The sequence below is a fragment of the Nerophis ophidion genome, linkage group LG09 (genome assembly GCF_033978795.1).
Source record: "Nerophis ophidion isolate RoL-2023_Sa linkage group LG09, RoL_Noph_v1.0, whole genome shotgun sequence".
NCBI lineage: Eukaryota > Metazoa > Chordata > Actinopteri > Syngnathiformes > Syngnathidae > Nerophis > Nerophis ophidion.
In genome coordinates, this window is record NC_084619.1 from 46,497,955 (window position 1) to 46,972,954 (window position 475,000).

Here is a 475,000-nt window from a genome sequence, read left to right on the forward strand (position 1 = left end):
TACTGAAGTACTAAAAGGGGTGTCCTGAGACGATATTGCTATCAGACCAATATCAGCAAAAAACAAGTATTGGAATATATCTGCATGCATGCAAACGTCCGATATAAGCTCCGATACAAGCAGTCTTGCAGTGTGTCAATTTGTGCAAAGCTGGACAGCCAGGTAACATCGAAATGTCCTCCAATAAACGCACACGGTTGGTCTTTTCTTGTATTTTAGTCAAATCCTTTACAAAAGGTATACATGTTAGGCTATAGGCTACCAGAAGCTAACAGCTACACAACAGGTAAGCACACAATAACACACAAACTAGACATATGTGATAAGTGTCCTTAAATGAACAATATTGCAGTCTAAACAGCACATTTGTCAATATAAACAAGTATCAAATAATTTTCCTGTTCTTGCATATTGCTTACACAATTAAAGTCTGCAAGGCAGAAGCGTATCAGAAAGCATCCAGAAACAAACATGTCTGCATCACTCAACTTACTACTGTACGTCGTAGGTTTAACTTAAACTACTGTGGCCCCTGGTTATTGTAGCAAAAAACCCAATTACCAGTCCACTTCAACTTAAAGACAGTGTACGTCCATTGCAGATGTTTAATTAGTAATACCGTAATTGACTAACCATAGAGCGCACCTAAAATCTAAGTTGCACCCACATAATTTGTTGTGCATTTAAATTTGAACATATACGGTATAAGCCGTGAATACATCTGCACACCACAGGTGTACGCATGGAAACAAAATATTTACACACACACTTTTGTTTATTCACAAACTTAACAAAAGACAGTGCCTGTAACATGGCATATGATATAGCGTACCACATAAGTCATCTCAGCTTGTGTACCCAGAAACAAATCTATAAATTAGCTGCATAATTGTATAACTTGCAGAGTTCAAAGTGTGGGAAAACATTGGAGACCTGTAGTCCGGATACTATGGCAGGTTTTCCATACCTACCATATTTCAGTTTGAGTAATTTAAATACAGGGAGAATGCTTAGAGTACTGACTAGTGAGTAACTCTGTACTGCTGGTATGTTATGTCAATCAACTCATCAAGTCTGCTTATGTAAACGGGAGTCCACCTGTCCGAGGGACGTCAACCAAAACATGTTCCACTGGAGTTGCTCAAAGCAGTAAAAGTCGCTGGAGTAAAAGCACCTAATTCACACAATGCTAAAGAAATGAGAGAATGGGCCAAAAGGTAAATCACCTGGTTTGGTGTCTTTCAAAACTTCTGACAACAGAAACAGAAAATGCATATCAAACTGGAGTGCTTGCTAAAACTGAGCCTTTACTGACCTGTCTGGAGAGGAACAGCGGCTCCTGTAGCTGATCTGGCAGACACCAGAACTCATTGTCTAAGTCCCCACTAACACATTTGGACTGAGGAAGAACACTTGTTGTACGGATGAAAGCACTGGAGGATGAGGGTTGTGAATATTGAAGCTGGCCTCCATCCTGGTGACAATTCACTACGTCTTTGCCTGTACCAAAGTCCAAACTGTCCCCACCAACACAATTGGACTGAGGAAGAACACTTGTTGTACGGATTAAAGCACTGGTGGATGAGGGTTGTGAATATTGAAGCTGACCTCCATCCTGGTGACAATTCACTAAGTTTTTGCTTGTACCAAAGTCCAAACTGTCCAAAGACACCCCAGCAGATTGCGTAAATGAGTGCAGATCTGAGGAACGGATTTTCTGATCACCACTCAGCGTTTCCAACATTTTTGTTTGTATGTTGCTGCTTGGGCTAAAGTTCAATCCAGACAGGCTGGTAAAGCTACAACAGTTGTCCAGTTCAATTCCAGAATCTTGCAAGTTCAGGTCTGTTTTTTGGAGAGAACCTCCGTGGCGGTCAAAGTTATCCCATTCACTGTCAACCTGTCCAGGCCTGAGAGGGTAGGTGTAGTCGAGTAGGGCTTGGTACTCCCTGTTTGGATTCCAGTCTGCAGTCTGCCTATTTGAGATTGGGTGCATAGACTTAGGGATAGCACAGTCCCAATAGTTTGCTTCATATAAGGACATATCTTGTCTACTTGACGACACTTCTAAAGAAGGTCTTTTGAGCTCTGTTTGGCGACTGTTGGAGTAAGAACGAATAGAGCGTGGTGTGTAGGTGGGGTTGTGACCAGTAGATGCCATTTGCGGCCTTAGAGGACGCTCCATTTTCTGGAGCTCAAGGAAGGAACTGGAGAAGCTGCACTTAATTGGTCTTCTTCTAGGGAAAATAAGTGGAGAAAAGGAAGGTTCTTCGTATTCAGTGCAGCCTCTGAGCTCTGAGATAGCCAGCGGTGAGCCGCATGTTGCTTTCAAGTTTGAGTAAACAGAGGTATTGCTGGGACAGAAGCTGTAGCTCACTGAGTCCTCTTCTGACATAATCTGGTAATTCGTGTTGGTGGAATGCTGATCTTCATCCATTCTCTTGTCACCTATATATGCATATTTCTCCTAGGGCAAAATAAAATACAGAGAAAATTACATTTCAGGTATGAAGCCCAATTTCATAACTTCCGGTCACACAGAATGTTAAGTGGTGAGCTTAGAAATAAAAAACTAGGGCTGTAATGGTACAGCATCCTTATGGTTTGGCATGTACCTTGGTATTAAGGTCACATTACGGTTAATTATCGGTACAGTAAGGGTATAAAATACAAACCATGAAACTACTTAGCCAGCAATACAACATTTTAATGAATTTAATGTTTAATGATGAGTACACTGTTATTTACTATCCCGGGCCACTAGGGCCACATCTAGGGTGGACTGCAACATACAACAGAGAAAAACAACTTTTTGACAAAATGCTCTCTCTTACAGAGGCGGAAATTTTTGGAATAGATTTTGCTACGTTTAAATTTCACCTAAAGGAGTTTCTAATGTCCGATCAAGGGGGCAAGCATAATCCCAAAGAAGTGTAACATACAACTTAAGACGATACATATAAGCCAATAAGGGTTATTTAAAATCAGACACCTTAGCACTTTACTTCATTCATTGCAATTAATGATGTAATAATGAATTGTGTGTTGTATTAAAAATGCCATGTGCTATAAAATTTGCAAATGTTTATACTTTTTCACGCAATCTTAGATCTTTACAATATTTTACAGTTATTTACCATGTTTATTGGCTATTTGTAATCATTTGTTGCACTTTATCGTGACTACGTGCATTTCGCTATTGCACTTTAATTTCCAACTAAGCTAAAGACCCTATTCTCTCATGTGCTTAATCGAAAAAAAAATCTGACTGCAAATCATTCTCCACTGGGATCATATTATATGTTTTTTTACATTTAAACACTTCCTTGTGAGCTAAATAACATGTAATGTTGTTTTTTTGGTCAACATTTTGCGTAGATTATGTTTTACAGACTATCTTTCAGCCGCTTTCTGATCGTTGCTTCAGAATGCGCCGTTTTGTGGGCGCTCCTATTTATGTGCCTCCACTTCAACTGAGTCTTCTCCCCATCAGCCATAATGTAATTTTTAGCGCTTCCATATCGAGTCTACTGACTGATTTAAGTTCGAAGTATACCCTACTTGGTATCCAGCTTTTATAGCAAGCTTCATTAATAGTATGTCCCTTGAGAGGATTTGCTTTTGTATTTAGTTGCCTGGTAATGGCTGAAATAACATTTGATTTTGTTTAAATGATTCCTGTTTGAAAATTACATTTTTAGACATATTTTATCAACCTGTTTTTCCTGTAAGCAAGTTAAGGCTGGATTTGGCAGCTTGTGTTTGTTGTTCTTATACCTTTAATTTGAGATATTGAAACTATTATATTATATGGGTTGTATTGGTAATTCTTAAGATCCCTAAAAAGAAAGAAAGTACCAGCACAAATGTACTGTACAGTGGAATACTGACATAGTATCTTTTTTCCTTTGAAAATATGTTTGAACTTTATTTCTAAGAAATTAGGAAAAAACAACAAAGACAAAATACTTGCCTTCTGTGTGTGCTTATTTTGATGAGTCTTCTTTAAAATGGATGGTTGTTCGATGGAGAACAGAGGCTTTCTGATCACATAGCACCTGTTATTCAGACACCTGGAAGTCGGCGCTATTGTAACATTTCTACATGTCAGCACTTTCTCCCATTGTTTGGCTTTCTCATCCTTCGTATCGGGTTCTGTCGTTCGGTTCAGGGTTTTCCCTGGTTTATTTTCTGCAGCATGCATCTTCCATGGGTTACATCCATCTGTGTTTATCGGACAGAATGGCATCTAGGAAGGTCCTAAAATGGCATGAATGCAAAAGAAAGATATGGTATGATTTTTAAAAACTGACACTTTTTTTCTTGTTTACTCAAAGTAACATTTTTTATTTAAAAAAAAATAGACCAAGAACACCAATGGCTAGTTTAAGTTACCATTAGGGATTAAAAAAAAAAAAAAGGTTTTACTAATGTCCATATTTTTCACAATGACAAGTAGGGATGTGTCAGTCTATAGGCCTGTATAGGCCCATTTTGTTAAAAAGTACGTGATCACCTTTGTCGATTAACGCCGAAAACTGCTGATCCTCTCTGGCTGTGTTTATTTTTGTATCTTCGGATGACAAGCGGCTAGTGACGAATTATGTGTCTACATACACAATATAGCAATGAAATGATAACTAAGTGATACATTCCAAAATAATAATACAATTTACAACAAAATGCCTGTGATGTGGTGGCGACTTGTCCAGGTGTACCTCGCCTTCCGCCTGATTGTAGCTTGACCCCAAAGGGAATAAGTGGTGGAAAAATGGTTGGATGGATGTCATAATTAGTGCAGAAATACACAGCATATAACAGTGGTTCTCAAATGGGGGTACGCGTACCCCTAGGTGTACTTGAAGGTATGCCAAGGGGTACGTGAGATTTTTTTTAAATATTCTAAAAATAGCAACAATTCAAAAATCCTGTTTGAATAAATGTATTGAATAATACCAGACGCGGGTCACTTGGGCTCCCCTCTGGAGCCAGGCCCAGAGGTGGGGGAAGGTGGCGAGCGCCTGGTGACCGGGCCTGTCTCCATGGGGCACGGCCGGGCTCATCCCAAAGAGGCAAAGTGGGTCCCCCCTCCAATTGTTGTTTCCCCCCGGCTAAAAGCCTGCACGTTGGTCTTAAACCAAGTAGACGAGGGTAGTTTCCCTCCGCCTTCGGGTTGGGGGACGGGTCCTGACTGTTGTTTGTGCTTACGCACCTAACAGCTCAGAGTACCCACTCTTTTTGGATTCCCTTGAGGGAGTACTGGAGAGTGCTCCCTCGGGTGATTCCCTTGTTCTGCTGGGGGACTTCAACGCTCATGTTGGCAACGACAGTGAAACCTGGAGAGGCGTGATTGGCAAGAATGGCCGCCCTGATCTGAACCATAACAAACACAATGTTCAAACATAAGGCTGTCCATATGTGCAATTGGCACCAGGACACCCGCTGCCTTAGTTCCATGATTGACTTTGTAGTTGTGTCATCGGATTTGCGGCCTCATGTTTTGGACACCCGAGTGAAGAGAGGGGCAGAGCTTTCTACCGATCACAACCTGGTGGTGAGCTGGCTCCGATGGTGGGGGAGCATGCCGGACAGACCTGGCAGGCCCAAACGCATTGTGAGGGTCTGCTGGGAACGCAAAGCAGAGTCTCCTGTCAGAGAGAGTTTCAATTCCCACCTCCGGAAGAATTTTGAACATGTCACCAGGGAGGTACTGGACATTGAGTCCGAGTGGACCATGATCCATGCCTCTTTTGTTGAGGCGGCTGATTGGAGCTGTGGCCGCAAGGAGGTTGGCGTCTGTCGTGGCCGTAATCCTAGAATCCGCTGGTGGAAACCAGCAGTGAGGGATGCCGTCAAGCTGAAGAAAGAGTCCTAACGGGTCCTTTTGGCTCATGTTACTCCAGAGGCAGTGCATAGGTACCGACAGGCCAAGCGAAGTGCGGCTTCAGCGGTCGCAAAGGCAAAAACTAGGACATGGGAGGATTTTGGGGAAGCCATGGAAAACGGTCAACACAGTGGATGGGGAGGATGGTGTGCTGCTGAGGATGGTGGGCCACTGACCTCTACTGTGGCTGTTGTGGATCGGTGGAGGGAATACTTCGAAGACCTCCTTAATCCCACCAACACGTCTTCCTACGAGGAAGCAGTGCTTTGGGGAATCTGTGGTGGGCTCTCATATTTCTGGAGATGAGGTTGCCAAGGTAGTTAAAAAGCTCCTCAGTGGCAAAGCCCCGGGGGTGGATGAGATCCGCCTGGAGTTCCTTAAGGCCCTGGATGATGTGGGGCTGTCTTGGTTTACAAGACTCTGCAACATTGCGTGGACATTGGGGGTGGTACCTATGGATTGGCAGACCGGGTGGTGGTACCTCTCTTTAAGTGTTCCAACTATCGTGGGATCACACTCCTCAGCCTTCCCGGTAAGGTCTATTCAGGTGTACTGAAGAGGAGGCTACGCTGGATAGTCGAACCCCGGATCCAGGAAGAACAGTGTGGTTTTCGTTCTGTTTGTGGAACGGTAGACCAGCTCTATACTCTCCACAGGGTCCTTGAGGGTGCATGGGAGTTTGCCCAACCAGTCTACATGTGCTTTGTGGACTTGGAGAAGGCAGTCCTGCGGGTAGTGCTCAGAGAGTATGGGGTATCGGACTGTCTGATTGTGGCGGTCCGCGCCCTGTATGATCAATGTCAGAGCTTGGTCCGCATTGCCGGCAGTAAGTTGGACCCGTTTCCAGTGAGGGTTGGACTCCGCCAAGGCTGCCCTTTGTCACTAATTCTGTTCATAACTTTTATGGACAGAATTTCTAGACGCAGTCAGGGCGTTGAGGGGATCTGGTTTGGTGGCTGCAGGATTAGGTCTCTGCTTTTTGCAGATGATGTGGTCCTGATGGCTTCAACTGGCCAGGATCTTCAGCTCTCACTGGATCATTTTGCAGCCAAGTCTGAAGCGACTGGGATGAGAATCAGCACCTCCAAGTCCGAGTCAATGGTTTTCGCCCGAGAAGTTCACGAGTGAGGAAAGAGTGGATCGTGAGATCGGTGTGGCATCTTCAGTAATGCGGACGCTGTATCGATCCGTTGTGGTGAAGAAGGAGCTGAGCCGGAAGGCTACGTTTTCAATTTACCGGTTGATCTTTGTTCCCATCCTCACCTATGGTCATGAGCTTTGGGTTATGACCGAAAGGACAAGATCACGGGTACAAGCGGCCAAAGTGAGTTTCCTCCCCCGGGTAGTGGGTCTCTCCCTTTGAGATAAGGTGAGAAGATCTGTCATCTGTGCAGTTCCTCCACATTGACAGGAGCCAGATGATGTGGTTCGGGCATCTGCTCAGGATGCCGCCTGAACGCTTCCCTAGGGAGGTGTTTAGGGCACACCCGACCGGCAGAAGGCCACGGGGAAGACCCAGGACACGTTGTGAAGACTATGCCTCCTGGCTGGCCTGGAAACGCTTTGGGATCCCCCTGGAGGAGCTGGACGAAGTGGCTGAGAGGGAAGTCTGGGCTTCTCTGCTTAGGCTGCTGCCCCTGCGACCCGACCTCGGATAAGCGAAAGAAAATGGATGGATGGATGTGTTTAACATCACAGTAACTAGAGTTGTAGGTATGCAAACATTCGTTGACGTTATTGACAAAAATAATTTATAAAATTTGTCGCCAAAAGATTAAGTTTGCCGATAATGGTGACATCCTCGCTCGTGTTTTTCCAGACTGAAACGAAGAGGCACATGACTGTGCGACCACTACTGAGCAACAGGAAGAGAAAAACACAGCGAGTAAAACCAAATATAAATATCTGGCTCGGTTTTCAAAGTAATTATGTTTTGTTGTTATTGGTGCAATTTTGTTTAGAGAATTAGCATTTACTTTCATCAGCACTTTGCCTGTTCTTGCTTTTGAAGGGAAACTGCACTTTTTTGGGGAATTTCGCCTATTGTTCACAAACACTATAAAAGACATGATGACGATTTTTTTTTTGTTGCATTCAAAATATTATATAAAAATCATCAAAAAAAATTGGGGACTCGTTAAATTTTCCCAGCGACCCACTCAAATCACTCCGGGGACTCTACATTGAAAATCCAGCAACATCCTTATACCTGTGCAACGATTAGTAAGAAGGGTGGCTGTGTAACTATAGCAACAAGCAGTAACAAGTGCTACCTGTGTAACCATGGCAACAAGCAGTAACGTGTGCTACTGGTGTAACCATAGCAGTATATCAACGTCAATCATTATTCATGAGAAGACATTATATGTGATGTGGCAGTGCAGACCAGTCTAACATAAAACTATAACCACAACACAAATCAACGACAAGTCTGAAAATCTCCACAAATGATGAATACAACATTTACATTAAGTAGTTTGCATAGTTGTGGTGAAATAAAACATACAATATACTCTCCACAGAAACAATGCAGTTTAGTTAGACGTCACTACTCACGAGACCTGTTCTTCTAGACGTCCACGGAAGTGCGTCGCGACGCCGGAAGTTGACTCCAAAAGGTAAGGAGTGAAAAGTACGATGAATGAAGCACTCTTGGCTGAAGGAAGTCCCTTTGGCCAGTTAATGTGTTTTGGGTTGAAACCTAATTTTTTTGCGAAGAGGCCTCGCCATTGTTGTTCAGCCCCCTTGCTTCGGGCGTGCTGCGTTTACGTGTCGGTGTCACGGTCCTAAATTTACACGAACCTCCTCTTTTCTATAGCGACAGTCATCGAATACGATTGTAAATACACACATAATCAGCCGTCCATTCATTTTATAGACAAGTTGTCGTCTTAAATGTCGTTTACAGCCGTTGGATTTAGGCAAAATATAGTTTGTAGACTTCGCCGGTCACAAATGCTGAAAAATACAAATATTTCTGTCGGCACTTGAAGCTCACGCAATATACAAGTGGCGCTTTACTTCTCTCTAGCGTTAATGACTGGCAAGTGCACATTTTTAAAAATTATAAGGCATCAATTTTGAATCACGGTCTCGAAAGTATTTGCACTATTGTAAAATATATACTGTCCGTTTGGGCCATTGATAGCAAATACTATTAAAAATGATGTAACTGGTCGGATACAGTAAATGGCTGTCCAAAGTTTAGAAATATCAAAAAAGCGTAATGAACGCGTTGAAATGTTGAACTAATGACACTAATAATAATGTTAACTATTATAGACCTACAGGCAGTTGATTTCGTTAAATATACACACACACACTACATATAATGAATTTCATTTAATTTATAAAAACATATGTAGGAATGTATAAGAATATGATTATTACACTTAAAATAGATAATACAAATGTGTTCCAACACAAATTAAAAAAACAAAAACGTGTTTGTATTTATTTACATTTTGTTTTTTTATATGATACAATTTTTGTTTCTCCCAAGTTGACCATATTAAAACATATCTGACAGTGTCAATTTGAATTGGGGATCATTAATTTAATCAAGACACATATTCTCTAAAAATAGTTATAATTTGACTACCTTTCAAGCTACCTTTATAGCTCAATTTTATGAAACAGATTTTAATGAATAAAACATGGAATAATAACTCAAACATGCCAGGATGTCATCTTTTTTTATAGTTTGTCTTAACATTCAAACATGTGGAGAGGTTTACAAAGATCAGTTTTCAGCACAACCGTCTTACTCACCTGAAGCACAATTAAACATCAGGATATAATTAAATATGTATATATTACATATATTTCAGATGCATCAGTCAACTAGAAGTCCACACAGCGGCCCTTTCTCTCCCAGTCTCCATAACGTGTGGGCTCTGGACCCCGGGGACCTCCTTTTTCCTTTGTCACAGGGTTCACATCATCTTGGAATCCTGGGGGTGACAGATGTCTAATGTGACTTTCCTTCTGAATTGTATGTAGTTTCAGAGTTTCCAAACTTACAAAAAAAAGGTGATAAAATAACACAAAAAATAAAGAAAGAAGTTAAATACAGGATGCGACTCCGAAAAGAACAAGCACTTGAAAACAAACAAAAAGATAAAGAAAAAGAAGGACTTTATTGACTGCAACTGAAAAAAAAAAGACCAACTCCCGCAAAGCTGTTTGGAGATAATCGCCAATGTAACAAAGCAAAAATATAAAAGTTAAAGTTAAAGTACCAATGATTGTCTCACACACACACACTAGGTGTGGCAAAATTAGTCTCTGCATTTGACCCATCACCCTTGATCACCCCCTGGGAAATGAGGGGAGCAGTGGGCAGCAGCGGAGGCCGCGCCCAAGAATCATTTTTGGTGATTTAACCCCCAATTCCAACCTTTGATGCTGAGTGCCAAGCAGGGAGGTAATGGGTTACATTTTTATAGTCTTTGGTATGACTCGGCTGGGGTTATGTCACTTAAGTCTCAAATTCCTGCAGCTGTGATATGTTTCAGCACTCCCGCGACCCCGCATGGGACTTGTCGCAAGCAGTAGAAAATGGATGGATGTGGTATCAAATTACAGCTCATTTTGACGTTTGGAAGGGGAACATTTTTTTATAAAATTGTGGGGATCCCAAAAGTATAAACACAGCTGCAAATGGGTAAGAAAGGTCGGTTTTAAATAACAGTACCCCGCCGTCCTGCGATTAGGTGGCGACTTGTCCAGGGTGTACACCGCCTTCCGCCCGTTTGTAGCTAAGATAGGCACCAGCGACCCCAAAGGGAATAGGCGGTAGAAAATGGATGGATGGATGGGTGTACGCCGCCTTCCCCCCGAATGCAGCTGAGATAGGGGCAAGCGGTTGAAAAATGGATGGGTGGGAGTGCATAATTGTGTTTTAGCAGATTATCTCGATTAGAGAAATAATGGACAGCTGTAGTCCTGTAAATATTTTTATTATATATTAAATATATTTTTGTGGATAATATGTTGTTATAATTGTGTCATAAAGGCATGTATGATAATATAATTTTATTATCATTTTAAATGCAATACCTTAATGAATAAAATCTAATGTTCAGCACATCAAACATAACGACTAAACAAAATACGATGTCAGGAATGTATTCACGGATCCAAAACACATATGGGAGTTTTTTTCTCGCCAACTAAGTAAAACAACTCTTACTTTCCAGAACATCCTTGGTCTTCTCTTCTTCGTTGTTATCCAATCGCCCTTGAGGAGTTTTAGCTTTCTTTAGGGGTTCTCTGTCTTTTGCTAACCCACTGCCAGCCCGGAACCGCCCTGAACGGAACCCCAAATAAGGCAATCAATCAAACAGTCAATCATCATTGCAGACTTTCATAGTGTAGTCTGTACGACTAAAGGAAAACGTACACACTATGTAAGGTTATCTTGTTAACTAAAACAGTAAAACAACCGACCTGTTAAGGCTGGTCCGAAGACTGGACTCTTCGAAAGTAAATGTTTGCAGCTTAAAACACAGAACGACAAGCGAGACATTTGATGTTGATTAAGATAACAACAATTCCCCTTCAAGCTTAGACAGTCTTGTCAATAAACAAGAACCTATACTGCGCATGCGCACATCGGCTGCCATCATGGCGGCCGATCAAACATGTAAGGTACGCGGTCAGGGACAAAATTTGTGCGGTTAACGAGATACATTTGAAACCGAGTCATATATGTCTGATTTACACGCAATGCAATTCTTTTACTTGGTAAATTTAATACAACATTGGATATGTATTATCTTTGCGTACCTTCATCGATAAAATGTGCATTGTCTTCGGAAGGCTAAGTGCTGTGGATATACTTGACCAATATAAAACACAATTATTTTCAACATATACAATTGCAAACCAACCTTAAACATCTTACTGTCTCTTTTGCCACTAAATGGCTACTTTGCATAATGTGAAAAAACAACAGATAACCAATGGTGTGAGTTGTTGGAAATGACGTCACTCGTCACTTCGGCTGTAGACAGCTTGTTCTAGAATTTCCGTAGCATTTCCGCTGCGGATTTGGTGGTTTCCGTGGCTGATATGGTACATAAATATAATTTATGATTGTTACAACAATGTGTGTGTGTGTGTGTGTGTATAAATATATAATACATTAATAAAAATAATAACTATATATATATATATATATATATATATATATATATATATATATATATATATATATATATATATATATATCATCACAATCATAAAACATATATATATATAAATGTGTGTGTTTGTGTGTGTGTATATAAGCCCTTGGTATGTTTTTATATTGTGTTAAGTCACGCACAAGAATTAAAAAAATAATTTCAACCCAATATTTTCTCAAAGGCGAGCTGTTTCGTGTGGAGCGCTGACACATATTCAACACTAGGTGGCAGTCTAGGTATCCATCCGTTTATTTCCTACAGCGTGCCAAAAGTAAATACCACCGAGTAATTTGTTGTCATCAATATTTCTATTTTTACAATGACAAATAATTGTATTTCAGTTTTCCTATCGAGGGATTTTTGAAAAAAGCAAAACAATTCATTCATTCATTCCCTGTGTCCACGAGAGCAGTGCTCACTCACTTTTTAGGTGATAATATTATAAAACTGGTGCGAGAAGATGATGATAGTGTGCATGCATTTTATCGTCCCAAGTTTGTTCGTGGCTAGCAAGGGAAATTAAGAAGTAATTACAGCGTGTTTGAACCAATGTCTTTAATGCCATTGTGGAAAGTTCGGAAAGGTTCCTTTGAACTGGAATCCAAACTGTTGGAACCACAAAATTCTTCACGCACACAACACACACAAAAGGCACGTGGTGAATTAGCATGCCTGGAACCAAAGAAATAATAATCTTAAAATTTAAGAGTTTATTAATTTTTCAAGTGTATCTGAATGTGTTTGTGGCCCTGCCGCATACTTGCCAACCCTCCTGGATTTTCCGGGAGACTCCCGAAATTCAGCGCCTCTCCCGAAAACCTCCCAGGACAAATTTTCTCCCGAAAATCTCCCGAAATTCAGGCGGAGCTGGAGGCCACGCCCCCTCCAGCCAGTGGCGGAGCTAGACTTTTATCCTTGGGGTGGCCAAGGCTATTTCAGGGGGTCCACAGACTATAACAATTAATTTTTTTCTTGACTTATCAATTGCAATTGGAGCGGCAAATGTTGAAATGTACATACTAAGCACACAGGAGATGAGATTTATGTATATATAATTTGCAGTTTATTAACAATGCAGAAAATGTAAAACACAACTTGGCAACTTAATTACTGAACTGAGCATGTGACTGTTTCTGTCCATGCTCTGACCTGGTGAAGATGGGCTGTGCTGTGTTGTGAGTTCTCTCTCCCGACTAGTCCCAGGAAGGGAGCTGCCATCTCTTTCTTCTGTGTCTAATGGAACTACATTGTATAAAAATGAAAATATTAGTGTAAGCAAAATTAACATACAACCACCATCAAAAAACAACACACATCAGTAACCAACACTTCAGAACATCTAAAAATAAACATGTCTGTCTATCTGTGTTGGCCCTGCGATGAGGTGGCGACTTGTCCAAGGTGTACCCTGCCTTCCGCCCGATTGTAGCTGAGATAGGCGCCAGCGCCCCCCGCGACCCCGAAAGGGAATAAGCGGTAGAAAATGGATGGATGGATAGGGGTTCCTACACATTTGAAATTTCCAGACCCTAATTCGCAGACTTCTCAGTAAAAAAAATAATCTAAAAAATAATCCAATAATTTGTGACATTTGAGATGAGTATATCATGTGAATAAATTATGCAATTCATCATGGAAATCATTTGTTATCATTATTGAATTTGTATGCCATTAAGTCACCAAATTATTTCCGGAAGATTGTAGATAGGTAGTGTATGCAAAATAATTAACCCACAAATCTTAAAATAACCCAGATAAGTATAAATATATTTCCATACAATTGTTTCCATCTTCCATATTACTACAGACCTGGAAATGTAGAAATTCCAAACGGTCCATACTAGCGTAGGAACCCTGTAACTTAATATTACTTAAGTGAGCATGTCCCACTTCCAAAGACATGCACCTGGGGATAGGTTGATTGGCAACACTAAATTAGCCCTAGTGTGTGAATGTGAGTGTGAATGTTGTCTGTCTATCTGTGTTGGCCCTGCGATGAGGTGGCGACTTGTCCAGGGTGTACCCTGCCTTCCGCCCGATTGTAGCTGAGATAGGCGCCAGTGCCCCCTGCGACCCCGAAAGGGAATAAGCGGTAGAAAATGGATGGATGGAAGTGAGCATGTGACTGCTTCTATGCTCTGACCTGGTGATGATGGGCTGTGTGCATCACATTCTCTCTCCTCCTGACTCGTCCCAGGATGGGAGCTGCCAGGACTGCTGGCAGACCTGAATCCTGGCTGTTTGTCTGCCTCATCTTTTCCTGACCCTGACATGCTTCTTTTTAAAAAGAGGTCATAAATCTTCTCCCCCTGCCTTTTCATTCTCAACAGACCCTATGAAAAAATAAGCCAGTCTTGTTAACGTTACTCCAGGCAAAACTTACAATCACACAGTGTTATTAAATCTCCACTTCAAGCCTAAAACATGTCTGGGCAAATAAACCACTGTAGACCTAAGTTTAATATTCAGACTTTTCAGTTAGATGACAGCAGGCTAACTTCCATGTGAACGTTACGTTACAACAGAGCATGAAACAGCTAGCTGGCTGGCTGATTCTCCGCTAGGTTCATTCCTCTAGAACAGTAGTTCTCAACCTTTTTTTAGTGATGTACCCCCTGTGAACATTTTTTTAATTCAAGTACCCCCTAATCAGAGAAAATCATTTTTGGTTAACAAAAAATTGATACAGAAGTAAAATACAGAACTATGTCATCAGTTTCTGATTTATTAAATTTTATAAGAGTGCAAAATATTGCTCATTTGTATTGGCTTTTTTTGAACTCTTTGGAGGAAAAAAAAGATATAAAAATAACTAAAAACTTGTTGAAAAATAAACAAGTGTTCAATTATAAATAAATATTTCTACACATAGAAGTAATCATCAACTTAAAGTGCCCTCTTTTGGGATTGTAATAGAGATCCATCTGGATTCATGAACTTAATTCTAAACATTTTTTCACAAAAAAAAAAGAAATCTTTAACATCAATATTTATGTAATATGTCCACAAAAAATGTAGCTGTCAACACTGAATATTGCATTGTTGCATTTCTTTTCACAGTTTATTAACTTACATTCATATTTTGTTGAAGTATTATTCAATAAATACATTTATAAAGGATTTTTGAATTGTTGCTATTTTTAGAATATTTTCAAAAAATCTCACGTACCCCTTGGCATACCTACAAGTACCACCAGGGGTACGCGTACCCCCATTTGAGAACCACCGCTCTAGAATCATTGGAGAAACACGTAAATATAAATAGCGACCCAAATGAATTAAACGAGACGTTAGCGGCTGTTGGAAGCAAGACGCCATGATATGTAACATTAACGTTTGCTTGATTCCGTGGCTCTCTGCTTGTAGAAAAAAAAAACTTCTATTCAAAAAAGTTATTTTAAACAGTGACTCATTAGGACACCACCGTAAAACTTAACCTTCTCGTCGTAAAGAATCCTTCTTTTTCTTTGTAGCTTCGTTGATCTCTGGCTCTCCGGTCTCCAGCAACGATAAGCGACTCCAATTTAAATCTTCCTCTTCTTCAGTGGCGATTCTTCTTCTCCCCTAATGAACGTGGCTCGCAAGGCTTTGTGGTACATAGCGTAAACTACTGTACGGGAGGGACTTAGCAGTCAATAGGCTTCACTGATTTAAAAATGCAACTGGCTCCTTCCGACAAGACGTGCGGTGCCGCGATATGTCAATCATCTGGGGTGGCACCTGGGGGGTCCAATCAGATTTCAGGGGGGTGCAGTGCTACCCTGGCCTCCCCTCTAGCTCCGCCCCTGCCTCAAACTCCATGAAAACCTGACTCAGCCATGTTGTGACCCTCTTAAACAGGACAATACTGCCATCTACTGTACATATAATAGAATAGAATGTAAATATATTCTATATATATTCTACATTTAAGTGCAGTCAAGGAACATGCATTAGGGAGTCTGTTCTGAAGCCCACAGTGAAAAGACGTAACTTCATCACGTCGCCTGGTTATTGACTCCAACCCAATATATTACACCGTCGACGAGCAAAATTAAGAAATACGGTTGCAAGTTCCAGAATGATTGAAAACAAGAATTTCAGTTTATCCAGGAGGGTTTGAAGGGGAAGGGGTATGTTGCCTGTACATTTTGTAGAACAGACTTCTCCATTGAACACGGCGGCCGAACAGATATACTCAGCCATGAACGGTCAGCGAAGCACAAAGCGTCTGCAGCGCAGCATCGTTCACAACCCAGTATTATGGGCCACCTCGCAAAATGGAGACCCGATGGTGTAACTTATGCTGAGACAAAGATGGCTATGCTGATAGCTGGAAGCAACATCCCGTTCTCAACATATCCGTGACATATGTTTCCGGATTTGGAGATCGCTCGCCAATACGCAAATGGCAGAACAAAGGTTACTCAAATAGTGAAAGGTAAGTGTTGTTGTTGTTTTTTTAGTAACCAGCAAGCACAGTACAGTTAGTAGAACAAGTGTGTTTGTATTACTGTGTATTTGATAGGTGCCGTCGGAAATTCAACTATTTATTTTATTTATATATATAAAATTAAATACATATATATATAGCTAGAATTCACTGAATTTCAATTATTTCATACATACAGTATATATATATATATATATATTTATGAAATATGTATGAAATACTCCAGTTGGTGAATTATACTCCTCCCCTCTTAACCACACCCCCCACCCCAACCACGCCCTGCACCACGTCTCTGCTCCACCCCGACCACGTCCCCCCACTCCAAACTCCCGAAATCGGAGGTCTCAAGGTTGGCAAGTATGCCCTGCTGTCAAACCAGCACCAGTAAGGTTGTCTCTGGCGAACGATTGTACTTACATGAAATCTTCCTTCAAATCGGATGCAAGCTCAGGGAGACAGAGTTACATTTCCAAGTTACACACATGCAGGAGTGTGAAACTTGCCAGAACACTGAGTCGAGAGCAAGTTGTTTTGATTGATTGATTGAAACTTTTTGTGGAAGTCGCTTCCTTTCGGGTTCTTTTGGCCACCAGTCACCGACATCACCACTCGTTTTCAAGGTTAACAATAATGTTTATTTTTCAATATATCGTGCAAAGTCCTTAGGTGCTTTTTAGTACATGAATGGTTTTCCTTCAGAGTGGTCTGTCTTGCTCTCGCTTCCCTCGTGCTTCGCCAACTGCCAATAACCACCGCCTCTCCTTCCCGACTGCTGCCTTTAACAGAGCGACAGGTGATTAGACAAACACCCTCAGCTGTGTCATCTACGCACCTGTCGCTAATCTCGAAGCCGGTTCTGCCACACCCCGTTTCGCTGTAGGTCCGCAGGCCACGCCTCCCACACTTTTATTCGTAGATTGTACAGTACAATACATCCATCCATCTATCCATTTTCTACCGCTCATTCCCTTTTGGGGTCACAGGGGGCGCTGATGCCTATCTCAGCTACAATCAAACGGAAGGCGCCGTACACCCTGGACATACTTGCCAACCCTCCCGGATTTTCCGGGAGACTCCCGAAATTCAGCGCCTCTCCCGAAAACCTCCCGGAAGAAATTTTCTCCCGAAAATCTCCCAAAATTCAGCTGGAGCTGGAGGCCACGCCCCCCTCCAGCTCAAACATGCTCAGTTTGAAGCTTGAAAAGGAGGATTGTAGGCGGATCTGATGGCATTTAAAGTCATTTTTAAAAACGACTGCTAATCCTCTTCCTTTTTGACTGGACGACTGCGGAGAATTAAAGTAGGAACACTCTGGAAGCAGAATTTCATTAAGAGGGGTGGACTCACCGGCTCTTAGCCATGTTTCCGTCACACAGAGGAAGTCAAGTCCCCCGCCCGCGGGAAGTGAAGAAATCCTCCAGGATAAACGTTTTGTTTGTCAAAGATCTTGCGTTCACAAGACCGAACCTGGCGGGGGCCAGCATGTCAAAGGGCGCAGCTAATCCGGGTGGGGCCCGACACACAGCCCGCAGGTGGCGGGGGAGAGGAACCACGAGGCGGGAAAGGAAGGCAGATGGGAGGAAGCCGGAGTACCCGGAGGGAACCCATGCATTCACGGGGAGAGCATGCAAACTCCACACAGAAAGATCCCGACCCCGGGATTGAACTCAGGACTACAGGACCTTCGTATTGTGAGGCAGACGCACTAACCCCTCTTCCACTGTGCTGCCCGAGTACAGTACATATTCCGTACAATTGACCACTAAATGGTAACACCGAATAAGTTTTCCAACTTGTTTAAGTCGGCGTCCACGTTATACAATTCATGGTACAAATATATACTATCAGCATAATACAGTAATCACACAAGTTAATCATCAGGGTCCACGTGAATCAATTCATGATAACGATCCCGTTGTCTCGGAGCAGCTTCTGAGACACTAACCTTTGCCACCATGGTGGAAAATAAACTAAGTTGGTTTCGCGTAGCATTATCACTGGATAAAAAGAAATGTCCAAGCATGTTACACACAAACACACACACACACGCACACAAACACACACACACGCACACGCACACACGCACACACACACACACACATGCACACAGACTGAGCAGGACGGCACAGAAAGCTTCAATGTAAAGTAGGGGTGAACAATCCACATGTCGTACAAATCAATACCTAATATGATATTAGTGTATAAACGATACAAAAGTGAGATCGATATCTGTCTTTTTTTTCTATGTATTAGAAAATCATATTTTTGGTTGTGTTTTTTATTGTTTACAAAGTCAGGGGGTAAGAGTCTTAAAAACAGGAAAGCTTTGAGAGCAAATCTCAAATTATTTTAATGTGAGCCAATCATAATCATAACTTTTCTGCACTGGTCATTTTATTTTGTTAAAAAAGTATATGTATTATTAAATATTACACATTGAATATGTAATATGATTTACAACAATACTGGCACATTGTAAATGTAATAACGCAAACTTTATAAAAATGTGTTATTTTGTTTACCTTAGTCACTGAGCTTTAAAACATTTTCACTTCCATAAACTATTGTCAAACTTCAAAGTATCGGATCGGGACTCAAAATCGGATCTGAGTTTGAAAAATCTAATCGGGACATCCCTGCTTAATACTAGAGGTGGGAACCTGACAATTTGATTACAAGTACAATTCAGAGGCTATGATTTGATTATGAATGAATGATTTATTTTAGGGCTGTCAAACAATTCAAATATTTAATACTGAATAATCACATTGTGTTCATAGTTAACTCAAAATGAATTACAAATAATCGCAGAGATATAATTTTTTGTCATTAATAAGTGTACCCTTGACAAATAATTTTCAAGTTTTTAACACCATGACTGGACAATTAGTTTTCTTCAATGAAATGTGTTCTAAACCAGCTGTGTTTTTACCACCAAGGCCAACTTTTAACTTTTAGTGCGCACAGTATATACAGTATATTATTGTCTCTCCTGACTTATTATTCTACTTGCTAATTTCCTCTTTATAGCTGGTTACTTTCTACTGTAATGTGGCCCCATTGGCTCCTTGTTGAAATGCACAAAACATTTATTATTTCCTTGTTTCACTCCTTCACTCCTACAATTCCTGTAGCTGACCACTTGATTATTGGGCTCATGAAGTAGCCATATTAACTCCCGATATACAAATATACAGGCTTCACGGTGGAAGAGGGGTTAGTGCGTCTGCCTCACAATATGAAAGTCCTGAGTAGTCTGGGCTTCAATCCCGGGCTCGGAATCTTTCTCTGCGGAGTTTGCATGTTCTCCCCGTGAATGCGTGGGTTCCCTCCGGGTACTCCGGCTTCCTCCCACTTCCAAAGACATGCACCTGGGGATAGGTTGATTGGCAACACAAAATTGGCCCTAGTGTGTGAATGTGTGTGTGAATGTTGTCTGTCTATCTGTGTTGGCCCTGCGATGAGGTGGCGACTTGTCCAGGGTTCAGGGGTGCCGAAAAGGGGGGGTAAAGAAAACAGATTCTAAGGGACCATGATGGAGGGGGGCCCAGAGAGGCCCCTAATGATGATGAAATTATATGAACTTGTGTGTCGGGGGCCCTGTGAAGATTCCGTTCATGGCCCAAAATCCCAAGCGGCGCCCCTGCCAGGGTGTACCCCGCTTTCTGCCCGATTGTAGCTGAGATAGGCACCAGCGCCCCCCCGCGACCCCAGAGGGAATAAGCGGTAGAAATGGATGGATGGATACAAATATACAGTCAATACAATAATACAAAACACAATTTTCTCGCTCCTAATTTTCATGGGAAGAACCTAAAGAAATACGTTTTCTCAAATATTGTTGACAAATATATGTCAGTGAGCATTTCTTCTTTGCCAAGACAACCCATCCATCTCACAGATGTGGTCCAGCCAAATGCTGATTAAACAGCATGATTATTGCACAGGTGTACCTTAAATTTCAATATAAAATGTGCAGTTTTTGTGACGCTTGTGTGGCATTGTAATGCCGGATTGGTTCTTCCGGGGATGCGTCGAAGCGATGAACACAACAAGGTAAGTTATAAATGGATTTATTAAATAACAAAAGGCTAGGAACAAAAACACTGCTGTAAAGAGAAGGCAAACCAAAAACAGAAAAACAATTCATCAGCATGTGAGCTGGAATAAACAAATGGCTTAGCGTAAAAGCTAGCGAGAATATACATACAAAGATGAAGGTCGAGAGTCGTCACTGTTGCGCGTGGGCAAATTAGGATCCGAGACTGAACAAAGAAAAGAGGAAAGCTTATATAGGGAGAAATCAAGGAGAACCAGGTGTGTAGAAAACGAGGAGCAGGTGAAATCAATGTGTAACCATGGTAACGGACTAAACAGGAAGTAAGTGGGTCAGAAGAGAATGAAACAAAGATGGAAAAATAAACATGTGAAGATCTGAGTCACAGATCGCAACAGTATTCCCCCCCCCAAAAAGACAGATTCCAGATGTCTCAAAGAAAACAAAAACAAATAAGAAACAACTTGAACCCCCTCCCCAAAAACAGAGTCCACAAACGAAGGGAGGGCGGAGGGAGGCCACGGTGGAGGGTCGCCAAGTCGTGTGTCCCCGAATCCACCGAGGACAAGTCAAGTGGCGGCGGCGGATGGAACGCCGCTGCCGAACAAGTTTTGGCGGGCGACCTCGAAAAGGCCACATTAGTGGCCGCCTCGCAGGATGAGGTGCCCGGCGAGGCGGACGACCCGGGCACGGCCACATCCGTGGCCGACATGGAGGAGGGAGTGTCTGGCGAGGAGGATGACCTCGCAGAGGCCACGCCCGTGGTCGACGTGGTGGACGACGCCTCAGCACCGAAATCCCAGCAGGCTTGGAAGCAGCAGACGAGGGTGCGGGGACTGCAGCCAAAGCAGGCCCGAGTGCAGCTGGCGAGGATGATGCGGGTGCTGCAGCCGCAGGAGTCGTCGGAGGCGGCCTGGGAGCCGCAGGAGTCGTCGGAGGCGGCCTGGGAGCCGCAGGAGTCGTCGGAGGCGGCCTGGGAGCCGCAGGAGTCGTCGGAGGCGGCCTGGGAGCCGCAGGAGTCGTCGGAGGCGGCCTGGGAGCCGCAGGAGTCGTGACTGGTGTGAGCTCCAGCCTCATCGTCGGCGCCGGTGTGGGCTCCAGCTTCTTCGTCGGCGGTGCTTGGCGGCGCGGAGCTGGTACCGGCGCTTGGCGGCGTGGAGCTGGTACTGGAGTAGGCTCCAGCTCTGGAGCCGGTACTGGAGTGGGCTCCAGGCTAAAGTCTGTAACTGGTATGAGAACCAGTTCTGGGTCGGAGGCTGGTGTGAGAACCAGGTGGGAGTCTAGTGCTGGCTTGAGAACCAGGCTAGCAACATTTTCTGGTGTGAAAACCAGGCGAGAGTCTAATTCTGGCTTGAAAACCAGGCGAGAGTCATGTGCTGGTGTGAGAACCAGACTGGGAGCAGTGCAGAACACCGGTGGTGGAGGACGTGCTGGAGGTAATGACCTCGCGAGTCCGAACACCGGTGGAGGAGGTCTACAAGGCCGTTGAGACTTGGCCGGGGGAAAAACAGGTGGAGGAGGTCTACAAGGCCGTTGAGATTTGGCCGGGGAAAAATCAGGTAGAGGAGATCTACAAGGCCGTTGAGACTTGGCCGGGGGAAAAACAGGTGGAGGAGGTCTACAAGGCCGTTGAGACTTGGCCAGGGGAAAAACAGGTGGAGGAGGTCTACAAGGCCGTTGAGATTTGGCCGGGGGAAAAACAGGTGGAGGAGGTCTACATGGTGGCTGTGGTTTAGAGGGTAGTATCTGTGCTACCTCCGTAGCACAGCTATAGGTCATAGCCCCTTCCTCCAGACGGGGATCCCAGACCCGTTCCCTATGGTCAGGGACTGACCTTAAGGGAGGGTGGTGGGAGGCTTGGAGGCGGGCCGACTCCTCCCCTTTAATTTGTCCAGAATTTCCTTTAGAAAAGGGAGGAAACACCTTGGACTTGGCCGGAGAATGAGGTTTTAAAGGAGGTGTAGGAGAAAAACTAGGTGACTGAGGTTGACTAGAATAATAAGAAAAAATATCCTGATAATTCTGTATCTTGTCATGAATGTTATTGATATTCAAAAAAGGTTGGGAATGAGAATTACTGTCCACAATATAAAAATCTTCTGAAAAAATGTCATCAACAGAGGCCGGTGTTGCGTCACCGGTGGGCGTTCCCCAATTGACGTCATCGCTTGTGTCAGAAAAAGTGTCATGGCAGCTTAAGGAATGATTTGAAAAAAAACAAGCAGGATTACCGGTAATGACGGGTGAATCCTGGACGGGGTGAAACTTGCTGTGTCCATGGGGAGGAATAAGTGGTGCTGGAACATTACTGCCGTGCGGGGGGCCTCTCCACTGGACCCCCCGCCTCTTCGGGGCAGCGCGAACGGCTTCGGAGGGGACTTCAGGCCCACAGTCAAGTCTTTCCTGCTCCCAAGCCACGAGCTCCAACCACAAACCCAAGTCGAAGGGTTCCTCCCGTGGTTTCGACGCGGAAAAACATTTTGATGCTCGGATCCTACTGTGACGCTTGTGTGGCATTGTAATGCCGGATTGGTTCTTCCGGGGATGCGTCGAAGCGATGAACACAACAAGGTAAGTTATAAATGGATTTATTAAATAACAAAAGGCTAGGAACAAAAACACTGCTGTAAAGAGAAGGCAAACCAAAAACAGAAAAACAATTCATCAGCATGTGAGCTGGAATAAACAAATGGCTTAGCGTAAAAGCTAGCGAGAATATACATACAAAGATGAAGGTCGAGAGTCGTCACTGTTGCGCGTGGGCAAATTAGGATCCGAGACTGAACAAAGAAAAGAGGAAAGCTTATATAGGGAGAAATCAAGGAGAACCAGGTGTGTAGAAAACGAGGAGCAGGTGAAATCAATGTGTAACCATGGTAACGGACTAAACAGGAAGTAAGTGGGTCAGAAGAGAATGAAACAAAGATGGAAAAATAAACATGTGAAGATCTGAGTCACAGATCGCAACAGTTTTATCACACGGCACAGAGCCATAGATCTTGCAAGTAGGAGCGTCTTGATCTGGCATTGTTATTTGTAATTGGATATCGGTCCGATATAGAAAAACTTGTATCGGAGTATACTGGCATGCATAAAAAATGTATGATATAAAGACCTAGTAGGCACAACACATGAAAACAACGTTGAATTAGGTCCTGACTTTGAGCAACTCAAACCTAACGTCAGAACAATATGCTTTTTGACAACGTTTAATCAATGTTGGGTTCTGACGTTGATTTGACCATTAGATTTTGGTCACTTACCAACCAACAACGTGGATCGAATGTTAGACATCAATGTTGTCTGAAATTACAACTACAACTATTTTGCATCATTGTGTAGAAGTCAGTTTTAAGAAAACATATATGTATAATCAATGTTGTATCAGTGTTTTGTGCCTGCTGGGGAGACCATTCCATGCTCCACTTCAGCAATTTTATACAGCAGCGCTGAAATCCACTGTATAAAGCCCACGGGATGACAACATCAGCCGGGTGCTCGAAGTAACTAGTACAACTCCTCTAAAAAAATATGGAATCACCAGACTTATAGGATGTTCATTCAGTTGTTTAAATTTGTAGAAAAATAAACAAAAAACTGGCCCTGCGATGAGGTGGAGACTTGTCCTGGGTGTACTCCGCCTTCCGCCTGAATGCAGGTGAGATAGGCTCCAGCGACCCCGAACGGGACAAGCAGTAGAAAACGGATGGATGGATGGATAAAAAAAAAAAACAGTTAATTTTCCTGAAGGAACTCTCCTGAAGGAATCAATAAAGTACTATCTATCTATCTATCTATCTATCTATCTATCTATCTATCTATCTATCTATCTATCTATCTATCTATCTATCTATCTATCTATCTATCTATCCATCCATCCATCCATCCATCCATCCATCCATCCATCCATCCATCCATCCATCTATCTATCTATCTATCTATCTATCTATCTATCTATCTATCTATCTATCTATCTATCTATCTATCCATCCATCCATCCATCCATCCATCCATCCATCCATCCATCCATCCATCCATCCATCCATCCATCCATCCATCCACCCACCCACCCACCCACCCACCCACCCACCCACCCACCCACCCACCCACCCACCCACCCACCCACCCACCCACCCACCCACCCACCCATCTATCTATCTATCTATCTATCTATCTATCTATCTATCTATCTATCTATCTATCTATCTATCTATCTATCTATCTATCTATCTATCCATCCATCCATCCATCCATATATACATTAAAAATACATTCGATTATTTACATTAGGTTATTTACAATCCAGGGAGATGGGATGTGAATGGAGAAGGGTATTAGTAAAGGGTTGAAGTTGCCTGGAGGTGTTTCCTGGAGGTATTGTGGTGCATGTACAGTAGATGGCAGTATTGTCCTGTATAAGAGTGTCACAACATTGCTGTTTATGGCAGACAAACTGCTTTACGGTAGACGAAAACGTGACTGCTGTTGTTGTGTGTTGTTACCGCGCTGGGAGGACTTTAATGAAACTGCCTAACAATAAACCCACATAGGAAACCAAGAACTCGCCCTCGATCATTCTACAGTTGTAACGTCATTGGGCAGACACGCTGTTTATATTGTGGGAAAGCGGACGTGAAAACAGGCTGTCCTCACTCAGGTCCGCATGGAGCTGGAGGGAGCGGGGCCTCCAGCTCCGCCTGAATTTCGGGAGATTTTCGGGAGAAAATTTGTCCCGGGGAGTTTTCGGGAGAGGCGTTGAATTTCGGGAGTCTCCCGGAAAATCCGGGAGGGTTGGCAAGTATGTGCTACTCTCACAACAATCAGTTCACAAGTTGGTTAAATTGGCCGGGATGCATTCAACCAGCATTTTGGCGCTCTGAAAAGAGCAGAGGAGGCAAGTAAAGACAGTGTTATTAGTCAGCTGCAGACTGTGTATTACTTGGCCAAAGAGAACCTCCCCCTTGTCAAAGTTCCCAAGCCTGATTGAACTGCAAAAGTCCAACAGTGCCAGCATACCGGCAGTTTATGGCCATCGCAAGGCCAGAGATGAAATGCTAGAGGCATTGTGTGCCACTGTATTAAATGACATTGAAACTAACTTGCAATATTATAAGTTTGTTGGCATTATTTGCAATGAAAGTGTAGATTTAGCGTTTTTTAAACAACTGATAAACTACATACAGGTGAGAATATCCATCTATCCATCCATCCATTCATCATCTTCCGCTTTTCCGGGGTCGGGTCGCGGGGGCAGCAGCCTAAGCAGGGAAGCCCAGACTTCCCTCTCCCCAGCCACTTCGTCCATCTCTTCCCGGGGGATCCCGAGGCGTTCCTAGGCATGCCGGGAGACATAGTGTTCCCAACGTGTACTGGGTCTTCCCCGTGGCCTCCTACCGGTTGGAAGTGGCCTAAACACCTCCCTAGGGATGCGTTCGGGTGGCATCCTGACCAGATGCCCGAGCCACCTCATCTGGCTCCTCTCGATGAGAATAATCAATGAAATATTTCATATTTCCCTGGTACTCGATTATCATAATTTCATGACCGAAGCAAAAACATTTTTACACTTTTATACTGAAATAAATACACTTCCAACTTCCATCCATCCATCCATTTACTACCGCTTATTCCCTTTCGGGGTCGCGGGGGGCGCTGGCGCCTATCTCAGCTACAATCGGGCGGAAGGCAGGGTACACCCTGGACAAGTCGCCACCTCATCGCAGGGCCAACACAGATAGATAGACAACATTCACACTCACATTCACACACTAGGGCCAATTTAGTGTTGCCAATCGACCTATCCCGATGTGCTTCCAACTTATTAAATATAAATACAGAAAAAAATCCGTGAGCAGTAAAGTTTAGATTAATGAAAGAAAAAATAATGTGATTGACTATGGATAAAAATGTGTTTTTTTTTTGTTTGTTTTTTAACAAAATAAGTAACGTTTATGACAACCTTTTTACAAAACACGCTATAGAATGTGAGATATAACAGGATAATACATATATTTATCATTTGCTTTCAAAACTATTACAAAATAGTGGGACTCTAAAAATTTAATGTGGGATCCCATTTTTTATGAAAATTCCTAGTGCCAACACTGAAGAGTACTGTTTGTCACTCGCTAGGTCCATGCTAGCTGTTATAATAGCCAGTGGTGGTGCAACAAACCACTATTGGTGTGCTGTAGTCTTTTTTGTTTGTTTTTCATGTTTCCATAATTATCACTCAGAATTGAGTAATTCCATAATGTTTTCACTCTTCTTGATCTAAAAATTAAATTGTTACTGACTACTACAAGTAATTTTGTTGATTTATTTGAAATGTTTCTTAAAGCCAGAAAGTTGCCATTTAAAATGATTATAGTTTTTGTGTCATGTCTGTTATCTGCTTTCTTTTTCAACATTAAATGACATCGTCCAAGACTGGTGATTCTACAATTTAGTGAGGGGTTGTAGGAACGAGGTGGGCCGCATGGATTCCATTTAAGTTCCAAAAAGACGTTACAGCTGAGCCTGTCACAAATGCAGATTTGGTGCTTCCGGGTCGCCCTTGCTAATAAAAAAATGTTAATGAAACTGATAACTCTGCTTCACAACACAACACGAGGGGATCTGCGTTGCAAGGGGGAGGGAGTAGAGGTAAATATTAAAAATCAAAGAGAGGTTTACCCTCCGTCACGCATTTATTCCGTAATCAAATACAAGCAGTCACAACAGTATTCGCCATGCAAGTGAGAGAGGAGATCCGCCACCACAAGCCCATGGAAGGTGCATTACTACAATGTGCCAAAAATCTCAAGCAGCGTGCAACCAAACCTTTATCACTTCCATAAGTGCGAAGAAAACACAGCTTCGAGGCACTCTTCTGTCGTTTGGCAACACTTTGAACATTGCTTGAACTCTTTCACAGGATGGAATAGCGTGCTCGAGGGCCATTTGAGTAGCCTTTGAGTGCTACGCTGCTGCTCTCTAGTGGCACATGTGAGAATGACTGTTCATACACATTTTCAGAAATAATGGTGATTCCAACTCCCGTATCCATTTCCATATGCACTTTCTTTCCATTCACGTCAAAAATGGCCTTGTATGACTGTCGGCAATCGCCACTTGCATTGAACATGGAATACATGAGAACCTCATCTTCTACTTCATCAACTTGTACATAGCCAGTTACTTTTCCTTCTTTTCGTTCACTCCTCCTCTACCCCCTTTTCTCATGCTTTCCTTTTGATGGTCTCCCAGACCTGCATGCTTTCTGAATATGCCCAACTTTAGAACATTTACGGCACTTTGCATTTTTGTAGTAACAGTCACTGGCGCTATGATTTGTTCCTTTACATCTATAAAATTCACCTTGCTTTGAAGGCAAGCAAAATCTTTGTTCCTCAGTTACCTTGTGAACAGATGCGGTGACATTTTCTCCTTTCCTCAAATGCTGTGCATCTCGGTGCACTGTCTCCATGATGACGGCAAGCTCCACAGCTCTCGCAAAAGTCAGTCTGTCGTCTGAGAGCAATTTGCGTTGGCACGCCTCAGAATTGACACCGCTGACAAAACCATCACGTAGAGCTTTAACTATCCTGTCTCCGAAATTGCACTTAGCAGCGAGATGACGCAGCTCAACGGTATATTCTGTAGCCGTCTGGTCATTTTTCTGAACACACTTACGGTACTTGAAACGCTTGGCTATAACCAATGGCTTTGGCTCATAGTAGTTTGTCAGAATGGCCACAACTTCATTAAAAGTTTTGTCCTTTGGCTTGCCTGGTTGAACCAGATTGTGTAGAAGTCCATATGTGGCCGCTCCGACTGAACTGGGGATCTTTTTGTTGTCGTCGACGTCATGTGCTTCAAACAGCAACTCCATGCGCTCAACGTAGGCTGGCCATTGTTCTTGTTTTGGCTTAAACTCGTCCGGTCTTTGGGAAAAGTACACCATTTTCACTCATCTAAACCGATTTACTCGTCGCCAAGAATGTGGTGTACTCAGACCTGAATAACGAAGCGATACACACGTTTAAACACTTTATCTCGCGTACCTTGGAAAAACAGCATTACAGCGTACACGAGGGGTAACTGGTTTCTCTAAACCGGGCAAAAGGCATGCGCAGTAGGCCGTTTCAAACTACGGCAAGACTGAAAGGTCAAACAGTACACAAATAGCATTAATTCACCATAAGAACGTTATACCAACAAAAACATGGTTGTGCCATGGAATCACTAGTATTTCCAATATTAGCAAACCTTTACATGGAGGACTTGGAAAAGACAGCTTTGAGCTATTTTAAGAGAACAGCACCAAGTCATTGGTACATATATGTGGATGGCACTTGGGCTAAAATCAGAAACCAAGAAGTGCAAGCCTTCCCTGAGCACATTAACTTAGTGGACAAAAACATCAAGTTCACACATGAGGATGTCAAAGACGGTGAGTTGCCCTATTTTGGACTCTAATGTCCACATTGGAGAAAACATGTGCTTCCATACCAATCAATATCTACTTTTTGACTCACACCACCCACTGCAACACAAACTGGGCGTTATCAGAACCCTACAACACAGAGCTAATAATGTTCATACCAGCCCTCAGGCCAAAGAGAAAAGGCATAGGCATTTGAGGAAAGCCCCTAAAACCTGTGGTTATCCCAGCTGGTCGTTTGTGAAATGTGCATTCAGTTGCAGAAATAACAAGAACAGACTGGATGAGGAGGAAAAAGGCAACAAACAACAAAAAAAATATTATCATTCCATATGTATCAGGTCTACCCAAGAAACTCAGAAAAAAGGTTAACCAACACAACATCCCAGTAGACTTCAAACTGTTGCAATCCGCTACTCGGATCGTCACAGATTGTTGTTTTGTTTCCGTTTTTGTATCACTCTCCGTCGTTTGACTCCTTAGTTCCTGTTTAGTCTGTCACCATGGTTACATATTATTTTCACCTGCCCGTTGCTTTCGACGCACACCTGTTTCTATTTTGATTACTGCCTTATATAAGCCTGCCCCTTTTCGTTGTTCTCTCTTTGATCTTAATTTGCCTTAATGCAACAGTGAGGACTGCTTTAGATGTATATGCTCGATAGCTTACACGCTTCGCCTTTGTTTATTCCTAGCTCTCATGCAAAATGTTTTGTTTTCCCTTTTCGTGCCTAGTATTTGTGTTTCTGTTTGTTTTCCTAGCATCCATGCTAGCGCTTTGAGTTTGCCTTTTCTGTTTAGCACCAGTGTTTTGTTTCTAGCATGTTTTATTACTTTAATAAATCCTTTATTTCTTACCTTTTGCTGTGTTCTAGCCCACACAGTCTTCACACAAACCAGGCAAAAACTCTTGACAAAGACTGGTGCATCCTAAAGACCGGACACTCTACACCCACAAAAACAATCTGGTGTATGCTATCCAGTGTAATGATGAATGCAATGTTTTGTATATCGGGGAAACAAAAAACCACTAAGCCAACGCTTGGCACAGCATAGATGGGAAAACTCTTCAGGCCAAGACTCAGCTGTCTACCTGCACCTCATGGAGAAACGGCACTCCTTTGAGAACCAAAATGTAGAGATTCTGGACAGAGAGGATGGATGGTATGAAAGATGAGTGAGTGAAGCCATCTATGTCACGGTTGAAAAACCATCCCTGAACAGAGGAGGTGGTCTTTGACACCAAGTGTCTCCCACACACAACACTGTCCTTTCTACCATTAATAAAAGACTCAGTAATTTAGCCCTTAACAAATAACAGGAGTTAGGAAAATTGTGGTCACAGAAGGTGATGCTAACGAGGGGAAATTACACTTCAATGACTGTTGTTGGCTTTGACAGTTAGGATTGCTCGTTTGCATCAAATATTTTATTTTTCCCACTACCATAGGACGAAAACAACTGTACCCAGGCACAAGCTCCTGGTATTTGGAGTATAAATATTTGGTGCTTTGGCACCAGCCACTGGACTTAATCTGACCAATCTAAGGCTATGTCTACACCAGGGGTGTCCAAAGTGCGGCCCTGGGGCCATTTTTGGCCCACAGGTATTTTTTTAACGGCCCCATGGCACATTTAAAAATACGATTGAACAATTTTCAAAACGTAAAAAGTGATACAAAGGAGCAAACGGGTGAAATGTAACAATAAAATGTTGCAATGTTTACTCTAATAACACAAAGCTGCCATGCTGGCTGTTTCTTTCTTCAAAAAATAATAATGAATCAAAATCAATGTCATTATGAATTATTGACCTATTGAAGGCACCAATTACATCACTTTAAATATTCCACTTTGAGATATTTTTGGGGGAAAATGTAGCATATTTTGTGTTTGCCATATAAAACACTTAGCTGTTTTTTTAAAGAAGAGCCTAAAACGAACATACAAAAAACATAAACAACAACAATAAAACTTATAATTGATGGATAGATCTGAAGTTGATCTTGAGATTATTGTGTTAAAAGTAATCAGTAAAACAATGTATAATTTATTTTCTAACACTTTAATGAGTAGGACGCTTTTGGATCCCCAATCATTTCAGTGTGATTTGTTTTTAAGTGTCATTGCTCAAAAAATAATATTTAATTAAAATCAATAGTGTTATGAGTTATTGACCTTTTTAATGCTCCAATTATTATATAATCTCAAATATTCCGCTTGAAAAAATTATTGGGTGAAAATATTGCATATTTTGTGATTTTTCCATAAAAAATAACAGTTTTTTTGTGACAAAAAGAACATACAACTTAAATCTTTAAAATCATTATATTGACAGATAGACCTAATTTTGATCTAGAGATTTAAAACTAGAATAATAATAAAAATAATAATACTGAATAATGACACATTTTTAATATTTTTTTTGACCAATACTCTTTGGGGTCCCCGGGATCAAGCCTGAGTGGAGGCCGAAATGTATATTTTTTATACATATATTGTATTGTTTTTTTAAAATAAAAAATATCAAAATGGCCCCCGCTTGCTTTGATTTTTCAGTGTGCGGCCCTCAGTAGAAAAAGTTTGGACACCCCTGGTCTACACTAACCCTTTAAACAAATAATTATTTAGCATAAGCCTCGTTTAAGCCTCACTAAATCACCGTTTAAGGTTCCCCTCACCGGACAATTTTTTACACGGGTAAGTGCTCCGTGCATTCCTTGACTCTCTGGCTCTTATCTTTGTATCGACTTATCATTACAAACTGAGTTTGGAGAGGAAGTGACGCCAGAAAGACCATGTCCCAAACCGAAAGTGACATCAGAAAGAACATGCCACAGCCAGATTCAAATACCCGTTCGATAACTGAAAGATGGAGATGAGTCATCCAGACATGCCCGTGTTTCCTCTTCTTGTACATGTACAGACGCTTTTGGAAATCACACATCAATACCTTTAGAGAAGGAAACGGGCAATAGCAGCTATTTCGGATACAACACATCTCAGACGGCAACATAGCAATGTTGAGCGACGGTTTTGGATAAGCCCTGGAGGAACGGCAGCCTGGTGGGATATGTTTGACACCAAGTGTGCTGTGCCAGAGGAATGGCAAGAGAACTTTCAAATGTCCAGGTCAGCTGTGATTCTACTTAGAGAAAAACTTTGTCCATTTGTCAAAGGAGAGACGATAATGCGGACTCCCGTGGACAAGAGAAGACTACGAAAAATAGCCAATGCATTTGGACTGGCAAAGCAGACTGTCACTTATTGTCCGCGATGTATGTCGAGCGATTACTCAACGTCTAGTTTTGTACTCCATAACTATTGTGAAGCCATGTGGTTGCGGCCGTCAAGTATGACCGCAAATTTCATTAAGGAATTAAATGTTTTTTATCACATTGTTTACTTTCATACGTCCATTAAAGATATGATTCATGTGTGATGGCTCAGGTGTGATTCACTACAATAGTCTAACATGTGGTCCCCAACCACCGGGCCGAGGCTCGATTGGTACCGGGCCGCAGAATAATTTTTTATTAATTTTTAAATGTTTCCATTTTTTTTTTACATTTTTTATTAAATCAACATAAAAAACACAAGATACACTTTCAATTAGTGCACTAACCCAAAAAACCTCCCTTTTTCATGACAAATAAAAAAAGAATCTGGATGTTGTTGATAAATGGCTTTCGCTTTGCATAGTAAAGCTTTAACTTGCACTTCCAGATGTAGCGACGAATTGTATGTAGTGACAGTGGTTTTCTGAAGTGTTTCTGAGCCCATGTGGTGATATCCTTTAGAGATTAATGTCGGTTTTTGATACAGTGCCATCTGAGGGATTGAAGGTCACGTCACGGTCATTCAATGTTGGTTTCCGGCCAAGCCGCTTACGTGGAGTGATTTCTCCAGATTCTCTGAACCTTATGATGATATTATCGACCGTAGATGTTGAAATCCCTAAATTTTTTGCAAATGCACTTTGAGAAACGTTCTTATACTGTTTGACTATTTGCTCAGGCAGTTGTGGACAAAGGGGTGTACCTCGCCCAATCCTTGCTTGTGAAAGAGTGAGCATTTTTTGGGAAGCTGTTTTTATACCCAATCATGGCACCCATGTGTTCCCAATTAGCCTGCACACCTCTGGGATGTTCCAAATAAGTGTTTGATGAGCATTCCTCAACTTTATCAGTATTTATTGCCACCTTTCCCAACTTCTTTGTCACGTGTTGCTGGCATCAAATTCTAAAGTTAATGATTATTTGCAAAAAAAAAAAAAGTTTATCAGTTTGAACATCTAATATGTTGTCTTTGTAGCATGTTCAACTGATTATGGGTTGAAAATGATTTGCAAATCATTGTATTCTGTTTGTATTTACATCCAACACAATTTCCCAACTCATATGGAAACGGGGTTTGTGGAAGGGGCCTAAGTCTGTGAGCACAAACTGATGAAGCCTACTCGGATGAGCGGCAAAACTTCTTCTAAGACAAACCAAACAGTCCAGTGGGGATCGATTGAATGCCCTAAGATAATGTGTTCAAATGATTTTCCACATAATTGTAATAACTGTGAATCATAATTTTTGCTTGTATACTTATTTTGCACTGTTAATTTTATTTTGCTCAAACAATTGTATGTAATAAAATTGAATGATTGTATAGATATTCACATTGTCTGATATTGCTTGATTGTTGATGAATATATTGGTTGATTGAATTTTTTTTCATGCAATGTTTTATTGTGATTCTTATCCTGATCAACAAATTAAAAGACAGAATCAGAAACTAATGTAATAATCTCAAAATAGATAAAAACCTGCATTTACTTTGTATTAGGTTGATACCAAAATCCTTGTTGTGGTCCTGTATGTCAGGGTGGCCAGTCAAAGACAAGTGAAGGGAGTCTTTGCCTTTTATTTACCAAATAAAAACCCAAAATAAACAAGACGGTCATGTGATAACCAATGAGTTTTGCGAAATGGGAATAATTATTGTACTAGCAAAATAATGGCACTTTTATGAAACTGTCGTACATTATATACTCCACATACTACAGTTTAGTTGCGCGATATACACAATACATGATATGAATTCAGCCGAAGATAGAGCTTCAATTACTATCGTCATTCGTCGTATCGTGATAATGCATGTTAATGGCACAAATTAGCAGTGTGCAGCAAATTAGAGTGCGACAAGCAAACAAAGACGCCCTCAATGTAATCTTGCCTCTTCACTCATGGCTAACACACCTGCTTAGTGCAAAGCCACCTCTTAATCACTAATCTTCGCTTCTTTGTGACAAATTAACTATGTTTGTTGTTTTTTCTTTTTATTTATTTACAGTGGGGCAAAAAAGTATTTAGTCAGCCACCGATTGTGCAAGTTCTCCCACTTAAAATGATGACAGAGGTCTGTAATTTTCATCTTAGGGACACTTCAACTGTGAGAGACAGAATGTGAAAAAAAAATCCAGGAATTCACATTGTAGGAATTTTAAGGAATTTATTTGTAAATTATGGTGGAAAATAAGTATTTGGTCAACCATTCAAAGCTCTCACTGATGGAAGGAGGTTTTGGCTCAAAATCTCACGATACATGGCCCCATTCATTCTTTCCTTAACACGGATCAATCGTCCTGTCCCCTTAGCAGAAAAACAGCCCCAAAGCATGATGTTTCCACCCCCATGCTTCACAGTAGGTATGGTGTTCTTGGGATGCAACTAAGTATTCTTCTTCTTCCAAACACGACGAGTTGAGTTTATACCAAAAAGTTATATTTATATTTCATCTGACCACATGACATTCACCCAATCCTCTGCTGTATCATCCCTGTATCCATTTTGGTATAAACTCAACTCGTCGTGTTTGGAGGAAGAAGAATACTGAGTTGCATCCCAAGAACACCAAACCTACTGTGGCGTGTGTCTGTGTTTACTAAGAAGACATCAAACGCGGAGCCAAAGCCGAGTTTCTTAACTACTTTTCTTTTGTTGAGCACGAAGAAAAGAACATTTTAGTTAAATGTGAGTTGTGTCTTGGATCAAAGATCCTATCTACTGCCCAAAACAGCAATTCAAACCTGCTGAAACACCCACAAAAGCAACATGCTTCGACAAAGCTAGTAAAGAGAGAGACAGACTCTGAAGCCATTTCACCTTCACCTCTACCACCACCTAAGGATTTTAACGGAGGCACTGCTAGCCAGGAGGACATTGATTGAGCCATGTGCTAGAAGACTTGCAGGCTATTTCTGCAGTGGGGGGATCAAACGACTAATGGCACGAAAACATTTTCCAAGTTCCTGGACACAGTGGGGCAGTGAGCACATAACAATGGAAAGCAAGCTAAAGAAGACACTCTAAACTCTGCCTCTGCTCATCATTCAGCACTGAAGGTACACACACACTGTCAATTAAGTTATATACTCTTTCATTCTAGACTTCTAGAGTGTTTGATTATCACATCACTCTACATGTATAGTCTATAAAGTTCACAAACATAAAAAGGGATCCCAATGGGCCAAGCCAATTTTTCCTTTTCTCTAACTATAACTGGGGAAATGCGTAGAGCAGGGGTCACCAACGCGGTGCCTGCGGGCACCAGGTAGCCCGTAAGGACCAGATGAGTTGCCCGCTGGCCTGTTTTAAAAATAGCTCAAATAGCAGCACTTACCAGTGAGCTGCCTCTATTTTTTAAATTGTATTTATTTACTAGCAAGCTGGTCTTGCTTTGCTCGACATTTTTAATTCTAAGAGAGACAAAATTCAAATAGAATTTGAAAATCCCAAAAAATATTTTAAAGACTTGGTCTTCACTTGTTTAAATAAATGTATTCATTTTTTTACTTTGCTCCTTATAACTTTCGGAAAGACAATTTTAGAGAAAAAATACAACCTTAAAAATTATTTTTGGATTTTTAAACACATATACCTTTTTACCTTTTAAATTCCTTCCTCTTCTTTCTTGATAATTGAAATCAATGTTCAAGTATATATATATATTTTTATTGTAAAGAATAATAAATACATTTTAATTCAATTCTTCATTTTAGCTTCTGTTTTTTCGACAAAGAATATTTGTGAAATATTTCTTCAAACATATTATGATTAAAATAAAATTAAAATATTCTGGCAAATATAGAAAATCTGTAGAATCAAATTTAAATCTTATTCAAAGTCTTGAATTTCTTTTAACAGTTTTGTTCTGGAAAATCTGGAAGAAATAATGATTTGTCTTTGTTGGAAATATAGCTTGGTCCAATTTGTTATATATTCTAACAAAGTGCAGATTGGATTTTAACCTATTTAAAACATGTCATCAAAATTTTAAAATGAATCTTAATCAGGAAAAATTACTAATGATATTCCATAAATTATTTTTTGAATTTTTTCAAAAAGATTCAAATTAGCTAGTTTTTCTCTTCATTTTTTTCGGTTGAATTTAAAATTTTAAAGAGTCGAAATTGAAGATAAACTATGTTTCAAAATTTTATTTTCATTTTTTTCGTGTTTTCTCCTCTTTTAAATCGTTCAATTAAGTGTTTTTTTCATCATTTATTCTCTACAAAAAACCTTCCGTAAAAGGAAAGAAAATGTACGACAGAATGACAGACAGAAATACCCATTTTTTAAATATATATAGATTTATTTATTAACCCTTGTGTGGTGTTCATATTGTTGTTACTCAGCCAGTGTTTGTGGGTCTGATGGACCCGTTGCATTTTGTGGCTTTTAATGCCTCACAATCAAATACTTTTATGTTAAAATACTGAACAGATGATTACCTTATCCCAAAAAACATCTGTAATGAAGTGCTTCGAGAGGCTGGTAAAGGAAAACATTGTCTCCAGACTTCGCCCCACATTCGACCCATACCAGTTTGCTTATCGCCCTAACCGCTCCACAGAGGACGCCATCTCCTCTGCACTCAACCTGAGCTTAGAACATCTGAAAGGAAAGGACACACACGTGCGGATGTTGTTTCTGGACTTCAGCTCAACTTCAACACCATCATCCCGCAGCACTTGGTGAGCAAACTGGCCCCCCTTGGATTCAGTACCCCCCTATGCAACTGGCTGCTTGACTTCCTCACAGACAGACCCCAATCTGTGAAAGTGGGCAACAACACCTCCAGTGCCATCTCCCTGAGCACAGGCTCCCCCCAGGGCTGCGTCCTAGGTCCGCTGCTGTTCACGTTGCTGACCCATGACTGCTGCGCCAGGTCCACTACTAACCACATTGTGAAGTATGCGGATGACACAACAGTAGTGGGCCTCATCCGTGACAACAATGACATGGACTACAGGGAGGAGGTGAAACATCTGGTTGACTGGTGCAGAACCAAAAACCTGGTCCTGAATGTCAACAAGACCAAGGAGATTATCGTTGACTTCAGGAAGCACCAGTCCAGCCACGCTCCACTCTACATCAACGGCACAGCGGTGGAAATGGTTAGCAACACCAAGTTCCTGGGGGTGCAGATAACCGACAATATGACCTGGTCCCTACACACCGGAGGTCTTGTAAAAAGAGCTCAGCAGCACATGCAATTTTTGCGTCAGATGAAAAGAGCACAGCTCCCTCCCCCCATTCTCACCACATTCTACAGAGGCACTATAGAGAGCCTGCTGACCAACTGCATATCTGTCTGGACTGGAGCCTGCAGTGCCTCAGACTGGAAGTCTCTGCAGTGTGTGGTGAGGATGGCGGAAAAGATCATCAGGACTCCTCTTCCTCCTATCCAGGAGGTACCAAAAAGCCGCTGCCTGACCAGGGTTCAGAAAATCTGCAAAGAGTCCTCCCACCCCAACCAAGAACTGGAGGTGCACCAGTTCTTCTGGACTCTAGAAAGAGGTTCCGCAGCCTCTGTAGTAGAAACTCCAGGTTCTGTAACAATTTCTTCCCTCAGGCCGTAAGACTTTTGAAAGCATCATAATAATAACCTCAATTCCCACCCCAAAATGGATTAACTCGCTGGAATATAAAGACAATATAACATACATCCATAAACGTGGATGCATACGCAAAAGTGCTATATATTTATCTGTACAGTAATCCATTTATTTATATCTGCACCTTATTTATTTTTCATCCTGCACTACCATGAGATAATGCAACAAAATTTTGTTATCTGTACTGTAAGTTCAAATTTGAATGACAATAAAAAGTAAGTCCAAGTCTAGGTCTAAGACCCACAAACTGGCTGAGTAACAACAATATGAACGTTACATGGAAATTTCTCTGCCAGTTTCTGCATCCCACAGGGTTTCTTCTTTTGTGTTTCTGCACCTCCGGTTCCCACACAAAGTTTCAACATTGTTTGTAAACACAGTCTGCTCTCATTTCCTCGCACATTTGACCCTCTGATGTTCTGTGTACCTACACTCTGTCCTCCTCCTGTCTAGGCCTGGTGTGTGTGTGTGTGTGTGTGTGTGTGTGTGTGTGTGTGTGTGTGTGTGTGTGTGTGTGTGTGTGTGTGTGTGTGTGTGTGTGCGTGCGTGCATGTTACACAGAACATCATTTTCCACACTTCCATTAGCCCTGTGTCCACTGGACCTGGACATCTTATATGTGATAGAAATGTGTAGGGGGTGTGTATGGTGTGTTTTCATTAAATGTGTATTCTGATATATGTTCTTCACAGAAAATGAGCCAAAGCCAGTGAGTCTCGGTTTGAAAAATTAATTAATTGTATCATTTTTCATTTAATAAAAATCGAAAACGGGTCCCACAGACCCGAACACCACACAAGGGTTAAAGGTAAATTGAGCAAATTGGCTATTTCTGGCAATTTATTTAAGTGTGTATAAAACTGGTAGCCCTTCACATTAATCAGTACCCAAGAAGTAGCTCTTGGTTTCAGAAAGGTTGGTGACCCCTGGCGTAGAGAGTTCTGGGCTTCAGTACAGTGTTGATCTCCTGAAGACATGATTTTATTTCACAATTCCTTGAGAGAAAAAAAGGTGTGCTGCATATAGTGGCATGATATATAATCATGTCATGTGTGCCTTCCTTGGGTGAAACCAGGTTTACAGCTTTGTTGTGACATGTTGTTATTATGAGGTTTTGTTACTCATGTATGTTATGTTGCAGCTTTTCAAAATAGTTTTGTCAATTTCTTCTGGCCCCCAAAAAATTGGCCCTTTGAAACACATCCTTGACTTTGTGTGTTGTATGTAGACCACATTGCTTAGCAGAGTTCAGTGATGTCAAGTTGATAACAGTAATAAAATGAAGGCTAAAAGGGTATTAATGCGAGCCTTAAAATAAAAATAAAAAATTAAATAAAAAGTAACTAAATAGTTACTTTTCACTGTAACACATTACTTTTTGGTATAGGTAACTGAGTTAGTAACTGAGTTACTTTTGAAATACTTTAACTATTAACTGTAACTAGTTACTGTGTTTCAGTAACTAACCCAACACTGGTGAGGACCCTTGCGCACTCAAAGATTTTGCTCACTGCTTGCCGCACAACAGCCATTTTGCCCTGGTTGACCTCTACAGTTTTTCACTTCCGGGAATAAGTCACATGACGGAATACAAGCAATAGTTTATGCATTGTCACCTTTAAATAAACTGAGTGCCACTGGCAGAACAGCGCTTCTACCTGGCTGATCAGAGTCACATGAGACATTCGGCAGAGTGCAAGATGTGTGTTTGCTAATATCCATGTATCGAAGGGGTCTAATTTTGATAGTGTCTACGAGATAAGTAATCGTTGCCGTTTTTTGTCTTTTTCTGGTTTTTGAGTTGTTCGCTAATGCACGTCTTAATCCTCTTTGAACCTTGTTGCACCTTGTTGAACCTCTTGCACAACAGAGGCTGATACGACATGTCAGTGTCAACCCTGAGGGAAGACGCTTGCTAATAGAGTTTGCTCTGTGGAGGAGACTGCTCCAAGAAAGGAATGTTGACGTAGTCACCGTGTATGCACGTGTATGCGCGTGTGTACGCGTGTGTGCGCGTGTGTTCGTGTGTATGTGTGGGCATCTTCCGGCACACGATTACTGTCTACATTACTTCATTGAATTGTGTATTATTTTATGATACGGCCCATTTTCGTCAAGACCAGCTTTGTTGACATAAAATGTGACATTTCTAATGAAATGCTTCCTTTTGGCCCAGCTCCCGAAAAAGAGCAAGATCTATCTGCTTCCAAATTGCTTCAGATTTTCGGTTGCTTAAATCAGTTTATCAGTCCCTCCAGGAATTTGCAATGTCGCGATTGCACCAATTCACGCAAATGCAACCAATCCTTGCAACTTATCAAATTATGTGCAGCCTTGTAGCGTCCAATGTCTGCAACTTCCCCGCACATTTTGGCAAATCAGTGTCATTTTCGCCAATCAAATTTGTCTCTAAGTACCGCTAAAACGCACACTTCAACTGTATTATCAAAACAGTTGTGTAGACAAAGCAGGAACATCAATGTGTAACAATATATTAACTCTTTATTGCTGAAAAGGCACAACTATCCATGGTCCCCTTCCTTTATGCCATTCTGCAATGGGACGCAAAACCTTGTCCTCCGCATGAGAGGCGAGTGCGCTGACCATCGAGCTAAAAGCCCAGGCTGGCCAATTTAGATATGGCCCAGCCACACTGGCCGACTTCCATCACATTAGGTTACTTGTATTTATTTACAATTTATTTATCCAGGGTAATACAATAAAGAACATATTTTAATTTTCAATGCTGACCTACCAAAGGCACTATGTACATGTTAGAGATGTTGATGTGTGATAATAACTTCTCATTGTCTCTCGTTAACCAACGAAGATGAGGTCACTTTCAACAGTTCAGAAATGCTTTGAATATGCCTAAATCTGTTGGACATAAATTCAATCAATCGATCAATCAACATTTATTTTTTATAGCCCCTAATCACAAATGTCTCAAAGGGTTGCACAAACCACAACAACTTCCTTGTCTCTGATCCCACATCAGAGTAAAAAAAAACTCAACCTAATGGGAACAAGTAGAAAAAGGGATCGCAGATGTGGGGACATGTTGATGTTGATCCAATACGATACGAACATAGGGCAAGTATCGCTGATAGCAATAGAGAAATTATATAAAATGCTAGCTTTCAGTTTGTCACTTTTATGTTTTGTTTAATTAAATTATTCATGCTGCTCTCTGGCTGCTTGCTTGTTTGAAACCTTCCCAATTTATCAGTCGATCACAATTTCTTGGTATAAAGTAGCCCTTGATCACAAGTTTCTCCAAAAGCGCGAGATGGGAAAAAGAAGAAATCCTGGGAAGGAGCCGCAGATGTGGGGACACTCCTCCTGAGTGACAGGCTTTAATGGATGACGGGTGGGTACAATTATTGAATTGTTACACTCATAATCATGTGAGAGTCCAGTCCATCGGGAAGATGGCAGGCAGTTGAATGGTAATCTTCTTCCATGTAGACGAGTCGACAACGCAGACACTTCACCAACACAGAAAAGTGGTCCACCCAGGGTGACAATTTGGGACATCTAGCGCATCTTCCAGACTGCTACCTCTCCATCCGTAACCACCTGACATCCTCTACATGCAGTAGAGGTTGGACATAGCAGAAAGGAAAAGCGGTAGGTCAACTAGTCCAAACAGATGTCTATTTAGAACAGGGGTCGGGAACCTTTTTGGCCGAGAGAGCCATACAAGCCAAATATTTTAAAAAGTATTTCCGCGAGAGCCATATAATATTTTATTCAAGACCGAATACAACTAAATCCGTGCATTTTTAAGTAAGACCAACATTTTTAGTGTATAATAAGTCTCTTATTCTTTTTAATAACATTGTTATTCTGAAGCTAACCAACAATAAATAAAATACTTCTTACCATTAATGCGACTTCTTGAACAGGTGTGGTAGACACCGGATGGATGGATTAAAATGCATGAGAATGTTTTATATTTTGAACGTTATTTTTGACACTGTGATTACCAGCGGAATTATTAATTACTTACAGTGTTAAGCAATGTCAACTAAGATTTATCCGAGAGCCAGGTGCAGTCATCAAAAGAGCCACACCTGGCTCTAGAGCCATAGGTTCCCTACCCTTGGTCTAGAAGCTAGAGTATATAGAGGTAGAATCTCTAACTGTTACTGGGAGGGTATTCCAGAATACTGGGGTCCCAATTAAAAACGCACGAGAGCCTGCAGACTTTTTTTTGGCTCTGGAAATTACTGCTAAGCTGGTGTTTTTGTAACGCAAATTTCGAGACGGGACATGCGATAGACCAGGGGAAGGGAACCTATGGCTCTCGAGCCAGATGTGGCTCTTTTGATGACCGCATTCGGCTCTCAGATCAATCTTTGCTTAATACGATAAGTAATGAGTAGTTCCGCTGGTAATCACGGTGTTAAAAATTACGTTCAAAATATAAAACATTCTCATGCGTTTTAATCCATCCATCCGTTTCTACCGCACCTGTTCAAGAAGTCGCATTAATGGTAAGAAGAATTTTATTTATTATTGGTCAGCTTCAGAATACCAATGTTATTAAAAATAATAACAGACTTATTATATCATAAAAATGTCTTACTTAAAAATGCACAAATTTAGTTGTATTCAGTGTTTAAAAAAATATTATTTGGCTCTCATGGAAATACATTTTAAAATATTTGGCTTTCATGGCTCTCTCAGCCAAAAAGGTTCCCGACCCCTGCGATAGACCATCCAGTATATCATGCATAAGTAACAAAAACTTTGAAATTGCACCAGGAGCCAGTGCAGGTGGACCAGTATAGGCGCCATATGATGAAACGTTCTTGTCATTGTCGCAGCCGCATTTTGTGCCAACTGCAATCTTTTAATGCTGGACATGGGGAGAGACAGAAATAATAAGTTACAAAAATTAAGACAAGACGTAACGAACGCATTTATAATAATCTCCGCGTCATGGGTGGACATAACGAGATGGATTTTAGTGACATTACGGAAATGAAAGAAGGCTGTTTAGGTAACATTTTTAAAGGCCTACTGAAATGCGATTTTTTTATTTAAACGGGGATAGCAGGTCCATTCTATGTGTCATAATTGATCATTTCGCGATATTGCCATATTTTTGCTGAGAGGATTTAGTAGAGAACATCGACGATAAAGTTCGCAACTTTTGGTTGCTAATAGAAAAGCCCTGCCTTTACCGGAAGTCGCAGACGATGACGTCACCCGTTGATGGCTCCTCACATCCTCACATTGTTTCTAATGGGAGCCTCCAACAAAAAGAGCTATTCGGACAGAGAAAACAAGAATTTCCCTATTAATTTGAGCGCGGATGAAAGATTCGTGTTTGAGGATATTGATAGCGACGGACTAGAAAAAAAAAAAAAAATCAAGTTAAAAAAAAACGCGATTGCTTTGGGACGGTTTCAGATATTTTTAGACACATTTACTAGGATAATTTTGGAAAATCCCTTATCTTTCTATTGTGTTGCTAGTGTTTTAGTGAGATTATATAGTACCTGATAGTCGGAAGGGTGTGTCCACGGGTGTCTTGAGGCCAGTGTCTGATGGAAGTCGACGGCAGCTGGATGGACGGCACAAGCTCAGCTGATCTACAGTAAGTGGCAACTTTTTACCACAATTTTCTCACCGAAAACTGCTGGTTGACATTTGGTCGGTATCCATGTTCGCTTGACCGCTCTGATCCATAGGAAAGCTTCACCTCCGGGAGTTTTAAACGCCGTGTGTTTGTGTGGCTAAAGGCTAAAGCTTTCCAACTCCATCTTTCTACTTTGACTTCTCCATTATTAATTGAACAAATTGCAAAAGACTCAGCAACACAGATGTCCAAAATACTGTGTAATTATGCGGTTAAAGCAGACGACTTTTAGCTGTGTGTGTGCGCAGCACTAATATTTCCCTACAGTCCGTGACGTCACACGTACACGTCATCATTCCGCGGTGTTTTCAACAAGAAATTCCCGGGAAATTTAAAATTGCTATTTAGTAAACTAAAAAGGCCGTATTGGCATGTGTTGCAATGTTAATATTTCATCATTGATATATAAACTATCAGACTGCGTGGTCGGTAGTGGTGGGTTTCAGTAGGCCTTTAATGTGTAGCTGAAAGAAAAGAGTTGGGTCGAAAATAATGCAGAGATTTTCTTCGCCGAGTCGTATTGTACAATTGTTTTCTTGTCGAAATTTAAGGTGGTATCTGTAAACAAGCGACCATCCATTTTAATTTTTGTTGTTTTAAATGCCTTCTCTTTTTGTACAATCGAACAGAATTGAGCTTTTACTGTTTCACTGTCGTTCTTCTGGTTACGTTACATGCATGCTATATACCCCTGTCGCATGGCAGTTACCATAGCAACAGAAATGCACTGGCGCTTTTAAGAACTTGAAATTGTCATCACTCAATGTGGTGGCAAAATATAATATTACACATTATGCTCTTGTGGTGATGTAATATTGTCATGTCAAACAACACATGGTTCACGAGGTTGTGTTGCTGGATGAAGTACAGTGATCTGAAGCCGTTTATGTCTTTCCATTGCAAGTGTAGTGTCAGCGTGGACTTGCATGGATTATGAGGCATTAGTTTGCCCACATCAGGCTTGCTGGAGGATTAGTCAGCTCACTTTAGCTGAAATGCAGATTTCTCGCTCATTCTCTAGCTCTGCTAGTTGTGCTCGTTCTGTGCGTGCACAGGTACCAACAGACTCGGTTGGGGAATAATATTCTGCAGGACCCACTCCCCTTCATCTATCTATTCATTTGTGCAAACATTGTCGTGCGATATGTATATCTGATATGTTCAAAATCATAAATACAATGTTTAATATTTTTGTAGACAATCCGTATGGTCTTTTCTGACTGTTGGTGTGTTCTGAAATCAACAACCTGCAAGATTTTGTATAGCGTTTGACACGTGTTGGACACAGAGACATCAATTGCCATTCTCCCGTCCAAAGGCAAAACCCAGTAACTTAATTTTGGTCAAAACTGAGCTGATAATAATTTTGGAGTTAATAGGTGATATGCTTTACATTAGTGTATGCGATATTGTAATTTGTTCCGTAAGTAAGCTGTTACGCGCATGGCAGGACCTAGCAACTACCACATAACCGCGTAGATACAACAGAAAAACCTAGTATCTCAAGGGTATCTCTAGAAATGAGTTACTAGGTACTGCTTTTGGACAGGAGACATAGTCCAGAGGCAGAAATACAAAAATCACTAACTTCCAGTCAGGGATGGGTATAGTTCACATTTGAACCGATACGATACCAATTTTTGGTACTTTTTTGTGTATTAATAAATATAAATTGTTTTTGTTGATAAAATCTATTTTTTATTGCAACATTTAAAGATGAGCTTATTATGACAACTGCTGTCCACACAAACGCATTCTAAGACATGTAGCCACAGAAATTTATTTGGAACGATCTGTAGCAGCATTGGGAATGTCTACCTTGAGATACATAGTTTAAAATTTGACAATCCATCCATTTTCTACCATTTGTCCCTCACGGAGGTGGGGTACGGTGGGGTATATCCTGGACAAGTTGCCACTTCATCACAGGGCCAACACAGACAGACAAACAACATTCACGCTCACATCCAGCAGTTAATTATATACTGAAAATGATGCCTGTCCTAATTAATAAAAGTTGGTTTAACAAAATACATTCAATGATATCACATTTTATATGGTGTGGAAAGAAGGCCAGATGTTCATAATTAAGATTGTCTTGTACACAAGATAAAGGAGGATTACAATTACAAAACTTCTTACATTATTATATCTCCTTCGGTTGTGAACAAGCAAGCCACTTATTCCAATCTTCTGCAGATGAGGACTGGATCAACATAGACAAAAATATGTTAATGAATTTGGACATTGATGTGGGGAGTTTATACTACATTAAAAAAATTACCTAATGAATTGAGGCAGAACCCAATAGAAGCCACCTTTAGCATTCTAAATCTGTGTCTGAAAATACTTGGAATCAACCCAATTACATCTGTAAATCAACAGCTTTGGTACAATCCTAATATCATAATTAATAAAAATGTGGTTAAATGGACAACATGGAAAGACAGAGGTATTATAAACCCCATCATATTATTAATAAAAAACTGTTTTAAACCGTTCAATGATTTAGTTGATCAATATAATAAACCCAGAAATAATTTTTTAAAATGTTATCTCTTTAAAACACGCTGTAAATAAATGCATATCCTTTGAAAGTATGTCTTTAAATAGCCATGAACTGGAAGATGCACTTTTGAATCAAGATACTATAAAGACATTAATTAAACTATTTTATTGAATAATAAATGAACACCGTACTAGAAATGCAAATGATGCACGTGTTAGGAAATGGATGATCGACTTAAACATTTTAGATGAAAGAGACATATCATGGAGTGATATTTAGAAAAATGCCAATAAGCCCTTTTGAAGCTTTAACGATAAGCTGACTCAATTTAAGATATTGAATAGATTGTATTTTAAATATTCTCAGCTGTTCGAAATCGGTGTAGTAGATAGCAAGTCATGTACGAAGTGTCGAGCATCCGAGGCAACTCTTGTTTATTTATTGTGGGAATGTCAGAGAACAAAAGAGTTATGGTTGAAAACAACAAAAGAAGCAAATGCATTCCTTAACATCCCAATGACATTGAAAAGTTGTATTCTTGGGGATCTCCATCAATTTAGTAACGTGTCATCAAAGAGTAAAAATGCATTTCTTCCAATATGCATAATAACAAAAGGGTAATAGATAGATGTTGATGGTCCAACACATTCTGACTGGTATTCACAAGCTATGGAGATGATATTAGTAGAAAAAACTGCATTTAGTTTTGATAATACTGAATCATATATTGGAATATGGGATCCTTTATTTAAATTTGTTTTAACTATTAAATGAACCAAACATATGACTGAGTGTGTTGGACACAGTGTATTGTCAAGCTTATGAGATGTGATGCAAGTGTAAGCCACTGTGTTTGTTTATTTTTATTTAATTTTTTATTTTTTAATTTTTTACAAATATCTAATGGTAATGTCAATGAGGGATTTTTAATCACCGCTATGTTGAAATTGTTACTGATATTGATTGATACTGTTGCTGATAATAGTCTATTTTCTTTCACTACGTTTGGATTGTTCTGTGTCGTGTTTGTGTGCCCTCTCAATTGCTCTGTTTATTGTTGTTGTTCTGAGTGTTGCTGGATCGGGTTTGGTTTTGGAATTGGATTGCATTATTATGGTATTGCTGTGTATTGTTTTTTTGGATTGAATAAAAAAAACAAAAAAAACCCTCACATTCACAAACTAGGGCCAATTTAGTGTTGCCAATCAACCTATCCCCAGGTGCATGTCTTTGGAGGTGGGAGCACGTCAGAGTACCCGGAGGTAACCCACGCAGTCACGAGCAGAACATGCAAACTTCACACAGAAAGATCCCGAGCCCAGGACCGAACCCAGGACCTTCGTATTGTAAGGCACACATACTTGCCCTTTTTCACCGTGCTGCCCCATTTTGACAATATCGCCCTTAAAATAGATGAGAAATGTAAAAACTTAAATACCAACTATGGTAATGGTTATTGTGAAAACGTGTACAACTTGATGATCAGCAGTTCAGCATTCTGACAGCTTGTGGAATTAAGCCATTGAAACGTTTTGTGGTCCTACTGTACCGTTTGAACGATGGCAGTAGTATAAAAAAATGTTAGAAAGGATGTGAGTAGTCCCTGACAATACTCAGCTCCCTACTCCTCTTACAGTTCTGGAAGAGATTTTGGACAAAGGGGTTCCGACGGCTTTCTCACAGCGCCTCTGGTTTTCCTCTGCAGAGCTTTTTTTGCAGTAATAGTACCAAGTAGAGATGCAGTATGTCAGAATGCTCTCTACCACACCTCAGTAAAAGGTCTTGAGGATGCTGGTAGAGAGAGACTTGATTCGGCTTCCTCCAAAAGTAAAGTCTCTGCTGGGCCCATTTTATGATCCCGAAGGTGTTATTATTCCATTTGAGTTCTTGTGTTATCTTCACTCCAAAAATCTTGATGCTCTCCACGGTGCGGTTGCTGATGCTGACAGGGAGGGCTTGGGCCGCAACTTTTGGAAGTTAACAATCATGTCTTTGTTTTTTTCTATATAGAGCACCAGGTTGTTCTCCTTCCACTGGCCCTCAGGTTTTGACTTATTTTCAGTATATAGATTATCTCTACAAATGAGTCTAAATCAGCGTGGTGTCATCCGCAAATGTGATGATCTGGTTCCCCTCGTAGCTTAATGCACAGTCGTGTGTTAACAGCGTGAACAGCAGTGGACACAGTACATAGCTTTGAAGGGATCCAGTGCTTTGTGTAACGGAGTTGGAGCAAAATTTCCTAACAGACAGATTGTGGTCTCTCTGTCAGGAAATCCAAAATCCAAAAGTGTACCGATGTTCAGCCCAACTAGGAGAAGTTTCTCGATTTGTCTCTGGGGGAGCAAGCGTGTGTGTGTGTGTATGTGTGCACATCTGTGGGAATATAAAGCAGAAACCCGAACAAAACACTGTAATCTTCTTAGACGGGACAGGATTATTCATCCTGAAGGCGACTCTGACTTAATGCAACCTTTCCTGTCTGCACAAGTTGCAACTGTTGTCGACGCCGCATTCGCACGGACAAATAAAACAATCACAAACCTGATTAAAAATACCACAAAATATTCACAGAATTTTGAGGGAGTGAAGTTCTGGTGTCCCGCTCTTTGTCTACGCTTGACAGGCAGATGAGCAACACGGTTTAAATAAAGACCTTTATAAGGATGAGAACACGCACGCACGCACACACGCACTTAAACAAACTTTTATTTCAATATCAAATATGTGAGATGGATTTCTCTGAATATGATCTGTGTTGGATTTTTAGGTTGTGTCACGTTCAGTGACGTGCTGTCAGGGGAGGCGAGTGAGGCAGTGCCTCACCTGCCAGCAGGTGGCTTATCCATGAGATGTTCCAAAACAAAGTAATAAAATAAAATAAGTTTTAATATTTCTCATTTGGTTTATGCTTTTTATGTGATTTTGGTGTGGTTCCTGTACATTTTGATGATTTGCATGGTCAAAATCGCGGAAATTCCATGTCTCCTGATCAAAACAATGCAGCAGATGAGAAGTGAGGCAGACACAGGCGGTGCCTCCATGGCTACACACAGTGTGTATTGGGCGTGTGCGTGGGAGGGGGCGCATGCTTGTTGCCACGTGGAAAAGGTGTCACACCTATGGATCATGTTTTGTTTTGTCATGTTGTTTTTGATTTTGGACAATCAGTCACGTTTTGCACTTCCTGGTTTTGTTTGTTTCCATGCCAACCTCATTAGTTTTCACCTGTCACGTCCCTGTTCTCAGCTTCACCTGTTTTCACTAATCATCACAGCTATTTAAGTCACTCTTTTTCTTGTCTTCGTCCTGGGATCTTCACACCAACTTTCATTCTCCATGCCCATGATCACCTGCCACGCACCTTGCTATTTTTGCCTCCTGGTTTTGTTGTCACAGTAAGTGTTTTGTTTTAGTTGTTTATAGTCATGCCATCGTGCTGTTTCTGTTCTTAGTTCATTCATGCCAATCGAGCAAGTGTTTTTGTTTCCTGTTTATATTTTGTAGCCAAGTTTTATACCTCCTTGTGAGCGCCCTTAGTTTGTTTATTTTTGTATTTAGAATCCCTAATAAAACATCATGTACCTTAATTCACGCCTGGCTCGTCCTGTAATCCCTCTGCGTCGAAGGAGCACACACAATCGTAGTCCAAGCCTGACAAAAGGCAGTTCTTGAGGCAGCAAGTACCTCTGCCTCAAGGTGGGGGGCGATATATTGTCAACTTGCAGTTCAATGCCTCAGCAGTACTCTGACTCACCACACTGGGAGAAGTGGGGGCGCTCAAGCTACCAGACACAGGTCTCTCCAGCGGAAACCAGAATTTTTTTCTTTCCTTTTTTTTAAACTGTATTTATAACAAACATGGCATGTTTATTAGCGTAAGCCAGCGTTTCTGGGTGTTTTTTGTCAGATGTAAAAATATTGTTAAATTTCTTGGAATGAAATAGAATTAAATGAATGTTTTTGCCAATATGGAGGATTATATACTGTATCCAAGATTGAATACTTCTCTAAACTGGACTTTAAGGCAAAATGAATGCGATCATACAAAGTACGTTTTCATGGAGGATAGCTATTGCTGCTTCAGATACAAATACAGAAAGGTAAAAGACACTCACAATTAGGGGTGTAGGAAAAAATCGATTCGAATACAAATCGCGATTCTCACGTTGTGCGATTCAGAATCGATTCCCTTTTTTTTTAAATCGATTTAAAAATATATATATATATATTTTTTAATCAATCCAACAAACCAATTCACAGCAATACCATAACAATGCAATCCAATTCCAAAACCAAACCTGACCCAGCAACACTCAGAACTGCAATAAACAGAGCAATTGAGAGGAGACACAAACACGACACAGAACAAACCAAAAGTAGTGAAACAAAATATTATCAACAACAGTATCAATATTAGTTTTAATTTCAGCATAGCAGTGATTAAAAAACCCTCACTGACATTATCATTAGACATTTATAAAAATTAAAAAAAAAGAACAATAGTGTCCAGTGGCTTACACTTGCATCGCATCTCATAAGCTTGACAACACACTGTGTCCAATGTTTTCACAAAGATAAAATAAGTCATATTTTTGGTTCGTTTAATAGTTAAAACAAATGTACATTATTGCAATCATTTGATAAAACATTGTCCTTTACAATTATAAAAGCTTTTTAAAAAACATCTACTACTCCGCTAGCATGTCAGCGGACTGGGATGGATCCTGCTGAAATCCTATGTATTGAATGAATACAGAATCGTTTTGAATCAGAAAAATATCGTTTTTGAATCGAGAATGGCGTTGAATCGAAAAAATCGATATATAATCGAATCGCGACCCCAAGAATCGATAATGAATCGAATCATGGGACACCCAAAGTTTCGCAGCCCTACTCACAATACATGATTTGTTTTGTTCAAAGGAAATTGGACCAAAAAATATTTAATACAAATTTAATCAAATGGTTTTTGGAGCCATTTATCATATCATAATATCATTATGATAACGTTTTTATGAAAGCGAATATCTCCCCTTTTCCCCCCTGTAACTCTAATGTGGAACCTAAATCAACAATGACTAGAGCTGCACTAATGAATTTAAGTTATAAAAAAAAAAGAAGAAAAAAAAGTACGTTGTTTAGTTCACTGCACGTCACTGGTCACGTTCCATTTACCTTCGTATCCTTTTTTTGTGTCGTTGTTACCCCTACTGTTTTTAATTTGGAGTTACCTTGCATATTCCTTCACTTCCGATGCAGAACACAGCAGCGTGGTACACCTCTATGTATAATATGCCTGAATTCATGGCAGTTTTTTCAGAACGTTGCGCCAAAATTTGCAACGTTTTACAGCTAATTTTTTTTGTCAATATCATTGAATCAACTTGTGATTTCATGAATTTTTTACCAGTTTTTTTAAGTGTTCAAAAAGCACCGCATTGCAAGCACAGGATTGCAACAAATATTGGAAAACAAATACTCTTTGATGTTTTGTTTGTTTTATATCACAAAGACTTAAAAGTAGACACTTGATGGCAATACAAGTACATACTCAGAGTTCATTTTATATATATATATGTGCATGTGTGTCTATGCGTATGTATTTAATATTACAATTTATTTATTTTTTTAGTTTGGGGTTAGTGTTTCCCTGGAGCCTGCTTGCTGCACATGGATTAGTTTTTCCTCTTACTGTTCCTGGGGGTCGGGCTCCTGGGGGCCCGGTTGCTGGTGAGGCGGGGCAGTCTTACTGGGCCCCTTGGGCTGAGACGTTCCGCTTTTCGGCCGGCGTTGGGTTTCAATGTATGTGTCTATGTATGTTTCGTGCTGGAATGGGGGCTGGTTGTCTCCTGCTTCTCCCGTGCCTTGTCCTCGGCCAGAGACGTCTATCTACGGCGTGCCGCTGGCCTTGTCGGCGGTCCTAGTGGTCCTGTCGCCGGTGATCTGTTGTTCCCGAGGTGCTGCATCTTCTATATTGGGTATTTTTGGGTGGCTAGGGCCGTACAAGTTTTTTTTTGAAACTTCAGGAATGGCATTAGGGCAAGGAGGGTTTTCTCCCAACACACTGCCACGCTCCATCTCTGAGTGGCCAGTCACTAATGTTGCAACCTAACCTTAGTAATTGTGACTCATCATACGAAAATCAACCAATCATCACGGATTTTCTCATCGATTCAACACATCTAAACTTTTTCGGCAACCTGGAATGCCAGCATCGCTATTACAGTGTTTTAATAGTCTGCATATCTAATAATTTTTGTACATTATGCAAAAATGTTAGGTTTAATAAAGAAGTAAACTAAACTGACTAAACTGGTACTGTCAGCAGAATTTGAATCTGATTTTTTTCCCACACTTATGTATTTATGCTAAACTATTTTTATAGTTTTTCAAATCAACTTTGATTTTAATTTGATGCGTGAGTTGTACAAAAACGAATTCATGGGAAATAAATTGTTTATTAATCAAACAAAACCCAAAACCAGTGAATTTGGCACATTGTGTAAATCGTAAATGAAAACAGGATAAAATCATTTGCGAATCCTTTTCAACCTATATTCAATTGAATATATTGCATTCGGAATTTGATGCCTGCAACATGTTTCAAAAAAGCTGGCACAAGTGGCAAAAAGTCTGAGAAAGTTGAGGAATGCTAATCAAACACTTATTTGTAACATCCCACTAGTGAACAGGGTAATTGGGAACAAGTTGGTGCCATAATTGGGCATAAAATAGAAGCTTCCATGAAATGCTCAGTCATTCACAAACAAGGATCTGGCGAGGGTCACCACTTTGTGAACAAATGCGTGAGCAAATTGTCAAACAGTTTAAGAACAACATTTCTCAACAAGCCATTGCAAGGAAATAGGAAATTTCACCATCTATGGTCTGTAATATTATCAAATGGTTCAGAGAATCTGTAGAAATCATTGCATGTAAGCGGTAATGCCTGTGACCTTCAATCCCTCAGGCGGTAGGTTGTGCATCAAAAAGTGACATCAGTTTGTAAAGGATATCACCACATGGGCTAAGGCACACTTCAGAAAAAAATTGTCAGTAACTACAGTTCGTCGTTACAGCATTAGATGCAAGTTAAAACTCTATTATGCAAAGCGAAAGCCATTTATCAACAACACCCAGAAACGCTTCCGGCTTCCCTGGGCCCGAGCCCATCTAGGATGGACTGATGTAAAGTGGAAAAGTGTTCTGTGGTCTGACGATTTCACATTTCATTGTTTTTGGAAACTGTGGACGTCATGTTCTCTGGACCAAAGAGGAAAGAAACCATCCGGACTGGTACAGGCGCAAAGTTCAAAATTCATAAGCCAGCATCTATGATGGTATGGGGTTGTATTAGATCCCAATGTATAGGTAACTTACACATCTGTGAAGTAACCATTAATGCTGAAATGTACATACATGTTTTGTAGCAACATATGTTGCCTTCCAAGCAATGTATTTTTCATGGACACCCCTTCTTATTTCAGCAAGACAATGCCGAGCCACATTCTGCACGTATTACAACAGCGTGGCTTCGTAGTACAAACCCCGTTTCCATCTGAGTTGGGAAATTGTGTTGGATGTAAATATAAACAGAATACAATGATTTGCAAATCCTTTTCAACCCATATTCAATTAAATGCACTACAAAGACAACATATTTGTTGAAAATGATTTGCAAATCATTGTATTCCGTTTATATTTACATCTAACAAAATTTCCCAACTCATATGGAAACAGGTTTGTAAATTAATTATTTGTTGTTTGATGAATACTTGGGCCTATTGCGTTTAAGCACTTTGGTGTTGGTCATTGTGGTGGTGTTTCAGGAATAATTGGGCCTACCGCGCTACTACACTTTGGTGGTGGTCGTTGTGGTGGTGTTTGATGAATACCTTGGCCTACTGTGCTACTGCACTTTGTTGTTGGTCATTATGATTTTGGTAGCCCTTTTTGTGTTATTTGTATTTCTCTAGTACTGCGTATACTAAGTTAATTTGTTTATTTTTTTAATTAGAAAGTCATTTTCATTCTGTGTCATTTACAGCACCTGTGAGGAGAGCATACAGGATGCACAGGCGAAACTGATTGGACAAATGTTGGGTTGAGAGACAGGAGGTGAAATACATTTTTGGACAACTTGTTACACAACACTTGAGCCTTAGTTTTGTTTATAGCTTTGTATGTAGTTAAAGTTGTTTTTGTTAACCTTGGATAGAATGTTGGGAAAAAAAGTTTTTTTTTTTTTGCAAATAAAGCTATTATTGGAGAGACTTAAGTTGTAGTCAGAAGTGCGTATGGAAGTGTCCTGGCTCAGCCCACGGCCTTTGGTTTAGAACCTGGAAAGCTCGGCAAGGACGATACAGTTACTGTTATATATTATTATAGATAAACACAATAAAAAAAAAAAAGAAAAAAAAACATATCGTACTTTTACATATTTACTTGTACATATTTAGATTAAAAAAAAAATCGAAATATGTACAGTGGGGCAAAACAGTATTTAGTCAGCCACCGATTGTGCAAGTTCTCCCACTTAAAATGATGACAGAGGTCTGTAATTTTAATCATAGGTACACTTCAACTGTGAAAGACAGAATGTGAAAAAAAAAATCCAGGAATTCACATTGTAGGAATTTTAAATAATTTATTTGTAAATTATGTTGTGAAATAAGTATTTGGTCAACCATTCAAAGCTCTCAATGATGGAAGGAGGTTTTGGCTCAAAATCTCACGATACATGGCCCCATTCTTTCTTTCCTTAACACGGATCAATCGTCCTGTCCCCTTAGCAGAAAAACAGACCCAAAGCATGATGTTTCCACCCATGTATCCGTTTTGGTATAAACTCAACTCGTCGTGTTTGGAGGAAGAAGAATTCTGAGTTGCATCCCAAGAACACCAAACCTACTGTGAAGCATGGGGGTGGAAACATCATGCTTTGGGGCTGTTTTTCTGCTAAGGGGACAGGACGATTGATCCGTGTTAAGAAAAGAATGAATGGGGCCATGCATCTTGAGATTTTGAGCCAAAACCTCCTTCTATCGGTGAGTGCTTTGAATGGTTGACCAAATACTTATTTTCCACCATAATTACAAATAAATTCTTTAAAATTCCTACAATGTGAATTCCTGGATTTTTTTTTCCACATTCTGTCTCTCACAGTTGAAGTGTACCTAGGATGAAAATTCCAGACCTCTGTCATCATTTTAAGTGGGAGAACTTGCACAATCGGTGGCTGACTAAATACTTTTTTGCCCCACTGTATATAATATAATTTACTCTAAAAAGAAAAGTTTATTTTAAATTAAATTTTTATGATTAGGATTACACAATGTCAGTTCCAATACGTTACCATTTTGATCGAGTATAGCTTGGTTTGTTATGTCAGCTTTGTGGTGTCTTTTATTTTGAAAGTCTTAACCGGATTTATCTTGATGTAACATGATCTAGCTTGTACTTTGAGACGCTATCGCCAAGAAGACAGTCACATCTGTACCTGCAGCTCTCATCACACCTTCTTTCTGCACCACCACCAGCACCAGCAGCACCATCCGGGCATCCACCGGAACCCTCGCCGGAAACAAGCGTGTCATGGCCCGCGTGGAGGGAGAAGGGATGCCAGAGACAACCGTCGGAGTCGGAGTGATGCTGAGCCGGCGGAGGAGCAAAGGCAGGCGGAGAAAGCGAAAGGAGTTGTTCGCTGTCCAGATGTGCTTTACGGGCTTTCTACTGGGACTCGTCGCCGGGCTCCAGAAGGTTACACAACACGGAGGTAATAGACACCAAAAACATAAATATGCATGTGGGAATCATGTTTTGCATGCAGTGCAAAGAACAACTAAGTGCCTTTGCACATTTGCTCATAACAATAGTTCACCTCCTTTTTGCTAAACATTGCTGACATTTGTGGGTGATACATAGTTGATTGGCAACATTGCTCAACAAAGTTATATTCAAGAAGATGTGTGAAAAGGAGTAGAAAGAATTGGCTCTTATTTAATCGTGGTCTGTGTCTCAGTTTTATTATTGATTACTTCCTGTTTTTATTTTTTAGAGAAAAAAGGAAAGGATAAAATATGTTTTTCCACTGAGGTCTCAGTGCATGCAAGTAAGACTGACTACTTTAGTAGTTGAGTACCCCTTCAAGTTTAATGTCAAAATGATGTCAGTGTGAGAGTTTATGAAGTGTTTTAGGAGCATAGGAAGTGTTTAAATGCCTACTTAAACCCACTACTACCCACCAGTCTGATAGTTTATATATCAACGATGAAATATTAACATTGCAACACATGCCAATATGGCCTTTTTAGTTTACTAAATTGCAATTTTAAATTTCCCGGGAGTTTCGTCTTGAAAACGTTGTGTACGCAAGACGTCACAGGTTTTAAGGAAATATGAGTGCTGCGCACACACACAGCTAAAAGTCGTCTGCTTTAACCGCATAATTACACAGTATTTTGGACATCTGTGTTGCTGAATCTTTTTTAATTTGTTCCATTAATACTGGAGAAGTCAAAGTAGAAAGATGGAGTTGGGAAGCTTTAGCCTTTAGCCACACAAACACACGATGATTCCTTGTTTAAAATTCCTGGAGGTGAAACTTTACTATGGATCAGAGCGCGGTCAAGCGAATATGAATTGCGACGGAATGTCAACCAGCAGGTTTCAGTAAGAAAATTGTGGTAAAAAGTCGCTTCTTACCGGATATCAGCTGAGCTTGTGTGGTCCATAGCTGCCGTCGACTACCCTGAGACACTGCGCATCAACACACCCGTGGACACACCTCCGACTATCAGGTACTATTAAACTCTAAAACACTAGCAACACAATAGAAAGATAAGGGATTTCCCAGAATTATCCTACTAAATGTGTCTAAAAACATCGGATTCCGTCCCAATGCAATCAGGTTTTTTTTTTTTTCTCTAGTACGTTGCTATCAATATCCTCAAACACAAATCTTTCATCCTCGCTCAAATTAATGGGGAAATTGTCGTTTTCTCGGTCCGAATAGCACTTTTTATTGGAGGCTCCCATTAAAATCAATGTGAATATGTGAGGAGCCCACACACTTGTGACATCATCATCTGTGACTTCCGGTAGAGGCAGGGCTTTTCTCCTAGCACCGAAAGTTGCGAACTTTATCGTGGATGTTCTCTACTAAATCCTTTCAGCAAAAATATGGCAATATCGCGAAATGATCAAGTATGACACATAGAATAGACCTGCTATCCCCGTTTAAATAAAAACATCTCATTTCAGTAGGCCTTTAAGTGTGTGTGAAAGCAGTGTGCAATAATGTTAAATGCAGTGTTTACTGTAGTTTTTACAGGGAATTATTGTACATGGAAAAACAATACCACTTATGCAGTAAAATTCTGGAAAAGGAGCTACTTCGTTTTTTTTCAGCCTAAAATCTAAAATCATTGTTTTTACAGTTCTAGACTGTAAATGGAAAATCGTATAACTTTTATTGTAAAAAAAAAAAAAAAAGGCATTTAGGTCGCCAAAATGTTATCATAAAATTTACAATGTTTTCTACACGGAATCAATGTAAACTGGGGAACGGTATCACTTTTATATTTTATATTTTTATATTTATTTTATATTTATATTTTATATATAATTCTGGCGACAGAAGTTCTATTTTGTAATGGCAAAATCTATGGTTGCTGTTTTTACACTGCTTTACTATAAATTAAAAAAATGACTTTTATCTTTACGGTAAAATACTGGGAGCTCATGCCCAATATGTGCTAATTTATGGTGGTGTTTATACCAAATTACTATAAATCGGAAAAATCAATCAATCAATGATTATTTATATAGCCCTAAACCACTAGTGTCTCAAAGGGCTGCACAAACCACAACGACATCCTCGGTAGAGCCCACATAAGGGCAAGGAAAACTCACACCTAGTGGGACGTCGGTGACAATGATGACTATGAGAAACCTTGGAAAGGACCCCACCTTTTGGGTAACCGAAAGCAATGGAAGTCGAGCGGGTCTAACATGATACTGTGAAAGTTCAATCCATAGTGGATCCAACACAAATGCATCTGTTATTTTTACAGTATCATCCTAGTGATCCTTTTTTTTTACCGCAACATCTATGGTCATTGTTTTTACAGAGCATTAATCTAAATACAGAAAGTATAACTTTTATTTTTTTACTGTAAAATACTGGCATCAGTCACCAGAATTTTAACATTAATGGTGGCGTTTACACTGAATTACTATAAATCAGAAAAACGCGACTCTTGTTTTTACCATAACGTTCAGGCGACTGAGCAGACATTTGTTTTTATCTGCAAAATATACGGTTATTTTTACAACTTTTTAGTTTTACAGTAAAATATTAGCAGCTCAGTCACCAGAATTTTACTGTAAAAAAACAGTTTTTATTTTTTTTAAACCAAATTACTCTAAATCAAAAATCGAAGCTGTTACTCTTATGATGAAATTGTGGCGACTGAGCTGCCAGTATTTCCCCATAAAATCCACAGGCTTTTTCCTGTGAGCATAGGATTTGGCGATAAGGTCAAAAATTATGTCATGATATTATTTTTTTATATTGTCCAATATTGATAATTATTGATGCCTTTTTTGGCTTATTTAAGCCTGCCAATAAATACATTAAAACAATTGCCAACTCACCAAGGGTGCTATTTATCAGTGGAGAAGGTGTCTGTTAGTCAGTTAGAATGTAAGGTAATAAAATAATTTACGAAGATTTGAAGGTAGTTGCAGATTTGTGACACTAGATAGCAGTAGTGTATATGCTATTGATGATTATTACACAGACGGTTTGAGAAGCTACCCATTAAAAGGACACATTGGAAGTGTCAGGATGTTACCGCACGTCTGCATTGAAACCAACAAAACTAAAGACAACTTTCTGTTATTGGGTTGATATATCAAGGTATAACAGTTTATCGATCTAGCTTCTAAATGAATATTTAAAGCAGTCAAAGTTGATTTAAACATTGTTCTGTGATAAATAGGTACAGAATGTATAATAAACTACAGGTATACTAAATGTAAATTATGTGTATATGAAATTGCTTAATATCAGTACTCGTTGTGTCCTGATCCAACATCAGCACAAAACAGGATTATATGTGTATATATACTCTACATGTGCACTAGATTATATTTATTGCATATAAAATGTGTGATAAAATATCCGATACAAGCAGTCCTGCAGCGTGTTTACTTGTGCAAAGCTGGACAGCCAGTTACCACCTAAATGTCCTCCAATAAGCACACAAAGTTGGTGTTTTCCTGTATTTTAGTCAAGTCATTTACTAAAAGTAAACATGGTAAGTTATAGGCTACGGACCGAGCAGTTACGCAACAGCTACGCACACAATAGCGCACAAGCTAGAAATGTGTAATAAATGTCTTCAATTGAACAATATTGCAGTCTAAAACAGCAGATTTGTCAATATAAACAAGTACTAAATAATTATAGCTGCATATTGCTTGCACATACAAAGTCTCCAAGGCATAAGCTTATTTGAAAATAGCCAGTACTAAATGTGTCTGCATCATTCAACTTCAGCAGCTTGACTTAATGAATCATTGTGACCACTAGGTGTCTCCAAAAAACAATCATACGTTTTATTTATAAGACATCATAAGTTCTTCCAAAACGGTTAATAACAAATAGGTTAGTGTTTTTCACACCTAACATTTTTCTCTGTTTGACTAACTGAAGTTGTATAGATTTGTTTTGTGTATGATTTTGTGGGATTGAAAATACACCAGATCAGTTAATTCTATAATTGTTTACTTTAGGAATACATTTTTTCATATTTTCCATAACTAGCATGATGCATTTACATAATCCTCTTTTTTTTGTAGTAAAGTTAGTAAATAAAAAGTTTTAATAATTCACAAATGGTAATATTAAAGAACAGTACAGTATAGAGCAGGGGTAGGGAACCTATGGCTCTAGAGCCAGATGTGGCTCTTTTGATGACTGCATCTGAGCTGACATTGCTTAATACGGTAAGTAACAAATAATTCCGCTGGTAATCACAGTGTCAAAAATAACGTTCAAAATATAAAACATTCTTATGCATTTTAATCCATCCGTCCGGTTTCTACCGCATCTGTTCAGGAAGTCGCATTAATGGTTAGAAGTATTTTATTTATTGTTGGTAATCTTCAGAATAGCAGTGTTATTAAAAAGAATAAGAGTGTTATTATACTCTAAAAATCTTGGTCTTACTTAAAAATGCACGCATTTAATTGTATTCAATGTTAAAAAAATATATATGGCTCTCACGGAAATACTTTTTAAAATAATTGGCTTTTATGGCTCTCTCAGCCATAAAAGTTCCCGACCCCTGGTATAGAGGGTGTGTTCGGTCCAGAATGTAGTTTCATTGATTTAGGACTGAAAGTGTTTTGCTTTATGTTTAACGTGAGATATCCAACTGATATATTGTGAAAGTGGTCAATATTAAGTGTACAAAGACACATTGCATGTATTCTGGCTTTGATGCTTTTCATTTAGAAACAGTGAAAATATGAGTGTGAATAGCTCGGTTGGTAGAGCGGCCGTGCCAGCAACTTGAGGGTTGCTGGTTCGATACCCGCTTCCGCCATCCTAGTCACTGGGTTTGTGTCCTTGGGCAAGACACTTTGCCCACCTGCTCCTAGTGCCACCCACACTGGTTTAAATGTAACTTAGATATTGGGTTTCACTATGTAAAGCGCTTTGAGTCACTAGAGAAAAAGCGCTGTATAAATATCATTCACTTCACTTCACTTTACTTCAATGGTTGTTATACAAAAGCGACTTCATTTCAGGAGCCCATATATAACACATGCAGTATATCATATACAGTAGATTTAAAGTAAAACATTTCAAGAATGTATTTCGCATCATTTTTCATGATTATAGTGGATCCCGTTTAAGTCGACACTGTACGTCGACAACCCATTTTAAGGGGTCATGTTACGGTTTTTCCTACATTTAAAACACTTTGTTGTGGTTTACATAACATGTAATGGTGGTTCTATGGTCAAAATGTTATATACATTATGTTTTACAGACCACCTTAAAGCCATTTTCTGACTGTCTCTTCAGGATTTGCGAGCGGTCTCATTTACATGCCTCCACTTTGACAGCATGTTTTCCTCGTCATCCATGTTGTAGTTTTTAGCGCTTACATATTGAGTGTACTAACAGATATAAGTTAGAACTATACACTATTTTGTATTAGAAATGATAACAACAAAGGATGGATGTGCCCCACAACAAGATAATAGAGTAACATTTCAGAATGGCCTTTTATTGTGGGCAGTCTAAGGCCTGTGCAATAATCATGCTGTTTAATCAGCATATTGATATTCCATACCTGTAAAGTGGGATGGATTATCTTGGCAAAGAATAAATGCACACTAACACAGTATAGAAAGATTTGTGAACAATATTTGAGTGTAATAGGTCTTTTGTGCATATAGCAAAAGTTGTAGATCTTTGAGTTCAACTCATGAAAAATGGGAGCAAAAACAAAACTGTTACGTTTATATTTTTGTTCAGTACATAAATGTTTTACCCCGAAAGAGACAAGCGGTAGAAAATAGATGGATGGATGTACATAAATGTTTTTTTTTAAATGGCTTCATGTTTAAGGACGTTGTCCTGCTGGAAGGTGAATCATCGCCTTAGTTTCAAGTCTTCTGCAGACTCCAACAGGTTTTCGTATTCTTTCAGAATTTACAGTTGCATTGCACACGTAGGCCTGGATCTACTGAGGGGCAAGAAGAAGCAAAGCCTCTTCAAATTAACGTTTTCCCCCCTCAAATCAAGTTGTTTTAAGTTGAGAAAGTAAATTTCAATAACTGACAAAAATATTATATTAAAAAATGAGAAAATGATGCAATAGCAAAGAAATCCGCTGAAAAAGGGACACGATGCACTATAGTATCATCTTCACTCATCCCCTTAGCCCTCAGTAAACCAGACGAATGAAAACCAGACAAAATTGTTGTAAGAAACAAAATCCAACCATTTAATTTCCTCTTGTAGATGGGTGGGACAAGTTAGGTATGTATCCTATCACGCGCGTAAAAAGCGACCAAGCAAAAAACAAACAAAAACAATGTAGCGTCCTCCTGGTAATGTGTACTGATGTTAAAGACGATATACTCTTAATTGCACAAGTACCATATCACTACATCAATGATTACATGCTTTGTAATTCCATGAGAGTTTTGCAGTGGCACATGCACGTCCGTGTGCTTTATATAGACACCTAAACATGCAAAATCGTTTCCTTGGCTCGTTAGTGTGTGCTGATTTTAGAAATAATGTAGACTTCACTGCACATGTAATACATCACTATGTTTCTGGACATGTTATAATTCTATCGGTGTTGGGTTTCAGCAGCACAGGCGGGCATTCAGTCTTTAATAATGTTCCCAGGATTCTGTGTACGTGCAGGCTGGTTCTAAAGATACTGTAATTGTACGTCTAGTACAGGGGTCGGGAACCTTTTTGGCTAAGAGAGCCATGAAAGACAAATATTTTAAATGTATTTCCGTGAGAGCCATATCAATCAATCAATCAATCAATCATCAATCAATGTTTATTTATATAGCCCCAAATCACAAATGTCTCAAAGGACTGCACAAATCATTACGACTACAACATCCTCGGAAGAACCCACAAAAGGGCAAGGAAAACTCACACCCAGTGGGCAGGGAGAATTCACATCCAGTGGGACGCCAGTGACAATGCTGACTATGAGAAACCTTGGAGAGGACCTCAGATGTGGGCAACCCCCCCCCTCTAGGGGACCGAAAGCAATGGATGTCGAGCGGGTCTAACATGATACTGTGAAAGTTCAATCCATAGTGGCTCCAAGACAGCAGCGAGAGTCCCGTCCACAGGAAACCATCTCAAGCGGATCAGCAGCGTAGAGATGTCCCCAACCGATACAGGCAAGCGGTCCATCCTGGGTCCCGACGAGCGGTCCATCCTGGGTCTCGACTCTGGACAGCCAGTACTTCATCCATGGTCATCGGACCGGACCCCCTCCACAAGGGAGGGGGGGACATAGGAAAAAGAAAAGAAGCGGCAGATCAACTGGTCTAAAAAGGAGGTTTTATTAAAGGCTAGAGTATACAGATGAGTTTTAAGGTGAGACTTAAATGCTTCTACTGAGGTAGCATCTCGAACTGTTACCGGGAGGGCATTCCAGAGTACTGGAGCCCGAACGGAAAACGCTCTATAGCCCGCAGACTTTTTTTGGGCTCTAGAAATCACCAATAAGCCGGAGTCTTTTGAACGCAGATTTCTTGCCGGGACATATGGTTCAATACAATCGGCAAGATAGGCTGGAGCTAGACCGTGTAATATTTTATACGTAAGTAGTAAAACCTTAAAGTCACATCTTAAGTGCACAGGAAGCCAGTGCAGGTGAGCCAGTACAGGCGTAATATGATCAAACTTTCTTGTTCTTGTCAAAAGTCTAGCAGCCGCATTTTGTACCAACTGTAATCTTTTAATGCTAGACATGGGGAGACCCGAAAATAATACATTACAGTAATCGAGACGAGACGTAACAAACGCATGGATAATGATCTCGGCGTCTTTAGTGGACAAAATGGAGCGAATTTTAGCGATATTACGGAGATGAAAGAAGGCCGTTTTAGTAACGCTTTTAATGTGTGACTCAAAGGAGAGAGTTGGGTCGAAGATAATACCCAGATTTTTTACAGAGTCACCTTGTTTTATTATTTGGTTGTCAAATGTTAAAGTTGTATTATTAAATAGAGGTCGGTGTCTAGCAGGACCGATAATCAGCATTTCCGTTTTTTTGGCATTAAGTTGCAAAAAGTTAGCGGACATCCATTGTTTAATTTCATTAAGACACGCTTCCAACTGACTACAGTCCGGCGTGTTGGTCACCTTTAGGGGCATGTAGAGTTGGGTGTCATCAGCATAACAGTGAAAGCTAATACCGTATTTGCGTATGACGTCACCCAGCGGCAGCATGTAGATGCTGAAGAGTACAGGGCCAAGGACCGAACCCTGGGGAACTCCACACATTACCGAGGTCACACTGTTATAGGAGACGCACTGCATCCTATCAGTAAGATAAGAGTTAAACCATGACAGGGCTGAGTCTGACATACCAATTCGTATTTTGATACGCTCTAATAAAATATTATGATCGACGGTATCGAAAGCAGCGCTAAGATCGAGGAGCAGCAACATAGATGATGCATCAGAGTCCATTGTTAGCAATAGATCATTAGTCAATTTTGCGAGGGCTGTCTCAGTCGAGTGATTTGCCCTGAAACCGGATTGAAAGATTTCACATAGATTGTTAAACGCTAAGTGCTCATTTAGCTGCTCTGCAACAATTTTTTCGAGGATTTTCGAAATAAAGGGAAGGTGAGACACCGGTCGGTAGTTTACCATGAGGTCAGGATCGAGGTTAGGTCTTTTAAGGAGAGGATGAATAACCGCTTTTTTGAATGCAACGGGAACAGTGCCCGAGGAAAGTGATAAGTTTATAATATTTAGCACTGATGGACCTAGTAATACAAAAAGCTCCTTGATAAGTTTCCCAGGAAGTGGGTCAAGTAAACATGTTGTTTGTTTTATTCCATTTACACGTTGTAACAATCCTTCTAATGTTATTTCATCAAAACGACAGAAACTATTTTGGATATTTGCAGTATCCGCCGCATATACAATCGTATCTGTGTTACTATAACCCAGTTGTAGCTGGGACGCATTGTCTTTAATCTCCTTTCTAATAAGTTCAATTTTCTTATTAAAGAACTTCATAAAGTCATCTGCCGAATGGGTGGAGCTACTGGAAGGAGTCCCTTGTTGGGTTAGCGATGCTACTGTACTAAACAATAATTTTGGATCGTTTTTATTAATGCGGATGAGATTTGAGTAATAATTAGTTTTAGCTAAGGTAAGCATGCGTTTATAAGTTATTAAACTATCACTCCATGCTTGATGGTGCACCTCAAGTTTAGTCGTGCGCCATTTGCGTTCCAGCTTTCTACATAATAATTTCTGAGCTCTAGTTTCTTCAGTAAACCATGGCGTACGCCTTTTTGGAGCCTTTTTTAACTTCAGCGGTGCTATACTATCAATGGTTTCGCGCAGGGCGTTGTTAAAGTTGTTAGTGAGGTTATCAATAGAGCCCACATACTTTGGGAACGGTGCCATTACCGAGGGCAGTAGGTCCGCAAGAGTCGTCGTTGTGGCAGCATTAATGTTGCGGCTGCTATAGCAGTTATTATTATTATTAGCTTGCCGAACATGAGTCTGAACTTCGAATTTTATAAGGTAATGATCGGACATTACTTTAGTATACGGGAGTATCATAACTTTGGAAACGGTGATACCTCTGACAAGCACTAGGTCTATCGTATTACCGCTGCGATGCGTCGGTTCATTTATTATTTGTGTAAGACCACAGCTATCAATTATAGTCTGGAGCGCCACGCACGGTGGGTCCAATGGGGTATTCATATGGATATTAAAGTCCCTCATTATAATTATATTATCGGCGTGCGTCACTAGATCAGCAACAAACTCTGAGAATTCACTAATAAAGTCCGAATATGGCCCTGGGGGGCGGTAGATAACGGCCAGGCACAGAGGCAGAGGTGTGGCAGACTTCATAGAAAGCACCTCAAACGATTTATATTTATTATTTAAGTTAGGACTAAAGTTAAAGTTTTTGTTGTATATTAGTGCGACACCCCCTCCCCTAATATTTTTTAACAGTGAATACAACTAAATGCATGCATTTTTAATGAATAACAACAGTTTTAGAGTACAATAAGTCTATTATTATTTTTAATAGCATTTTTATTCTGAAGCTAACCAATAATAAATAAAATACTTCTTATCAATAATGAGACTGCTTGAACAGGTGCGGTAGAAAATGGATGGATGGATTAAAATGCATGAAAATGTTTTGTATTTTGAACGTTATTTTTAACACTGTGATTACCAGCAAAATTATTAATTACTTATTGTGTTAAGCAGTGTCAGCTATGATTTATCTGAGAGCCAGATGTAGTCATCAAAAGAGCCACATCTGGCTCTAGAGCCATAGGTTCCCTACCCTTGGTCTAGTATATCAAAATAAACATAAGAGGAGGTGTAATGGTGCACCAAGTCAGCTATTGCTACTTTTTTCAGGCTTCTGATTGGACAACTTGTGCATGACAGCAGGTGTATGTGTTTTTGTGTATACATAGATAGTTTTGAAACTATACTTGTGTGGATGGAGATTGTTAACCCCAAATATGTGTTTTTGAGACTCTACGTGTTCGTGTGGAGATAGCCTTAGATTGGGTACTCTAGTCTGGACTAGGATTTTACGGTATACCGGTACTAGTAAATACTGCGTTACTAAAGAATCGGTTGGTAGAGCGGCCTTGCCAGCAGCTTGAGGGTTCCTGGTTTACCCCATTTTCCGCAATCCTAGTCACGTACGTTGTGTCCTTGAGAAAAACACATCACCCTTGCTCCTAATGGGTCATGGTTAGCGCCTTGCATGGCAGCTCCTTTCATCATGGGTGAATGTGTAAATAGTGTCAAAGCTCTTTGAGGACCTTGAAGTTAGAAAAGCGCTATACAAGTATAACTAACCCCTATCAGGGGTCACCAACCTTTTTGAAACCAAGAGCTACTTCTTGGGTACTGATTAACGCGAAGGGTTACCAGTTTGATACACACTTAAATAAATTGCCAGAAATAGCCAATTTGCTCAATATATATATATATATATATATATATATATATATATATATATATATATATATATAAAAAATGGGTATTTCTATCCGTCATTCCATCGTATATTTTTTCCCTTTACGGAAGGTTTTTTGTAGGGAATATATGATGAAAAAAACACTTAATTGAACTTTTTAAAAGAGGATAAAACACGAAAAAAATGAAAAAAATGTTTTGAAACATAGTTTATCTTCAAATTCAACTCTTTAAAATTCAAAATTCAACCGAAAAAAATGAATAGAAAAACTAGCTAATTCGAATCTTTTTGAAAAAATTAAAAAAAGAATTGGTGGAACATCATTAGTAATTTTTCCTGATTAAGATTCATTTTAGAATTTTGATGACATGTTTTAAATAGCTTATAATCCAATCTGCACTTTGTTAGAATATATAACACATTGGACCAAGCTATATTTCTAACCAAAGACAAATCATTATTTCTTCTAAATTTTCCAGAACAAAAATTTTAAATGAAATTCAAAAGACTTTGAAATATGATTTAAATTACATTCTAAAGATTTTCTAGATTTGCCAGAATATTGTTTTTGAATTTTAATCATAATAAGTTTGAAGAAATATTTCACAAATATTCTTCGTCGAAAAAACATGAGCTAAAATGAAGAATTAAATTAAAATGTATTTATTATTTTTTTAAATAAAAAAAATTATTACTTGAACATTGGTTTAAATTGTCAGTAAAGACAAGGAAGGAATTTAAAAGGTAAAAAGGTATATGTTTTTTAAAAATCCTAAAATATTTTTAAGGTTGTATTTTTTCTCTAAAATTGGCTTTCTGAAAGTTATAAGAAGCAAAGTAAAACAAATAAATGAATGTATTTAAACAAGTGAAGACCAAGTCTTTAAAATATTTTCTTGGATTTTCTATTTCTATTTGAGTTTTGTCTCTCTTAGAATTAAAAATGTCAAGCAAAGTGAGACCAGCTTGCTAGTAAATAAATACAATTTAAAAAAATAGAGGCAGCTCACTGGTAAGTGCTGCTATTTGAGCTATTTTTAGAACAGGCCAGCGGGCTACTCATCTGGTCCTTACGGGCACCGTGTTGGTGACCCCTGACCCATATGATGCCATCTGCAGAAGAGTCATCGTGACTTCTACACAACTGTAAGTTAGCCAGGTGAATTTGCTGCGTCTACCGGACTCATTAACAAATTATGATGAAACCATACATCGTAACTGCGTTTCACAACACACATACACATGGTCGTAACTACCATTGAGGACAAAGAGGTCATGTCCTCTGTATTTTTTCTCAATGAAAAAAAGAAGATGATATATATGACTACAAATGTACTTTGTGTAGCACATTGTGTGCGCTGTACAACATCATGCGTGTTATGTTGGGTGTGTAGTGGTAACCAACACGCGTTACTTTCCAGTCAGCATCTTTATTCCGTCCTTGTATTTTTCTACATCACATCACATCACATTCTTCTTCTCTCCTCACCATCCCGCATCCCTCCGTCTGACTCACTCCGCCATCTAGAGGCTGTACAATGTAACTGAAACAACTGTACGATTAACTCAATGCAGTAGTGAAGACAACATCTCCCCCTTTCAATAAAAGCGAATACCTTCATAACAACTTACAGTTGCTTTTGTAATTGGATTCAAGTAACACCATGCCTATAATATTTTGAAAATAATAAAATGACAACCAATAAACCATTACAGCAGCATTTAACCGAATGTAAACTGCATACCAAACATTTTCATGCATGCATTATTTATTTTCTTTAACAACTAGCAACATGCATGTTTATGCAACTTCTTTAGTACATGACATAGTTCTTAGTCCAGTTAGGCGGTTGCCTACACCTCTCGGGTCTACTGTTCACATTTGTCTCTTGTTCAGGTTTAGTCTGTACAGTGTCATTGTCCATAGTGGTCACTTGTGGTGGTACAGAAAGGTGTGATGCATTCCAAACTCTACCATCATCCAACAGGTAGGTGTATGGGCTTTTCTTCCGCACCACAGTTCTTGGCTTTGTGAACTTTTGTTCTCCTTTCTTTACCTTCCATGGCTTACGAATCCTGACCTGATCACCACAGTTGAAGGCAGTCTTCTTTGCACTCCTCTTGCTGTCGGTGTACTGTTTTGCGTATTCCTGTATCTTTTTATCTCGTTCACGCACCTCATTCTCATTTGCGTGGACAGGAGTCATATTCATGATTTGGAGTTTGGTTCTCATTTGTCTTCCATGAAGCAGTTGTGAGGGGCTCACTCCAGTGGTTGAATGTGGAGTAGCTCTGTAATCCATAAGAAAGGACCTTGTGAATGGCTTCCAGGGTGTCCCTTGTATAGAAGCAGTCTGGAGGCAGTCTTTGAGCACTCCATTTGCACGGGGATAATATAGAGATGATTTCAGGTGCACAATTCCTCTTTGTTTTAGGAAATTTTCGAATTCAGCTGATGTGAACTGAGTACCATTGTCACTCACTAACTCTTTTGGATTACCTTCCCGTGAAAAAATTGCTATGAGGAACTGGATGACTGTTGCAGTATCAATCTGTGCCACAAAAGCTACTTCTGGCCATTTACTGAAGTAGTCCACAATCGTTACAGCAGATCTGCAGTCTCTTGGTGCAGATTCAAAAGGACCAACGATGTCGATTGACACTTTTTTCCAAGCGGCATCAGGCAAAGGCACAGGTTGGAGTGGAGCATTGTAGGTAGTTACTGACTTGTCATTTTGTCGACATGTAGTACAGTCTTTGATGAGTGATTCAACTTGTGCGTCCATTTTAAGCCACCAGTATAGTTCTCTGAGGCGTTGTTTTGTTCTGACAATGCCCTGATGAGTCTCGTGTGCAATGTCTATAAGCCTTTTCTGTAGTGATCCTGGAACCACGAGACGGTGAGTGCCTCTGACCACGCAGTCCTTCAAAATTGCCAGTTCTTCACGTATCAGTTAGTATGGCTGTTGGTCATGGTCAAGCACTTTTTTTTTGTCTTGGCCAAGGCTTTTGTAGCTGTGCTCGAAGTTTGGTCAACACAGGGCACAAGTTACTCTCCGCTTTGAAGTCCGCTTGAGTGACTGCTTGAATGTCGTCCAGTATTGTTGCGACTGACTCCACAGTCTCAGTATAATCCTCATTTGTCGCAGGAAGTGGTAGTCTGGATAAGCTGTCGGCGATGCTGTTCAGTGTTCCAGCTCTGAACTGGACCTCATAGTCAAACTCCATTAAGCGAGCAGACCACCCGGCAACCCGAAGTCCAGCCCGATTATTTCCCTTGGTAGTCAGGAGTGTAGTTAGAGCATGATGGTCTGTGCGTAACAGGAACTTCCTTCCCCAGAGCCACACACGCCACTTTTCAGCAGCCCAGACGCATGCAAGAGCCTCTTTTTCAACTATGGAGTACTTTCTTTCAGCATCTGATAAACTGCCGGAGGCAAAAGCGATTGTATCTTCCTCTCCTGCCTCATTCACCTGTGTCAAAACAGCTCCAAGTCCATAATCAGAAGCGTCAGTCGAGACCACTGTTTGTTTGTTTGGGTCAAACAGTGTCAGTGCTGGGCTGTTGACAACCATGTTTTTGACTTGATCATAGCTCTTTTGTGCTGCATCATTCCACTAAAATATCGTATTCTTCCTCAACAGAGCTCTCATTGGCTCGACCAAGCTGGCGTAGTTAGGTATAAATTTGCTATACCATGCACTTAAACCCAGGAATGAGCGCAGGGTGGCTGCATCGGTAGGACCAGGTGCATTCAGGATTGCAGTCACATGGCCATCGCTTGGCTGTAAGCCTTCAGGTGAGAGTCTGTGGCCCAGGAATGTCAGTGTAGTCCGATTGAAGAGACATTTTTCCTTGTTGAGCTGCAGACCCGCTTCCTGAATACGGTTCATTACAGCTTCCAAGTTAGCATCATGTTCTTCCTGTGAGGGCCCATATATTATTACATCATCTAGGTAACACTTAACCCCTTTTAATCCACTGAGTATTTTTGTCATCATTTTCTGGAATGCTTCAGCAGCTGAACTTAGTCCATAAGGAACCATGCGGTATCTGTACAATCCTTCATGTGTAATGAAAGCAGTGAGATCTCTGCTCTCCTCATGCAGTTCCAGTTGATGGTAGGCACTTTTCAGATGCAAGGTAGAGTACATCTTTGACCCACGCAGCTCAACTAGTACGTCCTCGATCAGTGGTAATGGATGGCTGTCAGGGACCACTGCCTTGTTAGGTTCTCTCATATCCACACACATGCAGATTTTCCCGTTCCTCCTCCGAGTGACTACAATAGGGGAAACCCATTTGGATGAATCTACTCCCTCTATGATTCCCTGCTTTTCCAGTTCATTCAGCTCTGCCATGACGGTATCACGTACTGAAAGCGGCAGGCGCCTGAGTTTTTGTTGCACTGGTTTAACATCTGTGCATATCTGCACCTTATGTACAAAACCTTTGGCATGTCCAATGTCCAAAGTGGTTGGAGTTTCGGGAAGCTTAGGTAACCGTGAAAGCATGGCACAGTCCACTGTTGGTTCCACCAACTTTCCTCCTTTAATCTCTATGTTGAGGTCTTCACATAGATCTAGCCCAATGAGGGGTGTACCGGTCTTTACAATGTTGAAAAATCCAGTTGCAGTTCTCTGTTGGTATGTTACTGTCGCTTTAAGACGTCCAAACACTTTTAGGTTCTGTCTTGAGTATGTCAACAGTTTTACTGTAGGTGGGCTTAGTTTACTTGTGCTGAAGTTTTCTCTGTACAGTTTTTCGGGTATGGGGTGTCCTGCCTTCTTATTTCCCTGTCTGTAGACTGCAGAGACCAGCTTCGTTCCACTCTCAGCAAACGTTTTTGCATCAGCAATGGCAATTTCGATTCGTCTGGCTAGTGTAAGTGCCTTGTCAAGATTTAGCTCGGGTTCCAACAACAGTTTTTCATGTATTCGAGGCACACACATTTTCTCCACTATCTGATCACGTATCATTTCATCTTCCATTGCACTGAAATTGCACGTTTTTACTAGCTCAAGCAGCGCTGCCACATAATGATCCGTTGACTCACCCATAGCTTGAGCGCGCTGCCGAAAACGGTACCTCTCCGCGACCACGTTGACTTTCGGGGTGAAGAATGTTTGCAAAGCCAGTAAGCTACCACTGTAGGTATCCTCAGTAAGCGGCAAGGTATTGTACAACCTTTGTCCTTCTGTTCGCAGACAGTGAATCAGCAGGGCTCTTTTCCTCCCCGCGGAAAATTCTTGACCTCTAATTACTAGCAGGTAGTTGTAGAATAGCTTCCTCCAATCCTCGAACGTAATCTTCGGCTCTCCCGGACACTCCAGGAACGCATAGGGCGGTTGTAAGCCATTCTTCTATTTCTTTATCCTCGTTGCCACTTGTTATGTTGGGTGTGTAGTAGTAACCAACACGCGTTACTTTCCAGTCAGCATCTTTATTCCGTCCTTGTATTTTTCTACATCACATCACATTCTTCTTCTCTCCTCACCTTCCCGCATCCCTCCGTCTGACTCACTCCGCCATCTAGAGGCTGTACAATGTAACTGAAACAACTGTACGATTAACTCAATGCAGTAGTGAACACAACAATGCGGTAGATCATCCTCTCTCACTATACAATCTTGGTCATGCACAGCCCGCTACAACTTCAACAACGTAACGTATTGAAGTCCAGTTTTTCTTTAAAGATCATCTAAAACAGAAATGTGCTGTCAACATAACATTAACATTCAATAATTTTGCGTGAAGATGCACTTTCAAATGTAAATTATTGAATGACAAGGTGGTTTGTACAAAATTTAACCTGAAACTTATTCCTGGCCACATCATGCTCTGTCACTGATTAGAATATGAAGACACATTTTCTGTATTCACCGCTGGTGGCTCTGTGGTACTAGCTTCACAAAGCAGAAGGTCTTGGCTTTGAAACCTGGCCGTGGTAAAAAAAATGTTGGTACGGTTTTTAAATGTATGTTTTAATGATGTTAAAATTGTGTAAAAAATAATATATATAAATAATACAAACATTCATTGTGGTAGAACTATCACGTTGTATTGTCTAACATCTTTGACAATTCTCTTAGGCCACCGTTGTTTGACCTCGGTATTTGTCAAAACCTAGTTTCAGCCCTGCACATATACACCTGCTTAGCCAGAGGCGTAGCATTAAAACTAGAGTTGAACTTTCTCTTTGTAAATGAGTGGACAATGCAGAATACTGCTCACCGGATGATAAACAAGTTTGGGCAAAAACATTCTGTGTTGTTCAAGAGACTATTGTACTTCTCTAAGTTTTTTAAATATTGACTACTGTGTGTGTGAAGTCCTACTTCTGTATATTATTTCCATCCATCCATCCATTTTCTACCGCTTATTCCCTTTGGGGTCGCGGGGGGCGTTGGTGCCTATCTCAGCTACAATGGGGCGGAAGGCGGGGTACACCCTGGACAAGTGGCCACCTCATGGCAGGGACAACACATATAGACAGACAACATTGACACTCACATTCACACACTAAGGCCAATTTAGTGTTGCCAATCAACCTATCCCCAGGTGCATGTCTTTGGAGGTGGGAGGAAGCCGGAGTACCTGGAGGGAACCCACGCATTCACGGGGAGAACATGCAAACTCCACACAGAAAGATCCCGAGCCCGGGATTGAACCCTGACTACTCAGGACCTTCGTATTGTGAGGCAGACGCACTAACCCCTCTTCCACCGTGAAGCTCTGTATATTATTTCTCTAAATTTAAATGTTTGCTGCCTATTTTATTGCTATGGTGTATCACAGGGTAAACTTTGTGCTCTCCTGATTTATTTACATAAATTATTCTGCCCTCCATGAATGTTGAAATTAAGTTTGGCAGACATATAAACAATCATTTAAATCCAACTTGATGTTGTTTATTTATATTCTCCACAATGAAGTTCGTAAAAAATATATCACGATAAAGAAATTACATGAATATGCACATGAATTACACATGTAAGATTTATGTGAAATCGACAGCACAGTTTGATATAAACTAAAAAAAAGCAATACAACCATACAGGATAAAGTTTGGCCGCTAACTTAATGTTAACATTTAATAGGAAACATCCCATTAAGAGACTCAGGAATGTTTACATCACAATTTAAAAATAACAAAATCAACATAAAACGGAAAATAAATGTATACTTAAAGTAATCCATCCATCCATCTTCTACCGCTTATTCCCTTTTGGGGTCACAGGGGGCGCTGGCGCCTATCTCAGCTACAATTGGGCGGATGGCGGGCTTCACGGTGGCAGAGGGGTTAGTGCGTCTGCCTCACAATAAGAAGTTCCTGCAGTCCTGGGTTCAAATCCAGGCTCAGGATCTTTCTGTGTGGAGTTTGCATGTTCTCCCCGTGAATGGGTGGGTTCCCTCCGGGTACTCCGGCTTCCTCCTACTTCCAAAGACATGCACCTGGGGATAGGTTGATTGGCAACACTAAATTGGCCCTAGTGTGTGAATGTGAGAGTGAATGTTGTCTGTCTATCTGTGTTGGCCCTGCCATGAGGTGGCGACTTGTCCAGGGTGTACCCCGCCTTCCGCCCGATTGTAGCTGTAGCTTAAAGTAATATATTCACCAAACCATGTGAAAACAAAAATTGACCGCTAACTAAGCCAGACTGCTGCTTGCCACTGAGTATTGACTAACCAGGAAGCTCTTAACTCTCTAAAAAAATATTAATGAATAATTAAATTAAGAAAATCAGACTTGTATTGTATTCATTTAGTAGAGTGCACATTAATGAACAATGTGCTGTACAGAATGTAAATGATCCAGATTATAACACTGGGAGCAAGGTGAGTTAAGTGTCTTGCCCAAGGACACGACGGCTGTGTGCAGGATGGCGTAAAAGGAATTTGTACCAAAAACCCTTAGGTTTCTTGGTGACCTGTCCATGCCACCCATTGAATTTTAAAACAAATAACGTAGTCCGTAATTTTGTGGAACAAGTTTGGCAAGAGATTGCCACTAATATATTATATATGATTCAAAACATTTTTTTTTACAAATAAAAAACTGAAAAGTGCGGCGTGCAATAGTATTCAGTCCCTTTTCCTCTGAGTGGAACCAATTGCCCTCAGAAGTTGCCTGATAACTAAATCATGTCCACTTGTGTGTAATCTCATATCAGTACAAATACAGCTGCTCTGTGACGGCCTCAGAGTTTGATTGAAAGAATATTGGGAGCAAACGGCATTATGAAGTCCAAGGAACACAATAGACAAGTCAGATATAAAGTTGTGGAAAAGTTTCAAGCAGGCTTCAGCTATAGAACTATTTCCAAAGCTTTGAACATCTCACAGAGCACAGTTCATGTCAGGATCTGTCAAATCAGATCATACCTTGTATTGAGTTTGTTGGTCTTTTCCTGTGTTTAGTTTCTTAGTTCCGCTTTAGTGCTCTTATTTTGGTCGTTATTTCTGTTTGGTTTGTGGGCTACTGCAAGAAGCTTCACCCTGCGTCCGAGCGTATTCTCCTTGCAGCTATTTTCATTTCGCAATTATGGCTGATTAAGTTGAGCCTTGGCTGCTAGCCTTTGTCATGTATATTGATACATTGTGGACACTTCTCCTGCTGCACGTTTTGCTGTTCCCCAGCATCCCGTTTTGTTTACTCCCTCTTCCGTTAGTTTCGTTTTGCATTGCCGTCCCTATGCCTTGGTGCCTTTCTTAGCGGCTAGGGATGGGAACTGATAGGATTTTTCTGGTTCCGATTCCACCTTCGAGTTTACTTAACGATTTTTTTCTTTTACGGTTCTCTTATTGATACTTATTTGGGGAAAAAAAGGAGAAAAAAGTGTTAATAAGCATTAATTTTATTTCGTTTAGAGGTAACATGACCTTACAAAGCTTACAATGAGGTCTCAAGAGGGACATACAAAGCATAGAAGAAAACAAAAATTACTTTTTTGTAAATAAATATAATTCATATTTTTCTGTAAAATTTAAATTATGTGCAAATTACACCAGAATGTAAGATTTAGTAACCTATGATATTAACTTATTACATGCAAAGTGAGATTTTTTAAACCTGTATTGGTTATAATATTGACGATTATGGCTTACAGTTCATCAAAACTTTGAATTGAAAATCTCGGAAAATTTAAAGTTTCAAAAACTGTAAGCCTTGATGTTAAAAATGCTAACTTTGCATGTCATGAGTTGATATCACATATTACTTTTACATTTGAAGTTAAACTGCTGACATGAGTGGACTTTTACACAATATTCTAATTTAATGAGTTTCACCTGTATAATTTTATGACTGAGACTAAATCTAGTTGAAACTAAACATGCAACTTTTCTCTGACTACAATTAAAGTTAAGTTAAGTTAAAGTACCAATGATTGTCACACACATACTAGATGTGGCGAAATTATTCTCTGCATTTGACCCATCACCCTTGATAACCCCCTGGGGGGTGAGGGGAGCAGTGGGCAGCAGTGCCCGGGAATCATTTATGGTTATTTAACCCCCAATTCCAACCCTTAATGCTGAGTGCCAAGGAGGGAGGTAATGGGTCGCATTTTTATGGTCTTTGGTACTGTATGACTCGGCCGGGATTTGAACTCACGAGGGCGGACACTCTAACCCAGGGGTCGGTAACCTTTTTGGCTGAGAGAGCCGTAGAAGCCAAATATTTTTAAATGTATTTCCGTGAGAGCCATATAATATTTTTTTAACACTGAATTAAACTAAATGTGTGCATTTTTATGTAAAACCAACAATTGGGTATAACATGTCTGTTATTCTTTTCAATAACATTTGTATTCTGAAGCTAACTAATAATGAATAAAATACTTCTTACCATTATTGACTTCTTAAACAGGTGAGGTAGAAACGGATGGATGGATAAAAATGCATGAGAATTTTTTATATTTTGAATGTCATTTTTAACACTGATTACCAGTGGAATTATTTCTTACTTATTGTGTTAAGCAATGTTAGCTAAGATTAATCTGAGAGCCAGATGCAGTCATCAAAAGAGCCACATCTGGCTCTAGAGCCATAGGTTCCCTACCCCTGCTCTAACCACTAGGCCACTGAGTAGGTAAACTGTAAATTGAACGTTCACCTACTGAAAACGCAAACTTCTGACCACAAACTTCATAGCGGAAGACGTGAACTGAGGCTGCCCGCCAGTCAGAATCTTTTTCTCATCATGCTCATCTAAATGAGAAGGCCTTCATTCTAATTTAACAAATAGTAGCGATAACACGATAGGAGGCGTTAATACCTGTTGCATTTAAATGAAATGCTCACGACTGCTGCTGGGATGAGATTAACTTATAATTATTGCATGCTGTGTGTTCAAATGTTTCAGCATATCGCTCGCATGTCCTCCTCTTGATCAACTAGCAGCCTTATAATTAGCAGCATTGTTGAAATCTTTCCTTGTAAAATGTCAACTTTAAAGCGTTTGTTGCACCCAGGATCCACCATTTTGCTGTATGACGTCACTGCGCACATTGCATAATGACGTCATCCCTACATGGAAGAATCAATAAAAGTACCTTTAAATAAATAAAAAAAAGAAGGTAAACAATTCCAAGGAATTGCTTGGAACCCGTTCTGAACAACCATTTTTTGATTCCCATCCCTACTAGTGGCACTCGTCATTTGTTTATTTGAGCCATTAAACATATTTTTACCTGTACATTGCCTCCTCGGCTTCCTACATCTCGGGAGCACGTCAAAATATAGCCGTCATGCGATCCAAGCATCACAGTTTAATTCATCATCCAGAATCGGAAAGAGTATGGCACAACTGTAAACAAGGCTGGCCACCTGAAGACCGTTGCAGACCCCCTGCCCTGGACGAACTGCAGAGATCCATAGCTCTGATGGGGGGAATCTGTGAAAAGCGGGAAAAAGAAAGCCATTGTTAAAAGACAACAATAATAAGTTATATTGGGGACACAGCAAATGTGGAATAATGTGCCTTGGTCAGAAGAGACTAAATTGCACATTTTGGCCAAAATGCCAAACACAATGTGTGGCAGAGAACTAACACTGCACATCATTCTGCACTGGGTGTAACAATATGTTGGAACAACGATTCGACTTGATATTTGTGATTGATGACACGATTTAGGGAAAAAATCTTTTTTTTTAGAACGATACAATACAGTAAGTTGAAATCGATTCAGTAACTTTTTAGCAAAACACATCAAGCAGTGTGACTGTGAAATAAATATTGGATACTGGACACCGTAGGTGAGGTTTCCTATATTCCTGTCATTTATTGTAAGGGGATAATGTATAAATGATTTATGGGAACAAATAAACAAGTAAACATCAATTAATGGATAATGCATTCATATCTTATTTTAATAAAGTACAACCAACACTTTTAAGTTGAATTAACATGAGAAAATTTGTTCACATTTTAAACACTCAAACAATTTCAATAAAAATACAGCAACCAACATTTTAAGAGTAGAAATACTTGCTAGTTCCTCAACCCGGCCATACAGTTTCTGTTCTCCGCCTTGGCGTTGCCGATTAGGGACAGTGTCCCAGGCGTGCGGAAGCATGTGTGCACCCTCACCCCCTGCGTCACACATACTGTATGCAACAGTTACTGTTGGCCTAACCTCACGTTTAGACACTTTACACACACACACAAACTCTTGTGTGAATCTGTTCACGTTGCTGCTTTCTCAGACATCAAACAAAACAGCACCGTCTCTTAAAGGGGAACATTATCAGCAAACCTATGCAAGTGTTAATATATACCTTGATGTTGCAGAAAAAAGACCATGTAATTTTTTAACCGATTTCCGAACTCTAAATGGGTGAATTTTGGCAAAATAAACGCCTTTCTGTTTATCGGTCTTTTAGCGATGACGTCAGAACGTGACGTCACCGAGGTAATACGCCCGCCATTTTCATTTTCACATTACAAACACCGGGTCTCAGCTCTGTTATTTTCCGTTTTTTCGATTATTTTTTGGAACGTTGGAGACATCATGTCTCGTCGGTGTGTTGTCGGAGGGTGTAACAACACTAACAGGGAGGGATTCAAGTTGCGCCACTGGCAAGAAATCTTCCGCCAGACCCCCATTGAATGTGCCAGAGTGTCTGCCGGCGATGCTAAGACAGACATGGCACAGAGATGTTGTTGGGAACTCGCATGTCTGCTGTTTTGTGTCCCCGAGTATGCAAGAATCCAGGAGAGTAGAGTGAAGGTAAGAATATTTAATACAAATAAGAAAATAACAAAAACAAACATAAAGCAGTCGTGCAGATAAACGTTCTCAACATAGATTTTATCATCGAGCACTGAGGAGTGCTCGAGTGAAACATAAATAGGCAGTAGTTTGATTGACAGCAGGTGTGAACCGCTGCCAATCAACGAAAAGAGAAAAACAACAGTGCTCGTGAATAAAACAGGAAATACAACAAAGTAAGAGCACTGAACAGGAAGTAAATACAAAAACACGAAAATTAACAGAAATAAAGTGACAGATTGTCACAGGGCCTCCCCCTCAAGGAACAGATTCCAGATGTTCCTATGAAAAAGAAACAAATGGAAAAAACGTCCAAAAATGTAAGGGAGGGTGGTGGGAGGTCTTGGTGGAGGGTCGCCAGCTCCAATATCCCCGCAGCCAGCGAGGGAGAGACAAATGGCGGCGGCGCGTAGAGCGCCGCTGGAACTGGCGAGGCGGGCGGCCACGGAACGGCCACATCACTGGCAGACAAAAAGGTGAGTGCGTCCCGCGAGAAGGACGCCCAGGGCACGGCCACATTCGCGGCTGACGTGGAGGCGGGCGCGCTGAAGCAGGACCGGAAACAGCAGACAAAACGGCGAGGACTGCAGCCGAAACAGATACCTGTGCAGGAGGCGGCTGAGGAGCCGATGTTGGTGCCGGCGTTAAAGCGGCAGACGTCATCAACGGCGTGGAAGTGGCAGATGTCATCGGCGGCATGGAAGCGGCAGATGTCATCGGCGGCGTGAAAGCGGCGGATGTCATCGTCAGCGTGAAAGCGGCGGATGTCATCGTCGGCGTGAAAACGGCAGATGAAGACGAAGGGGGAGGAGCCGCAAATGCCGGCCGAGGAGTAGCGGATGCCGGCGGTGACGAAGCCCGGCGTGGTGCTGCTCTTGGCGGCGTTGGAGCCGTGCGTAGTGCCGGCGTTGGAGGCCGGCGTGGTGCTGCTGATGTCAGCGTTGCAGCTGTGCGTAGTGCCGGCGTTGGAGCTCGGCGTGGAGCCGGCGTTGGAACTTGGCGTGGAGCCGGCGTTGGAGCTGTGCGAAAGCCCGCCAGGGACGTAGATGTCTCCGTGGAAGGAGACGCTGGCGAGGATGACAGCGGCGTGTGCCTGGCTGCACCACTGTGTATTGTAGGCCCCCCTCCACTAGGCGGCTGCCAGACGCCGTCCACACTAGCAGGAAGACGTGCCTCGTCGTCAGGGTCCCCCGGTGCGAAAACCGGGGACGGGCGGGAGGGGGCCAGGAGGAGGGACGAAGACACGTCCCGCGCCGAGTCCCAGCAGGAGGACAAAAGAGACCTCACAGTGGTCTCCACTGGAGCCCTCGGCGAACCAGAAAAGAGAGCGGGAGCCGGCAGGAAAAGTAGCCTGGGAGCAACCGCTGAAAGCTGCGTAGGAGCAGGGAGAAGCAGCACAGTAGACGACGGGAAGGATGGCGGCGGCGGGCATGCCGGTCGGAGAGCCGTAGTCGGCGACGGAGCCGCGAGACGTGAAGAAGGAGGCGGGCGCGCCGGTCGGTGAGCCGTAGCCGGCAGCGTTGCCGAGAGGAAGGATGGCGGTGGAGGACGCGCTGGTCGGAGAGCCGTAGCCGGTAGCGTTGCCGCGGGAAGAGGGTCCGCGTCTGTTGGCTGGGATCGCGCAAACCTGGCCTTCAAGTCCTCCAGGAATTGTGCGGCCCAGAACGTCGGCTGAGGATTGCCGACAGGGATTCTCGCGAGGACACTTTCTGGCTCGATGATACTGTTAGGAACTCGCATGTCTGCTGTTGTGTGTCCCCGAGTATGCAAGAATCCAGCAGAGTAGAGTGAAGGTAAGAATATTTAATACAAATAAGAAAATAACAAAAACAAACATAAAGCAGTCGTGCAGATAAACGTTCTCAACATAGATTTTATCATCGAGCCCTGAGGAGGGCTCGAGTGAAACATAAATAGGCAGTAGTTTGATTGACAGCAGGTGTGAACCGCTGCCAATCAACGAAAAGAGAAAAACAACAGGAAGTAAATACAAAAACACGAAAATTAACAGAAATAAAGTGACAGATTGTCACAGATGTATGGATAACCTGCAGATGCATTTGCAACGATTAAGTCAACGAAATCACAAAGGTGAGTTTTGTTGATGTTGTTGACTTATGTGCTAATCAGACATATTTGGTCATGGCATGACTGCCAGCTAATCGATGCTAACATGCTACGCTAATCGATGCTAACATGCTATTTACGCTAGCTGTATGTACATTTGAAAATAGATACCCACATTTAATGTGAAACAAACACTTACCAATCAACGGATTTAAGTTGCTCCAGTGTCTCAAGATGTAAAAGTCCTGATCGTTTGGTCTGCACATTTTACCGGTGATGCTAATAAGGCAGCCATGCTATGGGCCACTTCATAAGGTACACCGAATAGCGTCAATAGCTATTCGCTCAATTGCTTCAAATTTTTCTTCAATTTCGTTTTCGCTATCTGCCTCCATACTCCGACCATCTGTTTCAATACATGCGTAATCTGTTGAATCGCTTAAACCGCTGAAATCCGAGTCTGAATCCGAGACTGAATCTGAGCTAATGTCGCTATATCTTGCTGTGGTAACCACCATGTTGTTTGTATTGGCAGCCCTGTATGACGTCACAGGGAAATGGCCATTCGCACCGCAAATAGGGAACATCAAGAACTTTAAAGCTTTTTTTAGGGATATTCCGGAAGGTGTAAAATTTTGAAAAAAACTTCGAAAAATAAAACAAACCACTGGGAACTGATTTTTATTTTTTTTAACCCTTTTGAAATTGTGATAATGTTCCCCTTTAAAGGTGCACACACAGCACAAATATTACTATTCTCTTGTGGCGTTTGAGTTTGTTATGACCTTTCTCGACCACAATAGATATCCGCCATTTTTTTTGATGACATGCATTATTAAAAGTGGTAAACTTCATATCCAGTCTACCGTTCTTAAATCTTACATTTTTATTTTTCTAGTATCGATACAATTGATGGATTTCCTTTTAAAACGATATTGGATCGATACCTATCTCTTGGAAGGCAAATATGCCAATCACAGATCGATTATCTTGAAATTTAGGAATACAAATCGTTTTATCGATGTATTGATCAATGGTTACACCCCTACTCTGCAAATACCATCCCTACTGTCAAATATGGGGGTGGCATAATCATGCGCTGGGGGTGCTTGTCTTCAACAGGGGCAGGGAAGATGAATGGAGCCAAATACAGGGCAATCTTGGAAGACAAACCCATTGGAGTCTGCAAAAGACTTGAGACTGGGACAGAGATTCACCTTCCAGCAGGACAACCCTAAACAAAGCCTATTAATGTGTTAGAATGGCCCTAACCTAAATCAGATCAAACATCTGTGGCAAGATCTGATGCTTTTCACAGACACTCTCCCTCTAATCTGACTGAGCTGCTTTGCAAAGAAGAATTGGAAAACGTTTCAGTCACTAGATCTGCAAAGCTAATAGAGACGTTCCCTAAAAGATTTGAACCTGTAATTGCAGCAAAATGTGAATCCACAAAGTAGGGCTGGGTGATATATCGATATACACGATATATCAAGGTTTTTTGTCTGTGCAATATAGAAAATGACTATATCGTTATACTCGAGTATACGTTCTCACGCAGTTGCTTTTAGCTGCGGGCATTACATTACAGGCTCTTCTCGCTCGTTCCTGTGTCTCCTTCTCACAGACAATCAGGTGCACCTTCTTACACACGTCACATACTGTCACGTCATACGTCACATACGTATACGCCCTCTTGTTAACAGACCCGTGCGAGTGGTGATACGAGAGAAAGAAGGTGCGAATGAAGGAATAATTAATTCCCAAGAAAAACAGCAGGGTGTCCATCGTCTGGCGGTGGTTTGGCTTCAAGTGGGAATATGTCGAACAGACAACCGTAATTTGTCAAGTGTCGGCCAAAAGCGTTGCTATAAAATGTAGCATTACTGCTAATATGTAGCATCATTTGAAAAGTCACCTGCTAGAGAATGAAGAGAATTTCATAACGTCCGTAGTAACCTACCACATAGCGAAGGACGAAGACTATTTGATTTCCTGTTATGCAGCTCATTTATATTTGACACTTAAAATGTCTCTGACAATGTTGCACTTTCTGTTTTGGAAATGACATGAACGTTTGTGCCACTGCTTGATAACTGTTTAATAAAAACAGTTTTGGTCAATTGACTTCATTGTGATTTTCTTCTCTGCATGAAAGTTTAAAAATAGCATATATTAATGCAGTATGAACAAGAATGTTTTAATGTAGACACATAGAATCATCATACTGCTGTGATTATATGCATCAAATGTTCATTCAAGGTTAAGACAAAATATCGAGATATATATCGTATATCGCGATATGGCTTAAAAATATTGAGATATTAAAAAAAGGCCATATCGCCCAGCCTTACCACAAAGTATTGATTTAGGGGAGCTGAATACTTTTGCATAATGCTCTTTTCAAATTTTTATTTGTAAAAAAAGGGAAAAAAAAATCAGATATACTTTATTTTTGACTTAACAATTGTTTACCATTTTGTGTTGGTCTTTCACATACAATTACAATGATATATATTGATGTCTGTGGTTGTAATGTGACAAAAGATGGAAACGTTCCAAGGGTATGTATTATTTTGCAAGCCACTTATGTATTATTTTGCAAGCAGCTTTAATGTCCCCCAAGATGGGCTTTTCTTGTATTTTAGTGAAGTTTTTTAAACACGGTAGGCTGTAGGCTACTAGGAGCTAGCAGCTACACAACAGCTTAGCACAAAAAAGCATTTGTGTGCACATACAAGATTTAAAATCTTTAGTATACTGTCAATGTGCTCATATGATCCAGTTTAAGAAACTGTTCAAACTCAAAGTGTTTAAAAAGTACAAGGAAGAAGAATTATGATTAACACCTTGAATTTTTTTTAAATAATATAAAAAAATCATCTAACTTATGAAGATAAGGGTTGTATCTATAATGATTTGATGTAAAATGTGTACACATTGAGAACAACAAGTGAACATACTTGTTAGTAGTTTCTAGGAAGTAGAAAAGAGGTAGGAATAATACACTTTACTTTTTCCTACTCCTTTTTGGACATGTGGTAAAGAAAAAAATGAAAATAGATACAATTATTTGAAGAATATTGTAACTGTATACACGTTCAAAATAAACCTAAACTTCAAACAATAGCACACAAGCTAGACATACGTTATAAGCGTAAAACAGCACATTTGTGAATTTGAACAGTATCAAATAATTATAGTTGTAGATTACTTACATACAGTACAGGCCAAAAGTTTGGACACACTTCCTCCTCATTCACTGCGTTTTTTTATTTTATTTGTATGACTATTTACATTGTAGATTGTCACTGAAGGCATCAAAACTATGAATGAACACATGAAAACATGTTTTATATTCTAGTTTCTTCAAAATAACCACCTGTTTTGCACACCCTTGGTATTCTCTCGACGAGCTTCAAGCACACCTGTGAAGTGAAAACCACTGCTCATTGAGAGAATCCCAAGAGTGTGCGAAAAAGTAATCAGAGCAAAGGGTGGCTATCTTGAAAAAAATATAATATACAACTCGGAATGTCCGATAATTTCGGACTGCCGATATTATCGGCCGATAAATGCTTTAAAATGTATTATCAGAAATGATCGGTATTGGTTTCAAAAAGTAAAATTCATGACTTTTTTTTAAAACGCCGCTGTGTACACGGACGTAGGGAGAGGTACAGAGCGCCAATAAACCTTGAAGGCTCTTCCTTTGAATGGCGGCCTAGTCAAATAATATCTACGGCTTTTCACACATACAAGTGAATCCAAGCATACTTGGTCAACAACCATACAGGTCACACTGAGGGTGGCCGTATAAACAACTTTAACACTGTTACAAATATGCACCACACTGTGAACCCACACCAAACAAAAATGACAAATTAACACATTTTGGATAAACATCCGCACCGTAACACAACATATACACAACAGAACAAATACCCAGAACTTTTTGCAGCACTTATTCATCCGGGATGCTACAATATACAACCCCCTCTCCCCCCAACCCCGCCCACCTCAATCTCTCCATGCTTTCAGAAAGAGCATGTCCCAAATTCCAAGCTGCTGTTTTGAGGCATGTTAAAAAAAAATAATGCACAATGTGACTTCAATAATATATATGGCAGTGCCATGTTGGTATTTTTTTCCATAACTTGAGTTGATTTATTTTGGAAAACCTTGATACTGTCAGGGGTATTTGTTGTTGAACCCCAAGATGCAGAGATGGAGGCAGGCATTGGATATGAAGACATGATTTAATATAAATAATAGGACAAGAACAAACAAAAAGCACGCACGTGGGCGGAATAACAAACTAAGGGAGCTAGCACTGGGAGCTACAAGAACAAAAAGGAACTTTAGCATGGAAGCTAGTGGAAAACAAACAGAAAAACTGTAAATAGCTATTGCTAACAGAAACAGCTTACCGCCACGACGACCAGGACAAAATGTAGCACGACAGGTAATAGCTGAAAAAAATCACAGACACGACAAGAACAACATATGGCAACGACAAGTCCGAATGACAATACAATGATCCAGCAACTGACACGAGACAAAGCAGGTACAAATAGGAGCAGGCTGATTGGCAACAGGTTTGGCCAAGTGCCAATCAGCCGCAGCTGAGGAGGAACACAGCACTCAGGGAACAAGACAGGAAGCTGACAAAATAAGAGCACTAGACAGGAACTAAAGACAGGAGATACTAAACACAGAGGAAACAGACAAATGCAGAGGAAAAAACTAAAACATAGACAAACTGTCAGGGGGAAAGCCTGACAGATACATTGTTTAATGCATCCAGCGGGGCATCACAACTAGGCATAATAATGTGGGGAAATTATTTTTTTTTGTTATGAAAAAGGGAGGTTTTTGTCATGAAAAAGGGAAGTTTTTTTGGGTTGGTGCACAAATTGTAAGTGTATCTTGTGATTTTTATGTTGATTTAATAAAAAAAAAAAAAAATTGAAATAATTAAAAAATAGATATATAATTAATAAAAAATTCTTATGCGGCCCGGTACCAATCGAGCTGCAGAAGCTGATACCAATCGTATCAGAAGTGAAAAACTTGTATATTAAGACACCCCTACTGAATGCTTTTGCAGACCACACTTTTTCCTGTTTAAAAAGTTCTGCAGCAGCCACATGTCTTTACATTATGTGTTTACATCCAGTTGTATTTTACTCCCTGAGATCAGAAGGTAAAAGTCGGCAGATGCAAGACAAAAGCTCCATATGACGGGAGGATTAGTAAATGAGCTGCTAATATCTTTAGGTTTTAATACTTTGCTATCCTTTGTCATCCATCTGTGACAAACAAATGGTCATGGTATAGACATGCCATTAACGTTCGCTCTCTGTTCTTTATGTGGTTACATAACTCAAAGCTTGTTGGCTCTCCTTTGTGAGCGCCAGCAGAAGTGGAGGAGCCACAGATGGAGCACTTTGTGCCGACAAAGCCTCAGGACTCAGAGCAGAGGAACAGAATTAGACAAAAAGGAAAAGCGACAAGAGTGCAGAGGTAACGCAAAGAGGAAAAGCAGGAGCGTGTAAGGACAGCTCAGCCGGAAAAGAAAGAAGAGAGGGATGAGAGAGATGGGAAGTAGACGACAGGAAAAAAGTGCAGCGAGTTGTTGGGGATATCAAGAGGGATGCTGAATATGTTGACGGATGAGAAACATCATCAACATGCTCTGTCATAGTCGTCTTCAAAAGTCAGAAAGACGCCATAAGGAGATAAGGTTACTGCAAAAGCCACCTATTTCAGTTTATGTTGACCAACCACCGTTTTCACCTCTGACCCTTCTTCAAGCTGGGTTTATGTGGTTACAACTGTGGTTCCAAACAAAATTCGGCAACTGAGCATCTCAATCTTCACATTTTTAAAATGTATTGGGGACAAGCGGTACACAATGGATGGATGGATGGATCATAACTTGTTGTTGATGTTAGGTAAAGGTGGTAAATATTATTATTTCTTTGTATTGTTAATATTACAATAAATATTAATATTATTACTAAAAGGTGGGCAGGGATGAGTATCTTTCACATTCTAACCGATACGGTACCAATCGCTGGTACCTGATACTCAACCGGGTTTTTCCCGGAATTTCGCAGGCTTTTTTTATGATTGTTGCGGCCAAAATGCCTACATTTGTAGAAGCTTTTTTTAGGAAGTTGCAATGTTTTGAGACTTATTGTTTTGTTTTGTATTTCAATAACCTTAAATCAAACATTGATTTTATGAAGTTGTTGTTAATATCCTAAGTGCTCCTCAAAAAGTACAGGACTTCAATGAAAATGGGAAAAACAAATACTGTATGTTTTACTTGTTTTATAGAACACATACTACGGTAGACACTAAATGTCAGCCAAAGTACATACTGAGAGCTAATTTTCAAATTGCTTTACTGTTTTAACTAATTGTGACCATTAATAATAGTTAATTATAATTACAGAAAGAAACACCACCCACGGCTTCCTTATTGTCCGCTGTCTGCTCTATCGTCCACAAGTTGCAGACGTTCTCCGTCTTTGTTATACGCATGAAAAGTGAGTCTCCATCTTAAACATTCCAACACATTTACCCTCACACGCTTCTTTGTAAGATCAGCCTTGCAAATTAAAATATGTTCTCAATCGTCTTACCCTGGATACATAAAGCTAAATGAATATATAAATAAATGTAAACTACAAAGTAAGGACGCAGGTGTGTTGCTAAATAATTATCTAATACATTACCCAGAAGGCTTAGCGCTGTGGACAGGAACTGGAAATAGGTCTGAGCAAGAGCCGCTATACTGTAGTTGTGAAACTAGCAAGTTTTTATTAGACAATTGACAAGTGCATTTAATTGTGGCTCAAAAACAAATTTGATTGGTGAAAACAACATCATTTGTATTGAAAGTATGAAATTCGGTATTGTATGAGTTTACATGAATTACTACCCGGTAGTACTGGTGGTTACCTATTAAAGTACCGAATTTGGTACCCATCCTTAAGGGTAGTAATGATCACTGTCAGAACTGTATTATTATTGCTTCTGTCACTAAATAATGGTATTATGAATATTGGTACTATATTTGTAGCTATCTGCTGATGTATTTTGGTTGTCTGTCAAATGAAGTGCGATTGACATGTGCAGTAACGTCTTGGAGATTATAAATGGTTTAAATCATTAAACAAATATTTTCCTTAAGAGTGTAAAAAATCCACTCCATCCCATTTTAATAGTTTTTTTCATGATCGCTCTTATATTTTCTCTAAACCTTTCAAAATATGCCTAAATCCGCACTGATTCAGGTAAATAAACAGTAGTCTAATCACCTGAGACCCGGAAGTGCCTGAATCAGATTCAGAATCAGCTTTATTGTCATTACGCAGGGTAAAGAGATTGAGGCCATTCCATACAGTGCGATGTGTGCATGCAAGAAAACAATGAGTAAATATATAAAAATATAAAAAATAAAGAAGTGCAAAGAAAGGTGTGGAGGAGAACAGTGTACACTCTATACTCTCTGTACAATGTACACTCTGTACACTCTGTGCAAATGTACACCATATACACTCTGCATAAATGAACACTCTATACAGTGGGTGAAATGAATATATACGTGAATATCTACATGAAAAAAACAGGGTGGTTGGTGGAATGGGTTATTGCACCGAAGAGAAGGCAGTTATGAGGGTAAATGGGGCAGTCCGTTCATTGTTTCTCTTCTTCCTCCTGGGGAAAAAGCTGTTCTTTAGCCTGTTTGTCTTGGTTTTAATGCACCTGTAGCGCTTCACAGAGGGCAGCAGGTGGAACAGGTTAGAGCCAGGTGGGCTGCTGTCCTTGATGATGGCACTGGCTCTGTTGAGGTAGATGTCCATCAGAGAGGGGAAAGGGCGGCCGATGATCTTCTGAGCCATCTTGACCACTCTTTGCAGCCTCTCCCTGTCTGCTAAAGTGCAGCTGCCGTACCATACTGTAATGCAGTAGGTCAGCAGGCTCTCGATGGACGAGCGGAAGAAGGTCAGCAGCAGGTCAGGCTTCAGGTTGTACTTCCCGAGGACTCTCAGGAAGTGTAGCTGCTGCTGAGCCCTCTTGATGATTGATGTGGTGTTGACTGTCCAGGAAAAGTCGTTAGAGATGTGGATTTTAAGGTACCCGCAGGTGTGGACCCTTTCCACACGCTCGCCGTTGATGTAAAGGGGGGCAGGGTCGGTGCTGCTCCTCCTGAAGTCGACGATGATCTCTCTGGTCTTGCTGGTGTTGAGAGCAAGGTTGTTCTCCGAAGACCAGGCCGTCAGCTTCAGGACCTCCTCCCTGTAGGCAGCCTCGTCACCCCTGGAGATGAGCCCGACCACTGTGGTAACGTCAGCGAACTTGACGATAAGTTTGTCATTGTGGGTTGGACTACAGTCATGGGTGTGGAGGCAGTAGAGGAGGGGGCTCAGCACACAGCCCTGTGGGGAACCGATGTTCAGCATGCGGGTGGATGAGAGGTGGGGGCAAAGTCTCACATTCTGGGGTCGGTCCGTCCGAGAGGGGGGAGGGCAAGAGATTCCAGTTTATTGCAGACTCTGTCCGGGATTATTGTATTGAAGGCAAAACTATAATCCACAGAGAGCATCCGGACGTAGCTCTGCTGCTGCTCCAGGTGGTTCAGAGCAGAGTGGAGAGCAACAGCGATGGCGTTCTCTGTGGATCTGTTCGCCCGGTATGCGAACTGGTGGGGGTCAAAGTCTGGAGGGATATGGTCCGTGATGTGCTGGAGAACCAGTCTCTCGAAGCACTTCATTATTACCGGACTGAGGGCCACTGTTCGGTAATCATTCAGGCTGGTGATGGGAGACTTCTTCGGCACCGGGATTATTGTAGATGACTTCAGGCAGGATGGGATGACTGCCTGAGCCAGGGAGAGGTTGAAGATCCTGGTGAGGGGGGAGCGAGCTGGTGGGTGCACGCCCTGAGCACCTTTCCAGGTACTCCGTCTGGTCTGGCAGCCTTCCTGGGGTTCACATCCAGGAGCACTCATCTGACACTGTGCTCCTGTGGTGGAGCCCGGCACCACTCCACCACTCATTAGTGTCGCTGGGTTTTTTTTTTTGAAACGGGCAAAGAAACAGTTAAGCTCCTCTGCCACTGTCACACTCTGATTCGCAGTTGTCACATCGCAGCCTCTGAAGTTTGTGATGTCATGAATGCCCCGCCACACCTCCCGTGAGTTATTGATGGACAGATGGGAGTCTATTCACCTCCTGTGGTCTATTTAAGCAAAACCACCTTTTTTTTAATTTACCAACTTGTACCTGTTTTTTGAGATCTGCAAAAGTCCTAAAAAATTGAAATCCAACAAAAAATGCATGGCGAAGATATTTATAAAAAACAATCTTGCGTTTCTTCATACTTCTTCCAATCGAGCCATTTGGAATTTTACCAATTTGTTACGTTTTGCCCAGTTGTGACATCAGCAGATATCTCTATATATGGTAGAAATGTACCCAAAGATCTTTGCGCGAGTCCACCACTGATATTGGAGAGGGTCATAAAAACTGCCATGAAGATCACTTGCTGCTCTCTTCCCTCCCTAGATGAACTGTACAGTGCCAGGTGCCCCAAAAAGGCCCAAAACATCATAAGGGACCCATCTCACCCAGGACATAAACTTTTTGAACTGCCACCCTCAAGCAGGAGATACATGACAATAAAATGCCGGACAAAAATATTTAAGAACACTTTTTACCCGAGAGCAATAGTGTCGCTGAATACAAGACAAGAATGACTGTGCATGTGAGCTGTATGCTTGGTATTTTTATGTATTTTTCTTTTATCTATGTTCTTATGTTTTTGTGTCATTATGAATTTGCAGTAAATTAGATTTTGCTTACAATTTCGTTGTACAATGTACAATGACAATAAAGATGTATTCTATTCTATTCTATTCTATTCTAGTCAATAAGTCATTTTTGTTGTCGGGCAGACTGGCTCGTACATGCATGTGCATTCTCTCCTGTTGCCATTTCTAATAGGGCTTGAAAGCAATGTTCCCTCTATTTCTTCACATGTGTGAAAAAATACACAAACTCCCTGAGTATTCAGTGGAGCATATATATGTGAGCAACATTATACATGCACACAATGGCCATACCAGCATCACACCTGTTTCAAACCAAACATCACAACAATTTAAATGTCTCATTACTATAATCAAATTACATACAGTAAGTCATTTCCATGATATTATTTATACACTTACAACAACAAAAACACAACAACAAAATGTTGTATTTGAGGTTCTACTTGTATTGTATGTCTGGATGGGAGTCCTGCTTTGAAATGAATGTGTACCCCTTTCAGAGACCACATTTAGTTCACTTTAAAACATTCACATGTTGCACAATTAGATGGGATAAAGTTTACATTCCTGTAGGGCTGGGCGATGTATCAATATGCTCGATATTTTGCGGGTTTGTTTTTGTGCGATATAGAAAATGACTATATCGTGATATTCGAATATACATTCTCATGCAGTTGCTTTTAGCTGAGGGCATTACACTACAGGCTCTTCCCACTCCTTCTTGTGTATCCTTCTCACAGAGACTTAAAACAAGCGCACCTTCTTACATACATCACATACGTACACAACCTTAGGGAGCAGAGAGGTAGCAGCATGGTTAACGTTAGCTGTGGTGCGAGTGGTAGTACAAGAGAGAGAAGGTGCGACTATGGTAACAAACGAAGGAAGATTTGATTCCCAAGAAAAACAGCAGGGGTTCCATTGCCTGGCGGTGGTTTGGCTTCAAGTGGGAATATGTCGAACAGACAACCGTAATTTGTCAAGTGTGGGGCAAAAGCGTTTCTACAAAAAGTAGCATTACTGCTAATATGTAGCATCATTTGAAAAGTCACCTGCTAGAGAATGAAGAGTGATTACTCCGCATGTCAACATCTCCATTAGGTGCCACACCAACAAAATGCGGAGGCAAACATTTCCACATCAACACCGTATGAAAAAAATAGTCAACAGTAGAAGGAGATAACGTCAGCAGGAACCTAATACATAGTGAAGGACATACACTATTTGATTTCCTATTATGCAGCTGATTTTTATTTGACAGTTATTGAAATATCTTGTGTGACATCATGTACAAAAGTGCACTTTGTTTGTTTTAAACTATTGTAGTGGCGTTCTGTAAAAAAAGTGCACTTTAATTTAGTGTTGTTTTGATATGTCATCTTAGTGACATCATGCTCAAAAGTGCACTCATATCTTGTTTTAAAAATGTCTCTGACAATCTTGCACTTTCTGTTTTGAAAATGACATGAATGTTTGTGCCACTGCTTAATAACTGTTTGATAAATACAGTTTTGGTCAATTGACTAAGTTGTGATTTCCCTCTTTGCATGAAAGTTTAAAAGTAGCATATATTAATGCAGTATGAACAAGAATGTTTTAATGTAGACACATAGAATCATCATACTGCTGTGATTATATGCATCAAGTGTTCATTCAAGGCTAAGGCAACATATATATTATTTATTGTTACATGGCCTAAAAATATCGAAATATTAAAAAAAGGCCATATCGCCCAGCCCCACATTCCTGTAACTTTGTGCCTGTAAAATATATAATTTTTAATTAGCTCTTTTGTAATTCAGTAACAGCATTTATATATCCATTATTTGTATTCTTAATAAATGACAGTAGAGCACGCATGCATCTGTTCGGGGAGTCTTAGTGTAACGACCTGGCATTTACACTTTATGTGGTGTTGCAGTTGTCCGACTTTTTGTGTGGCCGTTAACGAAACAGTGGCTAAGTGCCATGAGTGCCTGGTTTGGCGAAAGTGAGAGGGAGAGAGTGGCTGCTCTTGATACGACAGAGTTGGTTTAAGCCTGGTTTGTAAGGCAGACAATGACAAGTTTTGCTAGATACATGTTTTTTACTAATATATTCAGTGTGGTTTTGGCCATATCTAAACCGTTTTGCTCAACAAAGTGATCCATGGAATTCGTATCCTCCTTAGAGCGTATCGACAGACGATACAATGACTACGTTTACACTGCAGGCCAAAGTGATTTTTGTCAGACTCCAGTTTTAATGCACATGTGGCCCCAATGTGTCATTGTCATGCACAGTTCGATAAAATGACAATAAAAGAAGTTGACCTGGAGAAAGTCGCTACTACTAAAAAACAAAAATAAGTTGCCACTAGGGTTGTCTCGATACCGATTTTGGTACCGGTACCGGTACCAAAATGTATTTCGATACTTTTCTAAATAAATGGGACCACAAAAAATGGCATTATTGGCTTTATTTTAACAAAAAATCTTAGGGTACATTTTTATTGCAATCGAATAAAAATGGTGTCCTTAAATAAAATAGTGAACATACAAGACAACTTGTCTTTTAGTAGTAAGTAACAACCAAGGCTCAGTAGACAGTACACTCCCACATCACATGCACAGGTAGGTTGGGTTTCGGGGCTGTGGCGCGCCCCTCTTAGCCTTCTCGGCCAGTGCAGGCTCCAGTAACTGCGGTCTTGTGGTCTGCAATTCCCATGCAGAGACCTCGCAGAGGGTGGGAGGCTTTTAATAATTTAAATGTATCCATCCATCCGCTTATTCCCTTTGGGGTCGCGGGGGGCGCTTGTGCCTATCTCAGCTACAATCGGGCGGAAGGCAGCATACACCCTGGACAAGTCGCCAACTGATCGCTGGGCCAACACAGATAGACAGACAACATTCACACTCGCATTCACACACTAGGGCCAATATTTAGTGTTGTCAATCAACCTATCCCCAGGTGCATGTCTTTGGAGGTGGGAGGAAGCCGGAGTACCCGGAGGGAACCCACGCATTCACGGGTAGGACATGCAAACTCCACACAGAAAGATCCCGAGCCTGGGATTGAACCCCAGACTACTCAGGACCTCCGTATTGTGAGGCAGACGGATTAACTCCTTTGCCCCCGTTTTTAAATATAATTGAATTTATTATATTTTTTTAATGGAGGTGGATCGTGTGATCAGTTGCTTTCACTTCCAGTTATTGTGAGGTCACACGGGTTTTGCTTCCTGTTGAGTGGGGCCCGTGCCCGTCTGTTCCGGCCTCGCGCTGTGGGGTCTGTGTCAGTGGCCTGATGCGGGGGCAGCACAGCCCTCTTGTTTGGTGTGGGTGCTGTATCTCGGTTGTTTGGGCAGTGGTGTGTTTGTTTTGGGGAATGGAGTCTTTTAGTCGGGGAGGTGTTGATGTCTCTTGTTTGCATGTTGGCGTTTGGGCTGACTGGCGAGCTGGCACTGGCTGGTCCATGGTCCTGTTGGCGTGTGGTTGTCTGTCGCGGTTTTTCGGTTGCTTTGCTTTGATTGAGTGGTGCTGGTTTTCAGGGGTATTGCAACCGTGCATGGATTATGTTTGACCGAGCATCTTCAAGCAGTTTTCTGACCGTTGGGGCGGCATGGTGTAGTGGGTAGAGCGTCCGTGCTAGAAACCTGAGGGTTGCAGGTTCGCTTCCCAACTATTAACATCCAAATCGCTGCCGTTGTGTCCTTGGGCAGGTCATTTCACCCTGGCCCCTGGTGCCGCTCACACTGGTGAATGAATGATGAATGAATGATTGGTGGTGGTCGGAGGGGCCGTAGGCGCAAACTGGCAGCCACGCTTCCGTCAGTCTACCCCAGGGCAGCTGTGGCTACAGATGTAGCTTACCACCACCAGGTGTGAATGAATGATGGGTTCTCACTTCTCTGTGAGCGCTTTGAGTATCTAACAATAGAAAAGCGCAATATAAATCTAATCCATTATTATTATTATTATTATTGTCTCTTCAGAATGTGCCGTTTTGTGGGCGGTTTTATTTACATACCTCCACTTCCATAGCGTCTTCTCCTCATCATCTTTGAATAGGTAGTTTTTAGTACTCCCTTAGCGAGTCTACTGACAAATATAACTTAGAGCTGTATCCTACTGTATATTTGAAATGGCAACAGCAGATGATGAATGCCCAACAACAAGAGGATAAGGAAGAAGGAGGATCTTATTGACGAAGTCGTCGGACTACAATGGTGGACGTGCACAAAGCACTTTGGGTAAACCTTTACAATGTATGGATAATCCGCTGACGTCAATTGAAGAGGCGTCATCCTGCAGTCCACTCATAGCTCTAGGTGTGACTGCCACCTACTGGTCAGACTTATTATTACACCTTGTACCAAATACAATTGCTACGAGGTCGGTAAGCACAACCAGAATTAATATGTACATTAGGCACACCAGGTTGTAAGGCACACTGTTGTTTTTTGAGAAAATTAAAGGATTTTAAATGCGCCTTATAGCTTCCAATATATGGCACCTCTATGTAATGATACAATTTTCCATGCCAAAAAAGCAAGCATCCCTTATAGAAAGCACTCAAAAGTAAGAATACACCTTTCAAAATATGCAAGCTCAATGCTAATTTACATTGAATTTGCCATAGACATGATATTGATTAGTAATAGCGATCTTGCATGGCGATTTCAACAAATTGAGTAATGAAAACTACAAATATGATGGCTAGTTTGTAAAAATTAGGACACATTAAACTGAATGGCAAGGACTACTTTCCGACTACAACAATCTGAAATGAATGTATACTTGCAAATGATACTCAGAAGTGTAAGAAAACAAAATATAACTGGACAGCACAATTATTATCAGATCAATTTTATACTTTATATTGTTTAATTTGTGTTTTGTTATTAAACATTTTAACATTTATCAGCACATAGCACACACACAAAAGTACCTTAAATTGGTATCATTGACTTTTAAATTTCTAAGATCAGGGTGCTGCCATCTTAGAAAAACCCACGATAATTTTTACTTTTTATTTAACATTTTTTGCATGCATTTTTATTTAACTCGAGTGTACAACCATAAAAAAAAACCCTACCATTGAGCATGCTGCTCAGGTGAACTTTTCCAAGAGTTTTACTGCGACAGACGTTTAATAAATGTAGTTACTTAGTGATTACAAGTAAGACGTCAGCCGTTTCCGTGGCCAAATGAGCTGCAGGTGTGAGTCACTCAAAGCAGCAACACTTTCATTGTACCAGTGTGTGGGTGAGATTACAGCGCTGTACGTCAATACCACGCTGCAGGAGGCACCTGGCACATTCACTTAAAGTGCTCAGATTGACGCTAATTGTCCTTGAATAGTCCAGATAAAAGACACGCTGCAGTGGGATGCAACCAATATCTGAACGCAGTATTTCTATCTTTTGTGACTCCGACTGAATAAATGTATGTTTTAGAGTGAGACAGCATTGTTTCAGCTCTGTAATGTATCAGTTACTTCCTATAAAAAAACAATGAAAAAACTATAAAATGATACGCAAAGTCAACATCAACAGGGGTTAAATTAATACAATCCTCCACATGCGATACAGAGAACAGTTGATAACCTGTAACCGTGACGGAAATGACATGCTGTCATGTAAATAAGGTAAATAATGGCCACTGCGCTCGAGCAGCTACAAAACAGCTGAGCACACACTCACAAAAGCTAGACATATGTAATAAGTGTCCTTAATTGAACAATATTGCAGTTTAAAAGAGCACATCTGTCAATATAAGTATCAAATTATCATAGTTGCATCTTACTTACAAATACAAAGTCTCCAAGGCAGAAGTTAAAAAAGAATCCAGTAACAAACGTCTGCACATAATATAACTTACTGTGTTATAACAAGCTTTACTTATCTAACTAAATTGAGACCAATCAGTGTTGCCAAAAAAACATTATCACTCCACTTCAACTTAAAGACAGCATAAGTCCATTCCAGACCATCTGGAATGGACTTATGGTGTCACGACTTGGACTATGGTGCGGTTTGTTTCCGGTGGTGCAAAGCGATTGGACCGGACACAACGTGAAAGTAATGACATATTTTAATATTAACTTGAAAAAAAGGAACAAACGAATGGCGCTCTCAGCAGAGGATCAAAAACTTGGCTAAGAAAACAAAACCATCACAAATGCAAAACTATGGACATAAAGCAAAACTTACAAACTATGGCATGAATAACAAAAACTTACTTGGACTGAGAAAGAGCATGGATCATCGGCATAGATAACATGGGTGTTTAGGAGGTGATGTCCCCAGGCTGACTGCCTGGCAACTACAGGCTTAAATAGTGCTGTGATTATTGACAGGTGCGTGAGTCCAAACACATGAGCCAGGTGAAACTAATGGTTGTCATGGAAACTAAAACAAACCAGGGTGCGAAAAAACAGGAACTAATGGAGTCAAAAACAAAACAACATAACTAAACAGAACATGATCCCAAAGACATGACATATGGAACTTATGAAATGGACTCTGTTTGACTAATTTTACTTGATCAATTTTATTTTTTTAACTTCAACACAGTACATCCTTATAACAGTAATTAGGCCTTACTAATATTTCCAACTGACTCATACTGTATTGATTTACTGTTACTATTAAAACAAAGTAGAGAAAGAGCAAGACTGCTTACTCCACCACTACTTTTGTTGTACACATAGATTATCTAGACTAAAACTAGTTTGTTCCTCTATATGACCATTTTAGTCATGTATATTTCAACATTTAAAAAAAATGCTACATTTCAGCTACAACAATAAAACACAATAAAGTTTATTGTTAAATGTACTTATCGAAATATTTACGGAGTGCAGGTGTTGTTGTGAATTACATTTTTCAGAGGCTGCGGAATAATAATAAAATACAAGTCAAAGATGCGTTCTTCGACATTTTAGTCGACTAAAACGACTAAAACTAAATTAATTCAAATGACTGAAATATGACTAAAACTACAATACGTTTTCGTTAAAAAGACTATAACTAAAACTAAATGAAAAGCAGCTGTCAAAATTAACACTGGTTGGGAGCACAATCAACAAGATGTTTGACATCCTGCATTATAAACTCTAATACAGCAATACAACTACAATATACTACTATAACTGCACTGCACTCTAATACACTACTACATATATGGTACAATTACAATTCACTACTAAAATTATTAAAACTACAACACACTACTATAACTACTATGACAACAATAAACTATCATATACTACCACTATTACAATACACTTGTCACACCTTGTGACACTAGTCTTTACACACTTCATTTTTGTTCCCTTCATTTAAATCTGTTTCTGACTCGAAGCTGCCTATCCTTGAGCTGGGCGGAGCTACTGGAGCTGCGGGCCAGTCATACAAAAGACTATAACATTGGGAGCCATTACCTCCGTGCTTGGCACTCAGTATCAGGGGTTGGAATTGGGTATTAAATCACCAAAATGATTCCCGAGCGCGGCCACCACTGCTGCTCACTGCACCTCTCACCTCCCAGGGGGTGGAACAAGGAGATGGGTCGAATGTAGAGGATAATTTCACCACACCCAGTGTGTTTGTGATTATTAGTGGTACTTTAACCTAACTTTTAACTTAAACCATACATACTACCAATACAAGAAACCACCAGTGCACTCTCAGAATTACTACAACTGCATTATTTTATCTTGTATAGTATAGGTACATGTCTATGTGATGATTACGAGGGAACACACGTTGACAATTCTGACCTTTAACATGAAGTGTGGAGGTCTGAACAAAATAAACAAAGATACAGACAAAAAATGATTTTGAGTGGGCCTGGTTGTAATGAATACAATGATGTAACTTGAGTTTAGTCTTTAGGTCTTGTTTTGTACTGCATCTCGCTGTGAGTTCCTACTCTCTCTTTCAGTCAACCCCCCTCACCCCCCTCCCTCCCTTGTATGCCGCAGCTAATTCATCATCCAATCCAAAAGCCTATTTTTGTACCCACAAAGTGTATTCTGGGATTCTTGGCTCAGTGACACAGAACAAATGAGGATGAAGTGAAGCAAGGGTTCATAGCTTTGAAGGAGATTCTGGAAAATATATTTTTTTCATACGATACATTCCTTGACATATTCCTTGCTTTATTTCTCTGGTCATCTTGGCGAAGTAGCGATCGATCAACAATTATACAGCGGGACCTGTTAATGATCCGCTGCCTGGATCATATTCTGTTTGGGTTTTTGAGTCACGTGTGTTTTCTGTTAGTCTTGGACTCCTTTTGTTCTGGTTTATGCACCTGAGTTTGTTACTATGGTTACTTATTATTTTCACCTGCCGCTTGTGTTCCCGACGTGCACCTGTTTTGTCATCACTATCATTTAAGCCTACCTTTGCCAGTCAGTTGGCCAGGCTTCTTTGTATTTTCATCCCGCGACTGCCACGTAAGTTTGTTGTTGTCTCCTAGCCCCTGCGAGCTATCACAGTCTGTGCTAAGTGTTAGCCTTAGCTTCCAGTGCGCTTGGCACCTCTTCCAGTCAATTTTGTTTTCGGTTTTGTACCAGTTTTGTGTTATTGTTCTATTAAATCATGTCGTTACCTGCTAGTCCTGTCCGGATACGTCTTTTTGCATCTTGGGAGAACAAAACCCGCATCATCATACGCCCCTCACGTGACAAGACTGACTTAATCTAAAGGGTAGCCGGCCAAGGTGAATTTTTGGTGCCCACCCCCCAAACTCACAGTTTAAAAATAAGAAAAATCAGGATTAGCTAGATTAGTAGATTAATAGAAGAGCAACAAGGCAAAAATATTGCCCACTTTAAAAATTATTTTCTTCATGAATACATTGAATACATCGCCTTCATGACGGGCACATGCACGTCTGTAGTGCAAGAAAATCAAATCAACTTCCAAGTACACTGCCGAAAGTCTGGATGACTGCCTGTGTTTTAGTTCAATGGTAGTAAGCTGGTCTCCCACATGGGCTATGTGGGTTCGAGCTCCATTTAGAGCAGAAGGAAAAAACAACACTGCTTAGAGAGAGAGAGAGAGAACCAAAGCTGAGCTGTTTGTGATTGACAGCTCTGAACACCAATGATAGCATTCCACCATCAAAATCGTGTTTCAGCCCAGGTAAGCCCTTGAGTGGGACTCGCGTATGATTTTGTTCAGAAACATAAAGAGAGTGGCTGATAATAAAGCATTTTTCAACCTAAGGCAGTTTTGTTGACATGACTTTTTACTCAATGTTTATTAAAATGTTTGTCATTTTCTTGAAAATTCCTTAGTACACTGTAAAACAGTCAGTAGATTTTATGGTTAAAAAACGACTGTTTGCTCAGCCATTTTGCAATTCACAGTATTGCACTGTGAAAAACAATGACCCTAGATTTTACCGAACAAAAATTGGCTGTTCAGTTACCTGAATGAAAAATGAGAGGCATTATTTATGATCAACAAAACCAGTGAAATTGGCTGAAACAGAATACAATGATTTGCAAATCCTTTTCAACCTATATTCAATTGAATAGACTGCGTTAAAACTAATGGCTAATTTAAAGAAGAGTTTGGCCGCTTTTCAAGTCCTTTCCCACCCACTCCTGTTGACTGTGGGCCTACCTGGGGACGTCTGGCATCCGTCCCTTGGTGGGGGGCTAGGAGTAGCTGTGCAACTAAGACACAGCTACTCCTCACACAAGTGGGTCTACAACAGACACCGCCACCATTTCCGGTGGGCTGGCAGATGCCACCATCATCTCCAGTGGGTCTGCAACAGACGGGGCCATCATCTCCGGTGGGCTGGCAGACCCCACCATCATCCCAGGTGGGTCTGCAACAGACGGCGCCATCACCTCCGGTGGGCCAGCAGACGCCACCATCACCTCCGGTGGGTCTGCAGCCTAAGGCGCCATCATCTCCGGTGGGTCTGTAACCTACGGCGCCACCACGCACTCCGGTGGGCCAGCAGATGCCACCACGCACTCCAGTGGGACAGCAGACTTCACCACGCACGCCGGTGGGCCAGCAGCTGGGGGCGCCACCATCCTCTCCGGTGGGCCAGCAGCTGGGGGCGCCACCACCATTCTGTCCGGTGGGCCAGCAGCAGGGGGCGCCAACTCCATTCTGTCCGGTGGGCCAGCAGCAGGGCGCGCCACCACCATCCTGTCCGGTGGGCCAGCAGAGGGCGCCACCATACTCTTGTCGGCCACAAAGGTTTCATGGGCGACCGCCTCGCAAATTGCAGCGGCGTTCTTTTCACCGTCGCCACCTGACTCTTTCCCACTGGGTGCGGGGACACTTGGCGTAGCGGCCCACTTCCTTGTCGTCTCTCCACTCTCCCGTGTCTTTGGACTGTTTTTTTTGGGGGGGGGGGGGGTTCACTAAAATGTCTGGTATCCATTGTGGGAAAGGGGGCTACTGTCAGGCTGGCCCCTGACAGTTTGTTTGTGTTCTAGTTTTTTCCTGTGTGTGTAGTATTTCCTGTCAGCGCTCTTATTTTGTTGGTTTCCCGTCTTTCTCCCTGAGCGCTGTTTCCCCTCAGCTGTGGTTGATTGGCAACTAACCACACCTGGTGTCAATCAGCCCTCTACTATTTCAACCGGTTTTGTCCTCCAGTCGAGTGCTGGATTATTGTCATGTATTGTCGCTCCTGTCATGTCGTACCTTGTCGTGTCTTTGCAGCGTAGCGGTAAGCTACATTTGTTAGATGCTCGTAGCTTACTGTTTTTTGTTCCCTGCTTCCAGTTTGTTTTCAGATTACAAGTAAGACTTCTGTTTTCCTGCTCGCTACCCGCTAGCTTCCACGCTAGGCCCCTTTTTGTTTTTGCTAGCTTCCATGCTAAGTTCCTTTTGTTTTCTAGCTCCCATGCTAGCTCTCTTGGTTGGTTATCCGCCTCATGCGCGCTTTTTATTGTACCCCTTTGTTTTGTTCTCAGTTTAGTATCATTATTAAATAATGTTTTCCTATCCAATGCCTGCCTCCATCTCTGCATCTTGGGGTTCGTGACAAACGTACTCTGACAACTCATACATACATCACACATTGGATGTTTTAATACGTATCAATGAAGTTGTATTGTAAAACCTACAAACGTTGCTTGGAGTGATAAATGAAGAATCCGTATGAGTAGAAACACAATGGACGTCTAGAAGGCACTCCTTCTTTCGGTTGAAATGACTAAACAAAAGAAAATACTGCAGATGTTCACCCTGGTGTAGTCCAACTCGTCCAAAAGATGGTACCATTGGACAAACAATAACACAGCATTTCAGTGTCTTTGCAAGTTTTTTATGAAAACTCTTTGCATTATAGCCGGCTGTTCATTGAGAAAAATTTACAACGAAAAAAGTAGTGGCTTTTAGTCTAGAATTGAATTTCATGTTTTTTCCCAAAATTCCCACTTTCATTTTGTCCAAAGTTCAAACTTAATTTTGAATTATTATTATTAATTGTGATTAAATTAGTCAAAAATGGTTTCAAATTCCCATTGTTTCAACCTTATTTAAAAAGAGTGTCAGACTTTGTTTGAGTTCTTCTGGAGGCTACAATACATTACAGAATTCTAAAAAAAAAAGTTTTTGAATATAAAACCAATTAAAGGTGTGGCGGCTTTTATTATGGCATGGAGGTGTCCCACGATCGAAAACATTAGGGGAAAATTATTACATACTCTGTCTTTGCATTGTTCAGTTCTTAGCAAATCACAATCAGTTAACAGTAACCAGCAACTCAGTCATTTATTCTCTGCTTAATTTTTTTTAGTAGTGTCTGTTACATTTTTCTGCTCCAATGTGGTTCTGTTGTGCTTGCATTTTCTTTTCTCTCCTCTGTCAATGGACAGTTGAGCTATTGGCCACAGCTGGCATAAGCCAATCTCCTCCAGTTCTGTATTTCTACCCCTAAACGGACTGGCGCCTACCCCTTGTTTTTGGTTTACTCAATTGTTTCTGTTTCATATTTTGGCCTTTTGGTACATTTTGCTATTTTTTGTTTTTCCGTGTTGTGTAAACTCCAACTGCCACCATCACCTTTTTCCGGTTCTTGCCTACCTCAAAAATACAGAGGTCGCAAAACCGATATCTGGCTTCTGTCTCTGCATTTTTGGATCCACACCTGAAGAATCGGTACAGAAGATACCGATCAACAAGATGGAAACCATGGAGACAGACCAGATAAAGTATGTGCTGTGTAGTCAGGCCCAATGTCTACCTCACCAAGAGGACCAGTTTAAAGGGGAACAGTATCACAATTTCTGAATGGTTTAAACCAATACAAATCAGTTCCCCATGGCTTATTTTATTTTTCGAAATTTTTCTCAAAATTTTACCCATCACGCAATATCCCGAAAAACGGCTTCAAAGTGCCTGATTTACACCATCGCTATATCCACCTGTATATTGTCCTGTGACGTCACTGCGTGAAGCAACCAGAAACAAACGTGGCGGATAGCGCAGAAAGGTATAGCATAGTAGCTCGGATTTAGACTCGGATTTCAGCGCCGTAAGCGATTCAACAGATTACGCATGTATTGAAACGGATGGTTGGAGTGTGGAGGCAGGTACCGAAAACAACATTAAAGAAGAAACAGAAGCTTTTGAGCCATATCACGACAGACAGCGGCACGGGAGGAAGTGCGGACAAAATTGGCGATCGCCTTCAAACCAACGATTGGTATGTGTTTGTTTGGCATTAAATGTGGGTGGAGGGAAAGGCTGGATGCAAATATAGCTACAATTGAGGCATAATGATGCAATATGTACATACAGCTAGCCTAAATAACTTGTTAGCATCGATTAGCTTGCAGTCATCCCGTGACCAAATATGTCTGATTAGCACACTCCACATAAGTCAATAACATCAACAAAACTCACCTTTGTGATTTCGTTGACTTTATCGTTGGAAATGCATCTGCTTTGAGTGTCGCAGGATATCCACACATTCTTGCCATCTCTGTGCCATCTCTGTCGTAGGATAGCTGTCGTCAGCAAAGTGTGCAGAACAAACGAGGGTGCAACTTGAATCCGTCTCTGTTCGTGTTGTTACACCCTCCGACGAGGCATGATGTCTCCAAGATACGGGAAAACAGTCGAAAAAACGGAAAATAACAGAGCTGATTTGACTTGGTGTGTGTAATGTGTTTGAGAAAATGGCGGGTCGCTTCATGGGGCGGTATAGCTCGGTTGGTAGAGCGGCCGTGCCAGCAACTTGAGGGTTGCAGGTTCGATTCCCGCTTCCGCCATCCTAGTCACTGCCGTTGTGTCCTTGGGCAAGACACTTTACCCACGTGCTCCCAGTGCCACCCACACTGGTTTAAATGTAACTTAGATATTGGGTTTCACTATGTAAAGCGCTTTGAGTCGCTAGAGAAAAGCGCTATATAAATATAATTCACTTCACTTCACTTCATGACGTGACGTCACGGGTGAAAGGTCATTGCTCCGACAGCGAACAATTGAAAGGCGTTTCAATAGCCAAATTCACCCTTTTAGAGTTCGGAAATCGGTTAAAAAAACATATGGTCTTTTTTCTGCAACATCAAGGTATATATTGACACTTAGGTCTGGTGATAATGTTCCCCTTTAAGGCTATGGGCGTTGGCCTCCAAGATTTGTCAGAACAACAAGATGTCATGATAGAGCACCTCAACATCTGTTTGCCGCCACCACACACCTTCCGCCCCGTTTCCAGCCAAGTGATTTTGCCAGCCCAAGTCTTTCCTGCCGTCTGCCCACAGCTATCCCAACCAGAGATATTCACGGGTGAGAGAGACAATGTACAATACTGCCTCACCCAAAGCAAAAGTCACTTCGAGCTGCAAGCAGCCGCTTTTACCACAGAGTGAGCAAAAGCTGCATTTGCTATTTCTCACCTCTCTGGTCACGCTGGAGTATTTCCTCTTTTGCCGCCTTCTCCAAAGCCCTATCCCAAATTTTCTAGCAAAATGTGTTTAGAATCACTTACTGTCCTGGTGCTCTTGTTTTGTCAGTGTTTCCTGTTTGGTCTCTGTGTTTTTGTAGCACCTTTACTTTCTGTTCCACGTCTGTCAGCTTAACTGTTTCTTGTTAATTAGTTCTATTTAGTTCCATCTGGGTCCCTCCTTCAGTGCTGGATCAGTGTTCCTTTTGAGACTGGTGCTGAGTGTGCTGTGTCTGTTTGTTACCTGCGTGTGAGTAATACATAGTTTTTTTACTTGCATTCCGCCTGTCATTCTCTGCATCCTTGGGGTCACTTAAACAATGCTCACCAGATCGTGACCGGTATGTGCACGCTGGCAGTTACACACATTGGGCTGTGCCCATTGTGGCAAGAAGAAGGCGATCAGAAATGAAAATAGTGGACATGTAATAGTGGACAGCAATTCCATTTTTGAGCTGCCGGATGACTTAAAAGGCTGATCTGGAGCTAGCAGATACCAAAACGAATCAATTTAGCTCCTATATAAAAAAAACTTGCACTTGTTCTAAAAAAAAAAAAATTGCCATGTAGTGAAGCTGTGGTATTTACAATACGATAGCATATAATCTTAATTAAAGGTGCCATATGTAATAACTTTGTGTCAAGTCATCATTAAAATGGCCTTGATACGTCAAAAAGCATTAATAAATCATGGTCCTTTTGAATACCTTTATGACTGATAACGGTAGTTCAGCCAGGATCTGCTCATTACAAAATTAGATTTACAGCCCCAAAATATTGTTTTTGTTTTCATTTCGATGCCCCGCCCTCCATCGTTTGACCAATTAAAATGTCCGCGAATGAGTCTCACATCCCGGTTGCCAGTTAAGCACCGCCCTGTTCGTCGAGCTACTGCCACTGGTAAAGTTACTCAACATGTCAGGCCTTAGTAAATCTAAAAGCCGTCGTTACGATTCTCAACTTATCCATGACAGAAGCCAGGAACAAAACGAGGATTTGTATCGGGGATGACTTTGAAAGATGGAGACGATTGAAGGCGGAGAAGATTTTTTCATCTGACGCCAAACTTGCTAATTTCCTCCAAAGTCAAGTCAGGCATTTACGTTTTCTCATTACTTATAATAAATGGAAAAGGACATGTTGTATTTAAACTATATTGTCCAATATAGTCTATGATCTTGTCTAACAAAGCTAATATGTTCGTGCAACGAATGCATAGGAGCAAAACACCATGACACTAGTGTAATGCTTTTAGCATGCTAGTCTGGTCAATGACACATCGACCAACAGGCTAATGGGGGAAATATATGCCCGTTAGCCCGTAATTAAGACTAACAACTAATTTCCTCAGCGTATCAGCATTGAGAACAAGATAGGCACTGACACTACCCATGTCCACATACCGTATTTCCTTGAATTGCCGCAAGGCATATAGTATGCGCCTGCCTTGAATTACTGCATGCCTAGTATTACCGCCTGGTCAAACTCGTGACGTGACGAGTGACACTTCCTCTCTCATCATTTTCAAAATGGAGGAGGCTGATTTCAATACCGGTATTTTGAAATCGAAGAAGATTAAGAGCTATTCAGTAGGATTTAAGGTCCAAGCTTACATCACACTCAAATTTTTACTGCATACCTTTGGTAAGTGCCGGAGTGAGAAGAGGTTTTAAAATAATTAGCGCATGCTTACTTTTACCGCATGCCTTTGGTAAGCGCAGGAGTGAAAAGAGGTTTTAAATTGATTAGCGCCCCGGCGGCAATTCAAGGAAATACGTTAGGTTTTATTTGTCGAAAATATATTTTGCCCTGTCAGTTGGATGGCACATCGACATACAGGTTAACGGGCATATATATCCCCCATTAACCTGTATGTCTATGTGCCATCCAACTGACAGAGCAAAATATATTTTCGACAAATAAAACCTATGTGGACATGGGTAGTGTCAGGGCTTATCTCGTTCTCAATATGCTGATACACTGAGAAAATGAGTTCTTAGTCTTAATTACAGTGCAGTATTTTTCTTAATTTCTGTTATTTTCATGAGGCGATCGATAATGCTATTCACCATGCAGGACTTCCATTTCCAGTTTAAAAGGGTGAACATTGCTAACAAAAACAAGCAGCCAATCTCGGTGCTACTGTATCCTCAAAATATGGGAATATAGACATACCAGGATTGGCGCACCATTTAATGCTAACACGACTGCTATCAGTTATCAGCAGCGGTCCAGGCATGCTTAGTGGAGATGAACTCTGTTGATGCACTTCATCTTCTACATCATCAGTTCCATATCAATTGGTGAGCTTTTGGCGTGAGTAATATGAAATAACAACGTGGGACACACAATTTGAACAACACAGAATGCTAACAACACAGAATGCTAACATCACAGCTAATGATTGTAGCTGTGACTGTCAAGTGCACCAACTTTTGGCAGAACAACTTACGCCCGTTTAAGCACATGGAAGACCAGCGTCTAACTTTGAGGAATTACCGAGGAAGTGATAAAGTATTTCCACGTTGTGGTGGCCGGGTGACGGCCATTGCAATAACGCTTGGAGAATCCTCCTGGTCAGCAATAAGTACTGTAAACTACAGTTGAACACACTCATGGCTACTATTGGGTGAAATGAGTGTAAAGGCTGTTATTTCATGTATCGAGTGATATTATGTTAAAAACATTTCTTTAATGTTGTAAACATTTTTATATGCTGGAACTGTTAAAATATTTTATTCAATTGATAATTATACTTGTTTACCAGGGTCAGGCCTATAACCAATTAACCGTGATAAATGAGGGACGACTGTAAACAAGCAAGTACGATGTCCTTTTTCATTGAAATGTCACCTTTAAGTCACGTTCTCCTTTCATGGAGGTATTTATCCACATGTTTGCCAGGTTGAAGGTTTGAAACCATACTTAGAGAGCAATCTGTTCAAAGTGTAATGGACGGCAAACATTTAAAAGCGCATGTTTGGCCGTGGAGTAAACCTGCATTCAAAGCCCTCCAGCTGTCAAAGTGAGCGCCAGCAAGTTTGATCATAAGCTTGAGAAAGTTGCTTGCTCACATGTTATGCAACTCCTCTTGCTCAAATCGCTTGTGTTCACAAATCTGTCTTCTCTCACGCTCTCTCACAAATTCTGCCCTTACGAATGTCTCCTTTGGAAAACCGCTGGACATTTGGTTTGTGTTCCCTCAAAAGCCGTGGCAGATGTCTTCAATGGGAGGCCAACATTCATTATAGTTAGAAAATGTGTTCGGGAATCAGATTACAGTGGAAACCGTTTATGTCGACAAGCCTCATACTTGCTGACCGACGTTGACACAAGCAGTTGTTGACATAAGCAAAGAAGAAATGATAATAATAAAAGATGCTTTTATTTTTTTGTATTTTTATTTATATTCATGTGTTTTACTTTTTTATATGATATTTTATATTATTTTCTAACACAGCTGCTGAGCAAATTTTTACAGTAAAGAAATTATCTACTAAGATCCATATACCATTCACTAAACAGCATTAACAGTATATATTATAAAATTATGTGTACTATTGGTGGGCGTGTTGTGAGTGATCTACCAAAGACAGCATACGGTTGATAACTGGTGCAGACAGCCCTATTTGAATGAGGATTTGCGTGTACTATGATGCTTTCACTATGGAGACACTCATTTATTGCACATTCATGTTATCAGTGATGGGCAAGCTACTTGGAAACTGTAGTAAGCTAGGCTATAAGTTACTTTTGATTAAATGTAGCTATGGTACAGGGGAAGCTATCCCCGGAGAATTGTAACAAGCTACATTACAAGCTATACAGCAAAAGTAGCTTGCTACATCAAATTTACAAACCCTGTTTCCATATGAGTTGGGAAATTGTGTTAGATGTAAATATAAACGGAATACAATGATTTGCAAATCCCTTTCTACTCATATTCAATTGAATGCACTACAAAGACAAAATATTTGATGTTTAAACCCATACACTTTTTTTTTTTTTGCAGATAATAATTAACTTAGAATTTCATAGCTGCAACATGTTCCAAAGAAGTTGGGAAAGGGCACGTTCACCTCTGTGTTACATCACGTTTTCTTTTAACAACACTCAATAAACGTTTGGGAACTGAGGAAACTAATTGTTGAAGCTTGGAAAGTGGAATTATTTCCCATTTTTGTTTTATGTAGAGCTTGAGTCGTTCAACAGTCCAGGGTCTCCGCTGTCGTATTTTACGCTTCATAATGCGCCACACATTTTCAATGGGAGACAGGTCTGGACTGCAGGCGGGCCAGGAACGTACCCACACTCTTTTTTACAAAGCCACGCTGTTGTACCACGTGCTGAATGTGGCTTGGCCATGTCTTGCTGAAATAAGCAGGGGTGTCCATTAAAAAGACAGCTCTTAGATGGCAGCATATGTTGCTGTATGTACCTTTCAGCATTAATGGTGCCTTTACAGATGTGTAAGTTACCCATGCCTTGGGCACTAATGCACCCCATACCATCACAGATGCTGGCTTTTGACTTTTGCGTCGATAACAGTCTGGATAGACCACAGAACACTTTTCCACTTTGCATCAATCCATCTTAGATGATTTCGGGCCCAGTGAAGGCGGCGTCGTTTCTGGATGTTGTTGATGAATGGCTTTCGCTTTGCATAGTAGAACTTTAACTTGCACTTACAGATGCACCGACCAACTGTATTTAGTGACAGTGGTTTTCTGAAGTGTTCCTGAGCCCATGTGGGGATATCCTTTAGAGATAGATGTCTGTTTTTGATACAGTGCAGTCTGAGGGATTGAAGGTCACGGTCATTCAATGTTGGTTTCCGGCCATGTTAGATGTAAATATACGTGGAGTAGATGTTGAAATCCCTAAATTTCTTGCAATTGCACTTTGAGACACGTTACATTGTTCCTAAACTGTTTGACTATTTGCCCACGCAGTTGTGGACAAAGGGATGTACCTCGCCCCATCCTTTCTTGTGATAGACTGAGCATTTTTTGGGAAGCTGTTTTTATACCCAGTCATGGCACCCACTTTTTCCCAATTAGCCTGCACACCTGTGGGATGTTCCAAATAAGTGTTTGATGAGCATTCCTATTGCCACCTTTCCCAACTTATTTGTCATGTGTTGCTGGCATCAAATTTTAAAGTTAATGATTATTTGCAAAAAAAAATGTTTATCAGTTTGAACATCAAATATGTTGTCTTTGTAGCATATTTAACTGAATATGGGTTGAAAATGATTTGCAAATCATTGTATTTCGTTTATATTTACATCTAACACAATTTCCCAACTCATATAGAAACGGGGTTTGTACAATTAACGGCATTTACTGTATATCTATTGGCACACATGTATAATATCAATGTTAATGTAATTGAGACTGTACAAATGGAACCAGGTCTATTTCTATTAACTATTCGTCATTTAACTGGGGTCACCCTACGACTACCTGTAGGGGTCCCCACACCACACCGAATGTATTTATTTAGTTTGCGTTTTCTTTGGACCCCCCTGTGTTGTTATTCATATACTCCAACTACAGTAAAAAAACAGCATCTATCTATATTTTGACAAAACAAAAAAACGATGACTTGTGTGTTTAGCAACAGTTGGTAATAGCCATGTGCAGAAAAATTTTGCATGAACTCAACTCACTTTCATGTGTGTTACCAAATTTGTGCTTGACGTCTTAAAAGAAGAGAGCAGTTATGATTTTGTTTTACAGAGTAAACAACTAAAAACTTGAATTTTGAACATTGTTTTCTCCAAAGACATACATTTGTCTAAATATGGCCAAGTACATGGATGATTTTGGGTTTCCTGGACGTCGTCTTCATCACTAAAGGAGAAATCAAATCTGCGGAAAAGTCCCGCAGTCATTTTTTTGGGGTGGTCAGCTTGAAGCATCCCTCTGTCTCCGGCTCCCTCGTTGTCATGTGACATGAGTGTGTGACTATTATGATTATGCTTACTAATTTTGACGACCCGCCTTATCTTGCCTCTATTTGGCCAGTCCGTAATGTTTTGCCCTAACCTTAGCCAATTGTGACTCATCATACAAACACCAACCAATCATCATAGATGTTCATCATATGTATGGATATTGTCATTCATCCAGCTATTTTCTCCATATATCTTTGGCTTGGTTTCACAGTCCATTTTCTCTCTTTGCAGCGTGTAGCTTTAATTTAAGTTACCTCGTTTAATCGGTCTAAAAGTAGCTACGCTACATGAAAAGCTACTCGTTAAAAAAGTAAGGAAGCTACTGACAAGCTACTGGGAACTGTAGTTAAGCTACGTAGTTTCACTACATGGAACTTTTTTTACCCTTGAATTTCTATAAATCGAAATTTTCTATGGTAAAATTCTGTCAACTGAGCTTCCAGTTTTGTACTGTAAAATCATTGGTCATTGTTTTTACAATATTCAAATGTAAAAACAGCAACACTTTTTTTTTCACATTATATAATTGCATGGCGACTGAGCTGCCAGTTTTTTACTGTGTAATCTACTGACTTTTTTATACATCCATCCATCCATCCATCATCTTCCGCTTATCCGAGGTCGGGTCGCGGGGGCAGCAGCCTAAGCAGGGAAGCCCAGACTTCCCTATCTCCAGCCACTTCGTCTAGCTCTTCCCGGGGGATCCCGAGGCGTTCCCAGGCCAGCCGGGAGACATAGTCTTCCCAACGTGTCCTGGGTCTTCCCCGTGGCCTCCTACCAGCTGGACGTGCCCTAAACACATCCCTAGGGAGGCGTTCGGGTGGCATCCTGACCAGATGCCCGAACCACTTCATCTGGCTCCTCTCGATGTGGAGGAGCAGCGGCTTTACGTTAGGCTCCTCCCGGATGGCAGAGCTTCTCACCCTATCTCTAAGGGAGAGCCCCGCCACCCGGCGGAGGAAACTCATTTCGGCCGCTTGTACCCGTGATCTTATCCTTTCGGTCATGACCCAAAGCTCATGACCATAGGTGAGGATGGGAACGTAGATCGACCGGTAAATTGAGAGCTTTGCCTTCCGGCTCAGCTCCTTCTTCACCACAACGGATCGATACAACGTCCGCATTACTGAAGACGCCGCACCGATCCGCCTGTCGATCTCACGATCCACTCTTCCCCCACTCGTGAACAAGACTCCTAGGTACTTGAACTCCTCCACTTGGGGCAGGGTCTCCTCCCCAACCCGGAGATGGCACTCCACCCTTTTCCGGGCGAGAACCATGGACTCGGACTTGGAGGTGCTGATTCTCATTCCGGTCGCTTCACACTCGGCTGCGAACCGATCCAGTGAGAGCTGAAGATCCCGGCCAGATGAAGCCATCAGGACTACATCATCTGCAAAAAGCAGAGACCTAATCCCGTGGCCACCAAACCGGAACCCCTCAACGCCTTGGCTGCGCCTAGAAATTCTGTCCATAAAAGTTATGAACAGAATCGGTGACAAAGGACAGCCTTGGCGGAGTCCAACCCTCACTGGAAACGTGTCCGACTTACTGCCAGCAATGCGGACCAAGCTCTGACACTGATCATACAGGGAGTGGACTGCCACAATAAGACAGTCCGATACCCCATACTCTCTGAGCACTCTCCACAGGAGACATGGTCGAATGCCTTCTCCAAGTCCACAAAGCACATGTAGACTGGTTGGGCAAACTCCCATGCACGCTCAAGAACCCTGCCGAGAGTATAGAGCTGGTCCACAGTTCCACGACCAGGACGAAAACCACACTGTTCCTCCTGAATCCGAGGTTCGACTATCCGGCGAAGCCTCCTCTCCAGTACACCTGAATAAACCTTACCGGGAAGGCTGAGGAGTGTGATCCCACGATAGTTGGAACACACCCTCCGGTCCCCCTTCTTAAAGAGAGGGACCACCACCCCGGTCTGCCAATCCAGAGGTACCGCCCCCGATGTCAACGCGATGCTGCAGAGTCTTGTCAACCAAGACAGCCCCACAGCATCCAGAGCCTTAAGGAACTCCGGGCGGATCTCATCCACCCCCGGGGCCTTGCCGCCGAGGAGCTTTTTAACTACCTCAGCGACCTCAGCCCCAGAAATAGGAGAGTCCACTACAGATTCCCCAGGCACCGCTTCCTCAAAGAAAGACGTGTTGGTGGGATTGAGGAGGTATTCGAAGTATTCCCTCCACCGATCCACAACATCCGCAGTCGAAGTCAGCAGAACACCATCCGCACCATACACGGTGTTGATAGTGCACTGCTTCCCCTTCCTGAGGCGCCGTATGGTGGTCCAGAATCGCTTCGAAGCCGTCCGGAAGTCGTTTTCCATGGCTTCCCCGAACTCTTCCCATGTCCGAGTTTTTGCCTCCGCGACCGCTAAAGCTGCACACCGCTTGGCCCGTCGGTACCCGTCCACTTTTTTATACAGTGCACTGTAAATGGAAAGAAAATACAGTAAAAAACTGGTCGGTCAGTCGACAGAATTTTATTGTAAAATTAAAGCATTTTTTTCTACGCTGAAAACAGTACAACTTTTTAAAATATTTATTTTTATATTTAAAAACTGCTTATTTGCCAAAAATGTACTGTAAAAATAATCAAAATCTACAGATTACATTTTTTTACGATTTGCTTTCTTGTAGTTGCTAAAATAAAAAAAAAAAGGAAATTAAATCAAATATGCATTTTGTATGTTGCTGTGGTAGAATGTAGCTTAAAACTGCCATGCTTTTATTTTCACGCTGACTTGGCACTGAATGGGAAGTCAGTGGTGTGCATATTTGATATTTCAGGTTGTGGTCACATAACATTTTCATGCTTTCAACAAATCAATCAATGTTTTATATATCCCTAAATCACAAGTGTCTCAAAGGGCTGCACAAACCACGACATCCTTGGTAGAGCACACATAAGGGCAAGGAAAAACTCATACCCAGTGGGGCGTCGGTGACAGTGACAATGATGACTATGAGAAACCTTGGAGGGGACCGCATGAGTAACCTTGCAGAGACTCTGGACAGTCAGTACTTCATCCATGGCCACCGGACCTGTATGTCCCCCCGCACCCCCTCCACAAGGGAGAGGGGGACAGAGGACAAAAAGAAAAGGAATAGCAGATCAACTGGTCTAAAAAGGGGGTCTATTTAAAGGCTAGAGTATACAAATGAATTTTAAGATGAGACTTAAATGCTTCTACTGAGGTAGCATCTCGAACTGTTACCGGGAGGGCATTCCAGAATACTGGAGCCCAAATGGAAAACGCTCTATAGCCCGCAGACTTTTTTTGGGCTCTGGGAATCACTAATAAGCCGGAGTCCTTTGAACGCAGATTTCTTGCCAGGACATATGGTACAATACAATCGGCAAGATAGGCTGGAGCTAAACCGTGTAGTTTTTTATACTTAAGTAGTAAAACCTTAAAGTTACATCTTAAGTGCATGCCAGTGCCGGTGAGCCAGTATAGGCGTAATTGTTGCGATCCGATGCTCGGATCTACACATATTATTAGTTATTTTTCCATTCTTGTATCACTGTCCGTCAAGTGACTGTTTATTTCCTGTTTAGCCTGTCACCATGGTAACTCATCAGTCCACCTGCTACTCCCGGTCCACACACACCTGTTTTGTCTAATCACCCTCCTATTTAAGCCAGGCTCTTTGTTCATTTCTTTCTGGGTCCATAATTTGCTCTCATGCAACAGGTGACGACTGCTACTTCTCTATGCTTATATTCTCGCTAGCTTCTCACGCTAAGCCACTTGTTTATTCCAGTTTACATACTGATGATTTGTTTTCTTTTTTGTGCCAACGTGCCAGTTTAGTTTTCTTTTATTTTTATCTCCTAGTTCTCATACTAGCGTTTTTGGTTTGCTTCTTATTAGCTCCAGTATTTCTGTTCAGAGCTCCCTTTTTTTAAATAAATTCATCATTTCTTACCTCTTGCCGTGTTCAGGTCTACGCATCCTCGAAGGAACATTTTCGGCAACACTGTGCCAACCAGTCCTCACAGTAATATGATCAAACTGTCTTGTTCTTGTCAAAAGTCTAGCAGCCGCATTTTGGACCAACTGTAATATTTTAATGCTAGACATGGGGAGACCCGAAAATAATACGTTACAGTAATCGAGACGAGACGTAACAAACGCATGGATAATGATCTCAGCGTCGCTAGTGGTCAAAATGGAGCGAATTTTAGCGATATTAAGGAGATGAAAGAAGGCCGTTTTAGTAACGCTCTTAATGTGTGACAAACGAGAGAGTTGGGTTGGAAATAACACCCAGATTCTTTACCAAGTGGCCTTGTTTAATTGTTTGGTTGTCAAATGTTAAATTTGTACAAACGTTTGTATTATTAAATAGAGGTCGGTGTGTAGCAGGACCGATAATCAGAATTTCCGTTTTCTTGGCGTTGAGTTGCAAAAAGTTAGCGGACATCCATTGTTTAAGTTAATTAAAACACGCCTCCAGCTGACTACAATCCAGTGTGTTGGTCAGCTTTAGGGGCATGTAGAGTTGGTTGTCATAAGCATAACAGTGAAAGCTAACACCATACTTGCGTATGATGTCACCTAGCGGCAGCATGTAGATGCTGAAGAGTGCAGGGCCAAGGACAGAACCCTGGGGAACTCCACACGTTACCTTAAAATAGTCCGAAGTCACATTGTTATGGGAGACGCACTGCATCCTGTCAGTAAGATAAGAGTTAAACCAAGACAAGGCTAAATCTGACATACCAATTCATGTTTTGATACGCTTTAATAAAATATTATGATCGACGGTATCAAAAGCAGCGCTAAGATCGAGGAGCAGCAACATAGATGACGCATCAGAATCCATCGTTAGCAATAGATCATTAGTCATTTTTGCGAGGGCTGTTTCCATAGAGTGATTTGCCCTGAAACCGGATTGAAAGGTTTCACATAGATTGTTAGACGCTAAGTGTTCTTTTAGCTGCTCTGCAACAATTTTTTCGAGGATTTTCGAAATACAGGGAAGGTGAGACACCGGTCGGTAGTTTACCATGAGGTCAGGATCGAGGTTAGGTCTTTTAAGGAGAGGATGAATAACCACTTTTTGGAATGCTAGGGGAACAGTGCCAGAGGAAAGAGATACGTTTATAATATTTAGCACTGATGGACCTAATAATACAAGGAGCTCCTTGATAAGTTTCCCAGGAAGTAGGTCAAGTAAACATGTTGTTTGTTTTATTCCATTTACACGTTGTAACAATTCTTCTAATGTTATTTCATCAAAAAGAGAGAAACAATTTTGGAGGGCAGTATCCGCCGTATATACAGTCCTATCAGTGTTAATAGAACCCAGTTGTAGCTGGGACGCATTGTCTTTAATCTCCTTTCTAATGAGTTCAATTTTCTTATTAAAGAAATTCATAAAATCCTCTGCTGAGTGGGTGGAGCTACTGGAAGGAGTCCTTTGTTGGGTTAGCGATGCTACCGTACTAAACACAAATTTAGGATCGTTTTTATTAAGGCGGATGAGATTTGAGTAAAATTTAGCTTTAGCAAAGGTAAGCATGCGTTTATAAGTTATTAAACTATCACTCCATGCTTGATGGAAAACCTCTAGTTTAGTCGCGCGCCATTTGCGTTTCAGCTTTTTACATGATAATTTATGAGCTCTAGTTTCTTCTGTAAACCATGGGGGAAGCCTTTTTGGAGCCTTTTTTAACTTCAGCGGTGCTATACTATCAATGGTTTCGCGCAGGGCGTCGTTAAAGTTGTTGCCTTGACGATTAGTATTGCACATGCCGGCGAAACAGCGACCACACATTCCCATAAAGTGAGAGTGAAGTTGAGCAGTGCTAGCCAATGAGCTAAAAGACCGTGGTCTATTAATTAATTGTCAAGCTCATTGATGTTAACACAACGCACATCACACAGGTACACTAGCTGTCACAGATGCACACTCCCTTGCCAAGAGGAGCTGTGTAGTGTGCCTTGGCAAGTTGTAGATGTAGAAGCATAGTTTTGCTTATATGCTAATGTGTACGCATTATTAGTCGTTATTTGTGTGTATTTTATGTGTGACTTGTTGCTTTTCTTTGGCATTGTGTGTTAAACAGATGTGAGTGTTGACGACATGTTTGTGCTGTCATTGAATGTTGACTCATTGCTTTCTTTAAAGCAAGCTAAGTCAACATTTGCAAATTAAAATATGGTAAATTTCCTGGAAAAATTTAATATTTTCATTGTCCGCCTCTGACTAGTTTCCTTGTGACTTACTGTCAGCTGGCTACAATATACAATCAACTATGATGGATTTATACAGCACTACAGAGCCTTGTCTCATGATCCAGCATACATACTTTGTACTTTTGTGTTGTTTTTCTTTTTAGTTTGTCTTCCTGACCAGAGCTCTTATTTTGGTTCCTTTTCCTGTTTTTGGTTTGTTTTGCTATGACTTTGCTATTGCTTCGAGGTGCTCTTCGCCAATCGAGGGGGTTTATCTGCCAACATTGCCTTCCTTGCGACACTGGTTGTGATTTGTTGTAGTGTGCTTTTTTTCTGTTTTGATTGGCCCAAGTTTTTGCCCATCTTTGATCAATGTTGCCTATACCGGATCACAAAGTGTGCGTAGGGCCGTAGATCCCCATCTCCTCCACTGGGTCCGACGCCGCTTCCAGTTTGGCCTTCAGCCTTCAGCTCTGAAAGCAGTGTTAATTTTGACAGCAGTTTTTGATTTAGTTTTAGTCAAATTCTTTTGACAAAAAATAATTTCAGTTTTAGTCATATTTTAATCATCTTTATTGATGAATTTTTAGTAACATATATTGTTGATAATATAGGTAATTATTGTAATTAGTCATTATCAATGGTGGCATTTAAAATGATGTTTTTATTGCTCCATTTTTAGTGCAATAATGTTCACTGTCATGTCTGTGTTATTAATATTTACTGCACTAACTGCTACTTTGCTATCACTTTTCGTATCATATTTGTACACATTGTATTTGTTGATGCTGTTGTGTTGTTTTTGTGGTTGTTATTATTGTTGTTGTTGTTGTTTGTCTGTCTTATCCCCCTCTGGTCCCTTCAATTTCCCCCTCTGTCTTCCTTTTTTTTTTAAATCTTTCTATCCCCTCCTGCTCCGCTGCGCCAAACATTAGTACACATCCATTTAATAAAGTCAAATACAAATAAGGCAACAAAAGCAGTATCACACACTTTTCTTTTGTACAGTAAATCTGTACAGCAAATATTGGCATCTACATCAACAATATGATTTGCCTGAGTCGCTGGACAGGACAAAAAAAAAAAAAAAGCTATTTATACCTGCCTCACTGTCGACTCACCCTGGCTTGTTTGGTTGAGAGCTACAATGGAAGTTCATACCTGTTCCTTTTGTTTCTATGTTGTGCTGCAAAGCTAACTTAACCTTGAGCTTACCCAGCACAAAATTGGTTGAATTTATTTGGTGAATAAATCATTATCTTGGCTGTACAACGCTTCCTGCTGTCCTTCCACATCTTGGATACACCACCACAAACCATCCGACCCAAATGCAACACATACTTTATTAATACAATATTACCAAATTCCGGCAAACAAACTTACTCTAATAATATATATATATATATATATATATATATATATATATATATATATATATATATATATATATATATGTATATATATATATATATATATATATATATATATATATATATATATTTATTTATATATATATATATATATATATATATATATATATATATATATATATATATATATATATATATTTCATTATCAATAGCGCTTTTTCTATTGGTATTTGTATTTCTCCATTTGTAGTATAATAATGCTCATTGTCATTTCTGTATTATCATTTATTTCGCTAACTGTTTCTTTGCTATCACTTTTACCATCATATTTGTACATATCGTATTTGCTGATATTGCTCTATTGCTGTTGTTGTTATTGTTGTGTTTGTTGTTGTTGTTTTTGTCTCTCTGTCTAATTCCTCTCTTGTCCCCACAATTTCGCCCTCTGTCTTCAATTTTTTTCTCTTTCTATCCCCTCCTGCTCCGGCCCGGCTGCACCAAATGATTATATATATATATATATATATATATATATATATATATATATATATATATATATATATATATATATATATATATATATACAATTAAAACAAAATCACAGACATGCTAACATACAAGGTCACTACCCATCTTTATATAATAATAATAATAATAATAATTATTATTTATTTGTTTAATTTCGGGTCACTTGTGTTTTTTTTGGACTCCTTTTAGTTCCTGTTTATGCACCTTTGAGTTGGTTACCATAGCAACTTATTACTTTCACCTGCCACTTGTGTTCCCGACGTGCACCCGTTTGTCATCACTGACGTTATTATTTAAGCCTGCCTTTGCCAGTCAGTCGGCCTGGCTTCTTTTTTTTTACATCACGCGACTGCCACGTAAGTTTGTTCTTGTCTCCTAGCTCCTGCTAGTTGTCACAGTCTGTGCTAAGTGTTGGCCTTAGCTTACGGTCCGCTCTGCACCTCATCCAGTCGGTTTGTTTTCTGTTTTGTACCAGTTTTGTGTTATTGTTCTATTAAATCATGTTGTTACCTGCAAGTCATGTCCGGATTCGTCCTTTTGCATCTTGGGAGAACAAAACCCCATCACCATGCGCCCCGATCGTGACATCTTTTTATTATTTATTTATTTATTTTTCTCTCCCTCAGGGAAGGAACTCGACAGAGAGGTTACTGGTTGTTCCATCTCCATCGTTGGGGTTCCTGCGGTTGGGTGGGTGGTTCCCGTGGCCCCGTGCTGGGTGGTCCTGAGGCGGCTGACTTGGGTGGGGTGGCCTGGGGCGGGCCGCGCCGTGCTCTCGGGGGTGGGCGGGTGGGGTTGTGGGGGCCTGGTTGCTGGTGAGGCGGGGGCGGTCTTGCCGTCTGGTTGCGGGGAGTCTCTGGGCCCCCGGGTGGGGTGTCCCGCCTTTCTGCTTGTGTGGGGTGTGGTCTCTCGCTGGCTTGAGGTCTATCTGTCCCCTGCTTCTCTCGTGCCTTGTCCTATGCCGGGCGCGTCTGTCTGCGGCCTGCTGCTGGCTCTTACGGGCGGAACGGTGGGCCTGGCTCCGGGGTTCCTGTTGCTGGCCGGCCTGGCTATGTGGGGAAAATGGTCCCTGGTTCCCTGGGCACCACACCTGCTGTTTGTGGGTGGGCTCTCTGGGTGGCTGGTGCCGTACTCTGGCTCCCACACAAACTGGGAGTCGAATATATTGTATATACAAATACACATATACTCACATACATACATACATACATACATACATACATACATACATACGCTCCCACATACATACACAAATACAGTACATACCTACTGCTCAAAGTTTGTGCTCAAAGTTTGTACATCCAAACGCACATCACTGTACAAACATACATATACACATACTGTACATATACATTCATGGTACAAACATACACATACTGTACATATACATTCACTGTACAAACATTCATATACACATTCTGTACATATACAAGTACATATACATACATACACTCATGCACATAATCACATTTCATCAAACATATATTAACGTTGTTGCCCTAGGGAAACTGGGTAACACATGGCACACTGACAAAGCTTAACCTATATTACTATAACAATCTTCAAGGTTAAATAGGTGGCTTCTCTTTCTTCCCCTCCATTTCTCTGCATTCTTTTGTATCTCTAGTTATCATTGTTGTTGCATTTGAACAACTGTATTGTTGATAATAGAGGTCAATTATTGGTATTGTTCATTATCAATAGCGCTTTTTCTATTGGTATTTGTATTTCTCCATTTGTAGTGTAAAAATCCTCACTGTCATTTCTGTATTATTATTTATTTCGCTAACTGCTTCTTTGCTATCACTTATACCATCATATTTGTACATGTCGTATTTGCTGATATTGCTCTATTGCTGTTGTTGTTGTTGTTATTGTTGTGTTTGCTGTTGTTGTTTTTTTCTCTCTATCTAATTCCCTATATTGTCCCCACAATTTCCCCCTCTGTCTTCCATTTTTTTTCTCTTTCTATCCCCTCCTGCTCCGGCCCGGCTGCACCAAATGATGATATAAATACATTTAATAAAGTCAAATACAAATAAGGCAACAAGAGAAGTATCCTGCACTTCTCTTTTGTAAAGTAAATCTGAACAGCCAATATGGGCATCTACATCAACTATATGATTTGCCTGAGAAGCTGGACAGGAAAAAAAACAACAACAAAAAAAACAAAAAAACCTCAATGTCTGCATTTTATTTGCATTGAAAGCCAACAATACTCCATTTACCTGACCTGTAACTATTTTTAACGGCTAACAAGCTTGTTGCTGCGTAATTGACGTCTTGAGATGGTGATCTTTCACATAGATAGTAAAAGGATGAGGACATTATCAGACAAGTTGGGTTACTTTGGCATCCTATTTAGACTGGGAAATGGCAAGAAAGACACGAAGTGACGCCTGGTTCAACCATCCCTTTTTTGTTTGTGAAGATAATGAGTCATTCTTCATATAAATGGGAACATATGAACATCCGGGCTGTCGGCATCCTAATGACAGCGGACCTTGTACAGTATTTTATGTTTCATTATGTTTGTCGGCTCTCATAAAGTCTGCAGTGAGCAGTATTCGGTGATGTAGTTGGGGGAAAAAAGCGAACACTGTAACGCATTTTTTAAATTAATGTGCCGCTGAAAGCTTAAAATGACCAAAATACGTAAATATGACATGTTTTGAAAGTGTATGTTACTACATTACATACAAAATTACAGCATGTATATAAAACCTTGATGGAGATGTTTGGATGTTTTTTGAGCACTTTAAGCGGACCATTGAGCGCATTTATTTACTAATTACAATGCATTAAAGAAAAAATGTCTGTTCTTGTCTTACATTAGGATTGTGAATGATATGCAAAATTCCAAATAAAGTGCAGTTTCCTTTTAACAGTGCGAAATTGACTGAATTTCACAACTCTATTTCCAACTTTAACTTAAAACAGAAATAAATAAATTGTTTCTTCCAAAATCTGGTAAGACCCATTAGTGCATAGGGTGAAAGCATGAATAAATGAAGGAATGCCGCTGCTGACCACATTTTGGGGTCGAGCTTCATGCCCACAACAACCAGGATGATGGGTGTTACTGTAGCATGCCGGCAAGTTCTGTGATTGCTTATGTTCGATTACCGAGTGAATGCACCATGCAAGAAACACTCCCTGGGAAAATGGTCAGTTCTCAGTTGTGTACCGTCAGGGCCAGCAAGGCCTTCTCTGTTAGCCTAACATTGTTATGATCCGCCGCCTGGATTTTTGTTTTTGAGTCCTTTTGTGTTTCCTGATTATTTTTGGACTCTTCCGACCCCTGGTTTGTGCACTTCCTTGTTTGGTCTTGTTACCATGGTTTCTCATTTGTTCCACCTGCTCTGGTTTTTTGACGCACACCTGTTTAGAATTACTGTCTCATTGTATTTAAGCCTGCCTTCTCCCTTTGTTCAGTCTGAGTTCGTTGTTTGCTCCACGCAACATTCATGTTGGTATCTTGTATGTTTCTACTATTGCTAAGTCTCGCCTTAGCTTCGCGTGCTCTCGGCGCGTCTATTTGGACTCTTTGGACTTTCTGCTAAGTGTTAGCTTAGCTTACCGTGAGTCAGCACGCCTTTTCTTTTGCCCGTTTTGCACCAGTGTTCTTTTGTTTTTCTATATTAAACCAAGCTCCTACCTGCAATTCCTGTCTGTCTGGTTCTCGTGCATCCTGGGGTGACACCACGCACACACACGATGCGCTTCCAACGTGACAGGACGAACCAAGCAATAACTCGTCACCTTGCAGGGGACCACCCGGATTCTTCGCCTCGCCAAGTCGCGCAGCTTCCGAGGACTCCTCCCCCGGACATCTGCACGCCGACACCAGCCCAGTATTTCCCTTTAAGGTTTGGCAAATCCTTTTCCTTTTTTTCCAAACCCCCTATCTACTGGGCTGTGAGGCAAAAGCTCCCCTCCGCCACTGACTGTTCTCTACCTTCCCGCGTCAACGCCACCCATCCTACTTTGGATGATGCCATACACCAGGAATTTTTTTTAGATGCAGTTTTCTCCCTTTGCAAGCCACCCACTAAGGATTTTTGTTCTAATAGTAATCATTATGATAGATTTTTTTTTACAAATTTAGTTTTCCTCAGTCCTATGATTTTCAGACTCCACCCCCTGTGACTTTGACTCGACCCCAGTGACTTTTCTTCCCGCCCAGTCTACCCCCCTCCTGACCTCCCACCTCCCACCTCCCACCCTTAAGGTCAATCTCTGACCACGGGGAGCGCGTCTGGGATTCGCGTCTTGAAGGGGGGGCTAGTGCTGGTAGCTGTGCTGCGAAGGTAGCACAGCTTCGACCCACTAAGCCGCAACAACCTGCTAGACCTCCTTCCCCGGTCTTTCGACCCATTAAGCTGCAACCTCCCGCGAGGCCACCTCCACCGTTGTTCCGTCCAACTAAACCGCAACCCCCAGCTAGACCGCCTCCACCTGCACCACGGCTAGCTGCAGCACGGGTTGCACCTGTTAGTTTTAGTCATAGTCATTGTCATAGTCCAAGTCCGAGTCTTAGTTGTAGTCCAAGTCTTAGTCTTAGTTCTTGTCCTAGTCCCTGTCCAAGTCCTTGTCCTAGTCCAAGTCTTAGTCCTTGTTCAAGTCCTGGCTCTAGTCCCGGTCAGACTCCCGGTCCGACTCCTGGTCCGACTCATAGACCCACTCGTAGACCGACTCGTAGACCGACTCGTGGTCCGAGTCCTGGTACGAGTCATGGTCTTAGTCCTAGTCTTAGTCCTTGCCCAAGTCCTAGTCTTAGTCCTTGTCCAAGTCTGATTCCTTATCTGAGTCGTAGTCGTAGTCTGAGTCGTAGTCTGACTTCTAGTCTGAGTCGTAGTCTGACTCCAAGTCCGAGTCCTAGCCTGACTCCTAGTCATAGTCCTAGTCGTAGTCCTAGTCTGGTACACCCTCCAGCACCTGACCCTCGGCTGGCACCAGCACCTGCTCTTCGGCCGGCACAAGTGCCTGCTTCGGCTGCAGCACCCGCACCCTCTTCATCTGCTGCTTCCAGGCCCGCTTCGGCGCTTCGGCCCCTCCACGTCGGCCACGGGTGTGGCCGTGCCATGATCGTTGTCCTCGCCGGACGCATCCGCTTCCACGTCAGCCACGGATGTGGCATCTACGAGGTCGCCCACCAAGACTTCTGCGGCAGCGGCGTTCCATCCGTCGCCGCCACCTGACGTGTCGCCGGTGGATTCGGGGACACAGGACCTGGCGACCCTCCACCATGTCCTCCCCCCGCCTTCCTGTCACTTTTGGACTGTCTTGTTGTAGGGGGTGGGGGGGTTTCTTGGTATTGTGTGGGACATCTGGGATCTGTCCCTTAAAGGGGGGTTAATGTTATGATCCGCCGCCCGGATCATACATTGTTTTGGTTTTTGAGTCCTTTTGTGTTTCCTGATTATTTTTGGACTCTTCCGACCCCTGGTTTGTGCACTTCCTTGTTTTGTCTTGTTACCATGGTTTCTCATTTGTTCCACCTGCTCTGGTTTTTTGATGCACACCTGTTTAGAATTACTGTCTCATTGTATTTAGGCCTGCCTTCTCCCTTTGTTCAGTCTTGGTTCGTTGTTTGCTCCACGCAACATTCATGTTGGAATCTTGTATGTTTCTACTATTGCTAAGTCTCGCCTTAGCTTCGCGTGCGCTCGGCACGTCTATTTGGACTCTCTGCTAAGTGTTAGCTTAGCTTACCGTGCGTCGGCACGCCTTTTCTTTTGCCTGTTTTGTACCAGTGTTCTTTTGTTTTTGTATATTTAACCAAGCTCTACCTGCAATTCCTGTCTGTCTGGTCCTCGTGCATCCTGGGGTGACACCATGCGCACACACGATGTGCTTCCAACGTGACAAACATAACCAGAAATCATGATCATAATTAAAAATAAAAGTATTTTTTTATTTACTTTCCCTAAATAGCTACAATTATTCATATTTATATTCATATTTATGAACTAGGTGACATAAAAACTCCAGTACCCAGCATTCCGCAGTAGTGAAGAGCATGCGCAGTAGCTACGTTTAGGTTGTTGAATGTAGACATGCCGGCAGCTGGATGTTATTGATGAGAACTCTGTGAAGTAAACTTTAAAGGGGAACATTATCACAATTTCAGAAGGGTTAAAACCAATAAAAATCAGTTTCCAGTGGCTTATTTTATCCTTCGAAGTTTTTTTCAAAATTTTACCCGTCCCGGAATATCCCGAAAAAAGGTTTTAAAGTGCCTGATTTTCGCTATCTGCGAAGCCACTGTCCATTTTCCTGTGACGTCATCCAGTGATTCCAATACAAACAACATGGCGGATACCACAGCAAGATATAGCGACATTAGCTCGGATTCAGACTCGGATTTCAGCGGTTTAAGCGATTCAACAGATTACGCATGTATTGAAACGGATGGTTGGTGTATGGATGCAGATAGCGAGAACAAAATTGAAGAAGAAACTGAAGCTATTGAGCGAATAGCTATTGGCGCTATTCGGCCATGTCTGCCTTAGCATCGCCGGTAAAATGTGCAGCCCCAACGATCGGGACTTTCGCATTGACACTGGATCAACTTAAATCCGTCGACTGGTAAGTGTTTGTTTGGTATTAAATTTGGGTGTTAGGGAAACGCTGAATGCAAATATAGCTACGAATGTACATACAGCTAGCCTAAATAGCATGTTAGCATCGATTAGCTGGCAGTCATGCCGCGACCAAATATGTCTGATTAGCACATAAGTCAAAAACATCAACAAAACTCACCTTTGTGATTTCTTTGACTTTATCGTTGGAAATGCATCTGCTTTGAGTGTTGCAGGGTATCCATTGTCATGTAGCCATGTCTGTCGTAGCATCGCCGGTAAAATGTGCGGACCAAACCAGGGACTTTCGCATCTCTTGACACTGGAGCAACTTAAATATGTCGATTGGTAAGTGTTTGTTTGGCATTAAATGTGGGTGGAGGGAAAGGCTGGATGCAAATATAGCTACAAATGAGGCGTAACAATGCAATATGTTCATACAGCTAGCCTAAATAGCATTTTAGCATTGATTAGCATGCCGTGCTGATCGATGCACATTCTACGTAAATCAACTTGAATCCGTCCCTGATCGTGTTGTTACACCCTCCGACAACACACCGACGAGGCATAATGTCACCAAAGTGCCGGAAAACAGACGAAAAAACGGAAAATAACAGAGCTGATTTGACTAGCTGCGTGTAATGTGGTGGAGAAAATGGCGTTGACTACCTAGGTTACGTCACGTTTTGACATCATCTCTCCGAGAGCAAATAATAGAAAGGCGTTTAATTCGCCAAAATTCACCCATTTAGAGTTCGCAATTCGGTTAAAAAAATATATGGTCTTTTTTTCTGCAACATCAAGGTATATATTGACGCTTACATAGGTCTGGTGATAATGTTCCCCTTTAAGAACTCTGCCAACACACCTCGTCTGCATCTTTTATGATTAGACAAGACAACATATCCATTTGCAAGGCCATTTTCAAGAAGGATATTTAACTCTGGAAGCTCATCGATGAAATGTGAGTTCAGAGATTTTATTTGTTAATTTTTTTAGAGGTTAATATGTTGTTTTTTTTTTATTTTAATTTTGACAGTACCACAAAAGATATGTTTTAAATGCTGATGCGGGTTTATTGATTTCTAAATTCGTCGGAAAATAACCAGTTTTGTACAATGCCCAGTAGTGCGTATATGTGTTTCTGTATAGTATTTCTCGAGCAATGGTCATGTGGTGACATAAATGATGGTATTATGAGAGGTAATCATTTAAGTCGGACATCACTGAAGGCCTAGGTGGGAAATGAACTGCCCCCCACTGTCAGTTGTACATTGTAAACCAATGGCACACGCTCTAAGCCAGGGGTGGGCATTACGTCGATCGCGATCGACTGGTCGATCTCGGAGGGTGTGTCAGTCGATCTCAAGCCAGGCATTAAAAAATATACATAAAAATGAGCAATCATCAATCATACCAAGACTTCACTTTCGTCAGTTGTTTGACATTCTCGGCACCCGAGGATCTTGTGAGATGACGCTGGCTGCTGCGAGCTCATATTTAAGAAAAAAATCACTAACAGGGCGGACGCAGAGAAACACATTTTATTTCTAGAGACTCTTTACCTACTGTCAAAACTCTAAAGACCGACTGCACAGTTCCTGTCTTCACCATAAAATACCTGTTTCATCCTGCCTGTGCTAACAAAATAAGAGTCTCAGAAAGCTAGCGTGCACAAGCTAGCAAGCTACGGAGTTTGATGCCAATGTATTTCTCCCCCGCCCTCAGCGACCGCTTTTTCACTTGCTTGCCCACCCGCACACTCACTGACGTCACTCACCTGCTGCCAGACATTAAAGGGCCACACACATATGCTACTCTCATAACAAAGTGTTTAAAAACGAGTATGCAAGTTGGACAAATGAGATGCCAAATCCAACCACTTTCAGGTGGTATTGGACAGAAAGGAGGACTTTTTTTTCCTCCAATTGAAAATGCGGACGTTATCAGCACCACTGTCTAATTCCAATCAATGCAAGTCATCAGAATCAAATACACCAACTTATATTCTTGTCTTCATGAAAGAAAGGAATCTATGTGTGTTAAACATGCTTGTATTATCATTAAACACCATTAACTTGTTAACAAAAATGTCTCTTTCATAAATAAATAAATATAAATTATAAATAGGAATGAGGTAGATCTCCTCGACTTGGTCAATTTGAAAAGTAGCTCACCTGCAGAAAAAGTGTGAGCGCCCCTGCTCTAAGCCATGAAGGATGAAAGTTGTCAGTGGCATCATTCAACGCAGAGAAAAATTGTCAAAAAGTTAAATGTACCTTAAATATGTGCTTAATTGTTCAGAAGTTGTGTTTAGCTGATATTTATGTAATTCAAATGCTGAAGCAGAAAAAGTTGACCGGACATGGTACCGTATTTTAACTTAATAAAGTGAGCTTTGCATGTTTATTTTGTGTGTTGTGTGACATTAACGTTTGAGTAACATTGAGTTATTGATAGGGACGGCGTGGCGCAGTGGGAGAGTGGCCCTGCGCAACCCGAGGGTCACTGGTTCAAATCCCACCTAGAACCAACCTCGTCACGTCCGTTGTGTCCTGAGCAAGACACTTCACCCTTGCTCCTGATGGGTGCTGGTTGGCGCCTTGCATGGCAGCTCCCTCCATCAGTGTGTGAATGTGTGTGTGAATGGGTAAATGTGGAAGTAGTGTCAAAGCGCTTTGAGTACCTTGAAGGTAGAAAAGCGCTATACAAGTACAACCCATTTATCATTTATTTATTTATTGATATATTGTTATTGCTTTGCACTATTTTGAGTATTAGAATATTGTGATTGCACTTAAATTTGATTTACCGTAACAGTATCAGACTGTTGTTTACGTGTTTATTGAATCGAGGAAAAGTTCCCCTCCACTATTTGATATAAATGTTGCACTACATGTTATACCTTGCTGTTGTTAAAAGATAAATGAAATACCACATCACTGAATTTACTTTGGGGAAAATAATAAAACGGCTGTTTATTCATTTTGGGAGTGAACGGAGTTGTCGGAACGCTGGTTTGTAATCTATTAATAAAGTTTGACTGACCTATCTATTTGTTGACATTCCCTTTAGCGTAGCTCCATCTAACGGATGCTTAACGTAACCCAAGCCTCTACTGTAGCGTCTATTCTATGCGCCTTATAATGCCTTATATATGAAAAAAAAAAAAACGTTTTAAAATAGGCCATTCATTGAAGGTGTTTCTTATAATCCGGTGCGCCTTATAGTGCGGAAAATACGGTACTTGTCTCGATAACGTTCAGCGGGAGCACCGGGCTTGCTGAAAAATGCCAGTTAGCAAACGACCCATCAAGACTCGCTAACATCAGTCGAAACAGCAATTAGGTAAATACTCGTTTTTTGCAAGACAACTTATTTGATGATTCACATGTATTGGCGAGTGGTAGAGGAATATGTCGTCAGGCTTCTTAATTGTCTTCCTACATCGAGACTTTCCAAATGGCCAAAAAGTATACAGTATTCTTCTCTTATTTCTTCAGTCCTTTGTTGTTGTGAGTATGTAGTTCTCCCACCTAGTAACCTCTTGGTGTTTTGCAATTGTTTTGAAACCTAGTTATAATATTACAAGATCCTTGTGAATTAGCAGTATTTAAAACAATAGTGATTTTGGTTTCCCGTACATTGTACTAGATAGATAAAAGTAAGATAAAGATTATTTGGACAATATGTTTGTTCGACGTATGAATGTGAGTTAAGATTGCTATTGGGTTTTACAGTGCAATATCGACATCTGGATCAATATCCCCTTTGGCGGTTAGTTTCTTGTGTCGTCGTGTTGGTGTGCGTGCGTGCGTACGTGTGTGTGCGTGTACGTAGCGTGCTTAGCCATTCCTTTTGAATGATATTGGAAGAATGATTATTTTCTGCCATGGTGATGAGGATTGGTATCTTAGAAGCAGCTCTGCACTGTTCTACAAAGACACAGGCCTTCCAGGAATTCATGCAACGCCTGCATGTGTGTCACAAGAAATGTGTAAATGTAATTTTTTCTCGATTCACCGTGCATCCCTTTAACTTTAACTTTTGAAGGAATCTTTAGCCAGCTTCGGCAGCTCATCACCCAATCGCCAATGAGTTAAAAAAGGCCAATATCGGCCACCAATCCCAATCATGGGTCAGGATCATCTCTAGTTTGATCAAACTTAGAGTATCAAAAAATTTATTTTTAAAGATGTTTTATGGGATGTACTGTCACTCCAAACCAGGGGAAAGTAATATTAACCTATACATTTTAGCTCAGTGTCAGTGACTGACACAAAACCCTTCTACAGCAATTAGCACCTTTTGTTGGCCTGAACAATGAAAACACAATCTCAGTGCTATTCACCTTCACTTTGCACGGCCGCAGAAACCCATTAAGCTTTTAATTACGGCAACCTGATTAATCATACTCTCAGGTGACTAAGAACTATGTATGTGTGTGTGTGTGTGTGTGTGTGTGTGTGTGTTAGACATTTATGATAGCACTTTCTAAAGCCCTCTGAAAGACAACAATTCTGCGTGTTTGGATCTCTGGTAAAGTAATGACTGAAGGGGTTTATAATACAGGGCTTGAAAGTGCTACATGCAGTGTATTGTGGAATTGGAATAGCTTATTTACACTGCTGAATGCAAGAAAAGGACTAGGTGAGATGTTTTTCTCATTTCCAGCGTGAAAGCAAAGCCAGAGGAAGTTTGGTTAATGAGCTAATAAAAAAGACAATGAATAGCCTGGAAAGCAGCCATGAGACAATCAAAGTGACTTTTAACGCCATCACCTGGTGCATGGTGGTGTGTTCATGGCATTTTCTGGTACGTTTGAATCAAAGCATGTTTTTTTTCTGTTTCACAAGTAGCATTTAGTATGATGTTAGCGTGCATTAGCTGCTAAGCTAGCTACGGGTTATGAACAACGGACAGTATTTGGAAAGAAAGCAATACCCTTTGTAATAAATCAATAACTGAGAATATTTTAAATATTTCCCACATTAATGCACAATGTATTTTAGACTTGAAATATGTTTAATTTGAAACTAATTTCTCCATGAAACATCACACAGTGATGAGTCCTGTTGACTGATCTCTGGAAGGACGACCGTCTGATGTAAAATTCCGAGGTCTTGCACACACCCAACCCAGCAGGCACAGGACATTTATAAAACTTTGATTATACAGTATATACATGTCCTGTAAAAATGACTTTGAAACGACTTTGCAAAATAGTTGTATTTGTAAATTGAGACAACGTTGATGTCTAACGTTGAATCCACCTTGTTAGTTGGGAAATGATCAAAATTCAATTCTTAAATCAATGTCAGAACCCAACATCGATTGAATGCTGTCTAAAAGCATTTTGTTTCAACATTACGTTTGCGTTGCTCAACGTCAGGACCTAATTCAACAAATTCTCAACATTGTTTTGATGTCTTGTGCCTGCTGGGAAAGTTAGATTGGCATACCGAAATTTTTGGTGTGTATTAAAAATGACTCCGTTGACGATCAAGATAAAGGACACGCTCGGCAGCTTGCTCGAAGCTCCTCAATTGGGCGTGCTTATATGGATCAATTTACACCAATTTTTTTTATTTTTTAGGTCCAGTTTGCTTTGGTAGAGTCCCTTGTTTTTTTTCTTTCGCGCCATCCATTTTAATCAGCAGATTTTATGAGCCAACAAACATAATAAAACATCACTTATTGTACAATGTCTGCTGTCATTAGGATGCCGTCTGATAGAATCTTGTTATAGTCCCGTTTGGATGAAGAATGACTCATAATCCTCACAATTAAATTGGCTTTCTAAGTGTACCAACATGTCAGATTACATTGTTGTCCTTCTACTATCCAGGTGAGAGGCATTATTTATAATCTACTATATACTTCCATGAGAAGGGAAGCGAGGAAACAGCAGACCACTCGATGATGTAAACATGGGCACACACGCGAGTGCCGCTATAAGTCATGTGTTTTCGTTAGTGCTTATAATAACAATATCACCAATACTTGGTTAATATTAAAGTCACAAAATGTAAATTGTGTATTGCTTTGGCTTTTTGGATGTTTTTTTGTGGGGTTTTATGGGCGAAATAGATGACCAACAATTGGCTCCCCTTCAAGAATCAGTCATCATGTATTTCATAACAACAGGCAAAATTCGAAAAAAATAGTGCAGTTCCTCTATAAGTTAAGCTCATGACACATTATGTTAAATGATGTGGAAACGTTCTTTGCAGGATACTTTCTAATATTCTTAATTATTACTATTATTAATTGTAATTAACTTAAGTAGTACAGTATTTGACCATGAACTCAGAGTATTTGCTTTTTACTGTCATCTAGTGTCTACTTTTTATTTTCTGTGGTATAAAACGAGTAACCATCAATACAGTATTTGTCTTTCAATTTTAGTTTGAAATCCGGGGCTTTTTGAGGTGAAAGGTAAATCAATCTTTTCTGACTTTTGCATGTTACAAAGTTGGACAGATGTGGTAAACATTGTCAATGAAGCAAATCATAAACTTCATGCATTTAGACATGAGGTTGCATAAAGTTTTAGATGCCTCTTTTCGCCTGGTTTAGTAATTGCTAAAAGATGACGTCATCTTGTAGCCCACAAGGTGAGCTGGATGTCCTTTTTTAGACATTAAGCAAAGGGGAAGACATGAACTCCTCCCCTCTGCGTCAGGCAATGAGGAAACACAAAAACAGGTAGGAATAAGTATTTTTTTTATATAATCTTAGCATACAAACAACATGTAGTGACTTAAGTTCTGCCAGAATCAGCTTTTTTTTAAGCAGTGAGTCTGATCTGTCGGCGAATGTGCAGATGTGATATGAATATCACATCTAGTAATATACCATTTTCGAAGTTTATTTTCAACTGTATCAGGAAATATATATACATACACACATATATATATATATATATATATATATATATACATATATATGTGCTTATATATATGTATATATATACATATATATGTATGTATATATATATATATATATATATATATATATATATATATATATATATATATATATATATATATATATATATATATATATATATATGTATATATATTTAAAAAGTGTAATTTTTTAAAATATACATACTTTGGTTTCAATCGCAATTTTGGAATGCCTCCACAAACGACCAGTTTAAAAACGGACTCAAAAAATATTTGGTAAAAAATTTATAAAATCATAATTTCTTTCAATATAAATACATTTTTTTTAAAGTACCTTTTCCACAATTTTCTGAAAAAACTGCCTAAAATTCAGACATTTTAGGTTGCAACAATCACAAAAAAGGTGCTGACAAACATTGACAGACAGATCTATAGCAAGACTACTTTGTTAATAGAAAATAGAACATTAAAAGGTTACTTTAGTCACTTAAAGAAAATTGTAATGTTTTGGAATTGTGCCTATCTTTCACAACCGTTTTGTAAAACAAGCACACATTTGTTTTTAATGCACTGTAAATAGTAAAAAAAATGTGATTAAAAGTCTGCTTACACTGGAGCTTATGGGAGTTGCTCTAGTCTGCCTATAAAGCGCTCTAAAAAACCTCTAAACACCTCCCCATCAAGGTTCTATGTATATATATATATATATATATATATATATATATATATATATATATATATATATATATATATATATATATATATACATATAATTATGTTGTAAGTATATTAGTCATTAAGTAACAGTAACATTTTACTTACTTTGCTCATTTTAAGCATATGGTGGCGAAATAATTAAAAAAACGCATCACAATGTTTGTTTTTTCCTTCGACAACATCACTGATTATTACTCACTGCAGACTTCATGAGAGCCAACAAACATAATAAACATCACATACCGTACAATGTCTGCTGTCATTGGGATGCAGACTGCTCGGCTGTTCATATATTCCTATTTAGATGAATAAAGATAATAATAATAATTATTTGCGAAGAAAAAAGGGGGATAGAACTTTTTTTTGTCTTTCTCGCCATTTCTGGGTCTTAATTGGTTGACAGTTGACCAACTCGTTGGATTATGTATTTATCCTTCTACTATCAAGATGATAGTCATTATTTATGATCTTAAATAAGCTTTCAGCTACGAGTTAAGAAAGCAGCTCACCATGCCGATGTTGACATAGTCACACAATCTAGTTAGCTCCCTCTGATCACGGTGCCGCTATAAATAGTTTGTTTGCGCCAGTGCTTACAAAAACAATACTACTAATACTTGGTTAATATTCAAGCCACAAAGTGTAATTGGAGTATTGTTGGTGCTTTTTAGATGTTTTTTCTGAGGGATTTATGGGTGGCATTAAGGAATTCCTATCGGCTCCATTGTAAGCTGATTTTTTGTTTTTGTACAAAACCCGAAACCGGTGAAGTTGGCACGTTGTTTAAATCGTAAAAAAAAACAGAATATAAAGATTTGCTAATCTTTTTCAACCTATATTCAATTGAATACACTGTAAAGACAATATACTTAAGGATATAACTGGAAAAATTTATTTTTTGCAAATATTAGCTCATTTGGAAATTGATGCCTACAGCATGTTTTAAAAAAAGCTGGCACAAGTGGGAAAAAAGACTGAGATAGTTGAGGAATGCTCATCAAAGACTTATTTGGAACATCCCACGGGTGAACAGGCTAATTGGGAACAGGTGGGTGCCATGATTGGGTATAAAAGCAGCATCCATGAAATGCTCAGTCATTCACAAACAAGGATGGGGCTTGAGTTACCACTTTGTGAACAAATATGTGAGCAATTGTCGAACAGTTTAAGAACAACATTTCTCAACGATCTATGCATTTTCATGAAAGGAATACAAATAAATGAAAATGATGATGATTGCAAGGAATTTAGGGATTTTGCCATCTACGGTCCGTAATATTATCAAAAAGTTCAGAGAATCTGGAGAAATCACTGCATGTAAGCGGCTAACTCCGTGACCTTTGATCCCTCAAGCGGTACTGCATCCAAAAGCGACATCAGTGTGTTATTGCTATCACCACATGGGCTCAGGAACACTTTACAAAAACACTGTCAGTATCTACAGTTCGTTGCTACATCTGTAGTGCAAGTCAAAACTCTACTATGCAAAACGAAAGCCATTTATCAACAACACCCAGAAACGCCGCTGGCTTCGCCAGGCCCAAGCTCATCTGAAGTGTACTGATACAAAGAGGAAAAGTGTTCTGTGGTCTGACGAGTCCTAATTTCAAATTGTTTTTGTAAACTGTGGACGTCGTGTCCCCCGGAACAATGAGGAAAATAACCAACTGGATTGTTTTAGGCGCAAAGTTCAAAAGCCAGCATCTGTGATGGTATGGGGGTGCGTTAGTGCCCAAGGCTTAAGGGTAACTTACACATCTGTGGAAGCACCATTAATACTGAAAGGTACATACAGGTTTTGAAGCAACATTTGTTGCCATCCAAGCAACGTTATCATGGACGCCCCTGCTTATTTCAGCAGCAAAAGAGTGCGGGTACGAGACTGACCTGAGTATAGTCCAGACCTGTGTCCCATTGAAAATGTGTGGCACAATATGAAACCTAAAATACCACAACGGAGATCCCGGACTATTGAACAAGTTAAGCTGTACACCAAGCAAGAAAGGGAGAGAATTCCACCTGAAAAGCTTAAAAAATTGGTCTCCTCAGTTACCAAAATTTAACTAAGTGATGTTAAAAGAAAAGGCCATGTAACACAGTGGTAAAAATGCCCCTGTGCCAACTTTTTTGCAACATGATGCTGCCATTAAATTTTAAGTTAATGACTATTTGCAAAAAAAAAAACATGTTTCTCAGTTCGAACATTAAATATGTTGTCTTTGCAGTGTATTCAATTGAATATAAGTTGAAAAGGATTTGCAAATCATTGTATTCTGTTTTTATTTAGGATTTACCCAACGTACCAACTTCACTGGTTTTGGGTTTTGTTGTTGCTGATCTTCTTCTCTCTCTCCTTCCCAGGAAACAGGACATCCCATCCATACCCTCCCTTCTCATTCCCAAAACGCTATAAAGTTCTGGAAGAGTTCTTTGTCACTCTCTCCCTCACATGCTCTTTCTTCTTTCTTTCTCAAAGCAACTTAAAGCTTACTTGAGATCGCAAAACAAAGTTTTATGGACCATGGGGACGGCGTGGCGCAGTGGCAGAGTGGCCGTGTGCAACTCGAAGGTTCATTGGTTCAATCCCCACCTTGTACCAACCTCGTCACGTCTGTTTTGTCCTAAGCAAGACACTTCACCCTTGCTCCTGATGGGTGCTGGTTAGCGCCTTGCATGGCAGCTCCCTCCATCAGTGTGCGCTTTGAGTACCTTGAAGGTAGAAAAGCGCTATACATGTACAACCCATTTATCATTTATCATGTATAATGGCTTTGCTGTATATGAAAATTTCCAAAATACTACTTACTGTATGTCATATTATTGTAGCTTAGCCTAGCAACATTCCTCTGGTAGTAACTTCAGTGTGGTGAAGCTACATTTAATGTAGAATATTTTGCACTTTGCTTACTACCTTATAATAAATATTTTGCCCAACACTGACACAGACAATAAGGTATTTGAAAACTGAAGCAAAGTTTTTGCTAGAATTTTAATTTGTCAAAAACTAAATCATACAATTGTATACCATTGTATATGTAATCAGGACATGATCATTCTTAAGCAGATGCTTTATCACATGTTGCACGTTTTATCACGTCCATACATACATAACACACACCAACATGGCCTCATTCTGTCCTCTCTTGGGACTAGTGTGCACACGGATACACGTTTGCCGCACGTACTCAACTTACAATGAACATGCTTTGTCTTTCCACGTGCATTGTAGGAAGTCCTTCTCTAACACACACAACAGTATGCGAGGAATCAGACGTGAACAAACTTGCATACACACATTCTTCCATGTATGAAGACACCTGCCAAAGGGCACTAATGAAGATGAAGTAGCTAATTAGTGATGACATTGAGGAGCCATTGGCGTTTGTGTTCTGTGACGTTATGGGGTCGACTTAGACCCATAGACATACTGTAGGACCCTGGCCGATATACTGTAGGACGCTGGTGCTCAACACAGTCAGGTGAAGAAATATATCAAACAAGGATTGGGAAAAAATAAGTGAAGCTCCTAATCCCCTGATATTAAAGATTCCCAAAAGCATTTTTTATTTTTCTGTAGACACTCCTCTGCCACACTTGCACTGCAGGGCTGGCCTAGATCTAGTAGTACTTGCTGCTGCAGAACATCTCGCTTCACTCGATTTTATTTTACAGCAAAAGGGAATCCATCAAATTACATACACATTTAATCCACTGTGGTTTTTAGTCAACTAAAAAATGTATTATTTCATTATTTCTACTAGGGCTGGGCGATATATCGATATATTCGATATATCGATATATCAATATATGTTCGAGTATATCGATATATCGAGTATATCGATATACTCGATATATCGCGGGTTTGTCTTTGTGCGATATAGAAAATGACTATACCGTGATATTCGAGTATATGTTCTCCCACAGTTGCTTTTAGCTTTGGGCATTACACTACATGAGTTTTTCACTCTTTCTTGTCCCTCCTTCTCACAGAGACATAAACAAGCGCACCTTCTTACATACGTCACGCGTGCAACGTCACACGCCCTCCCCGAGCAGGGAGGTAGCTACATGGGTAACATTAGCTGTGATGCTAACGGTGCGTTGCGAGGGGTAATACGAGAGAGAGAAAGTTCAGCTCTGTTAACAGATGGAGGAATAATTCATTCCCAAGAAAAACAGCACAGGGTGCATCGTCTGGCGGTGGTTTGGCTTCAAGGGGGAATATGTTAAACAATTATGCGGAAAAGTGTTGCTACAAAAAGTAGCAGAACTGCTAATTTGTAGCATCATTTCAAAAGTTACCCGCTAAAGAATGAAGAGTGCTTGAAACTGCATGTCAACATCTCCGTTCGGTGCCACACCCACAAAATGCCGAAGCAACTATTTCCAGTTCAACACCGTATGAAAAAAAAATCAACAACAGAAGGAGATAACGTCCGCAGGAACCTACCACAGAACAAATGATATACACTGTTTGATTTCCTATTATGCAGCTCATTTTTATTCGACAGTTATTGAAATATCTTGTGTGACATCATGCACAAAATTGCACTTTATTAGTTTTTAACTATTGTAGTGGGGTTCTGTACAAAAAGTGCACTTTAATTTAGTGTTGTTTTGATATGTCATCTTAGTGACATCATGCACAAAAGTGCACTAATCGCTTGTTTTAAAAAGTCTCTGAGAATCTTGCACTTTCTGTTTTGGAAATGACATGAATGTTTGTGCCACTGCTTGATGACTGTTTAATAAATACAGTTTTGCTAAATTGACTTAGTTGGGATTTCTTTCTCTGCATGAACATTTTAAATGAGCATATACTAATGCAGTATGAAAAAGAATGTTTTAATGTAGATACATAGAATCATCACACTGGTGTGATTATATGCATCAAGTGTTCAAGGCAAAGGCAAAATATCACGAAATATATTGTGTACCGTGACATGGGCCAAAAATATCGAGATACTAAAAAAAAGGCCATATCGCCCAGCCCTAATTTCTACGTACATTGTGATGTTCACAAATACTGACATAGCCATCTTCACACGATGGTTCTAAGTTCTTGATTAAGTTTGTTAAGAGTACATTGAAGAATAGACAAGTTTCTTGGATGTGTTCGGTCACTTACAAAATGAGGCCCTGACTTTCAGAGGTCCATTTTTTCCAGAAGTGTCCCCTAAGGGATTGGGATCTTTCTACTTTTACTCGCAAATGTCCATGAACTCAGGAAGTCACCTACAAATCTGAAAGTACACACCCAAAATAGGCCCAAACAGAGCTATAGCTACAAACCCCGTTCCCATATGAGTTGGGAAATTGTGTTAGATGTAAATATAAACGGAATACAATGATTTGCAAATCCTTTTCAACCCATTTTCAATTGAATGCACTACAAAGACAAGATATTTGATTTTCAAACTCATGAACTTAATTTTTTTTTTGCAAATAATAATTAACTTAGAATTTCACGGCTGCAACACGTGCCAAAGTAGTTGGGAAAGGGACTGTTCACCACTGTGTTACATCACCTTTTCTTTTAACAACACTCAATAAACATTCGGGAACTGAGGAAACTAATTGTTGAAGCTTTGAAAGTGGAATTTTTTCCCATTCTTTTTTTATGTAAAGCTTTAGTCATTCAACAGTCCGGGGTCTTCGCTGTCGTATTTTACGCTTTATAATGCGCCACACATTTTTGATGGGGGACAGGTCTGGACTGCAGGCGGGCCAGGAAAGTACCCGCACTCTTTTTTTTACGAAGCCACGCTGTTGTAACACTTGTCTTGCTGAAATAAGCAGAGGCGTCCATGATAACGTTGCTTGGATGACAACATATGTTGCTCCAAAACCTTTATGGACCTTTGAGCATTAATGGTGCCTTCACAGATGTGTAAGTTACCCATGCCTTGGGCACTAATACACCCCCATACCATCACAGAAGCTGTCTTTTGAACTTTGGGCCTATAACAATCTGAATGGTTATTTTCCTCTTTGTTCTGGGGAACACCACGTCTTCTGTTTCCAAATATAATTTGAAATGTGGACTCGTCAGACCACAGAACACCTTTCCACTTCGCATCAGTCCATCTTAGGTGAGCTCGGTCGGGCCCAGCCAAGCCGGCGGTGTTTCAGGATATTGTTGATAAATTGATTTGGCTTTGCATAGGAGAGTTTTAACTTGCACTTACAGATGTAGCGACCAACTGTAGTTACTGACAGTGGTTTTATGTAGTGTTCCTGAGACCATGTGGTGATATCCTTTACACACTGATGTCGGTTGTTGATGCTGTACCGCCTGAGGGATCAAAAGTCCGTAATATCATTGCTTACCTGTAGTGATTTCTCCAGATTCTCTGAACTTTTTGATGATTTTACGGACCGTAGATGGTAAAATCCCTAAATTCCTTGCAATAGCTCGTTGAGAAATGTTGTTCTAAAACTGTTCGACAATTTGCTTACAAAGTGGGGACCCTTACCCCATCCTTGTTGGTGAATTACTTACCATTTCATGGAAGCTGCTTTTAAACCCAATCATGGCACCCAACTGTTCCCAATGAGTCTGCACACCTGTGGGATGTTCCATATAAGTGTTTGATGAGCATTCCTCAACTTTATCAGTATTTATTGACACCTTTCCAAACTTCTTTGTCACGTGTTGCTGGCATCAAATTCTAAAGTTAATGACTATTTGCAGAAAAAAAAAAAGTTTATCAGTTTGAACATCAAATATGTTGTCTTTGTAGTATATTCAATTGAATATGGGTTGAAAATGATTTGCAAATCCTTGTCTTCTGTTTATATTTACATCTAACACAATTTCCCAACTCATATGGAAACGGGGTTTGTAGATATAGTACGTCATGCAAGAGTTATAAATATTGAAACAAATTAAGTCGAGGCTAGCCGTGTATGGAGAGTTTGGCCAACTGGGTGTTAGTTAATATAAAGTGCCGCCCGTGAGAGGCTTTTGAAGAGAATATGGCCAAACAATCTCCTAAATGATTAGTTCAAAGCCCCTCACTTGAATACAGGGCACCATTTTGATGCCATCTTTGGCCATACTCCCTCTATACACCATTTGTAATCGTAAATCTGCCTAAATTCCACACTATAAGCCGCTACTTTTTTTCCTATGTTTTGAACCGTGCGGCTTATAAAATTATGTTTTTTCTTTTGCTAACAGCTACAAGGTTTTGTGTTCAACAAATAGTTTTCAATAAAAAAAAACAAGAGACACTAAAAAGGTGTGTTATATTGTTTGTGCTATGACGCCATCTTTTGGACTAGTTTGGTCACTGCAGCTGCCGCAGTGCAAACGTTTACAGTATTTTTTTCCTTACGGAAGTACAAGTGCCGTTCCATCTTCTAGTCGTCCATAGCGTTTTTACTCATATGGATTGTTCATTAATCACTCTGACCAATGTTTCTAAGATTTACAGTATTTTTAAAACTATTCATACTTACTAAACTGTCCCATGTGTGATGTCTGTAGAAGTATTTTGTGTGATCATAATTCATGATTCAAGATTCAAGATTGTTTATTGTCATATGCACAGTTAAACAGACAGTTTGCCGTACAATGAAAATCTTACTTTGCTAGTCCACCTTTCAACAAGTCACATGGTACTTAGCTAATAAAAATGTATATACAAGGCACAGTAAGTAACATAACAGTATTGCACATTCTGATTGACAGTCAACAGTATACTGTAAATATGGAGGTGACCTTGGGTCACAGCAGCAGTTAAAGTGTCTTTAGTGATCAAAGGGGAAAAGTGTCTACAGTGATGGTTCACAGTCCAGGGATGGTCAAGGTAGCTGTCTTTTGTTCAAAAAGTCCAAAGTAAAAACGGGGGTGGGGAGAAACTAGCATTCACAAGTTAGCATTCACAAGCCTGATGGCCTGTGGGTAGAAACTGTTTTTCAGTCTCGTAGTCCTGGATTTCAGGCTCCTGTATCGTCTGCCTGATGGTAGGAGGCTGAAGAGACTGTGCTGGGGGTGTGTACTGTCCTTTAGGATGTTGTGTGCTCTCCTGGTGGCCCTGGTAGAGTACATGAGGGGAAGGCTGCTCCTGATATGTACTAAACAGTTTTAATCACTCGCTGGAGTGCCTTCCTGTCCTTGGCAGTGCAGTTTCCATACCAGACCGCGATTGAGCTGGTAAGAACACTCTCAACCGTACTTCTATTGAAGTTGCTGAGAATTTTGGGTGGCAGGCCACATTTTCTCAGCCTTCTTAGGAAGTACAGTCGCTGCTGGGCTTTCTTTATTGTTTGTTGGGTGTTGTGATCCCAGGTGAGGTACTCGATGATGTGGGTCCAGAGGAATCTAAAGGTTTTCACCCTGTCCACCTTTGTCCCCCCTATGTACAAAGGTGTGTACTATGCACTCCTTCTCCGTGGGTCAATAATCATCTCCTTGGTCTTGTCTGTGTTCAAGGAGAGATTATTGTCATGACGCCACCAGTTCTGCTACCTCCCTTCTATACGCTGCCTCGGCTCCTCGGTGATCAGTCCGACGACCGTAGTGTCATCTGCAAACTTGATGATACTCGTGTTGTTCTGGGAGGCCACACAGTCGTATGTAAAGAGGGTGTACAATAGGGGGCTCAGCACGCAGCCTTGGGGTGTCCCTATGCTTAGAACCTTTGTGCCTGATGTCTGGTTGCCGATTCTGACTGACTGGGGCCGGTTTAAGAGAAAATTCAAGACCCAGTCATAGAGAGTTGGTGTCAGACCAACAGTGAGGAGTTTAGCAGTGAGTTTTTGTGGGATGACCGTGTTAAAAGCAGAGCTGTAGTCGATGAATGATAGTCTGGCATAGGTGTCCTTGCCCTCTAAGTGGATGAGGGTAATGAAGCTAATGTAATGAATGTAATGTAATGAAGCTAGCATTGTTAGCATCAGCTAATATGCATTAACAGGTTTAGGAGCATCTTTGTGAATTTTATTAACTTACAATGGCATTCTTTTTGTATTGCTTCAGTTTCACAAATTCCTCAGTAAATTAACCAAAACATCACAGTGGAGTTATTTAGTTTTGTTAGCTGATTAGAGAGCTCGCTTCCGCAGTTAATGGGTCCATGACGATTTTGTTTAATCGGCCGTTTTACTGCCGTGTGACAGGCACAGTTTTGAAACAATTAAGGTATGTAAGTAAACATTTACAAAATATTTCTGTGTAAATAACTAATTTCACAACAAATATATCTGCGACTTATTTCTCTACGGCTAATATATGGAAAAGCAATTTTTCTTCTAAAATTTAGTGTGTGTGGCTTATATACTGGTGCGCTGTAGTATTATCAGCCAGGCCCCCGTTGGGTGATGTCATATATTTCATGTCCCCCACTTATAATAGGTGTTTATATATCCACACGACTATGCCCCCTTTATCTGCATCCCTACGGCAAGCCTAAGCTACAGGTATAGTCTTTCTGCAGTGGTTATTACACCAAATTACTATACATTTAAAAATGTCTGTACCACAAGAATTTTTACAGGGAAATGATTTTGCCTGAGATGCCTTTTTATTTTTTTTACTGTAAAATCAATATATTGTCAGCTGGGTATAAAACTCCAATACACGGCAGGGAAATTAAGACAACAAGAATGCAGGCACATTTTCTTGCATACAGTTGGGAATCATCTTTCATTGGTTAGATTATGTGAATTGTAGCACGTTTTTATTTTGTCAATGAGGGATGCAACGATTCAACATAAAAATATTCAAAATTGTTGTCATCAACAAATAAGGAAAATATTCAGTGATGTCATCGCTCGTGTTTTTTCAGACGTGCCTGATTTATTGTGACCGGTGACCTTCAGCAGTGAGAGAAAAAAATAACATCAAAAGTATGGAAACTTTTCACCCTACATGTCAAAGCGGACCTAACTTTTCATGGCAGTATATCTGTGATGTGGGAACATTTAAAGCGGATGCTTGTTGCACATCTGGAGGGTGAGCACCACACCTCAGTAAGATTGTTAGCTTGTTAGCTAACCAGCTCACAACACAATAGAGAGTAGGGTTGCCAACTGTCCCTGAAAAACGGAATTGTCCCATAACTAGAAACAAAAGTAGGCGTCATGTTTCGAACTGTCAAGGGACGCGCTTTGTCCCGTATTTTTTTTATTACCACGGGAATAGAAAATTACAGTAAAATATCAAAATACTCCATCGAATGACAACAGCCTCGCAACAGTCTTAAACAGGCTAAGCTAATCGATGCAAGAGTGCCTGATTGCTCATCCGTCAAACTCATTGCAGATCGACTTTTCTGCCATCTGGGAATTAGCTTTGCCTTCAGTGTTAGTCACGTTGCCTTAGTTCAACGGCAGCTATCTCGCTAGAGTTTAGTGCCGGGTTTCTGTCAGTCAGGACTCCAATATGACATTTTAGCTCAATAACGTTATTTCTGTTAAAAAAAATTAAAAAGAAAACATTGGGAAAGTTTGGAGATTGTTTTTGTGCGTCGGAAAAGCTACCTTGGCTATCACATCTGAAAGTTAGATGCTAGCTTAGTTACTCGTAAATAGGATTACACTTCCTAATACAATTTGTGGACAAATCGTTAAGATAGTCCTTGATCAAAATAGTCATTAGTTGGGGACGGCATGGCGCAGTTGGGAGAGCGGTTCAATCCACATCCTTCTGCCAACCTCGTCACATCCCTTGTGTCCTTGAGCAAGACACTTCACCCTTGCTCCTGATGGATCGTGGTTAGGGCTTTTCATGGCAGCTCCCGCCATCAGTTTGTGAATGTGTGTGTGAATAGGTGAATGTGGAAATAGTGTCAAAGCGCTTTGAGTACCTTGAAGGTAGAAAAGCGCTATACAAGTATAATCCATTTTGCAGCCCTACTGTCAATAAAGTAAACCACAGAAACATTTATTAAGAAATAAGCAAGTTATGATTTATTTTCAATATCTAACGCAGTGGTTCTCAAATAGTTTCACCAAGTACCACCTTAGAAAACACTTGGCTCCCCAACTAACCCCATAATGACCAACATTAAAATACAGTTGCATAGTAGGTCTAGTTATTCAGTAAAAATAAAGCAGAGGTTTTAAAGGCCTACTGAAACCCACTACTACCGACCACGCAGTCTGATAGTTTATATATCAATGATAAAATATTAGCATTGCAAGACATGCCAATATGGCCTTTTTAGTTTACTAAATTGCAATTTAAGATTTCCCGGGAGTTTCTTGTTGAAAACGTCACGGAATGATGATGTGTACGCGTGACGTTACGGACTGTTAGGAAATATTAGCGCTGCGCACACACACAGCTAAAAGTTGTCTGCTTTAACCGCATAATTACACAGTATTTTGGACTTCTGTGTCGCTGAATCTTTTGCAATTTGTTCAATTAATATTGGAGAAGTCAAAGTAGAAAGATGGAGTTGGGAAGCTTTAACCTTTAGCCACACAAACACACGGTGATTCCTTGTTTAAAATTCCCGGAGATGACGCTTTACTAGGGATCAGAGCGGTCAAGCGAACATGGATCCCGACCAAATGTCAACCAGCAGTTTTCGGTGAGAAAATTGTGGTAAAAAGTCGCTACTTACCGGAGATCAGCTGAGCTTGTGCCGTCCATAAAGCTGCCGTCGACTTCCATCAGACACTGGCCTCGAAACACCTTCCAACTATCAGGTACTATTAAACTCACTAATATATATGTAATATTACACACAGTTTGAGCAGTAAGATTGTGTTTAAATATAAGGGGAAAAAAACACAGTACTTTAACCAAGTGATTCTTTGCCGTACCACGAGATTGAGCCTGCTTACCACTTTAGGAGAATAACTGATCCCACGCATTGTAATGCATTGCCTTAGGTGGGAAAGTGTACTCCACTAAGAAGACCGTCATGTAGGCACGTCACTCACACTGGTTTCTACAGCCCGCTGAGTAGAAACGTATATCTATTGTCTCTACAGGTCCCAATGTACCCCAAAACGAGGTACATTGTCCGGTGGCGGGCCAGGGCGCTTTTTGGGTGCGTTTTGAACCTTGTGGTCAACCTCATTTATCATTGAGAACACTTGGGACTCCTTTCGGACCTTCTGGGACCGCTGAAGGGCCTAAATGGGTTCAATTCAGACCTCATTGATACTTACAAAACTGCTGTAATAAGTTCGCTGTAAGGCTGCCTTTTTTTTAGCAAACTTTGCAGTGTGCAGTCATTTGTTCCTCAGTCTTTTTTGAAAAACTAAACCACTGACAACAATATTATTTTCTTTGGAACAAACGTCTCGCTCTCTTTGTTTTTTTCGGGAGCTTTCTGGACCCCCCCAGGGCCTAAATGAGCTACATTCGGGAACAATAAACCGACTACAGTTAGGGGTCAGGGGAAAAAAACGCAGAGAACCTTCTAACCCAAGCCCTACAGGGAGATGGGGTAAGAAGCTCTGTTATTCGGGAGGAACTCGGAGAAAAAATAGATGATGTCGCTTGGGTATCTTGTCAGGGTGCCCCCTGGGCGCCTTCCCTGGGGAGATTTTAATGGAACAGCCGACCAATAAATGGCCTCAAGTAAGACAGAGGACACTTTCGCGAGACTACGACTTTTAGCTTGTCTTGGAACTCCTTGGGATCCCCAAGGAGGAGCCGGACAAAGTAATCAGGGAGGGACAAGTAAGGGTTTTGCCGCAGTCCCTACGACCTGACCTTGAATAAAAAGAAAACTGAGAGATGGAAAGATGTACGTACGGGCGGACGGTTTTCAATCTGGTTTCTTCTTGGCATTATCGCTCGGCATGACTTCTGCTAGCTAAAAACTGGACTTGATTTGTTTTTTGATGTGTGACGTTATACCCGAGGGTTGTGTACAGAAAAATCGAATTAGGAATACCATCACCCTTAACTTGAGTTGATGTACCATATTTACGCAATTGATTATGACAATTTCATGGTTTCATTGTCTCAAAATACTAATGTCTTTAAATTGAAAGGGCATTAGAATAGTTATCTTACCGTATGTACTGTAAGCACATATACTGTACATTCAAAGGGATACAACAGGCTTTATTTTTCACATGGCGCCCGGAGACTTGAGGTCAGCATCCTGGTCAGTGAAGCTGAACGTACATATGTGGGTGGCACTGGAGGCAAGATGGATGAAGTGTCTTTCCCAAGGACATAACAGCAGTGACTGGACTGGAAGAAGTGGGGTTGAAACCATCAACCCTCTAGGCAGAACAACTTAAAAATAGTGGACGTTACATTTTCTAGCTGCACTTGCAGAAAAACATTTTGTTCTCTGTACTGTTTGCAAAATGTCTCATGTTTGTCTATTCTGTAAACAAACTGTAGCGTAGAGTGGTGCTATTTATGGAAGCTGTGTGCCTACATCGGTGCCTGTTGCATGGTGGCCAAGGAGATGGATGGGAAGCGTGGGGCTGGAGAATACAGTGACCTAGATCAGTGAACTGGAATGATTGGTGTTGCAGAGCGCCTCATGCCTCCTGTAGGAACGTGGCGAAGCGACGGGCATAGAATCTTTGTTCCATGGCGAGAAGGAAAGGTTAGAAATATTGTTGGAATATTATTGTACTGCTACTACTACTTCTACATTACACCCATCTGATTTCTGCATACTGTACATGAAAGGAATGTTTTCAGAAAAGACCAGTTTTTGTCACATCATATTTACATAAATACATATACATATATGTATGTGTATATATATATATATATATATATATATATATATATATATATATATATATGTATGTGTATATATATATATATATATATATGTATATATATATATATATATATATATATATATATATATATATATATATATATATATATATATTTACACACACATATATATATTAGGGCTGGGCAACGATTAAAAATTGTAATCGAACTTAATCGCACTATTTCTCCGATTAATCGCGATTAACTGCATTGTATACGCAAAGCCCAATAATGAATTCAAAAGTAGTGTGTAGTGCACCTTTATTGGAATATTCTCCCACATGAACAAAAGCACCAAAACATTAGTTGTGCAAACACAATTTAAATCTGTCCTTGTTAAACAGTAGCAGTTAAATAACATATTTTATGAAAATCAACTCAAAAAATGTAAATACAAAAGTTTAAGCTTATTGCCACTGCAGGGTATTTAAGTTATCCTGTTTGTTATGGAAAATAAATATAGTCTACATACAAATCTCTAAGCCACAATCATAACATCTGAACAGGCAATTTCTGAGGTAACAGCAGAAACTTTTTTTTATCAGGGATCTTATGTTTAAAAAAACTATATTATAGGTACTGGGCTGTTTTAGGGAATTTTTGATCAAATTATCTGTAGTAGCAATATTAATAATGTTGTGTTTATTCCGCGTAGTGCACTTAAAATAATTATGACCATATCTAGGAATTGATATGATGGGAATTTTCCGATTGTTTGCTTGGTGCTTTGATAAATTGAACGCATTATATACATGGTACTATATTGTGATGTTATGAGCCAGGGAAATAAAGAACTACCCTGCCCAGCATGCAACAGGAGTGACGAGCATGCGCGGTAGCCCGGTATAGGTTGAGTTGCCATGACGGCATCTTGTATGTTGTGATATGCACGCTCTGAAAGCAAACGTTAAGAACTCAGCCAACACGCCTCGTCTGCATTATTCATAAATAGACAGACAACACATATACTCCGCTGCTTCACAGGCCGCTGGATGTAGCCGGCAAAGTATTCCCATGCTAGCTAGCCGGTCTAGCAAGCACGTGTCATTCAGTCCAAAACGGCCCGATCTATCCATATCCAGAATTGTCTGGCGGTCGTAAGTGATCCGGGAGTGACCACGCTGTAAGCCAGCCATGAAATTTGCAGAATTGTCCGGTATTTTTGCCAAATGTTGCATCTTTACCAAGAGCTCCTCGATGCCGAAGCCCATCCGGGCGACGCCATCTTCTTAAGAAAAGGCGTTAACAAAATAAAAGCATGTAAACAACATACGCAAATGCGCGTCAAAATAATTGTCGGCGTTAATAGATTGATGAATTAACTCGTAATTAACGCATTAATTTGCCCACCCCTAATGTATATATATATATATATATATATATATATATATATATATATATATATATATTTATATATATATATATATATATATATATATATATATATTTATACATACATATACTGTATTTTTCAGAGTATAAATCGCTCCGGAGTATAAGTCGCATCTGCCGAAAGTGCATAATAAAGAAGGAAAAAAACATTGATAAGTCGCACTGGAGTATAATTTATTTGATAAAACCCAACACCAAGCATAGATATTTGAAAGACAATTTAAAATAAATAAAGAATAGTGAATAACAGGCTGAAAAAGTATACATTATATGACGCATAAATAACCAACTGAGAACTTGCCTGGTATGTTAACGTAACATATTATTTTAAGAGTCATTCAAATAACTATAACATATATAGCATGCTATATGTTTACCAAGCAATCTGTCACTCCTAATCGCTAAATCCCATGAAATATTATACGTCTAGTCTCTTACGTGAATGAGCTAAATAATATTATTTGATATTGTACGGTAATTTGTTAATAATTTCACACATAAGTGGCTCCTGAGTATAAGTCGCACCCCCGGCCAAACTATGAAAAAAACTGCGACTTATCGTCCGAAAAATATGGTATATATGTATGTATATATATATGTATATATATACAAACTATATATATATATATATATATATATATATATATATACATATATATATATTGGGACAAAATGGACAAGTGGTAGAAAAAACATATGTGTATATATATATATATATATATATATATATATATATATACTGTATATATATATATACATACATATATATATACTGTATATATACTGTATATATATACATATATATATATATATATATATATATATATATATATATATATATATATATTTATATATACAAACCCCGTTTCCATATGAGTTGGAAAAATAGTGTTAGATGTAAGTATAAACGGAATACAACAATTTGCAAATCATTTTCAACCCATATTCAATTGAATATGCTACAAAGACAGCATATTGGAAGTTAAAACTGATAAACATTTATTTTTTTGCAAATAATCATTAACTTTAGAATTTGATGCCAGCAACACGTGACAAAGAAGTTGGGAAAGGTGGCAATAAATACTGATGAAGTTGAGGAATGCTCATCAAACACCTATTTGGAATGTCCCACAGGTGTGCACGCTAATTGAGGAACAGGTGGGTGCCATGATTGGGTATAAAAGCGGCTTCCATGAAATGCTAAGTAATTCACAAACAAGGATGGGGCGAGGGTCACCAATTTGTAAGCAAATTGTCGTACAGTTTTAGAACAACATTTCTCAACGAGCTATTGCAAGGAATTTAGGGATTTTACCATCTACGGTCCATAAAATCATCAAAAGGTTCAGAGAATCTGGAGAAATCACTGCACGTAAGCGATAATATTACAGACCTTTGATCCCTCAGGTGGTACTGCATCAAAAACCGACATCAGTGTGTAAATGATATCACCACATGGGCTCAGGAACACTTCATAAAACCACTGTCAGTAACTACAGTTGGTCGCTACATCTGCAAGTGCAAGTTAAAACTCTACTATGCAAAGCGAAAGCCTTTTATCCACAACACCAAGGAACGCCGCCGGCTTTGCTGGGCCCGAGCTCATCTAAGATGTACTGATGCAAAGTGGTAAAGTGTTCTGTGGTCTGACGAGTCCACATTTCAAATTATATTTGGAAACTGTGGACATGGTGTCCTCCGGAACAAAGAGGAAAATAACCATCCGGATTGTTATAGGCGCATGGTATGGGGGTGTATTAGTGCCCAAGACATGGGTAACTTAGACATCTGTGAAGGCACCATTAATGCTGAAAGGTACATACAGGTTTTGGAGCAACATATGTTGTCATCCAAGCAACGTTATCATGGACGTCCCTGCTTATTTCAGCAAAACAATGCCAAGCCACGTGTTACAACAGCGTGGCTTTGTAGTAAAAGAGTGCGGGTATATTCCTGGCCCGCCTGCAGTCCAGACATGTCTCCTATCGAAAATTTGTGGCACATTATGAAGCACAAAATACGACAGCGGAGGCCCCGGACTGTTGAATGACTAAAGCTCTACATAAAACAAGAATGGGAAAGAATTCCACTTTCAAAGCTTCAACAATTAGTTTCCTCAGTTCCCAAACGTTTATTGAATGTTGTTAAAAGAAAATGTGATGTAACAGTGGTGAACATGCCCTTTCCCAACTACTTTGGCACGTGTTGCAGCCATGAAATTCTCAGTTAATTAGTATTTGCAAAAAAAAAAGAAGTTTATGAGTTTGAACATCAAATATATTGTCTTTGTAGTGCATTCAATTGAAAATGGGTTGAAACGGATTCGCAAATCATTTTATTCCGTTTATATTTACATCCAACCCAATTTCCCAACTCATATGGAAACGGGGTTTGTATATACATATATATATATATATATATATATATATATATATATATATATATATATATATGAGATCAATATTGGTATTGGCCAATACTCAACGCATAAGGACACTCCTACTAAGCAGCACAACATTTTTGAAAGAGTAGCATTAAATCAGCTTCATTAACATATTTTGCCTCATTGAACCACTCTGTGTGAATGTGGAGTGAATGAATGATGGATTCTCACTTCTTTCTGCACGTTTTAAGTGTCTAGACTCTAGTGAATAGAAAAGTGCTATAAAAAACTAATCCAATATTTTTTATTATTGTTGTTATCATTATTATGATTATTATCGTTGTTATTATTAGTTGTTGTATAAAACAAACAGGAATCTACTCAACCATTCTAACAACAATTTATTCTGTCTGTCACCGTTTCAGCAAACCATGTTTCCATTTCCACAAAGCTGGAGGAGACCAGGTGGGACAGTCGTCACCTTCTCCAAGATTTTTATGACAACCAGTCCAAGCCGTTCTCAGAGATTGACAAAAACTGCACCGAACCAGGTAAGGCTGTCTTGTCTCATCAAAAAAAGCTCACTTGAGTCTCAATCAATGAATTATTCAACCAGGGGATGGCACATTGCTTCAAGACTCCATCAGAGGTGTCCAGTTGAAGGATACATAAGTCTACTTTGATATTTCTTCATGAATCATTTAATAAAGTCCTTGAAAAATGTCATTTAAATGAGAAAATATATACAGCTGTCCATCGAGTAAATCACTTTAATATTGATCATAATACACGCAGCACATCATGCGTGTTATTCCAACTAAAGTACATACGCTATCTGGCTAGCTCAGCTGTGTATGAACAAGAAATGAAATGTGGGCTAATACTTTACAGATACTGTAATATGATTGTTTACGTTTTTCAATCAGTACAGCTTATTGTCCTATCGCAGTGTTGTGCATTACAAATGTAAACGTGTTCCGTGTTGACATGGAAGCTAGCTTATCTCTTGCAGTAGTTAGCTTTTATGGCTAATACTGTTGCCTGGCGATGTGTTACTATGCTCGAAAAAGAGTTCCTCAGTGTTCGCTCTTACAATAACAATGTAGCTACAGTTTGGTTATTATTCGGGGAAAAAACGTAAATGAAGTATTGTTGATGATTTTTGAATGCATTTTAAAGTGACTTAGAGGTACAATTGATTGCTCCCATTAGCTGCATTGTTAGCCACCAAGAACCAGACCATTTTTATATAATAGAAAGCAAAAAAAACAACAAAAAAAGTCACAGCAGATTCTAATGAATGTTTAAGATGGTCAAACACTCTTAAAATGTAAAATACACACAGACAAATGTCTGCAATTTTGTGGACGACAGAGCAGACAGCGGACAATAAGGACACGTGTCCTGGTGTTTCTTTCTGTAATTACTATTGATTACTGCTATTATTAGTTATAATTAATTTAAACATTGGATGAGCTCTTAGTATGTACGTTCACTGCCATATAGTGTCTATTTTTTAAGTCTGTGTGTAAAACGTCAATAAAGTATTTGTTTTTCCATTTCTTTTTTTTAAATCATGGTCTTTTTAGTTACACTTAAAACATTGATTACTCATTCATAAAATCACAAGCTGATTCAAAGTTAAAAAAAACCCAGCTTTCTAAAAAAATCTTCTGCAGATTCAGGCATTTTAGGCCGCGACAATCTTGGAGCCGGGAATTAATAACACCGGATATTTGCTATCCCGATGTATTCTTTCTGTCTTCTATTAGGGTGATTTTGACGTTGATAACTGTTTGACTGTTTTAACCGAAGTCAAAGTGTTTGCTCAGGTGCGAACGCAGTAGTCTAATGTCCTGAATCCAAACTGCAATCCTGATCAGCCCCAACATGTAATCACTTATTCCATATTCCACGTCTGACATTTTCTGAAAGTTTAATCAAAATCCGCTTATACGATTTTGTGCTATCTGCGGCGAAATGAAAGAAACAGAGTGAACACAAAAGTGGAGGCTCTTTATTTTTTTTCTACCATATCTCTCACTCACTCTATTTGCTATCTCTTAGTATCTCTCACTCTTCTCTTTGCCCTGCTTTTCCATACTGCTCACTTCGCAGCTCTCTCCTTTCCTATATCTCTCTCTTGCCTCTCTGCTCTCTCTCTCTCTCCTTATCTCTCACTAGTCTCTCTGCTCTCTTTCTCCTTATCGCCCACTTGTCTCTGTCCTCCCTGTACGTATCTCTCAGTCTGTGTCATGCCTCTGGATCAGTTTTTGTTTTGGTCATGTTAAGTTTTGTCCTCAGTTCTCACACCTGCTAATAATTATCACTGCTAGTATTTAAGCCACAGTCACCTGATAGTCAGCCCGGCAACTTACCTACTTACACCTCCGTCTCATGCCTACCACCTGCTACGTACCTTGCAAAGATCCATGTCTCGTTCTCAGTTCCATGTCGTGTAAGTTTTTATTTATAGTTCATTGTTATTCATGCCATTGAGAAAGTGTTTTGGTTTTGTGTTTATAGTTATAGCCTCTGTTCTAGTCTTTTGTTTCATAGCCCAGTTTTTGTACGGCCATTGTGCGTGCCATTTGTTTACCTATGTTGTAGTTTTTTTGTGTAGTAATAATTAAAAATGTACTCACGTTCACGCCTGGCTCGATCCAATCATCCTTTGCATTGGAAAAACAAAATATCCCATAGTCCAAGTTCAAGTTCTGACAGTCTGTATCTCTTTTCATTCCTGTACCTCTCGCTCTTTGCCCTAACTTCAAATGTGAAACTAATATGTGATATCAACTCATGACATGCAAAGTTAGCATTTTGATCGTCATGGCTTACAGCTTTTAAAATGTTACATTTTCTGAGATTTTCAATTCAAAGTTTGGATGAACTGTAAGCCATAATTGCCAATATTATAAACAATAAAGACTTGACAAATCTCACTTTGTATGTAAAAAGTTAATATCATATGTTACTGAATCTTACATTCTGGTGTAGTTTGCATATCATTTAAATTCTACAGAAGAATATTGATTATATTTATTTACAAAAAAGTAATTTTTGCTTTCTTCTACGCTTTGTATGTCCCTCTTGAGACCTTCCTCAGGAAACTCTCCTGAAGGAGTCAATAAAGTACTATCCATCCATCCATCCATCCATCCATCCATCTATCCATCCATCCATCCATCCATCCATCCATCCATCCATCCATCCATCCATCCATCTATCTATCTATCTATCTATCCATCTATCTATCTATCTATCTATCTATCTATCTATCTATCTATCTATCTATCTATCTATCCATCTATCTATCCATCCACCCATCCATCTATCTATCTATCTATCATTGTAAGCTTTTTACCTCTACATAAGCCTAGGCAATATGGACGAAAAAGGAAATTTCAGATTTGTTCACAAAAGTTTAATTTATGATTTCTTTATTTACTTTTTAAAGAAATCAGTGAATGACATTAATAGAGGTCATCTAAAACATGTTTTTCTTTTATTTGATCAACAACTAGTAGTTTAAAATGACACTGCATGCACCACATCTTACTCTTAGCAAAATTGTAATTTGAATAGTCTTGTTCTAAATTGTACTAACTAAATTAGGAGCTTTCTTTGGGAAGCAATAATTTTGCCTGGAAAGAATCAATTCTGGGGGCATCACAGTGTAACAGGGGTTAGTGCATGTGCCTCACAATACGAAGGTCTTGAGTAGTCCTCGGGATCTTTCTGTGTGGAGTTTGCATGTTCTCCCCGTGAATATGTGGGTTCCCTTCGGGTACTCCGGCTTCCTCCCACTTCCAAAGACATGCACCTGGTGATAGGTTGATTGGCAACACTAAATTGGCCCTAGTGTGTGAATGTGAGTGTGAATGTGGTCTGTCTTTCTTTGTTGGCCCTGTGATGAGGTGGCGACTTGTCCAGGGTGTACTCCGCCTTCCATCCGAATGCAGCTGAGATAGGCTCCAGCACCCCCCGTGACCCTAAAAGGGACAAGCGGTAGGAAATGGATGGATGGATGAATCACTTCTGTTGACAAAAATGTGACACTGTACATATGATCATCTCCAATTTTGAGACGAATAAAGGGCAAACTTAAAAATGATGTCCTAAATAAAATACTTCTGTAAATATAAATTTAGATTTGCACATCGTATGCAAGTACATAATCAAGTAAAACATTGAGAGGACTATAATTTCAGAAAGTGGATAAAGTAAACGGAGGCTTGTTCATTCACACAGCTGGTGGTGTGCAGAGTGACCGCTTTAGTGGTCGTTCGCCACTGTGCTTCTTTCTCATCATATATGATGCCCTTGTGTAAAATATTCCTCCACAGTTAGCTGTTTTTTAGCATGAGTTTGTTTGTTGTTACGGTTTTGTTCGCCTCGAGATGCATTTTCAACACTCGACTGAAGGCTTCGGGTTCAGATAAATTTGTTGTGCTAAAATGTTTTTTAAAATAAACTTTGCAGCGGGCAGTCATTTGTTCCACGCCTGTTGCCGCAAAACCAAACTACTGACAAAACTTTTCTTTTCTTTGGAACAAACGTTTCGGTCCCATTAGCGTTAGTTAGTGTTGTCCCAGGTGTGTGTGAATCTCCACTAACAGCGTAAGGGGCAGGGGGTAAGGTGCGGAAAGTCCTTAGGGCATAAGGTATGCCGGAGCAGGACGAGAAAAATAAATAAATATATTTTTAAAACGTCTGCAACAAAAAAACTCAAATGAATTGATAAAATTGATGTCACCCAGGCCTACCTCTCTCCTGTCACTGCACCCCCCCCCCCCCTGTCTCTCTTACTAGTATGTCTGTCCTCTTATTGTGTAAACTTTCACACCATTGACCAATAAGAGAATACAACAATCTCGTGTGACAAATTAAAAAGAACAAAAACAGCCAAGCTTACAAAGCCATCAACAGACAAACCAAATCTTATTTTAATGTAATGCATTGAGTTCTCATCTCCAGGCTGTGTGCCTCTCATGGCCATGTTGTCTTTTGTCTGCATGCACACTATTGTCTTGTTCCCGTGGCATCCAAGTGGGCATCCTTGGGTTGAAAAAGGCTTATTTCCTGCTAAGCATTCTCTTGATCTCATTGTAAACACATCACCCACATCTACAGTACTCACACACACACTTGATTTTTCAGAATCTAGACGCAGAGACAGAGTCTGCAGTCTGACTGGATGTACACTGACAAGCTATATTTAGCGCACGGTAGATAGCACTGTGTCCCTTCCGGTTTACATCTTTGGGATTGTACCACGTCGTCAGTTAAACATAATCGTCACATTGTATCAACGAAATCAAGATAAAATCAGTCATAAAGTCAAATGATCTAATAAACTGAATAATAGTATTGCACTACTGTGCAGTTTATAAACTGTTTCTGTGTAATTACGCTTTGTCTCCATAAACACTAATTACTTTAATTGGGCTTATTTCTTGCTTTCCTGCCCTAAAAATGAGCCTTTGCAAATTGTTCCTTACGCCTCAGCCCCTCCCTCTGTGTTTGCCACTCCATTTTCATCTGCTCCTACCGTGTCTCTCAAGCGCTTCCTCTTTTTTTTTTTTTTTTGCTCTTTCTTGTTCTCTCCGGTGTCTCAGGCTGACTCATTGGTTCAATTTGATGTCATACAGAATTTTTCTCAAGCACAACACACACACATTCACGCACGCGCACACACACACACACACACACACACACACACACACACACACACACACACACTTAGCTGTGGACAAAAACTCAGGTCAAGGTGGAAAATTAGGCGGGTTTACTACTACAATTAGATCTGTTTTATTCGACACCCCTTGGACTGGCATGCTGACGTCCATCCATTTCCTACCGTTTATTCCCTTTGGGGTCGCGCGGGACGCTAGTGCCTATCTCAGCTACAATCGGGCGTAAGGCGGGGTACACCCTGGACAAGTCGCTAGGCCAACACAGATAGATAGACAACATTCACATTCACACACTAGGGTCAATTTTGTGTTGCCAATCAACTTATCCCCAGGTGCATGTATTTGGAAGTGGGAGGAAGCCGAAGTATTCGGAGGGAACCCACGCAGTCACGGGAAGGACATGCAAACTCCACACAGAAAGATCCTGAGCCCGGGATTGGACCCAGGACTACTCAGGACTGTCAGAGTTATTTGTTGTCGAACCCCAAGATGCAGAGATGGAGGCAGGCATTGGATATGAAGACATGATTTAATATATATAATAGAACAAGAACAAACAAAAAGCACGCACGTGGTCAGAATAACAAACTAAGGGAGCTAGCACTGGGAGCTAGAAAAACAAAAAGGAACTTTAGCATGGAAGCTAGTGGAAAACAAACAGAAAAACTGGAAATAGCTAATGCTAACAGAAACGGCTTACCGCTACGACGACCAGGACAAAATGTAGCACGACTGGTAGTCTCTGTGACAAAACGACATGACACGATAGCAACGACAAGAGCGACATCTGGCAACGAGAATACAATGATCTAGCCACGGACACAAGACAAAGCAGGTACAAATAGGAGCGGGTTGATTGGCAACAACTGAGGAAGAACACAGCACTCAGGGAACAAGACAGCAAGCTGACAAAATAATAGCACTAGACAGGAACTAAAGACAGGAGATACTAAACACAGAGGAAACAGACAAATGCAGAGGAAAAAACTAAAACATAGACAAACTGTCAGGGGAAAGCCTGACAAGGACCTTCGTATTGTGAGGCAGACGTACCTTGTCCCACCGTGCTGCCCAACTTAAAGAGCCGTTATGTGCAAATGTACTTGCGAATACGTTTAGAGACTTAAAGAATAAACATATTTTTTTGTTTACATGCTTTTATTTTGATCTTTTATCTGTCATACCACTGAATCAATGCCATTTGATTGTTGATTGAAATTGTCTCCAAAGAAACATACACTTTTGTCATTTTTCAGCTCTAAAACTGATAATACTTATATTGAACTACTCAAATTGTGTATGGGTTCATCTCAGAAAACTTTATTGTATTTTTGAACAAGGTTACTAAGCTGAAGATGACTTATTTGAGTAACAGGACTGAAAGTAGCAAGTGTAGGTTTTTAAGCATAGAAGTATCAAATACAGTCAAAGCTGTCTATGGCCACCACTCAAGGAAAACAACAAAAGTGGCCTCAAAAGACAGGTGGCCAGTACATTTACACATGTTTTTTTCAGATGTGTGTTTTTGGGTAATAGATGTTGTCAGATTGTCAGGTTGACTTTGCATTGACATTGTCATTCTCTGTTTTGGATTTGAGGTTTTTTTCCCCGTGTGTGTGGTGCATACTTGCCAACCCTCCCAGATTTTCCGGGAGACTCCCGAAATTCAGCACCTCTCCCGAAAATCTCCCGAAATTCAAGCGGAGCTGGAGGCCACGCCCCCTCCAGCTCCATGCGGACCTGAGTGAGGACAGCCTGTTTTCACGTCCGGTTTCCCACAATATAAACAGCGTGTCTGCCCAATGAGGTTATAACTGTAGAATGATCGAGGGCAAGTTCTTCGTTTCTTATGTGGGTTTACTGTTAGGCAGTTTCATTAACGTCCTCCCAGCACGGTAACAACACACAACAACAGCAGTCATGTTTTCGTCTACCGTAAAGCAGTTTGTCTGCTGTAAACAGCAATGTTGAGACACTCTTAAACAGGACAATACTGCCATCTACTGTACATGCAGCACAACACCTCCAGGCAACTTCCTCCTCCATTCACATCCCATCTCTCCGGATTGTAAATTACCTAATGTAAATAATTGAATGTATTTCTAATGTAAATACTTGTTCTTATGCTATCTGAACTCACTATGTTCTCTGCTCGCTGTACATATCCTATTAAGTAAGACCTACACTGTTTCAATGTCCATTTCTCTGTTGATGCAATTGGTGATGACTGAAATACTGATATCAAAAAAGCTCCTTATCCCACCCCCCGATTGTAAATAATGTAAATAATTCAATATATAAACTATGATGATTAACTTGTGTGATGACAGTATTATGCTGATAGTATATATTTGTATGATGAATTGATTAACGTGGACACCGACTTAAATAAGTTGAAAAACGGATTCGGGTGTTACCATTTAGTGGTCAATTGTACGGAATATGTACTGTACTTTGCAATCTACTAATACAAGTTTCAATCAATCAATCAATCATGCATATGTGACAATAACTTCTACAGCTTTTAGAGAGTGCAGTGCGCAACTGTGCACACAACAGCTGTAAATATACTCCTCCCCTTTAAAACCATGCCCCCAATTACGCCCCGAGCCCCACCCCTGATCACGCCCCGAGCCCCCCACCAGAGGTGGGACCAAGTCATTGTTTTGCAAGTCACAAGTAAGTCTCAAGTCTTTGCCCTCGAGTCTCGAGTCAAGTCCCAAGTCAAGAGTGGCAAGTCCCGAGTCAAGTCCAAAGTCAAGACTGGAAAGTCTCAAGTCAAGTCCCAAGTCCTGCATTTTGAGTTTCGAGTCATTTCAAGTCCTTTTAACCCCAGACTAAAATATTTACACAGATTGTGTATGCTTTTAAAACGCTGTATGTATTTATTATTTAAAAAAAAAATGTGCTGACATTGCAGTTCATAATAGCACTATTAACCAGTTATTTTAAACATTTAACTCGTTCCTTTACAGAATGAACACATTTGAAAAAAACAAGTGCAACTGTACTTATTTGCACAAAGGTGTTAACATTGTATTTCCATGGCATATTGCATTGTAACTAGTTCCATAGCAGTTTCTACCCTCTTCTTACCTTATCTCATTGATTTCATCTCATACTGTATGTGTGTTGATGTGTGCGTACACATGAAAAACACAACTACATGAAAATAACAAGGAACAAAGTTGTAGTTTTTAGATTTCACGGCCCTATGGAATATGTACACATATTCTTAATATAGTATACATTTTAACTGACCTTTATTTGACTATGTTTGTCTTTTTGTAGGTGGCTAAAATATGCAGTGCTGCTGACCACCGTATAACGTTACGTTACCGTGTGTGATACATAGACTAACGTAACATTTTGAGTGGGTACCTCATGCAACCCTGCTTAAAAAAAATCACTTGACAAAAAGTATGAATAAGGTAGCGAACTGCAGTGGACGCAACAGATTGTCGTGTTTGCAATGACGTTATAACCATAGACATATTATAAGTAGACGCAGCATTGGCTGCTGTGACGTGAGCAATTAGGCCGCCATCTTGAAGTGGTGATGAGGAGCCGGCAAGCAGCCTAAACTGACAGTTGACAGGTAGCAAACAACGATGCTGGGCTGGTGTTTTTATCGTTTTCCTGCTTTAATGAGTGGACTGTTGAAAATAGGAATCGGGGGATTACTTTTCACAAGTAAGATTTAACATTAACATGGTCGTATTTTGTGAAAAGAATATTACCACAGAGCTGAGAAGGAACAAAGATCTTCAATTTGTACGTGAAAATCACAAAGAAGTCTTCTGGGGGAGGATGATGCCCCTACAAGTATTTGGTTTACAAACTTTCAGCCCCACCTAAAACAAAATTCACCAGCCGCCACTGATTATGATGCATTGTCATTTTAGGCAAAGTATAAGACAATACTTTCTTAACAGTATAATTGTAACCAGGAATAAGTCTTCAAGTAACAATGTTCAAATACTAACATTGACAGAATTTGCTTTTATTCTGAATCCAGTGAAACAGATTTGTGGTTTTAGCTGATATAAAGACTTTCATGGTGTTTATATATGTTTATGTTTAAGTATTTTGCAGACGCTTTTATCCGAAGCAACATACATGAAAAATACATATAAAACAATCACTGTAAACATGATCATTTAAAGGGAAGAATGTAATACAAAATATTAATACAAAGTGTCAAGACAGAATAAACTCTCTGCTGTTGCAGCAACAGAGATACAGTCTATAACAGGGGTAGGGAACCTATGGCTCTAGAGCCAGATGTGGCTCTTTTGATGTCTGCACCTGGCCCTCAGATACATTTTAGCTGACATTGCTTAACACGGCAAGTAATGAATAATTCCACTGGTAATCACAGTGTCAAAAATAACGTAAAAAATATAAAACATTTGCATGCATTCTAATCCTTCCATCCGGTTCCTACCGCACCTGTTCAAGAAGTCGCATTAATGGTAAGAAGTTTTTAATTTATTGTTGGTTAGCTTCAGAATAACAATGTTATTAAAAAAGAATAAGAGACTTATTATACTCTAAAAAGGTTGTTCTTATTTAAAAATACACGCATTTGGTTGTATTCGGTCTTAAGAAAATATTATATGGCTCTCACGGAAATACTTTTGAAAATATTTGGCTTGTATGGCTCCCTCAGCCAAAAAGGTTCCCGACCCCTGGTCTATAAGATATATAGATATCGTATGTATTTATACATTGTTTATGTAGGATATATGCATGTATATATAACCTAATCATATTGTTTCTTCGCCTTAAAAATAGCTGACCGTTTTTTTCCCCCTTTTTGGGATTATTATTCCCAGTTTTGATCTTGGACAACTGCTCACTTATAGCATATAAGAATATTCCACTGCTGTTAAGCAAACAATGAACACGCCAAAAAATGTGTCTTTTATCATATCGCGTGAATATCAGTGGTATTCAGTGAGGTAAAATGAATTAAATGCGCTGACAGTTTATTGCTCCTGCCAAATGAATTGCACTGAGTGGAGGGGATCACCACTCCAAGATGGCGGCCCCGCGTCACGTCAGCGCCAGTAGGCAATAGCGCTCGATGCTGCGTACCATTATAAGATGTCTATTTTCATAACGTTAGCAGTGAGTTTACAGCCTCACTGGTTTAACTAAACAGCAAATAAAACTTACCCTTCTTTGTGCAACTTCAAATGTCGAACGAAGTTGAAAGTTGTTGCGTCTCTGTCTGTAATCTACGAACGAACCGTATGCTTTGTATACTGGAATTTGTTTTTTGTTGACCAAGTCGTAGTTTTAATACCCGAACGAAACAATTTTGGCATCATTTTTCCTCATTGGCGTGTTGTATGAGAGCTCTTCTTCGTTGGTTTTCATGCAATTTGATTGGCTGAATGCTGTGTGACGAAAATAATGTGGATTTAATTTGATTGGCTGTTGTTCTGACAGGTAGCGTGCACACTGTCATCGCACACACGCCGACAGACAAGGACAGATACGGAGCGCTCCTGAATAACTTTTTAATCATTGGGTTTTGGGGAAAGTAGCAAGTCATGTCAAGTCAAAAGGCTCAAGTCCAAATCAAGTCACAAGTCATTGATGTTAAAGTCTAAGTCGAGTTGCAAGTCTTTTTACATTTTGTCAAGTCGAGTCTAAAGTCATCAAATTCATGACTCGAGTCTGACTCGAGTCCAAGTCATGTGACTCGAGTCCACACCTCTGCCCCCCACCTCCCTAAATCGTAGGTCTCAAGGTTGGCAAGTATGCCGTAGTGGTTAAGTTTAGACTTAGACTTAGACTAGACTTAGACTTCCTCTTTATTGTCATTCAAATTTGAACCTTACAGTACAGATAAGAACAAAATGTTGTTGCATTAGCTCATTGTAGTGCCTGTGTAATGCTCTTACTTTGTATAAACCCCGTTTCCATATGAGTTGGGAAATTGTGTTAGATGTAAATATAAAAGGAATACAATGATTTTCAAATCATTTTCAACCCATATTCAGTTGAATATGCTACAAAGACAACATATTTGATGTTCAAACTGATAAACATTTTTTTTGTGAAAATATTCTATAATTTTAGAATTTGATGCCAGCAATATGTGACAAAGAAGTTGGGAAAGGTGCGGAATGCTCATCAAACACTTATTTGGAACATCCCACAGGTGTGCAGGCCAATTGGTAACAGGCGGGTGCCATGATTGGCTATAAAAACAGCTTCCCAGTAAATGCTCAGTCTTTCACAAGAAAGGATGGGGCGAGGTACACCCCTTTGTCCACAACTGCGTGAGCAAATAGCCAAACAGTTTAAGAACAACGTTTCTCAAAGTGCAATTGCAAGAAATTTAGGGAGTTCAACATATACGGTCCATAATATCATCAAAAGGTTCAGAGAATCTGGAGAAATCACTACACGTAAGCGGCATGGCCGGAAACCAACATTAAATGACAGTGACCTTCGATCCCTCGGACGGCACCGTATCAAAAAACGACATCAATCTCTAAAGGATATCACCACATGGGCTCAGGATTACTTCAGAAAACCATTGTCACTAAATACAGTTCGTCGCTACATCTGTAAGCGCAAGTTAAAACTCAACAATGCAAAGCGAAAGCCATTCATCAGGAACATCCAAAAATGCAGCCGGCTTGTCTGGGCCCGAGATCATCTAAGATGGACTGATGCAAAGCGGAAAAGTGTTCAGTGGCCAGACGAGTCCACATTTCAAATTGTTTTTGGAAATATTCAACATTGTGTCATCCGGACCAAAGGGGTAGCGAACCATCCAGACTGTTATCGACGCAAAGTTCAAAAGCCAGCATCTGTGATGGTATGGGGGTGCATTAGTGCCCAAGGCATGGGTAACTTACACATCTGTGAAGGCACCATTGATGCTGAAAGGTACATACAGGTTTTGGAACAACATATGGACGCCCCTACCTATTTCAGCAAGACAATGCCAAGCCACATTCAGCACGTGTTACAACAGCGTGGATTCGTAAAAAAAGAGTGCGGGTACTTTCCTCGCCCGCCTGCAGTCCAAACCTGTCTCCCATCAAAAATGTGTGGCTCATTATGAAGCGTAAAATACGACAGCAGAGACCCCGGACTGTTGAACGACTGAAGCTCTACATAAAACAAGAATAAGAAAAAATTGCACTTTCAAAGCTTCAACAATTAGTTTCCTCAGTTCCCAAACGTTTATTGAGTGTTGTTAAAAGAAACTGTGATGTAACACAGTGGTGAACATGCCCTTTCCCAACTACTTTGACACGTGTTGCAGCCATGAAATTCTATGTTAATTATTATTTGCAGCAAAAAAAGAAAACGGTTTGTGAGTTTGAACATCAAATACCGTATTTCCTTGAATTGCCGCAGGGCACATAGTATGTGCATGCTTAGTATTACCGCATGGTCAAACTCGTGACGTCACAAGTGACACGTCCCCTGTCATCATTTTCAAAATGGAGGAGGCTGATTTCAATACCGGTAATTTGAAATCGCATAAAGGGAAGACAATGAATAGCTATTCAGTAGGATTTAAGGTCCAAGCTTACATCACACTCACATTTTTACTGCATACCTTTGGTCAGTGCCGGAGTGAGAAGAGGTTTTAAAATATTAGCGCATGTTTACTTTTACCGCATGCCTTTGGTAAGCGCAGGAGTGAGAAGAGGTTTTAAATTAATTAGCGCCCCGGCGGCATTTCAAGGAAATACGGTATCTTGTCTTTGTAGTGCATTCAATTGAATATGGGTTTAAAAGGATTGGCAAATCATTGTATTCTGTTTTTATTTAGCTTCAACACAATTTCCCAACTCATATGGTAACAAGGTTTGTAATTTTCACTTCCCCTGTCTGCCATTGAGTGCTGACTACCACACCTGTCCCTGGTTGTTAATCAGGTTGCCTGCCCTGCCTGTCTGTCAGTGTCAGATCATTGTTCCTTGTACATGTTTGCCTTTTTTAGCCTTTGATACTTTACTGAGAGTGTATGTCCTTTTCTGAAGACGTATTGTGTCTTGTGCACTTGCGAGCTGCACATGCCTGCTTTTGTTGATTGAATATTATTTTACTAATGTTTTGCCTTCCGGCTGTCATCTCTGCATCGCATATGGACCTGCTCAGTGGCCTTGTGGTTGGAGTGTCCGCCCTAAGATCGGTAGGTCATGAGTTCAAACCCCGGCCGAGTCTCACCAAAAACTATAAAGATTACCTCCCTGTTTGGCACTCAGCATCAAGGGTTGGAATTGGGGGTTAAATCACCATATGATTCCCGGGCACGGCCACCGGTGCTGCTCACTGTTCCCCTGTGGGGATGGGTCAAATGCAGAGGATAATTTCCCCGCACCCAGTGTGTGTGTGACAATCATTGGCATTTTAACATATCATTCTTATTCATGATTGTATGCATTTATCTTTTTTCTGGTGATCGACAAAAGTGAGGGAAAAATTCTAAATAATGATCTCAAATTAGTGATTTCAATCTCTACCTCGATCAAAGAGCGAATTTGAAACACAGTAGAACAGATAACTTGGTTGAAGTTACTCTGTTTTGTTGGATCTTTACACTCCCTGTCTGTCTGTTATTTGGCGTCGGTCTGTAAATACAATATCTGTCTGGTAGGTATGTGACCAACAACTAATGATTCAATATGACTCCAATTCAGAATCGATTCCCGATTCCACACGATTCTCGGATTCACAGATTCTCGCAGTATACTATATATAAATTGTATTCAGCATGTTCAAAGCGTGTTACAAGTTCAAAAAGCTCCTCTCTTGGCTGCATATGTATGACGTATACGCACGGCTTACTGATTCATTAGAAGTTGAGGAAAAGGGCTCATTGGCAACAGGAAGCACTTGAAGAAACATGGGCTGCATGGTCGAGTCGTCAGAAGAAAGCCATTTCTGGGAAAATGTCACAAAGTATCCTGCTCACATTACGCCAAACAGCACAGTGACAGGCCTCAAAACTTCTGGAACAAAGTAATTTGGAGTGATGAGACCAAAATTTTACTTTTTGGTCACTCGACCATGCAGCCCATTTTTCTTACAGTGCCTTCTTATTGTGCATCTTGAGACAGCCACACCACAATTTTTCAGAGAGTCCTGCATTTCAGCTGAAGTTATTTGTGTATTTTTATTTGCATCTCGAACAACTTTCCTGGTAGTTGTGGCTGAAATCTTTGCTGGTCTACCTGAATTCCTTATTTTCCACTTCTTAATCAGCGTTTGAACACTGCTGATTGGTATTCTCAATTCCTTGGATATCTTTTAAAACCCTTTTCCTGTTTTATGCAGTTCTATTACCTTTTCTCGCAGATCCTTTGACAATAATTTTGCCTTCCCCAAGACTCAGAATCCAGAAACATCTGTGTAGCACTGGATGAAAGATGCAATGGTCTGTCAGAAGCCCAGGAACTCACTGACCTTTTATACACACACATTAATTACAAACAGACATGTCACAGGTGAGGATTGGAACCTTGATTAGCCATTCAAACCTAATTGTGTCAACTTTTGTGCAAGTTATCAGGTGAAAGTTACTGGGGTATGTAAACTTTTGGTCAGGGTCATTTGCGTACTTTCTTTTGTAATTTTGATTTAAAAAGAGTAAACCAAGTTGTTTGCCAATGAATAGCTTCACACGACTATTAAGCATGAGTGGAAGAAAGGTTTTTGTGTTATCATTTATATTCTCTGAAGAATGGCCAAGAAATCATACATTTTCCCGGGGTATGTAAACTTATGAGCACGACTGTATATTAGCCTACTATCAAAGGATTGACGCAAATCTTTGACAACAGAAATGTTGTATTTTTATTTTAATTCTACACATTTTTACAACATTGGAAATCATGGACAAAAGTATGTGTCCAAGTTAAAGGAAACGGCAGGCTGTCTTCCTCTAAGGGATTTATTACAAACTTTGCAATCTGGGTAACGTTTAATGTGGTATGGAACAACATTGCACACAAACAACTGTGATAAATGCAGACAATATTACATACAGATAATGTGTCATGAGACATGCAAATTTAAATTAAATACACCAAAGACATAAGTAAAGGAAATTAAATCGGCTCAAATATACCTACATACAAGGCATAATTATGCAATATGTACATACAGCTAGCCTAAATAGCTTGATAGTATCGATTAGGTGGGCAGAGTTGGGGGGGGGGCGTGGTTTGGTGGTAGCGGGGTTGTATATTGTAGCGTCCCGGAAGAGTTAGTGCTGCAAGGGATTCTGGGTATTTTTTCTGTTGTGTTTATGTTGTGATTCGGTGCGGATGTTCTCCCAAAATGTGTTTGTCATTCTTGTTTGGTGTGGGTTCACAGTATGGCGCATATTTGTAACACTGTTAAAGTCGTTTATACGGCCACCCTCAGTGTGACCTGTATGGTTGTTGATCAAGTATGCATTGCATTCACTTGTGTGTGTGTAAAAGCTGCATATATTATATCGCTGCCGTTGTGTCCTTGGGCAGGACACTTCACCCTTTGCCCCCGGTGCCGCTCACACTGGTGAATGAATGATGAATGGATGATTGGTGGTGGTCGGAGGGGCCGTAGGCGCAAACTGGCAGCCACGCTTCCGTCAGTCTACCTCAGGGCAGCTGTGGCTACAGATGTAGCTTACCACCACCTGGCGTGAATGAATGATGGGTTCCCACTTCACTGTGAGCGCTTTGAGTATCTAACAATAGAAAAGCGCGATATAAATCTAATCCATTATTATTATTATTATTATATGACTGGGCCGACGCGCTGTTTGTATGGAGGAAAAGCAGACGTGACGACAGGATGTAGAGGAAACCAAAGGTACGGCCCCGATATTGTTGTCTGGGTGGAAATCGGGACAAATTCGGGAGAATGGTTCCCCCGGGAGATTTTTGGGAGGGGCACTGAAATTCGGGAGTCTCCAGGGAAAATCTGGAGGGTTGACAAGTATGCCTCACGCCGATGAGCCTTTGCCCTCCCTCGTCAGCTTTTTGGGGGCGAGTTTTTGCCCTTCTTGCTTTTATTGTGCGCTATGACCGCCACCAGCCATTTGTTTTAAGTGACGTTTGCCTCAACAAAACATAACTGATGATATAGCAAGATCAGCGGATCACCAGGATTTGTTGTCGGCTCAAGGAGGAGAGACGATGCAGGCGGACCAGAGAGAGGAAGGAAGCCCAGCTGACGTACAAGTCTGGAACTGTACATGCTGACTGAGGCCCCGTTTACACTAAGCCGGATAAGGTTATACAGTGTAAATAACACCTAACTTTATCCGTGTCCACACACAACAATGCCACCGTTTAAGACCCCCTTCCTACTCCGTCCGTCGGCGCAACGCAACCTAGTACACATGCGCGGAAAAAACCCCCAAAAAACACCCGAGCATCCATCTGCTCCAATCTCTCCAGTAGATGACTTAACTTAAGTTATTTAAAGGAGCTATATTGGAAATTGCCTGCCGTGCATTTTACATTTGTTTGCTGTGTTTGGTGTGCAAGTTTTTTTTTTATTAAAATGTATCTCCTTTGAAAAATATCCGGTGATGTGGTATTTCAATGAACTAGAATCCACTGCGCTGTGGGGCCCTATTGTAGTGAATCACATCATACATGAATCAAATCTTTTAACAGACATGAGAAAGTAGGCAATGCGATAAAGAACATTATTCAACAATTACAACAATTAATCTAGACGGAGAATACCCAAAGAATTGTTGTTGTGGGTTGACTCGTCCGTTGTGGTATTCTTTCTTGAGATATGGCGTCAGGGGATAAGCTGGGTCACTCCAAATAAAAATAGGGACTAGATCTTCATCTTCCAGCAGTTGTTTGGGACACGAGGGGGTGAATCCATCTTGCAGCTGCGCACTGATGGCGGAGTTAGCGAAGATGCACGCTGTCTAGCCATTTCACAGTCACATCCATAAAGCAATATTTATAGTCACACACTGAATGTATCACATCCACGGGAGGTAGGGACAAAGTTTTCTGATAAATAGACTCACAGCTGACCCGGACAAGTGTTCTATCCGAAATAGCTACAATCACCCGTAGTCTTCTCTTAAGGTATTGATTTGTGATTTCCAAAGGCGCCTGTACATGTAGAAGAAGGAGAAACACAGGCATGTCTGGATGACGAGCCTCCATCTTTGTTATCAAGCTGACTATGGCGCGTTTTTTCTCTAACCTACTCAGTGGCCTCGTGGTTATAGTGTCCACCCTGAGATCGGTAGGTCGTGAGTTCAGACCCCGGCCGAGTCATACCAAAGACTATAAAAATGGGACCCAGCACTCAGCATCAAGGGTTGGAAATGGGGATTAAATCACCATATGATTACCGGGCGCGGCACCTCTGCTGCCCACTGCTCCCCTCACCTCCCAGGGGGTGATCAAGGGTGATGGGTCAAATGCAGAGGACAAATTTCACCACACCTAGTGTGTGTGTGACAATCATTGGAACTATAACTTCTTTCTGATGTCTCTTCCTGTGTGGAGCGCGGTCTTTCTGGCGTCACTTCCTGTGTGGGCGGGGTCTCTCTGGTGTCACTTCCTATCTGAACTCACTTTGTAAACGATCAATGAGTCCATACAAAGCTCAGTGCCGGAGATCCAAGACTTACACGTGTAAACATTTGTCCGAGGAGGGGGACCTTAAACAATGCTTTAGTGTGGCTGAAAAAGGGCTTAGGCTAAATAACTATTTGTTTAAGGGGTTAAACGACTCAATGTAGACATGGCCTAAGCTTAAACTTCTAATGATGATAAAAAGCTTTTCTATGTAATATTATGTAAATAAATGAAAAATAAATGTTTTGAGTTGTAAGTAGTAAATACTCAAGCCGGCAATACAGTAAGCTACGCTACGAGCTACATCGCAAACGTAAGAACAGATTGTATTACTCACTCGTTCATTGCCAAACACAGTAGGCACTGATCCCATTTAAAGTAGTTTTTATGAATAATATGTTTTATTTTGTCGCAGAAGGGCGATGCTGTTGTCTTACTTTAGGACAAGCTGCCTCACAATAAATTGAACTAACATTGGTATCGTGTCATTTACACATTTCTAACTTACTTTTATTACTTACCTTTTCATGAACTCCTACATTGCCGTAAACAGTAGACAGCGACGACAGCAATTAAAAATGATCTTCTGGGAAAAACAATCTTTATACTGCTGCGAGTTCGTGAAGCAGGAATCTTTGATGTTGTTGGGTTTGCAAACACTAAGAGGGACTTAGTGAAATAAAAAAGTTAGCCAGGCACTTCTTACTTCTTCAAATGAGCTTGTAGGTTTGAATAGTGTCCTGAGTTTGGTAATTCAACCAAAAACAGAACATTTCAGTTCTTTGCGTCTTATGTTGGGCATTTTGTTGTCTGAACTACAGATACAAATTTTAAATGGCTGACACACACGAGGCAGTTTTTGGTTACATTATTACCATATATGGATAATCCGCTTACAGTCTTCCCACTTTGTGATGTCACCCGTTGTCTGACAATCATTGGTACTTTACACTTTTAACTTTTTTGTGCACATTCTATCCTTTCCCAGGCATTTTTTTCAAATGCTGAATAATACATGACTAAAATGGTCACATGAAGAAAGAAAACTAGGTCTATTATACAAACCCTGTTTCCTTATGAGTTGGGAAATTGTGTTAGATGTAAATATAAACGGAATACAATGATTTGCAAATCATTTTCAACCCATATTCAGTTGGATATGCTACAAAGACAACATATTTGACGTTAAAACTGATAATCATTAACTTTAGAATTTGATGCCAGCAACACGTGACAAAAAAGTTGGGAAAGGTTGCAATAAATACTAATTAAATTGAAGAATGCTCATCAAACACTTATTTGGAACATGCCACAGGTGTGCAGGCTAATTGGGAACAGTTGGGTGCCATGATTGGGTATAAAACATGGCCGGCTCTACGCAGGGGCAAGAGGGGGCAGAGCCCCCTTAAATAAATGTATTGCCCCCTCAAATCAAAATTTGAGAAAGCAAATTTTAATAAACTCACAAAATTACTACATTATAAGTTGACAAAATTATCTGCACTAGCGGAAAAATCAGCCGAAGAAGGGACACGGACGATATAATAGTGTCGGCTTCCCTCTCATCCCTCCCTCCGCTGTGTGTGTATTCACCATTCCACAGGCTGCGCAGCAGACACACACCCGCACACACCCCTCAGCCCTCAGTAAACATCCAATCACTGTTGCAGTATGAAAGTAAAAGAAAAGGAAAAGTTGTCTACATTTATCATATACTTGTAGGATGCGTGTATTTGTGTAGTCTTATCTGTCATAAACACGTTTATCGTCGCGGACTTTCGGTGCTACGGAGTTCCTTTTTTTTTTTTTACAACTTGACGAGAGCAGTGACAGCGGAGGCTCTGAGCAGCAGTGGTTTGGAAGGCAGAGAGCCTCCACTGTCCCTGTAACAAGCTACAAGTCATTTATGATGCTGTTAATGACCGTAAAAATGAAACATAAGGTATATATCCTGCTTAGCTGTCCTCCTCTGCTGTCCTCCGTTCAGAGCGGAGTCCCTAGCAACGGCCCGTTTTACTTAGCAACGGTCTGGCAATCGACTGCTGGAATTCTTTTTCTGTTGTTTTTCTTGTAATTCTACATAGTCAATCTTTAATGTTTTAATCTACATTTTGTAATAAACAAATTATAAGTTTCATTTGATATGACCAAGACACCTAAAAACCAAAACACTGCCGTTTTCATCAATTTACTAGCAAGTGGGCAACACACATACATTGGCATGAATGAATTTTGTGCCCAGATGAGTGCCCACGTCCACTGCATGTGACAAACTGAAGACAAGTGACCTGTGTCTGACAGACCCCTACGTCATGGGTGTCAAACTCTGGCCTGCGGGCCAAATCTGGCCCGCCGTGTAATTTCATTTGGCCCTTGAGGCAATATCAATTTAGCATTAGAGCTGGCCCGCCGGTGTTATACAGCGTCGGTGCCGCTGTAACACCGCATTCACCGCTAATACTCTTACTTGCCAACCCTCCTAATTTTCCCGGTAGACTCCCGAAGTTCACTGCCCCTCCCGAAAATCTTACGGGGCAACCATTCTCCCGAGTTTCTACCGATTTCCACCTGGACAACCATATTGGGGGCGTGCATTTAAGGCACTGCCTTTAGCGTTCTCTACAACCTGTCATCACGTCCGCTTTTCCTCCATACTAACAGCGTGTCACATAATACTTGTGGCTTTTACACACACACACACACACACACACGCACAAGTGAATGCAATGCATACTTGGTCAACAGCCATAGAGGTCACACTGAGGGTGGCCGTATAAAAAACTTTAGCACTGCTACAAATATGCGCCACACTGTGAACCAACACCAAACAACAATGAAAAACACATTTCGGGTGAACATCAGCACCGTAACACAACAGAAAAAATACCCAGAACCCCTTGCAGCACTACTTCCAGCAAACTGACCAATAATTAACGTTTTATTCATGCATTTTCTCTTGCTACTTCAAGGCTTGAATGTGTGGTTCATTCATTATTGTTATTTTATTTTCAAATGTATTATTAGCCTGTGGAAAAAAATTGATATTTACATCAGAAGATTGCAAATAGAAAAATAGGCAGAACATTTTTATTTAAATTTTATTTGATATGCCATTGATCTTTTTTTAATTATTATTATTATTATTTGAAACTGGATTTTGCATGTCACTAAAGTTATATAAGCCTTGCTTGTTCAATATTTAATGCAAAACTTGTTTGGGTCCCTATTAAAAGGTTAATTTGTTCAACCTTGGCCCGCGGCTTTGTTCCGTTTAAAATTTTGGCCCACTCTGTATTTGAGTTTGACAACCCTGCCCTACGTAAAGCCCCGCCCCAGGCTGTAGTCCTGTACTGTTGTTGTTTTTCTTCATGTAATCACAGCGGGTTTTTTCTGTTGTTGTTCAAGCTTACTTATTTTCTGCTCCAGCTTCCAGCAGCTCACAAAGAGAAAGTTAATGCTCTGTAATGCATCCATTTTTCAGAGCATTTAAAAAGTCTAGTCCTGCTCCTGCATGTAGTAGTAGCAATGATGCTACTGCTAGTACATCAGGGACAGCAGCTAGCAATACTGCACCTTTAGCACCAGCAAGCACTGTTTCTCCTGCACCAGCTCCCTCCATCCCCCCAACAAGCGCTCCCCCAAAGCACCCTGTTCAGCTACCCAGTGGCTTAAATGGCAACTCACCATCTCAGCCAATACTGGGTGGCTACCCAAAGCGTGCATTTGGTACAACATTAAGATAATTCAATCCTGCCTGGTACCGCACACAACCATGGCTAGAGTATTCTGTGGTGCGAGACGCCTGCTTCTGTTTCTCCTGTCGGAAATATGGCAGCGCTGTTAATGTTTCCCCCCCTGAGGGATTGCCACCTTATTGTGGTCAGGGGGTTTGCGTGCCTCAGTGACCGTAAGAGCTATACCAGCAGGAGCTTATTCTTCAGGTGGGACACCCAAGTTGGACAGGTCTGAAGGTAGAGGCCTGACAAAGTGCAATCCACTACTCCAGGTTGGGGTTGGACACATAGCTAAAGACCCATTTCAATGAAGATAGCATCGTTACTATAAGCACAGAAAAAAAAGTGCTGGGGCATGGTGTGAACACATGATGCCCCCTTCACATTTCTGACTGCCCCCTCATATAAGCATGCCTAGAACCGCCCCTGGTATAAAAGCAGCTTCCATAAAATGCTAAGTAATTCACAAACAAGGATTCGGGTGAGGGTCACCAATTTGTAAGCAAATTGTCGAACAGTTTTAGAACAACATTTCTCAACGAGCTATTGCAAGGAATTTAGGGATTTTACCATCTACGGTCTGTATAATCAGCAAAAGGTTCAGAAAATCTGGAGAAATCACTGCACGTAAGCGATGATATTACGGACCTTTGATCCCTCAGGCGGTACTGCATCAAAAACCAACATCAATGTGTAAAGGATATCACCACACGGGCTCAGGAACACTTCATAAAACCACAGTCAGTGACTACAGTTGGTCGCTACATCTCTAAGTGCAAGTTAGAACTCTACTACGCAAAGCGAAAGCCATTTATCAACAACACCAAGGAACGCCGCCAGCTTTGCTGGGCCCAAGCTCATCTAAGATGGACTGATGCAAAGTTAAAAAGTGGTCTGACGACCCCACATTTTAAATTATATTTGGAAACTGTGGACGTGGTGTCCTCCGGAACAAAGAGGAAAATAACCATCCGGATTGTTATCGGCGCAAAGTTCAAAAGCCAACATCTGTGATGTTATGGGGGTGTATTAGTGCCCAAGGCATGGGTAACTTACACATCTGTGAAGGCACCATTAATGCTGAATGGTCCATACAGGTTTTGGAGCAAAATATGTTGTCATCCAAGCAACGTTATCATGGACGACCCTGTTTATTTCAGCAAAACAATGCCAAGCCACGTGTTACAACAGCGTGGCTTCGTAGTAAAATAGTGCAGGTACTTTTCTGGCCCGCCTGCAGTCAAGACATGTCTCCCATCAAAAATGTGTGGCGCATTATGAAGCGTAAAATCTGACAACAAGACCCCGGACTGTTGAACAACTTAAGCTGTACATCAACCAAGAATGGTAAAGAATTCCACTTTCAAAGCTTCAACAAGTAGTTTCCTCAGTTCCCAAACGTTTATTGAGTGTTGTTAAAAGAAACAGTGATGTAACACAGTGGTGAACATGCCCTTACCCAACTACTTTGGCACGTGTTGCAGCCATGAAATTCTAAGTTAATTATTATTTGCAAAAAAAAAAAGTTTATGAGTTTGAACATCAAATATTTTGTCTTTGTAGTGCATTCAATTGAATATGGGTTGAAAAGGATTCGCAAATCATTGTATTCTGTTTATATTTACATCTAACACAATTTCCCAACTCATATGGAAACGGGGATTTTAGATTGTTGGGCAAGCTCACCTATGCGTACCACAAATGTAGTGGTAGAGTAAGAAGTCTTTCTTTTAAAGACAGTAGAGGAGTAACAGTAATTCAGTAAAGTATGGGTCAATAGAAAATATTAGTTAAGGCCTACTCCAAAGCGAAAAAAACTATAAAATCAGTCTATCTTATTTATTATAGTTTTTTATTATTATTTATTATATCATATATTATTATTTTGGAGTAATACTTGACTAAGAGTAAGCACGTGTTCATTGACAAAACTACTCAACTACTGAGTAACTGGTGAGTAACCTCTGATATATTTAGAAGATATTTTTATATGTGGTTCTTGTACTACAGCTGTAGTTGTTGTGTTTGTGTAAAAGAAATAAACATCCGCAACTTACGGCAACATGTTTTCTCTAGTTGAAATTGGAATTCTTGTAAGCTGAAATGTGAACATTTCAACTGACACAAATGACGGTGCATGATATGAATGTTTTTTTTCATGCTTTGTAAATTAAACACTGAAGAATTGTGCTGCCTTGTGTGACATCATGTCCCTTTTTACAGTGTGTAGCTTGAGTGTGGTCATGTGATTGCCGGGCTCCGTTGGATTGGTGAAATGGATTCAAAGGTGCTTACGTTGGATTGGTGAAACAGAGTCATGTGAAACTGCCTTCTGGAAGAAGTCTCTCTAACAAACCACATTAATATGTTTTTTGAAAGCAATTCTCAAAGGATTATGAATAAATGTAATGATGATTGAATAAGTGTTGCCGTTGGAATGAAACTCAATGTAACAGCGTAAAAGTAGCCTTTATTCCGGTCTGCCAGTCCAGAGGTACTTCCCCCGATTTCTACGCGATGCTGCAGAGTCTTGTCATCTAAGAGAGCCCCACAGCATCCAGAGCCTTGAGAAAGTACGGGCGGTTCTCATCCACCCACTGGGCCTTGCCACAGAAGAGCTTTTTAAATACCTCAGCAACCACAGCCCCAGAAACAGGAGATTCCCCAGGCACTGCTTCCTCATAGGAAGACGTGTTGGTGGGATTGAGGAGGTCTTCGAAGTATTCCCTCCACCGATCCACAACATCTGCAGTCGGGGTCAGCAGATCACCATCCACACCATACACAGTGTTGACAGTGCACTGCTTCCCCCTCCTGAGGCGGCGTATGGTGGTCCAGAATCGCTTCGAAGTCATCCGGAAGTCGTTTTCCATGGCTTCCCCGAACTCCTCCCATGTCCAAGTTTTTGCCTCCGCTACCGCTGAAGCCGCACACCGCTTGGCCTGTCGGTACCTGTCTGCTGCCTCTGGAGTCCTATGAGCCTAAATAACCCAAAAGGACTCCTTCAGCTTGACGGCATCCCTCACCGCCGGTGTCCACCAACGGGTTCTAACAGGCACCAACTAACTTGCGGCCACAGCTCCAATCATCCGCCTCGACAATAGAGGTGCGGAACATGGTCCACTCGGACTCAATGTCCAGCACCTCCCTCGTGACATGTTCAAAGTTCTTCTGGAGGTGGGAATTGAAACTCTCTCTGCCAGGAGACTCTGCCAGACGTTCCCAGCAGAACCTCACAATACGTTTGGGCCTGCCAGGTCTGTCCGGCATCCCCGCCAACGCAGCCAACTCACCACCAGGTGGTGATTGGTAGAAAGCTCCTCCCCCCTCTTCACTTGGGGGTTCCATAACATGAGGCCGCAAATCCGATGACGCAACTACAAAGTCGATCATGGAACTGCGGCCTACGGTGTACTGGTGCCAAGTGCACATATGGACACCCTTATGTTTGCCACTTCATCCAATGCAGTGAAAAGTAGCGAAAACGCTCTCTTATGTACGGTCCAAACACCTATCCTATAATGTACGCTACTGGCGCGTTGCAAGTCGGGGGAGGATGTGTGCAAAGCCCATGAACACATGCATGGTTTCACTATTAATATTTCAGATGAGGTTGAAAAATGTGTTTAGTTAATAATATTAGCTACCATTGAAAATATAACAGCAAATAAAATAATAAATAAATAAATTAATTACATTTGATAAAAACATAATTGAAAGTAAAGATGATTGGAACAGCAAGAAATAAAACTCATTTCTTTTTGCAATTCACAACAGTGTTCTTTAATCCGTTACAATAAAACGTGTTTGGATTTTACCCGTGCTTCAGCAGGAATGTAGCAAAAATAGCATCCATTCTCAGATGCTTTTGTTTGTGTATGTGCTTGCACTCTGCGGGCATAGGACAGTGCATAAACAATTTGTATTCAAATCAATTAGTCATTGTGAAAAATATGAACATTTTAAAATATTGAAATGTTCTTTTAAACCTTTAATGCTAACACAAGCTAACTGGTGGTGTTCTTATATGTGTTGTTGTGTAAAATATCACTTTTATTTGACATATTTTTGGCAACAAATACTATTGTTCCAGTAATAAAGCTTATTATAAAATAATCCTTTAAAATGTATTTAATAAATATATGATCAGATCAATGTGTAGGACACACTGTTTCATAAAAAATGTGCTGCACAGTTAATTTCATGGGATATTTATGCATTTCTAAAAGGTGCACATTTGATGGAAGTGCCCTTAGTCTTTTATCTGCGGTAATTTAGTTTGCTGTCTGCTTGCAAATGTGAAACAGTGAATATAAATATAAATGGTGATGCTCAGGCACGTGACATCAGTCTCCCCAAAATAGTTCCCTTTGTCAAAATGGCTCCTCGGGTATACTTTGAGGTCAAAAAGCTTGCAGCGCTCTGATGCAGTATTCATTTTAGCTCACACTGTGACTATTCAGCAGCTCAATCATGGCAGAGGAGGAGAAGGTTGCACTTTTTTCCCTCCTATAGTCCTATTTTTATGATTTGTGTGAGTCACCGGATTGCTGCATAGTTTTAATAATGTAATATTTATTAAAATGTTCTATCTAGCTACGTATCTTAGTCCAGTCAACACAGAACATATTCCTGTGCTAAATGTTACATTGTTCAATTTTCATCCTTGGCGATTATGTAAAATTTTGTATGTCTACGTGTAAAAACTGGGCACCTACCTACTCAGCGGCCCAGTGATTAGAGTGTCCGCCCTGAGATCAGTAGGTTATGAGTTCAAACCCCGGCCGAGTAATACCAAAGACTATAAAAATGGCACCCATTACCTCCCTGCTTGGCACTCAGCATCAATGGTTGGAATTGGGGGGTTAAATCACCAAAAATGATTACCGGGCATGGCCCCCGCTGCTTAAATCCGTCATTTAATGATACATTGAATTATTCCATTAACTGGTAATTCAGTGCTTCTAAATTATTTTCTGTCACGCAACCCCTCCCCACGACAATGAAAATATTTTTCACACCCCCAACACTCTCCGTCATTGTCATTTTGTCAGTGTTATTTGTCTATAAAATTGTTCTAAGTACAACTCTCTATAACATTGTATCATTATTAACAATAAAGAAAGCAACACAGTGGTCTCTCCTGGCCTCCTACAGTAGTCACAGTGAAGCAAAGTGTTACATACGCTTTGTCACGTTCTCACTCAGGGTCTCTTTTAATTTTTCTTTTTTTAAAATGATTATTCAGAAAGGTGTTGGCACGGTTTCAATTACCACAAATTTGCTCGCCAGTAAACAAGTTTTATTTTATCAGCATCCCACCTTTAAATATTGTGCCATTCTTCTTAGCAGCCCTTCAGTTTTATTTGTCAATGTAAAGAACGCCTAAAAAAATGTTCTGCTTTTATGAATTATTTTTCAGTATTTTACCTATCGTCCACACTTGAAGTGAAGTGAAGTGAATTATATTTATATAGCGCTTTTCTCTAGTGACTCAAAGCGCTTTACATAGTGAAACCCAATATCTAAGTTACATTCAAACCAGTGTGGGTGGCACTGGGAGCACGTGGGTAAAGTGTCTTGCCCAAGGACACAACGGCAGTGACTAGGATGGCGTAAGCGGGAATCGAACCTGCAACCCTCAAGTTGCTGGCACGGCCACTCTACCAACCGAGCTATACCGCCCCACACTTCTTATAATATGATTATTTTATATCAATCATTCCCTGCCTTCCGCCCGATTGTAGCTGAGATAGGCTCCAGCGTCCACCGCGACCCCGCAAGGAATAAGTGGTAGAAAATGGATGGATGGAGAATTAAGACCCTCTTTTACAGAAATTTGCAAATATTTAAAACATTATGAATTTTAATTTTCCTGAAGGAATCTATAAATACATGATAAATGGGTTGTACTTGTATAGCGCTTTCCTACCTTCAAGGTACTCAAAGCGCTTGGACACTACTTCCACATTCACACACACATTCACACACTGATGGAGGGAGCTGCCATGGAAGGCGCTAACCAGCACCCATCAGGAGCAAGGGTAAAGTGTCTTGCTCAGGACACAACGGACATGGCGAAGTTGGTACTAGATGGGGATTGAACCAGGGACCCTCTGGTTGCGCACGGCCACTCTTCCACTGCGCCACGTCGTCCCATCTATCTATCTATCTATCCATCTATCTATCTATCTATCTATCTATCTATCTATCTATCTATCTATCTATCTATCTATCTATCTATCTATCTATCTATCTATCTATCTATCTATCTATCTATCTATCTATCTATCTAATGTTACACAACAGGGGACACACCCTGGACCTCGTCATTACCCATGGCTTGTCCTAGTGTGTCCTCTGCTGTCGACTTGGCTATCTGCAACCACTATTGTGGTTTTTAACATTACAGGTTTTATTCGGCGGGAGACCTAAGTGAAAGCGCTTTCCAACTTCTGAAATACATAATGCCTTTATTTCTTTCACAGAAAAGAGCAATTTGTATTATTCTTACAGTGGAGCGGCATGGCGTACTGGGTAGAGCGGCCGGCCAGAAACCTGAGGGTTGCAGGTTTGCTTCCCACCTATTGACATCCAAAAAAAAAATCGCTGCCGTTGTGTCCTCGGGCAGGACACTTCACCCTTTGCCCCCGGTGCCGCTCACACTGGTGAATGAATGATAGATGGTGGTCGGAGGGAGCGTAGGCGCAAACTGGCAGCCACGCTTCCGTCAGTCTACCCCAGGGCAGCTGTGGCTACTGATGTAGCTTACCACCACCAGGTGTGAATGAATGTTGAGTCCCACTTCTCTGTGAGCGCTTTGAGTGTCTAGAAAAGCGCGAAATAAATCTAAGTTTTATATATATATGTTGAGACCACACAAATCCACTCTTCATTAGGTCAGGATTATTAAAACTAATATACATTGTAGAATTGCATACTCTATTAGTGATGTTCAAAGCTAGAAATAAAGTTATTCCGAAGGACTTAGAAAAGTTATGTGTTCACGTATGAAGATGAGAACCACAGAAAGTTGTATGATTTTAAACATCCAAGAGTGCAAACAAATTTGAAACAAATGTGCTCGTCTGTTGCTTGTGTGAAAGCATGAAATTCTCCAAACAAAGACTTAAAAAGTTGCAGGAATATATTTGAATTTAAAAAGAGTTACAAAAAGAGACAACTGGAATTTTTTCATACTGATTTTTGATTTTGATTGAATGTCATACTTGTCAACCCTGAACCCTGAGACCTCCGATTTCGGGAGCTGCGGGGTGAGGGGTGTGAGCGGGGGTTGGGCGGAGGCGTGGTTGGGGGCGTGTTTGGGGCGGGGGCGTGGTTAAGAGGGGCGGAGTATAATTCACCAACTCGAGTATTTCATATATATTTCATATATATATATATATATATACATATAAGTATGAAATACTTGACTTTCAGTGAATTCTAGCTATATATATTTATTTTATTATTTATATAAATAAAATAAATAGTTGAATTTCAGATGCCACCTATCAATTACACAGTAATAAAAACACAGTTGTTCTACTAACTGTACTGTGCTTGCTGGTTACTAAAAAAACAACAACAACACTTACCTGTCACTATTTGAGTAACCTTTGTTCTGCCATTTCCGTACTGGCGAAAGTCACTTGCCGTCAGGTGCACAACACCACATAAATCGTTGGCCAATCAAAAAGCAACCCCATAACGCTATGGCAACAGACAACATAGAATCACTCTATTACAGACGGCGTTGCCATGGCTGTAACTTCCTCGTTCTTCTGCTTCGTCTCCTTGTGTGTGCAGTTTTTTATTAAAATCCGTAGATGTTGTAATGTGATTGGGCAGGCAAGTTGTTTATATAACAGGAAAGCGGACGTAAAAACAGGCTGTCCCTACTCCCCACATAGAGCTGGAGGGGGCGTGGCCTCCAGCTCCGACTGAATTTCGGGAGAAAATTTCTTCTGCGAGGCTTTCGGGAGAGGCGCTGAATTTCGGGGGTTTCCCGGAATATCCGGGAGGGTTGGCAAGTATGTTGGATGTGTCATTGTGAAAATGCTTAAACAAAAATTAAAAAGTATGTTGGAGTTCGTGTGTTGGTAGAGGGAACAGTTATAAATTCATCTAAAAATAATTTGTGATAAAAAGGGGGCAGATAATTATAAGATTAGTATTCTTCCAAGTTCCATCTGGTCCATTCTGATCACGGAAATGTATAAGAAACAAAAAAACAATGAAAGTGTCAACTGTACATGGCTTGTATATATACATTTTCATGAAAGGAATAAAAAGAAATGATGATGATGATGATGATGATGATGATGATGATGATGATGATGATGATGATGATGATGATGAAATGGCCGCAAATTTTATTACAACTTTGAATAAATGTCCTCTATTTTATCTGAACCCTGTAATTTTAATACTGAACATATTAACAGTAAACTGGAGGCAAGCCTTGATACTGTTGCGAAAATAAATTGCAGGGCAGCAGAGAGAAGATGGAGGAAAAATAAAATAATTAATCCATCCATCCATTTTCTACCGCTTATTCCCTTTGAGGTCGCGGGGGGCGCTGGTGCCAATCTCAGCTACAATCGGGCGGAAGGCGGTGTACACCCTGGAATCAATCCATCAAATATTTTGTCACCAAATGTATAATAAAGCATAACATGAGTCAAGTAACACATACTTTGCTAAAACAATATTTTGTTTACTTTATTAATTTGCCTTTAATTGTTTTATTGTATTTTATTTTACTTGCTTCATTTTAAACGCTTGTAATTTAATTACTTTGTATGGTTTATTTTATGTGCAGCACTCATTGTTAACAACAGTTCTGTTGTTAATAGTACTATATAAATAAAGGGGATTGGATTGGCTGGAATAACAACCCCAACATTTTATTTTCTACCATCAATAATTTTTTAATCCTGAATTTAAATTGCTCACAAAGAGGCCCAACAGACTCTTTTTGTGAGGAATTTGCGGACCACTCCAGAGGTAAAATTGACACTTACAGAAGTAGCATTTTATTTGTTGGGAAATACGGTTTGAAATGCATCTGAGTGTGTGTTCTTGCCTGAAGACACGCTGGACAATTTTGTCCGAGTTACTGCTGAGATGCTTGAGTGGGTTTTCTCCACGGTGAAGCCCACCACGTATTTTAGACCCAATCGCTGCTTTGTTTTTAAAAACATTTTATGCAGTTTTCGAAGAGGAGCTTTTAAACATGATGATTGCTCATTGTGTCTGCTGTCTTTAAATTATCTAAATCGGCAGTGGTGAAGCCCCTTTTGAAGTAGAGCAATTTAGATTCTTTGGATTTTAATCACTATATATCATTGTCCAATCTACTAAATGTAAATAAAATTGTTTTTAATCAGCTAAATGATTTTTTGATTATTTTTAATGTAATGGTGGAATATTATTCTGGTTTTAGATTGGACCACAGTACAGAGACAGCTCTTGTTAAGATTTTAAACAACCTAAGGGTAAATTATGATTCACAAAGTGTCTCAGTGCTGGTTCGACGAGATCTAAGCGCAGTGTTTGATACTGTAGACTGCAATTTGCTGATAAACAGACTTAAACACCTGGTCGGCCTCTCAGGTACTGTGCACAACTGGTTCACCTCCTATCTCACGACGGACAGAACATTCATTGTAGGTATAGATTCATGCTCCTCCACACCACATAAAATGACATGTGCTGTCCGCCAAGGGTTTGTTTTAGGTCCTGTTCGTTTTAATTTTGTATATGCTCCCTCTTGGCATTGTCATCAAGAGACATGGAATCAACTTCCACAGTAATGCTGATAGAATAGAATAGAATAGAAAGTACTTATTTGATCCCTGGGGGAAATTCAGCACCACAGTTTACTCACAATATATTATTATAAATAATATAATAGTGTGTGAATGTAAATGTGAATGTTGTCTGTCTATCTGTGTTGGCCCTGCCATGAGGTGGCGACTTGTCCAGGGTGTACCCCGCCTTCTGCCCGATTGTAGCAGGGATAGGAGCCAGCGCCCCCCGCGATCCCAAAAGGGAATAAGCGGTAGAAAATGGATGGATGGAATATAATATATATCGGGCTTCACGGTGGGAGAGGGGTTAGTGCGTCTGCCTCACAATACGAAGGTCCTGAGTAGTCCTGGGTTCAATCCTGGGCTCGGGATCTTTCTGTGTGGAGTTAGCATGTCCTCCCCGTGAACGCGTGGGTTCCCTCCGAGTACTCCGGCTTCCTCCCACTTCCAAAGACATGCACCTGGGGATAGGTTGATTGGCGACACTGAATTGGCCATAGTGTGTGAATGATGTCTGTCTATCTGTGTTGGCCCTGCGATGAGGTGTGGACTTGTCCAAGGGTACCCCGCCTTCCGACCAATTGTAGCTGAGATAGGCACCAGCGCCCCCTGCAATCCCAAAGGGAATAAGCGGTAGAAAATGGATGGATGGATGGATAATATATATCATATTGTGGAGAGGGGCGTGGTCCACGCGTTCCCTGCGGGCGGGGCATGTGCAGGGGCCGGCCACGAAGCAGCAGACAGGTGAGTAGATACCGCTTTGTTTTAGTCCTGGTGGATTATGCAACACGGTATCCTGAAGCAGTGCCTTTGTGCTCTATCTCCGCCAAAAGTGGTGCGCAAGCACTGTTTCAAGTCATCTCCCGAGTTGGAATCCCGAAAGAGATTCTGACTGACCAGGGCACGTCCTTTATGTTGCGCACCATAAAAGAACTGTACGGATTATTGGGAATAAAAGCGATCCGCACCAGCGTGTATCATCCGCAAACGGATGGACTGGTGGAGAGATTGAATAAAACGCTGAAAACAATGATCCGTAAGTTTATGCACAAGGACAAACAGAATTGGGATAAATGGTTGGATCCCCTAATGTTTGCGATGCGGGAGGTACCCCAGGCCTCACTTTGTTTTGCACTGTTTGAGTTGTTGTATGGCCGGAGGCCTCGCGGAGTGCTGGACGTCATTAAAGAAAGCTGGGAGCAGGGTCCAAGCTCCAGCAAAAAAGAAATACAATACGTCCTGGACATGCGAGCATAACTCCATCAGGTGGGGCACTTGTCACGTGAGAATTTGCTCCGTGCCCAAGAGCGTCAGCGGCGCACGTATAACCGGGGCACCCAACTGCTTAAATTCACACCAGGAGAAAAAGTGCTTATATTACTTCCAATTTCAAGCTCTAAATTACTTGCAAAGTGGCAAGGACCCTTTGAGGTCACACGGCAAGTGAGTGATGTGGATTATGAGGTTTGGCGCCCGAACCGACGGGGGGACACGCAGCTGTACAATATTAGCCATGGAAACGCGTTTTTTATGCATGTATAGATACAGTTTCACCCGGCTGGCAACTGGATTAGAAAATGAGTCTGAGTAAAAAAAAAAAAACATAGCAGCAATAGTATTAATTTTTTGTCATGCCCCACACCTACTTTTTTCTCCCATTGAAATATGATTGAGAACCTGATGATATTTATTGAATTTTTTATCTGTACAAACCACTCTATGAGTTGCATGTACCTAAACCTAAAACTGAAGAAACAAGCGCAAAACAAATAAGGAATGACCTGGCGTAACAGGTCCCAACACCCTGACACATTATCATGCCTGGCCCATTATATAAGAAGTACTGGTGAAATGATTATACAACTTTAAAGTAGATGGCTTTTTTGCCGATATCAGATATTCCGATATTGTCCAACTCTTAATTACCGATTCCGATATTAACCGATACGATATATACAGTCGTGGAATTAACACATTATTATGCCTAATTTTGGTGTGATGCCCTACTGGATGCATTAAACAATGTAACAAGGTTTTCAAAAATTAATCAACTGAAGTTATGGAAAAAAATGCCAACATGGCACTGCCATATTTATTATTGAAGTCACAAAGTGCATTCTTTTTTTAACATGCCTCAAAACAGCAGCTTGGAAATTGGGACATGCTCTCCCGGAGAGCGCATGAGGAGGTTGAGGTGGGAGGTTAAGGGGTAGCGGGGGAAGTATATTGTAGCGCCCAGGAAGAGTTAGTGCTGCAAAGGTTTCTGGGTATTTGTTCTGTTGTGTTTATGTTGTGTTACGGTGCGGATGTTCTCTCGAAATGTGTTTGTCATTTTTGTTTAGTGTGGGTTTACAGTGTGGCGCACAATTGTCACAGTGTTAAAGTTGTTAATACAGCCACCCTCAGTGTGACATGTATGGCTGTTGACCAAGTATGGCTTGCATTCATTTGTGTGTGTGAAAAATCGTAGATATAATGTGACTGGGCCGGCACACAAAGGCAGTGCCTTTAAGGTTTTTGGGCGCTCTGTACTCCTCCCTACGTCCATGTGCACAGCGGCGTTTTAAAAATTCATAAATTTTACTTCTTGAAACCGATACCGATAATTTCCGATATTACATTTTAAAGGATTTATTGGCCGAGAATATCGGCAGTCCGATATTATCTGACATCTCTACTTTAAAGCATATGTATATTTCACGTAATGCACTTTCTCCTAATTTGTTGCGTTTGTCTTGTTTTTCTTGCATTGAACAAAGACAGCACAGTCTTCCAAGTCAAATCACTTGTGTGGTAAAAAATACTTGGTCAGTAAAGCTGATTCTAATTCATGTGAGTATGTTCTAGGTCTAATAGGGAACGCCACACATGCCACAAAATTAAATCTCCACCTGTAGAACATACTTTTAAAACATGAAGAAGTCGATTAATGTTATACTCACACAGGAACCTCTTTGGAATAAAAAATGCTCTTTAATCTTTGTTGCTGCTGCATCCTTTATACCAATGGTTCTCAACCTTTTTTCAGTGATGTACTTCAAGTACCCCCTAATCAGAGCACATCATTTTTGGTTGAAAAAGACAGATAAAAAAGTAAAATACAGCACTGTGTCATCAGTTCCTGATCTATAAATTGCATAACAGTGCAAAATATTGCTCATTTGTAGTGGTCTTTCTTGAACAATTTGGAAAAAAAGATATCAAAATAACTAAAAGTTGGTTAAAAAATAAACAAGTGATTCAATTATAAATAAAGATTTCTACACATAGAAGTAATCATCGACTTGAAGTGCCCTCATTGGGGATTGTAATAGAGATCCATCTGGATTCATGAACTTAATTCTAAACATTTTTTCACAAAAAAAGAAATATTTAATATCAATATTTATGGAACATGTCCACAAAAAATCTAGCTGTCAACACTGATTTTTGCATTGCTGCCTTTCTTTTCACAGTTTATGAACTTACATTCATATTTTGTTGAAGTATTGTTCAATAAATATATTTATAAAGTTTTTTTGAATTGTTGCTATTTTTAGAATATTAAAAAAAAAATCTCACGTACCCCTTGGCATACTTTCAAGTACCCCCATTTGAGAACCGCTGCTTTGGACAAGCCCAAAAGGGACAAGCGGTAGAAAATGGATAGATTGATGGAACTCAAGTACAGGATCAAAGTCTGTTTACTAGCTGTCCTGTGCCTAGATTACTTCCAGTCACAAAAAAATGTCAACACACCCCATGAATTAAAATCCTAATGAGAACCTTACAATATTTATATATATTTTTAATTTCCACATTATCCCTAAACTAAAGGATTATCCATGTATATTTGAACAGTTCAGGTGCAAAAAACATAAAATGTGACATTCGGGTCACATTACAGCAATAATTTGGCGTGATCCCATAATGCAGAAAGCTGAGGAGGCAAAGTGGAGGTAAAAAGGTATTTAATTGCTAAAATAAATAAAAGACGAGTGCTGTTAGGAAGGGCACCAAAGCATAGGGAAGGCTACGCAAAACAAAACTAAACTGATCAGTGAATGCACAAAACGAAATGCTGGAGGAAAGCAAATACACACCGGTAAAAAAAAAATGTGCAGCAGGAGAGGTGTCCACAATGTATCAATATACATGACTAGGGTTGGGTATCGAGTATCGAGTATCGATTGGAACCTGGACTAACTTTCGGATTCTCCCAGTATCGTTCAAAAGTTTAAATTCCGATTACTAGTTTCGATACCCAGTCCGCCGACCGGAAAAAAGAAATGTCCGCCGACCCGGAAGAAGAAGCCGTTGAACACCAACAAAGAGACGCCCACTGCTGGAAGTGTTAGCATAGCCGAGCCCATGTAGCCGAGCCCATGTAGCCGAGCCTATGTAGCCGAGCGAGTCAGTCAAGCATGGATAGCGGTCGTCGGCGGTCGAAAGTGTGGCTTTATTTTACAAAAGAAAATGAAAAATCGGCCAAATGCAACACGTACGACAGGACTGTTTCGTGCTTAGGAGGGTGCACGTCGAACATGATGAAGCACCTCCGAGTTCATGGAGTACAAATATATGCGTGTCCCGTCTTCGACGCGCTGCGCCGACCGTCCTCCTCTGCCTCTTCCTCTGGCTCCGGCTCCGACGGCCAGCCTGGCACCTCGGTTAATGCACTGCAGTCCAAATCCGGTAGGTAAAACAATATATATGCAATAAATAATGTGTTTTGCGCCAACGTTGAGGCAGCTAACAAATTATCCCGCGTATTTTTTCATAGACAATTTACAACCTGCTAGCCAGGTTCCGCGATGTGCTAAGCGTACTCCGTTTACCGTAGCGGCAATGGGGAAGATGTCGGTGCCACAGACGGAAGAGTTTTTTTTACCCTGCCTTTTTATTTTATTTCAAATTTTTTTAATTTTATTTTTATTTTTTTAAAGAAAGAATCGGAATCGAGAATCGTTTAAGAATCGGAATCGAAACAAAGAATTGGAATCGGAATTGCTCAAATTCAAACGATACCCAACCCTATACATGACAAGTCCCGACAATGAAGGTAGCAGATCGCTCAACTTAAATATTTCTGATTGGAATATTTAATGAAGAACTGTAGAGAATATTTACTCTGCTGTTGTTGTCTTGTGATTCAGCTACCAATGTAAAGATGTCATAATGCAGCGGCAAATTAAAACCCCTGACCCTCCTGCCCAAGGAACCCGCAGAAAGGTGGTTATTTGGATGCAAATAATTAATTACAGTAATGCAGTAACCATTCCTCTGAATACACTGTTATGTTTTCATTCATCTTTAGGGCCAGACTGGCACCATGTAACATTAGTCTGTTTTCGCAAAGAACACATTTTTTTTCTGCAAAATTAGTACAAAATCATCAAAATTCCCTTTTTGAAATTAATGTGCAATTTTCAAATTCAGACTATAATTTTGGTTGTTAGAAACAATTCAATTGCAACCCACATCAGCAGAATGGCCTTTTCATGAAAAAAAAAATAAGCACTGTAACAAAAACAAAATATAATTTATAAGGTATTGAGTGATAAACCGATGCGACTGAATATCCGGTTTGAAAGCGATTTGTCAGCGTTGGTAGCAACCACTACAATAGAAAAAAATCAGCGGCATATTTTTAGGTTAATCGAGTCTAGAAACATGGATCAGGTATTGCCCGAGACCAGCAATTGGTTGATAGATGGTCTTCAAAATAACACGAGAGCCAGAATGTCTACAGCTTACCTGACTGGAGATGAGAATAAATGTAAATAGCAGCAGCGCCGTGCACTGATGTGTCTTTAACGTCCCTCCATAGTGCAAAGCTACTTCTAAGTCAACAATCTTACGTCCATGGTTGCAAATACGCTACGTTTATTGTCATATTTTCCGTACGGTAAGCCGCTGTTTTTTTCCTCAAGCTTTGTACTCTGCGGCTTATATAAACCCCAATTCCATATGAGTTTGGAAATTGTGTGAGATGTAAATATAATCAGAATACAATGATTTGCAAATCCTTTTCAACCCATATTCAATTGAATGCACTACAAAGACAAGATATTTGATGTTCAAACTCATAAACTTTATTTTTTTTTTTTGCAAATAATAATTAACTTAGAATTTCTTTTCAGCAATACGTGCCAAAGTAGTTGGGAATGGGCATGTTCACCACTGTGTTACATCACATTTTCTTTTAACAACACTAAAGGGGCACTAAAATTCGTGAGTCTCCCGGAAAAATCGTGAGGGTTGGCAAGTCGGGTGTAGTGTACTGTGTGTTCAATGGCAATATAATGCTCTATTTGCAGCCACTGGAAAAAGCCTGCATGCGACAGTAATACTCTCCTTCCGACTCCTTCTTCCCACTCCAAGCCCTCCAGCAAGCGTGACGTGCACCTCCGAAAAAAAGACCTAACCTTACCTTTTAAACGAGGCGGAAAGCTGTGTATTTGGTTTGATTTATTTTCATACTTATTTTCATACATAATGATTATCCGTATTAATAATGAGTACTGCATTGCTTATGTTTGTTTCCTTCACAAAAAACAAAGGCTCTAGTTGTTAAATTTAAGTTTAATGTTTGAGTTTTATGGCATGTCAGAAGGGTTCATTACTTGAAAAAATAAATATGCTCCGACTACTACTATACAACCTGAACTGACTAATTGCTGTTGTAATTAGTCGTTTGATTGGTGGCCGTCATCACTGAAGTATTTTAGATGTTTGCTGCACATCTGCACAATTCAACATGTCTGAAAAGGAGTAGGAGGAAGCAGGGCTTACTTAGTCCTTACCTATTCTTCATATCTTAGCACCTGCTGATAGTTCGTTCACTTCCTGTGTTGAAATATGTACATGAAATAGTACCACTGTAGAACCAGTGTGCTGATCAGGCATTTTTTGGCTTTTGGGAATAGACCCTCTTCTCCCTGCTGCCATGGAAACCAATGAACTGTGTCACCTGCCTCTTGTATGTATGTGTGTATGAGTGTGTGTGTGCACGCGCCTATGTGCGTTTGTGTGAGAGCAGAAGTGTGTTCCTGCAGCAGAGTGTGCGTCACTAAAAGAAAACAGTATTTTAACAACACATGGTTTTGTTCTTTACAGTATTAACTGTTTAGCCACCTTTGTCAGTCTCAGTATTGATCCGATTTCAATATATCAAGATATATTTTACCTAAAATGTTCCAAGATCAGCCTTAGATTTAAAGGGGTCCTGTTATGCAAAACCTAATTTTTTACCTGTTAGTACCTGTTCTTGTCTATTTGGGATCTCCATAAGCCTCGAAAATGTGAAATTAAACCATGGAGGCAGGACTGAGGTATTTATAAAACATTATTGCCCTCTTTGTCATGATCCACGTCTTGGATCATGGCATATTTTTGGTTTTGCTTCTGTTTGTTATCACATTCTGTCTAGTATGTGTCTTCTTCAGTTCTTTGTGGCACTTCCTGGTTTATTTCTGTTGTCCTAGCAACGCACTTGTGTCACCTGCCTTCCGTGTGATCACGCACACCTGCCTCCTGATTTATCTCCCTATATATGCCAGCCTTTGTTTGTTATTCAGTCTTGGACTCTTGCTTGCTACACGCAACAGCTGACGCCGCTCTTCCAACATTGTGGTGAATCTATTTTTGTATACTTGTTAGCTTCTATGCTATTTTGTTTGTTTATGTCCCTAGCTTCCACACTAGCACCCTTTGTTCTTTCTAGCTCCCAAGCTAGTTCTGTTGGTTTTTGGTTAATGCCTTTGTGCAAGTGTTTTTGTTCTTAGTTTGTTTTATTATATAAATACATTTTTATTCCTACCTTTACGCTGTGTTCCATCTTCGCTGCACCCACGAGAGAACAACTCGTCACAACAATGCAACCGAAGCGTCACACTCTTCTAAACTTGCTCCAAACAAGCCATTTGGAATTTGAGACTTTAGTGACGTATTTTGCCTTAGTTTTGTTTGCGAATATCTCCATATATGGTAGCGATTTACCCACAGAGCGTTCTGCAAGTAAGCCATTTTCATTCAGTTGTGGTCCAAAGTTGTAGTCAATAAGTTACCTTTTTTTTCTTCTATTCTTATGGCTTGTACAAAATCCTGCGCTGTTGCCAATACAACAGTGTCATGACCTTTTTCCGAAGCGTCATGTCTTGTTTCGTTTGTGTTAAAATTCTCTTTGGTTTAGTCTATTTATGTTACCAGCGCTGCTGTTGTCCCCTTGTTTACGTTCTCTTTGCTAGGCGTGCCGAGTTACACATTTTAATCGTGTTTAATGATCTAATCCAATAATATAAAAATGATGTAATAACACATAACACATATATGTGTATATACATGTAAAAAACAATATGTACAATCTAACAATCGAATCTAATCCAACCAATTTACAGTTTAACAGGATAAACAATGTCAAATGATATGAGACCAAAAATAAATCCCACATTTTTTAATCAAGATTTAAATCAGGCTGATGACAAAGGTAAATACTAATCAAGTATACTGCAAAAGGGATTTTTTTGGAGCGGTCATAAAATGAGCTGCGGCCCCATGTAAAATGGGCTGTACTTGTGTAGCGGTTTTCTAGCTTCAAGGTACTCAAAGCACTTTGACACTATTTCCACATTCATCCATTCACAAATCGTCGACCTGCACACACCGTACCTGCTTGGTAATGACCTGCTTTACAAACTGTACCCTGACATTCAATATCGCACAAAAGGGACCTTCCTGGTGTTACCTGACGGTACGGCCACCAAGGGGTGCTTCAGTGTGTGTCCAGCAATTTGAAGCGGAATCGGTTTGGTGACCTCAGCGAAGCCTTCGACCTTCAACTGGGAAGCACACAGTTTCTTTGGTACCTTTTGTATTCAGAGATGAGTGGGTGGCACCAGTGTCAATCACGAACTGATAACATTGTCCATTGACACTTATGTCCAGCATGGGGCCTGTCTGTATTTCCTGCTGGGGCTTCTGTTGTGGGCGCCCTCTGCCACGCCTTCATGTTTGTCTGGCGGTATGACGGGACCTTTCCCGTTCGGAAATGTTGGGAAAGTCTTGAACTCCGTGACAAGGTTGGTCACAGGCAAAACAGTTTCCACCCCAGACTAGACTCGAAACACCGCATTGTCCGCCACCCGAGTCCATAGATAGATAGATAGATAGATGGATAGATAGATAGATAGATAGATAGATAGATAGATAGATAGATAGATAGATAGATAGATAGTGTTGGGTTTGGACCAGTTCTTCCTCCCAGAGAATTTTAACTACTGGTCACTCCCAAATTCTTTCGATGACACATAAGCTGGTTATAAATGAATCTTAGACAGAGTATCTTATTTTGATATATTTTAATCCAAAGCCTTGGGAGACCAAATTATGCACGACACATTCAAATCGCATCGCCCTACTAGATCTGACCACATTACGGAAGCGTTGTCTACTTCACTACCCCACTCGCCCCCCTCCCCTCCCTTACAAAGCGAATACCCTTATCTATTGTTTTGCTTAGCTGGAGCCATCCTGCATTCCGATTACAGTGTCCCAGCGGTCAGGAGATAGGGAAAAGCTAAACAGGGTACTAGATAAAACACTAGCTATTTCAAATATCACTCCGGAACCAAATAATGAACTTTAAAATATGGATTTATGTAGATATCTATCTCCGTCAGTATATATACATAGATAGATAGATAGTTGGATAGACAGATAGATAGATGGATAGATAGATAGATAGATAGATAGATAGATAGATAGATAGATAGATAGATAGATAGATAGATCAATAGGTAGATCGATAAATGGATGAATTGTCTTTGTGTGTGTACATATTATATTGATATGATGGATATATAATTCATATAATTGGATATAAAAAAATATGTGAATGTTGGACTCCTACCTTGTTTACTTCCATGACAACCTCCTTAAAGTTTTGTAATCAATCAGAAATATCAAGTCGCTAAAATGCAGCTAACATGGATAACTGTGGAGAAAGTGCTTTGCATTTTTCTCATCATGCTTCGTAATGGATTTAAATGTGTGTAATGTCGATTTTTTTTTTTTTTGGTGCATGGATGTTTTTTTATAATATCCACTAATTGTGGGCAGCATGGTAGGATAGGGGTTAGTGAATCTGCCTCACAATACGAGGGTCCTGAGTTCAATCCTGGGCTCAGGATCTTTCTGTGTGGAGTTTGCATGTTCTCCCCGTGACTGCGTGGGTTCCGTCCAGGTGCTCCGGCTTCCTCCCACCTCCAAAGACATGCACCTGGGGATAAGTTGATTGGCAACCCTAATTTGGCCCTAGTGTGTGAATGTTAGTATGAATGTTGTCTGTCTATCTGTGTTGGCCCTGTGATGAGGTGGCGACTTGTCCAGGGTGTACACCGCCTACCGCCCGAATGCAGCTGAGAAAGGCTCCAGCGACCCCCCGCGACCTTAAAAGGGACAAGCGGTAGAACATAGATGGATGGATCCACTAATTGTGCTGTTGGTATTTTGTGTTGGTTCGATTCATATTTTTTTTGCATGACTCAGGAAGGTTGTTTGCCTTGGGTCATATAGGTGAATGCTGTGCTTGGTATTATTCAAAGCATGCTAAGTGGTCATAGACCTGAATTACTCATGGCATCGTATCAATTGACTTTTAAAAGGAATTGAAATCTCTCCTGATTAAACGTATGAAGTCTTACAGGCCAAATTGAAGACGCCAGTGGGCCGTAGTTTGGACACCGCTGCACTAGAGGGTGAGGCATTTACAAACGCCATCCCCAACGATCCCACTTGTTGCCATAGAAACCTCATTTAAATATTTTTTTAATAAAACTAAGTATGAACATGTTGAGGAAAACATTTCTTTATTTCAAGTGAAAGAGTTGTACATATATGAAAATGTTGTATTTCTATTTAAACATATTATTAAATAAGCATAGCCCTTCTGTTGGATGAAAATATAAAAAAGCATATGAAAACATACAAAATGGAGGAAAACTATGTCAACTAAAATAATCCTTTATTCTCATCCATTTTTGCTTCGCTTATGTTGACCACCACTTATGTTGACAACCATTAATGTCGACGTGATGTCAGTCAGTTCAAAAGGAGGTCCATCTAAACAGGCTCCACTGTATGAGAATGCTGTTGTTGTTGTGGCATAGGTGTCAATGTATGGAAAGTGTAGATTACACTGTGATATAACTGCAGTGCATTTACAGTCGCTACACTTTATAAAATCTCAGCCTTTGCTTGTTTTGCCACTGACCGATGGGCACCCAGGTCACTTTTAAAAAAAGTTTTACACCTTTATTCATGCCTGCATCTGGAGGACAATCGCTGACCCGTATCGTCTCAAAGCTGGGATGATGCAATATAAAGACGACATGCTGTTTCCAGAGAATGATGTCATGCTTTGCTGTAAAGAGCCGATAGAAAGCAAGATCATGTCGCGCATAAGAATAAAAGAAGCATTTACTGTAAGTACTCTGTGTGTGTGCATGTGTGTGGGTGCGTGTGGTGCGGGGTGTGTGTGTGTGTGTGTGTGTGTGTGTGTGTGTGTGTCTGTGTGTGTGCGTGCGCGTGTCTGATGGATTAATATCAAGGGCCATCTGTTCCACTCAGTTTCATGTAATACTGTATGTATGATGAGGACACAGGCTAATGTATGTTTGGAGCACATGTGTGACAGTACGTGTTATGTCCTACATTAGTGAATCTATAGCACAGGTTCTTAACCTGGGTTCGATCGAACCCTAGGGGTTCGGTGAGTCGGCCTCAGGGGTTCGGCAGAGCCTCCGCCGCAGCGGTCAAGACACACCACTCTCATGAATTGATTAACGTGGACCCCGATTTAATTAAACAAGTTGAAAACCTTATTCTTTTGTTACCATTTAGTTGTCAATTGTATGGAATATGTACTGTACTGTGCAATCTACGAATAAAAGTTTCAATCGATCAAACAATCGTGCAAATAAAAACTCCTTCCTATCGGTGTATCTGTACTGTAAAGTTAAAATTTGAATGACAATAAAAAGGAAGTCTAAGTCTAAGTATTATGGATACCCCCTAAAAATGTACCCTCTCCTTTTCTATCTGATTGGCAAGTGTGTAATTTGTTGTGTGTTCATGCACTGTGTTGGTTTTGTTCTTTGCACAAGGTGAAATTCAAGCACGGTTCTGTAAGAACGTAGACTTTGGTGCAACTTGCTGCGTGGCTTTCGTAACTTGCTGCGAGGGTTGTTTTCCCGGAATGCAAACAAACTGGCTCGAAGGTAAATACATGATTTAATTTTACTTAAAAAAAAGGAACCAACAAAAGGCGAGCACAAGGCGGAGAAAAAAACTTGGCTAAGAAAACAAAAACTAGCACAAAGGCAGAACTGTGAACATGAAACAAAAACACTCACGGTGACAAAAACTATGGCATGGACCAAACGAACACAAGAGTTCCAACATGGGCAGAGCAAGAGATGAATGATGTCATTAGAGTAATGTCGCCAGGTCGACTACCTGGAATGTACAGGCTTAAATAATAGTGACATGATTAACAACAGGTGTGTGAGTTCAAACAAATGAGGCAGGTAAAACTAATGGTTGTCATGGAAACTAAAACAAACCAGGGTGCGCGAAACCAGAAATAATGTGGTCAAATACAAAACGGAACATAACTAAACAGAATCCAGACCACAGAACATGACAGGTTCATTTTGTGCACTAGTAAAAAGAAAAACATATAACTTTGTCTTGAATTTGAAAACATTTTAAAAATAAAACATTTTATTTTCTACTAAAGAAGGGTTCGGGGAATGTGCATAGGAAACTGGTGGGGTTCGGGACCTCCAACAAGGTTAAGAACCACTGATCTATAGTAATGTGTTTTTGAAGGGTTAGAGTTGATGATAATGGAATTAATTAAAAAGGGTTCACGTTGGGAGGACACAGGTTTCCTATTGGTCGTTTATTGGTGGTATATTGTGCAACTGATTGTTTCATAGTACCAGGCACAAACCCATTTCCAGAAAAAAAAACAAAAAAAAAACGCCAGTTTCCAAGGTGGTTGGTTCAGTCAAAAATGTTTATGTTCATTAATCAATCAATCAATCGAAGTTGATTTATACAGCCCTTAACCACACGTGTCTCAAAGGGCTGCACGAGCCACAACGACATCCTTGGCTCAGATCCCACATCCGGGCAAAAAAAAAACCCGGGCGACCGGTGCAATGGACGTCGAGTAGATCTAGTTAATAGTGTGGGAGTCCAGTCCATAGTGGTGCCAGCGGGTGATCATCTTGAGTGGAGACAGGTAAGTAGCGCAGCGACGTCCCCAACTGATGCACAGATGAGTGGTCCACCCGGGTACCGACTTTGAACAGCGAGCAAATCATCTGTGGTCACCTAACAACCTCTCCACGCAAGAAAGTGGGGCATAGCGAAAAAAAAAGGGCAGATCAACTGGTCTAAAAGGGGGGTCTATTTAAAGCAGGGGTCTCAAACTCATTTCAGTTTAGGGGCCGCATGGAGGAAAATCTGTGCACACGCCGGCTGAACTATCAAAATCATGGCATTAAAACTAAAACTTAAAGACAACTTCAGATTGTTTTCTCTGTCTTACTTTGGCCCAAAATAGAACAAATACATTCTGAAAATATTACAATAAAAATATAGAAAAAATACAGACAGCGGTAAAGTTTAGAGCCATGAAGGAAAGAAGGTGAATGAATGTGTATAACTGAATAAGTTTACATATGCATAAAAATGTTTTTTATTTAGTAATGAATCATAACATTTATGACAACCTTTTTCAAAAACACAATATAGAATGTGAGATACAACAGGATAATGCATACATTTATTATTTTCTTTACAAAAAAGCGGGACCCCAAAAATTTACTGTGGGACCCCATTTTTATGATTTCTATCACCCATAGATCATTCATTGACTTTGACAGCCCTGATTTAAAAGCTAGCGTATAGAAATGAGTCTTAAAGGCCTACTGAAATGAGATTTTCTTATTTAAACGGGGATAGCAGGTCCATTCTATGTGTCATACTTGATCATTTCGCGATAGTGCCATATTTTTGCTGAAAGTATTTAGTAGAGAACATCAACGATAAAGTTGCAACTTTCGGTGCTAAGAGAAAAGCCCTGCCTCTACCGGAAGTCGCAGACGATGACGTCACATGTTGATGGCTCCTCACATATTCACATTGATTTTAACGGGAGCCTCCAACAAAAACAGCTATTCGTACCGAAAAAATGACAATTTCCCCCATTAATTTGAGCGAGGATGAAAGATTTGTGTTTGATGTTATTGATAGCGACAGATTGCATTGAGACGGATTCAGATGTTTTTAGACACATTTACTAGGATAATTCTGGGAAATCCCTTATCTTTCTATTGTTTTGCTAGTGTTTTAGTAAGTTTAACAGTACCTGATAGTCGGAAGTGTACGTCCACGGCCGGGTGTTGACGCCAGTGTTTCAGGGAAGTCCACGGCAGCTTTATGGACGGCCTAAGCTCAGCTGATATCCAGTAAGAAGCGACTTTTTAACCACAATTTTTCCCCCGAAACCTGCTGGTTGACATTTGGTTGGGATCCATGTCCGCTCTGATCCATAGTAAAGTTTCACCCCCGTGAATTTTAAACAAGGAATCACCGTGTGTTTGTGTGGCTAAAGGCTAAAGCTTCCCAACTCCGTCTTTGTACTTTTGACTTCTCCAATATTACTTGAACAAATTGCAAAAGATTCAGCAACACAGATCTCCAAAATACTGTGTAATTATTCCGTTAAAGCAGACAACTTTTAGCTGTGTGTGTGTACAGCGCTCACATTCCTAACAGCCCGTGACGTCAAGCGTACACGTCATCATTACGCAACGTTTTCAAGAAAAAACTCCCGGGAAATTTAAAATTGCAATTTAATAAACTAAAAAGGCTGTATTGGCATGTGTTGCAATGTTAATATTTCATCATTGATATATAAACTATCAGACTGCGTGGTGGGTAGTAGTGGGTTTCAGTAGGCCTTTAAGATGGGACTTAAATGTTGACACAAGACCAAAGATTTGTCAAAGGACCTCGGGGACAAGACCTGCCCAAGACAAGAATGGACGACAAGTTTGACCATCAGATTGGACTGGAGAATGTGACGTGGTCACGTGACACAAAAATGGAGATGTTTGTGAAGCGAAACGTGGCCCTTAAACCGAGGTGCGGCGCAAAGCGTCAGATATCTGTACTGATGCACCTCGAGTGAACACAATTGTAGATATAAGCGAAATGACAGTTGTCAGCTGTTGCTATTATTACTTTGATCAAACATGGTGGACATGTCTGTTACAAGATACCGCATCAGTACACAATAGGGATGCAACGGTCCTCGGTGTAATCTGCTTTTGATTAAAAAAATCAAGTTGTGATTATTTATCGAGATCGGATGATACATAACAACACTACTTTCTAGCCCAATTACTTAACCACATTTAGTTTTGGCATCAACTACTTATTTACTTTTATCTAATAAGAAATAATTGATCGAATTGTTCTAATTATATTTGTATTGTTTTGAAATGATTAGGCATGTCATCATCTGAGATGAGACTTTACAGAAAGATTATGTTGATTTTTGTCTCCTGTATAATAAGTCCCGGGCCAGCATAGGTCAGAATCTGATTTCTTGCTGCCTCCGTGATAAAATGCCACCATTACCATGTAACCTTTTGCTAGAAGCTAGCACACGCACGCACGTACACACACACACGCATGCATGCACACACACTCTTAGAGCCAACAAGTTGTCAGCGTGTACTTTTCTTCACAATGCATCTCCAGCTGTCACTCATGTACGTCAGGTGGACACATGCTACTTACTGTACAATATGTTGACATTGTCAATCCTCTGCTGCTTTACTTACTGTACTTCTACGATAAAACACCTTTACTCTAAGTCACTTAACAGTCCTTCTATGACAGTGGTCGGCAACCTTTACCACTCAAAGAGCCATTTTGACCCGTTTCACAAAATAAAGAAAACAATGGGAGCCACAGAACTCTTTTGAAATGTAAAATGAAATAACACTGCATACAGAGTTATTTTTACTTTGTGCTATGTATAAACCAGGGGTCTCAGACACGCGGCCCACACCTTAATATGAAAATTTAATGATAGTGGGGCCCGTGTTGCGATCCGCTACTCGGATCTTCACAGGTTGTTGTTTTGTTCTCTTGTTTTGTATATCTCTCCGTATGACTCCTTATTTCCTGTTTGCTTTGTCACCATGGTAGCGTATTAGTTCACCTGCCCCTCGTTTTCTGCACACACCTGTTTCTACTTGATTACTGCCATATATAAGCTTGCCTCTTTTCATTATTTTTTCTTGGACTCTAGTTTGCTTTCATGCAACTGTACGACTGCTTTATGTGTTTTCTCGCTAGCTTATACGTTACGCCACTTGTTATTCTTAGCTCTCGTGCTAATTGTGTTTGTTTTACCGTTATGTGCCTTCGTGCCAAGTTTAGTTTATCTGTTTGTCTTCCTAGCCTTCGTTGCTAGCGCTTTTGTTTGCCTTTTGCTTAGCTCCAGTGTTTTTGTTAATAGCTCCTTTTGTTAAATAAATCATAATATCTTACTTCTTGCTGTGTTCGAGCCGATGCATTCCTGGAGGGACAAACCCGGCAGTGCCATGCCACACAGTCGTAATAGCCCGCAAGTTGAAGGTACTGCCTTTGACGCCCTCTACAACACGTCCAATCAGCTTGCTGGCCCAGTGTTGTCGTACGAGGCTTCTGCTGACACATGCAAACGATTGCAAGGCATACTTGTTCAACACCCATACAGGTTACACTGAGGGTTGTGATATAAACAACTTTAACTCTCTTATTAATATGCGCCACACTATGAACCCACACCGAACAAAAATGACAAACACATTTTGGGAGAACATCGGCACTGTAACACAACATAAACACAAAATAACAAATACCCAGAATCCCATGCATTCCACTCTTCCGGGCTACATTATACAACCCGTTAGCACCAAATCCCCCCAACCCCCTCCGTGCGTCGGTTGAGGTGGGCGGGGTTTGGTGCTAATGTAGCCCGGAAGAGCAGGGATGCATGGAATTCTGGGTATTTGTACTTTTGTGTTTATGTTGTGTTACAGTGCCGATGTTCTCCCGAAATGTGTGTCATTCTTGTTTGGTGTGGGTTCACAGTGTGGCGCATATTAGCAAGAGTGTTAAAGTTGTTTATTTTACAACCCTCAGTGTAACCTGCATGTTTGTTGACTAAGTATGCGTTGCAGTCTCTTTTGTGTGTTAACAGAGGCTAAACATAAAATGACCAGTTGACACGCAGATCGCATGATGTAAAAGCGGGCGCGACGACATGTTGTTGGGGAAGTTAAAGATATTGCCATCACTGCACACCCTCAGTATTGTAGTACAGGTGCAAATTGGAGAATGTTATCCCCGGGTAATTTCTGAGAGAGGCACTAAAATCCGGAAACCTCACAGAATAGTCGTTGGGGTCGGCAATTTAGCAGCTGAGCCACATCAGAGTGATCAAGGGGCCGCATGCAGCTCCGGAACCGCAGGTTGCCGACCCCTGTTCTATGAGGACCAACTCATCAAATAGTCTTATTACAGTACTGTAGTACTTCAAAGGTTCCCCTTAAAAGTCGACTTTGCCATAAAATGTGAGAGCAAAAAATGTCCTTCCCATGTAAACATACTATTTTATGATATAGTTTCCCAGGATGACACTTTGACATAGCTTGTGTAACAGGGTTGTTTTTTTCTGTGTAGTTTTCCAGAGGATACACACCCAGGCGGTCCAATAAGTTATATCCAATTTAAACTGGAGTTACTGTCCCTTCAAAATAAGTCAGCAAACATATATTAATTTGTAACCGCATGAAAATGTCCAAATCCATAATAATTTATTACTGAAAAAAGGGAACAATGACATGACTCATTTTTTTTCCATTTGTTACAAAGTAAACATAGTTATGGAACTCATTTTAACAAATAAATTCATTATTGTAAAGTCATCGGTTTATTTTTTTTTGCAAGTGCAGCATTTTGGAATTCAGGGGGAAAAATACTGATTATTAGAGCTTTTTCGTTTTGATTTTGATATCAGCTCTCAGTAAAAAATATATCGAATGGTCAAACACCTACCATTGTTCTCTCTTTAACTAATTTCACTTGATCAAACCTTTTCTAACATTCCACACTACAAAAATAATAAAAGTATATATTATTCCTGCTGATATCGTGTCAGGCCCATATCAATATCAATATCAAGGCTCCAATATTGGAATCGTATTGGAAGTGAAGACATTGTATTGGGGTTTTCTTGTATTTTGTTGAAGTCATTTATAAAAGGTGAACACGGCTCTAGGTTACTAGGTTCTAGCAGCTACACTACAGCTAAGCACACAATAGCATTCAAACTAGACATAAATAATAACTGTCCTTAATTGAACAATATTGCAGTCTAAAACAGCACATTTGTCAATATAAACAAGTATCGATTATAGTTGCATAATACTTACACATACAAAGTCCTTAAGGCAGGAGAATGTTAGAAAGCATCCAATAACAAACATGTCCGCTTCATTCAGGTTACTGTGACATGTCTTCACTCAATGAATAATTGAGCCCACGAGCTATCGGCAGCAAAAAAAAGGAAAAAATACTACTCCAAATCCACACAGATGACATGAAAACAGTGCTAAGTTAAATGATTTATCCTCTAGCAATTGTGCTAGCTAACTACTGTGCTATAACTGAGTTGCAGCTGCTGTGTCACTGTTTACTGCATGTTGCGCAACATTAAATTGAGCATTTACATCAAGGGTGCCAACACTTTTTCTGCAGGCGAGCTACTTTTCAATTGATCAAGTCGAGGGGATCTACCTTATTCATATATATATAATTCATATTTATAGATTTTTGAAAGATACATTTTTTCTTAACAATTTAAAGGTGTTTAATGATAATACAAGCATGTTTAACACATGTAGATTCATTTCTTTCATTTTCTTTCATGAAGACAAGAATATAAGTTGGTGTATTACCTGAGTCTGATGACTTGCAATGATTGGAATCAGACTCCAGTGCTCATAACCTCTACATTTTTTAATGTAGAAGAAAAAATTTCCTCCAATACCACATGAAAGTGTTTGGTTTTTGGCATCTTATTTGTCCCGCTTCCATACTTGTTTTTATACATTTCAAAATAAATACATTGGCGGCAAACTCCGTAGCTTGCTAGCTTGGGCACACTAGCTTTCTGAGACTCTTATTTTAAAGGTGCAGGCAGGATGAAGCAGTGCTTTTACTGTGAAGGTAGGAACTGTGCAGTCGGTCTTTAGAATTTTCGCGGCAGGTACGGCGTGAGAGTCTGTTTGAATTCAAAGTGTTTCTCGCCTTCCTGTCTGTCATTTTTTCTTAATAATGAGCTTGGAGGAGCCAGTGTCCACTCACAAGACCCTCGGGTACCGTAAATGTTGATCAAGTGACAAAAGTGACGTCTAGGTGAAGATTGATGATGGCTAATGTTTCTATATTTTAATGTTTGGCTGGTGATCGACTGACACACCCTCCGTGATCGACCGGTAGCTCGCAATCGACGTAATGGGCATCCCTGAATTACATTATACGTTGGGTTTTTGGATCTGAGGGGTTGTATATTATGCATCAACATCCATTCCAGTATATGTGACCAGATTGGACCTTCTTTAATTGCAAACATAATGCATCATGATCTTAACTTGATGAAGTATTGCTTACATTCCTCACTCCAAAATAATACAAGTATGTACTGTGGTTTGTGCTGATAAATTATCTGATCAATGTCAGTTGAAGCCAATACTCAAAGTTCTCAATATCGTATCGGAAGTGATAATGTTGTATTGGGACATCCATGCTGATTATTACTGAGATATATTACTAGATATTACATGAATTTGCTTTATCAGCTATAACACAAAGCTAAGCTATTTTGTTCATATACTTAAAGGGGAACATTATCACAATTTCTGAAGGGTTAAAACCAATAAAAGTCAGTTCCCAGTGGCTTATTTTATTTTTTCAAAGTTTTTCTCAAAATTTTCCCATCACGCAATATCCCGAAAAACGGCTTCAAAGTGCCTGTTTTAACAGTCATTATATCCAACCGTCCATTATCCTGTGACATCACAGCGTGACCACACAGAAACCAACATGGCGGATAGCACAGAAAGGTATAGCGATATTAACTCGGATTCAGACTCGGATTTCAGCGCCGTAAGAGATTCAACAGATTACGCATGTATTGAAACGGATGGTTGGAGTGTGGAGGCAGGTACCGAAAAAAGAAATTAAAGAAGAAACAGAAGCTTTTTAGCCATATCACGACAGACAGCGGGACGGGAGGAAGCGCGGACGAATTCAGCGATCGCCTTCTAACCAACGATTGGTATATGTTTGTTTGGCATTAAATGTGGGTGGAGGGAAAGGCTGGATGCAAATATAGCTACAAATGAGGCATAATGATGCAATATGTACATACAGCTAGCCTAAATAGCATTTTAGCATCGATTAGCTTGCAGTCATGCCGTGACCAAATATGTTTGATTAGCACACTCCACATAAGTCAATAACATCAACAAAACTCACCTTTGTGATTTCGTTGACTTTATCGTTGGAAATGCATCTGCTTTGAGTGTCGCAGGATATCCACACATTCTTGCCATCTCTGTGCCATCTCAGTCGTAGCATAGCTGTCGTCGGTACAGTGTGCAGAACAAACGAGGGATTTCCTCTGTTTGTGTTGTTACTCCCTCCGACAACACACCGACGAGGCCTGATGTCTCCAAGGTACCGGAAAACAGTCGAAAAAACGGAAAATAACAGAGCTGATTTGACTTGGTGTGTGTAATGTGTTTGAGAAAAATTGCGGGTCGCTTCACGATGTGACGTCACGGGTGAAAGGTCATTGCTCCGACAGGCGAACAATTGAATGGCGTTTAAATCACCAAATTCACCCTTTTAGAGTTCGGATATCGGTTAAAAAACATATGGTCTTTTTTCTGCAACATCATGGTATATATTGACGCTTACATTGGTCTGGTGATAATGTTCCCCTTTAAGCACATGTTGACCCACGTTATATAGCTTTTAGCACAAAACGTATCAAAGGAATTGCATCTGGCCTCAATCTCTAAAGTAATAACTACTAGATGGATAGAACATACCAAATAAAATTAAAAAAAAAAATCAGAAAATTGAATATGTATGTGTTGATACATATGCATTGATCCCCGCAGGTTAAATGTTGCTTTTTCTAATGATACGTTTTCTAAAATAATAAATTGAAACGTTAATGAGATCACTGGACTCCTGATCGCTGCCTCAGGCGAGACATTTCCTACAATGCAGTTGTCAAAAGTAGAAAATGTCGAGAACATTCCATCATACTGCGATTAAGCTCCGAGTACAGTGTTTCATTGTTGGTGGTGTCAGGCCTCCAGTTTGGACACATATTGCATAAAATAATATGAATAATAACTAAGAGCCCTGTATCAATATTATTGTATTTTCATGTTAGTGTGAGATGCAGTAGTTGTGTAACTTTACTCTCTTCCGAAGATATAAACAGTCCATTATTTCTACGGTAACTCAGGGATATCCACAGTGCAGCCTGAGGGCCAATTGTGGCCTGCAGAGTTTAGTTGGCCCGCAGCATATGGTCAGAAAAAAAATAACATTGTAAATGTCGGAAAAAGCAGCCAAAAATTGGAATGTAATAAAAAAAGGTGATTTTAACAAACTAATAATTCACAATATATTGCTAGTCACCTATAACCCGGAGCTGACACAAAGTTGTGTCTTTAAAAATAAATAAATTAATTTAAAAAGAATAGTAAACTAATATACACATATATATATATATATATATATATATATATATATATAGAATAAAAATGTAAACAGAGTTTGGTTAGTTATTGGTTAATTATAAAAAATAATACTAACTTAAGAATTAATTAATTTAAATAGTTACAACAACAATAATAAACAAACATGTTAAATATGTAACATTATTATTACTATATTTTTTTCTTACAGGGAAAAAACAGCAACAAAATGTAAGAGAAATCAAAACGTAATGAGAAAAAGCTGAAATGTTAGAACTAATAATTAATAATAATATACTTAGTCCCCTGTAGCAGAGAGCTGAAACAAATATGTATCTTTAAATTGTATTAAGAAAGAGAGATATTCACCAAGAGGGGAGTATTTCTGATTCCGGGTTAAAGGGAACTAGGAAGTCACCAGTTAATAATAATAATAATAACTTAGATTTATATCGCCCTTTTCTAAATACTCAAAGCGCTCACAGAGAAGTGGGACCCATCATTCATTCACACCAGGTGGTGGTAAGCTACATCTGTAGCCACAGCTGCCCTGGGGTAGACTGATGGAAGTGTGGCTGCCAGTTTGCGCCTACGGCCCCTCCGACCACCACCTATCATTCATTCATCATTCATTCACCAGTGTGAGTGGCGCCGGGGGCAAAGGGTGAAGTGTCCTGCTCAAGGACACAACGGCAGGTGGGAAGCGAACCTGCAACCCTCAGGTTTCTGGCCGGCCGCTCTACCCACTACGCCATGCCGCCCCAGTTGAGCTGTTCTTGTTGTAATTGTTTCAGTGGAGAGTAAAGGATTGATGCACTTTATCTTCAACCCTGCCTCATCAATCGTACACCTTCACATTGGTAACCCACATAACAAGGACGACAATGCAGCTGGACCCGCGCTGCTCACTGCTAGCGATGCGGAAAATTTCAGCGCTACATATGCTGCGACAATCAAATTCCCCGACTTTTGCAGAACAATCCACCCCTGTGGTTTTAGCATATCGAAGCCCAGTTCCAGCTGACAGGAATTATGCAAGATGTGACAAAATACACGTTTATTTATACAAATTCTTGATTTATTTGTATGTCACATTTTTATATTTATAAATTGTATTTGTATATATTTTAAAATCTCAAAAATATATTTACAAATATTTTTAGACAAATTATTTATTTATTTGTATATCAGATGTGTATTTGTATTTTTATATTTATTGATTTAAGCATATATATTAATATTGTGTGTGTATATATATATATGTATATATATATATATTTATATATATATATATATATATATATATATATATATATATATATATATATATATATAGGTGTGTGTTTTAGAAATAAAAATGTTCAAAATGTATATAAAAGTTGATGTGAGACAATTCTACTTCCATAGAAATATGTCCTTGAATAAATAAGGACTTTGAATATGACCAATGTATGACCCTGTAACTACAAAACCCGTTTCCATATGAGTTGGAAAATTGTGTTAGGTGTAAATATAAAGAGAAAAAAATTATTTGCAAATCAGTTTCAACTCATATTCAGTTGAATATGCTACAAAGACAACATGTTTGATGTTCAAACTGATAAACTTTTTTTTTTTTGCAAACAATCATCAACTTTGGAATTTGATGGCAGCAACACGTGACAAAGAAGTTGGGAAAGGTTGCAATCAATACTGATAAAGTTGAGGAATGCTCATCTATTTGGAACATCCCACAGGTGTGCAGGCAAGATGGGGACCATGATTGGGTATAAAAACAGCTTCCCAAAATACGGTCAGTCTTTCACAAGCAAGGATTGGGCGAGGTACACCCCTTTGTCCACAACCGCCTGAGCAAATAGTCAAACAGTATAAGAACGTTTCTCAAAGTGCATTTGCAAAAAATTTAGGGATTTCAACATCTACGGTCGATAATATCATCATAAGGTTCAGAGAATCTGGAGAAATCACTCCACGTAAGCGGCTTGGCCGGAAACCAACATTGAATGACCGTGACCTTCAATCCCTTAGACGGCACTGTATCAAAAACCGACATCAATCTCTAAAGGATATCACCACATGGGCTCAGGAACACTTCAGAAAACCACTGTCATTAAATACAGTTCTTCGCTACATCTGTAAGTGAAAGTTTAAGCTCTACTATGCAAACCGAAAGCCATTTATCAACAACATCCAGAAACGCCGCCGGCTTTTCTGGGCCTGAGATCATCTGAAATGGACTGATGCAAAGTGGAAAACTGTTCTGTGGTCTGACAAGTCCATATTTTAAATTTATTTTGGAAATATTCAAAATTGTGTCATCCGGACCAAAGGGGAAGCAAACCATCTGTTATCGACGCAAAGTTCAAAAGCCAGCATTTGTGATGGTATGGGGGTGCTTTAGTGCCCAAGGCATGGGTAACTTACACATCTGTGAAGGCACCATTAATGCCGAAAGGTACATACAGGTTTTGGAACTACATATGCTGCCATCCAAGCGCCGTCTTATTACAGCAAGTCAATACCAAGCCACATCCAGCACGTTACAACAGCGTGGCTTCGTAAAAAAATAGTGCGGGTACTTTCCTGCCCCGCCTGCAGTCCAGACCTGTCTCCCATCGAAAACATGGACTGTTGAACAACTGAAGCTCTACTTAAAACAAGAATGGGAAAGAATTCAACTTTCAAAGCTTCACCAATTAGCTACCTCAGTTCCCAAACGTTTATTGAGTGTTGTTAAAATAAAAGGTGATGTAACACAGTGGTGAACATGCCCTTTCCCAACTACTTTGGCACGTGTTGCAGCCATGAAATTCTAAGTTAATTATTATTTGCAAAAAATAAAAAATAAAGTTTATGAGTTTGAACATCAAATATCTTGACTTTGTAGTGCATTCAATTGAATATGGGTTGAAAAGGATTTGCAAATCATTGTATTCCGTTTATATTTACATCTAACACAATTTCCCAACTCATATGGAAACGGGGTTTGTACTTGGTATCAGATCGATACCCACATTTGTGGTAACATCCAAAACTAATGTAAAGTATCAAACAACAGAAGAATAAGTGTTTATTACATTTTGACAGAAGTTTAGATAGAACATGTTTAAACAGAAAATAACCAGATATTAACAGTAAATGAACAAGTAGATTAATGATCCCTTTTTTACCGCTTTCTTCCTCAAAATTTTGACAAAATAACTGAATGGCACATGAAACAATACGTTACTGCATACATCAGCAGAAAAATGAGAAGCCTTTGTTTACTTACTACAAAGTTGTCTAGTATGTTCACTATTTTATTTAAGGCTAAAATTGTTTTTCGATTGTCATAAGAAACTTATGTTTCATTGTTAGAATGAAGCCAATAATGCAATTTTTTGTGGTCCCCTTTATTTAGAAAAGTATAGAAGAGTATCAAAATACCAGTAACAAAATATTTGTATCAGGACAACTCAACTTGGGGTGAAGCTCAGCTCTTTTGGCTACCCAATCTGGCCAGTGTGGACTGAACATGTGTAGATTGTTGTGTGAATTTCTATTAGTCTTGGTGAATTCTGGGGGGGTTCTGTATGGTGATCACAATAGGTATGTATATATATAGAGAGAGACATTCACCAAGAGGGGAGGGTTAAAGGGAACAAGGAAGTCACCTGTTGAGATGTTCCTGTTCTGTCTAAGTAGAAGGTAAAGGATTGATGACTTCTGCCTCATCAATCGTACACTTCCACAAAATATATAAATATCTTTTATCAACATTTTTTAAACCAAAAACAATTTAAATAAATGAAAACGGCCCCTGCATACTTTGACTTTTCAGAACGTGGCCCTTGGTGGAAAAAGTTTGGACAGCCCTGAACTTTACTATAGAAAATCATTTTTTGCTCAATAACAATGCAGTAAAGTCTTTGTGTACCTTTAGTAGAGAAACATTCTTTAAGTATGTCATGTAGTATTGGTTGGTTGGTTGGTTTAAGTTTATTTCGAACATACAGACAGTTTCAATATGATACATCACATATGTTTACAATATGCTTGAAAAGGAGTAGGAAGTTGCTATTTTAATTTTGTTTGGGAATTTGCCAGTGTGAAATGACAGATTGTGAATATAAAAAAAAATAAGGGAACACTAGAGTAACACATCCTAGATCTGATTGAATTACATACCTTTAATAATTACTCTGCTCTTACTTAGTGGAATGTGCTGACAACAAAATTCCACAAATGTTATCAATGGAAATCAAATTTATAAACCCATGGAGGTCTGGATTTGGACTCAGACTCACAATTAAAGTGGACAAACAAACTACAGGCTGTCTATTCCAATTGCACAACAGCATGTGAAATTGCTTGTCAATCAGTGTTGCTTCTTAAGTGGACAGTTTGATTTCACAGAAGTGTGATTGACGTAGAGTGTGTGGTTTAAGTGTTCCCTTTTTTTTTTTTTTTTTTTAGCAATATACTCTTTTCAATTACTTCTTTTTTCGCTTTCATGTCACTTCCATGACAGTCAGTTGAGATCTTGGATTTAAATGTATTTACAATTTGGAATATTTCCTATTTTGTCACGTTTTTTTGAGGAACAATAAGTTGGGATATCTATCCAATATATGGTGTCATTCAAGTCCTCAACTGACCCAGTTTCTGATATCCTTGGTATCATCTGGTATTGGTTCCAATATTTCCAAAGTAGTTGTTAAAGCGGTCAACTACTTTGTTCATAATGTCAATTTTTATATTTCCATATCTTAGCACCATTTTTAATGATACTATTTAGTATACCCCACAAAGATCTCATGTTGTTTTTGTTTGTGTCTAATAAATGCTATCATTTCCTACATGTTCTTAGTATTCTGGTCAGTTTGTTCTTATACTTTTTGTACTTATTTTCTGCCTCTATATGTTATAAATGTACTATTTTTGTTACAAGCATTTTTAATCCCATTGTTGATTGTTCTTTTTTCACACCTCTTCACTGTACACATTGTCCCAACGTTGTTCTCTCAGATCATTCTCAAATTTATTCATACTTTGTTCTGTGCGTAGTCTTTGAAATATGTTTTTGTCCTTCCATGTTCCTTTTCTTGCAGTTCCCATCATATATTATAAAAATACTGGTAGATGGTCATTGATGTCAGATATTAGCAGACCACTTTTAGTCTTGTTGTCAAAACCATTTGTAAAAATGTTATCAATAGGCAAAGCACAGTGGCCCTCTAGGGCAGTGGTCCCCAACCTTTTTGTATCAGCGGACCGGTCAACGCTTAATAATTTGTCCCGCGGCCCGGGGGGGAGGGATCCTTTTTTTTTTTTTTTTTTTTTTGGCATGAAAAAGGGACGTTTTTGTCATGAAAAGGTGAGGTTTTTGTGGTTGGTGCACTAATTGTAAGTGTATATTGTGTTTTTTATGTTGATTTGATAAAAATAAAAAATAATTTTTTTAATTTATTTTTTTTTAAATAAAAATGAATAAAAAATTATTCTGTGGCCCGGTACCAATCGAGCCACGTCCCGGTACCGGGAACCGCGGCCCGGTGGTTGGGGACCACGGCTGTAGAGGACGTGCGGCCCAACAATGGCCCCGAGCTCTATGGTTAAGAAACCCTGGCGTAGAGGTTTGAATGAGGAAAGCATTTGTGTCACAGATGTATTTCATAAGAGTGTGACTTTTTTCACACACTAATCGGAGCCTTGACTGTTGGCCAACCCCTTTTTTGATGCGATAAAATATCAGCAGGAATAATAACACATAATTGTATTATTTTGTAGTGTGTCAATAACCCATTACATTTCTTTACCTGCATGCTGCTTCTGCCTCCTGCTGTTCCTCTGCATCTTGGAATCACAAACCTCAACACCATGCTGAGCCGTGACAAATATTTGACAAATATTTGGTTACTATTCAGGCTACGACATGTAAATGGAGTATTGTTAGAAGTTTTTGGATGTTTTCTGTGTTTTATTTTATGTATCTTTTATTATGTGTAGTACTGTGTTGCTGCTAGCTCCCAGTAGCCTATAGCCTACCGTTTTTACCGTTTGTAAATGACATGACTATAATACCAGAAAAGACCAACCTTTTGTGTTTATTGGAGGACATTTAGATGTTAACTGGCTGTTCAGCTATGTACAAGTAAACACGCTGCATGTTTGAGATTATATCACACATTACATGCAAGCCCATGTAATCCCATACTTGTTTTTTTTTGCTGATATCGTGCTGATATCTGATATCAATATCAGATCGGGACACCCCTTGCATTTTTTACAGATAATGAGTTGAAGTTCTGAGTATTTTCTTAAAGGGAAGGGACTCATTTGTGTATTTTATGGAAACGTAAAACTCTGTGTTTTACAATGCTTGCTGGTTGGTTGGGGGTGAAATTTTTACTCCACTCAGTCAAATACAAACTGATAAATAGACTTTGAGCTGTGAATACCACTACAAAGTTTACACCAATCTCTACCAGGATGTAAAATGTAATTTTCCACCCAAACGACTTGTCTTTTTCATATGACTGTTTAAAATGCCCTTTTACTTGAGAAAGACACAATTGGCCTTCTCTCTTTGTGACACAAACAAAAAAATCCTTAAGTCCAATCAGTGTATCGGAATTTATCCAATATGAGCGCTCATGTTCACTCACTTCCTGCCTGACTTATTGTGATTTTAAGTAAGTTAAAGCATCAATAGTGAGTAACTTTGATGAAATCAGTGATTGTGTAGCGCCCTTGCCTCGCAAAAAGAGACGCTGTCCTGATAAATTTGAGCGGTCCGTGAACAAGAAAGGTTGACACAGAGCGGTGGGTAAAATGAAGTTTATTCCTTGTGTACATGATGCACACGATGCGTGTGTAGCCACTACTCTCTCCAATGACAAACTGTGTTGTGTGTTTACTTTGCTGTTGTTGTCTTGTGTTGCAGCTGTCAATGTAAAGCCCGGACCCCCCGTCCAGGGAACTGTCTTAAAAAGGTGTTTGTTTGGATGAAATTAATTCTTCACAATGATGAATTTTTCAAAGTATTTCTGAAAAAAATTATCTGTTTCCACTCGCTTTTAGAGCAAAGACACATGTGGAGTTGTCTGTTTTAGCTGAAGAATGTTTACAAAATTATCAGAATTCTCTTTTTGAATCATATTAGAGACTAACATTTTGGATGTAAGAAACTATTAATTTGCAACCAACATCAACAAAATGGCGTTTTTATGAAAATCTCCTCAAAAAAAACCGATTTACTCAAAATATTGTTTTAAACAAAATGGAGGTATCTGGTTTTACGCATTAACCTTTTGTGATAAAGTACACTTACAAACAATGGGTTTGCTTCAAATGTCATCTTTGAAGAAGTGTGTGGATTACACACAGAGACAACAATGAAACATCCATCCATCCATTTCCTACCGCTTATTCCCTTTTGGGGTCGCGGGGGGCGCTGGCGCCTATCTCAGCTACAATGAAACAGAGGGTTGCAATTACTTCTTTAAAGGGGAACATTATCACAATTTCTGAAAGGTTAAAACCAATAAAAATCAGTTCCCACTGGCTTATTTTATATTTCAAAGTTTTTTCTCAAAATTTTACCCATCACGCAATATCCCGAAAAACGGCTTCAAAGTGCCTGATTTACACCATCGCTATATCCACCCGTCTATTGTCCTGTGAGGTCACTGCTTGAAGCCACCAGAAACAAACATGGCGGATAGTACAGAAAGGTATAGCATAGTAGCTCGGATTCAGACTCGGATTTCAGGGGCGCAAGCGATTCAACAGATTACTCATGAATTGAAACGGATGGTTGGAGTGTGGAGGCAGGTACCGAAAATGAAATTAAAGAAGAAACAGAAGCTTTTTGAGCCATATCACGACAGACAGCGGCACGGGAGGAAGCACGGACGAATTCGGCGATCGCCTTCTAACCAACGATTGGTATGTGTTTGTTTGGCATTAAATGTGGGTGGAGGGAAAGGCTGGATGCAAATATAGCTACAAATGAGGCATAATGATGCAATATATACATACAGCTAGCCTAAATAGCATGTTAGCATCGATTAGCTTGCAGTCATGCCGTGACCAAATATGTCTGATTAGCACACTCCACATAAGTCAATAACATCAACAAAACTCACCTTTGTGATTTCGTTGACTTTATCGTTGGAAATGCATCTGCTTTGAGTGTCGCAGGATATCCACACATTCTTGCCATCTCTGTGCCATCTCTGGCGTTGCATAGCTGTCGTCGGTACAGTGTGCAGAACAAACGAGGGACTTTCGCATCTTTTGACCACTGGTGCAACTTGAAACCGTCTCTGTTCGTGTTGTTACAACCGCCGACAACACACCGACGAGGCATGATGTCTCCAAGGTACGGGAAAACAGTCGAAAAAACGGAAAATAACAGAGCTGATTTGACTTGATGCGTGTAATGAGATTGAGAAAATGGCGGGTCGCTTCACGACGTGACGGCACGGGTGAAAGGTCATTGCTCCGACAGGCGAACAAGTGAAAGGCGTTTAAATTGCCAAATTCACCCTTTTAGAGTTTGGAAATTGGTTAAAAAAACATATGGTCTTTTTTCTGCAACATCAAGGTATATATTGACGCTTACATAGGTCTGGTGATAATGTTCCCCTTAAATCACTAATTTACAGTCTATTCAATACACAGACTAAAAAGCAATCACATTAGCATTTTTAAAAAAAAGCCCAAATGATATTTTCCTGTTAGATAAACATAATTCTGTTGTTGTGTGTTTTAACCATCCAGCAGGGCGGCAAGGAGACTTGCATGAACTCTGCACGTTCCCCTCTCCATCTACAACTAATTGGGGCCTCAGGCTGCAAACGCTTATGGGAAGTGTTAATAGAGCAACACAATTGACTGTTCAGCTGTCCAAAGTAATTTCTGTCCTCCTGATGCTGCCGAAATGATGTATTTTTCCCCTTAAAGTGACTGCTGATCCCTCCAGGATTTCACCAGCATTTTTTGTGATTGCGGTGGCCTAAAATGTCTGAATTCGCAGCAGCTTTTTCAGGAAGTTGCAGCAATGCTCAGTGGCCTTGTGGTTAGAGTGTCTGCTCTGAGACCAGTAGGTCGTGAGTTCATACCAAAGACTACAAAAACAGGACCCATTGGTTGGAATTGGGGGTTTAATCACCAAAAATGATTCCCGAGTGTGGCCACCGCTGCTGCTCACTGCTTCCCTCACCTCCCAGGGGGTGGAACCTGGCACGTGCACACATAGGGCCCTATCGGTGCTTGAGCCCCTGCCCTTTTTTGCCTCGTCTTAAAAAGTGCCCTCTGCCTGCCTATGTGTGTGGTTTTTTTTTGTTTGTTTTTTCTTTAGACAACATTCATAAATTTCTGTTGGGGATGTAAAAAAACAAAACAAAACAAAAAAACAGCAGTAAAAAACTCCACGTTTTCTTGTAATACCGGATTGTTTGAGCCCGCGTTTCCGCCAGAGAGAGAGAGAGGGGGCGAGTGAGTGAGTAAGTGAAAGGAGAGAGAGCCAACTGCGCCCCTGAGGATACGTGACAATGGAGCAACTTGAACCTGTGAGTTATTGTCTAGTCGCCGTCCACTTATTCAGCATCTAATATGGGTAATATTTCAGAAAAACGCTGTATTATTCTATTATTCAATGTGTCAGCTTCTGTTTTTGCCGGACGTCGGAGCACAGCGCATCAATTGAGCACGGCACATCAATTCCGCACAGAGCAGAGCGGATCGTGCGGGACAGGAAGTAGTGTACGAAATACAAAATAAAACACCGGGTTAATTTTCAAAATAAAATGCACTGTGTTTATGGCGGATCACATTTCTCTCACAGTAGAGGTTTAGATATAAAGTTGTATTGTGTTTCAGTTGTTTAGTCTGAGCATTAAGTGAGAAAGACCATAAGTTACAACTTGATGGTGTTTTCATCAAGTTAATGGAAGAAGGACAGATTTTCACATTGAAGTTTTTTCCATTTGGGTATTTTTTATTTTTTTTCGAAGTTCATGTTGCACTGTTCAATGTTCAATATTAAAGTGGTTATCTTTAACAATAAATAGCCTAATAATAAACCAGTGTTTTATTGCTTTTCATGTCTTCCAAGCCTATGATAATGTGAATTAACTCATTATGACAATAATTTGTTGACACAAAAGAAATGGCAATCACTTTTATAAATAAATGATGATAAATGGGTTGTACTTGTATAGCGCTTTTCTACCTTCAAGGTACTCAAAGCGCTTTGAAAGTACTTCCACATTTACCCATTCACACACACATTCACACACTGATGGAGGGAGCTGCCATGCAAGGCGCCAACCAGCACCCATTAGGAGCATGGGTGAAGTGTCTTGCTCAGGACACAACGGACGTGACAAGGTTGGTACTAGGTGGGATTTGAACCAGGGACCCTCGGGTTGCTCACGGCCACTCTCCCACTGCGCCACGCCGTCCCTTTACCTACAAAAGACACACAGCTAAGTAGTTAGCTTCCTATTAGCAAATTTAATTTTACATTAATTTCCATATTGTGTAAAGGACCCAAAAAAAATGTCCTGCCCTTTTTCTGACTTTGAGCCCCTGCCCCTCTATAATCATGTGCACGTCCCTGGGTGGAACAAGGGGATGGGTCAAATGCAGAGGGTAATTTATTTTGCCCACATGTGACCTGTATCTGCCACACCCTCATGACTGTTTTGGACTAATGCTTACTTTTTATCTGTGTGTGGTATTTTAGTTTCTATCCTGTGCCCATATTTTATTATTTCACTTCCTCTCTCCGTACACAGGCATCCACAACTGCTACCTGATTGGTAACTGGGGCACACCTGCATCAGATTGCCAATCAGTATCCTATATTGATACAGACAGCGTCGGTTCTATGTCACTCGTTATATCTAATGACATCCGTCCTGCACATTACTATGGCTAATATTCATCAAGGCAAGTTTCGTGACATGTACATTTTGCTGTTTTCCGACTCTCTCGTGACTCTATTTCTTTTGTTTTATAAGTTATATGATTTTACTCACCATCTGCCTGTCGTGTACTGCATCTTGATGTCACATTGCTGAAGTTGCCATCCACGCTTCAACTCTTGACTGTATCTGATTTTTTTCTTGTCAGTGTGAACAATGCAATTCCGATGTGTTCAAATCCGACCCAGGCCTCTTTGGTGTGTGGATATAAATGAGATTATGTATCCGATGGGACTGCAGTCTACTATCAAGGCATTCATCCGACCAATATGTTAACAAAAAACGAGAAGCGTCAAAATTCTTTGCCAAAATAGACGAGTGCAAAATAAACAGTTGCCAAATGGTAAAAATAATATGTTTTAGGAATGTTCCATCACCCCTGTCTCCGACTGCTCGCCCACACGCTCTTCGGAGCAGACATCGAAACAAATGTCCCATAAACTGCGAGAGCCAATAAACATGCCCTCTTTCTTCTTATTCTTCTATGCAGTTCAGAAAATGTTGATTTTGATTGGACAAAACCCTTGAAATTGCCACAAATGTGTCATGTCTGGGAACTTCTTGCCATGTTTACTACCGTAAACACTGCATGTGGGTCAGATTTAGTTCACATTAGATGTAATTTTTTTTTTTGTAATGTGAAGGACCGATTAAAAAGATCGGATATGACAAAACAATCTGAATTGGACATTGCAGAACATAGCCAAGGTTTTAAGTGTTCCTCTCAAAAAGCACAGTATTTCAATGAGAGGTGTGAAACAAATATTGTGTTGTCATATTACTGAATTGTTTAATTTCATTATAACTAATAATGGTAATGTCTTGTTATACTTATAACTACAGAAAGAAACACCGCTAAAGCTTTCTTATTGTCCTCAGTCAGCTCTATCATCCACATGTTGCAGACATTCTCCGAGTATGTTTTACTGTACACCTGAAAAGTGTTCATCCATGTTAAATAGGGGTGTAACAGTGCACGACAATTTCGGTTCGGTACATACCTCGGTTTAGAAGTCACGGTTCGGTTCATTTTCGGTTCAGTAAGAAAACAACAAAATATAAATTTTTAGGTTATTTATTTACCAAATTTATAAACAATGGCTTTATCCTTTCAACATTGGGAACATTCTAATAATTCTGCCCACGTTAATCAACATTAAACTGCCTCTAAGTGTTGCTCTGATTAAATAAAAATGACAAAAATTATAAAAAGTGCAACATTAAACAGTTTCAATTCAACTCATCATGCTTTATTTATCACAGCATTTGGGAAGCCTGTAGTTGATTTTATTATGTAAATGTTATATTTTTATCAACATGTGATAGCAGGGACCCTGCCATTCAAAGCTTCTCTGTCCATAAAACACACGCACACACACACACACCACAAAATGAGCTAACGTTGCGCTAATTAGCCTTCACCTCAAGCCAGAACTGCGAGCGAGCTGAGCTGCAGTTTAAGTTTCTAGAAGGTCAACGGGCTCATAGTGATGTTACGAGTAGTTGACTGGGAGATGTTTATCATTTGGGGAGAGTACGCTGTCTTATGTTCAACTGCTAAACACCTATCTGCTCGACGCTGAAGCATTTACTACATGCGCTCTGAATACGCACTGCTGATTGGCTGTTACCGGTCTGAATACGCACTGCTGATTGGCTGTTACCACTATATATGTAACCCATCAGATGGTTGTGTGGGTGGGACAATGCTGGGTGCTGAGACAGAGGCAGAAGAAGCAAAGCAGCTTGTTAAGACTTTAGCTTAGAAACTCGTTCGGTACACCCCCGTACCGAAACGGTTCTATACAAATACACGCACTGTTACACCCCTAATGTTAAACATTCCTTTATGGAACACATTTACACCTGCACGTTAGGAAACATTTGTGAGGTATTGAGAATGATCCAATGTGCTACTTTTTGTTGGTAAATGACAGACAAGAGCTTATCATCCCAAGTCAAAATCTCTAACATGTATTTGAACATGACAACATTAAATGAAAATGGAAATATGTTTTTAATTGGATATATAAAGGTTAAATAAATAAATGAATACATGTAAACCAGGAAATACATGTTTATGTACTACATTACCCGGAAGGCTTAGCGCTGTGGACAGAACTTGGAAGTAGGGCTGTGCGATATGGCCTTTTTTTAATATCTCGGTATTTTGCCTTAGCCTTCAATGAACACTTGATACATATAATCACAGCAGTATGATGATTCTATGTGTCTACATTAAAACATTCTTGTTCATACTGTATTAATATATGCTACTTTTAAACTTTCATGCAGAGAGGGAAATCACAACTAAGTCAATTGACCAAAACTGTTTTTATTAAAGCAGTTGTTAGAAGGTGACTTTTCAAATGATGCTACATATTAGCAGTAATGATTTTTTTTGGTAACAACGCTTGTGCCTCACACTTGACAAATTACGGTTGTCTGTTCAACATATTCCCACTTAAAGCCAAACCACCGCCAGACAACGGACCCCCTGCTGTTTTTCTTGGGAATTAATTATTCCTTCATTCTCTCGTATTACCACTCGCAACACTCCGCTAGCATCACAGCTAACGTTAGCCACGCTGCTACCTCTCTGCTGGGCGAAGGCGTGTACGTATGTGACATATGACATGACAGTATGTGACGTGTGTAATTTTGTGCGCGTGCTGTCTGTGAGAAGGAGACACAAGAAGGAGTGGGAAGAGCATGTGCTGCAATGCCCGCAGCTAAAAACAACTGTGTGAGAGCGTGTACTGGAAAATTACAACATAGTCATTTTCTATATCGCACAGAGACAAACCCGTGAATATTATCGCGTATATCGATATATTGCCCTCCCTACTTGGAAGTAGGTCTGAGCTATGCGGGACGACGATTGTGCAGTTAGAGCAATAAAGAGTTGATATATTGTTACCCATTGTTGTTCCTGCTTCGTCTACACAAGAAACAAACGTAAGTGTTAATAAGAGTTGACGTGGGCGATCAAAATGTCGCTGATTGGCCAAAATGTGCGGGAAAGTTGTGGATATTGAACAAAGTTGCGAAATTGGTCAAATGTGCGTGAATCGTCGTGATTGCAACATTGCAAATTCTTGGAGGGACAAATTGGTGTCATCAACAGTTGCTGCGTGTCCTGCAGGAAATGGTGTAAATGTTTCAAATGCAATGAAACCTTCCCTCATTTGCTTGTATTCTCAAAATACTTGGCATAACTTAACCTCGAAAAAATACCTAAAAATGTTTCTCAAATTTGTTTTCAGGTTGCCAGCTAGTGTGAATGCCTTGTTTGCTATGTGAGTGACATGTGATGTAGTAGGATTATTTATCCCCAGCTAAAATAGTCACCACAAATCACGCACATAACAAACATAGCATTAGCAATATCTAGTAACATGAACACAGATCTAAGGATACACATTCAGGTATTTCCCAAAATTGACACTGTAATCCCAGATTAACTTTTGGAACTACTGAATTTGTGTTCAGGTTGCTAGCTAGTGATAATGCTATGTTATCTTCCTGAGAGACTTGTGATCTTAGCAGGCGAACAGTTTATTGACTTTGACTAAAACTCTTATTTTTGTCTTAAATTTGTCTTTAGTTTACTACTTTGTGCAAGTGCTACATTATACAAACCCCGTTTCCATATGAGTTGGGAAATTGTGTTAAACGGAATACAATGATTTGAAAATCCCTTTCAACCCATATTCAATTGAATGATGTTCAAACTCATAAACTTTATTTTTTTTTTGCAAATAATAATTAATTTAGAATCTCATGGCTGCAACACGTGCCAAAGTAGTTGGGAAAGGGCATGTTCACTACTGTCTTACATCACCTTTTCTTTTAACAACACTCAATAAACATTTGTGAACTAGGGAAACTAATTGTTGAAGCTTTAAAAGTGGAATTCTTTCCCATTCTCGTTTTATGTAAAACTTCAGTCGTTCAACAGTCCGGGGTCTCCACTGTCGTATTTTACGCTCCAGAATGTGCCACAAATTTTTGATGGGAGACAGGTCTGGACTGCAGGCGGGCCAGGAATGTACCCGCACTCTTTTTACGAAGCCACGCTGTTGTAACATGTGCTGAATGTGGTTTGGCATTGTCTTGTTGAAATAAGCAGGGGCGTCCATGAAAAAGACGGCGCTTAGATGGCAGCATATGTTGTTCCAAAACCTGTATGTACCTTTTAGCATTAATGGTGCCTTTACAGATGTGTAAGTTACCCATGCTTTTGGCACTAATGAACCCCCATACCATCACATATGCTGGCTTTGGAACTTTGCATCGATGGTTCGCTTCCTATTTAGTCCGGATGACACAATGTCGAATATTTCCAAAAACTATTTGAAATGTGGACTCGTCATACCACGGAGGCCGGCGGCGTTTCTGGATGTTGTTGATAAATGGCTTTCGCTTTGCATGGTAGAGCTTTAAATCTATGATTCCCGCCCGGCGATCCTGATTGGTTCATTACTTTTTTGCTATCTGGAAGGAGTTTGCAATGCCTTCGAGCCCAGATCCTTGTGTGGAACTCAGCAAACTACAAGGGTCTGGCGAGAGTCAGGTTAGAAGGAGCGCATATTGGTCGAGAAGTTGTTTACATTCAGATCAGGCAAACGCAAAAATAGCTTGTGTGAATGTGGCCATCTTGATTTCCGACCCAGTACCTGGAATGCTTTTAACTCGGCTGTGACGTCATTCCCAGCTTTGACTTCCAGATTTCCGAGATGAATGGAAGGCATGAAGTTGTTTATGTTCATGCTGCACAGGTATAATAAATTTATGTAAAAAAAAAAGAAAAAGCTAGCAAGATATCACTAGTATGCGAACCATAGCATGCAAACTGCTAGCATGCATCAGGTACCAAAATATTAACATTATCCACACAATAAGATGAAGACAAGACTTGACGAGTTAGGTGACGGCCTAACAACATTTGCAGGTTGCACTTTCTTTTTATTTTACTTTTACTTAGATTCTGTCATAGTCTATTAGTTTCACTCAGTGATGGGTAGTAGCTCGCAACAAGTAGCTAATCTATGTCGCTTAACTACATTCCCCAGTGGCCTGGGGGTAGCGTCAATTGCTTCTTTTTGAACCACTCGCCATTAGCAGAATAGCAATTACCTATTTTTAGACCCGTGTAGCGCATTAGCGGCCTTCAAAAGGTACACGCTACAAAACAAGAGAGGGAGAAAATAAATAGAAAAAAAAAAGAAAGAAAACGGACAGCAATCCAAGGGGGGATAAAAAAATAAGTAAGTAGAAAATCCATGATGATTGGTTAGATCACGTTGATGAGTCACGATTGGCTAAGGTAGTGGTTCTCAAATGGGGGTACGCGTAGCCCTGGGGGTACTTGAAGGTATGCCAAGGGGTACGTGAGGTTTTTTAAAAATATTCTAAAAATAGCAACACTTCAAAAACCCTTCATAAATATATTTATTGAATAATACTTCAACAAAATATGAATGTGAAACTTTGAAAAGAAATGCAACAATGCAATATTCAGTGTTGTTTTTGGACATGTTCCATAAATATTGATGTTAAAGATTTCTTACACTAAGGGTGGTCGTATAAACCAGTGTTTCTCAAATGGGGGTACGCGTACCCCTAGGGGTACTTGAAGGTATGCCAAGGGGTACGTGAGATTTTTAGAAAATATTCTAAAAAAAAAGCAACAATTCAAAAATCCTTTATAAATATATTTATTGAATAATACTTCAACAAAATATGAATGTAAGTTCATAAACTTTGAAAAGAAATGCAACAATGCAATATTCAGTGTTGACAGCTAGATTTTTTGTGGACATGTTCCATAAATATTGATGTTAAAGATTTTTTTTGTGAAGAAATGTTTTGAATTAAGTTCATGAATCCAGATGGATCTCTATTACAATCCCCAAAGAGGGCACTTTAAGTTGATGATTACTTCTATGTTTAGAAATCTTTATTTATAATTGAATCACTTGTTTATTTTTCAACAAGTTTTTATTCATTTTTATATCTTTTTTTCCAAATAGTTCAAGAAAGACCACTAAAAATGAGCAATATTTTGCACTGTTATACAATTTAATCAATCAGAAACTGATGACATAGTGCTGTATTTTACTTCTTTATCTCTTTTTTTCAACCAAAAATGCTTTCCTCTGATTAGGGGGTACTTGAATTAAAAAACATTTCACTGAAACTGGTTGAGAACCACTGGGCTAAGGTAATGAAAACATTACGGCAAGCCAATCAGAGGCAAGATAGGGAGGGTCATCAAAACCAGGACGTAAAATCCGAACACAATCTTCAGCGGTGGCAGAAACCACATGAGGAGAAGGTATCTCCTGGGACGAGATCATGAGAGTATTTACTGTAGGAGTGTAAACTCAACCAGAATGTAAAAGGATGTCACTTTAAGACGGCTTCCAAATTAAAACGTTGCACTCTGTAAATGTAGTATTTTGAGGCTTTGTTTGCTCTCCTACGTATGTTCCTTCCAGACCATTTACCGGTACTTTTATGTAATTGACATTTTTTGAACATTTTCTAAACGTTCTGTTGGCTGACTCGACAGTGAGCAGCTGTGTGAGCGTACCACTTATGGAGGCGCTGGAAATGTTAAAAAGCCAGCCAGAGGGCATATTTCCAGTTTGTGTTTATTATAATAAACAATGAAACTGAGCATTTTTTTCTGCTACTCGTTTGGTGGAAAGTTGTACATTAAGTTGAGATATATATATTTATATATTTGTACTGTTGATGTAGCAAGCTACTTCCGCCGTGTATTTAGGAGTTTAGCTTGCTACAACTCTGTGGGGATAGCTTCATCTGAAGTTTAGCTACATTTAATTGAGAGTAACTGGTAGCTTAGCTTACTACATTTCCACGTGTATGGTGAAAAGTTGTCAAATCCTGTTTCGATATGAGGTGGGAAATTGTGTTAGATGTAAATATAAACGGACTACATGTTGTGATCCGGCTTCCGGATCACACATCTAGTATGTTTAGTCCCTTTTTTGTATTTTCCTATTATGTTTTGATCATGTTTTGGACTCTATCGATCCTGTTTCATAGCCCACTTCCTTGTTTACAATCGTCACCATGAGTACCTAATCTGTTCCTCCTGCACGGCTCATTCACACACCGGTTTGTAATTATGTTTTCTGTATTTAAGCCCTTCTGCTACCTAAGTTCAGCCTCGCCAGTTTGTTTGTGTCCTGCAACCGTTACGTGAGTAGTCTCTGTTTATTTTGCTGCCAGCTGAATGTAGCTTGCCTCCGCGCGCTTGGCTCGCGCTTTATGGACTCCGAACTCTGTCTTCTGTTTATATTAGCATTTAGTTTTCTGTGCTCAGACACGCCTTTGATTTGCTCTTTGTACCAGTGTTCTTTTGAAACTTCACATTAAAAGCTGGTCATACCTTCATTCTTGCCTGCTGTGATCCTGCGCATCGAGAGGCGACATTCCCCGCGCATCCACTATGCCGCGTACACGTAAGAGAAACTGGGGAGCAGAAACGAGTCATCTCGCGCTGGATCCTCCAGGACTCCGTCCACAACAAGCAGCATACAAGCAGGACTCCTCAATTTGGGTTGGTAGTTTGTTCACTTCCCCTACTTCCAGTCACCACACTGATAGCACTCCACTAGCTTCCGCTTCCCCTGTCACTCACAGTGACGTCACTCCGTTCACGCCCCCCTATGACGTCACCATTAACCCCTTAGTGGATTCCCCTGCACATTTTTTTGACAGTAGTGATGAGGAGTTTTTTAATAATGAACTGTCTCACATACCACCCAAGGACCTAGTTTTATTTAAGAAAATTTTCAAGGACAATTATTGCACCTCCAAGCCCAGTCACACTCCCAAAAATGACTTTAATTCCAAGATTAATTATTATCAGGACATTTTTCTCCACTATGACGCTAGTCCATCTTCACCCCCCACACCTGCTTCCCCGCCTCTCAAGTCTCGTTCCTCGCCTAAATCCGTGCCGTTTTCCTCCTCATTTAGTGAGGAATTTGAACATTTTAGAGGGGAGGAGCCTGCCCTCCTCCAATCCTCCCACCACCCACCCTTACGGTCAGCTTTTGTCCAACAGGATCCGGGTCTTGAGGGGAGGGCTAGTACTAGCTGCCGTGCTACGAAAGTAGCACGGCGGCATACTGCTAAACCACCTCGACGACCGGTCCAGCCACCTTCACCTGTTTTTCCACCTGCCGTACATTCTGTTAAGCCACTTAGACCTCCACCACCGGTGTTTTCCCCTGTTAAACCTGTTAAGCCATCTAGACCTCCTCCACCGGTGTTTCACCTGTTAAGCCTCCTAGACCTCCTCCACCTGTGTTCCGTCCAGGCTCTAGTTCTTGTGTTAGTCCAATACCTGTTGCTATTCAGAGTTCAAGTCCTAGCCTTTCTTGCCATAATTCTAGTCATACTCGTAGACCCACTTGTAGACTAATGCGTAGTCCAAGTCCCGGTCCGAGTTGTCGAGCTTCCCGTAGTCTCTATTCTAGACCCACTTGCAGACTAACTCGTAGTCCAAGTCCCAGTTCTAGTTCCTTGTCTTCTTGTAGTTCTCGTACTTACTCTAGTCACACTCGCAGACCCATTTGTAGACTGATTCAGAGTCCAAGTCCCGGTCTGAGTTCCTTAGCTTCTCATAGCCTCAATTCTAGTCCTAGACCCACTTGTAGACTGAATGGTAGTCCAAGTCCCGGTCCCAGTTACGTACCTTTGTGTAGTCTTGATTGTTTTTCTTGTCCTAATTCCCCTCGTGGTCTTAGTCCTCACAGTAACCCTAGTCCTTGCCCAAGTTCTTGTCCGAGCCCCAGTATCACTATAAGTCCTAGTCTTTGTCCAAGTCCTTGCCCGAGCACCAGTATGATTGTAAGTCCCAGTCCTTGCCCAAGCCCTAGGTTGACCTCTAGTCCTAGTTCTGTCCCAAGCCCTGGTTCGACTGTAAGTCCTGGTCCTTGCCCAAGTCCTTATAAAAGCACTAGTTTGATTGTAAGTCCTGGTCCTCACACAAGTCTTTGCCCAAGTCCTAGTGTTAGTCTAAATCCTCATAGTAGTCCTAGTCCTCCTCTCAGCCAGTCTCTTAGTTCTCCTCGGCATGCCCCTCTACCTGCTCCTCGGCTGAAGCCGGCTCCTGATCCTCTGCCGGCCTCTGCACCTGATCCTCTGCCGGCCTCTGCACCTGATCCTCTGCCGGCCTCTGCACCTGATCCTCTGCCGGCCTCTGCACCTGATCCTCTGCCGGCCTCTGCACCTGCTCCTCTGCCGGCATCCGCACCAGTAGAGGTCAAGCCTCCTCTACGTCAGCCACGGGTGTGGCCGGACCACAGGCGTCCCCCTCAACGGGTGCGTCCACCTCCACGGCTGTGGCCCTACCCCGGGCGTCCTCCTCGTAGGACGCGCCCGGGTCTTCGTCAGCCACTAAGGTGGCCTCTGCGGGTCTGCCCGCCTGGACTGTTGTGGCAGCGACGTTCCACCCGCCGCCGCCACCTAGCGTGTCCTCGGTGGATCCGGGGACACAGGACTTATCGACCCTCCACCCGGTCCTCGCTCCACCCTCCCTTCATTTTCAGACTGTCTCATTGTGGGAGGGGGTTCTCTGTATTGCTGTATTTTTGGGGCATCTGGGATCTGCCCCTTAGGGGGCGGGGGGGTAATGTTGTGATCCGGCATCCGGATCACACATCTAGTATGTTAAGTCCCCTTTTTGTATTTTCCTATTATGTTTTGTTCATGATTTGGACTCTATCGATCCCGTTTCATAGCCCACTTCCTTGTTTACAATCGTCACCATGAGTACCTAATTTGCTCCTCCTGCACGGCTTATTCACACACCGGTTTGTAATTATGTTTTCTGTATTTAAGCCCTTCTGCTACCTAAGTTCAGCCTCGCCAGTTTGTTTGCGTCCTGCAACCGTTACGTGAGTAGTCTCTATTTATTTTGCTGCCTGCTAAATGTAGCTTGCCTCCGCGCGCTTGGCTCGCGCTTTATGGACTCCGAACTCTGTCTTCTGTTTATATTAGCATTTAGTTTTCTGTGCTCAGACACGCCTTTGATTTGGTCTTTGTACCAGTGTTCTTTTGAAACTTCACATTAAATGCTGTACATACCTTCATTCCTGCCTGGTGTGATCCTGCGCATCGAGAGGCGACATTCCCCGCGCATCCACGATGCCGCGTACATGTAACACTACAATGATATGCAAATCCTTTTCAACTTATATTCATGTGAGTGCACTACAAAGACAAGATATTTGATGTTCAAACTCAAAAACTTTATTTTTTAGCAAATAATAATTAACTTAGAATTTCATGGCTGCAACACGTGCCAATGTAGTTGGGAAAGGGCATGTTCACCACTGTGTTACATCACCTTTTCTTTTAACACTCAATAAACGTTTGGGAACTGAGGAAACTTAATTGTTGAAGCTTCGAAAGTGGAATTCTTTCCCATTCTTGTTTTATGTAGAGCTTCAGTCGTTCAACAGTCCGGCGTCCCTGCTGTCGTATTTTACCCTTCATAATATGCTTCACATTTTCGAAGGACAGGTCTGGACTGCAGGCGGGCCAGGAAAGTACCCGCACTCTTTTACTACGAAACGCCGCTGTTGTAACACGTGGCTTGGCATTGTCTTGCTGAAATAAACAGGGGCGTCCATGATAACGTTGCTTGGATGACAACATATGTTGCTCCAAAACATGTATGGACCATTCAGCATTAATGGTGCCTTCACAGATTTGTAAGTTACCCATGCCTTGGGCACTAATGCACCCCCATACCATCACAGATGCTGGCTTTTGAACTTCGCGCCTATAACAATCCGGATGGTTATTTTCCTCTTTGTTCCGGAGGACACCACATCCACTGTTTCCAAATATAATTTCAAATGTGGACTCGTCAGACCACAGAACACTTTTCCACTTTGCATCAGTCAATCTTAGATGAGCTCGGACCCAGCGAAGCCAGCGGCGTTCCTTGGTCTTGTTGATAAATGGGTTTTGCTTTGCATAGCAGAGTTTTACCTTGCACTTACAGATGTAGCAACCAGCTGTAGTTACTGACAGTGGTTTTATGAAGTGTTCCTGAGCCCATGTGGTGATATGCTTTACGCACTGATGTCTGTTTTTGATGCAGTACTGCCTGAGGGATCAACGGTCCATAATATCATCGCTTACGTGCACTGATTTCTCCAAATTCTCTGAACCTTTTGATGATTTTGCGGACCGTACATCGTAAAATCCCTAAATTTCTTGCAATAGCTCGTTGAGAAATGTTCTTCTAAAACTGTCCGACAATGTGCTTACAAATTGGTGACCCTCGCCCCATCCTTGTTTGTAAATTACTTAGCATTTCATGGAAGCTCCTTTTATACCCAATCATGGCACCCCATTGTTCCCAATTAGCCTGCACACCTGTGGGATGTTCCAAAAAAGTGTTTGAGGAGAATTCCTCAACTTTATCAGTATTTATTGCCACCTTTCCCAACTTCTTTGTCATGTGTCCCTGGCATCAGATTCTAAAATGATTATTTGCAAAAAAAAAATGTTTATCAGTTTGAACATTAAATATGTTGTCTTTGTAGCATATTCAACTGAATATGGGTTGAAAATGATTTGAAAATCATTGTATTCCGTTTTTATTTACATCTAACACAATTTCCCAACTCATATGGAAACGGGGTTTGTACAATAAGTTGAGATACATATTTATATATTCGTAGTCTTGATGTAACAAGTTAAATTTGCCGTGTAGCTTGCTACAATTCTTTGGGGATAGCTTCATCTGTAGCTTAGCTTCATTTAATTAAGTATAGAAAAATGTGCTTGCTCATCTGTTGCTTGATCTAGTATCTTGAGAACATTATGAGCTTCTCATATCTGTCTAATTATGTGATCATTTGTTTCTCTTGTATTGCTCCCAAGGGACCCTTAGGAGCAATAAATAAGCTAAAAAGAGACATGACATCACTGAGACAAAGGAGGTTGAGTTGAGACAACAATTTGAGCAATATTTGAGGAGAGCTCATTTATCTATGCACTGATCTCAATTATGTCTCATTTATTTTGAGATGTATGAGCAATAAAAGACATCTTATGTATGTCTCTTTCATGTCTTTCTTATTCCTCTTAAATATCTTAACAAAGCCATCATATCTCAACTTTGAGATTAATGAGAACAAATTGAGAGTGCAATTTAAATATTCATTATCTGACTTATTTAAAAATAACACTCAAAAAATACTCAAATATTGAAATGTGTGACATTTTATTTGGCTATACAAAATATAAGATATACAAATAGATTAAATACAACAATTTAAATGTAGTTAATTAGTATATACACAGTATACATATTGTTATTCACAAGAATTAAAATATAAAAAACAATATACAAAAAAATAAAACAAATACAAAAATAAATGAATTTAACTCAATACTCACTTTGTTGTTGTGAAAAAGTCTGGTGTAGCTTTTTAACTCCTTGTTTAGCAAACTATGTAACGTAGTTTAAAAAAACACTTGACTTCATCACAGTAAGAGGGTGAGTAAATGACTAAATTTCCATTTTTTAAATATTCCAAGCAAAAACTGAAGTACATTTAAAAAATTGTAACCGTACTGTTTTTGAACTGGTTTACATACAAAAAAATTATCACACATTGAAAACCAGGGATACTTAACATTTTTTACCTCAGGGCCTGACCAACTTTACCACTACAGAGGGTCTGGGGCTTACTCAAATACAAACATTGAATTGGTCATCTTACACTAAAGTGTATTACAACTGAGTACCATTGCAGCCCGTATGGACAGACCACAGCTAAGAAACAGATTTTTATTGGCGGCTCCCAAGGGTACTTGCAGCCAAACAGTGGGCCACAGCCCTATGATTAAGAAACACTGTTGTAAACAATAAACCAGCCTCTTGCGATAACAATATAACATTTGGTACACAAATGATTATTGAAACATTTTGAAATTGGTTACAAAAGCTACTTATATATCAGATTATGTAAGCAGTGACATTTTGCGTAATTTCCAGTTGTATTATTTTTTTTATTTGGAAACAGCTTTGCACTGTGAAGGAATACTAGCTGCTAGCATGTTACTGAGGTAACATCAGTGCCAAATTTGCTTGACACAGCACCGCTCAATATGCATTGTCAAAGTATAACGTGGTACTAAAAGCTAGGGCAATTTTATACAATATATAATGCGCAACCATAGACCAAAATATTAACTTGTTTACAAAGGAAACATCCTAACCCAGGATGAACTTGGCAGGTACAAGAGCTTACTTAAAACCTGCTCTGGCCCGACATTTGTTTACCAAAGCTTTCTTGAGTTTGGCCTCCTCAATAATGTCCCAAGCAGGAAGGGTACCGCGTCTCAGGACATACGCTGTAAGGCAAGAACATAAAAATCAGGCATTTGTAATTATGTCACATTTGAGTTTCTACAGGTATCAAATTTATGCAATGCAATAATAATAATAATGCAAATCTAACTTAATGCTTTTTAATGCCATTTTTTGGTATTAAAGAAAAAGTATTGCCTATAGTTATTATATATAGTCCAAAGCTAACAATTATTTGTATACACAGTTGTAAGCATTAGAGAAGTTAATTATGCATGCGCTAAGCATGTGTTTGGAAAATGGATGATCGATTTAAATATTTTAGAAAAATACAGAACGATATTTCTAAAATGGCCAATAAGATGTTAAGATCCATACTCCGATCTTCCCATATTATGGTTTATTGTTCCATTTTTGTATCACCCCGTTTGACGTCTTTATTTCCTGTTTAGTCTGTCACCATGGTAGCTCATTAGTTCACCTGCCCCTCGTTATCTACGCACAACTGTTTTCTTCTAATCACCTCCCTTATTTATACTCGCCCCTTTTCGTTTTTCATTCTCGGATCCTAATTTGCCTACGTGCAACCGTGACGACTCTCATCCTTCTACTGTATGTATTTTCTCGCTAGCTTTCATGCTATGCCACTTGTTTATTCCAGTTTTCATACTGATGATTTGTTTTCTCGTGCCAAGTTTTGGTTTCCTAGTGTTTTATCCTAGCTTTCACGCTAGCGTCTTTTGTTTGCTTTCTCTTTACACCAGAGTTTTTGTTCCTAGCCTTTTTATTATTTAATAAATCCATTTATAACATACCCTGTTGTGTTCATCGCTTCGACGCATCCCTGGAAGAACCAAACCGGCATTACCATGCCGAAGAAGAGTAATCACATAAGATGCATTTAAAAAAAGCCAAGTCAATTAAAGATATTGTATTTTACACCCTTTGTTTAAAATATTTACAGTAAATATCAAGCTATGTATCAATTGTCCGGCAGCTAAAGGAACTTGTATTTATTTATTGTGGGAATGTCAAAGAATAAAAGAGTTGTGGTCTGCTGTAAAAATTGCCTTGTTTGTCCATCCTAGGCCAGCGTAGATCACTTAAGGCGCCTGTGTCACGACAGTTGCTGATGTTAGCCAAGTTAGCTCATATGTGTTGAAGTGGAGGTGATTGAAATAAACGAGTCGTGTATTAAAAAAGCTCAGCTTCCCCATTATCCTGACATGGTGTCACAGTTAAGGATTACACGCCTACAGTGACCAAAGAATGGAAAAGTTTAGGCCTCCAGAGCGGTTTCATTTTGCCGTGTTAAGGCAATGCTATTGTCACGTTCCCACCTTACAATACCTCTGGTGTGCTGTACTCGATAAGGGATCAAATTTTCTCGTATAGAACTTTCATTTAATTATTGTCACACAATTTTGGCCTGAAAAAACCCTCAGTTTAGGAAAACTTACTTAGGATTCCTTCAACTTTTTTCCGGTCAAGGATGCGCTTTCCTGTTCCTGCGGGTTTGTTTCCAGGGCGACCAAAAGGGACAGCATTTTGACACTCCTCAACTGTCAAAAAAGTGGTCAAAAAGTGCGTGGAATAAACGCATACAATTGGTCTTTGAAGCATGACTCATGGCAGCAAAATGGAACCATGATATGAAAAGGTAGCTCCTGCTGGCCTGATTGTTGAGGAGCGCCGTCGCTGTATTTGTTTCCAACGAGGTTGCAGAAAGTTTGAATTACTCTGACTTGGCCCGGATCTGAAAGGGAAAAAATAGCACAAACAATACCACAATGAGAAAAGAATGTGTTCAAGACCCAATCACAAATTTAAGTAAACAAAACAATTACATCATGAAACAATTAGCATGAATGACTTGCCTATTTTCAAGAGGACTTCTTCGATTCGTTGCTTTTCTCACAGGATTTTTTCCAACTCCTCCCTACATCCATCACATGGCGTCCATGATTTTTCTGCCCGCGGTTGATATGGGATAGTGTCCTCGGCACAGGGGTTGCCTGCATCTCTCCTGTCCGGTGCCAGGAAAGCTGCGTTCTTATTGTCGGGTGGATTCACCCCGCTAACTAGCATGCTAGTGTACACCAAGTGAAGGACCAGAGGTGTTGTAGACATTTGGTGATGGGTCAGCGGTGTTGAAGTCATGCAGTGATTGGCTGGGTGTACAGGCTCCATAGTGATCAACCTTTTGTGGTGAGGCCATAGGATGATGGGCAGGATGCATGGCCTTTGATGTTGAGGACATACGGTGATGGGATGGCTGTATTGCCGCTGTAGGGTGATGGACCAATGGTTCCCTCTTTGGTAAACCTATCATGAAATTTCATTGAACCATAGATTACCATTCTATAAACACAATTTGTCCATATATGTGTGTGTATATATATATATATATATATATATATATATATATATATACACACATACATACACACACACACACACACAAAAAAATTACTGAAATAACCCGCATTTTAACATCTAGCGGCCAAAGTGGACCCAAGTCTATGTACAGTGAGGAGAACAAGTATTCAATAGACTGGCGATTCTGTAAATCCATCCATTTACTACTGCTTATTCCCTTTTCGGGTCGCGGGGGGCGCTGGCGCCTATCTCAGCTACAATCGGGCGGAAGGCGGTGTACACCCTGGACAAGTCGCCACCTCATCGCAGGGCCAACACAGATAGACAGACAACATTCACACTCACATTCACACACTAGGGCCAATTTAGTGTTGCCAATCAACCTATCCCCAGGTGCATGTCTTTGGAAGTGGGAGGAAGCCGGAGTACCCGGAGGGAACCCACGAATTCACGGGGAGGACATGCAAACTCCACACAGAAAGATCCCGAGCCTGGATTTGAACCCAGGACTGCAGGACCTTCGTATTGTGAGGCAGACGCACTAACCCCTCTTCCACCGTGAAGCCCGATTCTGTAAAATATAAAACAAAACAAAAAATGACATTGCATTTGCATTTTGCATTGAATTTTTTTCCATGGAATTGATCACGTAGTAACCTCTACTTCTCTGAAGTATCAAATATGGATTTCATGCAATAAGATGCACATTAATTACTTAATAATAATATTAGAGCAAGCAAGGTTCGCTGCATGAGGTCATTCGCGCTTTGGGAACTTAGCAAACAGAAAACAGGCATTGTCACTGAGCAATGGGAGTGTCATGCTATAACAGACAATCATTTAACAGTATTTACTGAGCAATGGAAGGGACATGCCAACAGCCAATCACGTAACAGTATCAACAAGTAAGCTACCTCGATGATGCTAATTATGCTAACTAGCAAGCTTGTTTTGGTTTCCCTGTCCTGAAATTCAGCGCGGCGTTTAGGCAAGAGCAACGGCAAGTACCTGCGGCGGTGCTTAGCGTTCCACAAATTTTGTTTGGGTCCTATTTTTTGATATTGTTTACTTAATTCATCCAATTTGTTATTGTTGAAAGCTCCGGTCGGACAGGTTTTCACGGGACACATTTCCGGTGTTGTGTGTTTCTCTGAGAACCCACGGGTGTTTAGTTAATGCTCGATTGCTGATAAGAAAGCAAAGTTGGCTCCGTTTTTCTACACTCATCCTTCAACTCCCATCCTTCCACTACTTTTATTTACATTTTCATTTCTATTCAATATAAAAAAATGTGAAATTTATATTTTGACATTAAAATAAATGTTTCAAAACTTACATTTATTCTGTTAAGAAAATATATATGGTGTAACTGTTTATAAGATTTCAGTGTGTTCAAGTACTTTTTGAGCACATTCATCAATACTGTGAGAACAATTGTAACCATGACATGAAATGTTAATTTTGTTACTACCTAGTTTTGATTCATGAGACTGTAGAGTGGATATTTACACTCTATGAACATTTCGACCATGATTAAAATGTAATAAAATGATGGCAAATAATTGTTTTCAGGGTTTACATGTTCAGAACTTTTAATCCTGAAATCAAAGTGGATACATATGTTGGGTTTTGGGCAATTACATACATTAAATATTTATATTTGTCATTTACATACCACTTACGGAAACAATCATTTGATGGCAGATAAAATAACATGTCAGTTAATGCTGTTTTTTTGGTTTGGAAGTTCACCAAATTTGATTTGATAAAGATTTAAAGTTTGGAACTTGTAGCCTCATAGGCATGAGGTAATAAATGTCAAGCTTACCCATAGAGTGGTGGTGGTCCAACAGTGTTGCTGCCTGTTACAAGTCCCTTGTCACTTGATAGATTCAGCGCTGTGATATTATCATGTTCAGACAGTGGGTTCTGAGCTACTGTAATGGTGTCAGACCCTGATGTTGAGTGTGATGGCTCACTGGCTTCCGAAATATTTAAAAATGACTCCAGTGGAGTTTGCAGCCTTCTGGTGACTGAGTCTGATCTTTTACTGAAATATGTTAAACAGTTGCCCTATAAAATTCACCATCAGACCACTTATAAAACAGAATATCCTGTTCTAAGATCTAAGATCTGCACAGGAGCTTCATCTCTTGACAAAATGTCTGCTCCTGTAAAGATGTTGCCGGTACAACCGTCCTCCCATCTGACGAATGCCAAACAATCTGAAAGAGAGAGTGCAAAAGAGAAAGTGTTTAAAATTTGTTATTTATGTATAAACGTTTGGACTGGAATTTGTCACCTCATTTGGACAACAATGTTGTGATTATTCCGTCTACCCATCCCTATTTGCATTTTAAAGCAGATGCAGTAGGATGAGCTTGCCCATCGCAGTCTTAGAGGTGTGTGGCCTCATTACAATTAAGGTACTGTTACCTAACTTCCTTGGGGCGACTTTCCCAAGGTGGCATTATCAGCGGTTCTTTAAATACTAAAACTAATAAAATCATTTTTCCAGTTTGTTAGCTACATGTAACACTGCAATTTGGCTTAACCGTAGTCCGCTATGCCACACATACATAGAGACGTACCAGATTGCTCATTAGAGGGAGTAGAATTATGACCAGAATTACTCCTAACCAGAGGTGGGTAGTAACGCACTACATTTACTCTGTTACATTTACTTGAGTAACTTTTGGGATAAATTGTACTTCTACGAGTAGTTTTTATGCAACATACTTTTACTTTCACTTGAGTATATTTATAGAGAAGAAACGCTACTTTTACTCCGTTTCATTTATCTACATTCGGCTCGCTACTCGCTACTTTTTTTTTATCGATCTATTAATGTTTGTTTTGGTTAATGACAGAGCTTTAAAGTAGAATCCACGCATGCCTGTGTTTCACCAATCACATGCAGTCACTGGTGACGTTGGACCAATCAAACAGTCGGGTCTTAAACTCGTTTAAGACCCGACATAAACGAGTTGAAAAACTTATTGGGGTGTTACCATTTAGTGGGTAGCTGTACGGAATAAGTACTGTACTGTGCAATCTACTGATAAAAGTTTCAATCAATCAATCAAAAGTGTAAAGGACAAAAGACACTTTTTATTTCAAACATACTTTCCGTCAAAAGCCTAAAGACTGATCGCACAGTTCCTGTCTTCACAATAAAAGTGCCGCTCCATCACGCCTGCGCTAACAAAATAAGAGTCTCCGAAAGCCAGCGCAAACAAGCTAGCAAGCTACGGAGTTTGCCGCCAATGTATTTCTTGTAAAGTGTATAAAAACGACTATGGAAGCTGGACATTAAAGATGCCAAAAACCAACGACTTTCATGTGGTATTAGACAGAAAAGAGGAACTTTTTTCCTCCTCCATTTGAAAACGTGGACGTCTGATTCCAATCAATGCAAGTCATCAGAATATTCTTGTCTTCATGAAAGATAGGAATCTATATGTTAAACATGCATGTATATTCATTAAAACACCTTCAACATGTGAACAAAAACGGCAAAATAAATAAATATAAATTATATACTGTATATATAAATGGATGTATGTATATATATACATCCATCCATTTTCTACCGCTTTATATATATATATATATATATATATATATATATATATATATATATATATATATATATATATATATATATATATATATATATATATATATATATATATATATGATATGTGTGTATAAATGATACGTGTGTGTGTGTGTATGTATATATGAGGTGGATCACCTCGACTTGGTCATTTACTAAGTAATTGATAAACGTTGAAAAACTTATTGGGGTGTTACCATTTAGTGGTCAATTGTACGGAATATGTACTGTACTGTACAATCTACTAATACAAGTTTTAATCAATCAATCAATCAAATCAATGAATGCCTACTGAGGCTATGGTGCTGTTAAGTTATTATGGCTCAATTGTGGCCATTTTTTTAATTTTATTTTAATGTACTATTATTTAATATATATTATTGTTTTAGTTGCTTAAGAGATATTCCTGGCTCTGAATTTGCTCATCACTATGTTTATGTTTGTGTGCATTATTTGTTGCCGTAATCAGGTTACTCATCAGTTACTCAGTACTTGAGTAGTTTTTTCACAACATACTTTTTACTTTTACTCAAGTAAATGTTTCTGTGACTACTCCTTAGTTTTACTTGAGTAATAAATCTCTAAAGTAACAGTAGTCTTACTTGAGTACAATTTCTGGCTACTCTACCCACCTCTGCTCCTAACCTCATGTTGTTATTTTCTTTTTGTCCATCCTGTTACTGAAAAAAATAATTTTGGATCACAAACTGGGAATAGTTTGATTGGCAACACTAAATTGATGCGAGTGTGTGAATGTTGTCTGTCGATGTTGACTTGTCCATGGTGTACGCCGCCTTCCACCCGAGTGCAGCTGGGATAGGCTCCAGCACCCCCATGACCCGGAAGGGAAAAGCAGTAGAAAATAGATGGATGGATGGAACTATAATCTAAATGGAAACTATTCACAAATATGGGGTCACTCCATAAGGATGTTAACTTTTTGGGTGGATCATATTTAACTTCTGTCCATGTCAAGTAAACAACATGATTGTTTATGATCGTTCTGGCTATAGTAAAAAAAATCTCAACGCAGACAGTTTAATTATCTATTTTGGGGTGTGGGGGGCTTGATGCCACCTTTTTATAATAGGGTACATATTAACAAAGTTATGGCATTTTTAACAAAAAGGTAATGAATAAAATCTCGAGCCCCAATGACTTTGTATTGAATAGGTTGGCCATAAATTGGTGCATTTTGACCAGGTTAAGTTTTTAAACATGTATTACATGAAAATGTTTCTTATATTACGTGACTAGTCTTAACAAGACCTGTCAGATAATACTGGTTTCATTTAAATGAATGAATGTTTAACATTTTACACACATACCTACTTTATTTTCCAATACATATGCAGTTTATACAATCAATAGCATGATACAAAACATACTCGGCTACTGCCAGCGGGTAAGCAAATGTACTGCTTCTTTCAAAATGGCGGGGCAAATTAACTTTTGGATGTCATCTCTTCTTTATTACAACTGGCCAGCCATACCATTAAAATGCAGCCCGGACCTTCTTTGTCGATTGTTACTTTACCTACAACAAACTATAACAATTATAAAACATGTTTAAGTCAAGCCCCACAAATTAATATGTACTGCGGAATCTAATTTTGAAGTTCATTATGTATGTTTAACATTTTTTGTTTGGCAGACGCCATTAGCGTTACCGCAACCTCCGAAAGAGCGGAGGCGTGGTTTGGGGGCGTGGTTAAGAGGGGAGGTGTGTATATTTACAGCCAATTCACCAACTCGAGTATTTCATATATATTTCATACATATATATATATATATATATATATATATATATATATATATATATATATATATATATATATATATATATATATATATATATATATATATACAGTTATATATGTATGAAATACTTAACTTTCAGTGAATTCTAGCTATATATATTTATTTTATTATATGTATAAATAAATAAAAAACTGCTCCTCTCTGAGCTGCCACCTTACCGTGGTAGAGGAGTTTGCGTGTCCCAATGATCCTAGGAGCCATGTTGTCCAGGGGCTTTCATGCCCCCTGGTAGGGTCTCCCAAGACAAACAGGTCCTAGGTGAGGGATCAGACAAAGAGCAGCTCAAAGACTTCTATGGAATTACAACATAATGGACTCCGATTTCCCTCGCCCGGATGCGGGTCACCGGGGCCCCGCTCTGGAGCCAGGTCCGGAGTTGGGGCACGATGGCGAGCGCCTGGTGGCCGTGCCTGTCCCCGAAGAGGCAATGTGGGTCATCCCTCCAATGGGCTCACCACTCATAGGAGAGGCCATAGAGGTCGGGTGCACTGTGAGCTGGGCGGCAGCCGAAGGCAGGACACTTGGCGGTCTGATCCTCGGCTACAGAAGCTAGCTCTTGGGACGTGGAATGAGCCTGAGCTAGTGCACGAGGTAGAGAAGTTCCGGCTGGATATAGTCGGACTCACCTCGATGCACAGCAAGGGCTCTGGAACCAGTTCTCTCGAGAGGGACTGGACTCTCTTCCACTCTGGCGACGGACTTGGGTGGTAATTCTCGTTTTCCCCCCGGCTCAAAGCCTGCACGTTGGAGTTCAACCCGGTGGACGAGAGGGTAGCTTCCCTCCGCCTTCGGGTGGGGGGACGGGTCCTGACTGTTGTTTGTGCTTACGCACCAAACAGTAGTTCAGAGTACCCACCCTTTTTGGGTACACTCGAGGGAGTACTGGAAAGTGCTCCCTCGGGTGATTCCCTTGTCCTACTGGGGGACTTCAACGCTCATGTTGGAGACGACAGTGAAACCTGGATAGGCGTAATTGGGAAGAATGGCCGACCGGATCTGAACCCGAGTGGTGTTTTGTTATTGGACTTTTGTGCTCGTCACAGATTGTCCATAACAAACACCATATTTAAACATAAGGGTGTCCATATGTGCACTTGGCACCAGGACAACCTAGGCCGCAGTTCAATTATCAACTTTGTAGTTGTGTCATCAGATTTGCGGCCTCATGTTTTGGACACTCGGGTGAAGAGAGGGGCGGAGCTTTCTACCGATCACCACCTGGTGGTGAGTTGGCTGCGATGATGGGGAAGGATGCCGGACAGACCTGGCAGGCCCAAGCCATTGTGAGGGTCTGCTGGGAACGTCTGGCAGAGTCTCCTGTCAGAGAAAGTTTCAATTCCCACCTCCGGAAGAACTTTGAACATGTCACGAGGGAGGTGCGGGACATTGAGTGCGAGTGGACCATGGCCCGCACTTCTATTGTCGAGGCGGCTGATTGGAGCTGTGGCTGCAAGGTTGTTGGTGTCTGTTGTGGCGGTAATCCCAGAACCCATTGGTGGACACCAGCAGTGAGGGATGCCGTCAAGCTGAAGAAGGAGTCCTATCGGCTTCTTTTGGCTCATAAAACTCCGGGGGCAGTGGACGGGTACCGATGGGCCAAGCGGTGTGCAGCTTTAGCCGTCGCGGAGGCAAAAACTCGGACATGGGAGGAGTTAGGAGAAGCCAGGGAAAACGACTTCCTGACGGCTTTGAAGCGATTCTGGACCACCATACGCCGCCTCAGGAAGGGGAAGCAGTGCACTGTCAACACAGTGTATGGTGCGGATGGTGTTCTGCTGACCTCAACTGCGTATGTTGTGGATCGGTGGTGGGAATATTTCAAAGACCTCCTCAATCCCACCAAAACGTCTTGCTATGAGGAAACGGTGCCTGGGGAATCTGTGGTGGGCTCTCCCATTTCTGGGGCTGAGGTTGTGAGGTAGTTAAAAAGCTCCTCGGCGGCAAGGCCCCAGGGGTAGATGAGATCCGCCCGGAGTTCCTTAAGGCTTTGGATGCTGTGGGGCTGTCTTGGTTGACAAGACTTTGCAGCATCGCGTGGACATCGGGGTCGGTACCTCTGGATTGGCAGAGGTGGTGGTTCCTCTCTTTAAGAAGGGGGACCGGAGGGTGTTTTCCAACTATCGTGGGATCACACTCCTCAGCCTTCCCGGTAAGGTTTATTCAGGTGTACTAGAGAGGAGGCTACGCCGGATGGTCGAACCTCGGATTCAGGAGGAACAGTGTGGTTTTCGTCCTGGTCGTGGAATTGTGGACCAGCTCTATACCCTCGGCAGGGTTCTTGAGGGTGCATGGGAGTTTGCCCAACCGGTCTACATGTGCTTTGTGGACTTGGAGAAGGCATTCAACTGTGTCCCTCGGGAAGTCCTGTGGGGAGAGCTCAGAGAGTATGGGGTATCGGACTGTCTTTTTGTGGTGGTCCGCTCTCTGTATGATCAGTGTCAGAGCTTGGTCCGCATTGCTGGCAGTAAGTCGGATACGTTTCCAGTGAGGGTTGGACTCCGCCAAGGCTGTCCTTTGTCACAGATTGTGTTCATAACTTTTATGGACAGAATTTCTAAGCGCAGTCAAGGCTTTGAGGGGTTCCGGTTTGGTGGCCACGGGATTAGGTCCCTGCTTTTTGCAGATGATGTGGTCCTGATGGCTTCATCCGGCCGGGATCTTCAGCTCTCACTGGATCAGTTCGCAGCCCAGTGTGAAGCGACCGGAATGAGAATCAGCACCTCCAAGGGTAAGTCCATGGTTCTCGCCCGGAAAAGGGTGGAGTGCCGTCTCCGGGTTGGGGAGGAGACCCTGCCCCAAGTGGAGGAGTTCAAGTACCTAGGAGTTTTGTTCACGAGGGGGGAAGAGTGGATCGTGAGATCGACAGGCGGATCTGTGCGGCGTCTTCAGTAATGCGGATGCTGTATCGATCTGTTGTGGTGAAGAAGGAGCTGAGCCGGAAGGCAAAACTCTCAATTTACCGGTCGATCTATGTTCTTATCCTCACCTATGGTCATGAGCTTTGGGTCATGACCGAAAGGATAAGATCACGGGTACAAGAAGCCGAAATGAGTTTCCTCTGCCGGGTGGCGGGGCTCTCCCTTAGAGATAGGGTGAAAAGCTCTGCCATCCAAGAGGAGCTCAAAGTAAAGCCGCTGCTCCTCCACATCGAGAGGAGCCAGATGAGGTGGCTCGGGCATCTGGTCAGGATGCCACCCGAATGCCTCACTTGGGAGGTGTTTAGGGCACGTCCAACCGGTAGGAGGCCACGGGAAAGACCCAGGACACGTTGGGAAGACTATGTCTCCCGACTGGCCTGGGAACGCCTCGGGAACCCCCGGGAAGAGCTGGACGAAGTGGCTGGGGAGAGGGAAGTCTGGGCTTCCCTGCTTAAGCTGCTGCCCCCGCAACCTGACCTCGGATAAACGGAAGAAGATGGATGGATGGATGGATAAAAGAAATAGTTGAATTTCAGACGGCACCTATCATATACACAGTAATAAAAACACAGTTGTTCTACTAACTGTACTGTGCTTGCTGGTTACTAAAAAATAAACAACAACACTTACCTTTCACTATTTGAGTAACGTCACTTCTGAGTTTCCAGAAGATGGTGCCGGTATGTGCTTTGTTCGTTTTTGTGTTGTTTGCGTCTATTTTCGTCTCGGTCAGCTCACTGCTTGTGTATACCCGCCAAACACTGGTGGATCTTTGTCCCTCTCTCACTGATATGATCAACTCCGATGTTGGTTTTTCGAGGTCCCAGTCAGCTTTTTCCCCTGGCCGGATTCCTGCCTTCCTTTCCCGCCTCGTGGCTTCCCCTTTCCCCGCCTTCTGCGGGCTGTGTGTCGGGCCCCACCTGGATGAGCTGCGCCCTTGGAGGTGCTGGCCCCCGCCAGGTTTGGTCTTGTGAACGCAAGCTCTTTGACGAACAAAACGTTTATCCTGAAAGATTTCTTCACTTCCCGCACACTTGACTTCCTCTGTGTGACGGAAACATGGCTGAGAGCCGGTGAGTCCGCCCCTTATAATGAACTCCTGCCTCCCGAGTGTTTCTACTTTAATTCTGCGCGTTGGTCCGGTCGAAAAGGAGGAGGATTAGCAGTCGTTTTTAAAAATGACATTAAATGCCGTCAAATCCGCCTGCAATCCTCCTTTTCAAGCTTCGAACTGTGCATGTTTGATCTGGGGGGGCATGGCCTCCAGCTCCTGCTGAATTTCGGGAGATTCTCGGGAGAAAATTTCTTCCGAGAGGTTTTCGGGAGAGGCGCTGAATTCCGGGAGTCTCCCGGAAAATCCGGGAGGGTTGTATGCCCCATGAATCTGTCCAATCATATTTGCTTTTCCTGGAAAACACGCTTGCGCATTTAGTGGGCGGATGTGACTTGAATTCGATTGGAAGAAACAATTCAGCATCGAAGGAATAACGACTGAAAGTAAGTAATACCATTTACTGTTTCTGTTTTATTTTTAAATTACTTTAACACACACAATTAGTATTCATTAAACTACTGTAACGTCACCGTGTTACAAAACAGAGCTATAAATGCCGCATTCAACGGCGCAACCACCTTACTTAGAGCTGTGATAAGCTACACTTTATGCATCCCATAGTGAAATAACAATGATATAAATACATGTACAAAGAACATTGGAAATGGAACAATATAGATTACTGAACATATACTTCTTCAACATAATAGAGAGTTTTACATTTACAAGAAGTTCCACTGTACATTCCAGCAACGTTTGTCTGTATTTACAGTACATAGTATTGGAGTGTCAAAATGACAAAACGAAAACCTGGAAAACGATGGAGAAGAACTGGTAAAGAAGTCTACTCAAATAAACAATCAAGAAGGACTGTACAATTGGTGAGTAGACTGGCATAGTGGTGGTGCATTAAACTGGCAGCAGATATAATATGTGATACATTATTTTTCTTCCTGCAGTCATACCAACCTGCAGCCACCTATGTGAATGTGGAGACTGATGAGCAATGGCTAAGTAAGTTATATGTATATGCGTGTTCTTTGTTTAAGCAAATTAGTTCTGATTGAGATTTACAGACCAGATAGATGGATGAAAAGCTGTCCACAGTTTGTCAGGAACAAGCATGGAAATATTGCTTTCTTTTACCCGGGGCGGTATAGCTCGGTTGGTAGAGCGGCCGTGCCAGCAACTTTTGCCATCCTAGCCACAGCTGTTGTGTCCTTGGGCAATGCACTTTACCCACCTGCTCCCAGTGCCACCCACACTAGTTTAAAAATGTAACTTAGATATTGGGTTTCACCATGTAAAAGCGCTTTGAGTCACTAGAGAAGTGAAGTGAAGTGAAGTGAAGTGAATTATATTTATATAGCGCTTTTTCTCTAGTGACTCAAAGCACTTTACATAGTGAAACCCAATATCTAAGTTACAATCGAACCAGTGTGGGTGGCACTGGAAGCAGGTGGGTAAAGTGGCTTGCCCAAGGACACAACGGCAGTGACTAGATTGGCAGAAGCGGGAATTGAACCTGCAACCCTCAAGTTCCTGGCACGGCCACTCTACCAACTGACCTAAACCGCCGAGAAAAGCACTATATAAATATAATTCACTTCACTTCACCCTGATTACAGTAGCATGTATGAAGAATGAAACTTGAAATATGAGTTGTTATCTCAGCTTGTGTAATTAATGTTTTTTTAACCTTTCACCTTCAAGTTAAGGCTGGTAGGTAACATAAGGTCATGATTAGGGATGTAACAATATCAAAATTTCACGGTATTTCACAGTGTTAACGCCACAGTAAGATACTGTTACAAAAATATCAAAGTGTTAAATGAAGTGGCAGGAAAGTTTAGGATAAACACACTTAATGTATTTGAACACAAACAGTGTTCATATGTTGTAATCATATTTATTATTATAAACAGGTATTTTAGGTGATAAGGAATGGTGCAGAATTCCAGAATTTCAAGTAACACACAATGACAAACAAAAAACAAAACTTTCAAATAAGTGTCTTTAAACTGACAAATAGTAAACATCCAGTGTAACTAATGTAAAACATTCATGTTTATTTTGCCAAGAAACTATACTGTGTGTCTGGTATGTTTTTTTTTAATACAACTTGGTATTATTGTGGGTTTTTTAACTTTTTGAGCACATTCAACAATACTGCGTTTATAATGCAAACAGTGATCATTTTGATCACAGTAACGGTGATATGACATTTTGATATTGTTACATCACTGCTGTTTAGTTTTGAGTTTTTTAACTTTTAACTTCCAAAGAACCTGTCCTTTGCAGTGGAAATTTTAGTATTAGTTTGGAGAATACTGATTCTTAAGAGTTAAATAATAATGGTTCTAACATATAACTCATTGTAATATATTACTCATATTCTCTAACTTATTGTAGACATTGTGGTGTGTAGTGTCGGCAAAATTCTTATTTTGTGCATGTCCACATTTCCTCTGGAGAGCTGCAACGGCTCTGGGTCAACTTGGAAATGGTCTGGATGAACGTGGCATGCTTTACCTTGCAGTATGCAGACTTTATTTAAGGTTAAACTAACACGACAGTTGTTGGCACAGAAATATTTCACAGCAACAATTCCTTGGATAACCAAAGAACAAACGTTCCCGTCACTCCTGCACACTTACACTTTTTCGCCCCTGTATAATGTCCCCTGTTTGAACTTTGTTGTCCCACACTGCGCGTGTTATCTTGGGAGATCAAGTTTACTTCTCAGATGAGCCCACTTAATATTGTCAGAAAAAAACCCACCAACTGGAGATCTCGTTTGATAGCGTCACACATCACTGCATTATTGTGAGAATTTTGAAACCAAAATAACGTAATATTTACAATAATGTTGCATCCCTCCTCAAGATCCTTTCTCATAGGTTTGGTTTGCTGCTGTGTATTTACTAATGATTGGCATTAGCATCATACTTGCCAACCTTGAGACCTCCGATTTCGGGAGGTGGGTGGTCGGGAGTGGGGCGGAGGCGTGGTTGGGGGTGTGGTTGGAGCGGGGGGCGTGGTTAAGAGGGATGGCGTATAGTTAGTTCACCAACTCGAGTATTTCATATATATATATATATATATATATATATATATATATATATACAAGTGCCCTCCATAATTATTGGCACCCCTGGTTGAGATGTGTTAAAAGCCTTAAAATAAATTCAGTGTTTATTGCAGAAGAATACTGTCACACTGAAAATTGTAGGAAAATGTAGCCTTCAACTCAAATGAATTGTAAGAAAATAAAAAAATCCCTGACTAAAAAATAATTATTTTTCATTAAATCACCTGTTCCACAATTATTGGCACCCTTAACAATTCCCAGGAAATAAATATAATTGAAGCATTTCTGTCATTTCTATAGTAGTTTACAAAGTTTACCAGAGTACGTAGGAACATTTAATTAGTAATTCATCACTTCCTGTTTCCCTGGGGTATAAATATGACGTGACACCGAGGCCATTTCTCTTATCCACTCTTAAACATGGGAAAGACAAAGGAACACAGCATACAAGTGAGGCAGATGTGCGTCGACCTTCACAGGTCAGGCAGAGGCTACAAGAAGATTGCCACTCAACTGCAGCTGCCCATATCCACTGTGAGAGGAATAATTAAGAAGTTCAAAACAACTGGAACAGTGGTAAATAAGCCTGGACGAGGACCCAAGTTTATTTTGCCACCACGCACAGTGAGGAGGATGGTAAGAGAAATCAAAAGATCTCCAAAGCTCACTGTTACAGAATTACAACAAATGGTAGCATCCTGGGGTCACAAAGTCTCCAAATCAACCATCAGGCGCTGTCTACACGCCAACAAGCTGTTTGGGAGGCATGCACGGAGAAAACCTTTCCTCACTCACAATCATAAACGCAAGCGTCTGGAGTTCGCCAAACGGTATTGGGGCTTCAACTGGGACCGTGTGCTTTGGTCAGATGAGACCAAGATTGAGCTTTTTGGCAACAAACACTCTAAGTGGGTCTGGCGTACCACGAAAGATGCGCATGCTGAAAAGCACCTCATACCCACTGTGAAGTATGGGGGTGGGTCAGTGATGCTGTGGGGCTGTTTCACTTCCAAAGGCCCTGGGAACCTTGTTAGGGTGCATGGCATCATGAATGCTTTGAAATACCAGGACATTTTAAATCAAAATCTGTTGCCCTCTGCCCGAAAGCTGAAGCTGGGTCGTCACTGGGTCTTTCAGCAAGACAATGACCCTAAACATATGGCCAAATCTACACAGAAATGGTTCACCAGACACAAAATCAAGCTCCTCCCATGGCCATCTCAGTCCCCTGACCTCAACCCCATTGAGAACCTGTGGGGTGAGCTGAAAAGGAGAGTACAGAGGAGAGGACCCAGGTCTCTGGATGATTTAGAGAGATTCTGCAAAGAGGAATGGCTGAAAATCCCTCTTTCTGTCTTTGCCCATCTTGTGAAACATTATAGGAGAAGATTAGGTGCTGTTTTGTTGGCAAAAGGGGGTTGTCCAAAATATTAACACCAGGGGTGCTAATAATTGTGACACACATTATTTGATGTCAAATAATTATTTCTTTATGTGGGATTTTTTCCCCACTGAATAAATGCACTTGTATTGAAGGTTGGATTTTTCTCTTTTTTTCCATTAAGGTCCCATATTATTTAGAAAAAAAATAAAATAATTGGAAGCTAAAAAACACATCTCAACCAGGGGTGCCAATAATTATGGAGGGCACTATATATATATATATATATATATATATATATATATATGTATGAAATACTTGACTTTAAGTTAATTCTAGCTATATGTATTTATTTTATTGGATATATAAATAAAATAAATAGTTGAATTTCAGACGGCACCTATCAAATACACAGTAATAAAACCACAGTTGTTCTACTAACTGTACTGTGCTTGCTGGTTACTAAAAAACAACCACAACACTTACCTTTCACTATTTGAATAACCTTTGTTCTGCCATTTGCGTATTGGCGAGCGATCTCCGAATCTGGGAACATCCTTCACGGATTTGTTGTAGACATCTGCAAATGAGAACGGGATGTTGCTTCCAGCTATCAGCAGAGCCATCCATCTTTGTCTCAGCATAAGATACACCATCGGGTCTCCATTTCGCAAGATGGGCCATAATACCTAGTTGTGAACGATGCTGCGCTGCGGACGCTTTGTGCTTCGCTGACCGTTTATGGCTGAGTATATCCGTTCACCGTGTTCTATGGAGAAGTCTGTACTACAAAATGTACAGTCAACATACCCCTTCCCCTTCAAACTCCCCTGGATAAACTGAAATTCTTGTTTCCAATCGTTCTGGAACTTGCAAGCGTATTTCTTCATTTTGCTCGTCGAAGGTGTAATATATTGGGTTGGAGTCAATAATCAGGCGACGTAATGAAGTTACGTCTCTTTACTGTGGGCTTCAGAACAGACGTTCTATTCTATGTACAGTAGATGGCAGTATTGTCCTGTTTAAGAGGGTCACAACATTGAGTCAGCTTCTCATGGAGCTGGAGTGGGCGTGGCCTCCAGCTCCATCTGAATTTCGGAAGATTTCAGGGAGAAAATTTGTCCCAGGAGGTTTTCAGGAGAGGCGCTGAATTTCGGGAGTCTCCCGGAAAATCAGGGAGGGTTGGCAAGTATGATTAGCATCCACAACTTTTTTTTTATAGTGTGTGTTGTATTGTGATGAGTGGAAACAAACACAGAAAGATATGTAAACATGAACTACAATGCGATCAAGATTTGGGGAAAAAATAAATGCATTCCATTAGCTGGATTTGTATAATGTGTTCAATTATGTCAACTTGCTTCTTGTTTTGCATGTTTTTGTCTTTTTAAAAAATATATATTTTAATCTTTTGAGTTTTTTGGTTCCTCTTCTTTGTGTCAGGGATAGCAGCAGAGTAACACTGCAGGAGGTGGTGCCCCCTGAAGGAGCCCAAAACACGGCTCTTCAAAGGGAACACATCCAACTTTCAGGTGTCCATGCAGGATGTACCACTCTGGAACATCGAGCCTCTCCCTACCTGCCAGGTACATCCACCGTCTTCTGTGTCTGACTATTGTTTTGTTGTGAATTTTGTCACGAAGCAAATCCTGCTAAAATATGACAAACTTTTGAGTGTAAGAATGTGAGCGATATGCTGAGATGTTATATGTTTTGCCTTGTGACAACATGTTATAAAAAACCTTTAATGATTTGTATTCTTTTTTAATTCCAGCACATGAAAATATTTCTACTTCTGACTATCAAAGACAATGGAAAACCATTTTCCAGATCAGCCCTCATAGATCCTCCTGATGGCCTAACAACTGAACTACATGTCGATGCTAAGTATGATTCATCTCAATCATTTGAGGAAGCTCTCCCTGATATAGGGGGATTGGATGTACAATGACGAACATACAGTACGTGAAAATAGTTTGAGTGAGGCGTGTGCAGAAGAGTCAAATTTCAAGGACACAACAGACAATTCAATACATGACAATGCATCAGAAACCATGGCAGAGTGCCTTCTGATCATCATGGGTTATGTAAACTGTCATAAAGTCACTGATAAGGCCCTAAGCGATATGCTCAAAATGTTCAAGTTGCTTTGTCCTGAAGACAGACTGCTTAAACAGTGTGCAGAAGTTCAAAAACTTTTTTATTCCATACTGCATCATCGCCTATTATATTACATAAATCCTCCAGTAATTGTTTTGGGCCAATAGAAAGTAAACAAATAAAATGCCTGTTTTGTGGGACCAGTGTGTCAGAAGAAAGATTCTCATCCTTTTTTTAAAGTATGTACAGATTGATTTTTTCTTTACCACAGCACATTCATGTGCCAAATGAGCCCTAGTTCGTGAATTTAAACATGCAGGGTTTTTTTTTGCTGCAAGATAGTGTAACATATGAGACAAGCAGTAATTTTATTCCCCTATTGGAAACCTCTGCCAGTACAGTAGTATCCTTGGATGACATTTGGGTAAAGTTGTTTTCCTTGACTTCACATCTTTGCCTGGCATTGTGTTTGCAGTTCATTTCCCCAACACACTTGAAAAGTTTTAAATAATTAAGAAATGAACTGGCCTAAGAAGCCACAAATAAAATCTTTGATCATTGTTATAAATGCTCTGAAAATACACACTGATGTGATGTTGCCGTGGATTCTGTAAATATGTACTGTATATGGAGTATCATTGTTGATTATGTTTTTGCATTGTGTGTAATATTTCAGTGGCCAATATAATAAATTTACTTCTTAAATAAAACCACTGTCTTTTTTTAATGAATACATAGGCCTACTATGTTACTGTATTTTAATATTAGTCCTTATGATGGTGGTTGGAGATTCAAATATCTTCTGAAGTGGTACTTTGTTAAAAGAGTTTGAGAACCACTGCTCTAGAAAGTTCACAAATGTTAAAAGGTCTTAAAAAGTGTCTTGTGATCATATCAGTATTGTTTGGGTTCAGTTTTAAATCTCACAATTTTAGTCACTGAGTTACTGTACATTGCATGTGGATAAAGAATCAACAAATTAAGTAGAACATTATTTAAATAAACCATTTAGATTACAGACCATATATCCATAATGCCTGAATTAATTATTTTCTCCAAATGTTGGCATGAGATAAACTGGAGTATGATTGAGGTATAATTAAATTGTGCCAATTAAAATGCATTTTTGAAATTATATTTTCTAAGACTGAAAACGGGTATACCTAACAACTCAAATAGTGAGCAGTGAGAGACAAAACCAAGTATATCTCTCACTGAGACATCATTGAGACATATTGAAACCAATACTCATTAATTTTTTTTTTGCCGAATTAGAAAAGAGACATCTGAGAACTCAAACAGTGAGTAGTGAGAAACTAAACCATGTGTATCTCTCACTGAGTCATAATTTAGACATATTGGAGACCAGCTCATTCGTCTCTCATTTTGGTCTTAGTTGAAATCGGGAAAAGAGATAACTTTTAGACAACTTTGAGATCTCTCACGGTTCTCACTGCGAGCCTTATGTTTCAGGAGCTACATTTGAGAAGAATGAGAAAATTACTTTGATCTCGATTAGTGCTCTTTTATGTCTAGGAGATATATATATAAGACATACATGAGATCTCATCTTCAATTTTGCTTTGCTATGGGTAACCGGTAGCTTAGCTTACCGTATTTCCTTGAATAGCCGCCGGGGCGCTAATTAATTTAAAATCTCTTCTCCCTCCTGCACTTATTCAAGGCATGCGGTAAAAGTAAGCAGGCGTTAATAAATTTAAATCCTCTTCTCACCCCTGCGCTTACCAATGGTATGCAGTAAAAAATTGAGTGTGATATAAAATAAAAAAAATACAAAATAAACCATTCTTCTACGGCCGTGGCCCAGTGGTTGGGGACCACTGCTCTACGGCATGACATCGCGCCCACCTTTACACCATGCTATCTGCGTGCCGGTCGGACGCATGCATATCGGTGTTTCTCATACGAGATTGCAATGCATACTTGGTCAACAGCCATACCTTTTACACTGATGGTTGTGATATAAACAACTTTAACACTCTTACTAATATGCGCCTCACTCTGTGAACCCACACCAAACACATTTCTGGAGAACATTGGCTCTGTAACACATTATAAACGCAACATAAGAATTACCCAGAATTCCAATGCATCCATGAGTCATGGCTATATTATACACGCGCCCCCGACCCCGCCCACCTCACCCGGCCCACGGAAAGGGGGGGGGGGGGGGGGGGGTTTGGTGCTAGCGGGGTGTATAATATAGCCAAGAGTCATGGATGCAGGGCATTCTGGGTAATTCTTATGTTGCGTTTATAATGTGCCACAGAGCCAATGTTCTCCAGAAATGTGTTTGGTGTGGGTTCACAGAGTGTGGCGCATATTAGTAAGAGTGTCAAATACAAGTTGTTTTATATCACAACCATCAGTGTGATCTTTATGGCTGTGAAACAAGACCCATGGTTTACACATAGTAAAAGCAGAAAAAAAACTCCTCCGCCATTTTGGAAATGACGACAGAAGAAGTGTAACTTGTGACGTCACGACTTTTACCCGGTGGTAAAAGTAAGCATGTGTTAATAAATTTGGGGAGCGAGTTTGACCCGGCAGTAATTCAAGGTGCATATTACATGCCCGGCGGCTAATCAAGGAAATACGGTACTACACTTCCATGTAGCTTGCCCTTTGATGGTTTCAAACCACATTTTGTGTTTATTTTCACCGTAACCCTAACACTGCTGGTCTGAACAAACTACTTCAAGTTTTGGAGGTGAAAAAGGAAATTCTGTCAGATAAGATGAACATAAAAAATGTTTTGAAGACACTTGTTCCACATGTGAGGATTACTAGCTCTTTGTTGTGTGTGTGTGTGTGTGTGTGTGTGTGTGTGTGTGTGTGTGTGTGTGTGTGTGTGTGTGTGTGTGTGTGTGTGTGTGTGTGCGTGTGTGTGTCATTGTCAATAGAGGAAATACCATCTGTCATTTTTTTCCTGCTGCTCTTATGTTGAGGTCTCCCCTTTATGCCTTTAATGATGTATAGGATTTGTAGGATTATTCTCCTTTCTGTCAATGTGTCTGTGTCAGCATCCGAGCCACTCGACTCTTATGTAACGTTTGTGGTGTTATGCAAGGGGGGATGGGCCGACTGTTGTCTCTACCCCTGAAGTGACAGGCTGCCCGTCTCTGCTTCGGTCAATCCACATTGATCTCACGCAACTCAGGGATTTGTCATTTGACTGTGTGTGTGTGTGTGTGTGTGTGTGTGTGTGTGTGTGTGTGTGTGTGTGTGTGTGTGTGTGTGTGTGTGTGTGTGTGTGTGTGTGTGTGTGTGTGCGTGCGTGTGTGCACTCCATGTGTTCATCAGTTCCACAACAAGACAACATTTTAAGTAAACAGAACTAGTGCAGGGTGCCCCGAAAACCTGGATATGTAATATAATTATTTACTTTGATATGAATACTTAATACCAAAAAGTTTGATTTTGTTGAAAGTGAACAATACAATAAAATAAAAAAGTTAAATATTATAAATTGATAATAAGTTATTAATTTTGCTTAATAATTACATTAAAATATAAATAAACATGTGTAAAATGTATGATGATATAAATTTAACAATACACCAAATGAACACATTAAATCAAAGTTAAATGTAGTTTACTGTAAAGTATTCACAACATTTCCCTTTTTCCATATTTTATTATGTTACAGCAGGTGTTGGCAACCCAAATGATGAAAGAGCCATATTGGACCAAAAATACAAAAAAAATCTGTCTGGAGACGCAAAAAAAATTAAGGCATTGAATATGTAATAATGAAGGCAACACATGATGTAAGTGTCTAAATTAGCTATAGTAGGCTACTATCAAAGGCTGACGCAAATCTTCGTTGACAGAAATATTGTATTTTAATTTTTATTCTACAAATTTTTGTAACATTGAAAAATTATTGGTAAAATGGAGGCTTCTCATAGGGTGAGATAACTCCTATAAATGACTGGCTCAGAATGGCCAAAGGTATAGATGTGTGTGTCCAAGTTTAAGGAAACGGCAGGCTGTCTTCTTCTAATGGATTTAAAACAATCTTTGCAAAGTAGGTATAATTTGTTGTAGTGTGGAACAACATGGTACACATAGAACTATGAGATGTGCAGCCAATATTGCATACAGATAATGTGTCATTAGACATGCAAATAAAAATTAAATACACAGAGGACATAGTAAGTAAGGAACATTAAATGAGCTCAAATGTACCTACAAATGAGGTATAATTATGCAATATGTACCAGGGGCGTCACTAGACCTAATACTGTACTGGGGCACACCTGGGATACAAATAATTCATGTGAGCGTGCAAAGCGCGCAAGCAAAAACATTTTTAGCACTTCTTTATCATAAAAAATACATAAATAGTGCTTTAAACTATGAAATCATATCATATTATGCTGTACGGATCTTTGATCAACCACCTGAAATTAACTAATGCACTTGATCTACTTGTGCACTTTTTTACTCCAGACTTCTAAACTGCTACTGGTAAAAGCAAAAAGGAGGACCAATTAATCTTTTTGAAATATATATTGCAGTAATCATCTGCAAATTTAACATCTACAAAAGTAAAACAAAAAATAAAGCACCCCTACATCTCTGGGTTCTTTTATATTATTTAATTTCCATTTATGGCAATGTGGCTAATCCTATTTCAGATACACAAAACTATAAATATACACAAAACAATAAAGCCACAGTAGTAGAATAAATGAACAACTGTTGTGTTTCTGTTCAGGGAATCATTTTCTGAGAAGTAAACTGTAACGTCTCGTTTTCATTTTTGCAAAGTGGTCAATCACTCTGGACAGACATGGAAATATTACAGTAACTGTTATACAGTTGACCAGTGGTTCCCAACTGGTGGGTCGTGACATAAAATTGGATTGTGTGTCATTTTCAGTGAGTCGCAGTCAGATGTGTGCATGAAAAAAAAAAACATTTAGGGAGAAAAAAATCAAATTGTGGCAACAAAACCAGATATTTTTAGCCATTTTTCTAGTGACTATTAGTGAGTATTTTAGCAAAAGGCAAACCGACTAACAAGTTGGAGGAGGACTCAGAACAGACATGGAAATATATTTAAAAAAAATCTAAATGGGGCAACAAAACCCGATATTTTCAGCCATCTTTCTGAAAACAAAAACAGAAATGTTACTATTTTTTCTGGAAACAAAACCAGATGCTTTAGCTGTATCCATTTTTCTGGTGACAAAACAAGATTATTTTAGTCAAAGTCACACCGATTAACAAGACAAGTCTACTGTGCTATTTTTCTGTGAAATAAACTTAAATGATTTAAAAATTTGGCTCACGACTTGATGATATGGAAAAATGTTTTTCTTCCTGAAGATAAACCATTTGAGAAGCACTCAACTCACACATGCTTACTCCAAATCATCATTGATGCAGAGGTCCTGAGCAGAACCAGCAGTCAATAACCAACATTATGTTTCATGTTCATTGGAAATTCCCCCGACAGCTCGTACTGCAAATGAATATGTTTGTCTTGATACAAGGAAGAACGTTAGCTAACTTAGCATCAACTTAAGACAATGATGTTGCCTAGCTAGCTAGGACTTCACTTACATCTCTCATTCCTTGCTGCTTCTTCCCTGCTGCGGGCCAATAACTTTCTGATATCCATCTAGGAGTTACAGTTTGAGTCAAATCAAAATCAAAATAATATAATTAACAAATTGTTGTTGGCTAACGTTACCTAACTCACGCAGTGATTCGCATCCTCCCCTCTCTGTCTCTCTCTCTCTCAACCGAAGTCTCGATCCACACGAGAATAAATTACAATATTAATTAGCCATGTGCTCATTGTTACTGGAGTGAATACAGTAGCAATCAATTACCATACTAAGTAGTATGTGCGCTGTTGTCTATGTTATGTAGAATTCAAACTCTTAAGCGTTTTTTTTTTTTATTGGTGAAATTTTTACTGGGGCACTGCAGATCAACACTGGGGCACATGCCCCAGTGAAATCTGTCTGGCGACGCCCCTGATATGTACATACAGTTAGCCTAAATAGCATGTAAGCATCGATTAGCTTGCAGTCATGCACTGACCAAATATGCCTGATTAGCACTCCAGCAAATCAATAAAATCAGCAAAGCTCACCTTTGTGCATTCACGCACAGCATAAAACGTTTGGGGGACAAAATGAGACAAAGAAGGAATGGCATAAAACACGTCTTTCTCTAGCAGCATCCGAGAAAGTTGTACATGTAAACAAACTACGATGAGTTCAAGGATTGGTAGGACAAAATGGTGCTTGCCAAATACTCTCATCAGTGAAGCATGTTTAATATAAACAAGTGTGATTTCTTACAATTAGGAAGGTTTGTGTCATGTTTGTCCTCCTACAGAAAATACATTAAAACAAAAAGTCTATATCTTTTTTCATCTTTTTTCATTTTCACACATCTCTGAAAGAGGTCCAGGAAGCCACTAGCGTAGCGCTAAGGAGCCAGTTACAGCCCTATTCCAAAATGGATTACATTCATTTTGCTGTCAAAATTATACACACAATACCTCATAATGACATTGTAATATATATTTTTTTTACTTTTTTAAACTTACTAAAAAAAAAAACACTAAAAAAACACATCTTTTTTTTTTTTTTTTTTTTTATCTACAATCCCTGTTTCCATGAGTTGGGAAATTCTGTTAGATGTAAATATAAACGGGATACAATGATTTGCAAATCATTTTTAAACCAATATTTAATTAAATGCGCTACAAAGACAATATATTTGATGTTCAAACTCATAAACTTGGTTTTTTTTTGCGAATAATGATTAACTAAGAATTTCATGGCTGCAACACGTGCCAAAGTAGTTGGGAAAGGGCATGTTCACCACTGTGTTACATCACCTTTTCTTTCAACAAAACTCAATAAATTTTGGGAACTGAGGAAACTAATTGTTGAAGCTTTGAAAGTGGTATTCTTTCCCATTCTCGTTTTATGTAGAGCTTCAGTCGTTCAACAGTTCGGGGTCTCCGCTGTCGTATTTTTACGCTTCATAATGCGCCTCACATTGTTGATGGGAGACAGGTTTGGACTGCAGGCGGTCCAGGAAAGTACCCACACTCTTTTATACGAAGCCACGCTGTTTTAACACGTGCATGGTCTTGCTGAAATAAGCAGGGGCGTCAAAGAAAAAGACGGCGCTTAGATGGCAGCTTATGTTGTTCCGAAACCTGTATGCACCTTTCAGCATTAATGGTTCCTTCACAGATGTGTAAGTTACCCATGCCTTGTGCACTAATGAACCCCTTTACCATCACAGATGAAGGCTTTTGAAATTTGAGTCGATAACAGTCTGGATGGTTCGCTTCCCCTTTGGTCCGGATGACACAAGGTCGAATATTTCCAAAAACAATTTGAAATAGATAGATAGATAGATAGATAGATAGATAGATAGATAGATAGATAGATAGATAGATAGATAGAGGAGAGTGCCTTCAGGAAAATTACAATTCCAGCAGCAGTGTACAGAGTTGAGATCAATTTAAATAAAAGTAAAAAGTAAATAATGGGGGTTTAAATGGAAAGAAAATACAGAAATGTTACAATAAGAATAAAAACTAAAAAGCAACAATGGGAATAAAAATAAAACAGTAAAATAAGAATATAACAAGACAAAGTAGGCAGTTGCATTGTTAATGTTTTGCATCCCCTGTCATCCTTGTACCCGCCGCCCCAGAGAGGAGTTGTACAGTCTAATGGCGTGTGGGACAAAAGGAGTTTTTGAGTCTATTAGTCCTGCACTTGGGATGAAGCAGTCTAGCACTGAACAGGCTCCTCTGGCTACTGATAACGCTGTGCAGAGGGTGACTGGCATCATCCAGGATGCTCACTAGTTTGTCAACAGTCCTCTTCTCTGCCACCGTCACCAGTGTGTCCAGTTTCATTCCGATTGTAGAACCGGCCCGCCTGATCAGTTTCTCAAGTCTGGAGCTGTCCTTCTTAGATGTACTGCCCCCCCAGCAGACTACCATGTAGAACAGAACACTGGCAACCACAGACTGGTAGTACATCCACAGGAGTTTTTTGCAGATGTTGAAGAAGTGCAGTCTCCTGAGGGAGTACAGCCTGCTCTGTCCTTTCTTGTACTGATGGTCCGTGTTAGACTCCAGCTTATTGTCCACCCAAACCCCGAGGTACTTGAATGAGTCCACGGTCTGTACCTCAACTCCCTCGATCACAATAGGTTGTGACCGTGGACTCAACCTCCCAAAGTCAATGACCAGCTCCTTGGTCTTTGATGGATTGAGCTGCAAGAGGTTCGTGTGGCACCAGACAACAAAGTCCCTCACCAGATTCCGAAACTCCTCCTCTCTGCCGTCCCTGATGCACCCGACGATGGCTGTGTCATCTGCGTACTTCTGGATGTGACACAGCTCTGAGTTGTAGCAGAAGTCAGCGGTGTACAGGGTGAAGAGAAGAGGGGCTAGCACCGTTCCCTGCGGTGCTCCGGTGCTGCTGATCACAATGTCAGACGTGATGTCCTTCAGTCTGACGTACTGTGGCCTGTCGGTGAGGTAGTTCAAAATCCAGGCAACCAGGCAGGGGTCCACTCGCATTTTGTAGAGCTTGTCCTGAAGGAGGCGGGGCTGGATGGTATAAATGTGGACTCGTCAGACCACAGAACACTTTCCCACTTTGCATCAGTTCATCTTAGATGATCTCGGGCCCAGAGAAGCCGGCGGCGTTTCTGGATGTTGTTGATAAATGGCTTTCGCTTTGCATAGTAGAGCTATAACTTGCACTTACAGATGTAGCGACAAACTGTATTTAGTGACAGTGGTTGTCTGAAGTGTTTCTGTGCCCATGTTGTGATATTCTTTAGTAATGTTCTCTCTAAGGTGCGCGCTTGTGCAATTGCGCACTGCTCACAAGTCCTCTGCCGACGGCAAATCTATGCCGTGCACAAAATCCAATAAAAAAAAAAAAATGAAGCAATTTTTAAAGTAACTGACGACAAGAGGCCAAAACAGAGACAACAGTTTTTGTTATCACTGTTCAATTATTGTAACGTCTGTCGAGACGCTTTGAGGGGGACATGAATTCCATCGATCACTTTATTGAGCAAAACTCTTTATAAACACATGACCCAAAACATTGCTAAACAATTTCTATCTAGCAATGCTGTTCATTTTCTGCCGTACAAAGTAGACCAAAACCAACTTTGCCATCTGTCATATGAACAGCAGCCGCGATCGCTCTTTCTCACTTGTGCCAACACATGCACATATGGCACTGAGCCAGTGATGCGTTTACAGCCACACAAAAAGTCGGACAACTCTAACCACACATAAAGTATAAATGACAGGTTGTTACACTATGAGTTACCAATCAAATATGTGCTCATTTTACGGTCATTTATTAAGAATCTTAATTTATAAATATTAATCATGACATGCTGTTATTATAATAAAGAAATACTAATAAAAAGATATATATTTTACAAACGGAAAGTTTATTGTTTATTGTTTATTGAATGGATCCCCATTAGCTGACGCCAAGGCGACTGCTAGTCTTCCTGTGATCCGTATAGGAGCAGACAAAATTAAAATACAAAGAATACATGCATTACCAAACATTTATACAATGGAAAAATACAACATGAGATACAAAAAAAGCTAGATAAAACCAGTATTAAAAATTCACGTCATGTGGGCAGCTGCAATAGGTGTATCTTCAAAGCTGTCTTGAATGACAATTTACTTTATGAGAGATTAATATTCCAGAATGATATACGTCTATACATGACTGTATGTTCGAGGAGATTGGTCCTGGGAGCAGGAAGTGCCAAATAAACATTGCTGGCATTCCTAGTGTCACAAGTATGTGTGTTAGTTGATTTTAAAAACTGTTAGTAAAAGTAATCTGGTGATTGATCTAAAATGATAGTTCTAAAGAACATAAGGACACTACACTGCATCTTTTGTTCAACAGACAACCAGGACAGGCGTGAATGCATAAATGAAATATTAGTGCGCAATGAACATTTAAGTAACAGTCTAGTCGCTGTGTTCTGAACAAGTTGAAGTTTGTTCATGTCAGATTTAGTTGTAGCGGACCATACTATAGGACAGTAATGAAGATGACAGAAAACCAAGGACTGTATGACTTGGCCCATTGTTGAGGATGTCAAGAAGGAGGAGCACTTTCTGACCATGGCTAAACCTCTTCCATTTTCATTAAAATACTATCAATATGATCGGACCATGACAGTTGACTATCTAATAGCACACCAAGCAGTTTTGCTTTTTTGACCTGCACAACAGGTATATCTGACATTGAAATGTGAAGCTGAGGGTCTTCAACAAGCATATGCCTGGATCCAAAAAGAATGCTTTTTGTTTTGTCAAAATTCTCAAGTTTACTATCATTTACCCAGCGTGACACTCTCTCCAGGTCCTGATTTAAGTTATTTTCTAAGTCATTTAAGGTAGAGGCAGTGCTGTATAGAGTTGTGTCATCTGCATACACACTGAAAAAATAACTTATAAGATTTACTTTAAAAAATTATTTTAGGTATTTGCACGCAAATAATTTCAGTAAAATGTAATGCTGCAATATTAAGTAACACTCACTTGCCAGTATCAAGTAAATTCTACTTACCATATAACATAACAGTTGTGAAGATATTAAGTAAAAGTTACTTAATTACATGCAAGTTTTAAGTTATATTTATTTAAACAAATTAAGTAAAGTCTACTAGTGTTTCATCGGCAGGAACATCTTTTTACTCCAAATTTTGAGTAAATTTTATATTCTATATTTCCTTGATTAGCCATCAGAGCGCTAATTATTTTGGAACCTCTTCTCACTCCTGCGCTAATCAATGGCGTGCAGGAAAAGACGAGTGTGATTAACAATATACTGCGGACGCAGTACGGTGGTTGGGGATTACTGCTCATCAGCATGTCATCACGCCCTCTTTAACATCATGGTATCAACATGCCAGAGGCACTCAAGCATTTTGTTGCTCCTATTACGAGATTGCAATGCATACTTGCTCAACAGCCATACCTTTTAAACTGACGGTTGTGATATAAACAACTTTAACATTCTTACTAATATGCGCCACACTCTGCGAACCCACACCAAATACATTTCTGGAGAACATAGACTCTGTAACACATTATAAACGCAAGATAATAATTACCCTTAATCGCACCTTGCAGTGCTCTGTGAAGTGATCCTAACGGCCGGAGCAGAGCCAGTCGGCCAGAGCCTGTTGTGCTGTGCGCATGCGTCGTCATGCATGCGTTTCAAAACACCAGATTTTCAGAGTAAAGTTTATGTAATATTTTTAGGTTTATGTACGTACAACTATTAAACATTTAAATAGTATGAGGAAACATAAGTAAAACTTACTCTTCCCTCATAATTCATGTATTACGTTAATAAAATGTTTAATTTTACTTAAGAAACTCTAGTTCTTACTGAATGTTTAAAATATTAGGTATGAATTATGACAGTTACTCTAATAGAGTTTACAGCTCCAAAAAGTCACTTTTTTCAGTGCATAACCATATTGGTGTTTGTTCTAACACAGGGAAGATCATTAGTAAAAATAATAAAAAGTAAAGGACCTAAGCAGCTTCCTTGAGGCACGCCGCAGTAATTGTACTTGCGTTCAGATAGGCTACCATTAAAACACACTGTGATCTTCCTGATGGATAGCTCAACATCCAAGTAAGTGACATACTATTAAAACCATATTTTCTCAGTTTGGAGTTTTGGAAAATTACAGCAATGTTCACATGATCCAGTGCTTACATCTCGTTGTGAAACATGTGAATGTTTTAATGGGAACTAAATGAGATATCTGAAAGGGGTACACATTATTTCCAAAGCAGGACCCCCACCCAGACACACAATGTAGTACACAGCTCATTGAACAAAAATAGTTGTTGTTCTTGTCATTGTAAATGGGCCAAAAGAAAATGATCACATGGAAGTGCCTGCTGTCATTTGATTAGAATAATAAGAAATTTAACTCGTTATTTAGTCAGGTTTGGGACAGGTGTGCTACAGGTGTCGCCTCAATGTGTACGTCTGATGTTGCTCACATGTGCTCCACTGAATGCTCAAGGAGTTTTTGCGTTTGCTCACACACATGAAAAATTAGAGGGAACATTGTCCTTTAGAGATTAATGTCGGTTTTTGATACGGTGCCGCCTGACGGATCGAAGGTCATGGTCATTCAATGTTAGTTTCCGGCCATGCCGCTTACGTGGAGTGATTTCTCCAGATTCTCTGAACCTTTTGACGATATTATGGACCGTAGATGTTGAAATCCCTAAATTTCATGCAATTGCTTTTTGAGAAACATTGTTCTTTAACTGTTTGATTATTTGCTCACGCAGTTGTGGAAAAAGGGGTGTACCTCGCCCCATCCTTTCTTGTAAAAGACTGAGCATTTTTTGGGAAGCTGTTTTTATACCCAATCATGGCACCCACTTGTTCCCAATTAGCCTGCACACATGTGGGATGTTCCAAATAAGTGTTTGATGAGCATTCCTCAACTTTATCAGTATATATTGCCTCCTTTCCCAACTTGTTTTTCACGTGTTGTTGGCATCAAATTCTAAAGTTAATGATTGTTTGCAAAAAAAAAAAAATGTTTATCAGTTTGTACATCAAATATGTTGTCTTTGTAGCATATTCAACTGACTATGGGTTGAAAATGATTTGCAAATCATTGTATTCCGTTTATATTTACATCTAACACAATTTCCCAACTCGTATGGAAACGGGGTTTGTACATTAGTATTCACATCCTTTGCTATACGGGGCAAAAGTGAGAGCAGGTGCGTCAATTTCATTGATTACCCTTGAGATGAGTTGGAAAGGCGCACACCTGTCTATATATAAAGTCCCACACTTGACAGCGCATGGCAGAGCACAAACCAAGAAATAAGTCGAAGGAGTTCTTTGAAGACATCTGAGACAGGATTGTCTAGAGGCACAGTTCTGTGGAAGGATACAGAAAAATATCTGCTGCCTTGAAGGTCCCAATGAACACAGTGGCCTCCATCATCCGTAAATGGGGGGGAAAAACAGGACTCTTCCTAGAGCTTGCCGGCCGTCTAAATTGAGCGGTCGGCGAAGAAGGGCCCTAGTCAAAGAATTGACCAAGAACCAGATGGTCACACTGTCAGGGCTACAGCATTCCTCTGTGGAGAGAACAGAACCTTCCAGAAGGACAAACATCTCTGCAGTAATCAACCAATCAGGCGTGTATGGTAGAGTGGCTCGACGCAAGCCATTTCTTCGTGAAAGTTTACTAAAATGCACCTGAAAGACTCCCAGACCATGAGAAACTAAATTTACCCATCTGATGGGACAAGGATTAAACTATTTGGCGTAAATGGCAGGCATCATCCATCCATCCATTTCCTACCGCTTATTCCCTTTTGCGGTCCCGGGAGGCGCTGGCGCCTATCTCAGCTACAATTGGGCGGAAGGCGTTTTACACCCTGGACAAGTGGCCACCTCATCACAGGGCCAACACCGATGTGTTTGGAGGAAACCTGGCACCGCTCAACATCAGGCCAATACCATCCCTACAATGAAGCATGGTGGTGGCAGCATCATGTTGTGGGGATGTTTCCCAGTGGCAGGAACAGTGAGACTAGTTGGGATAGAGGGAAAGATGAATGCAGTAATGGACGGAGACATCCTGGATGGAGGAAAACCTGCCTCAGAGCGCTCTTGAACTTCCCAAAAGATAGATGTGCCAAGTTTGTGGCATTCAAAAAGACTTGAGGCTCTAACTGCTGGCAACGGTGCATCAACAAAGTATTCAGCAAAGGCTGTGAATTTTTATGTATATGTGATGTATTTATGTTTTATTTTTTCCAAGTTTTCAACAATTTCTAAAAAACAGAAAAGGAAAAAATAAAAACTTTTTCACATTGCGATTATGGGTCTGTAGAATTTTGAAGATAAAAATGTATTCATTAAATTTTTTAATAAGGCTGTAACATCAAACATTTTTTAAAAAGTGAACAATGTGAATACCAGGGGCGTCGCCAGACATATTTCACTGGGGCACGTGCCCCACTGTTGATCTGCAGTGCCCCAGTAAAAATTTCACCAATAAAAAAAAGAAAATGCTTCGGAGTTTTAAGTCTATATAACATAGACAACAGCGCACATACTACTTAGTATGGTAATTGATTGCTACTGTATTCACTCCACTAACAATGAGCACATGGCTAATTAATATTGTAATTTATTCTCGTGTGGATCGAGACTTCGGTTGAGAGAGAGAGAGACAGAGAGGGGAGGATGCGAATCACTGCGTGAGTTAGGTAACGTTAGCCAACAACAATTTGTTAATTATATTATTTTGATTTTGATTTGACTCAAACTGTAACGCCTAGATGGATTTAGGAAAGTTATTCGCCCCTAGAAGAGAAGAAGCAGCAGGAATGAGAGATGTAAGTGAAGTCCTAGCTAGCTAGGCAACATCATTGTCTTAAGTTGATGCTAAGTTAGCTAATGTTCTTCCTTGTATCAAGACAAACATATTCATTTGCTGTACGAGCTGTCGGGGGAATTTCCAATGAATATGAAACATAATGTTGGTTATTGTCTGCTGGTTCTGCATCAATGATGATTTGGAGTAAGCATGTGTGAGTTGAGTGCTTCTCAAATGGTTTATCTTCAGGAAGAACATTTTTTTACCATATCATCAAGTCGTGAGCCAAATTTTTAAATCATTCAAGTTTATTTCACAGAAAAAAAGCACAGTAGACTTGTCTTGTTAATCGGTGCGACTTTGACTAAAATAATCTTGTTTTGTCACCAGAAAAATGGCTACAGCTAAAGCATCTGGTTTTGTTTCCAGAAAAAAAAGTAACATTTCTGTATTGGTTTTCAGAAAGATGGCTGAAAATATCGGGTTTTGTTGCCCCATTTAGATTTTTTTTTAATATATTTCCATGTCTGTCCTGAGTCCTCATCCAACTTGTTAGTCGGTTTGCCTTTTGCTAAAAAAACTCACTAATATTCACTAGAAAAATGGCTAAAAATATCTGGTTTTGTTGCCACAATTTGATTTTTTTTTTCCCTACACTTTTTTTTTTCCATGAACACATCTGACTGAGACTCACTGAAAATGACACACAATTCACTTTTATGTCACGACCCACCAGTTGGGAACCACTGGTCAACTGTATAACAGTTACTGTAATATTTCCATGTCTGTCCAGAGTGATTGACCACTTTGCAAAAATGAAAACGAGATGTCACAGTTTACTTCTCAGAAAATGATTCCCTGAACAGACACACAACAGTTCATTTATTCTACTACTGTGGCTTTATTGTTTTGTGTATATTGTATAGTTTTGTGTATCTGAAATAGGATTAGCCACATTGCCATAAATGGAAATTAAATAATATAAAAGAACCCAGAGATGTAGGGGTGCTTTATTTTTTGTTTTACTTTTGTAGATGTTAAATTTGCAGATGATTACTGCAATATATATTTCAAAAAGATTAGTTGGTCCTCCTTTTTGCTTTTACCAGTAGCAGTTTAGAAGTCTGGAGTAAAAAAGTGCACAAGTAGGTCAAATGCATTAGTTAATTTCAGGTGGTTAATCAAAGATCCATACAACATAATCTGATATGATTTCATAGTTTAAAGCACTATTTATGTATTTTTTTATGATAAAGAAGTGCTAAAAATGTATTTGCTTGTGCGCTTTGCACGCTCACATGAATTATTTGTGCCCCAGGTGCGCCCCAGTACAGTATTAGGTCTAGTGACGCCCCTGGTGAATACTTTCCAAATGTACAGTATCTATATAAAAGAATGTCCCAATCCATTATAGGTTGATCGGATATTTACTGTTGTTTAGCTACTTTACGTTAAAGCTAACTTTGCATTTAGCATGGCTTCTTGTCTCCTGCACTCTCTGGCTTGGGTCAGGGTGTCACATGCTTAGCTTTTCCTCATCCTGCAGGGATAGTTGTAAGAAATGTATATTACTTGCCGCCATCAAGACGAGAATTACACATTCATTGGAAGGAGTGTCTTTAGCTAGCTAGCTGTAAGGAAGCTACATTGCAGTGACAAAAAAAAGTACACCAAATCGCAATGTGCCAGGTATTCAAAATACTCAGAGAAACTGTCCTCGAGTACCTGTCGAACTATTTCACCAGAGTAAGTGATGCTCACAGGTACTCCATGAGAGGGAGTTCGTCAGACCTCGTCCCCCCCAAATTCAAGACTCTCATGAGAAAAAATGCATTCTACTATTTTGCCACCACACAGTGGATTGCACTACCAACAGACCTTAAAATTCGGACTTCCCTACTAAATTTTCAAACTGCCATAAAATCATGGCTCAGCTCAACCTCTACCTGATCTCAACCAAAATTGATACCCAGCAACTTTTTGAAGCATCAAGCAGGTTTATATAGTGTATATATATTTTCTCAATCTGTTTTGCACACTCTTGGAGTCAACATGTGCATAGTCATGTACATATTGTCATGTACATAGTGTATATACCCCCAATTTTTTTTTATATACATGTTACAGGTTATATATATTTTATTATTAACTGTATTAATTGTGATGAATATTTAAAGGCCTACTGAAATGAGATTTTCTTATTCAAACGGGGATAGCAGGTCCATTTTATGTGTCATACTTGATCATTTCGCGATATTGCCATATTTTTGCTGAAAGGATTTAGTAGAGAACATCGACAATAAAGTTCGCAACTTTTGGTGCTGATTAAAAAGCCTCGCCTTTACCGGAAGTCGGAGACGATGACGTCACAAGGGTGAGGGCTCCTCACGTCCTCACATTGTTTTTAATGAGAGCCTCCAGCAACAAGAGCTATTCGGACCGAGAAAACGACAATTTCCCCATTAATTTAAGCGAGGATGAAATATTCGTGGATGATGATATTGATAGCGAAGGACTAAAAAAAAAAAAAAATAAAATAAAAAGCGACGGCTCCGGGCGGCGGCAGTGTGAGCGTTTCAGATGTAATTAGACACATTTACTAGGATAATTCTGGAAGATCCCTTATCTGCTTATTGTTTTAATAGTGTTTTAGTGAGATTGTAAAGACATACCTCGAGGTCGGATGGCTGCGGTGAACACGCAGTGTCTCAGTGAGAAGCCGAGGAGCCAAGCTCACAGCTGCCTTTTAAACAGCTACTGCAGGAGGACGAATAATCCAATGAAGTCTCCGGTAAGATATATATCACAATTTTCCCATCCAAAAACATGCTGGTTGACGTAGACAAACATGTTCGCTTGACCGCTCTGTGTTAAAGGGGAACTTTATCACCAAACCTATCCAAGCGTCAATATATACCTTGATGTTGCAGAAAAAAGACCATGTATTTTTTTAACCGAATTCCGAACTCTAAATGACTGAATTTTGGCGAATTAAACGCCTTTCTGTTTATCGGTCTCGTAGCGATGACGTCAGAACGTGACGTCACCGAGGTAATACACCCACCATTTTCATTTTCACATTACAAACACCGGGTCTCAGCTCTGTTAATTTCCGTTTTTTCGACTATTTTTTGGAACCTTGGAGACATCATGCCTCGTCGGTGTGTTGTCGGAGGGTGTAACAACACTAACAGGGAGGGATTCAAGTTGCACCACTGGCCTGAAGATGCGATAGTGTCTGCCGCCAGACCCCATTGAATGTGCCAGAGAGTCTCCACATTTTACCGGCGATGCTAAGGCAGACATGGCACAGAGATGTATGGATAACCTGCAGATGCATTTGCAACGATTAAGTCAACTAAATCACAAAGGTGAGTTTTGTTGATGTTGTTGACTTCTGTGCTAATCAGACACATTTGGTCGCAGCATTACTGCCAGCTAATCGATGCTAACTTGCTACGCTAATCGATGCTAACATGCTATTTACGCTAGCTGTATGTACATTTGAAACTAGATACCCACATTTAATGCGAAACAAACACTTACCAATCGACATATTTAAGTTGCTCCAGTGTCACAAGATGCGAAAGTCCTGATCATTTGGTCCGCACATTTTACCGGCGATGCTAATAAGGCAGCCATGTTATGGGCCACTTCATTAGGTACACCCATGCTATGGCCAAATAGCGTCAATAGCTATTCGCTCAATAGCTTCAGTTTCTTCTTCAATTTCGTTTTCGCTATCTGCCTCCATACTCCGACCATCTGTTTCAATACATGCGTAATCTGTTGAATCGCTTAAACCGCTGAAATCCGAGTCTGAATCCGAGCTAATGTCGCTATATCTTGCTGTGGTAACCACCATGTTGTTTGTATTGGCAGCCCTGTATGACGTCACAGGGAACTGGACAGTCGCATCACAAATAGCGAAAATCAAGAACTTTAAAGCTTTTTTTAGGGATATTCCGGGAGGTGTAAAATTTTGAAAAAAACTTCTAAAAACAAAACAAGCCACTGGGAACTGATTTTTATTGTTTTTAACCATTTTGAAATTGTGATAATGTTCCTCTTTAAAAACAAAGAAACACCGGCTGTGTCTCGGTGCTAAAGACAGCTGCAATACACCGCTTTCCACCAACAGCATTGTTCTTTATAGTCTCCATTATTAATTGAACAAATTGCAAAAGATTCAGCAAAACAGATGTCCAAATTACTGTGTAATTATGCGATGAAAAGAGACGACTTTTAGCCGTAAGTGGTGCTGAGCTAATATTTCCTGACAGTCCGTGACGTCACGCGCATGCGTCATCATTTTGCGACGTTTTCAACAAGAAACTCTGCGGGAAATTTAAAATTGCAATCCATTTGTCTTTTTAAAGCATTACATGGATTCAATTCTTTAAGATGTCAATAAACTCCTCAATCAATCAACCAATAAATTCACAACACTTTGTTGCAGATGTTGTTGTGATCACATTGCCCCTGTGTACTGGAATGCTATTATTGGACATGTTAGATGCAGTTTGATATAATCCGATTGCATACTGTTTTGTTTTGTTGATATCTGACTGATAATATTAACATATTGGGACACCACTTATTCTAAGTTTTTCCCATTCCCTCTATCACATAGTTTAGGAGAACTCTAATGAGAGGGAAATGTGTGACATTGCATGAAAGATGATATATTTCCAGACAAGGCTGTAATGCAGCAGCTTCTGTAAAATCACATAGATTTTTCCCCCATTTTTCTTGTCAATCCATGCTTTTTGTCTCACTCACTCTCACACATGCAACAGAATATTTAACAAGATTAGCACAGTAGCAGAGGGTTACATCATTGCTGAGCTGTGTAAACATCCACTGCTATAATCCGACATCATGTCAGATGCTCATATATAAGTGTAGTAATCTTTTGGACATGTGTACACATTTGTATTTCCATTTTAACTTCTCAGTAAATGTTTTCATTAAAAGCAAGTTTTCCAGAATGGTTTTGTTCGTTAGTTTACACTGAGATGTCACCATTTTAATTTAGAAGACTTTTTTTATCTGCCTAAATTGTTTTCTCTTACATTAAATTTTAGTTAGAAAAATGTTGGTGCAACAATCCAGGCCAACATATGTTGTATTTTACTACCATGCACAGTTCTCAAATGCTCTTAAATTGTGGGAGTAAATGTGTCGGAACATAAATGAATGTTTGAGAATATCTGCAACTTGTGGACAACTGAACAGACAGTAAACGATAAGGAAGCCTTTGGTGGTGTTTCTTTCTGTAATTATTAGTTATTATTTCTAATTGTACACTAATTTGACAATTAGCTCTTAGTATGTGCTTTTACTGCCATCTAGTGTCTTCTTTTAAGTGTATGAGTATTTGTTTTCCAATTTTTGTTGAAATTGCTATAACGTTAAGGTTACAAGAAACATTAAACACATTGATAATAAATTAATACAATCATAAGTTGATTCAATGTCGTGGGGAAAAACTAAGCCTCATAACTTTTGCTGCAACATTCTGAAAAAAACTGCTGCAAATTCCAGCATTTTTTGTCACAAGCTCCATTTTCTACCGCTTATTCCCTTTGGGGTCGCGGGGGGCGCTGGTGCCTATCTCAGCTACAATCGGGCGGAAGGCGGTATACACCCTAGACAAGTTGCCACCTCATCGCAGGGCCAACACAGATAGATGGACAACATTCACACTCACATTCACACACTAGGGTAAATTTAGTGTTGCCAATCAACCTATCCCCAGGTGCATGTCTTTGGAAGTGGGAGGAAGCCGGAGTACCCGGAGGGAACCCACGCATTCACGGGGAAGACATGCAAACTCCACACAGAAAGATCCCGAGCCCAGGATTGAACCCTGACTACTCAGGACTTTCGTAATGTGAGGCAGACGCACTAACCCCTCTCCCACCGTGAAGCCTCAGTCACAACAATCACATTAAAAGCCAGCGAAAACCTGGAGGTACTGAACAGCGCCCCAAAACATAAGTAAAAGACAACAAAAGCTCAAGGAGACAAGCAATGATATAATGGAGAGCAGATCTTAATCTCAGACAAAAGTGATTTTTAAACATTCATACACGTACCAGTAGGTACGCGGGCTGAATCTAGTAGTATGCCTGAGAATTGATTAATTAAATATTCAAACATAGTGTTACTGTTCAAACTGTGTATATTGTTAGAGGAGCCAAAAATATTATATATACTTGTTAAATAAAACTTCTGCCTTGTATTTAATGAATAGTTAGGCCTACTACGATTGTTGTTCCGATACCAATATTTTGGTACCGGTACCAAAATTATTTTGTTACTTTTTGATACTTTTGTAAATAAAAGGGACTACAAAAAAATTGCATTATTGGCTTTATTTTAACAAAAAAATCTTAGGGTACATTAAACATATGTTTCTTATTGCAAGTTTGTCCTTAAAATAAAAAAGTCAAAATACAAGACAATTTGTCCTTTAGTGCTAAGTAAACAAACATCCATCCATCCATTTTCTACCCCGTATTACCTTTGGGGTCACGGGGGGCGCTGAAGCCTATCTCAGCTACAATCGGGCAAAAGGCGGGGTAAACCCCGGACAAGTGGTAGAAAATGAAGTATTAATCTACTTGTTCATTTACTGTTAATATCTGCTTACTTTCTCTTTTAACATGTTCTATATCCACTTCTGTTCAAATGTAATAATAATGTATTCTTCTGTTGTTTGGATGCTTTACATTAGTTTTGTGGACCGGTATTTTCAGAGGGGGTACAGTACCGAATATGATTCATTAGGATCGCGGTACTATACGAATGTATTCTGTATACTGTACAACCCTACCTACGACTCTACTGTATTTTAATGTTGGTCATTACGGTTGTACTTTGAGAGCCATGTGTTTTCTGAGGTGGTATTTGAGAACCACTTCTATAGGAAATCTGTGGAGAGATCCGACACTCCGAGTTGCCAATCGACAGTCTTGAAAACGGCATGATTGGTAGAGTGTCCATTAAGAAGAGTGGATCAAAATCCTTTCTGACCAACTACAAAAAACATCTGTACTTACAATAATTTTCGACCTGACTTTTAATCTTTTTTTTTTTTTTTTGCCTGTTTCTTTTATTTTACCTTTTTTTGTACTTAACTGCCAACCTCATCAGACAAGCCAGTGTTACTTTGAGGACACACAGGGCAGCTGCCGCCGCCTGACTCACAAGCTCTCGGCTGTGCTGCACGAGAATGTCACTGCACATCGGGATGCCTTCATGTTAAACACACACACGCACACACACACATTAACATACAACAAGTTAAGCAAATCAAACACACAGGCGGGTCATGCTGGGCTGGAGCTATTTTTAACACCTTCTTGCACGACGACTAAGTGGTCTGTTTTATCACGATTGGATGCTGATAGCCTGCAGTGATTAATGCATTGTGACTGATAGATGAAGAACTGTGGAATGTGGGAGTCAAATTATATTTCACGCTCATTATAAACATCCAACACATGTATCATGGGTAAATAAGTGTTAGATCCCCTGCTGATTTTTTCGCTTTACTTCCTTTCGAAGATGTGAACAGTCCATCATTTTTATTATAAGCTGAAACCAATTTGAGACAGAATGTAAAAAAAACAACCAAAAAAAACCCCGTTAAAATATACTTGGTTTTTGTTATTGGAAATAGGTATTTAAAGGCCTACTGAAACCCACTACTACCCACCACGCAGTCTGATAGATTATATATCGATGATGAAATATTAACATTGCAACACATGCCAATATGGCCTTTTTAGTTTACTAAATTACAATTTTAAATTTCCCTGGACTTTCGTCTTGAAAACGTGGTGTAATGATGACGTGTACGCAAGACGTCACGGGTTTTTAGGAAGTATGATCGCTGCGCACACACACACAGCTAAAAGTTGTCTGCTTTAACGGCATAATTACACAGTATTTTGGAGATCTGTGTTGCTGAATATTTTGCAATTTGTTCAATTAATATTGGAGAAGTCACAGTAGAAAGATGGAGTTGGGAAGCTTTAGCCTTTAGCCACACAAATACACGGTGATTCCTTGTTTAAAATTCCTGGAGGTGAAACTTTACTATGGATCAGAGCGCCGTCAAGCAAACATGAATCACGACGGAATGTCGACCAGCAGGTTTCGGTGAGAAAATTGTGGTAAAAAGTCGCTTCTTACCAGAGAAAACCTGAGCTTGTGCCGTCCATAGCTGCCGTCGACTCCCTTGAGATACTTGCGTCAAGACACCCGTGGAGACACCCCCCCGACTATTAGGTACTATTTAACTCACTAAAACACTAGTGTGAGAGTCTCTTACTGTCGTCGCTCGGGTTCAGCAGACCACCAAGGAAGGACATCTCTTTAGCAGGTTTGACTTCTTTATTTTGCAATAAAGCTTGGCTGCAGTTTGGATCGCTTTTCAGCTCCTTCCTCCACAGCTCGTTCGCCGGTCGCTTTTCAGCCGCCGTCGTCATTGTCGTCGTCTGCTCTCTGTCGCTCTTGCACTTCACGCACTGCATCTTCTGCGGACACTCCAATTCCTTCTCTGATCTCTCCTTCTTCTCCCCTTTTATACAGCAGGAGGAGATGAGTTAATTGTGTGCAGGTATGTGTGCCACGCACCTGATTTAGATTGTGGAGGCATTGCTCCCAGCAAGCCCTGCCTCTCCGCTCCACCGCATCCTCCGCCTCCTTGCCGCCATCTTGGGCTGCCCTGCCCTGCCGTTGGCTCCGCCTCTCCACAGTCCTCCATCGCCAGACGCAAGCCGGGCTTCCGCCCGGCTGAGCCTACTCCCCCCCTCCCTTTTTTGAAGGGACGGGTAAAAAAAACTGCCACGGCCACCTGTTTTCTCTTATTCTTCGTCCTCTTTCACCTTTTCTTTGTCTTCTTCTTTGTCCTTTTCTTCTTCCTCTTTGACCTTTTCTTTGTCCTTTTCGTCTTCTTCTTTTTCTTCTTTGTCCTTTTCTTCGTCCTCTTGGACCTTTTGTCTTTTTCATCCTCTTCTTCTTCTTCTGCTTTGTCCTTTTCTTCGTCCTCTTTGACCCTTTCTTCGTCTTCTACCTCTTCCTCTTCTTTCACTTGTTCCTCGTCGTCTTTTCCTTCCACCATCACCATTTCTTCCACTGAGGCGAGCTCGGCCTCCCTCTCTTTAGCCGACAGCTCGCCCTGCTGGTCTGTAGACGCCACTGCAGTTTCACCCGCACAGTCTTCCTGGTGTGACGCTTCAGCCAAGGCTTTCCTGGCGTCCTCTTTCTCTCCTTTCCAGTCTTGTGGTTGTACTTCTTCTTTGGGGGGGCACTCAGCGCCTCCCCCCACTTTGTCCGCCAGCGACTGCAAAAGTCGGCAATTTTGCCGGCTGCTCGCTGCGAGCTGTATGAGCGAGCCGATTAGGGCCCACAGGGGATCGACCTCCCCCGCCTCCGGTGGTCCAGCTACATTGGGTGCCAAATGTGACAGTCTCTTACTGTCGTCGCTTGGGTTCAGCAGACCACCAAGGAAGGACATCTCTTTAGCAGGTTTGACTTCTTTATTTTGCAATAAAGCTTGGCTGCAGTTTGGATCGCTTTTCAGCTCCTTCCTCCACAGCTCGTTCGCCGGTCGCTTTTCAGCCGCCGTCGTCATTGTCATCGTCTGCTCTCTGTCGCTCTTGCTTTTCACGCACTGCATCTGCTGCGGACACTCCAACTCCTTCTCTGATCTCTCCTCCTTCTCCCCTTTTATACAGCAGGAGGAGATGAGTTAATTGTGTGCAGGTGTGTGTGCCACGCACCTGATTTAGATTGTGGAGGCATTGCTCCCTGCAAGCCCTGCCTCTCCGCTCCACCGCATCCTCCGCCTCCTCCGCCTCCTCCGCCACCTTGCCGCCATCTTGGGCAGGGCAGCGTGCCCTGCCCTGCCGTTGGCCCGTTGGCCCGTTGGCTCCGCCTCTCCACAACTAGCAACACAATAGAAAGATAAGGGATTTCCCAGAATTATCTTAGTAAATGTCTCTAAAAACATCGGAGTCCGTCCCAATGCAAGCGTGTTTTTTGTTTTGTTTTTTCCTTGTCCGTCGCTATCAATATCCTCAAACATAAATCTTTCATCCTCACTCAAACTAATGGGGATATTGTCGTTGTCTCGGTCCAAATAGCTGTTTTTGTTGGAGGCTCTCTTAAAAACAATGTGAATATGTGAGGAGCCATCAACATTTGACGTCATCGTCTGCGACTTCCGGTACTTCTTAGCACCGAAAGTTGCGAAATTTATCGTGGATGTTCTCTACTAAATAATTTCAGCAAAAATATAGCAATATCACGAAATGATCAAGTATGACAAAAAGAATGGACCTGCTATCCACGTTTAAATAAGAAAATCTTATTTCAGTAGGCCTTTAATGACAAAATAACATGTGGTTTCGTACTTGATGTAGATTAGGGGTCTCCAACTCAATGTACCTAACAGGCCGCTGATTATAGTGTCTGGTTGATGCTCGTTCAGAATTACATTTTACCCTCATGAGAACGGCCCGATCTACTAAAGGTTTGCAAACTTGATAACACATGCAAAGCTGATTTACTATGATTAAGTGAACAAAATAAGGTGCACAATCCATTTAGCGCATGGGTAATTATTTTGACCCCGGGGCCAAATTTTTAGAAAAAAAGGAGTCTGGGGGGCCGGTATATCTATTTTTAGGAACACTAATACAAAACCTCACAATAATGTCTGAATGAATGCTAAAAACATTATGAAAGACAACCTTAAAAAACAGAATGGAATTTTACATATTTTTTAATGAGACACCCAAAATGAACACGAAAATAAACAATGTTGGATTTACAATATCAATTAACGATAAAACACTGAAAATTGACAACATATGAACATCACACCCCCTCTTGATCGTCTTATTTTACAATCAACCAAAATGCAACAAACACAGCTAAATATGAACGCGAAGGGTTAAAAAAAAAAAAAAAAAAGACCCACCTACAATCTGATACATCTGATATATCTCTAAGCTTTAGTACTTTGTTGTAAAAACCTACCTCCACGTCTGCCTCTGACACCCGCATTTCAGGCTGGCCGCTCTTGAAACACTCTGTGGAAACGCTCCCCACCCGCATTGCTTGGTGCCTCATCAGAGCTGCTGTGACGTGGATTACCATAGTAACTTGTATATAACGCAAAAGCACAGATTCCAACCATTGAAATGCATCGAATAGTTCAAGACTTTAGGTAATTTGAAAACATCACTGCACATCATAATGGCAGATACAGTTTCCAAAAAAAAATCTAAAAAAAATATTTGGGAATGTCCGGCGGGCCAGATTGACAAGCTTAACGGGCCACATGCGGCCCTCGGGACTTAATTTGCCCAGGTCGTATTTAGCGTGTCCGTCTCCATGGATATGCAGAATATGATCATCATCAGAAGTCCTGCAATACTGGGAGGAGGAAGATATTCAAACATAGTTATTCAGCACATGCAATGGGATTGTTGTTGGCTCTCACAAACTGCTTGATTTGCATTGTTGTTGGAGATGATGGGATCTGTAGTCCTTACCTCTACATCACGGATCACTGGGTTGCTCATTATCTCTCAAAATGGCTCGGAAATCTCTATGAGATTGCAACTATTTGGATCATATTCATTTACTGGCAAACTTTGGAAGTCTTTCGGTATCATAAATAAGACATATATGGTAATAGCTTCAATAATAGCAACTTGCTTTTCCCCTCTACTAGTACTTTAAAGGGCATCCATCCATCCATCCATTTTCTACCGCTTATTCCCTTTCGGGGTCGCGGGGGGCGCTGGCGCCTATCTCAGCTACAATCGGGCGGAAGGGCATATTGAACCAAATTCAACTTATGCATTTTGGTACCTGCTGTTTTTTTATGCCGGTTGTTTTTTCATTTAGAAAATATATTATTATAATATATCTCTTATAATCATGCGTTTGTGTCATTCCATACGCATGAATGCGCTGCAGTGTTGTGATAGTCTCCTGCCTCCCTGCAGTGTCAGCGCACTAAAGATAGTTTCTGTCGTCTATAGCAGTGGTTCTCAAATGGGGGTACGCGTACCCCTGTGGGTACTTGTAGGTATGCCAAGGGGTACGTGAGATTTTTTTTTAAATATTCTAAAAATAGCAACAATTCAAAAATCCTTTATAAATATATTTATTGAATAATACTTCAACAAAATATGAATGTAATGTGAAAATAAATGCAACAATGCAATATTCAGTGTTGACAGCTAGATTTTTTGTGGACATATTCCATAAATATTGATGTTAAAGATTTATTTTTTTGTGAAGAAATGTTTGGAATTAAGTTCATGCATCCAGATGGATCTCTATTACAATCCCCAAAGAGGGCACTTTAAGTTTATGATTACTTCTATGTGTAGAAATCTTTATTTATAATTAAATTACTTGTTTATTTTTCAACAAGTTTTTAGTTATTTTTAATATCATTTTTTCCAAATAGTTCAAGAAAGATCACTACAAATGGGCAATATTTTGCACTGTTATACAATTTAATAAATCAGAAACTGATGACATAGTGCTATATTTTACTTATTTTTGTTTTTTTTTCAACCAAAAATGCTTTGCTCTGATTAGGGGTACTTGAATTTAAAAAATGTTCATAGGGGGTACATCACTGAAAAAAGGTTGAGAGCCACTGGTCTATAAATTATGATTTCAGTATTGCAGAAAATATTTAACAAATTATAGATGTGTGCTGCTAGTTAAACATCACACATAGATTGGAGAGCAAAATAACTTGAATGTGGAGGGAAATGAGTGTTTCCACAGCCACAGCCAGTAGACACGCAAAAAAAACATTTAAGTCGGTCGGGCTTCACCACTTTTGAACTTGTTAGCAATCTGTACACGCAATCTTAGTAAATTAGATGCAACAAGCCCACAAATAGTACACAACATTTTATAGTTTGAACTAGGGCTGGGCGATATGGCCTCTTTTTAATATTGCGATATTTTTAGGCCATATCGCGATTTACGCTATATATCTCGGTATTTTGCCTTAGCCTTGAATGAACACTTGATACATATAATCACAGCAGTATGATGATTCTATGTGTCTACATTAAAACATTCTTGTTCATACTGCATTAATATATGCTACTTTTAAACTTTCATGCAGAGAATGAAATCACAATTAAATCAATTTACCACAACTGTATTTATTAAAGTTATAGCAGGTCACTTTTCAAATGATGCTACATATTAACAGTAATGCTACTTTTGGTAGCAACGCTTGTGCCCCACACTTGACAAATTAAAGTTGTCTATTCGACATATTCCCGCTTGAAGCCGAACCACCGCCAGACGATTCTCCCTTCATTTGTTACCATATTCACACCTTCTTTCTCTCGTATTACCACTCGACTGAGGTGAGAATCAGCACCTCTGAGTCCGCTGGCATCACAGCTAACATTAGCCACGCCGCTACCTCTCTGCTAGGCGAGGGCGTATACATATGTGACGTATGACGTGACAGTATGTGACGTTTATAAGTTTGTGCGCTTGCTGTCTGTGAGGAGACACAAGAAGGAGTGGGAAGAGCCTGTACTCGAATATTACCATATAGTCATTTTCTATATCGCACAGAGACTAACCCGCGATATATCGTGTATATCGATATATCGCCCAGCCCTACTTTGAACACACTGTTTGGCGCGTAGTTGTTACGCCTGTTCGGCATTGTGGTGCCGGGTTCGATTTCTTTGTGGATGCGTCAAAACGAAGAACACAAGAAAGGTAAGATAACCAATTTATTCTAAATAACAGAAGGAGAGCTATAACAAAAACACTGGAGCTAACAAAAAGCAAACCAAAGATGCTAGTATGAAAACTAGGAGATACAAAATAGGAAACTAAACTGGCGCGTAGGCACACAAAAAGGAGTAAATAAAACATTTAGCATGTGAGCTAATAACGAGGTGCGTAGCGTGAGAGCTCGTGAAAATAGTAGGAATTGCTTGAAAGCAAACGATCAAAACAGACGAATAGTTGCGTGAGAGCAAACTAGAGTCCCAGAAAGAATAAACAGAAAAGGCTGGCTTATAAAGGGTGGTGATTACAAGAACAGGTGTGCGAGAACCGAGACTAGCAGGTGGAAATAATAAGTGACCATGGAAACGAACAAAACAGGAAGTAAACGGGTCAGAACGGATAATGAAAACACAGATGGAAAAATAAACAACAACATGTGAAGATCAGATTCCCCAGGCACTGGGGAATCTGTGGTTGACTCTCCTATTTCTGGGGCTGAGGTCGCTGAGGTAGTTAAAAAGATCCTCGGTGGCAAGGCCCCAGGGGTGGACGAGATCCGCCCGGAGTTCCTTAAGGCTCTGGATGCTGTGGGGCTGTCTTGGTTGACAAGACTTTGCAGCATCGCGTGGACATCGGGGGCGGTACCTCTGGATTGGCAGACCGGGGTGGTGGTTCCTCTCTTTAAGAAGGGGGACCGGAGGGTGTGTTCCAACTATCGTGGGATCACACTCCTCAGCCTTCCCGGTAAGGTTTATTCAGGTGTACTGGAGAGGAGGCTACGTCGGATAGTCGAACCTCGGATTCAGGAGGAACAGTGTGGTTTTCGTCCTGGTCGTGGAACTGTGGACCAGCTCTATACTCCCGGCAGGGTTCTTGAGAATGAGAGTGCATGGGAGTTTGCCCAACCAGTCTACATGTGCTTTGTGGACTTGGAGAAGGCATTCGACCGTGTCCCTCGGGAAGTCCTGTGGGGAGTGCTCAGAGAGTATGGGGTATCGGACTGTCTTATTGTGGTGGTCCGTTCCCTGTACGATCAGTGCCAGAGCTTGGTCCGCATTGCCGGCAGTAAGTCGAACACATTTCCAGTGAGGGTTGGACTCCGCCAAGGCTGTCCTTTGTCACCGATTCTGTTCATAACTTTTATGGACAGAATTTCTAGGCGCAGTCAAGGCGTTGAGGGGTTCCGGTTTGGTAACCGCAGGATTAGGTCTCTGCTTTTTGCAGATGATGTGGTCCTGATGGCTTCAGCCCTCGCTGGATCGGTTCGCAGCCGAGTGTGAAGCGACCAGAATGAGAATCAGCACCTCCAAATCCGAGTCCATGGTTCTCGCCCGGAAAAGGGTGGAATGCCATCTCCGGGTTGGGGAGGGCACCCTGCCCCAAGTGGAGGAGTTCAAGTACCTAGGAGTCTTGTTCACGAGTGAGGGAAGAGTGGATCGTGAGATCGACAGGCGGATCGGTGCGGCGTCTTCAGTAATGCGGACGTTGTACCGATCCGTTGAGGTGAAGAAGGAGTTGAGCCGGAAGGCAAAGCTCTCAATTTACCGGTCGATCTACGTTCCCATCCTCACCTATGGTCATGAGCTTTGGGTCATGACCGAAAGGATAAGATCACGGGTACAAGCGGCCGAAATGAGTTTCCTCCGCCGTGTGGCAGGGGTCTCCCTTAGAGATAGGGTGAGAAGCTCTGCCATCCGGGAGGAACTCAAAGTAAAGCCGCGGCTCCTTCACATCGAGAGGAGCCAGATGAGGTGGTTCGGGCATCTGGTCAGGATGCCACCCGAACGCCTCCCTAGGGAGGTGTTTAGGGCACGTCCAACCGGTAGGAGGCCACGGGGAAGACCCAGGACACGTTGGGAAGACTATGTCTCCCGGCTGGCCTGGGAACGCCTTGGGATCCCCCGGGAAGAGCTAGACGAAGTGGCTGGGGAGAGGGAAGTCTGGGTTTCCCTGCTTAGGCTGTTGCCCCCGCGACCCGACCTCGGATAAGCGGAAGATGATGGATGGATGTGAAGATCAGAGTAACGGATCGTAACAGTAGTATTTGGATCGTAGTAGATCAGGCCCTAAAATTGTCATAAACTTCTACAATCAGCTATCGAGACCCTGAGCTATGGAAGGACTTAAATAATTTTAAATGTAAAATTAATTGTAAAACTTTTATATTTTGACACTGTGAGTTAACCAGGAGGAACGTCTGCTTGCTTACAGGAAGTAGCTCTTTCTGTTTCCCAATGCATGTTTGTTGAGCTGTAATTTTGTGTCTATGGCGTAATTTTAGTTAGTATCTAAAAGGGGTGTCCCAATCTGACATCGATATCGGATTTTGTTCCGATAGGAGTAATTAATTCTTGCTCTTTTAGGTATTTTCTTTATGGATCTATTGTACATTTACATTAATATTAACTCATGGTATTTTACCAACATAGACTTTTGTACTTTGTTGTATTATTGATTAAATACTCAATGATGACTCAAATTCTAAAAAAAAATATACATATACGATTAAGCAGAGAAACATGACAAAGGAGAATATTTGTGATGTTGTTGTTGGATTCATTTTCATCATTTCTCTGCAAAAAGACCACACCACATTCTCCTTGTGGGCTTGTGTGAGTCATTCAGGTGTTTAATTTCAAACTTAAAGTCCATTCTAGTCTTGTGCATGTCAACAATCTTGTCCCTGAGGTCAGCTGTTATGGTCTTGCCCACAGTAATGTAGAGGTTGTAGTGTGTGACAGATGCTGAGCCCTTTTTTTTTTTTTACTCAACCTCCTTTCCCTGCATCCACCATTTCCCACCTTTTACGGAGCACTGCCCTTGTGGTGACCCATCACAAGTGCTGTCCTATCCTATTCACATCACGAGTTGATATTGAAAGTACTTTCTTATCGGGACAGGACTCATTCGTGTGTTTCATAAATACAATGCTTGCTGCTTGGTAGGGTACTATAAACTTACTTCTGTTTCTTTAAAACTAATTCATAAATGATAAGTATGTTACTTATATGGTCAAATGTAGGGTATTTCTTGGTAAAGCTTCTGTATCTGTCTTGTTATTCGATTCTCATGCAATTGTTTATTGATTCAAGCCTCAAATTTGAACTTTTTTTGGTCAATTGTTCCCTTAAAGGAGGGCTCATATTTTAGGGCACCAAGGCAAGTTAGAAGGGCACCAAGCCAAATATTATTTTCTTTCCAGGCAGGGGTTCCAAAGCATATACAGTTTTTTTGATTCATTATTAACATAAACTTGTCAGCTTTTTTTCATTTCATGATGCCTTTATCTCTATTTTTCCCTTAATTATTATTTATTTAAATTATGTACAAAACCAGTTTCCATATGAGTTGGGAAATTGTGTTACATGTAAATATAAACAGAATATAATGATTTACAAATAATTTTCAACCCATATTGAATTGAATGCACTACAAAGACAAGATATTTGATGTTCAAACTCATAAACTTTATTTTTTTTTTTGCAAATAATAATTAACTTAGAATTTCTTGGCTGCAACACGTGCCAAAGTAGTTGGGCAAGGTTATGTTCACCACTGTGTTACATCACATTTTCTTTTAACAACACTCAATAAACGTTTGGGAACTGAGGAAATTAATTATTGAAGCTTTGAAAGTGGAATTCTTTCCCATTCTTGTTTTATGTAGAGCTTTTGTCATTCAACAGTCCGGGGTCTCCGCTGTCGTATTTTACGCTTCATAATGCGCCACACATTTGCGATGGGATATATGTCTGGACTGCAGGCGGGCCAGGAAAGTACCTGCACTCTTTTACTAAGAAGCCATGCTGTTGTAACACGTGGCTTGGCATTGTTTTGCTGAAATAAGCGTCCATGATAACGTTGCTTGGATGACAACATATGTTGCTCCAAAACCTGTATGGACCATTCAGAATTAATGGTGCGTTCACAGATGTGTAAGTTACCCATGCCTTGGGCACTAATACACCCCCATACATCACAGATGCTGGCTTTTGAACATTGTGCCTATAACAATCCAGATGGTTATTTTCCTCTTTGTTCCGGAGGACACCACGTCCACAGTTTCCAAATGTGATTTGAAATGTGGACTTGTCAGACCACAAAACGCTTTTCCACTTTGCATCAGTCCATATTAGATGAGCATGGGTCCAGCAAAGCTGGTGGCGTTCCTGCTTGCTGTTGATAAATGGCTTTCACTTTGCATTGTTTTAACTTGCACTTACAGATGTAGCGACCAACTGTAGTTACTGACAGTGGTTTTATGAAGTGTTCCTGAGCCCATGTGGTGATATCCTTTACACACTGATGTCGGTTTTTTATACAGTACCACCTGAGGGATCAAAGGTCCGTAATATCATTGCTTACGTGCAGGGATTTCTCCAGATTCTCTGAACCTTTTGATGATTTTACGGACTGTAGATGGTAAAATCCCTAAATTCCTTGTTTAGAAATATTGTTGTAAAACTGTTCGACAATTTGCTTACAAATTGGTGACCCTCGCCCCATCCTTGTTTATAAATTACTTAGCATTTCATGGAAGCTGCTTTTATACCCAATCATGGCACCCACCTGTTCCCAATTAGCCTGCACACCTGTGGGATGTTCAAAATAAGTGTTTGATGAACATTCATCAACTTTATCAGTATTTATTGCCACCTTTCCCAACTTCTTTATCACGTGTTGTTGGCATCAAATTCTAAAGTTAATGATTATTTGCACCAAAAAAAAAATGTTTATCAGTTTGAACATCAAATATGTTGTCTTTGTAGCATATTCAATATGGGTTGAAAATGATTTGCAAATCATTGTATTCCGTTTATATTTACATCATTCTAACACAATTTCCCAACTCATATGGAAACGGAGTTTGTACATGTACATGCTGTATCTGGATGGATCCACTAAGAGTTTGAGCAGAAATATGTCCTTTGGAATTTAACAACATACAAAACATTAACAAAAATAATGTGTCAATTGTTAATAAAGTAATACCTTTATAACATGAAAAAAACACAAGTAATGTAAATAAAAAGGTGTCGTTTACTTTTTGATATCAAAATAAAACTCAAAGCAGTTTGGCTAATGAAGATACAGTCTAATAAACAATATGTGTTCTTATCTAACGCCCCCATGTGGTTCAGTACAACAGTTTGGCCAACAACAACAAAAAAACAGGAGTGACATCATGTTTCCTCACCTTATTAACTCTGTCACAGCAGCTGATGGACGCTGTATTGTCAAAATGAAAGCAACATCATATAGTTTTTCGCCTTCGCTGTATACGTTTTGTGTGGGGAAAAGTGTCTCCAATATTGTCCACACCTGTCCCCGTCTAAACACAGCAGTGCGCTCCCAAACACATGACGGGAAGCGAGGGAAAATGATTGTAGCGTCCCGGAAGAGTTAGTGCTGTAAGGAATTCTGGGAATGTGCTCTGTTGTGTTTATATTGCGGTGCAAATATATTTTCCTGAAATGTGTTTGTCATTGTTGTTTTGTGTGGTCTCACTATATGGCACAGTTTTATGACAGTGTTGGCGTTGTTTATAGCAGTGGTTCTCAACCTTTTTTCAGTGATGTACCCCCTGTGAACATTTTTTTAATTCAAGTACCCCCTAATCAGAGCAAAGCATTTTTGGTTGAAGAAAAGAGATAAAGAAGTAAAATACAGCACTATGTCTTCAGTTTCTGATTCATTAAATTGTATAATAGTGCAAAAATAATGCTCATTTGTAGTGGTCTTTCTTGAACTATTTGGAAAAAAAGATATAAAAATATTCAATTACAAATAGATTCAATTATAAATAAAGATTTCTACACAAAGAAGTAATCATCAACTTAAAGTGCCCTCTTTGGGGATTGTAATAGAGATCCATCTGGATTCATGAACTTAATTCAAAACATTTCTTCACAAAAAAAAATCTTTAACATCAATATTTATGGAACATGTCCACAAAAAATCTAGCTGTCAACACTGAATATTGCATTGTTGCATTTCTTTTCAAAGTTTATGAACTTACATTCATATTTTGTTGAAGTATTATTCAATAAATATATTTATAAAGGATTTTTGAATTGTTGCTTTTTTTTTAGAATATTTTCTAAAAATCTCACGTACCCCTTGGCATACCTTCAAGTACCCCCAGGGGTACGCGTACCCCCATTTGAGAAACACTGGTTTATACGACCACCCTTAGTGTGACATGTAGGTCTGTTGACTAAGTATACTCCGAGGGGATAACCCTGGAAAGGGATTAACATTGGCAGATCTTCATGATTAATAAGCCAAACGCGTCTAACTTTGTGTTGCCTTAAATGCATTAATACATTTAGATGAAGGAGAAGGTATTACTAACCTTTAACGCCGTTGACCATTATTATAACAGGTAAAAAGACAAGGGCGATCACGGCTGCAAATGGTGATCATTTTTTTAGGGCATTACGGCAAATGAGATGGCGGTCACGGAAATTGCAGCGTTTGCCGTGGTCATATTTGAGCCCTGTTGATTGAAATACTGCAATTTGTTATTCTTATAGCCGGCTACAACTGTTGCCTTCCTCAGAGGTTGTCACACAGGTCTTGATATGGAAATAATAATAATAATAATAATAATAATAATAATAATGGATTAGATTTATATCGCGCTTTTCTATTGTTAGATACTCAAAGCACTCACAGAGAAGTGAGAACCCATCATTCATTCACACCTGGTGGTGGTAAGCTTACATCTGTAGCCACAGCTGCCCTGGGGTAGACTGACGGAAGCCTGGCTGCCAGTTTGCACCCACGGCCTCTCCGACCACCACCAATAATTCATTCATCATTCATTCACCGGTGTGAGCGACAACCGGGGTCAAGGGTGAAGTGTCCTGCCCAAGGACACAACGGCAGCAATTTGGATGTCAATAGGTGGGAAGCGAACCTGCAACCCTCAGGTTTCTGGCACAGCCGCTCTACAGACTACGCCATGCCGCCAAATAACACATTGCATAATTATTTGAAGACCTAATGAACCTATTTGCTTGACTGTAATACTGCTGAGAGGCAAATATCTATTTCAGTGGTCCCCAACCACCGGGGCTCGATTGGTACCGGGCCGCAGAATAATTTTGTATTATTGGTATTTTTTTCATTTATTTTGAAAAATGATAATAATAATAATTTTTTTATTTTATCTTATTAAATCAACATAAAAAACACAAGATACACTTACAATTAGTGCACCAACCCAAAAAAAACTCAATTTTTCATGACAAAAAAAAATAAAAATAAAAAATAAAAACCCCCCCGTACACCCCTCTCCTCCCACCCACCGAGCCGCGGGACAAATTATCAAGCGTGGACCGGTCCGCAGCTACAAAAAGGTTGGGGACCACTGATCTATCTCATGACAAGCATGCTTTAATTCAGTGGTCCCCAACCTTTTCGTAGCTGCGGACCGGTCAACGCTTGATAATTTGTCCCGCGGCCTGGTGGGTGGGGGGAGAGGGGGGTATTGGGAATTTTATTTTTTTATTTTTTTTGTCATGAAAAAGGGAGGTTTTTGTCATGAAAAATGGAGGGTTTTGTTTGGGGTTGGTGCACTAATTGTAAGTGTATCTTGTGTTTTTTATGTTGATTTAATAAAAAAATTAAAAAGTAATAAAATATGTATTTATTTATTTTTCAATTTAAAAAAAATACAAATGAAAAAGAAATTATTTTGCGGCCCGGTACCGGTCCGCGGCCCGGTGGTTGGGGACCACTGCTTTAATTGACTTATTGTAATATACTTTCATTGTGTTCTGTTCTGTCTGCAGCTATCCACGAGTTCCCCAGAGATTACTTCACCAACCAGGAGCGCATGGATGGAGCCGTGGGCTTCCATGTCCTCTGTGTAAGTCTCTCTTCAACTGCACATGAATCACACTTAGTGCATCTCATTTCCAAATAACACTTCAGTCGAAATGTTTTCATAGAAAATCAACAAAATCTCTCTATTTATAAGTGCACTATACATTACTTTTAACATTGCTACCGCTCAACACACATGCGAATAATGAACAAGGAATAATTGTGTCCCATGAGTGTGTAGCTGCATAATAATGCTATGAATATGTACATAAATGATGCCTTAAATCAAAGGAAAAGATTACATCTTGTACTGGTGTTTGAGAGGTCCACATCTTTGTCAGAATTACTGCTTGTGTGAGAACATGGTCACGGACTGTTTTAACACTTAAAATATATACATTTTTTAAATTGTGCCCACCATTCAAGAGAAGAACACACATGTATTTTCCTTTACTAATTTAGCAGCTCAAGGAGAGTTACAGACACAACTTCTCATTAAAAGCTGCTTGGACAATTGCCAGAGTTTTTTCTTTATAAGTCTGGTCCTCTAAATAAGGGATATTTGGAAAGAATGATGACTTTTTTCCCTGCGAAGTCTGGGACACTATATAAGGCAGCCTTGGAATAAGCGGTAGGAAATGGATGGATGGAAATAATGGATTTTTTTGACGGCTGCAATTGCGGAAGAAGTCTAAAAGAGGGCTCCAATCAGTCGGCATCCAAATAAGATCGGCTATTGTTTTATGTGGTTTGAAACAGTTAGCAATAGTGCTACATCAGGGGTAGGGAACCTATGGCTCTCGAGCCAGATGCGGCTCTTTTGATGACTGCATCTGGCTCTCAGATAAATCTTAGCTGACATTTCTACATTATATCCGCTGGTAATCCATCAGGTTCAAACACTGATGGAATCTATTAAACAGACGAGAAGCAAGGAATCATGCAGAGACAGAGTTCAATTTGGCTCAATGAGGAGACATGTGTTTTGGGCTGCATTCTAGTTACAGATCCAAACTACGTTCTAATTGTCCAGCCTGTGTGCTTCCTCTATTTATTTGGGAGGTCCCTGATTACATCACTGAAGCTGTCGCTGAGGGAAGGGGGTAACCTCGACAACTCCAGTTAGACACAATATATGACTATACAAAAATGCAAATGTGTTGACGCTGGTGATATCGCCTTGTCTCGCTGCTCTGTCTGTGTCACGGCGGTGTCCGGCCTTGGCAGTCAGCAGGCCGTTCCTGGACACTAAATACCAGACTAGCTTGCAATCTTTTGGATTGCCAGTTTTGCACAGACAAAGAAAAATACCACTTCAGCACAATTGACAATATTTATAGCAACGGCCCTTAAGCATAAAAGTTGTGTGATAATATATGCATAGTTTTCTACCATACCTGTTCATGAAGTTGCAATAATGGTAAGAAGTATTTTAATTATTATTGGTTAACTTCAGAATAAAAATCTTATTAAAAAGAATAAGAGATTTTTTATACTTTAGAAATGTTGGTCTTACTTTTGCTGAATTTGGCATTAAAAAATTGTAGCTAAGATAGGCGCCAGCGCCACCCGTAACCCCCTAAGGGAATAAGCGGTAGAAATTTGGATGGATGGATGGAAATATTATATGACTCTTACGGATATACATTTTAAAATATTTAGCTTTCATGGCTCTCTCAGCCAAAAAGGTTCCCGACCCCTGTGCTACATGATAGCACTCCAAGGCCCTGATGTTGACTACCATTATTGGTAGCAAACACAGGAAGTGCTCTCTATGTTGTTACTCTTGGCGGAAGTAACGTTTGTCGCTATGTACGCTGTGGAAAAAAGGTAACGCTTAAAATGAGAATATTTTTGTGAATTGAATGTAACAGTTACTACATTCATATTACAGCATGTCTTTGAGAGTTTTTGGATATTTTTAAAGGGCTTTTTTGGGCGGAATAGATTATATCTCCATTATTGTTTGCGCTCTTTTATGAGCAGTTTTTCGCTATTCCATAAAGCAGTGGTTCTCAAATGGGGGTACGCGTATCCCTGGGGGTACTTGAAGGTATGCCAAGGGGTACGTGAGATTTTTTTTAAAATATTGTAAAACTAGCAACAATTCAAAATTCCTTTATAAATATATTTATTGAATAATACTTCAACAAAATATGAATGTAAGTTCATAAACTGTGAAAAAATAATGCGACAATGCAATATTCAGTGTTGACAGCTAGATTTTTTGTGGACATGAGGGGGGTTAGTGCGTCTGCCTAACAATACGAAGGTCCTGAGTAGTCAGGGTTATATCCCGGGCTCGGGATCTTTCCGTGTGGAGTTTGCATGTTCTCCTCGTGACTGCGTGGGTTCCCTCCGGGTACTCCGGCTTCCTCCCACTTCCAAAGACATGCACCTGGGGATAGGTTGATTGGCGACACTAAATTGGCCCTAGTGTGTGAATGTGAGTGTGAATGTTGTCTGTCTATCTGTGTTGGCCCTGTGATGAGGTGGCGACTTGTCCAGGGTGTACCCCGCCTTCCGCCTGATTGGCTGAGATAGGCACCAGCGCCCCCCGTGACCCCAAAGGGAATAAGCGGTAGAAAATGGATGGATGATGTTCCATAACTATTGATGTTAAATATTTCTTTTTTTGTGAAGAAATGTTTAGAATGAAGTTCATGAATCCAGATGGATCTCTATTACAATCCTCAAAGAGGGCACTTTATGTTGATTATTACTTCAATGTGTGGAAATCTGTATTTATAAATGAATCATTTGTTTATTTTTCAACAAGTTTTTAGTTATTTTTATATCTTTTTTTTCCAAATAGTTCAAGAAAGACCACTACAAATGAGCAATATTTTGCACTGTTATAAAATTTAATGAATCAGAAACATAGTGCTGTATTTTACTTCTTTATCTCTTTTTTTCAACCAAAAATGTTCACAGGGCACTTATTCTTCATTTACAATTGAAGTAAAAAATTGGCTTTGGAGCAATCAAAGCTGCTCACACGGTCACTAAGGTGGGCATTATGTTTGACAGATCAATTTAATGTGTATTATATGTATCCATGACAGCATTTTTGTTGTAAATTGTGAGGTGTGTCTGTTAAAACCATGTTTTTTTTTGCAAATGATGACAGATGTGAACAAGAGCATGCAATGTCTTTTTGTGATGATGTAAATGAGGTGTGGTTGTATTGTATATTAAGTATGTGTCCATGAAAGGGCATTTTATGACTTTTCTTAATTTGATTACATGATATGGTTTGATTTTATTGTCATAATTTTATTACATGATGTTTGTATCCCTTTAATTTTCGGTAGCCAGAGACTGCAAATAGAAATTAGCCATTTAGCTATAATATGATACAGAACATATCTGTCTTTGAGCTTAATGTTTCCGTGCATTGACTCTTCAAAAAAAGACTAAACTAAATGATTTAGAACACAGTAGGGTTGTACGGTATACCGGTGTTTGTATAGTACTGCGATACTAATGAATCATACTCGGTACTATACCGCCTCTAAAAAGTACATGTCCCACGCTCCACTGTCGTTGTCACATTGTGTCATTGCTGGTTTTATGAGCAGAGGAGCATGTTCCACAGCGCACAATCACAGAGTAATTACAAGCAGACACAGTGTGTAGACAGAAAAGGGAGAACGGACGCATTTTGGCTTAAAAACTAAAGATAAAGGAAAGAGGTGCTTTAAGACATGGCTAACTACTTAGCTGCTAAAGTCCATCCCCAGTCAGCAGTGTTTTAGCTACTTCTAAATCACTAATCCTCACCTCCAAGGCGACAAATAAAGTATGTTTCTTACAAGTATCAAGTGCAGGACGAGGAATAGCTAAACATGTTTCACTACACACCATACCTCACCGGCGTCACCGCTAATGACGCCGTTCCTGAATGTAAACAAATGCCATGGGTGGGTCTACACCTAACATCCAGTGTAATAATACAAAGTACAGCAGCGTATCTAGTCAATACTACTATGATAAAATGAATATTTTTTGGCATCAAAAATATATATATATATATTTTTTTATTTATAGTATGTTTATAAACTCAGGAAATATGTCCCTGGACACATGAGGACTTTGAATGTGACCAATGTATGATCCTGTAAATACTTGGTATCGGATCGATACCTAAATTTGTGGTTTCATCCAAAAACTAATGTAAAGTAACCAAACAACAGAAGAATACGTGATTATTACACTTAAACAAAAGTGTGTATAGAACATAAAGAAACAGAAAGTAAGCAAAACAGCAAATGAACAAGCAGATTAATAATCAATTTTTACAGCTTTTCCTTCATAATGTTGACAAAATAATACAATAATAGAGGACACAATATGTCATTGAATACCTCAGCAGATTAAATCAGGAGCCTTTGTTTGCTTACTTACTAAAAGAAGATAAGTTGTCTTGTATGTTCTCTATTTTATTTAAGGACAAACTTTTTTAAATTAAAGCCAATAATGCAATTTTTTTGTTGTCCCTTTTATTTAGAAAAGTACCGAAAAGTATCGACATATATTTCCCGATACCAACATTTTGGTATCAGCACAACACCAAAACATAGAGAAATAGGAAAGATGTGTGTTGTTGTCTCACAGAAGGATTGCGGATGTAAGCAAAATCTACCTCGAAAACAGTTTAAATATATATATATACAAAAACATGCACCTGGGGATAGGTTGATTGGCAACACTAAATTGGCCCTAGTGTGTGAATGTGAGTGTGAATGTTGTCTGTCTATCTGTGTTGGCCCTGCGATGAGGTGGCGACTTGTCCAGGGTGTAACCCGCCTTCCGCCCGATTGTAGCTGAGATAGGCGCCAGCGCCCCCCGTGACCCCAAAAAGGGAATAAGCGGTAGAAAATGGATGGATGGATATATATATATATATATATATATATATATATATATATATATATATATATATATATATATATATATATATATATATATATATATCACATCACCATTTTACTCAACAGAACAGCAACAATGCAAAAATGATCATCCAATTTAGAAATAATTTTGTTCATGAGTCCATGTCCTTTGTAACAAAGGCCAGTCAACTTTTAAGAAAATTGCTGGCAATCTGGATAGAGGGAGTACACAATCACTACACAAAGATGTTTTTTTCTAATATATATATATATATATATATATATATATATATATATATATATATATATATATACATTATCAACGATTATGCAAATTATATGATGAGTGTGAATGTTGTCTGTCTATCTGTGTTGGCCCTGTGATGAGATGGCGACTTGTCCAGGGTGTACACCGCCTTCCGCCCGATTGTAGCTGAGATAGGCACCAGCACCCCCCGCGACCCCGAAGGGAATAAGCGGTAGAAAATGGATGAATAGATATGATGCCATCCTATTTCCTATTTCCCATCTCCCAAGCACGCCCTTAGCGACGCCCCCATACCTAACATCATTCTCTGTTCGACTAATTTCACTTGATCAAACCTTTTTTAACATTCCACACTACAAAATAATAGAAGTATGTACGATTCCTGCTGTCGTATTTCAGAAATGTTTTGCAATGCATACATGTTATGTTACGTTACGTTATGTTATTTGATGTCATACTCAAGTGTGCTTGTGTATGCTTGCAGGCGGTCTACATGTTCTACGCGCTGGCCTTAGTGTGCGATGATTACTTCGTTCCCTCCCTCGACAAGATATGTGAGGTAAATTACAAGCAATTTATACAGATTATTTGCACAACAATCATGTTCACAACTTATTGTGTGTGTCTCTTATTAGCGACTTCAGCTGAGTGAGGATGTTGCAGGGGCGACCTTCATGGCAGCGGGCAGTTCAGCTCCTGAACTCTTCACCTCGGTCATAGGTAGGTATGCACCATATATATTTTTTGTCCTGCATCTCAAGACCGATAGATTCATTATTATTTTTATGCATTATTTTTTAAAGTAGATTTAAGGGCCATTTGTGCATACAAACAAAGGTGAATTTGACAAAATGTACCTATAGTAGAGATGCACGGTTTGCGGTCTCATCCGCGGAGTCCGTGGATAAAGCGCGGGTCGGGCGGGTGACATGACGAAAAACTAGATTTTAATTAGATCCGGGCGGGTGGCAGTTGAACCATCCGGAAATATTTTATAAAAATGGTTCTGGGATCGGTATCCTTTGCCATTCAAAGAGCCATTTACGACCCGTGTCACAAAGCGAAGAAGACAATAGGAGACGCTAATATTCTCTACAATGACTGTCGGCTGTCACCCAGATAATAAGAATCTGGGCGTGCTATGAAGCCATTGACTTTGTCGCCCTCTACAGCATGTACGATTTGCTTGTCAGCCCAGCATCATGTTGTGTGTGGCTTCCGCAGCAACACGCACACGACTGCAAGGCATACTGGGTGACACAGAGTACAATAATGGTTGTGATATAAACAATTTTAACACTCTTAGTAATATGCGCCACACTGTGAAACCACACCAAACAAGATTGACAAACACATTTCAGGAGGACATCCTCCCAGTAACACAACATAAACGCAACACAACAAATACCCAGAATCCTTGGTATCATGACAATTCCTGACTATTTTATACATCTCGCTAGCCGCAAACCCACCCCGTGCGTCGGTAAGGTGGGCGGGGTTGGGAGCGCGGGGGTGTAAAATATATTCAGGATTTGTCACGGATACAAAGGATTCTGGGTATTTGTTGTGTTGCATTTATGTTGTGTTACTGTGAGGATGTTCTCCCGAAATGTGTTTGTCAATCTTGTTTGGTGTGGCTTCACAGCGTGGCGCATATTAGTAAGTGTTAAAGTTGTTTATATCACAACCATCAGTGTACTCTGTGTCACCCAGTATGCCTTTCAATCTTGTACGTGTGATTGCTGAAGCTGCACACAACATGTTGCCAGACTAACAATCGGTGTGTACATGTTTTTGAAGATGTCAAAGGCAATGGCTTCACAGCACGCCAATATCCTCGTCATCAGGATGAACGCCAGTGGATAATCGCGAGAACGTTAGCGGCTCCAATTGTGTTAATTTCTCTGTGAAACGGGTTTAGATAGCTCTGTGAGAGGTAAAGGTAGCCAACCTCTGATGTATTTCAGCGGGCAGGTGGCGGGCGGTTGCGTTTCTGATAAAATTTTGGTTCGGGTGGATGGCGTGTGGATGACGACTTTGGTGATGCGGTTGCGGATGATATAGTTGCCTATCCGCGCATCTCTAACCTATAAGGTCTGTGTACCTTCCGTTCTATCTATTTAAAATTCTGAAATGCAAATCAAAAAACACATTTCTGACCATTTTTTCTATTGTCATTTCGAAACAAAAGTTGGTCAACTATTTAACAACACTTTTTTGAAACGACTGCTGAACAAAGATGTTACCATTATGCTAAAAACATGCTAAATGCAAAGGAATAGCTAAAATACTGCTTCCAGTTCAATTTGTCATCACACAGACAACCATGTATTTTTGCATTTTGGATGCCTTTTTTTTTCGAGTTTTGTGTTTATCTGGAAAAATCTAAATCTATAATAGGAACACAGCACAATGTCCAATTTTATGGCAATATTATAATGAAAATCAACCCGTTTATGTTGTTTTTAAAATCTACCATAAACTGTATAATAAAAATCAAAAAAACATTTCAGAATTGTAAACAGAATGAGCGCAAGGTACATTGACCCTGTAGATTTGTGGTCATCCACAATCCGTGTATTATTTGTTGATTAATTTTTCAAAAACCAAAAAAATCAAAGTAACGACTAATTTGTTCAATTTTGTGGGGGGGATTTCAAAACCAAAACAAATATTATTTCAGATTTTGTGCACAATTTGACAACGGACAAATTGGATAACGGGTATATGAACTTCTTTTTTGCAAATACATTCCGAAGTTAACCTCAAAGTAGTTCTAAATGGACTTGGGCTTGCAGGTACAAAAGGTCAAATAAGAGAGGGAGACAAAGCACTAAATCAAGTTGACGTTATTGGATGTTTTAGTTAATAAATAAATAAATAAAAAAACATTGATAATAGAAAAATATGCATTTTAAAATATTAATGTTTGTTTGGACATAGCCAAGATATCCAGCAATCATCTGCAAGCAAATTCCTTGTGAAGAAAAATGCGAATACACGTCTGGACAAGTGACCCAGTTCAGAGTTTTAATTTGACCTTTTTCAGATATTTGTCCAAATGTGTCAATGCCACCTCCGTGGTTCTAAATTCACTCAGGATTAAATTGCATGACTAACAAGGCCCTGAGCTACCTGCTGTCATCTAGTGGAAGATTATATAGCTGCACACAAAGGCACAAAAAGTCAACAGACATATTTTTGCCATAACTGAGAATTCGTTTTTTTTTAACATTTAGATAAAGTTGAAAAATTCCCATGGCACACCGTACTATCTCTCACAACACATTAATTAGTGTGCCGCGGCACAGTGGTTGATTAGCACTCTTTAAGGATTGTGCTCCTAGACACTATTTGCCACTTAGAAACTATTTTCACATTTAATAGTTTTTACCATGATTGCCTAAGCCCACTCAGGTTGGAAGAATAAAACTAAAATGGTCAAGTACACCATTAGAATAGAGTGGTATTGCAATATATATGTACTTAAAATATGTGTTTATTTAATAGTGTGGAGTTTAGGTATTAACATGATTTTCTACCAGCTGTCTTTCTTGCATTTTTCATTTCTAACTGTGTTTCTTTTACAAAGTATACTATCTTTTTTATCATTTTCTTAAGATTATTGTTCTTCCTGAGTGATGTAAACTATAAGCAGTAAATATTTGTGATCAGTCATTTGCTGTTAAGTCCGGCCCACTCATCACAAGATGAGGAAATCTTGACATAATTATTCAAGTTATTATCCAGTTTTGTATTACTGTACTGTATATTCAATATTTGTTTAGGTCAAAACAAAGTATTCCCATAACTTCAACTAGATTGAGACCAGGGGTGTCAAACGCATGGCCCGAGGGCCGGATCAGGCCCGCGAACAGGTTTTTTTTCCGCCTGCGGGATGACTTTGTTAAGTATAAAAATGAACCTGACATTTTTGAATGAAAGAAACAGCTGTTCTAAATGTGTCCACTGGATGTCGCAATATCACTTTTTTGTATCTTTGTAGATGATGCTACATATGTACAAAATTAACCAAATGATGTTCATACATCAGTCGAGGAAAATGATCAAACTAGATAAATAACATACTGTTATTTGATTTTGATATAATGTGTTTTATCTTGATAGATTGAAAATTAACACCAATGAGTTGACTGATGAACATCATCACAAAATTTATTTAGAAAATATAAATAACGACAAAAAAGATAGAATACTATTAACCACAACATGTAAATGTAAAAAAACAAAACAACAACATTATGATTTGTACAATTTTACAATGTGCTTATTTTATTTTTAAACAAAGATAATAATCTGAAGTTGTCTTTATTTTTAAGTTATCATGCCATGATTTTACCCACTTGGGAGTAGATTTTTCTCCACGTGGCCCTCAATCTAAAATGAGTTTGACACCCTTGATTTAGACCGTCGGAATTTGTGTATAATTAATTTATTGTTCTTTCCAGATAAAACCTACATTAACAAAACACATATATCTTTTTGGTTGTTTGTTTCCTGACCCAAAACGGAAAAAAATAAAAATAAAAAATAAAAATGTTCCTGTTGGAAAATGGACTAAAAAAGATAACGGGCTAATAAGCAGTTTTAGAAATAAATAATAATATAGATATGACAATGAGCATTTTTACACCAAAACTGGAGCAATGCAAATACCAATATAAAAAGCGCTATTGATCATGAACAATACCAATAGTTTACCTCTATTTTCAACAATACAGTTGTTCAAATGCAACAATACGTATACATAATGATAGCTAGAGAGATAATAAAAAAATTAAATTAAATAATAATAATAAAAAAAAAAGGAATACCAAAAGATGGAGGGGAAGAGAGAGAGGCAATTTATATTAATCTTGTAGATTGTTATAGTAACAATGGGTTAAGCTTTGTCAATATGCCATGTGTTACCCAGTTTACCCTAGGGCAACAACGTTGATATATGTTTGATGAAACGCGATTATGTGCATGAGTGTATGCATGTATATGTTCTTGTATATGAACAGAATGTGTATATGAATGTTTGTACAGTAATTGTATATGTACAGTATGTGTATGTTTGTACCGTGAATGTATATATGTACAGTATATACATGTTTGTTTGTACAGTGAATGTATATGTGCAGTATGTGAATGTTTGTACCGTGAATGTGCGTGTAAATGGACGGACTTGGAGTATGTAGGTATGTAATGTATTTGTGTATGTATGTGGGAGCATAGGTGCTTGTGTATGTACGTGTGTACGTATGAATAACGGTGTGTGTGAGTATATGTGTGTTTGTATGTACAATATATTTGACCCCCCATTAACAAAACACATATCTCTTTTTGGTTGTTTGTTTCCTGACCCAAAACGAAAAAAATAAAAAATAAACATTGTTTTTTTCCTGTTGGAAAATGGACAAAACAGATAACGGGCTAATAAATGTATTTTAAACAAAACTATTTCATACACCAAGTTTACCCAGAAGTAGTTCTACACGGACTTGGGCTTGCCTGTAAAAGAAATAGACGACGATAGGTGGACCAAGGGTCCAAACACAAATATGGATAGTTAATTAATGCATTTTTTATCAACTATCCCCATTATCTTCCATCTTCAATATTTATTTAGGTTAAAACTTCTTCTGTGTAAATTTGGTATATCCAATGGATTTGCCCCAAAAAGTTGTATAAAAACATTTGGTTGGATTTTATATCAGGTCAACACGCCACCATGTGGGTCACTCTTTCAGAGAGTGAACTGTTTTAGGAGACAATTAGGTAAATTAATCACATTAAAACCTCCGCCCTGCGGTCGCAATCAGAGTCTGTATGTACAGCTCTGCAATGGCCTGTTCAGTCTCTTTCAATCAATCAATCAATGTTTACTTATATAGCCCTAAATCACTAGTGTCTCAAAGGGCTGCACAAACCACTACGACATCCTCGGTAGGCCCACATAAGGGCAAGGAAAACTCACACCCAGTGGGACATCGGTGACAATGATGACTATGAGAACCTTGGAGAGGAGGAAAGTAATGGATGTCGAGCGGGTCTAACATGATACTGTGAGAGTTCAATCCATAATGGATTCAACACAGTCGCGAGAGTCCAGTCCAAAGCGGATCCACCACAGCAGCGAGAGTCCCGTTCACAGTCCCCTCCTGGAGCTCTTGAGTATGGTTTTCAGATTGAGAAAAGATTATATGAAACTATCGATAGCGATACTTATATGCCTTCTTCCTTAAGGAACAGCTTGTTGCTGCAAGTAAAGAAGAGTAAAATCATCACACCGTTTTTGTACATATATTTCAATCAATCAGTCAATCAACGTTTATTTATATAGCCCTAAATCACAAGTGTGTCAAAGGGGTGCACAAACCACAACAACATCCTCCGTAGAGCCCACACAAGGGCAAAGAAAACTCACCCCAGTGGGATGTCGGTGACAGTGACAGTAATGACTATGAAAAACCTTGGATTGCAGGGCTGAAGAGTGCAGGGCCAAGGACTGAACCCTGGGGAACTCCACACATTACCTTAACATAGTCCGAGGTCACATTGTTATGGGAGACGCACTGCATCCTGTCAGTAAGATGAGAGTTAAACAAAGACAGGGCTAAGTCTGACATACCAATTCGTGTTTTGATACGCTCTAATAAAATATTATGATCGATGGTATCGAAAGCAGCGCTAAGATCGAGGAGCAGCAACATTGATGATGCATCAGAATCCATCGTTAGCAATAGATCATTAGTCATTTTTGCGAGGGCTGTTTCCGTAGAGTGATTTGCCCTGAAATCGGATTGAAAGGTTTCACATAGATTGTTGGACGCAAGTGTTCATTTAGCTGCCCTGCAACAAGTTTTTCGAGGATTTTCGAAATAAAAGGAAGGTGAGACACCGGTTGGTAGTTTACCATGAGGTCAGGATCGAGGTTAGGTTTTGGAATGCTAGGGTAACAGTGCCATAGGAAAGTGATAAGTCTGTAATATTTAGCACTGATGGACCTAATTATACAAAGAGCTCCTTGATAAGTTTCCCAGGAAGTGGGTCAAGTAAACATGTTCTTTGTTTTATTCCATTTACATGTAACAGTATATACACTTCTAATGTTATTTCATCAAAACGAGAGAAACTATTTTGGAGGGCAGTATTCGCCGTTAATAGAACCTAGTTGTAGCTAGGATGCATTGTCTTTAATCTCCTTTCTAATGAGTTCAATTTTCTTATTAAAGAAATTCATAAAGTCATCTGCCGAGTGGGTGGAGCTACTGGAAGGAGTCCCTTGTTGGGTTAGCGATGCTACCGTACTCAACAAAAATTTAGGATCCTTTTTATTAGGGCGGATGAGATTTGAGTAAAATTTAGCTTTAGCTGCGGTAAGTATGCGTTTATAAGTTATTAAACTATCACTCCATGCTTGATGGAAAACCTCTAGTTTGGTCGCGCGCCATTTGCGTTCCAGCTTTCTACATGATAAAATATGAGCTCTAGTTTCTTCTGTAAACCATGAGGAACGCCTTTTTGGAGCCTTTTTTTTTACTTCAGCGGTGCTATACTATGAATGGTTTTGCGCAGGGCGTAGTTTAAGTTGTTAGTGAGGTTATCAATAGAGCCCACATACTTTGGGAATGGTGTCATTACCGAGGGCAGTTGGTCAGCAAGAGTCGTCGTTGTGGCCGTATTAATGTTGCGGCTGCTATAGCAGTTATTATTATTATTAGCTTGCCGAACATGAGTCTGAACATCGAATTTTATAAGGTAATGATCGGACATTACTTTAGTATACGGGAGTATCATAACTTTGGAAACGGTGAAACCCCTGACAAGCACTAGGTCTATCGTATTACCATTACGATGTGTGGGTTAATTTATTATTTGTGTAAGACCACAGCTATCAATTATAGTCTGGAGCGCCACGCACGGTGGGTCCGATGGGGTATTCATATGGATATTAAAGTCCCCCATTTTAATTATATTATCGGCATGTGTCACTAGATCAGCAACGAAGTCTGAGAATTCACTGATAAAGTCCGAATAGAGTCCTGGGGGGCGGCAGATAACAGTCAGGTATAGAGGCAGCGGTGTGACGGACCTCATAGTAAGCCCCTCAAACGATTTATATTTATTATTCAGGTTAGGAATAAGGTGAAAGTTTTCATTGTATATTAGTGCACCCCCCCCCCCCCCTGCCCCCCCCCTCCTCCCCTTCCCCTTTTAAGGGGACGGGCAATATGCGTATAGTTAGGAGGAGATGCCTCATTTTGCGCAAAAAAGTTGTCTGGTCTAAGCCAGGTTTTGCTGAGACCGATGACGTCAAGATTGTTGTCTCTAATGACCTCATTAACTAATAACGTTTTGGGAGACAATGATCTTATGTTTAAAAAGCCCATATTATAGGTAGTGGGCTGTTTTAAGGAGTTTTTGATCAAACTATCCGAACTAGCAATATTATTAATGTTGCGTTCATTATGCGTAGTGCACTTAAAATAATTACGACCATATCTAAGAATTAATATGATGGGAATTTTCAGATTTTTTGCTTGGTGCTGCGATAAACTGAACGCATCATAATTTGCCACCTCAGTAGAGCGCATGTCCAACTCTGACACAGTCATAGCAGAAAAAATATGTGAGTTGTGTATTATTCTAAGAAAATTGCTATTTGTGGAGGGATTTTCCAGCCTGGCGCTGGCTAGTTCTAACTTAACTGACTCCTCACCCAGACTAGCAGGCTCGCGTCTTCCATTTAAATCCAGCTTCAGGTAGTCTAGTTTGTTTTCCAGGGATCAGATGTTTGAAAGCAGGATGAAAGGAAGCGGCGTTCTGTGGGGATTAGCCTTTTGCTTTGTTGTTAGCCCCGCTCGGCAACCCCGCTTCTGCTTCCGATCTCACCGCTTACGTGTCTTCCGTTGACGGCCCCCGCTGGTACTATACTCCGCTGCATCAGAGGCTGATGGATGTAGCCGGCGAAGTATTCCCATGCTAGCGAGGTGGTCCAACATACACGCATCTTTCAGTCCAAAACGGCCCGATTCTATCTACATCCAGAATTGTCTGGCGGTCGGTCATATGTGACCACGGAGTGACCACGCTGTATGCCAGCCATGAAATTTTCAGAATTGTCCAGTATTTTCGCCAAATGTTCTCTTTCTACAATGAGCGTCTGTAAGCCACAGCCCGTCAAGGCGCCGCCATCTTATTATTTTGCAGTACTGCAGGGAGGCTCTTTTCCCGTGAAGGAAGAACCCTACCTCACATGGCTTAAGTTGTTTGTTGCGGTCTTCGACTAAGTGAATAGTGAGAGACAAAAAACTACTTACTTTTCAAGCTGAGAAGAGCCACTGCAGCCGGAAGGTCATACGCTACCTGAGGCTTTTTCACACAAGTTTTTTCCACCGGGACGGCGATGGTGACATTTTTTTCCTTCCCTCAATGTCCCCTGGCTAAGTAAAACGACGATGTGCGGAAGGAGAATCGCCCGGACGCGGAGTTTGGGCAGCTACAGGTGCAGCCAATGCAAGATACCCTGCAGGAGCTTGTTCGTGCTCAGCTTTCTTTAGGTCTCCATGACGTGCACAGGCCAGCTACTGAGGTCTGGGATAAGGATCCAGATGGGCTTTCTGTTGCAACCTCTGATTATCTGGACTATCCGCATGACCCCCAGTTCGAGGTGGATATCTAGTCACTCTTTGAATTGGGGCATGGCTGAGTCGATGGGCCCTTTTGATAGGGCTGTGATTGTGAGAGCAACAGCATGCTCCTTCCCCAGCTGCTTTAGTGTTTGACAGAGGTTAACGCTAACGTAGGTCGGAAAGGCTCCCTATTCTCCCTGATTTTTTGCTTGAATCCATAAATCAGCCAACATGATTTGAATGCATCACTGCACATGGTACTGCTGGAGTCTGTGATGGAAGTACCAGCTCCACATTTGCGCTGGGGCCATGGGCCCCCTTCCGGTTGTCTCTACAGCCTCCAGTCACCGCCACCAGCCTGTCCTTGTCTCTTAGCACCTTCACAAAGTCCATTGAGGTGGCAGTGGCTCGTCTTTGTTGCCAGGGTGTTCATATCTTTAATTGCTTATGCAATTGGTTGGTCTACTCCCCAATGGAAAAACGATCCCGGCTCGACACCATGCCCGTGTTGAAACACTTTGAGGACCTGAGGCTGGCATTGAGGGAAAATAGTTTCTTTGTTCCCTGCAGGACAGTTGAACATCTGGGGTTGGTTATAGATTAACCTCAATGAGAGCTGTCCTGAGCCTGAAAAGGAAAGTGTGCTGATGAATAGCTTTTCACATTTAACTGTGGACAAACAGGTAACAATGAAGGATGGTTGGAGGCTGTTGGGCCTCATGGCAGCAGACTGGGGTACACTATAGAAACAATCTCCGACCCTGGGCCCGTGGAGTGTGTTTTGGGGGAGGCTCACATCAACCTGCTCAAACTCTCAGGCCATGGTGTATTCATGTCCCGTGTTTCAAGGAAAGCATGTGTTGGTTCGGACCGACAATTCTACCGCAGTTGCCTAAATCAACCACCAAGGAGGTCTGCGGTTGTAGCCTCAGCACGACTTGGCATCATACTTGCCAACTCTCCCGGATTTTCCAGGAGACTCACGAAAACCTCATGGAACAAATGTTCTCCCGAAAATCTCCCGAAATTTAGGCGGAGCTGGAGGCCACGCCCCCTCCAGCTCCATGCGGACCTGAGTGACGTGTACACAGAGCGTGTCTGCCCAATGACGTTATAACTGTAGAATGATCGAGGGCGAGTTCTTGGTTTCTTATGTGGGTTTATTGTTAGGGAGTTTCATCAACGTCCTCCCAGCGCTGCAACAACACACAAAAACAGCAGTCCCTTTTCGTCTACCGTAAAGCAGTTCGTCCGCCATAAAAAGCAATGTTGTGAGACTCTTAAACAGGACAATACTGCCATCTACTGTACATGCATATGGTTAGAAAAACAAAGATGGAAAAATTAACCCTTAACTCAACAATGAGTAGATGAGTGTTATGTGTGTGTAAATGTGTAAATAAATGAACACTGAAATTCAAGTATTTCTTATATATATATATATATATATATATATATATATATAATTTTCAGAATTGTCCAGTATTTTCGCCAAATGTTCTCTTTCTACCATGAGCGTCTGTAAGCCGCAGCCCGTCAAGGCGCCGCCATCTTATTATTTTGCAGTATATATATATATATATATATATATATATATATATATACTGTATATATATATATATATACTGTATATATATATATATATATATATATATATATATATATATATATATATATATATATATATATATGTATATATATATAATATACTCCTCTCTGAGCTGCCACCTTACAGTGGTAGAGGAGTTTTCGTGTCCCAATGATCCTAGGAGATATGTTGTCCGGGGGCTTTAAGCCCCCTAGTAGGGTCTCCCAAAGCAAACTGGTCCTAGGTGAGGTACCAGACAAAGAGCAGCAAGAAGACCTCTATGATGAAGACAAGAAAAGGACTTAGAATTCCCTCGCCCGGACGCGGGTCACCGGGGCCCCCCTCTGTAGCCAGGCACGAAGGTGGGGCACGATGGCGAGCGTCTGGTGTCCCCATGGACAGAGGTGGGTAGAGTAGACAGAAATTGTACTCAAGTAAGAGTACTGTTACTTTAGAGATTTATTACTCAAGTAAAAGTAAGGAGTAGTGACCCAAATATTTACTTGAGTAAAAGTAAAAAGTATGTTGTGAAAAAACTACTCAAGTACTGAGTAACTGATGAGTAACCTGTTCGTTTAATGATTCCAGCAACAACTAATGCACAAAAACATAAAAATAGCAATGAGCAAATTCAGAGCCAGGAATATCTCTTAAGCAACTTAAACAATATTATATATCAAATAATAATACATTAAAATAAAAAAAAATTAAGGCAAATTGAGCCACAATGACTTAACAGCACCATAGGCTCAGTAGGCATTGATTGATTGATTGATTGATACTTTTATTAGTAGATTGCACAGTACAGTACATATTCCCTACAATTGACCACTGAATGGTAACACCCCAATAAGTTTTTCAACGTTAATCAATTACTTAATAAATGACCAAGTCGAGGTGATCTACCTCATATATACATATACATACACACATATACATACACATATATCATATATATATATATATATATATATATATATATATATATATATATATATATATATATATATATGTACATACCTTTATATATACAGTATATAATTTATATTTATTTATTTTGCCGTTTTTGTTCACATGTTAAAGGTGTTTTAATGAATATACATGCATATTTAACATATAGATTCCTATCTTTAATGAAGACAAGAATATAACTTGGTGTATTAACTGATTCTGATGACTTGCATTGATTGGAATCAGACAGTATAGTGCTGATAATGTCCCGGTTTTCAAATGGAGGAGAAAAAAAATTCCTCCTTCCTGTCTAATACATCATGAAAGTCGTTGGTTTTTGGCATCTTATTTGTCCGGCTTCCATATTCGTTTTTATACACTTTACAAGAAATACATTGGCGGCAAACTCCGTAGCTTGCTTGTTTGTTTGCGCTGGCTTTCGGAGACTCTTATTTTGTTAGCGCAGGTGTGATGGAGTGGCACTTTTATTGTGAAGACAGGAACTGTGCGAACAGACTTTAGGCTTTTGACGGGAAGTACGGTTGACATAAAAAGTGTATTTTTTCCTTTACACTTTTGATTGATTGGTTGATTGATTGAAACTTTTATTAGTAGATTGCACAGTACAGTACATATTCCGTACAGCTACCCACTAAATGGTAACACCCCAATAAGTTTTTCAACATGTCGGGTTCTACGTATGACGGTCACGTGACCACCTGGCTCTGTTTGATTGGTCCAACGTCAACAGTGACTGCATGGGATTGGTGAAACGCAAGCATGCGTAGTTCCTACTTTGAATGCGTGTCTGACAAAATCTAAACAAACAAAGTGTGCATTAACAGATCGATTAAAAAAAAGTAGCGAGTAGCGACCTGATTGCAGATAAATGGAGCGGCGTAAAAGTAGCGTTTCTTCTATATAAGTATACTCAAGTAAAAGTAAAAGTATGTTGCATAAAAAATACTCTTAGAAGTACAATTTATCCCAAAAGTTACTCAAGTAGATGTAACGGAGTAAATGTAGCGCGTTACTACCCACCTCTGCCCATGGGGTCCGGCCGGGCACAGCCCAAAGAGGCAACGTGGGTCCCCCCTCTAACGGGTGCGAAGTGAGCTGGGTGGCAGCCGAAGGCAGGGCATTTGGCGGTCCGATCCTCGGCTACAGAAGCTAGCTCTTGGGACGTGGAACGTCACCTCACTGGGGGTGAAAGAGCCTGAGCTAGTGCGCAAAGTATAGAAATTCCGGCTGGATGTAGTCGGACTCACTTCGACGCACAGCAAGGGCTCTGGAACCACTTCTCTCGAGAGGGGCTGGACTCTTCCACTCTGGCGTTGCCGGCAGTGAGAGGCGACGGGCTGGGGTGGCAATTCTCGTTTTCCCCCCGGCTCAAAGCCTGCACGTTGGAGTTCAACCCAGTGGACGAAAGGGTAGCCTCCTTCCGCCTTCGTGTGGGGGAACGGGTCCTGACTGTTGTTTGTGCTTACGCACCAAACAGTGGTTTAGAGTACCCACCCTTTTCGGGTACACTCGGGGGCTTACTAGAGAGTGCTCCCTTGGGTGATTCCCTTGTTCTGCTGGGGGACTTCAACGCTCATGTTGGCAACGACAGTGAAACCTGGAGAGGCGTGATTGGGAAGAATGGCCGCCTGGATCTAAATTTTGTTATTGGACGTTTGTGCTCGTCACAGTTTGTCCATAACAAACACCATGTTCAAACATAAGGGTGTCCATATGTGCACTTGGCACCAGGACACCTTAGGCCGCGGTTCCATGATCGACTTTGTAGTTGTGTCATCGGATTTGCGGCCTCATGTTTTGGACACTCGGGTGGTGAGTTGACTGCGATGGTGGGGGAGGATGCCGGAATGACCTGGGAGGCCCAAACGCATTGTGAGGTTCTGCTGGGAATGTCTGGCAGGGTCTCCTGTCAGAGAGAGTTTCAATTCCCACCTCCGGAAGAACTTTGAACATGTCACGAGGGAGGTGCTGGACATTGAGTCCGAGTGGACCATGTTCCGCACCTCTATTGTCGAGGCGGTCGATTGGAGCTGTGGCCGCAAGGTAGTTGGTGCCTGTCGGGGCGGTAATCCCAGAACCCGTTGGTGGACACCAGCGGTGAGGGATGCCGTCAAGCTGAAAAAGGAGTCCTATCGGGTTCTTTTGGCTCATAGGACTCCGGAAGCAGTGGACAGGTACAGACGGGCCAATTGGTGTGCAGCTTCAGCGGTCGCAGAGGCAAAAACTCGGACATGGGAGGAGTTCTGGGAAGCCATGGAAAACGACTTCCGGACGGCTTCGAAGCGATTCTGGACCACCATCCGCCACCTCAGGAAGAGGAATCAGTACACTGTCAACACCGTGCATGGTGCGGATGGTGACCTGCTGACCCCAACTGTGGATGTTGTGGATAGGTGGAAGGAATACTTCGAAGACCTCCTCAATCCCACTAACACGTCTTCCTATGAGGAAGCAGTGCCTGGGGAATCTGTGGTAGGCTCTCTTATTTCTGGGGCTGAGGTTGCTGAGGTAGTTAAAAAGCTCCTCGATGGCAAGGCCCCAGGGGTGGATGAGAACCGCCCGGAGTTCCTTATGGCTCTGGATGCTGTGGGGCTGTCTTGGTTGACAAGACTCTGCAACATCGCGTGGACATCGGGGGAGGTACCTCTTGATTGGCAGACCGGGGTGGTGGTCCCTCTCTTTAAGAAAGGGGACCCGAGGGTGTGTTCCAACTATCTTGGAATCACACTCCTCAGCCTTCCCGGTAAGGTTTATTCAGGTGTACTGGAGTGTCGAACATCGTAATCAGGAGGAACAGTGTGGTTTTCATCCTGGTTGTGGAACTGTGGACCAGCTCTATACTCTCGGCAGGGTTCTTGAGGGTGCATGGGAGTTTGCCCAACCAGTCAACATCATCTTTGTGGACTTGGAGAAGGCATTTGACCGTGTCCCTCGGGAAGTCCTGTGGGGAGTGCTCAGAGAGTATGGGGTATCGGACTCTCCTATTATGGCAGTCCGCTCCCTGGACGATCAGTGCCAGAGCTTGGTCCGCATTGCCGGCAGTAAGTCGGACACGTTTCCAGTGAGGGTTGGACTCCGCCAAGACTACCCTTTGTCACCGATTCTGTTCATAACTTTTATGGACAGAATTTCTAAGCGCAGTCAAGGCGTTGAGGGTATCTGGTTTGGTGGCCGCGGGATTAGTTCTCTGCTTTTTGCAGATGATGTGGTCCTGATGGCTTCATCTGGCCGGGATCTTCAGCTCTCACTGGATCGGTTCGCAGCCGAGTGTGAAGCGACCGGAATGAGAATCAGCACCTCTAAGTCCGAGTCCATGGTTCTCTCCCAGAAAAGGGTGGAGTGCCATCTCCGGGTTGGTGAGGAGACCCTGCCCCAAGTGGAGGAGTTCAAGTACCTAGGAGTCTTGTTCACGAGTGGGGGGAGAGTGGATCGTGAGATCGACAGGCGGACCTCGGTGCGACGTCTTCAGTAATGCGGACGTTGTATCGAGCCGTTGTGGTGAAGAATTTAACGGTCGATCTATTTTCCTATCCTCACCTGTGGTCATGAGCTTTGGGTGATGACCGAAAGGATAAGATCACGGGTACAAGCGGCCGAAATGAGTTTCCTCCGCCGGGTGGCGGGGCTCTCCCTTAGAGATAGTGTGAGAAGCTCTGTCATCTGGAAGGAACTCAAAGTAAAGCCGCTGCTCCTCCACATTGAGAGGAGCCAGATGAGGTGGTTCGGGCATCTGGTCAGGATGCCATCCAAACGCTTCCTTCGGGAGGTGTTTAGGGCATGTCCAACCGGTAGGAGGGTATGGGGAAGACCCAGGACACGTTGGGAAGACTATGTCTCCCGGCTGGCCTGGGAATGCCTCGGGATCCCCCGGGAAGAACTGGACGAAGTGGCTGGGGAGAGGGAAGTTTGGGCTTCCCTGCTTAGGCTGCTGCCCCTGCGACCCGACCTCGGATAAGCAGAAGAAGATGGATGGATGGATATATATATATATATATATATATATATATATATATATATATATATATATATATATATATATAGCTAGAATTCACTGAAAGTCAAGTATTTCTTATATATATATATATATATATATATATATATATATATATATACATATATATATATATATATATATATACATATATATATATATATATACATATATATATATATATATATATATACATATATATATATATATATATATATATATATATATATATATATATATATGTATATACATATATATATATATATATATATATATATATATATATATATATATATATATATATATATATATATATTAGGGTTGGGAAAATTAATGCGTTAATTATGAGTTAACTCATCTAACGCCGACAATTATTTTATCGCACATTTGCGTATGTTGTTTATCAATCAATCAATCAATGTTTACTTATATAGCCCTAAATCACTAGTGTCTCAAAGGGCTGCACAAACCACAACACAAACCAATACGACATCCTCGGTAGGCCCACACGAGTCAGTGGGACGTCGGTGACAATGATGACTATGAGAACCTTGGAGAGGAGGAAAGCAATGGATGTCGAGCGGGTCTAACATGATACTGTGAAAGTTCAATCCATAATGGATCCAACACAGTCGCAAGAGTCCAGTCCAAAGCGGCTCCAACACAGCAGCGAGAGTCCCGTTCACATCGGAGCCAGCAGGAAAACATCCCAAGCGGAGGCGGATCAGCAGCGCAGAGATGTCCCCAGCCGATACACGGGCGAGCAGTACATGGCCACCGGATCGGACCGGACCCCCTCCACAAGGGAGAGTGGGACATAGGAGAAAAAGAAAAGAAACGGCAGATCAACTGGTCTAAAAATTTTGTCTATTTAAAGGCTAGAGTCTACAAATGGAGTCTATTTAAAGGCTAGAGTATACAAATTAGTTTTAAGGTGAGACTTAAATGCTTCTACTGAGGTAGCATCTCGAACTTTTACCGGGAGGGCATTCCAGAGTACTGGAGCCCGAAATGAAAACGCTCTATAGCCCGCAGACTTTTTTTGGGCTTTGGGAATCACTAATAAGCCGGAGTTCTTTGAACGCAGATTTCGTGCCGGGACATATGGTACAATACAATCGGCAAGATAGGATGGAGCTAGACCGTGTAGTATTTTATACGTAAGTAGTAAAACCTTAAAATCACATCTTAAGTGCACAGGAAGCCAGTACAGGTGAGCCAGTACAGGCGTAATGTGATCAAACTTTCTTGTTCTTGTCAAAAGTCTAGCAGCCGCATTTTGTACCAACTGTAATCTTTTAATGCTAGACATGGGGAGACCCGAAAAAAATTTGTTACAGTAGTCGAGGCGAGACGTAACAAACGCATGGATAATGATCTCAGCGTCTTTAGTGGACAGAATGGAGCAAATTTTAGCGATATTACGGAGATGACAGAAGGCCGTTTTAGTAACGCTTTTAATGTGTGGCTCAAAGGAGAGAGTTGGGTCAAAGATAACACCCAAATTCTTTACCGAGTCGCCTTGTTTAATTGTTTGGTTGTCAAATGTCAGAGTTGTATTATTAAATAGAGGTCGGTGTCTAGCAGGACCGATAATCAGCCTTTTCTTAACAAGATGGCGTCACCCTGCGTCGAGGGGCTCTTGGTAAAGATGGAACATTTGGCAAAAATACCGGACAATTCTGCTAATTTCATGGCTGGCTTACAGCGTGGTCACTCTGGGATCACTTACGACCGCCAGACAATTCTGAATGTGGATGGATCGGGCAGTTTTGGACTGAATGACGCGTGCTTGCTAGACCGGCTAGCTAGCATGGGAATACTTTGCCGGCTACATCCAGCGGCCTGTGAAGCAGCGGAGTATATGTGTTGTCTGTCTATTTATGAATAATGCAGACGAGGAGTGTTGGCTGAGTTCTTAACGTTTGCTTTCAGAGCGTGCATATCACAACATACAAGATGCCGTCATGGCGACACAACCTATACCGGGCTACCGCGCATGCTCGTCACTCCTGTTGCATGCTGGGTAGTGTAGTTCTTTTATTCCCTGGCTCATAACATCACAATATAGTACCATGTATATGCGTTCAGTTTATCAAAGCACCAAGCGGACTATTCCCATCATATCAATTCCTAGATATGGTCATAATTATTGTAAGTGCACTACGCAGAATAAACACAACATTATTAATAATGCTACTACGGATAATTTGATCAAAAATTCCCTAAGACAGCCCACTACCTGTAATATAGGTTTTTTAAACATAAGATCCCTGATAAAAAAAATGTTTCTGCTGTTACCTCAGAAATTGCCTGTTCAGATGTTATGATTGTGGCTCAGAGATTTGTATGTAGATTATATATATTTTCCATAACAAACAGGATAACTTAAATACCCTGGCAGTGGTAGTAATAAGCTTAAATGTTTGTATTTACATTTTTTGAGTTGATTTTCATAAAATATGCTGTTTAACAAGGACTGATTTAAATTGTGTTTGCACAACAAATGTTTTGGCGCTTTTGTTCATGTGGGGGAATATTCCAATAAAGGTGCACTACACACTACTTTTGAATTCATTATTGGGCTTTGCGTATACAATGCAGTTAATCGCGATTAATCAGAGAAAAAGTGCGACTAACTTCGATTAAAATTTTTAATCGTTGCCCAGCCCTAATATATATATATATATATATATATGAAATACTTGACTTGGTGAATCTAGCGGTAAGTATAGAATAGAATAGAATACTTTATTGATCCCTGGGGGAAATTCAGCACTACAGTTCGCTCACAATAAAAAATGATAATAATAAATAATATAATATATATAATATATTATGTTAATAATATATAATATATGAATATTATAAATATACTCCTCCCCTCTTAACCACGCCCCCCAATCGTGCTTTGCCCCCAAGGTGGGGATGACAGAGGCCAGGGTTCTGCTTGTGGCCTCAGTTTGGCTACGTCAGAGACTTTGCAGAGTCATGCTGTCATTGCTCCATGCAGGCAGCCAGAGCTTCCTCTATCTGGTTTTGCCAGTGGTGTGCTTGAAAGGGCAGGGACCTGGTCTCCTATGGGATACGGGGGTCCATTTACTATTACACATAGTGCTGACTGCGTGAGTTCCCTCCGGTTACTCCGGTTTCCTCCCACCTCCAAAGAAATGCACCTGGGGATAGGTTGATTGGCAAGACTAAAATGGCCCTAGTGTGTGAACGTGAGTGTGAATGTTGTCTGTCTATCTGTGTTGGCCCTGTGATGAGGTGGGGACTTGTCCAGGGTGTACTCCGCCTTCCGCCCGAATGCAGCTGAGATAGGCTCCAGCACCCCCCGTGACCCCAAACGGGACAAGCGGGAGAAAATGGATGGATGGTGCTGGAGAAAGGGCTGAGAGAATCCACCTTAAGGGACTCCGTGGTGACCATATCTGACCATTACATCCTTATTGTGGGTAGGACAGTTGGCTCAAAGCCCCTTTTTATCCAGTTTTTAAAGTGGACTAAGCGTATCCGGCCACCAAGGTCCCACATGGTCCCATCATGGGATTTGCAGTTGATGCTGCGAGCTCTGTTGGAGCCTCCTTTTGAGCCTTTGGCCAAATTAGGGCTGGAGGTTCTTTTAGTCCTGGCTTCAGTAAGGTGGGTCTCTGAACTGCATGCCCTATCTGTGCATCCATCTTGTCTGAGATTAGGAGAAGGATCTATCATCTATCTTCTGCCCAACTTATCTTTTTACCAAAGGTATTCCCTCGCTCTTTTGTGTTGGGGCACTTGGTTCTGGAGCCCTTTCGTTCTCCTCCACATGAATCTGCAGAGGCAGCCCAGTTGCACTTTGTCTGTTCAGTCCGGTCCCTGAGGGTGAGAGTGTACATTGACAGCACACGCCAGACTGATGTACTCTCTATAAGAGAAATACAAACAAATTGAAATGTGTGCTACAGGGAAGCTAAACGAGGCAAAGCTCTGTCCAAGCAGAGTTTGGCTCGCTGGGTTGTTAAGGCCATAACTCTGGCCTACTGTCAAGGTCCCCGTGCCATTTGTCTAGTCTTAAAAGGAATGCGTGACTTAAAGGACAGACACTATGGATTTACTGGTTCTTATCAGAGAGATTATATAAAACAATATTAAAGTACAAATTATATTTTCGCTAATCAAGCGAGGCTTGTCAGCATACGCTGGTGCACGGTCATCGGATGTACTGGAGAATCGCTGGAGTGAGAAAGAGAGCGAGAGAGAGCTCCAACCTTTGGTTTTATCTCCTGTGCACGTGTCTGCTGTCCAATCACAATCTAGTAACATGGGAGAAACACTTAGTAATAGTAAAATGGGCACAGGTGAGGGGTGCACGTAACACCTCCACACACAAATAGTGAATGGTGGAAAAAAAGGGCCACCCTCCACCACAATGATGCACAGGACAGACAATGCATTAGCCAAAGCAATACATTTTTAGTGCATTATTTTTTCACTGGCTGCATGTTTCTTTTGACAGGAACAATCAAACATGTAATTACTGTTGCTGACATTGTTTTTAAATCTTATATAGTGCCAACGATAGCGTGCCTGAAGGTCCGCACTAACACCTTACTTCGAACCTCTGTCAAACCAGCTCTTTGATTTGGACTGAGCAGTTTACAAGTGAGATCTCCAAGATATTTTACATGTGTGACAACATCTACAATGGAGTCGCACATGCCTTCTTAAGCATGGGCCAAAAGTATCGCTGAAGAAGCTATTGGTACATCTTAGTGACCCTTAAGTGACCAACAAAAGGACTTTTATGGGCTCCATTGAGTATCTCAGACCGATAGAAGCTTGGAACCACAATTTGAGTTTTTAAATGGGAGTCGTCACAACCGGACACATAAGAGTTCAAATCCAAGATGAGCCCCCAATTATGTTAAGAGGTGCCGGTGCTTGGTTGGTAGCGCGGCCGTGCCAGCAACTTGAGGGTTCTAGGTTCGATCCCCGCTTCTGCCATTGTAGTCACAGCTGTTGTGTCCTTGAGCAGAACTTCACCCACCTGCTCCCAGTGCCACCCACACTAGTTCAAATGTAACTTAGATAATGAGTATCCTTATGTAAAGCGCTTTGAGTCACTAGAGAAAAGCACTATATAAATGTAACTTACTTCACTTCACTAAGGTCCTCGTGCTGTTGTCTAGTTGAGAAGGGACGCGTAACATAAAAAACGGCAGCTATGGACTGGTTCGTTCTTGAAGAACAGTTTATTTAACCAAAGAATTTCTACTACAAATTATATAGTCACCAATACGGGGAGTCTTGGCCAATATGGTGTGTGCATGATGCGAGCGAGAGAGCTTCCAGCTCCACCTCTAGGCTTTATCTCCGTGGCATTCGTCTGGTGTCCAATCATAAACTAGAAATAATACGGGGGAAACAATTAGTAAAATGACACACAGGTGAAGACATGTATGATGGTGCTGGGGTCCCTCCATCTAGGAGAGTCGGAGAGGGATGGCCACCTCTTGGGTGCTCTTTAAGGAGGCTCCCTTGGAGGACATAAGTCCAGCGGCCGACTGGGCATCTCCTGAAACCTTCATAAGGTTCTACAGGCTAAATGTTGCTTCATCAATGGCCTCTGCCATTCTAGGAGCAGGCCAGTAAACTCTGCTGTCCCTGCCATGCAGGTCTGGCATATTCACCCCGTGGTTGTTTCATTGATTAAAGATGTTCTGTTTATAGAGACGTTTTTTTCTCAGTTGAAAATGGTGGCCTTCATTGGCCTTTGACTGTTTAATCACAACCTCAATTAACTATGTCCTGAACCAAACTGTTGTTCTGAGAGTTTTGGGCTTCAAATTTACCTGACCTTATTAGGTATACTGTTGAGTGTTGACTCATACGGGGGTGCCTGGTTCGGTCTCAGTCAGAGATAAGAGACTGAGCATTTACAGCAGGGGCGTCAAACTCAAATACAGAGCGGGCCAAAATTCTAAAACTTAACAAAGCCGCGGGCCGAGGTTGAACAAATTAACCTTTTAATAGGGACCCAAACAAGTTTTGCATTGAATATTGACCAAGCAAGGCTTATATAACTTTATAATGACATTCAAAATCGAGTTTCAAATAATACTAATTAAAAAATATCATCGGTATATCAAATAAAATAAAAATAAAAATTGAATGCCTCTTTTAGGTGGCGAGTTTGAGTTGGGTCGGGGTTTGGTGGCAGCGGGGGTGTATATTGCAGCGTCCCAGAAGAGTTAGTGATGCAAGGTGTTCTGGGTATTTGTTCTGTTCTGTTTTTGTTGTGTTACGGTGCAGATGTTCTCCCAAAATGTGTTTGTCATTCTTGTTTGCTATGGGTTCACAGTGTGTCGCATATTTGTAACAGTGTTAAAGTTGTTTATATGGCCATCTTCAGTGTGACCTGTATGACTGTTGACCAAGTATGCTTTGCATTCACTTGTGTGTATATAAGCCCCATATACGTATTATTTGACTGGGCCGGCACGCTGTTTGTATGGAGGGAAAGCGTACGTGGCGACATGTTGTAGAGAACGCCAAAGGCAGTGCCTTTAAGGCCCGCCCCCAATATTGTTGTCCGGGTGGAAATCGGGAGAAATTCAGAAGGGGCACTGATCTTCGGGAGTTTCCCTGGAAAATCAGGAGGGTTGACGAGTATGAGTATTAGCGGTGAATGCGGTGTTACAGCGGCGGGCCAGCTCTAATGTTAATTTGATATTGCCTCAAGGGCCAAATGAAATCACACGGCGGGCCCAATTTGGCCCGCGGGCCAGAGTTTGACACCCATGATTTACATGATCAGATTGCGCCCGTAGGGTGGAGGTGTTCATGTGACTGATTTCCTACATTGTCTCCTGAAAAAGTTCACCCTTGGAGAGAGTGATCCATATGGTGGCGTGATGACATTTATTCTTAGAACCATGGTTATCTTCTGTTACCATCCTATTTCAAAAGTGTGGGTAACACAATTGGCTTGAGTTCAGGGGGCATGGCTTGAAGGGGGTGTGTTTTGAAAGATTTAATATGTGTTTTTTTATTTTTTTTATTTGTGTAAAACATTTTTTATACTATTTGACTCTAACCTAAATGTATTTAGATATATGTTTTGGTTTATTAATAATCCGTGATAAAACATGTATTTATTTTTTGTAAAAAAATATATTTTTTTAAATTATCATCAAAGAAGAACATCTGTGGGCCATCCATAACTTGTGATGTTTTTCTGATATCGATTAAAGCCCAAACTTTAGTTCTGCACTTCTTGCATCAAACGCTCTGACCACTGCCATTTTATATTCAGTATATCCAAACGTTTTTAAATAATTTCTCTCACACATATCACTACTGTGAATGATGGGGACTCACTCTTATGTCACAGCTGTTGATTGGTCAGATGCTGCTTGCTGTCAATCATTGTCACATCGGCAAGTATACAGATCAATCAATGGTCTTGTGGGTGGTGTAAAGGGGCAAGCTTCAGTCTGAGCTGTGGTTTTCCGCCTGGTACAAGTGCTTATCTCCATTCATTAGCGTTACATTACTTTTTGACGACAAAAAGTACAGGGAACATATTTTTATTGTATCGGTTATCTGTGCTATTTTGGCAGATTAAAATAATTTTTCATCATTTGAACACCTGTCTATCAGCTAGAATTCTGACCCTCAAAGACCTGTTAGTCCGCCTTTAAAAGTCCTCCTCCACTCCACTGTATTATCCTGAATCAGATGCACCTGTTTGTGGTCGTTAGCTGCATTAAGACACCTGTCCCCCCCATACAATCAGTAAGACCCAAACATTCAGCATGGCTAAGAGCAAAGAGCTGTCCAAAGACACCAGAGACAATATTGCACATCTCCACAAGGATGGAAAGGGCTACGGAAAAATTGCCAAGCAGCTTGGTGAAAAAAGGTCCACTGTTGGAGCAATCATTAGAAAATGGAAGAAGCTAAACATGACGGTCAATCTTAATAGGAGTGGAGCCCCATGCAAAATATCACCTTGTGGGGTCTCAATGATGCTAACAAAGGTGAGGAATCAGCCCAGGACTACACGGCAGGACTTGGTCAATGACCTGAAAAGAGCTGGGACCACTGTTTCCATGGTCACTGTTGATAATACGTTATGGTTTGAAATCATGCATTGCACGGAAGGTTCCCCTGCTTAAACCAGCACATGTTAAGGCCTGTCTTAAGTTTGCCAATGACCATTTGGATGATCCAGAGGATTCATGGGAGAAAGTTTTGTGGACAGATGAGACCAAAATTGTTCAAATACTTATTTTCAGCTTTATCACACAGATAAATTGTTAAAAAATCATAGATTGTGATTTCTGGATTTTTCTTTTTAGGTTATCTCTCAAACAGTGGACATGCATCTACCGTGAAAATTTCAGACCCCTCCATGATTTCTAAGTGGAAGAGCTTGCAAAATAGCAGGGTGTTCCAATACTTATTTCTTCACTGTATATATAAACACACACACATATATGTATATGTATACATATATGTATGTGCATGTAAGTATATATATATTCACTGTATATATAAACACACACCTATATATGTATATGTATACATATATGTATGTATATATATATATGATGTGTATATATATATATATATATCAATCAATCAATCAATCAATGTTTACTTATATAGCCCTAAATCACTAGTGTCTCAAAGGGCTGCACAAACCACCACGACATCCTCGGTAGGCCCACATAAGGGCAAGGAAAACTCACACCCAGTGGGACATCGGTGACAATAATGACCCAGTGGGACGTCGGTGACAATGATGACTATGAGAACCTTAGATATATATATATATATATGTATGTATGTACATATATACATACATATACTGTATGTATATGTAGATACTTATTCATTTTGTATCTTACTTATCTCTGAAATTAATTTTCACTTAAACAGGAACGTACATGTTTTTATCACACATACATGTTATTAGGCTGCTCTGTATTCATGACATGATGACAGCACTCGCACAGCAACTTTATTATTAATTATGTTGTTAAATTAGGTTTAACAAACATGATTTATTGTCTCACATTTCTTATGACACAAGCCAGACATCTGTGCAGTAATACTTTTCCAAAAGCTTTTATTTTAAAAACACAAAACACGTTGCTTGAAATGTGGACAAAAGGCTAAAATGCACTCAAAAGTATGCCTTTTGCAAATATCCACATTTGTGTCAAGAGCCCGTTTTTTGAATTCCTCCAACTATAAACAACACATAAACAACACAACTATAAACTCTAAATAAATTATAATAAAACTAAAATATTAAAAAAATAAAAATACTGAGGCTCATACACAAAACACATGTTTTAACAAGTTGAATAAATAAATGCTGCTTGTGTGTCTTTTTCTCAGGAGTGTTCATTACGAAAGGAGATGTCGGGGTTGGCACCATTGTCGGCTCGGCTGTCTTCAATATCCTGGTTATTATTGGAGTATGCGGGATATTTGCTGTGCAGGTAAAGTACTATTTCAAATATGTGTACAGTGTATTATGTAGAATAACCTTCAACTTTCCAATAATACCATTGACATGGAAGACATGGTTGCTTTCACTGACTCCAGTTCTTATGAGTCACTAACCGAAGTGAATCAGGTATTTGATCCCCTAGAGCAGAAGTCTTCAAAGTTTTTCAGGCCAAGGACCCCTAAATTAATAAGGAGATGGAGTAGGGACCCTTTCTTATATACCTGTTATACAATTTTAATTGTGCTGCTTCTAAAGGTACCTTGATATTAGGCGATACTAAGATATTCAATTGATACAGTATAGTATGCCAATAGCTAGATGGAAACTTGCCTTTTAATTGCTAACTGACAGTTTACACCGCTAATTGCTAGCTGGAAATGTGCACGTTAATCCAGAGGTCTACAAACCCCCGTTTCCATATGAGTTGGGAAATTGTGTTAGATGTAAATATAAACAGAATACAATGATTTGCAAATAATTTTCAACCCATATTCAGTTGAATATGCTACAAAGACAACATATTTGATGTTCAAACTTAAAAACCTATTTTTTTACAAAAAATCATTAACTTTAGAATTTGATGCCAGCAACATGTGACAAAGAAGTTGGGAAAGGTGGCAATGAATACTGATAAAGTTGAGGAATGCTCATTAAACACTTATATGGAACATCCCACAGGTGTGCAGGCTAATTGGGAACAGGTGGGTGCCATGATTGGGTATAAAAGCAGCTTTCATGAAATGCTAAGTTATTCAAAAACAAGGATGGGGTGAGGGTCACCAATTTGTAAGCAAATTGTCGAACAGTTTTAGAAAATTTCTCAACGAGCTATTGCAAGGAATTTAGGGATTTTACCATCTACGGTCCATAAAATCATCAAAAAGTTCATTGAATCTGGAGAAATCACTGCACGTAAGTGATGATATCATGGACTTTTGATCCCTTAGGCGGTACCGCATCAAAAACCGACATCAGTGTGTAAAGGATATCACCACATGGGCTCAGGAACACTTCATAAAACCACTGTCAGTAACTACAGTGGGTCGCTACATCTGTACGTGCAAGTAAAACTCTACTATGTAAAGCCAAACCCATTCATCAACAATATCCTGAAACGCCGCCGGCTTGGCTGGGCCCGAGGTCATCTAAGATGGACTGATGCAAAGTAGAAAGATGTTCTGTGATCTGACAGTCCTATTTCAAATTGTTTTTGGAAACAGAGGACGTGGTGTCCTCCGGAACAAAGAGGAAAATAACCATTCAGATTGTTATAGGCGCAAAGTTCAAAAGCCAGCATCTGTGATAGTATGGGGGTGTATTATTGCCCAAGGCATGGGTAACTTACACATCTGTGAAGGCACCATTAATGCTGAAAGGTCCATACAGGTTTTGGAGAACCATATGTTGACATCCAAGCAACGTTTTCATGGACACCCCTGCTTATTTCAACAAGTCAAGTGTTACAACAGCGTGGCTTCGTAAAAAAAGAGTGCGGGTGCTTTCCTGGCCCGCCTGCAGTCCAGACCTGTCTCCCATCGAAAATGTGTGGCACATTATGAAGCGTAAAATACGACAGCAGAGACCCCGGACTGTTGAACGACTGAAGCTCTACATAAAACAAGAATGGGAAAGAATTCCACTTTCAAAGCTTCAACAATTAGTTTCCCCAGTTCCCAAATGTTTATTGAGTGTTGTTAAAAGAAAAGGTGATGTAACACAGTGGTGAACATGCCCTTTCCCAACTTCTTTGGCATGTGCTACAGCCATGAAATTCTAAGTTAATTATTATTTGCAAAAAAAAATAAAGTTTGAGTTTGAACATCAAATATATTGTCTTTGTAGTGCATTCAATTGAATATGGGTTGAAAAGGATTTGCAAATCATTGTATTCCGTTTATATTTACATCCAACAGAATTTCCAAACTCACATGGAAAATGGGTTTGTACAACGTGACGTTCTTGATGCCCGAAGGTTTTGCAAGGGGGTCGTGAAACTTTTACCTGAATTAACTTTTTTTAATATATTTTTTTCATTTTCCCCCACTAGTGAAAACTTCCCCAAGTGTAAACATCTTTAAACAAACATTAACATTTGTCAAACATACTGTATTGTAGTTCATAAATGGCAGTGACATAGTCACCACACTCACTGTACCTTGCAGCTTTAAAATAAAAACATGAAAAAATAATAATATTATTACATAATGTTAGCATTTAAAATAAGTAGCGATTCACGTTCCAGTTGACAGCTAGCGATTAGCGACACTCGTTGCCAGCGAGTGATTAGCATGCTGGTTGTCTGCTATCAATTATTATGACTTTTTCAGCTAGCGATTAGCGCTTTAGTTGCCATCTCGTGATTAGCGCGCTGTTTGTCTCCTACCAATTAATAGGAAGGGTTTCAGCTAGTGATTGGCGCTCTACTTGCCAGCTAGAAATTTGCGGAGCAAGCTGACATTTAGTGCGCTAAATGTCAACTAGCTATCAACACGCAAGTTTCCAACTAGCAATTAGCGCGCCTGTTGCCATCCAGCTTAGCATGCTATACTGAAATATTTAAATATCTTAGTATTGCACAATCAAAAGGTATACTTTAGGACCAGTTTGATTTAAACATAATCATCATTTTACACCAGATATATAAGTAGAGGGAACTCTCTTAATCTCTCCATCAGTTTGGGGGTCTTGGCCTGGAAAACATTAAAGACCCCTGTTGTATAAATTTGTGGAAAAAAAAATAATATATATATATATATATGAATATATATATATATATATATATATATATATATATATATATATATATATATATGTGAATATATATATGTATGTACTGTATTTTTTTGTTGTTGTTGCACACCCAATGTTGAAGCAATAAAGTCCCTGTTAGAATTTCCCTCAGTCCACCATCGAGTTTTAATAGGTGTGCTTCCATTATCCTTAGAACTGCACAAAGCCCAAATATCACATATAAAAACTGGTAATGGAAAGACTCAAAAACTTCTCAAATATTGCAAAAAACTCTTTTCGCTCTCATGAGGTGTTTTTGAGACGTTTTAATATTGAAGTTTTTCGCGAAAGCTAGATGGAAACACTTGGAGGGCACCTAAACACCAAACCAATGGAGCTCCCATGCAGGACAACCAGGGCAGACGGGTGCCTTCCCCGTTAGAGTCCGACCCGCAAGCTCGGAGAGACCCACATGCCCGAACAAGTGTTAAGGGGGCAGCAAGGAAGTTGCCTTTGAGCAATCAACCACTGCCTTCTTCTTCTATTGACATCACTGAGGAGTCCACTTCCTCAAAGTGGAGTCTCACGGGAGATTTTATGAAAATTAGGGCCATGATTAAAAAAATCCTTTAAAGGAAACACCTATAAGTCGCAAATGTACTTTATCAACATTTTAGGAATATCGCTTTTATTCTGTGAAAACATGCAATAGAAACACAGCTACTCACTCACCGGTAGACTGAGTGAATTGTTTTGTTTTGTCAAGCATATAATTTATCAATAATTACTTATTCAGTAAAAAAAATTGCAATTTCAAGCGACTCATTCCTGACTCGATCATCTCTTATTGCAAGCTCTGCTGAACTGATACCGAGCTATTAGTTTCATCTCCTTCTGTTGTTCTAGGACAGCTATGTCAAAGTCAAGGCCCACGGGCCACATCCGGCACGCAAATTAATTATCTATGGCCCTTGGGATGATATTTGATTTGTATTGGAAACGTCCCACAGTCTGCTTTGAAGGGAGTTTCTTTTTGACTGTGAGCCTGTTGAAAAATATTTTCACTTGGAATTAGTGATAGACACATACAGAAATGTTGGTTTATTAATTTAATCATTAAATGAATACAGTTCACTGTGTTAGGTCTTGGTTCAATAGGTTATGTGCAATCATTTTTAATATGTTTTAATAAACATTGAACCAGTCCAGCCCTCGGGTTGTTGCAAATTAGGTTTTTGGGCGCTCTCATGCAGTGGTTCTCAACCTTTTTTCAGTGATGTACCCCCTGTGAAAAATGTTTTAATTCAAGTACCCCTTAATGAGAGCAAAGCATTTTTGTTTGGAAAAAAAGAGATACAGAAGTAAAAGGTTCTGATTTATTAAATTGTATAACAGTGTAAAATATTGCTCATTTGTAGTGGTCTTTCTCGAACTATTTGGAAAAGAAGATATAAAAATAAAAACTTGTTGAAAAATAAACAAGTGATTTAATTATAAATAAAGATTTCTACACATAGAAGTAATCATCAACTTAAAGTGCCCTCTTTGGGGATTGTAATAGACATCCATCTGGATTCATCAACTTCATTCTAAACATTTCTTCCCAAAAAAATAAAACTTTAACATCAATATTTATGGAACATGTCCACAAAAAAATCTAGCTGTCAACATTGAATATTGCATTGTTGCATTTCTTTTCACAGTTTATGAACTTACATTCATATTTCGTTGAAGTATTATTCAATAAATATATTTATAATGGATTTCTGAATTGTTGCTATTTTTATGATATTTAAAAAAAAATCTCACGTACCCCTTGGCATACCTTCAAGTACCCCCAGGGGTACGCGTAACCCCATTTGAGAACCACTGCTCTAATGTATTTGACTTGGACATCCCTGTTCTAGTATGTCAATATTTATGTGCCACAATGTTCTGTACAGTAGATCCACGCAATCCACTGGGGGTTCCGTTCCGAAAGCACCTGCAAATAGTCAAAAACATAAAAGACATAATTTATAATCTTGACACCTGCATGATGCTTGTACACTGGCTTACAGTACATCTCCCTTCAAACCCTCCTGCTAGCTTGTGTTGAACTTCTCCTCTGATTTCGAAACACACTTTACAATAAAAGTGAGTGTTACATACATTGAATACATACAAGCCTTTCCTCACAAACAAATATTATTTTTAACCAAAACGGTTGCAAGAACGGGCTTCACGGTGGCGGAGGGGTTAGTGCGTCTGCCTCACAATACGAAGGTCCTGCAGTCCTGGGTTCAATTCCAGGCAGAGGATCTTTCTGTGTGGAGTTTGCATGTTCTCCCCGTGAATGTGTGGGTTCCCTGCGGGTACTCCGGCTTCCTCCCATTTCCAAAGACATGCACCTGGGGATAGGTTGATTGGCAACACTAAAATTGGCCTTAGTGTGTGAATGTGAGTGTGAATGTTGTCTATCTGTGTTGGCCCTGCGATGAGGTAGCGACTTGTCCAGGGTGTACCCCGCCTTCTGCCCGATGGTAGCTGAGATAGGCGCCAGCGCCCCCCGCGACCCCGAAAGGGAATAAGCGGTAGAAAATGGATGGATGGGTTGCAAGAACAGAGGAAAAAAAGAAGATAAGTAATGAAATACACCAATGTAAAATTTGCAAATCCTTCATCATATAATAACCACCCCTCCCATCCACTAGTTAAGACCATTTTTTGACAACTTTCTTGACTTTCGAAATGATACCAATATTGAAGCCTTAAGTATCAGCAGGAATCATACATACATTTTTTATTCTTCTTTATAGCGTGGAATGTTAGAAAAGGTTTGATCAAGTGAAATTAGTCAAACAGCAAACAATAGTAGGTATGAAAAACACAAACCTATATATAGTATCATTAATTGTCTGTAATGGAGTTATGCTGTCTTTCAGTGGAAGTGGAGTCGTAATTGTTTTTATGGCCATAATAATTTATAAAAGAAGTTCCCGATTCATCACATTGTTGATGCGGACACATTTGTTACTGAATATTTTCTAATACACTTCTGCCTACGAGATTCTGTATGTGAAAGTAATATGCAACCATAATTGTTTGATACTTGTTTGTATTGACAAATGTGCTGTTTAACACTGCAATATTGTTCAATTAACGACACTTATTATGTATGTCTATCTTGTGTGCTATTGTGTGCTTAACTATGGAGTAGCTGCCAGCTCCTAGTAGCCAATAGCCTACCATGTTTACCTTTTGTAAATTACTTGACTAAAATAGAAGAAAAGACCGACCTTGTGTGCTTATTGGAGGACATTTAGATGTTAACTGGCTGTCAAGCTTTGCACAAGAAAACACACTGCAGGACTGCTTGTATCGGACATTTATCAGACTTTTTTTTTTTAAAGCACATGAATGTTTTGCCTAAATTAAGTATTTTATTTGCACATAATAACTCATAATTTATTCTTCAGGATTTTCACTGGGATTAAAATCAGCTACTTTATCTAAATGTGTTGACTTTTATCTCAATAAATGGTTATTACAGACCATTTTACATCAAAAGAACAGTGCAAGGTTATTTTGCAAGTTTTTAAATGAAAAACCTTCAATTCTGACTGTGATGTTTAATTGAGCTCAGTCATGTCAGGAGAATTTTTTTTTTTTTTTTTAGGTATTTTGGCTTTTTTTTGCATCAATGTCGCCACTCAAGAATAGAAACCACTCTATCTCTCCGTTTTGTGCTCAGCGTAAAAAAAAATCCACCCCCACTACTTTAATCCCCCTAGCAAAAAACCCAAAAACATTTTAAATATAATTGTTCCTTTTAAATTGCATTTTATTCCAGAGTCAGTGTATCTTGTTAGTACTGCAAACTTGTCAAGGGTGTTACTCAGCATTCTACGAGTTTAATATTCAACTATTGCTATCAGTCTTAATATGGATTTATGTTCATTTACAAAGCCAGAAAATATTATTGTTTTACAAGAAATTATTACATTGGAACCCATATCTTTAATGTGGATCAACTCATCAAGTCCTGCTCCATCGTAATCTTGTTATTGCTAAAAAAAAAAAAAAAAAAGTACCCGCAAGAAACCCTTCATTGTTATGAACGTTATATAGGTCTGAGAACCCGAAAGCGTTTCAGTCATTAAAAGTATTAAAAGTAAGTCATATAGTTTAGTTTTTTTTTACTTTCAATGCTTATATTCCTAGACAGCTTCAGATCTTTCCGTTGATATAAAGTTGTCTATGGTTGTTGTTGTTTTTTTTTATGTACTATGCCCTTTATGTGAAAGGAAACACATTTTTTGGTCTGGCTAAAACAAAACACACACTGCAAAAATTCAAAAGTGAAAGATTTGATGTGAAGCATCTAGAGCCTAGGTCAATATTTCACAATAACATTGATTTTAATTCATAATAATGGTTTGAGCTTTGAAAAAAAGACATTAGAATACCATTGAACCCTTTAGAGTCCCACTCATAAAAGTGTTAAAAGTAAGTCATAAATTAATAGATTTTCCACTTTCAACATTTAAATCTGTAAATCAACATCAGATCTATCCAATGTTATTACATTTTATTGTTTGTTTATGTTTTTGTATGTTGTGTGCCCTTTTTGTCAAAGAAAACCCTTTTTTTTGTTTGGCATAAACAAAATAAATGCAATATATTCCCTCCAAAACTCAGAAGTCAAATATTTGTTGTGAATGAGTTGGAGCCTTAAATATGTCAATAATTCACAACTACATTGTTTTTTATTCACCCAGTATGCCTTGCAGTCATGTACGTGTATCTGCGGAAGCTACATACAACATGTTACTGTACTGGCAAGCTGTCTGTACATGTTGTAGAAGGCGTCAAAGGCAATGGCTTCATGGCATGCCCTTATTACTGTTATATCGGTGACCACCAGCAGATATTCGCGAAAATGATTGCAGCTCCCTTTGTCTTCTTTAATTTGTGAAATGGGTCAAAATGGCTCTTTGAGTGGTAAAGGTTGCCGACCTCTGCAGTACAGTAACATGTTGTATGTGGCTTCCGCAGATACATGTACACGACTGCAAGTCATACTGGGTGACACAGAGTACACTGAAGGTTGTGATATAAACAATTGTAACACTCTTACTAATATGCACCACACTGTGAACCCACACCAAACAAGAATGACAAACACATTTCTGGAGAACATTCACACTGTAACACCTTATAAACAAAACATAACAATTACCCTGAATGCTATGCATCCATGACTCTTTCAGGCTATATTATACACCCCGCTAGCACCAAAACCCGCTTCCCCACCCCTTCCGTGCGTCAGTTGAGGTGGGCGGGGGTGTATAATATAGTCAGGAAGAGTCATGGGTGCAAAGGATTCTGGGTATTTGTTGTGTTGCGTTTATGATCTGTTACTGTGAGGATGTTCTCCCAAAATGTGTTTGTCATTCTTGTTTGGTGTAGGTTCACATTGTGGTGCATATTAGTAAGCCTGTTAAAGTTATTTATATCACAACCTTCAGTGTACTGTGTATCACCCAGTATGCCTTGCAGTCGTGTACGTGTATCTGCGGAAGCCACATACAACATGTTACTGGACTGGCAAGATGTCTGTACATGTTGTAGAAGGCGTTAAAGGCAATTGCTTCATGGCACGTCCTTATTACTGTTATATGGGTGACCACCAGCGGTTATTCGCAAGAATGGTTGCGGCTCCCATTGTATTCTTTATTTTGTGAAACGTGTCAAAATGTAGTGGCTGCTAAAATAAAGCCATCACGGCACGCCCTCAATATTGTTGTCCGAGTGAAAATCGAAGAATGTTGACCCTGGGTGATGTCCGGAAGAGGATCCGAGAACCGGAATCCCCCCGTAACAATCGGGGGGGGTCGGCGATTGTGCAGCTGAGCCACATCAGAGTGGCCAAAGAGCCGGAGCTGCGGGTTGCCGACCCCTGCTCTAGATTAACTTTCAAGCTATTTATTACTATTACGTTTATGTTTTTGTCAAAAAATAACCACATTTGTACTTATAGAGCAAACTATTAACAATATCAATGTAAACCCAACAATAGAACAATAACAATGACAACAATACCAATAGAACAGCAATAACAACAAGGAGGTAACACACAGACTCATTGAGAACATCTATTAAAGACCAAAGAAGGTCTTTGCAAGTGGGCCTGTGGCAAATGGTGCACATGTGAACTGCTCTTTTTCTGTCCGTACACAAAGTGTATAGTTGAGCTGGGATTTATGCCATTGATCTCCATCTCTCTTTGAAGGACTAACCATGCTGCTGACTGCATGACAGGCAGCTGGGACCTAATGACTTTTGCTGGCGCAATGACGACTCTGTCTAGAGCAGGGGTGGGCAAACTTTTTGTCAGGAGGGCCACATTGGGTTCTAAGATTTGACAGAGGGGTCGGGCCAGGAACAGATGGATGGAGTGTTTGTGTGAAGTAATATAAATTACACGTAAAAGCCATTACGTGAGAGGATTTAGCCTACAAACATGTAATGTATCATGAGTAGGCAGCAAGGCTCAATGTACAGTTTTTTTTTCAAATACATTAATTTCATTTGATTAAGAATAAACACAGTAGATAAATTCACAGTATACATTTGATTTACTTGAATTATTTACATTTGATCATCATAGAATAACAGCAGAGAAACTCACAGTTTCAGTAGGAACAGTGTTGTTGATCTCCCTTTTGGCCAATGCATCAAAAGTCGAGTGAGTTTGGTTCTGGCAATTCTCAGGATAGCTCCGAGATGCGGGTCAGTTAAAGGGGAACATTATCACCAGACCTATGTAAGCGTCAATATATACCATGATGTTGCAGAAAAAAGACCATTTGTTTTTTTAACCGATTTCCGAACTCTATAAGAGTGAATTTGGCGATTTAAACGCCTTTCAATTGTTCACTGTCGGAGCGATGACCTTTCACCTGTGACGTCACAATGGGAAGCAATCCGCCATTTTCTCAAACACATTACACACACCAAGTCAAATCAGCTCTGTTATTTTCCGTTTTTTAAACTGTTTTCCGTACCTTGGAGACATCATGCCTCGTCGATGTGTTGTCGGAGGGTGTAACAACACGATCAGGGACAGATTCAAGTCGACTTGCGTGGCGTGTGCATCGATTAACATGGCATGCTAATCGATGCTAACATGCTATTTAGGCTAGCTGTATGTACATATTGCATCGTTATGCCTCATTTGTAGCGATATTTGCATCCAGCTTTTCCCTCCACCCACATTTAATGCCAAACAAACACATACCAATCGACAGATTCAAGTTGCACCAGTGTAAAAAGATGAGAAAGTCCCTCGTTTGTTCTGTACATTTTACCGACAATAGCGATGCTACAACAGAGATGTGTGGATATCTTGCGACACTCAAAGCAGATGCATTTCCAAAGATAAAGTCAACGAAATCACAAAGGTGAGTTTTGTTGATGCTATTGACTTATGTGCTAATCAGACATTTGCGCACGGCATGACTGCAAGCTAATCAATGCTAACATGCTATTTAGGCTAGCTGAATGTATATTTGTAGCTATATTTGTATCCAGCCTTTCCCTCCACCCACATTTAATGCCAAACAAACACTTACCAATCGACGGATTTAAGTTGCTCCCGTGGTCAAAAGATGCAATCGTTGGTTGGAAGGCGATCGCCGAATAGCTTTAATAGCTATAGCTATAGCTATTGAGCGAATAGCTTCAATAGTTATTCACTCAATAGCTTCAGTTTCTTCTTCAATTTCATTTTCGCTATCTGCCTCCACACTCCAACCATCCGTTTCAATACATGCGTAATCTGTTGAATTGCTTAAGCCGCTGAAATCCGATTCTGAATCCGAGCTAATGTCGCTATATCTTTCTGTTCTATCCGCCATGTTTGTTTGTATTGACGTCACGCAGTGACGTCACAGGAAAATGGACGGGTGGATTTACAGGTAGCGAAAATCAGGCACTTTAAAGCCTTTTTTCGGGATATTCCATGATGGGTAAAATTTAGAAAAAAACTTCGAAAAATAAAATAGGCCACTGGGAACTGATTTCTATTGGTTTTAACCCTTCTGAAATTGTGATAATGTTCCCCTTTAACCTGGATATGTGACGGGATTTGTTGATGTTCATGACGCTGAATGTCTGCTCATAGACGTAGGTCGAGCCAAGCAAAGTTAGCATCTTCTGTAGCAAAGTGGCGGCTGATATTGTACTCTTTGTAAACCGCGACAGGCTCTTGGCTTATCAGACACACAGCCTTTGATCGGACTTCAGTAAAAAAATATTTTGTTGTCCACTCTGCATTTAATACTCGGCACTCAGTGTCCACTTTTCTTTGCTTTGATTAGCTCATTTTTACAGAGGGGCTCACAGGACAAAGCTAAAGAGAAGGAGGGAGTAATATCCTACAGGCCAAAAAGGTCAGTGAGCCCCATGTAATGGGGAAACGCGGTATTACAGGGATATTGTGAAACGAACGAGGTTTACCGACGATAATAACATGAAATGTAATTTAATAATAGAATTTGATGGGTGGCTCCTCCTTAATTATAGTCAAGCGCTGAAAACGCATACGGGAGGCAGAAGCCTTAACATTGATACGTTTTTTTGTTTTGTTTTTTTCAATAATTTGGACAAGTTCTGCGGGCCGGAATAAAACGTTCAACGGGCCGTTGTTTGCCCATGTCTGGTCTAGTCTCCACAAAATTTGCCGCCTGTAACCTTTTGTGCCATTCTATGTGGGTTCAATGTTTGTTAAAACCACAAAGGCATTGTAACGGGAAATGTCCACCATTTGACCAAAAAAGGGTATGTGGTCACTTGTAGGTTGTAGAACAAGGATTTTAGGTGGAACAAACCTGCAAAATAGACAAAAATAGATGACATGCATCATATGACAAATATTTGATAAACATTGACAAACACAAAAACTAAGAAAATGTAATCCATTTTCTACCGCTTGTCAATTACGGGGTCGTGGGTGGTGCTGGAGCCAATCCCAGCTGCACACGGGAGGAAGGCGGGGTACACCCTGATAGACATTTGACATTTACACAAGTTATTTCAAAGAATCATGATAAGTGGCGGCATTTGTGCAATCCCAAAATTTAAATACAAATACTGAATGTGAATTATTCTAAAATTGATGCAAAACTGTGCTTACCTGCTCAAAAAATAATTCCCCAGTGTCTTGAACCTCTGGCAAGCGTTGAGGTTGCATGAGTCTGGCTGATGTCATGGTAACATGGATACAAACTTTACAGATAAATAGCAAACTTCAAAGACTTGTTCAAAAACAAACACTCAGCCACACAACCAATGGGAGAAGGCAAGTGCCAATTAGACTATGGCAGACTACTGGTTACGTGATAAAACATGTGTAGAAGTCGCTATCTTGCGGTTCCACAGATGCACGTCAAAGTAGCCACGCACATAGACTTTTCAACAGGTTTAATGTTTTTCAACACCTACAACAAAACAATTAGATTTACTTTTTTGGACTTTCCAGTGTCTCTCCCAAATTCTTCCTCCTCCTGCACCCGGCCGCTCACTGTTAAAGGGGAACATTATCACAATTTCTGAAGCGTTAAAACCAATAAAAATCAGTTCCCAGTGGCTTATTTTATTTTTCGAAGGTTTCTCAAAATTTTATCCATCACGCAATATCCCGAAAAACGGTTTCAAAGTGCCTGATTTTCACCATCAGTATATCCACCCGTCAATTATCCTGTGACGTCACAGCGTGAAGCCACCAGAAACAAACATGGCGGATATCACAGAAAGGTATAGGGATAGTAGCTCGGATTCAGACTCGGATTTCAGCGCCGTAAGCGATTCAACAGATTACGCATGTATTGAAACCGATGGTTGGAGTGTGGAGGCACGTAGCGAAAACGAAATTAAAGAAGAAACTGAAGCTATCGAGCCATATCACTTTGAACCGTATACAAGCGAAACCGACGAAAACGACACGACAGACAGCAACACGGGAGGAAGCGAGGACGAATTCGGCGATCGCCTTTTAACCAACGATTGGTATGTGTTTGTTTGGGATTAAATGTGGGTGGAGGGAAAGGCTGGATGCAGCGTGTGAGGGAGAGAAAGAGACCAAAATACAAAAAACAAATCTGTCTGGAGCCGCAAAAAAATAAAAGCCATATTACATACAGATAGTGTGTCATGAGATAGAAATTGAATTAAGAGGACTTAAAGAAAACTAAATGACCTCAAATATAGCTACAAATGAGGCATAATGATGCAATATGTACATACAGCTAGCCTAAATAGCATGTTAGCATCGATTAGCTCGCAATCAGACCGTGACCAAATATGTCTGATTAGCACACTCCACACAGGGACGGCGTGGCGCAGTGGGAGAGTGGCCGTGCGCAACCCGAGGGTCCCTGGTTCAAATCCCACCTAGTACCAACCTCGTCACGTCCGTTGTGTCCTGAGCAAGACACTTCACCGTTGCTCCTGATGGGTGCTGGTTGGCGCCTTGCATGGCAGCTCCCTCCATCAGTGTGTGAATGTGTGTGTGAATGGGTAAATGTGGAAGTAATGTCAAAGCGCTTTGAGTACCTTGTAGGTAGAAAAGCGCTATACAAGTACAACCCATTTATCATTATTTATTTAAGTCAATAACATCAACAAAACTCACCTTTGTGCATTCATGTACAATGTTAAAAGTTCGGTGCATCTGCTTTGAGTATCACAGAATATCCACACATTCTTGCCATCTCTGTCATAGCATAGCTGTCGTCGGTACAGTGTGCAGAACAAACGAGGGACTTTCGCATCTTTTGGCCACTGTTGCAACTTCAATCCGTCTCTGTTCGTGTTATTACACCCTCCGACAACACACCGACGAGGCATGATGTCTCCAAGGTACGGGAAAAAAGTCAAAAAAACGGAAAATAACAGTGCTGATATGACTTGGTGCGTGTAATGAGATTGAAAAAATGGCGGATCGCTTCACGTTGTGACGTCACGGGTGAAAGGTCATCGCTCCGACAGGCTATCAATTGAAAGGCGTTTAAATCGCCAAATTCACCGTTTTAGAGTTCGGAAATCGGTTAAAAAAACAAATGGTCTTTTTTCTGCAACATCAAGGTATATATTGACGCTTACATAGGTCTGGTGATAATGTTCCCCTTTAAAGACAACAAATGATTAGTTCCACACATACCACCTGTGCAATTGAATTATCTGTCAGTTGTGTGTCTCCCTCAGCACATGCCACTCCCCCGTCCGATGGTGCTCTGTTTCCGCCCCATGGCCAGAGGCGTTGACCTTTACTCCTGCGGGGTGCTGATCACAATTCCCCTTCCACAACATGTTTTTGTGAAGCTGCAGCAAAGCATCTTTGATCTTTAGATCGAATAGGCGGTCTGGAATTGGGTGATTTCAGACATGCATTCACAAAATATGTTTATATTTGCATGTTTGTATGTATTTGCAACATTTATTTTACATAAATAATTGCATAAACGTGCAGCCTTGTACATACGACGTCTTGCAAAAGCCTCACGTTTGTATGTGGATCAAATGTGTCAGTGCCCGCATGCACCCAAGCACGTGGACTATATTATTTTATATGTAACCACATCCACACAATGTCACTACCAACTCACTCACATATTTTTTTATTGCATACAAGTTGTTGGCAGGTCTTTGATTTTCAAAGCAACCATGCGTCTAATATGAAGATTTGGATAGGTTGTCTGGAAACACTAAATGGTCCCTCGTGTGTGAATGTGAGTGTGAATGTTGTCTGTCTATCTGTGTTGGCCCTGCAATGAGGTGGCGACTTGTCCAGGGTGTACGCAACCTTCCGCCCAAGTGTCGCTGGGATAGGCTCCACCCCCCATTCCCATTACCCCGAGAGGGACAAGCGGTAGGAAATGGATGGATGGCTGGATGGTACTCTATGGCAGTGGTCCCCAACCACCGGGCCGTGGCCTGATTGGTACCGGGCCGCAGAAGAATTTTTTATAAATGTTTTATTTAAAAAAAAAATAAAAAATTAAAAAAAATAATAATATATATATATATATTTTTTTTTTTATTAAATCAACATAAAAACACAATATACACTTACAATTAGTGCACCAACCACAAAAACCTCCCTTTTCATGACAAAAACGTCCCTTTTTCATGACAAAGAAAAAAAAAAAAAAAAAAAGGACTCTTTTGAGATTAATACCTTTACACTTCATGTGGCTTTATTTAATCCCGCTAATTATGTTGCATGATGTCATCTTTAAAAGCAGAAAAGGTACCCAAAAAGATCCTGGGTCTCCCTGAGAGTTAAGTTGATGTTGACATACATTGTCGACCGATTTCATCGACATAAAACATGGTCATTTGTATGAAAAATGGTCGGTTCGTGTCGACGGAATCGTTACCCAACTTCACAAATGTGCACACAGTAACTTCCTGTTTTATGTGAAGTAAGTTGCGTGTAAGTATTCGCCTGCATTAATATAGTAGCTCTGTTAGATAAAACACAAGACTATCTATAAAAATTGAGAAAGTAAAGTTGCTTTTATGTCAACAATCACATATCTGTTGGGTATCCACATAACAGGTGGATACCCAACAGTATTTAAATGACCATTAAAATGTTCTGGACCCAAGTCACAACAAATATCACATTTATTCATAGTTAGATTAATAACCTGACTAATGTGTTGTCGTTGTTGTTTTTTTATCCAGACGATCCATCTGTCCTGCTGGCCACTGCTCAGAGATTCTGTCTACTACACCCTCTCTATCTCCGCTCTTATTGTGGTAACTCAAGACTATTTTAAATCATGACATGAACAATGCATTTTTAACACCTGCACAATTCATTAATATCAAATACACTACTGTACTAGAAACCACTATGTTTATTTTGGGTATGTACACTAAAATGCGTGAATGATTTGTTAACTTCTTAATTAGACCATTAAATCATCCTTGTTTGTTAAAAAACATACAAACACCAAAAGTGTATTTTCTTTTAAAAATCTAATATAAACAAAATCTAACATAGAGTAAAAATAATATAAGTATATTTAGTTAGTCGACCTAAAAAAAATTGATATATAAGTACTCTCTTAAATAGTTAAATCCATTTCAGTGAGGGATAAGAATATCTACAAGAGGTATGATGTTCTGTTTCATCAATCTTTATTAAGTCATTTGAGGATGTAATACTCATAGAGACAATAATTTATTTTTTTTTAATGTACGGTATGTACAGGTGATACTAGAACAATATGAATATCGTGTTTATTCCAGCATTTAGATTTACAAGATCAAACTAACATCTGCTTGTAACATGCAACTCACGATATTTCAAACATTGTTTTGGTATCATTTTGATAACTATGGTTTCTTAAAACTTCAAATTGAAAATCTCCTAAATTTGGGGTTTTCAAAAACTGCGATGATCATCCAAATTATAACAAAATAAGAACATTTAAATGTGAATTGCTGACATGAATTAACTTCTGAATTATATTTAAACTTTTGGGAGTTTCACTTGGACACATAGTAAATGTTCTGTTGGACTAAAACTACCATAGATTACACCGACAGGCGTTTCTAATATTTGGAGCGTCTAATGTAGGTAAACCACCAAAATATTACAAACAACAACTAGTGCAAATACAGTACATTCAAATTATAAGTTTCTAATGTTTCCAATTTCCTTTCTTCCTTGTTTTAGTTCATCTATGATGAAAAAGTTGTTTGGTAAGTTATGTTATTTGTCATCAAAACTGACTGTGCTTTCATTAATTGGCCTAGAAATTTCCACGCATAAATACATTTGACCTCTTTTTTTCTTTTTCTAGGTGGGAAGCTCTCACGTTAATTCTGATGTATTTCGTCTATATTTTGATCATGAAGTAAGTTCAACTGTAAACGTCATAAAAAGTCAAAAAACAGGCTTTTATTTATACAAGCGGACAGTTTTACGACATTTCGTGTTACGGCGATTCGTATCAAGGTGTTTCGTTTTACTGTTTCATGTTAAGTAGTTATGTGTTGTGGCTTTTCACATTTTGGTGTTTTGCATTACAGCGTCGTGTTTCCACGTTTCTTTTTATGCCGTTGAGTTTTACGCTGTTTTTTGTCACGCCATTTCTTTTTATGCTGTTTTGCGTTATATCATTTCGCGTTTCGCGTTACGGCATTTTGTCTTACAGCATTTTGTGTTTCCGCGTTCTACATTTTTTTTGACGCAATTTCGTTTTACTCCATTTTGTTTCACGCCATTTCAGTTTACAGCGTTTCTTGTTACGACATTTCCTGTGACAGCATTTTGTGTTACGACGCTTTGTGTTTCGGGTAATGTCATTTTGGTTTATGGCATTTCAGGTTACGCCGCATTGGGTTATAGCATCTCGTGTCATGGTTGTTTCCTGTAACCGGCTTTCCTGTTACGGCGTTTCCTATTACAACATTTCATGTAAAGGCGTTTCCTTTTACAACTTTTAATTTTTCAAAGTTTTTTTCACAGCTTTGAGTTTTACGACATTTAGTTTTAAGACATTTAGTGTTAAGGCGTTGAGTGTTAAGGCCTTGAGTGTTAGGACGTTTAATGTTGCGACGTTTAGTGTTACGAAATTTCCTGTTATGACGTCTCCTGTAACAACATGTCCTGTAACAACTTTTCCTGTAATGTCTCCTATATCGACGCACTACCATAGATTACGATCCCTGAACAAAAACTACTTTAGTTTTGTGCGCGCAGCAGAAAAATACATTGACGTGTGTTGCTAACCTGAGGAAGGACGTCGCATTCGTTGTTTTTAGTTAATTTTTCCAGTCTTGAAGTCTTCCAAGTGCTAGACAGACTTTTTTGATAGCAGTGCCTCAAAAAAAAGGAAAATAAAAGTGAAGTGTAGAATTCAACATTTGTTGCATGCTTGGTTAAACGTCGCAACCGTCGTGATAGATAAATACAAACCCCGTTTCCATATGAGTTGGGAAATTGTGTTAGATGTAAATATAAACGGAATACAATGATTTACAAATCTGTTTTCAACCCATATTAAATTGAATGCACAACAAAGACAAGATATTTGATGTTCATACTCATAAACGTTTTTTTTTTTTTGCAAATAATAATTAACTTTAAATTTCATGGCTGCAACACGTGCCATAGTAGTTAGGAAAGGACATGTTCACCACTGTTTTACATCACCTTTTCTTTAAACAACATTCAATAAATGTTTGGGAACTGAGGAAACTAATTGTTGAAGCTTTGAAAGTGGAAATATTTCCCACTCTTGTTTTAAGTAGAGCTTCAGTAGTTCAACAGTTCGGGGTCTCTGCTGTCATATATTAGGCTTCATAATGCGCCACACATTTTCCATGGGAGACCGGTCTGGACTGCAGGCGGACCAGGAAAATACCCGCACTCTTTTACTACGAAGCCACGCTGTTGTAACACGTGGCTTGGCATTGTCTTGCTGAAATAAGCAGGGGCGTCCATGATAACGTTGGTTGGATGACAACATATGTTGCTCCAAAACCTTTATGTACCTTTTAGCATTAATGGTGCCTTCACAGATGTGTAAGTTACCCATTCCTTGGGCACTAATACACCCCCATACCATCACAGATGCTGGCTTTTGAACTTTACGCCTATAACAATCTGAATGGTTATTTTCCTCATTGTTCTGGAGAACACCACGTCCTCTGTTTCCAAATATGATTTGAAATGTAGACTCGTCAGACCACAGAACACCTTTCCACTTTGCATCAGTCCATCTTAGGTGAGCTCGGGCCCATCCAAGCTGGCGGCGTTTCAGGATATTGTTGCTAAAAGGGGTTTGGCTTTGCATAGTAGAGTTTTAACTTGCACTTACAGATGTAGCAACCAACTGTAGTTACTGACAGTGGTTTTATGAAGTCTTCCTGAACCCATGTGGTGATATCCTTTACACACCGATGTCGGTTTTTGATGCAGTACCGTCTGAGGGATCAAGAGTCCGTAATATCATCGCTTACGTGCAGTGATTTCGCCATATTCTCTGAACTTTTTGATGATTTTACGGGCCGTAGATGGTAAAATCCCTAAATTCCTTGCAATAGCTCGTTGAGAAATGTTGTTCTAAAACTGTTCGACAATTTGCTTGCAAAGTGGTGACCCTCACCCCATCCTTGTTTGTGAATTACTTAGCATTTCATGGAAGCTGCTTTTATACCCAATCATGGCACCCACCTGTTCCCAATTAGCCTGCACACCTGTGGGATGTTCCATATAATTGATTGATGAGCATTACTCAACTTTATCAGTATTTATTGCCACCTTTCCCAACTTCTTTGCCATGTGGTGATGGCATCAAATTCTAAAGTTAATGATTATTTGCACACAAAAAAATGTGTATCAGTTTGAACATCAAATATGTTGTCTTTGTAGCATATTCAACTGAATATGGGTTGAAAATGATTTGCAAATCATTGTATTCCGTTTATATTTACATCTAACACAATTTCCCAACTCATATGGAAACGGGGTTTATACATTTGGACATGTTAAAGGAGCTGTGCCTATGAAAAGACAGTGATAACGACGTAGCATAGTGGTCTCATTTTTGACATTTCATCTCTCTCTCTTTTGAAACACCACTTAGGAAGGAGCTGTTTTTCTTTTTCATTACTGTTTATTTACGTCTTGTATTTAATATTTTATTAGTGTAAAATTACTGTGTGTTAGGTGTAAATATCCTTTAGGTTTAAGTTCTGACTAACTTACCCCACTATCGCTGTAATAGGAACAGAACTCTTACGTAGATCCTGGATCTACTGTACTCCAACTATATTCTTATACTATATTGGTTTATTATCTTTTTTTACATCAATTTTGTTTTCTTTAGACTGAACTCCCATGTCGTTCGTTTTCTGGAGAGGAAGAAGAAATACTCATCCAGTGTAAGGAATGGAGCGGCTAATGGCGAACTGGACGATGGCTCGGATGCGACTGCCGTCCTGTTGAAGAATGGTAAACATTTGAAGGATTTCTGTCTTTACTCATTTTGTCGTTTTTCATCGAACTCGTTATTTACTTAAAACGCACAATAAAAGAAAAATAAGGAACTTACTGACTATAATGACAGTCTACAACTGAATAAAAATAAAAGACTGGCGCAAAGCTTTTTAGGTAAACCTCTACCACGTATGGAGATATATTCTGACAAATATGTAGAAATAACTTATTTGACATTATGTTTTGACATATCTTCTGTCTTCTAAGGCAAAAGAACATCAATAAAGTCTCAAATTCCAAATAGCTCATTTGGAGGAAGTTTGGAAAAAGGCAAGAATGTTTTATAAATATCTGCGTCATATCTTCATGGTTAAATTTCACATTTTTGGGAAGTTATGGGGCTTCCAATAAACACACAAGTTTGGTCTTTTCTTCTATTTTATTCAGGTCATTTACAAAAGGTCAACATGGAAGGCTATAGGCTACTATACAGCTTAGCACACAATAACACACAAGCTAGACATACATAATAATGCCGTTACTAATGCTGTTACTTTGTCTGGTAACAACTAATTAAATTAAATACTTTCATCCATGTATTTTTTTTTGTCATGAAAAAGGGAGGTTTTTGGGTTGGTGCACTAATTGTAAGTGTATCTCGTGTTTTTATGTTGATTTACAAAAAAAAAAAATAATAATGATAATAATTACAAAAAAAAAAAAATTACTAAAAATTATTCTGCGGCCTGGTACCAATCGCCCGGTGGTTGCGAACCGCTGCCCTAAATAACTACCCAGAGAGGCGTTGGGAGGCATCTTGACCAGATCCTCGAACCACCTCATCTGGCTCCTATCAATGTGGAGGAGCAACAGCTTTACTTTGAGCTCCTCCCGAATGACAGCTCAACTTATCTCTAAGGGAGAACCCCGCCACCCGACTGAGGAAATTCATCTCGGCTGCTTGAAATCCTGTAGAAAATTTTCCCAGGAAAGCAAACGGGAAGGACCAACCTTTTCTTGCAGTTTCAGTTGGTGTAATGAACAAGAATATTCCATTATGTGTATTATTAGGAGTGATGAGGTGGCGACTTGTCCAGGGTGTACCCCGCCTTCCGCCCGATTGTAGCTGAGATAGGCCCCAGCGCCCCCCGCGATCCCGAAAGGGAATAAGCGGTAGAAAATGGATGGATGGATTAGGAGTGTAACCATGATCAAAAATAGAGAATTGGATGTTTCTTTTGTGGCCGTGACCATAACTGTACACTATACCCTGTGTGCATGTGTGTGTTTGCGCACGTGTGTGTTTTGTGGATATCTTTAAGCAAACCACCACAGGAAGACGTCAGTGCTGATGGTTGACGAGTTGCTGTCAGCATACCCCCACCAACTGTCTTTCTCAGAGGCTGGCATGAGAATTATGATCACCAGCCACTTCTCCCCCAGAACTCGCCTGACCATGGCCTCCAGAATGCTCATCACTGAGGTAACACACTTTTTTGATTAAATAGTGATCGGTATTACAAAACGTGCAATACAGTGGAGTTTATGTTAACCAGTTTTTGCAAATTACTTAGGAAATGTAGTAAGCTAGTATATATATATATATATATATATATATATATATATATATATATATATATATATATATATATATATATATACATATATATAGTAATGGCCAAAAGTTTGGACACACCTCATTTTATTGCGTTTTCTTTATTTTCATGACTATTTTTTATTGTAGATTGTCACTGAAGGCATCAAAACTATGACACCTGTGAAGTGAAAACCGTTTCAGGTGACTACTTCTTAAAGCTCATTGAGAGAATGCCAAGAGTATGCAAAGCAGTAATTATAGCAAAGAGTGGCTATTTTGAAGAAACTAGAATATCAATCAATCAATCAATCAATGTTTACTTATATAGCCCTAAATCACTAGTGTCTCAAAAGGCTGCACAAACCACTACGACATCCTCGGTAGGCCCACATAAGGGCAAGGAAAACTCACACCCAGTGGGACATCGGTGACAATAATGACCCAGTGGGATGTCGGTGACAATGATGACTATGAGAACATGATACTGTGATACTGATGATACTGATGACTATGAGAACATATGAAAACATGATACTGTGAAAGATGGATCCAACACAGTCGCGAGAGTCCAGTCCAAAGCGGATCCAACACAGCAGCGAGAGTCCCGTTCACAGCGGAGCCAGCAGGAAAACATCCCAAGCGGAGGCTGATCAGCAGCGCAGAGATGTCCCCAGCCGATACACAGGCGAGCAGTACATGGCCACCGGATCGGACCGGACTCCCTCCACAAAGGAGAGTGGGAGATAGAAGAAAAAGAAAAGAAACGGCAGATCAACTGGTCTAAAAAGGGAGTCTATTTAAAGGCTAGAGTATACAAATGAGTTTTAAGGTGAGACTTAAATGCTTCTACTGAGGTAGCATCTCGAACTGTTACCGGGAGGTCATTCCAGAGTACTGGAGCCCAAAATGAAAAAGCTCTACAGCCCGCAGACTTTTTTTGGGCTTTGGGGATCACTAATAAGCCGGAGTCCTTTGAACGCAGATTTCTTGCCGGGACATATGGTACAATACAATCGGCAAGATAGGATGGAGCTAGACCGTGTAGTATTTTATACGTAAGTAGTAAAACCTTAAAGTCACATCTTAAGTGCACAGGAAGCCAGTGCAGGTGAGCCAGTACAGGCGTAATGTGATCAAACTTTCTTGTTCTTGTCAAAAGTCTAGCAGCCGCATTTTGTACCAACTGTAATCTTTTAATTCTAGACATGGGGAGACCCGAAAATAATACGTTACAGTAGTCGAGGCGAGACGTAACAAACGCATGGATAATGATCTCAGCGTCTTTAGTGGACAGAATGGAGCGAATTTTAGCGATATTGCGGAGATGAAAGAAGGCCGTTTTAGTAACGCTTTTAATGTGTGCCTCAAAGGAGAGAGTTGGGTCGAAGATAATACCCAGATTCTTTACCGTGTCGCCTTGTTTAATTGTTTGGTTGTCAAATGTTAGAGTTGTATTATTAAATAGAGTTCGGTGTCTAGCAGGACCGATAATCAGCATTTCCGTTTTTTTGGCGTTGAGTTGCAAAAAGTTAGCGGACATCCATTGTTTAATTTCATTAAGACGCCTCCAGCTGACTACAATCCGGCATGTTGGTCAGCTTTAGGGGCATGTATAGTTGGGTGTCATCAGCATAACAGTGAAAGCTAACACCGTATTTGCGTATGATGTCACCTAGCGGCAGCATGTAGATGCTGAAGAGTGCAGGGCCAAGGACCGAACCCTGGGGAACTCCACACGTTACCTTAACGTAGTCCGAGGTCACATTGTTATGGGAGACACACTGCATCCTATCAGTAAGATAGGAGTTAAACCAAGACAGGGCTAAGTCTGACATACCAATTCGTGTTTTGATACGTTCTAATAAAATATTATGATCGACAGTATCGAAAGCAGCGCTAAGATCGAGGAGCAGCAACATAGATGACGCATCAGAATCCATCATTAGTAATAGATCATTAGTCATTTTTGCGAGGGCTGTCTCCGTTGAGTGATTTGCCCTGAAACCGGATTGAAAGGTTTCACATAGATTGTTAGACGCTAAGTGTTCATTTAACTGCTCCGCAACAATTTTTTCGAGGATTTTTGAAATAAAGGGAAGGTGAGACACCGGTCGGTAGTTTACCATGAGGTCAGGATCGAGGTTAGGTCTTTTAAGAAGAGGATGAATAACCGCTTTTTTGAATGCTAGGGGAACAGTGCCCGAGGAAAGTGATAAGTTTATAATATTTAGCACTGATGGACCTAATAATACAAAGAGCTCCTTGATCAGTTTCCCAGGAAGAGGGTCAAGTAAACATGTTGTTTGTTTTATTCCATTTACACGTTGTAACAATTCCTCTGTTATTTCCTCAAAACGAGAGAAACTATTTTGGAGGGCAGTATCCGCCGTATATACAATCGTGTCAGTGTTAATAGAACCCCGTTGTAGCTGGGACGCATTGTCTTTAATCTCCTTTCTAATGACTTCAATTTTCTTACTAAAGAATTGCATAAAGTCATCAGCTGAGTGGGTGGAGCTACTGGAAGGGGTCCCTTGTTGGGTTAGCGATGCTACCGTACTAAACAAAAATTTAGGATCGTTTTTATTACGGTGGATGAGATTTGAGTAATAATTAGCTTTAGCTAAGGTAAGCATGCGTTTATAAGTTATTAAACCATCACTCCATGCTTGATGGTGCACCTCAAGTTTAGTCGTGCGCCATTTGCGTTCCAGCTTTCTGCATAATAATTTCTGAGCTCTAGTTTCTTCTGTAAACCACGGGGTGCGCTTTTTTGGAGCCTTTTTTAACTTTAGCGGTGCTATGTTATCAATGGTTTCGCGCAGGGCGTTGTTAAAGTTGTTAGTGAGGTTATCAATAGAGCCCACATATTTTGGGAATGGTGCCATTACCGAGGGCAGTAGGTCAGCAAGAGTTGTCGTTGTGGCCGTATTAATGTTGCGGCTGCTATAGCAGTTATTATTATTATTAGTTTGACGAACATGCGTCTGAACCTCGAATTTTATAAGGTAATGATCGGACAATACTTTAGTATACGGGAGTATCGTAACTTTGGAAGCGGTGATACCCCTGACAAGCACTAGGTCTATCGTATTACCGTTGCGATGCGTGGGTTCATTTATTATTTGTGTGAGACCACAGCTATCAATTATAGTCTGGAGCGCTACGCACGGTGGGTCCGATGGGGTATTCATATGGATATTAAAGTCCCCCATTATGATTATATTATCGGCGTGTGTCACTAGATCAGCAACGAACTCTGAGAATTCATTGATAAAGTCCGAATAGGGCCCTGGGGGGCGGTAGATAACAGCCAGGTGTAGAGGCAGCGGTGTGACAGACCTCATAGTAAGCACCTCAAACGATTTATATTTATTATTTATGTTAGGACTAAGGTTAAAGTTTTCGTTGTATATTAGTGCGACCCCCCCACCCCTTTTAAGCGGACGGGCGATATGCGCATGGGTAAAGTTAGGAGGACATGCCTCATTTAGCGCAAAAAAGTCGTTTGGTTTAAGCCAAGTTTCACTGAGACCGATGGCGTTAAGATTGTTGTCTCTGATGATATCATTAACTAACAACGTTTTGGGAGACAATGATCTTATGTTTAAAAAACCTATATTATAGGTAGTGGGCTGTTTTAGGGAATTTTTGATCAAATTATCCGTAGTAGCAATATTAATAATGTTGTGTTTATTATGCCCAGTGCATTCAGTATAATTACGACCATATCTAGGAATTGATACGACGGTAATGTTCCGATTGTTTGATTGTTGCTTTGATAAACTGCACGCATCATGGTTAGCCTCCTCAGTAACGGGGATTTTCCGATTGTTTGTTTGTTGCTTTGATAAACTGCACGCATCATAGTTAGCCACCTCAGTAACGGGGATTTTTCGATTGTTTGTTTGTTGCTTTGATAAACTGCACGCATCATAGTTAGCCACCTCGGTAAAACACATGTCCAACTCTGAAACACTCAAAGCAGAAAAAACTTGTTCTAATTTAACAGACTCCTTACCCAGACCGGTAGTCTCGCATCTTTCATCTAAATCCGTCTTCAGGATGGAGGGAAGTGGTGTTCTGTGGGGATTAGCCTTCTGCTTTGTTTTTAGCCCCGCTCGGCATCCGCGTTTCCGATCACACCGCTGGCGTCTGCTCCGTAGACGGCCCCCGCTGCTACTAGACTCCCCTGCTTCACAGGCCGCTGGATGTAGCCGCCGACGTATTCCCATGCTAGTTAGCACGGTTAGCACGCACGCGTCTATCAGTCCAAAACGGCCCGATATGTCCATATCCAGAAGTGTCTGGCGGTCGTACGTGATCACGGAGTGACCACGATGTGAGCCAGCCATGAAGTCTGCAGAACTGTCCGGCATTTCCGCCAAATGTTCCATCTTTAGCAAGAGCACCGCAGTGTCGCAGCCCGTCCGGGCGCCGCCATCTTGCTTAATATCAAATATAAAATCTGTTTTCAGTTATTTCACCTTTTTTGTTTAGTACATAGCTCCACGTGTTCATTCATAGTTTCGATGCCTTCAGTGACAATTTACAATGTAAATAGTCATGAAAATAAAGAATACGCATTGAATGAGGTGTGTCCAAACATTTTGCCTGTACATAAATATACGTATACATATGTTTGTATATATGAACTTAACGTACAACTTTCCACCAAACAAAAGAATACATTTTTTTAAACATACAATGTTATTGTTTTGCTTGACTTCCTCATTCAATTGATTCCACAATACCCCCCACAAACTGACATGCACATACGTTTTTAAGATTTGTCCTAACACAAGTCTGCATTAAATTGTATTTACCCTCCATATTATACTTTGCATTCTGTCTTCAGATATTTTGGGACATTTTGCGGCAGCAGATTATTTCTTACATTAAATATCACTTGTGCTGTTGTAAATTTCACCAGATCCGTAAATGTAATTATTACAACAATATCAATGAAATATTTGTTTTTATTCCTCTGATTGTCCCTACCATGAGGCGACTTTGCATTGTGGAGCCACACTGGCTAGTGAGGACGCCTTTGTTTGCTTTTCTCTTTTAACTTTGCGGGACACACCTATGTCCCGCAACTTGTATTATCACATTATAACGATAGTCTTAAAAACTCTATCGTTGGTCAAATATGTATTTAACTTATATCAAGTATCGTCTATAACAGGGGTAGGGAACCTATGGCTCTAGAGCCAGGTGTGGCTCTTTTGATGACTGCATCTGGCTCTCAGATAAATCTTGGCTGGCATTGTTTAACATGATAAGTAATGAATAATTCCGAGGATAATCACAGTATTAAAAATAACGTTCAAAAGATAAGACATTCTGATGCATTTTAATCCATCCATCCATGTTCTATCGCACCTGTTCAAGAAGTTGCATTAATAGTGAGAAGTATTATATTTATTATTGTTTAGCTTTAGAATAAGTGAATTATATTGTGAAGTGAATGATATTTATATAGCGCTTTTTCTCTAGTGACTCAAAGCGCTTTACATTGTGAAACCCAATATCTAAGTTACATTTAAACCAGTGTGGGTGGCACTGGGAGCAGGTGGGTAAAGTGTCTTGCCCAAGGACACAACGGCAGTGACTAGGATGACGGAAGCGGGATTGAACCTGGAAGCCTCAAGTTGCTGGCACGGCCACTCAACCATCCAAGATGTACCGCCCCAATAACAACGTTATTAAAAAGAATAAGAGACTTATTATTCTCTAAAAAATGTTAGTCTTACTTACAAATGCACGCATTAAATTGTATTCAGTGTTAAAAATATTATATGGCTCTCACGGAAATACATTTTAAAATATTTGGCTTTCATGGCTCTCTCGGCCAAAAAGGTTCCCGACCCCTGGTCTATAGTGTGTCGTCTATCAGGTGTGTGAAACTCATTTTATCTCTGGGGCAGCATGGAGGAAAATCTGTTCACACGCGGGCCGGACTATTAAAATCATGGCATTAAAGCAAAAAAAATAAAGACAACTTGAAATTGTTTTCTTTGTCTTACTTTGGCCAAAAATAGAACGAACACATTCTGAAAATATTACAATAACATATAGAAAAAATACCGGCAGCGGTAAAGTTTAGATCCATAAAGGAAAGAAGAAAGTGAATGAATGTGTATAACTACATAAATTGACATATGCATAAAAAATTGTTTTCTTTTGTATTATTATTTTTAACGAATTAAGTAATGTTTATGACAACCTTTTTCCAAAACACAATATAGAATGGGAGTTATAACAGGATAATGCATACATTTATCATTTGTTTTCAAAACGGTTACAAAAGAGTGGGACCCCAAACATTTAATGTGGGACCCCATCAAAATTCCTAGCGCCAACAATGATGGAGTATTGATACCTGCAAAACAGCAGCATGCGGCTGTGGCCTGCAGGCCAGTTCTAATACTAATCAAATATCATCTCAGGAGCCATAGATCCTTCATTGACTTTGACACATGGGGTCAGCAACCATGAGAAATAATGTAAAATCATTCACATCGTTCAAGACACACACAAATATCAAATCCAAACACATAATGATAACAATGATAACAATGTGAAATACATACAATGATGAATGACATGTATTGATGAACATTTCACATCTCTCTTTATACATGTGATGTTTGATAGTACCAGGGCCTGAAGTTAACTTTTTTTGGCCACCAGGTTTGGCAGGTGGATTTTGAAATTCACCTGCCACAGTGGGTTTTTACCAGCCAAAATATTCTGTGCCTAAAATAACGGTGAACGACTCAGAAAATGCATAAGAATGGTTCTTGAACTTGTACAGAATACACATCAAAGTGCTGTCGAGTTATTAACCAACTTAATCTTTAGTTATCTACTAACATTAAAGCAGGTTGGTACTTACTCGCACATCCACACGTAGTCAGAGAAGGGTCTCATCTTCTTTCCAAATGCGTGTACGTTCCGAAACAGGAGCTTCATCCTCTCCAACTGCGCTGTTTTCATTGAGGTCAGTGCCTTGACCGCAGCTGTCAGCTCTGGAGGAGCCGTCTTCCCCACTTTACAGTTGATCGTTAGCAAGTTGCTTTTCGAGGACTCGTGGTCCTTAATTGCCTCTAACTTTAAGTTTTTTGTCCCGATTACAAATAGGTTTGATTTCGCTTTCTCCGAGCCATACATACGGCAATCCTGACAGTACATCTCTTCTGTTGTGACGTCGTAGACCAGCCAGTCGTTTACTTTCCACTTCGTATTAAAACGTCTTTTTTTATTTTATTTTAAATCGTCATCCTCGTCTTCCTTTTGTTGGCCTGTTAAAGCCGGAGCCGGCCTCTTCACGCCAGCGGTATGCCGCCACATTTTGGTTTTAAAATCCAAGAAAATGGCGCGGGGGCTTGCTTAGAACACACAACACACATAGGCTACCTGATTGGTCAACAACACACAACACTTGCTTAGTGTTGTGTTGTCTTGGCTACCCACCAATGTGGCAGGTAGATTGACAGTTTCATCCGCCAATCACAAAAGTTACCCGCATTTGGCGTGTGGGCGGGTGCCAATTTCATGCCCTGGACAGTACAATAACGATTAGGTGTACGAAAACTGGGTAAAAATGGTGTCGAAAACCAAATCATACGGAATGTACCACTGCACTACTAAATTGTTCAAGATTTACGGTAGTCTCAAAGTAGTATTGCAAATCTTGTCTTATCTAATGTTCTTCTGTGTTGACGTGTTTTAACAAAATATGTTGGAAAAGTTGGTTAAAATGGGTCGTATATTACCTGTGTATCGAGGTTTAGCAATGCCTGCTCTGTTGGGTTGAGATCAAACCTCAGCACTCAGTTTTGATCAATAACCGTACATCTTGTGGTGAAGTTAGTTCATGTTCACTTATTTTCCTGCATGACGCTCAGTGCTAGCCGAGATTTCAGAAAGTAATACTAACATATTCAGGAATTGTTGCAGTATGTGCACACACTCATTGTAATATTCAAAACTGTGTGTATGTGTGTGTTACAGAGGCAGCGTCTAATCAACACCCGGACTTTGACCAATGGGGACTCAGATGTTCCGGTGAAAGGAGGGGACAGGCGTGCCACGGAAAACGGGCTGGCTGGGGTCGAGAGGGGTGCTGGCGTGCGAGATCACGAGACGGGCAACGATACGGAGAACGAAGACAACGAGAACAACGAGAATGACGAAGAGGAGGAGGAAGAGGATGGAGAAGGGCCGTTTGTGCCCTTCAAGTGTCCAGGTAGCCTGAAAGAATTGGATGACGTTTGTGAGTTCTGGAGCTCAGTATGAATATAATTTCCATTGGTGGATACTCAGAATTTGAGCCTTTCTTTAACCTCCATTTTTGGTTTCAATGGTAAATTAAGTACCGTATTTTTCTGACTATAAGTCGCAGTTTTTTTCATAGTTTGGCCAGGGGTGCGATTTATACTCAGGAGCGACTTATGTGTAAAATATCAAATAATATTATTTAGCTCATTCACGTAAGAGACTAGACGTATAAGATTTCATAGGATTTAGCGATTAGGAGTGACGGATTGTTTGGTAAACATGTAGCATGTTCTATATGTTATAGTTATTTGAATGACTCTTACCATAATATGTTACGTTAACATACCAGGCACCTTCTCAGTTGGTTATTTATGCCTCATATAACGTACACTTATTCAGCCTGTTGTTCACTATTCTTAATTTATTTTAAATCGCCTTTCACATGTCTATTCTTGGTGTTGGGTTTTATCAAATACATTTCCCCCAAAAATGCGACTTATACTCCAGTGCGACTTATATATGTTTGTTTCCCTTCTTTATTATGCATTTTCGGCAGGTGCGATTTATACTCTGGAGCGATTTATAATCCAAAAAATACAGTACGGTATAGGCCTTTTATTAGTTTTGCATCATAACACGTTTGTAGCCGCGTTTGACACAGTACTTAGTAAAATTACAATTATTATTTACCTGGTGCTTGGTACTGCTACAATATTGTAGCAATGCGGAATACGTTAATTGTGATATAATCTCAAGTTTAAAATCATATCAGAAAGTAGCTTGTTTTGTGTTCTATTGCATATAAAGTAGGGGTGTCCCAAGCCAAAATTTATTTTGATATTGGTCCAATATCATCAAAAAAATAAGTATCTGCTTTATATTGACTTGCATGTCAAGTTTCCGATATGTCCTAAGAACAGTATCAAATAATCATAGTTCTATATTACTTACACATTAAAAAAAAATCTCCAATTTAGGTATTAGAAAGTGTCCAATAACAAATATGTTCACCTTCTTCTATTTACTGCATCATGAGCTTAAAGGGGAACTGCACCTTTTTTGGAATTGTGCCTATTGTTCACAATCATTATGAAAGACATGACGACAGATAGATTTTTTTTTTTTTATGTATTCTAGATAATAAATCAACGTTAATAAAAGTCAGCTTACAGCGGAGCTAATGGGGGCTCCACTATTCCGTCCATAAAATCCAATAAATAACCATTCAAAAAGCTCCAACAATGCCCCATTTACATTTCATGACTTAAATATTAACCAAACATATGATATTGATATTATAAGCGCTAACACAGACAAACTATTTAGATGAGCGCCGTGTTCACTTCTGTTTGTTCGTATGTTTACATCATCAAGTGACCTGCAGCTTTCTCGCTTCTTTGCGCCCTGTAAGTTTATTGTAGTTCATAAATCATGCATCTCACCTGGACATGAGACACGTCTGTGGAGCAGTGACGTGCTGTCAGGGGAGGCAAGTGAGGCAGTGCCTCAGCTGCCACCAGGTGGCTTAACCATGAGATGTTTCAAAACGAAGTAATAAAATAAAATACGTTTTAATATTTCTCTTTTGGTTTATGCTTCCTATGTGATTTTGGTGTGGTGCCTGTATATTTTGATCATTTTAATGGTCAAAATCACGGAAATTCCATGTTTCCTGATCAAAACAATGCAGCAGATGAGAAGCGAGGCAGACACAGGCGGTGCCTCCACAGCTACACACAGTGTGTATTGCGTGTGCGTGCGAGGGGGTGCATGCTTCTTGCCACGTGGAAAAGGCAGGTCTTGAGGCAGGAAGTACCTCTGCCTCAAGGTAGGGGGCGATATATTGTCAACTTGCAGTTCAATGCCTCAGCAGTACTCTGACTCACCACACTGGGAGAAGTGGGGGCGCTCAAGCTAGCACACAGGTCTCTCCAGCGGAAGCCAGCATTTTTTTCTCTTCTTTTTTTTTAACTGTATTTATAACAAACATGGCATTTCCATTAGAGTAAGCCAGCGTTGGTGGGTGTTTTTTGTCAGATGCAAAAATATTGTTTAATTTCTTGGAATGTAATTGAATTAAATGATTGTTTCTGCCAATATGGAGGATTACATACTGTATCCAAGATGAAATACTTCTCTAAACTGGACTTTAAGACATTATGAATGCGATCATACAAAGTACGTTTTCATAGAGTATAGCTATTGCTGCTTTAGATGCAAATACAGAAAAGTAATATACATTTACAATACTTGATTTATTTTGTTAAAAGCAAATGGGACCAAAAAGTATTTATTAACAACTTTATCAAAATAGTTTTTGGACCCATCTATCATATCATAATATCATTATGATAAAGTTTTTACGAAAGCGAATAACTTTTTTTCCCGGTAACTCTGATGTGCAACCTAAATCAACAATGACTAGAGCTGCACATATGAATTTAAGTAAAAAAAAAAAAAAAAGAGTATGTATGCCTCACCTGGTGTTTAGTTCACCGCACTTCACTGCTGTGGAGGCAATCCAACAAGTTGCGACACTTTAACAGCCATTTAGAACCTGGAACTGGCGAGGACGAAACAAAACGTTCCTTTGCGAGTATTTTTCATCAAAATGGGAATGTATGAACGTCCCAGCAGTCGGCATTCTAATGACAGCAGACCTTGTACAGTAATTGATCTTTTATTATGTTTGTTGGCTGAAGTCTGCAGTGAGTAATAATCAGTGATGAAGAAGAAAATAAGTCATGATGAATTTTTTTAATTAATGCATCCATAAAATGATAAAAATACGTAGATATTAAATATGATGAGGTGGCGACTCGTCCAGGGTGTACCCTGCCTTCCGCCCGATTCTAGCTGAGATAGGCGCCAGCGCCCCCCGCGACCCCAAAAGGGAATAAGCGGTAGAAAATGGATGGATGGATGGATATGCCCGTTACAACATTACATACATATGTACTTCCGTCATGTATATAAAACCTAAAGGAAGTGTTTGGATGTTTTTAAGGGCTGTATGGGCAGAATTAGACAGCTTGTGGACTTTTGATCGCCTTTATTTAATATTTGGAATGCATAAAAAAAAAATCCATCCATGACTGTGAACTTTTGGCAAAATTCCCCCCAAAAAATGCAGTGTATATGTGTCTATTATACGTCCAGACTGTCTTGTACATATATGTATATGTGTGTGTGTGTTGCAGGCGGTGTGTTTAACAAACTAAAGTGGCTACTCGCCTGGCCTCTGTGTCTACTGCTCTACTTCACCGTGCCCAACTGCGCCACACCTCGCTGGGAGAACTGGTTCATGCTGTCCTTCGTTTTTTCTACCCTGTGGATTGCTGCCTTTTCCTACATCATGGTGTGGATGGTGAGAGATTATACAGTCCAATACAGCAGGAGTGTCCAATCTCTTTTGCACCAAGGACCGGTTTAATGTAGGCATTGTTACGTGTGGCAGATAACTGCAGCAAAATTAGTGCATGGAAAATACATCCAGCCATCTACCGCTTGTGTGCTGGAGCCTATCTCAGCTTCATTACCACTCACCATAATGTTGACTTGGTGGGGAGCCCTGGGCTTTTTCAAAAACCCTTGCAAAAAAAATCTCTCCAAAGACTTTTGTTTTTTACTAATTTTTGCTAACTTATGGATTTATTTTTGGGCTAACGTATCTGATGCGTAACATATACGTAACTGTATATTTATTTTTGAGTTATTTAGTAGTTATTTTTTAATGGTTGTAGGACTACAACTGTAGTTGGTGTGTGTGTGTGTGTGTGTGTGTGTGTGTGTGTGTGTGTGTGTGTGTGTGTGGTTGGGGACCACTGCCCTAAAGGGAATCCTTTTTAAATGATAGTCAGATCCATTCTGAAGATGCCTAAGTGATTTTTAAGCTTTGGCCCATGAAACATGTTTACTGGTTAGTTTGAGTGTGGGACATTTGCACAGCAGCCCCCCTCATCGGACTGCAGCCGCTACATTTAAGTGGTGAAACTTCCTATAAGAGGACAGCTGTAGTGCTGTATTTTGAGGATCACATCATATTTAATTTGAACTTTAAAAAAAAAAATAGTCCTCAGTAGTCACATATAAATTTGTGTGATTTTGTGTGAACTCTTTTTCCCCAGGGTCCCTAGTAAGAATGATCAGCACATTACTTCATCAATCCAGAGATTTAAAGATGTGTACAAGCTAACTGAGCAGTGGCCGTTTTACCTTTTTTTTTTATGTCTCCACAACCTGTAGAAATGGTGGTCCCCACAAATGGTCCCCATTCTAAATGATAACCAGTATGCGCGTGTGTGTGCGTGCCTGCGTGCGTGTGTGTGTGTGTGTGTGCGTGTGTGTGTGCATGGTGTAATAATCAGAGGTCAACTCACGAGAAGAGGACAAACAAGGGGAGAATGATTGATTGGTCAAAGTTAAAGTTAAAAAGTTAAAGTACCAATGATTCACACACATACTAGATTCGGTGAAATTATTCTCTGATTTTGACCCATTACCCTTGATCACCCCATGGGAGGCGAGGGGAGCAGTGAGCAGCAGAAGTGGCCGGGCCCGGGAATCATTTTTGGTGATTCAACCCCCAATTCCAACTAGGGCTGGGCGATATATCGATATATACGATATATCGCGGGTTTGTCTCTGTGCGATATAGAAAATGACTATATCGTAATATTTGAATATACGTTCACACGCAGGACTTTTAGCTGCGGGTGTACACTTCAGGCTCTCCTCGCTCTTTCCTGTCTCTCCTTCTCGCAGACAAGCAGGCTTACATACGTCACACGTCACATACACGCGCTCGCAGGGCAGAAAGGTAAACAACAACAAAAAAAAGGGCAGAGAGGTAGCGACGTGGCTAATGTTAGCTGCTAACGTAGCCGTACGAGAGAAAGATGGTGCGGATCTGGTAACAAATGAAGGAAGACTTAATTCCCAATAACAACAGCAGGGTTTTCATCGTCTGGCAGTGGTTCGGCTTCAAGTGGGAATATGTCGAACAGACAACCGTAATTTGTCAAGTGTGGGGGGAAAAAGCGTTGCTATAAAAAGTAGCATTACTGCTAATATGTAGCATCGTTTGTAAAGTCCCTCGCTAGAGAATGAAGAGAATTTCATAACCTTAGTAACATACCACATAGTGAAGGACACATACTATTTGAATTCTTGTTATGCAGCTCATTTTTATTTGACACTTAAAATGTCTCTGACAAGCTAGCAATTTATGTTTTGGAAATGACTTGAATGTTTGTGCCATTGCTTAATAACTTTAATAAATACACTTTTGTTCAATTGACTTAGTTGTGATTTCCCTATCTGCATGAAAGTTTAAAAGTAGCATATATGAAGAACAATGTTTTAATGTATACACATAGAATCATCATACTGCTGTGATTATATGCATCAAGTGTTCATTCAAGGCCAATGCAAAATATCATAATATACATCGTATATCGCGATATGGCCTAAAAATATTGTGATATTAAAAAAAGGCAATTTCGCCCAGCCCTAATTCCAACCCTTAATGCTGAGTACCAACCAGGGAGGTAATGGGTCCGATTTTTATAGTCTTTGGTATGACTCAGCTGGGATTTGAACTCACGATCTACCGATCTCAGGGCAGAACTCAAACCACTAGGCCACTGAGTAGGTGGTTGGGACACAAGAATTAGTTGGGACACACGAAGGATCTGACTCTAAATCACAATCCAGGAAGTTAATAAACTCATCTCTAGAATCACCAAAATCACAGTCATTCCAGGAAATGTGAGGCAGAGGATTAGGAATAGCATTGGAAGTTGAATTTAAATTAGCAGAATAAAAGCCAGAATCACAGTTAGAAAGGAGATTTATGAGTTCATGCTCAGAATTACCAAGGTCGGGAGAATCTGTATCACACCAAAATGTGGGGGACAAAGTAATATAGGGAACAGGGTGAGGAGTTGAAAGAGGGGGATTGGCCACAAAAGACCATTCTTGACATATAAGGGGAATTAGACAAACAAGGAGAGGGAAAACTAAAGAAAAAAGAAACTTGTAACGGGTAATTATAGAAAGGGTCGTAGGCAAGCTGATGGCGGCGAGGACGCTGTGCCATGTGCTTGCAGCTGGGTCCATTTCTGGGTCTGATCATACTGTCACGGTTGTGGATGTGGAGGCTCGGGGAGGAGGACCCAATTGCAGGGAAGCAAGGTTGTGCTGATTAGCGATGAGGTGGCGACTTGTCCACGGTGTATCCCACCCAAATGCAGCTGGCATAGGCTCCAGCACCCCCTGCGACCCCGAGAGAGACAAATGGTAGAAAATGGATGGATGGATGTATGGAAAGAAGGTTTATTCCAACAACGAGGACAGGACATAAGACAATCAGACAAACACAAGACAGAAAAAAGAGGGCCAAATACACTGACAAATTAGAAACTGAATACACCTGGACTAAACACAAGAGGAAGGATAATGGATTGTCGGAAAGCAGGGCCAGGGCAAGACTCAGCTGCAACCAATAATACTTAAAAGCACATGGGGAACACAACTAGGAAGAATAACACAAAACATAAACCAAGCCATGACCCGGGCAACAGATCATGACGTTTTCCTTCCAGTGTTATGTGCTTATAAGCAACATATGTGTCCTGCGTAAACATGACATAAAACATGCTAAGTGGATTGTGTGAGCTATTTTGCTTTGTACGTCAGTTTTGCGTGCTATTAAGTGTACACATATTTTCACACACACATACTTTTAACAAAAAAGGCTCATAGAGAGTTGAGATTAGCAGTATTTTCTTAAAGGAACAAAACTAAATTGTGTGTTTCATAGGCACATAACCACTTAGTGTGTTCATAATGCTTGGTGCTTGTTATTGGGATCAATTACTTATTATACTCAATCAAATTAATCTACGGTATTTAAAAATAACATTCTGTCTATTTTACAATGAGCCAAAACAAATTATAGAGTGTTTGTATCTTTACTATTCCAACTTGGTACTGATGACATTTTACGAGAAGACCTTACTAAAGAATAGTCACAACTGAGTTTTGGGGTTTTTTTGGTCCTTTTTTGATTAGATCTTCTTTTTTTAAACTGTGAAAAGCCACTAATGTAACTTTGCTTTCAAACTGTCGTCGAGATCAATTGTTTTAAGGGATTTAAAAAAAGGGGGGCTTTGCGTCAAGAACTATCACTCGTTTAAACCGTCATGGTTTGCTTCTGTCCCTCAGGTTACAGTGATTGGCTTCACTCTCGGCATCCCGGATGTCATCATGGGCATCACCTTCCTGGCAGCGGGTACCAGCGTCCCTGATTGTATGGCCAGCCTCATCGTGGCTAGACAAGGTAGTCATTCACACAGTGATCACCTTTACTTGCTCACACTGTCCCTGTATTAACCAATATTACAATATGTTTAATATGAAACCAGCATTTTCAGACTGTTGATTCCTAATCAAAGTCATTATCAGAATCAGAAACAGATTTATTGACCAAGTATGTTTAACCACACAATAAATTTGATGGTAGGCTGTGCTTTTTTTGTTCAATGTAAAAAAACAACCAACTAAAAATATAAAGAAGTACTTAAAAAAGTATTATGTGCAAGCGCGGAAGAGCCAACGGATGCTTGTGGTGATGAATCGGGCGGGTTTGCCTCGTCTGTCGTTATCCGCAGTGGGTCGTCGGCCACGCCAAGTACTGCCAACTGTTTTGTAGACGAATTAAAGCGCAGGAAACTTTGCAGGAGGTTTTCTTGCCTACGCATTACGTACTTACCTAGGCGGAAGAAAAAGTAGTTCCCACCAGTCATGTTTCATTTAGACAAGATCTTCGTTATTAACAGCACGTGCGGCTGGGGAAGATTGTCTCGGACAGTCGTACTACTAACACTGGTACTCCTCAGGGCTGTGTACTTTCCCCCTGGCTCTTCTCCCTTTATACAAACTGCTGCACCTCCAGTCACCAGTCGGTGAAGCTGCTCAAGTTTGCGGACGACACTATTCTCATCGGGCTCATCTCGGATGGTGACGAGTCTGCCTACAGGAGAGAGGTGGACCGGCTGGCGTCCTGGTGCAGCCTCAACAACCTGGAGCTGAACGCCCAGAAAACAGAGGAGATGATCATGGACTTCAGGAAAGTCAAAGCCCCACCATCCCCCCTCACCCTGATTGACTCTCCCACCCCCGTCTCCATTGTGGACTCCATCCGTTTCCTGGGCACCACCATAACCCAGGACCTCAAGTGGGAGCCAACCATCAGCTCCCTCATCAAGAAGGCCCAGCAGAGGATGTACTTCCTGCGGCAGCTGAAAAAACTGAAAGTGCCGACTAAGATGCTGGTGCAGTTCTACTCAGCAGTCATCGAGTCCATCCTCACCTCCTCCATCACCGTGTGGTTCCCCGGCGCCACAATCCGGGACAAGCATCGACTGCAGCACATGGTACGTGCTGCTGAGAAGGTGATTGGCTGCAAACTCCCACCCTTCCAGGACCAGGAGGTGTGTGGGTCGGATCACAGCTGACTCTTCTCACCCTTGACACAAAATATTCTCCCCTCTTCCCTCAGGTAGGAGACTACGGTCCATCCAGACCCACACCTCCTGCCACCTGAAGAGTTTTTTCCCCTCGGCCATCAGACACGTGAACAATACCAAGATCTGATTGCTCAATTACAGCTCATGTTATTTTATTCTGTGTTATATGTCTTTTATGTTGCATGATTGCGCCAGGTAAAATTCATAGTTTGTGAACCCGTTCTCAAACAATGGCAACAAAAAAAAAAATCTGATTCTGATTAAGTTAGTTTACACTGTGTTGCTGTTGGTGATATACATTATCTCAAAACCCTAAAGCATCAAAAGTATCAACATTTTGATTTGAGAATCGATATTATAGCATTAAGATCTGGTCTTGGCGGTATTAATATTTTAGTATTGATTTCGCATATGACGAGTAAGCACACTTCGCAGGAAGACCAGCCGCCTCAACATGTGTTGCTTACATAAGGCTTTTAATTTTTTTGCCGCTCCAAACCTCCAGTATGAGTCCTGGATGGGCGGATGGTCGACACCGATTATCTTTTGTGCAGTCCTGATTGTCCATTGCAGTCTGTCTCTGTCCAACTTGGTTGGAAATCCACACCAGACAGTGATAGAGGTGCACATGACGGACTGAATGATGCCTGTGTAGAACATGATCAGCAGTTCCTTTGGCAGGTTGAACCTCTTGAGCTGATGTAGGAAGTACATCCTCTGCTGTGCCTTTTTTCTGATTGTGTCTATGTTTGAGGTCCACTTTATGTCCCTTGAGATTGTGGATCCCAGGAACCTGAGAGTCCACAATAGACACCACGTTGTTTGGAATGTTGAGGGGGAGTGATGGGGACTCCTCCTGAAGTCCACTGTCATCTACACAGTCTTAAGTGAGTAACCTCTAGATCAGGGATCTCAAACTCAATTTGCCTGGGGGCCACTGGATGCAGACACTGGGTGAGGCTGGGCTGCAAGAAAAGATTTCTTCAAAAAAAAAAAGCATGCACGCTTTAATGAATTCACCTTCTTCGAATGGCTTTCCTGCAATTGCAACATACAAGACAACTCTCCCCATTTTTCCAGGAGACTCCCGAATTTTTGTGCGTTTTTAATTTAAATTTTAAGCGTTCTCCAAAAATTTGTCCTGATTTTCACCCAGCCAACAATTTCAAAAGCGTGCCGTGTTGGCACTGCCTTTACCGCCCTCTACAACATGTCATCCCTTTCGACTTTACATCATATTAATAGCGTGCTGGCCTTCTTACGTGCCGTAAAAGACTCCTGTTGACACATGTGGGGACTGCAAGACATACTTGATCAACAGCCATACAAGTCACACTGAGGGTGGCTGTATAACAAGTTTATCACTGTTACAAATATGCGCCACACTGTGAACACACACCAAACAAGAATGACAAACACATTTTGGGAGAACATCCGCACTGTATCACAACATAAACATAACAGAACAAATACTCAGAACACCTTGCAGCCCTAACTCTCCACCTCTACTGACGCAGGAGGTAGCGGGGATGTTTATTGTTGCCCGGAAGAGTTAGAGCTGCATGGGATTCTGGGTATTAGTTCTGTTGTGTTTATGTTGTGTTACGGTGCAGATGTTCTCCCGAAATGTGTTTGTCATTCTTGTTTGGTGTGGGTTCACAGTGTGGAGCATATTTGTAACAGTGATAAACTAGTTATACAGCCACCCTCAGTGTGACCTGTAAGTATGCCTTGCAGTCACTGACACATGTTTGCAGAAACCTTACAGAACATGTGGCTGAGACTATATGCTGTATGTTTGATGAAAAGGCGGATGCTATGACTTGTGTTCATAAAAGCCAAACACAGAAATGTCTGGAATGGTACACTGTTCGTACAAGTTGTAGAGGGCGTCAAAGGCAGTGTCAACAAGGCACCCATTGAACATTGTTGTTTGGGTGAAAACTCACAGATGTTCGAGGGAATGATTACCCTTGAATGACTGCCATGAAATTCCGGAGTCTCCCGGAAAATTCGGAAGGTTTGGTAATTATAGCAAATATGACAAATATGGGGGCTTCACAGTGGCAGAGGGGTTAGTGCGTCTGCCTCACAATACGAAGGTCCTGAGTGGTCAGGGTTCAATCCCGGGCTCGGGATCTTTCTGTGTGGAGTTTGCATGTCCTCCCCGTGAATGCGTGGGTTCCCTCCGGGTACTCCGGCTTCCTCCCATTTCCAAAGAAATGCACCTGGGGATAGGTTGATTGGTAACACAAAATTGGCCCTAGTGTGTGAATGTGAGTGTGAATGTTAGATAGATAGATAGTACTTTATTGATTCCTTCAGGGGAGTTCCTTCAGGAAAATTTAAAAAAGTTGTTGTCTGTCTATCTGTGTTGGCCCTGCGATGAGGTGGCGACTTGTCAAGGGTGTACACCGCCTTCCGCCCGAATGTAGCTGAGATAGGCACCAGTTCCCCCCGCCGCCCCCAAAGGGAATTAAGCGGTAGAAATGGATGGATGGATGACAATTATGACGCTGTCAAGCGCCATTCACTTAAAACTTGCGGGCCACACTAACACTAAATTTACATATCAAGGTGCGGGCTGCAAAATAACATCTCACGGGCCACAATTGGCCCACGGGCCCTGTGTCTGAAACCCCTGCTCTAGATGGTTCTGACAGTACCAGAGAGCCAGCTGTTCCACTTTCTGCCTGTTGGCAGAGTCGTCTTTTTCACACGGTGGATTTGTCTGCAAACTTCAAGAGTTTCACAGAGAGAGACCCCAAGGTGCAGTCAGTAGTGCAGAGGGGGAAAAAACAGTGGGGAGAGATCACACCTCTGGGGGGCGCTAATGCTGATTGTATAAGCGCTGGTTATGATGCTCCCTTGCTTTACATGCTTCATCCTGTCTGTCAGGAAGTTGGTGATCTACTGACAGGTGGAGGCCTGTACTGTGAGCTGGGTGAGTTTGCTGTGCGGCATATCCGGGATAATGGTGTTAAATGCAGAGGTGAAGTCCACAAACAGAATCCTAGCATAGGTCCCAGGGGAGTCAAGGTGATGCAAGATGTGGTTGAGTCCCATGTATACATAGTAGGTCGCATAGGCAAAAAACAGGAGGTCCAGCAGGGGGGCCTATGATGTCATTTGGGCGGAACAGCCCCAGTCTTTCAAAGGACTTCATGACCACAGACATCAGGGTGACCACACTATGTATATTACACAATTTCAACATAATTAGAACGTAGATTAAAATTTTTCTTACCGCGGATGGGTTTCGTACCCAAGATCTTCTGCTTTGAGGAGCAAGTACTAATAACACCAGCGACAGAGCCACCGGAACATGGAAAATATGTTTTCATATTGTAATCAGTGACAGAGCAATATGTAGCTCAGAATAAGTTTCGGGTAAAATTTCATATAAAGCGCCTTGTCATTCAACAATTTTCATTTTTTAATGTGCTTCGTTGTGCAAAATCCCCCTGCTGCGTTGGTTCCTTTGTCCATCTCTTCACGGTCCATAATGCAGGTTTAACACTTTTAACTGCTGCCTGTAGGTCAGGACGAGGTGAATCAGAATAGAGTCCTAAAGATGCCTGGGGAACAGAGCGATAACAGTCCTTTATCGCTGTGTAGCAGCGGTCCAGTGTGTTAGCTCCCCTTGTAGGGCACGTAATATGATGTCTGCATTTGAGATGTTCATGAGTTAAATTTCCTCCAGAATTATGAGCAAAGAGTCAGGATGCATTTTCTCGACGTCCGCAATATGGTCAGCCAGGTGCTTTAACGCTTCTGTTATGTAGACCATGATATGCGAAGAGAACTACCGCGGTGAATAAACCGGTTTACTTTATTGAAACATCTCTTCAGATGTGGGCTGCAGGTCTGCTTCAACACTCTGACATCTTTGCATCAACCTTTGTTACTATAGAAGCATATTTGTGTCCTACTTTCATCTTCCCTGAGAGCTCTTTTAGGCGGTCCACTCTGCGTAGCCGAAAGTCCCGTAGGTATAGTGAGCTATCTGCAAAAATTTGTGTTTTTGGTGTTGACGAGCAGACGTTTGTCCATCTTATTAGCCAGGGAATGGACGTTGACCAGGTGAATGGATAGAAATGCAGTGTGTAATCCAAGCTGCCCCAGGTAAACGAGCCCACCTGCTCATTTTTTCTGTCTTCAACGTTGTCCGTCTATAGAAAGCTGGTTTTCCGCCGGTGAGAATCTCTGCGTAACTCTCTGGTTCAATATAAACCGATTAAAATAGTTTGGCAGAGGACAGTCCAATGTTTAAACAGTTCTTTACCAGAGGAGGGCAGCAGAATACTGCAGATTTAAAGGAAAACACAACAACTTCTAGACAGCACAATACGGTGGCAACCATCTGCAGTGTCATTTTGATCCTCACACCCACCAAAAAAAGTATTTTAATGGTAGTGGAGTGATAATTGTTTTTAGTGACACCTAATTGTCACAGTTGCTAATTACGTTAAGCTTGTGATGCAGTTAGTTGAATGATGCGGACACGTTTAAAACTGGATACTTTCTAATTCACTCCTAACTTGAAGACTTTGTATGTGTAAGTAATTTGCAACTAGAATTATTTGATACTTGTTTATAGTGACAAGTGTGCTGGTTTAGACTGTATGTCGAGCTTGTGTGCTGATTTGTGTGTGGCTGCTAGCTCCGACTATGTTAACCTTTTGTAAATAACTTGACTAAAATACAAGAAAATCCCAACCTTTTGTGTTTATTGGAGGACATTTAGATTTCAACTGGCTGTCCAGCTTTGCACAAGTCAACACGCTGCAGGACTGCTTGTATCAGAGATTATATCACACATTTTACATGCAAAACCCATTTCCTCCAATATTCTTATTTTTCTTTTTTGTCTTTTGCTGATATCAGAACAGTATCAATATTGGATTCTACAACCACTAATATTAGATCATATAAAAACGTAATATGACGTGCCTATTGATCTCGCTGGTCGGATGGCAAAGGATTATGGGATTTGTTTGAGCCCATCATGGCGTAGAAGGCAGGCAATAATGGACAGCGAATCACGTTGAGATCAATCCCGCTTCTGTCGACAACCCCTCTTTGCATACCAACTCTTCAAGTCCTTGTCCAGCGTGATCTCTTTAGTACTAAATTGACGTCAACATACATGATCGATTGATTCCGCCAACATAAAATGTGGGAGCCAAGAGGTAATTTCTATGAAAAATGGTCTGTTTATGTTGACATGTGTTATATTGTAATAATAAAATAATAATAATAAACTCATAATAATCCCCTCAATTCCCCCAAAAGATAGATTAACTCGCTGGACTATAAAAACAATATAACATACATCCATAAACGTGGATGCATATTCAAAAGTGCAATGTATATCTGTAGAGTAAACTATCTATATCTGCACTTTCTTTTGTAAATGGAAACTCTCTGTACCTTATTGCTCTTTTATCTTGCACTACAACGAGCTAACGCATCAAAATGTTCTTATCTGTACTGTGAAGTTCAAATTTGAATGACAATTAAAGGAAGTCTAAGTCTATTGTCAACTTAATCATCAATGACAAGCAGCGTGAGACAACAAAAGTAATAAAACATGGACGTAGCCTCTTCTTGTTCAGAGCAAAGTAAGCTAAAAAAAAAAAAAAACTCAACTACGTCACAAGTAAATGTACAAACAATGGATCGTTTCTGTTATGTCGACAGCCGCTTATGTTGCCAGTCCGAAGGGTGTCGACATTAACGTTTTCCATTGTACCAATACTATTGTAAACACGTCTTGTCTTGAAGAGAAATGTCAACCTTAACAGGAATATTGTGTTGTCGGCCCTCTTATTTTATGGCGTTGTATTGAAAACGGGAAAGCTCGACGGGGTTCCTTTCATCCGTGCTTTTTCTCTCTTCCCCCATTAAATATTTAGGGAGTTTAGTCCGGGCGTGCAGAGAGGCGCATCATCGCCTTAGCTTCAGGTAGTTTTTTGTATGTTATTTATTGTCAAGGTCGTCGGCCACACAATCTTACCTTTGTATTGACCTACCATTTCCTGTCCTGTGTTTGTCTGCTCTTACATCTTCCTCTCTGTTCCTCTGTGCAGGAATGGGTGACATGGCAGTGTCCAACTCCATCGGCAGTAACGTCTTTGACATCCTGGTGGGCCTTGGCCTCCCCTGGGCCCTGAAGACCCTCGCTATTAACTACGGCTCTGATGTAAGCAGCATACCACAACAAAAAACACGCTATTCATTATGAATGACTGCCAATAAAAGATGGTCGAGTTCAAATCAGTTAAGGTTCCTTTTTCAGGGCTCTGCCAGTCCCGTTGTTCAAGAAACCCTTCACAAATGACGTATTTCCTTGAATAGCCAGGCATGTAATATGCGCCAGCCTTGAATTACTGCCGGGTAAACCCTGCTCCCCAAATTAACAAGCGCATGCTTACTTTTACCACCGGGTCAAATTCGTGACATCATTTTCAAAATGGTGGTGGAGTTATTTTTTTGCTGTGTCTGTGTGTAAACCAGGGGTCTTTTTCCACAGCCATACTGATCACACTAATGGTTGTAAAATAAAAAACATTAACACTCTTAATAATATGCGCCACACTCTGTGAACCCACACCACACACATTTCTGGAGAACATTGGCTCTGTAACACATTATAAACGTAACATAACACTTACCCAGAAGGCAATGCATCCACGACTCCTGGCTACACCATACACTCGCTGGCACCAAACCCCGCCCCCCTACCCCCCCTCTTTTCCGTGCGTTGGTTGAGGTGGGCGGGGTTGGGGGCGCGTGTATAATACAGCCAAGTGTCACGGATGCACGGCATTATGGGTAATCCCTATGCTGCGTTTATGTGCCACAGAGCCAATGATCTCCAGAAATGTGCTCGGTGTGGGTTCACAGAGTGTGGCGCATATTATTAAGAGTTTTAAAGTTGTTTATATCACAACCATCAGTGTAAAAGATATGGCTGTTGACCAAGTATGCATTGCAATCTAGTACTAAAAGCAGCGAAATGCATGTGTCCAGCCGGCACGCAGACAGCAAGGTGTAAAAGTGGTCGCGATGACATGCTGTAGAGCAGTAGTCCCCAACCACCGGGCCGCGGACGCTGAAGGATTTTTTATTATTATTTTTTTATGTCACACTCAATTTTTAACTGCATGCCATTGGCAAGCGCAGGGGTGGGAAGAGGTTTTAATATTATTAGCGCCAGCTTACCATTACCGCATGCTTTGAATAAGCGCAGGAGCGAGAAGAGGTTTTAAATTAATTAGTGCCCCGGCGGCTATTCAAGGAAATACGGTATGCTCATTTCCAGAGCTGTCCAATTATTCATTATTGATATTAAGCCATGCTAATTCATAGGCCTCGCAGCGCACGGAGCAATAAGCCACCACAGGTAGAAACAAAAAACTGCCCGTTCCAGAGGGCGACAAAATACAGACCCTGTTTCCATATGAAATGGGAAATTGTGTTAGATGTAAATATAAACGGAATGCAATGATTTGCAAATCCTTATCAACCCATATTTAGTTGAATGCACTACAAAGACAAGATATTTGATGTTCAAACTCATAAACTTTTTTTTTTTTTTTGCAAATAATAATTAACTTAGAATTTCATGGCTGCAACACGTGCCAAAGTAGTTGGGAAAGGGCATGTTCACCACTGTGTAACATCACTTTTTCTTTTAACAACACTCAATAAAAGCTTGGGAACTGAGGAAACTAATTATTGAAGCTTTGAAAGTAGAATTCTGTACCATTCTTGCTTGATGTACAGCTTAAGTTGTTCAACAGTCCGGGGTCTTGTTGTCGTATTTTACGCTTCATTATGCGCCACACATTTTCGATGGGAGACATGTCTGGACTGTAGGCGGGCCAGAAAAGTACCCGCACTCTTTTACTACGAAGCCACGCTGTTGTAACACGTGGCTTGGCATTGTTTTGCTGAAATAAGCAGGGGCGTCCATAATAACCTTACTTGGATGACAACATGCGTTGCTCCAAAACCTGTATGGACCATTCAGCATTAATGGTGCCTTCACAGATGTGTGAGTTACCATGCCGTGGTTTTTTGAAGTGTTCCTGAGCCCATGTGGTGATATCCTTTACACACTAATGTCGGTTTTTGATGCTGTACCGCCTGAGGGATTAAAGGTCCGTAATATCCTCGCTTATGTGCACTGATTCCTCCAGATTCTCTGAACCTTTTGATGATTTTACAGACCGTAAATGGTAAAATCCCAAATTTTTTTGTAATAGCTCGTTGAGAAATGTTGTTCTAAAACTGTTCGAAAATTTGCTTACAAATTGGTGACCCTCGCCCCATCCTTGTTTGTGAATGACTTAGCATTTCATGGAAGCTGCTTTTATACCCAATCATGGCACCCACCTGTTCCCAATTAGTCTGCACACCTGTGGGATGTTCCAAATAAGTGTTTGATGAGCATTCCTCAACTTTATCAGTATTTATTGCCACCTTTCCAAACTTCTTTGTCATGTGTTGCTGGCATCAATTTCTAAAGTTAATGATTATTTGCAAAAAAAAAATGTTTATAACTTTAAACATCAAATATGTTGTCTTTGTAGCATATTCAACTGAATATGTGTTGAAAATGATTTGCAAATCATTGTATTCTGTTTATATTTGCATCTAACACAATTTCCCAACTCATATGGAAACAGGGTTTGTAATTATTAGGGCTGGCATCACAAAAGCACTCTATGCCATAACCAATAGGGGGCCCTCATGATCATGGCCTCAGCGTTTGTAAATATTCGAAGATTTTGTTCTTTCATTTAGACGAAAAAAAAGTCAACTTAAATCAATCTTTGCTGTCAAAGTTTATTCATGCAAAATGGTTCATTCCTGCTGGTCGCAGTAAACCGAGCAAGGAAAGGTTCATCAACACAGATGTCATAACATCGTCAAAGCTCACATTTATACAGTCACACAAAGAGCCAACATTTGGGAACCAGGATGAGGTGATGAGGTTTTTTTTACAATTTGAATTCATGGAGACATTACACATTACTAGCTGCAGACTCCAGCTCCCCCCACAAAATGTATAGATGGATTAGCAGCTGCATACTGCATGTATTAACTGTTGTAGAATCATAAGATTTTTACATGTGTTATAAGGTTTTTACTAGGGCTGTCAAAAAATGTCCATGCACGGATAAATCACGCAGTTTACCGTATTTATTGGAATGAAACATGGACTTACAACTAGTTGAATGACACCTTCAACATGGCCTGAGGGGGTCTGTATCGCTTGCACTGGCACTTAGCTTCTTTGAGGAGGGTAGCAGGACCTTTCCACAAAAAAAAAAACTACAAATGTGCTGACTTGCACATCATTCCCCTTTTCCCTAACGTTAAAAAGACCGAAGTCAGTGCGAACGCCTACGTGCCACCAGAAAAATAAAACAAGTACAAACCCCGTTTCCATATGAGTTGGGAAATTGTGTTAATTGTAAATATAAACGGAATACAATGATTTGCAAATCATTTTCAACCCATTTTCAGTTGAATATGCTACAAAGACAACATATTTGATGTTCAAACTGATAAAAAAAAATTGGGGGGCAAATAATCATTAACTTTAGAATTTGATGCTAACACGTGACAAATAAGTTGGGAAATGTGGCCATAAATACTGATAAGGTTGAGAAATGCTCATCAAACACTTATTTGGAACATCCCACAGGTGTGCAGGCTAATTGGGAACAGGTGGGTGCCATGATTGGGTATAAAAGCAGCTTCCATGAAATGCTAAGTAATTCACAAACAAAGATGGGGCGAGGGTGACCAATTTGTAAGTACATTTTTGAACAGTTTTACAACAACATTTCTCAACGAGCTATTGCAAGGAATTGAGGGATTTTACCATCTACGGTCTGTAAAATCATCAAAAGGTTCAGAGAATCTGGTGAAATCACTGCACGTAAGCGATGATATTACGGACCTTTGATCCCTCAGGTGGTACTGCATCAAAAGCTGACATCAGTGTGTAAAGGATATCCCCACATGGGTTTAGGAACACTTCCGAAAACCACTGTCAGTAACTACAGTTGGTTGCTGCATCTGTAAGTGCAAGTTAAAACTCTGCTATGCAAAGCCAAACCCATTCATCAACAACACCAAGGAACGCCGCTGGCTTTCCTGGGCCCGAGCTCATCTAAGATGGACTGATACAAAGTGGAAAAGTGTTCTGTGGTCTGACGAGTCCACATTTCAAATTATATTTGGAAACTGTGGATGTGGTGTCCTCCGGAACAAAGAGGAAAATAACCATCCAGATTGTGATAGGCGCAAAGTTCAAAAGCCAGCATCTGTGATGGTATGGGGGTGCATTAGTGCCCAAGGCATGGGTAACTTACACATCTGTGAACGCACCATTAATGCTAAATGGTCCATACAGGTTTTGGAGCAACATATGTTGTCATCCAAGCAACGTTATCATGGACGCCCCTGCTTATTTCAGCAAGAAAATACCAAGCCACGTGTTACAACAGCGTGGTTTCGTAGTAAAAGAGTGCGGGTACTTTCCCAGTCCGCCTGCAGTCCAGACATGTCTCCTATCGAAAATGTGTGGCGCATTATAAAGCACAAAATACAACAGCGGAGACCCCGGACTGTTGAACGACTGAAGCTCTACATAAAACAAGAATGGGGAATAATTCCACTTTCAAAGCTTCAACATTTAGTTTCCTCAGTTCGCAAACGTTTATTGAGTGTTGTTAAAAGAAAAGGTGATGTAACACAGTGGTGAACATGCTCTTTCCCAACTACTTTGGCACCTGTTGCAGCCATGAAATTCTAAGTTAATTATTATTTGCAAAAAAAAAAGTTTATGAGTCCCAACATCAAATATCTTGTCTTTGTAGTGCATTCAACTGAATATGGGTTGAAAAGGATTTGCAAATCATTGTATTCCGTTTATATTCACATCAAACACAATTTCCCAACTCATATGGAAACGGGGTTTGTAGAAGAACGCCCACGTGCAACAACTGCTATCATGGCCGAAGCTGCAAAACAACCAAAGAAACGAAAAGTTTTGTCTGAGGAGACAAAAGAGAAAAAGGGATGTTATTCAGATAAAAGGACAGTCAAGGAACAACATGGCTTTCACTGGCTGGCGTGAGCTCAAAGATGCTGTTTTGGCTCTGTCGGTGACTAGTATGTGACTTTCGATGCTCAAATTAAAAATGATAATGCAAATGCTAGCTATTGGAATAGTTTCACTACTACTTCCTTCAAAAAAAAAAATCTCTGGCTGGTCTTTCTTTGACTCGGACCGATACATTCTTGGTAGTAGCGTCATGTTTGTAGCGCCATCTAAGATCATTTATTGATAGTGTCTGCTTATTGTCGGTATAGCCATTAGAGACGTAATATTTGTTATCTGTGCCAATATTACAGCGGACATGTTGTCAGTTTGCGCTATATGTGCTAGTCTTCATGGGAAATGTGGTCTTCCTTCTGTGGTCCACTGGCGCCGCCAAAATCAACCAAAACTGAAAGTTCTTAAGTGGGGTCTTAAAAATCCTTTCCTTTTCTCAAAAAACAACAGTGAGCCTTATAATCAGTGTGCCTAATGTGTATATTAGTTCTGGTTGTGTTTACCGACCTCAAAGCAATTTTATTTGGTACATGGTGTAATGATAAGTGTGACAAGTAGATGGCAGACACACATAAAAGACTGCAAGTTGACACAGCCTGTTTAATAAAAGACACTAGCAAGTACAGGTTAACAAGCAAGCCCAAAACTGTGATGTTTCTTTAAGAATACAGAACATCCGTCCATCCATTTTCTACCGCTTGTCCCTTTTAGGGTCACGGGGGGTAGTTGGAGCATATCTCAGCTGTAAAAATGTTTAAGTAGGATTTAAGGAAGCTACGAAGCCGCACCGCAGCTATTTGTACCTGTTGTTGCGTTTTTGGGATCTGCAAATTGGCTTGCACCACTGTAGCCCGCGCTGTAGTCAATAAGATCCTTCTTTTTCTCCATCTTCTTGTTTTGGGGCATTCATCTTTCGCTGTTGCGATTTCTAACACAAAGTAAAATTCAGTTGTAGCTTATATATGTCAGTAGACTCGTTATGGCAGTGCTAAAACCTACAGAAAAAGATGACAGAGAGAAGATGCTGTCGAAGTGGAGGCACGTGACTAAAACTGCCCATAAAACGCTGCATCCCTAAGAGACGGTCAAAAAGCACCTTAAAGATGGTGTGTAAAACATAATCTATGCAACATGTTGATCAAAGAACCACAATCACATGTTATGTAGACCACAAGGAAGTGTTTTAAATGTAGGAAAAAAATAAATTATAATATGAACCCTTTAATGCGCCTTATAGTCCGGTGCACCCTATGGTCCGAAAAACATGCTATTTTGACCATACATGCTCTTTTACTGTAACCGCGGATGGTCACCTGAAATGTAGGGGAAAAAAATTATAATATGAACCCTTTGATGCGCCTTATAATCCGGTGCACCCTATGGTCAGAAAAACACGCTATTTTGACCGTACATGCTCTTTTACTGTACCCGCGGAAGGTTACCCGAAAGGCAGCGCGGGGTGTTATATGGTCAATGATCAGGTCAATGCATGCAACTTTCACTTAAAAAAATACTCAGACTGGACTTTAGCTAACATATTTAGCAAGTTTTGAGCAAATAAATGAAGTGCGTTCAAGTAAAATATTTTGTTTTACATTTCTGTGTGACAGTCTGACAATAACATTGTATTTGTGTCCAAATATTGGGGTCTTTTTTAATTAATTTACATTAGGCAAGCCAGTAATCTATGAAAAATCAAAATTCCAAACTGTGATTAATGAATGAATGAATGAATGATCTTTATTGTCATTGTGCATGTACAGGTACAGGTCCAACGAAATTTAGGTTGCTTCCCTGAGGTGCTTTGCATTTAAAAAAAGAAGAAACCACACAATATACAGAAACAACACAATATGCAATATACAATATGGCCCACTCTAAGAGGCAATGTAAAAGAACGAGACAATAAAAAGTATAAAGTGACTGGTAAAAACTGACTAGAGAGGAGAATGCTGATTCCCAGTGTGCTGAGGGGTGGGAGTCCGTATTTCCTACCTCCTATGCTGTGCAGGCTTTTTATTGTAGATTAAATATGTAAATAAATATGGTAAATATTGTCCAGTTGTCCAGTTTTTTTTATTTTTTTTTTTACATTCCAGCTGCGTTTAGTGCAGTTATGGCCCGGGGGTAGAAACTTTTCTTGAGTCTATTTGTGGGGGTTCGCATGGTTCTGAGACGTCTGCCGGAAGGCAGCCGATCGAAGTGGCTGTTGCCGGGGTGGGATGCGTCCTTGAGTATGTTGACTGCCTTCTTCAGGCAGCTCGAGTTGTACAGTTCTTCCAGGGAGGGGAGGGGGCACCCGATGATTTTTTTTGGGCCGAGTTGATGACCCTCTGGAGAGCTTTCCTCTGCTGCTGTGCAGCTGCAGAACCATACACAGATGCAGTATGTGAGGATGCTCTCCACAGAACAGCGGTAGAAGGACAACAGTAGATCCTGTCTCAGGTGGTGATTCCTGAGTACTCTCAAGAAGTAGAGCCTCTGCTGTGCCTTCTTGACGATGGCCGTGGTGTTGGTCCTCCAGGACAGGTCCTGCTCAAGGTGAACTCCCAGGAAGCGTAGGAATGAGACTCTTTCCACACAGCCCCCCTAAATGTACAGGGGCTGTATGGTAATTTTTTCTCCTCCTGCTGTCCAAGATCACTTCCTGGGTCTTGAGCTGGTTCAGCTTCAGGTTGTTCACCCTGCTCAACACTGCCAGCTGCTAAACCTCGTCCCGGTAATGCCGTCTCGTCGACCCCAGAGATGTAGCCCACCACCGTTGTGTCATCTGCAAATTTTATGATGTGATTGCCGGGGTGGGTGGCTGTGAAGTAGTGAATGTAGAGTGAGTGAGCAGGAATCGGATTTAAAAAAATATTATTTGATAGCACACATTTTTAAATGTGTTTTAAAAAGCTAGTTGCAACCAAATTAAGTTAAGGTATTTTTTTATTTGAGTGTGTATGATATCATTAAAAAAAAAAAAAAAAAAAAAAAACACTTGCGGAAGCCACAACGCAGTAATTCAATTTGTTTGAATCATTCTTTTTAAAACACCTAGTAGTTATAAAATTATAAAATATGATTGCCGAATAGACAATATGTGTAATGATATTTATGACACATATGTTGACAAGCACACATAGGACGAGCTACGGCGCGATTGCCTCCTTTCTCCCATCCGTTTCTCCATCCATCCATCCATTTCCTACCGCTTGTTCCTTTTGAGGTCGCGGGGGGTCGCTGGCGCCTTTCTCGATGTATTAAATATAAATGCAAAACAGCGGCTCCAGAACAATGTCAGTCTTGATAATTCCACTGCGTGTGCTAAATGATTATGTTTCATTTTCTCCACCCAGTGTTGTGGATGTTCTGATGATCAGCAAATATTCTGCCTATTCACGATGAGGGACACACTAAATGAAATGTGCTTCATATCCTGCTCACTTTAGAGACGCAATCGTCTGCGCACAAGTTTAGTGGATGTGCTATCAAGTTCCCACATCCTTTTAGTACAATACAGTTTAGAATAGTTCCTTTAGTAGATCAGGCCCTAAATGTTTTTTCTTTTGTTGCAGATCAAATTAAACAGCAAAGGTTTGATTTTTTCCGTCGGGCTTCTGTTGGCTTCCGTGTTCCTGACGGTGAGTACACATATTTTTGTATGCACATTTCATAACCCTTCAAACTTGCAGAGCACCTTCATGTATTCTTCTTTTTTTTTTTTTTTTACAGTTACAAATCTTTTTCTTCTACCTTTCTGTTATAGTGATATATTTGTATACATCTATACTACCGTATTTTTCGGATAAGTCGCTCCGGAGTATACGTCACACCGGCCGAAAATGCATAATGAAGAAGAAAAAAACATATATACGTCACACTGGAGTATAAGTCGCATTTTTGGGGGAAAATGTATTTAATAAGATCCAACAAAAAGAATAGACATTTGAAAGGCAATATAAAATAAATAAAGAATAGTGAACAACAGGCTGAATAAGTGTACGTTATATGACGCATAAATAACCAACTGAGAAGGTGCCTGGTATCTTAACGTAACATATTATGGTAAGAGTCATTCAAATAACTATAACATATAGAACATGCTATACATTTACCAAACAATCTGTCACTCCTAATCCATAAATCCGATGAAATATTCTTCCTCGATGTCGCTTCTAAACAACTCTGCCAACTCCAAAGGTATGCGCCGCTTCCTCTTGTCGTTTTCTGCTGCATATTTCACTATGTCCAGCTCGTAATCAGTACATGATTTCCTTTTCGGTGCCATTTTTCATCAGCCCTTCTCAGTTTTTATAAGTTACCGCCAACATTGAAGTGATCCATTTTAATAGCTACGGTAGTAGCATATAGCATATAGCAGTTAGCATCCCATGACCCACAATGCACTTCCGCTATGACCCGCCCCCGCCAAATTCCTATTGGTTGACGTGTATGTGACGATTGCTGACATTTTCTTCGTCTCTTCCGCGAATTAGATAAATAATATTATTTGATATTTTACGGTAATGTGTTAATAATTTCACACATAAGTCGCTCCGGAGTATATGTCGCACAAACTATTAAAAAAACTGCGACTTGTAATCCGAAAATTATGGTACTCATTTATGGGGCTGTAAAAATATCAACATTTTGTTACAGCTATTGTGACCAAAATAATCACGGTTATCATTATTATTATAGTATTGTTGAGTGTGCACGCACGCACACACACACACACACACACACACATAAATCTTTAAAGTTTTGAAGTTTGCTCTCCTTCTTTGTAAGTAGCAGTTTAAAAAATAAATCAAGAGACCCACGAATCAATATACATTCTTGGCAGAAGAAATATAGAAGTTTAGATTGGGCTATGACGTTTGTTATGTGTCTTGTATTCATGTTAGCATTTAAGCTAGCTACTGATCAGCACACTAGCTGGTTCTCTAAGAAATGAGCAGATTCACTGTGTCGTGAGTTTATGAAAGCGTTGAAATATATCATTGTTGTAAAAATGAATTACAATTTGAAATGCTAACACTAACTGTAATTTTATCGTTAATCATTAATATCGGTAATCGTTAAGTTCCTAACATATACATAAAAAACACAACAGACTTATTTATGATCTACAGTGGTTCTTCGCTTTTGGCACATCCTACTTTTCATAGGATTCTTTTTTTTATCCCGAAAATGGTTGACCAAATTTTGCCTCAGTTTTCATATCCCGTCTTGGTTAACATACGAGCAAACATTGCACATAAACTACACTGCAAAAAGTCAGTGTTCAAAAACAAGAAAAAAAAATACAAAAGTTAGGGGCATTTTACTTGAACTTAGCAAAATTATCTGCCAATAGAACAATAAAATTTTGCTTATCAAGACTTTCCAAAACAAGTAAAATTAGCTAACCTCAATAAACCCAAAAATACCTTAAAATATTTTTTTTCTCACCGATAACAAGTGCACTTTTCTTGATAGAAAAACACATACGAAACCAATATGTTGAAAAATATTCTTAAATTAAGTAAATGCTTGTGCCATTATCTTGACATAATGATGTGTGCTCTGCATTACATTTCTTGCATTTTCCCATCGATAAAATGACATCATCGCGCCAAGTGCGTGCTCTTTCAGTCAATTAGTACGCAAGGAATATATATATATATATATATATATATATATATATATATATATATATATACATATATATATATATATATATATATATATATGTATATTTACAGCACGGCCCCCAACCAAATTTTTGTATTTGTAATTTTGAAGAATTTATCTGAATGTGCATGAACTATTTCTGTTCAAAATTGTTTGAAATGTCACATGTTAAATGTTTAAATATTAACTGTCAGTTTGCTGTACTGTATATGCGTACTTATGTTCTATTGTTTAATTGAAAATAAAACAGCAAAGTTCATTTGGCTGTCATCTGTTTTAATTATGAGACACGGTTGTGTCAAAGTCATGACTTTTTTGTTAGTTCATGCTTGAAATAAGAATTTTTACTTTGAAAAAGTAGTTTTATACTTGTGAGTAGAGGTGGGTAGAGTAGCCAGATATTGTAGACAAGTAAGTGTACTGTTACTTTAGAGATGTATTACTCAACTAAAAGTAAGGAGTAGTGACCCAAATATTTACTTGAGTAAAAGTAAAAAGTATGTTGTGAAAAAACTACTAAAGTACTGAGTAACTGATGAGTAACCTGTCCGTTTAATGATTACGGCAACAAATAATGCACAAAAACATAAAAATAGCAATGAGCAAATTCAGAGCCAGGAATATTTTTTAAGCAACTAAAACAATAATATATATTAAATAATAATACATTACAATAAAAAAATGAAGGCAAATTGAGCCACAAGCACTTAACAGCACCATGGCTCCGTAGGCATTATTGATTGATTGATTGATTGATTGATTGATTGATTGATTGATTGATTGAAACTTATATTAGTAGATTGCACAGTACAGTACATATTCTGTACAATTGACCACTAAACGGTAACACCCCAAAAAGTTTTTCAACCAATAAATGACCAAGTCGAGGTGATTTACCATATATACATATACATATACATATATATATATATATATATATATATACAGTATATATATATATATATATACGGTGTCGGCCGACCTCGTCTCATGAGATCTAGTTTCTCTTAAATATCCTTCTTGAAAATAGACCTGCAAATATATATCTGCCACCTAATCAACGTTTTGCTCTCCTTTGTGAGTAGCAGTGAGTTTTCTGTGGCTTTATATGGCCCCGTGCCACTTCTTGTTTTCGCAACTTGTGATTGGATACTCACTTGAGACTCCCAAGTGAGTATCCAATCACATGACGCGTAAATGTCACGTTCAACGTGAGGACAGCAAGAAGGCCTTACTGACAACAACTTGTGATCTGATTGACTATCAAAATTATCTATCACCTGTATGTGCCTGTTCACTTACAGTGCACAGGCACATAAGTGGACCTTCTAAAGGCCACGGGCAGATTTCATACAGCATGGCAACATAAGCTTGCTTAAAGGCCTACTGAAATGAGATTTTCTTATTTAAACGGGGATAGCAGGTCCATTCCATGTGTCATACTTGATCATTTCGCGATATTGCCATATTTTTGCTGAAAGGATTTAGTAGAGAACATCCACGATAAAGTTCGCAACTTTTGCTTGCTAACAGAAAAGCCCTGCCTCTACTGGAAGTCGCAGACGATGACGTCACATGTTGATGGCTCCTCACATCTTCACATTGTTTTTAATGGGAGCCTCCAACAAAAAGTGCTATTTGGACCGAGAAAACGACAATTCCCCCATTAATTTGAGCAAGGATGAAAGACTTGTGTTTGATGATATTGATAGCGACGGACTAGGAAAAAAAAACAAGATTAAAAAAAACGCGATTGCATTGGGACGGATTCAGATGTTTTTAGACACATTTACAAGGATAATTTTGGGAAATACCTTATCTTTCTATTGTGTTGCTAATGTTTTAGTACCTGATAGTAGGAAGTGTGTGTCGACGCGCAGTGTCTCAGGGAAGTCGACGGCAGCTTTGTGGGCGGCACAAGCTCAGCTGATCTCCGGTAAGACACAACTTTTTACCACAATTTTCTCATCGAAACCTGCTGGTTGACATTTGGTCGGGATCCATGTTCGCTGTGATCCATAGTAAAGTTTCACCTCCGTGAATTTTAAACAAGGAATCACCGTGTGTTTGTGTGGCTAAAGACTAAAGTTTCCCAACTCCATCTTTCTACTCTGACTTCTCCAATATTAATTGAACAAATTGCAAAGGATTCAGTAACACAGATGTCCAAAATACTGTGTAATTATGCCGTTAAAGCAGACGACTATTAGCTGTGTGTGTGTGCAGCGTTCATATTTCCTAACAGCCCGTGACGTCAAGCGTACACGTCATCATTACGTGACGTTTTCAAGAAGAAACTCACGGGAAAATTAAAATTGCAATTTAGTCAACTAAAAAGGTCGTATTGGCATGAGTTGCAATGTGCAATGTTAATATTTCATCTTTGATATATAAACCATCAGACAGGGTTTCAGTAGGCCTTTAATTCTGGTTGGATACAAACTAAAACTAAAAACAAACAACAGCACTGGGAAGAGCATAATATGACATGAAGATGATATAATTACTTTTAGATGATTAGGGAAAGTAAATTAAAAAATACTTTTAGCTGTAATTATGACCATGATTTCTGGTTATGTTAGTCCAGCAGAGAAGGCCTTGCTGGCCCTGATGTCACACCACTGGCGCGATATACAGCAATACGGTGTTGGCATCGGACATGATAAAGTGCTATTTTTAGCCTTTTTTCTGTTTGGTAACCAATTTTCTTATAGTCTTTTAAAGCACATGTGTACGCTTGTGTGTCGGTGTGTGTGTTTTCAGGTCATGGGGGTTCACCTCAACAAATGGACGCTGGACAAACGTCTCGGTTTCACGTGTCTTCTTTTCTACTCGGTCTTCTTGTGCTTCTCCTGCCTCATTGAGTACAATATCTTCATATTTGTCAACCTGCCAACCTGCAGGGATGACTGACGCACACGCACACAAACACACACACACACACACACTGAGATACACGCACACACTTGAAGGTGAAAGGTTTTTTTGTCTGACACCAGGATGTAATTACCAGGAAGAATTATGTGCAAATACTTACCCACTTTTATCATGTTTTATTGTATTTATGTAGTAGGACTACATTACTACTAGGAATCAGTGCAATACGAAGCTTCACTGGTCTGTGTTAGCTCATACGAGGAGGACTAACTGGACTGCCAATGGACGCCAGGAGCGACAACCCCCACATGTTTTTGCTGTGGGGGACTTTTATTTTGAAACGTTGACTGGCCGCTACATTTCCCTGCTTGGAAGCGCGGGTGTTTACGTCTACAAGTCACAATACCGCATTGACCCCAATATAAGACCATATTTGTTTTCCCGCCACCACTAATAGATTGCAGTCCTGTGGGACACATGCACTTAAAATAAACATTAATGATTTTTAAAAAAGTAAGCTTTTGGAAGTAAGCTTACCTGACCGGCAGCCATTTTGGAGAAATCCGGGCATCGTTATATGACCACCACTCCAAAATGTCATATATTGTGGTTTTATACTCAGGTCAATGCTGTCATTATATGTGATCGGTGAGTAGAAGAGTGCGGTTTAGCACTCACCTGTTAAAAATGTATTGTGTAATGTAATGTGTTAAGGGACACATATTTGACAGTATATATTATACATACAAATATAAATTTTTAGATTGAATAATGCATCTTAAGGCTGTATTAACACTGCAGGTTTTGATTCCCAATTCAGATTTTTTTTTTTAAATCTGATCTTTTTTGTGTAGTCGTTTACGTTACAAAAAATAATGTGACGCCTACTATGATCAGAATGGTTCCGTGACGTGTCACTAATGTAAACATGGCTACAATTCGATTGTGGCACTTTCAAGGGTTTTTGCGTGGATATTGTAAGGATGAGGGCAAAGATTTCCTATCTGTCAATTTTTTGTGGTTAGGTCTGAGCGTAAGCGACCTGTTTAGTCACTGCTTCCCTTTGCACCCGGTTTTCTGAAGTTGGGAATGGAAGTGTCTGACATTTTACACAAACAGTGTTAATTTAGTTGGCTAAAAATGTTTGTCTTAGTTATCGTCATTTGGGTTAATTTTGGCAGCAGTTTTAATTTAGTTAAAAAGGAACTGCACTTCTGTGGGAATTTTGCCTTTCGTTCACAATCATGGATGTTTAGTTTTTTTTATGCATTCGAGCCCGTATATAAAAGTCTGCTAACAATGGAGACTATGGGAGACGCGCAACTACGCCTGCAAAACCTTTGAAAAAACATCCAAACACCTCCATTGAAGTTTTATATACATCAGGGGTCACCAACGCGGTGCCCATGGGCACCAGGTAGCCCGTAAGGACCAGATGAGTAGCCCGCTGGCCTGTTCTAGAAATAGCTCAAATAGCAGCACTTACCAGTGAGCTGCCTCTATTTTTTAATTTTATTTATTTACTAGCAAGCTGGTCTCGCTTTGCTTGACATTTTTAATTCTAAGAGAGACAAAACTCAAATAGAATTTGAAAATCCAAGAAAATATTTTAAAGACTTGGTCTTCACTTGTTTAAATAAATTATTATTTTTTTTTTTTACTTTGCTTCTTATAACTTTCAGAAAGACAATTTTAGAGAAAAAATACAACCTTAAAATGATTTTAGGACATATAGCTTTTTACCTTTTAAATTCCTTCCTCTTCTTTCCTGACAATTTAAATCAATGTTCAAGTATTTTTTTAATTTTTTTATTGTAAAGAATAATAAATACATTTTAATTTAATTCTTCATTTTAGCTTCTGTTTTTTTGACGAAGAATATTTGTGGAATATTTCTTCAAACTTATGATTAAAATTCCAAACAATTATTCCGGAAAATCTAGAAAATCTGTAGAATGTCATCATAATTCTAAAATTAATCTTAATCCGGAAAAATTACTAATGATGTTCCATAAATTATTTTTTTAATTTTTTCCAAAAGATTCAAATTAGCTAGTTTTTTTCTTCTTTTTTTCGCTAAATTTTGAATTTTAAAGAGTCAAGATTGAAGATAAACTGTTTCTCAAAATTTAATTTTCATTTTTTTGTGTTTTCTCCTCTTTTAAACCGTTCAATTAAGTGTTTTTTTTTCATTATTTATTCCCTACAAAAAACCTTCCGTAAGAGGAAAAATAAATGTTCGACAGAATGACAGAAAGCAATACCCATTTTTTTTATATATATAGATTTATTTATTAAGGGTAAATTGGCTAATTCTGGCAATTTATTTAAGTGTGTATCAAACTGGTAGCCCTTCACATTAATCAGTACCCAAGAAGTAGCTCTTGGTTTCAAAAAGGTTGGTGACCCCTGATATACATGATGTAAGTATTTAGGTAATGTAGTAACGGGTATATTTATACGAACATTTAATATTCACGCATTTTGATCATTTTAAGCATTAATTTCCAAAACTCATCACAATGTTTTTACGACGATTACTGACTGCAGATTTTATGAGAGCCAACAAACATAATAGAACATCAAAAACTGTACAAGGTCTGCTGTCATTAGGATGCCGACTGCTGGGATGTTCATATATTCCCATTTGGATGAGGAATGTCTCATAATCCTCATGAAAAAGCGGGGTTGGGGGACCAAGCGTCTTTTTATGTTGTTTTACCCATGTCTTACCAGTGTCTTACATGGCTGTAAAAGTGTACCAACTTGTTGAAATACCTACTCAGACTTTTAATGTCCAGGTGAGATGCAAGATTTATGCACTAGAATACATTTACAGTGAGCAAGAAAGCTAGGAAGCAGCAGACCACTGGATGATGTAAACATAGGGAGACACGGTAGTGATCACGACGCCGCTATAAATAGTTTGTCTGCGTTAGCGCTTATAATAACAATATCACTAATACTTGGTTGATATTCAAGTCATGAAATGTAAATGGAGTATTGTTGGCGCTTTTTCAATGGCTTTTTATTGGATTTTATGGGCGAAATACTGAAGCTCCCATTTTTTTAAAAAGTGCAGTTAACCTATAAAGCAGTGGTTCTTAACCTTGTTTGAGGTACCGAACCCCACCAGTTTCATATGCACATTCACCAAACTCTTCTTTAGTGAAAAATAAAATGTTTTTTAAATTCAAGACAAAGTTATATGTTTTTGGGAACACTTTAGTATGGGTAACATATTCTAAGTAACAAAGACTTAATTTAGAGTTATTTGAACACTAGGGGAACATATTCTAAGTAATAAAGACTTAATTTAGAGTTATTTGGTTAGGGTTGCCAAATAAGGCATTAATAAGTACTTAATAATGCTTAGTTAAGAGTCAATATGTTACTAATTTTTATGTTAATAAGGAACTGATTAACGGTGAATAAGTTCCCAATACTAAAGTGTTACCATGTTTTTTTTTTTTACTGGTGCACAAAATTAACCGTGCATGAACATCACCTTGTTCAAACAATAAAACTAAGACAGTGCATAACCTCACAACAAATGACACACCTGCAAATCAGTCAGCTGTTGCCGTATCCGTAATACGCCGATAGGGAGAAGTTTGTATTAACACGATGATTCGGGTGTGTTTTGACCTCCGCCGAACCCCTGAGGCCGACTCACCGAACCCCTAGGTTTCGATTGAACCCAGGTTAAGAACCACTGCTCTAGAGTCACAGTCTTTTAAAGAAAATGTATTTTGGTTTGTAATAGTTTAGTCATCCAAATTGATTTAGTTTCAGTCTACTTTTAGTCAACTAAATTCGTCAACATTTTAGTCGACTAAAATGTAAAAAGTACAAAGATAACAAGTCTTTGAAGTTGTCTTGAAACCACGTTTAGCAAGGTGGTTGTGGAGCATCTCAATAAGTAAACTCATAGCAAGAACTGCTTTAGTCAGAAGAAAATAGAGCAGCTCAATAAATGGGATGGTGTCAGTGACGCTGCTTCTTCGTCCACCATTTGTTTTCACGCTTTATTTATTTGTTTGTTTTTCGATGACGAATGCGTCGGCCGAGCGCGACCCAAACAAACCCGACCCAAACATTCCGATCCATCCGATAAATATCGAATTCATTATTTATTATCAGATTTGCAAAAAAAATCGTAATCGATATGAAATGATCTGATACATGGGCGCATAATATCGGAATTGACCTGCAGTGTGAACTTAGCCTCCTAACAACACATTTCACTATGAAGGGTGATTCCACTAAATCCAAACGGCATTATTAATTATTATTATTATTTGTGTGACGCTGCTGTTCCTATGTTTTGTATTTGAATGAATTTATTGGCTTTTTGGGGGCTTTCTGTCCACTTTTGTAAATATTTTCTGTAAATAGCCCTGGATGGCTCCTGTGTCATTTATAAATGTCAAAGGCACATTTCTGTCTGATTCTAGCCTCGCTGGAATCTACTCTTTAAGGCAGTAACTTTACAGATGCTGTTTTGATTTAGATTTCCCCGTGTGTTGGTGTTAGAATAGGTAAAAAATAAAAATAAAAAGCAACCTTGCACTGAAGGGTCTACTGTAGCTTTAGACCAGGGGTGTCCAAACTTTTTGACTGGAGGTAAAATCATTTGAGCAGGTTGTGTTGACTTTTTGGAGTTGGTTGAATTGTTATTTTTTTCCCACACCATGACTAGGAAAGGTTGTTTGGATTGGGTTGTATCAGTTAAAGCTGTGCTTGTGATCCTAAGAATGTAAACACCATGGTCACTGACTTAAGTTTGTCATGTCGTCTACAAGATTGTGCCATTTTGCCACCTGTCAGACCCCTGGGGGTTTAAATATAATGAGAAAGCACAGCCATGTTAGCTTATTTGAAATTTAACTTGTGCCGTCGTCTCGCGAGCCAAACTGAGGATGCCGGCCGGCCGGGGTTTGGACACTCCTGCTGTGGAGGAAAGCGGTGACTCTTTACTAAGAAGCGCGCTGATCATAAGGACGTGGTTCCTTGTAAGATGGAGTGCTTTTGATGTCGAAGATGCTCAGCAAACAGAAGACGTCTTTGGTGGACACATGTCCTGGCTTCAAGATGAAATACGACATTTGTCCTACGGTAGCTGGAATTCTTTGTATTTTGTATGGCCTGTAGATTTGTCCAGACTTGGTAGGTTTGTGCTACATGAATATTTGTACTGGTTTTTAGAGCATGAACAAAACAGTTCCTGTGGATTTGATCTCCATTAAGAGCGACAGAATTTACGCCTCAAGGACTCTGACACAGTATCCGTCTGCTTTTGCAACTTTAAAATGCATGTTATATTATTTTCCCTACATTGTTTTCTATGATATGATTATTAGACCATCTTTTTTACTTTTGAAAGTACTTTTTTCTGTTTTAATGAATACATGTTGGAGGAAATCAGTGTTAAATATAATGCAATAACCATGATCATGCCAAAATGTAAATATAATACTTCAAAGAACCAAGTGAAACAGTTCAAACAGGCTGAAGTGATAATAATAGAATATTACGTATTGAAACAGGACCAAAACACATACTTTTATTTTGAAGCGCAACATTATGTCTCTTTGTTTTCATCCTCTATTTATACCAGAAACATCTGCTGTTGCTCACAGATGTTAGCGATTGTCAGAAACGTGTCAGACTGTTTCCCATTCGCACCAATAATCTCCCCGAATGTGAGAAATTATTATTATTATTTTTATGACTAACAATACAGTTGTCTCTAAAGTCTTGACAAACGCACAAATATTACACATTACACAAAAAATATATTTAACATTTTTATTTAATCTAAAAAAATATATGTAAAAATGATGGATACATGAATATTAAATATATTAATTCAACATATTTTATTTTTATGAATTACTTTTCAAAATCTTCAATTGGATTTTTTTTTGTAAATGTACAGTATATTAAATGATTGCAATTGAATTCACATAATTATTTAATATATTTGATTTGTGAATCTTCAACAACTCACAATGCAATTCGATTTTAATTCTCAGGGTGACAATTCAATTACGAATTTATTCCCGATTCAGACTAATTTTGCAATACACTGTTTTGTAAATAAGACCTTTTCAAAGCTGCTTTTGGCTGCTAACATATGACAAACGTGCAGTGAATGGAGCGGAAATGGCCCAAAAGAACGTATTTTTAGGAATGTATTCTTGCAAATGTTTTATTTATTCAGACTCATAATAGGTAAATTTGCAATTCGGATGTCAAATTATTTTTTTAGCTCTACAATTTATTTTTAGCTAAATAAACTAGTGTTGTACAGAGTGTGTGTATTAGCAGTGTATATGATATGTCCAGACTTTAGGGACATTTTGTGTATTGTTGATCAAAACTAACCAATCAGGTTTGATTGATCTTTGACAATAAGGGATTCTTTTGGATTGCTGTTGAGCAGAAGACGAATGATGAGAATGTTCCACTCTTCTGACTGTTTTGTTGCTAATGTTCACGTTATTAACATAAATTTCACTCTTTTATAGCAAAACATGATAATGCTCATCATTCCATTTTCCCAGGAAATAGATCATCATTTGCATAATTTTTTCTATTAAAGGAATCCAAGTTGCATGTTTGCAACTTTGTATGTAGTAGAGAACTGTGAACCACTACTTTTACATTCTTTGTGTGATTACCTGTTGAAATTCAAAACAACAACCTGGAAAGACCATTTTTTAATTAGGGATGGGCATAATAACCAATTCTTCCATGGCATCAAGTATTCTTTAAGTAGTATTGTCAAATGATTCATTTTTTTAATCAGATTACCCACACTCATGGATTTGAATCAATTATTACTCACTTGCATAATTTAGATCAATTTGAAAAACAAAATATATATATATATTTTTTTTTAATGACAAAAATAAGATTTTATTGTCAGAAAGGAGCATGTACATTCAATATTAATTGCAAGATTAATCTGCATATATACATAATGTGATTATTTTTGTGATTAATCACAGGAGTTAAGTCGTTATTTTTGACAGCCTCAGTTTTAAGGCTCAGTATGTGAACGGGGGATTGTGATGTATAATGTAAAGCACTTTAGGTGTCATTCCAGGTATAGTAAAGCGCTATATAAATATAGAGCAATTACCATTCACCATTTAAGGTTAAATTTAGAATTATGATTAAGATTATTTTTCAGGATTGGATTAAGGATTCGGAATAAAGTTAAGGTAGGATTGTAACAATATGAATTGTTCATATTATTGTGTTCAAAAAGTACTTGCACACACACACACAGATTAGCCCAAAAAGCGCTTAGCGCACTAGCTTGTTTCTCCAGGAAATGAGCAGTATCACCGTCTGCGAGTTTATCACAGTGCGGTTATGTATCATGGTTTTATGATAATTTTTAGTGATGCAAATCTTACTACAAATCATCATTGAATTACATTCCAATTTTCGGGGTGATGATTTGAGTCCTAAGATTCTTGCTTGAACATGATTTTCAATTCAAAGCTACACTTGCAATACATTCATTATTTTATATATATATATATATATATATATATATATATATATATATATATATATATATATATATATATATATATATATATATATATATATATATATATATATATAAAGTGCTCCAAAAGCTGCTCTTGTAAAACATTTTTTTTTTTTATTATTTTTGTTTATTTTGAATCAATTAAGAATAGTAATTGATAAGATTCCAGATTTGGATGTATTTCTTTTTTTTTTCAAGCACACTTAAAGGGGTCCTCCTATACAAAACCAAGTTTTCTTAACTGTTGGTACATGTTTTTTGTTTTTTATTTGGGATCCACATACGTCCTGAAAATGTGAAATCAAACAATGGAGGCAAGGCAGAGATATTTATACAACAACCTTGCCTTCTTTCCAAACTTTCTCCAATCAAGCCGTTTGGGAATTTTAAACTTTAGTGTCATATTTCGCTTCAGTTATGTCAGCGGATATCTTCTTATACGGTAGCGGTTTACCCAAAGAACATTTTTATTCAGTTGTAGTCCAAAATAATAGTCAATCAGTTCCTTATTTTCTCTATCCTCTTTTGGGGTAGACTGGCTCGTACATGCACATACATCCTTTACTGTTGCCATTTCTAATAGAATGTAGCGTATAATTTCAATTTATATCAGTCAGTAATCTCCATATGGAAGCGCTATAAACTACAAAATGGCAGAACATGGTTGAAGATGGTCTTTAAAACAATCTATGCAACATTAAGACCACTAGTGGTAAAAAAAAAAAAATGGAATATATTTAATGAAATCTTGGGAAGATTAAAATCACAAGGAAACGTTTTAAACGTTGAAAACAAATCATAATATTACCTCTTTAAATAATTGTATTTTCAAACGGTAACACTAACCGCGGTTTATCAATATTAACGGTTCTATTCTTGCTGCAGAGTTATTAATTGTTGACATCAAACAGGAGTTCATAACGTTCATCTCCTAGAGTAAAAGATACTTTTTTTTATAGTTTGAATGTATTTGTGAATTACTATACATACTTCATGTTCTAATTGGAAAAAAATGTCAATCGAGAAGTATTGAAAAATTGCCCATCCCTAGTTTTGGGGTTGCAATGATCCAGTACTTGTACTTAGCAGGATCAGTTCTTTACGAACATATTTACGTATTTCTTTCATGCACTTTATCACACGTGAAACAGTTGAAAAAGATTTGAATTGTTTGTCTGCTGCTATTCTCGACATGTCCTTCAAAGCAAACCAAACAAGAGTGGAGTGGAAACACAGCAATGCTTATGTTTGGGCATGAAAATATGAAGATGTATGATAATGTATATAACAAGTGTAAATGTATATATACAGTATTTTGTCTCAATCTGTATATTGGTTGAATATATTTTCATAGATTCTAGATTGTATGATCCTTCGTTTTCCTGTATGTGAGACTTCGTGTTTACTCGCATGGAGATATTTTAAAATTCAAAAATGAGTTATTTATGGTCAATCTCCCAGTATATTGGGATGAGAGTGAGGTTCTGGCACTGGATTTAGTTTCCAAAGCGCAAGCTGGTTTAACTAGAAAGCTTTTAACTGACTTTGTGTTTAGATGTTTCAAATGTCATTTTAGAGAGCATTTTGCTACCAGAGCATTAATAAAGATGTCTTTACCAAAAGAAGAAAACCGGTGCTGCATTTTTTTTTACTAACATATAAAAAACTTTTTTTATATATATTGTACTTTATTCATAAGACCTTCAACCAGCCATCAGGGTCGCTGAGGGGCTGGAGGCTATCCCAGCTGCACTCGAGCGGAAGACGGGGTACACCCTGAACAAGTCACCACCTCATCGCAGGGCCAACAGAGATGGACAACATTCACAAACTTGGGACCATTTAGTGTCGGAACCGCAACAACTTCAAGTCAAATGATGGATACAACACATAAAAGTAATTCGCAATGATTTTTTTAAAACACTACTACTTTAGTACTCCAGTTTTTGTTTTAATACACTGAACAAATAAACACGTAACACTTTTGTTTTTGCCAAAATAATCCATCCCACCTCAGAGGTGTGGCATATCAAGATGCTGATTAAAGAGCATGATTATTGCACAGGCGTGCCTTAGGCTGCCCAATATGTCACATGTTTTAGGGAGTGTGCAGTTGGCACACTGACTGCATTAATGTCCGGCAGAGCTGTTGCTTGTAAATTGAATGTTCATTTCTCTACCACAAGCCGTCTCCAAAAGCGTTTTAGAGAATTTGGCAGTACATCCAACCGGCCTCAAAACCGCAGACCATGGGGAAGCACACCAGCCCGGGACACTCGAGACCATCTACTCATGTTGCAGCATGACAATGCACAGCCCCATGTTGCAAGGATCTCTACAATTCTTGGAAGCTGAAAACATCCTAGTTCTTGCATGGCCAGCATACTCACTGGACATGTCACCCATTGAGCATTTTTGGGATGCTGTAGAGCGGCCTATATGACCGCGTGTTCCAGTTCCTGCCACTATGCAGTAACTTGGCATAGCCGTTGAAGAGGAGTGGACCAACTAGACAGGCCACAATCAACAACCTGATCAACACCATGCAAAGGAGATGTGTTGCACTGCGTGACGCAAATGGTGGTCACACCAAATACTGATTGCTTTTCTGACCCCCAACAAAGCAAAACTGCGCATTTCAGGGTGGCCTTTTATTGTGAGCAGCCAAAGGCACACCTGTGCAATAATCATGCTGTTTAATCAGCATCTTGATAAGCCACACCTGTGAGGTGGTATGGCTTATCTTGGCAAAGATCCAATTATTATGTTCCAGACAGCCAAATATATCAACACAGAACACTTTTTATAGAGAATAATTATAGTTTTACCTGCATAAAATGGCTGAGTAGGTGTTTGGTATGAGCCAGAAGTGTGTAGTAATACATTACATTTACTGCATTACTTAAGTAACTTTTTGAATAAAATGCACTTGTCAGTGTGCAACACACTTTTTACTTTTACTTTAGTATTTTTGTGAAGAAGAAACACTACTTTTGATTTGTAGCACTGAGTGTCATTCCAAAATTTATTCATATAGTTATCATATGTATCTATAATCATTAATTACTGCTTGCAAAAACATATTTATTTGGTTTGTTAGCGAGACTTTTTCCAGCGGGCACTGCCACCTAACTTCACCACTAGTGACCTTTGACTCCGTTTCACCGATCAAACAGGGCCTGGCAGTCACATGACCACACTGTAAAAAGTGACGTGATGTCAAACAAGGCAGCACAACTCTTCAGTGTTTACTTACAAACCATGAAAAGTAACATTTATATCATGTGCTGTCACAGTGTCAGTAGAAATGTTCACATTTCAGCCTACAAGAATTCCACTTCCAGCTATCCATTTCCTACCGCTTGTCTCACCCGGGCTCACGGGAGGCCTATCCCAGCAGATCAACTGGTCTAAAAAGTAGGTCTATTTAAAGGCTAGAGTATACAAATGAGTTTTAAGGTGAGACTTAAAAGCTTCTACTGAGGTAGCATCTCAAACTGTTACCGGGAGGGCATTCCAGAGTACTGGAGCCCGAACGGAAAACGCTCTATAGCCCGCAGACTTTTTTGGGGCTTTAGGAATCACTAATAAGCCGGAGTCTGATGATCCAGAAGTCTCGTTAAATATTTTTACAAATGTTTTAATGGAAATTGTTCTTAGACACGCACCTATGAAATGGTTCACAGTTAAAACTTAAAGAACTTTATGGATTTACTTACCTGTCGGGCTAAAAAAAATGGTTCGAGGGCCAAAAGCCAAATGCATGTGAAGTAATGCTCTGTGTGTATATATATATATATATATATATATATATATATATATATATGTATATATATATATATATATATATATATATATATATATATGTATATATGTATATATATATATATATGTATATATATATATATATATATATATATATATATATATATATATATGTATATATATATATATATATATATATATATATATACATACAGTACAGGCGAAAAGTTTGGACACACCTACTCATTTAATGCGTTTTCTTTATTTTCATTACTATTTACATTGGAGATTGTCACTGAAGGCATCAAAACTATGAATGAACACATGTGGAGTTATGTACTTAACAAAAAAAGGTGAAATACTGTAACTGAAAAGATGTTTTATATTGTAGTTTCTGAAAAAAATAGCCACTCTTTGCTCTGATTACTGATTTGCACAGTCTTGGCATTTTCTTAATGACCTTCAAACACAGCTGTTAAGTGAAAACCATTTCAGGTGACTACCTCATCGTTTCCAAAGCGGTAATTAGAAGCAAAGGGTGGCTATTTGGAAGAAACTAGAATACAAAACATGTTTTCAGTTGCTTCACGTTTTTTTGTCAAGTACATAAACTAATAACTAACTAGTAATTCATAGTTTTGATGGCTTCAGTGACAATCTACAATGTAAATAGTCATGAAAATAAAGAAAACATATTGAAAGAGAAGATGTGTCCAAACTTTTGGACTGCACTGCATTGGCGTTGTTAGGCCTATTTTAGGGGGGCTCTAATATTATTAAGCCCTCCTAAATAATTTGGTGTTATATTTTCTTTTTTTTTCAAATGCATGCCAACATATACATTATAAAGTGGCCCGAATGAGTTTAAATGAATAATCATATAACCTGTCATTATTCACTCAGTTTCCCCTCACTTCACAGCGTAAGGTAGAGAGCCACTTTACTGTGTCGATATCCAATCCATTCCACTTGTTCATATAGAAAATGCCACATCACTCAAAATCCAGACCACATTTTCTCTGCGACCTTGCTCGCGGTCCTGCAGGTGTGCAGCTTTGAAGCACACAGCGCTGCAGAACAAGAATGTGAACGGATGCAAAATTGGCATAAGAAACATTTTCAAGAAAGTAGGTATTCATCACTGCTCGTAGTAAAATGTATAAGCTCTACTTTACACCAGGTCTGTGTGTGCCGGAGGTGGGAGCAAGTCATTGTTTTGCAAGTCACAAGTTTAAGTCTCAAGTCTTTGCCCTCAAGTCTCGAGTCAAGTCCAAAGTCAGTACTGGAAAGTCTCAAGTCAAGTCCCAAGTCCTGCATTTTGAGTTTTGAGTCATTTCAAGTCTTTTTAACCACAGACTAATATATTTACACAGATTGTGTATGCTTTTAAAACGCTGTATGTATTCATTATAAAAAAAACAGCGCTGACATTGCACTTCATATTAGCACTATTAACTACTTATTTTAAACGTTTAACTCATTCCTTTACAGTATAAACACATTTAAAAAAACAAGTGCAAATGTACTTATTTGCACAAAAGTGTTAACATTGTATTTCCATGGAATACTGCATTGTAACTAGTTCCACAGCAGTTTATATCCTGTTGTTACCTTATCTCATTGATCTCATCTCACACTGTATATGTGATTATGTGTGCGTACACATGAAAAACATAACAAATACATGAACATAACAATGAACAGTGCTGTACTTTTTAGATGTAAGGGCCCTATGGAATATGTACACATATTCTTAATATAGTATACATTTTAACTGACCTTTATTTGACTATGTCTTTCTTTTTGTACGTGGCTAAAATACGCGGTGCTGCTGACCGCTGTCTAACGTTGCGTTACTTTGTGTGATACATTCACTAACGTAACGTTATGTGTAGGTACCTCATGCAACACTGCTTAAAAAAAAATCACTTGACAAAAAGTATGAATGAGGTAGCGAACTGCAGTGGCTGCAACAGATTACCGTGTTTGCAATGACGTTATAACCATAGACATCTTATACGTAGACGCAGAATTGGCTGCTGTGACGCGAGCAATTTGGCCGCCATCTTGAAGTGGTGATGAGGAGCCGGCGAGCAGCCTAAACTGACAGTTGACAGGTAGAAAACAAAGATGCTGGGCTGGTATTCAGCTTTCTCCTGCTCAAATGAGCGGACTGTTAAAAATAGGAATTGGGGGGTTACTTTTCACAAGTAAGTTTTAACATTAACATAATATTGGTTGTATTTTGTGAAAAGAATATTACCACAGAGTTAAGTAGGAGCAAAGAACTACAATATTTGTATGTGAAAATCACAAAGAAATCTTCTGGGGGAGGATGACCCCCCCTGCAGGTATTTGGTTTAACCACTTTCAGCCCCACCTAAAACAAAATTCACCATGCATTCTCATTTTAGGCACAATATAAGACAGTACTCTTTTAACAGTATAATTGTAACCAGAAATAAGTCTTCAAGTAACAATATTCAAATACTAACTTTGTTGGGCAAAACAGAATTTGGTTTTATTCTGAATCCAGTGAAACAGATTGGTGGTTTTAGCTGATATAAAGACTTTCAGGTGTTTATATATGTTTAAGTATTTGGCAGACACTTTTATCCAAAGCAACATACATGAAAAATAGATATAAAACAATCACTGTAAACATGATCATTTAAGGGAAGAATGTAATATAAAATATCAATACAAAGTGTCAAGACAGAATAAACTCTCTGCTGTTGCAGCAACAGAGATAAAGTCTATAGCAGTGGTTCTCAACCTTTTTTCAGTGATGTACGCCCTGTGAACATTTTTTTAATTCAAGTACCCCCTAATCAGAGCAAAGCATTTTTTGTTGAAAAAAAGAGATAAAGAAGTAAAATACAGCACTATGTCTTCAGTTTCTGATTTATGAAATTGTATAACAGTGCAAAATATTGCGCATTTGTAGTGGCCTTTCTTGAACTATTTGAAAAAAAAGGTGTAAAAATAACAAAAAAATTGTTGAAAAATAAACAAGTGATTCAATTATAAATAAAAATTTCTACACATAGAAGTAATCATCAACTTAAAGTGCCCTCTTTGGAGATTGTAATAGAGATCCATCTGGATTCATCAACTTCATTCTAAACATTTCTTCACAAAAAAGAAATCTTTAATATCAATATTTATGGAAAATGTCCACAAAAAATCTAGCTGTCAACACTGAATATTGCATTGTTCCATTTCTTTTCACAGTTTATGAACTTAAATTCATATTTTGTTGAAGTATTATTCAATAAAAATATATATAAATGATTTTGAATCGTTGCTATTTTTAGAATATTTAAAAAAATATATATCATGTACCCCCTGGCATACCTTCAAGTACCCCAATTTGAGAACCACTGGTCTATAGGTTCGTAAGATATATAGATATCTAATGTATTCATACATTGTTTATGTAGGATATGTGCATGTATATATGACCTAATCATATTGTTTCTTCAATTTAAAAGTAGCTGAAGGTTTTTGTTCCCCTTTTTCTGGGATTATATTCCCAGTTTTGAGCTCAGACGTCTGGTCTCTTATAGCATATAAAATATTCTATTACTGTTAAGCAAACTGTAAACACGCCAAAACATGTGTCCTTTATCATAGTTACATGTATAAGAAAAAAGCACGTGAATATAAGTGGTATTCCGTGAGGTAAAATGAATGAAATGCGCTGACAGTTCATTGCTCCTGCCAAATGTATTGCACTGAGTGGAGGGGATCACCACTCCAAGATGGCGGCTCCGCGTCTCGTCTGCGGCAATAGGCAGTAGCGCTCGATGCTGCGTACCCTTATAAGATGTCTATGGTTCTAACGTTAGCAGTGAGTTTACAGTCTCACTAATTTAACTACACAGCAAATAAAAGTTACGTTACCCAGCCAATAAACATCAGTTTACATTCATAACTTACCCTTCTTTGTGCAACTTCAAATGTCGAACAAAGTTGGAAGTTGTTGCGTCTCCGTCTGTAATCTTCCAATCGCATGTTTTGCATACTGGAATTCCGTTTTTGTTAACCAAGTCGTAGTTTTAATACCCGAACGAAACACTTTATGGCATCATTTTTCCTCACATATTCTTCTGTTGTTTGCTAGCTCTTCTTCGTTGGTTTTCCTGCAATTTGATTGGGTGAATGCTGTGTGACGAAAATAACGTGTATGTAATTTGATTGGCTGTTGTTCTGACAGGTAGCGCACACACTGTCATCGCACACACGCTGACACACTTGCGTACACAATGGAAGCTACAGAGCGCTCCTGAATAACTTTTTAATCGTTGGGTTTTGGGGAAAGTAGCAAGTCATGTCAAGTCAAAAGGCTCAAGTCCAAGTCAAGTCACAAGTCATTGATGTTAAAGTCTAAGTCGAGTTGCAAGTCTTTTTACATTTTGTCATGTCGAGTCTAAAGTCATCAAATTCATGACTCGTGTCTGACTCGAGTCCAAGTCATGTGACTCGAGTCCACACCTCTGGTGTTTGCCAAATAAAAACCTGTCTAGCACACTATAGACAACCTCTGTGCACGTCGTACACTTGATGTTTTGCAGGCTAAAGTTACATTCCCGCTCTAAAACAATGCTGCTACTAGTTAGCTAGTTTACCTGAAATGCATCATGAAGGTTCTGGTTATTTATAAAGTTAAATGTGCACTTTTTTACAATTTGCTATCTTTAGGGTTACTTCCTTCTGGAGCATCAGCTGCGTTTCTCACTTTACACATGGAGAACAGGAGCTGAGCTCATTCCCTTATGACTATCATCAGAAGATAATAATAATAATCACTCCACAACCCCTATTGACCTGTAGGAGTCAGGGCAGAGGAGCACAGAAAGTGAGAGGGGAGAGGCCTCAACTGGAAAGGTGAGTAGGAGAATAATGATACATATAAATAAATATTTAAAAATCGCTAATCGATAAGCTGTTAACACGGACCACCAGTAAAAGAAAGGACAAAGCAGGCTGTACTTCCTCAGGAGACTGCACTCCTTCAACATCTGCAAAAAACTACTGTGGATGTACTACCAGTCTGTGGTTGCCAGTGTTCTGTTCTACATGGTAGTGTGCTGGGGGGGCAGTATATCTAAGAAGGACAGCTCCAGACTTGAGAAACTGATCAGGCGGGCCAGTTCTACAATCGGAATGAAACTGGACACACTGGTGACGGTGGCAGAGAAGAAGACTGTTGACAAACTAGTGAGCATCCTGGATGATGCCAGTCACCCTCTGCATAGCGTTATCAGCAGCCAGAGGAGCCTGTTCAGTGCTAGACTGCTTCATCCCAAGTGTAGGACTAATAGACTCAAAAACTCCTTTGTCCCACACGCCATTAGACTGTACAACTCCTCTCTGGGGCGGGGGGCAGGGGGTACAAGGATGACAGGGGATGCAAAACCATAACAGTGCAATACGTTTTCATAACATGGTCACTGCTGCCTACTTTGTCTTGTTATAGTCTTATTTTACTGTTGTGTTTTTTATTCCCATTGTTGCTTTTTTTTATTCTTATTGTAATATTTCTCTATTTTGTTTCCATTTAAACCCCCATTATTTACTTTTTACTTTTTTTAAATTGATCTCAACTCTGTACACTGCTGCTGGAATTTTAATTTTCCAGAAGGAACTCTCCTGAAGGAATCAATAAAGTACTATCTATCCATCTATCTATCTGTTTTTTTTATTTATTTCTGGGTGGATCATGTTGACTATTGGTCCTCCTAATTGTCAGTCATTCTGGGGATGTTACGTAAGGATATATATACATATATATATATATATATATATATATATATATATATATATATATATATATATCCCTCAATCGTCAGGAGATTGAGGGACGATTGAGGGAGTCATTTTTCTCCTGCGTGGACCTCCGTTTTCCTTAGTAGTATACATTAGCCTATTGTTAAAATAATGTAAAAAAAATTCATTAAAAATATATTTGTTTTATTGTATTGTTACATTAATAGCTGTTGTTTTATTATAGGATGGCTTGTTAAACTTTTCATAGGGAGGAAAAACCAAGACATTTAATGTAAAATGTAAAATTAATAATTACATAAAGAGAAAAAGAAAAAAAAATGGTTAAAAGCCGTGCACTTTTTTTTTACCGTCCCCTGGACGACGGGACTACGTTAGTCTCAAGCCCTGGAAGTTATATTTTATTGTTTGCATTATTTTTTTCAGCATTGCACCTTGAAGATGGTCCCTCAGCTCTTTGACAGCTTTGGCTCTTTTTCAGATCAGCAGATTGACTCTAAGTCTTTGTTATTTACAGTATATATAAACGTTTCTGATTTCTATTCAGAATTCCATATATATTTAATTATCTTAACCGACTGAAAAAATAATTATAACAAAGAATAATTTCTAAGTCTTTGCTAGCCGTTTGTGAAGTTTTGTACTCGTGCGCTACGTTCGCTCAAATCCTGTTCATCTCCTGGGGGCTAAGCCTGGACAAGTTGCCACACCCAAAAAATATGCCACTGGTTTCAGGTTTCTTTTAGCTTCTTATATGGTTGTCTTTTCTCACAAACACTATCTGAAACATGTATTGAATCGGAAGTAGGCTACAGAGGAATCGGTCTATGTCCATTGGTTGGAACAGGGCCGTTGCTAGGAATTCTGGGGCCCCTGAAAGAGTTTGGGTGTGGGCCCCTCAATCCCATTCATTGCCACCTTCAATGTTCTTGTTTTTTTTAGTGTTCACGACGTTGCCTGGTGTAACACACCCCATTTGTTTCCTTTTTTATGATATACCACTTAACAAGCCAATGTATTTTTTTTGTAAATTATGTATGATTATTTGTCTTTTAACTTTTTTGTATTTAGACGAGTCAAATTTCCCACTCATAACACATTTTACAAGACCACATTGAACACATCATGATAGCGTAACTGACCTTTGTCAGATGCTCATTATAATTATTTAGGAGCATTTGACGAAAGCGGGCTTCACGGTGGCAGAGGGGTTAGTGCGTCTGCCTCACAATACGAAGGTCCTGCAGTCCTGGGTTCAAATCCAGGCTCGGGATCTTTCTGTGTGGAGTTTGCATGTTCTCCCCGTGAATGCGTGGGTTCCCTCCGGGTACTCCGGCTTCCTCCCACTTCCAAAGACATGCACCTGGGGATAGGTTGATTGGCAACACTAAATTGTCCCTAGTGTGTGAATGTGAGTGTGAATGTTGTCTGTCTATCTGTGTTGGCCCTGCGATGAGGTGGCGACTTGTCCAGGGTGTACCCCGCCTTCCGCCCGATTGTAGCTGAGATAGGCGCCAGCGCCCCCCGCGACCCCGAACGGGAATAAGCGGCAGAAAATGGATGGATGGCATTTGACGAAAGCCATTATTCAGTTACTCAGTAATAATTATTAATAATGTTTGATAACTCACTCATTTTCAATTCAGAATCAGAATCAAAATCAGAAATGCTTTATTAATCCCTGAGGGGAAATTAACATTTTCAGCAAAATCCCATTCAAGATTAGACAAACATTACAGGGAGACAGAACAGGATTGCTGATGGGTCTGCCAACTTGTGGCGCCCCTTACAAAAAAGGTGAGATACAGGTAAACAATGGGAGGGGGGTGGTGGGTGGACGGGGGGATTAAAAAAAAAACAGTCTAAGCCTGGGTCCCTGGAGAGGGGATCCAGACTGAGGTCAATGGAAAAAACAACTCATAGCCATAGCACACATCCCTCTTACATGTGTGTAAGAGGCAAACATCAAACATGAAAGAATACAAAGGACATTAAAGACATGAAAAGAGCAGAGCTGATGCAACCAGACACTTCTACATACAGACAGCTATGAGTAAAAAGTAAAATAAACATATACTCTGTGGTGGCCTCTGCGGTGTTCCACGCCATCATCTGCTGGGGTGGAGAGAGTATGGCCAGAGACAGGAGCAGACCCAACAAAGCAACCAAGAGAGCCGACTCCACTCTCGGCCGCCAACCAAGTCTCGGCCAGTGTCCAGTCCGCATGGATGAGCGAGGATACGTCTAAGGAGACCGAGGTGTACGATTCAATCATTCAGCCAAAGACACTTTGAAGCCTGTCCGTCCCGGCGCTCAGCACAAGCTCCGCAGCTCATGTCTCTTCATCCGCATCTCCTCCAGTCTCTCCAGGCGGAGTCTGGCATGGCAGAGACCCAGCAGCTGGTCCCCATGGCCAAAAGACTCCCGGGAGGCAGATCCAGAAGTCCACAAAAAATGCACCGCAGAAGTAAAAAAAGTGCCCCCCCTTGTCACACAGTCCCAAAGGTTCCCAAACCAAAAGGCAAAAAAAACACCTAACAAAACAAAACAAAACAAAACAAAAAAAAAAAAAAATATATATATATATATATATTAGGGGTGTGGGAAAAAATCGATTCTAATATAGCGGTATAGCTCAGTTGGTAGAGCGGCCGTGCCAGCAACTTGAGGGTTGCAGGTTTGATCCCTGCTTCCGCCATCCTAGTCACTGCTGTTGTGTCCCTGGGCAAGACACTTTACCCACCTGCTCCAAGTGCCACCCACACTGGTTTAAACGTAACTTAGATATTGGGTTTCACGATGTAAAGCGCTTTGAGTCACTAGAGAAAAAGCGCTATATAAATATGATTCACTTCACTATCGCGATTCTCACGTTGTGCGATTCAGAAACGATTCTCATTTTTAAATTTGTATTTTTTTTTATTACTATTTTTAGTTTTTATTATTTTATTAATCCAACAAACCAATGCACAGCAATACCATGACAATGCAATCCAATACCAAAACCAAACCTGACCCAGCAACACTCAGAACTGCAATGAACAGAGCAATTTAGGAGACACAAACACGACACAGAACAAACCAAAAGTAGTGAAACTAAAATGAATATTATCAGCAACAGTATCAATATTAGTTATAATTTCAGCATAGCAGTGATTAAAAATCCCTCATTGACATTATCATTAGACATTTATAAAAATAAAAAAAAAATAAAAAATAGTGTCACAGTGGCTTACACTTGCATCGCATCTCATAAGCTTGACAACACACTGTGTCCAATATTTTCACAAAGATAAAATAAGTCATATTTTTGGTTCGTTTAATATTTAAAACAAATTTACATTATTGCAATCAGTTGATAAAACATTGTCCTTTACAATTATAAAAACTTTTTTAAAACAATCTACTACTCTGCTTGCATGTCAGCAGACTGGGGTAGATCCTGCTGAAATCCTATGTATTAAATGAATACAGAATCGTTTTGAATTGGAAAAATATCGTTTTTGAATCGAGAATCGCATTGAATCGAAAAAATCGATATATTATCGAATCGCGACCCCAAGACTTGTTATTGAATCTAATCGTGGGACACCCAAATATTTGCAGCCCTAATATATATATATATATATATATATATATATATATATATATATATATATACATATATATATAAACACAAAAGGATGACACAAGAGCACAGAGCTCCTGCCAAAAGCAGCCACTACAGTTAAGTTAAAGTACCAATTATTGTTCTTGGGATGCAACTCAGTATTCTTCTTCCTCCAAACATGACGAGTTGAGTTTATACCAAAAAGTTATATTTTGGTTTCATCTGACCACATGACATTCTCCCAATCCTCTGCTGTATCATCCATGTATCCATTTTGGTATAAACTCAACTCGTCGTGTTCGGAGGAAGAAGAAAACTGAGTTCCATCCCAAGAACACCACACCTACTGTGAAGCATGGGGGTGGAAGCATCATGCTTTGGGACTGTTTTTCTGCTAAGGGGATAGGACGATTGATCCGTGTTAAGGAAAGAATGAATGGGGCCATGTATCGTGAGATTTTGAGCCCAAACCTCCTTCCATCAGTGAGAAATTTGAATGGTTGACCAAATACTTTTTTTCCACCATAATTTACAAATAAATTCTTTAAAATTCCTACAGTGTGAATTCCTGGATTTTTTTTTCACATTCTGTCTCTCACCGTTGAAGTGTACCTATGATGAAAATTACAGACCTCTGTCATCATTTTAAGTGGGAGAACTTGCACAATCGGTGGCTGAATAAATACTTTTTTGCCCCACTGTATGTACATGTGATTCTATACAGTTTTTTTATTTTAAATAAATTTGCAAAATTTATGAAAAAACAAAACTTGTCATTATATTGTGTGTAGAATTTTGAGGACAAAAATGAATGTATTCCATATTAGAATAAGGCTGTAAGATATCAAAATGTGGAAAGTGTGCCATAATACATGCAAGCAGACATTTTTGGAAGACGGAACATCCACAAATCACATCTCAGTACAAAGGCCAGCATTAGAAGGAAGACTGAACCGCGTTTCCCTTACACACAGTAGGACAACAACGTCCAGTAGGAATTACGACATGCAAATAAAAAATATGCAAAGAACCATGTCAACAATTAACAATTCTTTATTAACACTCATTCTTCTCATGTCTATTGACAAAGTCACAAGTAAATGTACAAGCGATGGCTCGTTTCGTCTACGCTGACAATCGCTTACGTTGACGACTGTTTGTGTCGACAATTGCCTGTGCCGAAAACAAGTTGTGTCGACATAGCCAGGTGTTGGCATAGGCAGTTGTCATTGATCGCTGAACATGTCAATAACCTATTACGTTGACAACCTTATGTCAACAACCCCTTAGATCAGGGGTCACCAACGCGGTGCCCGCGGGCACCAGGTAGCCCGTAAGGACCAGATGGCCTGTTCTAAAAATAGCTCATATAGCAGCACTTACCAGTAAGCTGCCTCTATTTTTTAAATTGTATTTATTTACTAGCAAGCTGGTCTCGCTTTGCTCGACATTTTTAATTCTAAGAGGGACAAAACTCAAATAGAATTTGAAAATCCAAGAAAATATTTTAAAGACTTGGTCTTCACTTGTTTAAATAAATTAATTTATTTTTTTACTTTGTTTCTTATAACTTTCAGAAAGACAATTTTAGAGAAAAAATACAACCTTTAATATGATTTTAGGATTTTTAAACACATACGTTTTTACCTTTTAAATTCCTTCCTCTTCTTTCCTGACAATTTAAATCAATGTTCAAGTATTTTTTATTTTATTGTAAAGAATAAATACATTTTATTTTTATTCTTCATTTTAGCTTCTGTTTTTTCGACGAAGAATATTTGGGAAATATTTCTTCAAACTTATTATGATTAAAATTAAAAAAAAAAATTCTGGCAAATCTAGAAAATCTGTAGAATCAAATTTAAATCGTATTTCAAAGTCTTTTGAAGTTCTTTAAAACATTTTGTTCTGGAAAATCTAGAAATAATAATGATTTGTCTTTGTTAGAAATATAGCTTGGTCCAATTTGTTATATATCATAACAACGTGCAGATTGGATTTTAACCTATTTAAAACATGTCATCAAAATTCTAAAATTAATCTTAATCAGGAAAAATTATTAATGACGTTCCATAAATCATTATTTTAATTTTTTCAAAACGATTCGAATTAGCTAGTTTTTCAAATTTTTTTCGGTTGACTTTTGAATTTTAAAGAGTCGAAATTGAAGATAAACTATGTTTCAAAATTTAATTTTCATTTTTTTCGTGTATTCTCCTGTTTTAAACCGTTAAAATATTCTCTACAAAAAACCTTCCGTAAAAGGAAAAAAAATGTAAGACGGAATGACAGACAGAAATACCCATTTTTTATATATATGGATTTATTTATTAAAAGTAAATTGAGCAAATTGGCTATGTCTGGCAATTTATTTAAGTGTGTATCAAACTGGTGGGCCTTCGCATTAATCAGTACCTAAGAAGTAGCTCTTGGCTTCAAAAAAGTTGGTGACCCCTGCCTTAGAGACAATCACTTTTGTCAACAACCGCCTATGCCAACAAATTGCTCTTTTGAGACAAGCAGTCGTCAACAACCCTTGATGTCGAAAACCGCTCGTGTCAACAACCAATTACGTCAACAACCGCTTGTGTCAAGGCGAGTCAGCCACTCCAAGGGGAGTCGACATAATCATGGTCCACTGTATTTTCTTTGCTCGTGCAAGCAGAAAACTTGTAGTCGTAGGAAACACAAATGTAATGCACTTCAAGTAGTTTTACACAGACAGTACTACAGTAGTACCAGGCGTAACACTGCATGCAGATTTCTCCATTGTAGCATCCTCACACTTTTGTTTTTCTTAACGTCAACAAACCTCTTATTGCATCTCTGCTTTAGAAAACCGGCCATTTTTTAACCAGTTAGTATGATTTTTTTTCCTTTCTTTTTTGTACAAAATGCATGTTTCAGTAGCACATAGAGGGCCGCCATGACAGATCTGAAGGCAGCTGAAGATGCTCTGTAGAATAGCAACACTATGCGGAGTTAGTTACATCGATCAATACCACTGGCAAACTTGTCTGCAAGGTCCACATTACTTGCATTATAAATTAAAAGCTTTCTTTAAAGTGTTAATGCTCAATAATCCCATTTAAAGCAGCAGCTGCGTTGATGTTGATAATAATAATAATAAAAATGATGTAATGACGATGGCAGCTTCATGTACATAATTGTCATCAAATTTAGAATGCTACCAAGTTGCGCACTTGTAGTGCACATAGGCAACCACTGGGTGTCGCTACTTCAAAGGAAAGGCTTGAAGGCACATCTCAACAGTTAGCCAGCAACTGCAAGGAGCACAACAATGATGATGTCATCAGTCAGTGGCCACTTTTTTAACCTATAAGAAGCCATAGTACTTTAATGTGTCCCTAAGTGAAGTGTAGGAAACATTTAGGTCATGTCAGTCAGGTAAATGCTGTAAATGCAAAATGATAGCCTGTCAGGCAACAAGCTCATTTCCAAAAGCTTAATTAATACCGTTTAAGCCCCTTTTGAATCAATGTAACAATCGCAATGATTTAATAGTCCATCCATCCATCCATTTTCTACCGCTTATCCCTTTCAGGGTTGCCAGGGTGCTGGGGCCTATCTCAGCCACAATTGGGCGGAAGGCGGGATACACCCTGGACAACTCGCCACCTCATCGCAGGGCCAACACAAATAGACAGAGAGCATTCACACTCACATTCACACACAAGGGTCAATTTAGTCTTGTCAATGAACCTATCCCCAGGTGCATGTTTTTAGAGGGGGATGAAGCCGGAGTACCCTAAGGGAACTGAGTCAGATATTACAATTCACCTGTTCTTACTGTATTTATCCAGTGTATTCATAGAAAACAAGCTAACAAAAGCTTTTAGCCTTTATATTGCTACAGAAAGTCTACTATATGTCACAAAGATGCTGAGACACTGTCAGTCTTTCAATGATTGTGTTCGCTAAATTGGCCCTAATGAGTGAATGTTGTCTATCTGTGTTGGCCCTGCGATGAGATGGCGACTTGTCCAGGGTGTACCCCCACTTCTGCCCGAGGGCAGCTGGGATAGGCTCCAGCACCCGCCGCGACCCCAAAAGGGACAAGTGGCTAGATGGTCCATCTGTCCATCTTCTTCCGCTTATCCGAGGTCGGGTCGCGGGGGCAGCAGCCTAAGCAGGGAAACCCAGACTTCCCTCTCCCCAGCCACTTCGTCTAGCTCTTCCCGGGGGATCCCGAGGCGTTCCCAGGCCAGCCGGGAGACATAGTCTTCCCAACGTGTCCTGGGTCTTCCCCGTGGCCTCCTACCGGTTGGACGTGCCCTAAACACCTCCCTAGGGAGGCGTTCGGGTGGCATCCTGACCAGATGCCCGAACCACCTCATCTGGCTCCGCTCAATGTGAAGGAGCAGCGGCTTTACTTTGAGTTCCTCCCGGATGACAGAGCTTCTCACCCTAGCTCTAAGGGAGAGCCCCGCCACACGCCGGAGGAAACTCATTTCGGCCGCTTGTACCCGTGATCTTATCCTTTCGGTCATGACCCAAAGCTCATGACCATAGGTGAGGATGGGAACGTAGATCGACCGGTAAATTGAGAGCTTTACCTTCCGGCTCAGCTCCTTCTTCACCACAACGGATCGGTACAACGTCCGCATTACTGAAGACGCCGCACCGATCCGCCTGTCGATCTCACGATCCACTCTTCCTCCAATCGTGAACAAGACTCCTAGGTACTTGAACTCCTCCACTTGGGGCAGGGTCTCCTCCCCAACCCGGAGATGGCATTCCACCCTTTTCCGGGCTAGATGGATGGATGTTCAATTCAAAGTTCATTTGTACTACACTATAAAGTGTCAAATGAAGAATATATTTGAATGCATGTATAGATGTAACATATTTCACATCAATTATAATTTAATGTGTTCAATGTGTTCCATCAATCATGTAATTTAAATGGCTTTTTATGGGTTATTGGCACATTACTTAGTTTTTTTCAAATTAAAAACCACATAACAGCCTATTAAAGGCTCCATTTCATTAAATTTGCCTGTCAAGAGAGCAAAGTACAAATATCTGATGAAATATTATCCTTGTTAAAGTCTAGCTGGTAAAGACCGGCACTTTTTTTTTCTATTAAATAACATCGGGTATAATATTATATGACATATACTATAATAGGATGTATTTAATGCCAGAATTTTACTGGGTAGATAAGCAGGTCTACTAACAGGACAGGCTAAGGCCTGAGTCAGGGGAGGGAAGTTCTGTCGTGAGGTTGTGTAGGTTAACCTGGGGTTCAGAGGTCACGTTGTGGTTGTCGAGGATAGGAGCTGTCGGCAAGGGGCTGCTGTCGGCCAAGCGGCGATAGACAAAATGGAAGGGGGAAGCTTGCGGGCGGGTGTGCAACTCCGCCTTGATCTTCTGAGGGTGGGTGTCTGGCGCCAGCTGCTGGCTGCTGCCACCCGTCAGCAGGAACAAGCCGTACTTGTCGGGTTCCGACACTTTGAACTTCCGGGCGCAGAGCTGACACACCTCCTCCACGTTGGCGTAGGGTCCCACATGGAGGGTCTTGGCCGTGCAGCCGCTGTCCAGCTCCTGCAGCGCCACCCGTAGGTAATTCTGGAAAATAATAGACAATTTTTAATATGAACATTTTGTTTTTAGTACCAATTTCATAAACATTAAAGCGCAGTGTCAAAATCACATTTGGTCAGGAAAAGTCTTGACACTTCATCTTTCCTACTAAATGTATTTCAATTTTGATACACAAATATACTGCCTATAGCTGCAGTTCTTCTTAACTGAATATTATTTTATTATTTAATGCAACAAGCTATTACTTTATTTGGGTAACCATTTTTTTAAAATAAATTCTACAATACGTCAACTACACAGCAAGTTTTCCATCGGCTTGTTGGTAATGATGATAATAATCAATGAGAAACAACTGAAGGGGCAATTATATAATATAAGGCAATTATACATTCATATCGTAATACAATATATGTTTTGCAGGCCTTCAGTATTATTATTATTATTGCTATGCAAAGACAGTTCAGTCTTTGGCTGGCAGGAATTATGGCTACAGACAGTGCCAAGGAGAAGGCAGAGCTCGAAAACTATCTTCTGTGATTGAAGTCTCCTGTTTGGGGCCTTCCCAGTTAAATATGTAAACAAAGTAGATGACATGAAAGCAATGAACCGCCATTGTTTAGTAGGAATGTAAAACAAGACTAAAAACGGAAACTACTAATACAGCACTTCAACCAATAAATCTGAATCAGTATCAGAAGTACTTTATTGTCTCTAGCCAGTGCCAAGGAGAAGGCAGAGCATGAAAACTATCTTCTGTGATTGAAGTCTCCTCTTTGGGGCCTTCCCAGTTAAATATGTAAACAATGTGGATGACATGAAAGCAATGAACCGCCATTGTTTAGTAGGAATGTAGAACAAGACTAAAAACGGAAACTACTAATACAGCACGTCAACCAATAAATCAGAATAAGAATTAGAAGTACTTTATTAATCCCTGAGGGGAAATCACTAGGGGGGTCCCGATGCAATATTGATAACGGATATGAGTCAGATATCAGCTCAAAAACAAGTATCGGATGTTATCGGCTTGGATCTAAAGAAGGGGTGTCCAAACTTTTTGCCTCCAAGTACTAAAGTTGGAATGTGCCAATAGGCTGCGGGCCAAATACAGAATTTATTTTAGCATACAGCAGCGTTTAGTCCTATACCACCATATATAAGGGAATTTAAATCCTCAAGTTGGTTTGATGGCAACTCGTTAGTCTTGTGAATATGCCAGCAACAATTGTGGGAACTTGAAAGTTCAGTGTAAATATGTAATAAATTTGGGAGGCCACCCTTTAGCAGGCCAAATATATCACCTCAGCAGGCCAAACATGGCCCACAAGCCCAATTTTGGGCACCCTTGATCTAAAATCTCATATGTAAGTGCTCCGATACAAGTAGTCCTGCAGTTTACTTTTTAGTGAAGCCCCAAAAAGGTACAAGCTCTAGAAAATGGATGGATGGATGAACAAAAGTTAAACATGGCAGGCTGCAGGCTCCTAGCAGCTGGAAGCTACAAACAGCTAAGTACGCAATATCAGCACACAAGCTAGACATATGTAATACATTTCCTTAATTTAACAATATTGCAGTCTAAAACAGCCCATCTGTCAATATAAACACGTATCTAATAATTATAAATGCATATAACTTACACATATGAAGTCTCGGAGCAAAGCGTTTTAGAAAGTATCCAGTAACAAAGGTGTTTGCATCAATCAACTTACTGCATCATTAACTTAATTTAATGAATTTTTGTGGCCACTAGGAGTCGCTAAAAGAGTTACCACTCCACTTTACTTAAAGGGGAACATTATCACCAGACCTACAGTTGTGATCAAAATTATTCAACCCCCATACAACTTTGGTGTTTTAGCAAGTTGGACATTTATTCCATATTTTGTTTATAGTCATATCAAAAAAAGATGTGTCAAATAGACAAATGCAACTTAAATTGTAACACTGTATTTTACAAAATACCAAAAAAGGACGTTTTTCTTAATTCAACCCCTTGAAGATCATAAGTCTTAAGAACAGAATTTGAATAAGGTCTTTTCAATTAGGTGTTGAAAACACCTGTAGATGTGATTAGAACCATAACGAGCAACAATTAAACTGATTGAAAAAGACTGTGACGCTCAGCTTCTTGTAGATGGTCAATGGTGTATTTGCAACATGGTGAAGTCCAGGGAGTGGTCAAAGAAGTCAAGAGAGGAGGTAATTTCTCTTCATAAGAAAGGATATGGATATAAGAAAATAGCAAAGACATTACACATTCCAAGAGACACAGTTGGGAGCATAATTTGCAGGTTTAAAGCAAAAGGCACAGTGGAAACACTACCTGGGCGTGGTAGAAGAGGATGCTGTGTGCGTACAGTGGTGAAAAACCCCCGGGTAACAGCTGAGGAACTACAACAGGACATTGCAGCACGCAAGCCCAAGAATATGAATGAACTGAAACCTTTGCCCAAGAGGAATGGGCTAAAATACCTGTAGAGCGTTGCAAGAAGCTTGTGTCCGGTTATGTATCACGTTTGAAGGATGTAATTACTGCCAAAGGGTGTTCTACTAAGTACTAAAGATGCATGTAACTAGGGGGTTGAATAATTTTGTCAATGAGATATTAAGAAAAATGTCCTTTTTTGGTATTTTGTAAAATACAGTGTTACAATTTAAGTTGCATTTGTCTATTTGACACATCTTTTTTTGATATGACTATAAACAAAATACAGAATAAATGTCCAACTTGCTAAAACACCAAAATTGTGTGGGGGTTGAATAATTTTGATCACAACTGTATGTAAGCGTCAATATATACCTTGATGTTGCAGAAAAAAGACCATATATTTTTTTTAACGATTTCCGAACTCTAAATGGGTTAATTTTGGCGAATTAAACGCCTTTCTATTTATCGCTCTCGGAGCGATGACGTCAGAACGTGATGTCACCTAGGTAATAAAGCCGCCATTTTCATTTTCTCTAACACATTACAAACACCGCGTCACAGCTCTTTTATTTTCCGTTTTTTCAACTATTTTCTGGAACCTTGGAGACATCATGCCCCGTCGGTGTGTTGTCAGAGGGTGTAACAACACTAACAGGGAGGGATTCAAGTTGCACCACTGGCCCAAAGATGCGAAAGTGGCAAGAAATTGGACGAAATTTGTTCAAAATACGAGGGTGTGGGGAAAGCCGACGAAATGGTCAGTCGTTTGTTCCGCACAATTTACCAACGAAAGCTATGCTACTACAGAGATGGCAAGATTGTGTGGATATCCTGCGACACTCAAAGCAGATGCATTTCCAACGATAAAGTCAAAGAAATCTTCCACCAGACCCCCATCGAATGTGCCGGAGTGTCTGCACATTTTACCGGCGGTGCTAAGGCAGACATGGCACAGAGATGTATGGATAACGTGCAGCTGCATTTGCAACGATGAAGTCAAAGAAATCCCAAAGGTGAGTTTTGTTGATGTTGTTGACTTATGTACTAATCAGACATATTTGGTCGCGGCATGACTGCCAGCTAATCGATGCTAACATGCTATTTAAGCTAGCTGTATGTACATTTGAAACTATATTTACATCCAGCGTTTCCCTCCACCTTCATTTAATGCCAAACAAACACTTACCAATCGATGGATTTAAGTTGATCCAGTGTCACAAGATGCGAAACTTCCGAATTTGGTCTGCACATTTTATCGGCGATGCTAAGGCAAACATGGTCGAATAGCGTCAATAGCTATTCGCTCAATAGCTTCAGTTTCTTTTTCAATTTCATTTTCGCTATCTGCCTCCATACTCGAACCATCCGTTTCAATACATGCGTAATCTGTTGAATCGCTTAAACCGCTGAAATCCGAGTCTGAATCCGAGCTAATGTCGCTATATCTTGCTGTGCTATCCACCATTTGTTTGTATTGGCATCGCTATGTGACGTCACAGGAAAATGGACGTTGGCTTCACAGATAGCGAAAATCAGGCACTTTAAAGCTTTTTTTAGGTATATTCCGGGATGGGTACAATTTTGAAAAAAAACTTCAAAAAATAAAATAAGCCACTGGGAACTGATTTGTATTGGTTTTAACCCTTCTGAAATTGTGATAATGTTCCCCTTTAAAGGCAGCATAAGTCAATTTCAGACAGTGAACAATACATAGGTCCGTGTTTTTCATACCTGCCATTGGTCTGTTTTTCACTTGGTCGAACCTTTGCTAAAATTCCACACTAAAATAACAAAATAATGTATGATTCTTGCTGATATCCTATGGGATCGATATCAGTACTAGCCAATACCCAAAGCTCCAATATCGGTATTTCATCCAAAAAAAAGTTGTAACGTGACACATCTGTGACTAACTTTACCTAACAGAAAATAAATGAAAGTGTTCATAATTTAGACGTACTGTATCATGTCTTGTTTTGTAAAAGCAGCAGTTGGCATTAAAAGCCAAAAGTCTTACCTGGAAGTCATCGAAGGAAGGTGTTGAGTGCAAAGAGGTGCGGCGTTTGTGCCATTGGCGAAGAGTATTCCTGGTTTCAGAGCTCAGCACCCTGGCTGCCTGCTCTTCCTGGAAATTCCGGATCAGAGACATCGCTCCGTAAGCACTGGTCAGGTAGTAGCCACCTGGATGTACAACACACAGACAACAACAATAGTCACACCCTGAAGCGCACTAAGGGACTTTGTGGGGACACACCTTCTCCGTGAAGCAGTGAGGGGTCCAGCAGTTCCATCATGTAAAGGATCTCGTTGTCCAGTTGGGGCATGTCACACTGTGCCAACACATATGTCAGCATTGGCAGGAAGTCATCTGCACCATACAGACGACCTGAATCCCGTACACAACAACAAATCAGGATGACGTCTACATACACTTTTATTTATAGTAAAACATTGCTTTTACGACAGTCCACTTTTCGTATGGTTCAGTTTTCATCACACCTTTACGTAACAGATGAATAACTAAAACCAAGGTAGCTCACTATCCTGTAAAAATGAGCTGTATTCCAAGTGTTAATTGGTACTAGGGATGGGTAATATGGCCTAAAATCTTTATTGCCATGTAGGGCTGGGCGATATATCGATATACGATATGTATCGCAGGTTTGTCTGTGCGATATAGAAAATGACTATATCGTAATATTCGAGTAGGCGTTCTCACGCAGCTGCGGGCATTACACTCTCCTCTTTCCTGCGTCTCCTGACAGATAAGCAGGCGCACATTCATACGTCACCTACTGTCACGTCATACGTATATGCCCTCGCCCAGCGGAGAGGTAGCGGCATGGCTAACTTTAGCTGTGATGCTAGCGGGTTGTTGCGGATAAAGAAGGTTCGAATATCTTAACAAATGAAGCAGGAATTAATTCCCAAGAAAAACATCGTCTGGCGGTGGTTCGGCTTCAAGCGGGAATATGTCGAATAGACAACTTTAGTTTGTCATATGTGGGGCACAAGCGTTGCTACCAAAAGTAGCATTACTGCTAATATGTAGCATCATTTGAAAAGTCACCTGCTAATAAGTTTTATAAATACAGTTTTGGTAAATTGACTTAGTTGTGATTTCCTTCTCTGCATGAAAGTTTAAAAGTAGCCTATATTAGTGCAGTATGAACAACAATGTTTTAATGTAGACACATAGAATCATCATACTGCTGTGATTATATGCATCAAGTGTTCATTCAAGGCTAAGGCATTTGCGTAATATATCGTAATGTATACTGTATCATATATCGCGATATGGCCTAAAAATATTGTGGTATTAAAAAAAGGCAATATCGCCCAGCCCTATTGCCATGAATATTGCAGCCTCTTGCAATAGAGATATCTATCACAATATTTTCCATATACGACATTTTTCGGACTATAAGGCACACTTAAAATCATTTCTTTTTTTTTAATTGACAGTGTGCCTTACAGCCCGGATCGCCTAATGTATGTATCAATTCTGGTTGTGCTTACCGACCTGGAAGTATTTTTTTTGGCTACATGGTGTAATGAAGTGTGACCAGTAGATGGCACTCACACATGAGATAAATATTGGTACCTGCTTATATGTATTTGGGATCTGCATAAGTCTCGAAAATGTCCACGCGTCCGCAATTATAGTCAGTGCCATAGAGACGCGGAACAGCAACTTATTTTTCTCCATCCCCTTGTTGTGGGGCATTCACCCTCTTTTTTTGCCAGTTCTAATATAAAGTAGCATACAGTTCTAACTTATATCTGTCAGTAGACTCGCGCTAAAAACTACAAGAAAGATGACAGGGAGAAGACACTGTCGAAGTGAGGCCACTACATCCTGAAGTGACGGTCAAAAGCAGCATGACGATTGTCTGTAAAATATAATCAATGCAATATTTTGACCAAAGAACCACCGTTAAATGTTATATGGACCACAAGGAATTGTTTTAAATGTAGAAAAAAAAATTATAAGATTACCCCTTTTATGCATATTTTGTATAAAAAATAGACGTAAATAGACCCGCTCATCGGCAGTGCGCTTTATAATCCGGTACACCCTATGGTCCGAAAAATATGGTAAATGGTAAGAGAACCAATTCAAAATAGGTTACGAGTCTCCTGTTTTAGCTGCTGACGTATGTGGTAACATATTGCATCTTCTACAGTTGTACTATTTTGTTACTTTCTGTTATAACATTTTCTATCTACACTTCTGTTAAAAGGGAATAAACACTTAATCTTCTGTGGTTTGGAAACATTATATAAGTTTTGTGTTGATACTAGGGGCTATCATGAATAAACTGAAATTGAAACACTACTTACAGTAAAAAGTTACAGCGGCAGTATTGCTCATTCCCATGTTGATACTGTTTCAAGAACCCATCCATCCATCTATTTTCTACCGCTTGTCCCTTTTTTGGGGTCGCGGGGGATGCTGGAGCCTATCTCAGCTGAATTTGGGCGGAAGGCGGTGTACACCCTGGACAAGTAGACACCTCATCGCAGGGCCAACACAGATAGACAGACAACATTCACACTCACATTCACACACTAGGGCCAATTTAGTGTTGCCAATCAACCTATCCCCTGGTGCATGTCTTTGCAGGTGGGAGGAAGCCAGAGTACCCGCAGGTAACACACTCCGTCACAAGGAGAACATGCTAACGCCACACAGAAAGATTTCATGCCCGGGATTGAACTCAGGATTACTCAGGACCTACGTATTGTGAGGCATATGCACTAACCCCTGTTTCACCGTGCTGCCCTGCTTCAAGAACATTGAATGATAACATTTTGGATTACAATTATAATTAGACAAAATACAAGATGACTATCTATATATATTATTTCCGTATTCCCTTTATTTATATGCAAAATGTTGATCAAAATAAAGTAAATAGTGTAAATTACGTAAACCAACAAAAACAAATTGGCTCTGACTTACATCCTTTGGTTTTTGCCCTTAAAGAGGAACTGCATTTGGAATGTTGCCTATCATTTACCAGACTTATGAGAGACAAGAACACACTTGTAAATATATATACGTTTATATTTTTCTTGGTTTTTTGTATTCTAATTTGTATTAATCGTCTCCTTCAAGCAGGCTAGCAAAAGGGGAGTAAATGGGAGTGAGCCATTTTAGACTTAGACTTCCTTTTTATTGGCATTCAAATTTGAACTTTACTGTACGGATAAGAACGAAATGTTGTTGCATTAGCTCATGGTAGTGCAGGATAAAAGAGCAATAAGATGCAGATATAAATAAATAGATTACTGTACAAATAAATATATTGCACATTTTGCCTCTAAATCCCTCTAAAAACACATCCAAAAAGCGGCAACTGCTGTCCTTTTATATCTCGTGACCTGCATATCAACCAATTGTTAGCATTACTATTATTATAAGCGTTTATGCCTTGATCACAGAGAGCTGACTAGCTTGTGCTGCTGCAGTGTTGACATACTGAGCTGCTGCATCATGAGTGCCGCTGAGTTTGTAAACGTTAATTCTAGATGGTAAATCATGCCTCCCATCTGCATAGAAAAAAGGTTGTGGCCATAAACCCAGAAGTTGGTCATTCATGAAATTTAACTTAGACACGGAGATGACGAGAAAGACACAAAAAGACGCTCGTTTGTGGCCACCTTTTTTTTTTAACCCTTCATGTGGATTATGATTAATTATTCATCTTAACAACGAAATACAAACTCAGTCAGCATCCTAGTGACAGCAGATATTGTACAGTAAGTGATTATTTTTTTCTCTCATGAAGTCTGTCATGAGTAGTAGTAGAGGTTGAAGGGAAAAGCGAACATAGTGAAAGTAATGCACGTCGTATGCTTAAAATGACCAAAATACATAAATATTACATGTTATTATGAATGAGTCTGTTATTAATCTATATATATATACTTACAACATGTATATAAAACGCTAATAGAGGAGTTTGGACCTTTTCAGAGCACTTCATGGGCAGAAGCGAGAAACTCCCATTGACTCCATTGTTAGCTGATTTTTAGAATCCATACAGTGAAAAAGAGAGACATACCCGTGCTTATCCCCAGAGGTGTGGACTCGAGTCACATGACTTGGACTCGAGTCAGACACGAGTCATGAATTTGATGACTTTAGACTCGACATGACAAAATGTAAAAAGACTTGCAACTCGACTTAGACTTTAACATCAATGACTTGTGACTTGACTTGGACTTGAGCCTTTTGACTTGACATGACTTGCTACTTTCCCCAAAACCCAACGATTAAAAAGTTATTCAGGAGCGCTCCGTATCTTCCATTGTGTACGCGTGTTTGTCAGCGGGTGTGCGATGACAGCCTGTGCGCTACCTGTCATTACAACAGCCAATCAAATTACAGCCAATCAAATTACATCCACGTTGTTTTCGTCACACAGCATTCACCCAATCAAATTGCAGGAAAACCAACGAAGAAGAGCTTTCAAACAACAGAAGAATAAGTGAAGAAAATTATGCCTTGAAGTGTTTCGTTCGGGTATTAAAACTACGACTACAACAAAACAGGAATTGCCGTATGCAAAACATGCGGTTGGAAGATTACAGAGGGAGACGCATCATTTTACAACTTCGTTCGACATTTGAAGTTGCACAAAGGGTAAGTTTTGAATGTAAGCTAACGTTTATTGGCTGAGTAACGTGACTTTTATTTGCTGTGTAGTTAAATCAGTGAGGCTGTAAACTCACTGCTAACGTTAGAACCATAGACATTTTATAAGTAGACGCAGCATCGAGTGCTACTGCCTATTGCCGCAGACGAGACGCGGGGCCGCCATCTTGGAGTGGTGATCCGCTCCACTCAGTGCAATTCATTTGGCAGGAGCAATGAACTGTCAGCGCATTTAATTCATATTAACTCACTGAATACCACTTATATTCAAGCGCTTTTTTGTCATACGTGCAACTATGATAAAGGACACATGTTTTGGCGTGTTCATAATTTGCTTAACAGTAATAGAATATTCTTATATGATATAAGTGACCAGACGTCTGAGATCAAAACTGGGAATATAATCCCAGAGAAGGGGAAAAAAACAGTCAGCTATTTTGAAGTTGAATAAACAATATGATTAGGTTGTATATACGTGTGTATATCCTAAATAAACAATGTATGAATACATTAGATATCTATATATCTTACGGACCAATAGACCAGAGGTTCTCAAATGGGGGTACTGGAAGGTATCCCAAGGGGTACATGATATTTTTTTAAATATTCTAAAAATAGCAACAATTCAAAATCCTTTATAAATATATTTATTGAAAAATACTTTAACAAAATATGAATGTAAATTCATAAACTGTGAAAAGAAATGCAACAATGTTCAGTGTTGACAGCTAGATTTTTTGTGGACATGTTCCATAAATATTGATGTTAAAGATTTCGTTTTTGTGAATAAATGTTAAGAATGAAGTTGATGATTCCAGATGGATCTCTATTGCAATCCCCAAAGAGGGCACTTTAAGTTGATGATTACTTCTATGTGTAGAAATCTTTATTTATAATTGAATAACTTGTTTATTTTGCAACAAGTTTTTAGTTATATTTACATCTTTTTTTTGTTTTAATAGTTCAAGAAAGACCACTACAATTGTGCAATATAAAGACAAACATAGTCAAATAAAGGTCAGTTAAAATGTATACTATATTAAGAATATGTGTACATATTCCTTAGAGCCCTGACATCTAACAAGTACAGCACTGTTCATTGTTATGTTCATGTATTTGTTGTTTTTTCATGTGTACGCACACATAAACACATACAGTATGAGATGATATCAATGAGATAAGGTAACAACATGATATAAACTGCTGATGAACTAGTTACAATGCAATATTCCATGGAAATACAATGTTAACACTTTTGTGCAAATAAGTACAGTTGCACTTGTTTTTTCAAATGTGTTTATACTGTAAAGGAATGAGTTAAATGTTTAGAATAACTGGTTAATAGTGCTATTATGAAGTGCAATGTCAGCACTGTTTTTTTTTAGAATAAATACATACAGCATTTTAAAAGCATACACAATCTGTGTACATATATTAGTCTGTGGTTAAAAAGACTTGAAATGACTCGAAACCCAAAATGCAGGATTTGGGACTTGACTTGAGACTTTCCAGTATTGACTTTGGACTTGACTCGGACTTGCCTGTCTTGACTCGGGACTTGACTCGAGACTTGAGGGCAAAGACTTGCGACTTACTTGTGACTTGCAAAACAATGACTTGGTCCCATCTCTGCTTATCCCTCATAGGGATAGTGAATAATAGACAAAATTCAAAAAATGTGCAGTTCCCCTTTTAAGTCCTTTGTCTAGGGACTTATTTCCTGGTTTGTAGGAGTAACAAAAACAACAAAAAAGCAGTTATGTTATCATAAAAAAAAATATCAATCTATTCACTGTAGTATCCGCCAAATAATGATACATAGTATTGTTACTGTTGATATTTGTATCAATCCGTTCACCTCAAGAGTTCTAGTTTAGCGGTTAGCATAGATAGATAGGAGAGTCCCCTCAAGGAAATTATAGCTCCCTGTATCATCATGCGGTGCGTAGTGTAGCATGATAACTATTCCTTGTCCACCTGTAATACAAACCATATGAGTTGGGAAATTGTGTTAGATGTAAATATAAACAGAATACAATGATTTGCAAAACATTTTCAACCTCTATTCAGTTGAATATGCTACAAAGACAACATATTTGATGTTCAAACTGATAAACTTTTTTTTTTTGCAAATAATCATTAACTTTAGAGTTTGATGCCAGCAACACGAGACAAAGAAGTTGGGAAAGATGGCAATAAATACTGATAAAGTTGAGAAATGTTTATCAAACACTTATTTGGAACATCCCACAAGTATGCAGGCTAATTGGGAACAGGTGGGTGCCATGATTGGGTATAAAATCAGCTTCCATGAAATGCTAAGTAATTCACAAACAAAAATGGGGTGAAGGTCACCAATTTGTAAGCAAATTGTAGAACAGTTTTAGAACAACATTTCTCATCGAGCTATTGCAAGGATTTTAGGGATTTTACCATCTACAGTCCGTAAAATCCTCAAAAGGTTCAGAGAATCTGGAGAAATCACTGCACGTAAGCGATGATATTACGGACCTTTGATCCGTCAGGCGGTACTGCATCAAAAACAGACATCAGTGTGTAAAGGGGATCACCACATGGGCTCAGGAACACTTCATAAAACCACTGTCAGTAACTACATTTGATTGCTACATCTGTAAGTGCAAGTTAAAACTATGCTATGTAAAGCAAAACCTATTTATCAACAACACCAAGGAACGCCGCTGGCTTCGCTGAGCCCGATCTCATCTAAGATGGACTGATGCAAAGTGGAAAGGTGTTCTGTGGTCTGACGAGTCCACATTTCAAATTATATTTGGAAACTGTGGACGTGGTGTCCTCTGGAACAAAGAGGAAAATAACCATCCGGATTGTTATAGGCGCAAAGTTCAAAAGCCAGCATCTGTGATGGTATGGGGGTTTATTAGTGCCCAAGGCATGGGTAACTTACACATCTGTGAAGACACCATTAATGCTAAATGGTCCATACAGATGTTGGAGCAACATATGTTGTCATCCAAGCAACGTTATCATGGACGCCCCTGCTTATTTTAGCAAGACAATGCCAAGCCATGTGTTACAACAGCGTGATTTCGTAGTAAAAGAGTTCGGGTACTTTCCTGGATCGCCTGCAGTCCAGACCTGTCTCCAATCAAAAATGTGTGGCGCATTATGAAGCGTAAAATACGACAGTGGAGACCCCGGACTGTTGAACGACTGAAGTTCTACATAAATCCAAAATGGGAAAGAATTCCACTTTCAAAGCTTCAACAATTAGTTTCCTCAGTTCTCAAACGTTAATTGAGTCTTGTTAAAAGAAAAGGTGATGTAACACAGTGGTGAACATGCCCTTTCCCAACTACTTTGGCATGTGTTGCAGCCATGAAATTCTAAGTTAAATATTATCTGCAAAAAAAATAAAGTTTATGAGTTTGAACATCAAATATCTTGTCTTTGTAGTGCATTCAACTGAATATGGGTTGAAAAGGATTTGCAAATTATTGTATTCTGTTTATATTTACATCTAACACAATTTCCCAACTCATACGGAAACGGGGTTTGTGCTTTGAAGAAACACATTTGCCGCTATGAAGGCAAGGATTACTGACTTAGAAATTGCTTTGTACTGGGTAGGGATGTTAGCTGCTATTTAAAATGCTACTTTGCGTTGTGGACGCATTTGTTCTCTTGTCGCTGTCAAATTTGCAGCACACAGCTAGAATGTGTCATCAAGACGCATTATCTTGATATGACAATAGTATTATAAGCTCTATGGTCGGCCGAATATATATCATTTATATCATGCAACACTAACCAGTATACCTTAGATCAGGGGTCACCAACCTTTTTGAAACCAAGAGCTACTTCTTGGGTACTGATTAATGCGAAGGGCTCCCAGTTTGATACACACTTAAATAAATTGCCAGAAATAGCCAATTTGCTCAATTTACCTTTAATAAATAAATCTATATATATATAAAAAAATGGGTATTTCTGTCTGTCATTCCGTAGTACATTTTTTTTCCTTTTACGGAAGGCTTTTTGTAGAGAGTAAATGATGAATAAACACTTAATTGAACGGTTTAAAAGAGGGGAAAACACGAAAAAATGAAAATACAATTTTGAAACATAGTTTAACTTCAATTTTGACTCATTAAAATTCAAAATTCAATCGGAAAAAATGAATTGAAAAACTAGCTAATTCGAATCTTTTTGAGAAAAAAAAAATAATTATGGAACATCATTAGTAATTTTTCCTGATTAACATTAATTTTAGAATTTTGATGACATGTTTTGAATAGGTTAAATTCCAATCTGCACTTTGTTAAAATATACAACAAATTGGACCAAGCTATATTTCTAACAAAGACAAATAATTATTTATTCTAGATTTTCCAGAACAAAAATTTCAAAAGAAATTCAAAAGACTTTGAAATAAGATTTACACTTGATTCTACATATTTTCTAGATTTGCCAGAATATTTTTATTTTTATTTTAATCATAATAAGTTGGAAGAAATAGTTCACAAATATTCTTTGTCGAAAAAACAGAAGCTAAAATAAAGGATTAAATTAAAATGTATTTATTATTCTTTACAATAAAAAAATAACATAAAATTACTTGAACATTGATTTAAATTGTCAGGAAAGAAGAGGAAGGAATTTAAAAGGTAAAAAGGTATATGTGTTTAAAAATCCTAAAATCATTTTTAAGGTTGTATTTTTTCTCTAAAATTGTCTTTCTGAAAGTTACAAGAAGCAAAGTAAAAAAATAAATGAATTTATTTAAACAAGTGAAGACCAATTCTTTAAAATATTTTCTTGGATTTTCAAATTCTATTTGAGTTTTGTGTCTCTTAGAATTAAAAATGTCGGTCAAAGCGAGACCAGCTTGCTAGTAAATAAAATTTAAAAAATAGAGGCAGCTCACTGGTAGGTGCTGTTATTTGAGCTATTTTTAGAACAGGCCAGCGGGCTACTCATCTGGTGCCCGCGGGCACCGCGTTGGTGACCACTGCCTTAGATGAATGGTTTCAAGAGTCGTAGCGGACGTGTTTTTAGTTTTGTGTAGTTATTGCACCTGAATTGTCCTCCATGATGGTGTAGATGAGTTTGCAAACTCTCAGCAGCATGGTGACCTTCTTCTCAGGCGAGTACAGCTTGCACATGTTGTCAAACTTGTACTTGATCTTTTCTATGGCGACGGGGTCCGGCGGCACCGCGTCGTCCACTCCCATTTCCTGTGGTGGCCGGGCCTTCGCCAAAGACATGTTTTCCTTCAGCTCCTGCCATTCGCCGCTGCGCACCTGGAACTCCCGCAGCGCAGCGCTAACCATAGGTTTGAGTGGCTTCAGGACGCACTTGTACATGGCCTTCTCTAGGACAGGGTCTGAACAGGACAACACAACAGGTCAGTTTTGCACACATCAAAGAAAAATTGTACATGAAGTAGAAAGGGAATGAGTCATTTCTCACACTTTGTTACCAGAATTGGGACCTATTTGTATGTACAAAAGAAGGTCTTTGGACTCAAGAAGTAACAGACCTGGAGGTCCCAAAGTACCCCAAAACAGAGGTACAAGGCTCAATTAGAACGTCCTCCCTCCTTGGTTTTGTGCATTCACGTCAATCAAGGGGCGTTCCAATTATCTGTCACTTAAGGGGGATGGGCAAAGTACCTGGCTCGAAGCGATGTGAGCTTGCAGACCTACCTACACAATGGAGTGCGAGGAAAAAGACGGCAGACCAGAAACCCAGAGCAGCGTACAAATGTATCTAAAAAGCCTAACTAATGATTTTCATAGTAACGACACTCATGGTTTTCGTCAAACTTCAAACCTTTGCTACTGCACGTAAATATTGGCTTCAAACACAAATACACAATGAAGCACATTTGACATACTGCAAGATGATGCACCAGCACTTGCACTTTTTCCAAAAACAATCTCTTATAGACTTAGACTTCCTTTTTGTTGTCATTCAAATTTGAACTTTACAGTACAAATAAGAACACAATTTCGTTGCATTAGCTCTTAGTAGTGCAGGATTAAAAAAAAGCAATAAGGTGCAGATATAAATAAATAGATTATAGTACAGATAAATACATTTCACTTTTTCATATGCATCCAGGTTTATGGATGTATGTTATATTGTCTTTTTTATACTGCGATGAGGTGGCGACTTGTCCAGGGTGTACCCCGCCTTCCGCCCGATTGTAGCTGAGATAGGCGCTGACCCCACGAGGGAATAAGCGGTAGAAAATGGATGGATGGATTCCAGCGAGTTAATCCATTTTGGGGGGAATTGAGGGTATCATTTAATTATGATGCGTTCAAGAGTCTGCTTCTTAACAAGCACATGCGAAAGAAAAAAAGAGCCCAATCAAAGCCAGAGTTGATGACGTAGCGAGACTCAAACAATGTCCATATGCATAGGAGCGTATTTATAATATTTCGCCATGGCACTAGACTTAAGAGCCAAGGGGGAGGGTCAAGTAGAAAACGGGAGATGGAGGAGGGAGAGTTCGAATTGAGCCTTACTTCTTAAAGTTCTAGTGCTCCAAAAAGTCCGAAATGTATCCAAAGACTTCGGCAGCAAGGTCTTTTGAGTCCATTTTGAGGACCCATTTATCATTTGGGACCTTCCCTGATCCATCCAAGGCCTAATAGGTCCATATCATACCTCATAGATACTTAAAAAAACAGGGTAAGTTTGGGGAAAAAACCTAACCCAACTGTGAGGTGTGTCCCCAAACAACTTTTTCACTTCCGACACAATACTGATCTGATATGGTATAAACAAGAATCCTACATACTTGTATTATTTTGTAGTGTGAATTAATACGACAGTATCGATTCTTAATCGAGACCACGGAATTTATATATCGGATTTGACACAAATTGTCTGAATTGGGCATTGAAGTTGTGATTGTTATAATTTTCCACCACAAGGGGGTGATATTGGCGCCACAGTAGTCAATGCTGCTAACCACACTCAAATATTTCAGGAAAATTGGAGCATGTGGAAGGAAGTTAAGACAGGTATTATTTTTTGCCACAAGGTTAAGGTCATATTGGTGTCGATATCAATGTTATCATCAGTTCCTGACCTTAAAACCCCATATTAGTTTTGAAGGAAAGCTGATTGTTTAAAATGAAGAAAATACATTTTGATAGTTTGATGGTGAGGAGCAGTTATCGCCGGCAGGCTCCACCCACTAGGAATGAGTATGAACAGTTACCGAATCGTGTTTTTGGCCTAAAAAGGGTTGACGGAAACCAAGATGGCCGACTTCCTATTTGTTTTCAAATATGGATTCTTGAGACTTAAGTGCATCTTTGTCTCCACCGATTTTTGTGACAATACATGAAACTGGGCTAGTTTTTTTAAATTTTCAAGAAAGCGCGACAACTTTTTTTTTTAAATGTTATGTTCGGGATCCCAAAAACTTTTAAATTTTTGCCCGACTGGACACGCTTGCAAAAATTGGGGAGTGTTTGTGCATATTTAGTGCTTCAAAAATGCGATCCAAGCGGGAGAATAATAATTATTGAAGCAATTCAAATAGGGACTTTGCAGATTTTGGTGTCGAGCCCTAATTAAATTATTAGTATTACTGTACATGCACGAGGGATTTGGTTTACAATCATATGGTCTATATGCACGACACCAACCGTTAAAAAGATCTAATGATCTTTATGTATTTTAAAAAGCAGACTTCAAACCAGCTCATGCAACAATGTGTTTTTTTTAGTGCATGTAAACATAGTAACCGTTGACTGAATTCTTGAGGAAGGAAGAGAACCAAGGAGAAGCGTGCACAAGAGCAGGGAACGTGCAAACATTGCTTTTTTTGTAAAGTCTGACTAACACATGCCATGATATCATCCAGACAGGATGGAAGCAAACCGCAGCAATGCTGAGTCAGGAATAACGTGTGTGGGTATGTGTTTGAGTGCATGTGTGTTGCTGACTATTCCCCAAAGTAAGATCAAGTCAGTTGTTTTATTTCCTTGCATCAGCATACATTCAGAGACATTGTCTCTCCTCAGCACTCTTCATCATCCAACCACATCAATTCCTTCTGTCACTATGAATCAATCATTAACACCACGGATGGGCAATATGGCCTAAAATAGATATTGCGATATTTATTGCAGCCTCTGGTGAAAACGATTACTTTCATAATATATTATTTGGCATACACAGAGCATCCGGAAAGTATTGACAGTGCTTCACTTTTTCCACATTGTTATTTTACAGCCTTATTCCGAAACTGAATTCATTCATTTTTATCCTCAAAATTGTACACACAATACCCCATAATGACGACGTGAATGTTTTTTGGGGAAATGTTTGTATTAAAAATAAAAACTAAAGAAATCACATGTACATAAGTGTTTACGGCCTGTGCCATGAAGCGCAAAAGTGAAATCAGGTGCATTCTGTTTCAACTGATCATTCTTGAAATGTTCTTTTAGCTTAATTTGAGTCCACCTGTGCTAAATTTAAGTGGTTGGACATTATTTATACATAAGGTCCCATACTTGACAATGCATGGCAGAACACAAATCATAAATTAAGTCGAAGGAGTTGTCCGTAGACCACTGAGACGGGATTGTCTCGAAGCACAAATCTTAGGAAGGGTACATAACAATATCTGCTGCCTTCAAGGTCCCAATGAGCGCAGCGGCCTCCATCATCCATAAATGGAAGACGTTTGGCACCACCACGCCGTCTAAACTGAGCGAACTGGGGAGAAGGGCCTTAGCCAGAGAGGTGACCAAGAACTCGACAGTCACTGTCAGAGCTACAGCATTCCTCCGAAAGGAGACCCTTCCAGAAGAACAACCATCTCTGCAGCTATGTGTCACTCAGGCCTAAATAGTAAAGTGGCCAGATGGAAGCAATTCCTTCATAACATTTTTCCAATATGAACCTGAAAGACTCTCAGACCATGAAAAAAAAATTGATGGTCTGATGAGGCAAAGCTTAAACTCTCTAGCATGTGTTACGTGCACCAAACATACACCCTCACCTGTGTGTGTCATTTGACTGACTGTGTTTCTCGCTTATTGTTTTTTGCAACTGGACAACAGGCGGGTGCCTAAGAGATAAAGCTCAGAGAAGTAGCCGGAAGCTATATTTTTCTCCCTGTCGCTCTCTAATTTTGGAGGACAAAAAATTATTTATTCCCATTAGTATAAAAAATGGAAAAAGTGAATATCTTCCGATTGCAGTGTAAATGATAATAGAACCATTTCAAAACTGGTAACATACATTATCTGCTGACATATGTCGTAACATATTGTATCATTCACGGTTGTATTATTTTCTCAAACCTTGTAATACTATACTGTTAATAGCTGGTTACTTTATGATGTCTTATCTTTGTCCATGTGACATCACATGGACAAAGACATGACCTTCTGGAGGAAAGTTCTGTGGTCATATGGAACAAAAATTTAGCTGTTTGGCCACAATACCCAGCAACATGTTTGGAGGAGAAAAGGTGAGGCCTTTAATCCCAGGAACACCAACCATTATGCTCTGGGCCTGTTTGGCTGCCAATTGAACTGGTGTTTTACAGAGAGTAAATGGGACAATGAAAAAGGAGAATTACCTCCAAATTCTTCAGGATAACCTAAAATCATCAGCCCGGAGGTTGGGTCTTGGGCGCAGTTGGGTGTTCCAACAGGACAATGACCCCAAACACACATTTAAAGTGGTAAAGAAATGGCTATATAAGGCTAGAATTAAGGTTTTAGAATGGCCCTCCCAAAGTCCTGACTTAAACCCCACCGAGAACATGTGGACAATGCTGAAGAAACAAGTCCACGTCAGAAAACCAACACATTTAGCTGAATTGCACCAATTCTGGCTTCATTCTTGCATAGTAGCCTCTCAGTCCATGGCGATGCAAAACACGCTTGACTGTGAACACTGACATCTGTGTTACAGCAGCTTCCAATTCATTGTAAATGTGCTTTTTGGTGGTTCTCTGTTGACTGTTGATCATCCTGACCAATTTCCTCTCAGCAGCAGGTGATAGCTTGCGTGTTTTTCCTGATCGTGGCAGTGACAAAACTGTGCCATGCACTTTATACTTACGAACAATTGTCTGCACAGATGCTCTTGGGAGCTTAAGCTGCTTTGATATGGCTCCAAGTGACTTTCCTGACTTGTTCAAGTCAATGATTCGTTTTTTCAACTCTGTGCTGAGTTTTTTTGACTTTCTTAATTGTTGCGTTTGTAACCGATTCTAATGACTGCATCACATGAACCCTATTTAAATGGGCTCAAAGAAGTCAACAGGTGTTGTCAATCATAATCACTCACATGAAGTTGAGAGGCCATGCCATGAAGCTAATTTGATTTGATTGTAACTTTTCTACATCACCAAAATTGATAATGTATACTTTGACCCAGCAGACATGGTCACATTTTCATTACACCCATAATAAATTCTTAAAAGAACAGAACTTCATGAATGTTTTTGTGACAAACAAGTATGTGCTATGACAAAAAAATAAGAATAGTAGAAATTATTGGAATCTCAAGACAGCCATGACAGTATGTCCTTCACAAGTGTATGTAAACTTTTGACCACGACAAAAAATATATATATATAAATATATATATATATGAAACGGAACGGCGTGGCACAATGGGAGAGTGGCCATGCGCAACCCGAGGGTCCCTGGTTCAATCCCTACCTAGCAGAGGTGGGACCAAGTCATTGTTTTGCAAGTCACAAGTAAGTCGCAAGTCTTTGCCCTCAAGTCTCGAGTCAAGTCCCGAGTCAAGACAAGCAAGTCCGAGTCAAGTCCAAAGTCAATACTGGAAAGTCTCAAGTCAAGTCCCAAGTCCTGCATTTTGGGTTTCAAGTCATTTCAAGTCTTTTTAACCACAGACTAATATATGTACAGAGATTGTGTATGCTTTTAAAACGCTGTATGTATTTATTATAAAAAAAAAACAGTGCTGACATTGCACTTCATAATAGCACATTTAACTCATTCCTTTACAGTATAAACACATTTGAAAAAACAAGTGCAACTGTACTTATTTGCACAAAAGTGTTAACATTGTATTTCCATGGAATATTGCATTGTAACTAGTTCATCAGCAGTTTATATCATGTTGTTACCTTATCTCATTGATATCATCTCATACTGTATGTGTTTATGTGTGCGTACACATGAAAAACAACAAATACATGAACATAACAATGAACAGTGCTGTACTTGTTAGATGTCAGGGCTCTAAGGAATATGTACACATATTTTTAATATAGTATACATTTTAACTGACCTTTATTTGACTATGTTTGTCTTTATATTGCACAATTGTAGTGGTCTTACTTGAACTATTAAAAAAAAAAAAAAGATGTAAATATAACTAAAAACTTGTTGAAAAATAAACAAGTTATTCAATTATAAATAAAGATTTCTACACAGAAGTAATCATCAACTTAAAGTGCCCTCTTTGGGGATTGCAATAGAGATCCATCTGGAATCATCAACTTCATTCTTAACATTTATTCACAAAAAATAAATCTTTAACATCAATATTTATGGAACATGTCCACAAAAAATCTAGCTGTCAACACTGAATATTGCATTGTTGCATTTCTTTTCACAGTTTATGAATTTACATTCATATTTTGTTAAAGTATTTTTCAATAAATATATTTATAAAGGATTTTGAATTGTTGCTATTTTTAGAATATTTAAAAAAATATCATGTACCCCTTGGGATACCTTCAAGTACCCCCATTTGAGAACCTCTGGTCTATAGGTCCGTAAGATATATAGATATCTAATGTATTCATACATTGTTTATGTAGGATATACACACGTATATACAACCTAATCATATTGTTTATTCAACTTCAAAATAGCTGACTGTTTTTTTCCCCTTCTCTGGGATTATATTCCCAGTTTTGATCTCAGACGTCTGGTCACTTATAGCATATAAGAATATTCTATTACTGTTAAGCAAATTATGAACACGCCAAAACATGTGTCGTTTATCATAGTTGCACGTATGACAAAAAAGATCGTGAATATAAGTGGTATTCAGTGAGTTAATATGAATTAAATGCGCTGACAGTTCATTGCTCCTGCCAAATGAATTGCACTGAGTGGAGCGGATCACCACTCCAAGATGGCGGCCCCGCGTCTCGTCTGAGGCAATAGGCAGTAGCACTCGATGCTGCGTCTACTTATAAGATGTCTACGGTTTTAATTTTAACGTTAGCAGTGAGTTTACAGCCTCACTGATTTAACTACACAGCAAATAAAAGTCACGTTACTCAGCCAATAAACGTTAGCTTACATTCAAAGCTTACCCTTTGTGCAACTTCAAATGTTGAACGAAGTTGTAAAATGATGCATCTCCCTCTGTAATCTTCCAACCGCATGTTTTGCATACGGCAATTCCTGTTTTGTTGACCAAGTCGTAGTTTTAATACCCGAACGAAACATCATTTTCTTCACTTATTCTTCTGTTGTTTGAAAGCTCTTCTTCGTTGGTTTTCCTGCAATTTGATTGGGTGAATGCTGTGTGACGAAAACAACGTGGATGTAATTTGATTGGCTGTAATTTGATTGGCTGTTGTACTGACAGGTAGCGCACAGGCTGTCATCGCACACCCGCTGACAAACATGCGTACACAATGGAAGATACGGAGCGCTCCTTAATAACTTTTTAATCGTTGGGTTTTGGGGAAAGTAGCAAGTCATGTCAAGTCAAAAGGCTCAAGTCCAAGTCAAGTCACAAGTCATTGATGTTAAAGTCTGCTACCTAGTACCAACCTCGTCACGTCTGTTGTGTCCTGAGCAAGACACTTTACCCTTGCTCCTGATGGGTGCTGGTTAGCACCTTGCATGGCAGCTCCCTCCATCAGTGTGTGAATGGGTAAATGTGAAAGTAGTGTCAAAGCGCTCTGAGTACCTTGAAGGTAGAAAAGCGCAATACAAGTACAACACATTTATCATTTATTTATATATATATATATACATATATACATATATATATACATACACAATCATATCGATACATGTATATATTACTATGTGTATATACATGTATGTGTATGTAAATATGTATATGTGTGTATGTATATGTGTATATTCATATATGCATGTGTACATACAGTATATGTATATATACTGTATGTATATGTATATATACTGTATGTATGTATTTATACATGTGTACACATGTGTATGTATGTATGTATCTACTGTATGTATATATACATATTAATGTATGTGTATGCATGTATGTATGTGTATATATATTGATGTGTAATACATATATATATATATGCATATATAAAATGGATGGATGGATGATGGATATATATATATATATAAATATATATATATTAGGGCTGCAAATCTTTGGGTGTCTCACGATTCGATTCAATATCGATTATTGGGGTCGCGATTCGATTATATATCGATTTTTTCGATTCAACTTGATTCTCGATTCAAAAACGATATTTTTCCGTTTTAAAACGATTCTGTATTCATTCAATACATAGGATTTCAGCAGGATCTACCCCAGTCTGCTGACATGCTAGCAGAGTAGTATTTTTTTTTTAAGGCTTTTATAATTGTAAATGATAACGTTTTATCAATTGATTGCAATAATGTAAATTTCTTTTAACAAGTAAACGAACCAAAAATATGACTTATTTTATCTTTGTGAAAACATTGGACACAGTGTGTTGTCAAGTTTATGAGATGCGATGCAAGTGTAAGCCACTGTGACACTATTGTTCTTTTTTTTTAATTTTTATAAATGTGTAATGATAATGTCAATGAGGGATTTTTAATCACTGCTATGCTGAAATTATAACTAATATTGATACTGTTGTTGATAATATTCATTTTTGTTTCACTACTTTTGGTTTGTTGGTCTTTGTCGTGTTTGGGTCTCCTCAATAGCTCGGTTTTTTTGCAGTTCTGAGTGTTGCTGGGTCAGGTTTGGTTTTGGAATTGGATTGCATTGTTATGGTATTGCTGTGTATTGATTTGTTGGATTGATTAAAAAAAAAAAAATAGATTTTTTTAAAAATGACAATCGATTCTGAATTGCACAACGTGAGAATCGCGTTTCGTATTTGAATCTATTTCTTCCCACCCCCCTAATATATATACATATATATAAATCAAGGTCTGTTTAGGCACCTATAAATGAGAAAATGACGACAATGAACCACAAATCCTATCAATGTGGACAAGGGAAGTGTTTGCCGGTAAAAATAGACTAGTGTAATCTGGGTAAGGCGTGTCTGAGATCTGTTACAGTTCTGCTGATACACAGATTGTTTACTTCCTGCTGAAGTGACACAAACCCAACATAGTATTCAGACCAGACCGTCTATCGGGTCAAACCAAAAACTTTTTAGACCTTGTCTTTCCTTGACTATGTGATGTTGCAAAAACTACATGGCTACTTTATGGATTCTGTGGTAGCATATTTCTTATATTAATATGTATAATTAAAACAAATGCAATATAGTGATATTTTTCAGCATATATACAATTACTTACATGAGCATACACTTATGTGTGTTTGTCCATATTGCACTGCACTACTCATAGGCAAAATGTACCCAACCTTTTTCTCATATAAAACAGCAGAGCTGCTAAAAACCAGGACTACATCTGGAAAACGTGTGAGGAAAAAAACAGTCATCAAGGAAAAATGCAAAGACAGAGACAGAAAATTGTAGACTGCAAAAGAGAGAACAGACCTTTAAAATATCTACCCCTTATTGGGAAGTTTGTATAAAAAGCACTGGAGGTGGAGTATCGAAGATTCATGTGCACCAGCTGGACTTTGAGTCATCGAAACCAAATCTGTACCACTTCCAAGTATGTCACTGAAAATAATCACAAAGGGCAGCATGGCTCAATGGGTAGAGTGGCCGTCTTTTAACAGGAGGGTTACTTGGTCGATTCCAGCCTGCCGAGGTGTCCTTGAGCAAGACGCCGAAACCTTAACCTGATGGGTTCTGTTTAGCACCTTGCATGGCAGCTTCTGCCATCAGTATTTCCCAATTTCATTGTTCTTAATGTGCAATGACAATAAAAGCCTTTTCTATTCTGCTTGTTACAAACCTGTCAGTTGAGATATAAAAAATTAAAACTGAAATCAAGTGTAAGATATAACTGCCTTTGTTGATGTGTTACTCTACACCAGGGTTGTCAAGCTCGTATTCAGTGAGGGCCACATCACAGTTATTGCTGCCATCAAGGGCGATTAAAAAAAATACTGAACATATATGAAAATAAATGTAAAGTTGCTAGACAATTTCATTTACATATTTAAGTACAGTATTTTTCGGAATAAGTCACAGTTTTTTTCAGTTTGGCCGGGGCGCGACTTTTACTCAGGAGCGACTTATGTGTGAAATTATTAACACATTACCGTAAAATATCAAATAATATTATTTAGCTCATTCACGTAGGAAACTAGACGTATAAGATTTCATCGGATTTAGCGATTAGGAGTGACAGATTGTTTGGTAAACGTATACGTAAACGCATGTTCTAGTTATTTGAATGACTCTTACCATATTATGTTACGTTAACATACCAGGCACGTTCTCAGTTGGTTATTAATGCGTCATATGACATACACATATTCAGCCTGTTGTTCGCTATTCTTTATTTATTTTAAATTGCCTTTCAAATGTCTATTCTTGGTGTTGGGTTTTATCAAATAAATTTCCCTCAAAAATGCGACTTATACTCCAGTGCGACTTGTACGTTTTTTTCCTTCTTTATTGTGCATTTTCGGCAGGTGCGACTTATACTCCAAAAAATACGGTACTTGTTTATATTTTAGTTATTTTTTAAATATTTAATTGTTTACACTGTAGAAAGAGAATACTGTCTATTGTACCAAGTCAAATTCCTTGTGTCTTAAACATACCTGGCCAATAAAGCTGATTCTGATTCTAAAATGCAAGTTTTAAAGATATGAATTTTTTCTGTCAAAATCAACTTCATTCAACAGGAAAGATGAAGAGCTTTATTGAGGCTTTTGCGGTCCACATAAAATGATGTAGCGGGTGAGATTTGGCCCCTGGGCTTTGAGTTTTACAAATGTGCTCTATACTAAAAAATTAACAAATAACTATAAAAGGCCGAACAGTTTAGACATTTGGTCAAAATCTTTTCCACCAGGTGCCTGAATCTGTATCCTTCTGATGGTGTTTGTGGAGTTTGTTTTTTAATTACTTTTAGCACAAGGCAACTAACAATGCAGGTCATGTTTATTCATCTATTGTGTCTATAAAGCAATCTAAAAAACATCAAAGTTTTTACATACATGCTTTTACTATATATGTAGTAACAGGCACAGCCATAATAATGTGTAATATTTACTGTATTTTTCTCTTTTCAAACATTACTAAAACTTCTTTACTGGGTTCATTGATTTCACAGACTGCAAAGTCATGAACGCTACTTCCATCAACAACTATCATTGAGACTTTGAAAGAGCCGACGATGACTACTTCAGGACACATGAGGATCCAGCACTATCTTTTTGACCCTGAATATAAGGCGGATAGGTTTTAAAAGCTGGGTGCTAAGCAGATTCAGCTATAGTGAAAAACCCCAAACAATCATTTAGCACTAGTGCTAAGTGCCAACCGTTTCATTGACAAAATAAGAACAAAACAAAACAGTGACTTACAATGTTCGCTCGCACTAGGATAATAAATTATGGGACCGTTGTGTTTTTCAGCGCTGTACTTGTGCTACCTGTTTAACTGCAACATTGAATATACCATAATCCTAATACTTCAGGTAAAAAATGCTTGCCGCGTTTTCATAATGTAATCATCTATCAGTTGAGAGCCAGTATATATCCATTGATTCAGTTAGTCCAGTATTTGAAGCTGGTCACGTGTGGAATTTCTCGGTTTCAATCGTTTCCAAACTCAAAGGTAATTCAGCAGCATCAACAAATCCAGTCGCCAGCTTACTTTTCCGCTCTCAATGGTAACATGAGTCGTTGTATCACTACGCCAGATAAGTGGGTACTTTTTGTTAGCGCCTACAATAACAATGTTGGTATAGCTTGGTTAATATGCAGGTCATGGCATGTAAAAAAAACATTAATTGTTGAAGAGGGTTTTATAGCTGAAATAGTAGAATTGTTAGCCGCCTCTGCTAGCGGTTTATTTTCTACTATTTAGAACACATAGAAGATGAAAAGTCGAGTGTCTCACGTTAGAATTGTGGATGATAGGCTGATCAATTACTTGATCATAAGGATTATTAATTACTTGCTCATACGCACACAAGGTCAATCTTTTCTTGTATTTCAGTCAAGTCATGGGCTTAACTTTATGAATTAACAGGTGTAGCCAAAAAAAAACAATGATCACTCCACTTTACTGTAAGGGCAGCATAAGTAAGTCGATTTAAGACTGTGCAGAGGGTAAGTTCACCACACCTAGTGTGTGTGTGTGACTATCAATGGTACTTTAACTTTAACTTTATTAATAATAAATAGGTTTGTGTTTTTCATACTTACCAGTGTTTTCTGTTTGACTAATTTACTTGATATCACCTTTTTTAACATTCCACACTACAAAATAATGAAAGTATACAGTATATGATTCCTGCCGATATCGCATTTTATCACATCAATATCTGTATTGGCCAATACCTAAGGCTTCAATATTGGAAGTGAAAAAGTTGTATCTTGGCACTCCTTGTAATTACAGTAGATATTTAACCATTTTTGGGGTTTAAAATGTGAAGTCTTCAATTATGAAATAAAACTTAGCAATATAAAATGTTTTTTTTCCACTTACCTATTTGTTCTTCAGGTATGAGGCTCTCAATAGGTAATCCCAGCTCTGAGCTCTGACGCAGGTAACTCTTCATTTGAGTGATAAACTGACGCAGAGTCTGAAGAAGCTCCAGACCAGAAGCAAAACTTTGCCAGGTCTGGGCGCCTGCGCCCTCACCCATGTAGCTCAAGTAGTCCTGCACCAAGGATCCGAAGTAGGAGCCCTTATCTCTGGACAGTTCCACCACCCTACGTATGGCTCGCTTTTCCGGCGTCAACAGTGAGTTAAAAACGCCGCTCACCTTGCGTAGCTGACCTCGCAGTGCTTTCTGAAGGACCAAGGCGCTAGCACTGGGGCGACGCCTTGTCCTGCACCCCGGCGGTATCATGGTCAGGTCCTGGTCTTGGTCCTGATCGCTCTCCACACTGACACCGTAGTCATGTTCGTCTTCGTCTTCATCCTCCTCCTCGTCCTCATCTTCCTCCATGCTGGAGTAGAGAAGATGGGAGGAGGGAAGCGAAAGGGGAAGGTGGGCATTAAAATCAGCCACAGTGGGCGGACTGGGGTCGTGAAGAGGAGGTAGGAAGAAGGACAAAGAGGAATCAAGAGAATCGGAAGAATCCGTGGAAAGGCTCATGTCGCTCAGACGCTGGTGACGCCCATTGCATTCTTCTCCAGCCTCTCCTCCTGTTCCTCGCACTTCTGCTTGTTTACTTATAGTCATTGTGGAAGATTCCGGAAGACTGCTGCAGGGCTGGCTGTGAGCTGCAGTGCCATTCTGCTGAGATAGTCTGGCTTTAAGAAGGGCCTTCTCAATAGTCTGCTCCTCGAGGGCCAAGTGGCATTGGACATCGTCCAGGGAGGAAAATGGTAAAGACTTGGGTCTGCGAGGCGAGGAGGACAGGGAAGCTAAAGAGATAGGCAGCGAGGGTCTGGGGATTGAGATAGGAGAGCTGATGCTGAGTCTCTTAGGAGGAGATGATGAGGTGTTGATGCTCAGTGAAGAACCAAGACGGGATAAAAGGCTGCTGCCTCTGTCTTTCTCTTCCACCTTCTCTTTGGGAACATTAAGCCAAGGAATTTTCTCCGGCATGCTGTGCTGCCAGATGGAAGTTGGTGATCGGCGAGGTGGAGGCGGACGGGCTGGAGGCCACTGTGATTCTGGGATGACACCACTTTGCTTCTTTTGCGCTTGTCGTAGTATAGTGTTCGTGCCAAGGCTCTGTGGTTTGTTGTCACTAATTTTAGGGTTACAGCCTGCAGGAGAGTCACCACTAAAGCCACATGTGTCGGTTCCTGGGCTAAGAGGGTCTTTACTCATACCAGGAAAAACAGAGTCAGGGGTCTGGTTGCTATCCGGCTGATGAACCTTAATGAAAAGAGGATTAATGAAGCAAAGAGCCCCATTAGATTGGCAGCACTCAAGCTCTGATGGGGTACGAGTTCGAAGCCGAGAGCAACCAGGAGCAGGTGCGACAGAGAGAGGGAGTGAGCTAGGGTGAGGTGGTATGTCTGAATACTTCCTCTTGTTGGACCAATCAGTGTCCCAGAAACCTGTAACACAAGAAAATATACATTAGATTATTTAGTATTACAGTCGTCATGCTTCAAATATTATGACTATACTACATCAATGATTTTTTCTAAACTTAAATACATATCTGAGATCTGGGATCTGAGCCCTTTGAGACACCTGTGATTTAGGGCTGTACAAATAAACTTTAAATGATTGATTGATTGATTGATATTGTAGATACTTTTGGCTTGAATTAAGTCTTGTGTTTTAGAGTGTATGTGTTACAGTGCTTTCTTCCTTCACTCTTAACGAAAGCAGACGTATTTCCCTGCCTCTCCTATCTTTCCTGCGTTGTTTCTCTTTCGTCTTTGTCTTGTCTTATCTTAACTTTTTTAAAGCCTCACTTTTGCACTGTTCTCCGAAAATGTAAACATTGAATTGATAAACTGGTCCCTCAACTCAATTGACAAGGTCTTTTCAACGTGAAGCACAGGTACGGGTACCCGCTTGTCCTGATGGAACATTCGCTGCTGGATATATAAGGGACTCTTGGAAGAAGTGGCAAGTAGTGAGCCTTGCAGTTATTTCTGTCGAAGACATTGAAGGCATCTATCTATTTGGAACTTTGATAATGATATCTATTTGAAACTGTGATGAAAGGTCATCTGTTGTTTGGATTGAGCGTTGCTCTGGTTTATTGACAAATTTGGAAGACAATGGCAGTTGTTCAAGGAGCCCAAAGACTGTCCGTTACGATATATGAGTTGGACAGAGCTGTGAACACTCAGAGTTGGCAATTTCAGAATTGAATTGCAAATTGGATAACATTTTTACAGGCTTCAATGCCAAATTATGACCAATTTGAGAGCCAGAATGGGCAACTTGAATTGGAATGTGTTTGCTTGCCTAACAAAAACAATCCTTATGTACAATTTGGCTCCCTCTGCAATGGCCTTGGCTGAACCATTCTGTAAAAACCCCAACAAGACCAGTTCAGCGGAAGATGCTCTGCAAAATCCCTCCCCCCTTCTTCAAAGACACCTGGGATATTAACTCTGTTCTAGGAAGCCAAGTGGAGCGGCTTTCAGGCTTACAGACAACTCACGCACCAATGGACTACTATACACATATGTACATATACACTCACAAAAAAGCTGGGAAACTGCGCAGATTCAGGCTGTGCAGCATTTCCCCCCTCAACTTAAATTTTTCACTGCACGCCTTCATCCAAGATGCGCACTCTTTAAATGTGGGCATTCCCTGCCAAATCTTGGCTTCTTTGGCATATTTGTTCTGTATTTTTTCGGGTAGCAAAGGCAGACATTGATCACAAAAAATGTTTTTTGCAAGCACATGTATTATATTTTGAAAACTGTAACTCAAGTGAAAATTAAAAAAATCTAAGTGAATATGAATGTAGGTTGTGCTTAATTTTTTTTTTTTTTGCATGTTTGCTTATTGTACATCTTAACGTGCAAGGATTACTGCTTTCTGCGCAGACAGACACTCCCTCAGCATTTTTCTCTACACTTGCTCAGGTTGGAACACCGCGTTAAATTTGTGCCAAAAATGAAACCAATGAGACAACTGGACAAAAGTTTGCTCTGACTGGCTGTTTGGTCTCCAATGAGATCGTTTGTTACATTAAGCATTAGTTCTCTGCTATTGGAGACAGTAATGAATGAAGAACAATATATTGGAGCACTATGGCCACAACTGAATTTGTTATTCATCTAGTTGTCTGAAACATTATGGTTAATGTTTTTAAACATTATGAAGGTTATTTTATTTTATTTAAATGCATTCTAAATAGTAAATAAATGGGATCAAAAGTGTGCTCTATTCTGCCTACAAAGGCCTTAAAAAACTTTCAAACACCCCCAATAAGGTTTGTAGTAACTGGCACATTTTTAATATTTAATATTTATGTGTTTTGATCATTTTAGGCATACGGGGCGCATTAATTTAAAAAAATGCATCACAACGTTTGCTTTTTTTCAACTACATCACTGATTACTGCAGACTTTAAGAGAGCCAAAAACATTACAGTAGATTAGATTTCTTTATTTATACCCTCAGGTAAATTTGGCTCACAGTGAGAAACATTCATACAAAACAGTATAATAAACCTTGTACTTATTTAGGTCTGCTGTCATTAGGATGCCCACTGCTAGGTTGCTCATATGTTCCCAATTAGATGAAGAATGACTCATCATCCTCGCAAAGAAAAGGGGTGTGAAAACAAGCATTTTTTCATGTCGTTCTCGCAATTTTGGGTTCTAAATTGACTGTCAGAGTGTACCAACTTGTTGGACTACGTCCTCGTCCTTCCACTATCCAGGTGAGAGGCATGATTTATGATCTTGAATAAAGTTTGATGAGCAAGGAAGTTAATCAGTCGATGATGTCAACATTAGCAGTCAAGCTTGTGATCACGGCACCGCTATAGTTTGTCTGTGTTCGCTCTTTTAATAATATCACCAATAATTTGTTAATATTCATGTCACAAAATGTAAATGGAGTGGTGTTAGTGGTTTTTGGATGGTTATTTAGAGGATTTTATTGTCAGAATAGAGGACCTCCCATTGGCACCGCTGTAAACAAACTTTTATCTGTTTATTTACAAGTTAGAACGCATTAAAAAAAAAATTGTCGCCATGTCTCTCATAATGATTGTGAACGGTAGGCAAAATTCAGGAAGCCAAAAAAGTGCAGTTCTCTTTAGGGTTTAATAAAGTACTTCTGATTCTGATTCTGATAAAGAACTTTTGTAAATCCAGCGCTTCTGGAGGATGAAACATTGTATTGCAATAAAAGTTTGGATGCAGTGAACGCCACCCCAAAAAAAATCTAAAATAAACTTCCAGGAAACTATCTAATCTAATCTGATTTGATTGCTTCAATTGGAAACATTCATTGTAATGAAGGTAAAAGGACCATAATAGTATTCTCAATTTACTATCAAAAATCTGAATGACAATTGTATACCTGGCTTTGTTTTTTAACACCCATTTGTGATCTGAAAACATCAATGACCAAAACATACTGACCCTTCATTTGTTGACACATCCACAAATCTGCCATAAAGAATAAAAGGTACAAAAAAAAAATTATACAACAGTTGACATAAACAGGATTTTTTTAAATAAAAATGGTCCCTCTGGTTTGTTCATTTTTTTTATCAACAAAAGCAGTCAACCATGTATGTTGACGTCTAAATTAAGTAAACACTTTTATTAGGGGACGGCGTGGCGCAGTGGGAGAGTGGCCGTGCGCAACCCGAGGGTCACTGGTTCAAATCCCAACTAGAACCAACCTCGTCACGTCCGTTGTGTCCTGAGCAAGACACTTCACCCTTGCTCCTGATGGGTGCTGGTTGGCGCCTTGCATGGCAGCTCCCTCCATCAGTGTGTGAATGTGTGTGTGAATGGGTAAATGTGGAAGTAGTGTCAAAGCGCTTTGAGTACCTTGAAGGTAGAAAAGCGCTATACAAGTACAACCCATTTATTTTTTTATCATTTGGCGCCCCCCGCGACCCCAAAAGGGAATAAGCGGTAGAAAATGGATGGATGGATGGATATTAATAATAAAGTTAAACAAGTTACACTTAACGTCACTGTTATCGTCAATTATCCACCTAAAAACGTGTATTTTATCATACAAAGACATATTTTGTTTTCTGCATACCTGAACTTTTATGTCATATTCCTACTTGGTCTTTGTTAATGAGCGTTGATGACTCCAAAGTTCAGCACAAATACCAATGTTTTCTACTAAGTGAGTCAATAAAAACTTAAAATAGATTCGAAATGCAGCTGCAAAAAACCCCAAAAAACAACTGCTCTATTATTGCCTCACATGCGTTGTAAGTTCAACTTGTAAAGTCGCGTAGTAGGAGGATACAGCAACAAAAGTAGCTGCTCTCTCCTAAGAGTAACAATACTCACTGTGATCATAGAGCCTGACGACATGAAATGTGTAGTCCGCTTGAAAGCAGTTGATTGTGAAGACGCAACAAAAGTATTTCCATGCAAGCTCAAACTCAAATGTCCTCAGCTGCAACTCCCACTCAGTATTTTGTCTGACTCTCTAGGTTTTAGTAATGTGTGTTAGGCGGTCTCTTTGCACACTATCCCCGCCCCTCCCTTTCCCTTTCAGCTGTTCTTTCCCTCTTTTTTCAATAATAAACAGCCACAAACGCACCTCCCAACTTATTTTCCACTCCTGCTCTACTCTTGTTTACACTTTTCTGCTGTGCTAAATGCATTACTTGTGCTTGTTGTTCACGTTGAGTCATTGCACAATCAATTGCACAACAGTTTACACACTCATGATGGCCTGAAAATCTCATTCATGTTGGGCCCTTCATGAATTATTTAAATGGTTTTTGGCCTTCAGGATGGAATTAAAACATAACAATTTATCCTAAATACATGTTTTGGTTGATTCTAGGGCGGTCCAATGACTACATGTTTACAATCAGATTCATCGCGATTATAAATGGATCATTCACAATCAAACACCATTTTAATTTGTATATAATGTACCTATTTTCACTACATTCTATTTATTGGTGTCTTCATTTGTTATGAATATTGAATATCAGTCAAGTCCTACTTGTGCAAAGGTAGACAGCAAATTAAAAAACAGATGTCTTCCAATAAACACAAAAGGTTGGTCTTTTCTTGTATTTCAGTCAAGTCATCTACAAAAGGTAAACATAGTAGGCTATAGGCTACTAGGGAATATCAGCTACATAAAGACTAACGCACAAATGCTAGACAAATGCAAGGGGGGTTAAGTTGGGAGGAGTATATTTACAGCTAGTATTTCTTTTGTATATATTATATATATATATAAGAAATATTTGAAATTCAGTGTTCATTTGTTAATTTCAGGAGTATATTTACAGCTAGAATTCACTGAAATTCACATATTTATTTGATATATATATATATATATATATATATATATATATATATATATATATATATATATATATATATATACATATACACACACACACACACGGTGGAAGAGGGGTTAGTGCGTCTGCCTCACAATACGAAGGTCCTGAGTAGTCAGGGTTCAATCCCAGGCTCGGGATCTTTCTGTGTGGAGTTTGCATGTCCTCCCCGTGAATGCGTGGATTCCCTACGGTTACTCCGACTTCCTCCCACTTCCAAAGACATGCACCAGGGGATAGGTTGATTGGCAACACAAAATTGGCCCTAGTGTGTGAATGTGAGTGTGAATGTTGTCTGTCTATCTGTGTTGGCCCTGCGATGAGGTGGCGACTTGTCCAGGGTGTACCCCGCCTTGCGCCCGATTGTAGCTGAACTAGGCACCAGCCCCCCCCGCGACCCCAAAGGGAATAAGTGGTAAAAAATGGATGGATGGACATATATATATATATATATATATATATATATAAAAAATACAAACCCCGTTTCCATATGAGTTGGGAAATTGTGTTAGATGTAAATATAAACGGAATACAATGATTTGCAAATCATTTTCAACCAATATTCAGTTGAATATGCAACAAGGACAACATATTTGATGTTCAAACTCAAAAACATTTTTTTTTTTTGCAAATAATAATTAACATTAGATTTTGATGCCTGCAACACGTGACAAAGAAGTTGGGAAAGGTAGCAATAAATGCTGATAAAGTTGAGGGATGCTCATCAAACACTTATTTGGAACATCCCACAGGTGTGCAGGCTCATTGGGAACAGGTGGGTGCCATGATTAGGTATAAAAAAAGCTTCCCAAAAAATGCTCAGTCTTTCACAAGAAAGAATGAGGTGAGGTACACCCCTTTGTCCACAACTGCGTGAGCAAATAGTCAAACAATTTAAGAACAACGTTTCTCAAAGTGCAATTACAAGAACTTTAGGGTTTTCAACATCTACAGTCCATATCATCAAAAGGTTCAGAGAATCTGGAGAAATCACTCCACGTAAGCTGCAAGGCCAAAAACCAACATTGAATGACCGTGACCTTCGATCCCTCAGACGGGACTGTATCAAAAAACGACATAAATCTCTAAAGGATATCACCACATGGGCTCAGGAACCCTTCAAAAAACCACCGTCAGTAAATACAGTTTGTCGCTATATCTGTAAGTGCAAGTTAAAGCTCTACTATGCAAAGCGAAAGCCATTTATCAACAACATCCAGAAACGCCACCGGCTTCTCTGGGCCCGAGATCATCTAAGATGGATTGATGCAAAGTGGAAAAGTGTTCTGTGGTCTGACGAGTCCACATTTCAAATTGTTTTTGGAAATATTCGACATCGTGTCACCCGGACCAAAGGGGAAGCGAACCATCCAGACTGTTATCGACGCAAAGTTCAAAAGCCAGCATCTGTGATGGTATGGGGGTGCATTAGTGCCCAAGGCATGGGTAACTTACACATCTGTGAAGGCGCCATTAATGCTGAAAGGTACATACAGGTTTTGGGACAACATATGCTGCCATCTAAGCGCCGTCTTTTTCATGGACGACCCTGCCTATTACAGCAAAACAATGCCAAGCCACATTCAGCACTTGTTACAACAGCGTGGCTTCGTAAAAAAAGACTGCGGGTACTCTCCTGGCCCGCCTGCAGTCCAGACCTGTCTCCCATCGAAAATGTGTGGCGCAATATTGAGCGTAAAATACGACAGCGGAGACCGCGGACTGTTGAACGACTGAAGCTCTACATAAAACGAGAATGGGAAAGAATTCCACTTTCAAAGCTTCAACAATTAGTTTTTCTTGTGTTCCCAAACGTTTATTGAGTGTTGTTAAAAGAAAAGGTGATGCAACACAGTGGTGAACATGCCCTTTCCAAACTACTTTGGCACGTATTGCAGCCATGAAATTCTAAGTTAATTATTATTTGCAAAAAAAAAACAAAGTTTATGAGTTTGAACATCAAATATCTTGTCTTTGTAGTGCATTCAAGTGAATATGAGTTGAAAAGGATTTGCAAATCATTGTATTCCGTTTATATTTACATCTAACACAATTTCCCAACTCATATGGAAACAGGGTTTCTACTTTAATTTCATTGTTCATTTATTTACACATATACACACATGACACTCCTCTCTATTCTTTGTTGTATTTGAAAGTGCAATTTTTTGCAGCCAGTAGCAAAGCCTTTGAAAGAGCATAGGTATTGGCAGCATCTGTAACATTTAATTTGCAGGAAACGAGTGAGTTTAGGGTTGAATTGTTCTTCCTCATTCTATTCTCTGTCACTATCTTTTTTTGGCTATTACTACTAGCCGTAGTTTTGAAGCAATGCATTATGGGATTCCGGATGTTGTGTGTCAGTGTATTAACATGCTTGCTGGAATAAACACACGCTGAGAAATCGCTCCGTGACTGCCTACTTTATGGGTTATAGATACACCTATGAATAACGGAGACATATACAATAGTCTCCTTCTTGTTGTGTGTGCAGCTGTGCACTCTCCAAAAGCCATAGATGTTATAACGTGACTGGGCCAGCACGCTGTTTGTATGGAGGAAAAGTGGACGTCACGACAGGCTGTCCTCACTCAGGTCCGGCTGGAAATCGGGAGAAATTCGGGGGAAATGGTTGTCCCGGGAGATTTTTGGGAGAAGCACTGAAATCCGGGAGTCTCCCGGACAATTCGGGAGGGTTGGCAAGTATGGTCCCCATACAGCTTTTTCACTTCCGATACAACACAGATATTGGAGCCTTAAGTATTGGCTGAGACAGATTATAATCTAATACGATATCAATAGGAATCATTTATAAGTGTATTATTTTGCAGTGTGGAACGTTAGAAAATGATTGATCAAGTAAAATTAGTCAAACAGATAGCAATGGCAGTTATGAAAAACACAAACCTAATGACATATTTATGCTGTCTTTTAATTTAAAGTGTAGTGGTAATTTGTTGTTTGGCAACACTTTACCTATTGGCAACCCGATACTTCATTAAAGGCCTACTGAAACCCACTATTACCGACCACGCAGTCTGATAGTTTATCCATCAATGATGAAATCTTAATATTGCAACACATGCCAATACGGCCGGTTTAGTTTACTAAATTGCAATTTTAAATTTCGCGCGGAAGTATCATGCTAAAACGTTGCGGTACGATGACGCGTGCGCGTGATGTCACGCATTGTAGAGGACATTTTGTTCCAGCACCGTTCACAGCTATAAGTCATCTCTTTTCAGCGCATAATTCCACAGTATTATGGACATCTGTGTTGCTGAATCTTTTGCAATTTGTTCAATGAATAATGGAGACGTCAAAGAAGAAAGCTGTAGGTGGGAAGCGATGTTTTGCGGCCGCCTTTAGCAAGACAAACACAGCCAGTGTTTCATTGTTTACATTCCCGAAAGATGACGGTGAAGCTTTACTGTGGAACAGAGCAGTCAAGCGAACATGGTTGGATTGGACCACACCACACACAAAGTACAGTGTATTATGCCGCAATCATTTCGAAAGATTGTCTTTCAAAGAGGGTCCCTTTCGAAGGGCAGAGATGGGCATCGCCACCACCCGTCGACTGGTGCTGAAGAAAGGTTTGAGGCCGACCTTCAGGTTGTACAGGTACGACCATATAATCTCACTAAAACACTAGTAACACAATAAGCAGATAAGGGATTTACCAGAATTATCGTAGTAAATTTGTCTAATCACATCTGAATTGCTCCCACTGTATAGTCTTATTTATTTTATTTTTTTTCTAGTCCTTCACACTCACTTTCCTCATCCACGTATATTTCATCCTCGCTCAAATTAAAGGGGAAATCGTCGCTTATACAGTCCGAATTGCTCTCGCTGCTGGTGGCCATGATTGTAAACAATGTTCAGATGTGAGGAGCTCCACAACCTGTGACGTCACGGGAATATCGTCTGCTACTTCCGGTACAGGCAAGGTTTTTTGATCAGCACCAAAAGTTGCGAACTTTATCGTCGATGTTCTCTACTAAATCCTTTCAGCAAAAAATGGCAATATCGTGAAATGATTAAGTATGACACATAGAATGGACCTGCTATCCCCGTTTAGATAAGAAAATCACATTTCAGTAGGCATTTAAGTTCAGCTCATGACGTAAGTTTAAAAATACAGACATGTTTGTTACTGGATACTCTCTAATAACTTCTGCCTTGGAGACTTTGTATGTGTAAGTAATATGGAACTATAATTATTTGATACTTGTTTACATTGACAAATGTGCTGTTATAGACAAGCAATATTGACTTAAAAACTAAGTTATTTCACTTGACTTTTTTTCCGTGTGGATTGAGCTATGTTAAAGCTGCAAAAAACAACTGTGGAGAGACGGAGCCGAGGAATCGACAGCAGGGGCGGACAAATGCCGGTCCTACCCGCAATGGCGGCCAGGAGGCGGGGCGTGCGGCGGAGAGAGGAGGCGGGATGCACTCAGAGCGACGCTCCAGCCAGCCAAGTCAGGTGCGTTCACCACAACCCTGCGCTCAATCTGCTCATCTGTTGTTGCAGCACAAAAGAAGGGAAGGAGGCACGAGCGAGGAGGAGTAGGCGAGGACACCACGGCAAACAGACAACGAGCACAACGATCGAGGACAAGAGAGAGAGAGAGAGATGACGACCCCCCGCTACGGACGCAAACGCCGGACGCCGAAAGGCGTGCAGCGGCGGCAAGCAGGAAGAGCCCGCGCGCTGAAAAGTGCCGCGATCAGATGGCTAGACGAAGACAGGTTTATTGAAATAATAAATACCAGAGTCAAACCTGCTATGACGCGTCTTGTGTCCAGTGTCACGGCAACCCACACGGTAACGGCGGCTGGGAGTCCGCCACAACGACATTATGTTTAATGAAGAGTTTCTGTCTCTGATAGAAGATACAATAATGTAAGTGCATCATAAAGCCTATATGAACTCCATGGTGTCCAGGGATGAATAGACTCTCCTATTGCTATTGTACTATTTTTTCAGCTATAGTTACATTAATCATAAGTAATGTAGCAGCCTAGTTTTGAATGGCAGGGTCCCTGCTATCACATGTTGATAAAAATATAACATTTACATAATAAAAATCAACTACAGGCTTTCCAAATTCTGTAATAAATTAAGCAGAGACCACAAAAGGGACAAGTGGTAGTAAATGGATGGATGGATGGATGGATGGATGGAGTTGAGCATATGTCAGCATGTGGCCCCACTTTTAACTCTTTTTTTCAAACGCTTATTGCAAAGGCTTACTTACAGTAAGTCATTAATTTGACTTTGTAAGTCATTATTTTAGTATCTAAGGTAACTAGGACTGTATTGTTTTTACTTTACGGAAAAAACATTGAGATATATATCGTATATCGCCATTCAGCAAATGGAGCGGGAAAAAAAAATCCAAAGTTGTAGGCTTCTTCAGGCAATGAAGCCGGCCCACGTCACCACAGTCTGTAGTCTATTGCCCCCCCAGGCTGTGGTGGCAGCGACGAGGTGGAGACGTGATGGCAACAGCCCAAGATACACCGATCCTTACACCCACCAACCCCTTTCCCCGATCCCCTCCCCCTGGAGAGTCACCACCTTAACTAACACATTTTCTGGGGGAAACACAGAATCTCAAACATATTGTACACCTTAATAATAGAATAACGTAGTTTACACGCCTATGTAATTCCTCGGAATTACGATATACGTTGCAGGTACAAGTGTTTAGAATGGTGGCTCATGAGTCGTAACTTGACGCCACATAAGATTTTCTTTCTCTTCAACACAATTCTGGGTATACACACACCTGCGTACATACGTCACAGCTGCAGACTGACACAAAGCGGGCCATTGTCTCGCCTCACCTAAAAGAAGACCTTTCATTGACGGAGAAAAGAGATTAAAACATCCCCTTTTTCAAAGTCAAAAACTAGATTAAAGTGAGGCTGTGTGACGTTGGACACTTTAAGAGGAAGGAAGTCTGACTGAGTTAGTGCTGAGTCATCGCATAAAAAAGTCTGGATGGACAAAAAGGTCAGTCGTGTTAAGATGTCGCACACAGACGTCTTTAACTGTAGCCAACTACATTTGTAAAAATAATTTCAATTTTGACACGCCAAACAAATCAGCAAGGTAAACGCATGTTTTAACATTCTTTTATACAACTAATTAGTATCTCCCACACAAACACCTTTACTATGTTTATGTACATTAAACTACTAATTACAGAGTCAACTACTTTTCAATTATACATAAACACCTCAGTTACACCGTATCTTGATCGTTCTTCTTGCACGGACACTGGAACGCGTCAAGTTTGGTCCAGTTTATGTCGACATGTGTTGTAGTATTGTTAACTTACATAATTATCAGTAATCAGATTTTAAAAAAACAACAGAAGCATAATTTGTGTCTAATTATACAACATGCACAGATGAAGAGGTACAGTGATGAAGGAAAATTGGATTACATTTACATGTAATCTAATTCATTACTAATCCAATTAATTACAATTCATCCGGTTACTTTTTTGTGGAAAGTTTGTTTTTAAGTATCATAAATCAAATCAAACATTCAGAATTTACTTAGTCAGCTCTATTTAAGCAACATTTTCTTTTGCCATCCATTCAAGAATTGATGGATGGCTTTAAAATATTCTGTCCCTGAATATTACTACAACCAAAAGAACCAAAGTAGATTATTTCAAACAATTACAACTGCACCTGTGGTTCTTAACCTTGTTTGAGGTACCGAACGCCACCAGTTTCACATGCACATTCACCGAACCCTTCTTTAGTCCAAAATAAAAAATAAAAAAAATTTCAAATTCAAGACAAAGTCATGTTTTTTTTTTTTACTGGTGCACAAAATAAACCGTGCATGAACATCACCTTGTTCAAAGAACAAAGCCAACACAGTGCATTAACGCATAACAAATTACACACCTGCAAATCAGTGTGACGTCTGCTGTTGCCGAATTCATAATACGCCGATTGGGAGAAGTTTTTTATTTACACGATGAGTCTGGTGTGTCTTGACCTCCGCGGCAGAGGCTCTGCCGAACCCCTGAGGCCGACTCACCGAACCCCAGGGTTCGATCAAACCCAGGTTAAGAACCACTGAACTGCACGCAAGACATGTAGAAAGATACGTTATCCATTCGACCAGCTGCTCTGTACCCTTAATAGTTAGCTATTAGCATACTGTAGCCTTCTCTTGTTCGAAATAGTTACACTAAGGCTAAATGAGCCGAAACTAGTGATTGGCTCCGAATTATCTGTACTGCAGAGTACTGATTCTTGTACATTCAAACGGTACCATATTAGGATACTTTTGTTGCATGCATACTTGGTACCGGCTCAAACGATTGGTGAGCAAATAGACTTATTCGTAGCACACTGCCTCTAAGTAACGTTACAACTTTTCATGGCAACTTTTCAAAATGTGTTAGCTTAATGCTAATTTACATTGGATATGCAATATACACGTTACTGATTAGCATTAGTGATTTTACATGGCAATTCCAACATCTAAAATTTTGATTATAAAAACAAACAATATAAAGTATAATACACAGATAATATATTCTGTTTCATCAAAACCACCAACTGCCTTAAGCTGAATATATTGTCAATTAGAATTGTCGCCAAAATGTATTTGGATACTTTGATACTTTTCAAAATGCATGCATATTGGAAATAAACGGAAACTAAACTGAATTGAAACTAAAGAGGACCACAAAAAATGTCATATTGGCTCATTTTAACACAAAATCCTATGATTTATTCCACTCAAAGAACAGTTTTTCAAGGTTAAAATTTAAAGGTATTATATACATTGAGGATTTTCCTTGTGCCCTCCAAAAATAATTTATAATTTTATATGTTAGATTTTATATGTTTTATATGTTACATGTTATATGTCTGTCATAATCTAGGGTTGTGTTGAAATAGAATAAAAAGCTTTATTGATATTGTATTACATTTTAAATACTAAAAACAAAACTATGGCTAAAAGTAGACAAATAAGACATGTAGCATGTAAAACACACATTGTTAAAGATAAAACACAAATTGTAGGATTTATTACAAAATTCAGTCAGTTCACTTGCATTAAGGGACAAGCAGTGGAAAATAGATGGATGGATAGTTTGCGCTATGTGGGCGGTTTGGACTACGCTAATAATTGACAGCAAGCCAACCAGCTGTGTGCGCGTTTACGTATCTGTATGTGCACAGCAGAGGAGATAGTTAACTGTATTTACCTGTCAATCTGACTGTTTGTTATTTGTGTGTTTAGCTAAGTTTGGAGCAAAGATTGCAAAACTTCAACCTTGCCACCTTTGGTGAGGCATATTTTAAATCAGCGATTGCAGTGCAATGCTGCAAATAAAAGTACCTGTATTTTTCAAAGGCAATATAATATTGTTTTTAATTATTTAGTACCAAAGTAGTTTATTAGTACCGGTACACCGTACAACCCTTGTGTCTATACTGTATTTTTAATTGTATTCTATTTTAACTGTTTTGTCGTCCTCTTTTTTCTGCTGCAGCTTCTATAGATGCCAGCATTTCCCCACAAGGAAAAAAAAATTCTAAGTACAGTAGAATGTACTACAAATTACAACAGTAGTTTTATGGACTAATAATGTACAACATTTGCCTCATAATGTAACCACGGTCCACTATGAAGTTGCTTTTACGTTGGTGGTTGGATATTCGCCTTCGTAGTGACAGGAGCTCACCATCACTGTGCCATGTCTGATGATTTTAGTGGAGCTTAAACGAGAAATACTGCTGGTTGTTTTACTTTGTAGACCAGGGGTAGGAAACCTATGGCTCTAGAGCCAGATGTGGCTCTTTTAATGACTGCATCTGGCTCTCAGATACATCTGAGCTGACATTGCTTAACACGATTAGTAATGAATAATTCCGCTGGTAATCGGTGTTAAAAATAACGTTCAACATATAAAACATTCTTATGCATTATAATCCATCCATCCGTTTTCAACTGCACCTGCTCAATAAGTCACATCAATGGTAAGAAGTCTACCGCTTGTCCCTTTTGGGGTCGCGGGGGTTGCTGGAGCCTATCTCAGCTGCATTTGGGTGGAAGGCGGCGTACACCCTGGACAAGTCGCCACCTTATCACAGGGCCAACACAGATAGACAGAAGACATTCACACTCACATTCACACACTAGGGCCAATTTAGTGTTGCGAAAGAAGTATTTTATTTATTATCGGTTAGCTTCAGAATAAAAATGATATAAAATATAAGACTTATACTCTAAAAATGTAGGTCTTACTTAAAAAATGCATGCATTTAGTTGTATTCAGTGTTAAAACATATAATACGGCTCTCACGGTAATACACTTTAAAAAATGTGGCTTTCATGGCTCTCTCAGCCAAAAAGGTTCCCGACCCCTGTTGTAGACCAAACCTCTGAAGGAGTTTGAGCTGCTTCCCTGTCTGACATCATCAGCAGCTTCTCCATATACGAATGGATAAATGTCCGCCGATTTTGATGGCATAAAAGCTGGCTCCTTCTTCAGTATGGTGCAGAACTGCTTTGCCATGTCGGCCACACAGTCAGTCAGGATATTGATTATATCTTTAATTCAATGAATATCATCCACTTCTTCTAAGCACTGTCCTTTACACTCACTTTCTCCGTTCCAATGGTTGGAAAACAAGTTATGTCAATCTTTGGCTATAAGTCAATGCTAGAGAGTAAAACCGGATGAATTGATTAACTGGGATCCCAAGTTAAACAAGTTGAAAAACTTATTCGGGTGTTATCATTTAGTGGTCAATTGTACAGAATATGTACTGTACTGTGCAATCTACTCATAAAAGTTTCAATCAATCAATCAATGTTTTGGGAGGGATCATTTGACATTTACCATGCAATCTAAAATGGGGGAGGCTCCTAACTCAAATGTATGCTCGCAACTTGTAGCGTAACAAAATGCAAAGAGACAGCTGGTATCATAAAATACAAATACAACAAATTGAGGTAACGGTAAGTTAAGGTACCACTGTACAATACTTACAGCATGAACTGTACAACATACAGGACTGGCACATTCACCTAATGGCAAAAACTACTTTATGACTACGGTAACAAACCTAAAACTATAGAGATGGGTACCAAATCTGGTCATTTTAAAAGGTATCAATTGAAGTCTGTCGGTACTCCCGGGTCCTGATTCACCTGAAAAGCACTGAGAAACAAACACTCAGAGTGGACTTTGGCGGACTACCTCTCTGAAATGTGGAAATTTTCTATGCCAACAAAGCAAGCATGTTTGATAAAAAGCTCTCAAAAGTAAAACTTAACAACTCAAGAACTTGAAAATATTTGTTTTCCATATCTGTATTTTGATGCCTCCTGCTGGCGTAATCTCCCCCAGTGCATTTTTTCTGTTTCCTAAGGGAAGGCGGGAGTGATGAGCACAGCTGCGGCCAATTTACCTCCTATTTGTCTCCCGTCACGCACCTGTTTGGGGCGGTATCTTTCCACGTAGTTCCCACTTGCTTCCAATCCTTTTTTCATATTACTGTGCTTTTTTCCAGTTTGTTGGTTTAGTATTTGAGTGCTCTTTTTTCTTTTTCTTAGTTTATTTCGACCATGACATACCTACAACATTATACATCAGGCAATTTCATCATTTCACAATACACAATACATGATGTCCGAAAAGGAGTAGGAAAAAGCAAAGCTTATTTAATCCTACCCCTTTCCCACGTCAGAGCGCCCACAAATATATACATTCATTCACTGACCTTCTTTACAGCAAAATAGTAAAATGGCATCCCTGAATGAGTAACACAAAAGTTTTGTAATATGTACTTAATTAATTCAGTCATACTAACATACTGAGACATACTCAGCCCTCCCGTTTTTTCCTTGTGGTCTCCATTTGTTTGATACTTGTTTTTATTTGTACTTCTTTCGTGTCACTGGCTGTTTTCTCATTATTGTTTTCCTCTACAAGCATAGCGTAGTTTGCAGGCTTTTATGATCCTGGCCCTTTCTGCCTGGATCATCTCCTTGAGTTATTTGTTTTTTTGTTTTTTTTTATTAAAATAACATTTTGTATATCTACCTCTCTGGTATTTTTTGGGATCTCCTTTGGAGTGGAGGAGGCGGGACACAGGAGTCGGGACACAGCACCCAGCGCAGATTGAATGAGCAAAGATACTTCCACATCAAAACATTAAGGATAATATATATCAGTATGGCAGTAATGTCTCAGATATAAAACTCTCTCTAAAATATAACTCGTAATACCAGAATAGCACCCAGCCCTACAGTAAAGTACGTACAAATGAGACACAGAAGTGTAAGAAAACAAAAAAACAACTGGACAGCACAGCTCGGTGTTAAATGAACGCAATTCATTATTATACAGACGCACACAAAAGTACAAAATAATTATACAGTCGAGTACTAGTTTGGATTCCAAAGTACCCGATCGATTCAAATGTGATAAAGTACACATTTCTACCTAGGCACAAGACTTTGAAACAATGTTGATTACACATTCATGTCCTTTAAAATTGCCCCTGAAACAACGTTGCAAAAAAGTTGTACTTGTAAATTGAGAAAATGTCGATGTCCAACGTTGGATCCACGTTTTTGGTTGGGAAATGACCAAATTTAAAAGGTCAAAATAACGTCTTAACCTGACATTGAATAAATGTCATCAAAAAGCAGGTTGTTTCAACGTACCGGTATTTGTGTTGTAGAACAACGGTTGGGAAATGACCAAAATTCAAAGGTCAAACTAACGTCAGAACCCAACATTGATTAAACATTGTCAAAACAGCATGTTGTTTTAACGTTATGTTTGAGTTGTTCAACGAAAGGACCTAATTCAATAAGTTCTCACTGTTGTTCACCATGAATTGATTTACGTGGACCCCGACTTGAAAAAGTAGAAAAACTTATTCAGGTGTTAGTTACCATTAAGTGGTCAATTGTACGGAATATGTAGTCTACTGTGCAATCTACTAATAAAAGTTTCAATCAAACAATCAATCAATCAATCAGCTTTAATGTCTTGTGCCTGCTAGGAAAGCTTGTTGTAGCTGGGAAGCAATAATCCTAAAGAGCCAAACTATCTGATCTGTGCCTGAAAGTCTATTGTCCCTGAGGGGGAGTCATTTAGTGGTGGCATTCTAGTAAATAATGTCAGCATGTGGGAAAGCTGTTAATGTCTCCAGGGAAATAGATGGGGTTTTTTCAACACACCATGAAAGAGTAGATTAGCGTATAGCCGCACATCAAGATTAATATTATGCACAAATAGAGGAAAACTACAGCATATATTAACAAACATAATTTATTATCACCTATTCTCAGTTTTGGTTATGTTGACAGATGCTTATGTCGACCCAAACGTGTTTCACTGTATTATGTGTAATGTTTTCAAAATAATATAAAAACAAACATGCTGTCTTCAGATTTGACTTTGATGTTGCAATGCACACAGCACTTGTTATTTACACTCTTGACATATCAAAATGAAACAAACACAAACCTGCTCCAAGTTTTGCCAGGTCTGCAAGCTCAGCAGATGTTTTAGCCAAAGCGATGGCCTCTGGGAGCTTCAGGGTGAAGGGAAGCACATCCCTGAGAAAAGCAGCAAAGGCACAATAAAAACTGGGAGAACTGAAATATAGAAATGTCAAAGTTTAAAGATTATGTTGTTTCAATACTGTTGGACTGAAGGTGACATTCTTTTGGTTTCATTCAGCTCTCTAAGTTTGTTTTCTGTATTACATGTATTCGTTACTTTCTTTAAAGGAGAACTGCACTTTTTGGGGGGAATTTTGTCTGTTTTTCACAACCATTGTGAAAGACATTAAGACGAAGGTATTTTTTTAATGCATTTTAAATATTAAAAAAACGTAAATAAAAATCTGCTTACAGCTGAGCCAGGGAGCTCCACTTTTTCACCCATAAAATCCAATAAATATCCATTCAAAAACCGCCAACAATACTCCATTCACATTTCGTTATTTGAAAAATAACTGAGTATTAGGGATAGTGTCATTATAAGCGCTAAACCAGACAAACTATAGTGGTGCCATGATCATGTTAAAGTTCAAGTTAAAGTACCAATGATTGTCACACACACTCTTGGTGTGGCGAAATTATTCTCTGCATTTTACCCATCGCCCTTGATCACCCCCTGGGAGGTGAGGGGAGCAGTGGGCAGCAGCGGTGCAGCGCCCGGGAATCATTTTTGGTGATTTAACCCCCAATTCCAAGTGCCAAGCAGGGAAGTAATGGGTCCCATTTTTATAGTCTTTGGTATGACTCGTCCTATGTTTACATCATTGAGTGGTCTGCAGCTTTCATAACTCATGCATTTTACCTGGATAGAAGAAGTCTGAGTAGGTATTCCAACAAGTTGGTACACTTTGACAGCCATTTAAGACCCAAAAATGGCCAGGAAAACAATGATCATGACAAGTAAAATTTCAAGTAAAAAGTATCAGCCTGGTACCAACTATCAGTATCGCCCACCATTAGAATGGAAGTTAACTTCAGCCTGGTTAACATCACTGGGGTCTAGTCACCAACTTGTGGTGAGTCAAGGGAAAGGAAAGGTGACGTTACAGACAAATATTTTGTAAACATACAGATAGTTGCACAAAATTGCAGATCCTCTACGGTCGAACTGTAGCAAAAGTCATGTGTTACAAAACAGCCAATCGAAGGTTGCTGCATCATACAGAGTTAAACACATATTGTTCTTACACACAAAAATCAAAACACAGACTGCAACACAGACAGACATATTTTTTGTTTACACACACGAATCTAAACACATACACACACAAATTAGAACACGAAGACGCAGATCTGATAACACACAGTTGAGATACCAATTTGCAAATTGTTTTCCTAAAATAAGTAAATTTTTCCAGCAAACTTTCCCAATGAAAGATGGACAATACATGTTTTTATGGATTATTTTCAAAAACACCCATTAAAATAATTTGAATAATAAATGTTGGATACGTATTATAACTTTACAAATGATCTGTGTGTAGACATATACAGTACGTGATAGAGGTGAACATTATACGTAAGTTTCCTTGATTGACTAGGGGTAAAACAACCATCAGTAAATGTATTAATTAGTGACGCGAATCCTCCAACAACTCACGGTGCAGTTTGATATCGATTCTTAAGGGTGACAATTCGATTTCAAAATAGATTAAAGAGCATTATCGAGTCAAATAAATTCTCGCTACAAAACCAAAACTCTTTTCTCGAGGAGTCCGAATCTGATATTCCATTATTCACTATTCCTGCAGTGATAATACTTAAAAAAAATGTAGTTTTTTTGCCGCAATGAACTTTAAGCGGCTCACCAATGCTGCGCTAGCTGTTACAGTGTGTCAACAAAAAAACAATGGATTGATTGAAAAAAAAATAAAACAAACACATTTTAATGGTCAATTAATAACGCATAAACATTTGGCTTTAGGGAAGATGGGCCTGACTGTTTTTTTCTTTCCTGCTGAAACATTAGTGACATCTAAAGTGAGATCGCTAATGTTAGCAGTGTGTTTACAAACAGTAAGCGTGGAGATGGCTTAGAAAACATATTTTAAATATCTATTCTTAAAAGATGTAAAAAATAAGAATAAACTGTTTTTCCGGCACCCGTACTATTCACTGTTTTTTTTGTTTTATCATATTATTTTTAACGGGATGGGAAAGTCTCAGTTTGAACATTCTGAACTCATGATTACATGCCAATATTTATCATTGTGCGGAACAAATAATGCTGACTAAAATAGTTGTGCCATACTCTGTGTGGATGTAGCCTGGAGATGGACTTACCTGCTGATGCAGTAGAAAGCCACAAGGCGAAATAAGTCTGCAAAGCTCAGGCCTGATCCTTCCAAAGAGAAAGCTGCAAAAGAACAATATCACAGCTTAACAAATACATTTTTAATTAGTTTGATTCTACAGGTGTACAACTAAACGGAATTCACAAGCTCGATAATGTTTTGTACCCGAGATCTTGTACTGCAAATGACAATGACAGCAAGTCAAATCAAACCAAATCAAATAAAATCTCAGTTCAGGACAGTTGGTTCACAAGTGCAAGTTAAGTATGGATCGGAATCAAAACCAATTCTTGTTTAGAACCTTTAACGATTCCTATGGGACAACATGTGTAGTGAGGTCAGAAAGCAACTTGGCGCCAATGCTGTGAAAACACTCCAAAGTTTGGCTACATTTAATAAGAAAAGATTGTAACAGCGCTACTTATAATAACTTCAATGTTGCTGTTTTATCAAGAGAAAAACATACGAGCAATATGCTGAAACATTTGAACTCCCGGCATGCAATAAACATAAATGAATGTCGCTATTTTGGACTGCGCCGATCACATCCCAGCAGCAGTCATCTTGCGTAAATACAAATGGTTGCTAACTAACATTTCCTAACATGTTAGCCTTATTACCTGTTAAATTTAAATGATTGCCTTCTCATTTAGATGACCATGACAAGGGACAGATTCCGACTGGCAGTGGGTAGTAAGTACTCGCTTCAGGTGAAGTCTACGGTACTTTTCTTCTTTCACCGCGCAGTGACTAGGTTTATGGTCAGAAGCTTGCACCCATTTGCCACAGTGCTCCTGACTTTTGGTAGGGAAATGTTCGATTGTAGTCAGAGAAAAGTTGTATGTTTTTCTCCAATCACATGTTCAGTCATTTCTATTATACAGGTGAAACACAAAAAAATTGGATATTGTGAAAAAGTCCATTCATGTCAGCCATTCAACTTTATATGTGAAACTACTATCATATTAACTCATACGTACAAAATCAGATATGTCAAGCCTTTATTTTTTGTCATTTTGATCATCATGGCTTACAAGTTTTTGAAAACCTCATTTTTATTTTTATTTTTATTTTTTATATTTTTTTTTTGTCCTGTCCAGCTTCTCAGGCAAATCATATAGTTGATGTAGATGCCCATATCGGCTGTTCAGATTTACTTTACAAAAGAGAAGTGTAAGATACTTCTCTTGTTGTCTTATTTGAATGTGACTTTATTAAATGTATTTATATTATCATTTGGTGCAGCCGGGCCGGAGCAGGAGGGGATAGAAAGAGAAAAAAAGGAAGACAGAGGGGGAAATTGTGGGGATAAGAGGGGGATTAGACAGAGAGACAAAACAACAATAGCAAATACAACAATAACAACAACAACAATAGAACAACATCAGCACATACATAATATGTACAAATATGATCGTAAAAGTGATAGCAAATAAGCAGTTAGTGAAATAAATAATATAGTAATGACAATGAGCATTTTTACACTAAAACTGGAGCAATACAAATACCAATAGAAAAAGCGCTATTGATCATAAACAAAACCAATAGATTACCTCTATTATCAACAATAAAGTTGTTCAAATGCAACGATACGTATACATAATGATAGCTAGAAAGATAATAAAAAAATTAAAACATTTTTTTTTTTTTTAAATAAATAAATAAAATAAATAAAAAAAAAGAAGAAAGAATACCGAAAGATGAAAGGGCAGAGAGAGAGCGGCAACCTATATTAATCTTGTAGATTGTTATATTAACAATGGTTTAAGCTCTGTCAATATGCCTTGTGTTACCCAGTTTACCCTAGGGCAACAGCATTGATATATGTTTGATGAAACATGATTATGTGCATGAGTGTATGTATGTATATGTACTTGTATATGAACAGAATGTGTATATGAATTTTTAGAGATGTTTAATCTAAGGTTTTCATAAGCTGTAAGCCATAATCATCAAAATAATATTTAAAAAAAACTTAAAATATAGTGGGTTGCATGTTATGAGCTTAGTTTTACCTTGTAAATCAAAAATCTTTGCACAACATTCAGATTTTTTGGCTTCACCAGTATATTTTCAGGGAGATGTCTCAAAAGACCTCACTGTAGGCTTTGTAGCGTCACATTACCTCTAAACTAAAGAAAAATGATGCCAATCTTTTTCTTAACTTTTTTTCCCCAACTAAAAATCGGTTAAATAACCAAAAAGGAACCGAATCATCAGGCAGATCTAAAATGGAATCAGAACTGGAAAAACCTTAATTTCCCATCTCTACAGTTAAGTACTCCATTGCTTGTGCAGAGATGGGTAAATTAATACGTATTGCTACAGAGCAGCGTCAGAGTTCAGCAGTCTTAACAGGTTCTGGAAAAAAGCTGCTCCTCGGTCTGGTGGTCCTACTACGGATGCTCCACACCCTCCTGCCTGAGTATAGGGGGTCAAAGAGAGTGTGTGGAATCTTTGGTGATACAGAGTGCCCCTTTTATGCATTTGCTGATGAAAATATCTGCGGTAGTGGAAAGGCTGCTCCCCACTATCTTCTGAGCAGCTTTCACCACCCTCTACAGTGCATTCCTCTCTTCAGCCGTCCAACTGCTGTGCCACAGCTTTATGCTGGTGCAAAAATCTGTAGAAGCTCCTAAGAACGGAACTCCCACGCCACAGCTTCCTGTAGACGGTAGTGGGCCTTCTTGAGCAGACAGAAGTGTTGTGTTCCCAGGCGAGGCTCCTGGATAGATGGACTCCAAGATACCTGAAGCTGGAGACCACTTCCACAGTTGCCCCTTCAATGGAAGGGCAAAGGGGGATTTCTGACCTTCCTGAAGTCCACCACCATCTCCTTGGTCTTTTTGATACAATTGATGCAAAGGTTTTTGCTTTTCAATCAATCAATCGATCAATCAAAGTTTATTTATGTAGCCCTTAATCACAAGTGTCTCAAAGGGCTGCACAAGCCACAGCGACATCCTCGGCTCCGATCCCACATCACGTACTGAACATAAAACCGTAAATCTCAAAAACTATTTTTGGGCGGTGGGTACAGTAGGGTAGGCTCTAATGTCTCTCTGTGCCAAACTTACAGACTCCCTGCTTTGGAGTGAAAGAAAAGTAAAAGTAAAAAGCTTACTGTACTGGCTCTCCTTAAAGACAAAGTCTTTTACAGGAACTGGAGAGTTCTTGTCCATACGTAGGGAGAGGACCTTTTTCTGCAGGCTGCATGACCTCCGCACCACAAACGCCTACAGGCAAAGTGAAGAAACATCTAGTCAGAATGCCTTCAAAATACGTGTATGTGTTTTTTGTGACTGCCTGTATGTAGCATTGTACAGTACAATCACAGAAGAAGTGTCAACTCCAAGGAATCATTATTTAGAAATATAAAAACTAAAACAAAATGTTGACTGGGAGCCAAGTCAATCAAAAAGTATGAGCTAGTCTACAACATAGACAATATATAAATAAATAAATGGGTTGTACTAGTATAGCGCTTTTCTACCTTCAAGGTATTCAAAGCGCTTCAACACTACTTCCACATTTACCCATTCACACACACATTCACACACTGATGGAGGGAGCTGCCATGCAAGGCGCCAACCAGCACCCATCAGGAGCAAGGGTGAAGTGTCTTGCTCAGGACACAACGGACGTGACGAGGTTGGTACTAGGTGGGAATTGAACCAGGGACGCTCGGGTTGCGCAAGGCCACTCTCCCACTGCGCCACGCCGTCCCAATATATATATATATATATATATATATATATATATATATATATATATATATATATATATATATATCAATATAAGCATTAAGCAGTTTTACAGCATAAACCTGTTTTCAAAAGTCAATGAAAGTGACCATTTGTAAAATACTTGTGGTGCTTTCCTTACTCCAGGTTGTTGGCTATGCAGCACTTCTCCAGCATTCTGGTGGTTTAAGTCCAGTTGGAGCCAAACAGGATGTGTCTTGACTAATCTGTCCAGCACACTTAGTCGCCGATGGAGGGAGTCATAGCCTGAATCTCTTGCTCCAGCCAGTCCTGTCCCCATGCCAGCACAGGGGGATGCCTGCAAAAAAAGCCCTCCTACTTCTTCACCCATCCTGTAAAACACAGATGTATGTTGTCACTTCTCAGTATTTCATATTGCATTAAATATTTCATGAGCCCTACCATAGCACACCATACCAAAGCCTACCATGTGTACTTTTGTGAATTACCTAACTCAAATGCAAGAAATATATATTTATATGACCCAAATCAAACAACCTTCCTTGCTGAAAAAATAATTAACCAGTACAAAAAAAACATGGTCACATATGACACAACCTGCTCATTGAACTTTGTGGATATTATAAATGATGTACAATCAACATAAAAATATTCAAAATGACACCAATTTAAATCAATTACAAAGGGTGATGGAAAAATACAGACCACTCTCCACACTTATTCAAGTTTGGTACATTTTAGTTGCTTTATATTTCTGATTGATTAAAAAACCTTGAAAGGGAACTGCCATTTTTTGGAATTTTGCCTTTTCGTTCAAAATCATTATGAAAAACATGACAACGAATGGATGTTTTTTTTTTTTTTAATCATTATAAATATTGAATAAACGTACATAAAAGTCTGCATACAGCAAAGCCAATGGGAGCTCCATTATTCTGCCCGTAAAATCCGATTAATAACTATTCAAAAAGCGCTAACAATACTTCTCTTTACATTTTGTCACTTGAATGTTAACCAAGTATAAGTGATATTAATATTCTAGGCGCTAATGCAGACAAACTGTTTATCGGGGTGACGTGAGCACTTCCTGTATGCCTATGCTTACATCATCAACTGGTCTGCTTCTTTCTCGCTTCCTTGCTCGCTGTAAGTTTATTGTAGATAATAAATCTTGCCTCTTACCTGGACAGAAGGTGACTGTTGATATAATCCAACAAGTTGGGACAAGCTGACAGCCATTTAGGACCTGGAACTGGTGAGGACGACATAAAAAGCACTTGTTCCGTCCGCACATCCTCCCCGTTTCTTCGCGAGGATTATGAAACATTTTTCATTTGAATGGTAATATATGAACATTCGAGCAGTCTGCATCCTAACGACAGCGGACGTTGCACAGTAAGTGATGTTTTATTATGTTTGTTGGCTCTCTTGAAGTCTGCAGTGAGCAGAAATCATGCAGACTTCTCAGTGAGAGGAAGCATAAAAGCAAACTTTGTGATGCGTTTTTTAAATTATCCATCCATCCATCCATTTTCTACCGCTTATTCCCTTTTGGGGTCGCGGGGGGCGCTGGCGCCTATCTCAGCTACAATCGGGCGGAAGGCGGGGTACACCCTGGACAAGTCGCCACCTCATCGCAGGGCCAACACAGATAGACAGACAACATTCACACTCACATTCACACACTAGGGCCAATTTAGTGTTGCCAATCAACCTATCCCCAGGTGCATGTCTTTGGAAGTGGGAGGAAGCCGGAGTACCCGGAGGGAACCCACGCATTCACGAGGAGAACATGCAAACTCCACACAGAAAGATCCCGAGCCTGGATTTGAACCCAGGACTGCAGGACCTTCGTATTGTGAGGCAGACGCACTAACCCCTCTGCCACCGTTAAATTAATACTATATATTATTAAATGTTATTACAAATGTGCTCGTTACTACATTACATAACTTACATCATGTATATAAAACCCTAATGCAGGTATTTGGATGTTTTTCTAGGGGCTCTATATGTTATGCATCGACAAGGGGGAAGGAGACGGCACAACAACAGGAGGTATAGCTCAATGGATTTATTTGAGTCTTTAATGAATACGTGGAGCGTGTATGCAACTATGTGTGTGGTTGTTAAACTATGTGTGGAAATTAACACAATGTGAATTACCAAGGGTTCGTTGAAGGTGCGTGTTGGTTGTGGCAGCATCAAAGTCCAGAGTGGAAGATCCAAAAGGGATCGTGATCCAAGCAAGGTCCGTGGGGCAGGAGAGAGATGTCAGAGGTTCAAAGAGAATCGGGGAAGGCAATCAGAATCCGGGTGGAAATGCAAGGCAACGACTGAGACACAAAGGCTGTGGGAACAGGAGATGACAAAAGACAAAATCAGGGCAAGGCACAAGGAAGACAAAAACAAGCAAGAGAGAAAGCACAGGAGGGGAGCCAGAGACGTGAGAGCTTACTGTAACCAGGGCTACGTTCCGACGAGAAGAAGTCAGCGGCGAGGCTCTTTATCCTGTCGCCTCTCATTAGTCCCAGGTGTGTCGTTTAGAAATTGTCACCGGCTGTGTCCGCGCGGTCTGCGCAACGAGCGTGGAGGTGTGTCCTGCTTGGCTCACAGCGGAGCCTCTGAGTGTTCCCGCAGCAGAGGGAGAAACAGGCAGTGTGTGGGCCGTGATAGTGCCCCCCCTCTTATGCGAGGCTCCCGGGTTGGCCTTGTAGAAGTCCTCCAGCAGGAAGGAGTCAGCAAGGTAGGAGGCAGGAACCCAAGACCTATCCTCTGGCCCATATCCTTCCCAATCAACTAAATATACCAGGCCCCCTACCTTACCGACGGACACCAAGGATCTCTTTGACAGTCCAGATTCGATCACCGTTATCCAGAATCCTAGGTGGGGGTGGGGCGGGGGCGGGGGACAAAAGAGGAGAACTTAAAACAGGCTTAATCTGGGAGATATGAACTACCGAATGTCGCTTAACTGAGGGGGAAAGAGAAAGTCTTACAGCTGTCGGATTAACTATGGCCTCCACCCAAAAGGGTCCTACGAAACGGAGTGCAAGTTTGCGGGATGGTACCTGCAGATGGAGGTCTTTGGCCTGTGATAACACCTTTTGTCCCGGGAGGTATGAGGGTGCTGCGATGCATTGTCGATTGGCGCTGCAGCACATCCTCTCGGAAGCTTTAATTAGGGCAGCACGGGCAGTCTTTCAGACTTGACGGCATCTCTTGATGTGTTTGCGAGTAGAAGCTACTGCTGCTTCGATCTCGTGTTGTGGAAACATAGGGGGTTGATAACCGAAGGAGCACTCAAAAAGCGACAAACCCATAGCCGAACTCTTCATGGAGTTGTAGGCAAATTTGACCCAGGGTAGATACTTGCTTCAAATTGAGGGTTGGCGGGCGGAGATACAACGCAACATGGTCTCCAAGCTCTGGTTCGCTCTCTACGCTTGACCGTTGCTCTAAGGGTGGTAGCCAGAAGTGAGACTGACCATAGCTTCAATCCCTTTTCAGAAAGCCTGCCAAACTCGGGAAGTGAACTGGGGGCCCCGGTCTGAGACTATGTCCATTGGGATACCATCCTGCTTAACAACATGGACTGTAAGGAGGTCAGCCATCTCGGAAGCAGAGGGAAGTTTGGGTAATAGAACAAAGTGAGCGGCCTTAGAAAAACGATCGATAATAGTGAGTATGGTGGTGTTACCTTGGGATAGGGGAAAATCAGTAATGAAGTCCAGGGAGATGTGTGACCATGGGCGACTCGGGATAGGAAGAGGGAAAAGCAGTCCCGCCGGCGGTCTGTGGGAGGGTTTATTGCAAGCACTGGTACTGGATGGTATCGTTAGCCATGGATGGCCACCAGAACTGCCGGCGGATGAAAGAGAGGAACGGTTCGCTGGAATCCCGGATGACAGGTGAAGACGCTGGAGTGTCCCCAGTCCAAGACTCGAGGGCGTATCTCTCGAGGAACAAATAATTTGTTGGGAGGTCCCCCCCAGGTCCGGGTTTAGTCTGCAGAGCGTCCCGAACCAGTTTTTCGACCTCCCAGGTGACCATACCGATTACTCTAGAGGTAGGGAGGATAGTTTCCTCAGGCGTGGTGCAGACAGGCTCCTCGGAGAACTGTCCGGACAAGGTATCAGCCTTTGTGTTGCAGGAGCCTGGCCTGAATGATAGAACATAGTCAAAACTACTAAAAAATTTAGACCATCGGGCCTGCCGGTCGTTGAGCCTCCTGGCAGACATGTAGGAAGTTACGGTGGTCTGTAAGGACCTGAAACTGGTGTTTGGCCCCCTCGAGCCAATGTCTCCACTTTGTCAGGGCATCATGGACTGCTAGCAACTCTCGGTTTCCTGCATCATAATTTCTTGCACCGGGGGATAAACGTCTGGAGAAAAAAGAACACGGGTGGATACTGTTGTCCTAATTGAAACGTTGGGAGATAACTGCCCCGATCCCTGAGTCAGATGCGTCCACCTCTACAATAAATGGACAGTCTGGATCTGGGTTGACGAGGATAGGGGCTGAGACAAAGCTCCTCTTGAGACACCAGAATGCCATCACAGCTTCTTTGTCCCATTGAAAAGGCATCTTGGTTGACGTGAGGGTATGGAGAGGTGCGGCCAGCTTGCTGAAGTCCTAAATAAAGCGTCTGTAAAATCCCGCAAATCCCAGGAAACGCCGAAGCTCTGTCCGAGTAGCGGGCTGTGGCCACTCCACCACCGCCTTCACCTTCTTGGGGTCAGCCTTGATATGACCCTTCTCAATCACAAAACCAATAAAAACAACAGAAGGGGTGTGGAACTCATATTTTTCCCGCCTTGACAAAGAGACGGTTCTCAAGTAGGCTCTGCAGGACGAGACGGACTTGTTGCTGGTGTTCCTGCGGGGTCTTAGAAACAATGAGAATATCATCAAGGTAGACAACAACAAAGCTGTCAATCATGTCCCTGAGGATGTCGTTGACGAGGGCCTGGAAGACAGCGGGGGCATTAGTCAGACCAAAAGTGGCCGAGGTGTGTATGAAACGCCGTTTTCCATTCATTCCCCTCCCTGATGCTTACCTAAAGGTAAGCATTGGGTAGGTCCAATTTAGTGAAAATGGTGGCGTGAGCAAGAGGCTCGAAGGAAGAGTTCAGGAGGGATAGAGGATATTTATTTTTAATGGTGATGCAGTTGAGTTGCCGGTAGTCGATGCAGGGTCTGAGGGAGCCATCCTTTTTGCTGACGAAAAAAAAAACAGCTGCCACAGGAGATTTGGATGGTGTGATGATTCCGGAGGCGAGAGACTCAGAAATGTAGTCTCTCATGGCTTGCTTCTCCGGGAGGGACAAGTTGTGCAAACGGCTGGAAGGCAGGGTAGCGTTGGGGATGATATTGATAGCGCAGTCGTATGGTCTGTGGGGCGGAAGAGACAGAGCATGCTCCTTGCTAAACACTGCGGTTAGGTCATGGTAAATCTTTGGGACTCGGGAGAGGTCCACTGGTGATGAGATTGGTTTCGGTTTTCCAGGAGGAATCACCGCGGATCTGAAACAGTGTGCGTGGCAGTGGTTGCTCCTGCTCCAACCCAGGATCTTTCCAGTTGACCAAGAAATATGGGGGTCGTGTTGACACAAACAAAAGCGGCCGAGAACGAGAGGGGCCACAGGGGCGTCCAGTACCCAGAGACGGATGGTCTCCGTGTGATTGCCGGAAAGTGTCAACAAAAGGGGTCCTGTGCGGTGCTTGATAGCGCCCAAAGGGTGTCCATCGGAAGCCTGGGCGGAGATGAATGTGTTGAGGGGAACGAGGGGAATTCCTACTTGTCGGGCGTATTCCGGATCGATGAAGCTTTCATCTGCTCCAGAGTCCAAATGAGCCCCCACAGATATAGTACTAGGATTCCATGTTAATGTAACGGGAAAAAAGGATTCCGGGGCTCCCTCCCTTATGTGTAGAGGGGAGCATGGTATGGCTCACCAGGATCCTCTTGACTGGTGAGTCTGATCTTTTGGCCGTGAAAAGCAATTGCGAATTATGTGGTCAGCATGCCCGCAGTAGAGACACAGATGACATTGAAATCTACGCTCCCGCTCCTCAAAGGTAAGTCGAGATCGACCTATCTGCATAGGTGATCGAAAGTGAAGTAGCAGTACCTGTCTGTCTCGTGGGATGTTGGCTGGGTGATCGAGGGGAGGTTGTCAACACGGAACCAGTAGAGGCATACTCTCTCTCCGCCCCTTTGCATCAGTCTTTAGTGGAAGAGCAAGGCTAGTTCAATGAGCTCACAACAAGAGGATGGCCTATCCCGAAGCAAGCCGTCTTTTATGGTATCACTCAGACCTCTCCTGTAGGTGCTCTGCAGAGCTTTGTCATCCCATCCACTATCTGCTGCCAGAATGCGGAACTCCAAAGTATAAGAAGCCACAGAGCGAAGGCCCTGTCGAAGGGAGTGAAGTTTGGAGGCGGCGTCTCCCCCGTCGGCAGGATGGTCAAAAACAGCTCGAAACTCTACGGAAAGCCGCATAATCAGAATTAAGGCCCGACGTCTTGCTAATGGCGGCGGTGGCCCACTTTAATGCAGGACCAGAAAGTAGGGAAAACATAAATGCAATCTTGGCACCGTCATTTACATACCGGGAAGGCTGGTGTTAAAAAAATCAGCTCACATTGAACCAGGAAGCCCCTACAAAGTTCAAAATCCCCCTCAAAGACTTTAGGGCTGGCAATCTTAGGTTCTCGGAGTGGGGATTGTCCTTTGATGGTGGATGTCGCCGAAGAACTTAGGGCCGGTGTGGAGGGTGTCACCTGGCGGGGGTCAAGAGTGTCCAACCTAGCCAGTAGGCTGGCGAAGGGGACGTTCCACTTGTCTTCCAGAGTAGCGAAGCGAGTCTGATGTTTTTGAAGGACAGATTGTATGGAAGACAAGTCAGTTGTTGGAGCAGCTTGAGACTGGGGGGTGGACTGAGACCTTCGGTACCGTCTGGTTCCATCTTGGTCGGAACGTATTGTTATGTATCGACAAAAGGAGAAGGAGACGGCACAACAACAGAAGGTAAAGCTCGATGGGTTTATTTGAGTCTTTAATGAATACGTGGAGTGTGTATGCAACTATGTGTGTGGACGTTAAACTATGTGTGGAAATTAACACAATGTAAATTACCAAGGGTTTGTTGAAGGTGCGTGTTGGTTGTGGCAGCATCCAAGTCCAAAGGGGATGATCTAAAAGGGTTTGTGATCCAAGCAAGGTCCGTGGGGCAGGAGAGGGGCGTCAGAGCACCAAATCCGGGTGAGGGGTCAAGAATCGGGGAAGGCAATCAGAATCCGGGTGGAAGTGCAAGGTAACGACTGAGACACGAAGGCTGTGGGAACAGGAGATAACAAAAGACAAAATAAGGGCCAGGCACAAGGAAGACAAAAACAAGAAAGAGAGAAAGCACAGGAGGGGAGCCAGAGACGTGAGACCTTACTGCAACCAGGGCTACGTTCCGACGACAAAGAAGTCAGCGACGAGGCTCCTTATCCTGTCGCCTCTCATTAGTCCCAGGTGTGTCGTTTAGAGATAGCCACTGGCTGTGTCGGCGCGTGGGCGCGGTCTGCGCAACGAGCGTGGGGGCGTGTCCTGCTTGGCTCACAGCGGAGCCTCTGGGTGTTCGTCTCCCAAGGCTTGTAAGCGGAATTTTGATCGAATGTTTTTAATATTTAGAATGCATTGAAAAAAATCAATATGTCATCATATATTTCATAATAATTGTGAACGATAAGCAAAATTCCAAAAAAAAGTGTAGCTCCTTTTAGAAGGTTGTCGGGGAAGTAAACCAAGTAGTTGAACTTTTTTAAGCCCAATGCGGTCCCCCAATCAAAAAGTTTGGAGACCCCTGCACTAACCTGATAAAAAAAATACCGACTTGCTGGCTTTAGGGACAGATATCCAATTTGTCACACCGTGGTGAGGGAAGTCCTGTTTTGGGGTTGTCTGGCAAACTTCCTGTCTTATTTTGAAGAATCTAATCCTCCTCTCGTTTCAAGCCACTTGCCCTTCCTCCTGTGTCACTGGTCTGATGTCTCTCCTGATTGCCGGATTGTGCTCACCTGTGTCACCCTCCCTCTTGTGTATATAGTCACCTGTGTCACCCTCCCTCATGTGTATATAGTCCTTGTCTTCCCCTGTCTTGTTGCCAGAGTATATCGCCTTGTCTTGTACCGCCAGCCGTCGTCCACAGCCTTGACCCAAGTTGTTAATATTGCCTCGCATTATTCATTGATTTCTTTGTACCCTCTGAGAAAGACCGATTTTGGTTTGCTAAAGGTTTTTGGTCAGTTTTTTGTGCTAATTTCATAGTGCTTTGCCTTCCTTTTTTCCTCCTCTTGGAGCGCTTTAGTTTGTAGTTCTCTCCGCTCTTTATAGCGTATTTTCTGTGTATAGTAGTGATGGGGACATGTATCGTTTCGACACATTGCAAAACTGTATTGATACTGTGTTAATACTGTGTCACTAAATACTGACATCTGCTGGACATTAAAAATCCCTACAGGCAACCTATGGACCGACTCAACTGACACTGATTTTATGACCTAGTATATACAATAATATAAACCAAGTCATTGTGTTTCATTTAGGATTATTTCATATCTTCATTTAAATAAAAATATATTTTTATCTTTTTTAGATTTCCATGTATTATAACATGGAAATCTAAGAGAACGTGTTGTGAATGAGAATACTTGTAGACTGGGAATTTTTTTAATTTATTTATCTTTTTTTTTTTTTACATGCGCTTTGAATACGCACCGTTGATTGATTTAAGCTTTTATTAGTAGATTGCACAGTACAGTACATACTCCGTACAATTGACCACTAAATGGTAACACCCGAATAAGTTTTTCAACTTGTTTAAATCGGGGTCCACATTAATCAATTCATGGTAAAAAAGGTAATGGGTTCGAACTAGATTGGAACAAGTGCCCTAAGGAACACGGCAGGATGAACTGCGGTCCTTCACTCTGCCAACTGAGCTATCGAAGAGATTGGTTTCTACCGTTTTTCAATGTAACTAATTGGATGGTTGTGTGGGTGGGACAATGCTATAGGATGAAACGACAAGGAAATTAACACAAATACCTTTTTTTCCGATATATGATCAAAATATTCCTACATGGAGGAAATGATCTCCGACGACGATAAATTACAAATGACCAACGACAGAAGTGCGGCGATTCTGTTGGCAGCAGCATTTCGTTGACAGACGCGCTTCCTTATAAACACAGTTTGGCGTGCAGACGTCAGTGCGACACAGTTCGCGTATCAGTCACATGACCAACACAGCTCATCATCGGTCACGTGACTTTCTAAAGGCAGCACGCGCACCGACACAGGGTTTCGGTCTACGAGCTCGACGCATGCGCCGATGCATCTGTGTTGCCGGACCCATCACTAGTGTATAGCTTCTTGTCTCCTCCTCTGCATGAGTGATTTTCCTTTTTGTAGCTAATCATAGATTGTTGTTTTTTTATTAGATTAGTGTAGAATTTTGCATTGCCTTTTTCCTCCCGATGGAGTGATTTTCTGTTTTTTGTTTTATGTTCTGTGCTATGTATCTTTTGTATTGCTAGTGTATCAAGTATAGATTTTGTAACCCTTTTGTTTAAATCACTCTGTCTAAAGGGAGTACAAAGAAACTGTTGAAATAAAGCATGTGTCAATCGGCCCCATTCTGCACCTGAGTCCTCATTCTTGCCAAAGCATAACACAACTTTGCATTAAAAAATTGTAATATCACAAATACAACTTGTGCAAAAATTGCTTTTGCTAGTTTAAATACTTTTTTCATTCATGAACATTGTTCTTTTATTCAACAAACTAAATAGTCTTATTTACATGCTCACATTTATGGTTTATGATTTGCTCTATGTATTGTGAGTGAAGTAGCGATCCTATTTACACATGCACCACAAATGTAACTGTAGAGAAGCAATTGCAATACATTTGTGCTGGTGTTTGTGTCCATGAAGCTGCAGTATAAGACAAAGAGGAGTTCACCCAAGCATCGGGTCCGTCTTGTGGTCTTCTTCTGGTCTCTCAGGATTTTTTCCCATCTCCTTTTTCAAAGTGCCGATTTCCAAAGCGAAGGACTCAATCAACTACAAAGATACACAGAATAAGTTATGAAAACCAATGTGCCCATGCTGTACGTCAGGTTAGTTTCGGTTGAAGGGCAGCCACGCATATTTAATATTACAATCAGTATAACAAATGGACTTGTTGTAGTAATTTTCTGACATCGTCATGTTAACTTTTGTGTATAAGAGTTAAAAATAAGGGAGAATAAGGTTACTTTGATTACAGAGTAACTAAGGGGTACAGTGTTTATTTATAAATAGTATGGTTGTCAAAATTAATGATATTGTATCGATACTTCGATATAAAGTTGAAAAAAATACCTGTATTTTTAAGTATCGTCAATAGCAAATACGGTCCAATCGAGTCGCGTCAATTCTCAGCACTTGAACACTGAGTCAACGCTGAAAAAGAACGCCTACTCTCATTAAAAAAAAGAAACAAATGTATTTCTTTGTGGAAGCCTGTCAAAAATGTGAATTTGGTAGTACCTGTTTGCCCTCATTAAAGGAATGACAATAGAAGTGTGTTAGTGTAGCATAACTGTAGGTGCGGCGTAACTCCGCTGTTTTTTTTTTAATGTTTAAACAATACTTGACTGGAATTTACCTTCGGTTGACCTGCGAGTGTGACACTGATGTCATTTGTTTCATTTCCCCCTATCTGTTTAGTTTTGCAATCTTCTTTTGTCACCATTCATAGGAATACAGAAACTCAGCAACAGCAAATAAGGAATCCAAATGCCTTCAGCGTGACATTCATAGCCAAAAGTAACTGAAACTTACTGACACTTGAAATGGAATCATCATCTTACACATAGGCCATCTGAAAAAAGTGTTGACATGCCAAAGATAAATGGTAAAAATGGTAAATGGTTGTACTGGTATAGCGCTTTTCTACCCCTTTTTAAGGAGCCCAAAGCTCTTTGACAGTATTTCCACATTCATCCATTCACACACACATTCAGACACTGATGGCAGGAGCTGCCATGCAGGGCGCTAACCAGGACCCATCAGGAGCAAGGGTGAAGTGTCTTGCCCAAGGACACAACGGACGTGATTAGGATGGTAAAAGGTGGGGATTGAACCAGGAACCCTCAAATTGCTGGCACGACCACTCTCCCAACTTTGCCGTCCAAAGATATTTACAAAAGGTAAACATAGCTACTAAGAGCTAGCAGCTATGCACAAAAAATCTAGACATACATAACAAGTGTACTTAATTGAACAATATTGCAGTCGAAAACTGCACATGTAATAATATAAAAAAGTATTAAATTATTATATTTCCATATTACTTGCACATATGAAGTCTCCATTAACAAAGGTGTCCGCACCATTCAATTTAATGCGTCATGAGCTTAACTTCATAAATTATTGTGGTCAAAAGGTGTCGCGAAAAAATGAAATAAGTGCCAAATAAATAAATTTAAAAAATTACCACTCCACTTCAACTTAAAGACAGCATTAGTCCATTCCAGACATTTTTTTATTCCCCCAAGATGGCACCACTGTAGTGGTTGCTGGTTATAGGAACTGCGTTTGTGTACCCTCCTTTTGTGTTACTGATGTTTTCCTCTTGTCTTCATGGTTTTTTTTGCCTTTTGGTTGGGTCTCTTTGTTTCTGCGCCACAAGGGGTAGAGATTTTCTGACTTCGGCGTTTGGCGTCCGGATGGACAGGCTTCACGGAGTCCTGGCTGAGGACGCTTTGGTCTCCCTGGACGGCTTCTTGCTCATCCGCTTGCACTTGGCATAGGCCGAGTAGCCTAGGACAGAGTCGGCTCTCTTGGTTGCTTTGATGGGTGTGTTCCCGTTTCTGGCCTTGCTGCCTCCCACCCTCGCAGACTAGGGCGTGCAACACTGCAGAGTCCACCACGGTATGTGGGTGGTGAAAGGGTGTTTTTAGTTGGTTTTGTTTTATTGTTTGTCTATGCGTGGTGCAATTGTATGTACGCATAATGCATTATTTTTTGCTGATTATTTGGTTTCTCGTTATGTTATAGCCCAGGCCTTGTGGAAGTCCTGTGGGAGTGGATCCAGAGTAGAGGCCTGCTTTGTGTCTCTGCAGGACTTGCAACTGCATTTCATTAGGGCTGATCAAGTTGAGGATATAAGATAGGATTCCCAGGACCTTATTCCCTGTTCTGCTCTCCTTTGATCAGCTAGTGTTGCTTTAGACATGCGTTAGTTTTCTTCTTTTTTTTTTAGCTGATATACTCACTTTTGTTGCATTAAATGTTTTCTGGAGGACATTTTAATTTAGTCTTGTCTCCACCTTTGTCATTGCTGCCCTGAGCCAGCCATAACAAGTGGGGGCTTGTCCTAAACAACTAGTGTTTTTCAGGAAGGCAATATAAGTTTGGTTTTGCCGTGGTTAATTGGTAATCTGGTTTTGTTTGTGAGCGTTTTGTCGCATTGTGCAGCTTTTTGTCTGAATGGCAAACATGTAAGTGGCTTGAGAAGTCTTGTTGGAACTGTCCATGTAACGATGTGTCACTTCATTTCTGTTAGTTTTTTGTGTTTTTGTATTTACTTCCGGTTCAGTGCTCTTATTTTGTTGTATTTCCTGTTTTTATTCACGGAGCACTATTTTTCTCTTTTCGTTGATTGGCAGCGGTTCACACCTGCTGTCAATCACACCAGTGTCTATTTAGGTCTCACTCGAGCACTCCTCAGTGCTCGATGATAATATTATGTTGAGAACGTTTATCTGCACGACTGCTTTATGTTTGCTTTTGTTATTTTCTTTTGTGTATTAAATTCATCTTACCTCCACGCAACTCTCCTGGATTCTTGCATACTCGGGGACACACAACTGCAGCCATGCGACATCCCAACAGTATCATCGAGCCAGAAGAAAGTGTCCTCGCGAGAATCCCTGTCGGCAATCCTCAGCCGACGTTCTGGACCGCACAATTCCTGGAGGACTTGAAGGCCAGGTTTGTGCGGTCCCAGCCTACAGACGCGGACCCTCTCCCCGCGGCAACGCCACCGGCTTCGGCTCTCCGACCGGCGCGTCCCCCGCCGCCATCTTTCCTCTCGGCTCAACGGCTGGCTACGGCTCTCCGACCAGCACGTCCGCCACTTCCTGCATGCCTCGCGGCTCCCGCGGCAACGCTACCGGCTACGGCTCTCCGACCGGCGCGTCCTCCGCCGCCATCCTTCCTCTCGGCAACGCTGCCGGCTACGGCTCACCGACCGGCGCGCCCGCCTCCTCCTTCACGTCTCGCGGCTCCTGCGGCTCCGTCGCTGACTGCGGCTCTCCGACCGGCACGTCCGCCGCCGCCATCCTTCCCGTCGTCTGCTGAGCTGCTTCTCCCTGCTCCTACGCAGCTTCCAGCGGCTGCTCCCCGGCTGCTCTTTTTGCCAGCTCCCGCTCTCTTTTTTGGTTCGCCGAGAGCTCCAGTGGAGCCCACAGTGAGGTCGCTTTTGTCCTCCTGCTGGGACTTGGCACGGGACGTGTCTTCGTCCCTCCTCCTGGTCCCCTCCCGCCCGTCCCTGGTTTTCGCACCGGGGGACTCCGACGAGCAGGCACGTTTTCACGCATGTGTGAACGGTGTCTGGCAGCCACCTAGTGGAGGGGGGCCCACTATACACTGCGGTGCAGCCAGGCACACACCGCTGTCATCCCCGCCAGCGTCTCCTTCCACGGAGACATCTACGTCCCTGGCGGGCTTTCGCCTAGCCCCAACGCCGGCTCCACGCCGAGCCCCAACGCCGGCTCCACGCCGAGCCCCAACGCCGGCTCCACGCCGAGCCCCAACGCCGGCTCCACGCCGAGCCCCAACGCCGGCTCCACGCCGAGCCCCAACGCCGGCTCCACGCCGAGCCCCAACGCCGGCTCCACGCCGAGCCCCAACGCCGGCTCCACGCCGAGCCCCAACGCCGCCAAGAGCAGCACCACGCCGGGCTTCGTCACCGCCGGCATCCGCTATTCCTCGGCCAGCATTTGCTGCTCCTCGCCCGGCGTCATCTGCCGCTTTCACGCCGCCGATGACATCTGCAACAATCACGCCTCCGATGACGCCTGCCGCTTCAACGCCGCCGATGACGTCTGCCGCTTTCACGCCGCCGATGACGTCTGCCGCTTTCACGCCGCCGATGACGTCTGCCGCTTTCACGCCGCCGATGACGTCTGCCGCTTTCACGCCGCCGATGACGTCTGCCGCTTTCACGCCGCCGATGACGTCTGCCGCTTTCACGCCGCCGATGACGTCTGCCGCTTTCACGCCGCCGATGACGTCCGCCGCTTTCACGCCGCCGATGACGTCCGCCGCTTTCACGCCGCCGATGACGTCCGCCGCTTTCACGCCGCCGATGACGTCCGCCGCTTTCACGCCGCCGATGACGTCCGCCGCTTTCACGCCGCCGATGACGTCCGCCGCTTTCACGCCGCCGATGACATCTGCCACTTCCACGCCGTTGATGACGCCTGCGGTTTCCACGCCGCCGGTTACGTCTTCTGCTTCCCGGCCTGCTTCAGCGCGCCCGCTTCTACGTCGGCCGTGGATGTGGCCGTGCCCTGCGCACTCTCCTCTTTTTCGGCCAGTGATTTGGCCGTTCCCTGGCCGCCCGCCTCGCCAGTTCCAGCGGCGCTCTACGCGGCGCCGCCACCTGACTTTCCCTCGCTGGCTGCGGGGACACGAGGTTTGGCAACCCTCCACCAAATCCTCCCTCCACCCTCCCTTACATTTTGGACTTTTTTCCATTTTTTTTTCTTTCCCAGGGAACATCTGGTATCTGTTCCTTGAGGGGGAGGTCCTGTAACGATGTGTCACTTCATTTCTGTTAGTTTTTTGTGTTTTTGTATTTACTTCCGGTTCAGTGCTCTTATTTTGTTGTATTTCCTGTTTTTATTCACGGAGCACTATTTTTCTCTTTTCGTTGATTGGCAGCGGTTCACACCTGCTGTCAATCACACCAGTGTCTATTTAGGTCTCACTCGAGCACTCCTCAGTGCTCGATGATAATATTATGTTGAGAACGTTTATCTGCACGACTGCTTTATGTTTGCTTTTGTTATTTTCTTTTGTGTATTAAATTCATCTTACCTCCACGCAACTCTCCTGGATTCTTGCATACTCGGGGACACACAACTGCAGCCATGCGACATCCCAACAGTCCATGCCCTTTTGGATCGGCGTATTAGAGGGTTTTTCCTGTGACGTCATTTACCTTAAATGGGTAGTACCCTCTTGGGAGATCGTGCCGAAGTTTTGAGTGAGTACAGATCAGATTTTTTTCCATGATTTTGGTAAGAGTTGCGTTATACTTTTGTGGCTTTATGTAGAAAGGGTTCCGATGAAGTGGCAGCTTGTTGCATCATTTCTGTGTCCTTTTAAAGTCTTATGTCCTTTGTGTTCTTTGATGTTTTCCTCTTTGTTTTCATGTGTTTATTACAGTTTTTGTGGACTTTTTGCAGCAACATAATATTCCCATTGTGGGATAAATAAAGTTTACCAAATCCTAATAATAAAATAGGTTAGTGGTTTTCATACCTACCATTGTCACACTAATTTCACTTGATCAAACCTTTTCTAATATTCCACATTACAAAGGAATGTGAGTTCCCTCCGGGCACGCCGGCTTCCTCCCCCCTCCAAAGACATGCACCTGGGGATAGACTGATGGGCAACACTAAATCGACCCCTCGTGTGTGAATGTGAGTCTCAATGTTGTCTGTCTATCTGTGTTTGCCCTGTGATTAAGTGGCGACCTTTCCAGGGTGTACCGTGCTACCGCCTGAATGCAGCTGAGATAGGCTCCAGCGACCCCCCGCCAGCCCAAAAGGGAATAAGCGGTAGAAATGGATGGATGGATGGATTTTGGTAAGAGTTGCGTTATACTTTTGTAGCTGTATGTAGAAAGGGTTCCGCTGAAGTGGCAGCTTGTTGCATCAGTTCTGTGTCCTTTTAAAGTCTTATGTCCTTTGTGTTCTTTGATGTTTTCCTCATTGTTTTCATGTGTTTATTACAGTTTTTGTGGACTTTTTGCAGCAACATAATATTCCCATTGTGGGATAAATAAAGTTTACCAAATCCTAATAATAAAATAGGTTAGTGGTTTTCATACCTACCATTGTCACACTAATTTCACTTGATCAAACCTTTTCTAATATTCCACATTACAAAAGAATGAAAGTATGTGAGTTCCCTCCGGGCACGCCGGCTTCCTCCCCCCTCCGAAGACATGCACCTGGGGATAGACTGATGGGCAACACTAAATCGACCCCTCGTGTGTGAATGTGAGTCTCAATGTTGTCTGTCTATCTGTGTTTGCCCTGCGATGAGGTGGCGACTTATCCAGGGTGTACCCCGCCTTCCGCCCGAATGCAGCTGGGACCCCCAGACGAACAAGCAATAGAAAATGGATGGATGGTTGATTCCTACTGATATCATATTGGCTCAAAATTGGTGTCAGCCATACCCAAGGCTCCAAATTGGTATGATATATGTGGGCAGTGAAAAAGTCATATCCCAAACACCCTGAGTCATTTATCAAAAATCGGTCATGCTCCCACCATATGTCCACACTCACCAATCCATTCAACTTTCTGCATTAGAACCAAACTCTAGACATCAGATACAGTTTTATTCATTACTTTTTCTGTAATAAACTGAAACACAGCCTGAACATAATCTTCTGACTGGATGTTCTTTTGTCGAGCACGTTAGGACATGAATCCCCAAGCACCCAGAAGACTAAACGGTAGTAATTAATCGTCTCTACAAAATGGATAGTTTAGCCCATACTTGCCAACCCTCCCGGATTTTCCGGGAAACTCCCGAAATTCAGCGCCTCTCCCGGAAAAACCTCCCGGGACAAATTTTTATCCCGAAAATCTCCCGAAATTCAAGCGGAGCTGGAGGCCACGCCCCTCAACATTGAGTCAGACCTGACTCAATGTTGTGACCCTCTTAAACAGGACAATACTGCCATCTACTAGACATAGAATAGAATGTAAATATATTCTACATTTAAGTGCAGTCAAGGAACATGCATTAGGGAGTCTGTTGTTCTGAAACTCACAGTAAAGAGACGTAACTTCATCCAGCGTTTGGTTATTGACTCCAACCCAATATATTACACCGTCGACAGGCAAAATGAAGAAATACGCTTGCAAGATCCTTAACGATTGGAAACAAGAATTTCAGTTTATCCGGGAGAGTTCGAAGGGGAAGGGGTATGTTGCCTGTAAATTTTGTAGAACAGACTTCTCCATTGAACACGGCGGCCGAACGGATATTCAGCCATGAACGGTCAGCGAAGCACAAAACATCCGCAGCGCAGCATCGTTCACAACCCAGTATAATGGCCCACCTCGCAAAATGGAGACCCGATGATGTATCTTATGCCGAGACAAAGATGGCTATGCTGATAGCTGGAAGCAACATCCCGTTCTCATTTGCGGATGTCTACAACAAATCCGTGAAGGATGTTCCTGGATTCGGAGATCGCTCGTCAATACGCAAATGGCAGAACAAAGGTTACTCAACTAGTGAAAGGTAAATATTGTTGTTGTTTTTTTAGTAACAAGCAAGCACCGTACAGTTAGTAGAACAACTGTGTTTTTATTACTGTGTATTTGATAGGTTCCGTCGGAAATTCAACTATTTCTTTTATTTATATATATATATATATATATATATATATATATATATAGCTAGAATTCACTGAAAGTCAAGTATTTCATCATACATATGTATATATATATATATATATATATATATATATATATATATATATAGCTAGAATTCACTGAAAGTCAAGTATTTCATCATACATATGTATATATACATATATATAGCTAGAATTCACTGAAAGTCAAGTATTTCATCATACATATGTGTATATATATATATATATATATATATAAATATATATATATATATATATATATATATATATATATATATATATATATATGTATATGAAATATATATGAAATACTCGAGTTGGTGATTTATACGCCACCCCTCTTAAACACGCCCCCTGCCCCAACCACACCGCCAACCACGCCTCTGCCCCACCCCCGACCACATCCCCCCACCTCCCGAAATCGGAGGTCACAAGGTTGGCAAGAATGGTTTAGCCAGTTTGAGGGGCGTCAGTTTAAACAGGTTTTACTGAATATAAATGGTACAGGACTGCAGAGTGCACATAATCATAGTGATAGTGCAATTTAAATGGTAAATAAATGGTAAATGGTTGTACTTGTATAGCGCTTTTCTACCTTTTTTTTTAAGGGACTCAAAGCGCTTTGACACTATTTCAGCATTCACCCATTCATGCACACATTCACACACTGAAGGCGGGAGCTGCCATGCAAGGCGCTAACCACGGCCCATCAGGAGCAAGGGTGAAGTGTCTTGCTCAAGGGCACAACGGACGTGACTCAGATGGTAGAAGGTGGGGATTGAACCAGTAACCCTCAGATTGCTGACACGGCCACTCTCCCAAGATCACCACGCCGTCCCCCCAGTATATGTTTAATACTACTTAGGGTTGACCACTAAAAAGAAAAAGCAGGCTTTGTTGGACTTTAAAAAAATTAGTGGGGTAACTGAGTTAAGAAAATACACAATTTGAGGCAAAACAGGAAAGATAAACTACCGGTGAGTTACAGTCAGGCTCACTCCTTAATTTTGTCAATATTACACAAGAACATTGTCTGTTGTGAATGCAAAAGATCACGTACCTTGAAGAAACTACTTTTCCTATCCTGTTTGTTGGACTGTCGAAGTTTATGAATGGACATGTTGTAGGATCTTCTGGATGACGAGCTTGGGAAGAAAATCAACATTAAGTGTTACGTTACAACAGTCTCAAAGTATTACGAATACATAACACAGTATTTGTAACTCCCAGACACTATTTTCAAGAACTTTCATGACAATATTGGTTTCTGGAAATTTGTTTTATTTCCTGTCCAGCGCTCTTATTTGTGTTTCCATTTCCTGTCTGCCTTTTTTTGCCACTATTTCTCTTCCCTTACCTGTTCCTGATAAACAATCAGGACGCACCGGTTCCTGGTGGCCAATCAGGATGCTTTTTGTAACTGTTAAGCATTTTTGTGCAGTTCCTTGATGCACTGTAGTTGTTAAACTCATTTAACCTGCACCTCGCCTGCCGTTTCTTACATTCTGGAGTCCGCACCAACAACACCCAAGCCAGACCTTAACACACAATACTTCTATGATGCAACAATAGTTTGTTTTTTAACCGATAAATCAGGGGAGTCCAAAGTGCAGCCCACATGGACCTACAACCAATTGGTTATTTTCGGGAAGAACAATAAACTGCCCTTGCCTTCAATTTATCTGTATTTGGCGTGTAGTTGAAAAACTTTTCGACATCTATGCTTTAACAAAAAATTCCTAGGTTTCCCGGAATTCTAACTTTTCAATTTTACTCTTTCCACAATTTTTTCTTTCGACAGCCAATTGTTAGCATGCTAATGTTAGAATTTTAGCGGGCTAATAATGTCAGCAAATTTTACAGATATGTAGCACAAATACTTTACTTCAGGGGTGCTCATAAGGTCATTTGTGGAGTTGCTCAGTCGACCGCCAGGCATTAAAAAAATAGACCTAAAAATTACTGATCATCAATCCTTTCCCGCGATGTCACTTAGGTCACATGATTGACATACACGGCACCTGAGGATCTTGTGAAATGACTCAGAATTTAAAAAAAACGACGGCCACATCCGGCCTGCAAAGGTTTTCATTTGGCCCGCTGGACATCACCCAAATAGGCTTGATGAAATCATTCCAACAAGGGTTGATCATGTATGCAGTACTCCCGCCACCCCGCAGGGGGCAACAGCAAAGCATATGTGTCATAATGAAGCAGCCGTATGTGAGTAGAAGATGACATTGTCGACCGTGAAAAAAATCTAAATAAAACGTGAAAATCTGACTTTAAACAGCGACTGAACAACAAAGTATGAATGTATTGAAATTGCTGAATTTGATGTCTTTTGTATATGTGGTCATGTTGTTTTTGGCTGTTTAACTCCGGTGATCAAAACTGGTTAAATACACATAGCGCAGAATTCTACCAGCAGAGGGCGATGAAGGTTTAATTATGTTAAGCCACATGTGTGCAATGTTTGTTGTGTGTATTAACACTAAACCTTCTATTTAATTTATGAAACATACACAACGGACATTAGTTGCGTAAAATACACAATGGACGTTATACTTTTTTAATGCTTATGTGTTCAGTTTTACAAACCTAAATAAATGAAAATGTGTAAAGAAATAAAACTGAGGAAGAAAAATGATTCAAAAGAATAATCATCAACTAAACTTAACTATATGTCTAGCTGCACACACTTGAAACGAGTAGCGGGGGCAGAATAATTAATTTATTGACAGTGCAGTGTGAAAGCTGATGTGTTTACTTTGTAAATAAGTAAATACAGTCTCAAAGGAATTTAACCTGTGGAGGCACTTCCGAAAGTAACATCCAAATGTTGATGACCTTGGGCTCTTGAAACTGCGGCCCTCTTCATTATGTAGTTGAATAGCCCTGGAACAAGGCATTACACCAACCCATATTCTTGTCTTCCAGAAAAATGGGGATCCATATGCATAACACATTTGTATTTTTATTAAACACCTTTAACCTGTTAATAAAAATGTTTTTTATTTTTATGTTTATATGTATATATGAGGTAGATCACCTACACTATTTTACCTTCCAATATACAATAGTAAACAATTCTAGAGTAATTAGAAATAAAAGTGTATATCCTTGTAAATGGTTACTTGCATTATTATTATATATGATGGTTACATTATAAACACTTTTTTGGTTATTTCTTCAGTTTAAGAGCATGATGCAGAAGCTCTGAGTTTGTCTGCATAAAATTACTGCATTTTGTTCTAATGTGTGGCACCTTTAGACAAAATGAAGTTGATCGACAATCTAAAAGTAACATTCTTCCTTCACTCCTTTTTTTTTTTTTTTTTTGCAGTTTTATGCATTCATAAAGATAAAAATTACAAATCGAATCACAATTTTGGAGAGGAAAATCACAATTTGTTTTTTCTCAAAATCGTGCAGCCCTAGGGCTGACGTTTAAACGTGTGCTCTTAAACCAGAGCATTTTATTTCACATTTTGTTATTTTGTTAGCTCAGGAACTGAGCATAGCTAAATGTTTTTAAAAACAAAGACTGAAGATTATATGTTACTTCTCTTATATTATTTTCAAGGGGGTTTTCTTTTTAATCTCAAAACACCTCTTAAATTGGAATCATATTATGCAAAACCTACTTTTCTTACTTGTTAGTACCTGTTTTTGTGTGTTTGGGTTCCCCATCAGTCCCGAAATTGGTGGAAATATTGATTTCTTTCGACGGATATTTACATTTATGGTAGCGATTTACCCACAGAGCTTGGCCCAAGTCCACCATTGTAGTCGGACGCTGTCGTCAATATATTTCTTCATATTCTCTAGCCCCTGGTTGTGGGGCAGACTGCGTCCATGCCCTTTTTGTTACAAAGTAGGGTATAGTTCAGAGTTTAAAATGGGCACAAGACATAATAATTGACATAAACATGTAAATATGCAATATTATAACCAACGACTAATCACCATCTTTAGAACTTGGAAACTACAACATGGCTGGCGAGGAGAAGACACAGTCAAAGTTTAGGGATGTAAATAAGACCGCCCACAAAATGGCGCTTGAAGATGGTCTGTAAAACATAGTCGATGCAAAACGTTGACCAAAGAAGCACCATTACATATTATGTAGACCAAAAGGAAGTGTTTTGATTGTACGAAAAAAATCATGGAATGACCACTTTAAAATACTTTAAAATCCAACAGGGAGGACAGAATAATATGTCAATAAACCAGGGTTGTACATTAAATTATAGCAATAAAATAGGCAAATTGAAGTATATCAATCGATCAATCAATGTTTATTTTTATAGCCCTAAGTCACAAATGACTGCACAAACCACTACGACTACGACATCCTCGGAAGAACCCACATAAGGGCAAGGAAAACTCACACCCAGTGGGATGTCGGTGACAATGATGACTATGAGAACCTTGGAGAGGACCACAAATGGTTGGGGGCGCGTGTATAATATAGCCAAGAGTCATGGATGCATTGGAATTCTGGGTAATTCTTATGTTGCGTTTATAATGTGTTACAGAGCCAATGTTCTCCAGAAATGTGTTTGGTGTGGGTTCACAGAGTGTGGCCCATATTAGTAAGAGTGTTAAAGTTGTTTATATCACAACCATCAGTGTAAAAGGTATGGCTGTTGACCAAGTATGCATTGCAATCTCGTATGAGAAGCAGCGATTTGCATGCGTCGGACCGGCACACAGATAGCATGGTGTAAAGGTGGGCGCAATGACATGTTGTAGAGCAGTGGTCCCCAACCACCAGGCCGCGGCCGCAGAATAATTTTTTATTTGTTTTTTTTATATCACACTCAATTTTTTACAGCATTCCATTGGTAAGCGCAGGGGTGAGAAGAGGTTTTAAAATTATTAGCGCCAGCTTAATTTTACCGCATGCCTTGAATAAGCGCAGGAGTGAGAATAGGTTTTAAATTAATTAGCGCCCCTGTGGCTATTCAAGTAAATACGGTAGGTTGAAAAGGATTTGCAAATCATTGTATTCTGTTTTTATTTACGATTTACACAACGTGCCAACTTCACTGGTTTTGGTTTTTCTACATTGTAGATTGTCACAGAAGGCATCAAAACAATGACACATGTGAAGTGAAAACAATTTCAAGAGGCTACCTCTTGAAGCTCATTTAGAGAATGCCAGGAGTGTGCAAAGCAGTAATCAGAGCAAAAGGTGGCTATTTTGAAGAAACTAGAATACAAAACATGTTTTCAGTTTTTTCACCTTTTGTGTTAAGTACATAACTCCACATTAGACTTAGACTTAGACTTCCTTTTTATTGTCATTCAAATTTGAACTTACATGTGTTCATTCATAGATTTGATGCCTTCAGAGACAATCTACAATGTAAATAGTCATGAAAATAAAATAAAAACACATTGAATGAGAAGGTGTGTCCAAACTTTTGGCCTGTACTGTATCTATAATCGTTGATAACGCAAACTATATGATGACTAAATATTGACACTGGCCGCCGCCACACCCCTAACCACGTTCCCTACACCGCAAGAGCATAAGCAATCTGTGGGAACCAATTCAGTGTAAAACTAAATATTGTTTCATTTCATTACGCATTTTATCTCTTCATTAATGTATTTTATATGGCAATGTGTTGTGTGAATAGTATGGGTGACTTAGGAGTTAATTTAGATCAGACATGGGCAAATTAAGGCCGTTAAACTTTTTAATCTGGCCCGCCGGACATTTAAAAATATTTTTTTTAGATCTTTAAGATGGAAACTGTAGCTGCCATTATGATGTGCAGTGATGTTTTCTAATGACTGTAAGTCTTCAACTATACAAAGCATTTCAATGGTTGGAATCTGCGCTTATTGATGATATACAGTACCAGTTACTATGGTAATCTCTATAGTTACTATGGTAATCTACGTCACAGCAGCTCAGACAAGGCACCAAGCAGTGTGGGCGGGAAGCGTTTCCACAGACGCGGAAGGAGCTTTTCACAACAAAGTTCTAAAGCCTAATGATGTGTCAGATTGTAGGGGGGTCAATTTTGTACCCTTTGTTCATATTTCACTGTTTATTGAATTTTGTTTTGTTTCACTTGATTGTAAAATATGTCAATCGAAAGGGGGTGTGACATTAATATTTTGTCAATATTCAGTGTTTTATCGTTCATAGAAAAATTAAAAATTCCATTATGTTTTTTAAGGCGGTCCGTCATAACGTTTTTAGCATTCAATCAGACATTATTGTGAAGTTTTGTATTAGTGTGGGCTTCACGGTGGGAGAGGGGTTAGTGCGTCTCCTTCACAATGCGAAGGTCCTGCAGTCCTGGGTTCAATCCCAGGCTCGGGATCTTTCTGTGTGGAGTTTGCATGTTCTCCCCGTGACTGCGTGGGTTCCCTCCGGCTACTCCGGCTTCCTCCCACTTCCAAAGACATGCACCTGGGGATAGGTTGATTGGCAAGACTAAAATGGCCCTAGTGTGTGAATGTGAGTGTGAATATTGTCTGTCTATCCTTGTTGGCCCTGCAATGAGGTGGCGACTTGTCCAGGGTGTACACCACCTTCCGCCCGATTGTAGCTGAGATAGGCGCCAGCGACCCCAAAAGGGAATAAGCGGTAGAAAATGGATGGATGGATGGATGTATTATTGTCTCTAAAAATAGATATACCGGCCCCCAGACACATTTTTTTCTCTTAATGTGGCCCCCGAGTCAAAATAATTGCCCGGGCCTGATTTAGATCTAAGTTTTGACTTACACAAAAACTTGATCTACCACGTGTCAAAGAATAAGAAGTCATGCAAATTATCGGTCAAATGGATTAGAGTAAACTTGTAAAGTCTAGTATGAAGTACCAAAAAAAGTATGTTGTGGGTGGTGGTGCTGCCAAGAAGGATGTCAGCAATATTATGTCAGCAAAATAACCTCAGAGCAGCAAACCACAGACATACACAAACCCACACCTTGACCGATAAACAGTTTAAACAC

General features: G+C 40.1%; 4 protein-coding genes across 7 annotated transcripts in view; 1 reads left to right on the top strand and 3 right to left on the bottom strand.

The window, feature by feature from the left end:
- Window positions 1-8,680, bottom strand: part of cep68 (centrosomal protein 68) — a 14,212-nt gene extending 5,532 nt beyond the window's left edge. The window contains exons 1-3 of one of the 4 annotated variants that reach the window (XM_061911070.1): window positions 8,441-8,680; window positions 3,974-4,260; window positions 1,316-2,467 (exon numbers count right to left, since the gene is read on the bottom strand). In XM_061911070.1, coding sequence (XP_061767054.1) covers window positions 1,316-2,467; window positions 3,974-4,249 — 1,428 coding nt within the window. In that variant the 5' untranslated portion in view covers window positions 4,250-4,260; window positions 8,441-8,680. Of the gene's footprint in view, window positions 1-1,315; window positions 2,468-3,973; window positions 4,261-8,390 lie in introns of all 4 variants that reach the window. The other 3 variants (XM_061911068.1, XM_061911069.1, XM_061911067.1) reach the window with 3 other exon arrangements.
- Window positions 8,681-9,563: 883 nt separating this feature from the next.
- On the bottom strand, window positions 9,564-11,496 carry sdhaf4 (succinate dehydrogenase complex assembly factor 4). Its single transcript, XM_061911071.1, has 3 exons — window positions 11,336-11,496; window positions 11,079-11,195; window positions 9,564-9,837 (listed from the first exon to the last, which is right to left on the bottom strand). Exons 1-3 carry the CDS (start codon window positions 11,412-11,414, stop codon window positions 9,728-9,730), a joined length of 306 nt encoding a protein of 101 aa, XP_061767055.1. The 5' UTR covers window positions 11,415-11,496; the 3' UTR covers window positions 9,564-9,727.
- Window positions 11,497-55,574: 44,078 nt separating this feature from the next.
- LOC133559364 (sodium/potassium/calcium exchanger 3-like) lies at window positions 55,575-379,550 on the top strand. The gene is made up of 17 exons (XM_061911072.1): window positions 55,575-55,876; window positions 151,176-151,301; window positions 283,276-283,352; window positions 288,957-289,031; window positions 289,108-289,192; window positions 314,058-314,161; window positions 329,635-329,709; window positions 330,635-330,660; window positions 330,762-330,815; window positions 333,795-333,919; window positions 335,227-335,387; window positions 343,521-343,755; window positions 346,988-347,154; window positions 351,015-351,129; window positions 358,411-358,523; window positions 367,019-367,084; window positions 371,883-379,550. The coding sequence occupies exons 1-17, from the start codon at window positions 55,696-55,698 to the stop codon at window positions 372,030-372,032; spliced, it is 1,935 nt and encodes a 644-aa protein (XP_061767056.1). The 5' UTR covers window positions 55,575-55,695; the 3' UTR covers window positions 372,033-379,550.
- A 14,218-nt stretch (window positions 379,551-393,768) lies between these two features.
- LOC133559365 (ras and Rab interactor 2-like) overlaps window positions 393,769-475,000 on the bottom strand; it is an 87,642-nt gene continuing 6,410 nt past the window's right edge. The window contains exons 2-12 of the mRNA XM_061911074.1: window positions 469,077-469,161; window positions 460,301-460,401; window positions 450,442-450,652; window positions 449,681-449,792; window positions 446,546-446,618; window positions 444,225-444,316; window positions 425,222-426,754; window positions 412,451-412,759; window positions 402,985-403,116; window positions 402,748-402,911; window positions 393,769-398,323 (exon numbers count right to left, since the gene is read on the bottom strand). Of these exons, the coding sequence (XP_061767058.1) occupies window positions 397,928-398,323; window positions 402,748-402,911; window positions 402,985-403,116; window positions 412,451-412,759; window positions 425,222-426,754; window positions 444,225-444,316; window positions 446,546-446,618; window positions 449,681-449,792; window positions 450,442-450,652; window positions 460,301-460,401; window positions 469,077-469,136 (3,183 nt within the window). The 5' untranslated portion in view covers window positions 469,137-469,161 and the 3' untranslated portion in view covers window positions 393,769-397,927. The remainder of the gene's footprint in view (window positions 398,324-402,747; window positions 402,912-402,984; window positions 403,117-412,450; window positions 412,760-425,221; window positions 426,755-444,224; window positions 444,317-446,545; window positions 446,619-449,680; window positions 449,793-450,441; window positions 450,653-460,300; window positions 460,402-469,076; window positions 469,162-475,000) is intronic.

Excerpts from the sequence above, each read along its gene's own strand:
- sdhaf4 (XM_061911071.1), bottom strand. The coding sequence starts at position 11,414 with ATGTCTCGCTTGTCGTTCTGTGTTTTAAGCTGCAAACATTTACTTTCG. Across the intron at positions 11,196-11,335 it reads CTTCGGACCAGCCTTAACAG|GGCGGTTCCGGGCTGGCAGT; the intron begins GTCGGTTGTTTT and ends GGTTCCGTTCAG. Across the intron at positions 9,838-11,078 it reads GACCAAGGATGTTCTGGAAA|GATTCCAAGATGATGTGAAC; the intron begins GTAAGAGTTGTT and ends TGTCACCCCCAG.
- LOC133559364 (XM_061911072.1), top strand. The coding sequence starts at position 55,696 with ATGGCCCGCGTGGAGGGAGAAGGGATGCCAGAGACAACCGTCGGAGTC. Across the intron at positions 289,032-289,107 it reads CCCTCGACAAGATATGTGAG|CGACTTCAGCTGAGTGAGGA; the intron begins GTAAATTACAAG and ends GTCTCTTATTAG. Across the intron at positions 289,193-314,057 it reads ACTCTTCACCTCGGTCATAG|GAGTGTTCATTACGAAAGGA; the intron begins GTAGGTATGCAC and ends TCTTTTTCTCAG.